The sequence below is a fragment of the Phacochoerus africanus genome, chromosome 16 (assembly GCF_016906955.1).
Source record: "Phacochoerus africanus isolate WHEZ1 chromosome 16, ROS_Pafr_v1, whole genome shotgun sequence".
Taxonomy (NCBI): Eukaryota; Metazoa; Chordata; class Mammalia; order Artiodactyla; family Suidae; genus Phacochoerus; species Phacochoerus africanus.
Window position 1 is genome coordinate 48,768,504 of NC_062559.1, and position 573,118 is coordinate 49,341,621.

Sequence of the window (573,118 nt, forward strand, 5' to 3'; positions counted from 1 at the left end):
TAGTTTGCAGCCTTTTCTCCGTCTTAATGGTATAGAGAGCAGTGTCTTTTAATCCACGTTATCTTAGATTTATTGAAACACATTACCTAGCAGAGCTGGTGTTGAGAAATCTGTACCACTGTCAACCTGACCTGGTAGCTCTCCCCAGCTCCCCAGATGTGAATTAGTCCAGTAAGGAAAAATCCCTTTTCTTTTTCTGAGTCAGTAATAAAAAAATGATTTTTGCTACAAACTTATCCTGAGTTCCTAAGACTTCAAAAAAATTACATCAGAGCGCAGCCTCATAAGCACCGGTAAGTCGGAACCACAGAAGAGGGCGCCAAGGTGCCCCAGGTCCTGGCTTCTGTGACTTTCTACCCCACGCCCACCGCACCCACACTCTGGACTCTGGTGGGTGCTCGCTCGTGCTCCCATCTGCCCAGGGCCTCCTTCCTCCCATTCTCGGTCCTGGCGGCCACTTCTTCGGGACAGACTTGGATGGTAGCCCCACCGAAGGGCTGGTGAGGCTCCTGAGCCCCTCTTACTCGCCCGCCCCTGGGAAGGAAGGGTGTCTAGCCCACCCTTGTGTCCAGATCTAGCACAGCATCTGAGAACCGGGAGTGAGGTCCCAGCGCTGGCACACGCCAGGCGGCTCCCCTCCGTCTACCCCAAGCCCTGGGGTTCTGACGCCAGCCCAGTCCCGTGTGGGGAGTGGTGGTTTTAATTGGTTCCAATATCAGGACACGGCTTCCTGAGCTCGCCAAGGCGTCAGTCAGTAATGACAGCTTGGGACCCCACCCACTGAAGCGACCCTTCCTCCTGGGCCTCAGCAGGGGGGTGGGGTTACAAGGGGGCGGCAGGAGCGCCCACGAACCGAGGGGGTAGAGCCCCTCTGGCTGCCTGCATGGGAACAAAGGACAATTCAAGACTCTGCTTCAACTTGGTTTCGGTGGTTGTTTGGCTGAATTCCCAGGATAGAGCTTGTGAGAACCTCTGGGATTCTTCTTGGTGAATGGGTTGGTTATTAGGAAAGAACAAATTACCAAGAATAATGTAAAAACCATAGGGTTACAAAATGGAGACATGCTGGCAGCAGTTCTAAATGAGAATCAGTCAGTCTTGGGAGTTCCTGCCGTGGTTCAGTGGTTAACGAACCGACTAGTATCCATGAGGACACGGGTTTGATCCCTGCCTCACTGAGTGGGTTAAGAATCCGGTGTTGACATGACCTGTGGTGTGGTTGCATACGCAGCTCGGATCCTGAGTTGTAGGCCGGCGGCTACAGCTCTGACTGGACCCCAGCCTGGGAACTTCCGTATGCTGTGGGTGTGGCCCTAAAAAGACCAAAAGAAAAAAGAGTAAGTCAGTCTCTTGAAGACTGGCATTGTCTTGGCAAACCCCATGGCCCACAGGAAGGCAGGCGTCTCTGGCTAGGGCACCTCTCTCTGAGGTTGGTTTCTGGTGCATTCCAGGAAGCAAACATCTTGCTCCAGGCTGGACTGCATCCTGCAGGTCCACGTAGGCCCAGTTTCCCTCTCACAGTGTCACCCCACAGCCTGGCCAGGGCTCTGTCCTCTGGTACAGCTGAGCCCGCGGTCTGCACTGGACCCACTGGACAGAACGCCTTCCAAAAAAATCCAGATCACACAACGCCCTGCCTTTGTCCTGGGGGCCGGGTCTCCTCAGGGTAGGAGCTGCGAGGGTCTCGCAGGTCCGGGGGTAGAAAAGGGTTGTGAGGACAGACCAACAGCCCTTTCCTGCAAAGGCATCTCTACAGAGCGGGTCTGGGGGTCTCCCACAGAAACCTGGAGTTCACGGCAGATTCTCAGCCTTGGCTGCGAACTGGCATCATCTAAGGAGCACTGAAAAGGGCTGGGTGTCACCCCCGCCCAGTACTGTCCTGGAGGTGCGGGACCCAAAGGACTCTAAGGTGAAGCCGGGGCCGGGGGCGGGGGGGCGGGGGGAGGAGAACTGCTGCTCTAAGAGCATGAAAGTGAGGCTGGATCCTCAGTATGGAGCAGCCAATCTAGGGACAAGGGCGGCAGTCTGTGCCCAACCACAGAGACACAGGCTTTCCCCACATCCTACCTGGTCCTGAACACTCACACCCACCCAGTGCTGCAGGGGAATCCCAGGAAGAACAAGCGGGCTTGCCACCGTGTGCTGGTTCTGTAAGCCCAGGGGAGTCTCTGAGCCTCCACCTTCAGATCCGCACAACTGGGATAATACTGCCTCCTTTACAGGCCTGATGGGAGAAGGACGGGGTATCAACAAACTAACAAATGGAAATTACAGAAAAATAAAGGGCCTAAAAAACCATTCCACTGGTGATTTAAAACAATGTAACGGTTCATAGTAATGTATTAAAAATGTCACTTGAAGTTGTTTATATCATACACACACATTCCCATGACCTGCTACCCCAGACTGGCCACTGCTTCCCCTCAAGGAACCAGCTGAAACCCTTTTTGCAGAGGGTAAAACAAAGCATAAAACAGAGTATAAAACACAGAAAATATATAAAAAGCCATGAAAGATCTAGATTAATCTAGAATTCCTGGGAGACACCCGAGGCATAAGGAAGAGCGGCAAAGCCTGAACACCCGGCACCGTCGCTCCGGCTCAGCTGAAGAGCACTGGTCCTCCAGTGGAGGGTCATGCCGCCATCGCCTGATGGAAAAGCGGCCTCTGCTCCTGTCCCCTGGTGACAGTGCTGTTCCAGCGAGGGCTCATGAACGCTCAGTAACTGGTTCATCTCCCCAGGAGGAGGTAGATATCAGAGACTATTCTTTAAACACACACACACACACACACAAACACACACTTATCAGCTGCTTTTTGCTCCGTCAGTGATTTTACAATGTGATTTTCACAACAACCCATCACTGTCTCCTTTTTATAGATGAGAGAAACTGGGGCTCAGGAAGGTCTGTTCGCTTGCCCAGACTGCACAGCCAGGAAGCAGTAATTCAGACGTCAAGACCCCATGTTCCTCACCACTTTGGAGTAGATTTACAATATTTATCATCCAACTTTATGGAAACTTTAAAAAAAAAACTATCAGCTTAAAAGGGTCCTTCAGTTAAAGTTGAAAAGTTCTTGGAAACTCCCATTGTGGTGGAGCCAAAACGAATCTGACTGGTATCCATGAGGATTTGGGTTCAATTCCTCGCCTTGTTCAGTGGGTCAGGGATTTGGCATTGCCGTGAGCTGTGGTGTGGGTCGAAGATGTGCCCTGGATCCCATGTTGCTGTGGCTGTGGTGCAGGTCAGCAGCTGTAGCTCTGATTCTACCCCAGCCTAGGAATTTCCATATGTTGCAGGTGTGGCCCTAAAAAGAAAAAAAAAAAGTTTGGAGTTCTTAAATTTGCAAAGTATTGTGATCAGAGAACATCTGATTCCTATTCTGTCCACTTATCCAAAATGCAGAAGAGTATGAGGCCACAGTTTAAAATTTTAGAAATATATACCTTAAAGCAACTAGAGAAAGAAGAACAAACAAAACCCAGAGCTCCCACTGTGATGCAGTGGGTTAAGGATCTGACTACAGCGGCTTGGGTCACTGTGGAGGTGCAGGTTCATTCCCTGACTGGTGCAGTGGGTTAAGGATCCAGCGTTGCTACAGCTGTGGCACATGTTGCAGCCGCAGTCTGGATTCTCTGGCCCCGGGAACTTCCATATGCTGTGCATGTGGCCAAAAAACAAACAAACTAAGAAAACCCCCCAAAAAACCCAAAGTTAGTAGAAGGAGAGAAATCATAAAGATCAGAGCAGAAATAAGTGAAACAGAGACAAAGAAAACAAGAGAAAAGATCAACAAAACTAAAAGCTGGTTCTTTGAAAGGATTAACAAAACTGATAAACCCTTAGTCAGACTCATCAAGAAAAAAAGGGAGAGGGGGCTCAAGTCAATAAAATTAGAAATGAGAAAGGAGAAGTCACAATGGACAGCACAGAAATACAAAGGATCATAAGACACCATTACAGGCAACTATGCGTCCTTAAAATGGACAGCCTAGAAGAAATGGACAAATTCTTAGAAAGGTATAATCTTCCAAGACTGAACCAGAAAGAAAAAATATGAATGGACCAGTCACAAGTTCTGAAATTGAAAATGTGATTAAAAAACTTGCAACAAACAAAAGTCCAGGAACAGATGGCTTCACAGGCAAAAATCTATCAAACATTTAGAGAAGAGTTAATACCTATCCTTCTGAAATGCTTCTAAAACACTGCAGAGGAAGGAACACTCCCAAACGTATTCTGAGGCTACCATCACCCTGATACCAAAACTAGACAAAGATACCACAAATAAAGAAAATTGCAGGCCATTATGTCTGAGGAATACAGATGCCAAAATCCTCAACAAAATACTAGCAAACTGAATCCAGCAATACATTAAAGGGATCATACACCATGATCAAGTGGGATTTATCCCAGGAATGCAAGGATTCTTCAAGGTCCACAAATCAGTGTGATACACCACAGTAACCAAATGAAGAATAAAACACATATGATCATCTCAATAGATGCAAAAAAAGCTTTTGATGAAATTCAACACCCATTTATGATCAAAATTCTCCAGAAAAAGGGCACAGGGGGAACCCTACCTCAACATAATAAAAGCCAAATGTGACAAACCCACAGCTAACATCACTCAATGGAGAAAAGCTGAAAGAATTTCTGCTAAGATCAGGAACAAGAAACAAGACAAGACTTTCCCCTGTCACCACTTTTATTCAACATAGTTTTGGAAGTCCTAGCCACAGCAATTAGAAAAGAAAAAGAAGTAAAAGGAATCCAAATTGGAAAAGAAAAAGTTTAATTGTCACTGCAGATGACATACTATACATAGAAAATCCTAAAGATGCTATCAGAAACTACTAGAGCTCAACGAAATTCAGTAAAGTTGCAGGATAAAAAATTAATACTCAGAAATCTCTTGCATTCCTATATACTAACATCGAAAGATAAGAAAAATTAAGGGGAAAAAATCCCATCTACCATCACATCAAAGAGAATAAAATAACTGAAAATAAACCTATCTAGAGGTGAAAGACTTCCACACTGAAAACTTTAAGAAGCTGTTGAAAGGAATAAAAAATTACACAAACAGACGGCAAGACATACCATGTTCTTCGATTGGAAGAATCAATGTTGTCAAAATAACTGTATCACCCAAGGCAACCTACAGATTCAATGCAATCCCTCTCAAAGTACCAATGGCGTTTTCCACAGATCTAGAACAACCAAAAAAATTAAATGTGTATGGAAACACAAAAGATCCTGAACAGCAAAAGCAATCCTGAGAAAGAAAAATGGAGCTGGATGAATCAGGTTCTCTGACTTCAGACTATGCTACAAAGCTACAGCCATCAAAACAATATGGTGCTGGCACAAAAACAGAAATATAGATCAATGCAGCAGGATAGGAAGCCCAGAAATAAACCTCCCACACCTATGGTCAACCAATCTATGACATAGGAGGCAAGAATACATAATGGAGAAGAGACAGTCTCTTTGATAAGAGGTGCTGGGAAAACTGGACAGCTACATGTAATAGAATGAAATTAGAACATTAACACCATACACAAAAATAAACTCAACATGGATTAAAGACCTAAATATTAGTGAAAAACATAGGCAGAACACTCTGACATAAACCACAGCAGTATCTTCCTTCAGATCTACCTCCTACAGTAATGAAAATAAAAATAAACAAATGAGACGTAATTAAACTTTTTTTTAAAAATTTTATGGGCACACCTGCAGTATATGGAAGTTCCCAGGCCAGGGACTGAATCTGAGCCACAGCTGCAACCTATACTGCAGCTGCAGGAATGCCGGATCCTTTTAACCCATGTTCTGGGCACCTCTGCAGTGACTCGAGCTGGATTCTTAACCACCTGCACCACAGGGGGACCCAGTTAAACCTAAAAGCTTTTCACAGCAAAGGAAACCATAAAGCAAAACGAAAAGACAATTCACAGAAAGGGAGAAAATATCTGCCAAAAAAGTGACCAACAAGGGATTAGTCTCCAAAATATACAAATGCCTCCTGCAGCTCAAGGTCAAAAAAGTAAACGACCCAAACAAAAATGAGAAGATCTAAACAGACATTTCTTGGAGTTCCCGTTGTGGCGCAGTGGTTAACGAATCCGACTAGGAACCATGAGGTTGCGGGTTCGGTCCCTGCCCTTGCTCAGTGGATTAACGATCCGGCGTTGCCGGTAGCTGTGGTGTAGGTTGCAGACTTGGCTCGGATCCTGCGTTGCTGTGGCTCTGGCGTAGGCTGGCAGCTACAGCTCCGATTCGACCCCTAGGCTGGGAACCTCCATATGCCGTGGGAGCGGCCCAAGAAATGGCAAAAAGACAAAAAAAATAAAAAATAAAAAAATAAACAGACATTTCTCCAAAGCGACATTCAGATGGCCAAAAAACTCACGAAAAGATGCTCAGCATCACTCATTATTAGAGAAATGCAAATCAAAACTACCTTTCACCAGCCAGAATGGCCATCATCAAAAGCCTACAAATAATAAATGCTGCAGAGGGTGCAGAGAAAAGGGAATCTTCCTACACTGTTGGTAGGAATGTAAATGGGTGAAACCACTACGGAAAACAGTATGGCGGTCCCTCAAAAAACTAAAAATAGAACTACCATGAGATCCAGCATTCCCACACCTGGGCATATATCCGGAGAAAACAATAATTCAAAATAATTTCACTGCAGCACTATTAACAATTGCCAAGACACGGAAGCAATCTAAACATCCAGCATCAGAGGAATGGGTAAGGAACATGTGGTACATATATACAATGGAATATTATTCAGCCATAGAAAAGAATGAAATTTGCAGCAACATGGATGGACCTATAAATTATCACACTAAGTGAAGTAAATCAAAGATAAATATCATATGGTATCACTTATATGTAGAATCTTAAAGAAAAAGGATACAAATGAACTTATTTGCAGAAGAGAAACAGATCCACAGACTTAGAATACAAACTTGTGGTTACTGAAGGGGACAGGTCAGGGGGAGAGATGGATGGGGGTTTGGGACAGGCATATGTACACTGTGGTATCTGGAATGATTGGCTAATGGGGACCTGCTACATAGCACAGGAAACTCTACCCAATATTCTGTGACAATCTACATGGGAAAAGAATCTGAAAAAGAACAGTTGTGTATATAACTGACTCACTTTGTTGTATAGTAGAAATCACAACATTATAAATCAACTGTACTTTGATAAAACTTAAATAATAAAATTTTAGAAATAAAACACTCCTAGTAAAGTGGGCATCAAGGACGTTGTCCATTTTTGGAGAAACCAGCTCCAAATGGTCAGAAGAATCTTAATTTTTTTTTTTTTTTTTTTTAGCCATGCTTCATGGCTTGAAGTTCCCAGGATTGGGAACCCATGCTCTGCCCATGCCAGAGCAGTAACCAGAGCCACGGCAGTGACAGCATCAGACTCTTAACCCACTGAGCCACCAGGGAACCCCAGGTAGAGGTATCTGGTCACAGAAGATGTACTGTGCTGAAGCCGAGTGCCTCTGTGGCCCTCCCCAGTGTGATTTTAGGCAACTCACCATCTGCCCTCCACACAGATGATCATCTGGTCCTCCTTCCCATGCAAAACCCCAAGCAGTATGCAAGCTGCGTTAGATGAATGATGAAGCCAAAATGGCCACATGTTGGCAATTTCACACGATTCACCCTAACAGAGCTAATAACAGCTATTTATCTTTACAGCTCTATGAGGTGGTTTAATTAACAAAACTCATTATATAGATTATGGAACTGAGGCCCAACTGTACAAAGATTGTTACACCTGAGCCAGAATCCAGAGTCCATGTTTTACCCAGTGCGAATTCAGAACTATGATTTCCAGTGTTGCTATCTGTCCTTCTGATGATAATTACTGGATACCGATTACAGCAGCAATGCTTTGGTTTGAGTACTACAGGCTCTGCAACACCCCCAGGAATTCCCTTGTCATTTAGCCCTTTCTCCTTTAAAGTTTTCCTTTCCCAAGCACCTGACACCAAGGTAAGGTCACATATGAAACCCTACCCATAACCCATCTTTGAAAAACTGTTTCTTTTTTTTTTGTCTTTTTTGTTGTTCTTGTTGCTATTTCTTGGGCCACTCCCGCGGCATATGGAGATTCCCAGGCTAGGGGTCGAATCGGAGCTGTAGCCACCGGCCTACACCGGAGCCACAGCAACGCGGGATCCGAGCCGCGTCTGCAACCTACACCACAGCTCACGGCAACGCCGGATCGTTAACCCACTGAGCAAGGGCAGGGACCGAACCGGCAACCTCATGGTTCCTAGTCGGATTCGTTAACCACTGCGCCACAATGGGAACTCCGAAGAACTGTTTCTTTAAAATGTATTAAAGTACGGCTGTTTACAATATATTAGCTGTACAACATAGTAACTCAATATTTTTATAGCTTACACTTCATTTAAAATTATAAATTAAAAAAACCTATTTCCTGTGTCGTACAATACATTCTTGTAGCCTATTTATTTTATACATAGTAGGTTGTGTCCCTTAATCCCCTGCCCCTATCTTGTCCCTCCAAGAACTGGGTAAAGTTTTAACCAAAACATACTTCCTCTTTATTGTGGATAAAGGTCAGACCTTTTTTTTTTTGTCTTTTCTAGGGCAGCACCTGCAGCATATGGAGGTTCCCAAGCTAGGGGTCTAATTGGAGCTGTAGCTGCCGGCCTACGCCAGAGACACAGCAACGCGGGATCCGAGCTGCGTCTGCAATGTACACCACAGCTCACGGCAACGCCGGATCCTTAACTCACTGAGCGAGGCCAGGGATCGAACCTGCAAGTTCATGGTTCCTAGTCGGATTCGTTAACCACTGAACCACGAAGGGAACTCCTGGTTTTTTTTGTTTGTTTTCTTTTCTTAAAGGGTATCACTTGGAGTCAGAATTCACCAACCTAATTTCTAGAGCGTGGCAAAAGGCTCGGCTCCCACGAAAGGCCCAGGCCGGCATGGGAAGCAGTGAGCGCTACAGTCTCCCGGGACCCCCACCAGGACCCCCATCCTTTGCCTCACGACCGCCTGCTCTGGGGCGCCGAATCCTTACGTTCTGCGTCAGCCAGTTTCCGGAGCCGAACCACGACTGTGGTAGGCGGAGGGGGGGACGGCCTGTGCCAGGGCTGCGGGCGGAGGCGGAGAGCCCAGCTTCCCACACCAACCGGGTCCACCCAGGCCGTTGCACGAGCCCCGAGCCGAGGCCTCCGCCTCCCAGAGGCGGTCAGCGCCGCCGACTGCACCGCGGCCCCGTCCGGGGAGCGGCTCCACCCCCGCGCCGCTCGCACGTGGTCTCGCCCGCGTGGTGCCCTCCCGCGCCTGACCTTTAACCCGGGGCCCGCCCCGCCCCCAGGCGGCACTCCGCTCGGCCCAAGATGGCGGCGTCCGTGTGCGGCCGGGGGCTACGGCCGCTGGTGAGTGGGCGGCGCGGACAGGGCTGGTGGGTGGAGGTGGGAGCTCTCGTTTCTGTCTCACGATCCCGTCTCCCTACAGGTGCTGTCGTGGAGCCGGGAGCTGCCCTGCGCCTGGCGCGCCTTGCACACCTCCGCGGTCTGCGCCAAGGTGAGTCTAGCCTGGGGGCCCGCGGCCTGGTGGACTGGGACTTGGCCTGGTGCGCGGCCTGGATCAGGGGTCGCGGGGAGTCATGGCCCCGTTTTCCTTCTAGAACCGGGCGGCCCGAGTCCGAGTGAGCAAGGGGGATAAGCCAGTGACCTATGAGGAGGCGCACGCGCCTCACTACATCGCGCACCGCAAGGGCTGGCTGTCGCTGCACACAGGTGAGGGGATGATGCTTGTCTCGGCGGCGGGAGGGGGGAGGACGTGCAGCGGAGCTGGTGTTACAACCCCAGTTTTCACCGAAGGCGCGCTCAGTCGTGACTGTCTCGTAACACGAAATGAACGCGTGCTAGAGGTTTTATTTAACTCAGTCGTCAATGTGAGACCTAAAAACAGGTTAAATGCTTTCAAAGGAGGAGTAGGTACTTATATGAGCAGAGATGTTGAAATGTATTTGGAAGGGATGCAAAATTGGCTTTTTCCGTGGGGAGCAAGGACTCAATTGAACTTCCACAGAAATTAGTTGCATGCCTAAAGACAATTGTTTTGCACTGCTACCAGTTATCTATAGTTTAGGTGTAAAATAACTCAGAGGCAGTGAAATGTGAAACCTTGTAGAATTCGACGACCTGGAAAGCTGTTCTAAATATTGCAGTTTTCCGCTGAAGCACAGGTGCTTCGCTGTGAGTATATGTAGTTGACCTTCCTCATTCACAGATTCCGTATTTGTGAATTCGTCTACTCTTGGTGCTTTCACATTCATGTTCGTTCTAAGAAATGGTGGAACAACCCCCGCCCGCCCCATGCACCTAAGCTGAGGTTGAACAAGGCTCTGCCTTCTGGTTTCAGCTTCACGCTATAAACAGGTATTCCTGTCGAGGTCCCTTAGTGCCGTGTTTTCAAGTTTGTACTTTCAAGTTTGTGATTTCACTGCCTTAAAATACCCTGTATGGAATTCCCGTCGTGGCTCAGTGGTTAACGAACCGGACTAGTAACTACGAGGTTTCGGGGTTGGATCGCTGGCCTAGCTCAGTAGGTTAAGGATCCAGCATTGCTGTGAGCTGTTGTGTAGGCCGGCAGCTGCAGCTCCGATTAGACCCCTATCCTGGGAACTTCCATATGCCGAGGGTGCGGCCCTAGAAAAGACAAAAGACAAAACAAACAAACAAACAAAAAAACCTGTAATGCTGAAGTACTGTCTGGTGTTGCTAAGGAGAAGTTATCTTATGGGAAAGTTGTACTTTATAGGAAAAAAGCGTTTGCTGGAAAAGCTTCCTTCAGGCAGGAGTTGCAGAGCTGTAGGGACAGAGTTCAAAGTTAAATCAGCCATTTGTAGGTGTCTTTAAACAAGAACAGAAAAAGGTTACATGTCCATCTGTTGACAAAAATATTGTAATCAAAGGCTTGCAGAAGCCTAATAGTTTATTTCTACCAGGAGCACTGGTTCAGTATTTGCTAACTCTTTGTTCATAGTGATTTTATAGAACATAACTAGTGAGTTCTGGAACATAACTCCTGTGAATTAATGAGAATCAGCACTATTTTGTTCACTCTGAGGGTTCCCAACTTTGAATGTTTGAGGTACATCTGTGTGGAAAATTTACTTAAAATATGGATTCCTGTCCCCTGCCTTTTTCAGGTTCTGGTTCTAAGGTCTAGGATGGGTATGGACATTCTCAACAGGTATTGTAAGAGATGCTGAGGTTCCAGGGTGCACAGTGAGAACCCACTGGTTGAGGCCATGGCTCTGGTCAGTGAGGGAGCTCACTTCCCTAATCTCAGAAGTAACTGGTGCCGTCATCTCTCTGGCCTGTGGGATGACCAGTGCTTCTGTAAGGCAGCCAAGAAAGAGCTGGAAAGAAACACTCTGGGTCTACATGGAGGGGTCGTCTGAGTTTTGCACCCTGGCTAAGGCCCCGTTCTTTTGTGAAGCAGAAGTAATGATAATACATACCGTTCAGGATTGGGAGGCGGGGGGCGGGGCGGGGGGATTAGAACTTTTAATGTGTTTTTTTTTTTTTTTTTTTATGGTCATACCTGTGGCATATGGAAGTTCCTGGGCTAGGGGTAGACTCAAAGCCACAACCACAGCAACACTGGATCCAAGCCACATCTGCGACCTACACTGCCGCTTTGTAGCAATGCCAGATCCTTAACCCACTGAGCGAGGCCAGGGATTGAACCTGCATCCTCACAGAGACAGTGTCGGATTTTTAACCCACTGAATGGCAACAGGAACTCCTAAAGTGTTGTTCTTATTCCACTTATAGAAGAAGAGAGAAGAGCCTCGGGTGGGGTGTGGAATTGAGCGTCCAGTGCTCGTGGATGCTCCCTCTGGGGTTTTGACCATCTCGCCACGGCGCCCTTCTCCCTGCAGGTAACCTGGACGGGGAGGACCATGCTGCAGAGAGAACGGTGGAAGATGTTTTCCTGCGCAAATTTATGCTGGGCACCTTCCCAGGCTGCCTGGCTGACCAGCTTGTTCTGAAGCGCCGGGCTAACCAGCTGGAGATCTGTGCCCTGGTCCTGAGGCAGCTGCCCCCACACAAGTTCTACTTCCTTGTGGGCTACAGTGAGACTCTGCTGTCCCACTTTTACAAGTGTCCTGTGCATCTGCACCTCCAGACTGTGCCCTCGAAAGTTGTGTATAAGTATATCTAGGACGACGGCCCTTTTTGCATCAAGCTCTAGCCTGCAGAAGAAATCTGTGAAAAAGGACTGAAGTGAAACAGAGGAAATTCATCCCCTCGGGTTACTGAAGCTTTGTCTTCAAAGTTGCTGTTGAATAAATAGACTCTCCTTGTCTTGCTTCTCAGTCTGTTGAGAGAACAAGAATCGGGTTTTTTAGCATGCTCCAGGGTTCCCCAGGAAGGCTGCTTGTTAGTGAGATTTGGGTAATAGCTACTTCAATGAGTATCTTGAGCCATTCACTATGTCAGGAACTTTACCCGAGGTTCCTTGTTTTCTCTTAAAATAAGAAAGGTCCGTTTTTGGAGATTATAAAGCAGTGTTAATTTTAAAAAGATCAAAGCAATATAGGCATATTAGATCAGCCATGAAGCTTACTTGTAATTCTGCCTCAGAACTTTGAACTTTATTCTAGATGTACTTTTTTTTTTTTTTGGTCTTTTTAGGGCTTTGCCCATGGCATATGGAAGTTCCCAGGCTAGGGATCGAATTGGAGCTGTAGCTGCCAGCCTACACCACTGCCACAGAAACATGGGATCCGAGCCGTGTCCTGTGACTACACCGCAGCTCACGGCAACACAGGCGCGAACCTGAATCCTCAGGGATACTAGTGGGGTTCGTTACTGCTGAGCCATGGCAGGGACTCCTAAACAAGCTTTTAACTGCACCTGCTCTGTGCCAGCCCCTTCTAAGCAGCTTGGAACCCATCAGGGATCAAAACATTCCACTCCAAGACCCTGGCTTTCAAAACCCCTGTATTCCAGGGGAGGGGCAGAGGGGTTAGACAGCACTGAAGAGTCCGTGAAGGCGAGGGAGGTGGCCGGGCAGCGTGTGGGAGGAGCGTTTCAGAAAGTGGCATGTGCGAAAGCCGCCTGTGGTGCTGGGAGATGGGGCGGGATTGCTGACCTTCAGCTGCACCTGACACTGAGGACCGTGATCCTGATACTCTTCACTTGACTCTGAGCCTTAACACTCGCTCTTACTCCTAACCCTTGATTTTGCCTGATACTCCCCACAACCTTACCTGTACCTTCAAACTCACTCTTACCTAGGGGTGTCAGCCACGCCCTTCCCGGCCATGCCTCTGACTCTGATGCTAGCTTTGACTAGTTTGCTATGACCTGGATACTGAGTCCTCAAGTGTAACTAACCCTGCCTCCATCAGAAACCGAAAACTTCATCCTAATGCTATGCTGACCTTTATCCTAACTTGTAACACTGATGCTTTGACCATGACCCTTACCCAAGCGCTTTTTTGCGGGGGCGGGGGGGGGGGGGTCTTTTTAGGGCACACCCGTGACATGGAATTTCCCAGGTTAGGGGTCCAATTGGGCCTGCAGCTGCCGGGCTATGCTACAGCCACAGCAATGCCAGGTCTGAGCTGTGCCCATGACCTACACTGTAGCTCACGGTAATGCCGGCCATTTGACCCACTGAGCAAGGCCAGAGATCAAATGCTCATCCTCGTGGATACTGGTCGGGTTCTTAACCTGCCGAGCCACAGTGGGAACTCCCAGAACACTACTATTTTTAAAAGTCGGAAGAAACATGCAAACACTAGAGAAGCGGCCACACCCGTGGCATGCAGAAGTTTCTGGGCCAGGATTCGAACATGGCCACAGCAGATACAATGCCAGATGCTTAACCTGCTGTGCCACCAGGGAACTCCTTAGTTCTATTGTTTTTTTTTTAAAATAAGATTTTTGGCACAGTGAAGTAAATAAGTCAGGTAATACATAATTTTATGTTAAATTATTAATGCACATGTCTACTTATGTTACTTAAGAGTTTTCTTGTTTTTTTTTTTTTTTTTTCAAACTGGTGTGGCTCTGTCCTGGGTACACTCTGAAATGCCTGTTACCATAGAGGTTGTTTAGAATTCAGACGCTAGTGAGTCTACTTCACTTCATGGCTGAACACATTCAACAGGGCAGCTTATAAAATACAAATGAAATGACTAATGATTCACTGTGACTGGCTCACTTTTTTCAAGAATGCTTATTTTAATTTTGTTTCCCTGCTTATATTTTAAGACTTCTAGCAAAAAATCAAATATTTGCCGGCTCAAATACTAGAGAATAATGAGAAAAGTTGTGACCACAAGGATTCAGTTTCTCATCAAGATTTTTTCTAATCAGAAGTGCTTAAAAAATATTCAAACTCATCAGTCCTAGGTAATAGGAGAAAGTGACAAAGTCAGAGAAGCAATGGCAGACTATCTCGCAAGTGATTTCAGATGTTGCTTTAGTTTGTGCCAGAGATAAGTTGCCTCTTAGAAGGTCACATGGAATTACTGGCAGTTCAAAGCCTAGAATGTTTCTCAACTTAATCAAAAGCACATGTTCTTACAGTGTCCATTATAGCTAGCAGTGTAAATCAAGAAGTGATCTGTGTATATATATATATTTATATTAAATATATATATATGTTTATGTATATTATATTAAATATATATCTGTTTTTATATATTATATTAAATATGTATATTATTTTAAAACATATATTTTATATGTTTTTTGGGGGAGCGAACCCATGGCATATGGAGGCGGCCAGGCTAAGGGGCAAATGGGAGCTGCAGCCACTGGCCTGTGCCACAGCAATGTGGGTTCCAAGCTGTATCTGCGACCTACACCACAGCTCACGGCAACGCCGGATCCTTAACCCACTGAGCGAGGCCAGGGATCGAACCTGCATCCTCATGGGTGCTAGTCAGATTTGTTTCCCCTGAGCCACAACGGGAACTCCTGTTGCTCTATGTTTAATAACAATTCAAAAGAAATACATTGCTCCTAAGAAAGCACTTCAGATCTTAAATGTAGTTGAAAATATAAAAAGCAAAAGCTTGTTTTGATTGTACAAGAGAAGTAGCTCACTTGCTGGAATGTGTTAGGTACAAGGTGTGTTCATGTTAAGAACATTGCCATCCCAGAAGGAAAAAATTTAATCGGTTGTATTGAAACAAAAGAAAAAGGGCTGGGGGAAAAATGTAATTGTAATGTATACATGTAAGGGTAACCTGACCCCCTTGCTGTACAGTGGGAAAATTAAAAAAAAAAAAAAAAAAGAAAGAAAAAAAAGGGGTAGGATGGACCTCAGGTCATTATTAGTAAACTAGACAAAGAATGTTGACATGAAAATGCTCATGGCCGCATAGATTTTGCAGGAGCAACTATAACATATATACAGTGAAGTAGAAGCCATTATTCCTTTGCTGAGTATGATTATGCCAAATTGGTGGACTTACTCAGTTTACAATCTTTAAGAGACAAAATTTCTGCTCCTTAAAAGTATTGTGTAATTTATAAACGTTTTGTGAATTCAGTGAGTAGATGGCATATTTTCATGACCGTTCTAAAATGTTCTATAAACAACTCCTAAGAATGCCCAACAGTGGAGCTCCTGTGTGGGTTGAATATCCAGCATGGTCACTGCAATGGCTCAGTCCCTGGGGCCTTCTGCATGCCGTGGATGTGCCTCCCCCCGCCTCAAAAAAAATAGAATGCCAAATAGTTATCACCATTAAGTGCAATCAGCTACCACCCTGTACAAATTAATGACATTTAACAAATATTAATATACATGTCCACATGTGTATAATATGTAAATAACAAAAGCAAATACTATATTGTTTTATTCATATTTAGTGTCATATAAGGAAATTCACCGTGATGAAGTCAGAAGACTCTTGGTACAAATAGATTACAAACATTTATGCAGGTTTCATGATGGAATGATGGTGTAAAACAGAAATCGTTAGGAAATCTCTCCGTGGAAAAATCTTGACTGTATACACCACATACGCTTATTAGGAGGCCTCTTCTCTTGTTTACAAACAATGAGAAAGTACCTTCGAAATGTTAGTGTCACGAAAAGCTTTAACGAGACGTAGGAATATACTTTCTGATAGAGAAAAAGGAAAAGGAGAGAAATAGCATTGCGGAATCTACAGGCAAAAATATCAATTCTTATGGGGAAGGGGCTTAGGATAAGAAGTAAGGAGATTATAAATATCCTAATTTACCATTTGAATAGAGATATAAAAATTAAGCCAAATGCCTTCAGATTTTGAATTTATTAGGGGAAAGTTTAATTTGCAATGAACATATCTAATTTACAAAAGGCAACCATTGTCTTGGCTCTTAGATATGCTGAAGTTTTATGTTTTAATATATTTTGTCTTAAGCTGTTCTAAGTAGTATACCATGGCTGATGGTTTAAAAATCACAACTGGGGAGTTCCTTTTGTGGTGCAGAGGAAACAAATCTGACCAGTATCCATGAGGATGCTGGTTCAATCCCTGGCCTAGATCAGTGGGTTAAGGATCCTGCGTTGCCGTGAGCTGTGGTGTAGGTCTCAGAACGGCTCAGATCTCACCTTGCTGTGGCTGTGGTATAGGCCGGCAGCTGTAGCTCCAATTCGACCCCTAGCCTGGGAGATCCCATATGCCGCAGGTGCGTCCAGGGATGGACCCTGCATCTCCTATTCTGATTTGTTGATTCACTGTGGGATAAGCAAATGAGAAATTCTGTGACTTCCCAATTCTGCCATTTCTGTGTCCTGGAAAAGTGGGATTCTTGGTGTGGGAGGAGGGAGATTGAGATTTGAGTTCAAAAAAATTAAAACCAACTACTACATTTAGAATGGATAAGCAGTGAGGTCCTGCAAGGAACTATATCCGGTCTCTTGGGATAGAATGTGGTGGAAGATAATATAAGAAAAGGAATGTATATATATGTGTGTGTGTGTATGTGAGACTGGGTCACTTTGCTGTGCAATAGAAATTGGCTCAACATTGTAAATCAATTATACTTTAATACAATAAAAATAAAATAGTTAAAACCCTGTAGTCCTGAATTTGAATTAAAAGTATAAGTATGGATTCACGTGTTATTTTTTTTTTAAGAAAAAAATACATTTCTAGATGTGTCCGCTCCCCAAAAACCCTGGAACAACCCAGCAGAAATATGCATGCCCACCACCTGGACGCTGATCTGTAAATACCGTTTTCCACCAAAAAAACCCCTAAGAATCCTTGGCATTCCTGATTTCCAGCGACAGAAAATGTACAGGACAAGCCTGGAATATTTCTGAGTTCCAGATGGTTGGTTCAAACTGTTGCTAATCGGAGAAGGAAGGGGATGCAGAGACTAGAGAAGAGCCCTCAAGAAACAACGGTACAGCCTTGGGGCAGGGTCCTGCTTCCTCTTCAAGGAATACACAGAACAATATCTTTGAGTTCGTTTGCAGAACTAAAATCCCCAACAAAGGAAAAGAAGAGGGAAGGCTCACCGGGACTAGTCCTGGGCCCTAAACACCGGCTTTGAAGAAGGAAACCTTCCCTCTACCCTGATCCTTGTCTGCGTCCCTGTTGTCTGCTCCCAAACTCCAAAAGCACTTGCTCCCCTCTCCCGAGAGAGGGCACAGTCTTCTGTGGCCTCCTCTGCCTGGCAAAGCAATAAAGCTATTTTTGTCTCTTCACCCCAAATTCTGTCTCCACGTTCTATTGGGCGCTGTTGGACAGAGGCTGAGTTTTGGCAACAACGACACCAAAAGTGTAATTGATCAGTGTTGGTGGGTGCTTGGGAACCAACTCTAAAAACTAGGAAAACTGGTAATGAAGTGTCAAATCCCATCTTTCGCATATAAACCATGCCCCTAGGAAACTGTCCCCCCCAGGGTTTGCGATCAGCTCTGCGCCATTCTCTGGTTGGTTGATGGTGATCAATCCTCAGGCACCAGAAGGTCTGGGGGGCGGCCTGCTCATGGCCATCAGGTAGTTGGTTTCTTCCATTTTGTGGTTTTTAGCATCAGCGAAACGCAGGACATGTGCATGAGATACTGTTATCTCCAGAGAAGAGCTGCCGCAGAGGGTTGAGGGAGGGGTCTGTCTGGGGGAGGCCCAATGGGGTCCTGCTCAGTTACAATGACATGAATCTTCTACGCAGACGAATTCACATGGGAGTTCCCGTTGTGCCTCAGCGGGTAAAAACCAGGCTAGTATCCATAAGGTTGTACGTTTCATCCCTGGCCTCGACAGTGGGTTAAGGATCCAGTGTTGCCACAAGCTTTGGTGTAGGCAGCAGATGCAGCTTGGATCCAGTGTTGCTGTGGCTATGATGTAGGCCTCAGGTGCAGCTCTCATTCCAACCCTGGCCTGGGAACTTCCACAGGTTAGCGGTTCGGCCATAAAAAGAGAGAAAGAAAGAAAGAGGGAGACGGAGGGAGGAAGAAAGGAAGGGAGGGAGGGAAGGAGAGAAAGCAAGTCCCACATAATCTATCAGAATGAAAAAAAGGCTCCTAGAGCTAATACGTCAGTGTAAAGTCTATCATGTTCCTGTACATCGATGATGAAGAGGCATAATTTAAACTTTTGAAAAGCAGCACCATTTACCATGGAGTCAAAGAAATGAAGCACTCAGATATAAATCTAAGAAAATATGTGCAGAATTTAAATGCTGAAAACCACAAAACACTAATGAAATAAATCAAGTGGAAAGACACCAGTGTTCATTGACACCAGTATTGCCAAGGTGTCAGTTCTTTCCAGTTTGATCTATTGACGCTATGCAATTCCAACTTGAACCCTGGAAGCATTTTTATAGACCCTGAGAAACCGATTCTGTTATAGACTTCAAGTCCCCCATCCCTCTCTGAAAAAGTACTTTTACTTTAATAAATTTATAAAACCTCCATCGTTTCAATGTTTTGCTACGGTGAGACAGGGACGGAGGAAACTGACTGCATCAATTCTAAAATGCATATGGAAGGCAAAGACCTAGAATAGCCAAAGCAATTCTGAAAAAAAAAAAAAAAGTCAGAAGACTGACACTGACTTCAGGACTTTATTTATTTATTTGTTTTATCTTTACTTAATTTTCAAAAAATTGAAAAAATTGTTTGTCTTTTTTTTTTTTTTAATTTTATTAGGGCTGCGCCCAAGGCCTTTGGAGGTTCTCAGGCTAGGGGTTGAATCGGAGCTGCAGCCACTGGCGTATGCCACAGCCACAGCAACACCAGATACAAGCCACATCTGCGACCTATACCACAGCTAATGGCAATGGCGAATCATTAACCCACTGAGCAAGGCCAGGAATAGAACCTGCATCCTCATGGATCATAGTCAGATTTCCTTTCCCCTGAGCCACAATGAGAACTCCTAGGACTTACTTTAAAGCAACAGCAACCGAGACAGTATAGAACTGGAAGCAGAACAGACACATAGATCATGATGGAATTGAGAGGAGTTCCTGTCATGGCTCATTGGGTTAGGTACCCTACTAGCATCCATGAGGATGCGGGTTCGATCCCTGGTGTTGCCATGGTATTCCATCCCCACCCTGGGAACGTCTATTTGCACAGGTGTTGCCCTAAAAAAAAAAAAAAAAAAAAAAGGCTCAAGAGCCCAGAACTAGACCCATTCACATTTGTTCAACTGATTTTTTTCAAAGTTACAAAGGCAATCCAATGGAAAAGGATATCCTTTTTCAAAAATGGTGCTGGAAAAATTGGATGTTAATGTGCAAAATAAATGAATCTCAACACATACCTCAAGCCTGATTCAGAAATTTCCGCACAGGGATTTTATTTTATTTTTTGGCTGCATCCATGGCATGTGTAAGTTTCTGGGCCAGGGATTGAAACCACACCACAGCAGTGACCTGAGCCACAAGCCGTGATGACCCCAGGTTCTTAACTTGCTACACTGCCAGGAAGCTCCTCCACACAAGGATTTTAAAACATTGTTCAATTAAAAACATTTTGCCGTGTCCATGAGGGTGCTAATTTAATTTTTTTTCTTACAGAGATATTTCCATGTAAACCTTCATGCAGCTTCTGTGTTTGTTTATAATCTACAGGAAATTCTCCCAGGATGAATATTCTGTCAATCAAGCTATCTGGAATGAGTTTACAAGGTAAGAAGTTTCAGTAATCCTCTCAGGACCCGGGCTGCTGCACCAGGAATGATTTGTTCCTGGCCAGCATAGGGCATGTTGGGGCCAGAGCCCAGGGTTCCAGGATGAGGGTTACTTTCTTCTTTTGAGCCATTTGTACCACATCTTCCTCATCCACTCCTCTGCTGATGGACATTTAGGTTGCTTCCTTGTCTTGGCTATTGTAAATAGCGCTGCAATGAACATTGGCGTACACGTATCTTTTCTAGTTACGGTTTTCTCCAGAGAGATGCCCAGGAGTGGGATTCCTGAATCATGTGGTAGTTCTAGTCTTAGTTTCTTGAGGAGGCTCCTTACTGTTTTCCGTACTGGTTGCACCAAGTTACATTCCCACCAACAGTGTGAGAGGGTCCATTTTCTTCGCACCCGCTCCAGCATTTATTGTTTGTGGTCTTTTTGATGATGCCCATTCTGGCTGGTGGAAAGTGGTACCTCGTAGTGGTTTTGATTCGCATTTTCTCTAATAATCAGCCCTGTTGAGCATCTTCTCATGTGTTTTTCGGCCATTTGTGTATCTCCTTCGGAGAAATGTCTAGTTAGATCTTCTGTCCATTTTTTGATTGGGTTGAAACAATGACATTTCAAGGCACTCTCAATTCTGGGAGCTGAGATGCTGCACCAAAACAGAGTATTGCAATTTCTTTTTTTTGCTAAGGACGTCTGAGTTCTCCAGTGAAAGGATATTGCTGCATTTCACAATTAATGGAACCCGACTGCCAAGAGTTGTAGTTCTCCACTTCTCCACCAATTCGCTGGTGTTTGCGTGTTTCTTCCTACTTTTAAAAGTCGTGATGTTCTCTGTAGCTAAACATGAAGGAGCTGAAAAAAAGAAATCAGAAGAATTACTGTAATATTACCACCCGAGGCAACCACGGACAACGTTTTATTGTGTCTTATTTCTTCTGTTTCAAAGTTTCTGAAATTGGGATGTAAGTTGCAATCAATGTGTGCGTTTAATTTGGCATTCCTTTTTAAATTCAAAGTTGTTATTAAATCAATGCACAGACTTTCTTTTCACCTGCCAAAAATGTTCATCTGATAGTTCTTTCAAATAATTTGGCTTTGGATTCTGAAGTGCATGATATGAATTCCCATTGATTCTTTACTATGGTCAGTGGCAGGAAATAATGTGTTCCAAGTTTTGCTTTCTATGGAGAATATTTAAAACCACATTCCTGCAGCTTTTCTATGAACACTTGCCTTTGACTAAGTGATTTACTTTGGTGTAAATTATTTCTGTTGAATTACTTTTTGGCAGGAGTAGGTGGCTAGCAAATCTATTTAATATCATTATTTAAAGATGTATTTGTTAATTAATTATTATTATTATTCTGTCTTTTTTGGCTGCACCCATAGCGTACAGAAGTTCCAAGGCTAGGATGGAGCTGCAGCTGCCAGCCCACACCACAGCCATAGCAATGCAGTATCCCAGTTGTATCCGTGACCTATACCACAGCTCACCGCAATGCTGGATCCTTAACCCACTAAATGAGGCCAGGGATAGAACCCGCTTCCTCATGGATACTAGTCGGGTTCTTAACGCACTGAGCCACAACAGGAACTCCCTTGAAGACATACTTATTTTTTTCTTCTACAGAGGAGAAAGGAATCAATGCCTGCCGAGCTAACGGAGAGTGGAGGTAAATTTAGTACCCACGGAAGTAGGACCTGGTTGTCTCAGTTCACAGATCTGGGTTCTCCATAAATCAGTAATCCAGCTTTTTACTGGTGAACACCGTAGACTGAAATGAAGTGGTATTCTTGGCCTCTGCATTTGCAAAAACAGCAGTTATTTCCATCAAGGACCCACTTTTCAGCTCTCCCACCTGTGCGGGGTCACAGTTTGTGTCGGCAGGTGGCGCTGTGGACAAAACAAAGTGACCATCGGGGTGGTGCTCTCTGGAAATGGAATCCTAACTCTGAGAAATTTCTGGCTGTGCTAATTTATTTTTAAGTCACATTTTGTAAGTCAGCATTACTCGACGTATTTCTTACATGGATTCTTACCTCTTGACCCTCAAATCAGAAATATCACAGCTGAGATAATATTTGTGCCATGTCTCGTGTGCAGAGCAGTCAATGGCCTTGGATTAATGGCCCACAGGCTGGCCCCGTTGGTTTGCACAAATCAGTGTTTCCTGCAAGGATACAAAACCTCACTGTCTCTGGACACTCTGTCTCATGATTTTCTTTTCTGTGGAAAGGGTCATTTGTGCCATATGGTGTTTGTCTTTCTCTTTCTGACTGACTTCACTTAGTATGAGAGTCTCTAGTTCTCTCCGTGTTGCTGCCAATGGCATTGTTTATTTCTTTTTTATGGCCAAGTAGTATTCCATTGTGTATGTACCACATCTTCCTAATCCAGTCATCTGTCGACGCACATTGAGGTTGTTTCCGTGTCTTGGCTACTGTGAATAGTGCTGCAGTGAACACAGGGGTGCGTGTGTCTTTTCCAATGAGCGTTTTGTTTGGATATATGCCCAGGAGTGGGATTGCTGGGTCACCTGGGAGTTCTACATGTGGTTTTCTGAGGTGCTGCCATACTGTTCTCCATCGTGGTTGTACCCATTTACATTCCCGCCACCAGTGCGGGAGGGTTCCCTTTTCTCCGCACCCTCTCGGTCAGTCCATTCTTGAGGTGGTCTGGATCTAGTTGCTGGAACAGGAAGGACAATTAATGTCCTTTTCTACCTTCTGTTGCTTTCCTATTGGAGTCTATTCAGTAACTTTTACACTGAATAGATGTTGAGTAACAATGTTTTAGATATAACAAAGTAAATATATTACAAAATACATTTATTTCAGCCATTTACCTTCACTTTTTAAAATGTGGGGAGTTCCCAGATCAACTATAATTTAATGAAAAACCAAAAAAAACCCCCAAGTGTGCCAAAAAATGTGGGGAGTTCTCATTGTGGCTCAGCAGGTTATGAACCCGACTAGTATCCATGAGGACACAAGTTCGATTCCTAGCCCCCCTCAGTGGGTTAAGGATCCAGTGTTGCCGACTAATATCCATGAGGATGCAGGTTCGATCCCTGGCCTTGCTCAGTGGGATAAGGATCTGACATTGCTGTGAGCTGTGGTGTGCCCAGTGTTTGAATGTTGTCACCCCAAACATGAATGCAAACAAATTAAAGCCAATAGCACACTGAATGCCTGTTTTCCATGGATAATGTTTAGGCATTACCCAGCACAATTTTGAAGCCAATTGTACTGTGCCTTTTTATGGGGCTTTACTGTTGATCATGTATTTCCTATATATATATATATATATATATAATATATATATATATATTTATTTCCTATATATTATTACCTTAAAATACATTTAATAGTCCTTCCTGTAGGCATTGTGAACCACAACACTTATGTGCATACTGGTATATGGCATTTATGAATGAAGGGCTAATGTGTGTACTGCATATGGTGCCATGAATGAGGTGTGAGCGTGTGCACCCGTACGTGACATCATGTATGAGGAGTGGGCGAGCATACCAGTATATGTACATTAGGAATGAGGGGTGAATGTCCATACACGTATATGGCACCATGGATGCGATATGTGTGTGGTACCCATGCATGACATCATGGATGGAAAATGGGTTGGGTACCGGGATATGTAACATCAGGAATGAGGGGGTGCTTGTCCACACATGTACATGACATCATGAGGGAGGGGACCGAGATACGAAGATTCGGCCGTAGCCCCAGGTCCCCGGGCTCCAGGGTCCAGTGTGTTTTCTCACAGAGCACAACACCATCTCAAATCAGCACCATTTGGAGTTCCTGTTGTGGCTCAGCAGAAACGAATCTGACTAGCATCCATGAGGACGTAGGTTCAATCCCTGGCCTCGCTCAGTGGGTTAAGGATCCAGCGTTGCCATGAGCTGTGGTGTAGGTCGAAGACACAGCTCGGATCTATTAAAAACAGAACAAATCCTAATAAAGTTACTGGACTTAAAAAATTCTATTGACATATAGGTACCTTTCCCCTAAAACTCAAGTTACTTCAAGTGATTAAAATTTATTTAACTTATTCAGAAGCTTTTTTACTAATTAATTTAAATCATTAAAAACTGTTTAAGTCTACAATCAGTAGAAAATTGGGCAAATGATAGAGGAAACAGTTTTTATAGGATGGGAAATGTAATGACCAACTGTGTAAAAAAATAGAAGAAAAAGAATATACATGAAGAAGATAGGATACCACTTAGTACTTTGTAAAATAATGAAAAAAAATTAAAAATTTAGAAAAAGGATGACTATTATGCATTTATCTTCATGCTACTAGGTTAATATTATTTCTGGATTATAGAATTAAAACAAAGGACAATGTATACTGCTAAATGGCACTTAGAGGAAAATCTATGGCTATGTTATGAAGCAACAATGAGTGAAAGTAAACTGTATATTCAACTAGAATAGGCAGGAAACACATACACGTGTACATGCCCGCACTCACACTGAGCAAAGCAGGAAAGGCTGTGTAAAGCTGGAAGCATAATTTAACTAAATCGACAGCCACGAGATGATTCTTTTAACACACAATTAAAAAGATAAGTTGTTAGCACATATATAGATGATGGAAAAGTGAGTATGGTAAATACACAAAATAAAAATAAGAGGGAAAAATGTTGAAGGAAATTAAGTTAGTTATCAAACATTTGGAAAGAGAGAACAGTCATCAGTACTTCTTATGCTCCAAACTGACAATAGAAATCTTTTCCTTTAAATCTCTTTTCTGGGCCACACCTGTGGCAAATAGAAGTTCCCAGGCTAGGGGTCGAATCGGAGTTGTAGCTGCTGGCCTGCACCACAGCCACAGCAATGCAGGATCCGAGCCACGTCTGCAACCTACATCACAGCTCCTGGCAACACCGGATCCTTAACACACTGAGTGAGGCCAGGGATCAAACCTGCATCCTCACGGAGACTACGTCGGGTCCTTAATCCACTGAGCCACGACAGGAACTCCATGAGAGCAAATCTTAAGCAGTATTTGAGGACCTTCCCTTCCAAAGGCACCTGCACGCTGATGGTTTCACAGGTGAAACACACCAAATTATTCAGAAACATGTAAATTCAAAATGCTCTTTAGACTGTTCCAGGGAGTTCCTGTTGTGGTGCAGCAGAAATGAATCCAGGTAGGAACCATGAGGTTGCAGTGGGTTAAGGATCCGGTGTTGCTGTGAGCCGTGGTGTAGGTCACAGACGCAGCTTGGATCTCGTGTTGCTGTGGCTGTGGCGTAGGCCGGCGGCGACAGCTCCGGTTGATCCCTAGCCTGGGAACCTCCCTATGCCACAGGTACAGCCCTAGAAAAAAAGACCAAAAAAAAAAAAAGACAAAAGAATAAAAATAATAATAAATAAACTGTTCCAGAGCAGAGAGACAAAGAAAAGAAAAAGCCTCCGCATAGGTTTTTATGGAATAAAGCAATATATTGATATCAAAAATGGACGAAAGCACCCCAAATTTAAAAAGGCAGAACAAAATAACCACATGCCAGTCTTACTGATTTTGATACCAAAAAAAAAAAAATCTAAATAAGACATTGGTAAATAGAATCCAGCATCAGAAAAAAGTAATATTCTATGATCATATGAGTTTGAAATAAAAAATGAAAGTGTTTTAATATCAGAAAATATATTAAAAACCATCATCCCCAAATGGAAGAAACAGTCATTTGATTTTCTCCATGACTGTATTAGATATAATTTAATATCCACTTCTAACTTTTTAAACCATTTTTAAATGGAAGTCTAGTTAATTTACAGTGTTATGTTAGCTTTAGGTATATGGCAAAGTGATTCAGTTATATTCTTTCTCAGATTCCTTTCCAATAGAGGTTATTATAGAATATTGAGTAGAGTTCCCTGTGCTACATAGTAGGTCCTTATTGATTATCTATTTTATGTATAATAGTGTGTGTATGTTAATCTCAATCCCCTAATTTATCCTTCCCTTCATGTTTCCTCTTTGGTAACCATAAGTTTTTTCTTTTTGAAATCTGTAAGTCTATTTCTGTTTTGTAAATAAGTTCATTTATTTATACCATTTTTTAAAATTCACATGTAAGTGATACTATATGATAGTTGTCCTTCTCTGACTTACTTCACTTAATCTCTAGGTCTATCTATATTGTTGCAAATGGCATGATTTCATTCTTTTTTATGGCTGAGTAATATTCCATTGTGTATATATCTCACATCTTCTTTATCTATTTGTCTATTGATGGACACTTAGGTTGCTTCCATGTCTTGGCTGTTGTAAATAGTGCTGGGATGAACACAGGGGTACATGTATCTTTTTTTTTTTTTTTTTGCTTTTTAGGGCCATATATGCAGCATATGGAAGTTCCCAGGCCAGGTGTCGAATTGTAGCTACAGTTGCCAGCCTATGCCACAACCACAGCAGCATAGGATCCTAGTCATGTCTGAGACCTATACCACAGCTCATGGCAATGCTGGATCCCTAACCCACCAAGTGGGCCAGGGATTGACCCTGCATCGTCATAGATACTAGTTGGGTTCATTACCACTGAACCACAGTGGGAACTCCTGCATGTATCTTTTTGAATCAGAGTTTTCTCTGGATGTATGTCCAGAATTGCAGGATCCTGGGGTCATGAGATCATATGGTAACTCCAGTTTTAGTTTTTAAGGCACACCCTTACTGTTCTCCACAGAGGCTTCACAGATTTCGGAGTGTGGGAACATTCTTTTTTCTCCACACCCTCTCTAGCATTTATTATTTGCAGACTTTTAAATGATGGCCACTCTGTTCTAGTGTCTGAACTGGTGTGAGGAGATACCTCATTTGCATTGCTCTAATAAGTAGAGATATTTTGCATCTTTTCATGTTCCTGTGGTCATCTGCATGTCTTCTTTGAAGAAATGTCTATTTAGGTCTTCTGCCCATTTTTTGATTTTTTTTTAAATATTAAGCTGTATGAACTGTTTATATATTTTGGAAATGAATCCCTTGTTGGTAGCATTGTTTGCAAATATTTTATTCCATTCCATAGGTTGTCTTTTAATTTTGTTGATGGTTTCTTTTGCCATGCAAAAGCTTTTAGGTTTAATTAGGTCCCATTTGTTTATTTTTCTTTTTATTTCCATTACTCTAGGTGAAATATCCAAAAAATATTGCTGTGATTTATGTCAAACAGTTTTCTGCCTATATTTTCCTCCAAGAGTTTTATAGTGTCTGGTCTTATATTTAGGACTTTAATCTATTTTGAGTTTATTTTTGTATATGGTGTTAGAGAATGTTCTAATTTCATTCTTTTACATGCAGCTGTCTTGTTATCCCAGCACCACTTATTGAAGAGATTGTCTTTTCTCCACTATATATTCTTACCTCCTTTGTTGTAGATAATTGACCATATGTCTGTTTTGTGACAGTACCACACTGTTCTTAAAACTGTAGCTTTGTAGTATAGTCTGAAGCCAGGAAGCCTGATTCCTCCAGCTCTGTACTTCTTTCTCAAGATTATTTTGGCTATTCAGAGTCTTTTGTGTTTTCATATAAATTAAAAAAAAAGGAGTTCCTGTCGTGGCGCGGTGGTTAACGAATCCGACTAGGAACCATGAGGTTGCGGGTTCGGTCCCTGCCCTTGCTCAGTGGGTTAACGATCTGGCGTTGCCGTGAGCTGTGGTGTAGGTTGCAGACGCGGCTCGGATCCCGAGTTGCTGTGGCTCTGGCGTAGGCCGGTGGCTACAGCACCGATTCGACCCCTAGCCTGGGAACCTCCATATGCCGCGGGAGCGGCCCAAGAAATAGCAGCAACAACAACAACAACAACAACAACAACAAAAGACAAAAAAAAAAATTTTGTTTTAGCTCTGTGGAAAACGCCATTGGTAATTTGATAGGGATTCCATTGCATCTGTAGATTGCTTTGGGTAGTATGGTCATTTTAATAGGATTGATTCTTCCAATCCAAGAGTATAGTGTATCTTTCCATCTGTTTGTGTCATCTTCAGTTTCTTTCACTAGTGTCTTACAGTGTTTGGAATACAGGTCTTTTGCCTCCTTAGGTGGGTTTATTCCATTCCTAACTTTAAAAAACATAATCTTAATTTTAAAAAGCATTGATATAGTTAAAAAAAAAAAAAGACTGTATCTCAAGTTAAAAGCCAATGCTGGAGTCCCCTGGGGGCTCAGTGGGTTACAGATCTGGCATTGTCAACTACTGTGGCTTGGGTTGCTGCTGTGGTGTGGGTTCAATGCCTAGACTGGGAATTTCCGCATGCCTCAGGTGCATGCGGGGGGGGGGGGGGGGGAAGGGGAAGCCAGTGCCATGTCTAATGGTACAAAATCCAAAATATTCCCACTGAGTTAAGGACGAGGAGAGATTGTTAGTTCAAAAGTCCCATAATCATACTTTTAAGGGATGTATCTTATCGCACTCTCGTAAGCACATTTATCTTGTTTATAGACTTAAGAACTCTTCCAGCTAAAGGGAACTTCAAATTAAATTTATAATATGGTTGGTAGTCTTTTATGTACACAGCACAGCCTGTTGCGAGTTCTCGTATAATCATAACCTATAGTCATTCAGACTGATTTCCTAAAGCTTAGAAAAGCCTTTCACTCAAAGGGTGACGGAGGCTTGCAGTGGTTGTGTCTTTGCCCTTCCCACACGTTGTTCTGGAGCAGGATGTGGGACGTTTTCAGCAGCAATGCAATCACTGATCTTCATTTTGTACCGTGAGAAAATACAATTCTTTCTGGAAAGACCACTGCATGTGGCACTGATCAAAAGGGTATTCATGAAAAGCCAGGGCTGCTAGGGCCCAGCCTCTCTCACCGGGCTCCCAGGTAGGTCTCTGGCTGGGGAACTCAGGTTCCTGCAACGTAAGTCTAGCTGGCCCCGCGTGGGCTAGAACCGGGAATGTGCTTGGCATCGGAACAGGCCGAGCCGGCTGGACTTCGCAGAACAGACCCGCTTTTGTGTGGTGTGATCTGAGGAAATAATCCGTTTGAATTTCCTAATTTGAGGGCAGTTGTTTTTTCATCCTAACTGTTAATAATTAAGATTTGTGTCTTTATCAACGGGGAGGATGGGCTGCCTGGAGCTGTCAATAACCACCTGCACGCGCATGGTTCTTAGTGTTGTCTGGGCGGCTCACTGAGGTGAAATGCATGGGCTGCCAGCCTCCTCTGCCCTGCAGTGGCTCCTCCTCACCAGCCTGGCTCCCTGAACAGCCCAGCTCTCTCGCTTCAGCTTTGTCGATTTGGCCCAGGAGAAAACTCCACATCAGTCCGTGCTCGTTGTTGAGCAGAAGGACCTTGTCCCCTGGGCATCTCCCACCCAATTCTTGACACCTAAGGCTCCAAATTGCTCTTCCTTCCCTCTGGGACTCCCTGCCGTCGGAAACTGGCCAGGCCACTGGGGAAGCCAGTGCAAGTTAGAGATGCCAGGAGGGTTTTTCCTTACATACTTCCTCTTGATTTGCTTTTATGACTCAGCTGTATGATTGAGTAAGGCAGAAACATCGAGAAGGTCAAGAACATTCTGACTCAGTCTGCCTGACCAGTTTTTTGTCCCTTTTTTTTTTTTTTTTAATAAAGTATAATTTTTTTTTCCTTTTTATGGCTGCACCTGTGGCATATGGAGGTTCCTAGGCTAGGGGTTGAATTGGAGCTACAGCTGCTGGCCTACATCACAGCCACAGCAGCGCCAGATCCGATCCTTGGCTGCAACCTACACCACAGCTCATGGCAACACTGGATCCTTAACCCACCGAGCGAAGCTAGGGATTGAACCCAAATCCTAACAGACACCATGTCAGATCCTTAACCCACTGAGCCACAACAGGAACTCCAAGAAGTATAATTTCTTAGCGCCCACCCACTGGGGGGAAGTTGAGAAGTCTTGTCTAGCTGTGGGAAATCTGCTTCACTTTCCACATCTGGGGTCCCTGTGACAGGAGGTGTGACTCTGCAGAGAGGACCGGCCCGCCCCGTGTCCACAGCTCCTGGCATCAGAAGGGCTTGTGTTGCGAGCCCTGTGGCCCAGTGATATTCACAATAAAGGAAGCCACGAAGAGGGTGGGTTTTCTTTCTGTGTCTTCCTTCAACTTCTGTTGTTTGGGGGATTTTTTTTTTTTTTTAATCTTTTTGCTATTTCTTGGGCTGCTCCCGCGGCATATGGAGATTCCCAGGCCAGGGGTCTAATCGGAGCCATAGCCACCAGCCTACGCCAGAGCCACAGCAACTTGGGATCCGAGCCGCGTCTGCAACCTACACCACAGCTCACGGCAACACCGGATCCTGAACCCACTGAGCAAGGGCAGAGATCGAACCCGCAACCTCATGGTTCCTAGTCGGATTCGTTAACCACTGCGCCACGACGGGAACTCCTGAGGGATATCTTGAAGGAGATTTCAGAAGACTTGGCTTTCCTTCTTTCTTTGTTTTTAGGGCTGCACCTGTGGCATGTGGAATTTCCCGAGCTAGGGGTGGAATCAGAACTGCAGCTGCCGGCCGACACCACAGCCACAGCAATTAGGGATTCGAGCTGCATCTTCAGTTTACATGAGAGCTCATGGCAATGCCGGCTGCTTAACCCACTGAGCAAGGCTAGGGATCAAACCCAAATCCTCATGCACACTGGTTGGGTTTTTAGCCCAATGAGCCACAATGGGAACTCTAGAAGCCTTGGCTTTTTAAAAGCAATCAGACATCCTGGGTCACAGAAACCCAAATGTCAAGGAAATGTGTTGTGCTTCTTCTCATATCTGGCCATTTTTGTAATTATAGCTGTGTTCTATTGACCCAACTTACTGAATCTGCCGTGACTCACAGTGTGTTCTAACTGCTGAAGCCAGATATCTGAATATACTGAACTTGAATCTTTGAAAAGAAAACAGGCTGAAAAGTGTTTGTTCAGGGAGCTATCAATGCAGTTTGAACATGCAGAAAGGATGGAAGCCCTGGAGAGCCAGGCAGGTCAATGGTCCGGCACCTGCTGAGTGGGATCCAGTTTTAACCCTTGGCTAGATGGACCTCGGACGCCTTCTCATCTTAATATCCTCTGTGAAAGGAGAACACAAGTACAGACCCTCCCCAGGGCCCCAAGAGAAGTCAGTGGGAGTAGCTGCACACAGTGAGAGCTCTCTATGGATTTCATATGTGATTATGAAAATTGGGTTTCAAGATTCATTCATCCTCCAAGCATTTTTGTCCCAGGGGCTGGGGATCCAACGATTTGAAACTATGTCACCAAGACAGTATTCCTGGAAACTGGAAAATATGGACCTCAGTAGCATGGGCAGAGCTCTGGGCAAATTTGGGGCCCACTTGGACCTGCAGGGTGACATGTTTCTTTGTGGGAAACTGAGTGGGGCCATTAATGATGAGAACATTGAGTCAACGTGAGGTTGCCTAGGAAGAGAGCACCTCGTAATTCCCAGGGTCCACTCAATGTGAAAGGACCAGGTTATTCCTGGATTTGAATAAAAGTGAGAAGGCGGGCCCGAGCCTGGTCTGTTCTTGCTAGCTAAGTTTTGTCTCTTCCACTTTCTCTCCACCTCAGTTCTTTCCACAGGGCCTGGTACTCTGCAAATAAGCAGTAAATTGAGTATGGAGCAAAAAGAAACCACTGGAATATGCATAGGGATAGAAAGAGGGCAATTAAGTGAAAAGAGCCGAGCGTTAACAGGTCATTCTGAGTGAAGGTACATGAGTGCTCATTGAAATCATGTGAAATTATTCCCAATGATAAGCTTTTAAAAAGAAGGTATTGGCATTCCCGTCGTGGCTCAGCAGTTAATGAACCCGACTAGCATCCGTGAGGACATGGGTTCGATCCCTGGCCTCGCTCAGTGGGTTAAGGATCCGGTGTTGCCGTGAGCTGTAGTGTGGGCCAACAGCTACAACTCCGATTTGACCCCTAGCCTGGGAACCTCTATATGCCGCAGGTATGGTCCTAGAAAGACAAAAAAAAAAAAAAAAGAAGGAGTTATTATGTCATTCAAGTAGAAAGATGACAAAATGATAGACTCATAAGTATGGGATATGATTAGTTTTAATGGTTCTTGTTTTTCTGAGCTATTCTGCATGTCTCAGTATAACTTGGAATTTTTCCCTTAAAGGATGTCACAAGAAATGCTAATTAAATTTAATAGAATTATTTAGATATGATTTATAAATACTTAATAAATTAGAAGTGGAAATAAGCCGACAGAAATGTTGAAACAGACAGCCTTCTGAAATAAATTTTCTCTGCTTTCATGGATTATATTAAGTCTGCCTGTGATAACTTCATAAGAAGGAATGTTTTTGTAGCTGCTGATTCATTTCTTCCTGGCAGACAGAGTTCCAACAAAGTTGAAATATTACTGTTAATCTCTTTTTATTTAGATGTGTGCTGGAATAGCACTTGGAGGCTCCATGGATATAAACCAGTACTTCTGGGTTACTGTGAAGAGAGCATTTATTTACTTGAACCAAATTATCTTCTAGTGGGGGCCAAGAAAGTTCAAATTTTTTTTTTTTTTTTTTTTTTTAAGGCTGCACCCGTTGCACATGGAGGTTCCCAGGCTAGGGGTTGAATCAGAGCTGCAACTGCTGGCCTACACCACAGCCACAGCAACACCAGATTTGAGCCGCGTCTGTGACCTACACCGTAGCTCACAGCAACGCCGGATCCTTAACCTACTGAGCAAGGCCAGGGATCAAACCTGCATTCTCATGGATACTAGTCAGGTTTGTTACCACTGAGCCACAATGGGAACTCAGAAAGTTGAATTCTTGAAGACTAAACTGCGTATCAGTTGGCTTTCTTTTTCTTTCTTTTTTTAATCTTTTTAAGCCTGCACCCACCGCATACGAAGTTTCCCAGGCTAGGGGTCGAATCAGAGCTGCAGCTGTCGGCCTACACCACAGCCACAGGAATGTGGGATCTGAGAGGGCAACACCGGATCCTTAACCCGTTGAGCGAGGCCAGGGATCCAACCCTCATCCTCATGGATACTAGTACAGTTCGGGCCACGGCGGGAACTCCAGTTGGCTTCTTTTTGAAGAGGCTTCTGTTTTAGCTTGGAGTCTTACAAATGACAATGATTTCCCAAAGCAATAAGCAAAATACCATTATTAGTTTGCTAGGCCTCTTGTAACAAGTCCCAGAAAGAGAAACGTGCTGTCTCCCAAGTGGAGTTCCCGAGTGGCGGGGTGGCCCGGCCGGAAGGTGCTCAGGAAGGATCCAGCCCTGGCCCCTCTCCTGACTTTTCCTAGATCCTTGCTCGTGGCAGCATAACTCCAGTTAATACAGGCACGTCCCTGTGCGCATGTGTCTGTGTCCAAATTCCTCTTTTTATAAGGACCCACTGGGTCAGGGCTCACCCTTAGGACTCGTCCTGATTTGCTCATCTACACAATAAGGTCACGTGCGTGGGGCTGGGGGTTGGCACTTCAGCACCTTTGTGGGGGCGGGGTGTGTGCACAATTCAAACTGTAACACATACTTTTAAGCCAGTGTCAATATTTGAAGACAAGGGGTATATAGTTTCCTTTCGATGGCTGCACCTGCAGCATATGCAAGTTCTTGGGCCAGGGGTCAAATCAGAGCTGCACATGAGGCCTATACCACAGATTGTGACAACACCGGATCCTTAACCCACTGAGCGAGGCCAGGGATCAAACCCATCTCTTCATGGACACTATGTCAGGTTCTTAATCCATGGAGCCACAGTGGGAACTCCTCTTGGGTAAATTCTAAAGCGGCAGCTCACACGGGGTGGGGGGGGAGCAGATGGAAGAGGTTCCCTGGCAGACCTCAGGCTCCCTTCCTGGCTCCCACTAGATTCTTCTTGCTTGGCCCCACCCAAGAATGTCACCACTCACTGCACCAATGTGGAGATTTATTTGATCAGATCATCAGAATTCAAGTCAATGTAGAGTAAGTCATGAAAATCTTAGAGCGGGGACCCTACTTCAGGGCTCACCTTCCCCTCTCTCTCTCTTTTTTTTAACAAATGCACCCGCAGCATGTGGAAGTTTCTAGGCTAGAGGTTGAATTGGAGCTGCAGCTATAGGCCTATACCACAGCCACAGCAACGTGGGATCACAGCCACATCTGTGACATACACCACAGCTCATGGCAATGTTGGATCCTTAACCCACTGAGTGTGGCCAGGGATTGAACCCGTGTCCTCACAAACACTATGTTGGGTTCTTAACCCACTGAGCCACCATGGGAACTCCTAGCCTTCTCCTCCTGGATGTCTCTCACTATTATATTTCTACATATTGAAAGTGGTTTAACAGCATTAAAATACTAGTCCTTGGCCTCGAAAAAGTAAAGACCTTAGATAGGCTTTCTCAGCATTTGGCCTGAATTGAACCGTTTTCCAGAGATGTGTGCTTCCCGTGGCCTCTGCGTGGCCTCCTTCTTGGAGTCTTTACTTTTGTAAGTTCCTGCATGTTTTTGCCATCTCCCTGGCTGCGTTGTCAGGCGAGCAGCAAGGAAACTTGCTCGTCCAAGTTCAGGAATGTGTACTTACCTTTGAAAGACCTTAGTTACCCCCAGCGCCCTGTGGAGGGTGAGCGTTTTTCTTCCAATGCTGTGGATGACAAAATTTATAATTCTCATAGACAGCTAGTTTCTCGTGCAGAAGGGAGGGACCTGATGCCTATGGAGAAGGCGCCTATGCTGTGTATGGCAGGCGATCAGGACAGCGTGGCAGAGGGACAGACACAGACAATCTAGAAATAGGCCCACTGCCAATAGGCCAAACTTATTTTTAACAAAAGTGCAAAAGGAACGCAATAGCTTTTTCCAAGAATGATGTTTGCACATTTGGACATCTGAAAGCAAAAAAGAAAGGAAAAAAAAAAAAAAGAAAAAAGAAGTTGAAAGAACTTCAACCTATACTTCACACCTTATGCAGAAATTAACTCAAAATGGGTCATGGACTTAAATGAAAACTGTAAAATAATGACATTTTTGAAAAAAAGAAAAACCAAAGGAGAATATTAGCATGATCCATTAAAAAAAAAAGTTGATAAATTAGATCTTATCAAAGTACAAAACTTTTGTGCTGCAAATGACGCAGTTAAGATGAAGAAAATACAATCTACAGGCTGGAAGGAAATACTTGCAAACCACATATTCAACAAGGACTAGTGTTGAACATATGTAAAGAACTCTCAGAATTCAACAAGAAAGAGACAGATAAAACAGTTAGAAAATGGGCCCCCAAAGGAATAGGCATTTCACTGAAGAGAATGTTCAAGTGACAAATAAACACAGGAAAAGATGTGAATATCGCTATGCAAAGTAAGATCACAATGACACATCACTGCATACCTGTGAGAAGAGCTAAACGACAAAATCGTGTCACCAAATGCCAGCGAGGATGCAGAGACTCACTAGATCACTCATCCACTGCTGCCAGGAATGCAAAATGGTAAAGCCACTCCGGGAATAGTTCCGCAGTTTCTTACCAAGAGAAACATGAAAAGGCCTGACCTGGCAAGGACAGCTTTGATCCTTGATACCAGAGACATGGAGACTTATACAAAAACCTGTGCCTGAATGTTCTTAGCAGCTTTGTCTGAAATACTCCTGAACTGGAAACCTCCTCCATAGCTTTCATTGATGGAACGGTTAAGCAAAGCACAGAGCCTTCACACCGTGGAGAGCCACGTGGAACTCTTGATGCAGTGAGTCTCCAAGAATTACGCTGAGTGCAGAAGCCAAGCTCAGCAGGTTATGTATGCACCACGTGATGGTGTTTATACAGCAGTCTTGACATGACAAAATTATAGTGACAGAGAAAAGATTAGTGGAGGAGTTAATGAGGCGGTGACGGGGTAGCCATAAAAGGGGCAGCAGGAGAGAGCTTGGTCGTGGAACATTCTGGATTGCGACCATATCAGAAGTTGGGATATTGTCCTTTATTTGTGCAAGATGTTACCACTGAGGAAATTGGGATACGTGTACCTGGGATCTCTCTGTACACTTTTAATTTTTTAATTTTATTTGTTATTTATTTATTTTTAAAATTTTTTAATGAAAAAAATTTTGTTATAGTTGATTTACAATGTTCTCTCAATTTCTGCTTTACAGCAAAGGGACCCAGTCATACATATTCTATATACGTTTTTTTTTCTTTTTTTAGGGCTGCACCCGCGGCACACGGAGGTTCCCAGACCAGGGGTCCAATCCGAGGCTGCAGCTGCTGGCCTACGCCACAGCCACAGCCATGCCAGATCTGAGCTGTGTCTGTGACCTACACCTCAGCTCAAGGCAATGCTGGATCCTTAACCCACTGAGTGGGGCCAGGGATGGAACCCGCATCCTCGTGGATAATAGTGAGGTTTGTTACCACTGAGCCACAACGGGAACTCCTCTATGTACTTTTTGGAAACTGTGTGTGAACCTACAGTGATCTCAAATTATCTTACATTTAAAATTTTAGTTTAAAAAGTAACTTCAAGTTGTTATTACATGCAAAATTAACAATGTGAGCTACTTCCTAACACCTCCTCTCTCCAGCTGGGCCCATGGTTTATCCTTTTCCCCAGCTATCTTTCAAGGATGAAAGTTCCAGAGCATGAAGGCACCTAAGATCCTCCAGGGAGTGTTCTGAGCTCCAGCCCTGACCTGGGCCCCACACCATCTGTTTCCACTTCCTGTTGTGCCAAGACTCAGATGGGGGCGATCCGTGCCATGGTAGCTACTGTAGAATCTTTCTTAGAAGCTCAAAAACTCTGCATTAGCTGGGATCAGCGTAGTATGTTTGTCAGTAACCAAACATCTCCGGAGAGAACACCAGCAGGAAATGTGGGTGGAAGAAAGGTCAGATGGTCAGGCCAAGCCGGAGAGATTTAGAGGCTCTGCCTGAAGCGCGGGCCACCCTCCTGACACTATAGTTCAGCTACCTGGCACCTTGCACCTAAAAACTGAAACTGTTTGGCATATCTTAGCCATGAAAGGCACACCAGCATTTGAGCAGCATCACAACCCGAGACTGAAACTGACCAAGGAAACTGAGTCAGGGACCAAGAAATCAGGAAGTCCACGTGCCCCGCCTGATAATTGGATGTGTGCTCTAGGGTGATGGGGCCGCTGGACGGAACGCGTAGCCTCCTGCCTTTCTGGCAGGACATCTGCAGCAGCAGTGTCTAATTTCTTCTCCCTCTGGATCCAGGTTTGCCGCCCTGGCCTAAAAAACACATGGAAATCTTTGTGTGTTGGGCAGGGCTGATGGTGTCCTGGCATTCTTTAGACCACGGAAGTTACCGAAGGCTATAAAAGTCGTGGTGAGACTAGGAAAGAAGATATTTACAAAATCTCTCAAGATTTCCAAAACTCTCAAGATATTTCCAAACTCTCCAACTCCACAGGACAAAAGGTCTTAAGTTAGTTATAACAACTTGTTAGCTCAGTCTCTCTCTCTTTTTTTTTTTTTTTTGTCTTTTTAGGGCCATACCCCTGGCATATGGAGGTTCCCAGGCTAGAGGTTGAATCGGAGCTGTAGCTGCCAAACTACACCACAGCCACAGCAACGCCTAATCCAAGCCGCTTCTGTGACTTACACCATAGCTCACAGCAAAGCCGGATCCTTAACCCACTGAGTGAGGCCAGGGATCGAACCTGCATCCTCATGGATCCCAGTCAGATTGGTTTCTGCTGAGCCACAACGGGAACTCCCAGCTTAGTCTCATTTTTGAAGAAGACATTAGCATTAGTGTTTATTCCATGGGCAAAATTCCTTCCAAAACAAATAGTCTAGCCTTGCAATCCGAGTTGGCCTGGTTCAAGATCAGAGCTGCCTCTGAGGTCAGGAGGCGGTCCAGGTCCCAGCCTCCGTGTCACACCACGTCCCATATAACAGTTGCCTCCACCTCTACCATCCCCACCTGATGGCATCCTCCACCATCCTCCTATGACGTTGCCCCAGCCCCACCATCCCATAGAACAGGGCCCCCCACCATCCCCACACGACAGCTCCCCCCATCATCCTTATATGACATTTCCCCCTCAGCCCCAAATGACAGCACCCCTTCCCGATATCCCCAGATGACATTTCTTTGAGTGGCATCACCTGCCTGGTGACCATTCGTGAGTCTCCTGTTTGCACTTTTTTGTGTCTACACTGAATGATAAACAAGATTCCAGGAATAGGATGATTAGGAAAAATTATGTTCTGTGGTGATTATTTGTCATTTGTGGGGTTTTTTTTCTTCCCATCAGTCTGGTTAGAGGTTTTGTTTTGTTTTGTTTTCCTTAGAGCAGCACACACAGCATACAGAGGTTCCCAGGCTAGGGGTCAAATCAGAGCTACAGCTGCCGGCCTACACCACAGCCCCAGCAACACTGGGTCCAAGCCGCATCTGTGACCTACACTGCAGCCCACAGCAACACTAGATCCTTAACCCACTGGGCGAGGCCAGGAATCGAACCCGCAACCTCATGGTTACGAGTCAGATTCATTTCCACTGCGCCACGACGGGAGCTCCCTGGTTAGAGGTTGATCATCGATTTTCCTGTGCTTCTCAAAGAACTAGGCTTTATTTATTTTTTATTTTTATTTTTATTTTTTTGACTTTGCCTGTGGCATGTGGAAGTTCCGGGGCCAGGGATCAAACCTGAGCCTTCCAGTTTCCTGTGGTGTCCTCTCCGACATGTGGTCTGATGACTCCTCAAAGGCCACCCTCACAGACCTGCGGCGCTTTCTCCCTGATTGTCTCTCCCACAGACTCCAGCTTCCTTAACCCTGAGAGCCTCATCTCCATCTGCACGCTTGCAGGGGTCATTCCTGTTTCGAGCCCAGAGACACACGTCTGTGTCTGAGGAAGAAAAAAGGCCGTCCGTCCAAACCAGAAGAAAAGTCTGAAAGAAGGTGGGTACGAGCTGCCCTGCAGTCCTGGTCATATCCTGTCCCCGAGGCCCCCAGCTCTCGGGCCGTGGCGCTGGCGGAGGCGGCAGCAGATGTCTCTGTGCCTGCTTGGACATCAGCACAGCAGACTCACGTACCTGTCCAATTATATTCTTAGGAAAAAATCTGCAGAAAAAAAAATTGGCAAGCTCAGATACAATGTATTTGTAGATAAGACTTTGATAACTGTTGCTGAATTGCCCTCCAGAAAGATTTTTCCAATTTATTTTCCCACCGGTCATGAGAGAGTTCCCCCGCCTTTTCAGTGGTGGTCCATACTGGCGATAATCCTTCTATGTCCTGTTCAGTCTTACGTGATAACTGCTAGCTCATTGTTGGAATTCACATCTTTTGATTAGCAGTGAAGATGAACCCACATCCTCATGGACACTATGTCGGGGTCTTAAACCACTGAGCCACGACTGGAACTCCAATGGCTCGTTTTAAATACAGTCACATTCTGAGGTCCTGACTGAGGCATGGGGTGTAGGAAGTCAACATATGAATCTAGTCCTCTTTTTTTTTTTTTTGGTCTTTTTGCTATTTCTTGGGCTGCTCCCGCGGCATATGGAAGTTCCCAGGCTAGGGGTCGAATCGGAGCTGTAGCCACCAGCCTACGCCAGAGCCACAGCAACTCGGGATCCGAGCCGCGTCTGCAACCTACACCACAGCTCACGGCAACGCCAGATCGTTAACCCACTGAGCAAGGGCAGGGACCGAACCCGCAACCTCATGGTTCCTAGTCGGATTCGTTAACCACTGCGCCATGACAGGAACTCCTGAATCTAGTCCTCTTTTATTTTTGTCTTTTTAGGGCCACACCTGCGGCATATGGAAGTTCCCAGGCTAGGGGTGGCATCAGAGCTATAGCTGCCGGCCTACACCACAGGCACAGCTACACCAGATCCGAGCTGCATCTGCAACCTCCACTGCAGCTTGTGGCAACATTGGATCCTTAACCCACTGAGGCCAGAGATCGAACCTGCCTCCTCATGGATACTAGTCGGGTTCTTAACCCACCAAGCCATAAGGGAATGCCTTCGTAGAGCCTTTTCATCTTGATTGTTCATGACACTGATTTCTTTTTCCTTCTGCTACTTATATCAGGTTAATTTGGAATTGGTTTTAATCCAAGAAAAATTTGTTTCCCTTTAGCCATTAGGGATTGAGGACTTATGATGGCCTGGTGCTATGCTAGGGTGCTGATAAACACTAATTTACTTAAGCCACACAACAACCAATTTTAGAAGACCTTCTGGTCTTTCATATGAGAAAGGACAAGTTTCCAGGTAACAGTTAATTGTTCCAGTTCACACAACAAGTAAATGGGAAACTGGGATTAAAATCAAGGTTTATCTGTCATCAGATCATTACTCAAAATCATCGTTCCGACAGTTTAGATGGGGATAGGATTCCGTTGCTGTAGCTTTCCCAAATGGTTTTTCTGCCAGTTGCCCTAGAGCTGTGTATTGTTATGTTTGTTTATTTGTTTTACTGAATCTGCCTGAGTATCAAAAGCTTAAATTTTATTTTGTGGAATTTCTAGTCAATCCAGCCTGTTCTTGCCAGTTATCATATAAACATGATAAATTCAATTGAATGGACCAGGAGAGAATTCTGATATTTAAATAAGGTTCTTAAAAGAAAGTTCTTATTTTATAAAGTTAGCAATTGAATCTTGCCAAATTAATAACTCTCCTTTTCCTGACAATAATTCCGTATAAAATGGTTATTCAAACTGAAACTTTGAAATCAGTTGGTCTGCTGTTTTGAATCCCTTTAAAAAAGCCATATGCTAGATCAGAATTTGCTAAGGAGGTTATTGAACTTGGAGTGTGTGCTCATATTTTTGGATTCAAAGCAGTTTCAAAATGCTGGGTATAGAGTGCATTAAAAAAGGTGGCAGGGAGTTCCCGTCGTGGCGCAGTGGTTAATGAATCCGACTAGGAACCATGAGGTTGCAGGTTCAGTCCCTGGCCTTGCTCAGTGGGTTAACGATCCGGCGTTGCCGTGAGCTGTGGTGTAGGTTGCAGACGCGGCTCGGATCCCGAGTTGCTGTGGCTCTGGCGTAGGCTGGCAGCTACAGCTCCAATTCGACCCCTGGCCTGGGAACCTTCATATGCCGCGGCAGCAGCCCAAGAAATGGCAAAAAGACAAAAAAAAAAAAAAAAGGTGGCAGCAGGAGTTCCTGTTGTGGCTCAGCAGGTTAAGAACCTGACAGAGTGTCTGTGAGGATGCAGGTTCGGCCTTGCTCAGTGGGTTAAGGATCCGGCATTGCACTGAGCTGTGGCCTAGGTTGCAGCTGTGGCTCAGAGCCAGTGTCTCAGTGGCAGTGGCGTAGGCTGGCAGCTGCAGCTCCGATTTGACTCCTAGCCTGGGAAATTCCATTGCCCCAGGTGTGGCCCTAAAAAGAAAAAAGAAGTGGGAGCAGAAAGATGGTGTGGACGCGCCTCTGGCGTCCACTCCGTGCTGCGCACCCAGGGGACTGGGCTGCAGCCTGGGAGGCACTGGGTCAGGCAGAGCTGGGAGACCTTTCAGCGTTGCCCCTTCTTATACCACCTTACAGCACAATTACCCTCCGGGCAAAATGGGAGTCAGAGAAATTTGCCTTGAAGAATTTCGTAAGAATCCATGATAATGCAGGTAAATCGGGGAGCGCAGTGCCTGACAGCAAATGGCAATTCTGCTGTGGAACTACTGAAGCGAGTGTGCTGTTCTCAGCATTCATTTATGTGTTTGAGAATCCGAGGTCTCCTCTGATGGTAAAATGCATGATTCATAGGCTAATGTATTTTTTTTGTCTTTTTGCTATTTCTTGGGCCGCTCCAGCGGCATATGGAAGTTCCCAGGCTAGGGGTTGTATCGGAGCTGGAGCCACCGGCCTACGCCAGAGCCACAGCAACGCAGGATCCGAGCTGCGTCTGCAACCTTCACCACAGCTCACAGCAACGCCGGATCCCCAACCCACTGAGCAAGGACAGGGATTGAACCTGCAACCTCATGGTTCCTAGTCGGATTCGTTAACCACTGCGCCACAACAGGAACTCCGGCTAATGTATTTGGGGCATGGTGCCCCATTTTCACATAAGTGACCTGTGAGAGGGGGTCTCCATGTAGGAGACCCCTGCTTGAGCCATGTTGCCTGGCGCGCGTGGCGGGTGAAGAGATCTGCCAGTTTCTGAGAGCACCCTGCCTTCCTCCGAGGGGGGGGGTCTCAAGATGCTGAGTTTTATCCTCGCTGAAAGATGTTTTGTTTCGTCCCATGAGCTATAGTTTGACAGACCTTTTTCACGGAGTCCTTCATTCCCAAACTATTTCTTGAGCACCCACCGCGTCCAAATATCTTTGAAAGACACAAGGACCATGGGACACGTGACCACTTTTCAAGGACAGCTATTCTAGCAGAGGAGGTGAGAAGCCAACAGACAGCTTCGGGATGAGGCAGGGCAGGCCCAGTCCCAGAACAGGTGAGATGGACAGGCTGTCATCTTGGTCGTGATGTGTATGATGCAGGTTAGTGCAGGTAAGCGTGAGCTGCAGGTGCACTGTTGCCTTTTCCTGTTTGTTCTGCCTGCCTTGGAAGAGAGGGGGTGGTATATGCACGGGGCTCACGGTGGTCTTAAAGTTAGGGTATGTTAAAGAATGTTCCACTGGCTTCCTAAGCCCGAAGCGGTGTGATAATGGAAAACATGGCAGTGCCAGTCACGGAGGCTTTTTTGACAAGCTTCCCGCCGGGTCCTTTCTGTGAGTATGAGTCTGTTATTGCAGCCATAACAAATTCCTGCAAACTAAGTGGCTTAAAATGACAAACATGTATTATCTCACAGTTCTGGAGACAGAAGTCTAAAATGGGTCTCGCTGGGTGAAAATCAAGGTGTCGCGGAGTCACGGTGCAGATGGACATGGGAGAAGGGTCTGTTCAGGAATATTAATGGGGGCCGATGTCTGGGAAAGTCATAAGTGGAACTTTCCAACACAAACCTGGAGAAAGAGCCGTGTTCCTGCACCAGTGCTGTGTCTACCCCACCTGGTCATGGTGGTTCGTCGTGAATAATTGTCAGTTGTGAATAATTGGTCAAGCTGGCAGTTTTAGAACTTGGGGATGTTGTGTGTTTTTGGCAGTTAACATTGCATAGGGCTGGAAGGTGAGAGGCTGTGGGGTCAGAGGCCAAGGTCAGAGCAATTTTGAGCAACTTTCCACAAGATATGACCTCCTTGTTTTGAAAACGTGGACAGCTCTCCTACCTCCCTGGCTGGCAGAGGAAGCTGAATTCCTTGTTTTTATTGAGTGTGTGCCTCATCGTTGGCCCTAGAAAAGTGTGAGCTAATCTGCGACTTCTCTACACGATGAACACAATGAAAACATTCTCACAGGGCGTTAGGGGAGGGTACATGGCATCACTGGTACAAAAATGACTTGCTGCCTGTGAAATTCTGCGTACGCAACCGTTCTGGTTTTCCAGAAAGCTGTCACGGTCCCAAGGCTCCTTGCTGTCAGAGGCAGCTTGGAGGGGAAGAGGGGGCCTCGGTGCCAAATGCACAGACCCTCTGAAGGTCCCTCTGTCCCCTGGCCCCTCTGAACATGCCATTCCCACAGGCATTTCCCGACTTCTCTGAGAAACAGTATTATTTTCTCAAAAGGGCCTTTCATTTCATCTCACCCTGAATATCTAATTACACGATTTTCTTGCTGCCTTCCCAACTGCGGGGGGGGGGGGGGTGGGGGGCACTGCTCAGCAAGGCTAATTAGCTTCTCTTACCTCCAGTCTTCACACGCACCCTGAGAGCCGCTGTCTCTGCCCCTGGATCCTGTCCCCATGTCCCAGTCTGGGAACCTCAAGCCGCGTTAGCATCTGGCCAGAGGGGTAAGGAGACTTAGCCTCTTCTGTGAATCTAATCATGTAGTCACATGTAAAGCAACTGGAAAAATAGCTTACAGGTTTAATTTCTGTTTTTATTAAAACACATAAAAGCAAGTCAGACAGAAGTAAGTCAGACAGTGGAAATGAATCTGACTAGTATCCATGAGGACGCAGGTTCGATCCCTGGCCTCACTCAGTGGGTTAAGGATCCAGTGTTGCCGTGAGCTGTGGTGTAGGTCACAGATGTGGCTCAGATCCCGTGTTGCTGTGACTGTGGTGTAGGCTGGTGGCTACAGCTCCAATTCGACCCCTGGTCTGGGAACCTCCATATGCTGTGGGTGCAGCCCTAAAAGAAAAGATAAAAAAACTAGTAAGTCAAGAGAAGTAAACCAGACAAAGACACATACTGTATGCTCTCATTTTAAAATCTTTAAAAAAAAAATCTTAACCACCGCCCCCCCCCCCGACCTTAAGGATTGGTGGTTGCCAGAGACAGGGAGTTGGCAGGTAGTCAAATGAGTGGAGACGGTCAAAAGGTGCAAACCCCCAGTTATAACCTACGTCCCCCGGTTGTGGGATGGAACGTGCAGGATGGCGAGTCTTAACGACACTCTATCGCGTGTCTGAAAATTGCTCACAGACTGGATCTTGGACGTCTCATCATAAGAAGAAAAAATCTGTGTCTATGTGAGGTGATGGATGCTAACCAGACTTAACTGCCGTGGTTATTTTACCATATATACAAATCTCCAGTCATTCACTGTGTCGTGCACCTGAAACGAATAGAATGTCACATGTCAATTACTTCTCAATAAATTAACTTCTATCGTAAAAAATTAAAACACTTAATATTGCAAAAGGGAGTTCTGTTTTTCTGTTTCTCTTCCTCTCTCTCTCTTTTTGCTTTTTACGGCTGCACCAGGCTAGGGGTCAAATTGGAGCTGCAGCTGCCAGCTTAAGCCACAGACATAGCAATGTCTGTGACCGACACCACAGCTCATGGTGATGACGGATCCTTAACCCACTGATCGAGGCCAGGGATCCAACCCACATCCTCATTGATACTAGTTGGGTTCGTTACCACTGAGCCACAGTGGTATCTCCCTTCTGTTTCTCTTTATACTTGCCTGTCTCCATAAAAAGAAATGTTGAGACGGTGTATAAAGAGAACTGTCAGCACTACAAAATAATTAAAAACTAGATAGGGAAACAAAAATCGTCGAGGAGAAAGCAAACGACAAGCAAGAGGAAAATAAATCGCTGAAATTCAACTGCTAGTGGCCATGATGAAGAGGAAACTGGCAGACACACAGCCCTGGTTGTTAGAAAGTTTTTCAGTGGGAAACGCTCGTCCAGCACTGATTTGAAAGAAGTTCCCTGGGTGGAACCTTGTGGAAGTGGCTCTGATGACACATAAAGCATCACTCTCGACTTGTCCTGTCAACTGCCATTGACAATAGGCAGTCACGTGCTTTGTTGGTCTTTATGCCTGCCTGGCTTCCTGAGCTGCCCCCTAAGACAGGGTCCAATGTTAGCAAGCATTTAGGATAAGTGTTCTTTCTCTTCTATTCGAAATGCCATGAGACACGGGGGTTCCTCGGTGCATCAGTGGCCCACACAAGACGCTGATAGACAAGCACAAGCCTAGTAAACCAAACAGGCAGGACCAGGAAACTTCCAAAGGGCTGAAGGACAGCAGGCTTGCTGCATATCTAGGCCTGCAGCGGGCTAACTCCTGCAGGATGCTGGACACGGCACAACCCAAGAGGCAGAGCTTGGAGCCCACCAGACTCCCCACAGCTCCAGCCCCTCCATGCAAGGAGGCAGAAAGTAGCAGTACAGCCCCGTGGGCTGAGGGAGGACAGAGGCTGTACCACTGGGATCCGTGGTCAGTAAGGGGGGCTGGGTCTGGGATCCCTGCCGTGAACCCTGAGGATAGCACCCCCAAAGCAGCAGGAGATGAGATGGACGACTGGGTGGGGGACCCCAGAAAGAGAACCGCAGGTGAGGGAAAGAAAGAATAAAATGAAATAAAATCTCAAAACAAAAACTGAAAATGAGATGATACTAAAAATCAAAGCACCTGAAGCTTCATGTCTGAAGCTAAGAAAGACAATAAAATCAATACTCAATATAAGGACTCATAGATAAAAATATAAAACATTAAAAATAAGGAATTACGAAATAGATCTGTCATAAAAACTATTTAAAAATTAGAAATATAAGGAAATAAAAGTATAGCACTGACATTACAATAAAAAAGAAACAGGAAAGATAAACTCTTGCAGTTCTTGCTGTGGTGTAGTGGGTTAAGAATCTGACTGTAGCAGCTTGGGTCACTGCAGAGGTACAGGTTTGATCCCAGCCCAGCACAGTGGATTAAAGGATCCAGCATTGCTGAAGCTGAGTCTTGGATTTAATCCATGGCCTGGGAACTTCTGTATGCCATGGGTGAGCCAGAAGGAAGGAAGGGGGAGGGGGAGGAAGGAAGGCAGGCAGACACTAGACTAGATATAGCTGAAGACCAAATGGTGAAATCAAATGCTATCATTTCTCCAGGATCTAGCAGAGAGCAGAGATTAAAGAGATTAAAACAATCAACAAGAGGTCCCAGGAGCAGATTGTGGATTTCAAAAAAATGGGAATGGAGAGAACAGAAGCAAATCTACCCTGAATATAAAAAAACTGAGAAAGCTTAGATAAAAAAACTGGAGAAATACATAAGTTCTCAGATCAGAAGCGCTGTAAGCATTGAGCAGCCTGAACGATCCTGAACCCATGCTGTGACACCTGGCACAGGAGCTTCAGGTGTCATGGGTAAACAGAATGGCTAAAAGCTACCAGAGAGAGGCGAAAAGACAGTGTACAGCAGGTGTCAGCCAAATTGCAGAAGACTTCCGGGAAAAACAGGTTGGAGGCACTGGAGCAATAATTGCAAAGTGGCAAAAAGAACACATATCAATGACCCGGAACCCTATGCCATAAGGCTAGTGACCAGGATGCAGTCAGGAGGAAGACATTCCAGACACCCGAGGACTATTCCAGTCTCCCACCCACAGACACTCACTAAAGAATCGTGAAAAGCTGTAGATCAGTGAGAAGAAAGGTGAACTCAGACAGAAGTCACAGTATCAAGACCAAGGGTGAGGGTGGGACTTGTATATGTTAATTATTGATTGTACATATATATAATGTATACACTAACAATTTTTGTTAAAAGGATAAATTAAAAATCTAGATAAAGGAGTTCTCCTTGTGGCGCAGTGGTTAACAAATCCGACTAGGCACCATGAGGTTGCAGGTTCGATCCCTGGCCTTGCTCAGTGGGTTAATGATACGGCGTGGCTGTGAGCTGTGGTGTAGGTCACAGACTGAGAATCCCGAGGCTTCGATCCCGTGTTGCTGTGGCTCTGACGTAGGCCAGTGGCTACAGCTCCGATTCGACCCCTAGCCTGGGAACCTCCATATGCCGCAGGTGCGTCCCTGGAAAAGATAAAAACACACACAAAAAAGAAAAAAAAATCTAGATAAAATAACTGCATTGGGTGTGTGATGTTCAACTCTTGTTTACAAGAGGCTGTGTTCTTCTAGGTGCAGAGGGAAGAATGGTAATACTAAATGAGAGTTAAATTATATGTATGTTAAACTATATGTAAATATATATACATATATTGTGAATTAAGGATGTGTTATATATGTAAGAATATATTGCAAATACATTATAGTATATATTAAGTAAGCATAACTACCAACAGACTATTGTGTGTGCTTAAAAACCGTTAAGACAGGGGAAAGAATATACAAAATATTTACTGTGGAAAAGAGGCACAAAGGAAGTTTTAAAAAGAAAAGCAAAAATTAAAAAATGAAAACGAAAGATAAGATTAGTAAATAAGTCAAATACATTACCTATAATAATAAATATGATGACTAAATCTACTAACAGATGGAAATGATCAGACTGAATTTTTAAATAACAAAAATGAGCTGTGTTGTATGTGAATATGGCATATCTTAAGTAACATGAAAATGTTGAAAATAACAGTTAAATATACAAATATTAGCCAAAAGAAAGTAATGTTAATATAAAAATAGAATTTGAGATGAAAAGTATTGAAAGGGACACACTGAAGGAATGATGAATCATGTTGATGTAATAGTCATGAACTTGCTGGCACCCAACAACACAGCCTCGACGAAAAGCAGGAGAAGTGGGCCAAGGTTCCGGCGCTGCCGTGAGCGGTGGTGTGGGTCGCAGACGCGGCTCGGGCCCGCGTTGCCGTGGCTCTGGCGCAGGACGCCGGCTACAGCTCTGATTGGACCCCTAGCCTGGGAACCTCCTGGGAGCGGCCCTAGAAAAGGCAAAAAGACAAATAAATAAATAAAAGTAAAAGGAGAATTGTACAGAATTAAAGGATGTAACGACAACTTTATATGAAAAAGAATAATCAAGCATACAAACTAGCAATAAAAATAGATTTTAAAAGACTTGTTAATCTTGATTTGATTGTTCTTTATGAAACCCTGTACCAAACACAAATAACCTATAAAATATATTTGAGGTCATATGAATTTTTTTAACTCATGGTGCAATATGCCCCAAAAATCTCAACATATTTTCTAAAAACTGATATAGTCTAGAACCCATTTTCTGACCACAATGGCACAATTTAGTTAGAGCAAAAAATAGAGATAGATTATTCAAAAGAAGCCATATGAATGAAACTTGAAATAATTGAAATAATTCATGACTTAAAGAGAAAATGACAATGCAGTTAACTTGTATGATGTCTCTCAACCAGAACTTAGAAGAAAATTTATATCTGAAATGCATTAATTAAAAAGAGAGGTTTAAAAATAAATTTAGTATAAGATGGATTTTTAAAAACTGGCTAAGGGCATTAAATAAAAATTTTAGAAAAATCTTACTAATAAACATCATTTCAAAAATCTTAAAATGCTAAAAAATGTCAAATTTAGCAGTGTATAAAAATATACCTTATAACTTGTAGGGTTTACTCTGAGGATGGAAAGATGGCTTAACATTGGAAAATATGTTACTGTTCTCTACCACCTTACAATTAAAGAAGAAAAAGTAATCCATAAAATTCAACACTATTTCATCATAAAATCAGTGCAAGGTAGTTAGTTACAAGAGAACTTGGGCTCAGACCTTGTGTTACCGTGGCTGTGGCTGTGGCCAGCAACTGCAGCTCCCATTCAACCCCTGGCCCGAGAACTTCCATATGCTGCCCGCCCCCCCAAAAAAAAGGAACCTGGATGAGGTTAAAGCAAGCTGTACAGTTATCTGGGGAAAAAGAGAAATGGCAGGAAGAAGAAACGACAAGTGCAAAGGTCCTGAGGTAGAAACAGAGTCAGTATGTGAGACACAGCAAGCCTGTCTGCCGCACAGTGAGTGAGAGAGAGAGCAAAACAGAGACAGGCAGACAGACAGATACTAACAGACAAAGAGACAGGGAGAGAAGGAGGAAATGGGGTGAGGAAAGCAGACAGCGGTCAGGTTGCTTGAGAGCACAGGACAGTTGTGAATTTTATTCTGAATGTTAGTTAGCAAGGAATAGTGTGATCAAATACGTTTTTAAAGATATAACCTGCTGCTGTGTAGACGAGATGCTGTAGGGAAGCAAGAGATGGAGGAGGAGAATTAATTAGGGGGCCACAGAGTAATCCAGGCAAAAGCTGGGGGCAGTGGTGCTGAGGCAGTGGTGGGTGTGTGGGTGAGAAATGACCAGCAGGGGGAAATCTGTTGGAAGCAGCTCTGTCAGGATTTGCTGATGGATTGGCTGTCAGGGACGAGAGTCAGGATAGCTCTAAGGTTTTTAGCCTGAATGACAGGTGCAGCGTGATGGAGTGAATATTTCACCTGTCTCCGGGGAACCCAGTAAATGGTGACACAATCGCTTGTCTGCGTGTGAAAGTCAGTCAGATACATACCTTACTTTAACAAACGATTAAATTTCCAATGTTAAGACCTAAATGAAAAAAGCCAAACTTTAGTATTTTTAAAAGCGAAAGAAGGGGAAAAAATTTGGCCTTCTTGTAGAAAAGAGTTTCTTAAGATGCAAAAACCAACTGTTGAAAATTACAGTTGCCTGGTGGCTCAGCAGGTTGGGGATCCAGTGTTGTCACTGCTGTGGCATGGGTCGCTCTTGTGGTGTGGGTTCCATCCCTGGCCCAGGAACCTTTGCATGCCTCAGGTGTGACCGAAAAAAAGTAAAAATAAATTTTAGTCTTTAAAACAGTTTTAACTCCAGCTTTAAGAGGTACAATTTACAAACACAGTTTATGTATATTTACAGTGGATGCAGTTGATGATCTGACGCACACGTGCATCATGAAACGATGATCGCAATAAAGCTAATTAATACAGCCGTCGCCGCACACCGTTGCCATGTGAGTGTGCGTGTGTAACGAGAACACTTAAGATCTGTTTTTTCAGAAAATTTCAGGATACAATACTATTAATTATACTCACCATGCTGCATAGAGAATCTCAGAGATTATTCGTTTTTGACTCAAAGTTTGTGCTCTTTGAGCAACACCTACTTCCCCCACTCCTGAGCCCCTGGTACCCACCGTCTTACTCTGTTTCTGTGAGTGAATTTTTCAGACTCCACACATAAGTGAAACCAAGCTGTGTCTGTGACCTACACTGCAGCTCATAGCAACACCAGATCCTTAACCCACTGATCAGGCCTAGGGATCAAATCCACATCCTCATGGATACTCGTCAGGATCTTTACCCCTGAGCCACTGTGGGAACTCCCTCGAATTCATTTTAATTGTGTTTTTAATTGAGTGCTTTGCTACTGAGTTGTATGAGTTTCTTATATACTTTGGGTATGTATTTATATACTTACCAGCATTTGCCTCTGTGTAGGGTTTATTTCAAGGCATAATGTCCTCCGGGTTCATCCATGTCATTGCGAATGGCAGAATCTCCTTCTTTTTGTAGCTAAATAATATTCCATTGTGCTTGTGTGTGTGTGTATGTGTGATATCACGCATTTTCTTTATCCATTTGCAGAAATTTAAGCTGTTTCCATACCTTGTCTATTGTGAATAATGTTACAATGAAAACAAGATTTCATATATCTCTTTGAGATACTGATTTCATTTCCTTCTGACATATACCCAGAAATGAGTTTACTGGATAACGTGGTAGTTTTATTTTTAATTTTGTGAGGAAACTGCACCGTGTTTCCCATAGTGCTTTCACCAATTTACCCTCCCACTAGCAGTGCACAGGGATTCCCTTTGCTCCACATCCTCATCAACACTTGCTGTCTCCTATCTTTTTGATAGAGGTCATTCGGAAGTGACGGGACTCCTTATTGTCATGTTGGTTTGCATTTATCTGATTTGAGTATCTTTTCATATTCCTATTGACCATTTGTATATTTAGAAAAACATCTATTATGTTTTCTTGCCCATTCATTACTTTTTTTTTTTTTTTTTGCTTTTTAGGGCCGCACCTTCAGCATATGTAAGTTCCCAGGTCAGGGGTGGAATTGGAGCTGCGCCTGCCAACCACAGCCACAGCCACAGCAATGTGGGATCCAAGCTGTGTCTGTGACCTACACTGCAGCTCATAGCAACACCAGATCCTTAACCCACTGATCAGGCCTAGGGATCAAATCCACATCCTCATGGATACTCGTCAGGATCTTTACCCCTGAGCCACTGTGGGAACTCCCTCGAATTCATTTTAATTGTGTTTTTAATTGAGTGCTTTGCTACTGAGTTGTATGAGTTTCTTATATACTTTGGGTATGTATTTATATACTTACCAGATATATGATTTGCAACTATTTTCTCTCGTTCCATATATGTTGCCTTTTTGTTTTGTTGATATTTTCCTTTCGAATGGCAGAATCTCCTTCTTTTTGTAGCTAAATAATATTCCATTGTGCTTGTGTGTGTGTATGTGTGATATCACGCATTTTCTTTATCCATTTGCAGAAATTAAGCTGTTTCCATACCTTGTCTATTGTGAATAATGTTACAATGAAAACAAGATTTCATATATTCTTTGAGATACTGATTTCATTTCCTTCTGACATATACCCAGAAATGAGTTTACTGGATAACGTGGTAGTTTTATTTTTAATTTTGTGAGGAAACTGCACGTGTTTCCCATAGTGCTTTCACCAATTTACCCTCCCACTAGCAGTGCACAGGGATTCCCTTTGCTCCACATCCTCATCAACACTTGCTGTCTCCTATTTTTTGATAGAGGTCATTCGGAAGTGACGGGACTCCTTATTGTCATGTGGTTTGCATTTATCTGATTTGAGTATCTTTTCATATTCCTATTGACCATTTGTATATTTAGAAAAACATCTATTATGTTTTTGCCCATTCATTACTTTTTTTTTTTTTTTTTTTTTAGGGCCGCACCTTCAGCATATGTAAGTTCCCAGGTCAGGGGTGGAATTGGAGCTGCGCCTGCCAACCACAGCCACAGCCACAGCAATGTGGGATCCAAGCTGTGTCTGTGACCTACACTGCAGCTCATAGCAACACCAGATCCTTAACCCACTGATCAGGCCTAGGGATCAAATCCACATCCTCATGGATACTCGTCAGGATCTTTACCCCTGAGCCACTGTGGGAACTCCCTCGAATTCATTTTAATTGTGTTTTTAATTGAGTGCTTTGCTACTGAGTTGTATGAGTTTCTTATATACTTTGGGTATGTATTTATATACTTACCAGATATATGATTTGCAACTATTTTCTCTCGTTCCATATATGTTGCCTTTTTGTTTTGTTGATATTTTTCCTTTGCTATGCAGAAGCTTTTTAGGTTGATATAGTTCCACTTGTTTATTTTTGCTTTTGTTGTTTATGCTTTTGGTGTCAAATCCAAAAAATCATTGCCAAGATTATACCAAGGAGCTTTTCTTCAGTGTTTTCTTCTAGAAGTTTTAAAGTTTCAGGTCTTACTTTTAAGTCATTAATCAATTTCAAGTTAGTTTTTGTGAGTGTTGTAAGATCGAGAGGGGGGGTCTAATGTCATTCTTCTGCAAGTGGATATATCCAATTTCCCCAACATCATTTATTGAAGAGACTGTTCTTTCCCGATTATAGATTCTTGGCACAGATTAGTTGACCATATATGTATGGGTTTATTTCTTGGCTCTCTATTCTGTTCCACTGGTATCTGTATTTATGCCAATACCACACTGTTTTTATTACTATAGCTTCGTAACATAGTTTGAAATCAGAGAGTGCGATTCCTACAGCTTTGTTGTTCTTTCTTAAGATTAATTTGGCTGTTTGGTGTCTTTTGTGGTTCCATACGAATGGTAAAATCATTTTTTCCTATTTCTGTGAAAACTGCCTTTAGAATTTTGATAGGGATTATACTGAATCTGCAGGTCTTTTTGGATATTATGGACATTTAAACAATATTAATTTTTCTAATACAAGAACATGAGGTATCTTCCCATTTAGTCTTTCTTTCATCCACGTTTTTACTGTTTTCAGTTTACAGCTCTTTCGCTTACTCAGTTAAACTTACTATTAAGTATTTTATTCTTTTTGATGCTATGGCAAAAGGAATTTTTTCTTAGTTTCTTTTTCATATTTCAAACTTTAAATTTTTTCTCTGAAACAAAAATCTATGTACCAAGTGAGAAAAGAAGCTGCAGAGTGAGAATAGCTATTGTTAATACATATAAATGGCAAAGAATTATATACCATTTGTACAAAGAACATTTACAAATCAATTGGGAAAAGGGAAATCCATAAAAACAGGCAAAAGGCATGAAAAGGCAAAGGCCAGAGAAGGAAAGTACAAGGTCAATGCTGTAAATGAAAAGATGCTCAAACTCATCAGTCATCCAGGGAACACATTCACATAACCTGCATTATCCTTCTATAGCTGTCAGCACAAATGAAAGTGTCTGCCAACACAAGGGTTGGACAGGAGACGAAGAAGCAAGAAAAACCCCGTATGCTGTCAGGGGAGATGGTAAATTCCGACAATCACCGTGAAAAACCATTTGGAAAGAAGCAAATCTTCTCACACATGCTGGGGAAGGAGACAAATGGCACACCCGGGGGACCCCTGTAAGAACTGGTCCCTGGAAGCTTTGGGAGACATGGTCTGCCTTGGGTTTCTGGTTTTCCTACAAGACTTACTGGCTGTGCCAAGCCTGCAAAGCCTTGACACTTCTTACCAGCCATCCTCAGGGCTGTACTGGCAGGGAGGCGCTTCCTTCAAAGGACGAGGGAACTTTTCACTCCAGGGCAAAGAGGCAGCTTGCTTACTGCTTGCCCCAAATCTGCAGGGTCCCCAAACTCAGAGGTCCTTTTCTGCAACCCAACCCACCACATGTGCGGCTGTCATCTGGACCCCCACGCCACCCTGCGGGCTTTAGGGTTCAGGGAGCCAGCCCACACATGCTGGCACTCTGGCCGCTGCTTTGACGCTGTGAATAATGAAGGCTCTCATCTCTGACCCAGGAATCTCGTTTCTTCTACCAGCATTCATGAGACAGAGGCAGCCTAACTCGTTAGCTGGTGAGTGGGGTGAAGCCTCCGACCCTCCGCAGCTCCGGACCGAAGGCACCGATGTCCCCATCATCATCATGCTGAAAGTGCACCATACACGTGAAATGACACGCTAGTTCGAGAGGACCGGTGCGGCCTCGGTGAGTATATTACCAAACCCGAAAACATCACATCGCCCGAAAGCAAAGCTCACTCCTGAATGATGCATTTGGTAAAATTCAGTAGTTTGTTGTGTATTGTTTACAGAGACATTCATCTGCAGCGGGGATATGGTAACATCCGGGGAAGGAGAAACTCTGATTTAAGGACAGGGAGGAGCGGAGGGGCTTCCGAGGTCTCGGTGCATATTCTATTTCTTAGTGAAAGCTGGCACATACGGCGGAATGTCGGAAGTTTATAAGGGACACCTAGGTGTTCAGAAGGTTATTTTCTGTCCTTGAACGTGTTCTCTGTGTTCGGAAGGTTCTAGACATTTACAGCGTCAGCAGTCAGGGCATCCGTCTGTCTCAGACCCGCAGCCCCTTCCCCTTCAAATACGAATTTGGGTTCTCACGGTTCCAACAGCATTGTTTCTAAACACAAACACAGATTTTTGCCTTGGAAACGTCTCTGGGATTAGAAAACCTCCCAGCTTAGGAACCTTGGAGAAACATTCTCAGTTGTCCTGATGGAAAGGAAACCAGAGACCCTTCTGCTGAAAAAAAGAGACACCAAAAACCCAACAGAGCCATTCAAGTCCTAAAGTGAAGGCAGAAAAGCCCCGGCCGCTCACTGGCTGCGCTCCTGGCTCTCCCTCTTTCTCCCGGGCCTTTGGCCCCGGCCTCCTGCCCCGACTGCCTGCACACAGAAGATGAACTCACGCGGACACAGGCTTTGATTTGGGAGAATGATGAATCACCCAGGGCTGGTAACCCGATCTTGGTCCTTCTCCTGGTAAACAGTTGAAAGGCGCTCATCCATCCCCCGCTTTTTAAAACTAGAGCACAGACTAGAAGGGCCAGAGGGCCCTGGCTTGAAACAGGGGCTATTCATCACCTTCAGGGGAAAGAGGGTCAGATTTTTTTCCTCCGGTCCTCTCCCCCCCCCTCACCCCCCCGCCACGCTGCCGGAGAAACCCTCACCTTGTTTTGCTTAGTGGGCCAAGGGTCAGAGGTCAACACGGCTGCTCCAGCCTGTGCGGTTCTGCAAACAGGCCACACAAGGAGCCCTGTTTAACATCAGAATTCCTTTCAGTCTGGAAGTTTCCAAAGCATAGGAGTCAGTCAGTGAGGACTGGAGGGGCTCTGGGTCCTGCTTCTCACTACAGAGGGCATCCGGAAGCTCGGACCTGAAACAGAAGGACGCGTCCCCGGACTGCCTGTCTCACATGGCCGAATTCTCATGCCATCATGCTGCTCCGCGTGAGAGGGCAGGTGACTGCAGCAGCGGCTGGGAGAGGACAACAGGCGTGGCTATCACACAGTGGCTGGGAAGCAGGACAGGTGGCCAAACAGGGGTCATCACTAGATCACATGTGTCTGAAGGACCAGACGGCTCAGAACCAAGGGGCCCGCTGGCTGGAGGGACTTCATCTTCAAGGGGACGAGAAAGCTGCACACCAGGCAGGTCCAGACCCCTCAGTGGTTGTGGGGTCCTCTTGACAGGTGACATCCCTCCTGCCTGCCTCCTGAGGCCCAGCAGACCCCCAGATTCACTTCTACGTCCCAGAGGAGAGACTGGGCTTCAGCTCCAAGTGTGACCAGAACCCAGGGCACAGGGGCTGCGGCAGGGCAGTGCCCAGGGGCAGGAATGTCCTTGAATGGAGCGTGACAGCTGATTCACCCAGGGAGGCCAAACCAGGAGAGGGAAACCGACGAGAGATTTCTTGGTGGCTGACGCTTAAGCTCCCAGAGAACTTACAGAAATCAGCAGGGCCCTGGAGGACTTGGGAACGGCCTCCTGCAATAGCACGCAGAGGGGGGAAGGCCAGAGAAATGAATCTGCGTCAGGGGCATGACTTCTTAGGAAGCAGCCAAAGGCAAGAAATTCCCATGCCGGCAGCTACGGGGGGATTTCAGATTCTCGGGGCGCATCCCCTGTACTGCTTTGCTCTGGCTGCCATGACACACGTGCCACAACAGAACTGCTTGTCTCAAAGTCTGGAGGCTGCAAGTCCAAGATCAAGGTGTCATCAGGGTGGTTCCCTCTGAGCCCCAAAGGAGCTGTTCCAGGCTTGTCACCAGCTGTCTTCTCCGGGTGTCTGGTCACATGGTTCTCCTTCTGTGTCTCTGGGTCCAAATTTCCCCTTTGGGTAAAGACATCAGTCGTATTGGATTAGCGGCCCATTTTGTTCTAGAATGATCTCATCTCAACTTGATTCCGTCTTTTTTTTTTTTTAATTTTATGGCTGCACCTTTAACCAACTGTGTCTGGCCAGGGATCGAGCCCACAAACTGAGCTGCTGCAGTCAGATTCTTAACCCACTGTGCCATAGTGGGAACTCCTCAGCTTGATTACATCTTTAAAAAGCTTATTTCCAAATATGATCACATGCTGAGGGCCTGGAGTCCAGGACCTCAACATATGAATTTTAGGAGGACAAAATTCAACTTATAACAATGTCCAAATCACTTTTTAAAAAGATTGAGGCAATGGACATTCTCATTAACAGTCTATTAGGGTATTACCACATTGTAAGCCCCAAGCATTGAGTATTATTCTTTAAAAAATGTTTGCTTATTTATGAATTTTTAAAAACTGCTAATTTACTCTTTTTTTTTTCTGGCTGCACCCGAGGCATTTGGAAGTTCCTGGGCCAGGAATCAAATCTGAGCTGCAGCTGTGACCTGTCCGAGCTATAGCTGTGACCTGTGCTGTAGTTGCAGCAATACTGGATCCTTTAATGCACTGCAACTGGCTGGGTGTCAAACTCACGCCTCAGCAGTGACCTGAGCTGCCACAGAGACAATGCCAGATCCTTAACCCGTGGTGTCACAGCAGTGACTCCAAAAAAATGTTAATTTACTCCTAAGTAAACCGGCCACTTGCACACTGGCTGAGTCCTTTCACAAAACTTCAGAGTATGCCCCCTCTCATACTGCCTAGACTTGAGAAAAGATGCCAGGAAGAAGAACCTGAGAGGAGCTTAGTAAACAGATGAGCCGGTCCCAGCAGGATGCCCGCTTCCTTGTTCACCTTGAGGTAAGCACCCTTCTAGAAGTAACCATGAGTGTGGTAGAAATAACATGCAAGTTAGCATCAGAAACACAGGCTCAGCCGTAACTAACCCAACTGGTATCTATGAGAATTTGGGTTTGATCCCTGGCCTCGCTCAATGGGTTAAGGATCCAACGTTGCCATGAGCTGTGATGTAGGTTGCAGATGCAGCTCGGATCCAGCATTGCTCTGGCTGTGGTGCAGGCCGGCAGCTGCAGCTCTGATTCGACCCCTAGCCTGGGAACCTCCATATGCCTCAGGTGCGGCCCTAAAAACCAAAAAAAATATATAGGTAAATAAGAAGAAAAGAAACATAGGAGTTAACGCCCAGCTCTGCACTGTTTTGTGTGTGCAATGCCTCCATTTTCCTGGGGCCTTTGTTATCTAATAAGCAAAATGGAAATCTGTTGCCCTCCTCACTGGGTTTCCGAGGGTTAAGTGCTGTTACAATTTCACACTCTTTTTTTCTTATTCCGGCCAAACCTGTGGCCTAGTCCGGTTCCGGGGCTAGACGTTGAATCAGAGCTGCAGCCATTGGCCTACGCCACAGCCACAGCAACGCCAGATCCTTAACCCGCTGAGCAAGGCCAGGGATCGAACCCACAACCTCCTGGTTCCTAGTCAGATTCATTAACCACTGAGAACTCCTCTAGTCATGTTCTTAACCTGCTGAGCCACAACGGGAACTCTCAGTATCACTCTCTGGTGTGCTGTAGGTTCTCAGTAATGTCTAAGTCCCCCAAAGCCACTCTGCAAGGACCAGATTCTGCCCTTGGAGTAAAGAGGTCACCTGTCACCAAGGGAACCGGATGACCAGGAACACCAGGCGGCTTTGGGGATCAGCAGGTTTCTGCTGGAAGAGGCCTTCCTCCTCTCATCACTGGCTCCATGTGTCAGAATTGAATCACACCAGGGCATTCACGGACCTAGAATTCAATTACCTGTCATATTATTATTCAACCATTTCCTCCTTTCCTTGGTAAATTTAATTTTCCCTTATTCTAATGAAGCTCTCTGGAAAAATCAAATCAGTGCTTTATTTTAATGAGCGCGATCATCCCGTGACGGACGAGGCCCAGAAAGCCCGTGGCTTTGGTGGAAGTTCCGTGAGCTGGCAGGTGGTGCCAGGTCTGCGTCACCTCTGTCCTTGGGGGAAGGGCTGAGCTTGCACACAGGGCAAGTCCACCGTGGTCGGCCGTGGACCCTCAGGGCCCAGGAGGGCGAGAATGTGAAAGAATCCAAATTATCGTAGCATTTTCCCAAAAAGCAATAGAAAACTTTAACTCAGTCATAGCCTTCTATGCTTCTATCCTCTAGAAATTCAGGAATTACATTTATGGAAGAGTGTATTCTATCTATAATCGGTTCATCCTTACAAAGCAGGTCATTTCAAATCAGCCCATTTACAGAGTTGTTTGCTTGTTTTGTTTTTTTGGTCTTTTTACCACCCCACCTGCGGCACAGGGAAGTTCCCAGGCTAGGAGTCAAATTGGAGCTGCAGCGGGTGCCCACACCACCATCACAGCAAGGCCAGGTTCGAGCTGCATCGGTGACCTACCCCACAGCTTGCAGCAACGCTGCATCCTTAACCCACTGAGCAAGGCCAGGGATGGAACTCGCATCCTCACAGAGATGGCATCACGTCCTTAACCCACAGAACTACAGTGGGAAATCCGTGGGGCTTTTTTCCTTTCTTTCTTTTTTTTTCCCATTTGCGTTTTTTTTTTTTTGTTTATTTATTTATTTATTTTGGTCTTTTTTTTTTGCTATTTCTTGGGCCACTCCCGTGGCATATGGAAGTTCCCAGGCTAGGGGTTGAATTGGAGCTGTAGCCACCGGCCTACGCCAGAGCCACAGCAACGCAGGATCCGAGCCGCGTCTGCAACCTACACCACAGCTCACGGCAAGGCCGGATCGTTAACCCACTGAGCAAGGGCAGGGACCGAACCCGCAACCTCATGGTTCCTGGTCGGATTCGTTAACCACTGCGCCACGACGGGAACTCCCCATTTGCGGTTTTGAACTGAGGTCTCATTCTTTCCCAGATCAGGAAATTCTGGAATGTCTACCCTCTGTTTGGGAGTGCTGGTCAGTCTTGGTGGTCCTCTGAGTCACGGGGGTGTGTGCCCCTGAACCCTGGGCATCACCCACGGAGGAAATTGACTCTCGCTGCTGCCAAGCGTCTGATCAGAGGGAGTGCCTCCTCCGTTGGTCAGTCTCTCAGCAGACACATCTCTTTCTTTTAATCTTTTTTTTTCTTTTCTTTTTTTTTTTTTTTTGGCTTTTTAGGGTCATACCTGTGGCCTATGGGAGCTCCCACGCTAGGGGTGGAATTGGAGCTGCAGCTGCTGGCCTACACCACAGCCACAGCAATGCCGGATCCAAGCCACGTCTGCAACCTACACCACAGCTCATGGCAATGCCAGGATACTTAACCCACTGAGCGAGGCCAGGGATCGAACCCAAGTCCTCACAGATACTAGTCAGGCTAGTATCTGCAAAGTCACAGTGGGAACTTCCTTTCTCTTTCTCTCTCAGACACACATGCACACACATACACACACACACACACACGCACACGTGCGCGCGCACACACACACACATGTGTGTGCGCCCACATGCCTGCTTTGATGAGGATTTTGGAGATAAAGAGGCGTTTAAAGGCATTTAAAGATAAGCCCCTCGGTGCCCATGGGTTGTGGAGAGGAGACAGACGTGAGGGTGTGTGAATATGTGCAAGTCTGCTCTTCTCACATCTTCTTAGCTCCCTGAGGGTTTCTCTTGGAGAAATCAACACCGATTAAGACCCAGGACTTTTGTCATTATTGTTTGTTTGTTGGCTTTGCTTTCCAATGATCACATCCTTTCTCAGATGCAATAGAGATCCAACTCCTTGCTTGAATGAAAGAGAGGGAAAGGGCTAAGTGAGAGCAGGGAATGGCGAGGAGCCAAAAGAACCTGATCCATTTCTTAAAAAAAAAAAAAAATCCCTCCATGCGATGAAACACCTGCCTTCTAGGAGCGACCTGCCTTGTTCTGAGAATGGTGGTGATTTATCTCAATAATTTATGAGCTAGCCAGCTCAAAGCTAGGCCATTCTAGACAGGTGAGATGTTTGACAAAGTGTGGGGGAGAAAGCCTGACTGGGAGAGAAGAGGGCTCGTTCTTGCAAGCAGGAGTACCACGGGGCCTGGGAAGACGAGGAGGGGGCTGGGAGAGGAGGCAGGACCCCTAACGTAACGGGAAAAGCATTGATAAACATCCTCTGAGCCTCGGGCACTTTTAGATGGTGTTAGAAAACTTCCCAAGTTTTATAACAACCGTAGAGTACGAGATGTCTTTTCCGTTTTATGAAAGAAGAAGCTAATGTTTTGAAAGGCTTGGTACATTTTCCCAGAGAGTTCCTCATTGAATGGCACAGCCATCCACCCGACAGCTCAAGTCAGACATGGGGATTCATCCACTTCTCAGCCCACCTTCTCCGTCAGGGAACCAGCTCCCTGGAGGTGACATCCAAGATTGTCCCGATGCTCTCCTCTCATTCGCCATCACCTGGCTTCAGCATCCCGGTTTCTGCCTGGATTTGTATGATGGCAACCTCGGGGTCTTCCTGCCCAGTTAGCTCTCCGGAGACGGAGACGGAGACGGGTTTTGCAAAGATCGCTGGACTTCGCTGCACGACTACTTGGAATGTTTGCTGTAGGTTTCGCTTTCAAAGATACTCCATTCAGCTCCATTAAATTTTTTTTTTAAGTAGGTATGGTTGATTTATAATGTGCCAATTTCTGCTGCACAGCAAAGTGATGCAGTCATACATATATATTGACATATACATTCTTTTTCTCACATTATTTTCCATCACGTTCTTTCCCAAGAGATTGGATAAAGTTCCCTGTGCTGTACAGGAGGGCTCAGCTCCAATCTTAAGAGGAAGCATGGTGGTTTCATTTCTAGAATATTTAGTATAGCCTTAGGCATATGCCTGAAATCTCCATTTGCTCATCATCAAACTGAAGCATGTTTTCTTGAAATCCAAATAATTTAAGGTTTGTGAAGCCAGGTTGGTTTTGATCCAGACATAAATCCTTAGCCACTAAGAATATTTTGCCTTTTTTTTCCAAAGGGGGGTGATGGTCTATTTTGTTTTGCCTGAAATTTGGAAGACACACATATATGGATTCATCTACAAGAATTAAAGTAAATTTTCATTCTGTTTTAACTTTCTACCTGGTCATTCCCAAACTGTGCCAAATACCTTTTTGTAATGCATTTTCTGAGCCACACCCTGGGGCCGAGACTGAAGCCCAGGCAGGGCGGCGTGGATGAATTATGGCATCAGCCTCCAGGTCACATCTGGTTCTCATTCCATTAGCTCTGAATGGGCTGTCTGTGTTCCTCAGACACTCTGCACCTAGAAGTTATCAATCACTGCGGAAAGAAACAAATGCTAACCTTCTCCTACCTGCTTGGCGCAGACAGGAGGCAGGACACTGATTTCAGTTTTTGGAAGTATGCAAGAAATAGAGAGGGTTCTTGGCGCAGCAAATGTTGACCGTCTCATGACTGTCCAGGTGTGATCTTTGTTCCACTCCTGCTCGCTCTGCCCTCGGCCTCATGTTTTTTGGCTTCTCCTTCCGGTTTAGGCGAGCATCTTGTCACACACCAGGCGTCGGCCCGGTGTTTTGCATTCTCAGCTCGTTTTCTCCTCCTTCTGCCCCTTAGGCAGATACTCTCGCCCTTATCCTACTGAGGCCACTGGGAACCTGTGAGAGGTTCGATGCCTTGCCCGTGGCCATCAATAGTTGGAGAAGGGAGCCAAGGCTGGAGCCCAGGATCTTAACACGCGCCTTCTGCTAAGCCGTGCTCCTCTGAGGACGTAAGCCTGCTGAAGGTCGTGACCTTCTGACTCTCAGCACACTTAGAACTGGGATGCATTTTTGAGACAAGCCAGTTTCATTCCTTAATCTCCCTGGGGGAAACGATGGGCTGCTGCTTCCAAGTTGAACAAACTTAAATTTGAAGGCAGGGCTTCCCATTTGAGTGTTCATTTGCCAGACCTTAGCGATTTGGGCAAATCTTAGCATCATCCTGAACCCCAGGTACCAATATATATTCAGGGGAGTCAAGTAAAGCTGTTCTCCTGAAATGCAGGTCTTCAGCATCTGCTCTTGGCCATGACTCCTGCCCTAGTCAGTCTCATCTAGGGAGGGGGGGAAACTGGAAAGTCAATGTGAAAATATACCACTGAGGAGTTCCCATCGTGGCTCAGTGGTTAACAAATCAGATTCGGCCCCTAACCTGGGAACCTCCATATGCTGTGGGTGCGGCCCTAGAAAAGACAAAAAAAGACAGAAAAAAAAATATATATATATATACATATATCTCACTGAAATGATGCTGAGACTTGCAAAACTCCTGGCACATAGATTTCCCATAAGTGAGTTGATCTTATCACTGGCTTAAGATTTAACTCTTGAAAGAAAAAAATCATGCAATAAAAAAATCTTTAAAAGATATTTTGTGGATAAAGAAAACATCTGAATGAACATTAAATTTCATAAGCAGGATAACAGCTTTGTTGTCATACAGGAGAATATCTTTGCAGAAGCATCATTAAGTCTGCCACTGTTATAAATGGTTCTATGTATTAAGGAGACAGGGGGTGGGGGAGGTGAACCCACTTTCCCAGGAAACCCTGACATCCAGCCCCCAACAAAGGTTTAGGAAATTGAAAATGGACTTTCCTTTTGATTTAGTAATTATATTTGTTGAAACATATGCTAAAGAATTAGTTGTAATGGAGTTCCCATCTTGGCTCAGCGGAAATGAATCTGACTAGCATCCATGAGGACGCAGGTTCGATCTCTGGCCTCACTCAGTGGCTTAAGGGATCTGGTATGGCTGTGAGCTGTGGTGCAGATCACAGATATGGCTTGAATTCCGTGTTGCTGTGGCTGTGGGCCAAAAAAAAAAAGAGAGAAATTGTCATAGCCAAGGTGTGACTTCTTTGCCACAGGGTAGAAATGGTACCCTAGTGAGGGGGAGCCCCCCCAAAAGCCACACTAATCTGCTGACTCACCAGCATCATGCGCTCTCTCCACGAGTTGCACTGTGCACCTCCACGTGTGGGATCCTAAACTAGCAGCCGGGGGTGGGGGGTAGCCCGAGCAGAGCAGAGTGGCTGCCCTCTTAGGACAGACCGTCTGGTGGGAGAGACAAAGAACAGATACAGAGCAAGCAAACAGGGCGTGTCCGGAGTTCATGGGTTTTATGAAGCTGCGTAATAGGATGGAGATTTTTCCCAAGGGCAGCTGTAATAGCAGGATGGGCAGGTGTCTGGGGAAAGCTCGGTGCTGAGGCAGCCGTGGTCGAAGGATCTGAGGCAGGAGGACAGGATCAGAGGGTGGCCCCCAGGCCAGGCCAGGCAGACGCTTGGAGATTGTGACACGGGGTCGAACACTGGTGGGTACGAAACCACGGAGTAACATGATGCCGCAGGAGGAGGTGTGTGCTGGTGCCGCTGGCTCCGGGTGGAGCTGGTGCTGCAGAAAGGCAAGGGGAGAGGCAGGGAGGTTGAGCAGGCAACATGCCACGATCCAGAGATGAGATGATGGGGCAGTAGCCATGACTTGGCTTGAGAAGTATCGTGGAAGCGGAACTCACAGAATGGGTTGGATATGGGTGTGAAAGGAAGGTGGAAGTCAGTGTGAGCCTCAGGTTATGGTATATTGAGAAGGCTGGACAGGAAAAATGGAGCATTCTCTTTGCCAGAATTGTCCTCTATTCCCTACTCAAGCAGAGACGCAGAGGGGGCAGTGGGTGATTGTGCGGGGGAGCTGAGCAGAGAGATCCGAACCGAATACCTTTCTGAGGTTTGGAGACTCAGTTCTTGGTGAGATGACCTGAGAGAGAGCGAGAGTAGAAGATGGGGGGAAGGAGTAGAACAGCAGCTGCAGACAATTGTGTGAGACGCGGCCGCCTTCAAGTCGTCCTTTGCTGCATGGATGAATGGATGAAGTTGGTTCGCAATCAGGCCGGCTTCCAGGACGTCTCAGTTACTTTGCTTCCTTCGAACCGAAATGGGTGACTCTGTTGGACCAGAAAGGAGAAGTTTCACCCCCGACTCCCGAGGGCTTGGCTGCCACAGCATCCGTGCCTTCCTTTGATGTTAAACCCTAGGATGCAAGTTCCTGTGTCGGTGGGTCCAGAACCATGGAGACGTCTCAGGCCCCAGATGCAGATTTCTCCCTCTGCCAGAAGCCCTGGAAACAGTGAAACCGGTCAGGTCTCCTCCGAGCGCATCTCTGGTTCTGAGCTGATGGGCAAAGCACGCCAGCCCCTGGCACCTGGCGTCCCTTCCCAGAATAGATGGAAGCAGTCCTGCTTACGAGGCAGTGGGGGCGTGTGAGAGCTGTTTTCCAAAGGGGGACGTGTCTGTCGCAAAGTGGGGGCTGCTGAGCACCCCACATCCACACTTCGTGTCAACGCTCACAAGCTCCTCTGACAAGCCAGGGGCAGACCTCCCCTCCGCGGGGCCACCCTGCGGGGAGGCGGCCCTTACAGGCACTGTAACCCGGGTCTGGCCGCGGGGAAAGGCCCGGTCTGGGGCTGGCACACTTCATTTGGGTTTGATCAACGAGCCTGCCGAGGGTCTCGGGGGCACGGCCGCTCGGATGCGTGTTTCTTTCCAGTGCCAGATATGCCAATTATCTGTGTTTTCCTTGGGGGAAGAAGGAGGAAGTGGTCTGGTAGTAAAAACACAGACTCACTCATTATAATAAATTGTAGAGAAAAGTAAAATAAACATGACCCAGCTCATAAAGGGCGAATCAGATCCAGAGAGCCCCGGGAAAGAGAAGACGACCAAGAAAGAAGATAAAGACGTGCTCTCCTGGCTTGGCCAGAAAGCAGCCTCCTTTTCTGCATTTTTCCAGGCATACGGGCTCTTGTGGAGCAATAATGTCAACATGTAGGCTCCGGAAATGCTCCAGAGACGATGTTTTGGTGACACGGAGAGCTCGTGCAAACTATGGAAAGCAACTTCCCGTGGACGAGTGACAGCTAGTGATTCACAGCAGAGGACAAAGAAGGAGGGGACCTACGTATGGGAGAATGGGCGACCTTCCCGGTGGTTAAAGAAATGAAAACTAAAATGATGAGGTCCCTTGGGGTACACCACGAGGATAGAGCCCAGGGGAACCACATTCACCATCCCGCGACGAGCCGTAATGGAAAAGTATATAAAAAGCATGTATGCATATGTACACCTGACTCGCTTCGCTGTACAGAAGAAATTAGCACAACATTGTAAATCACCTATACGTCAATAAAATTTTAAAAATGTATAAAAAATAAGTAAATAAAATAATGAGATCCCTTTCATTGGCTATCCAATGAACAAAAGTGTCAAAATAAGATACGATATGTAATGCTGGTGAAATCGAGGAGATTCTCGTGTGATACAGGTAGATGTATAAAGTGGTACAACTGTTTTCAAAAGCAGTTTAGTAACATGTATTAGGAACCCTGAAAGATACGCCTCCCTCTTACCCTGATGCGTATGTCATTTAACCAGGAATCCACGTGAGTAAATCTGACCAAAAGAAAAATGCTTAAAATGTGTAAAAAATAAGACCAAAAGAAGCAACTCTAAATTCACCAAAAAATTGTATGTACAAAGTTAATGTGATGACAGTAGGTTTGGAAATAACCAAAATATCACTGAACTGGTTTGCGTGCATCTGAAAAATGATTGCCAAGAAAATACCTTCTAGAGATAGTTATGATACACTGTTGGCTTATAAAGTAGGTTGTCAGGTTGTTTATATAGTACTGCTTCAATTATGCAAACAAACCTTTACAGAGTTAGAGTCTAGAAGAAAATTGAACAAATCAGCACTAATGGTCGTGTTTTGAAAACTGGACATATCCAACTGTCTAGTTCTAACTGGTTAGCATGTCTTTTTTTTGTAATGAAAATGTATTTTGGGTGGGTGGGGGGGGACAAAGAAGGGTTGAAGATGAGCTCAGATTTTCCTAATGACCCCCAGCTCATCCATCATTTGTGAAAATATCTTCATTTTTCTTGAGCCTATTTAGACTGTCAGCCCGCATGACCTCAGGCTAATGAGTTCCTTACGTTTGTTCCTGCCCTGCTTCCTCCCCAAGTCTATCTTTTAAGTGTGTAAGGATGGGAGTTCCCGTTGTGGCTCAGTGGTTAACAAACCCAACTAGTATCCATGAGGATGCGGGTTTGATCCCTGGCCTTGTTCAGTGGGCTTAAGGTTCTGGCGTAGCCGAGCATAAGTCTCAGATGCGGCTAGGATCCTGCATTGCTGTGGCTGTGGCTTAGGCTGGCAGCTGCAGCTGCAGCTCCAATTCAACCCCTAGCCCGGAAACTTCCATATGCTTCAGGTTCAGCCCCAAAAAGATAAAAATAAAGGTGCGAGGATGCCCTTGGATGGGTCAGCCTTGTTGCAGCTGAATGGGGTGGCATCCGTGATCCGTGATCGCAGCTGCCCAAGCACAGCTAGGAGACAGTGGCACTTCGGGTAACCACTGTGTGTGGCATCTGCCAACATCCAGGGAGTTGGATATGTTCTCACCCTAAAGCCAGCAGATCCCTGTGGTTCCTGGAGCGCAGTCTCCCCCACAAGCACCCCCCCCCCCCCCCGCCCAATGCATCGGGTCTCTGGGTGTCTGGCTGGCCTGTGCACTTGCCAAGGAACAGAACCAAGAACGGGAAAGGGGACACATCGCAGGGCAGTCCCAAGGAGCACAGGCCTAGGCCCAGCTCGGGCGGGGGGCGGGCCGGGTCCAGGTGCAGGAGCGCCTTCGGCTTGGTCCTGCAGGGCCTGGGAGGAGAAGAGAGACACACCTCAGTCCCAGGGGATTTGTGGTTTGGGGTCCAGGCAGGGCCAGGGCGCTGGCTCTTGCTTTTTTCTGGAAGAAGCTCCTTAGCTGCGGCCATGGTGGGAGAAAGACCTGGAACCGCCTGAGAACTGAGAAGGAAGAGGATTTTTCTCGCCTCCATTAGAGCCTTTGAATGACCCTGGAAAGATGGCTCCATGCCAATGAGAGGAGCCCCTGGGGAGAGGGCCACCCTGCACAGAAGCCCAGGCACAGCCGGGCCAGTCCCTCCAGCCAGGAAGATGGACGAGGGAGGAAGTTCCCCTGGGGCCCCCGAGGCCTGTTGTCAAACCGCACCCACCCTTCCAGAGCTGGGACACGTTCGTGGACTGTACTGGAGCGCGTCCTGGAGATAATAGTGCACAAAGCGTCTTAATTGGGAAACGCTCAAGTGTGTCAGATGTGGTCCGTGCCTTCCTACTGTGAAGCCTGGGGCCCTGGCAACCTCTCTGGGCCTCACTCTCCCCGTCTGCGGATTGGGCTGTGGGTGGGGTTGCGTGGGAGGGTTACTGCAGAGCACTTAGGACTGTGTTAACGATGAGCCGAAAATAATCGGCTTTTTCAATCAGAAATGGGATGGTCCATGCTGTGTATATCGGAAAAGATGGAGCTGGTCTATAGTGAGAACAACAAAACACCAACAGGATATTCTAGAAATAACCTAGAAACTCAGGAGATACACGTGATTTGCCAGTGGATGGGCTGGCCTTCTGACCACATGGCTGGGGGAGAGCTACCAGCTCAGCAGGGCTGGGGTGGCCACTTTCTCTGCATCCTGTCCAGGGCTGTGACATGGCCCTGGGGGGACATGGCAGGGAGCCAGGGGCAGCGGAAGGCGTGAAGCCGGATGTTTCTTTTGCCTCTAAATGTGCTGTGTACACAGACCCCTGTCACCATTCAGATGCCCAGAACCGAGGCGACAGGTGACAAAGCCCTCTGTCTCCAGCCCAGACCTCTCTCCCTGGTGTGAGGCAGGGTGTGGCTGCATGGCTCGGGCAGGCAGGGGACACACAGTTCCTTGCCCTGGACCCATGCTCATATCTCTGGCAGAGCTGATGCTAAACAGTTAGTTCTTTACGGGGGAAAGTTGTAGGAGTTCCCCGGTGGTATAGTGGGTTAAGGAACTGGCCTTGTCACTGCCGTGTTCAGGTTGCTGCTGTGGCTCAAGTTCGATCCCTGGCCTGGGAACTTCCACATGCTGCGGGCATGCATGGCCAAAAACATAAAAAAGAAAGAAAATTGGAGATGGGAGGTGGGAGGAGGAAAGAGAAGGACTGGCAGTGCCAAGTCTGAGGATGGCACAGGGTAGGTTGGAGGAGTTGCCATTCACTTTAGGAAGGACGGCGGTTGTGGGGGGAGGGGAGGTCACAACCTCTCAACTCAGCCGGGACTCCTGGGGCTGGTATGTGGCCCCCGCACCTGCTCCCGGTGACAATCAGCAACCACCTGCCTTCCTGGCTGCTGGGGAGAGAACGCTGCCAGTGCCAACTAGTTTCTTTGATGGCCCGGTCTCGGAGGGAAGGGTAAAATGCCACCCCCCTCACCCACTCTGAACCCCTGAGCTGCTTTCTGGTTTTCCCACAGTCCTAACTTCTCACAGTTTCTAATTCATCGAGACTGGTTTTGGGATGGGATGAGACCTCAAGCTTGCCCAGCCCACTCTGCCTCTGTACAAACTGCAGCTAATGGCTCAGTCCACGTGGAAATCAGGTCTTGGGGTGCTAGGGAGAGTGGCCTCCAGAAAGCTCTCCACATGTGTGGACAGGACCAGGCCTGCACCAAGGACTGTTGGGAGCCAGGATCCAGGCCAGGAGTAAGGGGTGGAGACGTTAGACTGGAGCCAGCAGCGATGGCCTCAGGCCCCCCCACTGGCCACCTTGGGGGAGAGGGCAGGCGAGTGGGGAGAGGGCAGGGCACACCCGGGAGAGGTTTTCCACCTGCTTCCTGTGTGTGAATGCTGCTCCCTCAGTGATGAGCTGGGAGACCCAGGCAGAGGCACTGAACCTGCTGAACTCTTTCTTAATGTTTTTCTTTCTTTCTTTTTTCCTTTTTGGGGCCACAACTGTGGCATATGAAAGTTCCCAGGCTAGGGGTGGAACCAGCGTTGCAGCTGCCAGCCTACAGAACAGCCACAGCAACACCAGATCTGAGCCGCATCTGCCACCTACACCACAGCTCATGGCAACGGCAGATCCTTAACCCACTGAGCGAGGCCAGGCATCAAACCTGCATCCTCACAGACACTATGTTGGGTTCTTAACCTGCTGAGCTACAACAGGAACTCCTGAACTCTTTTCCTAAATTGAGACACAATTGACATTGACATTGTATTAGTTTCAGGTGTACACATCATGATTCGCTCTCTGTATACATTGTGAAATTGCGCCACGGTAAGTCTATTTAACATTCATCGTCTCACATAGTTAAACAAATTCTTTTTTCTTATGATGAGAGCATTTAAGATCTACTCTCCAGCAACTTTCAAATACACGGCATACTTCCGTAAATTCTAGTCCACGTGCTGTGAAAGCATCCCCGAATCTATTTAGAACTGGAGCTTTTGCTTTTTGACGGCTTTCACCCATTTCACCCGCCCCCCCCTGCACCACACCTCTGGCACCCACCAGTCCGTTCTCTGCATCCGTGAGGTGGTTTTTGTTTTTGTTTTTTGGCCACACCCATGGCATATGGAAGTTCCCGGGCCAGGGATTGAATCTGAGCTGCAGTTGTGACCTGCCCATGTTGCAGCTGCCACAGTGCCAGATCCTTTAACCCACCGCACGGCACCTCCACCTCCACAGCAATCCGAGCTGCTGCAGTCAGGTTCGTTTTTTTTTTTCCTTTTTAGGGCTGCACCCATGGCATGTGGAGGTCCCCAGGCTAGGGGGTCTAATTGGAGCTACACCACAGCCACAGCAACGCCAGATCCTTAACCCACTGAGCGAGGCCAGGGATTACACCTGCAACCTCATGGCTCCTAGTCGGATTCATTTCTGCTGTGCCACAAAGGGAACTCCTGCAGTCAGGTTCTTAAACCACTGCTGCACAGCAAGAACTCTTATGAGCTTATTTGTTTGTTTGTTTGTTTTAGATTCCACATAGGAGTTTTTAACTTAATTTAATTTAATTTTTTTGTCTTTTGTCCTTTTAGGGCTACACCCACGGCATGTGGAGGTTCCCAGGCTAGGGGTCGAATCAGAGCTGTAGCCACTGGCCTACACCACAGCCACGGCAACGCGGGATCTGAGCCGTGTCTGTGACCTACACCGCAGCTCACGGCAACACCAGATCCTTAACCCACTGAGGGAGGCCAGGGATTGAACCCGAAACCTCCTGGTTCCCAGTCATTTCCACCGTGCCACAAGGGGAACTTCCACATAGGGGTTTTTTAGATCACATGGTGTGTGTCTTTCTCTTTCTGACTTATTTCACTTAAGATAATAACCTCGAGGTCCATCTATGTGTCACAAATAGCAAGATTTCATTCTCATCTCTAGCTGACATCCCATTACACGTATTCCCTTTGTTCACCCACAGAATCAACTCTTATTTCGTCACCTGCAACTCTTCCTCCCTCAAGGACAGCAACCCATGCCTTGCGCTTTGTATCCTGCCTGTCATTAGCATTTCTCTATTTAACTCACAGAGACATTAAAGGACCCTGGCGAGGGACGGGAAGGGCTTTGGAAAAGACCCATCTCCTTGTAACAGCAAGGTCTCCCCTTTGTCCCCTCTCTGGGCCTGATTCTCCACCAAAGTCTGGCACATGGCATGGCTGGAGAGGACCTCTGAGGCCCCTTCTACCTGCACGATGCCACTCTATTTATTTTGGGGAAAAAAAAAACAAAAACAAAAACAAAGCAAAGCAAAACCCCAGGTTACCAGTCGAGTTTCTAAACTGAGATGGTGCTGGGCCGACTTTGCCCAGTTATGTAGGCGGCTGCCCTTGTCCAGTTAAAGACAGGGTCCAGCAGGCCATATCACAAGTAGATCTCATTTTATCAAATCCAGATTAACCCGGAGTCTCGCAGCTGAAGCATGAATAGACTGACCACCTGTGGGGAGGTATGCGTGGGTCCCAGAGGGTGTGGCGAGCTGGGAGGCAGCATGCAAGCCTGCAGATTGGACACGGTGGCCAGGCCTGCCTGGCTGTGTGGCCCGGCAGACCTGGGTGTAAGATGCCCAAGGCATTGGTCCTGGTTTCCTGGGGCCAATCTAACAAGGACCACAGGTGGGGCAGCTTAAAAAGCAGGCATTTGCTCTCTCCCAGACCTGGAGGCCAGAACCCCAAAGTCGCTGTGTTGTCAGGGCTATGCTTCCTCCAGAGCCCCCCAGGGAAGGAGGCTTCCTGGCCTCTGCTGGCTCTTGCTGGCTCTTGCTGGCTCCTCAGCTGGTGACTCCAACAACCCAATCTCTGTCTGCGTCTTTGCATCCCCCTCCCCTGTGTATCTGTGCTTTTGTGTCTAAATTTCCCTCTTCTGGGAGTTCCCTTTGTGGCTCAGCCAAGAACCCAGCTAGCATCCATGAGGATGTGGGTTTGATCCCTGACCTCACTCAGTGGGTTAAGGATCTGGTGTTGCCACAAGCTGTGGTGTAGGTTGTGGATGCGGCTGGGATCCAGTGTTGCTGTGGCCGTGGCTGTGGCTGTGGTGTAGGCCAGCAGCTGCAGCTTTGATTCAACCCTTAGCCTGAGAACTTCCGTGTGCCGCAGGTGCAGCTGTCATAACAACAAGAAGAAGATGCAGTCCTAGTGTCGTTTGCATCCGTTATAATATGGCAGAAAAATGAGGAATGATTCATGTGCATATTTTACTGTCTGTTCAGTGTCAGTAACTGCAGCATAGGTACCTAGGGTTCGGACTAACTTATTTCACATACATTTATTTGCAAGTATCACTGCATCTTTTAGGAGACGTGATTCAGCTCAAAGCAGCATCCCTTTGCAAGTGGGCCCCTCACAACCAGCACAGGAGACTTTGGGCGTGATTCGCGCTCGCGTCTGGGGGGAGCCTTCAGGGCGTGTGGCCCGGAGGAGAGCTGACACTGAAGGAGGAGAAGGGTGTTTCCATTTAGGGTGTTTCCCCAGAGCCAGAGCAGCTTGGAAGCTAATGGCTCCTCATGTGGCAGCTTTGCCTCAGAGAACCCTTAGCAGAAGCCCCACCTGATTGGTGGAAACAGCATGAGCCCCTCTTGGCGTGGCCACCACTGCTGAGAAAACCTGGGGCCTGGGCCCCAGTGTTGCTCCAGGGGCACCAGGGCCCGTTGGCAAAACAGACCAGGACGGGCCTGCTGCCGATGAGAGGCTGGCGGAACACTAGCACCTCGGGAAAACTCCTCGCAGGGCGTGGGGAGACATCGCTGTGAATTAGGAGAAATGAGAGACTGCAAATCAAAGGAAATGGAAGCGACTGAGAGGAGAACTTGAGTCAAAAACAGGGGAACGTTCAGGTTCCATTGCTCATGAAGACATAGCTGGTAAACTGGGGCAGGGGCACCTCGCTGATGCAGAGGGAGGACATGGCTGGGCATTTCTGTGCGGGTCGGCGGGGGTGGGGGGGGGGAGACGGGGTGATTGCGTATTAAGCCAACTCTTTTTTTTAAGGACCGCACCCATGGCATGTGGAATTTCCCAGGTTAGAGGTCAAATCAGAGCTGTAGCTGCCAGCCTACGTCACAGCCACAGCAACACGGGACTCAAGCCGTGTCTGTGACCTACACCATAGCTCATGGCAACGCCGGATCCTTAACCCACTGAGTGGGGCCAGGGATGGAACCTGCATTCTCGCGGACACTAGTTGGGTTCTTAACTGACTGACCGCAATGGGAACTCTAAAATTTAATTTTTAAGTTAGAATTTGAATTCTAAAGGCAAGAGTCCTGATAATGAAATACTTGGAACTACAATAAGCTTTTTGTTAGTCTGGAGTTATAGTGTTTTGAAAACAGCATAAAGTCCTATGTCATCAAGTCTCACAACATTCAAAAATTTCTTCTGTAAAACTTTGTGTTTACCCCAACTTTGAGAACTAAAACATTCCTGGCAGTATAAATAGCTACAACCACATTAAACAGAAAACTGAGACTTTCATTTGGGCAGTCATTCTTAGTCTTAACATTTTTAAAAACCATGAACACATCTGGATCTTCTAGTCATAAACTCCTTTATAAAATGTCTTTAAAAAGCCCTTCTTCCTCGGGAAAGGAATTGGATCTCTGTGTTGACTTTAACATTTGGAGAGAAGATGTTGAGCTAAAAATTCTTAATGAATCTAGGTATTTGATTTTGTTTTATAGCCTCATAATTCTCTTTACTGGTTCTTGACGCCCCCTTAGCTTTTCCTTTTAATATATTCACTTGGGCTCATTGTAGGTTTGTGTGTGTGCTTGTGCTTGTGTGTGTAAGTGCATACATGTGTGTTAATGTGTGGGAGGGGAGAGGGAGAGGAGGTTTAGAAAGCGATGGGAGGGGATGGACGGGGATTGTGGGGTTACTAGAGGCAAACTATGACATTGAGAATGGATGAGCAACGAGGTTCTCCTGTGCAGCACAGGGAACTATATCCAGTCTCTTGGGATAGACCACGATGGACGATAGTGTGAGAAAAAGAATGTGTGTGTGTATGGCTGGGTCACTTTGCTGTACAGCGGAAATTGGCACAACACTGTAAATCAACTATACTTTAATTTTAAACTTCAACTAAAAAAAGAAAGCAACGGAGAGAGTGAGAGATGGAAAGAGATTTGGAATGCGGGAGAGAACTTACGTAGAGAGTTTGAGGTCATTATCTACAAAGTCCTGCATTAATGTCAGTGATTACTTTAAGCTATTCAACACAATTTTTTAGCAGGACTGACTTTTTAAGAAAAAGTCCTGCAGGATTTTTTCACAACTTTCTGGCTTACACATGCTGTTTGATTCTCTCAGCATATAAGCACTCTCAACTTCCTGCATTAGTCCAAGAATTTCTGGGTCTTTTGCTGTAAACCATTTCATGTGTTCTTGGGGTTGGCTTGGCGGGACATCCAGGGCTGATCTAAAAGTCTGGAAGTCAGTGACCATCGTCTGAGCCTGATGGTCGAAACATTGCTTCTCAGATCACTGTACCTGCGAGAAATGCTATCAGCTCAAATTTAGCTTTTAAATTTAGAATTAATGTAACAATGAGAACTTTAAAATTTAGAATTAACAAACACTTCCTTTTTTCATATTCATACATCTTACACCCATGCTCCTCCTTTCTTGACCACTGCAGTTCAGTGTTTTTAAGGATCTGATTAAATTTCAGTCCATTGATTTGAAGCAAGTGCACAGCTTCGTGGGAAGTGTTTGGGCTGAATCTTCCACCATGTTCATCTTTGTGCCATGTGTCCACTGCTTGCTTTCCTCGTAGCTCCAGCCAGTGACTAAACTACACACACATGCACACGCACACGCACACGCACACACCCCAGGAGAATTCCTTTTCTGGAAAGATAAGAGTCAACACACTTTTTTCTATTTTTTTTCTGCTAAACACAGCTAAACCCCCTGAGAATTACATATAAAACCAAATAAGAAGGCACTGAAAGTAAAGCAACCAGAGACCTCAGGCCTTGAGGAATGACCAGGTGATGAATTCTCTGGGTTTTCTTCTTGTTTCCTATGCCTTTACACCAGGAGCTGGAGGAGACAGTGTAGACAAAAACAAGAGCTTGCTCTTAGGAACTGGAGATTGGCACTTGCCATCTGCCTCTTCGTGGATTAACGCATGAACCCCTGCCGCTGCCAACCTGCAGAGCTCAGGGTAGAGATCAGGAATGAGACACTCTGGGAAAACTGGAAGAACAGGTCTTCAGATAGATACTTTTAGGAGAAGGTTTTAAAAAGCCAATTCTTGCATCACCTCATATCTAGAAAAACACTGAAATCCTTCATGGTGATGTCGGCTCCTCGTGGCTAGGAGTGACCTTCATGAGACCAGCAGCGGCTACTATAACATGTGTGCATGGCTGCGTTTGCACCTCCGCCTTCACCTTTGTCACCTATATATAAAACAGAAGATGTCACAGTCATCAGCGAGTGCAGTCACCTCCAAGGGGGAGCCAGTGACCCCCAAGGGAACTCAGGAAGGAAACACAGAACACCTGCCATCTAGCAGCCAGCAGATCGCAGCCACTGCTAACAGTGAGCCCTAAGAAAACTCAGGCTGTGAAAACACAGGGTAGTGGCCCCAGATAGCTGAGGTATGTATCAAGGGAATGGTTCCAGTGAGCCCAGACGTTTTCATCTTCCCATAAGGGCTGAATTCCTTAACTTGAGATCTCTGGTTTTCTGTTATTAGCAGTAATCTTTTGTTCCTACCACCTGCCCTCTGCTGCAAAACTCCTATATATCCTAATCCCCACCCCCTCCCTTGCCTCTTCCTCCTTGGAGCAGGTTTCTCAGGTTTACCTGAGATGCTGCCTCCCAGGCTTACCTTCTCATTGCCCCAAATAAAACTTAACTCTCAACTTTTAGGTTGGGGATTTTTTTTTTAATTGATACTCTTTATAGCCAAGGACCTGAAACAGGCATGGCAGAATAAAAAGACAAAAAAACAAACAAACAAACAAAAAAAACATTTGAAAGCAGCCATCATATAAGTGCTTCCATGAACAATTGTGAACACATTTGAAACAAATTAAAAAACCCAGAAAGTCACAAGAGAAAAACAAAAGCTTATAAAGAAGAACCAAATGGAAATTTTAGAACTGAAAAATATAATCAAAATTAAAAATTCAGTGGATGAGTTCAAGAGCAGAATGGAGAAACAGAGTCAGTGAACTTTAAGATAGAACAATAGAAATTGCCAAATATGGAGAACTGAGAAAACAGCTTCAAGGACCTCAGAGACTAACAAAAGATGTAACATTCATGTCATCATAAGTCCAGAAGGAGAGGACAGGAGCTAGAGGTCAGGGCTAAAGTATTTGAAGAAATAATGTCTGAAAATTTCCCAAATGTGGCACACAAATTTAAAAAAAACAAAAAACCTAAAACTACAGATTCAAGAGACTCAGTGAATTTCAAATAGAATATGTCGAATAAGTCTACACAAGACACATCATAATCAAACTTCTAACGACAAAGATCCTGAACGTATCCCTTCGCAGATAGGGAGAGACAATTTAAATGACAGCAGATTTCTTGTTGCAAACTATGAAGACCAGAAAAAAGTGGCAGTATTTTTTTAGCGTGGTGAGAAATGTCAACTGGGAATTATACATTCAGGGAAAATATCCTTCAGGAATAAAGATGAAATGAAGGTATTTTCAAGTGGTGGAAAACTAAGAGTAGGTCACCAACAGACCTATTTTACAAGTATGGTTACAAGAAGTTCTCTAAAGAGAAAAGGAAAAAAATAAGAGGAAGAATAGTGGGACTTCGTTAAAGGAAGAAAGAAAAATGGAAAGAGTAAAAATATAGGTAAATACAAACGGTTTTCTTTTTCCCTTGAGTTTTCTAAATTTTATTTTACTTTATTTATTTTATTTTATTTGTATGGCTGCACCTGCAGCAGGCTAGGGGCCAAATCAGAGTTGCATCTGCAGGCCTACACCACAGCCACAGCCATGCCAGATCTGAGCAGTACCTGTGACCTATGCCACAGCTTACGGCAACACTAGATCTTAACCCACTGAGCCAGGCCAAGGATCAAACCTGCATCCTCACAAGACTATGTAGGGTTCTTAACCCACTGATCCACAGTGGGAACACTACTAACAGCTTTTAAAAAATGAATGTTAAGCTTTACCACTAAGGACGTGTTTAGAAGAAAAGGCAAACAAGTGTAAAGAGAAGTGTAGATAGGGAGTTCCCTGGTGGCCTGGTGGTTAAGGACTAGGCATCATCACTGCTGCGGCTCGGATTCCACCCCTGGCCTGGGAACTTTTGCGTATGCTGTGGGTGGCACCAAACAAAGAGAGAGAAATAGAGGGGGAATGAGAAAATGTTTTCGCACTGGAGAACCATTGACCCCGAGCACCTTCATCCCTGTGTGTTTGTCTCGTCTTAGGCAAGTTATAGTCAATCTCTCCAGAAATGCGTGGCATTTACTGCAGTAAGAACAGAAAAACGAGTTCATTCCAAAAGTGATAAAACTCTGGTTTCTGTGTTTAACGTCAAACAAGTAGATATGCTCGCTTTTTCTGAATATTGAGGAAATGTGAGCCCTCCTTACACTTTTATGACGAGATTTCCGGTCGCTAACCTTTACCTGGTCCGCAGAGCTTAAATTTGCTCTTAATAAGACATTTAAGAATTTACCAGGTTACAGAGAGTTCAAAGCTGGTCAGGCTTTCGATCCAGAACTCCTAATTCAAATCCTCTTCTGTCCTGGCTAACACACGCTAATGGGGTCATTACGTCTTGCCAAACCAGAACAGCCCTCTGCAGGGTAATCGGCTTAGCCCCTCACCATCCGGCCAGAACGCAGGCATTGGGCTCAGGGCTGCAGACGCGCCTGACTAGACGTTAAATCGTGCGCAAACCCCTGGGTGAGAGCTGTGCGTTGGCTTTACGAGAGAGCAGCAGGGTTCTCGGACGGAAAAAAGAAAAAAAAAAATGCAGAGCTGGGAAGCTATTCTGGTGCCAGCCAGACTGGTTGCAAAGACCAGCCTTCTGACTCCCCCCACCCCACCTTCGCCAAGTACCTGCAGCCAGGTCTGATGTCCCCACAGAAGTGCACAGAGGGCCACTCACTCTATGGGTCACCTTGTCTGATCATCCCAACCAGCCTACGAAGTGAGGTGAGAAACGGAGGCAGAGACACATGGAGTAATGTGCCAGGGACAACGGCTGTGACTGGCAGCAGAGCCCATCCTCTTAACCAATGGCTAACATGGTCCAAGACGACATTTTTTTCTTTCTTTTTTTTTGTTTTTTGTTTTTTGTTTTTGTTTTTGCCTTTTCTAGGGACGCTCCTGCGGCATATGGAGGGTCCCAGGCTAGGGGTCGAATCGGAGCTGTTGCCACTGGCCTACACCTCAGCCACAGCAATGAGGGATCCAAGCCGTGTCTGCGACCTACACCACAACTCATGGCAACATCGGATCCTTAACCCACTGAGCAAGGGCCAGGGATGGAACCTGCAACCTCCTGGTTCCCAGTCGGATTGGTTAACCACTGAGCCACGACGGGAACTCCCAAACCTTCACATTTTAAAACAAACAAACAAACAAAATGACAGATGTTTACCTCTGATGGGTCTGGAGGCTGGAGTCCGAGACCGCACTGCCAGCAGGGTTGGTCCTGGTGAGAGTCTTCTCACTGGTTTGCAGATGGCTACCTTCTACCTGTGTCCTCACGTGGCGGAGAGAGATCAACTCTCTGTCTCTCTCTCTTTTCTTCAAATGGCTGCACTCGAGGCATATGGAGGTTCCCAGGTTAGAGGTTGCATGGGAGTTGCAGCTGCCAGCCTACGCCACAGCCACAGCCATGCCAGATCTGAGCCCATCAGAAGTAAACATCTGTCATTTTGTTTGTTTGTTTGTTTTAAAATGTGAAGGTTTGGGAGTTCCCGTCGTGGCTCAGTGGTTAATGAATCTGATTAGGAACCATGAGGTTGCAGGTTCTATCTGCCACCTACACCACAGCTCACGGCAACGCCAGGTCCTTAACCCACTGAGCACGGCCAGGGATCGAGCCCAAGTCCTCATGGACACTAGTCCCATTCTTCACCTGCTAAGCCACAGTGGGAACTCCTGTGTCTCTTCTTACAAGGGAGCTCACCACTTTTTTATCTGACTCCTGATTACACCATCTCTCAGTGTCGATGGTTTGTGTAGCACCCACGGGTAACTCAGCGAAGCTCAGTGTCCTACAAGGGGCCGAATTGGTGCATGGGAAATACAGCCTCCCCTGCTGGGGCCTAATCCATGTTTGAAATCGAGACTCTTCAGGAAAAACAGCCTCTCATGCCATCCTCCATGACCCCCACATTTTACGGTTCACAGAAGAATGCGGGGCGAGGTTGAACAACGGGTTCCTGGCTCTATTTCTGGGTACAGTGTGTTTTGCTGATTGAAGGCAGAGCCAGAAGCAGATTCATCATCTCAGAGGGCTGAAGTCGACCTCTCTGGTGGATGGATGGACACACTGCAGAAGGGAGACCCTTCCCCTCCCTGCTGAGCGGGTCAAAGAAAGGATCCTTGACCCATGGGGGCTCCTCATAAGGATTTGCCGGACAAACAAAAACGCTTCTATGGCAGCTCAACAAACTGAGCTGAGCTGTCCGGGTTTCTACAGAGAAACAGAACCAATAGGATGTAGACACACACACACACAGATATGGAGAAAGAAAGAAAGAGAGGGGGGCGACCTGGTCTGCACATTTGGGGACCGTGGAGGAGGCTGGCAAGACCAAAATGTGCAGGGCAGGCCCGCAGGCTGGCGACGCGGGGGAGAGTCAACAGTTGAAGTCGAAGACCGTCTGGAGGCAGAACGCCCTCCGCTCAAGGCTCTCCATCGTCTTGTCTTCTAAGTCCCTCGACTGGTGGGACAAAGCCCCCCCTTGGGGAGGATCGTCGGCTTTACTCAGAGTCTGCTGACGTGTGCTGAGATCTCCGGAAAAACACTTTGTCGACAACATCTAGAATCATGTTGGAGCGCATACCTGGGGAGCATGGCCCATGGTGAGCAATTAACCCTCTCACTCTTGATCAGGTACAAACGTGTCCCCACGGTGACAGCAAGATGTTCGGGGGCGCCAGGGTTTCAGGCTCCTTCAAGGGCAGCTCTGCTCTTAAATGTCCTCATTTGGGTTCCCTTTCCAGGTCTTCGTGGGCAGGAGGATGTGCGGGCAGCCCTGGGAGAGGGCTGCCCTGCACTGGTGAGCATCCCTGAGGCCCTGAGCTGCCCCCCCCCCCACTGCAGGACCACCATCCTCCCTGCCCCTTCCTCTCTCCGGTGGGAATCTCAGAGCCGCAGTGTCTGGACAATGTCAGATTCTAGATCCCATTCAGGGATGCCCCCCGAGCCGTCGTGGTTTGCCCTCCCACCCCAACTTGGCACCCTGGCTTCTCCCTTCTGTACTCATTCATCCTCTGTCATTCCTGCTTTGTAGCCAGGCACCGCCTGGCTTCCTGTGCAGATTCTGACATGAGCCCTGGACAGATCTGGACCTAGGTCCCCTAGTTCTCATGGGTGCACGTCCCCCTTTTTCCGTCACTAGATTAAAGGAACGGTAGGAAGGAAGCGTTGGGTTTTTAAAATTTTATCCGTAGGTAGAAACTTGCTTGTGTCAAAGTTGCAGGTTACATGAAATCCAAGCAGCCTTGTAAGAATTCTGATGTCTTGTCTCTAAATGTTTGGAATAGCATTCTTTCTTTCATAGGATCAGAGTGGGCTGCCCTGGGATGGGAACTCGTAGGCTTTTTACCTTTTTTTTTTTTTTTTTTTTTACGGTGGCACCCGTCGCACATGGAAGTTCCTAGACTAGGGGTCAAATCGAAGCTACAGCTGCCACCTTGTCTTGTGGGGACCAGCATGTCATCTCATCTCCAAACCGAAGAGCCCTTGAGAGCAAGACTGAGACGCCTGTGTGTCCTCCTGGGCCTTGGAGACAGCCGTGAATGGGGGCGAGGGGTGGTGGACCCAGGAAAGCAGGAGCAGATTTTCATCCCCTAAGGGTCTGGCACCCCCTAGCCCATGTCCTGGTTGACACAGCCAAGGCCACCTATACTTGGCCAGGATGCACCAGCCAGAGCCAAGTGCATGGGGTCCAGGTCCCAGTGGAGTCGTGGGGTGCCTTAGAGTCAGGAGGGTCTTCCATTCCTGGGCACGAGGTGGCCACAGAGGTGACAGAAATGAAGCCCAGAGGTTGGGAAGATGCAAGCAAGCCGTGCGTCTGAGCAGGAACATTGGCGGGTCCTCAGCCTCTTCCGAGGGCGATGGGTACCAGTCTCCTCCTCCCCCCTCCATGAGTGCTCCCCCTCAGCCCTCTTTCCTCTAGCGCTCAGGAAACTCTGCGCCCCCAGGCCCCTTGCACTTAGATGGGGTGCTTGGCTACTCCTGGATATCAGGCTGTGAGAGGAATTGTGTGCCACCTCTGGGTGGGGGCATAAGTGTGTGTGTGTGTGTGTGTGTGTGTGTGTGTGTGTGTGTGTAGGATCTCCACAGGCATCCCCACCCTGCTGTGAAGGCAAAGGGAATCTCCTGTGGAGATGGCTGAGTCAGGACACGGGAGCAGCCTGCAAGGCTGGGTCCTTGCATGGGGATAGCTGGGTCCCCGCATGGGGACAGCTGCCCAGTGAAGTCACATGCCCGGTAAAGTCACAACATTTTGCAGGCGTGAAAAATAAACTTTTGCAGTTAAAGCAACTGAGATTTGGGGAGATGTTTGTTGCCACAGCAGGGCCCAGCCCAGCCCAACTAATACACGTCGGTGGAGACAGGACCACCGTTCAAGGCCAGGCTCCCAGCTTCAGGTGCCTTATCCACCAAAGGGAGGCTGTGAGGATGAAGCGAGGCCATGCTTGGGGAGAGCGTGGCCTGGTGCTAAGCCAAGGTCAGACAGTGTGTGACAGCCATTATGTCTCCAAAGCCCCGGCTCTGGACGCTCAGGCGCACAGGCCAGTGTCCTGGCCATCGTCAGCATCTGTGCGCAGGAAGGAAAGACCGAGAGAGCTCCCAGGCCAGAAGGGGGCCAGGTTTGGGGAGAGCCTCGGGAGGGAGGCCGCAGGCCAAGTCCTGCGCCAGCCCCGGCGCTCAACAGCAGTCCCGAGGACTGTCAGCCGTCATCGTCATATTCCCGTAAATGCTGCGCAGAGTGAAAGGAAAGAATTTCAAATGACTGGGACCAGTATTTAATTATTGTGATTTATTAACACCAGCTACACAGAGCAGGGCCGTGGACATGACATCCCTTGTTCCCCAGCGAGTCTGGGAGTCTGGTTGGCCTCCTGCCGCCTCCTGCACAACTCTTTTCATTATCATCATCCTGATTATTTACAACAGCCCGGCCGCTCAGGAGCAGGGCGAATGCCGTCAAGTTCACAGCAAGTTCAAGGATCGGCCAGGAGGCCTTGGGAGCAGGGGCGAACATCAGAGAAGGCCTGGTGGTTGGGAAAAGGGGACTGGTGGCCGGAGGGGCTCCAGGGCAGGAGGGTAAACATGCAATCAGGACTAAGGGGGGTGTTTAGGGGGTGTAAGGGAGTCTACTTGCAGAAAGGTGGGCTGAAGCGACCGCTCCTCCTCTGTCATCTCTTCCCACACCCTCCTCTTCCCACGCAATCCTTGTGTTCATGGAACAGTCATGTTTTGAGCAGCCGGCGGAACCACCCCCCACATGGTGAGAACGGTTTGTTTGGTGGTTACAGCTGCTCTTCTGCGAGGCTTTGTCTGATATCTCTCCCACAACACGCTGCTATTCCTCATTGACACACCTCTGCGATTCCAGTGTTGGTCCCTGTTTTACAGGGGAGAACACTGAGCCTCAGAAACTTGGCCCAGCGTCGCGGAGCTTATGGGAAGCACCCAGGACCCATGTCTGTCTCACCATCTGTACTTTGCATAGTTATCTCTTATTTGAACGGGATTCCTTTTTGTTGGTTGGTACAAGCTTTTGAAATGGGCCTTCCTTACCCCCGTCTCTGTGCCTGGAGAGAGAAAAGGTTAAGAATTTCAGCCCTAAACACAGTGACTGAAGAGCAGGAAGACGTTAGGATTGGAGTTCCCATCGCAGCACAGCGGAAACAAATCTGACTAGGAACCATGAGGTTGTGGGTTCGATCCCTGGACTCGATCACTGGGTTAAGGATCCGGCGTTGCTGTGAGCTGTGGTGTAGGTCACAGACGGGGCTCAGATGTGGCATTGCTGTGACTCTGGCGTAGGCCGGCAGCCACAGCTGCGATGAGACCCCTAGCCTGGGAACTTCCCCATGCCGCAGATGTGGCCCTAAAAAAAGACCAAAAAAAAAAATCAATAAAAAAAAAACAAGTTAGGATTTCTGCCAAGTCAGACAGATTCTGCACAGGTGTGAACAACCTCAGCTTCTCTCAGCCACAGTCTTCTTTGAGGGTGAGCTGATTGAAAGGCTGTTTTAAGAGGAATATAAATTTTGTGAGTGGGGTTTTAGGGATAGCTTAAGGACTCTGAACTCTGAGGAACTAGGGGAAAGCCATCTCAGAATGAATGAATGGAATTACGTTCATTCTTCCCACGAATATCTATCTAACCCTTCCCAGAAATAATAGCTGACTCAAGAAATAATAGTGACACAAGAAAGATGAAAGCTAAATATTGAGGGGATGGTACAAAATATTATTTAATACTTCTAGATAGTATGATTGTCTACATGAAACACTGAAGAGAATCGAGGAAAGATGAATTAACCTAGTAAGAGATTTCAGAGGGTGGTTGGCTATAATATAAATATTTGAAGATCAAAGGCTTTTCCAATACAGCCATTCTCAGCAAGAGAAGGGCCTTTTTAAAAAAGTTCTTAAGTCACACTACTCAGCCACAAAAAAGAACAAAATAATGCCATTTGCAGCAACATGGATGGAACTAGAGACTCTCATACTGAGTGAAGTAAGTCAGAAACAGAAAGACAAATACTATATGATGTTGCTTATATCCGGAATCTAATATACGGCACAAATGAACCTTTCTGCAGAAAAGAAAATCACGGACTTGGAGAACAGACTTGTGGTTGCCAAGGGGGAGGAGGAGGGAGTGGGATGGGCTGGGAATTTGGGGTTCATAGATGCAAACTATTGCCTTTGGAATGGGTAAGCAATGAGATCCTGCTGTATAGCACTGGGAACCATATGTAGTCACTTATGATGGAGCATGATCATGTGAGAAAAAAGAATGTATACATGTATGTGTGACTGGGTCACCTTGCTGTGCAGTAAAAAATTGACAGAACACTGTCAACCAGCTGTAACGGAAAAATAAAAATCATTAGAATAATAGAAAAAATGTAAAAAAAAAGTGCTTTATTCGCAATAGTAAGAAAAAGTAAAATAGCTCAGATTAAATTTGAGTTACCAAAGAATATAACATGAATAATTTAATCACCAGAGAGTGATAGCATAATCCAGGATTTTAAAAAGTCAAAGCTGTGCAAAGTAGGCCACATAGCAAAGGGTTTTCAGTTTTGCAAGCCCCCCCGGGCGGTGTGACAAAGCGCAGTTTTACTGGTGTCGCACAGAAGCATCATCAGACATTCATGAATGAGGGTGGCTGTGTTCCAATAAAACTTTATTTACTCAAACAAGCAGAGGGCCAAACTGGCACAGGGGACAGGGTTTGCCAACCCTGCTACAAATGAGTTCCTCTTTTCCTCCAGCATACAATAACTACATTGTGTGTTCTGCTACGTCCAAGCCATTTCCCCATGAAATGGTTCCCGAGAATAACTTCTTGGAATTTGGAATACCGAGCCAAGAAGTATAAAATATATTTATGGTTTTGCTCACCTATTCCTGCACTGCTCCCCGAATGCCGACCACAAATTGCAATGCAACCGGTCTTAGTGCGTAGCCATCTCACACTCATGTCACCAAGAGTAGAGAAATCTTCCGAACGTTAATCAGCTTAAAAAGGAACTTCCGCAGGCATTCTTGAGGGGAAACATTTTTTCCCCGCGTTATGTTTTTCAGGATCACCAGTTTTTATACTCGGCACTCTTAGCCACTGAAGTGGAAGTGGAGGCGTCTGCAAGGGCCCCACTGATATATGCAGTGTCATTTATTTTGGGACCCCTTCACCTCAAATATTTTAGTTCTTGTGCTATTTAAAGAGGATCGTTTTATGTCTCCTTGAAAGGGATTTACTTTGAAGATGTTAATTTGGCCAAGATGGGGCCTTATAGCTGCGCCGCTGTGAAGTTTACGAGCGTAATTGAAATCAGGATTCCCCGGGCAGTTTCCTGGCGATGTTCAAGGCACTTGGCAGATATTTTAGAACACAGCCTTTTTGAGCCGTTTGTGTCCCTCCCCTAGTCCTCTGATGTGACAAGGAGACCAAGCTGGCAGGAATGACCGCTCATCATCAGGCTGTTTATACAGCGGTGTTTCATGAGAAGTATTCTGATGGTCTCAGACTTAATTTTACATGGTTGTTACTTGAATTAAAATTTTTTTTTATTGGGTTATAGTTGATGAACAGTGCTGTGTTAGAACCAGGACTGATTTCTTTCTTTCTTCTTTTCTTTTTTTCAGGGCTACATTCATGGCATATGGAAGTTCCCAGGCTAAGGGTCAAGTCGGAGGTGAAGGAAGCTGCTGGCCTATGGGACAGCCACAGCCGGAGTCTTTAACCCACTGAGCGAGGCTAGGGATTGAACCGCATCCTCATGGATATTGGTTGGGTTCGTTATCGCTGAGCCACAGCGGAACTCCTTACTTGCATTTTACATGGATGGAAATCCTTAGGGAATGAGGACTAGATTTCATTGGCCGCCTGTGTCAAATGAAGGGGCACCTGGAAAGCTACCATCACAAAATGAGGGTTGAGCTACCCCCAAACAGTTCACATTTTCTTGGAACAAAAGCAAGCAGGAAGGAGTTACAGTGTTTGAATTATCTCAGTACCTCTCACCTGTGCACTGCCCACAGCAAGCTCAATATCCTTGAGCAGCCGATGGGCTACTGTTGTAAATGTCATTTCTAAAATCTCTTTCAGGAGTTCCCATTGTGGCTCAGTGTAAATGAACCCGATTAGTGTCCATGAGGATGAAGGTTTGATCCCTGGCCTCCCTTGGTGGGTTAAGGATCTGGCGTTGCCATGAGTTGTGGTGTAGGCCACAGACATGGCTCAGAGCCCAAGCTGCTGTGGCTGTGGTGTAGGCTGGCAGCTGCAGCTCCTATTCGACCCCTAGCCTGGGCACTTTCATATGCCGCGGGCGCAGCCCTAAAAAGCAAAAATAAATTTTTTTAAAAAAAAATCCCTTTCACTGGAGACCCCTGGGAGGGCCTCCAGCCCGAGGGGCTTCCTCCATGATTCTGCCTCCAGCCCCCTAACCTGACACCTGACAGGGCACCAGCTCTTCTCCAATCCTGTGCCGGAGATCGTGTTCCTGAGAGCCTGTTCTCAATGAAGAAGCGGAGTCACTCTGCCAGGAGGACACTGGGTGCCAGGAGGACACTGAGTGCCAGGAAGACACTGGGCAGGGGTCACCCTGGGCCTGGAGCTTCACATCCCTGGCACAAGCCTGGGAGCCCGGAGCTGTGTGCATGGGGGGGGGGCGCCCCCGCTCCCCCAGCCCTGCGACCAGGCTGCCTCCTGCCTCCTGCTCTTCCAGCACAGCCCTTCTTGCTCCCAGCATTCTTGGAGCCCAAAAGCCACACAATTAGGCTTTAAGGAGAGCGAACACATGACCTCTCGTGAGGGGCTCCCACGTCCACAGTTGTGGCCGGTGGGCACTGTCCATGCAGATATGTGACACCGCTTTTGTGCTCAAGACATTTTGGCACAGACCCCAGTCCTCAGCCCCGTGTCCCCGGGGAGGGGTCCTGGCCTGACTGTGCTCGTCTGGTGTCCCTCCCCGTCGGTCCATGCGCTCCTGCTGGCCCACGCGGTACAGTCAGAAACCAGGGGCTGAAAAGATGCGGTGCCAGCCAAGGCCTGTGCACATGTGGCCTGCGGCAGCCACCCCCACACCCAGGGTCCTTTTCCAGGGGACCTTTTCCTCCCCGTGGGGAAAGCCCGCTGCTCCGGGAAGGCCACCCGGCCCTTCAGGCCCCATAGGCCAAGGTCGTCTCCGTGTGGCCTGGAGCTAAGGGCCCTAGCGCCTCTGGAGGCTGGGCGCAGCTGTTTGGAGAGGAGGCCCTGCCCTGGCCTGAGCGTGGCCCCCTGATCCTGACCTCAGGGAGTGATCTGCCCCCCAACCTGCCCAGGATTTGGATGGAGACCCAGCCTTTGGACGTTGACATGTTTCACTGCAACTGGGGTACCGCGGTCTGGAGGCCGACCCCCAGCCCTCAGGCTGCCTGCAGAGGCCTGGCACCCTTGAGGTCACACAGGGAGTGTCCACCCTGGCCACGTGGGAAAACTTCCCAAGGAGGTTTTACTTCATTAATTTATTTCTGTCTTTTTTGGGCCACACGCGTGGCATGTGGAAGTTCCCAGGCTAGGGGTTGAAATGGAGCTGCAGCCGCCAGACTACACCACAGCCACAGCCACACCGGATCCACAGCTCAAGGCAGAGCCAGATCCTTAACCTACTGAGCGAGGCCAGAGATCGAACCCTCATTCTCATGGATACTAGATGGGTTTTTAACCTGCTGAGCCACCAGGGGAACTCCCCAAGGAGGTTTTAAAACACTGCTGGGCAAGCCACGGACATACCAGCTTCTGCCAACATCATCCGGGCATGGATGGCAGTGGCCGGAAGCCACTGAGATACTAGTGGACCTCCCTCCACACTGAGGCTCAGCCTGGGCTGCAAACAGGTTACAAGATCGGTGCCAGCCCACCAGCTTGTCACTTCTATCTCATGAGTGTCACATGATCTCCTGAATACACCCCCTCAAAGTATTTCTCTGCTCCACAGCAGGAACACCTCGTCACTGATACTTGCCCAGGCCGGGCTCAGATTTGGGCAGAATGTAGGAAAGTGCAGCCGGGTCACCCTGTGGGTGCCCGCCCATGTGCCGGGCTGCAGGGTTTGGGGATGAGCTTTGTCCATGGTGACTTAAGGCCTGGCCTCTCATCTCGGTGGGCCTGGCACAAATTAGGATGGACCTTGTCTGTGCCTCAAATCTCATCTGTTGTCTGTGGGTCTCTGCCCGGAAGCTCCTGAATATACCCCCTCAAAGTATTTCTCTGCTCCACAGCAGGAACACCTCGTCACTGATACTTGCCCAGGCCGGGCTCAGATTTGGGCAGAATGTAGGAAAGTGCAGCCGGGTCAGGCACCCCTCTGGATGGCCCTGGCAGAGGGGAAGGAGAAACACGGCCTCACGGCCGGGCTCAGGATGGCTTGCTCTAGGTGTGGATGGAGCCAAGCCCAGCTGCACGCTTGGTGCCTTTCTGTAAAGGGTTCACGTAGCCCTCTCTCCAGGGCCAGGTGGGGCGGAAGCAGCCTGTGAGCAGGCTGAGCAGACTGCCTCCCCATGCCCCCCACTTCCTCCGTGCCCCCTCCGCCCACCCATAACACCTCCTTCAGTCCCTTCACGGCTTCCAGGGGACGCTGCTGGGTGCTCTCCACCTGCTCACCTTCTTCTGCCTGTGACCTTTCTTTTTTTTTTTTTTTTGTCTTTTGTTGTTGTTGTTGCTATTTCTTGGGCCGCTCCCGCGGCATATGGAGATTCCCAGGCTAGGGGTCGAATCGGAGCTGTAGCCACCGGCCTACACCAGAGCCACAGCAATGCGGGATCCGAGCCACGTCTGCAACCTACACCACAGCTCATGGCAACGCTGGATCGTTAACCCACTGAGCAAGGGCAGGGAACGAACCCGCAACCTCATGGTTCCTAGTCGGATTCGTTAACCACTGCGCCACGACGGGAACTCCATGCCTGTGACCTTTCTTAGCCTGCCTGTGCACCTCCTCATGAACCCTGCCCCTAAACGCTTCTCTTAGGTCAACTTTTCATTTCTTCCCGCTTATCTGTGTCTGGACAGTCTGCCCCGTTGGACTTTGTGCTGCATCCTAAAAAGTAAAAAAGAGAAAGAAAAAGAAAAAAAAAGGAGCTCCTGTTGTGGCACAGTGGAAACAAATCTGACTAGTATCCATGAAGATGCAGGTTCGGTCCCTGGCCTCGCTTAGTGGGTCAGGGATCTGGCATTGCCATGAGCTGTGGTGTAGGTCGCAGACAAGACTGGGATCCAGCGTTGTTATGGCTGTGGTCTCGGTGGGCAGATGCAACTCCAATTCAACCCCTAGCCTGGGAACCTCTATATGCCGCGGGTGCGGCCCTAAAAAGTAAAAAAGAAAAAGAAAAAGCCTTGAGCGGCAGAGAGCTGACCCACCACATAGGTATTAGAAAGATTCCTCAGCTGGTCATTTGGAAGCTGGATTGACAGAAGGAAGTCTGGATACAAAGGTGCGGAAAAGAAGACAGCAGTTGGCCTGGCCAAAAGTATGGGGACTGAACAAGATGGAAATAATGGAAACAGAGAAGATCCAGAGAGAAGATGCAAGAGGCAGGATTTATGGATCTTTCTCATGTTAGGGAAAACTGCAACTTCGAAAAATATGTGGGTAAAGGCAAGAACCAAGGTATAAAAAAGCCATTATGTTGAGCTTGATGGGGTTCTGGGCCCTTCTATCCCAAGTCTTTAGGTTGTTAGAGAAAAAACAAGTCGGGAATGTCTTCCAGAGCTTAAGGAAAAAAATCCATTTAAAGGAAGCAGAAGGGGTCCATAGATTCTGACAGCAGAGCTAAGCAGTTTACAATTCTTGGCTAATATATCTGGTTCCAAGTTTTCTGGCACTTAAAGCCAGAGGAGACCCCAGGTTACGCAGATTTAAATTTTTGACAACAGAAAACAGATGCCTCCAATTGTAGAGACTAAATATTTCCTGGAATGAGACTCACACAGGGATTTATTACTCCTTGTAGTAGGCAATACATTCCACTATGGTTCTACAAGAAATATTTTTGAACTTTGTACGAAACTCCATATGGGCAGAGGATGTGAGCATGAACTCAGCTCAACGGCTTTTGCAGGAGAGACCCAGCTCTGTGAATTCCAACACTCAGAGCCCAGAGGTGCTGGTAGGTCACCCACCAGTCACCAGGGGCCTCCCGAATTCAGCATCAGAGGCCAGCTCATACCCAGATGGGAAAGGCCCAAGTCTGATCAGGGGTTTTTCTTTAATCATCAGGTTAAGAAGTTTCGTGAGTTCCCACTGTGGCAATGACGGGTTAAGAATCTGACTGCTGCAGCTCAGGCTGCTGTGCGGACAATGGTTCACTCTTCTGCCTGGTGCAGTTGGTTAAAGGATCTGGCATTGCTGCAGCTGCAGCACAGGTTCAGCTGTGGCTAGGATTCAGTCCCTGTCCCAGGAACTTCCATATGCTGTGAGCGTGACCAAAAAATTAAAAAAGAAAGAAAGAAAAAGAGAAAAAGAAAAGAAATTTGGGCTAGGAGTTCCCTGGTGGCTCAGCAGGTTAAGGACCCAGTGTTGTCATTGCTGTGGTATGGATTTGATCTCTGGCCTGGGAACTTCTGCCTGCCCAGGGCATAGCAAAACAAAACAAAACAAAACCCCCAAAAAGGAAGTTTGGGCTTTTCTTAGCTTTTCTTAAATAAGATGGAGCCATTGAGCCATTTTAGAGAAAAGAGGATCGGACTTGTGTTGTGGCAGGATCTCTGATTGTATTATCCATTATTAATTCAGGTAAAAGAACAATTCAGCAGTTCTTTTGAAGAAGGGGTAAGAGATGATGAAAGGCGTCTGAACGAAGGCACAGGGCTGGGATGGAGAAAGTGCATGGATGGTTTTGAGAAGTTTCTAGGAAATCAACAGAATAAAACTAGTGACTGATTGAATAAGTCGATGACAGAGTCTAAATAGACAAACAAGACTAATTATTCTAGCCTAGGCTGTGGGGTGCAGTGTTGCCTAAAATGAATGCAGCATGCGTGAGGAGTGGGCATGTACACAGTGAAAGTGCTTAGTTGGTCCAATGAGGTGGCCAGGAAACGTGAAGCTGCTTCTGGGGCTGGGGTTCAGTACAAAGATTGGGCTGGAAGCAGAGTGGGGCACATGGGATTGGCAGGTGAGGGTCCCAACTTTGTGAGTTGATGAGACGATCGGGGGTGAGTGTGACGAGTGAGAACAGCTGGGGTAGGAGACCAGCCTTGGGCAGCAGAGTAACAGGCGGCAGAGGCCTGACCAGAAAACCAGGCGTCAGAGTTCCCTGGTGGCTCAGCTGGTTAAGGATCAGGCGTTGTCAATGCTGTGTCATGGATTGGATTCCTGGCCCTGGAATGTCAGGAGGCATCAGGCCAGGGGAGCTGGTGGCAGAGACACCCAGGGGATCTCCGGGTCCACAGGGAACAAACGCGTTCCAGACGGTTCCAGTGAGAACTGCAAGTTGGTGGCGGGGTGTGCTCACCAGTGCAGATGCACAGTGGGTTTCTGATCTAACCGGTGGTAGACATTTGATGCCACACCTGTACTAATGGGGTCATTGGGGCTTCCACCAGGGCTGTCTCTTCCCCACCCGCGTCTTCTGGAACTTGATGCCTTGGGTGCAGAGCCTCCCAAATACTGCTTCTCTCAACCTGCCAAGACCACTTTTCCAAACACTAATTTCTTTGTAGGAGAAAGATCAAATACGCCAAGGAGCAGAAAGTTATTTATATTAATTTATCAGTTCTTTGAAATGGCTCCTGAAAAACATGGATGGCTTTATTTTTAAACAATTTAGTTAAAAAATAAAATTGTGCGATGTCAAGATTGTCAACATTTGAAGTGCGAATTAAAATTATAGTCTATACAAGGAGATCCTGCTGAGTAGCATTGAGAACTTTGTCTAGATACTCATGTTGCAACAGAAGAAAGGCTGGGGGAAAAAATGTAATTGTAATGTATACATGTAAGGATAACCTGACCCCCTTGCTGTACAGTGGGAAAATAAAAAAAAAAAAAATTATAGTCTAAGATGCGAGGACAAAGTTTTGCTTTTCTATTTGCAAGCTTTTTATATACAATACACTAAAAATATCCAAAGAAAAATAACTCTTAAAAAAACATTTCATCCACAACAGTCCCTCTTTTTTAAAAAATAGGGATCAACATTGTGGATTTTCTGAAAGTCATAAATTATGTTGATTTTTTTTTTTTTTAAGTAATGCAATAACCACCTGTTTAAACTGAGTAAAACGTGGCTAAAAATTTATGTATTGCTCTTGGTAAATGTTGAATTTTCTACTTGTATCTAATATAAGCCAGTCCATCTATTTAAATAAGACTCCACATAGCTCATATTTAACGGTTCAAAATTACCTATCAAAGACAGAAGAAAATAATTGTATCATGTGTCTTAAAAATAGTTCATGTTATACTAGTTCTGTATAAAACAGGATTAGAGTCAAGTGAAGCCAGCTAATCTTCAAGCATTTGAAGATGCTGTATAAAAAGTAAAATCCAGCTCTTTCCATCTGGCCTGCAGGCCTGCTCAGGAAATCCGCACGCCAGGAGTCTGCAGCTCTGGCTATTAAGACTTCTTGGGTGTCACGATCCTGGAATGTTCACACGTTTTAAAAAGCAACCTCTCCAAATGTTCAGGCTAAGAAACCCATGACTTATGGGTTATTTGGTAAGACACGGAGAAGACAAATGATTTTGAAGTTACGGAAAGAGGTTACTATAGCTTTTTTAAAATTAAAAAAGGGGGGATTTTAATTAGATTATGCAATCTCCCAGGTGAGGATGGTGTGGCGCACATGAGTGATAAGAGAAACGCCCTCATGGAGTTCCCATCGTGGCGCAGTGGAAACGAATCCAACTAGGAAGCATGAGGTTGCGGGTTCGATCCCTGGCCTCACTCCGTGGGTTAAGGATTTGGCATTGCCATGAGCTGCGGGGAAGATCGCAGACCCAGCTCGGATCTGGCGTGGCTGTGGCTGTGGTGTAGGCCAGCAGCTGTGGCTCCGATTGGACCCCTAGCCTGGGAACCTCCATGTGCTGCGGGTGCAGCCCTGTGTAAGCTGCTAAGCGTACACGTTTAATAGTAAACTCCAGGAGTTCCCGTCGTGGCGCAGTGGTTAACGAATCCGACTAGGAACCATGAGGTTGCGGGTTCGGTCCCTGCCCTTGCTCAGTGGGTGAAGGATCCGGCGTTGCCGTGAGCTGTGGTGTAGGTTGCAGACACGGCTCGGATCCCGCGTTGCTGTGGCTCTGGTGTAGGCCGGCAGCTACAGCTCCGATTAGACCCCTAGCCTGAGAACCTCCATATGCCACAGGAGCGGCCCAAGAAATAGCAAAAAAAAGACAAAAAAAAAAAGTAAACTCCAAAGCAAAGCGCGAGGTTGGGGGTGCTCTGGCAAAGGGGGTGATCCCGAACAAACCGTCTCCGGGCCTCCAGCCGCAGGCAGGGCAGTCCCGTGACAGCCACATCTTCCGTGTGTCATAAGTGTGTCGTCCTTCACGATGAAGGGTTGGCAAAACACTAACCCTCCACTCAAATACCTATACGTGTCATATGTATGTGCAGATTTAGGTATGTACACATACATACGTGTGTTCAGGATTTGCTTGTGAACATAGATATTATATGTGAGTTTTTACTTTCTGTTCTTGGATTTCAGCACTTAGCAAAATCTCCACAATGAACAGGTCATGTTCCAGTGAACTGGGTTCACTCTGAAAGGGAAGGAAAGGTGGCCTGCCTTGGCCTTGCCAGCCGGCCAGCCTGGGTTGTTGGAGGGGGCAGAACAGCATTCCAGGGGGGAATTTATGGCTTTGCCTGGACGAATAAAACCTGCAAGGGACTTGCTCGCTCGCAGCCCAGGGCTCGCCTTTGTGTGCTGGGCTAGCTGAGGAATGCTCCTGTGTTGGGACAACCGTGGGAGCCCAGGGGGCGGAGGGGTGGCCTGACAGGTCTGTCCGTGAGGCCCTTCTCCCCAGTCCCCTATTCTGACTCTCTGGAATCCCTTCAGGACCCGGCCTGGACCTCAACACGGCCTCCTTCCTGCTCTAAAACCCCGTGGCTCCTTTTCTGCTCAGAGAAAAGCCCGTGCTGGGCCCCAAAGCTCACTGAAGCATTTCCTGCACGGCCTGCAGCTTTTGCAGGCCCCTGTCCTTCCTCCCTCCCTCCCATGGGCCCACTTCAGCCTCTTCCCCGTGCAGGCTGGGGGCAGGACCTTGAAGCCCCGTGCCACTCACCTGCCCTTTGAACCCCCCCCCACTCAGAGCACCTGCTCTTGGCAATGGCCCTGGCTCCACGTGAGGGTCCCAGGGCCCCAGGGGGTGTTCCAGCCTAGCCAGAACAGGCTGCCTACAGCCCATACCTGGCACTTCTCGCCAGCCTGCAGCACGGAGGGGCAGTCCCACATTTTGAGGTTAGAGTAGAGTTTGCCTGGATCCAGCTATCCTTCCTATGAGCTTAATAAAGTCAGTAGTAGTCACAGATTTTACAGCAGAGGCCCCCGGTTTAAATGTGCTGCAAATGCTTTCTCTTAAATGCACCACCTTCAGCTCTTAAAAAAAAAAAAAAAAAAGGCAGGTAAGAGGAACATTTATAATTCTTTCTTAAAGGAACAAGCTAACAAAAGAGAACCCAAGTTACATGAACAGATTTCAAGGGAAATTTCTCCTGCAGCATGATACAGGACTGTGGCTTCTAATGTGTTGACAGCGGGGTATAGTGCATCTTTAAACTATTAAGATTTTGTTGTTGTTGCAGTATAGTTAATTTACAATGTTGCGTTAATTTCCGCTGTACAGGAAGACGCTTCAGATATATATACAGCTTCCTTTTTCACTCTTTTCCGTTAGGGTTTATCATAGGATATTGAATACAGCGCCGGGGGCTCTACCGTAGGACCACGGTTATCCATTCTATATATAGAAGCTTACATCTGCCAACCCCCACCTCTCACTGCATCCTCCCCCAGCCTTCTCCGCTTTCAAAACCTCATGCCTGCTCTCCACGAATCCGTTTCTGGTTCATAGATAGGTTCGTTTGAATGGTATTTTAGATTTCCACATATAAGTGATCTCATATGGTATTTGTATGTCTCTGACCTCACTTCGTATGAGAATCTCTAGTTCCATCCATGCTGCTCAAAGAGCATCACTTCATTCTTTTTTACGGCTGAGTAGTATTCCGTTGTGCATACACCACACCTTCTTTATCCATTCAAGGGTCAGTGAACATTTACTTGGCTTCCATGTCTTGGCTGTTGTGAATAGTGCTTCTACGAACATACCTGTGTGTGTATCTTTTTGAATCGTAGTTTTGTCTGGTTATATGCCCAGGAGTGGGGTTGCTGGATCATATGGCAGTTCTATATTTAGTTTTCTGGGGCGCCTGCATACTGTTTTCCACAGTGGCGACACCAACGTGCTTTCCCACGAACAGGGCAGGAGGGTTCGCTTTTCTTTACACCCTCTCCAGCATTTGGTTTTTATAGACTTTTTAATGAAGGCCGCTCTGACTGGCGTGTGAGGTGAGAGCATTTAAACTATAAAGATACTTTTAACTCAAAAAGTCTTAAATGTTAGCCTGCCGTGCGGAGAACTCCGCCTCCAATGAATCCCAGGGCTTCTTCCCTCAAACGGACAGTCTGAATCAGGTGTGGAAGGACCTGGACGAAGACATCATCTCACCCTCCTCCCTGGAAGCAGATTCTGTGGCTGTCAGCTCCAGTCCCCGCAACAAATCACCACGCAAGGGGCAGCCTAGACGACAGACATTGATTTCTCCCCGTCCTGGAGCCGGGACGTTCAAGATCAAGGTGCCGGCAGATTCAGTTCCAGGCCAGCTTCTGCCTGGCTGGCAGATGCCATGGTCTCACCGTGTCCTCAGATGGCAGAGAGAGAGAGGGAGAAAGGGAGAGAGCTCTGGTATCTCTTCTGCCCTGGTCGCTAATCCCATCCCGGGGGCCCCACTCTCATGACCTCGTCTAACCCTCACTGCCTCCCAAAGGCCCCACTCCTGATACCATCGCATTCAGAGTTAGGGCTTGAATTCAGGGGACCCAAACCTTTAGTCCATAACAGACCCTAAGCACGGCCGCCCAGGCACCCCACCCCTCAAGGCTCCACCCCACCTGTATCCCAGAGTGCTTTCCCTCCATTGACTCTGTAAGGGACCCAATGCCTTACCTGGCCAGCAGGTGTTTCCCTCCAGCCAGAACTTGGTGTTTCGAGTCACAGCCAGCAGTTCCTGTCTTCCCCACCAGAGGCGAGAGGAGCCTTGGTGCCCATGGGTCCCCAGGACCCTCCGAGAGCTGGCTCCTCTCCAAGGCTCCTGGAGTCCCGAGGCTTCTCACCCTTTCTGTGAGTTCCTGGTGCCCTTCCTCGTAGCCTTGCCCCACGTCCTGACCCCACACACTCTCTCTTCCGACCTCTAGGGGCAAAGCCAGCCTTCCCCACCGCTTTCCCCACGGAGTGTCCTGTACTTTTGCAGATCACTCGGCCACCTACCTTGGGAGTGTCCACCTCCCGCCCTTGACCAACTCCAGACCACCGCCCCCTCCTCTCAAAGAATCCCCTCCCGCTTGGAACACCCTCTTCCTCTTTAGTGCAGACCAGTTCTGCCTCCCGGGGGTCTCAACTCTGACCCTAAGCAAGTTCGCCTAGGAATTTTCTCCCAAAGACTAAGCATCCCCCTACAAAGAAGTTCCATTAAGTTGTAAGAGCCAGAGCTGGGAGGATGGTGGCTGTCACAGCACAGGAGTGCCTGGCTTTAAAAACCCCTTCCTGAGGAGCGGAGCTACTCTTTCTTTGCCACAGAGTGTATCCGTCAGGGCTCGGGTTGCAAGCCAAACAAATGAACTTTGGTCAGCTCAGGCAGAAAAGGCATTTACGAGAACGCTGCCAGGTTGCTCACAGAACTGAAAGGAAGACTGGAGATCCAGGTTCCAAAAATGCGCAGGGCTGGGAGTTCCCTTGTGGCACAGCGGGTTAAGGACCTGGCATTGTCACTGTAGTGGTTGGGGGTCCCTGCTGTGGTGCAGGTTCAATTCCTGGCCTGGGAATTTTCACATGCTGCAGATGTGACAGATAAATAAATAAATGCCAGGGACAACAGGAAGTCGGCAGAACCCAGCCCCCGCCAGCTGACTGCCTGGAGGGAGAGGGGACGCCCCGAGGTTTCCTGCCCTCCCTACAACCTCGCCCAGGCGGCTCTGGGCAGCCCTGACTTCCTCCATGGTGTCACTGTCCTTTCATATTATTTAGGGAGTCTGATTCCACCCAGAGAATTTCATTTCCAAATGTTTGATTCTGCCAATATTTTTCTTTACATTTTCTGGTTTGCTTGTCATACATATAAAGCCGCTTCTGAGACAGTTGGGGACCGGGGACCTGGGATCTTCACTGCAGGGGCTGCAGTGTTCACACCCGGACAAAAGTCTCAAGGCACAAAATACAGAGAAACTGTAAGGGACTAAAAATAACTACATACATGCATAGTTGGGGCAAATTATGGGCAAGAAGATGCCAAAAAACCTAAAAACCCAGTTGCCACTTCCGAAGAGCCGAGAGCAGAGCAGGGTACTGCCCATGCCCCTGCACTGCCAAAGGGGTGGGCAGACCTCCGAAGCCGCCCCTCTGGCACAAACCGTGGACTCGCCCCTCCCCTCCCCCCGTGTAAGGAACCAGCTGGCACTCTGCCCCCCACCCTCCAGGCAACTAGCTGCTGTCTGTTTTCGTTCCCGCTGCTGTAGCAGGGGCCCCGGTAAAGCCTCGCCTGAATTTTCTTGTCTGGCCTCTTATCGATTTCCATGGATTAAGGAGGCAAATAGCCCTGGGAAAGTAACACTTCCACCCTGATGTCATGTTTTTAAATCCCCTTCTCTGGGTCTTATGGGTTCTCAACATTTCATGTTTTTCCTCTGGCGTTTCCTTTTGAACGTGGCAGGAGGTGGGAGTGCAGGTTTATCCATCTTTTTGAACAAACCCATTACACAGAATTCTTCAAAGCCCCTGGCTGGGAGCTCCCACTGTGGCTCAGAGGGTTAAGAAGCCGAAACATAACCAGTACACCTACGGAACGCCCAGGGACTCCGAGACTCAGCAAGAGGCACATTTGAACCCAAGGCTGTGCGAGAAGCTAGGGCAAAACCTTGATCTTTCCTGCTGTTTAACTGTCATAAAAGACACCAGTGTTTACAAACCTATCAAATTTCCTTTAAAAGAGAGTACCAGGGGGAGTTCCCACTGTGGCTCATCCCGTTAAGGACATGATGTGGTCTCCCTGAAGATAAGGGTTCCATCCCTGGCCTCGCTCAGTGGGCAAGCTGTGGCATAGGTCTCAGACGTGATTCGGATCCCATGTTGCTGTGGCCGCGGCTGTGGCTGCGGCTGCAGCTCTGATTGGACCCTTGGCCGTGGAACTTCCATATGCCACAGACGAGGCTGTTAAAAAAAAATTAAAAAGTAAAATAAAACTCTTGTTCTTAAAAAAAGGAAAAATGAGAGGGCTAGGGTTTGAGCTCAGTGAAGATGGAAATCTTAGAATATCTGATGACCTCAATCATTGACCTTAAGCCAACTTTTTTTCCAGGCCATATGGTCCCTCTTCTGCCATAAATTAAGCTAATTCTAAATTCGAAGTGTTTGCGTGAAAAGATGGCCCCACACCGTTTTCTGGGCTGTTTAAACCACCCCGGAAGATTGTGTGTGCTTCTCCACTCCTGGCCGGGTGCCTTTCATCCTTCCAGGTAGACAGCCCTCGACCCGCCTTCCGGCCTCATGATCCGCAATCCCACGTTTGCCTGGGTGCTCGGGGCAGAGACGGCCGTGGGCAGTGGACCGGGACCTGCACACCCTCCCAGCACACCCTGCGGTGACTCCCCTCTTCGTTCCGTTGTGCTCAGCCCCTCCCTGAGGGGTCACCAGGGCTGCGCGTGCAAGTGTGAGTGTGTGAATATGTGTGAAAGAGCGGGAGGGGCGTGTCTGTGTTTTGCCCCATCCCCTCCCACCGGCCTCTCCCCCGACACGTGTTCCCCTCCGCCACCCCCTGTCTGTGCCGCATCCAGATGCTCCGTGTTGGCAGTGGACCTAATCCTATCACTCCCCCTCCACTAAAATCCCCCCACAACCGTCCAGCTCCTCGCCAGGCTCAAGGGACCTGACTGACAGGCCGCCTGCTGGGCGTCTGGAGCGGGGTGGGGGGGGGCCCTCTGCCTCCACCTTCCCTCCACGACGGGCCTGGTCCAGCTCCCAATGGGCCACTGACTCCGAGCTGGACCAGGACGTCCCTGTTTCCTCTTGTCCGAACTCCCAGATGCCCTCTCCTCCCGCAGGTGCCAATGTCAGTAGAGCCAACAAGCCTCGAGAGAGGGTCCGCAGGTCCCCAAACAGCCCGGACCCCTGCACCTGGAATGCGTTTCCTTTTCAAAATTCGATATTCTCCACCCTGCTCTTGCCTTGGAGGTGTCCCTCCGTGTGGACCTCTGTCTCCCTCACCTCTGGAAGGCAGGCAGGCTCAGGAGGTCGCAGCCTGGTAGGGCCTCTTGTGGGTTGTGCCCCAGGCCAGGCTAGAGCCCCAAACGTCTCCAGCCTGTGTGTGACCACAAGCAGGTGGGCGCCTCTGCCCCCTGCAGTCTCTCTGAGCTTCCGTGGCTCCTTGCTCCCTTCCCACCCATCTTCCTACACCCTCCGCACCCCAGCCCCAGCCCCAGCCCCAGCCCCAGCCTGTCCAGTGGCCACATCTGTGCTGAGTGACGATCTCAGTCTTAATGAGAAGGAATAAGGGCTGATTATCCTCAGAGTCTGACAGCTGTTTCTCAACACTTCTGCATAAAAAAGCAAGGCCACCCAACGGGCCTCTGGGCTGCAGCCAGCAAGAATCCTCTTGTGTTGTTTAAACAAATGAGAAAGGGGACATCAAAGAGGCCTTTTACAAAAGCCAGGCTATCAGAGGGGCCTGATGGTGGCCTGTCCCCATGCGGAAAGGCCATTGAAGAGAGGAGGCTTAGGATGGGGATGGGGATGGGGATGGGGATGAGGAGAGGGATGGGGACGGGGATGGAGGTGGAGATGGAGATGAGGATGGGGATGAGGATGGGGATGGGGATGAGGATGGGGATGAGGAGAGGGATGGGGACGGGGATGGAGGTGGAGATGGAGATGAGGATGGGGATGAGGATGGGGATGGGGATGAGGATGGGGATGGAGATGGAGATGAGGATGAGGATGGGAAAGAGGATGAGGATGGCAGAGGGATGAGGATGGGGGTGGGAGGGGGATGAGGATGGGAGGGGGAGGGGAATGAGGCTGCGGATGGGTGGGGTGGCACTTCCCTCTGGCTGCCTGCGTTTCTCAGGCACCCCATGAGAAGATCCTATTTCTAGCTTCACATTCCTCAGGTGAAATGTGACAACCGTTTCCCACATAACGATTTTGTGTGTTTTCTTAGGGAATGGAGTCAGAGCCATAATGTTAAATGGTATAATTGACTTGATTGAGGATAAACAAATAATCAGCTGGGGAAAGAAGTAAGATAATAATTGTGGGTTTTACGATCCTCTTTCAGTCAGAATGATTGGTGCTGACTTGGCTTTTTAACTTTTTATTTGGAGACAGTTATAGATCCCCAGGAACTCGCAAAGACAGTGAGAGGTCCTATGCACCCCTTCCCCCCCCGCCGCCCCCAATCTTCCAGGACTGTAGTAAAATGTCAAAACCAGGAAACTGACCTTGGTTCAATGAGCCTAGCTCTATGTCACTTAATCAAGTGTGAAGATTTGTGTAACCACCACCGCAGTCCAGAAACACAATTTTTCCTTCACCACATCCCTAACCCTTGCAACCACTAATCTGTTCTCCAGATAGTATCGTGAAGGGAAATAAAAGGGGTGCTCAGGGTGGGCGAAGGCGTGCGAGGGACGTCTCACCACTGAGAATGTATGGACGGCAACTAGGCACCTGCAAAGGCTCTCACTGTCATTGGCTACTAGGGAAGGGCAAGCCACATGCGATGGCCCCACACACCTACCAGAACAGCTAATACAAACCAGTGATGAGGCAGTTCTCAGTGGGGCTCACTGGGTTAAGAACCCAACCAGTATCCGTGAGGATGCAGGTTTGATCCCTGGCCTTGCTCAAAAATGGGTTAAGGATCTGTCATTGCTGCAAGCTGCTTTGTAGGATCTCAGTTGCAGCTTGGATCTGGGCCTTGCCATAGGCCAGTCGCTGCAGCTCCAACTGGGAATGTCCATATGATGTGGGTGTGGCCCTAAAAAGAAAAAAATTTTAAAAATTTTCAAAAATAAAACAGTGCCGAAATTGACACAACATTGTAAATCGACTATACTTTAATAAAAACTTTTTAAAAATAAACCAGTGACAATGCCAAATGCCAGTTCAGAGGGAGAAACTAGATCCCTAGACACCACGGGAGGAAATGGACAAGGGCGCCACCCCTGTGGGACGGACTTGCTACCCACTTACACTAGATTCCTGGCCTTCACTCTGTAACACGGATCTATCTCTTCAAGGCAGTCCCGGTGAAAGTTTCGGGTAACTCAGGCTTGCCAATAAACCAGTGGTTCCTCAGAGCCAAGGGCCACCCGCTCCCTCCCCTGCCAGTATGCAGTGCTCGCCGCAGACCCCAGGGCCACGGCCTCTCTCGTGCTCTTTCATACCTTTGGTACTATTCCAGTACTCAGGGGCCCGGAACCCCACTCTGGCAAACGTCAACCCACCCACCACTGCCCAGCGTGGGGTGTCTTGTGGACCCCATGGAAGCGTGTCACCACCTTCCTCCACCTGTCCCTAAAGCCTGCCCATCACTCCATCACGGTCTGTGCCATTTAGAACTTGGGTTGCATACAGAAACCTCTCTCTTCTCAGCTAGACCCCCACGGGCAGGAGCCCCTGTGATTCCTCAAATCCCCAATCTCTGGTGTGCAGAAGGGGCGCAACAACCAACGTTTGGGAGCTAAGCCCTTAGCAAGCCCTCTGAGGAAAGTGCTAGTCTGGCCCCACTTTTCAGAGGAAGGAGCAGAGGGTTGCAGCCTGGATTTTTTGCAGACGCACTGCGAAGTCTTTTCCTCCTTACAAGACAATATCATCGTGGGCAAAACTAAAAAAACATAGTCAAGAAAGTTAAAAAAAAAAAATTTAACCCCTATGCAATCCTACCCTCAGGGCCGAGATGCTGGGGCTGTAACTTTCCAGACATCTGTAGCTGCCTAAAATTTGCATGTTGCTAAGAGGAAGAGTCAGGCTTAGGCTGAGAATAAAATGAACAGCGAGAATGAAACAGGAAACTAGAAGCTGGCGGCCAGCTGCGCCCCCCTGCAGGTGGACATTGGTGAGGGGGGGCCCAGCTGCAAATCCTGCTGCTGTCAGCTGTCACCTGCTCTCTTGGCATCCTGACAAGTACACCGGGACCCTGGCTCTGCTTTTACATAGTCTAAAAATGCACCTCATCTGTTTCTGAGTGGGGGAGAGAAAAACAAAAAACCATGGGGACTGTTAGAGGCTAAAATACAATGGAAACGAAAGGGTCTAAAGAGAAGAAGGAGAAATAGGGTCCAAAATGGGGTCACAAGCCTCCTGGCAAAGGGCCAGGAAGTAAATATTTCATACTTCGTGGACCGTACAGGCTAACACTGAACTCGGCTGCAGTGGCGCTGGGACAGCCGTGGACAACGTGAAACAGATGAGTGTGGCCGAGTTTCAGTAAAACCGCGCCTTCAACACGGGCCGTGCATGCAGGTGGGAGCAGTGCTCTCACACACCTGTGGGAGCCACAGCAGGAGTCGTCGCCGTCCGTGGGACACGAAGCTTTCCAGAATCTACAGAGCTGCCCAGAATTTACCAAATTCTTCACTTCCTTGGCACCTGCTCTCTGTTTGCTGGACAAGGGTTTCTGGGAACATGGCCTGGGTGAGAGCGCATCGCACAGGTCCGGGCACAGAACTGGAGGTGGGGGAAGGTGCTTCCAACACAGACTGCGCGGAATGAACTAGACGCCGCCTGCCTGGGAAAGCCTCAGGGAGGGAACGTGACCTTGAGGGTGATGCAGAGTGTGACAGCATTTCTCGGAAGGCCCACATAAGTCCGACTAAATAACTCATTGTTTAGGGAGGCAGGCATGTTGTAATTAAGTCAAAGAACTGACGAATGCACATTTTAGGGGGGCGGGGGCAGGGAGTACAGGCCTGAAGGGGCATCGGTGTCCAGGCAGGGACTAGTTGCCTGTGGAGTCCCGGCCTCATTCCTGGGCTTTGCAATGTGCCCGCGTTTCATGTCTTGCTTCCTACAAGATCTCGGGAGGGGGTGGGAGACCCAGCTCAGTCCCCTGTTCCTGTAAGATAAGAAAATGCCACCTAGGCACTTGGCTTTCCAGAAACTTTTCACTCTCTGTGTTTTTATTTGGTTGGTTGGTTGGTTTTGGTTTTTTGTTTGTTGTTTGTTTGTTTGGGTGATGCCCGTGGCATGCGGAAGTTCTCAGACCAGGGACTGAACCCGCACCACAGCAGGGGAGGCTACCAGGGAACTCCAAGACTCCTCTCTTTAATCAAGGATGGAGCCCCTACCCCTCCTCACCTGCCCGGCTCCACCTTGCTGCTCTGGGGACCTTCAGCACACACACACACACACACACACACACACACACACACACACACACACACACTCGTGTCCCACAGGAGGCCAGGAAAAGAAAGCAGGGCATTCCACAGCTGGCTCCAGAGGACGCAGCAATGTGCTGGTTTCAGGGGAGGGCAGGATGCCCATTCCCATGGGAACAGGTGTTTGCGGCCCTGTGTTTGGGCCATTCCTGCCGCCTCCTCTGGGGAGGACAGGCCAGCCGGAGGCAGCCACCTTCCTTTGGTCCTTCGGAGGAGCCGGTCACGTGGAAGGCAGCGAGGCTTGGGAGCCGGCCCCTCACTCTCTTCCTGCACCGTCTTCCCCGTGTTCCTGCCCCTCAGGGCCTCTATTCCCTCAACTGGAAAGTCAGGAGGGCTTGGTAGGACGACCACGTGAGTGAAGCATGTCAAGTTGAGGACAACGCCGACCTAGAGACACACGCGGCAATAGCATTGGCTTTTATTGTTTCTAATAGGAGACTTCTCTCCATTCTGTGAATATTTCCTGAGCATCTGCCATGCCCTGGGGACAGAGACAAGACACTCTTCTGCGATTAGTGGTGGAACGGACCTGCTGGCCTCCCCAGGCTCTGGAAGCACTTTTCTTGGTGGGGGTGGGGGGGTGGGGAGTAGTAGCTTTATCCACTGTCCTTTCCCAGGGCCTGCACAGCCCAGGTACACGTCAGGGGCTCAGCATTCTACGGACACTAAAAGGCAGAAGGGTGTCCACCGGCCGCCTACAGCACGGTGGCTTTTGTGTCCTTCAGGCAGAGCTCCAGAACCATAACGGCCAGTTCTGCAGCCTCTAATTCTGCTGTCCTCTGACCATGAAGATGAGTCATTTGTCATCACGGAAAATTCAGAAGTACAAAAATAAGCAGGGGAGTTCCCATAGTGACTCAGTGGAAATGAACCCAACCAGTATCCATGAGGACATGGGTTCCATCCCTGGCCTCGCTCAGTGGGCTAAGGATCTGGCGTTGCCATGAGCTGTGGTGTAGGTCACAGATGTGGCTCGGATCCCGCGTTGCTGTGGCTGTGGTGCAGGCTGGCAGCTGCAGCTCCAATTCAATACCTAGCCTGGGAACGTCCATATGCCACAGGTTTGGCCCTAAAAAAAAAAAAGACAAAGATCATGGCTGTAAAATCAGCATCCATTTTCCATTAGTATTTTGGTTCACGTACGTCCAGCCTTACTGTGGATTTTTAGGATAGTTTCCCTCTTGATGTGTGACAATTATTCCCCTTTATGTTTTGCAAGGCACGTCTGTCCATGGCAATCAGATCAGTTGTGACCTTGCGTTACTTTGATGAAGGTGTGTCATGATTAACGTGGCCATTCATTCTTCTATTGCAGAGCAGTTTCCACTTTTTAAAAGCGATGGACTCGACCAGAACTGCATAAGACTTTGTCCACATTTTTTATTGCTTCTGTCAAGTCCTCCATGAGGCTACTTATTCTGTTGGATTTGAAGCTTTGGATACCTACCATGTTGTTTTTCAGAAATGCCAAGTCAATTTTCTCTCCCCCTTCGGATGGCTGTAGCTAACAAAAAAAAAAAAAAAAAAGATTTCGAGATGGAGAGCTTCCCTTGGATAATCAGGTGGGCTCTGGGAGTCACACAGGTCCTTATCCATGACAGAGGGGGGACAGGGGGGCAGGACAGTCAGAGAAGGAGGTGTGACGAAGGAGGCAGAGGTCGAGGGACTCCGTTGCTGGCTGTGACAGGAGAGGAAGAGGCCACCAGCCAGCACGTGCAGCGCTTGGGGCCCTGCCAGAGGTGAGGAGGGGTCTCTCCCCTTGGGCATCAGGAAGCACCGCCCTGCCCGCCCCATGTTTTTAGCCCAGTGAGGGCCATGCTGGGCTTGGGACCTGCGGAACTGAAAAAGAATAACTGCATTAAAACGAAGCGAATAAAGCAACTCTTAAGGCACCTTGTCTGGTACCTTGCAATAGGAGCCGCAGAAAAGGAGAGCCCTGCTGGAGACCCAAACACACAGGACACGGGGTTTTGAATGGTTTCAAAGGTGTTTCCGTCGCCGCCTCCAGCAGAGGGCCTGGGGCCACGGCCCGCTTTCCCAAGAGGAGGCCTGTGGATGGGGCGGCCGTGGAGGGCAGGCTGGCAGCGTCGTGAGGGCAGAGACCAAGAGGGAACAGACTGCTCCAGCCAGTTTGTTTATCCATTTATGTGCGGCTTTTCCAGTTTAAGGCAATTATGAATAAAGTTCCTGTAAATATTTATGTACAGGGTTTTTATGTGAATGTGAAGCTTGTTTCTCTGAGATAAATGCCTGGGAGTATAATTGCTGGCTCATATGGTAATTGCATGTTTAACTTTTAAAGAAACTGCCTGGCTGAGATTTCCCGTTGTGGCGCAGCAGAAACAAATCTGACCAGGATCCATGAGGTTGCAGGTTCGATCCCTGGCGTTGCTCAGTGGGTTAAGGATCCAGCGTTGCCGTGAGCTGTGGTGTAGGTCACAGATGCGGCTCGGATCTGGCGTTGCTGTGGCTCTGGCGTAGGTCAGTGGCTACAGCTCCAATTCGACCCTTAGCCTGGGAACTTCCATGTGCCGCAGGTGCAGCCCTAAAAAAGACCAAAAAAAGGGAAAAGAAAGAAAGAAAGAAAGGAAGGAAGGAAGGAAGGAAGGAAGGAAGGAAGGAAGGAAGGAAGGAAGGAAGAAAAAGAAAGAAAGAAAGAAAGAAAGAAAGGAAGGAAGGAAGGAAGGAAGGAAGGAAGGAAGGAAGGAAGGAAGGAAGGAAGGAAGGAAGAGAGAAACTGGCGAACTGTTTTCCAGAGTCACTGTGCCATTAACATTCTCACTAACAATGTGGGCGTTTCCCTTCATTCTCGCTGTCCTTTAGTGTCGTCACTATTTTTTTTTTTTATTTTAACCATTCTCAAAGGTGTGTAGCGTTGACTCACTGTGATTTTAATTTGCATTTCACTGATGGCCGGTGATGCTGAACATCTTTCCGTGTGCTTGTTTGCCATCTGTAGGTTCTCTTCGGGGCGATGCCTCTTCATGTCTTTTGCCCATTTTCTCACTGCATTGCTTGTTTTTTCACGGCTGAGTTTGGAAGGTTCTTTATATGTTCCATATACTAGTCCTTTTTTGGACTTGTGGTTTGCAAATATTTTTTTCAGTCCAAAGCTTGTATTTTCACCCTCTTAACAGATTTTTTTTTGCAGAGCAACAGTTATATTTTGATGAAGTCAATTTATCAATTTTTCCTTTTGTGGATCATGCTTTTGGTGTCAAGTCTAAGAACTCTTTACCTCACCCTGGATCCCCAGATTTTTCTCTATTTTTAAAAAAAATTATTAAAGTGTAGCTGATTTTCAATGCTGTGCCAATTTCTGTTGTACAGCAAAGTGACCCAGTCATACATATATACATTCTTTCCCTCATATTATCCCCCATCGTTTTCTACCCCAAGAGACTGGACCCAGTTCCCAGTTCCAAGAGACTGCCCACCTGTTCCAAATGTAATAGTTCATGTCCACTAACCCCTGACTCCCAGGTCTATTTTTTTAACATCAGTTTTATAGTTTTACATTTTGATCTATATATGTTTATATAAGATGTGTGATGTTTGAAGTTTATTTCCCCACTGCGGATCTCCAAATGGCTCCAGCATCATTTATTTATTTGTTTTTTGTTTTTTTTTTTTTTAGGGATGCACTTGAGGCATATGGAAGTTCTCAGGCTAGGGGCTGAATCAGAGCTGCAGCTGCTGGCCTACACCACAGCCATAGCAATGTGGAATCTGAACTGTGTCTGAGACCTACAACACAGCTTTTGGCAACGCCAGATCCCTAACCCACTGAGTGGGGCTAGGGATCTAACACACATCTTCATGGATACTAGTCAGGTTTGTTACTGCTGAGCCACAACAGGAACTCTCCAGCATCGTTTGTTGAAAAGACTGTCTTTCCTCTAATGACTTACTTTTGCACAAATATGCAAAGGCATATTTGTGTGGGTATCTCTGTTGACTTATGTGTCTGTTCCTCTACCAATGCCACAGTCTTGACAGTCATGCTGAAGTAATAAGCCTGGAAATGTAATAGGGTGATTCCCCCTACTTTATTCTCCTTTAAAAAATTTGTTTTATCACAAAACTAGAACAAAGAAGTTTTAAATTTGTATAGGAACATAAAAGACCCAGATTAGCCCGAGCAAACCTGAAAAGAAAAAAGGAGCTGGAGAAATCAGACTCCCTGGATTTAGGCTATACTACAGAGCTATACTCATCAAAACAGTGTGGTATGGGCACAGAAACAGAATTCTATATTAATGGAACAAGCTAGAAAGCCCAGAAATACACCTAAGCACCTATAATCAACTAATCTATGACAAAGGAGATAAGAATATACAATGGAGGAAAGAATGTCTCTTCAGTAAATGGGTGCTGAGAAAACTAGAAGCCACATATAAAAGCATGAAACTAGAACACTCCCTAACACCACACAAAAATAAACTCGAAATGGATTAAAGACCTAAATGTCAGACCAGACACTGTAAAAGTCTTAGAGGAAAACATAGGCAGAACACTCTCTGACATAAACCACAGCATTTTCTTTTCAGATTCATCTCTCAGAGTAATGAAAATAAAAACAAAAAGAAACAAATGGGACCTAAATAAACTTAAAAAATTTTTTTGCACAGAAAAGGAAAACATAAACAAAACAAAAAGACAACCCACAGAATGGGAGAAAGTATTTGCAAGTGAAGCAAATGACAAGAGATTAATCTCCAAAACATACAAACACTTCCTGCAACTCAATATCAAAAACAATAAACAAACCTATCAAAAAATGGACAGGGAGTTCCCATTATGGCACAGTGGAAATGAACCTGACTAGTATCCATGAGGATGCAGGTTTGATCCCTGGCCTCACTCAGTGGGTCAGGGATCCAGTGTTGCTGTGAGCTGTAATATATGTTGCAGACATGACTCGGATCCCAAGTTGTTATGGCTGTGGTGTAGGTTGGCAGCTGCAGCTCCAATTTGACCCCTAGCCTGGGAACCTCCATATGCTGTGGCCCTAAAAATACAAAAGACAAAAAACAAAAACAAAAACAACCCAAAACAATAGCCAAGGCATGGAAGCAACCTAAATGGCCATGGACAGAGGAGTGGAGAAAGAAGATGTGGCACTTATGGGAGTTCCCGTCGTGGCACAGTGGTTAACAAATCTGACTAGGAACCATGAGGTTGTGGGTTCGATCCCTGGCCTTGCTCAGTGGGTTCAGGATCCGGTGTTGCCGTGAGCTGTGGTGTAGTTTGCAGATGTGGCTTGGATTTTGCGTTGTTGTGGCTGTGGTGTAGGCCGGTGGCTACGGCTTTGATTAGACCCCTAGCCTGGGAACCTCCATATGCCTTGGGATCGGCCCTAGAAAAGGCACAAAGACCAAAAAAAAAAAAAAAAAAAAAAGATGTGGCACATATGGAATATGACTCAGCCATAAAAGAAAGAATGTCATTTGCAGCAACATGGATAAACTTAGAAATTATCATACTAAGTGAAGTTAACCAGACAGCTAAAGATAAACATCATGTGATATCAATCATAGGAATCTTTTAAAAAATGATGCAAATGAATTCATTTACAGAATAGAAACAAACCTACGGACTTTGAAAACAAACTTATGGTTACCAAAATGACAGGTTGTGGGGAAAGGGATGGACTAGGGGTTTGGGATTGGCGTATGCACACTGTGGTGTATGGAGTGACTGACCAATGGGGACCTGCTGTACAGTCAGGGAACTTGACCCAATATTCTGTGATGATCTATATGGGAAAAGAATCTGAAAAAGAATGGGTGTGTGTGTGTGTGTGTGTGTAAACTGAATCATTTTGCTGTACAGCAGAAATTATCACAATATTATAAATCAACTCTATGTCAATAAAACTTTTAAAAATGAAAAAAAATTTGTTTTAGCTATGCTAGTCACTATCTATATAAATTTTACCTTTTTTTTACCTTTGAAAGTGCCCTAAGCATGTGGAAATTCCTGGACCAGGGATTGAACTTGAGCCACAGCAGCAAGCCAAGCTGCAGGATCCTTAACCTGTTGTGCCACGACAGAGCACCAAATAAATTTTAGAATAATCTTGTTGATAGTTGCAAAATATCTTTCTGGGTGTAGGGATTGTGATAAGCTTGTGTATCAGTTTGGGGAGAATAGACATCTTCACTCTGCTGAGTCTTCCATCCACAGCGTGATTCTCCTTTCATTTAAGCTTTCTTTGTCTTCTCTCAGCTATTTGTAGTTTTTCAGCCCACAAAGTATATTTTAGTAGATTTATGACAAAGTATTTCTCTCTTTTTTGACCAATGGTAAATGATATTGCATGTTTAGTTTCAGTTTCCATGTGTTCATTTCTATTATATGTAGAAACACAGGACATTTTTGTATGTTTATCTTGTATCCCACAAGCTTGCTGAACTCCCTTATTAGGAGTTTGTTGTTGTTGTTGTTGAGTCCTTGGAATTTTCACCATAAAAAATAATTTCCATCTTTCTTCCTTCCTGACCTCCATGCCTTTTTTCCCTTTTCTTGCCTTATTGCATTGGCTAAAACTCACAGCATTATGTTGAGTAAGAGATGTTGGAATGGAGGCTCTTGTCTTATTCTTGTCTTGTCTCAGGGGAAAAGCATTTAGTCTTTTACCATTAAGTGTGATACTCGCTGTGAGTCTTTGCAGATGTTCTCCTTCCTCTTTTGTGGCATCTCCCCCTGAGAGAGCGAGATCTCAGAGACTTGAGATCCAAGATCTGAGGAAGGACCCAGAAGTAGATGGAGTCCCGAGTGAGGCAGAGGATGTGGCACAGCCCGAGAGGACCAGCTCTGGTCTCTGCTCTCTGTCAGCAAACCCACGTTGAGTAGGTTTAGGTAAGAGACCCAGGGGCACGGTCTCAATGCTTAATAAGTAATAATGCTGCTATTGTATTATCATGATAATTATTATGTTCACCCAAAGAACTCAGAGTCCCAAGCCATCAAGAATGGAGGAAGTGTGGCAGCCACTCACCCACCTGATTCCCACCACCTGGGGGTGTATTAACAGATAAGCCAGGGGCTCCAAGCAGGAGGCTGCTCACTTCCCCACCATAGGGGTTAAGAGAAGCCCTGAAAGAGAAGTAGAATCCATCAAACTTCAGAGGAAAGAGGACTAGAGGCGTGCTGGGGGGAGAGCAAGGACAAAGGAGAGGAAGGGAAGTGCTGTCCGCCTCTGTGAGGAATCCAAGTGACCAAGACAGGGACCGGCACCCAGGCAGCAGGTGGAGGCAGAGCCAGGAGAAACATCTGGAGAGGCAGTGGGTGGGGCCACGAGTGCTTTTTTCTTGGAGTCATGAGACTCCACCCCGACCCCGCTAGCATCATCTGCTAAAACCCACATAGTCAGATGTGTGGGAAATGGCCTGTCGTGAACACCGTGTGTGCCGCCAAGCCTGGAACAGCTCTTTGAAGGGGGAGCCTGGCATGGGCTTACTGCTTCCTCAGTTCTTTTCTAGGGCTTAAGTATTTGACAAAGGATAGATCAATTTTATAGTCAGAAAAAGAATAAAGGCTTTTAAGTTTGCACAATGCAAATGTCCCCATGTGGACTGCAGGTGGGGAGGCCGTTGGCTGTGGTCAGGGTCAGCAGGAGTGTAGGATGGACCCCACTGGGGGGTGAAATGGGCTAGGGAGGCAGAGCCCCCCAGGGATAGTCCTGAAGGTCATGGAGAAAGTCAGACTTGGGGTGTGCCAGGCTGAGCCCTGCAGAGCCCAGGGCCACCAAGAGATGGGTCAGGGGGCAGCGGTGCCTGGCACAAGCCAGGCCATATGTGGAGGACCAGCCCAGCCTCAGCCCTTGGGATTTCCCTGGTTCAGATCCTGACAGATCTGAAGACAGAAAAGGTGGCTCTCGGCCTGAGTAGCTATGGAACCTGGTCCAAGACTTTCACCTGCTCAGTTTTCCCATTTGTCAAAGGTGGTTCATGAGGAGTTCCCGCTGTGGCCTTTCGGGTTATGAACCTGACTAGTATCCATGAGGATGTGGGTTTGATCCCTGGCCACCCCTCAGTGGGTTAAGGATCCTGCGTTACTGTGGCTGTGGTGTAGGCCAGCAACCGCAGCTTCAATTGGAGCCCTAGCCTGGGAACCTCCATATGCTGCAAGGGCTGCCCAAAAAAGCAAATAAATTAATAAGTAAAGTGGTTAATAAAATACCTTCCTCATAGGTTCTTGTTGTCTTTGGGGTTTTTCCCCCTGATTTGCTGCATAATTAATGTTCAATGATAATATCAGTATCATCACTATGGATTCATTGGCCACCTGTCTCCCTCTTTGTGGGGTGTTTCCTGGGAGAACAGAGCTGCTCAGGCAGAGGCCCTCCTTACGCATGGCCATCAGCCAGGCCGAGCCCCGTGCGCCTGCAGAGGGGACGGGGGTGGGGGGCAGCCCTGTCTGCAGGGGGCAGCTGCCTACTAAGCACCTGCGGGCCTCAGACGCTGCACAAGGAGCTCTGCTTTCCCTGTGTAACCCGTGCCCAGTTGCCTTCCCTCCATTGAGCAAACTAACCATGGCTCTGAACCCTCCTCCTTCCAGCTTGGTGGGAACGCAGTCTTGCCATTCTGGGGGGTCCCACTGGGGATTTTTCCAAGCCTTAATGGATAAACAAACACATATAAAAGGGCACCAAAAATCCTACTGAATGATCGAGAAGCAGAAACACCCATGTAACAACTTCCCAGACCCAGAAAGAGCACATCAACAGTGGTTCAGGAGTCCAGGCCACCCCCTGGGGCCCACCCTCTCTGTCCCCACAAATAACCCTGTCCTGACCGCAAGAGCTGCCTCCCAGGGCCACCCTTCTCTGTTGATTTGGTCAGCATCCTGCTGGCCCGCTGCCCTGGGCCACCTCCTGCCAAATTCAAGAAATGGGGCGGAGGGAGGTGAGGCTCTCAGACTACATGGCACCACGCACCCCAAGCCCCAAGGTGGGCGCACAGCTTTGGGCTTTGCCCAGGGATCCTGGGGTGGTCTGGCTGGAGGCGTGGCATGCGGTGCCAGGGGCCAGCAGCCTGCTGCAGGCGGCAGGGGATCCTTACCTCTCTCCCCTTGGCTTCCAAGGGCGACACGACTGGGCAGCCCCCCTGATTCTCCCACAAGCAAAGGTTCCCTGAGTCTCCCCCCACCTACACGCTCCGAGAGAGAGGGTGGGGCCTGTGGGAACCTCAGCAATCCTAGAATTTCACTGACTTTCTGTAATTTTCAGTTCCTGCATCTATTTTAGGGGCCTGTCCTCAGAACATGGAGATGCGAAAGATTTACTATGCTGCTGTTTTAAGCCTGGCTGCTGCAGTGACAGGCCGGGGACGGGCAGGATGGCACGTTGGCCTTATGGCCTATTGGGGCTTATTTAAAAATCATTAACTGCATTAATAGCAGTCTCGTGCCTTCATGTTCGTTTAATTATTTTTTTCACAGAAAGAACAAAAATGTTCTTTATAACAGTTTGTGTGCAAAATGAGAAGAAAGGAGAAGTTATTTCAATAGTCAACGTAAAAGGGGCATCACAGGGAGTGCCTGCAGTGGCTCATTGGTTACGAACCCAACTAGTATCCATGAGGACACAGGTTCGATTCCTGGCCTCGCTCAGTGGGTTGGGGATCCGGCGTTGCTGTGAGCTGTGGTGTAGGCCGGCAGCTACAGCTCCGATTAGACCCCTACCTAGCCTGGGAACTTCCATATGCCGCAAGCGAGGCCCTAAAAAGACAAAAAAAGAGGTGGGGGGGGGGACATCACAGGCAATTTTAGTAAATATCCAGCATACATATCTCATAGAAATGAACTGACCTACCCCTCAGATTGGGGGATTTTAATATTTTGTTATACTCACCTTTTAATAATCCAAATCCAGTGATTTGGTTCTGGAAGCTGTGGCTGTCATTCAACGCTGCTCTAATTCATCCTGTGAGACAAAGCAATTTAGATGCAATTCATGTGGAATCACCGGCTCGGCTTAAGTACCAGCTGCAGGACCACAGGTCACGCAGGGTGGGAGGCTGGATGGACTCTGTTCCGTCCAGAAGCTCCTGGCCTCTGAGTGAAGCAGGCAGGTCACCCTGGGTTCTCCAGGTGAGATGGGTACCTTGCAGGCAAACTCAGGAGCTGGGGGTCGTGGAAGAGACAGGCCCAGAGAAGGGGAAGGTCCCTGGAACTTGTGGACTTGGGGGTGACCTGGACTTGCGGGTAACCTGGACTTGCGGGTAACCTGGAGTTGGGCCTGTGGAACGTTCCAGAGCCCGAGGAGGGCTGCGTCAAATAAGAATGCCACCAGGTAAGAAGCAGGGTGTGTTCAGCTGGGGACGGTGGCCCACAGGGGTTCACATTCTCACCTCTGGGCCCAGTTCCAGACTCTAGGGCACATGGCACGGGAACAGGACATGGGGCTTAAGGACATGAAAATGGAAGTAAGTAGGAATTAGGTCATCAGAGCGAAGGACGAGTCGTTTTCCTCAGACTGTGCCTGTTTACTCTTGTTCAATTTAGCCTGACCTGGAGCTGGGTTCATTTCTTGGTGGAACGACAAACCCCGTCGCCTCCAGAGGACTTTGAATTCCCATAGAGACTTCTGGAAAACTCCTAGGATTCACTGAAAATTATATACAAAAAAAGCGATCACATGTTTTATTTTATTTTGTATTTTTGGCCATGCGCATGGCGCATGGAAGTTCCCTGGCCAGGGCTTGTATCTGCACCACAGCAGTGACAACGCCAGGTCCTTCACCCACTGAGCCGTGAGGGAACTCCCACGTGTTTTATTCTAAATCTCATCTTCATCTTCTTAAAGTTTAGCAACAGGGCAAAAGGAAAAGAAAAAAAATGTGAAGCTGCCTATTACAGAAGAGAAGGACAATGAATCCTGGTGTAGAGCTTTAAGCATACTTTTAAAAATTCAAATCTCGCACGTGTCCTTTGAAAAAAGTCTTATGACTCCATTTGACAGGTGAGAAAGTTGAGCCTCAGGGATCCTCAAGGGCCTCCCTGAGGCCAAAGGGGTGTGAGGCTGGAGCTGAGAGGGAGGCCAGGAGCTCCGGCCTCAGACCCCACACTTAGGTGCTGCCCTTTGGGTTGTCTGGTTTTCAAACTTGCCCCCTAGGGAACCTCTGGGAGTGAGGCGTCAGGGGATCAGGGTGAGGGGTGCAAACAGCTCACAATTGACTGAAAAAAAAAATTTTTTTTAAGGCCGCCCCCAGAGCATATGGAGGTTCCCAGGCTAGGGATCTAATTGGAGCTGCAGCCGCCGGCCTACACCAGAGCCACAGCAACTCGGGATCCGAGCTGCATCTGCGATCTACCCCACAGCTCACGGCAACGCCAAATCCTTACCCCACTGAGCGAGGCCAGGGATCGAACCCACATCCTCCTGGTTCCTAGTCGGATTCGTTTCCACTGCCCACTTCGGGAACTCCTGACTGAAACATTTTAGATGACTTGTGATTTTTGTTTTACAAAATCCCCGTGATTAGGGCATTCACTCCATCATTCATATGCGATTATGCTGAGGTTTTGTGTTGAAAAGATTATATCACGGCCAGAGTTTTCCTGGAAAAAAAAAGAAATCTGTAAACATCTAGACGTGACTTCCTGAGCCTGTTGTCCTTTGGGATGTGGGGGCTGGTAGGGGCTCCAGGCCGCAGCGCCCCTGCGGCGGCGGCGGTGACCTTGGCCAGTTACGTGGGCCTGTCAGGAAGCCCACTTGCTGTTGCGAGCAAGAGGCTCTCTAGTCTCAGTTCTGCCCCGTCCGGTGGGGTCAATCCCCTGCCCCGTGCATGTTACAGGGTTTTTACAGGGCGGTGGTGACACGGGCTCATGCACAAGTGCCTCGGGTGGTGTGAGCCTCAGTGACACTGTGACAGCATGTGGTGAGGCAGGCGACAGAGAGGGGCTGTCCTGACAGGCTGGCCCCACATTCCCCCCAAGCCTCAGGGATGGGGGCCAGTCTGAAAGTGTCACTCCAGGGTTGGCGGGACCCTGGGCAAGGCGAGAACTGCCCCTGACATTCACATCACTGGGTAAGCGTTCCTACCCAGGAGCACGGGGGACAGGGGGCCACAGGAGTGGCTGGGGATAGACCCAGCGGAGCCCTCGAGATGCTGTGAAGACAAGTGGAACAGGATTCCCTTCCTAGAGGTGTGGCATTCCAGACATCTGGTCAACCAGAGGGAACCATGGCATGAACACGTGATTCCTACTTAAAAACGTTCTGGTTGTCTAGCATCCTTGGGGTGACCAGGGAGCTTTCATTTCTTGTTGTCATGATGAACCCAAAGCTTTTAAAGGAACTGATGTATCTGCTCCAGAAAAATCTGTTCTTTTTGATACTCAGATTGTTCCATCACTGACCGCGGGAAGCCCCTTCAAGCTGGGTTCTCCACCTCTTGACCTGCCCCTCACAGTCTCTAAGAGCCTCCATCTTTCAGGGAGGACCAGATGTTTCCGACTCAACTCAGGCTCAGAAGGAGCCATTGCCGCAGGTGTCTTGGTGCTGGTTGAGGAGAAACAAGAATTCAAGAGCACAGTCTGGGTGCAGCCAACTTTGGCAAAGCCACCTTCCCACCAGCAATTCTGTTTTTAAACTGGACGCTCACCATGGAGGGGCCGTTTAAAATGCAGATTCCGGGGCCCGCTTTCAGAAGGTCCAGGGGAGGGCCAGAACCTGTGCTCTGACCTTGCTGCTCAGTAATTCTCACGCGGTCATTCGAAGTTAGCGTCAGCAGGAGGGACCCTCGGAGCTCTTTGCTGGGGAGAGGGGAGGTGGGAGGTTTTCTTTCTGACCTCGCAGAGAAGCAGCCCCCGCCACGATCGGTCACAGGTACGGTCTTATGCCAGACCCTTGAGTCAGCAATTCAGTGTTCTCTCTCCTCAGCTCTTTTTCTTTTTTCAGTTTTTCAGTTGGGGGTGGTGAGAGAGTTGAGTGATTTATTGCTTTTCGTTCAAAATCCTGCTTGCGTATCATCTCAAAGCATCCTGAGTGTATTTATGAATTAGCTGACAGTCTTCAGAGGCAGGCGTAGGTAAGAGTTTTGAAACATCAGTACAACTTCCTCAACAAAAACAAAGGCGAAATCTTGGAAAGAGAATCCATCTGTCTCGTGCGGTTTGGGTTGATGACAGTCTTGCTGAAACATCGAACCCACACATCCATCTCGCGTGAAGGGGGGGGCGGCACAGGACCCAGGGCCCGTCTGAGTCTTTCCCACAATTCTGGTCCCTGCGAGTCTGCCTGGGAAATTACGGATTTGTAGTCATTTCTGTTTTCGGTGTTTAGGGGTGTTTTTTTGGTTATTCCATAGTCCAGAAACATGCCAGCTCTTCTCCCTTAGGGTGGCCTTGTCCTGAAGAGGGGTGCAGGGTCAGCTGGGACCCTCCAATTACAAAACCTCAATGGAATGGATGGGATTTTAGAACCTGAAATAGGCTGGCCGAGGGAAGACAAACAGAACAGGAAGTCCCCTCTCCTCGCATGAACTGGTTTCCTGGGGCCCAGCACATCCCTGGCGAAGGCAAGGGTGGGATCTGCCTGCCAGGGAATCTTTCAAAGAGCAGATTCTCTCTCGGCCATCAGAAAAGCACAGTTCTTCGGGTGTTCAGGCCATGAAATATGGAAGACAGAATTTTTAAAGCATCGGCGTTCCCCTTGTGGCTCAGTGAAATAAGAACCAGGCAGTGGCTGTGAGGATGTGGGTTCAATCCCTGGCCTCGCTCACTGGGTTAAGGATCTGGAGATGCAGCAAGCTGCTGTGCTGGTCACAGATGCGACTCAGATCCCGCATTGTTGTGGCGTAGGCCAGCAGCTGCAGAACCCCTCGCCTGGGAACTTCCATATGTCTCAGGTGTGGCCTGAAAGATTTAAAAAAAAAAAGAAGAATTAAAAAAAATCAAAAGTAGGAGTTCCCGTCGTGGCGCAGTGGTTAACGAATCCGACTAGGAACCATGAGGTTGCGGGTTCGGTCCCTGCCCTTGCTCAGTGGGTTAACGATCCGGTGTTGCCGTGAGCTGTGGTGTAGGCTGCAGACGCGGCTCGGATCCCGAGTTGCTGTGGCTCTGGTGTAGGCCGGCGGCTCCAGCTCCGATTCGACCCCTAGCCTGGGAACCTCCATATGCCGCGGGAGCGGCCCAAGAAATGGCAAAAAAAAAAAAAAAAAAAAAAAATCAAAAGTAGACTCTGAAACGAAGGCTCTTTCTGGAAATGAAGACAGTTTTGGGGTCCAGGCTATAAGTTCCTTCAGAGCAGGGATGGCAGTAGAGTTTTCTTTTGCGTCTGTTTTTCTTAATCTGGGATGGGGGGGGGGGCACTGTGAGGGTCTTGCAGAGCCAACGGCAGAGGACATGCTCAGTAATGTTGAAGAAATTCACAATCCGACAAAGGACCCCCTGCTTCATCCATGATTAAATTGATAAGCAAAGCTGGCCAGAATCTTCTCAATGATAACACGAGGTGAGCTCAAGCTAGTCTTGGACACTCTCATAACCCGAAGTCCCTTTTTCTAATGCTCTGTTTGCTTTTAATGATGTCTTAACATCATATTCTAAAAGTCCTCCAGATAAAGACTGTTTAGAAAAGGCACTCCCCAGGAGGTGGCAATGTCACAGGAAGAAACCAAAGCTGGACTTCCCACAGCGGCTCAGGGGTAATAGACCCAACTAGTATCCAGGAGGATGCAGATTCGATCCCAGGCCTTGCTCAGTGGGTTAAGGATCCAGCATTGCCGTGAGCTGTGGTGTAGGTCGCAGACACGGCTCAGACCCAGCGTTGCTGTGGCTGTGGTATCGGCCAGTAGCTACAGCTCCGATTTGACCCCTAGCCTGGGAACTTCCATCAGCCTCAGGTGCAACCCTAAAAAAGCGAAATAAATAACATAAACTAAACCAAAGCTGAGGAAGTGAAGGGTCCCCAAGCTCGGCCACCTGGTAGGAAGCTGCAGGCCGGGACTGCAGCACGGGCCCCTGGCGTCCCCGTCTGCGGCTGACTCGGGAGAGGTCAGGTTCTGGGCCAGGAAAGAGAAGCAGGAAGGACGACCACTTTCCTGCCTTCCCTTGCACTGTTATCAACTTGTTCTGGATTTCCCAGGAGCTTGGCTGGTCAGAGGGAGAATCTATTTTAACATTTGCCCAAAGCAAAGCCACCACTTGGCCAGCCCTTTCCCAGGGACTGACAGTGGTGCTTTGCTGGCAGCTCCAGGCACTGTGGGTGGTTCTGGAACATGAGGCTGAGTCCACAGGCCTGTGGCCACACAGAGGAAAGGCAGTGGTTGGCTTGGGGGGCACCTGGGGACTCTCTGTTCCCAGGGTCATCAGCCTGCTGTTACATACCCGGATGTTCATTCTCTACTCACACTTGGGGTCCAGATGGGCAGGTTCCCTGCTGGTGACTCCTAGGGGGACAATTGAATGACTGGCCTTTAGGGGAGCAGAGGGCCCCCAATGGCCTCTTTCTGACACTGACTGCAGCAGCCTTCACCCTCGCAGACACTCCTCGGTCTCCCTCCATCCACGGATTTAAAAGGGTCATCCATGCCTTTGGGTGGCAATTTCCTGCTGTCCCAGGGATTTTGCATGGGGACACTTGTCCTCAATAGACACTTCTGATTGGCTGCCTTTGGGGACCTGAGGAGGACAAGTGTGGAGTCGGGACTCTGGCTTTTTTTTTTTTTTTTTTTAAGGGCTACACCTGCGGCATATGGAAGTTGCCAGACTAGGGACTGAAACGGAGCTGCAGCTGCTGGCCTATGCCACAGCCACAGCAACGCCAGATCCGAGCCATGTCTGTGACCTCTGCGGCAGCTCCAGGCAACACCGGATTTTTAACCCACCGAGTGAGGTCAGGGATTGAACCCGCATCCTCATGGAGACTATATTGGGTCCTTAACTGCTGAGCCACAGTGGGAGCTCCCACTCTGGCATTTGTTATTCAAGGCACAGACTACTTAGAATCCCTCTTTGTGAGGGGCTGTTCTGGGATTCCAAGGGGTGGCCTTGGATTTTGGAATGACTCAGGAAAGTCCAGGAGTTGATTTGAACTTAGGATACCTTCATCATGGAGGAAACAGATCCTGGACACCTATGACTCGTGTCACTTTTACCTTCCATTCTAGATCAAATGTCTTTTCCATTTCAGCCTCAGAATTCAGAGGATCTGCAGACAACTTCACATCCTGAAGAGATCACTTTGAGTCGCCACCTCCTTCTCTAAGCTGTCGTTTTCTCTCCATCATCATCCATTCACAGTGGAGGCTACAGACCAGCACCTTGAGCTTCACTTTGGTGCTTACGGGCAATTCAGAACCTCAGGTCTCACCCCAGACCTCACGGGTCAGGTGAACTGTGTGCTTGTCAGGGCTGAGCAGCTCTGCCTTAGAGAACAGAGAGAGGGAGGTCTCATCGTGGCGCAGTGGAAATGAATCTGACTATGGCACCCACGAGAACACAGCTTCGATCCCTGGCCTCGCTCAGCGGGTTGAGGACCCGGCATTGCCATGAGCTGTGGTGCAGGTCGAAGATGTGGCTGAGATCTGGTGTTGTGTGGCTGTGGTGTAGGGTGGTAGCTACAGCTCCAATTTGACCCCTAGCCTGGGAACCTCCATATACTGCAGGCTCGGCGCTAAAAAGACAACAAAAAAAAAAAAAGAGAGAGAGAGAGAGAGAACACAGAGTAAGACTTAGACACACTGGATTTGAGTCTGGTCACCCACTTCTTAGCTTTGTAAGTTGGAGACTGCGTGGCTGATTGAATTTGTTCACATATAGAGAGAGAGTTGTTAGGGCTCTTTGAGTTGCAGCAACAAAAACACATCAATGAAGCATAAGCATGGGGTGACGTAAGCAGCAGGGTAGGTTTCCTATTCAAAGGAAGAAAGTAAAGCAGCAAAAACTACCTCTGAAGAAAACCAGGCATTGGACTTACTAGGCAAACCCTTTAAAAACAACTGTGAGGTTGTGCTACTGAGCTATGCGGGGTGGGGGCTGGGGGGATCTGACAGAGGGTCACGTCGGGAGCAAATGGAAGTTTGAGCCCCCTGCCGAGGGAGTCCAGCCTTCCCTGTAACCTCCACGTGAAGCCATCAGGGTTTTAAGGTGAAGTCCCTAGACGGGGGTTTAAGAGCAGTAGCACGTACGGTATGGATGGAGCAGGCCCAGGCGATGGAGGTGAACCCTGGTCCCAGACAGAGACGGGGGCAAACCTGAGGCAGGCAGTGGCAATGAGAAAGAAGAGCAGAAACAGCTGAATTATTTGGCTCTCTCTCTCTGTCTTTTTTTTTTTTTTTTTGGTCTGTGTGTGTGTGTATGTGTCTTTTCTAGGGCTGCACCTGCGGCATATGGAGGTTCCCAGGCTGAGGGTCTAATCGGAGCTGTAGCTGCCGGCCTACACCACAGCCACAGCAACGCCAGATCCTTAACCCACTGAGCAAGGCCAGGGGTGGAACCCGAAACCTCGTGGTTCCTCATTGGATTCGTTAACCACTGAGCCATGATGGGAACTCCTTTTTGGTCTTTTTTTAGGGCCACTCCCACAGCATATGGAGGTTTCCAGGCTAGGGGTCAAATCAGAGCTGTAGCTGCCAGCCACAGCCACAGCAACACGGGATCTGAGCTGTATCTTCAACCTACACCACAGCTCATGGCAACACCGGATCCTTAACCCACTGAGCAAGGCCAGGGATCGAATGCGTTATTCGGAAGTGCAAATTATTTGGATGTCTTTCTGGGGCAAGTGAAATGTCAGCAAGGACTGCCCTGGTGTCTCTAAAACAAGTCTCGGAAGTGGGCAAGAACACACAATGGAGAAAACAGGCCTCTTTAATAAGTGGTGCTGGGAGGACTGGACAGCTACATGTCAAAGAATGAAATTAGAACACTCTCTAACACCGTACACACAAATAAACTCAAAATGGACTACAGCCCTAACTGTCAGACCGATACTCTAAATCTCCCGGGGGAAAACGTAGGCAGAACGCTCTTGGACATAAATCACAGCAATAGGTTTTTGGATCCACCTGCTAAAATCATGGAAATAAAAACAAAAATAATTGAATGGGAAATAGTTAATAGCTGTTGCACAGCAAAATAAACCATAAACAAAATGAAAAGACAGCCTATGGAATGGGAGAAAATATTTGCAAATAATGCTACCGATAACGGATTAATTCCCAAAATATACAAACAACTCAGTTTAATATAAAAAAAAAACCCCACCCAATCAAAAAATGGGAAGAAGACCTAACTAGACATCTCGCCAAAGAAGACACACAGAGGGCCAAGAGGCGTATGAAAAGATGCTCGGTATTGCTAATTATTAGGCAAATGCAAATCAAAACTAAAATGAGGTATCACTTCACACCAGTCAGAAGGGCCGCAGGGAGTTCCCGTCATGGCGCAGTGGTTAACAAATCCGACTAGGAACCATGAGGTTGCGGGTTCGGTCCCTGCCCTTGCTCAGTGGGTTAACGATCCGGTGTTGCCGTGAGCTGTGGTGTAGGTTGCAGACACGGCTCGGATCCCGCGTTGCTGTGGCTCTGGCGTAGGCCGGTGGCTACAGCTCCGATTAGACCCCTAGCCTGGGAACCTCCATATGCCGCGGGAGCGGCCCAAGAAATAGCAACAACAACAAAAAAAAGACAAAAAAAAAGGGCCGCCATTTAAAAGCCTATAAATAATAAATGCTGGAGAGTGTGTGGAGGAAAAGGAAGCCTCCTACACTGTTGGTGGAAATGCATAACCACTATGAAGAACAGTATGGAGGTTTCTGAAAAAACTAAAATTAGAGTTACCATGTCATCCTGCAATCCCACTTCTGAATATATATCCAGATAAAACTGGATGCATACTCCCCAGTGTTTATAGTAGCACTATTTACAGTAGCCATGATGTGGACGCAACCTAAGTATCCATTGGCAGATGAATGGATAAAGATGTGGCACACAATGTATACACAATGGAATACTACTCAGCCATGAAAAAGAATGGCATAATGACATGACGCCATTTTCAGCAACACAGATGAACATAGAGATTATTATACAAAGTGAAGTAAGTCAGACAGAAAAAGACAAATATCATATGATATTACTTATACGAAGAATCTTAAAAATGATATAAATTAACTTATTTACAAAACAGAAATAGACTCATAGACATAGAAAACAAACCTACAGTTACCAGAGGGGATAGTGGGGCAGTGGGCAGAGTGGGAGAGTAATTAGGAGTTTGGGATTAACTTATAGCACAGGGAACTATATTCAATGACTTGTAATAACCTATAATGGAAAAGAACCTGAAAAAAATATATGTGGAACTGAATTACTTTACTGTATATCTGAAGCTAACAGAGCATTGTAAATTAACTGTACATCAAGAAAAAAATGATTAAAAAAAGAAAATTGTTATCAAAGAGCTTTAAAAAAGTCACAGAGTTCCCAGGTGGCTCAGCAGGTTAAGGGTCCAACTTTGTCTCTGTTGTGGCTCTGGTGTAGCTGTGGCGAGAGCTCAATCCCTGGCCCCAGAACTTCCATATGCCGTGGGTGCAGCCAAAAGAAAAAAGAAAGAGATCACAAAAATAGGGGGCTATGCCAGATTTGAAGATTCCATAAAGATGAAACAACCAACATAATGCATGAATGTTGGTAAGATGCTGCTTTGGGGGAGGGGGGAACCATAACAGACATTTGGGAGCCACTGGGGAACTCTGAATATGGCCGGATAGTAGATAATACTAGGGAATAATTGTGCATTTTTAAAAAATTTAAACTATCGTTGATTTACAGTGTTCTGTCAATTTCTGCTGTACAGCAAAGTGCATTTTTATGTGTGAAAATGTCATTCTGGTTATGTAAGAAAATGTCTTTATCCTCAGGAGACGTGTGTTAAAATATTTAGGTCATGAGCTGTGTAGTTTAGTTTCAAGTGGTTCAGATAAAAAAGAAGAAAAGGAAGAAAAAGAAATATTCACTTAAAAACATTTTTTTTTTCTGGATTGACTATACAGTTGAAAGTACATCAAATCACTTTTTCACTTCATTTCACTCTGTAAACTTTTAAGTTCTACACTCTTTTGAATTAAAACCAGAGATAAGTATTTTAGTTCCAAAAAAAGAGAAAAATAAAGAGAGTAAATGCAGCAAAGCATTCTATTAAGGATTCCTGGGGAATATTGCACTATTTTTTTTTTTTAAGTTTTCTTTTTTCTTTTTCTTTTTCTTTTTTTGGCCACACCAGATCAAACCTGGGCCATTAGCAATGCCCCGAGCTGCTGAAGTGACAATGCCCGGTATGTAACCTGCTGTGTCGCAAGAGAACTTCTCCAGTTTTGTATTCTGTTGGCAGTTTCTCCTAATAAAACCATGGAGAAAAAAATGACTGAGTACAGTATTCTGTGTATAAGGATGTGGAATGAAATAGATCCTTAACCCCCTGAGCAAGGCCAGGGATCGAACACGCATCGTCATGGATACTAGTCAGTCTTAACCCAGTGAGCCACATGGGAATCCCCCCAAAATGATTTTTTAATTATAGTTGTGTTAATTTCACTGTACAGCAAAGTGATTCAGTTGCATGTATATATATGGATGTGTGTGTGTGTGTATATGTACTTTTAAGTGTGTGTGTGTGTATGTACATATATATACATACTTTTAAAAAATATTGTTTTCCTTTGTGGTTCGTCGTAGACATCGAATATAATCCTCTGTGCTCTACTAGGATCTTGTTTACCCTCCGCTCCCGAGTAATTTTTAAGATCATCAGCGGCTGGGAGCTGATGGACGGGCCCGGGGCTGAGTGGGCCCCGCGGGAGCCGCTTCCTAACAGGACTTTGGCACCCTCTGCTCAGACACCTGCCCAGAACCTGCAGCGTCCGTATCTCAGTGGCTTTCCAACCTCTAAACCTGGCTCTACGTTGAAACTTTGGCCCATGAAAGAGTTCATTTTGACGGGTTTTTCTGCGTCGCCCCAGACGGCCGGGGCCCCCAATCTTCTCGCGCAAACACAGCCTGCGCCTGGAGACCGTCGGGCCTCAGACGCCAGCGGTCCTCGTCCTCCGGGCGACAGCCTGGGCTGATGCCCAGGTGGGAGGGAAGGCACGTTCCGGGCCGGCCCGAGTCTCAGCCGGAGCCTCGAGTAAACCCTCCCGCCTGACATTGTCCCGAAAACACTCAGCGAAACGTCACGATGTTGAAAGGACCCGAGAGAGCTGGGAGCGGCGGGAGGCTTTTTGCTTCAGAATCGTTTGGCCTGGCTTTTCCTGGGGGAGTGACTTTACTAAAAGCCGGAGTCCCTCGCAGACGCAGGCCTTTGACACAGAGCCCGGGGACTCCAGGAGCCCGCCACACGGGGCTCTCGGCTACCAGCCTGGGATCGGAGCCCTGGCCCCCAGCGGGCAGCGTGGCAGCCAGAGCATCAGGACCAGCCTGGAGGAAAGCCCTGAGAGCAGAGCCCACACAGGGACCAGTCAATGGCCATGGGACCTGGTCTGGGGCTCACTAACTCAGGCCTCCAGAGAGGGGATGCTGGGCGGACCCCAAAGAGCTTCGTCCCTTGCAAGTCGCCATGGGGAGAATGTGGGCTCCATGGGGCCAGAAAGGGGACACGTTTAGGAATTGCATCCATCTGCCCCCCTACTTGTTAGGTGGGGGGTTTTGGGGAGTAGCATCTGGTGCAGTGCTGGAGGGGCAGGGTCTTACATCCCCTTGGCATTGGGAGAGGGCATTTCTGGCTGCTATTGCTCCTGAGGGGGGTGGGCCCCAACGCCATGTGTCGCTGGGGGAAGGCAGGGGCTGGCCGGGTCACAGACCTAACTTCGGGGTCACTGCCTTTCCTCCTCTCATTTCAGAGAAACCTATCATTATTTCTAAGCTGCGGTCCACGCCGCTGTCCAGAGACATGGGAGCTACCCATTACTTTTCCTATTTATCAGGTTGTTTAGTCTCCTCTCCAGCTTGTCCTGTGCTGACCTGAATGTCTGCTCAAGAGGCAACAGCCTGGCTCACAGTCCCCAGGGCTCATGTGCCCTGTAAATGGCAGCGATGCCACCAGCCAGGGCCCGGTTGAAGGTTCAGTTTAGAAACAACTGAAGAATCCTTTGTCGGTAACTGCGTCATCAACAAGCATGAGCTGGGCATCAGTTCCGTGTGAGGTTCTGGATACACACCCTGCTGGGGTGCGGGGCGGAAGGAAGGGGCCCTGCGGACACACTAGGTGATGCCCAGGTATCTAGAAGCACGGAGGAGGGGGCCGGCTGGGGGAAGGTTCTGGGAAGCATTCAGAGAGAGGGTGCCACTGAGCTGGGCTGGGCCGAAACCCGTGCTTTGGAAAAGTCACTTCGGCACAGTGGGGACAGGTCCGAGTGGCTGAGACCTGGAGACCAGTCAGGGCTTGTTGCCACTGTTGGGTGGGTGGCTGTGCCAGTGCACGGCGGTGGGACAGGGATACAAGGGTTTCATGATGTCGGTAGGACCGTCGTACGGATCATTGGCATGTTAGCTGAGCCCTGCGCCAGGAGTGCTCCGCGTGTCACCTCATTTAATCCTCCGAGTTAGCAAATCGTGCCCCAGTTTCATCCACAGCAAGGATCTGAAAGGATGATCTGAGCTGTATCTTCGACCTACGACGTAGCTTGCAGCAACTCTGGATCCTTAACCCACTGAGCGAGCCCAGAGATCGAACCTGGATCCTCATGAATATTAGTTGGGTCTTTAACCTGCTGAGCCACAATGGGAACTTTTTTTTTTTTTTTTTTTAGGGAAAAACCCTGAGTTGAAAGGCCCCAGGTCACAGAACCTGTTACAGAAAGGAAGTTACATTAGATTTGAACCCAGGCCAAAAGCCTCCAAAATACACAACCACTGCCTCCCTATCAGCCTGTCCCTAAGGCAGACCTGGCTCCCATTACCCCAAATGTTGAGGGGAGGGAATCCAAGGAGGGGAGAGGCCTCTCGGCCCTGCTTTCCTTGGTGTGTATGCTTCCTTCTGAGGGCACACGGGTAAGAGTGCAAGCACATGCACTGCCTCTTCATACACGCCCGCACACATATGCAAGCCCGTGCTGTGCACACTCACCCTGGCACATGTCCGGAGATTCTGGGCTAAAGCACCTGGCACACCGAGGGGCTCTAACCTCTGAGAAGGTGGATGTAGGTGCCAGAGAGGGGATTGCTAACATTCACTTCACAGCCCTTCTGAACTGTTTGAATTTTTATTTCGCGCATGCTCTACTTTTACAACAATAAAATAAAAGCCATTTAAAAAGAAATCTGGGGGGTTCCTGCTGTGGCACAGCAGGTTAGCAGTCCAGTGCTGACTCCGTGGTGGCGCGGGTTCGATCCCCAGCCCGGCACAGTGGGCTGGCTAAGGATCTGGTATTGTTGAAGTTGCGGCATAGGTCACAGCTGTGGTTCAGAGTTGACCGAGCTCAGGACGTCTATGTGCTTCGGGTGCGACCAAAAAAGAAATAAATAAAATAAAAAAATAAAATAAATGGGAGTCTTGGCCCCGAACCTCAGTGAGGGCGAAGCGTGTCCTGCCCATCTGAAGGGTGCCCTGTTCCGCCCTGCCAGGACCACATGGGGAGAGCTGCCGTGCCCCCTGTGCCCATTGCTCAGGCAGTAAAGTCATCTGTTATTAGAAAGCTCAGAGGAATGACCTCGCCTCTGTCCTGGGGGACTCTGGGCGCTCAGCAAACAAATGTAAACAGTTGCCATCAAGGAACTCACTTTATTCTCTCCTGGAAAACGAGGCTGCTCTAAGCAGGGACACTCAAGTCTCTGCGATTCCTGCCCTGAGTCTGTATAATTCAGGCTAATGGTTCAATAAGATGCAACAGCTGCTTTTGATTTCAGAAAATTCCCCGTGCCCGGCTGCGACCACACTCAACAGAGTTATTTTTGAACTTGAAGCGATACTGGATCTTTTCAAATGGCCAAGAGCATATTCATGGCAGCTTTGTATGCACTTCCTGCTTCACCAGAAATGGAGCGCTGAATACTAATCCACATGGATCCATTCTCAGGCACTTCCTGACCTCATTTGTGAAAACACCAAGATTTAAAAAAAAAAAACTGCTCAGAGCTTGAGAGTACAATCTACAAGGGTCTGAGTCTAATGACTTCCCAGCACTGAAAAGAGTTAACCTAACATTCTTTCTGTGTCAATATTTGGCACTCGGTACAATGTTTGGACTGAAAAATTTTTTAAAAAGACGAAAGGGAGAGACAGAGTGGGAGAGAGAAAGAGAGAGCGAGGAAGCGAGAGAGGGAAGGGACAAAGCAAGAAAGGAATGAGCTCCAGTTTGGTCATTAAGATGCACACTGTTTGAGGCGAGGACCTACCTCACCCACCCTTATCTCCAAAAGTCTTTCTCTGTTCAGCCTGCACTCTTGCCCTTGGCCTTGCGCAGCCAGCAGAAATAAATCTGTCCTTCTCTGAGGCTCCTCAACAAGTCCTGCTTCCCTACCTGGGCTGGGCTGGGCTGTCCGGGACGGAGTGTAGGACTTCTCTGCCCGCCCGCCCCCGAGACCTGGTGGCTCCACTGTCCCCAGGGCCCCAGCTGTGTCTGGTGAAGTCTATCACGGGTCTGCCGGCCCCCGGGCAGGGGTTGCTTTGGGAGGGGCCGTGTGAAGGACTGCGGTGAGTGAAATATGAGTCAGGTCTGCTTTGGGGCCTCTGGGGACTTTTCCTCCCTCTTAACATGTGACAAGGGAGGGGGTGGGATGGACTGGGCATGTGGGGTTGGTAGATGCAAACTATCACATTGAGAATGGATCAGCAGTGCGGCCCTGCTCTACAGGGCAGGGAACTATATCCAGTCTCTTGGGATAGACCATGAGGGAAGATAAAATGAGAAAAAGAATGCCCAGCAGAAACAAATCTGACTAGGATCCATGAGGACGTAAGTTCGATCCCTGGCCTTGCCCAGTGGGTTAAGGATCTGGCGTTACTGCAGCTGTGGTATAGGCCAGCAGCTACAGCTCCGATTCAACCCCTAGCCTGGGAATCTCCATATGCTGTGGGTGCAGCCCTGAAAAAAACAAAACAAAATGAAAAAAAAATATATATATATATACACACAAGTATATATAATGTGTATGACTTGGTCACATTGCTGCACAGCAGAAATTGACAGAACATTGTAAATCAACTATACTGTAACTTTAAAAAAATGATTAAAAAAAAAAAAAAGCAGAAGGGGAGTTCCATTTGTGAGCCTGACTGTTAATATCTATGAGGATACAGTTTCAATCCTTGGCCTTGCTCAGAGGGTTCAGATCCGGCTTTGTGGTGGGCTGCGGTGTAGGTTGTAGACGCGGCTCGGATCTGATGTTGCTCTGGCTGTGGTGTAGGCTGGCAGTTGTAGCTCCGATTCGCCCTCTAGCCTGGGAACTTCCACATGCCGCGGGTGTGGCCCTAAAAAGCAAATTAAAAAAAAAAAAAAAATCGCAGGAGTTCCCGTCGTGGCACAGTGGTTAACGAATCCGACTAGGAACCATGAGGTTGCGGGTTCGGTCCCTGCCCTTGCTTAGTGGGTTAACGATCCGGTGTTGCCGTGAGCTGTGGTGTAGGTTGCAGACGCGGCTCGGATCGCGCGTTGCTGTGGCTCTGGCGTAGGCCGGCGGCTACAGCTCCGATTCGACCCCTAGCCTGGGAACCTCCATATGCCACAGAAGCGGCCCAGAGAAATAGCAAAAAAAAAAAAAAAAAAAAAAAGTCGCAAAACAGAGAACCATGTACCAAGCAAGATGCCCATCTTCCTCCCTCCGGGTTTCGCCCATTGTTGGGTGAGGGGTGAAGGCCGGGTCATCTTTGGGACCGGAGGGGCCAGCCCAGGGTGGTCGCACAAAGCGATGACCGGTCCCAGGTCTCCCTGCCCACTGTCCTCTCACTTGCCCAGGAGTCTGGTTGAGAACCCACAGCTAAACCTGCTGCTGAGTTTGGTTGGGAGCCCCAGGGCCAGGCTCCCCCTCAGCCCAGGTGAGAGAGGAGGCCAGAGGAGGTGCTGAAGGGGACTGGAAGGCAGGGGACAAAGTAGCCTAGGGGTGTGAGCACTCCGGGGGTGGGGAGTGCCAGCAAGGGGGGCCCTTTGTCAGTATCAGCGACCAGGCACATCCAAGTCTTTGAAGATGCTTTACGGGGGTTATGATTTGCTCTGGGGAGCCCCCTGCAGAGCTAGGCGAGCCGATGCTGCTCACACAAAGGATGCGCTACCTGCAAGGGCCTGCTCGAGGCTTTGGCGCTGGGCAGGGGAGCCTGGGCTCAAGGCATCTGGCTTTGCAAAGGTTGCATCGAGCGCTTCTGATGCGCTTCGCGAAGAAGACTTCTCACCTGTTACAGAAACGAATGAGTACACACCTTGCGTGCTAGGCTTCAGGGATGCAAGATGAACAAATCCGACAGCCCTTCCCTCAGGTAGTTGACCACTGGGCGGAGGGAAGCAGGTATGTGGAGAAGCCCCTCCTGAAGGGTGTCTGCCACGCCGAGCACAGAAAGTGCTGTGTCCTTGTAACAGGGCCATTTGCTGAGGAAGTCACCTCCCTGGTACTCAGAGAAATACTTTGCGTCAATTATGTCTCCACTCCTCCAAGATCCTTCCATTATCCCTGAGCAGATTGGGTTTCCCAAATATGGCTGTCCCCCTGCTCATCACACCTGTTCTTGTTCACGTGACCAGTACCCCATAGTGGGTGCCCCCCACCACCACTGTCTCTGGAATCTGAGAATTAGTTAAGGTCTAAGTTGCTCAGACCAACAGCGAAAGGCCACTGGAGAAATGCTTGACAATGGGGGCTCTGGGAAAAAATGTATAACCCTGACGGGTGCCAATTTCCATGGTGTAAATGTTTCCACCATGGCTGGAGTCACGTGATAGTGCTGAGCACAGAGTTAGGAAGAAGTGCCTCAGATCACACCACGCAGACAAAACAGGCAGAAATCACCCCCAGAGTATCAGCAATAGTGATACATAGTAAAATAATTCAGAAGTGATAAGTTTTGAGAATTTATTGCCTGGGTTCTTAACATGATCCATTTCATTTTAAGTTTGTATAACAATTTTTAATGATGCCTGTATTTACCAACCAGCTAGCAAAATCTCCAAAAGTTTAACAATTGGCTCTTGTGACTTCTTACTGTCCAGCTCCAGGCACCAGACATCAGAGACTTGATGAGTGAGCCTGGCTGGCCTCACTCAGTGGGTTAAGGATCTGGCAGTGCCACAAGCTGTGGTGTAGGTCCCAGATGTGGCTCGGATCCGGCGTTGCTGTGGCTGTGGTGTAGGCCAGCAGCTGCAGCTCTGAGTGGACTCCTAGCCTGGGAACTTCCATATGCTGCAGGTGAGGCCTCCCCCAAAGAAAAATAATGATAATAAAAGACAAACCTCACAAAAAAGTTCAGCCTCTTCTGCAAAGAACACACTGCTATCTGGACGTGGCTGGCCCATCTGTGGGTTCCACTAGCCCTGGCTGCAGCCTACCTTTCGCTTGTGGGTATGACCTGACAAGCCTGGGAACATTTGGTGGTTGGAGGAACTCAGAGCCTTGGGCAGGTTCACAGCCTTCCTCCCAAGGTGTGGTACCCAGGTCCCCCCCTCCACTCACCCTTTCTGGGACTGGGAGAGGGTGCCAGGCCGGTCAGGGAGCTGCGCTCCAGCACCGCAGAGGGGCCGCTGGTGGAGGTCTGTGGCAAGGATGGAGTGTGAGTCTTTCCAGATGGGTCCTCAGAGCTGCAAAAGTGAGTGGGGGAGTACATCACGATTTAGAGATTGCAGGTGACCAGGACTGCCAAGACTCAGCATCCAGGCGGCTCGGTGAGTCCACGGGAACAAGGAAGAAATTGGCCTGGCAGCGGGAAATTTGTGGAAGGAAACTGAGTCTGCAGCGACATTTATCTCAATAAACCATTCCCCCCCGGGGGAGCAAAACCTGCCTCCCCAACAGAGCCGCTGTTTTCTCCAGCTGTGTCATTACAGAGGTCATCCTGCTGTCGGGAGAGACCACTTGTTACTTGTCCCATCCTGTAAATAGGCCCAAGCCACCAGCAGCCAGCAGAGCTCCTGGGGATGGAGGTGAGAAGATGCAGAAGGACTGGCGGGGAGAGCCCACGGGGGCAGCAGCCCGACAGGCTCGGGGAAGTGAGGGGTTCCCTGTCTCTCTCCCCGCTCTCCCCCGGTGTGGGGCTTTGGAAGGTCCGGCTCCCCTGTGAAAGGGCAACACTTTCCCCACATCCAGTACAGACATGAGGAGAAGCAGGACCTTCTTCCCCAAAGTGCAGCCTGGGCGGTGGGCCGTGACCCCCAGTCATCCCTAAAACCCTTATTTTGGCTGGTATTGCTCTGGAGGCTTCCTGCTCTGCGGCGGCCCTGGAAGCTGGGTTGATGATTAGAAATGGGGGGGGGGAGCAGCCCCGGGCCTCATCCTGAGCATCCAGCCACATCCACCCCGGGGCTGAGAACTGAAGGGACGCTTTCCTTTCTCATTCTTGAACTGGCTGACCCTCACACGGGCACAGCTGTGGATGCTCGTACTACCTACTTGACCTTGGCAGAGTCACCACACCCTTGAAAGAGAGGCGGGGGGCACACCGCAGCTTGGCCTCCTGGGTCAAGTTCCAACTCCAGCCCCCAGGCCTGCGGCCGGCCGCACTGCCTCTGGAAGGGCCCTTGGTGCCCGCACCGTGTCCTTCTGTCTCCAAGGTGGGGTCCCAGTGAAAGGCTCTTCACTGGGTGATGGAGATCAGAGATGCTTCTGGCTGAAAGTACCTGTTCCCAGTGCTGGTGCTAATGGTGCTAATTCCTCTGGGGTTCAGTCTCATCCCCACCTGGGGGGGGTCAGCGTTGTGAGATATATCCCATAGTAAAGCCTGGTAGGTAAAAGACATATCAGTCATGGTCTTTCTGGTTATTTCTCACCATCAAGTGGTTCGCGCCTATTGAAAAAGAGTCGTGAGGAGCCCGTTACAGGGTCTGACACATGGGGCGTGCTCAGTTCACTTATTATTTTTTATTTTTTTTAAAGTGAATTTTAGTTTTTCCATCACAGCTGGTTCACAGTGTTCGGTCCGTTTCCTACAGTGCAGCAAGGTGACCCAGACTCACCTACACATGTACATTCTTTCATTCACTTAATTCCCTGTTCCCCGCTGCCTTTAAGACAAAGGAGGCTGAGAAACTTAGGGCTGCGTGTATGGAGGGAACCACCGACTGCAGATGAGGGCACTGTCATTCTTTGACCCCAAGACCAGTGTTCTGGCAAGTGCCTCAGATGCTTAGGACCACGTACCTGCCACCGCACCTGTGAGCCTCGCCGTTGAGGTCCACGGGCCAGGGACGATCCCCTGAAAGTAGCCAGTGTCACATGGGCTGCAGTAAACACAGAGAGGATGCCAAGAAAATGCTTACGTGATGCTTCATGTTTGTACAACCAAGCGCCGCTGACCAGGAGACCTGAATAGACATGTAGCCCCTCGCAGCTCTGGGGCCAGAAGTCCAAGATCAAAGGCTGGTTTCTCCTGAGGCCTCTCTCCTTGGTGTGCGATGGTCGTCCCTCCGTGGGTCTGTGTCCTGATCTCCTCTTCTTATAAGGACACGGGTCAGCGTGGAGTAGGGCCCGCCCATATGGCACAATTTTACCTTAGCCAGCTCTTTAAAGATCCTGTCCCCAAACGGTCACAGTCTGAGGCCCTGGGGGTTCGGACCCCAACATAGCATTTTGAGAAGGCACGACTCAGCCCCTAACACTGTCCCAGGCTTCTTTCTCTTAAAAAAAAAAAAAAAAGCAATTTATAATTATAAAAAGTTGACAAGCATGTGGCCAGCAAAAGGAATCTGGGGGAAACCCTAGCACATCTGTCCCCAACTCAATCAGAGACGTTAATTCCCCATAGATGCTGACTGTCACTGCTGCTGTCACCGCCCCTCGGCTTGCCAGGCATAGCAAGAAGACAAATGTCTGTGACCAAAGCTAAGTTCGTGTGCTGGATGCGAGGTGAAGCCAAACAAAACGTGGGAGTTTGGAGCAAAAAAAAAAAAAAGGTTTATTGCAGAGCCATCCAAGGAAGGCTCTTGCCCCCGCCCTAAACCACCAAACTCCCTGAAAGAGTTCAGCAAAGCAATTTAAAAAAACAGGTAAGGGAGGGGGATGGTTGGTTTGTTACAAACTTCTGAGGGTTCAGAATCCTTTGTTCTTGCAACAGTCCCCTAGGTCAGGTCGGGATGTTCCCGGAAACCTCCAACAAGACAAATGTTCTTCCCTGTTCTGCAACTTTTTATCACTATATGAATAGAAAAGGATTACACCCTTAAAAGTCAGAACCTTGAGAGGAGGCTGGCTTGTGTGTTCAGGCTATGGGCAACATTCTTAACAGGAAGCAAAAGCAGTAGAATACAAAGTTAAAACATCAGATTTGTTCTTCCTGGATACAAGTCCAACAGAAAACAAATCCCTCCAGCCAGTTTCTGAGCTGCTGGGATTTGTCTCCTGCTGGCTTCTAGGCTCCCCTGTGACAGCCCACCCCAAAGCCGTACCCTCCTCGTCTAGACCCCTGATGGCACCTTGGGCTCCTCTGTGCCTTGCCAGCATTCCCTGAACTCAGCAAATTTGTCCAGCAAACACGTGCACACCATTCCGCAGTCTGGTCTGCCAGATATGTGTGGCATGTGGAAGTTCCCAGGCCAGGGGTCCAATCGGAGCTGCAGTTGCTGGCCTACACCACAGCCACAGCCACGTCAGATCCGAGCCATGTCTGCAATCTACACTGCAGCACAGGGCAACACCAGATCCTTAACCCACTGAGCCCAAGCCAGAGATGGAACTGGCATCCTCATGGATACTAGTTGGGTTTGTTACTGCTGAGCCACACGGGAACTCCTGAACTCTCAAGCTTTCCCTCCACCCACAACACCATGAAGGACGACCGCGTTCCATGGATGCGCCAAGGCTTATGTGCACGTGGGGCCTTAACTGCCACCCGTGCACAGGTGTCACCATGAACAGGCATGAGGACAATGCTCCCGGAGAAACGACCTTGCTTCCGCCGTGTACTTACTTTCTAAGTAATTTGCTCTCATCTTCAGCAGTGTGTTATTTTGTGACAAATGGCCCTTCTCAAACTCATAGGGACCACACGAGGGGGTCAGGGCCTTACAGGGCTTTGACGCTGTGCAGAGGTTAGAGACTGAATAGTTCGAAAAAGATGCACGAATCGCTCCAGAAAGGAATGTTGGCAGAGGAAGTTATTTACTTAGACGTTGACATCTCTGCGGGTCCTTGGGACTTTCCGCCGATATTTGGAAGAATTTTGGCATCTCAGCTCTGTGGCAAGAGGCGACCGGGGTGAAAAAGCTACTCCTTGTCACTTTTGTTTGGAGAAGTAAAATCTGCTTAGAAACAGTCCCCACATTTAATCAAGCGGGGGCTGGAGGAGGTTACACAGGGGGTAGCAAAATCTAGTTCAGCGCGCTCATCATTACACTGAGGTCTCAGCAACGAACAGCGCCCAACCCTACAAGGATACGGCATTTTAAAATACTGGAAAATGGGGTTTTTCCCACATGATGAAAGTAATACAAGGCCATGGTGGAATACTGGAAAGCTAAGGAGGAGTGCAAGGTGAAGATAGCAACTGTGGGTAATCCTACCGAGCGCAGATAAGCGCTGTAGCCCTGTCAACATCTTCCTCCGAGATTCCTTCTAAGCATATTTTCATGTATGTAAGCATGTCTCTTTCGCATAACTTTAGATAGTTTGAGCAAAATCTTTTGCTAAGATTCTTTGAAGAATCATTTTATTTTATTATTATTATTTTTTTTGCTATTTCTTTGGGCCGCTCCCGCGGCATATGGAGGTTCCCAGGCTAGGGGTCAAATTGGAGCTGTAGCCCCCTGCCTACGCCAGAGCCACAGCAACGCGGGATCCCAGCCGCGTCTGCAACCTACACCACAGCTCACGGCAACGCCGGATCGTTAACCCACTGAGCAAGGGCAGGGACCGAACCTGCAACCTCATGGTTCCTAGTCGGATTCGTTAACCACTGCGCCACGACGGGAACTCCTGAAGAATCATTTTAAATGGGCATATCCAGCTTCACTCAAATGGCACCAGGTGGTGCCCCCTGGAGAGCTGGGGCAGCCTCGGAGCCAGCACTGTCTGGGCAAGTCCACCCTGTCCGAATTTCAGATTTCCCCCTTTTGAAACAGAGACAATGACCCCTCGCCTGGGAACTTCCATAGGCAGCAGATACAGCTGTAAAAAGAAAAAAGAGAAAAAAAAAAAAAACCCTGCTGCCAGGATCCCACCCAAGGACGCTGTCAGAGATACAAGCGGAGACTTTGGTGCCAAGGTGCTCCTGGCAGCGTTGTACATAAAGAGGAGAAAGAGAACAGCAGGTGACCACTCCCTGAGGACACACTGTGGGCAGGGAGCAGTCTGTGCTTTGCAAGCATTAACTGGTCTTCGTCTTTCAAGCTCCTAAGAACGTTTTGTTTTAATCAATGGGTTATCCAACTGCTTGAGTTTCTCAGTGAGATTGTTGGACATCCAAGGTCCCATGGCAGCAGGCTGGATGGGCATGGAGGGCGTGCACTGGCCTGGGCCATGGCCTCAGGCGCCTGCATGCCCTAGTCATTGCCAGGTGATGGGCATCTATGAGGTGTCTGATTTCTGAGGAATTATTTGCTCTTGATCAGGCCTTTGGTGGAGGCGGGGAGGCACAGACAGGCAACTCCGTGCTGGACTCTGGAGAGTTCCCAAGCGGAAAGAAAATAGGACCGTTCTGGGGTAGTTATTTATTTACTTATTTAGACATAAAAATGAATGCTGCTGGAAAAGACGATGACCCGCCAGGCCTCCTGGTCAGCGGCATGGCCAGGAAAGGCCAGGGCCCCCCTCCTAGCTCCCAGTCAATGGCAGTTACAGGACCTGGGGGGAGACACGGGGGCCAGGGGCTTCCATGGGAGGCCTGCAGCGTGTGACACACAGTGCGACGTGTTTTCTCATGAGAGTAAACATAGAATTCACAAAATGATAGGAGTCAACCCTGTGGGGGGGGGGTCCCGGGATTTCTTGAGGTAGCCTGTGGTGGCTGGGGGTTTGGGGGGTGCAGCAACCCTGAGGGCCTGGGGTTTCTTGGGGGTGCTGTTCAGTGACCTCGGAACAAGCTGGGGGGTGGCGGCCATTGAAGGTGCCCCAGAAAGTAGTGAGAGTAACACACCAGTGTCCAGGGACCAGGGGTGGGCACGGGCAGCTTCCTGAGGGCTGGGGTAGGGCACACACGCGGGGGACACGCCTCTGCCCCCTTTGTGACAGAGCAAGTATTTATTGGAGTTCCTTCTACGTCTCTTCTGTGAAAAACCAACATATTGTCCTTCATTCAGTGTCCCGTTGCCTCTCTGATTGTCACAATGTCCTCAGTTGCCAAAGGTTTGCTCCCGGCCCCCTCCTGTCCCCTCTGCGAGTCACGCAGGGAGCAGAGACACCCTGGCGCTCAGCATCCTGACCCCGCAGCACAGTTAGTTCAGCTAAGAAATCCTGTAGCTGGGAATTCTTCCTTAGGATCTGCTGGGAACACGCCCATCTAAATTCTTGAGCTGGTTTAACCGTACAGGCTTCCCCCTCCCTGGGGTAAGAGGGTCTTTAAAAAGAAATGCTGCTTAATGCGACTTCAGGAAAGCCAAGCTCCCCTCCAACTGGTGCCCATCTCTTTCTCAGCAGTAATTACAACATGGAAATGTTTTCTTCCTTCCTCTTTCTTCCTTCCTTTCTGTCTGTCTGTCTTTTTACGGCCACACCTGGGGCATATGGAGGTTCCCAGGCTAGGGGCTGAATCAGAGCTGTAGCCACTGGCCTACGCCACAGCCACAGCAACGCCAGATCCAAGCTGTGTCTGGGACCTACACCACAGCTCATGGCAACGCTGGCTCCTTAACCCACGGATCGAGGCCAGGGGTCGAACCTGTGTCCTCATGGATGCTGGTCAGGTTCACTTCTGCTGAGCCATGATGGGAACTCCATCTGTCTGTCGGTCTGTCTGTCTATCTTTCTCTCTCTCTCTCTCCTCCTTCCTCCCTCTCTCTTTCTTTCTTTGTCTCCCTCTCTCTCTCCCTCTCTCTCTCTGTCTCTCCCTCCCTCTCTCTGTGTCTCTTTCTCTCTCTCACATTCCTGGATCCAGCCCTGGAATTCAGAGATCTGGCCTCAGGAATCTGCAGGCTTAGCGGCCCCTCCCCCAGTGTGATTTTGCAGACCAGCAGGTTTGGGTCCACACCTCAGGCGGGAGGGTTTTTGGCTTCTGGGAGGAGGGGCCAAGGTGCAAAAGATTCTAAAGCAAAAACACTAAAGCAAGCTGGCTTCCTCTGGCGGGGAGGTAGAGGGCCTGTGCTGTCATGATCTTTGCTCGCACGTCGTCTTGGGCTACTCTGATTAAGTGTTGGTCCTATGGCCACAGCCCAGGGCTCGGTGGGCCCTGGGGAGGGTGGGGAGGGAGTGGCTGTAATGGGCCACATCTGCCCTGAGTGCTGGACGCTGCAGGGCACAGAGCATGGGCCGTGCTCACAACAGCCTCGTCGGATTGGTCCTGTTCTCACCTCCATTTTTTACAGAAAAGGGATCTGAGGCTCAGAGACGTTAGTTTACCTGCCAAAGCCACACAGTGAATAACGGGGCATTCTAGGGTTTCAAATCTAGGTGTCCTTCCTGGCTCCCAGCTGGGGTCCCAGGGAGCTCTCGGTTAGGTGGAAGGGACAGAGGGGCCACCTAGCATGAAAACCCTCTGTGGCCATTTAGGGGGTGCAGAGGCCCCCAGGTCTGCAGAGAGATACAGGAGCATAGGCAGAGTGAGATCAGCGGGCCTCTGTCTCTGTCGTAGGTGTGCCCACTCGTCCAGCCCAGGAACGATCAAGCTCAAACTTCAGAACCAAGATCAACGGGAAGCAGGGTGCTCTGTGACCAGGTTCCTTTTCTTGCTCGTGCAGCCGCCCGTGGTGTCCTGTAGCCAGAGTTCAATCAGGGGTGAGGCAGGGCCCCCACTTCGAGCAACAGATGCATTCCTGATACGCTATATGTACATTTTATTTTTATTTATTAATGTATTATTTTTAATTTTTTGGGATACAGTTGACTCATAATGTGTTAGTTTCAAGTGTACAGCAAAGTGATTCAGTTGTATTTATATGCATATCTGTTCCTTTTTCCCATATAGGTTATTATGGAATATTGAGTAGACATCCCTGCTATGCAGTAGGTCCTTGTTGGTTATCTGTCTTATATATAGTGTGTGTACGTTAATCCCAAACTCCTCATTTATCCATAACCCTCCCACATTTCCCCTTGGTAAACATAAGTTTGATTTTGAGATCTGTGAGTCTCTTTCTCTTTTATAAATAAGTTTATTTGTATCATTTTTTAGTCCACATATAAGTGATATCATATATTTGTTTTCCATATGCGTTTTCCTAAATAAATCATATTTCATTTTCAAAGGAATATATGTTTAGCCTTTTTTTTTTTTTTTTTTTTGCTTTTAAGGGCCGCTCCCGCGGCATATGGAAGTTCCCAGGCTAGGGGTCCAATCGGAGCTGCAGCGGCCGGCCTACACCACAGCCACAGCAACGCGGGATCCGAGCTGCATCTGCGACCTACCCCACAGCTCACGGCAACACCGGATCCTTAACCCACTGAGCAAAGCCAGGGATCGAACGTACAACCTCATGGTTCCTAGTCAGATTTGTTTCCGCTGTACCACGATGGGAACTCCAAAAGAATATATGTTTAGAAGGAATATTATGTTGACTAACTGTAAACTGGTACCGTTTTTATCAGTAATTCTTGGAATGTGTGTGGTGTGGGGGGGGCAGGTGTATGTGTGTTGGGTGTGGTGTGTGTAGGTGTGGTGTGTGGGGGTGCCCGCGGGTGTGGAGAGAGACAGAAGGGGTGGGGGGAGCCCCTCTGGCCCGGCCTTCCTGCCCTCGGGCTCCTCCAGGCGGTGTGAGCAGCAGCCCAGCCCGAGGGGCAGGTCAGCCAGGTGCCGCCCTGAGAACATCACCCCTGAGCTGCTTCTCCAGGCCAGGCCACCTGGTCTGGACCCTGCAGAGACGGTTCCAGACTCTCTCTTCTGCCCAGAGAACCCAGAGTTAGGTCTTCCTCATTCCTTTTGACGGTTCTTGAGGGATAAAATGCGGACAAGCCCAAGTGAGTGTTTATTTGATTCGCGACGTGTTTCTAGGTCCCGGTGTTTATGGAGGACACCTACGCGGAGGCAGAATTGAGGGATGTTTGAAGGTCACGGTCATGGCGTTTGCCTTCCCAGCGGGATAGGGTCCGGCCCGGAGACCTGGCTCAGGAGCAGAACCTGCTCCCTCCGGGGGTCCTCGTCTCAACTGCAAACGGCGCGATTGCCCAGAACGCGCTGAAACTGTGGTCCAGTTCCTGGGACCTGTGGTCCGTTGTGTAAGGGACACAGAGCATGAGCAGTAGGAAGAGTGTTGAGGGGACAAAAGCCACTGATCAGATGTGCTGAGCTGTGTGTCGGTGAGGGTCTAGGCCAGGGGCAGACGCAGGCTGACAGCTCTGGGGTAGGACCTGGGAAGGCTGGGCAGACCCCACAATGACCGGGGCACCAGTTGGGGATTTCTAGGGTCAGGATGTCTGCACGGAGCCTAAGAGGAGCAGGAGAGGCCCTGCCAGGCAGTGATGGGTGTGCCAGGCTGGCCTGAATTTCTCTACATGGGGGTCCTGGCCCCAACATATGTCAGCAAAGTGCTCTAGCGTCCTCAGTGGAAATGGCAGGGTGAACATGAAATATCTGAGTAACGCCTTCTGTGATTCATAATTATTTCAAGGCAAAAAAAAAAAATTATTAAAAAATGTTAAAAATTAAAAAAAAAAACCCGCAAAAGATTAAAAAACAAAAAAGCAGGAGTGCCTGTCATGGCTGAGGGGAAATGAATCTGACTAGCATCCATGAGGACGCAGGTTCAATCCCTGGCCTTGCTCAGTGGGTTAAGGATCTGGCGTTGCCGTGAGCTGTGGTGAAGTTCGCAGACACGGCTGGGATCTGGCCTTGCTGTGGCTCTGGCATAGGCCAATGGCTACAGCTCCAATTCAACCTCTAGCCTGGGAACTTCCATATGCCTCTGGTGTGGCCCTAAAAAGATCAAAACAAAACAAAACAAAACAAAAAAACCCACTGAATCCCAGGCCGGTGGCCTTTCTGCTTTGGTATTTATTTCTATGTTGCCCTCTAGAAAGGGGAAGAGGAAAAGGCTCCAGCCCTCCCCAGTCCCCCCACAACCCCAGGCCCCAAGGGCCCGAGCGGGGTTAGCAGACCAGGCCTCTCATGTCCGGGAACTCAGCCCTACCCCAGCCAAACTCCATGTCCGCCCAAGCCGACAGCGCTTCCCACGGTCACAGCGTACCCCCCCGCCAACCAGGCATCCTCATGGTGCCAGGCCCTGGACAAAGGATGCAGGGTCACAGCCTCTGCCACCCATGCACAGGCAACACCTCAGTTTCCATAGCTTCACTTTACAGATTGGTAAACTGAGGCTTCCAGAGGTGTTTGTGGTGCAGCGCCACGATTCCTACTCACATTCCTTGGAATTGAAAGCTTATCATCCCGCCATCTGCCCCCTCTTCCCTCCTGCCCGGGGCCTCGCTCCTACCCTCCAGCTGGACTCCCTCCTCTGTCCCTGTGCTGTCCCCTCCAGGCTGTGTCCTCGTTCCTCAAAGTCCTGTGCACAGATTCAAGAAGGCTGCCCTTGCCCCCTGACGCCAAGGCCTCTGCTTGTGCCTGCACTCTGCACCCTTCTTCTCCAGGCTCTGTACCCTCTCAGCTCCTCCAGGGGGCCTTCGCTAGTGTACCCCTCCTGTGCCCCACAGCCTCTGGGGACATCTCTGGGAAGGCCTCCCTGCCAGCCAGAGCCACTTGGGAGAAGGGACTGGTGTTTCCAAAGCTGGGGGGTTCCCAAGGTTGGAAGCCCTGGAGCTGAGTCCAGTGAGCCTGTGTCAGGGACCGGCAAGAGGACATCCTGGGAGTTCCTGCTGTGGCTCAGGGGGTTACAAACCTAACGGGTGTCCATGAGGATGCGGGTTCGATCCCTGGCCTCAATCAGTGGGTTAAAGATCCCACATTGCTGTGGCTGTGGCCAGCAGCTACAGCTCTGATTTGATCCTTAGCCCGGAAACTTCCATATGCCATGAGTGCAGCCTGAAAAAAAAAAAAAAAAAGGACATCCTGGCATGCAGGGTAGAGGCCAGAGACTCTTCCAGCTGGAAGATTCTGGGATCCTCACATCTGCCCAGCACTGCCACCTAACTCAGGCCTGGTGTCTCACTGGGGCTGCCGCAGGCCCAGGGCTCAGTAAAAGTTGACTCAATGGACACGCCGTAAGGGGTCAACATCCAGCACTGCCTTGGCACGTGTGTGTGCTCTGAAGGATCTGCTGGCTGGATGGCAAGTGAAGCATCTAACAGCATCTCACTGCCCCGTGATGACTCATAGTGGGCATCTGATGAACCTTCCTTAAAGGCGTGAATGCTTGAATGAATGAATGAACGCATATGTGAATTAATGAATCACATATGAGTTTCAGGCCGACAGTTGGGCCACTGTATCAGTCTGCTTGGGGCTGCAATGACAAAGTACTAGTCCTGGGGATTTATCCAACGATTTATTTCCTTACAGTTCTGGAGGCTGGAAGTCCAAGATCAAGGTGAGGGCAGGTCCGGTTTTTCCCAGGTCTCCCTCCTTGGTGGGAGATGCCGTCTTCTCCCTCCGTCCTCACGCAGCTGTCCCTCTCTGTGTGTCTGTGTCCTGATTGAGTCTTCTTTTATTTGGCTGCACCCAAGGCATACGGAAGTTCTGGGGCCATGGCTCGAATTGGAGCTGCAGCTGTGACCTGCACTACAGCCAGATCCTTAACCCATTGGACCAGGTCGGGAACTGAACTCACATCTCCACAGGGATCCGAGCTGCTGCAGGGAATGGCTGATCTCTTCTTATAAGGGCACCAGTCAGATTGGATTAGGTCCCTGCAATGGCTTCATTTTACCTTAATCACCCCTTTGGAGGCCTCCTCTCCAAAGACGGTCACATTCTGAGATACTGGGAGTTAAGACTGCAACGCATGAGTTTTGAGAGGTCACAGTTCAGCTCACAAGAGCCTCTGATTAGTAAGTCACAAGTGGCTGAAGGTGCCTGAGATCTGCAGGAAGAGATGCCTGGGGACTCCGGCCCCACTTCCCTCACGTGACCTTCCACCCCTGAGCCCCGAAGCTCCCCTCCACGTGCTCACGTCCGTGTGCACGTGTGTGGCTTTGGCAGTGGCCGGGACTCCGTGCAGCCTGCAGAGATCCCATTTCCATCCCGTCTTCAGCCTTGGCGGCTGGTCCCTTGATTCTAACTCCCTCGGAAGTGCCAGGCCCAGGACCGCTGGGCAGCAAACGGGCTTTTCCAGCCCCCCAAGCCGGGGGCCCGGTGAGGTCTCCTCCTGACCCGAGGACGTGAGTGGTCTCAGGCCTTGCAGGTAGGGCTGTGAGCTTGGGGTCGTGTCTGTGGGTCTGTAAGGGAGGCGGTCCCTCTGTCCACCCCTGGCGCCTCTGCCTCAGACACCTTCGTTCTTCTGTTCTTCGAGCGGGGGTGGGGGGCGGATTTCGCTGTCTAGGTAGACCATCTGGACACGGGGAGGGCTGGTGTGACCTGTGTACTTGGCAGGGAGATCCAAGGTCAGCCTGGCCCTGGGTTTGTCAGCCAAGGTCAAGGACCGACTTCAGCAGGCTGGGAGGGCTAGGCGCGTGAGGTCATCTCTCAGCTGTCCTGGGCTTTGCTGGGGGCGGTGGCCAGAGCCTGTTGGGACTTGAGAGCACAGGGCAGCAGCCCAGACATGGACCGTGAACCCCCTACTGCAGGCTCTGCTGGGGAGACCCCCGGTCTTCTGGGGGCCCGTGAGAATGGTGCTGAGCGGGAATAATGACTTAGCTTGTCATGACTGCCGTAATCTGTGCTTTGCTCAGCGCACGATATTTTTGGATTAGGTGCTGAATATGAAAAAAAGGAATTGAAGCATCTTAGATTGGATTACTACTGATTTCAGCCATCTCGTAGGCTTTGCCAGCTGAATATATATATAGGATAAAGGAAGAGGACAGGAATATATTTGTTTAAAATTAAATTGCGGTTCTTACTATAAAACACTGCTTATAAATTTCTTCTGATTTTGTAAAATGTAATATGGATAAAATGGATTACTGTAGTTTTCCATTTATGTCCACAGGATAAAAGTCAGATTTTATATTTGAAATTTCAGTTAAATATCCATATTAAGTAGTCCCAATATGTACTGATTGATTGATTTCTTTTTTCACAATCTATGTCCTGAACAGCACCTATTATGAAGCTTAAATATGTAGACAGAGCTAACCACTCAGCCATGTCTTTTCCCTGAGACACAGATTCAGAAGTAATATTATTACACAACTGCTTTATCCAGGAAACTTCATTTCTCTTTCAATAAACCTAGAATTTCACTTCGAACGACCTCTTGAGAAGCAGTGAAATATGAGGGAGAAAGGGAAACTGCAGGAACTAACTAGGCACATCCATGAATTCCAGTTTGGACAAACTCCCCTGAGCAAGGTAAGCACATTTTTGTGCAGCAAAAGTTCACAGAAAATGTGGGGGGACTTGGGTTGCTCCAGGGCACAAAAAGGCCATCCATGGTCACATCTTTGCACTTGGACAGCTGTGCTGCCTTCTGAAAAGAAGCCATTTTCTTCCATGGTATTTAAAAAAAAATAAACTTTAATTTGAGAGTTGTTTAGATTACAGAACAGTTGCAAGGGCCACACAGAGTTCCCGTATGATTCCGTTTTCCAGCGCTTAACATCTTTTTTTTTGTTTTGTTTTTTTTGTTTTTGTCTTTTGTTGTTGTAGTTGTTGTTGTTGCTGTTGCTATTTCTTGGGCTGCTCCCTCGGCATTTAACATCTTTTTTTTTTTTAAAAAAAGATTTTATTGGCGTATGGGTGACTTGCAATTTGTGCTAAGTTTCAGTGTAGAGAAAAGTGAGTTGGCCATACATATACGTATGTCCATTCTTTGTCAGATTCTTTCCCCATATAAGCTATCACAGAGTATTGAATAGATTTTCCAGAGCTATAGCTACAGGTTCTTTTTTCTTTGTTTCCTTTTCTGGCCACCCCTCGGCATATGGAGTTCCTGGGTCAAGGATCAGATATGAACTGCAATTGCTACCTATGCCACAGCTGCAGCGATGCTGAATGGATTTTGTATATAGCCGACAGCATTTAACGTTTTACCGCGCAATGCTCTATGGTCACAACTAAAGAGTCACTATTGGGGCATCATTTTTTTTTTTTTGGCTTTTTTGGGCTGCACCCTCAGCATATGGAGTTTCCCAGGCTAGGGGTCTAATCAGAGCTACAGTTGCTGGCCACAGCTGCAGCTGCAGCAATGCCAGATCCAAGCTGCATCTGAAACCTAACCACAGCTCATGGCAACTCGGGATCCTTAACCCACTGAGCGAGGCCAGGGATCGAACCTGCAACCTCATGGTTCCTACTCAGCTTCTTTTCAGGTGCACCGTGACGGGAACTCCAGGACATCCTTTTAACTCAGGTCAGCGGCGTATTCAGAATCCACGTCTTTGCCCCTGCTGTCCTTTCTCTGCCACGGGACCCCACCCAGATCACTGGCATCTCATCATCTCCCCAGGCTCCAGCACTGTGAGTTCCTCAGAGTTCCTGAGCTCTTGCCGACCTGGACAGTTTTGAGGAGCCCTGGGCAGTGTTTTGCAGGATGTCCGTCCGCTGGAACACGTCTGATGTTTGCTCACAGGGAGGCTGGAGCTCCTGGTGACTGAGAGGAGAGAAGGTACTTCTGACTCTAGAGGAGGCGACCTCCAAGCGCATGCTTTTCACTCCCCAGATCTCACCCGTGGAGGACCTGAGGCTGAGCAACAGAGTGAGGGGCATTTGTCTTTGGGGGATGTTGGCATCTATCTGCTCCGAGCATCCCTCTGCCTGGACCTCTTTCAGGTCTGCTCCTGGTCTGCCTACATCGTGCTCATTTCTCCTCTGCTCGTTTGAAGAAGCCATGTGACTTCTAAAGACAGACCTTCCAGGGACTTCCAGAGCATCTTGGGTTTCCTCTGCCAGGGTTATCTGCTGCTTTACATCTGCACTACCCCCCGTAGACTGTAAGCTACGGGCTGGTAGCATGGTTTCGATTTCTTAGAGCACAAGCATTATAGCTCCGAATGAATGAATGAATGAACCAGTTGTGTAGGAGCCAGGACTCCACCTGCCTAGCTGGGATCCGCCAGCCCGTGAACTCTTTGACCCTGGGCTGCTCCATGGGTCTAATAATTCCGGGGCCCACCTGGCCAACGCGGGGAGGTACCAGGGGTGCACGGGGCCTCGGGCTCGCCTAGAACACGCCGCATTGTTAGGGCGGCCAGGCCAGGGGACCGGCCGGCCCGGGCGCGGCGGCGGCGATTGCCCGCGTCGCCTCGAGGGGGCCCTGCGGCGGGCGCGGCCGCGAGCCAGGAGGACGGGCCCGCCCGCTCGCTGCTCGCGCTGCTCGGCGCCCTGCCTGCTGCGGCCATCGCCCCGCGGGACCGCGCCGCCGCTCGCCCAGGTACTGGAGGGGGGCACGCGCCGCCAACCTCTTTGTTTCGGGCCCGGCGCCGGGGCCTGCGCCCTGGGCGCGGCGGGCAGGGGGCTCGGGGCGCGCGGGGACCTGAGCTGGGGGCGAGCGGGGGAAGAGATCTCCGCCAGGGTCCGGGAAGCCGGGAGCGCGGCGCAGGGACGGAGGCGGGTGGACGCGGCTGGGGCGCGGGCGGGCTCAGCCAGGGTCCGGGACCTGGGCTGGCGACGGGGGCGCGGGGACGCGGCTGGCGCGCGCGGACGCAGCCGGGGCGCGGGCGGGCTCGGCCAGGACCCGGGGACAGGGGCGCAGGGGCGCGGAGACTCCGCTGGGGCCCGGGCCGACGCGCTCAAGGGCCCGCGGGTCCGGGGCGCCCTGGTCGGCGGGCGCGAGCCGGAGCGGCACCGTGGCAGCGGCGCCCGGGTGGACTTCGCTCCTGGGACGCGTCTTGAGAGTCCCGGGCGGAGAGCCGAGCTGAGAGCTGCAGACGGGAAGGCTCGGGATCCTTCTCCCGCTCTTTGCAAGCGGGCTTTCCGGTGCGTCTCTCTTTTCCTTTGCCTGAGTTGGGCGGGAGGCGGGGGTCCCCGGGCCGGCTTCCTTCCTAACTGCTGAAGGAGCGGGGACCCGGCGGGGGGCGGCCGGGGCCAGGGCCACCTGTGGCACGTGCCTGCTGGCACGCCCGCGCTGTCGCTGACAAGCAGGAAGAGGGAGGGTCCGGGGCCCGGTGGGCACCGCCGGGGTCTGATAGGTGAGCCGGGGGGGTCCTCTGCTAAAATGATTTGAAAACTGTGTGGCGGGAAGGGGCTGAAGATCGCCGCTGGAATTCTTGAGACGGCGCAGCCGGGTGACCCGTATTCTCCAAGGAGGTTGAAACAGAAAAGCCCAAAGAGTGTGGGGCCCGCAGAGACCTCTGTTGAGGGAGGTCACTGCCCACTTAGAAGCCCCCGAGACCCCGAGGGTGTCCCTGTCCTTCCCACACTTTGATCTTCCGGCAGAGCTCTCCCTCATTTTCCCTCTTTGTGATGTGAGTGCAGGACTGAAATAAATAGACTGAGGGTGCGGAGGTGAAAAGTCTCATCGCAGCCGCGTGCAGAGTCCCCAGGACCATCCAGGCTGGCGTTTTGATATATTCGGTCTGTGCATTTGATTCTTTTTGAAGTGCTTTCGTTCGTACTTTGCCTTTCGAAAGAGATTTGTGTGTCTTCACGATTCTTCCCTCTTGAGAGCCTAGGAGGTTGTATTTGCAAATCACTCCACACGTGTTGAGAAAGGCATTTCTGTGCAGAGGCCTGGAGGGGTCGAGGAGTCGCTGCAGCTGGAGGGTGGAGGGGACGAGGCCAGCCGGTGGAGAACCAGGGGACCTCTGCCCAGGGAGCTGACTGTGGGAACTGGCAGGAGGCCAGACTCCTGACCTCAAAGACAAAGTAATAGTGGTCTTACTTGGTCATATTACAAAGTCATAGTGACCCTGGAGACAGAGTAATAGCATGGTTGTAGCAAGTGTTTTCTTGAGTATTTGCTTGTGCTAAATGCTTTGCATGCTTTCACCCGAATAACAACCTTTGGAGGGAGCTGGGATTATTGCTCCGTTGTACAGATGTGCAAACTGAGCGGCAGAGCAAGGCTAAGTACCTTGCCCAAGGTGAGGAAACGCGGTGGTGGTGCAGCCCAGGATTTGGCCAGGACAATGAGGTTCCAGGGCCCTGAATTTGCTGCTGCTTGTCTGACTGTCAAGTGGTTGCACGTCCTGACGGCACATTCCTCTGCCGAGGTGCCAAAGTTATCAGCGGCGGCAGATTAGTTATTCCTTTACAAACCAGCAAGAAGACAGAAAAAGTAGCCTCAGGGCAGCACTGCCTGCTCCTGGATGCAAATTGACTTGGCCTTTACAAAGTGTAGCTTTGGCACCTATTGGATTCATATGGAGCTATTTGCAAATGTGAGCCTGGGAGCTAAGGGTCACGGGGTCAAAGTATGTTCCTGGGCTGCAGGAGATATTGCTGAGGGGATAAAAATGGTCAGGGAAGCAGGCAAAAGGCCAGAAAAGTGCGGGGAAAGGCCTAGAGGGGAAGATTTCTGACACCGCCCCCCCCCTCCCCCGGGGGGGTGGTGGGGGGGAGGCGGGCGGTGGCCGTTTGCACCCAAGGCCCAGTTGACCAGTGAGTACGTTTGTTCAAGTGCAAAGCAGTTGGGGGCTGAGTCCGAACCGGTCTTCCCCACCCCTGCTCTCTGCGCCTGCGCCTGCGGTGGCTGTTCCTTCTCTGGGGTCAGTGGGTAGTTCCTTCGCTGGGGTCAGCCTGCCCTTAACCACCACCAGGTTGGGGAGAGCCTTTTGTATCCCCTTCCCCCAAAACTCCTCTGAGAGGAAGTGCTAGATGTTTCTGCAAGAGAAACAGCCAGCCTCCAGCAGGCAGAGGTTACTCTTGCATCCCGGCCACCAGCATCCGCTTTTTCCGCTTTCTCTTGTGCCTGGGTTTGAAGGGTTTGCTGGCATCGGGAACTGGGGTGGGGGGCTCGGAAGTTCCCAGACCCTGGACCCCAGGCGCTTTCCTGTAGGACCCGGTTAAGCATCAGATAGTCATCCGTGACCAAGAGCTGGCCCAGCCTGCAGCCCCCAGCCCGCCGCCCCGCCCGAGTGAGTCCTTGCAGTTATATCTCTGTTGATCCAGCGTGAGGGGTCTGGCTGGTTGGTGAGTCAAAGAAGCGTTTTGTTACCTCAGAGCTGCGGCACGTTCCTGGCTGTCGGCAGACGTGTTCAAAGCCGTCGCTGTCATTGCCGTCCAGGTTCTGGGCCCTGTTCTAGCAGCTGAAATGCTTACTTCTGTTCACCCTCACAGCTAAGCAAAGGGGGTGCGAGGGTGCCGTGGCCTGATCGTCCCAGGGTTGTGCACGTGGAGCTGATCCTTAAACCCCGACCTTCCGACGGGCTGACGGCGAGGATGTGTTTTTCCATGGTTGCTAATTCACTGCTTTTAAATCACTTACGATGTTAAAAATCGCCTCAGTCAACATGCTGCTGGATGTGAGTTGACCTCTCTTAGGTTCTGAAAATGTTTGGAATCTTCTAGAGCGTTGAGGCCTCGGGACCGGCTGACCTGCCCCGCCGTGCTTGTGAGTGAGCTCAGGGCGCGAACGCTTATGTCCCTGATGTTTGTTTGTCCTTTTCCCGTAAAAGCAGAAAAAAACGAGAATCCCCAGATTTCTGCAACGTGCTCTTTGCACCGTGCCTGTGTCAGCAATGTGTTTGGTGAAGCCCCCTCACGTCGGTGTGGGTCAGCCGGGATCCCCCACGTCTGCCTGCCACATCTGTCATGAGCCGGGCTCTCCTGCGAGGACACCTCTCTCCTGCTCTGTGTGCACTCTGGGTCCCCACTGTGCACCTGGCCCCTGGGGCAGGCGACTGGCTGTCTCCTGCCTGCTGTCCCAGACCTCGCCACCCCTTCCTTGCTGGGCACTGCCTCTGCAAGATAGGAGGGAGGAGGCCAGGGAAGGGGAGGATGACTGCTGCCTGGGCACACTGCTGGGCGTCATTGGAACGCCCTGCTGTGTCGCCGAGGGCACGATGGTCATTGTGATGTGACCGCAGGACATTTTCAAAGATTTCTGTTATTTTTTTTTTAAGAATGCAATGATCTGGTATTAATATGTTTTGTCCCCAATGGGCTAATTTAATGAGAAATTAATGTTTAAAGCATCTGCATCAGTGATCGGGAGAATTCTCTCTGATGGGGCGTTTCCTGATTGTGCCCGGGAGGTACTCCCCAGAGCCACCAGCTTCGGGAGACCAAGCTTTGCTCACAGGCCCGTGCCTGGGCAAGAAGCCCTGGGCCAGCATCGCCCTGCTCCCAGCCTGGTACCTTGTCGGATGAACACTTCTTTTGGTGCCAAGGTTACCCCTGCGCCGCCCTGCGCCCCCCTGGAGGTGGGGTGCTTGTTCTCCGGGATCAGATCCCTCACCACCCAACCTTGCAGCATAAGATTTTTGTCTCTGTTTTCTGGAATGTGCATTGAGACTCAGCTTAAGTCGCTTGCCTGTGTCAGGGGGCTGTTTAGATCCCGGGTCTGTCTGGGGACGGAGCTATGCCCAGCTCTCACCCGCAGAAGGACAGTGGCCCCCTTGGTCACAGGGACCCGAGCCCATGACTGGATGGGGTGGTGCGGTGCTGGCAGGCTCCCAGACTGGAAACCAGGTCCCTCCGCAATGCTGGAACTTCTTCCCAAGATCAGGGGTCTTGCCCCCGCCACCCCCCTTGAGTGCCCGCCATCCACAGCTAGCTGGAGCTCCGGCCACAGCTGCTTCCTTGGACTTGAGGCCTTCACTCCCCTTCCTTCCTCCTTCAGCTCTAATTATGGCACGTGGCGAGCTGCCTGCCTTCCTCTTTCTCTGCTCCTTGGGAGATGATGGTGGCGCGTGGTACACCCGGCTCCCTTTCGGAGATTGAGAAGACACCTGTAGGAACCCTGATGCCAGTTGGTGCCCCTCCCGGCCAGCTCGCGAGACCCTCCTTTCATTTCATCTCCGGGCAGCAGCAGGGCGTGACCTGGTGCCTCTGGAGTGTAGGTTTTCGGAAACCAGGGTGGACAAGGCAAGACCCACCCGGAGGTTTTCAAGACCCAGGAGTGAGATGGTTGCATCCCAGTGGGAGAGAGCCAGGCTCTCGAGAAGGGGCAGAGGCCAAGGCTTCCGGTGCAGCCGGGAGAGGAAGCTGTGCCCTGGGCACACAGGAGGGCTCAGGAATCTGCGTTCCCCCCCCCCCCCCGCCCCCCGTTAGTTACCCTGGAACACAGCTGCTCTGTGTTGCATCTCACTGGCGGTGGAGGCTTACAGGACGCGGGGGAGCGGCCCACATCTGGCCGTGCACGTCGCCCCAGGGCCAGGCTGGGCCATTAACTGGGGCGTCTGCGTTCTGTACACATTCCTTCCCGACGGGCCGCGGGAACAAAAGGGTCCCATTGACTCCTTGCTGCCCTTCTCCTCCGCTCCTAATCCATCACCTTTCTCCCAGCCTTCCTGAGCGCTCACCCCTCGCCCCTGGTGATTTTGGCCACACATCAAAGGTACAGCGCAGGCAGCGCGCTGGGAGGAAGGAGCCGGGCTCTGACCACCGCAGACCTGGGGTAAAGGCGCCCTTTGTCCTGCGACTGCCTTCTCGGCTGGCTCCCCACCTGCAGCCTGGGGACATCGCTGCCCTCCCTGGGACTCCCCCAGCGCTATCTGGCTGCGGGGTTGCCCGCCTGGCCCTGGCGGTCCCTTCTGCTGGCTCTGGTCCTACTGAATTTTCACAGCCCCGGGGGTCTCCCACTAGCCGAAGCATCACTTCCCCATTCTTGGCGGCTTTATCTGATGCCCCCTGGGCGCAAGCCTTTGTGATAACAGGAGGCGGTGGTGGGGGCCCAGGAGCTGGCTGATGATCTTGGACAGGTGTGTTTCCAGTTTATCTTCTCTGGAAAGATCTGAAGCGGACACGCACCTTTGCTGGGCTGAGGGCTAAGGCGCTCAGCTGGTTAGGCACGTGATTTTCAGGGGCGAGGGGATGTGTCGCTTGGGGCTGGGAGAAGATTCCGGGTAATGGACGGGTAATGGACGTATCTTTACTTCCTAAGTGACTTTTAGGCTTTCTTTCTTCCTTTCATCCTTCCTTCCTTTCTTGCTTTTACTTGTCTGGAAAACTATTTCTCTTTTAATTTTTTTTTATTAAGGTGAAGTTGATTTGCAATTTCTGCCGTACAGAAAGGTAACAGTGTACACACACACACACACACACGCACACACACACACACTCAACGTATTATTTTCCATCAAGGTCTCTCCCAGGAGACTGGATGTAGTTTCCTGTGCTATATACAGTAGGATTTTGTTACCTTGACTCTTTTTCTACGAAATAATTTTTGTCTTAAATGCTTGCTGGAAAAGAGAGAGAAATGTTAAGAATGCAGGAAAAATGTCCTAATATTACCAGTCGGGGATAATGTTTTCACTCGAATGCTGTGTACATTCTGTGCGTTTGAGGTTTACTGAGTTGAGATCCTACGTATGTATTGTTTTAGCCACTGTGTGGCCATAGAAGCATTTCCCCGCCTGCCACTCACTCTGCATACACACGAGTGTTGATGCCAGGGCAGTGCCAGGATGTGGACGTGCCAGGATGCGCGTGATGCCCATTTGTCCTCTGGTCACACACAGCCTGTGTGCATCCTTGCACGGCCCTGGTTGGGCAAGATCCTGACCAGTCATAGTCTTGGAAGGACTTCTAAGGTTCGAGGTCAAAGAATACAAACTATTTTGATTGTGGTAAAATACCCATAAGCATTGTCAAGTGTATCGTTCGGTGGCATATTAGTACATTCCTATTGGGAAACCGTCACCACCGCCGTCCTAGCACAGAACAGTTTTCATCTTGCAAAACAAACTCGCCCCATTAAACACTAACTCCTCATTCCTCCTCCCCTCCCCCAACCCCACCCCCACACCTCCGGCCTCTGTCACCCACCATTTTACTTTCTGTTTCTGTGGATTTGACTACTCTAGGTGCCTTATGGAAGAGGAATTGCACTGTATTTGTTTTTTCGGTTTTTTTTTTTTTGCCTTCTAGGGCCGCACCTGTGGCATGATGAAAGTTCCCAGGCTAGGTGGGGGTTGAATCGGAGCTACAGCTACCAGCCTACACCGCAGCCATAGCAAACTCAGCATCCGAGCCACATCTGTGACCTACACCACAGTGCACAGCAACACCAGATCCCCGACCCACTGAGTGAGGCCAGGGATCAAACCCGCAACCTCATGGGTACTAGTCCCATACATTTCCTCTGCACCATAACGGGAACTCCCTGTATTTGTTTTTTTGTGACTGGCTTTTATTTCACTTAACATCATGTCCTCAGAGTCCATCCATGTTGTAGGATGTGCCACAATTTCCTTCCCCCTTCATTTTTTCTCTATTGGCCGCCCCGGTGACATATGGAAGTTCCTGGGCCAGGGACTGAATCTGAGCCACAGCTGTGACCTGTGCCACAATGCCAGATCGTTAACCCACTGTAGCGGGCCGGGGATGGAACCCAAACCTCCGAAGCGACCCTCAGTGCTGCAGAGACGATGCCAGATCCTTAACCTGCTGTGCCACAGTGGGAACTCCAGAGTCTCCTTCCTCTTTAAGGCTGACCGATGCTCCGTTGTGCATACAGACCACATTTTGTTGATCCGTTCAGCCTCCAGTGGACCCTTGAGTTGCCCCCATCTTTTGGCTTTTGTGAGTTAAGCTGCCCTGGACACGAGGGGGCATGTATCTGTTTGGGTCTCTGCTCTCACTTCTTTGGCCTGTGTCCCCAGCAGGGAGCACAAGTTCTCTGAAGTCCCTGGAGGTGTTCTGCTGGGTTGCAGTTGAGAAACAGCGAGCAGGCTGGCTGAATCGTCCTGGTGCTCACCCAGCGTCCGTGAATTCCTTGGCCGGGTTGGCGCCCGCTGGGGAAAAGCAGGCCTGCAGGGAAAGGAAGCAGGAGACTTCTCACCAAGCTCTTTTGACAGATTGTGTAAACTCAGTGATTAATGGAATGAGAAAGCAGGAAGAATGTCTTTCATTTAAGAAAAAAAAAAAAAAAAGAGCCTTTGGGGTTGCTGGGTTTTATTTTCAATTAAAAGGGTCTGATTCTGTTTCTGGAGAATGGTTTTAATTTGGATAAATGGTTCAGTCTGGGACCTGCATGCCAGAACCTATGATGTATGTATGAGTGCAATTCTGCAGGGTTTCCTCGGGAACAGCACAGACCCGGGCCCTGCGCCGTCGGGCCTCCGTGAGGTGGGTGCACGCGGCTGTGCCTTGGAGCGGGGGCAGCTCTCCCGTCGGTAAGCGGAGCCTCTGGGGCCCAAGGCCCAAGGCCGCTGGTTAATTTTTATCCTCGGAGAATGTGTTCACAATCTCAGGTCAGGAATGCCAACCAGCAGGCTCTGCCCCTGGTGCCAGAACACGTTGGACCAGAATTGCTGGCATCTTTTCCAATGTGGGCATTGGCAGCATTGGTTGGGCCCAGAGGATTTGAGTGGGGTGGGTGTCCTTACCTTGTCCCCAACTTATGGAGGCTCCCTGGGTTCAGGTCCTGGGCCCTGGGCTCTCCAGGGTGGTCTGGTGGGGCTTCTTTAGAAGGAGCTGCTGGGCTGAAGGAGGTGAGAGTAAATTCTGGGCTCTTGGCAGGTCAGTGAGGGTGGAGGCCTGGAACTGCCTGGTGTGTTCCTGGAGCAGGGCAGGGATTGAGGGAGGCGGAGGAATAAGCAGACACGGGGAGTTCCCATTGGGGTACAGTAGGTTAAGAACCTGACATAGTCTCCATGAGGATGTGGGTTCGATCCCTGGCCTAGCCCAGTGGGTTAAGGATCTGGTGTTGCTCTGGCTGTGGTGTAGGCCGGCAGCTTCAGCTCTGATTTGACCCCGAACCTGGGAACTTCCAAATGCTGCAGGTGCAGCCCTAAAAAGAAAAAAGAGAAAAAAGAAGAAGAAATGGGCATTCCAGTCTTTAAACTGGGAACACTGTGTCCAAGCCTTAGCCTTCCACACCAGTGGGGTTCGAGGGTCTGCCTTGAGTGCTGGCCACCTCAGGGGCCCATGGGAGCCTGGGTGGGCACAGGGAGTCAGTGCAGGAATGTTCCTGAGTGCGGCCTGCAAAGGCAGCCCCAGTTGCTGGACCAAGTGGTTGGTAGCATTTTGGAGCCTGCTGGCTTCTGATTTGGGGTGTAGCCTGTGGGAACATGGTACAGCCCCAGGCCTGGCAGGGACAGAGCCCTTCCACCCAGGCTGCTCGTCCTGCTCCAAGGGGCCCAGTTTTCTTTCCTGTGCTCTGGGGCCTCTGGGCCACTGTGGGTGGAGGTGGCATGGCCCTCACCAGGCTGTGTCTTTACAAAGGCTCGGGGCGGGCCGGCACCCTGTGGCCTCCTGGGTGCTGATGGGATTCCGGGCACTGGAGCTGCTGTGATGCTGACCTTGGCTCTGGGAGTTTTTGTGACCTAGAATCTTGGCTCCGGTCCAGCTTGAACGTGTTGGGGCTGAAAGCTCTGCAACTAATAACGTTGCGGTGGGGTCCAGACAGGCTCAGCTTTCAGGTTTCATTGCCAGGATGGCTGGACAAATGGGCTGTAGCTGATGAAGACTCTTGGCCAATGGTGATGTTTCTTGCCTGCTCTCCCGTGACCCCTGGGTCTACTGCCTGCCTGCCTTTGACCTCTCGTATTGAGGTCCTCTTGAATACACACTCGGTTCTTTTTAGGGCCGCACCTGCGGCATATGGAAGTTCTTGAGCTAGGGGTCGAATTGGAGCTGCAACTAACTGCTGGCCTACACCGCAGCCACAGCAGTACCGGATCCAAGATGCCTCTGCAACTTACACCGCAACTTGTGGCAACACCAGATCCTAAATCCATTGAGCAAGGCCAGGGATCAAACCTGCATTCTCATGGACACTATGTCGGGTTCTTAACCCACTGAGCCACAAGGGGAACTCCTATTCCTTTTCTTTTGTCTTTAATCAGCCTTTTGAGGAGCTGAATCCAGGGAAGCCTTTTCTGTCCTGCTAGCCCACCTCCCTGAGACACACTTCCTGGGAGGGTGTGGGGTCCCTGAGCTCTCATACAGGCCGGTGTCCTCTGGGTGGGACCCTGGCAGTCAGAGGCCCGTGCCGCCCTTCCTGATGCCCAGTTAGCATGTCCTGCATCTTCTCATGTCCTCTGGGATGGGGCTATTCCATTTGTCTCTCTCCTTACTAAAATCCCAGCTCTTCCAAGGACGAGAACCAAGGCTTCCTTTATCTTCATGATAAGGGCTTTGAAAGGAGCTCAGAGATGCGTGACCTTGGGCAAGGCCACCCTCCCGGGGCCTCCCTTCTCTAAGGCTTCACCGAGGGAGGAGACAGTTGAAGCTGGTTCTTTTCTGGAAGAGAAGGAGGCATTTGCAAGTTTTCGCAGGGTTTCATTAATTTTTTCAGGGCCACCATTTCTTTCTTTCTTGGAGTGTCGCTTTGCAGGGGCTCCATGACCTTCCAGAGGACCCTACCGCTTCCCTCCAGACCTGAGACCCTAGCCCGCTAGTTTTTTCTTGGAAGACAGCCACCCAAGTGCATGGAAGATGTCTGCTCGGAAGCCATGGGGGCTCCCTGACAAGAGCTGGGAATACAAAGCCGCTCCTTTACCATCCTGGTAGCACAGAAGAATATTCAGTTTGGACAGAGTGTTTCGGGGGGTTCCTTGAAATGCACGCTGTAAAATGGCAAGAATTATCGCCTTTGTCTCCCTCTCAGAAAGGATTCCAGTCTTGCTACAGCCCCGCGGGCCATGTGTAATCTTTTGTCTGATATTTAAACGAGAGTTTTGTTCTTATAAAAATGTTGGGCATCCATCGGACTCCTGCTGGGAAAAGGGTCGGCTCGTGCCCTTAGATGCTTTTGGCCCAGGCTGCCCAGATCACGTTCACAAATGCTTTCTGTGGGACTGAATGCGTTTTGAGAAACGGCTACATTTTGCAGAGAGGTTTGGCTGCGCCGTGCGGTACCCTTGCTTCCTGGAGGCACGTACCTCGCAGGCAGCGCGGGCGGGAGGGGTGGTGGCAGGTGTGTGCTGTTTCCCAGCCACGCGCTGTCTTCACTGTGCGTCCATCTGTCCTGCCCCAAAGCAGTGGCATCGGGTCTTGGTCTGGGCTCACCCGGGACCCCCATCACCTTCCTCCGTCTCCGTGACACTGCTCTCTCCCCAGCCTGGTAAATGAGAGGCGCATAAACCCGGGGGTTGCTTGGAATAAAAGCTGCACCCCGCGCCCCCCGCCCCGGGTGGGGAGACGGTGGGGGGGGCTGACATTAATTATTGACTGTGCGAGGCCCTGTCAGAGGTGACGCCTTTGTTCCTGCTCTCCCTCCCTCATTGCTCCCAGCAGCTAACATTTATTGAGTGCCAACTGTATCCTGGACAGGATGCATCCTCAGTCTGAAGAAGCAGGGCTCTGGCTCGACTGCATCTCAGCTTGTATGCAGCGCAACAGCCTCGCGGGGTCCTGAGGACCCTGGGCTGGGGGTCCTGGGCCCGAGGGGTTAAGGGAGGGTCCTGAGGACCCCAGGACTGGGGGGGTCCTGAGGACCATGGGATTGGGAGCAGATCCTAAAGACCATGGGGCTAGTGGGTCCTGGGACCACGGGGTTAAGGGAGGGTCCTGAGGACCCCAGGATTGGGGGGGTCCTATGGAACACGGGGTGGGGGATGGGTCCTGAGGAACACACGATGTGGGGAGGTCCTGAGGATGGCGGGGTCAGAGCTGGGATCCCTCCATCGCAGCCCTGGTCTTATCACCTCTAGTTACTTCCGACCATCTCATTCTGAATTCTCACCGTCATTTTGAGACTGAGGCCGCATTGGCCGGAGGCTCCCTGTCTGGGGGCCCAGGGGGCCTCTGGCTCCTGCAAGGAAGGCTTTTGTGCCGTCGTTGGGGACGCTGGGAACTTGATGTTGGCTGGATCTGTGCTTTAACGTGAAAGGAGGAGGAAACTGCAGAGGACGACACAGCGCTGGATGCTTATGGAACCGGAAAGACTTTTTCGTCCCACTTTCTTGGGGGAAATGTTTACAGTTTCTGGAGACTAGTAGTATGAACACTTGTCCACCCTTCACCTAGATGTGCCTTTTTTTGGGCCAGTTGGTCACATTAGCTTCATCTTTAGTCACGTCATCTGAGAGGCTGTGCGCATCTCGAACTTCACCCACGAGTGCCTGTGTTTCCTGAGAACAGAAACTGACACCCCTCCACCCGAAGGCCCTGGTCACATCGGCTTACGGCCCGTCCTTCCTCAGCTATTCACCGTTAGCCCCCGAAGTGCTATCTTGCCGTCCTTAGTCTGCTAGCTGTCCCGTCGTGGTTCATGTGTGACACCGGCTGACTCTGCCTTTCCGTGCTCCGAAACTGGCAGTGGGCCTCCTGCTTGCTTTATTTCATGTTATTATTTTTCATGACTTTTTTTTTGGAAGACTTTTTTTTAATCAAAATTTTAATTTTGAGATAATTTTCAGGCAGTCGTGAGCAATAAGACAGAGCGCTCCTGTGTACCTTGACCCCGTGTCTTCCTATGAAGACATCTTCAAAAATGGTAGGACTGCAGCACCACCGGGATGATGACAGCGATAGAATCAGGGTAGAGAACATTCCATGCCCCCAAGGGTCCCTCACGTGGCCCCGTACGTGCCCCCCCCTTCCCACCCATCTGCGCCCAAACTTCGCTCCAGCGGCCACGCATCTTCCTGTCTGCGGCCGTGTCGTTTTGAAGAGCGTTACTTAAATGGGACTGTACAGTATGTAGACATTTTGGGGCCGGTGTCTTTAATCCTCTGGCGATCCATCCAGGTTGTTTCTGTATCAGTCATTCTTTCCGTTTCGTCGCCGAGTCCTGCTCCATGGTGTGGACGACCCCAGCTCATTCGCTCACTGAGGGCCGTCTCTACTAAGTGTGTCTCCAGTCCTCGAGCGTGTATGTCTCCCCAGTTGTTTAGACCTTTGGTTTCATCCATGAGTGTCGTGTAGATTTCAGCATCTAAGTCCTATGTTAAGCGTTGTTAGAGTCACACCCAAGTAATTCATTTTTTTTTGAACAATTATAAATGGTATTGTTATGTTTCATTCTGGCCTCCATGTGTTCATTGCTAGTACATGGAAATACAGAGGTTTTTTTTTTTTTTGGCCTCTTAGGGGCGCATCTGTGGCATATGGAAGTTTCCCAGGCTAGGGGTCAAACCGGAGCTACAGATGCCGGCCTTCACCACAGCCATCGAAACGCAGGATCCTCAAACCACTGAGTGAGGCCAGGGATTGAACCTGCATTCTCATGGATACTAGTAGGGTTTGTTACCCCTGAACCATGATGGGAGCTCCCCAAATCCTGTTGACTTTTGCATGTTTATGTTGTATCCTGTGATCACTTATTAATTCTAGGAGTTTTATTTTGTAGATTTCCTGGCATTGTCTATGCTGACAATCCTGTCTTCTGAAAATAGGGGCTGTTTTATTTCTGCCATTGCATACGGACTTTTTGAAGAGCCCAGGACAATTTCCTCCTAGTACATCCCGCAGTCTGGCTTGTCTGAGTCTTGTCATCACCTTTGGGATCATGCGTGTAGGTGTAAGGTGGAGAGTATTCTGCCCACCTTACATCAGGAGGTGCCCAGAGCTAGAGCCTTTGTCCTTTTTTGGCGGGGGAGGGGGGCGGCGCACTGGTGGCAAATGGAGGTTCCCAGGCTAGGGGTCAAATCGGAGATGTAGCCTCCAGCCTACACCACAGCCACAGCAACACAGGATCCGAGCCACATCCGAGACCTACACCACAGCTCACAGCAATGCTGGCTCCTTAACCCACTGAGCGAGGCCAGGGATCCAACCTGCATCCTCCTGGATACTAGTTGGGTTCGTTAACCACTGAGCCACAACGGGAACGTCCAGAGCTAGAGCCTTTGGCACCTGGCTGGGCTCTCCCACCCCTGATGGCAGCTTGGGGCGTAACTGGCCACTGATGAATTGTCTTCGGGCACTGATAGAGTTGGCCGACCCTGACACCTACCTTCCTGTGCAAAGTATTGATAAAGTGACCCGACTTGAACCCATCAACGCTGTCTTCCTATTCATCTTCGGGTAAATCTAGAAGTCCGTTCTCCACACACAGCCTGAGAGACTGACGCCTGTTCCGCAGGCAGTTAGGAGTCCCCCTGGAAAGACACAGCGTCTCCATGCTGTCCACACGGCCGATGGGACCATTTTACCCAGTGGCCCACTTTAGCACCAGGCGGGCCACCGGCTTACGGGATGTGGTTGTTCAAGCACCTCTCCTATCCACCGTTGATCAAATAATTCTAATTCCATTTCTTGGAGTCTCTTTATATAATTGGACGTGGTGCCGGAGATAATCTTGGCAGAATCTCATTGAGGGAAAGTGGGCTGCATTCCATTTCCGAGGCCGTCGTCGCAAGCTGGGCTCAGCTCTGAGCATTGTCCCATTGGCAGCGAGGGTACACAAGGGGTGTTTGCCATCATGGCTGAAGCGGAGAAATACCCACCTGTCGAACTGCGATGCTTTGGGCCCCGGTGCCTTGTTGGCCTGGAGCTGCCGCCTGGCATGACTTCTGCAGGCCACTCTGGTTTGGCATGGGTGACTGCGCCTATTGTCCACTGTGACACAGACCACCCTCAAACTTAGTGATTGAAAGCACCAAGACCCCTGGTGGGTGGGGGGGCGGACCAGGCTTTCCCTCTGAATCCTTGCTGGGTGCGCCCTGCGGGCGTGAGCGCGGTCTGTTTCACTGTTTGGCCTCTTGCTGATACCAGCGGAGCACAGCCCCTCAGCAGTGGCACAGCCCCTCCCTGTCACCTCCGGCCTTGCGTGGGAGCATGTGCTCCAGCCCCGGGACCACGTCGTCATCCATTGTCCCTCTAGAAAGAACCGAGTGGCAGTGACAGGCCTCCAAGGAGCCAGGCCTCGCCTTGTCCTCTCCCCAACTCCTCCTGTGTGTCTGCTCCCGGCCCTGCCTTACTGCGGCTTCATCTTCCTGAGATGAGCAGGGGGCCCCGATGTGCTGTTGGCCAATGTCCTAGGTCAGGGTTTGCTTCTCAGACGACCAGGGGTTAGACTGCGTGCTCAGCAGCACTTCCAAGGCGGGGTCCTGGGAGTACAAGGCCGAGCGATGAGGCCGAGTTGCCGCTGGGTCTCACGGCCCCTGGACCCCTTGCTTCGTGGCTGCACTGACTCCGGCTGTCGGTCAATGTGCCTCTGAGCAGGTGCCCAGCTGTGAGGACAGATGCAGAGCCCGGAAGATGCTCCAGGACTGGGTAAGGTGTGGCTGGAGGATGGAGAAGAGCTGCCGTGTGACCCTGGCTCCGTGGATTTGCTTCTCAGGAGGGTCCGTCTGCTCATTCGTGAGCTGGGAGAGGAGCCTGTGATGTTTGTGAAGACGACTGGTTCACGGGGACCTCACCGTAAAGAGACCAAACCTGGAACCAGGGCGGCTCCGCAGAGGGCTGGTCCTCTGTCTGGTGCCCGCAGTCTTCCTGGCCTTGGTGTGGGAGTGTGGTGCTTGCGTGTTGCCGTCCCGGGTGGGAACCTGCGGGGCAGCCCATGGGCGCCCAGGATGTCTGGCCTTTTAGCCTCTGACACGTGTGCTTGTTAATAGTCATCGTGGGAAGCTCCAAATCCGTGTTGTGAACCCACAGAATTTTAACTTCTTTTCCTGGCGTCATGTCTTTCCCGATTCCCCAAATGATTCTAAAAGCATGCAGAAGTACATATATACACCTATATATGCATTCAAAAATACATTCAAAATGTATTTTAAAAGAAATACACGGCAGAGAGAAGATAAAATGTTGAGAAGCCAGAGTTCCCGTCGTGGTGCAGTGGTTAACGAATCCGACTAGGAACCACGAGGTTTCGGGTTCGATCCCTGGCCTCGCTCAGTGGGTTCAGGATCCCGCATTGCCGTGAGCTGTGATGTAGTTTGCAGATGCGGCTCGGATCCCGTGTTGGTGTGGCTGTGGTGTAGACTGGTGGCTGCAGCTCTGATTTAACCCCTAGCCTGGGGACCTCCATATGCCACGGGTGTGGCCCTAGAAAAGACAAAAATAAATAAATAAAAGGATTTGAGAAGGCTGTGAAGCCCATGAACAGCCAGTGCTTCGTTGGTCCGGGGGCTCCGTCCACACACAGACTCGTGGTGTAGCCCTGCTCCCACCAGCGAGTTAGAAGAGAGAGGCTGAGTGAGCAGCTGTCCTCTCGGGGACAAGGAAGGGTCCCCAAGGCCCCGCTGGACTTAGATGCTTAGATCCTGGGGTGGTAAACAGTCAGTGGAGAACTTTTTAAAATTTCTCAGAGCCTTCCCGTCACCCCCTGCGAAGGGTCGGGGGTGTGTGTGGAGAGGTAGAGGAGGTGAGAAATTGTGACTTTTATAGGTTTTTGTGAATTTTGGCTTTGAGAGTCCCAGCCCCTCTGCGCAGGTACTTGGTGAGTCCCGAAGCAGGGCTCAGCCGTCACCAAGGAAGCTTCGACGTGGGTCTACAGTGAGGCTTCCCATTTGCCACGTGGGGTCAGTTTCCTATTTACCTGTTCCGAGCCCTTAGGGGGACAGGAGGGATTGTCCCCTGGTCCCCAGCTCTCACAGGGCTTTTCCTGCACCTTGGGCTCTGGCTGGGAGCCGGGCACGTTGGGGAGTGAGAGGCTGGGGACCCCCTGTGTCGGCCCCCTGGGAAAGAGCTGCCCACTTGGCCCCAGCCCTGCTCGGTGACCTGGCCAAGGAGCGGGTCACGGAGGTGGTGTGATGATTTGGTGATGTCACACTGGGTGGCCGAGGGTGTCCACGTGCCTGCCGTTCACAGGAGGGGGCAGGGGGTTGGAGGGTGCGCTATGGAGTGTTGGAGCCCCAAGGCCGGCTCTTGCAGTCCTGGGGGGCGCGTCCAGGCTGGGGTTCTTGTGGGGGGCCATGGTTGACCTTGGGCGTTGTGAGACCTTCAAGCCGAATGTGACGTTGGGTGTCTGGGCTCTGGCTTCCAGGCGTTTGTAGCTTCATCAGATAATCAGGAGTGTACGATCCCCCCCAGACATGAAGACTGCGTCGGTGTGTGACAGAGCCGGCTGGGGCTCGGGCTCCAGGATTGGCTGTCAGGCACCTGCTGTCTGGCACCACCTCATTCTTTTTTTTTTTTTTTTTTGCTTTTTAGGGCCACACTCATGGCATATGGGTGTTCCCAGGCTAGGGCTCGAATAGGAGCTACAGCTGCCAGCCGACACCACAGCCACAGCAACTCAGGGTCCGAGCTGCATCTGCAACTTACATCACAGCTCACAGCAACTTGGGATCCCTGACCCAGTGAGCAAGGCCAGGGATCGAACCCACATACTAGTTAGGATACTAACTAGTTGTACTAACTAGTTGGGATACTAACTAGTTGGGATACTGGTTGGGTTCGTTTCTGCTGCGCCACAGTGGGAACGCTCTGGCACCTCTTCATTCTTGTCCCGTCCGCCTTAGCAAGGGCGTCGGCCCCTTTTTCTTCCCACCCTATCAGCCCAAGCCTCAGTTTTCCCAACTATAAAATGGGGCCACTGTGACTACTGCTAGGTCTCCTTATTCACAGGAGCAGCCCACAGAGCTGCCGTGATGCTGCGGGGACGGGGCTATAGGAAGGGGCTTGAGCTTGAGCTCTGGGCAGACCGGAGGCTGTGGGTTAGGGCTTCCTTCCCTGGGATAAGTCTTTTATTGTGGATATTTTCAAACATTTCCCAAAGCAGAAGGAACATAACCCAACCGCCAGGTTTAACATTTATTACGATTTTGCTTTCTCCCTGCCCCCACCTCCTCTCCCTGTGGTAACGGCCTCAATCATCTCAAAGGCAGGGTGTCTCTTCCCCTGCGCTTTGGTGTGTACACACTCAGATTAACTTTGGAAGATTTACAGCACATATACCATAATCATTTCCAACTCTAAGGAATTTGAGGAAGTTTCAGCTCAACATCTCAGAATTAAGGATCACATGCAGAGCCAAGATTAAAGAAGCTACGTTCTGCCTTCAAAATGCATGCAGACGGTGATACTGCACGTGTCCGAAGGCGCACTTTGCTTACCTAGTGGTGACAGCATTTCTGTGGCATCACCCCCCCATTGGCAATACTGTGTTTAAATTTCCTTGACTGCTTCAAAATGACTTTTCCAGCAGGTGTGTTAGAATCAGAATCCTAACAAGGCCCCCTCCAGCCTCCCTTTTCTTTTTTTAATCAAAAAATTAAACAAAGTATAGTTAATTTACAATACGGTATGGTTTCATAGCAAAATGATTCGTTTATACATGTATTTTTTTTGGATTATTTTCCATGGTAGGTTATTAGAAGACAATTGACTATTATTCCCTGTGTTATACAGTACGTCCTTGTTGCTTGTCTGTTTTATATACAGTGGTATATGTCTGTTAATGCCATACTCTGAGTTTATCCCCCCTCCCTTTCCTCTTGGACAACCATAACTTTATGGCATCTCTCCCAAATCCTTTCTCATTTGTCCACTCGGCAGCTCCCTTTTCTCTGGCTGAAGACGCTGGGTGGAGGGGGAGCAGAGCGATCAGGCACGGAGCAGCCTTCAGAGTCCATGGGGTACCGTGTTAAGGGTGGGTCAGGGGTCAGGTGGGCCAGGTCCAGGGTCATGCCCTTGACCTTGACGGAGGCCAGGCCAGGAGAGCAGGAAGGCTGTTCTCTCTTATGGGGTGGGTCACCCTGGTTCCAAAGAGAAGGTCAGCTCCTCGTGCTGCCTCCCAGCGGGCAGGAGGTCTGTAAGTCCACCTTGACCCTGCCTCTGGGTCTCCATTCTCGGTGCTTCACCTCCCCTCCGCCCCCCATTATACAAATCTGAGCATTTGTCCCCAGTGTCTTCTGTTTACTTAAGGATGCGCTCACTCAGCATGGCCCTTGAGTGAAGTAAGCAGCCTGCATGAGTGGAGGCTGCACATTTGCTTCCCCTTGGGGAGTGGCTTTGGTTTCTGGGAGGTTTCGGTTGGTTTTCCCATGCCCCGGTCCTTGGACTGGTTCCCGGAGGTCCTGCAGAGCCCCTCCGGCCCCAGTAAGGAGGCTGTCTGGTGCCACAGCTGGGTTTTCCCCCTGGGCAGGCACAGAGGGGACCCTTGGATGGGCATTGAGGGTGGAGGTGGTTGGGAGCATGGGTGAGGTCAGTGCCTTTGTACTGGTCGCCTTCCTGTCCCATTCCTCCCCAGCAGGGCTGGGGTGATTCTCTCCCAGTTTTTTTAGGGAGGAAACACAATTGAATGTTGCAAACAGGTGAAGCAAAGTTGGGCGTCAGCCCTGTGTCCTTAGAGGGAAAACTCGAGCCCTTTCCCGGCCCCACACACTACGTGGCTGTAACAGGACACAGGATGCGCCGTTGGGCTCTTTGACATCTGGGCTTAGGGACACTTGTGAGGAAGGTGGGGCAGCAGAGCCTGGGAGCCCCTGGGAGCGAGGGTGTGGGACTCCACGGAGTACCTAGGCAGCCTGAAAGGAGGGCCACAGACGGGCTCTGCATCTGGCCTTAGGCTAAGAAAAGAAGAGAAAACAGTGTGAGCAGAGGAAGCCTTCCTGGCGGAGATTACCTGGAGGTGGCCCAGCCTCTTTGATCTTTGTGCCCCGGGCTTGCTGCAGCTTGCTGCCATCAGGACAGCAAATTCCCTTTCCCCTTTTATGTTGGGAACCCACACGGGGCCCTGAAATTGGAAGCGCTTCTTCCCTCTTGCTTGTAGGACGTCTTGCCCTGTCTGCAGGGGGAGGACTTGCTGGGGCCTCGTTGATGGGGGTGGGGGTGGGGAGCGGCCCCAGGACTCAGGACCTACTGCCAGACTGATGGGAGATGTCCTGGGGGCCTACTCACTGCCCACCTCCTGAAACAGGCATCCTTCCAGTTCGTAGCTATCTCTGGAAATTTCCATGATACATGCGTTTGAACGGTGGGGGCCACCCCATAGTGCATGCTTCCTGACGTTTTGGATAGAGTTATTCTTTGATGGAGGGTTTGCCAGGAATTGCACAGCATCCCTACCTCCTTCCAGTAAACCTTAGTGACCACCCCCGTGGGAGTGACAATGGAAAGAAAAAAGATGCCTTATATTTCTTTTTTTTTGGGGGGGGGTGCATGCACAGCACATGGAAGCTTTCGGGCTAGGGGTCGAATCCGAACTATAGCTGCCAGCATAGGCCACAGCCACAGCCACGCTGGATCTGAGCCAAGTCTGCGACCTACACCACAGCTCATGGTAATGCTGGACCCCTGACACACTGAGTGAAGCCAGGGATGGAACCCGCATCCTCATGGATACCAGTCGGATTCGTTTCCGCCGTGCCACAATGAGAACTGATTGCTTTATGTTTCTAAATGCCCCTAACATCACCCCAGTGATTCGTGGCAAGGGAAATCGCTCAGGACTTAAAAATGACCTAGGATGAAAAAAAAAATTACTGTTCAAGTTGTCAGGTATTAAAAAAAAAAAAACCAAAAATCTTTCAGTTCCTTTTATATGTATGTTTTACCAAGTTGCTGGTTAAAAATATATTTCTTACTGTGTGTTGCTTTCAAAAATATTTGAAAAACGTAATAGAAACCAACAGGGGCTTTTTGGTCATTATACCTTGTGCATTTTTTTTTCTTTTTTTTCTGTATTTGAAAGAGAAGAACTCTTTGGAAAGCAGAGGGTGGAGGATTGGGTTAAAAGAAGCGTTTGGGTGAAAAGGTCCTTCTGTGAGCATGACACAGGCAGGTGAAGGTGGCCCCTATTTATCAAGGGCCTTTTGAGGGTGGCATTTGCACCGTTGGAGGTGCCTGTAAGTGGATACGAAGCCCACCGAATAAGAAGCAAAAGAAGTTTCTCAATGACTGGAGCCCATGGTTGGCTCAAGTTTGGCTCTGATTGGTGGACGAGCCCATTGTTGGCATAAGTGCTTCTCTGATTGGTGGACGAGCCCGTGGTTGGTTCAGGTGTGGCTCTGATTGGCGGATGTTCTCCGGAGGGCCCAAGGCTCTGGGTCAGGGGCGCCACCGTGGCTCTTCTTCCTGCTCTGACTCAGTCTCCTGCTCTTGTCCAGCCGTGCTGGGTGGGTCTGCATGGGGACAGTTCCTCTAGCTGTGACTTGCTCCTTGTCAAGTGCGGGCGTGGGGGCAGCATCCTTGAAACCAGAACCCCAGAGCCGAACCTCCCACCAGTGCGCTTGTGGGAGGAGCCTCGCCGTTGGCTTCTGTAGGGCGTGGCGTGCATGCCAGGCCTGCATGAACGTGTGGAGGGCCTGCCGGTGTCTGCACTGTGTGCCCACCTCGGAAATCTAATTCTGCCCCCTCCAGTTTGTCTGGGAAGTAAGCTGCAGCTTTATTCCTACTGCTCGGTAAGCATGGTGGAGAGGGGTTCCTCTTCACAAGAGAAACTCATGTCAGGGCCCAGTTATTGGGGTAAAAAAGGAAATTCAAGCAGACGACAAACAAAGCAGAAACTGCACCCTCTGGTGCAATGGGTTAAGGATCCAGTGTTGTCGCTGTGGCTCCTGTGGCACAGGTGCCACCCCTGCCCTGGGAACTTCCACATGCCCTGGGCGATAAAAGCAGTGTGGGCCTGTCTCAGGGTAGCCAGTTTCTATTTGATTAAATAAAAAGAATCTTTAGAGGATCATATTTTCATTTCGAAGTATCTCCAGCATCTCCTGCCGGGGACCACAGACGGCCACGTTTTGATCTCAGCATGTGATAGTCAGTGGCCTTTATCTTACAAAAGAAGGTAGCAGGGTTCAGGAAGAGCCAAAGGTCTGCTTCACACTCACAACCCCACCTGCTCACCTCCCTCTCTGTGCGCTTGCATGTATGCATGCACGCATATTACCTGTGTGTATGCAGACATGTGCAGGCACCCATGTATACACACAGTGCTCTGTGTCTGTGTGTGTGCATAGGAGCATTGCTGTACACGCATATTGCACATTCATGTGGACGTGCCATGCATGCACACACACATGTTCACACACGTGCAGTGTATCTGCATACACTATGTAATGGTGTCTTACGTGTGCGTGTATGCATGTGCATGCTGTATATGCACACGGACATACCTATACACGCATGTATCCATACACGTGTACGTAATGCATACACGGGTATAGGAATGCGTGTATAGGCATGTATGTTTGTATGTGCATCTGTACACACGTGTGTATGCATGTGCCATTGTCCATTTCTGAAATGGAGGCAGGAAGTGTTTTGGGGTGTGTGGGTGTGTTGTTGCTATTGCTTTCCTTCCCCAGGCAAATTGTTTCTCTCACTCCTGTGCTGAACTCCAGACTGCTTCCTGGCTTGGCAAGGTTAATGGGAATGCATCTTTAAGCAGGCCTTTTATTTGTCAAATCCCTGTTATTTTGTGAGAATTTATCTTGCAGCTGAAATAGCCTCAGGGGAAGAAAAGAATGAATCAAATGAATTAGGTGTGCCAGCAAAATGTGTCCGGGAAGGGGGTTATGCAAATAAGGGAGCAGGCTGCGCCTTCTCAATGTCTATTTAATCGCTTCCCTTTTAAAAAATTAATAAAGGGGCAACTACCAGGCCGTCATGTGTGACGCGGGTCTGTGTAGAGGAAAGGCAGCTCCCGTGCCCGCAGAGAGCCTGCTTCCCCGGGTCTGGTCTGCCCGTCCTCCCTTTTAACAAAGAGAACGTTGTTGAATTTCTGCAGCGCTGCGGACTTAGCATTTTGTGTTTCCTCACCTCTTAAAGCGCCTTAGCACAACTCATTCTCTGTCATTACGTGGTCTCTGCCGCGTGAGGATTGATGGCATGTCACCTTTCCGTTTATGGATTTGCTCGCTCGGTATTCTACGCAGGCTGCATTCCCTGTGCCAGGTGCTGGGGTTACTGTGCCACCTCCGTTCGTTTATGGACCTCTGTCTGGTGGACTTTGTTTCCCTCCCGCTGTCACTGCGGATGGCCCTGTCACCTCTTCTTGCTTGGCGCCTCTGTCGTCAGACACCTCCTTAGTTGGGAGTCACAGGTGTGGAGTGAGCGCGGCCAGGAGCTTGAACTTCTTGGTAGTGCTTGATATAGAGAGATGGTCCCATCACTTTCCAAAGTGCTTCCTTGGGTAACGAACTGTCACCGGGTGTCCCTCCATTGTCGTTGTGGACACTGATCTGGCCAAAGGCTCCTGGGGGCTCTGCTGGAGCCCCAGACCCACCCTCGCTGACACGGGGCTCCACCCACCCTCATCTCGGTGGTCTCCTGTGTGCTTAAGTCAGCACCCGAGCAGCACGGAACTCTGCCAGCCTGCAAGTCAGAGTGGGTTCCAGCTGCAGCCACCTTAACCCTGGGCCCTGCCACCGCCTGGCACAGACAGCTACCAACTACCATCACCCCTGGCTGGGGGTTCTTAGCCACACTGATGCCACATCTCCCTCCCCCAGTTTCTCTGTCACACGGCACCAGGGGGAACCTCCAATTCAAATTCCATCACGGCACTCCTTTGCTCAAAACCTCTGGCCATCTCTTTTTCTCTGAGTCATAAGCCAAGTCCTTATGTTGGCCTGGTCCCCTTCCTCCTGCAGTAACCCCTCTGTCCCCCCGACCCTGCCCCAGGCATGACCTGCAATGGCTCCTCCCCACCCATGGCCCCGGCGTTCCTTAGGCTTCGCTGATGCCCTCTTCTCAGTCCTCGGTATAAAATACCAAATCACCCTCCATCAGGGAGCGCCCGCCCCCACAGTTTCCTGGCATGATTTTCTGTCTTTTTCATTTTTCTCCAGAACCTCTGGCCTGTGTCTTATGCCATCTCTCTGGTTCCTGCCAGGCCCCCTGCTGGGTCGTAGGCTCTATGAGGACAGGGACCTTGAATTGTTCATGCTCTGCTGCCTGTGTCCAGTGGCACCACATGGGCACACAGCCAGGGTCCTGCGGAGAGTGTGCACATGGGGAGGGAGCCAGGAGAGAGATGCCCACGGTTGGGCCAGGGCCTGTCCGTCTGCTGGGTGGCAGGGGGCCCTGTTTGCCTGTCAAGAGAGAAGCCAGGATCTTCGAAGAGATGCCTCCTTCAGGGACAGTGCGTTTCAGGGGGCCCCTGGTGTTCACACGGTGGCCCAGGAGGCTGAGCCCTGGCTGTCCCTGCACGGAGTCTGTTCACACCTCAAGGCTGGGAATGGACCGGAAGTCGGTATCAGTCACCCAGAACCAGTTCTCCTTTGGGTGGCGTGGTGCCTCAGGTGGGGAAAGACCCCTGGGGCTGATGGAACCTTAGCCGCTTAGATTCTTTTGTGCCTTTCTTAATTTATCATGGCTATTTCCATGTCCACGAATGTGGATCTGCTGTGACCTACACTGTAGCTTGTGGCAACGCAGGATCCTTAACCGACCGAGCAAGGCTGGGGATTGAACCTGCATCCTCAGGGACACCGTTGGGTTCTTAACCCACTGAGCCACAGTGGGAACTCCTGATGTCTGTTTTTTATGGGGGTGTAGACTTATAGATTCCTTTGTGTCTTGGCCTCAGGCCGTTCGTTGGCTATTCAAACCGCGTCCAGTTTTTCCTGCTGTGCATGCTTTGTGAGGCACGGCCTTCTGTCTGAATCTTGATCTACTTGTGCGACTGTTGCCTTAGCATGGCTTCCTGGTCATGGAATTGTACACCGTGTGCGTGTTTTACATGAAGAAGTGTAGAGGTTGTTTGCACCTGCCTTGCCCGTGGAGATGCTGCATGGGTGTGTGTGTGTCTTGTGCTTCTCCCTCGGCCTTGCCGTCCTGCTTTGGGACAGGGCTCCCTGTGGTCTGGCTCCCGGCGACTTACTCTGCACGTTTGCTTTGTAAAGGGCGCTGTGCCCCCTGCCCCTGTGTCCTTGATCCAGTCCCCTGCCTCCCTTGCCCATTCATGTCGGAGACAGGTGCGGGCCCTCCCACGGCCGTGCACGCGGAGGGGCGGCGGGTGCAGGGACACTGTATACACTGAATGGGCTGCGGGCTGGAGGACCCCCTCCACGTCGGCTTTGGGGGGATCTGCAGGGAGACCTGTGCTGGCATTTAGGCTGAAGGGCCTCCGGGCGGAAGGCAAGAGCCGTGTGAGGAGCGCTGGCAGGGGGTGGGAGCCAGACCCCGTGACCCTGCTGTGCTTTGAGAGGTGGGGAACCTGGATGGGGTCGTGAGGGGTCTGCCAGGGGGCCTCAGGAGCACCATGCATTCACTCATCACTCAGCCCCCGCTCAGCACTGTTCCAGGCACCGGGAACCCTGTGCAAGCCAGACGTCGGGGGCGGGGGCGGGGGGGCCCTGGCCCTGCCCACAGACCCACACCCAGGGCCCCCAGGATAGCAAGACGAGAAGCCTAAGGACACTGAAGGCGGTAGGGGGGAGAGAGTAAGGGCCAAGGTGGGACCACTGTTTCCACAGGGTGTCCCGCAAGGCTTCTCAGGGGTGGTGTGTGTGTCTGTGTGTGTGTCTGTGTGTGACCTTTGGGCAGATATTTGAAGGAAGAGAAGAGTGAGTCACACGGAGGTGTGGGTGGCGGGAACAGCACATGCAAATGTCCGGAGGCAGCAGCTGGTCCAGCAGGTGGGCAGGGACTGGTTCAAGTGGCCTGAGGGTCCAGGATCAGAGGTTTGGGGGTTTTTGTTCAGCGTGGCCTTATGAAAGCTGGGGAGCATGTTTTGCTGGAGCTTTGTCAAGTCCTGCCCAATTCCTGTTTAAGACAGGGCCTGTGGATGCAGAGAGCCAGTCCGCGTGCTGGTGCGGGGACTGGGGCGGTTAGAGAGACCAGGGCGGGTCTTTTGGGGGTTTGCTCTGTAGGGCTTGCTGACATGTCTGCTGTGTGGCACTTGTGGAGAGAGGCGCTGGGAGGAGCGCATGTGGGGAGAAAACCCGGAGTTCCACGTGAGGGGCTGGGGCTGATGAGGCCGAGGGGACAGCCTGGGGGCGGTGTGGAGCCTGGATACCGGGGACTCAGCAGGGAAGTGCTGGAGAGCGTGGGTGCTGTTGGCGGCGGTGGGGTGGGCTGGAGGCGCCAGCTGGAGGAAAAGGGCATAGAGGAGAGCCTAGGACACTTAGTGGTGCCCAGGGGGCGAGCACTCTCCAAGGGAGATGAGAGGAGGTGAGGGGCGGGGGTCCCAGGAGGGCCGTCTCTAAAGATGGGTGTCTGGCAGCCTCTTAGTCTGCTGGGAGTCAGCACAGAAGCTGGTGAGGTTTGGCTCTGGGTGAGCAAGAGCCAGGGCTGCTCTGAGGACCTCACAGTGGGGGCACCTGCGGTGCGTCCAGGTTCACACCCTGTGAGCTGGGCTAAGTCCCCAGACCTTCTTATGCGTCTGGTTTGTTGGGAGCACTGGGCTCGCGTGTCAGTGTGCGGTGTGCACAGGGCAGCCGTGCTCAGCTGGGTGCCAGTGGAAGGGGATGGGTGGCAGCACCCACTTAGGGAGGTTTCCCTGAGGCCATTTGAGCCCTCCTTGCTAGCAGTGACCTTGGCCTGTGTCTCTGATCTTGGCCTTCCTAAGTTGCACAGCAGGTGCGTGGTGGCCCTGGCCAGCTGACTGAACAGCAGGTGGTCCCTGAGACCTCGTGCTTGTCCTGGAGGAGACTGGATAGCTGGACGGCAGAGCCCTGCACCCGAGCTTACGGGGTCTGCCCCCACCCACCCCACCCTGCCCCAACCCTACACTGCCCCGTCCCACCCGGCAAGCGCAGCAAAAGCCTGCCAGCTAAACAAAGATCTGAAGCGCTGTCCTCCAGCGAGCGCGGATGACCTCTGAAGGTCCCAGCCCCAAAGAGGCCGCAGCTGTAACCAGAGCCACGGCCGTGACACGTCCGGATCCTTAACCCCATGAGCCACGAGGGACCTCCGTGGGACCACCTTCCGTATCAACTCTCCTCCGTCCCACGCGGCGAACTGTGGGGACTCGGTGGAGGGCGGGTGGTGGGCGCTGGGAGTCACTGTCACTTCGCTAACCAGAAATCAAAGGGCAGAAGATACGGGGCCATAAGTTCCAAGGCCCAGCCCAGGTGTGACCGAGGGTGTGGCCTCCAGTGACCATCACCTTAAAACTTGGCATCTGTCTTTATTGATTTACAGTCATTCGTTCGCCAGTAATGTGTGCCCAGCACACCCTGGGGCCTGGGAGGGCACACGCTGAGAGTGGCCCGCGGTCCCCACGCCTGCCTTGTTTACTGTGAGGTGGGCGGAGGCTAGGGACACACACAGAAAGCAGGTGATGGGGCAGTGGCTGGGCAGTGTCGCTTCTCCGTCTGACCTGGAGGGACAGTGTCCATTGCTGTTTAAGACACCAGATGAGAAGACCCGTTGGGCAGGTGGGACTGGAAATGGAATAATTAAAAAAAAAAATAAAGGAGGATTAAAAGGGTTATCATACTTACGACAGATATACTTTTTAAAAATTTTATTTTAGGATATGCTTTTTGAACATTTTTAAAGTGGCTGTTAGGGAGGGGCTGATCCTAGCGGATGCTCTCGGGATGGGGAGCAGCAGGAGAGTAAGGCATTGGCCAGGCGTGTGGTGGAGGGATTTCTCCTCTTGTGGATGTTGATTCTGGCTCTCTGGGCTCTGGGCGTGAAAGGAAATTTTGCTTTTTCCTTTTTCCCCCTCCCTTTTTCTGCAGAACCTTCTGCATATGGAAGTTCCCAGGCCAGGGGTCAAATCTAAGCTGCATCTATGGCAACGCCAGATCCTTAACCCACTGTGCGGGGCCGGGGATTGAACCAGCAACACCACAGAGACGCGCTAGATCATTAACCCGCCCACCACAGGGGAACTCCATGTTTCTTTTTTCTGAGGTGCAACAAGCAATAGTATTTGTTGGAAACAGGCTTTTAACATGCTGGAAACTTCTTGGGGCCTGATTTGGGTGAAGCAGAGATTACTTCAAGGCAAGAGCTTCATATGAGCCTTGGAGACCCGCTTTGCTGGAAGTTAAATTAGAGGATTTAATTATTAGCTCTCTTGGAGCGTAGACTTTATGGGGCCATTTATGTTCCCGGCTTCGTCAAGGCCTCAGTGATTTTGAGGGTGAGCAGGTGCCAGGGAGTCACCCCAAAGTCCTGGCTTCCCCAGAGGAGGTGGGACCCAGCCCTGGCTGTCTCACTTATTGTGAATACAAATACCGGTTCACAGTGGCAGTAACAAACAGAAACGAGGGAATTCCCGTTGTGGCTCAGTGGAAACGAACCTGAACGAGGATCCAAGAGGATATGGGTTCGATCCCTGGCCTCGCTCGGTGGGTTAAGGATCTGGCGTTGCCATAGATGCAGCTTGGTGTAGGTTGAAGACGTGGCTCGGATCTGGCATTCCTGTGGCTGTGGTGTAGGCCAGTGGGAACTTCTGTGTGCCTTGAGCGTGGCCCTAAAAAGACCAAAAAAAAAAAAAATAAGATGTCAGCCTTGGGGCTGCCATCCTCACTCTCCGCCCTGGGGAAGTGGCACGGGCTTGGGACCACCCGTGGGCGGCCTGCTCCGCTGTGCCGTGGAGCTTTGCTCGTTAGGTTAATCTTCGCACAGCCTCCCCTTGTCACCGACAGTGGGGATGATAGCCCCACAAAACTGGGATTTCTAGGGGTGGGGTGCTCCCTGAGAGGCGGCTCTGTCCAGAGCAGTGCTGGCAATTTGCAGACCGTCACCAGCCCTGACTGTGATCTAGATTTTTCCTCTGTGTTACAGAAGACTCACTCTGAAGGATTTCATTTCCCTAGTTCACACATACCTCGGGAGATATTGTTGGTTTCGTTCCAGCGATAAAGTGAATATTGCAATAAAGTGAGTCATACAATGTTTTTGGTTTCCCAGTGTGTATAAAAGTAACATTTACACTATACTCATCTATTAAGTGCGTGCAATAGCCTTATTCTAAAAGCAGTGTACCTATCCTTAATTAAAGCCGGAGTTCTCCTGTGGCACAGGAGGTTAAGGACCCGGCGTCACTGCAGTGGCTCCGGTCTCTGCTGTGGCCAGGGTTTGATCCCTGGCCCAGGGACATCTGCATGTGGCAGGTGCAGCCAAAAAGAGAAAACAGAAAGACTGGGTTGCTAAAAAATGCTGGCAGCTCAGGGTTGCTGCAAACCCTCCAACGTGTGAAATGTACAGTGTCTGCGAAGGGCAGCCGCAAGGTCTGCCCGTGTTGGGGAGGAATTTTATTAAAAGGCCAGACGAGTGGCAGCAGCCGCGACCGTGCAGGTTCTCTCCACTGTTGGTGCACTGAGCTGAAAGCAGCACAATACTTCATGGCGGGTCTCCAGGTTTTCCTTAGGAACCAATTCTGGGGGTCTCTTTGCACGTGGAGTCAGGTGCTAGTGCAGACATGTGTGGTGGGGAGTGGGGAGAAAGCCGGGGGTGCCTGCCACCGTCCCCTCCCCTCAGTCCCCAACAGAGGCCACCTACCAGTGTTCTATTGGCCCATTTTCTGAGGTCGACTAGGATAGGCCGGGGCCCTTGCTGGGTCCTGGGACACTGTCAGGAGCTGTGGGCATCTGAGATGGACAGGAGGCCTGGAGCCCAGGGGCCGGGGTGTTCAGCGCTGCGACCTCGGGCAGGTCTCTGAGCGTGGCATTCTAGTGTAAGAAACAAGAATCCCTGGTGGGGGCCCCTGCAGGCCTCCGGTCCCCTCCCCAGGAGTCAAACCACCGCGCAGGGAGAAAGCTTGGTTTTACACTGACTAGTCTGTATTTATCGTTGCAATGCCCCACCCCTTCCTGAAAATTATTTCCCCCACCCCAGGGCAAGGCTGTGAGTCCTGTGGTGGGGAGGGGTCCCTTTGGGAGGGGGGGCGTGCCCTTGGAATGCGGAAGTTCCCAGGCCACAGGGATCGAATCCCGAAACCTCATGGATACTAGTTGGGTTTTTAGCCTGCTGGGCCACACCGGGAACTCCTGCTCTGCCTGTTCTTCAGTGAAGCAGCGGCTGTTTTTGAGCAGAAAAGGTGTAAGAAAGCGCACACTGGAGGGTGGTTTTGTAAAGTAAGCACATTTTGTACTTTTCTTTCTTTCTTTTTTTGTCTTTTTGTCTTTCTAGGCCGCATTTGAGGCATATGGAGGTTCCCAGGCTAGGGGCTGAATTGGAGCTGTAGCTGCTGGCGTACACCACAGCCACAGCAACTCGGGATCCGAGCCGTGTCTGCGACCTGCACCACAGCTCACAGCAATGCCAGATCCTTAGCTCACTGAGCAAGGCCAGGGATGGAACCCACGTCCTGATGGATGCTAGTTGGGTTCGTTAACCACTGAGCCACGACGGAAACTCCACGTTTTGTACTTTTCAAAGGCTGGGGAAGGAAAGACGTGAAGGCACGAAGGCGGGGAGTGGAGGAGAAATGAGAAACGGGGTTCACTGTCCCAGCATCGGCACAAAGCGTCGTGCTGAGGGGGGCAGATGTTACCACCTCGTCCTTAAAGGAAGCCCCGAACTTGATGCACGCAAGGGTCCGAGTCCCTGGCTGGTGCGCACACCCCATGGGGCCGGTTGTGGGCGGTGGGCAGTGAGCTCAGGACGGGAGTCCCCTTGAACTCTGGCTAAAACCATTCGGTGAAACCGGCTGGAGGAGACGACCTCTTGGGGGGCCAGGAGGCTCCTGGTTCATCACAGGTTCATTGAGGTGGATTTACAGGGACTTTGGGGAGAGCCGGAGGCGTGTGGAGGACAAAGCCTGGAGTGGGAGCCTGGCCCTACTGTCCTGCCTCCTCTAGGAGGAGGCCGTACCTGCCGTTTGTCCTCCTTCTAGGGTCAGGCGCTAAACACGCAGCGCCCTTCCTCTGACCCTTGTCCCCAGGGATGTGCCCGGGTTACGTGACGGGCCTACACTCCCTGGCTCTCTCCAGTCTTTGGGGTCCCCACACATCCCTGGGGACCCAGTGTCCCTTGGGTCCCAGGCCCCGTCTTCCACCCCCTCATTGGCCCAGGAATAGACTGTGCTGCCACTGGCGAGACAGACTCACAGGCTCCTGGGGGTCGTCAGGAAGGACTGGAAGGGCCTCTGAGGCCCGCTGTGTCCTGCTGCCCCGCCAGGTGTGGGCTGGGGCAGAAGCTGGCTGGGGGTGGGTAGGGAAGAGGAGGGAGGGCTTGCCAGCAAGGGTTTGCCCGGGGGTCCAGGTGCGGGGCCAGCATCTGGAGATGGTACCTGGGCCTCCAGTGGCCAGCACGGCTGGTGTCCCTGCCTTTGGACAAGGAGAGAAGGCCAGGCCCGGAGGTTTCTGCAGGAGAGCTGGCAGCAGCTTACTGCTATCAGAAGCTCCTTAAACTCAAGCAAGAGTCTTTTCTTGTTATCAGAGGCAATGTGCTTTTTTTTTTTTTTAGGTTTTTATTTTTTCTGTCATAGTTGATGTACATTGTTCTGTCAATTTCTGCTGTACAGCAGCCTGACCCAGATGTACATACATACATACGTTATCTTCCACTATGTTCCATCACAAGTGACTAGCTTTAATCCCCTGTGCTGTACAGCAGGATCTCATTGCTTATCTACTCCAAATGCAAGAGTTTGCCTCTACTAACCCCAAACTCCCAGTCCATCCCACCCCCTCCCCTCCCCCTTGGCAACCACAAGTCTGTTCTCTGAGTCCATGAGTTTGTTTCTTTTCTGTAGACAGGGTCACTGTGCTACATATTAGATTCCACATGTAAGTGATAGCATAGGATATGGGTCTTTCTCTTTCTGACTTATTTCCACTTAGTATGAGACTCTCTGGTTCCATCCATGTGGCTGCAAATGGCGTTACTTTGTGGGTTTTTTATGGCGGAGTAGGGAGGCAATGTACTTTTGCAAGTGCTTTAGGTGACTCCTGGGACCCCCTTGGTTGGCACTGGCGTCACAGAGCCACGGATGAGTGTGACTGGCCTGTGGTGGATCTTAGGTGTGATGAGGATGGAGGGGTGAAGATGGGAGTCATTTGCCCAGAGAGTCGGGTGACCCCACCGCAGACGCTGGTGCTGGGTGCACCTGCCGGCAGACAGGCCCTCCAGGCTCGGCTCCCGGGGACCTCCAGTTTGGGCCCCCATGCCCCTCACTCACGTCCGGCCATACCTGGTCAAGATCACGTTCAGGCTGTGCCTCCGTGTGAGCGCACTCAGCTACACTCAGCTACAGAGCCGTGCTCTCTAGGCGGACAGGTCTGTCAAAGGCCATGGCCCCCTGGCCTCGGCTCAAGGCCAGCCTGCTCTGTCGTAGACTTACGCTTTTCCTCTTTACAACAAGTTAGGGGTGGTATTTTTGAGATGATGTGGCTCTTCTCCAGAGAGTGACAGGGGCAGAATGCTGGGTTATGTTCGCTTCAAGTTTCCATGGCAAGTGGAGGCTAAATCCTTTATTCTCTCTATACCCAACCACTCCATCCTATTTACAGGAGCTCATCTCCTGCCGCCTCCCCCACCCCGGTCCCTCAGGTGAGGGAGGGGTGCCTCGAGACCGTGCAGGCATCTGCATCTCCAGTGTGTTCTTTTATTAATTTATGTCTATCAGTAGGACTCATGCACTCATGGATTCCTATGTAATTCAACGGGTTACAGTCTGATATTATCACTGTTTATTTCAATGTCCCCAGGTTTGGCCGGGGGCCGCCTCTGCAGCCCAGACTCAGTGCCCCTGTGTGGCAGCCTGGTCATTCTGGGAGCATTCCTTCACCTTTGGGCAAAACCAAAAAAAAAAAAAAAATTGCAGTTCATCTGTGCTGTCCCTGACTCAAACCTGAAATTAGCCATGTCTCTAAGGAGCCCATTTTTTTTTTTTCTTTCTGGGAAATTGTCTTAAAACCGAGGACTGGGTGCTGGGTGTAACCACTACCACTGGGGGCTGCCTCAGGCCCTCCCTGTGGACAGAGCTGGGGAGTGTAGGGAGAGTGTATGTGCACGGGTGTGTATGGCTGCATGCGTGTGCGTGTGTGTGCACATGTGCCTCAGCTTTCATTTCTGTCGATATCCGTGTCCGTTGAAACCGTGTGTTACACCAGGATCCCATTCCAGTCCTGCAGCATAGCGATGACTGTCATTTTCTGCCTTTCTGCCAGGTGCTCCCCAGGACATGCTTCCCTCTCACCGCTCGGGTTCCCCCGGACCTCGGTCCAGCCCTGGCTTGCTTACCGCACCCCCCCCGCCCTGTGCGCACTCTCTGGACACGGCCTGCACCTGCCTGCTGTCCGCGCCCTAATGCGTGCTGAGCTTCAGTTTGTCCCAGCGCCCTACCCTGTGCACTATGCTGGGTCTCCTGGCTCTCATCTTCTTCTTTTTTTGTCTTTTTAAGGCCTCACCTTCAGCATATGGAAGTTCCCAGGCTAGAGGTCAAATCGGAGCTGCAGCTGCCAGCCTATGTCATGGCCACAGCAACACGGGATCCAAGCCGCATCCGTGACCCACACCACAGCTCATGCAGTGCCGGATCCCACTGAGCAGGGCCAGGGATCGAACCCGCATTCCCAAGGATACTTACTAGTTGCGTTCGTTACTGCTGAGCCACAACGGGGAACGCCTTGGCTCTTTTCCTGTCTCGAAAATGCCCACCTCTCCTCCAGGTCTCAGTCCACCTGTCGCTCTTTTCCCCCGACGTCCCAGGAGTGGGCAGGGTGCCCCCTCCTAACACCGCATGCAGACATTTCTGCACTGTGCTCCCTGTAATGCCAGACGCACAGGCCGCTCAGTGATGTTCCTGGATGGATATGAGTGTGTGAGCGAGGAGACATGTGGCAGCAGCCTCCACTGCAGTCAGGTCTGAGTTCTTGGATGGCCCGGCCCGAGTCCCCAGTCCAGGCTGGGTTGGTGCTGCAGCCCTGAGGCCTCACAGTCTGGCCCCAGGCCCCCTGAAGTCCATCCTGTGCAAGAAGAGCCCCCTTTTGTTGCTGCAGACTCTGTAGCCAGAAGTCAGGCCAGCAAGGAGCAGGTGGGATCGTTGCCCTATGAGGGGCAGGCTAGGCTGGCAGCGCAGCTGTGAAGCGAGTCTGGCGAGGCTGGAGTAGCTGGCTCCGTGCCCGCCCTGGTTTCTGGGTTCCTCTAGGGTCTCCCAGCTGACCCAGCCCCAAATGCTCGTGCTTCAGCTTGCCTCCCAGTGGTGCTGAGCCAGAGGAGCCTGGGGATGAGCAGGGCTGGGGGGCTGTGGAGGGAGAAGGGGCTGGAGGTGGGCCAGCTGGCAAAGTGGGGAGTCCTGGCAGGGGCCCCACTTCTGTGTTTGGGGATGTTCCCTTGGGCTGTGGTGCTCTGGGCTTGAGCCGAGAGGCTGTGTCTATGATCCCTGATGCTGACCCAGTTGTGACAACCTGGTTTGGGGTCATCACCTGTGAGGTGTATCCCAGGCATGTGATTTATTATTAGTAAGGACGTGTGGGAATTTTCTGAATGGTGCATCTTTTAATCAAGTAAGAGGAGATTCAGGTGTCCCCCTGAAGCCCCCATTTGTCTTCCAAGCTGGGAGCTGTGGGCGCAGGAGCACTGCGTGGTCTCCAGGGGCCCCACAGAGTGCAAAGCCCAGTCCTCGACTTCATGGAGCTTTATCATGTTGGGGACCACCTCGTTGCTGAGATTCACATTCCTTCTGCTGTTCCTGGGTGGGAGTGGGAATAGATCCAACGGACTTCTGGAAAAAGTGTTTGCATGCCGTGCCCTAGGACAGCAGAACAGTGTGCTTCTAGCTCGGCTTGTAGACACAGCTTTGTGCCTTGTCTTGTGTTAGACATTGAGGACTCAGCAATGAATCCCCTACAGGTGTATTCTTAGGACTCCTGCAGTCACGTGGGGGTGAGGGATGTGTATGAAGAAATAGGACTGAGAGATGCCTGCAAAACTGAAGTTTAAACTCTCTAGAGAAAGGGTGAATAATGATGAATGCATTTAGAAAACGAATTAGCGAATTAGTGACCGAATCAATGAATGACTACAGATACAGATGAATAAGAATCTCATTTGAAGGAGGAGGAAGATGCGCGTGGATGGGTGGCTGCCTGGTGAGGAATCAGAAGCCAGAATGGCGTGTTCCTCTTTTTTTTTTTCCTGGTTGAAAGTTGAAGAGCAGCTTTGCTGTTGCAACCTCAGAAATGGAAGGATGGGTGTTCGGTGCCAGAACCGGAGAGGTTAATGCCTGCCTTTGAATCTATGGCTGGAATTCGCACATGTGTTAACCATAAAAGCCCAGGCCTAGCCCACCCAGACCGCTCTCCAGCACTAAGACCTTGGGAGTTGCAAGCAGAGTTGAAGATCTGTAGTCAGAGCTTTAGATGCAAGGCAGGTCATGAGACCTGTACCCTGCACTGGGCATGGAGGCAGGTCAAGTCACCAGGGCGTTCGGTGCTGCTCTGGGCACACCGTGAGCTGGTCGGCCTGAGGACATCCAGCTCCCTAGGCCATGTGCTTCTGTGCAAGGAGGAGCGGGTGTGGGTGGGGGCCTCTGTGGGGCACAGCCTCTCCCAGGAGCGGGCTGCCGGAGCTTCTCATGGTAGAAAGCTAAGATCCATGGCTCTTCGAGCCCAGCATGACAACTCAGTCCTGAGGGGGCCTGACAGGCATGGGAAAAGGGCCCTTCTCTGTGGATCACTCCCCCCCCCGGGGGGGGGGGGGCTGTCCTTCAGGCTAAGGGACCCTTCCACTTTCCTGGTGTCTGGCATCCTCTTCCTGTGACACCTTGTCCCATCACCTCAGTCACCTTCATCTCCTTCAAAAAAATTAAAGACAGGTTGTAAGTTTCCTTCCATAACCACAGAGCCAGAGAGGAAAACGGGGATGTGATTTGCCGGGAGCTGTCTGGCACTCTGGATGGTAAGGGTGTGTGTGTGGGAGGGGTGTGCGGGGTCCTGGACCCCCAGGTATGGAAGTCCCACAATCATTTTTGAGTTTACTGGAACCTCCGCCTGTCTCTCATCCCTCTCTGGCAAGGCTGCCCCTTGTTTTTCTTAGTCGAAGAGGCAAATTGGAAAAAAAAAAGCCATTCTGCATTAGTTTTCCTTCTTTCCACTCCAAAGCTGCTGCAGGCTAGCAAGGTCGTTTACCAGTGACACCGACCATTCCCGAAGGCAGGTTTACTGGACACGATTTAAAATCCTGAAAAACCAAAGAGCCTCTGGATTTTGCTTTTAAGCCCCTGGGTCCGCATTCTTGGAGAGGTCTGAAATCCTAGTCAAGCTGTACTCCAGCCAAAGGCGGCGGCGATCCAGTGGGAGGGCGGAGGGCGGCTGTAGGTTTGCCCCCCCACCCCGGCCCTAGGAGGCGTTTCTTTTCCACTTTTCCTGGGTTTGGCTGAGAAGGCTTTTGCCTCCTCTCTGGAGCTGCGGTCTGGGGCGGGGGAGGGAGGGCTAATTCATGTCAGATGGAGGGGCGCCGGGGGACCCTGCGCTCACTCGTCTGGCTTTTGTTCCAGGCATCTGACTTCTGACGGCAAAGTGGACTTGGAGGTGGCGGCCGCGTCTTTTCGGGGCTCCCGGGGTGGAACTTTTCCTGGGACTCCCAGACGCAGGGGCCCAGGAGGCATCCCTGCCTGGCACCGTCTCTGGGGAGGGTCCGTGCAGGCCTGGGCCTTCCAAGCCTGGCCCTGGTCCGGCTCAACGCGCGGGCGCCGGAGGCCATGCGGCTGCGCGCGCTGACCCCGGGGCCGCCTGGAGGGTGCGCGCGGGGAGCGCGGGCTCGCCGGCACCGGCGCCAGGTGAGTGGAGAAGGGGCGCGGGACGCTGGAACCGGGAGAGGGGGGCGCTTCGGGCCGGTGCGCGCGCGTGCCAGTGTGCGCCTGAGGACGCGGTCTGCGCGCCGGTGTGCAAGTGTGTACGGATGCCCATGCACCCTTGTCTGCGCGTGCACGTTCACGCGTGTGCTTTTGTTTCTGCGCATGCCCATGGGTGCCCTCATGTTCACGAGCGCGCGTGTCCTGGTCTGTGCGCGCGTGTCCCTGTGTGTGCACGTGTTACGTGCTCAGGAGAGGGGGAAAGCAGGGCTTTGCCTGGTGGAAGGTGGCGCCCTGGTGAGCCCACATGGAGTGGGTGACAGTTCAAGCTTCATGTTCTATTTCGACTCCCTCTTGAACACCCTTCTTTGGACTCCTTTCCCGGCACAGAAGTGGGACATGGGCCATTTCGAGGACTCGCGTCGCAGCCTGCGTTTCTTGCAAAAGAAAAGGGTGCGGAGCTCCGTGTGGATGTGGGGAGGTGCTGCCATTGTTGCAGAAGTGCAAGGTCAACACGGCTCTGTTAGAATCTGTGGTCCTGGGACCGTCCTCCATGGCGTTTGAATTAAACAGAGCTGATGCAGGAGGCTGCTGGCCAGTAGGTTCAGCAGTCCTTTCTCGGAGTAAACACATTTATTTATTGCTTTTGTTTTCCCAGAAACTTAGGTAAGGTTCTGAGGACTGAGAAGTAGTCAGAAGGTCAGCAACCTCCCATCACTTTGAGTTGTGCTCCGTTCCGATTTTTAGTTTAACAGTCAAATGCTATTGCTGGGAGGTTGGGGACAGTGTGTGGTAGGTATGCAGTGGCTGTCCCCTGTATGGGGGTTCTCTGGCTCTGAGCAGGATCACCCCAGCGGTTTGGGGTCCACTTTGCTGATGCAGGAAGTTTTTGTGGGGTTTAAGACACTCCAGAGTCAAGTTGCTGGGTGTCTTTGCTCAGTGTCTGCCTCCCTAGAATGCTGCTGAACGTTTCCCCAGGTAGGAAAACACACGCCTAAATCCTCTGGCCTGAAAAGAAAAGGTAGCTTGCATTGTGCTGATGCAGCCTTTGTGCAGTAACTGTTTTGCTATTGCAGCCTTAGCCCAGAGAACCTGGCGGAGGGTGGGGTCGGTGGGGTCGGTGAGATTTTGCATTCCCGCAGGGCAGAGCCAAGGGTCCCCCTTCTGCACTCCTGTGGAGCGCTTCCTCGCTCAATTTTGCAGACTTTTCTTTCTGAAAAGAGACCTCACCATCACGACCAGCACTAATTACCCTCCGCCCCTCAGGGAGTCCTTGTGGAACGGGCAGCCTTGCTCTCAATGCTTCTAACTGTCTGCTCCTAACAATTAAATGCAATTTAGATTCCTGAACTGAGCCTGCTAAATGCTTCAGCATTTCGGCCTCCCTCCCCTTCCCCCGGCACGCAGCGGCCCCGCCTCTGTGGGAGAAATGAAAGCACAGTATCAGGTGAAAACAAAGGCAGTCTAATCCCGTCTAGGCTCATTGCACAATGGAGATGTTATGTACAGATGAAGCGTGAGCAGATGTTATTACACTATCTGCAATGAATTCCTCCGCCATCCAGCCATTGAAATGGCCTCAGCCTCCTCACAGCACCTTTGCTCTTTCCTTCCTCTCCAGGCTTCTAGCTGTGGCCCAGCCTGGCAAGAAAGCCGCGGGAACACAGTGCCTCTTTCTCCCTGGTTGTAATAAAGGTATTTGTAGGGAATAAAAGGTCATAGTATCCCCCGTTGGCCCACAGACTACAGCCAGTTCATTCAGGCAACAAATACTAATTGAGCGTCCTCAGTTCACTGTGTGCCAGGCGCTGTGCAGGGCCTCGGAGGACAAATGGTTAAGAGCCTGGTGTCCTGTCTCAAGGGAATTACACAGGAGAGGCGTAGAGACAAATAACTGAAATATGAGGGGGGAAGCATGTGCCAACTGGGGGATTACTACAGAGGGCTGTGTTTGTCAGCTACTTGAATACATACTCCTGTCTGAACTTGAGGCTGGGGTGGAGACTGGGTCTGAGGCCATATTCCTTATCCTCTGGCGCTGTGGTCTTGGGCCTGCATCCTAGCATTCCTGTTCGTAGAACAGTGATGGTCATGGTTACGGCCTAGAAGGGCCCTACTGATGTTGTGAGCTTCATAATAACAGCACCGTTGTCCCTGTTTGCAGGCTTCTAGTACCACAGCTCTGCTGTCGAAAAGTAGTCTGTTAAAAAAACAAAACAAAACAGAAACAAACATGTAAACAAGCACAGAATAACAGCGCCTTGAGTGTATGTAGGACAGCACCTCATAGTATATGTACAGTCCATTACATAGTGGTGGCCTCAATTTCGCTATGAATTAGAATCCCTGGGGGAGCTTTGAAAAAATTTGCATTCTGCCCCCCCCCCCAGACAATCTATTTTATTTGTTACAGGGTGGAGCCTAGGTGGAGCTGATTTGCAAACGCTGGCCCAGTGATTCCCATAGAATCCCAGTGCTTATAAGTGGTACCTGCCACAGCACTTGTTTATTTACAGTGTTCGTAGGCAGGATGGGGGAGGTCCTCTTTCCCTTGAAAAGGGGGTATGACTTATCCAGGGTCACAGAGCTTGTAACCCAGGTGGCAGAAGCAGTGGGAAGTTTTCCCCCTGGTGCAGGAAACGTTCCCTCATTTGACAGACTTGCCAGCTGACACCAGGGAATGCATGACTGATGGCTGTGCTGTAGGGTTTCTGAGGAACCGGAAGTGGTCAGAAGGACTTGGGGGGCGGGGGTGTGGGACAAGAAATGGTCGCAGCAGAAAACTGTAAGTTCCCAGCATTCCAGCTTGAATAGTGGAGGAACGGTTTGGGGATGGTCAGAGAGTGCTTTAAAGGTGGAGTGGCAATGGCATGTCTGAAGGAGCCCTCTGCCAGTTCCAGCCCATTGGTAGTGGCACCTGGGGTTCTCCATTGAGAAGGCTTGTAAAGTCAACTGGGGACATTAGCCATGATTGATTAGTTGTGTCTGCCATTGGTCAAGGCAGTTTCGGTCTGTGTGCTGAGTATTGGTCTTCCTTTGATCAGTTTCAGAGGAGCATATGCTTTGTTGAAAATTAGACTCCAAAGTGTTCGTTTAACACCTCATATTTTTTAATTATAGAGAATCCCAAGAGTATTCTATCTTTGAAACTCAGTGTTTTTATACTGAAAACGCCTTTTCAAAATATAATAGAAAACTTATCAAATTGTACACTTAAATAGGAACAATATTCAAAGTTGTCTTGGCAGTTCTAAGTGCTTTGAAATTTAAATATGAAGTTTGGAATCAATTTGCCAATTATGGAAGAAGCCTGCTGGGATTTTAATTGAGATTATGTTGAATCTATAGATTTTATGGGAAGAATTGCATCTTAATTATATTGTGTTGTCTGATCCATGAACATGGTGTATCTCTCCATCTGTTTTCTATAATTTCTTTAATTATAGAAGAAATTCAGTTTCCCTATATTTTCTTTAATTTCTTTCCACAGTGTTTTACAGTTTTTAGTTTATAAGTCTGTCACAATTTTGTCAGATTTATCCTTAAATATTTCATATTTTTGATTCTAATGTAAGTGGTAATATTTTTTGAAATTCAATTTCTGGATGTTTATGGCTGGTATGTAGAAGTACAATCAGTTTGTACATTCATTGATCTTGTATCCTTCAACTTTGATAAACTCACTTGTCCTAGAGCTTTTTTGTTGATTCCATCAGCTTTTTCTACATAGGCAATGATGTCATCAGTGACTAAAGATAGTTTAACTTTCTCCTTTCTAACCTGGATACCTTTTATTTATTTTTCTTGCCTGATTGCACTAATTAGAACCTCGAGGACAAGCCTACATAGAAATATTGATTGAGGAAATCCTTGTCTTGTCTCACATCCTGAAGGGAAGGCATTCAGTCTTTCATCATTACATATGACATTTGCTGTAGGTTTTACACAGACAGTTTTATGAAGTTGAGGAAGTCTCTTTTTATTCCTATTTGAGTTTTTTTAAATTTAAAATTAAAAAAATTAAATCAGGAAATGGATGTTAGATTTTATGAGGGTTTTTTTTTGCATCAATTGAAAAATTGTGCAAGTTTCTTTTTTAAAATTTTTTATTTTACTGATTGATACTTGAACATAAAATCAACCAACCTGGGAGAAACCCGGTTTGCCATGATGTATCACCCTATTTAGAAATGTGTTGTTTGGTTTCCAAATATTTGGGGATTTTATAGAGATCATTCTATTTCTGATCCCTATTTTAATCCCAGTGTGGTCAGAGAATATATTTAGTATGACTTGAGTGCTTTTAAATTTATTTACACCTATTTAATGCCCCAGAATATAGTCTACCTTGGTAAATATTCCATATGTATTTGAAAAGAATGTATATTCTGCTTCTGTTAGGTCAGATGTGCTAAAGATAGCAATTAGGTCAAGTTTTTCATAACATTGTTTAAGGCTTATATAGCCATGCTTATCTTATGCAATATTATCAATTATTATTGATAAAAATTGATTAATTATTGAGAAAGGGTATATTAGTTTGCTAGGGCTACCATAACAACATACCATAGGCTGGTGGCTTAAACAGCAGAAATTAATTTTTTCCTTACAGTTCTGGAAGTCCAAGATCAAAGTATTGACAGGTTTGGTTTTTTTGTATGTGACTTCATGAGAGCCTTGCGATAGAATACTGCCGTTTCTCCTTTTCTGAGCTTTGTATCTTTTATCATAAATTCCACTTCTACTTATGTTAAACCTCACATTACATCATCATTAGTTTTTTTTAAACAGTTAATTATCTTTCGGTTCATTTTAAATAAGTAAAAATCTTATATATTTGTCCATGTAATTACCCCTTGTAGTGCTCTTTATTCTTTTGTGTGAAGCCATAGTTCCATCTGATAACATTTTTCTTTTGACCAGACTGCCTTTAACATGCTTTGTAGTATGTGTCAGCTGGTGATTTTTTATATATCTCTTTCTCCTTTTTTTGCCTTTTTTTTTTTTTAGGGCCACGCTTGTGGCATGTGGAAGTTCCTAGGCTAGGGGTCAAATTGGAGTTTCAGCTGCCAGCTTACACCACAGCCACAGCAACATGGGATCCAAGCCGTTTCTGTTAACTGCACTGCAGCTCACAGCAATGCTGGATCCTCAACCCACTGAGCAAGGCCAGGGATCGAACCCATATCCTCATGGATCCTAGTCGGGTTTGTTAACCGCTGAGCCACAAAGGGAACTCCAGCTTTTATATATCTTAAGAAATTTTTAATTTGCTTTCATTTTTGAAATATATTTTACTGGGTGCAGAATTCTAGATTGGCATATTTTTTCCTCAGTATTTTATCTTGTCGCACTGTTTTTTCTCTTCCTTAACTCTTCTTTTTTTGAATAAGAAATCTGCTGTTATGCTAATGGTTGGTCTCCTGAATATAATGTGTTCTTTTCCTCTTTATATATATTGTTTTTTCAGATTATTTTCCATTATACGTTATTATAAGGTATGGAGTATACACCTGTGCTATAGTGTAAATCTTTGTTGCTTATCAGTTTTATGTATAGTGGTGTGTATATCTTAATCCCCAACTCCTAATTTATCCCCTGTCCCTTTCTCCTTTGACAACCATAAATTTGTTTTCTAGTCTGTGAGTCTGTTTCTGTTTTGTATATGGGTTTGTTTATGATTGGATTTGAGCAATGTGATTATCTTGCATTTTGGTATAGTTTATCACATTTGTTATGCTTGAGGTTTGTTGAGTTTCCCAGACTTATGATTTTATAGTCTTCTTCCTATTTTGGAAAAGCTTCAGCTGTTATTTCTTCAAATATCCCTCCACCCACTCATCCTCCTTCAGAGGCTGCTTACTGATGCTCTGTTTATTTCCTAATTTACTTAGATGGTCTTTTCTCTTTCTGTCCTTTATTTTGAGAAGTTTCTATGGTGATATCTTCAAGTTCACTCCTCTGTTCTACTGCAGTGTCTAATCTGCCAGTAATTGCATCCAGTGTATTTTTTATCTCAGATTTTACATTTCTTGTATAGATGTTTGGTTTGCATCTTTTTATACCTTTCCATCCCTACTTACCTTCTTGAACAAATGAAATCCAGTTATAATTCTTCTCTTAGTATCTTGTTTGCCTATTCTTGTCAGTTCAGGGCCATTTTTAATTAATTTATTATTCTCACTGTGGATTGTGTTTTCCTGTGGCCTTGTATGCCTCCTGCTTTTTGATTGCATACCAGATAATTTGTTGATTGGATAGCAGACAAGGTGAATTTCACCTTATTAGGGTGCTGGACATTTTTTTGTTCCTCGGATGTTCTTGGGCTTTGTTCTGGAATGCAACTAAATTACTTGGAGATGGTATAATCCCTTCTAGATAGGCCAGGCAGAACGGGAGCAGTGCTCAGGTTAGAGTTAATCGTTCCCCATGATTGAGGCAAGGTGCTTCCGTGTCTTCTGTGCTCATACTCCCTGAATCTTGAGGTTTTCTGGTCTGTGTGTGGGAAGAGGCACCCTTCCCAGGTCTGTGGGAGCCCTGAGCTCTGTTTCCGCTAATCCTCTCTGGTGGTTCTTTCCTCCCCCTTAGGTAGCTTCCTCAAGCACATGTGCACACACACACACACACGCACACACACACACACACACACACACACCCCTCAGGACTGTGCTGAGCCCTTCCACAGATCCTGGGTTCTGCGCAGCTCTCTGTTCCCTGGTGCTCAGGCAAGTAACCTCTTGCTGGCTTATTCTGCCTAAACTTTTCATTCCTTTGCTTCAACCCCTGTTGTGCACTGGTTCCCCCTTCCTTCTCTGCATCCCAGAAACTTTCTCCAGGTAGGAATTTGGTGCCATCATAGCGCTCACCTCATTTTTTCCTGCCTCTGAGTTTCTAGATAGGTTCGTTTGCTTGTTCATGAACATCCAGTAAAGCAAATCATTCTGTGTGCTCTTGAGTCGGATGTCTTCCATTCAGCAAAATAATGCCTTTGATGTGCACCCACGATGCTGCATGTTCTACATGGACTGGTAACTTGCTCTTGTGTACACCCGAGAAGCGTTCCGTTTTATGACTGTCCTTATGTGTTTATCCAGGCTCCTTTTGATGGGCATTTGGGTTACCTCTTGTTGGGGGCATTTTTAAATACGGTGGCTTTGATGATTTTTGCAGGTGTCTTTGTGGCCATGTTTCTTATTTATCTTTTTTTTTTTTTTTTGGTCTTTGTGCCTTTTTTAGGGCTGCTCCCTCGGCATATGGAGGTTCCCAGGCTAGGGGTCGAATCGGAGCTGTAGACGCCCGCCTACACCAGAGCCACAGCAACGCGGGATCCGAGCCGCATCTGCAACCTACACCACAGCTCACGGCAATGCTGGGTCCTTAACCCTCTGAGCAAGGCCAGGGATTGAAGCCATAGCAACGCGGGATTCGAGCCGCATCTGCAACCTACAACACAGTTCACGGCAATGCTGGGTCCTTAACCCTCTGAGCAAGGCCAGGGATCGAAGCCACAGCAACGCAGGATCCGAGCCGCATCTGCAACCTACACCACAGCTCACGGCAATGCTGGGTCCTTAACCCTCTGAGCAAGGCCAGGGATCGAACTCACAACCTCATGGTTCCTAGTCAGATTCGTCAACCACTGAGCCATGACAGGAACTCCTTATTTATCTAATTTTAAATTTATTTTATTTTGTCTTTTTAGGGCCACACCCATACCATATGGCAGTTCCCAGGTCAAATCAGAGCTGCAGATGCCAGCCTCTGCCACAGATCTGAGCCACATCTGTGACCTACACCATAGCTCTTGGCAACGCTGTATCCTTAACCCACTGAGTAGGGCCAGGAATCCAACCCGAGTCCTCATGGATACTAGTCAGGTTCATTACTGCTGAGCCACAGTGGGAACTCCCATATTTCTTTTTCAGTGTCTGTGAGAGAGGAATTGCTGGGTCATAGCATGGGTGTAGGTTTAAAAATCTGTACAAAAAATTGTCAAACTATTTTCCGAAGTGCCGTTTGTCTCCTGTTCTGGGTAACATTCCATCTCCTTGGGGAATTGTAACTCTCTGGGGGTGAGCAGTGGCCTTGTGCATGCATGGTGTACCAGTCATCACAGAATGAGCGCACTGTCACCCATCAGCTAATGGCAGTATGGCTGGTGTTTGGTTTCTAAGGCAGATTGAATTTTTATAAGCTCCTCCGATGCAGCTGTGCGCCTTGGCACAGCAGACTTGGGTTTGGTGGCTGACTGTTTCGTCTCCTCCCAGTGCCAGTGTGTGAAATGGATCCGATGCTCTACCAGGAGGAACTGCCTCTCTTGTCACCCCGGACTGGTGACCACTCGCCCTTCAGTATATCTGTTCGGAGGGACTAAGGGGCCAGAAAGGCCAGTCGGCCGCCTCTGAGCATCATCGTGTTGTTTATAATTGTTTCTTCCGGAGGAAAAAGTGTGAAGAAGAGGGATGGGGGGCACAGGGTGGGGGAGATGGGGCGGGGGCACGGGGTGGGGGTGCGTGTCACAGACGGGAGTGGTTGTAAGCGACAGTCTGGAAGCGCAACACGTCGTCACGGAAGCCTGGCTGCCCTTCGCCCCGTGGATTACAAGCTGGGCGCGTGGGGGCCTCCCTCGGGTACCCGAGCCCCCCCGCCCCCGATCCCGGCCTTGGCAGGGTGGTGTCTTGTTCTCCTCTGGTCGCCTGGTCAGGTTTCTGTTGCGGCTCTTCCCCAACTCCGCTGGAAAAAGGAAGAGCAGGTGGACTGAATGGAAGCGCTGAGCCTTTGTCCTTTTCCTTTTCCAGCCGGAAGAACTCACGACGAGTCTGCACAGTTTTAAGAACAAGACCTTTAAAAAAGCCAGAGTCTGCGGGGTTTGCAAACAGATTATCGACGGTCGAGGGCTGTCATGCCGAGGTGAGTCTTTTTTTTTTTTTTTAAATTGCTCCATGAATTTTATTACATTTGTAGTTGTGCAATGATGGAGGTGAGTCTTCATTTACCGTTCTCATGCCGATGAAATCAAAGCAAAGCAAATGAAAAACCAAAATGAACCCTTCTCTTGGGGAGTTTCCAGAAGTTACCAAGTCGTGGAATTCCCCCTGTTAGCCTGACTTTACCCTGACCGACCGTCGCTAGACTGGGACTGGCCCTACCCGCACAGGTAGGTGCTCCTGAGGGATCATTCCAGAAAGAGCAAAGCTAGTCGAACGGGTGAGGGAGCAGCAGCAAGGGGTTCCTGACTCATTTTCCATCTGTCCTGGGGTGTCAGTAGCTCCGGTTTATTCTCTTTTACTTTCTGATCTCGTGGCAGCGTTGACAGATGAAATTTTTCTTCTCTCTCGAGTCAGGGTTCCTTGTACCCCTGCCCTTCCAGCCTGTCATCAGGCATCGCTCCTGTCTGTAAACAAAGCCACCAGCTTCAGTATTTAGTGCTTAATCCTCAGGTAATCAATGCAACTTGCTATTTTTTTTTTTTTTTATGGCCGCATCTGTGGCATATGGAAGTTTCTGGGCCAGGGATGGCATCCGAGCGTCCCCTGCGGCAATGCTGGATCCTTTAATCCACTGCGTTGGGCTGGGGGTGGAACTCCTCCTCTGTAGCCACCTGAGTGGCTGCAGGTGGGTTCTTAACCCCCTGCGCCACCGTGGGAGCTCCAGCTTGCTATTTTTGGTGCTTTAACGTCAGCACATCTGTACATTGGAGCCGTGAGGAAGAGGCTCTTGTTTCCCTTGGAACCTAGGATGGGGGCTGGTGGTCGTGGGTCTGCGTCACAGTGCAGAGGTGGGTTGGGGGCTCGGAGAAGGCTTAGGGCTACTCCGGGGCTTCTTATCATTGGTGGTTTAGGTTTTCCCCCATAGCACGTTTCTAGGGTCTGGCTGGTAGGCCTCTCTGCCCCCCTCTTCCCTGTGGACGTGCCCTGGCTCAGGGCCCCTGACGGCTGCCTTGGGGTCGGATGGCTTGGATGGACGTCATGATGGTCAGACCTCAGTGGGGCCCGAGGGCAGGCAGGAGGCTGGGGCGGTCCCCTCCTCTGAAGGGCCCCTTCGCAGTCAGTGCCAACTGTGCCCTGAGCCAGGCATCTCCCCAGCTCCCTCCTCTCCCCGCTCCTTCCCCCGCTACTGCCTCTTGGGGGCGCCAGAAGTCCCCTCCCTACCTGACCCTCCAGGAGTCTCTATTTCCAAGCTGTTGCCCTGCTTCTCAGAGTTCACAGCCCCTCTCACCTTGTCACCTGAATGCCCTGGGGCCTGGAGGTTCCTCTGCACTGGTGGGTGTCACCTGTGGGTGTGTGCATGGAACATGACAATGCCAGCCTCCCCCTCCCAACGCCCTCCCCGCAACAGCAGGTGTGTACATATGCATGCACACACATGTGCAAGTGCATGTGCAAACACACACACGGACACCTGCATGCACACACACGCATGCTCACAGACACACACATGAAAACACAGTGGAGGGTGTGACCGAGACAGGTCTGGGCTGGGACCACAGGCTGGTGGCCAGATAGCCCTTGGGTCTGTGTACCGGCTCTGATGCTGATCGGGGCTGAGCCCCCTGCTCTCAGGCCGCGGGCGCATCCGTTCTCTGGCCGGCTGGGTGAAGCCTGCATGAGACGCTGCTGAGCGCCTAGCCCGCTTGCTGGCACTTAGCTTCGCAGCTGCTGTGATGATTATTTTCCCTCAGTGTCCCCAGCGGAACACGCCGCGGGGGATTCCAGTGTCCTGGGCTGGCTGCTGTCCACGTGAGCAGGTCCTGAGCACGGGCCAGGGTGGTTGGCTTCCTGGGCAAAGGGCTCCGTTTCCCATAGACATTTAATAAGGGCCTGGTTGCAACAGATCGTCTCTTTGAAAAGTCACTTTCTTTCTTTCTGTACAACTGAGCCTGAGCTAAGGAGTGACCCCAAAGGTCCTTTTTAAAAATCTCTGCGGTGGGGGAGGCAGTGAGATCTCAGAATCGCACCGTGTGCTCTGCTGCCTGAGGCTCCCTGGGCCCCGGGCGTGCCCAGTACGGAGGGGTGGGGGGCGGCAACAGGCCAGCCTTGTGCAGCACTGCCCTCTGTGACTTGTTTGGCTCTCACTCCGAGAATTGCTGTGAGCTCCTGTTTTTTTTGTTTTGTTTGTTTTTTGTTTTCCTTTCTAGGCTTCACCTGCAGCATATGGAAGTTCCCAGGCTAGGGGTCGAATCAGAGCTGCAGCTGCCAGCCTGCACCACAGCCACAGCAACTCAGGATCCCAGCCGCATCTGCGACCTATACCACAGCTCACGGCAACGCCGGATCCTTAACCCACTGAGTGGGGCCAGGGATTGAACCTGCAACTTCATGGTTCCCAGTCAGATTTGTTTCCGCTGCGCCACACTAGGAACTCCCTGTGAGGTTCTGTTTTCTGGCCCTTTCTAGCCCAGTGAGATCACTTTTCGGATTCCCTACTTTTTTTCCTGGAAGGGAATCTTTGGCTGACGGCCGTCCTGTGGGCGCCATCTCCTGCAGGTGGGGTCCGCCCTCCACATCTCACTGCCCCAGTTGGGACGCTCTGCCACTGCCTCCTTGCGGGAAAGCCAGGACACACATGTGGTGGCCCCGAGATGCCTGTCCCCGTATGTCACCCTGGTGCTTGGCTGGGGTGGTTTGCGTGGTTTGGAGGCAGTAGAAGGGGATCCGGGGTTGGGCACGAGTCCTGGTTCTGCCACGGGCACCCCGGGCGACTCTGCCTGCGCCCTCCAGGTCAGAGAGCGTCCGAGCAGCTCCTCCAGGGAGGGTGGCCCATGACCCTGGGCATGGGGCCTGGCGACTCCTCTCTGATGCTCCCCATTCCAGCCTGCGCCGTGACCCTCATTCCTGCCTGGCCTCTGCTGCTGTCTCCGTGGTCCTCTGCTCTGAGCCCTCCAGCCACGTGTGGACTCTGCCTGCAGGGCCCTCAGCCCTGGGTGGTGGCCGGGAGCCTGGCTGGCAGAGGCCACCTTCATCCCGGGCTCATCTGGGAAGCCGCCCAGCCCATCACGTCCTCCATCGAAGCAGCCTGGGCGTGGGTCCGGGAGAGCTGTGCTCCTGGGAGAGATAACAAGGAGCAGGTCCGGGAGGAACGAGGCCCCGGACCCCTGCCCGCTGGGGCCGTGACGCGGATTCCAGGGCGGGGCGTGGGGGTCCTTGGAGGCATGGCCTCCTGATGGCCAGGTGCAGCACAGGGCGCGCTCACCACGTGGCAGGTGCTGTCCCTCACGCACGGGTGCCCCGGGGGGCTGGGGACGTGCCTGTCTCACCTGATAGTGATGTGTCTGCTGACGTCTCTCCAGAAAAAGGTTTTCTAGAACTCCCCCAGATGGTGGCATGTCAAAATTTCGGAGCATGCTCCAGAAATGACCACTTTAGGTACCTAAGTGTGTTGCATGGTGTCAGTAAACCACAGAGACGCTTTTTTGAAGAGGAAGAGACTGGAGTCTTTGGATCATTATCTTCTTAAATTAAAATACATTGATGTGTGCGCCAGAGCCAAGGGCTTGTCCCAGGGTGACTGTGACGCCTGCCTCTCAAAGATGCCATCATCTGTGACTACAGACTTGACACGCTCTCTGACCTTGTTGAGGGAAAAAAGGCCTGCGGAAGTGACCATCTAATTGGGATAAAAACACAAGAGTCGGGTTTTTCTGTGTGCTGTTGCTGCGTGGCTGCCTCCATCTTAGCCGCGGTTCTTAACTTTCTGAGGACCTGGCCCCTGTCCCTTCCACATAGCTGTAGAGAGGCAGCGCAGGATGCAAAGGTGCTGCTAGATTGAGCGCCTGGCAGAGTCCTTGCGGGTGTAGATGGGGCCTGACAGAGTCAGTGGTTGGTTCCTGCAGAAGAAGCTGTGGCTCCAGACAGGGCCCGCTCTAGGCCCTCAGTTTTGTGACCTTGACACATGGCTTGTAGAATAGTTCGTCTCTAGAATCTCTGCTCTTTACAGCACGTGCTTCTGAGACCATGAAAACCCAGACGATGTAGTGGTTTTTCTCTCCTTTTTATTTCTGTGTGTGTCGTAGACATTTGCAGGATGCGCTTGCAGGATGTGCTGCCTGTGGGCGGTACCCGTGGCCTCAGGGGTCCCACACGAGCTCTGTGCGGTCTGGGTGGGAGGGCGCTTGCTTTGGCTCGTTTCTGGAGAGGCAGCAGGGTGCGAGGCGGGGAGCCTGGGCGGTGGAGGCAGGCCGCTGGGTTCCTGCTCTCCCTCTGGGCTTGAATTTTCCTTGAGAGTCATTGTGCATCACAGCACGAGGAGCACAGAGCCTGTTGACCGGCTCAAGGAAGCATCTAGAAGGGTTAGTGACAGTGACGTTATGATGTTGTTAGGCCTGCCGGAAGTGGTGACGCCAGTGATGGAGAGGGTGGCGGTGACGGTGGAGAAGGGTTAGGTGCGTTTTTTGGTAACTCTGGCTGCCATTTTTTTTTTTTTTTGGTCGTTTTACCATTTCTCAGGCCCCTCCCGTGGCATATGGAGGTTCCCAGGTAGGGGTCGAATCAGAGCTGCAGCTGCCGGTCAACACCACAGCTCATGGCAACGCCAGATCGTTAACCCACTGAGCAAGGCCAGGGACCGAACCCGCAACCTCATGGTTCCTTGTCGGATTCGTTAACCACTGCGCCATGACGGGAACTCCTCTGGCTGCTATTTTGACCATTCTTTTTCTAGCATATTCTTGGCTTTGCTGTCCCTTTGTTTCACATTTTAACCTATTTTGCCACAAATTTCATATGCAGCCAACTTAGAAGGAAAAAATGCCCACTTAAGAAGCTGTTGTTTGCACTTAGAGGTTCCCTTAGCCCCCCCCCCCCCCACTTCTCCAGCCTGAATGGCAGGGAAGGCCACAGGTGGATAGTGAGCGGTGCAGTGAGTGTCTGGTTGGTTTGCCTGCCGCTGCCCAGAACCGGCCTGGTGTGGCTCCTGCTCCGCCCTCACCACCAGTTAAGGCTCCGCTGCAGGTAACCTGTCCTCACTGTTCCCCTGAGATCCTTCCCCTGGTTTCAGTGGCCTGGTTTCCATCAACAGTCCCGCACACCCACGTGGAGGGCGCCGGTGTGGGTGGTGTTGGCGTCCTGGTCCTGAGCGGGTGAGGCTCTTTGCCTCAGCGTTGAGAGCTCTGAGTTCTGGGGGACTTGGCCCCGAGTGGGAGGTGGATCCAGAGAGGATGCAGGGTTAGACCAAGCAGAAGAGATCCCGGTGGGGGGGTGGTTTGCCTGGATCTCATGACGGAATAGGAGAGAACAGACTGGAATGGACAAAAAAAAAAAAATAGAGCATTGCTGCAGACTGCAGGGAGGAGCCTGAGGGCGTGAAGGTTGAGGAAGGGAGCAAGAACGAGGCTGGAGGTTAAAATGGAATGGAGGGGCTTTGGTGAGGAATATTCCATAATGACTTTTCCCCCTTCAGTTAAGCACCAGCCAGAATAAAAAGATGAGAAGGCTGTGTCCTGTCGGGGGGGGGGGGGAGCTCGCGGTCTCCTACCCTCTGCTGCCGGCATCCAGTGCCCCGTGTCACGTGGCCGCTGACTGTGGACGTGGAAAAGCTGGTGAGCTTGAGGGCAGATGCAGGAGAAGCGGAGGTGACGTCCAGGGCTCCTCTCTCACTTGGTAAATATGCGCAGTGTTGTGAGAAAGGCTCTGACAAGCCTGTAAGACCGTGGCCTGGATTCCCAGGGGAGCATCGCAGTTCCAAGACCCTGTGGCACAATGTGGAACGGGCTGGTTTCAGAGCCAGATGCTCGGGGCAGTTGCTGCTGCAGCAGGACCCGGGCTTCCTCCCCCCGACTTTGGAAACCCCTGTGGGGCAAGGGAGCCGTTGTGTGGCGGACCCGAAGGACCTCAACCCTGGAGACAGGATGCTGTGTGTCATCAGTTCCCCGAAACTCGCGCAAAGGGCACTCGCCACGCCCCGCTCCCAGATGGAGAGAGAACGGGCTCCTGGTGGGAAATGCTTAGGAAGCCGACGCTGGGCCTTGGCCTTGAACGCCACCCCACTCCCTCACCTGCCGCTGCTCTGCATCTCATTTTTGCAAGGTGATGGATGAAAAGTGGCATTTCCCTCTGTTACGCTTGTTGTTCATCTGAGCATCTAAACAGAGGCAGAAGAAGATGTGTCTGTAATATTCATTTAGTAGACTAGCCTTTCGGCCCCCTGGCTCATTTATAAAATTAGATTACATTTTCTTCTTGATTTCTAGCACTTCAGTTCCTTATAAGTATTCATCATGTGAGGCAGACTTTTTGCCACTTTTTGATGTATTCTGACCTACGGACATGTCAGTTCCTTACCATTTCAGGGTCCATATTGCAAGCATTGCCGGAAGTTGCTTTTGCCTTATTTTGTTTGTGAAATATTTGTCATGTGCAGGTTTTAAGGTACAGCTTCTTTGAATCTACCCATCATCTCACTGAATTTCTTTGTTCCTTGCTGAAGAAAGATGTTTTAAAATCCCGCCTGCTAATGCTCCCTTCTGCTTTTCCAATTCTGATCCAATTTCATGGTTGATTCATCTGGAATTCCTGTTATTTGGGTTATTTTTTGTGAGTCGGTTTTCCCAGCGTGATTTATTGGGTGGCCCGTCCTTTCTTAGCCAAGTATGATCTCCCTCTCCTGTGCTGACCCCTCGCGTGTGAAGGCGTTGCATGTGTCTAGCTTTCCTGAACTTGCTTTGCGCTGTGCATAGTTTTATGTCTTTACGCCCTGCCTTTTATAAGCGTTGTCACATATGGGATTTTTAGACGTCATGCTTTTTCAATCGCTAGTCAATATTTTATTTGCGGGTATAATTTCTTTCTTCTTTATTGCTTCGGTAACTTCTTTCATCATGGCAGAAAGGAGTCTTTGATATGCCTTTGTCCCGCTTCTCATGACATACAGTAAGAGTGGCATTGTTTTGTGTGTGTATATATTTAGACGCATTGCGCATGTTACGTGTGACTTAACAGGCTGGCTCCTCCTAGCTGCTTCTGCATTCAGTCTTTTTCAGCATGGTATGAGTTAGGGTTCTTCAGAGAAAGAGCTTGCCTATAGGGAACTGGTGTACGTCGTTATGGAGGCTGAGTGGCATCTGTAGCTGGCAAGCTGTCGACCCGGGAGAGCTGTTGTGTCGTTCTGGTCTGAGTCCTAGTCCAAAAGCAGGAGAAGGCCATTGTGCCAGCCGGAAGACAGGCAGGCAGGGAGAAAGCATTCTTTCCTCCTCCACTCTCCAGGCGCTCGGTGGATTGGGTGAAGTCTACCATGTTGGGGAGGTCAGTCAATCAGCTTCAGTCCGTCTACAGGTTCAAATATTAATCTCATACAGAAACTCCCTCCCCGACACACTCAGAATAATGTTGAAGCAAATATCTTGGCATCTCGTGGCACAGTGAAGTTGACACATAAAATGAGCCGTCACAAATGTGTTATTTTGGTTGAAGAAAACCCAGCTCTATGCAGATAGGTATTTGGACAAGAAAATGTCTTAATAGCCTCTTCAGATTATTGTGGACTTTTTGATATTACACCAAAACTCAAATGGTAGTTTCTTAAAGTTTAGTTTCCAAAGACGACACTCGGATGACCCATAGGTATGTGCAGAGGTGCCCAGCATCACTAATCGTGAGGGACACGCAACTCGAAACCCCCACGTGATAACACTGCACCCCCGTCAGAATGGCTGTCCTCAGAAAGACAAGCCGAAACAGATGCTGGCGAGGATGGACAGGAAAGGGGACCCGTGTGCTGTCGCTGGGAGTGTAAACTGGTCCAGCCACTGAGGACCGCAGTGGAGAGGCGCCTCGAAACGTGAACAAACAGAACTACCCCGTGACCCAGCAGCCCCACTCCTGGGTGTATTTATCTGAAGGAAGGGAAATCAGAATCTTAAAGAGATATCTATACGCCCATGTTCACAGCAGCATGTTTACAAAAGCCCAGGGTCCATCGATGGATGACTGGGGAGAGAAACGCACTACACGTACCCAAGGACATATTATTTAATGATTGTTTGAGGTATTGTTGACGTACAGGGTTCTGCCGATTTCTGCTGTACGGCTGCGTGTTATTTACATGTGACCAAGTGGGAAATCCTGCCTTTTGTCAACACGGACGAGTCTCGAGCACTGAGTGCGATCAGTCAAACCGAGGAAGAGGAATACTGTCTGATATCATTGACGTGTGGAAACTAAAAACTGGAAAATCAAACTCCTAGAAACAGAGAGGAGGAGAGTGGCTGGGGGGCTGGGCAGGTGGGGAGATGTTGATCAAAGGGTACCGGCTTGCGGGGATGCGATGAATTGGTTCTGGGGCTGTGATGCCCAGCGTGGTGCCTGAGTCCACACTAGGGCGTTGTACACTTGAGAGATGCCGAGAGAGCGGCTCTGAAGTGTTCTCACCCCCCCCCCCCCCGACACACACGCGCACACACACACACACACACACACACATACACAGATGGTACCTGTGTCAGGTGATGGATGTGTTAGTTGACGCAATTGTGGTCAGCATTTCACAATGCGTATGTATATCAAATCATCACGTTGTATACTTTAAATACATACAGTTGTGTGTGTCAGTGATACCTCAGTAAAGCTGGGAAGGAAACAGCAGTATGAGCTGCTGGTCTTGGCGTCCGAGAGGAGGGGTAGCTGCGAGGCTGTGGTCCAAGTAAATGCTACGTTTGGTCCTTTCGGGCTTGGGCCGTTTGGGGATGCCCCCTGTCGGGGAAGTTCTGGTGCTTTCTGAGCCCTTCCTGCTTCCTGGGGACTGCCTTGCAGGGGGGCGGTAGGGTAAGGAGACCCCTGGCCTGTGCAGTCCTGCGGGATACTGCTTCTGAAAGCAGGCCCGGAACAGATGCGGCCCGTTCGCAGTGGTCCCCGGAATAACGCCTCATCCCCGAGCTCCTGTCCCATGAGGAGTCAGGGGAGGACCTGCAGCTCCTTCGTGGGCGTGGGGATGATGTGGCAGTGCCTGCGCAGTGAGGGCTTTGCCCCTGGGGCAGGCTGCAGGGTGGGCAGGTGCTCTGTTAGCCTCTGCCCCTCCTTTCAGGGCGTTGGTCTAGGAAGCTGGCACCTTCTGTGGATGAACTTGGCCTGGCAGCCGAGGTGGATGCACAGAGATCCCTCTGAAAGGCGGCCAGGACTTCTGGAGTCCCATCAGACCCTGAGCCTTGCCTGAGCCGGGCAGGGTGGAGGGAGGGAGGGCTTCCTGGTGGAGGAGGCGGCTCTCGCCCCAGTCTCGAAGAAGGAAACCAGTCCATTCCACACGGAAGAGTGTTGTAGAGAATTCCAGGCCCAGACAGCAGAGCAGGGCTGAGGAGGTGCCAAGGAGGATGTGAACGAGGTGCTGAGCCCCGGAGGGAGGCTGGGGGCCTTGGATGCTGGACCTGCATCAGGGGCTGCCCTGGCTCCTGGAGGCTACAGGATTGGAAACTGGGTCTGGACACGGTCCCCGGCAGTGTTTATACTCTGTTGGAAAGGCCGGGTGCAAAGCGAGGACTCCCAGCCCGCAGGGTGCAGCCGGGTCCGGCACCCTGCACCCTTTCTCCCTGTCAGGTGGTTCCTAGCTGGCCATCTGCCGTGAATATGTCACACCGCTGTCACCATGCTTCCACTGATCGGAGCCCCTTTTTGGGTCGAATTGGCTTATTGTATTAATTATATGGTGCTGCATAATTAACCCCAAAGTTAGTGACTCACTGGGACGGTAGCTTCTGTTCTCACGGCTTCTGTGGATCAGGAACTGGGGAGTCACGCAGCTGGGCAGTGCTGGCTCAGCGTCGCTTAAAAAGCTGCCTCATCTGAAGGCTCCCCTGAGGCTGGTGGTCTCCTACATGGCTGGCAAGGTGGTGCTGGCTGTGGGAATGTGGAACCCCCTCCCCAGGGCTGCCTTGGCGCCCTCACAGCTTGGTACCTGGGCCCCCGGGGCTGGTGGGGAAGGACCCAGGAGGCCAGGGCAGAAGTCACTCGCCACGCCCTCTGCCATCTGCCTGCTCACAGAGCAGGCTCTGTCACTGTGTGAGGGGGCTGCACGGGGCCAGGGCACCAGGAAGTTCCCTGAGGTCATCTCGGGGTCACCATCACGTGGGACCGTGCTCCTGTCCAAGCTGCCGAGCCGTGCGGGCCGCCCGTGCAGTCTGTGTGTGAACAGAGCTTCCTATGGGCCCAGGGCGAGTTGTCACCTGCCCTTCTGCTCCTCGTCACTTACTCAAAGGCCAGAGGGAGCCCCCCAGCTGCCTTCTTCTCTCTCTCAGTCCTTCCTGCTGGCCTCTGGTCCCTGCCTGTCCCTCTCTCTGAGAGTTTAATTTGATGTGAAAACCCCTTGTATTCCAGAGGGCCAGCTTCTCTCTATTAGAACATTACTCCCTGCAGGGTGGACCCATTAGAAGATGTAGAATAAATACTTGTCTTTGTGAATCTTTTCACACACCCCGGATGCCTAGAAAGGCAATTTAAAAAATAGATCCTGGAGTTCCCGTCGTGGCTCAGTGGTGAATGAACCCGTCTAGCATCCATGAGGACGCGTGTTCGATCCTTGGCCTCGCTTAGTGGGTTAAGGATCCGGCGTTGCCGTGAGCTGTGGTGTAGGTCACAGATGCGGTTCAGATCCCATGTTGCTGTGGCTGTGGTGTAGGCTGGTGGCTGCAGCTCCCATTGGACCTCTAGCCTGGGAAGCTCCACATGATGTGAGTGCAGCCCAAGAAGCCAAAAAAAAAAAAAAAAATCTTGCAAAGATAAAGACCCCAGCTCTTCCCTGTTCCAGGAGCCCCAGCCTTGGACCGGGTAACTTCGTTCCATGCTCGTTTAGTCCCACGTGGACTGCGAGTTCCAGATTTCTGTTCCCAGCTCAGAGACAAGAGAGGGGACGTGTGGGGGCCAGGGGGTGGGGGGAGTTTGAGCCCTGAAGTGCTGACCAGGATCGGGGGCCGTCTCCTGACCTCTGGGGCCGCCGTTTGCTTTCTGGACCCCACACATTCAAAGTACGTTGACCTTGTACTTTGACCTTGTGCTTTGTAGTTTCAAAGCAGGGTCCCTTGAATGGTCCCCTCTTGGCATCGAGATAATCCCATGGGAGGAAACAGAAGCCCAGAGAGGTCGCTGGTCCTGCCCAGGGCAGCCCAGCTGGAGAGGACCAGGAAGCCCTCAGGTCACGTGCCCCCAAGCCAGGGCCCCTGCCCCCCATCCCCCAGCTGCCCCTTGGGGGTCACCAGACAGATGCCCGCCTGGGGAGCCTGCACCGGGCTCATGTGGTGCAGATGCTTCGTTCTGCCTCTCCTCCCAGGCCTGCTGTCTGCCTGGAAGCGCCATGCCCCAGCCCCCGTGGAGGGACAGGCGTTCCTGTGCTGCCAGCACAGCTGCAGCTTCTGGAGGGCTGGCCTGTGAAATCCGCTTTGGTTCCGGCTCTCAGGCTGCATTGTGGGGGCCTCGGGACCGACACACGGGTGCCTCAGTCCACACAGCGGCCGGGCTGCAGGGTCCCCGCAGGAATGCCGATGTGGGTTGGTGCTGACCACCAGCTCTGAGCTTGTCCGGAAGTGCAGGGAGCGTGGACCTCAGAGGTCCACAGCTTCTCCCTAATTTAAAGGCACCCATCCTGATTCTTCTGGGGCATTTTCAAGTTTCTCTTTTTCTCGGCGAGAGGCTGTCATTTCCAGGCAAACACAGATGCTTTCTCCTGCTCAGATTCACTGCCTTTCTCCTTCGGGGACCCCGGGAAAGCCGGCGTGCTTGTAACCGCTCCCCCGGGTGCCCCGCTCCATTGGCGCCGTTGCCGACCCCGCAGAGGTGGCCGGGCTCCTGGGCATCACGATACACGTCGGCGCTGCATCTTCAGCGGCAAACCTCCCTCGGTCCGGCCGTTTTCGAGGACTGAGAGTTTGGAGACGTAGAGAGTCCTGAGCGAGCGCTCAACACACGCCTTTTTTCTCTTTCTCTCGCAGCCTGCAAGTACGCCTGCCACCAGCCATGTGAAGCTGCGGTAAGTGTCGCGTTGCTCTCCCCGGGGGCGCCTGGAGCCGAGTTGGCCCGCGTTGAATGATGTGCGCGCCAGGGGCCCGCTTTGGACTGTGGCCACGGAAACGAAACGCTTCAGAAACGGCTGCTAGATGCTTTCCGATAGCGTGTATAGTTTTCATCTCAAGAATCAACCGAGGAGCTATGAAATCCATGTTTTTCATTATCGAAAAATAACTCTCGTGAATTTGGTTTCAGGGAAGAATTGGGTCATTTTGTCCCGGCCAGGTCACAGCCCTTCCTCCACAAGTGACCCTTCATTCTAGTCACGTCGACATGCTGCTCTTTTGGGCGCAGAGGGGCAGGGATAAGGTCTGGGGACGATGCCTGGCCTTGAGGATTTTTCTGGCTTCTTTTTGAGGGGTTTTCAGGCTGTCATAGAAGTCTGGGGACCCTGAATCAAGACAGATGTCCTGTGTTTGTGGATTCCCTGTGTGTGTGTGTGTGGGGGGGGCTTCGGTTGCTGGATGGTACCCATGAATGCTGGGGGCCAGGGTGTGCTGGGTTGGGCGTCGGACTTTGATTACCGGGGAGTGAGGAGCCCTGGGGGTGGCACGTGGGGGCCGAAGGCACCCCTGCATGGGGCCCTGCTTTTCTGCTTGGCTCTCAGTGTCTGCACCCCCACCATTTGCGGATGTGCTATAACCCTCCGAGGGGCCTGGGCCCCGCCTCTGTGGGACCCCCTCATGTGCCCCACAAGCTGCCCCTGTGGCTGGAGGTCCAGGGAGATGGGGTTTTAGAGAATCTTGGGATTTTGTTGCTGCTCGGGTCAGCGGTTCCTGAGAATTCGGATTCCCAATGGGTCCTCGGGCTCTGGGCAGAAGGAATGTGTGCAGGAGCCGGGCTTCTTGGGGTCGAGCTGGCGTCAAGTGCGTGTGGTCTCCGTGTGCGGACCAGGATCCGGGTGTCCCCACTCTTCCCACCACACACACAGGCACACGCACGCACACACATTCACCCCCACACACGACACTCATGCGTGCAGACATGAAGTTCACACATGTGCCTGCATGCACCAACACATGCAGTTCACACACGTGCACACAGTGTACCCACGTGGGTACACACACACACACACACACACACACACACACACAGGTGCACACACACAAAGCTGGAAAAATCACAGGTGGGTCTAGCCCTGCTGTTTTTTCAAGAAAGAGACTGAATGACTTTTCTTCTTAAACCTTTGTTAGGAAGCATTTGGGACAGTTGCAGAAGGGGAGAGGCTGGGTGCAGCTCCATGCTGGGTTCCCACTGTGGCTCAGGGGGTTAAGAACCTGATGTAGTATCCACGAGGATGCGGTTCGATCCCTGGCCTCACTCAGTGGGATGAGGATCCGGCATTGTCGTGAGCTGCGGCGTGGGTCTCAGATGCCCTCAGATCTGGTGTTGCCATGGCTGTGGTGTAGGCAGCGGCTGCAGCTCCAATTCAACCCGAGCCTTGCTTTTTTTTTTTTTTTTCAAGAAAGAGATTAAATGACTTTTCTTCTTGAACCTTTGTTAGGAAGCATTTGGGACAGTTGCAGAAGGGGAGAGAGGCTGGGTGCAGCTCCGCGCTGGGTACCCGTGACCAGCCCCCAAGCGGACAACCCCCACTGCCCCGTCCAGATGTCACATGATGTGGGTTTTAGTCATTTCAAGACCCGGCCCAGTGGTGGGGCTTTGGGACACTTCTGCTGCCACTTCCGGCCTCACTGTGGAGAAGGCTTCCTCTTTTCTGGCCGAGGCCCTTGGTCCCACTCACCCGTAGGCGTGGCCGTGGATGATTTTTCCTTTTGTTTTTTTCTTTTAGGCTGCACCCATGGCGTATGGAAGTTCCGGGCTAGGGGGCTGAAGTGGAGCCGCAGCCACAGCCACAGCCACAGCCACACCAAATCCAAGTGCCTCTGAGACCTACACTGCAGCTTGTGACAGTGCCAGATCCGCATCCCATTGAGCGAGGCCAGGGATCGAACCCGCAGCCTCATGGATACAGGTTCTTTTTTTTTTTTTGCTTTTTAGGGCCACACCCACAGCATATGGAGGTTCCCAGTGAGGAGTCTAATTGAAGCTACAGCTGCCGGCCTGTGCCAGAGCCACGGCAATGCCAGATCTGAGCTGCATCGCGACCTACCCCACAGCTCACGGCAACGCCGGGTCCTTAACCTGCTGAGCGAGGGCAGGAATCGAACCCGAAACCTCATGGTTCCTAGTGATTCGTTTCCTCTGTGCCACCACAGGAACTCCTATGTCGGGTTCTTAACCCCCGAGCCACAATGGGAGCTATGTTTTCTTTTTTTAATTTCTGACCTCGGTTTATGTTAGGTCTGCTTTGCCCGCGGTTGGGCTCTTCTCTCCAGTGTGCTGTGTGCTGTGACCTAAGTGACTGACGGAGCAGAGACTCCTATGTGCCGTGGACGAGGGCGAGACACCACCTGGGAGGCCTTTGTCCCCACTCGCCTCGTAAGGATTTAGAAGCGCCCCGGCCCCTGCGGGTCTCAGTTGTAGTGAGCCTTGTCCTGTGTAGCTTGTGACTTGTCATGCTGGAGTTGGGGGGGCATACAGAGGGCAGAGCCACCCCCAGAAGCACGGCCTGTCTGTGCACGTGTGCCTGTGCCTGTGTGTGGCTCCTGTGACACTCTGGCTGGCACAGCCACTCCTGAGCTGCAGCTGCAGACCGAGCCCCACTGCTCTTGGCACTGTTTCTTAACGGAGGCCCGGTGCCAGCTACTTAGGGGATTGAATTCTTTGGTTCAAAGAATATTCCAAAAGTCTTAACTATCACTGATTATGGCATTTCTAGCCACAGTCATTGGCAGCTTGCTAGGGAGAGATAAGCTTTTATTCTCATTAGATCATGATGGGGGGACATGTATCCGTCGTCATTTTTCTCGATAATGTAGCTTTGAATGGCAGGAGGGAATGCCACCAGCAGTAACAAAGACCCTTCTTATTCTCAACCCATAACGCTCTTGCTTCTGGGCAGACGAGGGCCAAAAATTCACAGCCGCCCCTGGAGATAAGGGGGAGCAGGGGTGGGGGTTGGGGCAGCTGCGTCTCCCAGGAGCTGAGATGGGGCTCTCCTGGATGGCCGGGTCCTTGATCACCGCACGTCTGTTCGTGACTGTGGGTGCCCAGAATTCTCTGGAGACCACGAGAGCCTGGGTGAAGCTATCTATGGTCAAGGACATAGACTTTGGGAGTTCCCGTCGTGGCTCAGTGGTAACGAACCCGACTAGGAACCATGAGGACGCAGGTTCGATCCCTGGCCTCACTCAGTGGGTTAAGGATCCTGCATTGCCGTGCGCTGCGGTGTAGGTCACAGACGCGGCTTGGATGCCCTGTTGTTGTGGCTGTGGTGTGGGCTGGCAGCTGGAGCGCTGATTCAACCCCTAGCCTGGGAACTTCCATATGCTAAAAAGAATGTATATATATGTATATATATATATAGACTTTGGCCTAATGTCTGGCCCATTCGTCCACTTACTGACTCTGGGATGGTGTGGCTGTGGGTCCCCTCTGTGCTGGGAACAACCCCCCTTCCCCAGCATGTTCGCGTGTGGTGAACCCTGCTGCCATCGTCACTGTGCTGCCACCAGGGCCACCATCAGGGAGGCTCCAGACCTGGCTCAGGATGTCCCCTTGGTAGAGCGGGTGACGTGGAAGAAGAGAGCCACCCTGCAGAAAAGGGGCTCAGGAAGGGACGTGGAGCCGTGAGCTAGGGCCCAGCTCTGACTCGACCCCTAGTCTGGGAACCTCCATATGCCATGGGTGTGGCCCTAAAAAAATTAAAAAAGACACTTGCAAAAAATCTGACTTCAGTGGCTTAGGTGGATGCACAGGCACCGGTTCGATTCCCGGCCCAGCACAGCAGGCTAAAGGATCCAGCAAAGCTGCAGTTGCGGCATAGGTCACAGCTGTGGCTCAGATTCAGTCCTGGCCTGGGAACTTCCATAGGCTGTGGGTGCAGCCATAAAATTAAAAAAAGAAAAGAAAAGAAATATGGTGGCAGACGGGGATCCAGCAGGGTGGTTTGGGGGCGACGTGAGGTGGCACAGCTCCACGTCTGGCCAGGGATGGCCTGGATTGTCTGCTAACGGTGCCCGGAAGTCGCGGAAACCAGCTTCGCTCTTGAAGGGTGATCAGCAATGTGCTGAGCCTTTGCTTTTCTGTCTTTGATGTCACAGCCTCTCTGGGGGCTTCCTGTCCTTGCTCCAGCCTTACAGGTGGCCCTGGGACTTTAAGAGTCACACGGCCTGCCTGCTCAGTCAGTGTTTACACGTCTCTCCCCGCCTCCTCGCATTCCCTGCGCTAATGGAGGAGGCGGTTAATTTTTAAGCTGCTCAATTCAACAACTGTTTCCAGGTTTGCTGTTGGCCAGGCTGTAACCAGATGTAGCTCGCTGACCACAGGTCTGCGGAGGCCTGCCACCTGCCCAGGACCCACGGGGAGGCCAGGCCAGTTTGAGGAGTCCATTTATCCACCTCTGTTAGACAGACCTGGGCCTGTGTTTTAACGTCTGGCTGTTGATTTTTTGTGTTTTGCTTTTTAGGGCCACACCCGTCGCATATGGAGGTTCCCAGGCTAGGGCTCGAATCGGAGCTACAGATGTCGGCCTACGCTACAGCCACAGCCAGGCAGGATCCGAGCTGCGTCTGCAACCTACACCATAGCTCACGGCAATGCCAGATCCTTCGTCCACTGAGTGAGGCCAGGGATTGAACCCGCAACCTCATGGTTCCTAGTTGCATTCCTTAACCACTGAGCCACGACTGGAACTCCTCCCCCATGCCTTTTAGTGGCCTGATAGCGCCCCCCTTTTTTCTTTTTTTTTTCTTTTTACAACCACACCTGCCGCACATGGAGGTTTCCAGGCTCGGTGTTGCATCGGAGCTGCAGCTGCCAGCCTATAGCATGGTCACAGCAATACTAGATCTGAGCCACATCTGTGACCTACACTGTAGCTTGTGACAATGCTGGATATTTAACCCACTGAGTGAGGCCAGGGATCGAAACGGCCTCCTCACAGAGACAGTGTCAGGTTCTTAACCCACTGAGCCACAGTAGGAACTCTTTTTTTTTTAAACTGCTAAATCGTATGCCATTGTCTGGATGTATGATTTATTTATTCATTCACCCGCACCCCACCCCCGAAGGACATCTCGTTGCTTTCCTATCTTGGTTTTTATTTTTGCAAGTTATCACTCGAGTCAAAAGAGCCATGAAGAATTGTGAAGTTCAGCTCTTCTTCTGGGTATTTTTATTCCTTTTCCTGTAAGTTCCCCTTCCTGGTAGACCATTTTTTTTCCTGACTCATTATAATTAGAAGAAAATCACTTTAGGGAGTTCCCGTCGTGGCTTAGCGCTAATGAACCAGGCTAGTATCCATAAGGACACGGGTTCGATCCCTGGCCTTGCTCGGTGGGTTAAGGATCTGGCGTTGCCATGAGTTGTGTTGTAGGTCGCAGATGCCAGTTGGATCTGGGGTGGCTGTGGCTGTGGCGTAGGCCAGTGGCTACAGTGCTGTCTGGACCCCTAGCCTGGGGAGTTCCACAGGCCACAAGTGTGGCCCTAAAAAAAAAAAAAAAGAAGAAAGTCACGTTGCTACAGGTATATTCATGGCTGTGGCTGTCGTCCCACTGAAACTGTTACTCTGAGGCCTAGGGTTTGGGGAACAGCCCCACATGTGAATTCCTACCAGCGAAGCCATGGCACGGGCTCTGGGTCGGCTCCTGCAGTCGGCAAGCCATGTGCAGCTGCACTAGCAAAGTGCTATTTTGTATAAGCAGGGCCATTTCCTTTGTACAGGAAGGAATTCATGTTTTTCAACCCTAAATAATCTGGGCCAAGCAGGGGCCTCCGTTGTGGGGTCTTGGAACTGTCTGGGACCTGAAGGTGGCCAGCAGGATGGAGCGACTGCGAACGGGAGAAGTTCATCCCCTGAGCAACACTGCCGGGGGTAGTTCTGGCACCTTCTTCTGCTGGCACTTCAGACCCTGCTGGGCACTGGACGGGCCTGCAGGCACCGCCTTCACCATTTTACACAAGAGGAAACAGGCATGTGGCCGGGTGACAGGACCAAGTGGCTGCGATGTTGACAGTGTCATTCCATCGTGGCTGATTTGCTCTGGAATATGGCCCAGGGTTAAGCTCCGTTTATGTGGGATTCACTAGCCCTGCCCCCAAAAAGCTCAGAAGGGAATTAATCTTCTTTTGAAATATACGTGTTTTAAATAAATCACGTCCTTTCCACATTCTGTTTTCAGTACGTCATCATTTTTCATTCGACATTGTGTTGTGGCTGATGTGGCAGCTTCCACAGGCACCTAGTGAAACTGCTCTTACCCGCTGGCTGCTCCATTAGGCTAGTTACCTGGTTAGCAGGAGGAGAGCCCGGGCTGCTGCCTGTCCAGCTGCACTCTGTTACCTGTCTGTCTGTCTGTCTTCTATCTATCTATCTGTCATCTATCTATCTCTCCACTTATTTCGGCCACACCTGCAGCATGTGGAAGTTCCTGGGCCAGAGATCGAACCTGCGCCACAGTTGTCCACCTGCGCCACAGCAGTGACAATGCCGGATCCTTAACATGCTAAGCTGCCAGGAAACTCTGCAGCTGTTATTTAGACTAGACAGTGGAGGTGCCCTGGGCACCTACTTTTGAGCCACATCCTTCTCACTCCAGCCTGACTCCCCTGGAGCCATGCCCCTTGGGGGGGGGGAATCCACCGGGGCCAGTTGTCACAGATTCCTGGCTGGAGATGTCGTCTGTGAGGGGAGGGCGCCTGAACTGAGCCCTGCTCAAGCTTCTCAGAAGACCTTTTGACATTCTGGGAGCACATGTTTTTGTGACTTCGTCAGCAGCGAGGCTCCGTGCTCTTGGGGCGGACTTGGTGGTTGATCAATCCCGTGACCGCGGGTGCTGGGATGTGCAGGTCGGTTGCCCCTGCCTGCAGTCCCAGCTGACCTGACTCAGCACCTCAAAACCCTGTTCCAACAGGGTTTTAGTTTTGTCAGCTTTGTTTTAATGAATAATGCAATTGTTGGAATATATGGGTAGTGTCTCAAGGTGACTTGTAAAGAGCTTCCGATAAATTTAAGTGTGTACGTTCTAGAAGATTCCTTCAAAAAAAAACCCTTCCTGCACCATCATCTTTGGCCCGTGCATCTTTGGTCCTTTATAGAGAGAGCACTGGGTGAGGCCTGTGTGACAAATGAGCCAGTGCCCTGTGTCCCCCACATCTGTAGGACTTGGGGGGACGGGAGGAATGGAACGGTAGCAGTGATGGTTTGAAGTATTTTTAGCAAATGGATTCGGGTTTATTATGGGGCCCCCCTGTTGTGTAAAGGGAACTTAGTTACCTGGGAGAGGATCAAACGTAATCAAGCAAGCCAGCTCCCCAAGGCCGAGGGCAGAGAGGGGACAGGTGTCCACCTGCAGGGCGTCTGGAGGGTAGTGCCATCTGACCCAGGCAGCCAGGCTCTGATGACAGTAAGGGCATTTGGGTCCACGAGGCCCCTTGATTCAAAGCAGACGGCACCCTGGTGATGACAGTGACAGATGTGTCCCGGCCCCGTCAGGCAGCAGGGCAGAGCCAGCTGTGGAAGGAACCTCATGCGGCCAGGAACACGGTGCCCAGGAGAGCGGCCCTGGGGCCAGGCTGCTGTGGGCACCTAGCACTCGAATGTCAACAAAAGCAAGAACAAGTGCTTGGTGAATCTTCTTTTCCTCTCTGCGTTCTCCAGTTCATGCCGCTCTTATAGGTGATTCTTTGCCTGCACCTGCCCTTATTTTCGGAGAACAGAAGTAGAAAATGGAAACTTCCATGTGTAGCTGTCAGGAGCAGCCCCTTGAGCCGTGGGACCCACTGGAGAAGGGGCTCCGGACCTGGTCGGGGTTCTGATGGCAGCTCCGTCAATGCAGGCCTCGTGTCCTCTATAAATGGGTAAAGCAGTGTATTCCGTTGGCCCTGGAACATTCTCTAGACGCCACAGCACATCCTCCGAGCTTCAGCATACGCTTGTCATGGCACCCTGGGATCCAGGTTCCAGGAACTTTTCTCTTGGTTTGGGGTGCGTTCCAGCTCTGGCCGGGACACCTCTCATTATCCAAGGTCACCCCTCTGTTGCTCTTTCCCTCCGTTGTCTCCCCAGCCCCACGTTCAGGCTGGTAGAGGTGACAGAAGCCTGCACTGACTTCATTGTCCCTGTCCCTGTGGGGGGCACATGCTGGTGGGCTTTGGGGACATGTGCTTCTGCAGGCCTTGTGCTCAAGGGCACTTGATGGCTTTGGACCCACTCCCACCTTGGCCTTGGACACCCCGTGCCTCCTGGCACCCCGCATCCTGCCTCTGAGCACGTGTGTCTGTGGCCAGCACCACCACCTGGGTGAGGACAGAGGGCCAGCGCTGGGGTCACTGGGTCACGCCTGCCTCCGGTGATGCCCAGTGAGCCTCTGGGAGTGTTTCACGGTGGCGGGGGTCGGGGGGTCTGTGTCAGCAGCTCCTCAGCTCTCACTTGAACCCGCTGGCCGTTATCCTCGGAGGAGAACAGTCCTAATCCACCTGCCGGTTTTATTTTCGTGGGGCTGCTTCTGGCGGAGAGTTTTCCTAAATAGAAAACCCATGGCTCCTTTGAGAGCAGGATGAAAATAATCAGCGAAGCATTTGAATCCCCACCCCCACATTTTAATCTGTAAAATTAAACTCCCGTTTCCCCCGTGCTTTGCTTTGTCTCTCGTAAAGCGGGTTATTTTGAGCAGGGATTCAGGAAGGGCCGGCCTCCTCCTTTCCTTCGAGCTCAGAAATAGCTCCTGGGATGGGTGCCCTCCGGGCGGATCCGGGTGCGGTTCATCTTTGTGTGTTTTAGGCGTTTTTGACTCTTACCTTCTCACCAGCCCCGTGTGTCTCCGCACCTTTCAGCTCCTAAGCCCCCTGCAACCCCCCACTCGGGAACTTTCGGAGCCGGTAGGCCTTCTGGTCTACCAGAGCTGAGCACCGGACTCTGGGCTCTCAGCCTCCCCTGCCTCTGCTTAGACTGTCTTTTTTTTTTTTTTAAATTATGTTTCACACTATTTTTTTATTCTGTCCTTCCTCCCTCTTTCTTTCTTCCTTTCTTTCTCTTTCTCTCTTTCTCCCCCCCTCCTCCTCCTTCCCTCTCTCCCTTCCTTCCTTCCCCTGCGGCATATGGAATTCCTGGGCCAGGGGTCGGATCCAGGCCACAGTTGTAACCTAAGCCACAGTTGCAGCAACACTGGATCCTTAACCCACTGTGCCGGGCTGGAGAATTGAACCTGCGTCCCAGCGCTCCCAAGATGCCGCTGATCCCCTTGCGCCACAGTGGGAACTCCCAGACGGTCTTTAGTGTAAACACACCATTGCTTCCTTGTGGAGGAGGGCTGAGAAGTCAGAAATTCGGATTCCAGAGTCTTTATCGAAACACTTGTCATTTTGGAGGCCGTCTTCTTTATTTTCAGCAAGTGCGCTGCGAGGGCCTTGCCTGGTGGTAGGAGGCCCCTGCAAAGCAGAGTGCTGCCTGGGGAGGACCTGGTTGCAGCAAAGGGGCAGCAGGAAGGCGCTCATGGGTGTTTGAGGGAGAACCTGGCAGGTGGGGCTGGTGGCCTGGGCAGATGGGGACGGGCTTGCCCCAGTTCTAGGCTTCTGTTTGGGACCCTGGGTGGAGAGTGACAGAATTGGCAGGATTTTGTAAATGTGGAGGAGGTTTAGGCTCGTCCGGTGAGCTCCCGTGGGCTTAGTGAAATATGATTATATGGACATTTACAGTGAGTGAGCTGACCCTTCTGGGCCTAATGCTAAATTTAAAACTTTTTCTGGAGTTCCTGTTGTGGCGCAGCGGAAGTGAATCCGACTAGGAACCATGAGGTTGCAGGTTGGATCCCTGGCCTCGCTCAGTGGGTTAAGGATCTTGCGTTGCTGTGGCTGTGGTGTAGGCTGGCAGCTGCAGCTTTGATTAGAGCCCTAGCCTGGGAACCTCCATATGCCTCGGGTGCAGCCCTAAAAAAAGCAAAAAAATAAATTTTTTTTTTCTTCTAAGATTTGATAAAAATTTGATAGGAAAAGTTGTCCTTTTTCCCTTTCTTGCCAGCCTGTCCCTGGATCAAAGAACAGTTGGCGAAAACCAGACCAGCGCTGTATAATTCTTCAACACTGTTGCCAAAATATTTGGGGGGAGTTTCCTTGCTATCCCCCTTTGTGTATCATTTCCATCCTTAAAAATGGTGATTTTTTCCTGTTTGTGCCTTTTCTCCCTTCCTTTTGTAACAAGAAGGAAGGGGTTAAAAAGCCATGGGGATGCTGTCGCATCACATTGTCACATCACTTCTAAGCTCTTCTCTTAAAAAAAAGCAGAAGCACGGACTTCATTTGTCCTGAATTTTTGGTGCATCTCTTGGTTCTGTTTCTCCTGGCTCCACCCACCTTGTACACAGGGTTGGTGTTCTTTGGGGGCGGGGGGTGTCCTTCTCCCTGTGTCCCTGCAGGCTATGCAGCTGTCCATGTTAGGTGTCAGAGGGGAGGGGCTGGGTGGGTGGAGAGGGGGGAGGGAGGGAAGAGGATGGGTGGGTGGAGAGTGGAGGGCGAGGGGAGGGACTTGGTGGGTGGAGGGGTCTTGGTTGGGGACAGAGCACATCATATTTGTGGGTCTCCTGAAGGAGGCGCCTCTGGTCCAGCCTTGAAGTAGGCAGAATGGGAAGAGGGAGGTGGGTTTTCTTGGCAGAGGACGCAGCCTGAGGTGGCCCAGGGGGGCGAGATGATCCTGGGCCCCGGGGATGGAAAAAGGAGGTGCAGGGTCCAGTGCCCTGCGGGGTCCTCGAGCTCTGGGGAGGCTGGGGCGCCTCGTGCAGCCTGTACACCTTGGGGCCAGCATGCACCCTGGCCTGGGGCTGCTTCTACTTCAGGCGGCTGTGTGGTGGAAAGGCCCCTGCCCCTTTCTGGGGTGACAGGAACAGTCCCAGAGAAGGACACGTGTGGCCGTCCCTGTCCTGTGGAGCACTGATCCTTGCGGGCATGCCAGCCCGGGCCACAAAGGAGCGAGCCGGGGCAGCGTCACGTCCCTGACCCTGGGCTGGGCATCCTTGAGAAGGTTCTGGCACAGGTGCTTGGGTCCCATCCAGTCGTCCCCATGTGCCGTCTCATCAGCCAGGATTTCAACCTTTATCTTGGGCATATGAATAAACCAGAGCAAAACGTGGCCCTTCACTCGCTAACCCCACCGGTTGACTTGTTTTCTGCGTTAGCTGCCAGGCGTGCCATTCAAACAGATCCTTCCTGGGAGCACGTGGAATCCCGGGGGGCTCTGGATGTCCTGCAGTCGTGGGCACCTGGGATCAGCAGCCTGTCGTGGTGACCAGGGCGCCAGGGAGATGGCCTCTTACTCTCCTATTGATGTGATTACAGAGCCCGCCCTGCGTCGGCAGGAAGTACAGTCTGTGCGCTGCTCTGTGATGTCTTGTGTCAGGAGAGACGGCGGGGCTCTCCCAGCGCCACGTGACGGTCGTAACTCACTCTTCTGTCCTCCGGGAGGGTCGCAGGTCCCCCCCGTCCCCCCCGCCCAGCAATCTGATAGTATGTATATTCCATAGTCACTCTATCAAAGCCTTTCGTGGTCTCTCCAGGTTCGCAGCCCACGGCGAGGTGATAGGAGCCCCATTTCACAGCCGAGGCGGGTTGAGTTGGGAGAGCCAGGCCACGCTGGGTAGATCAGGCTGTCTAGGAGAGGGCAGGGGACACTGGGGGATTTAATGTCAGTCTCTGAGACAGAGTCCTGAGCTTTTACCCTTCTATCCAGCTGACTCATGCACTTGAAACGAAGTGTATGTTAGGTTTCTAGATGAATGTTTGTTTAAAATTGAAGCATGCCTTCGGAAAGGTCACCTCTCATAAATGTCCAGCCTGGTGAGTTTTGACGGTGGACGCCCTCTGTGTAATCACATCCCAGGCAGGGAGATGGAGCATGCCTGGCGCCCTGCAGCCCTTTTGTGCTGCTGTGGACCCCCGCCTGCTTGCTCCTGGCTTGGGTTTGCTGTCTTTTGCACTTGAAGCCGGTGGACTCCCAGACAATGCATACTCTCCCGTTTTCCTTGTTCCACCATCGGCTTCTAAGCACCTTCAGTCACCTCATGGTACACCTGATGCTCTTTTTTCTCTTCCTTTTATGGCTGCACCTGGGGCATATGGACGTTCCCAGGCTAGGGGTCACATCAGAGCTGCAGGTGCCAGCCTGCACCACAGCCACGGCAGCACTGACTCTGAGCTGCTTCTGGGACCTATGCCTCGGCTTAGGGCAACGCCCGATCCTTACCTCACGGAGCGAGGCCAGGGATGGAACCTGCATCCGCACGGTGTCGGGTTCTTATCCCCTTGAGCCACAGCAGGAACTCCCACTCTGTGCTCTTTAAGGTGCCAATTGAGAGCTGCCTTCCTCCACTCCCCGTGTCTGTGGGGACACAGGGAAGGAAGGTGCCCCTCGCCACGCATGGAGTTTCTGCGTCTCCGGGCGTAGTAGCCCTTGCTCACCTCCCTGCCCTTGGTCTTTGTTCCCTCCTCGAGGGGGTGTGACAGAATCACCTCAAGACCCACGTGATGCCCCCACTTTTGAGGATCCAGCTGCAGTGGAAACAGGGTGCAGGCATTACAGTCGCAGTAACCGGTGCTCCCCTGTAATTAATTGAAATAGAAACTCTTTGCCAACGCGGGTCTGTTGATTATTCTTAATTACCAATCCCTTGTGATGCCTTTCCAGCCCGATCCTGACATGGCCGGTGAGGAATGCTTCTGAACTGGAGCCCTGGTTTCTTCTCATGGCACTGGATCCAGTCGTTTTGGTTAAGCCATGATCCTTGGTGTTGTAAATGATCAGAAAAATAAGACAGTTTCTGAAAGATTTCTGAAGCCTCATTTTTAAAATATTTCTGCCATTCGCTTGGATTGATGAGTTTTTTCCTTCCGGTTCTGTAGCAAAAGCCATTAGCATCTTATCAGTCATGGGATGTCATCTTTTTTTTTTTTTTTCCCCTCGATTTTCAAAAAGATAAGACCCAGGAATCTGGTAAGGGCCCGCCCCAGAGGGCACGCTCTTTGCTGGCTGATGGTTAACTTTACGGGAAACTAGATTGAAATGATTCCAGTGACTTTCCTGCTCTCTCTTCCGCTCCTCGGAAGGCTTCACCGCGTTTGTAGGGCAGCGTGTTCTCATGGGGATTAGACAGGCTACACGGGGCTTTAACGCTCAGTGGGAGAACAGCTTCCCGAGGAATGTGAACCTCATTAGGGAGTCCAGGGTCATGCCTGATAAAGTCAAGGAGAAGCTCTTGAAGGAAGCAAATATATTAACAAAGTCTCGAAGGTCGGCATTTGGGGCAGCCGTCCCTTCTCGTGGCTTCTGTCATTCTCTGGAGGGTGATGCTGAATGTTGGGCTGGAGCCTCTCCAGCCCAGAGGAATGACTGGCCACGGCCCACGGCCCAGCCCCGGGGCCCTGCTTGGAGGACCCTGCCCCCGCCCGCCTTGGGAGGACGTCCTGTGTTGGTCTTTGTTCCGCACTGGCCCGAGCAGGCCTCCGATGGTCAGTGCCAGGCTGAAGTGCCCTCTTCCCCATATGCATAGGGAGGAGCATCGTCCCCCAGGACCTCAGAATGTGTGCTGATTTGGAAATAGGGTCTTTTTTTTTTTTTTTGTCTTTTTGCCATTTCTTGGGCCGCTCCCGCGGCATGTGGAGGTTCCCAGGCTAGGGGTCGAATCGGAGCTGTGGCCTACACCAGAGCCACAGCAACGTGGGATTCGAGCCGTGTCTGCAACCTACACCACAGCTCACGGCAACACCGGATCCTTAACCCACTGAGCAAGGGCAGGGACCGAACCCACAACCTCATGATTCCTAGTCAGATTCGTTAACCACTGCGCCACGACGGGAACTCCGGAAATAGGGTCTTTAAAGAGAGGCTGGAGGTAACATGAGGTCATACGGATGGCGCCGTAACCCCATATGCCTGGTGTCCTTACAAGAAAAGATCAGGAGATAGACACCCAGAGGGACCTCTCCTCTCTGCACATCAAGGAGAGAGGGCTCAGGAGAAGCCAGCCCTGGCTGACACTCCGTCTCCGACCTCCAGCCTCCAGGACGGTGAGAGGTAGGGCTGTTGAAGCTGTCCAGGCCGTGGTGTTGGTTACGGCGGCCCGAGCTGCCCAAGAGATGGCATTTTAGCAGACGTGCCCCTCTTAGAATATAAGCACTGGGGGAGAGCGGGCTTTCCTCTTTTCATTATTCTACCCACCCACCCCCCATTTATAATAAATGCTAGTAATGCTAATAGAAATAATTGGACTTTTTTCTCAAGTATCTGTGATGGATGCTGAAAACGCCTTATTGCTTTTCTGATCAGTAATGTACAGTGCCAGAAGTAAAGCTATAAAATAATGAAAGATCAAGGCGATAAGAAAGATTCTGCTCCTTGGGGAAAGCCTCCTTCTGCTCGAGTGCTGCTCTGTGCAGAGATGAGGGAGGGGTCGCCCCCCGTTCCGGTGAGGTCCCTGTGGCCGGCAGATCCGCATCCATCTCTCCAGCTCCTGGTTCGGCCCATGAGATGGAGACGGCGGCCTGGGACTCAACAGGCTGACGTGGGAAAGTGCGCTGGTCTCGATCTCATCGTGCGTTTCCTTCATAATCACCTTTGCACTTGTGAGTTAGGTGTCCGGCGTTGTCACTGCAGTGGCCCGGGTCACTGCTGTGGTGTGGGGGTTTGATCCCTAGCCCTGGAATTTCCACATGCCGCAGGCACAGCACCGGCCCCCTCAAAAAGAAGAATTGCAAAGATAAAACAAAGTGAAACGTTACTCCCAAATTTGCACATCCTCTGTTAGAATTCAAATTACGGTGCTGAAGTGGTTTTATTTAATGATGCTCTGTGTGCTTTTTTACTTGGTATAACTCTGCTGACTGCCTTCAAACCTGCTGCCAGGCCAGTTGGCTCACCTGCCAGGTTTGCCCATTTTGTACCAACGTGATGGCAGATGGAGTTACTTTTGGTGCCTGTGTGTCGCTATTTAGTGCATTTTGAGACTTGTTGGCTGTTGCTGTTGCGGTGACCCATCCTTCCAAGGTCCTGGTGTGAGTTGGATCTGCTCAGGCCAGCTGGATGCCCAGCTGGGGGCTCACCTGTGGGTGGAGTTACCTGGGAAACAAATGGGAAAAAATGGCAGGAGGAGAGACCAAGCTGGGGGCTCTCGCAGCCAAACGGGAGGTACGTGCCGTGCGCTCCAGGGCACTGAGGTCCGCGGGCATCTGTGAAGCTCCGCCAGGAGACTCAGCGCACTTGGGATTCCTGGCAGTTGAGAAGAAGTTGTCCTCTGATTTACCTCTTCTCTGAGCCCACGGTGACACGCAGGGTGCCAGTGACGCATGTGCGCTTTTGGGGATGCTGGTGGGAAGATGTCAAGCTTTGTCCAAGGTAAAATTTAATAAGAACCATTGACAACAAAGCCGAATGCCTTGTTTCTTGGCACTGATGAGAAGGAAGACAAACCTCTCTAAGGCACGTGTCAATCTGACCTTTAGTCTCCCTCTAGCATTGACCTCCAGAATCAGCCGAGGTGCCTGTCACTCCTCCTGGAGAAAGGGTCTCTCAGAGCCGGAGTCAGCCCTGGGGAACCACAGCCCTGGTTCCCCCTGGGAAGTGAAGTGCAGGGCTGGGTGTGTGTGCATGTGTGTGCACATGTGCTCGTGCAAGTGCTTCAAACACATGCATGGAGTTCTCTGGTGGCCTAGCAGCTAAGAGGATCTGGTATTGTCACTGCTGTGGCATGGGTTCCATCCCTGGCCCAGGCATATCTGCATGATGTGGGCACAACCAAAAAAAAAAAAAAAAAAAGGCAAACAACCCCCCTGCCTTGCACACTTAGATGCAGACACACTGACACACTTAATCTCATGCTGTCATTCACCCCCATACACTCATTCACACACTTTCACACTCACGCTCTCTCACACCTTCCTTCACTCCCCATGCTCACCTTCACCCTCATACACCCTCACACACTCACACTCGCCCGCACTCCCACCCCCCCAGGGTCACAGTCACTGTGCAGGGCCTCCCTTCTCCACCCCCACCCCATCTCCCTCACCTGCTCACCTGCCGGCTTTGGGACAGGTTGCTGATACCAGCGGGCAGCAGGCGCCACTAGCCAGGTGTGGCGGGCCAGCCCTGTTTGTTTATGGTCGTCCTTGGTAACGGTGGCTCAGCCCCACATGGAGCCGCCACCTGGCCATTCACTGCAGGCCTCTGGGGCCTCGCCGGGGCTTCCTTAGTCAAGGAGTGCTGGCCCTGCCTCCTGCCTTGTCCCTCCCACACCCTCTGTCACCCTGACTCCCAGGCTTCTTCTGGCGAGAAAGGGGAGCCATTCGTATCACAAGAGGAATGTGGACCCAGGAATTTGGACCCAGGGATCGCGTCCCCACCCTGTAAGGATCCGCCCATGTGGCCCAGCCTCCTTGGGACTCAGCGCCCTGACCGGATGCTCAGCAGCTTCCTGGGCTGTGCAGCCGGTGAGAAGGACCTGCAGGTGCCCTGGCCTTGTTGTGACTGTTATCTTCCTGCTGCCACTTGATCGGGCCACCTCCAAAAGAGGAAGGGGGCTTGGCGAGGAAGGCACTGCTCGGACCCCCCCGCCCCCCGGCGCACTGGCCATGCCCTCGGGGGTCAGTGGGAGGCACACAGGCAGGACAGTGTTGGGGAGCAGAGCAGCGTCGGGACCCTCCTGCAGTCCCAGGGTGCGTCCTGGCTGCCCGCTCTGCTTTCAGCTCCATCAGTGACATGAGACGGGCCCCGCAGAGGCCGACTGCTCAAGAAGCCTCTGCTCCTTCTATGCTGAGCATGGCTGAGGCTCCCCAGAAATGACCCAGTGTCACGGTATTTCCTTTTGTCAAATGACAGCAGCAGAGACCCAGCCAGCCCCGAGAGGCGTGTGATCAGAGGTTGCCCTGGAGACGGGGACCGAAAGCAGGTGAGCGACGCCATGACAGCCCACCTGAACCTGGGGTGGCCGCCCTCGGCATGGTCCCCTGGTGGCTCCATTCTGAGGATGTGCTGCTCTGGAGAGACACGCAGGCAGCGCCTGAAGGTCAGGGGCAGGTGGAGAGGCTGCAGCTGTGTGGACTCCAGCACTGGACGCAGCCTGTCCAGAGAAGCCGTGCACGTCTGTCTCCGGTCAGGCTGCAGAGCCAGGGCGGGGGGACACCCGAGGCTCCAGGAAATGCAACCAAGGCGCCAACTGCCTGCCACTCACATCGCTGATGCCCTGCAGGGTGGTCCACATGAGAGCGTCCGGACCACCGATTGCTCCATGCTCTGCCAGACCGTGCTCCCTGCCTTTCTCTAACGTGATGTGCAAATCGCATCTGTCCTCACGTCATTTCCATGCTGGAATGTCACACTGAAGGAAGAGGAGTCCGTGTGTCCCCTTGCTGATGGGCTTTACGAAGCTGGGTGTTTGTAGTTCTTGATGGAAACTTTGCTTTTCTCTGCACAGACACGTGGCTTCTCTCCCGCCCCCCAGACCACCCCTCTTCTCGGAGTTGGTTCTTCTTGTGCATTTCCATGTGCAAATCCCTTCTAACGCGAGGTCCTTCCTCAGACATTGGCTGTCTGCTTTTCACCCCAGGGCATGTAAAGACAGACAGTAGGGCTTGTCGTCGATTGTCTGGTCGAGAGGTTCATTTCTGGCAGGGATGCGGTCCTGGAAATGCAGAATTGATGTTTGCCATTTGCTGCCCTGACCCCAGGATCCCGCTCACCTCACCCCACGCCCGGCTCCCTTTCTCGTGACGTTTATGCAGTTGGTGTTCGAGAATGGCTCCTCCCGGAGGGCTTGTCTGTTTTGTTAACTGATGTGTCCAAAAAGGACAGTGACAGTGAGTGCCTGGCAGGAGAGGATGCACAATACAAATGACACGATCGGGGTGCAGACTGCATAGCTTGTTGTGACATCAGCAGTAGATGGGGCTTGCGGTACAGCCAGGGAAGGTGGGATTTGGGGGCCCGCAGAGCAGGGAGCCCTCTCCTCTTTTCTGGAGGACACTCTGGGGCCAGACTGGGTGATGGTATCACTAGTCCCCGGGTGGCCTCAGCACTGTCTACTTAGTGGCTGCTGTTTTTAAAACTCAAGTTCTGGGAGTTTCCCTTGTAGCTCAGTGGTAACGAACCCGACTAGTATCCGTGAGGATGCAGGTTTGATCCCTTGATCAGTGGATTAAAGATCCAGTGTTGCCGTGAGCTGTGGTTTAGGTTCCAGACTCGGCTCGGATCCTGCGTTTCTGTGGCTGTGGCGTTGGCCGGCAGCTGCAGCTCCAATTCCACCCCTAGCCTGGGATCTTCTATATGCTGCAGGTGCGGCCATAAAAAGAAAACAAACAAACAAAACAGCGTCAAGTTTCTGATAATGCACAGGGCTTTTGCCTTCATTCTCTTGACAGACACATCTTCCAGACAGTGAATTAAAAGTAATTAATATGCTTTACTTTTTGGGCCAGTTTTAGATTTGCAGAAAAGTTGGGTAGTACAGAGTTAACCTATGCTCACTTTCCTGCCGTGTCTGTCCCCCATTGTTACCTTGTGTTGGTGTGGTGCGTGTGACATTACTGACCAAACTCCGTCATTTACATGGTGTTATACATTCTAGGGCTGGAACACATGTACAACGATGTGTATCTCTCATTATAGTAGCACAGCGAACAGTTTTCCTGCCCTAAAAATTCTCTGTGCCCCACCTGTTCATCCATCCCCCAACCCCTGGCACCCACAAATCTTTGTACGGTCCCCATAGCTTTGCCTTTCCCAGAATGTCGCAAAGCTGGAATCTTTACAGTATGTGTAGCCTTTTCAGATTGGCGTCTTTCATTCAGTGATATGCATTTAAGGTTCTTCCATATCTTTTCATGGCTTGATAGCTTATTTCTTTTTATTGCTGAATAGTATCACGTGGAATAATGATTTTTCAAAGGTAGGAGCTTCAGTGGCTTGCACACGTCCCAGCAGCGTGTCAGACATCTAGTGGAGCACTAGGACACGAGCCTGCACCAAGCAAGGACCGTGCACGGGATGAAATTAATCACTTTGAGCATGGGGACTTCCTGTCGGACTGCCAGCACCATCCTGTAAGCCTCTGCACGTAGCTCCCTATATGTTCAAAGAAGGTTCCTCCTTCCCAGGGATTTTCAGTGTAGAGTAAAGCAACTCTTAGCTCAGCAGTTCTGGACAGTGAGAGGGGCTGCTAAGGGTGTGGGAAGGGGGCCGCTGGGTAGAGGGGAGGAAGGGGGTGTCAGGAGAGAAGGGCCCCTGCTCCAGACGAGAGCATGAGTCAGAATCCTGGTGGAGTACTAATATGTCTCAGACAGATGAATGACTGTGTATCATATTCCTTGAGGAACTTTGTTAAGATAAGCGCGAGAACTATAAATAGTTGCTATGGCAAGAGCCAAGGTCACACTGCCGCCCACTCCAACCCACAAGGACAGTGCGTCAGATCCCTGGGATTTCTCTTGCCGTTGTACGTTTTTAGAAAACTCTTGAAGGATGGATGGGGACATCAGGGGTCTGGGGGGAGGAGAGCCAGGAGGCAGCCCATGGGGGGGTGAATCCCACCTGCAGGTGCAGGATCCTGGCTTTCCAGAACCGCAGGAAGCAAGTCTGATCCTCTCACCTGCCCACAGCCCTTTCTGCTCCGGGAGGGTGCCCTGTTCCCGACTGAGGCTCAGTGAAGGCGCCTGTTGTGAGCCCCACAAGCTCTCACTACCTGCAGTGCTCAGATGAGGAAACTGAGGTCCAGAGTGATGAGAGCCCGGGGTTGCGTGGCCAGTGAGTGGTGGAGCAGAAGTCCCATACAGGACAGACTCCAGAGCTGGAATCTTTATCTTCGTTGGGTCTGTCGTCCCAGGCGCCTGCAACTGTGTTCTTTCTCCGGGTCGCAGCTATGGCCCCGTCACTCTGGCTGCCGTGTGTGTCTGTCTTAGTGCACCCACATCTGCAGGGGCCCACCACGGGGGAGTCAAGGGACTCCATCACCGTCTCATGCACTCAGCTCCAGCCTAGAGTGAAGCGTCCACAGGGCATTGACACAGTCAGACTCTGACTTCTGTTCCAGTTGTGGCACGAGCTCTGGAAAAGTTGATCTGCTGTATAGAGAGTGCCAGCCCTGAGTGGGCTTGTGAGGTGTCGGGGCAGCTGGGTGCTCCCAGGCGGAGTGCCCACTCTCTCTCTCTCCTGGCCCCTGCTCCCCGTGCTACCTGGTGAGGAGGCGCTTGTGCTAGCTCAGAACATCCTAGCCTAGGAGTCCACTAGGTCTTCCAAATTAAAGATGAAGTCCTGTATTTGGGAGCCCTGGGCATTTCTCTTGGGGGGAGGCCCCCTGGTTTTCATGACATTCTCTGAAAAGGATCCAGACTTTATAAAAGCAAATAAAACCTGGACTCTGGTAACGCCATGTCTTTTTTGTCTTGAGATGCTGAAACTTTGTGAATGCAGTCAGAGACAGTGTCGGGCTTGGGGGCCTCGCCTGATGGTGATGCGGCATGTTTTTCCTGAGAGAACCCATCTGCTGATCTGTTTTTTTCACCCCTCAGGTCGTGAGTCCCCGCTGTGCGAAAGCCCACCTGGAGCAGGTAAGTCCTGCATTTCCTTGGCGTTGTTCCTACGGTGTCCCCTTGGGGAGTCTCCCAGCCCCTTTAGGATCCGCTCTGAGCTATAGCTTTTATCCACAGAGCTCAGCAGGGACCCTTCCACTAGGCATTCGCAGGCTTTTCTTAAGACATGCGAATCCCGCACTCCTTTGGAAGAGGCTTCTTTCAGATCAGTGTTGCCTTCAGGGATTCATTTCCCTCAGCCCATGTCCCCCTGCTGGGACACAAAGATGCCGCCCGTTTCCTTAGTGATAAAGTCCTGGGCAGAGTTCGGGGTGGCTGGCAGAACGCAGTGGCTTTGGAACAGGAAGCTCAGACAGGTGCCATCTTTCTATCCGATTGAAGGCAAACGCAGGGATAACACTTTCTTTTGGCAAATATTAATCGTTGCCTGCTTTGTCGATGGCAACATCCTGTGAGTGTCAAGGTGCTTCTGGGTGTTTTCTTTGCTGCCTGCTCCCCCTCCCTGGAGATGAGGGGGTTAAGCCTGGTGTCAATGACTTCAGAGCGGCCGCGGGACACCTGGCTCAGTGCGCTTCCCGGACAACAGGATGCCGACCGCTCTCTTCTCTTCGTGCAAACTGGAAGTGACTCACTGCGGGGGCGTGCGTGCCTTTCCCAGCCTCACCTGGGAGGGGAGGAAACAGGTGTGCCCGGAGCTTCCCCCAGGATATCTGCTAGGTGTGTCCTCTGTGCTTCCCCAACTGGACACGGCCCCGTGCCCTTGGCCCCGGCTTTGCCACACACCTGGTGGGGATTTCACCCACCTTCCTGCTTCTGGTGCCTCTGATGGCTGAGAGCCTGGCAGCCTGTAGCCCCAGGGCTGGTTCTTCCCGAGTAGCGCACACCCTCCAAGGGGCTCAGCTCTGTGCCTTGCAAGTGGCTTTCTTCCTAAAACTCCAGAGTGCTGCCTCAGGAGTTTTAGGAAGAATACACGGTAGGATGGGTGTGGGCAGCCCAGCCGGGCCCGGGCCCCTCCCCCTGGCTTTGGGGGGTGGGGTGGTATACGTGGACCTCTCAGTCCACTGGAGATTCGGTGCAGGGCTTTCACCTACTCAGTATCACTTCTCGGGGCAGAAAGCACAGAAATTGCCTTTTCTCTCCTGGCCCTACATTGGTCAAGAACCTTCTCGTACCATGGGCCGGCTATTTTGGATTGGCATGGAGGTACCTCCAGATAATAGCAACATTTTGGATGTCACCTTGGGAACCACCAGGCCTGTGTGGGTCCTGACCAGGCCGCCTGAGATCCTGGTCCTGTTTCTTTCTTTGTTCCATTCACTGAGTACCTGCTCTGTCTTAGATACATTTGCCCGGAAAGTCACCTGGGCTCACCCACCTGAGACAGGAAGGATGAGGGGCTGAGAAAAGTGAAGTCACTTCCCAGGGCCCCAGACCCGGAGTGGCCATAGCCTCCACTCTTGGCTTCTTCTTTTTTTTTTTTCTTTTCTTTTCTTTTGTTAAAGCTTTATGGGCTCTTTTTCTTTTTTTCTTTTTACAGCTGCGCCCGTGGCAAAAGGAAGTTCCCAGGCTAGGGATCAATCAGAGCTGCAAGGCCAGGGATTGACCCCCACATCCTCAAGGACACTATGTCTGGTTCTTAACCCACCGAGCCACAATGGGAACTCCCAGTCTCGGCTTCTTTTGCTGCTGCTGGCTTCTAGAGATGAAACAGGTCAGTTGGCATTGCTTTCCTATTTTTTGACACTGCGTGTTGTAGAATCAAGGATAACTATGCAGGGAAAAACCCCTCTTTTTTTTTTTTTTTTTTTGAGGGCTGCACCTGCGGCACATGGAGGTTCCCAGGCTAGGGAATGGGAACTGCAGCTGAGGCCTACGCCACAGCCACAGCAACACCGAATCCAAGCCACATCTGTGACCTATACCACAGCTCTCAGCAATGCCGGATCCTTCGGCCAAGGAAACTTCATGTGACCCTGCTGCCCTGACCCCTTGGCTGTTGGCTTTGCTACTCATTTTTCTGGGCCTTTTCTGGTAGCATATCCTCATTCTGTTTATGGAGTGAGGCCAGGGATTGAACCGGCATCTTCATGGATGCTTGTCGGATTCTTAACCTGCAGAGCCACCCCTCATGTTCTGAGAAGAAACTCATGGGGATGCAGTGCGACGGGTTCAGACCCCAGCTCGGTATTTCCCTCTCACCACGTCTCTGTGCGATGGGCCACAGTGGCCTTGCTCACGAATGGGGCGATGGCCAGAGGTTTGGATTTCAGGTGCCCTTTCACTAGGCCACCCCGCCCCTGATCCCAGCGCCACTTGAGCTGACATCTGCAGGGTCCATGGGCACCTGCCCCCTGCCCCCTTTCCCCCAGCTTCATCCTGTGTTCCTGGTGGTGGCGGGGATTCAGGCCTCCTGGGTTTGGGAGCAGGAGCCCGCTTCCTTGTCCAGCTGAAGCTGCGACGGTGGCCCTTGGTGTCAGGCCCTCTGACCCAGCTGCCCTCTTCTGTGCCCAGGACCCTTCTCTGCATGGCATTCGCCTGCTGTGCTGAGTGCAGGGAGCCCTTCCTGGAGGCTGCAGGAGAGCTGGCGCTCAGCTCGGGCTAACTCTGAGCCACCAGGGCTGCCTGAGTTCCTGGGGCAGCTCTGGTCTGGGGCATGACTATTTGGAAGCGTCCTTCACTGCCCTGGTTGGAGAGGAGAGGTTGGTGCCAGGCTGTGCCCACAGGACCTGGTGACCTCCCGTGACCCCTGCACCTCATGACGTCATGCTCTGCCGGGCGGAGGTTCCCTTGTGACCACCTGAAGTGTTTGGGACCCAGCAGCCAGGAAACTTCATGTGGCCCTCCTGCCCTGACCCCTTGGCTGTTGGCCTTGCTGCTCATCTTTCTGGGCCTTTTCTGGTAGCACATCCTCTTCCTGTTTATTGCCGTGGCTTAAAATGTGGCCATGGACGTTCCCATCGTGGCTCAGTGGGTTAAGAATCCGATGCAGTCTCTGAGGATTTGGGTTTGACCCCTGGTCTCAGTCAGTGGGTTAAGGGTCTGGTGTTGCCGCAGACTGCAGCGTAGGTCACAGATGCAGCTTGGATCCGGTGTTGCTGTGGCTGTGATGTAGGCTGGCAGCTGCAGCTCTGATTCTACCCCTAGCCTGGGAACCTTCATATGCTGCAGGTACAGCCCTGAAAAGAAAAAAAAAAAAAAAGGTGGGCACCAGGTTTGAGTGATACACTGACTGGAAATGACAGGCGGTGGGACTGAGAGAACGATCTGGAAGGCAGACCTCCCTCTGTAAATGTCAACTGAGCTGATGAAACCTGCAAACAAGGCTCCCAGTTTCCTGGAAGTCAGCGTGAGAGGGAAACCGCAGTATTGGCCTGTGCCTTATCAGCAATGAGGGAAAAAGCAAATCAGTGGAGAAAGTGCCATGTGGGAAGTTATGCCAGGTGTTGACTGTGGCCGGGGACAGGTCCTGCACGACAGCTGCATGGACATGCTCCCGCCCATGGCCAGGTCCAGATGAATTCTTCTTTTAGAGGGACGTCGGACACAAGCTTTGAAGTGCAGCCTTCTCAGAACCCTTGGCATCATGTGGCTGCGGCTGTTGGCACGGCATTTAGAAATAGATGCCTTACTGTCGCTCTGGGTTACACCTGCGAGACGTCCATGGCATGTCATCTCCTGGTTTGTGGAGTGGATGACTCGCTGGTTGTTGAGATAACTACGGTAATCTTTAGTGGTGGGAGAGGGGTCAGGCTCTTGGGGACTGGGTCATGCGCATCCTCTAGTTCTTTCCATAGGTGGACCTGCGTGCTCACGTGCATGTGGCACAGACTAAGACTAGAACAGTGAGTGGGGCTTGAGTCAGCTCGGGGTCCCACCCAGGCTGTAACCGTGAACTGAGACCTCCCACTTCTGGGGTCCACGGCCGTCTTCTGTAAAGTGGGGACGCCCCCCACCTCCTCGAGGGGTGCTCAGGTTGGGATGAAGTAACATAGGGAGATTCTGAGCCTTGGCTCTGGCACATGGAAAGTACACAGCGAGTGGGAAAAAGCCTCACACGTTGTTGGGTGAGTTCAAGGGGACAGCGCAGCCTTTGCTGTTTGCATTTTGGGTTTGCCCCTCCTCTTGCCATCTGGTGGGGAGAGAACCAATTTGATGGGTTCTGGAGCGTGCTCTCTGCTGTGGTGGGGGCGGGGTGGGGCTCAGGGACCTTGACCGCCACGTCTGGGACCTTGAATCTGGCAGCCCCTCGTTTGTCGACATAGAGGCGGTGGAGAGCCGATGGCAAAGAGCCTGTGGTCGGGATGCAGGTGTGTGTGTGGGTGTGTGTGTGTGTGTGTGTGTGTGTGATTTCCTCCAGCTGGTGGCTGGTGGCTTGATTGCAGGATCTCTTCACGACACGGGGCTCTGAACGTGGCCTGACAACTTTTTATTGACGTCCAAGGCAGCCAGTGTTGTTTGTTTTTCCATCTTATCTTTGCCTTTCCAATGCCGTCGGCCGCAGGAGACAATTTGTATCCGTGCCCCAGCGGAAACGCTTTCTCAGGGCTGGTGGAGGGTTTGTGGGGACACGGTGTGTCCACGTGCATGAACCGCCCTCACGGCCGCACCCTCGGGCGGGAGAGGCCAATTTGCGTCTGAGAAGTTCCTCCACTTCAGAGCCGCCGCCGTCCTTGAAAGGGGCCCCAGCTGCCACCTTCCGGGGGCCACGTGTGGGGGGCAGTCCAGGCAGTGCCTGACTCGGGACGCAGGTGCAGGCCCTCACCTGGCGGCTGGCACCACTCGCCCATTGTTTTTGCCCGACCATTGTGGTTTTTCTACTGGAGGAGAGGTTGAATAAGAATAGCTTCTGAAATTTGAGTCGGCTGTTTACTGAACTTAGCTGGCTTTATTTCTCTTTGTTTAATGACAGGGAAGACAATGGGTGGTTTCTGTCGCAGGTGACATTAGGAGTCAGATTACACAGGCGGAGGCTGGTTTCCACCCTGGGATCTGACAGCTACACCTTTGTATTTGTGTGTGTGTGTGTTCGCTTAAATTCACAAAGTCAGAGGAAGTGATCAGAAGCCATGAGGGTCACAGGAGGCCAGCGTGACTGCTACGTGTTCATGAGCCAGTGCTGTCACGGTCACATTTCCCACCAGTGGCCCATGATGGGTTCTCTCAGATGTTTTGACTTTTTTCAGCAATGAGGTTCTAGTGCACAGCACAGGGAACTATATCCATTCTCTTGGAATAGACCATGATGGAAGATCATAGAAAAAGGAGATATATATATATCACTTTGCTGTACAGCAGAAATTAGCACAACATTGTAAATCAACTGCAATTTTTTGAAGAAGTTCATAAAAAAATAAAAACATATAGGCAAACACATGATACTAAATTTGTGGTTAGCAGAAGTGGGGGTAGGAGGAAGGCAGTTAAAAGGTACAAGCTTCCAGTTACAAGATAAATAGGTACCAGGCATATAAGGTACCACCTGACACCTGTAATTAAGACTGCTGTATGCTACATGTGAAAGTTAACAGTGGAGTTCCCACTGTGGCTCAGCAGGTTAAGAACCCAGCACAGTGTCCGTGAGGGTGGGGGTTCGATCCCTGGCCTCGCTCCGTGTGTTAAGGATCTGGTTTGGCCGCGAGCTGCAACTTGGGATGCAGATGCGGTGCAGATCCTTCATGGCTGTGGCTGTGGCGTAGGCCTGCCACTGCAGCCCCAACTGGCCCCTACCCTGGAAACTTCCGTATGTGACAGGTGTAGCCCTAAGGAGGAAAAAATAGTTAAGAGAGTAAATCCTAAAAGTTCTCATCACAAGGAAAACATTTTTTTCCCTATCTCTTTAATTTTGTACCTATATGAGATGATGAATATTCACTAAACTTACCGTGGTCATCCGTACCCAGCATGGGTAAGTCAGATCACTATGTGGTCCCCCTTGACGTACACGGCGCTGTGGGTCAATTACGGCTCCATGAAACCGGAAGAGAAAACGATAGGAAAAAGTTTTGGTTTATTTCAGAAAGAAGGCCCACCAAACTGGATGACTGGAAGTGTGAGATGATGAAAAGGAAGCTACTTGGGTGATACTTCCTCTATTTTATGGCACAATTAGGTAGCAGCGACACGTTTCCATCTGTCAGATGGATGCTGATCTGTAAAGAAGTGTGACTAGAGCCTGTGGAACAGGGGTTCTCTCCCGCTGGCTCCCGTCCACAGCAGGCTGTCTGTATACCTGGCTTGTCCTCATCAGTAAGTGTCGGTATTCAGTCGGCTCCTGGTTATTCCTCGCTTGCCAGCTGTGGGCTGCTCATGGTCCCTGTCCGCCCTGGTCCTGGGGTGACAGCAGTCAGCTCCCCAGAGCCTGCAGCGTCCAGAGTGACAGCTCCTCTCCCAGGGAAGGGCCCCAGGAAATGTGTGCAGGGAATGGATAGAGCGTCCCCAGGTCCCAGGGCTGCAGGTCTGCAGTGGATAAGGAAACTCCGGTTAGGTGTTGTTTCTTTTCTTGTTTGGCGCCGATTCCACTGTAATCCCAGGTTTTAAATGTGGGAGGGACGCTCCGAGACCGAGTCCCGTGTGATTGGTGGTGGAATTAGCTGTAGTTGTTGAAGGGGAAACTCGATTGCTTATTTTTTTCACGTCCCTGAATTGGGACGAAGGAGAGGCCCGATGTTGCCATAGCACCTGTATTACTTGAGTGTATTCTTACCTGTGAGAAGAGTACTTGTTAAAAAAAGCACATGACGGCCACCTCCCCAGAATATAAGTCTCTGCCAGGGAGCCGGGGTCAGGGTGAGGTGGGGTGGGGTGGGGTGACCCTGATGGCCAATTTGTAGCCCAGGGTTGTGCGGTCAGCTTCCTCCCTATGTTTGACTTAGGCCCCAAGACCCTCTCCTGGGAGCCCGGGAGCAGTGGGGATGGGGGTGGGGAGCTGGCTCTGGAACTGAGTGGTGAGCAGGCGAGGGGCCGAGAATTGGGGCGTCTGAGTGCAGGTGTGGGCCTGGATCCGGGTTATAAAAGCCATCAGCTTTGTGGCTTGGGGACATCACTTTCTGACTTATACAACAGACTTTGAGAAGTACTTAAAGTCAGAAAGACAAAGACAAATACCATATGATGTTACTTCTTTGTAGAACCTAAATTGTGGCACCAAGGAACCTAGCTCCAAAACAGAAACAAACTCTCTCCTGGACTTGGAGAAGGGACTTGTGGTTGCCAAGGGGGAGTGGGAGGGAGTGGGATGGACGGGGAGCTTGGGGTGGTAGATGCAAACGATTCCATTTAGAATGGATAAGCAGGAGTTCCCGTCATGGCGCAGTGGTTAACGAATCTGACTAGGAACCATGAGGTTGTGGGTTCAATCCCTGGCCTTGCTCAGTGGGTTCAGGATCCGGCATTGCTGTGAGCTGTGGTGTAGGTTGCAGCCTCGGCTCGGATTCTGCATTGCTGTGGTGTAGGCTGGTGGCTATGGCTCCGATTCGACCCCCTAGCCCGGGAACCTCCATATGCCATGGGAGAGGCCCTAGAAAAGGCACAAAGACAAAAAAAAAAAAAAAAAGAATGGATAAGCAATGAGATCCTGCTGCACAGCACAGGGAACTCTAGCCAATCTCATGGGATGGAACATGATAGAAGATAATATGAGAAAAAGAATGTCTATATAGGTAGAACTGGGTCACTTTGCTGTACAGCAGAAACTTCTAGAACATTGTAAACCAACTATAATAAAGATTTTTTTTAAAAAAGAAAAGTACTTATTTCAAAAAGCAACAAAACTTTTGTTCGTTACCCTTTGATGGGATGCTAGGGAAGCAGCTTGTGAAATTTGGTCAAGAGAAGCAATCAAGCATTTAACCCTCTTCCTTGTACGATCTTTACCTCAGGATTAAAAATAGATGCAGAGAAAAAGGTGTTTTTTTTGGAGAGGAATTCCGGCTAGGACGTGTTGAGAAAGTGATCGAGTTAGAATAGGCCACGTTTCAGACGGTTAATAACAGAACAGCTGGCTCTAGCTTGTGACCTTCGGGGACCTCCTTGGGCTCAGAAGGAAGCTGGTGGGGGTCACGTGGACCACACGTGAAGGGACCGGCTGCCTCTGCCGGGTCCTCCCAGAAATCCAACCAGAATCACACCCAGCCCAGGACCCCCGCCCCTGCCCCCGCAGCTTACAGGAAATACAGAGTGATCTGAAAAATAATTCCAGAAAGGTCAGCGAAATTCAGAATGGGGAAGTTCTACTGGGTGAAAAGAATTCCAGTTGTTTTCAAGTAAACGGCCAGAAAAGGAGGAGCCTGGATGGTGAAGGAACTGAAGAAACAGACTCAATAAACGCGGCAAGGCTTGGTGTGTGGACCCTGATTCAAACGAGCAGACTGTAAACCAGACCAGACCAGACCAGGAGTTCCCTTTGTGGCTCAGTGGGTTAAGAACCCGACTGGTATCCATGACATGAAGATCCCTGGCCTCGATCAGTGGGTTAAGGAGACGGTGTTGCTGTGAGCTGTGGTCTAGGTCGCAGATGCAGCTTGAGTCCTGCGTTGCTGTGGCTGTGGTGGAGGCTGGCAGCTGCAGCGCTGATTCAACCCCTAGCCCAGGAACTTCCATATGCTGCAGGTGCAGCCCTTAAAAAGCCGAAAACCAAAACCCGAAACCAAAACAAACCTTGTAAGACGGGACATTTGAACATTGACTACGTATTTGTGTACGAATATGATGACATAGTTGGTTGACATTAAGGAATGATTGCTAATGATACTGGTGTCTTCTTGTTGTTTTTTTTTTTTTGTCTTTTGTCTTTTCAGGGCCGAGCCCGCGGCATATGGAGGTTCCCAGGCTAGGGGTCCAATTGGAGCTACAGCTGCGAGCCTGCACCACAGCCGCAGCAACACCAGATCCCAGCCGCTTCGGTGACCTACACCACAGCTCACGGCAACACCATATCCCTGACCCACTGAGCAAGGCCAGAGATGGAAGCTGCAACCTCATGGTTCCTGGTGGATTCGTTTCCACTGTGCCACGACGGGAACTCCTGCTGTAATTGTTTTTAAGCCCTTCTTCTAAAGATGCATATACTGAAATACTCATAGGTGAAGTGATGAGATGGCAGCGGCTGCCTTTACAATAGTTCCACAAGGGGCTGTGGGGGTGGGGGTGTAGATGCTGTCTGGGGATTCGTGGAAGCTGGTGTCGCCTCAGACCCCTTGTCTCCAACCCCCAGGGCTTTTGTGCAGAATGCACTCTCAGCTCAGAGCTTAGGGTGGCCCAGTGACTGAAGCTCAGGGTGGGCCAGGAGCTGTTTTTCATCTTACAAATTGCACGCCATGTGTCGGGATTCACTGCCAGCTCCCCGTCCTGCACCGTTATCTTTACCTTCATGGCCCAAGGCTGGCCTGAAAGTCACCAGTTGACACCTGGGAAGACAGTGCATCTGCTTGATGAAATGCTCCCCTGGAAACCTGCTGAGTTCTGGAGTTCCCGTTGTGATGCAGTGGAAATGAATCTGACTAGTATGCCCATGAGGATGCAGGTTTGATCCCTGGCCTTTCTCAGTGGCTCAGGGATCTGGTGTTGCCGTGAGCTGCGGTGTAGGTCACAGACGAGGCTTGGATCTGGCGTGGCTGTGGCTGTAGTGTAGGCTGGCAGCTGTAGCTCCCATTCGACTCCCACTTAGCCTGGGAATGTTCATATACTGCAGGTGTGGCCCTAAAAAGCAAAAAAAAAAAAAAAAAAAAAACCCCTGCTGAATTCATCACATGGCACAGAAGTGAGACATTGTTTTCTAAAATGGCAATGTTGGCTTCACAAAGCCTTTTGAAAATAATCATTCTGCATGCAGTTACTTTCAAGATAGCCAGGTGCATTCTTACTCTTCTCCTTAGGAAGATCATTCATCTCCTTCCCCAAGGAGATTGACTTGTTTGATTTGCTCATGACCAAGGCACAGGCGTTGAGTGAATGCAGGTTTAGACTCAGTAATAAAGAGCTGTGGGAAATTAATAGTTCAAAATGGACTTGGATGTGTATGAGGCAGTGAGCTCCCGGCCCTTGGGGATATTCAAGTAAAGGCTGTGACAGTGTCAGATGCTTTAATAAGGCCAGCGTCATAGGTAATAACAAGGTTTTAGTACCAACCAAGCAGCGCACCACGAGTTCATTCGGTGGCTCTCCAGTGTGATTTCAGACCAACGGCATCAATGTTTAGAAACAGAAAGTCTGTGGTTCCACTCCTGACCTGGTTGGATCTCTCTTTTCTTTTTCTTTTTCTTTTTTTGTCTTGTCTTTTTGCCATTTCTTTGGGCCGCTCCCGCGGCATACGGAGGTTCCCAGGCCAGGGGTCGAATCGGAGCTGTAGCCACCGGCCTACGCCAGAGCCACAGCAACTCGGGATCCGAGCCGCGTCTGCAACCTACACCACAGCTCACGGCAACGCCAGATCGTTAACCTGCTGAGCAAGGCCAGGGACCGAACCCACAACCTCATGGTTCCTGGTCGGATTCGTTAACCACTGCGCCACGACGGGAACTCCGATCTCTCTTTTCTTAAGTCTCCGGGTGATTGTGCTGCCAGTGGAAGCTTGGACGCCTTGGTCTGGATAGAAGTGCCTTCCAGGGTGGGGCCGTGGGAGCGGGGCGTGGATGCTGCCTCTGGGGGCGGGGGGCTGGGCTGCCGCACTGGTCCTTCCTCCTGGGAACAATCTCTCACCTCCTGATGCCCTTCCGGGCAGATGATGCTGTGGTCCTTTTGTCTGTGTAGTTGAACACAGAGCTGGCTTCTTCAGAGTATTCTGTGTCTCTGTCTAGAGAAGGCGCCCAGCTTCCCAGTGCTTGGCAAATCCTCAGGTGGAGACAGAGTTCTGGCCGAGGATGTGCAGGTCTTTAGAAGGACGCATGGCAGTGTTGACCTCTCAGCCTCTGCCTTTGGGGGAGGAAGGAGGACTCCAGGGCTTGGCTTCTCAAGGAGCAGAGGCATCTCTGTATAAAGAAAGGACATCAGGGAGTTCCCGTCGTGGCGCGGTGGTTAACGAATCCGACTAGGAACCATGAGGTGGTGGGTTCAGTCCCTGGCCTTGCTCAGTGGGTTAAGGATCTGGCGTTGCCGTGAGCTGTGGTGTAGGTTGCAGACACGGCTCGGATCCCACGTTGCTGTGGCTCTGGCGTAGGCTGGCAGCTACAGCTCCGATTCGACCCCTGGCCTGGGAACCTCCATATGCCGTGGGAGTGGCCCAAGAAATGGCAAAAAGACCAAAAAAAAAAAAAAAAGAAAGAAGGAAAGGACATCACATCAACTTACAAACATGATTGGATTAGACTGTGATTGTGATTCTTTTCATAATGTTAACGTGACACATTTTTTTATATGGGGACATTAGAATTAGGACGTTTTCCGGGTGTATCTTCAGTGAATCGAAGGTTGTATTATCGACAGATTTAATAGATTACATTACAGTTGATCCTCATTATCTGTGGTTTTTTTTTTCTTTTTGTCTTTTTAGGGCCGTTCCCACAGCCTATGGAAGTTCCCAGGCTAGGAGTTGAATCAGAGCTGTAGCTGCTGGCCTACACCCCAGCCATAGCCAGGCAGGATCTGAGCCATGTCTTCAACCTACACTGCAGCTCACGGCAACACCAGATCCTTAACCCACTGAGCGAGGCCAGGGATGGAACCCGTGTCCTCATGGATGCTAGTCGGGTTCATTACCTCTGCGCCACAGCAGGAACTCCGTGGTGACTCTTTAGAACACAACGACCTTGAGTAGCAAGAGTGAATCACAGTCGACGAGCTCTTGACTTAAGGTCCTCAGACTGCTCCATGGTCAAGTTATCCCCTTGAACTCCCTTTGCCCTGACCTGCCCATCAGTGGGTACAAGCTCCATTCCCATTGCCCGCTGCCTCCCCGTGAACCTATGGTGGGCATTTCTCCTGCGGACCTGAGGGGCTGGTGGAGGGAGAAACCCCTCTGTGGCTGAGGGCGGACTGGCCCTGGCTTTGGGAGTGCTAGGGGAGTGGGGGGTTGGCGGCCCACGCAGAGGAGTAAGAGCCCGGAGCTTGAGTTCCAGCGCTGCCTCTCACGGGCTGGGTGACTTTGGGCAGGGGCCTCACCTTTCCAAGCCTGGTCCTCAGCTCCCTTTTGGTAAAGTGGGGATGGTATGGGTTCCCTACAGGTCCTGAGAAGTGGCCCAGGGAGGACACAGCATGGACTCCGGGCTCCAGTAAGTGTGGGGTGTGTGGCTCTAACTGTTTCTGTTCATACGACGGCAGCAGTGACGAGGATGCTTGTCACATGCCGTCACTTTGCTTTCGCATTCTGTCACACCTGTCACTGAAGAGGATCAGAATTGGTAGCTGGTTTTTGGATTGATATGGCAGTTAGCTTGTGGAATCCTGAGGTTACTCACTTTCGCATTTAATTGCATCGGACAGACAGCCGTCGCCCTCTCTCTGCGATTTAGGGGTGGCCCTCTCTCTGAGTTCGGTCCAGGGGCAGGGACTCCCCTGTTCCGATTTTGCATAATGTACACCCACCGTGAATCCTCTAAAATTCCCTGTTTGGGCATCCTTCACGTGTTGCAGAAGCCTAAAGAGACGTAGGAGAGGACCTGGCCGCCCCTGCCATCTGGATGTGCCCTAGGTCTTCCGCACCCCCGCTGGGTCCCCATGTCCAGGACCGTGCCAGTCCCGGACGCCCGCGTTCTCAGCAACAGCAAGCTCCCTTTCGTGTTAGGCTCACGTGTTGGTTTGCACAATATTTCCTCAGACTCTGCAGGGACAGAAGTGCCAGTACATCTGGCGTGAACAGATTTGGGGGACCGGCAGGGCGGTTTGGATGTGACGTCATCTGTTTGGTTCTTGAAGGGTGAAACAGAGTTTAATTCCCGTCAGCAAGCACCAGGACCCAAACTTCGACGTGGCTTTTCCCAAGAGCCAAGGCTCACTTTCCATTTTGATCAGCATGTGTCTGCATTTTCTCGAATGTGATCCCTTGTCATCCAGCGTTTAATTCCACATTCACCGTCCTGTATGGATGCCCCTCCCCCCCCATTGTAAGCATCTTACATGTGGGAAGTAGCCTCACCTATAAAGAAAGAACACCTTTTCAGAGCTGTTCCCAGAAAGGGGGCCTGCTTTTTCCTCTGGATCCTGGGTTTCAGTGGGGCCGTCCTTGGTGGGGGGCCTGGGCACTGGGGCAGAGGGCCTGTAGGACCCCCGGAGCCGGCTCACATCCCAGCGGCTGAAGCCCCTCCTCTGCGGGGAGCTCACACCTGCTCGAAGGTCCTCAGCTTCTAGAGAGTGTGGTGGCCTCTTCTTCTCCACAAGACGCCTTCCGTAGCCCCCTCCCCACCCATGAGCCGGGTACAGGGTTTTGAGGTCCGGGCCTCCCCGCCCTGCCCTGTGGTCCTCTATCCAAAGAAATATTCTCGTTATGAAATAACTGAATATCTGATAAACATAAAAGAATCCCTGTGTGAGACATAGTGATAACATGAGCCCAGGTGAATCGCCTTCCCAACTGACCACTTAATACTGGAATCCACCCAACAGCCTCCAGTGTAGACGGCAGGGAGTAGGGGACAAGGCTCTGGGCCTGGGCGGGTCCTCAACTGTCCGGTGCTGCCTGCCCTTCCTCTGGTAGCCCAGGGTGTCCAGCGAGAGAATTGAATCCAGCCTCAGACAGCTTGGGTCGCCTGGAAAGCCGCTGTTGTCCCCATGGCCTGACGTGTGTCCAGCCACCACCTCCCTTTTTGTTTGGCCTCCTGGCAACTCGGAGCCCAAGGAGCATGAAAGTGCAGGAGCTAACGGAGGTAGCCCTTCTTTGTGCCCTGCTCTTTGGGTCCAGTTCTGTGCTTTGACTGTGCTGGTGTTTGTTTCTTGGTTTCAGGCTAATCAGAAAAGACAGAAGGCCGGTGGACGGGCCCCTGTGAGGTTAAGGGACTCCTGGCTTCTCGGGAACACAGGAGGTTTCCCGAGGGAGTTTAGGGGGACGAGGGGCCAGCTCGGTGCCTGCTGGGCCAGGGGGATGCAGCCCTTGCTCAGCGCGGTCCTTCCTGGTCCCTCGCCAGGTCCTGCTGGGCCCTGGCAGGCAGCCCTTGGCTGGAGCCCCATGTCCCCGCCCTGGCCCAGGCCTGTGCCCGAGCCCAAAACTGCTCTCCTGCTGAACTTCAGGGAGGGAGCAAGACAGGAGCAGGGGCTGCTTCTGGAAGGAGAAGCTGGCCGCGCGCCCCTCCCCAGCACAGTAAGTCCTGCTCCTGAGGGATCCGTAGCGGCCTTCATGTGCACTTGGCCCTGGGCCTGTCCCTGGCACCTCTCCTGTTTGCCTGTCCTTGCTCTGCTGGATTGGGCGGTGGAAGTTCCGTGGAAGGCCCGCGCCCGACCCTGGCTCCCGGCCGCTGTTTGCTGGGGGCTGCGCTTCTGAGGACCTCGGCCCGACCGGCCCCTCTGGGGACCTCAGACTTGACTGTGAAAGCTTAGACTCCACAGCCTGCCGGGGGCCCCCTCCCTCCCTCCCTCCGCCTCTGCGAGGTTCAGACCAGCTTATGCATCTCAGAATCTGCGTGTTTGGTGACAACGCAGCACAGACGTGATCTCAGCGTGAACAGATCTTTGCTTCGGATAGTTGAGCTTGGGGGCAACATGATGTTACCTTAGCTTCCTGGCTTCAGAAGCTGTGAGGTTTCTCTAGGAGCTCATGGTAATCGCTGCTCTTGTGTTCAGAAAAGATTCTTGAGGTGGGCTGTCTTCAGAAATTCTTAAAGTGGGCCATCCTGATCTGAAATTGTTGCTGGTATTCTCATTCCGGAAGGGAACAGGGTCTCGCTGGCTGTCTGACTTGGGGAAAATTTCCTCCCTGAGTTGGATTTCTCTGGATGGTGCTGCGGTCTTGGCTGGTTACTTTGGGGTGGGCCTTTTGGGGGGTTGTATTTCAGGGGCCAATCCCTGCCTGGCGTTCAAATGCAGAGCTGATATCTGCTTAGCACCTGTGACCTACCCGGGGCTGTTCTTAGCTCGGCCCGGGTTTCCTTATTTAATCCTCCCGACGCCCCCGCTTTCCAGATGGGAAAACTGAGTCTCGAAGAGGTACTCTCCAGAGGTCAGACAGCTGGGGCCTCAGACCCAGGCATGAGGCTTCCGAAGGGGGTGCACTGCACCCGGCCAGTGGGTTGGCTGGTGAGTGAGGGAATGAATGAGAGAACAAACGAACGCCTTCATGGTTGAGCTGCATGTGGCTAAACTGTTGCCCTTGAAAAAGGTTTTAAATGTATTTTTCCCTCCCTTTTCCTGGAGAAACAAAAACACAGTGGGCAGAAGTGTTTCAGCCCATCTCCTCCATGGAGCCCCCTCCCCAGTTCCCACCCTGGCGGGGACATCTTTGCGCTGCCACCAGGCCCTGTGCTTCCTTGTGAATCTGGCTCCGGTTATGCAACAAGGTCCCTTTTGTTCCTTTTTACGGGACCTTTCACAAGGCAAGTTTCAGGACTGGTCAGCACGGCTGGAGCGAGCAGAGGCCCGGCGGCTCTGGGGAAGCTGGCATCCCTGATGTGTTCTCAGGCCCTGCCAAGTTCCTGGTGTGGCGTCCGCTAAAGGTCTTTCTTCATTTGCTCTTCGTCCTACAGCCGGAGGTGGGTGAGGGGCCGTGGGAAGCAGGAGCGCAGCCGTCACCTGCTCCAGCCCAGGGATCCTGGCACCGCCAGGAGCGAGGGGTGAGCCTGGTGGTCGGGGTGTGCCCCTTCCGGAGCGGACTGTCGCCACCGCCTGGGTTCCTGCTGGGGGTGTGGGGGAGGTCTCAAAGAGCTTCCGCGGAGGCCGGGTGGTTGTGGGGGAGCCGTGGGAGATAATGTGTGTTACTGTAGCCGGTTTCTGGTGGCACCTCCTGTGGGTCCCATCCAGCCAGTGAGCAGAGCCCCCCTTTTACGGCTTCGTGGGGACACCTGGGCCTTGCTTTCTCTGGGTTTCTGGGGTTGGTGCTTCAGCCCGTGGCTGTGCAGGGGCAATTTCTTCCCACATGACCACCCCCCCCGTTTCATTGATTCCATATGTCACAACCGTGTGAAGATGTCAACTTACTCCTCCTCTCCTGTGCTTCCCTCAGATGAAAAGCCTGTTGAAATCATTGGGGTACATTCATTTGGGTTCTAAAAAGGAAGCTAACGCAATATTCATTCCTACCATGTCAGTCCGTAACCCCCTGCATCTGAAAGTGGCCAGGCCATCCCGCCCCATCCTCGAGTCAGTGCCCGGTCCCTTCCTTCCTCCGTGTCTGGCCGCGCGCTGTGAGCAGCATGTGCTGAGCTGCGCTGAGCCCTGAGCCGCATCTGGAAGCGGGCGGCCCGCGCCTCTGCCGGGTCGTCATGGGTTGGGGGTGGGGGTGTGCAGCTCAGACAAGAACTCACACACTAGTTGTTCCTGTGCAGTTGAGGTCAGCGCTGTTGAGAAGACCAGGCTAGATGGAACACACAAAGGGGTGTCTCTGCTGGGGAGATGACATCTGAGCCCCGCGCGCCAGGTGGGGCTTGAGTAAGGGGGTGGGGGCATTCCAGGCTGCGCGCAGGGCACGTGTAAAGGCCCTGGGGCAGGAGGGAGTGAATGAATTGGGAGAACTGACAGAACGGCTTCGGGGTGAGAATGAAGAGTGAGGGAGGAGGTCCACGAGGTGGGCTGTTCTGGGTGGACAGGGACGGGGTGGTGTCGCCCAGGGCCTCCTGAGCCGGGCAAGTCCCAGCCCTTCACCTGGTGGCAATGGGACCTCCCCAGTAGCATCAGCCTCCCAACACAGGCTTGATTTGTGCCTGTGCCGGACCCACCGCGTGTGCACGTGAGCGCGCGCTCATGAGAAAGACAGGTACTGCTGATCTTAACGGAGACGCATCCGTGGTCTCTTCTGTCCTGTTGACGTGCATGCACCGCCCACTGAGGGCTTCTCAGCGAGGCATTTCTTCTTCCATTCTCATTTTCCTCCTTCCCCATCTCACGGTTTCCCAGAAAACACGTGAGAGTATGTTGCTGTCAATGCTAATAATGCATTTACTCTGGGCTGGCCCCTGTTCTGGGCGTGTGACAGGCCTTTGCTGTGTGCACCCCACAGTGACCTTGCAGAGAAAGTTGCTGCAGATATTAGCCCGTTTTATGAAAAAGGAGCATGAAGCACAGAGAGGGCAAGACACCTCCCCAAGATCACACAGCGGGAGAGTCCGGACTTCTGTTACCTGTACTCTCAGAGGCCTTCATCTGAAGGAGAGTGGGGCCTGGTGACCAACACTGCCTGTATGTCCATTGGATGTCCCCATGCAGCTTTGCAGTCACAGTCACCTGGGGCTGGAGGGCTTGCAGGGAGAAGCCCAGAAGGTGGCCACGGGGCCCTTGGCCATGGGGCATTGCTGCTGTCATTCCTGAGTTGTGTTTGTTAAGCACCACTTCTTCTAGAAGCCTGTAGGAAGCCAGTGATCTGCCCCTCATGGATGATTATGGGAGGCACAGAGCTTCTTGGCCTGAAAGTCATAAGGTGTCTTTTCCATGCTGTCAGCTCTTGCGTCCAGAATAACACCAGGGTGTTTGTCTTGTGATGCATTCACTGCACCTTTTCCGTGAAAAAGTATGAGCTCAAGGTCGCTGAGAACACGTGGCGTTCCGTTAAGGTGGCGGAGGCCTGGATTCCAGGTGGTGCAGGATGCTTGGGGCTCAGCTTGGTGTGGTCCTGGCTCTGGGCCCATCCCTGAACTGCCCCATAGACCCTGGGGGGACAAACCTGGGTCCCAGATGGCTGGTGGGGACGGGCGATGGCCCCCTGGAGAGGGCCGGGGAGATTCCGGGGTGGCTCCCAGCACCTGCCTGTCCCGAGGTCTCTGCTGTCCTGCTGATCAGGTCAAAGACAGGATCAGGGATCAGTCCTACAGCCGATGTGCGTCTTGGGGCTGAAACCCAAGCTCAGAATTCTGGGGGCAGCGCGGCTTGTGGAAATGAAAACCTGGCGAAATTTGAGAGCTGTTCGGGTACTTGAGGGGCAAAATCCACAGCACCAGGCTTTTTGTGTAACACCCAGGATGGCTGAGCTGTTGTCAGGGGGCACGGACAGGGCAGCTCAGGAGAAGGCAGATCTTCTGTCTTTTTTTTTCTTTTATCTTCTCCTTTCTTTTTGGGCCGAATATGTGTCATATGGAAGTTCCCAGGTTAGGGGTGGAATTGGAGCTGCAGGTGCCAGCCTGTGCCACAGCCACAGCAGTGCTAGATTTGAGCAGCGTCTGCAACCTACACCACAGCTCACAGCAATGCCAGATCCTTAACCCAGTGAGCAGGGCCAGGGTTTGAACCTGCATCGTCACGTATTCTAGTCCCTCCAACTGGGTTCGTGACCCGCTGAGCCGCAACAGGAACTCTATACTTTTTTCTATTTTTAAAAAATTATTTATGTACTTATTTTTCTTTTTTGGCCAGCCTGTGGCATATGGAGTTCCTGGGCCAGATATCAGATCCGAGCTGCAGCTGCAACCTAAGCTGCACCTGCGGCAATGCCGGATCCCTAACCCACTGTGGGGGGCCAGGGATTGAACCCGAGACCCAGTGCTACCAAGAGGCTGCTGTTCCCATTGTGCCACAGTGGGAACTCCAAGGCAGACCTTCTAGAAGTGGCCTGCACTTTCCCAGAGGGAGTGAGCTCCCTGCTCCAGATGAGGCCAGGCTGAATCCACCTGCAGCAGATTCATGGGTCCCGTTGGGGCTCGGAGCAGATGAGCCTCAAGGCTCCTGCAGTCCTGTGTCCTCTAGTTCTGTGCCACCCCTGCCCGGGGCACTCCACTTTCTGAGTTCATGACGCCCCAGGTCCACCCTGAGCTGCTGGATGCCAAGCAGTAACCTGTCCCGGACACTGCGCGCCTGCCTGGCCAGGGACGCCTACGGAAAAGGCTCAGCGGAGGTCTGCCGTGCGCGGTACCTGTCTGCCCTGAGTGCCAGGCAGGCTCCCAGCGTCTGTCACTGTTCAGGGGACAGTCTTTCAAGGTGGCATCGCTGAGCCCATTGGAGAGATGAGATTACTGAGGCTCCTTAGCTCCCTGGCCCAAGGATACAGCTGCCAGGGGGCGGAATTCACACTTGGACCGCCTCTGAGTTTGTCACGACCTCACGAGGCTGCAGAAACATTTGATGTGTGCGGATCATCAGTGAAAAAATGACAAAGGTGAAAAAACCTGAATTCCCACTGGATTTGAAGAACTTGCCTCACAAGCCTCAGGTCAGCGGGGGGCCTGGGAGCTGGGACCCCCTCCTGCCCTGGGGAGTCTGGCATCTCCTGGGTGGTGGTGTTGCCCCGGAATGCAGATCCTCCGGCCGCCCCGCTGCCCCCACCGTCCACGGTCTGGAAGCACAGGGGCGCCTCTGGGCCCCTGGGCGTGTGTTTATTCAGCCCGGCGGGGCCTGCAGGGTGTGACCTAGAGCTGGGTGTGCGCTTGGGGGGCATTGGACCGCCTCCTGTGGACGGGGTGGGGGGGGGTGGCTTTGGCTTTGGCTCCAGGCAAGCTTGTGGCCTTTTCACCCCATGGTCCCTGCCACCTCCCCAGCAGACCTGCTGTCCTTCTTATACCCTGTTATCTGGAAGGATGTGTCTCCTGTCTGAACCTCAGCCTGCCTTCCAGCAGTCTGGCCTCTCAAGCAGGCCCAGTTATCAGTGGCAAAGCATTTCTTGCTCAGCAATACTTGGGCCAGTGTCACCAAGAAGTGCTCTGGGCAGAGCAGCCGGTGGTCTTGGCAACTCGTGCACCGAGCCCTGTTCTCCCTTAGAAGCTCGCGTCAGGAGTTCCCATTGTGGCTCAGTGGGTTAAGCCCCCAACATAGTGTCCGTGAGGATGCGGGTTCGATCCCTGGCCTCTCTCACTGGGTTAAGAGTCCTGCATGGCCGTGCGCTGTGGCGTAGGTCGTGGGTGCAGCTCAGATCTGATGTTGCCATGGCTGTGGCGGAGGCTGGCAGTTGCAGCTCTGATTGAACCCCAACTCGAGACCTTCCATATGTCTCAGCTGCAGCCCTAAAAATAAGACAAAAATAAAAATAAAGAAGTTAGTGTCAGCATGCAAGTGTCACGGAGGTCCCTGTCCTCTCTTAGAAGCAGGCTGCGTGGCTGCAGAAGTACTCTTGCTGTGTCTATTGCAAATGTAAAAGTAATCCCATTAGCAGAATAAATGAGCTTCCATCATTTCAAAAATATTGAACAAGAGCGTCCCCCGCGCCCAAGTAGGTCGTCTTAATTCTTTATCTGATGGAGTGCCCGCTCGTCCCTGCTTCTGAGCAGTGCACTTGGGGATTCCAGGGCTGGGCTGGGCCTTCTGAGCGTTGCGTACAACACTGTCATTTTATGCCAAGGGACTCATGCCCAGGGAGGCCAGGGGCTTCATCTGGTCCCAGGACCACTTAGTGGTCCAAGCAGATGAGCTTTGGGCCATGAGCAGCGCCTTTAAGGAGAGGCGGCCCTCCGGCAGCCCGGGCGTCGCAGGTGACCTTTCGCACCTTTACCACCCATTCCAGCTGTGTCTTTTTCCTTCTTTTTCTTAGCACCTTTAGAAGTCGCAGGCGGTGATAAGCTCGTGCCAAAGGGAGTGCAGGCGAAGGAGGGTGGGCCTGGCAGAGACGGGTGGGGACGGAGCTGCTGGTCTTGGAGACCAGGAGGCGCCTGTGCGATCCTGGGATGCTGGCACGGGTCCACGGAGAGCAGGTGACCTGGAGCCCTCGGCCTCCAGAGGCTCCCCAGAAAGGCGGGCGGGCAGTTTTCCTCTTGCACAACAGCAAGAGACAAGGAGTTGGCAGCACGGATCTGGAGGCCTGGGGTCCAGGAGGAGAGAGGTGGCCTCAGACTCCTGCAAGACCAGGGTGCAGGGTTTCTCGTGAGCAAGGGACCGTCTTCCCTAAACTTCTAGTGAGTTGGTTCTCTGTCTTTCTTAAGGCAAGAGATGTGCTGCAGTGATAAAGGGGGGCTTTGGCTTTTTAGCCCCAAGAGTAGTGAATTCTTTGCTTCTGAGTCAAGATGCCCAGAGCCAGAGCGTGTGGCACCTTCCTGACCAGCACCGTGTTTCCGCGAGGTCGGCCCTTCCAGTGGACGTGGGCCCGGCCCCTTTCCATCAGCTGCAGCGCAGGACCTCCTGGGCCACCAAGGGGCTTCTATCCAGGATATCTGGGTCTTGTCACTGATACAGCATCTGCTTCGTTCCACATACAGCCCCAGAATGAAGTTTTCCCTGTTGCAGGACTTCGTGTCCATCGAATCACAGGAGCTGGCTTAGAAGTGGCGCCTCAGCCAAAACGAATCTGACTAGTATCCATGAGGACTCAGGTTTGATCCCTGGCTTCGCTCAGCGGGTTAAGGATCCGGCCTTGCGCTGAGCTGTGGTGTGGGTCGCAGACAAGGCTCAGATCTGGCGTTGCTGTGGCCGTGGTGTAGGCCGGTGGTTTCCGCTCTAATTTGACCCCATATGGAACTTCCATATGCCGTGGGTGTGGCCCTAAAAAGACAGGGGAAAAAAAAAAAAAAAAGAAGTGGTGCCTCAGTCACTGTTTCTCTCTTCTTGGGCTGAGGGTGAGACCAACTTCCCTGGGAAAAGCTCCTCTAACTTCCCTGATTTCAGTCTGACTCAGGGACAGGCAGGGCAGGAAGTGGGGGGGGGGTGTGGGGGGACTGGAGGGAACTGGAGGCGGGGAGGAGTCCAGAGTTGGTGTCAGAAGTTGCTGCTGCCTCTTTGCTGTGTGATTCTAGACACGTCCGAGTGCTGAGCGCTTCTCTCCCAGCCTATGAAGTGGGACAGTCACATCTGCTCCCTGGGGTTCCTGCTGGGAGCCGGTGGCGGACCACGAGTGGGTCTGCTTCCTGACCTTGGTCACCTGTGCCCTCTTACAGGACGGGGCGGTGGGACGCTGCTGCCCTCCATGTGAGCTGCAGCCCAGGCCCTGTGGCCCTGGCACAGCTGCCTGCTCTGGGGGCAGGGGCAGGGCGGCGAGGAACGGGGTCCAGGAGGCTTTCTCTCCAGCCTCTCGGGGGCCCTGGACTGGCCAGAGGGCCTCCCCTCTTCATCCTAGGGGTCCTACCCCCTCACTCTCCTCCCCACCCCCCCGTCCTGGCTGCTGGTTCCCTGGCTGCAGACAGTCCCTCCTCAGGGCCTTGGCACTGGCCACGCGCCCCTGGAGTTGCAGAGACCCTCAGCCCACCTCCCACACTGCCCCCACCCCCGTGCTAAGCGGTGCTGTGCCCCTCCCTGTGTGTGCCTCTCCCGAGTGGTGGCCAGTCCAGTCCAGTCCAGTCCAGTCCAGTCCTGGCAGGCTGGGGTGGACTGTCAGTATGTGGCGCTTCCAGCCTTTGTCATCCAGTTAGGTGACAGGGGGAGGGGGGGTTGAGGCAGTGCTGGAAGGCATGAAGGGCCTGCCTTCAAGAGTTCCCTCTTGAGGAGTTCCCGTTGTGGCTCGGCAGTACCCAACCTGCCTAGTCTCCGTGAGGATGCAGGTTTGATTCCTGGCCTCGCTTAGTGGGTTAAGGATCCGGCGTGGCCGTGAGCTGTGGTGCAGATCACAGGTGCGGCTCAGATCTGGCGTTGCTGTGGCTGTGGTGTAGGCCGGCAGCTGCATCTCTGATTTCACTCCTAGCCTGGGAACTTCCATGTGCAGCGAGTGTGGCCCTTAAAAAAAAAAAAAAAAAGAGTTCCCGTTTTATTCACAAATTTACTCTATGGCTGGTGTCTGATTGTTCTAAGTCTGTGGGCGTTACCTCAGTCTAAAGTGGGGGGGGACACAGAGAAATGATGGGCTTGGGGGGGAGGGCAGGCCTGGCCTTCTGACTGTATTGTTTGTATGTAGATATGAATGCGTTTGTTTACTCATCTTTCACGTACGTGTGCGACTGCGTTATCTATCGCATCCTCTGGCTGCATCTGTGTGTCTGTGTCACCTCTTTATCTTCTATTTGCCGTCTATCTCAGTACTTATCATCTAGCTCCTGCAGAGGAGTGGGAGCTGAGGACTTGCTGGGGGCCGGCTAGCTAGGACCCTCCGTGAAGCTGTGGGCTGTGGGGAGGGTGGGTACTGCCCTCCTGGCACTTCCCTGGGCCCAGAAGCTGCTGGCTCTGTGCCTTCTGGAGCAGGAAGAGTCGTGATGCTCCTGGGCTAGTTACAATTACAGGGCAAAACTAACACGGCTCTTTGAACCCTTAAGCCAAGCCAGGAGAGGAGGAGTGTGGAAAGATGGGGCTCTGTGGCCCCCTTAAAACTCAGCTTCTGTGTGTCAGGAATGACAGGGAAGCCCCCTCGCAGCTCAGCGTGGAGGCGAGGCGGCGGGGGCGGGAGGGGGCAGAGGTGGGCAGCCTGGCTCGGTCACGTCAGCGTGGGGACATCAGCAGGTGGCTGGGCCCCGGACGCCCTCTTGCTTCCCTCCCGTCGGGGCATTATCTCCTCCCGCTTGGCTTTGTTATCGTTATGTGCGCACAGCCTGCTGATGGGAGTTTTCAGCTTCTTAGTGACAATGCAGAGGCGTTTTGAAAATGTCAGAAGACAGAAGCCTCTGTTTGTGCTGCTCGATGGTTGACGGCAGGGATCTCCAGCTTTGATCCCTGCCCCCCGGGCCGAGACCCACTTGGGTTTAACGGTGGGTCTAGGCCGAGTGGACTAGAATGCAGTACGTTGCGTTTGCTTGTTTATAAATTACACACCTGTCCCGCTTTGCAGATACGTCGTGTGCCTTCCTTCTACACACTCACAGTCTAAAACAAAGTGGTCAGCGCTGCTAGAATTGAAGGACAGCCCACAGCAGTCTGCGCCTCCCGCTGGGGACCTGCTTTGCTTAAAACCAGCAGGGTCCTCTGACCATGAGACTGGTAGCTGAGTCCTGAGGGAGATGCGGTCCTTGGGAGGAACGGCAGGCTGGAGGCCCAGTGGGCAGCGGTCAGGGTCTGTGACCTGGCCATGGTGAGGGTGGGGTCACTCTCAGGCCCCTGTAGCCGCTGGGCAGGGACTCTGGGTGGGTGGGGGAATGCTCCTGGGCCGTGGTCTCAGGTCTCTGGGCTTGGGCCGTGGAGGCCTGTTTTGGTTCTCTGGGGCTGCAGGGCTGCAGGGTTGTGCCTGGCCTGGGTTTGTCCAGCCCCCAGGGCCCCACCCTGTGCTGGGCAGGCTTCCTGCCGCCGATGGGGTTCGTGTCCAGGTCGATCCCAGACACCTCTGCGAGGAGGGCAGAGTGGAGGGTGTCCTGGCGGGGAGATCAGCGCGCGTGCATCCCCAGAGCGTGCGCTCACGTCTGTGCACAGAGGAGGGTGCCTTCCAGGTCCTGCCTCTGGCGGGGCCGAGGTGGTGACCTGTGTGGGTTGGGGTTTGGCTTGGGGGTACGTTGTGTGACTTCAGGAGAATGTCTGTGCCTGTCTGTCAATCCCCAGAGTAACGTTGGTATTTATTCTCTGTCCCTCCATCTCACACCGTGGGCGCCAAGGTGAGCCGGGTGCCCAGGTGGGACACCAGGTGAGGGAGGGGTGTCAGATCCTGTCCGAGAGGGGTTCCCCAGGGTCAGGGTCGGGGTGGGGGGTGGGAGGCTCTGTCCCCAGTACTGCCCACCCACAGTGTGTCCCAGGCTGGACATCGGGGCAGGATCCAGGGGGTGCAGTGGGCAGGGAGGACCTCTCAGAAGGCAGCAGGAAAAGAAGAGCTGTGACAGGGATGCTGTGATGGGGACATCTTGGTCCCCCCCGCCATCTCTGACAAGACCTCATGGCTCTCTTAGCCTCGCCTTCCCCACCTCTGAAACCTGGGGCTGAGTCCTCCAAAAGTTGCTGGGTGCACCTCCTGCAGTGTACAGATGGTAACACAACCTGGAACACAGGTGTGCACACAGCCACCCCCCCATGCACACCACACACCATACACTCCACATACACACACACACCACACTCCACATACACGCCACATACTACGCACAATACATTAGACACACACGCCACACACACAAAAGTGTCATATGTAAACTGTACAGCAATTACAACCTGAAGTTTTTTTTCACTGTTGGATAAGCTTTTAAAAAAAAAAGTAGAGGAGCTCCCGCTGTGTCGCAAAGGGATTGGAGGTGTCTCTGCAGTGCCAGGACGCAGGTTGCATCCCCGGCCTGGCACTGTGGGATAAGGATCCAGCGTTGCCGAAGCTGCCGAGTAGGTTGCAGCTGTTGCTCGGATCTGATCCCTGGCCTGGGAGCTCCATGTGCAGAGCGGCGGCCAAAAAGGGAAAAAAAAAAAAAGAAAAAACTATGAATTTACTCGAAGTCATTAACTGATTCTCTCAAGTCACTCCTGACACCAGTGACAGGAATGATGCCGGCCTTGACCGAGCCCCTGCCGTGCGCAAGGACAAGCCTTTGCAAGGGTCGGGACCGCTTCCCTGGCCCTGACCGGGGGCTGCCATGCTGCCGTCACCCTGCTGGTGCTTGGTGGAATCGTGTCGGCTGGGATCTGCAGGCTTAGGCCCCAGATAACCCGATAACCCTCCCTGGTGATGAGATGAGCCCGTAGTTCCAGGGTCTGACGTAGCATTTACGATTAAACCTCGGAGCGGCCGTCGTCCTTCCTTCTCCGTGGGGTTTGTGCTGTGCGGGCTGGCGGGACAGGAGACTTGCGAATGGCCTGTGTTTTGTCGTTGGCAGGCTCCGGAGGTGTCCTCACCACCCGCTTCTCCGTGCCGTGACAGACCGTCCAGGTGAGTGTCCGTCACGGCGTGTGCCTCTGGCCTGGGGTCACATCTCCCAGAGGCAGCCCGGACGTGGTGGCGTTTTACTCTGTAGGAATCTTAGTGTTGTTTTCAGTTTTGCAAATAGATGCTCAAGGTTGATAAATGGCAGGTTTCTATCCCTTTTCCTGGATGTGATCGCCCAGCACTCGGAACCCTGATCGTGGCGTTCTCGTTGTGGTTCAGGGGGTTTAGAACCTGAGGTCGTCTCCCTGAAGATGCGGGTTCGAGCCCTTGCCTCGCTCAATGGGTTAAGGATCCGGTGTTGCCATAAGCTGCTGTGTAGATTGCAGATGCGGCTTGAATTTGACCCCTATCCCGGGAACTTCCATGTGCTGCAGGTGTGGCCATAAAAAGAAGAAAAAAAGAAGAAACCCCGATTGACTGTGGAACATTCAACAAATAATGAAGCTGTGATTTGATTGTGAAATGTAATGGGGGGGGCAGAATTGACTCTAGCAGTGGAATAAGCTCTTTATTTTATTTTATTTTTTTTGGTCTTTTTGCTATTTCTTTGGGCCGCTCCCATGGCATATGGAGGTTCCAGGCTAGGGGTCGAATCGGAGCTGTAGCCACCGGCCTACGCCAGAGCCGCAGCAACGTGGGATCTGAGCCGAGTCTGCAACCTACACCACAGCTCACGGCAACGCCGGATCCTTAACCCACTGAGCAAGGGCAGGGACCGAACCCGAAACCTCATGGTTCTTAGTCGGATTCGTTAACCACTGCGCCACGACGGGAACTCCAGCTCTTTATTTTTTTAATACCAGGGTCAAAAAATGTGACTTGATTTTTTTTTTTTGTCTTTTTGCCATTTCTTGGGCCACTCCCGCGGCATATGGAGGTTCCCAGGCTAGGGGTCGAATCGGAGCTGTAGCCACCAGCCTACGCCAGAGCCACAGCAACGCGGGATCCGAGCCGCGTCTGCAACCTACACCACAGCTCATGGGAACGCCGGATCGTTAACCCACTGAGCAAGGGCAGGGACAGAACCCGCAACCTCATGGTTCCTAGTCGGATTCGTTAACCACTGCGCCACGATGGGAACTCCTGACTTGATTTTTTTAAAGTCATCAAAACTGTTTTACATCCATGTCTGGTGAGTAGAATAGAGAAAAAAAAAAATCCTGGTGATGGTGTAGATTTGAGTAACCCAGTTTTAAAAAAATAATTTATGATACTGGATAGCTGAGTATATTATTGCTTGTCGTAGGTGTGATAATGGCATTGTAGATATTTCTAAAAAAATGTCTTCATCTTTTAGAAATAAATGCAAAAATACTTGTAAATGACAGCCCATGTAATATCTGGGATTTCTTCAAAGCCTTCAAAGAGTTGGAGGAGGTAGCAGAGGATATGGATGGAAGAGGGTAGCCGAGTGTCAGATTTGAACTGGGGTAGTAAACAGACAACTACAGACCCCTTAAGTTGGGGAGGGGGGGCGGTTTGATGGACTGGGACTGCCTTCCTGCGACTGTCCTGCAGCCCTCCATGGTTTCATGGTGGGCTCTCAGCTCTGGGGCTGACCCTGTCACCTCTCCCTGGGACCTTCCTCTACCACCCCTGCCACCCCCCTCGGCCCCTGGGCCTCTCTTGGGAGGGGCGCTCGACAGGTCCCACAGCACAGGCCGTGATGAGCCAAGAAGGAGGAACTGCCCCTGGCTCACCGCCCCCGGCTCTCCCCACATCCGCCAGCCTCCCTGGGTCCTCCCCTCATAGCCCTTCTCAGGCCTCCTGGCTGCTGCTGGAATCCCTCCTGGCCTGGCTCGTCCCCTCTGCAGGACAGGCCGCCCGCCCCCCTCGGGGCCGCGCACTGTGCACCTGCCCCAGGATGCCACCTGCAGGCAGGGCTCGTCACCTCTAGACTCTCCCATCCCACCCGGTGGGCTCCCTCCCCTGCTGCCTCGGGCCCTTCTGACCCCCGGAGCCAGGAAAGCTCTTCCCTCCGAGGTCCAGGCTCTCTGCACCCCTCCCGCCTGCCCGCCCCCATCCCCCGCCGGCCCTCCCTCTGCGGGCTTCCCACCAGGCCCGGGAGCCCTGCCACCGCCCTCTTCTCTGTTCATTCCCCGCTCCTGGCTTGCGGTGCCCCGTGGCAACTGTTAGGGAAACGTGCCCTCCTGTGATGGGCAGAACGTAGGCTGCAGATGCGGCAAACCCCAGAGGCCTGGAACCAGGCCCGGGCCGTGGACCTGGCTCTCCGTCCCGGTTCTCAGCCCCTTTGCTGAAAGCCGCCTCCCCTCCAGGCCCCCCGCGCCGCGCCCCGCCATGGAGGACGGCCGCGAGCTGGACCTCACCTACATCACCGAGCGCATCATCGCCGTGTCCTTCCCCGCCGGCTGCGCCGAGGAGTCGTACCTGCACAGCCTGCAGGAGGTGACGCGCATGCTGCGGTCCAAGCACGGTGACAACTACTTGGTGAGTGGGGACACTGAGCGCGGGGACGCTGGGGACACTGAGCGTGGGTAAAGCTGGGAAGACCCCGAGTTTGCTGCAGCTCAGCAGCGGTGCCCCTGTGTTGGGGCCTCTCAGAGCCGCAGGGAGAGGCCCGCCTGCGCTGCCTGCTGTGCTGTGGGCGCCTGGGTCTCCCCAGCCAAGCTCCTGGCCCATGTGCCCCGAGGGCACCGCTCTCCTGCCCGCCGGCGGGCTTGGCCTTGCTGGCATCAGAGGCCCCATCCTCTCCCTCCTGCTGCCGTCAGCCAGGCCTGAGGGTGGGCGCTCGGGACGCCAGCATCCGCCTGGTCTGATGCTGTGGGCGGGACCCGCACCCGAGGCTTCCCGGTCCCCCCCTTCGCCACGAGGCCTTCATGTTCCCACGGTCGGGCGGTGCGGCCACAGCTCCGTCCCCTGTGATGTGATCTCTGGTTCAGTTACAGCTCCTCGCGCCTCCCTGGGCCGGCCCCCGGGAGGCCTCTTTATCTCCTTAGGGCCACTAATCTTTGCCCTAAACCGACAAGACTCTCATTGTCATCCTTATCGGTCTGCTCAGAGGACTAAACTGTTGGGCGGTGGCCGGGCGGGTGGCCCCAGAGGCAGAGCAGAGGGAGGTGACCTCTGGGTGGCTTCCAGCAGCCCCCGCCCGGAGCGGTCCGAGCCGGAGCGGTGTTTACCCGGTGACAGGCGGGAAGCTGGGGTCCAGCCCCTGAGGTGGTCCCACCCCGTCCTCTCTCTCAGGGCCGCAGGCGTGGCGGGAGCTGTCTCCCCCTCCTGATGTCCCGCCCAGGAGGTGGTCACACTGAGTCCCCCACCCTACCTCCTGTCCACCCAGAGCCCTCGGGGGCCTGGGACCGAGGTCTGGGCTGGGGGCTGGGCCAGTTCTTCCCCTCACTTGGGCGGGGCCCCGTCAGGCCAGAGCCTCCTCTTGCAAAATGGCGAGGGGGTGCGTCCCCACCTTGTCTTGGGACAAGGACGTTTTTGAAAAATCCGAAGGAAGACCCAGGTGCACGTTAAGAACCCCGAGGTGAGCACATGTCTCCCCACCTCTGAATGGGGGGGCTCTGACAGGCCGCTGCCCTCCCCTCCCATGACTGTTCAGTGCCACCGGCCAGGGCGACTGTCTTGTCTGGCCCCAGGCCTTGGCCACTTAGGTGGGTTCCCGCAGGGCCCACGGTCCAGAGGTGCGGGGGAGCTTGCTCTGGGGTAGAGGAACCTCGGGCCCCCACCCCATGTGCAGCCCCTCGTCTCCGCTGTCCTCATCCTCCAAGGAGTGGCCCTCCCGTGTTCTTCCCTTGAGGGGCGGCCAGCACGTGGGTCTGGGCCCCTCGCTGTGCTGCGTCCTTCCTGGAAGCCCATGCTTTCGGGGCCGAGGCCAGTCCCATGGGATACGTATGCTGTCCTGAGTGCATTTGTTTCTTTTTCATTCCATGGCAATTATATAATCTATCCCTTCCAATATTTTGTTTTATTTCTTTAGGGCCGCACCCGCGGCATATGGAGGTTCCCAGATCAAGGGTACAATCAGAGTTACAGCTGCTGGCCTACACCACAGCCACAGCAACGTGGGATCCAAGCCACATCTGTGACCTGCACCACAGCTCATGGCAGTGCTGGATCCCTGACCCACTGAGCGAGGCCAGGGATTGAACCCACGTCCTCATGGGTACTAGTCGGGTTTGCTACCGCTGAGCCACCATGGGAACTCCCCCTTTCAATGTTTTATAATCCTCTGTGTCTCAAAGGCAAACAGCGTGTGAGATGCATTGTTTCCTCTTTGATCTCCGAGGACAGTGATTTGTCTAATAGCTTCTGATTTCCCCTCTGTAGGTATTAAACCTTTCAGAAAAGAGGTATGACCTTACGAAGCTTAACCCAAAGGTATGGACCTTCGCCTTTATATTCTGAGTTTTGTTACATGTCATGATGCTTATCCTGCTTGTGCAAAAAGGGTTTGTTGCAAATCTTTGTGGGATCTGACTTAATGAGGGGTATTAGGAACTGTTCAAATCCATGGCTGATTTTTCTTAATTGAAATTTTTTTTTTTAGTTTGAAATAGTTTTAAATTTACAGGAAATTGAAGAAATAATTCCCCTGACCCAGTCTTCCCCAGAGGTAACATCTTGTATAACTTGCAATAAAGTATTAATGCCAGGAATTTGACATTATTACAATCCACAGACTGCATGCAGCTTCCACTGAGTTTGCGTGTAGCAGCTGTGTGTGTGCATGTGTGTGCGCGCGCGCGTGCGATGTATGTGTATGAGATGCGTGCCATCTCATTCCATGTAGATTTGTGTCACCAGCACCACAGTCAAATCCAGAACATTTTCATCTCAAAGGTCTCCCTCCTGCCACTTCGGTACAGCCACGCGCCACCCCACCATCCATTATTATTTTATTTCTGTGATGGCCCCTGGAGCATGTGGAAGTTCCACGGCCAGGGACTGAATAGAAGCTACAGCTGCCACCTGTATGTACCACAGCTGCAGCAACAGTGGATCCTTAACCCACTGCATTGGGCTGGGGATCAAACCTGCGCCTCTGCAGTGACTGGAGCCGCAGCAGTTGGGTCTTTAACCTGAAGCACCACAGTGCGAACTCCCCATTCTTCTTTTTTTTTCTTTCCTTTTTTTGTTTTAAGGACCACACCCAAGGCATACAGAAGTTCCCAGGCTAGAGGTCGAATCGGAGCTGCAGCTGCTGACCTACACCACAGCCACAGCAACGCCAGATCCTGCACCACAGCCACAGCAATGCCAGATCCCAGCCAGGTCTGTGACCTACACCACAGTTCACAGCAATGTGGGATCCTCAACCCACTGAGTGAGGCCAGGGATCGGACCCACATCCTCATGGATACTAGTCGGGTTCTTAACCCGCCGAACAACAACGGGAACTCCCCCCATTATTCTTTTTAAATAGCAAAGATTTAGGGGGAAATTTTTAAGGTTGACGAAGTTACAGTATATTATATAATATATACAGGTATATGTGTTCCATATGGTGAAATATTTTGTAGCCACTAGAATATGTAAACAGGAGGAGGATGAATTGCCTATTTTAATGCAGAGTCTAGACTTTGTGTATAATAGTATTTCACCTATGCCCAGTGTACACGGAAAAACAATGTAAGGTTGTGGCCTTTAGGTCTGAGTGGCAGAAGGGGCGTGTGCCTTTCCCTGCTTCTGGCAGTTTTCGGAATCTTCCCATCATTTTACACAATTTCTGTTACTTTTGTAATCAGGCAGAGTTCTGTGTCCCTGCCCCGCTTAAAAAAGAAGCTAAGCAGAAGTCACAGCCCTGCACGTCGGCAGGTTCAGAGCCGGGCGTGTGTGAGTCAGGTGGCTCAGAGGGGCTGGTTTTTTGCACACAGACCTGCTGGGTTTCTTGTCACGTGGTGATGACTTTCTTTGTTCCTGAATTGTACCCTGGGCTTGAAGGCCTTCCTGGCAGGTTCCTCTCCTGCAGGAGTGACACTGTGTAGGCGTCTCCAGCTCCCAAGTTACCCGCCCGCATGGCCTGTGGAGGAACGGCTCACTGCACTTTCCCAAACTGCGATTTTAGTCTGAGGGGAGGAATTTTGGCAGCAGCTCCGGCCAAGAACTCCTGTTTCAGATCTTGCCAGGCCTGGGCCTCTCCGCGTGAGCCCTGCCCCATGAGTGGCTCCCGAAAGCCCTTTCTAGAATTGTCATTCCAGCTGCAGAAAAGCAGATAAGACGCGGAGTGGATGTCTCCTGGGGAAACATAATCCTTCATATTTTCCTTTCCAGTAAAGGAGGCTGGCCACAGTTCCCCTGAAGTTTTAGAAAAGGAACATGCCCCACTATTCTTTACTCTAAAATGGAATATTTTGGGAAACTGAGCAGACCCTCGTGAGGCGGCTTCCTGGGGCTTCTGAGATGGGAAGCAGGCAGCTCCTCCTCTCTCTGTCCCTGCAGACCCTGGACGTGGGCTGGCCCGAGCTGCACGCGCCGCCCCTGGATAAGGTGTGTACCATTTGCAAGGCGCAGGAGGCCTGGCTGAACAGCGACCCCCAGCACGTGGTCGTCATTCACTGCAGGGTGAGTGCCCACTTGGGAGCCGGGGGGACCACCTTGTCTCTCTTAACAGCTTCTATAGGGGGGTGTGGTTAGGTTTTCACACTTAGGGAAAAAAAAAAAGGCATCCAGCCTCACAGGGTCTGGCCTCAGATGGTATTGGAGGGTCTCTAATTACAAAGCTGCAAATGTAGTGTTGACTGGAAAAAAAAACAAAACAAAAAACCCCCAGCACAACCTGACGTGGAGAGTTAGGCTTTACTTGGTGGATGTTCTGAGGCCTTCAAGCCTGGGACACAGCATCTCAGCGCACCCCGAGAAACTGTTCCAAAGAGGCAAGAAGGGGAGCCAGGATTACAGAAGTTTTTATAACCAAAGACCAGGTAGGGGGAACATGGAAGGATTACTGTTAGTCAAAGAAAAGCAGAGATCTCAAAGGAATGAAATTCGTGCTTTTCTGAGTGTGGGACGATGCGGAGTCTGGGCTCACTGAAATCATTCCGTCTCTGGGGCCAGTCTCCTGCTCTTCTCATCCTGAGTCTCCCCAGGGGGCACCTCGGGGTGTGTGTGTGTTGGGGGGGAACACCTAGGGCGGGTGTGTGTGTGTGTGTGTCTGTGTGTGTGTTTGCAGCAACTGACCGCTAGATGGCAGGCGTTCTTCGTTCCCATCCTGAGTTCCCTTGGGGCTTGCCGTGGGGGCTGCTGTAACGTGCTGGCTTGATGGCTGCCACGTTTTTGGTTTACTGATAGATACGGCAGTCACCATTTTAAGGTACCCAGGAGTGAATCCTTTCATTTTCATGCATTTTCATTTTTCAAGGAGAGCCTTTTCAAAAAGTAACGAGGAGGAGTGCTCGTTGTGGCTCCGCGGAAACAAATCCGACGAGGACACGGGTTCGATCCCTGGCCTTGCTCAGTTGGTTAAGGATCCTGCGTTGCTGTGAGCTGTGATTTAGGTCGCAGATGCAGCGCGGATCTGGCATTGCTGTGGCTGTTGCATAGGCTGGCGACTGTAGCTCCAGTTTGACCCCTGGCCTGGGAACTTCCAAATGCCTTGGGCCTGAGCCTAGAAAAGCAAAAAAAGCGGAGAAAGTAAAGAGGAGCCGTTAAGGTAACCACGGCAATGACCACGTTAGGCTAGTCCATTGCTGCAGCAATGTTATGGTCCTTTCCAAGCAGGCCAGCCTGATGGGGACGTGACAAGTCCACTCTTAAGGGGTGGCCAGGGCCGGCCGTGGGGACGGCAGGGCGATGTCCCGGCTGCACAGAAACCCTTTGCATGATGTAAATTAAAGTAAATGAACCTTCCCTTCGAGTTTTCAGACTTTCTGTGGAGTTTCCTGCAGGGGCACTAAGGTCTGGCCCCTGAGTGAGGAGGGTGGACGCGGCGGGTGCAGTTCAAAGCTCCCGCAGTGGGGACAGGTGACGGTCACTCGACCTGGAGGAAAAGCCGCTGGGTGCACGCAAAGGGGATTTGCTGCTCTCCGCTTTTCTTATTTATTCTCTTATTTATTTTCTTATTTATTCTCTGCTTTTCTTATTTATTCGTCTAACTTGATTGCATATTCTCCCGCTAACAGCCGGGCAGTCCCGTTAATTCTCTTATTATGAAGTTAACTTTTATTCAAGGGTTGCGTTATATTATGGGGCTTCTCACCGTGTTTGTGTTTTGAAGCAAACGTAAAGAAAGAGGTTCTTTTCTTTTTTTAAACAATTATTGTTAAAACTGTTTTTCATTGGGTTTGACACGTGGATTTTTTTTTCCTTTTTCACCGCACGTGTGGCATATGGAGGTTCCCAGGCCAGGGATTGAATCCGAGCCACAGCTTTAACCCACACTGTAGCTGCAGCAGTGCCGGATCCTTAACCCACTGCCAGGCTGGGGCTGGGGATTGAACCCGTGCCTCCGTATCCACCAAGCTGCTACGGTCGGATTCTTAACCCACTGTGTCACAGCGAGAGCTCTGGCCTGATGATTTTAACACGGTGAGGATGATACTGATGGGCCATTGTTGCCTAAGATTCCCTCGCAAGCCTTTGAAGCTGCGTTCCCTAACCTGGGCTGAAAGCAGCCGCACAGGGAGAAACAGCAGCCTGCGGTCAGACTGGCTCCCAGCTGCGTCTCCAGAGGATTCTGGTCCCTGGCCCTTGAGACGACGCACCCCTTTCCCATATAGTCCATTTTTGTTGTTCGTTTTTTTTTTTTTTTTGTCTTTTTGCTATTTCTTGGGCCACTGCCATGGCATATGGAGGTTCCCAGGCTAGGGGTCTAATTGGAGCCGTAGCCACCAGCCTACGCCAGAGCCACAGCAACGCAGGATCTGAGCCGCGTCTGCAACCTACACCACAGCTCACGGCAACGCCGGATCCTCAACCACTGAGCAAGGCCAGGGACCGAACCCAAAACCTCATGGTGCCTAGTCAGATTCGTTAACCACTGCGCCACGACGGGAACTCCTTTTTTTTTTTTTTTTGATTCTGATATTGATTTATTAAATTTTTTTTCATCTTTTAAAGTTTTATTGAGTTCCCATTGTGGTGCCGTGGATTACAAACCCGACTGGTATCCATGAGGATGTGGGTTTGATCCCTGGCCTCACTCAGTGAGTTGAGGATCCAGCGTTGCCCTGAGCTGTGGTGTAGGTTGCAGACTCACCTCTGATCTGGCTTTGTTGTGGCTGTGGTGTAGGCCGGCAGCTGTCGCTCTGATTTGACCCTTAGCCTGGGAACTTCCCTATGCCATGTGGGTGTGGCCCTAAAAAGCAAAAAAAAAACCAAACAGGTTTTATTGACATCCAGTTGATTTACAATGTTGTGATAGTTTGTGCTGCACAACACAGGGATTCAGCTGTGTGTGTCAAAGGTCCACGTTTTTAGTGAAGCGATTATAATACATATTATTTACAACATCTGGGTCCCAAGTGATGAACTTGCCTCGTCGAGGTCTCTAAACACATCCTTTTCCGAAACTCTACATTGCTCTCTGGACAAGCCTTGTGAATGGGGTTACCCAAAAACATGCTGAAACTTCCTGGAAGCGATTTGTTCCTCTCTGACACTTATTCTGATGGCTGAGAACTCTGTCGGAGATGTTCCAGAAACCATGCCCCGAGGAGGAAGCGCTCCTGTAATTTCAATTTACAGATGTGGACATGTGGTTCATCCCAGTAGCAGAAGGGGTGAGACTGCTGATTTTCACCAAAACCTGCCCGTCCTGCACAGAGCCCTCCTCCTGCCTAGAAGGCCAGGGATGCTGTCAAGCCCTGGGGAGGGCCGGCAAGGGCCAAACTGCCACGCTTTGCCTCGCCCCGCCCCGGATACAAAGGGTGGTGTTTATGTGAATGGGTCTCCAGGTCCCCCCTCACCTGCCCGAACACTAGGTTGTTTTGTTTGTTTGTTTTTTGGGTTTTTTAAGGGCTGCACCCGTAGCATGTGGAGGGTCCCAGGCTAGGGGTCCAATTGGAGCTACAGCTGCTGGCCTACACCACAGCAACGCCAGATCCGAGCCGTGTCTGCGGCCTACACCATAGCTCACGGCAATGCCGGATTCTGAACCCACTGAGTGAGGCCGGGGATCGAACCCACAACCTCATGGTTCCTAGTCGGATTCGCATAGGTTGGTTTTGAAATCTGAGAATTTGTTTCCGTGTTGTAAATGAATCCACCCGCCCACACACCGGTATTGAGTAGGACAAGCCCGCAGTTCTGCTGGATGGGTTTGCCCGCTCCCCACGCCGTTTAGTTCTGAGCTGCTGGTGAAGCACGCTGTCTGGAAATGGGGCCGTCAGCGATTCTGAGTTTTGTGAAGAACAGCCAAAAACTGGTCAAGTCCTAAAGAATGTGGCTTGTGCTTAAAGATTTCCTCTCTGCACCAAGCACCCCTGGAGATGGTGGCAGTGGAAGCCACCACACGTGCCAGGCTTGCGGGGGATGGTGCTCATGGCAGGTGCATTTATGCAGCCTACGGGCCAGGGCTGCACAGTTCGTCTCCTCGGGAGGCAGGATTCCCGTGAGAGCCTGGAGGTGGGTCTGCACTGAAGCTCGCAAGGCGGGGAGGAGAGTGCTTCCGACTGATGCTCATGCACCAGAATTTGGGCGTGAATTTTCTCCATTGTTCCTTTTCAAGATTAGATGTGGGACCTGCATGCTGATGGTGCCGCCTTTGTGGCCCATGTGGTTCTAGCTCAGGGCTTGCTCGCTTTTCTGGAAAGACCTAGATGGGGCTTTCAAGGCTTTGGGGCCTCACCGTCTGCTCACACCTGCTGGGACCGTGTGGAGATAGCTCCAGAGCTGCCTCAATCAGCAGACGTGGCCATGTCTCAGTCAAACTTTGATGGGCAGTGACCTTTGAACTTCATGTGATTTTCATGTGTCCTTGAAATATTCTTTTGATTTTTCTTCAGCTGTCTCAAAACGTCAAAACGGCTCTTAACTCAGAGGTAGTAGGGACATGGGTGGTGGGCTGTGTTCGCTGCCCACTGTTCTGGGTCGTGGCCGCATGTTCTGGCAGGCGGCAGTCCACAGTTCTGGTTGAGGGTGTCCTGTCGTGGAACTGGGGTCCTTCCAAACAACTTCTTTTTTAATTTTTTTGGCATTTTAGGGCCGCACTCGCAGCATGTGGAAGTTCCCAGGTTAGGGGTCGAGTCGGAGCTGCAGCTGTCAGCCTGCACCACAGCCACAGCAATACGGGCTCTGAGCTGTGGCCGCGACCTACACCACAGCTCATGGCAATGCTGGATCCTTAACCCACTGAGCAAGGCCAGGGATCGAACCTGCATCCTCATGGATACTAGTCGAGTCCATAGCCCTCTGAGCCACAGCAGGAACGCCCAGACACCTTCTCCTGATGGTGGTGTGGGTTTGAGATCTGGCCAGGCTACCATGTCTGGACTGCGTGTGTCTGTGGTTAGATTGAGTGGTGCACTTTCTGCCACACTGCCTGGGATGGGGTGCCCTGTGTGTGGCAGGGCAGGGCGGGCTGTGCCAGCAGCTGGGATCTGCCGTCTAGCTCCTCCAGACCTCTCTGGGCTGGGTGTGCAGCCCTCAAAGCCCTCCGCCCGTGAGTGGGCCATTTGGGTTTTCTCACCGGGGTAATCCCCTCACGCTCATCATCCCCGCACAACTTTTTCCGGCCCTTCTGAGAAATGGGACCTGACTGGCCCCCTCTGTGCAGACCTGCCCCTGGGGGTGTCCTCGGATGCCCCAGGTGGCACCTGCACCTGCCGTCAGCACCCCACATACATGTTCCCTGCTGAGTTGGGTGCTGCCCTGCCCTGGATCGGGGACCAGAGGAGGCTAAGGCTGGCTCCCCCGCTAGAGCAGGTTCACTGCTGCCCTGCGCCCGAAGGCATTTTCGTGTTCAAATGACCCCCTTCTGTCTCCCTCAGGGCGGAAAGGGACGCATCGGCGTGGTCGTATCATCTTATATGCACTTCACCAACGTCTCGGCCAGGTAGGAGGGACGCATCCTGGCTGCCAAGGGCATCGTGCTGCTCTGAGGCTGGGTGGGTGGGAGGCAGGCAGCCTGGGGGCCGACCTGTGCCCCAGCGCCCCTGGTGCCCAGAAACCCAGCTCCAGCTAAGGGTTTACACTCATGAGAAAGACGCTTTCCTAGACGTGCAGCCACGTAGGATTCACCCTGGAGACTTCCACACAGGCATCCGCGAGGACGCGAACACACTGTCATTCTTTGACACCTCGAATTCGGTCACGGCCATGGCCACGGCCACCACGGTTTGTGTGCACTGGGCCGACGGGAGGTACTCTGCATATTTCCCTTTGCCCCTTTTGACTTCCTCCCAAGTCATGGCTCCCACTTCACAGATGCGGAAACTGAGGCTTGGGGATCCCAGGCAGCTTGCTCAGGAACTCACGGCCCATGAGTGGAGGCCAGTTTGGTCCACCGGGGCCGACGGGCACTGCAAGGCCAGTGAGTGAGGTGCCCGACCACAAGCCAGCCCTCCTGGCATTGGGGCACACATGGTGCATTGCCCCAGCACACGCCTCCCCTCACACTGAAGTCCACTTCAGAAATAGCATCTCTGGGTTGTGCACCTGCACTGGCCCTGTCTGTCCAATGGCCGCTTTGTGAAGCATGAACTACTCCGCGCGGAGGGAATATAAGCCTATTCACGTTAGCCCATAAGCCCTCTCCTTTCTAGGATTAAGGAGTGAAATTTGACCTTCCAAATGTTTTCTCTGGGAACAAACTGGGGAGCCCATGCCTGCCAGGCAGGAAACCCCACCCCCTCCAGCGAAAATCAGATCCCTCCTTGGTGATAAGAAGTCTTTGCGTGTGTGCCAGACAAATTGAGATTCCTGGTCACATCGTGTCCCTTTGCTCAGCCAAAGACATTTGGTCAGAGAGCAGATTTCTGGTGGATTCTGGACGGAGCCCGCCTCACGTTTTTGCTGCAGCAGCACAGAACCAGAGTTCCACGCACCCTGCGCAGGCAATCCTGGCATTTTGGGGGGAAGCGTGGAGACTGAGCTTCATTCACTTAAAGCTCATCACTGACTCTCTAAAAGCCCCACTTTCTCCAAATAGTGAGTGCGTGTCTTGCTGCATGTGTCAGGCCATTCACACGAAGACAGCCTCCTGGGGGAAGTGGGAGTGATGCTTGGACTTCACAGGGTTTTGGGACAGTTCAGGGGGTCTTTGCCTGGAAGGCACATACTGCAGCACCCGTGCTGGGTATTAGCTGCTGTTACTGCTGCTGGTCCTAGTAGGGGTGACGGCGTGAAGTGCTCTTGGTGAAAATAAAGTGACACCACCATGCTCTGGGTAACCTGTTCCTCTAAATTGACACGCTTCCCTGCTCGCCTTCCCTGACATTATTTCAGTGGCTGCATAATTCGCCCCTTGATGAATAGGATATTGCATATTTAAGGATTCGCCAGTATCGCTGGTCCAGGTTATTTGCAGTTTTTCTTTAGAATTTCTGTTGCTTCCTTTTGATGAGCTTCTTACGCTAAAGCATGCCGTGATAGCAGACTCTCACCCAGGCACCTTTGATCATGTCTCCTTTTTCTCTATTGGATATTATTCCACAAGTACTCACAGGGAGCAGACATTTTTAAGGCCTTTGTCACAAACTGTGCTCCTGATCAAGACAGACACTTTGACAGAACACCGTAAACCAAATATAATAGAAAAAGTAAAAATCACTGCAATAAAAAAACAGACAGACACGTCCAGGCACAAAGTGGGAAGAACAGTATAGTAGCAGCGCCGGGAAGATAAGAGTTCACAGAGTCGGTGCTGATACTGTGAATACCGGCTTCCCGCCGCGGTCCAGTGGCTTGGGGCCCTGTGGAGGTGTGGCTTTGATCCCTGGCCTGGCACAGAGAGTTAAAGGATCCTGCCTCGCTGCAGCGGTGGCTCAGATTTAGTCCCCAACCTGTGACCTTCCATATGCTGTGGGTATGACCATAAAATTAAAAAAAAATTAAAAAAATATTATGAATACTAATAACAGTACTAATGCTGAGCATAGATATTGGCCAAAATGCATTATAAATATCTAATAATGCAGGAGTCCCCACCATGGCACAATGGTTAACGAATCCGACTAGGAACCATGGGGTTGTGGGTTCGATCCCTGGCCTCGCTCAGTGGGTTAAGGATCCGGCGTTGCTGTGGCTGTGGCTACAGCTCCGATTTGACCCCTAGCCTGGGACCCTCCATATGCTGAGGGAGCTGCCCTAGGGGAAAAAAAAATCTAATAAAAAAAATGAATTCCAGAAAAAGGGATACCTAAGAAAATATGATTGCATGTGCTCTAAAATATCTGTGCTCTCAGCATGTTAAATAGTCAGTGCTTAAGTGACCCTTGCTCTTGTGCAGCCCTACCAGCCCAGCCCTTATTTAGGCAAAAACTATTACTTTAGACAGTATTGTAGGTGGTTAGGACACCTGTGCCTGCCTGTGAGAAGTGGCAGGCGGGTGCCTCTCCTGCCCGCCTGCATGCAGCACAGACAGCGCCACATCCTAAGATCAGGTGCTGCTGTTTCAGAGCCGGCTTCAGACCCTGCAGCCGGGCTTCCACTTGGCCCTGAACCTCTTCCTGGGGAAAACGAGGCCTGAGAAAAGATGCTAAAGTAGGTGTGCGTGGGGTAGGGGTGTAGCAAAAGTGGAGGTCTTGTGGGTGCCAGTCGCTCAGAACAGCCTCGAGCCTGTCCCATGTCACCCAGTCCCCCACGGTGGCCACGGAGTTAAAGCTCTCTCTCTCTCCCTCTCTGCTTCCCCAGTGCCGACCAGGCCCTCGACAGATTTGCAATGAAGAAGTTTTATGATGATAAACTTTCAGCTTTAATGCAGCCTTCCCAGAAACGGTATGTATCTGTCCTGGAACCAGAGGAAGAAGGTGAATACGTTTTTACATTGAAAAATGTAGGGAGGGAGTTCCCCTTGTGGCTCAGCAGGTTGAGAACTGACATAGTGGAGTTCCCGTCGTGGCGCAGTGGTTAACGAATCCGACTAGGAACCCTGAGGTTGCGGGTTCGGTCCCTGCCCTTGCTCAGTGGGTTAACGATCCGGCGTTGCCGTGAGCTGTGGTGTAGGTTGCAGACGCGGCTCAGATCCCGTGTTGCTGTGGCTCTTGCGGGTGGCTACAGCTCCGATTCGACCCCTAGCCTGGGAACCTCCATATGCCGCAGGAGCGGCCCAAGAAATAGCAACAACAACAATAACAACAACAACAACAAAAAGACAAAAGACAAAAAAAAAAAAAAAGAACTGACATAGTGCCTGTGAGGATGTGGGTTCCATCACTGGCCTTGCACAGTGGGTTAAGGATCCCACATTTCTATGAGCTGAGGTGTAGGTTGCAGATGCAGCCTGGATCCAGTGTGGCTGTGGCTGTGGCTGTGGCCGGCGGTTGCAGTTCCAGTTCAGCCTCTACCCTGGGAGCTTCCATATGCCCCAGGAGTGACCATTTAAAAAAAAAAAAAAAGGCACATCTGCTGACCAGCCGGGGTCAGAAGGGAGGCGCTGTTGGTGTCCAGCCCTGGCTGGCTCTGGCATGGATTCAGACTCTCTCCCCACGCTCAGCTGGTGTTGGGGCCCTTGCTGTGCTAGAACTGGTTTCTGGATCCTGGAACAGGGATTGGTGAACTGTGTCTGTAGGGGGCTAGATGGCGGATGTCCTGGGCTCTGCAGGCCACGTAGTCTCTGTCACGGCCACTCTAACGGAGTGGCTGTGGGTGGTGGGAAGCGAGTGGATGCAGCTGATCTCCAGCAAAACTTGACACACACGGGTTCCCAGGTGGCCAACTCCTGGGCTAGACCGCCAGCTTCAGAGGCCTGGGAGTCCTTCTCTGTTATTGGCCTCCCAGGCCCACCTCCCTTCTCTCCTGCCGGCCGTGGCCCCTGGCAGGTGTGGTGGAAGGGCCCCGGGGAGCACACTTCCTCTGGCTGCCTGCCCCCGGCTTCATCCACGCCATTCAGCCAGAGAAGAGTCAGGTGTGAGGCCTGAGGACAGCTGTGGCCACTTCCCTTCCAGACCCACTGCCACTGTGCCTGGGAACCTGGAGCCAAGAACACAGTCGCTGCATTTTTATTTTAAAGCAAACATCATGGCATTTGCACAAGAACTGCCAAGGCAATTGCCCACATGGTTTTCCTGCCCCTCGCATCTTTTCCCACCCTGCCGGAGGGCTGCACCAGCCCTGGTGGACTCCACATTCCTTCAGGAGGCAGGCTCTCAGGTGTGGTTTGGTCAGGAGCCCAGTGGCCGTATTTCCTCTTGGAACGGGGAGTTTGCCAGAGGCCCCTCGTGCTTTGTCCTGGGTGTTCTGTGGCTGGGTCTGTTTGTGTTCAGACCCGGGATGTGTTGTGGATGTGGCACCATAGGTTGGGGCCTGGCCATGCCCTGCTCTGAGCAAGGGCCCCCGTCCTGGGGCATGTGAGTAGCCAGGGAAAAGCCAGCATTTTATTAGTATTACAGTGTAACAGCCCCTTGATCTGTTTTGAACTTTTTAGCGTCATTTCTTGGTGGAGCCGTGTTTGAGAATGGTTGCATGTGTACCAGCCCCTCGGTGACTCGTGAGGGTCAGCAGGGGGCCGCTCGCCCCAGAGCTCAGCACACCCCAGAGAGGGGCGTTTGCCTCGCTTTCTTCTTTTTTGTCATTACCTACTACTGTTGTTTTAAATTTTATTATAGTTGATTTAGGTTGTTCTGTCAATTTCTGCCACACAGCAGGGTGACCCTGTCATACGTCTGTACACACTCTCACTTACTGTCCATCAGCTTCCATCACAGGTGATTGGACAGAGTTCCCTGTGCTGTACAGTAGGATACGTGCTGCTTTTGGATAGCATTGAAGGGGTCTGGAAAAGAGGAAAAGTCTTCTCCTTTTAATGTGTCTCCTGCATCATTGCATAGCGGAAGCTGTGGTATTTACATTTTGTGAGGCATTTGCATTTTGCATTTTGAGGCTAATCTCCCTGCACCCATGCAGATTAGCAGGACACTATCCCGCCAGCGCCCACGTGGGGAGATGCTCACGCCTCAGTAATTGGGTGGGTAGAAGACAGAGTGAATGTGTAGGGACAACTGGAGGAACATTCGAGACCCGGAGGACGTGTGATGACTGCATTTGTGGGGACAGGCCGTGTGGTGATGGGAGCCATCACCCTGGTCCCCAGTGCCCCGAAGGGGGGCTCTGCAGGCTGTTTCAGGACTGGGCTCAAGAAACCATTTCAAAATCCATCTCCTGGTGAGAGTGGATTAATTAGCTTGGGTCTGCGGTCCAAAAAGCTTAGAGGCTAAACAGCAAGCTTCCTCCCGCCTTCATGTAATTAATACTGGGTTTATGAGCTCAGAGGCAGGAGGCTCATTTGATGGGTAGCAAATTCTCTGTCGCTTTGTGCCTCAATCCTTAAAGCGGTGATGCTGCGAGCTGTGGTGTAGGTCGCAGACTCGGCTGGGATCCTGCGTGGCTGTGGCTCTGGCTATGGCTGGCAACTGCAGCTCTGATTTGTCCCCTAGCCTGGGAACCTCCATATGCCACAGGTGCAGCCCTAAAAAGCAAAAAAAAAAAAAAAAAAGAAAGAAAGAAAGAAAGAAAAGATGAGATGAGGAGGTGAGCTCAGCCACCTGGTGACCTGCAGCCCGTCCCCCAGACCACGTGCCCTCGGGACTCTCGTGAGTTTTCCTGTTCTGAAAGGAGGGAGGAGCAGTTTGCCGCCGGAAAGATGGAAACACTGTGAAGGGAACCTAAGCTGAAACGTGTGTTCTTTTCTGACGTTTTTTTCCCCTAAAAGAATGGATTATAAGTGGGGTTTTTAAACTTTTAAAAAAAAAAAGTACTAGAAATTTCCTCTTGTTCAGTTCCCTTTGTATATTCAGCTGCTTGAGATAAAGGACCACATCTGAATTGCTTATATAAATTAGGTATCTTTAAAAATTTAAATGCATTTGACATGTGACATTGTGTGAGATTTAAGGTGTACAACCTGTTAATTTGAGACGTTCGTATTGTTGTTGCCGTAATTAGCATCTCTATTGTGTTACATGCTAACCAGTTCTTTTTAGTGGTTGGAATTAAGTTCTAGTCTCTTAGCAAGTTTGATAATTATACTACAGTATTATCTGTATTTACTATACTGTGTATTAGATCTCGAGGGCATACTTATTACCCGTTCTCCAAAAATTGAAACTGAAACTGCCATTCTGGGTATATACCTGAGGGAGATGAAGAGGGCGCTGTGTTCCTTGTGCAGGAGTATTCACTACAGCTGAGGCATGGCAGCAACTCAAATGTCCCCCAGTGGGTGAATGGATCAAGAATGCAGTGGAGTATTACTCAGCCATAAAAAAGAATGAAACCTTGCCATTTGCAACAACATGGATGGACGTTGAGGACATTTTGCGAAGTGAAATAGGCCAGAGAGAGAAAACCAAAATTTTGACTTAATTTTTTAACCATAGGTAGCCTGAGCCGGGCTGGCGATTCAGTCCTGGGGTGGGGGGAGTGGCCTGGGGCGGGCTGGTTGGAGGGTGTGGAGGATGCTGTGCGGGCAGCACCGCCTGCTGAGTCAGTGAATGCCTCCTTCCTGCACCTCGTGGTTCCGTGGTTCCGTGGAGGCATTAGATGTGCTCATAGGTGCTGGATATTGTGGGGTTTTGGTTTTTGCTCTGGGGTCACACACTCGGGGTGGAGGAGTGCATCTGACTGCATCCGAGAGCTTGGCAGGTCTGCACCCCCTTTGAGGTCACAGCTGCCACCTGGGTCCTCAGGAGAAACCAACAAGGGGGGGCTCCTCGGGTAGGATCTTCCCTCTAGCCCCCCAGCACTCACGCTGGGCGCCAGCCATCAGCCTGGCACACAAGCTGGGCGTGGTATTCAGAGACAAGATGGGCCACAAGGAGGGAGGGCCCAGGGGAGACAAGACCGAGGGCCGGTCTTGTTGTGGGGGCGCCTCTCACATGAGATGTGGCCTCTGACGGCTTCCTGGGGGTGGGAGTGTGCACTCCAGCCAGTGTTTTGCTGGGTTTCCCCGTGTGACCAGAAAGCGGGGTGGATGGGACTGAGCGACTGAGTGACCCTGACGCCTTCGGAGGTCAGGGCTGGCTCAGAGAGCATGCTCGGGATGGCGGCTCTTTTGCCCATGGACCTGACAGCCCTGGACCTGGCCCTGCCAGCTCTGGCTTCAGTGGACACACTTGGGCTGCTGCGCAGGGGGCGCCCTTGGTTCTGCATCTGGATCAGTGTGGGAGGCCTGGTGCTTCTCGGTGGGGTCATGGGCTCGCCTGGGCTCTGCAGGGCCAGGGCCAACGCCTGGGGTGCTGCGAGCCCTCCTTGCTGTGAGCCCTCAGGAGGGGTTCTGGCCCGGATCTCCTGGAAAAGCGGGTGCGTTTCCTCGTTTCCCTGCAGCCCCTCTTGGGCTCGGGAGCCGTGCGGGCGCCCGGTGGAAAGTCTAAGCTGGCTGCCGTTTGCAGGTACGTGCAGTTTCTCAGCGGGCTCCTGTCCGGGACCGTGAAGATGAACGCCTCGCCCCTGTTCCTGCATTTCGTCATCCTGCACGGAACCCCCAACTTTGATTCGGGCGGAGGTGAGTATCTTGCCCGGGGCAGGCTCAGGGGATTTGCTGCCCAGGGCTGGCCCTTTATAGACGGTTGCCTGTCTTGCAGCGTGCCGGCCCTTTGTGAAGCTCTACCAAGCCATGCAGCCCGTGTACACGTCGGGGATCTAGTAAGTGTGGCTGCTTTCCGGCGGGGGGTGGGGGGGCGGGAAGGGGCCTGGCCTGGCTGCCTTGCCCTTGCTGGCTGGGGGTGGCGGGGGTAGGGGGTGTGAAACAGACGCCTGGCCTGCTGCCCAGCCCAGCAGCTGTCTTGGCTCCATGAAGGGGTGTGGACGCCCGGACCTGGGGAGAGGGGCGGGCCCTGCGTGGTGGAAGTAAATGCATCACAGGTTCGTGACCGGCCAGTGGTCTTGTGCTTTGTCTCCGCTTTGCAAATGGCATGCACACATTTCCAGAATGTACAAATTCTGGATCTTTTTCGTTTGCTCTTTTGGTAATTGTACGCACATTAGCAGAAAACGTATAAAGGTGAAAACATCTTCTCATCATTCTGTCGTCACTTGGCATGCGAGCTGTCGTCAGGTGTCTGGACTCTTGTCGGGCCCAGGCATTGGTGACACGGGGGCAGTCTCCTCCTCGGCTGAGTGCAGATGCTGTGGCCACCATCAGCCCCCACCCACCCCCACCCTCCGACTCCATGCTGGGTGCCCCACCGGCTGGGCTGGGCCGGGCCTGGGGTCACTGATGAATGTTCCTCTCAGGACCCGGCCCGGTGCTGTAGCGTTTTCACACCGTTTGGACTCATGTCCATGGGAGAGAGTTTGAGGATTCAGATTCCTGGGCCAAGCAGGATAGTTTATCTCATTTCGGTTGCGGGGTTGCCTTTCTCAGAATGCATTCTGTCCATGAAATCATGAAATTGCATGATAATATACCTTCTTGTTTATTCCAAAGCAACATTGGCCCAGAACACCAGAGCAGGATCCACATTGCCGTAGAGCCGGCCCAGCTCCTGAAAGGGGACATCATGGTGAGTGGTCATGGCCTCGTCCATGCTCTCCCAGTAATCACACCTCAAAAGGGAAAAACAGGTTCGTCTGAAAGCGATGGCATCAACTCACTCAGACCCCCCCCCCCCCACCGACCGAAAAAACCTGTAGGAAGAATGAAAGGTATCCGTTACCTTAAGGCAGTTGGTTAATTTTCTGAGTAAGCCTTTTTTTTTTTTGTCTTTTCTAGGGCCACACCTATGGCCTATGGAGGTTCGCAGGCTAGGGGTCTAATCAGAGCTGTAGCCACCAGCCTGCACCACAGCCACAGCAACGCGGGATCCAAGCCCGTCTGTAGTCTACACCACAGCTCACGGCAACGCCGGATCTTTAACCCACTGATCGAGGCCAGGGATCAAACCCGTGACCTCATGGTTCCGAGTCGGATTCATTAACCACCGAGCCATGACGGGAACTCTTTAAGTAAACCTATTTTAATCAAAGAACAGAATAAATTGTTAGAGCTGCTTGCTGTGGACACCCTTGAAATTAAACTCCTAACCCAGGCACTGCTCTACCCAGGGTTCCATTTCCTGACCATCATGTGCAGCCTTACCATGACCTTGGCCTTCCAGGGGCAGGTGTAGATGAAAAATGTTTATCACCAGTAGCCTAAGTGTGAAATAAGCTTGTGTATTGCACTTGGTTTATGACCGAACAGTAATTTCTCCAGATAATTTTGACTCTCGGCTGTGCTGGATCTTAGGGGGAGATTAGCTGTTCCGTCTTGCCTCTTATCTATCTTGAATCTAAGAAAATTCCTACATCTAAAGTAGCCCGAGAGAAATCTGTCTGAAGTAAGGAAAACCTTTAAGGCGCATGCGTGCTTTGCCCACGCATAGAAGGGCTTTCCTAGAATCTGTTCGAGGCCTAGAGGGCCGCCCCGATGAGAAGGTGAGATGGTCACAGGTTGGTTTTTAATTTACTGTAAGTGGTTCATTCAGAGGTTTTGAGGAGTCTTATGAATTTCCCCTAAACTACTGGATTTTAGCCTTTTTTAGGGGTTGCTGACCACCCCCCCCAACCTGCCCCATCCTGAATCCTTACAAGGCGAAGTCAATGAGGGTCTCAGAGATACACTCCCCCTGGACATTCCCAGCTGGGGTCCCCCGACTTCTGGGCCGCAGGTCTGTGTTCAGAGAAGGAATAAGCAATTTAAAAAAGCAATAAGACCAACAGCAAGTCGCCTTGCTGAGCACTTTACAGACATCAGGGCCTTCCGTCCTCCCAGAGACCTTGCGGTGGAAGAGCCAGGGCCCCGTTCCGTAGGTGAGGAAGCCGAGGTGCAGGATGATTGTGGCGTTTCCAGAAATAAGCCCATTTTCTCAGGCACAGGGTGGCACAGGCCCAAGAGAGAGGGACGCGGGGACGGGCTTCTCCTGCCTGGCGTTCTGCTCAGCAGCCTGCAGCCTCAGCCCTGGGGTTCGGAGCGGGAAGGGGCCCCTGTTCCCGTGCTTCTCTGCCTGGCTTGCGGCCCTCGCCCAAGTCTCCCTGGACCTCCCGGGATTGCTGGGCAAAGGGGCCGTGCAGTTACTGACACCTGCTGTGTGCTGGGCTCCAACCAGGGCTTTACCTGGCTCTGGCTTTCTCTGCTCGCCGGCTCGGAGTTCTGGGTGTATCGTTCCAGCTTTAAGAAGGAGGCCAGGGAGTTCCCTTCGTGGTCCAGTGGTTAACGAATCCGGCTGGGAACCATGAGGTTGCCGGTTCGATCCCTGGCCTCTCTCAGTAGGTTAAGGATCCGGCATTGCCATGAGCTGTGGTGTAGGTTGCAGACGCAGCTCAGATCCCACGTTGCTGTGGCTGTGGCGTGGGCCAGTGACTACAGCTCCAATTAGGAACCTCTGTATGCTGCTGGTGAGGCCCTAGAAAAGACAAAAAAAAAAAAAAAAGGCCAGGAAGCCCAGAGAGGCTAGGAGAGAGGGTGGAGCTGCTTCCAGGGGGTGTGCCAGGCCTGGGGGGGGGGGGGCTTGGGGCAGCATCTCCAGGCAGAATGCTCCCTGGGGCCCGTGGTGAGAAGTTTAGGGCCGAGTCCCTGTGTGATGACCCGCAGGGGGTGGCGGAAATACCACGACGTGGAGGGTGACTCCCAGGCCTGGTGGGGGGGGCTCCCCCTCCCAGAAAAAGCTCCAGGTTGGGGGCTGAGGGGCTGCAGGGTCTTCCCGAGGCAGCAGGAGGTCGCCAGTCCCCAGGCCAGCTGGGGGCGGGGGGGGGATCTCACCTGCCCTCCTTTCTTCCGTACATTCATTGATTTGCCCAGCAGTCCCTTTTTGAATGTTTTGAGCTTTCCGAGTGTCTGTGTTGGGCCCTCGCACAGGAGGGAAGGCAGGGACAGAGGACCGTCTTTGTCCCGGAGGAGCCTGGGGAGGGGAGGAAGCATCTCCCTGGAGCGCCGCCGAGCACGGAGGGGGCCCTGCTGGATGAGGTGGGCTGGAGGTTCAGGTGGAAGCCCTTGGACTTGGATGTGAGGCGCCGGGCTGGGGCTCCCTGGCCCCCCGCAGGCCTGGTGAATGCCCTGGTGGGAGTCATTTGTCCTGGGGGGTTGAAGCCAGATCATCACAGGGCTTGGATTTTGCCACTTCCTTTTGGGAAATGTGGTGTCACCAGAGCTCTTTTCCGTGTCCTAAAAATGCACTGAATTCCCGTCACCTTACGGGTGGGGAACCAGAGGAGTAGGGAGGATGGGAGAAGAAGGGACCCAGTCTCCGGGTGGAGGGAACGAAACCCTGCGGGCGCTTACCGGGTGCGTACCAGCCGCAGCAGACCGGGAACTGCAGCCTCTGATGCGGCCCAGGGGACCGCAGCTCGACAGGCCTCAGGTCCCCTGCCTGGGCTCCTGCCGGGAGTTTGGCTTAATGGGATTGGGTGGCCTCAGACTGGTCACGTCCAAGCTGGAGCCCCCTTCCGCTGCATGAGAACCCCGCTCAGGGTTTGTGAGAGTGACGTGAGCTGGGGCAGCTAGCTGGGGGGGTGGGTGTGTGGGAAGGCCACACGACATGAGCGCTGTGGCTCTGCCAGGGACATCTACTGCCACCATCCTGGAAGCCCCCTCCCGGTGTGGTCCCCCCCCCCCGCCCCCGCCACTGTCCTAGCCAGCTGAGAGCAAGGTGTCTGAGGAGACATCACGTGCACCCCCTTCAGCTGGAATGCGGTCTGGGCAGGGGGTGGGGGCATTCTGAGGGGATGCGGGTGGGAGGTTGTGGTTTGGCCCTTGGTACCTGGGAGGCAGGTCTGGGAATGCGGGAGGAGAGGGGCCGGGTGGGTGAAGGAGGTGCTGGCAGACATGCCCAGGCTGGTTTCTGCGAGCCAGTGCCTGGGTGGGTGCCAGGAGCCAGCCCTAGGCACTGGCGAAGCCAAGCCTATGAGTTTGGGATGCGAGTTGCCTGCATTGGCTTTAGAAGAAAGATGGTGCCTCTGGGCACCCACAGCCACATGAAAGGTGCCCATGGCCACGGGTTCGTGGCCCACGGCTGTCCTCGGGTATATTCCTCAGGTATGTTCTTAAGTGGGTTTGAACCGGTGGCCAAATGCACCTTGCTGTGAAGCCCTTCCCAGGAAGTCGGAAAGTCTGGTTATTAGGTCCTTCTCAGAAAAACTTCATTTCTGGGGCACACTCGTAGTCTTCCTGGTGCTGAGTGTGGGTTTGAGGGGGTGTCTGAAGTGCCCACTGCAGGTGAAGGCGTGAGACCAGCACCTGCTCGAGTCCCCTGGAGACAGCGAGCCTGGGTGGAGGGGAGGGTGGACCCAGCGTGGCCAGGGGGCTGGGGCGCTTGTGGCCTGCAAGCAGCGTCATCAAGGGGAGGGGGCCCCACAGTCACAGGAGGACAGAGGAGGGGCGTGGGCCAGGTGGGAGGAATGACAGGAGGCCTGGTGTGGCCTCAGCGCCACCTCAGAGGGCCTTGAGAGGAAGAGTCTGGGCCCCACGGTGCCTCCTCCCCCGGGGGCGCCCCCGCCCAGGTTTCAGGAGGGATAGTTTACACCCGACGGCCCTGCCTTCTGCTCCCCTCCCTCCGTGCCCCTCGCCTCCCGCCGCATCCAGAGACCACGTCCCCATGACTGTCCCCGTGGCATTTGCCGTCCAGGCTCCCTTTCTCTTTGCTGGAGCCTCCTCTTAGCTCAGCCCCCACCTGAAGCCCCCCTCTCCTGGTCGCCCCCTGGCCGTGTCCCCAGCTTCCCTCTCTCCTGAGAGCTGCTCTTCCTGGCCCTGTGCCTCTCTTGCTGGGTCCCAACTGCCTCTTCCTCGCTTCGGCCTCCGTCCTCAGGCTCAGCCTTTGTGCCCTCTGGTCCCCCAGAGTCCGCCGGGCTGGTTTCTGGGACAATCCCCATCCATCTCCCAGACTCCAGGCGGGAGCTTCGTCCCGGCGCCCCTTGCCCCACCTCTCATCAGTCATGCAGACCCTCCACCCGACGTGTCCTGAATCCCAAGGCTGCGAGGTCATGGCCCAGCGTCCTCCCCGAGTGGGAGATGGACGCCCAGGCTCCTTGGTTCCTGCCCCCGCCAGCCACTTAGCCCCGGAGACCCTGGGTTATCCATCTTGTTGCATGCGGCCCCACACCCCTTTCCTCTGCGTCTTGCTAATACTGCTCACCCGCATCAGCCACATCGGACGTGACTGGGGCACGTGACCAGGCCCTCCCTTAGGCCGTGTCCCATGACGATCCGTCACAGATGGGTGTCTCGTCCGCCTCCTCGTGATGCCAAGCCCTCCAGCACATGGTGCACTTGTCCTTGCTCTGCAGAGTGGGACACTGCCCTGTTGGGTGGTGGCTCACCCCCGCTGTGAGCTGACAGGGGCCTGTTCCCGGGTGTGCCGTCATCCCCACCTTCCTGGCCGGAGCCTGCCCCTGAGGCCGCAGTCCCTGGGCACGTTCACACGCCAGCAAGCACTGCAGGATCCTGGGTCTAGGGCTGTGGGCAGCCTGGGCGAGGGGACAGCCATGGGCCATCCCGCAGGGATCTGTGTTCCAGGCCCATCAGCCTGGAAGCAGAAGGGCGGAACCCAGAGGTCTGGCACTCGGGTGTCCTGTCACTGGGGTCTCTCAGGCAGGGGAGGGGGTGGCTGTTCCAGACCCTGAAGGCGCGCTGCCTGTGGATTCTTGTTTTCGTCACAAATGCCAGCAAACAGGCTCTTGCCCATCTCGGCTCGGGAGACGCTGACCTTGATAAACCGGCCTCTTCCTGCACATTTATGCATGTCTGACAAAGCGTATTTTAGGATTGAATTATTTTTTGATTTCTGTTTCCTGTGTTTACAGTTCATTTTTGCACACTCTGCACTTATTTTTTGCAACTTTATCAGATGGAAGGGGACTGATAGGGGTTACAGCTGGAAGGGGTGTTTTTCCATCGCACAAGGGTAATTTTTCCTTGCCACGTGCGTAGAAATGATTTACCTGGGGAGGTTAGTTTAGCTATTGACCTCTAAGAAGCTGCAGAGTAGCTCCAACCTCTTGTGTGAGTTTCCCAGGGCTGCCATAAAGTACCACAGCCTGGGGATAGGGGTGGGGGCGAGATTAAATGATAGATATTTATTTCAGACCGTTCTGGAAGCTGGAAATCTAAGATCAGGGTGTCGGCAGGGCCGGTTCCCCCTGAGGCCTCCTCAGTGGGGGGTAGGCCCCTCTTCTCCCTGTGTCCTCACGTGGCCGTCCCTCTGCGTGTGTGTCTGTGTCCTGATCTTCTCTTAGAAGGACACCGGTGATGCGGGTTAGGGCCGCAGCCCCACGAACTCACTTTACCTTCATCGCCTTTAGAACTTAAACAGATGGATTTGGGGGGCACAGAATTCAGCCCATGAGACCTCTGTGCATTGACTAGACCTTGTCTAGAATAAACCTGTGAAATCAAGCATCCCTGGTAGCCTGGCACCTCTGGCTCTGATTTGTCTCCGGCCTTCATTCGTTCCCCTCGTTCATTCCCCGCAGCGGGTCCTGAACCTGGGAACGAGGCGGATGTGCCCTCGACACACACCCGGGCCCTGCTCCCAAGACTGTGGATTCCAGCTGCTGGGGGAGATGGGCCGCAAGGAGAGCGGGGTGTGTTCACGTGAGCACGAGGCAGGAGTGGAAGGCTTGCGGGGGCCGGAGAGGTGACTCCAGTGTGTCCGAGGAGGGAGGCTGAGCGGTGCTGACGGCGCCCGCCAGCTGGGAGGACAGACCCCAGGTGTCCCCACACTCAGATCGGAAGCGCTGGGGTCCACACTGTGCGCCCCTATTTGTGGGCTCCCCCAAATCCCAGGGCTGTTGGTTTAACCTGACAGCGACCTCAGGGATCAACCCAGGGAAGCCAGGGAGCGTGTGGCAGGATGTTCCTGGGTTGTGGGCAGAGCGTCCCGGGGAGCAGGCTGAGCCGCCGAGAGGGAGGCCCCATCTCCTGCGTCTCCGAGGCGGGAGAAGCACCTGGTCCGTCCTTTCCGGCCCCTCCCCGTCTCACATACCCTGTGGGAGACATTTGCCCTGTGGTCTTGCCCCGCCCCTCAGTTTCCCGCGCATCATCGCTTGCGAGTCCAGTGGGTGCTCCTTGCGTGGGGAAAGCTCTGGACGGATGAGGGCTGTCTCAGGGGCTTTTCTGTGTAAAGGTTCAAATAGGCAGGCGTTTCCAGTCCTCGTCAAGAATTTGGCAACATGATTTGGACAGAATCCCAAGTTGCAGAAAATGCTTTTCTGGAGAGGGCTCGGCCGGCTCCCTCTGCCGTTCCTGGTTCCTGGCTCTGCTCTGGAAGGTGGAAGGTGCCCCCAGGGCCGGCTCCTCGGGCATGTGCTCTAGGTCGCCATCCTTCCAGGCCCGGGGTTGGTCCTCTGGTTTTTTTTTTCCCTCCTTGATTTTGGTAAATGGCAGCCTAGTGCACAGACAAACCCGCCTCTTTCCGCATGAGGGATTCTGTGTTGAGATGGGTGAATGAAGGTAGCAGAGGTCAAGGGTATAAGGGAGCCTCCTTAGGGCTCACGGATTGGGGACACGACATGGGATAGTGGAGGGGCTCCGTCTGTCCTTCCATCCCCTCAGGGGCTGGCGGGAGGGCTGTTCCTGGTGAGGCCTGGGTGACATCTACCGGCTTCACCTGAACACGGCCGGCCCATCCCCTGCGTCCTCCCACTGCACACCTGACCCGCCCGAGTTTGCAGTGATTTTCAAGTCCACCCCTTCCAAAGGGCAGGGCCTCAGGTATTCAGTAAATACGCTGCTGACAGGAGGGAGCGCAGAGCGTCCGAGGCGCGGCCGTGTCGTTATGTAACCTTGCTGAGGAATTCGCGTGGGCCGCCGGCCTGTCGGAAGCCTGGCCGCTGTCCAGAGCCCTGATGGGCTTGTAAACACTTTCCCATCCTCATGCCTCGGCTTGCTGCCTCTGCCTGTGCAAACCCCGTGGCCACGTCCACTTCAGCCTTGTGCTTACAGGCCTCCGGGACCTGGCTCCAGCGACCCAGCGTGTAAACACAGGGGGTCCTTTCTCAAGGGGCCTTGCAAACAGCCAGCACCCTGCTTTCTTGTTTCTGGCCGAGGGCCCTTCACTGAGATCAAGAGAGATGAACGGGCCGTAGGCCCCGCTGGATCTGCTCCCCCGTCGTTAACAGGTTCTCTGCTGAACGGTCCCCCTGCGGTCCTGGGACTGGCTGGGCGTGCCTCCTTCTTGCTGGCTGGGAGGCTCCTGGACCTGGGTCGGGCCTAATCCATCTTGCATCTGCGCACAGTGGATCTGCTTCTGTTTTCAGCCACAGCCAACACTCCTGACCCGCCAGTGATTTAGTGAGTGGGTCACAGTCTTGCCACCTTCTGAGGTCATTTTCACCTTCAGGTGGAAGCGCGGTTAGTGTTGGCCCTGGATAATGCAGGTGCTTTGACTTAGGAGGGCAACCATCTAAAGTGTTAAAACCTTAAGGGTGTGTGGTTGTAGCTCCTTTTTTTCCTTTCTCTCTCTTTTTTTTTTTGTTTTTAGGGCAACACCTATGGCATATGGAAGTTTCCAGGCCAGGGGTTGAAGGGGAGCTGCAGCTGCCGGCCTCTGCTGCAGCCATAGCAATGCTGGATCCAAGCTACGTCTGCTTGCTGGAACACTGGATCCTTTAACCTACTGAGCAAGGCCAGGGATTGAACCCGCATCCTCATAGATACTAGTCGGGTTCTTAACCTGCTGAGCCACAACGGGAACTCCTGTAGCTCCTTCTTTGAGAATACAGTTTCCTTGAGGCCTGTCTAGACAGCTGCTGGGGCCACCAGCAAAGTGGGTTGAAACAGGGTGACTCTCTTCAGGTAGGGATTACATTGGGGGACCTGCATTTTTGCTTCCTGTTTTAACCCCATGACAGCTTAGAAGATTTAGGGGAGGATGGATTCAAATAGGGGCCACTACTGACTGGGGCTGCCGCACAGGGAGGGGGCGGGGACTGATGACCCGAGGGCTGACCTCTGACCCTGGAGCATGAGCTCCCAGAGCTGTGTCCTCAAGCCTGAACCCTTGGTCCAAGGTGCTTTTTCTCTTGCTGATGGAGAGTTTGAAATAAAAACGCACCGGCGCCGCCTAAGGATTTAGCAGGTCCGTTAGCATATCAGCTGCATTTAGGTACCAGATTGATGGATAACTTCTTAGAATCAGAATTCTGTCGCATGTGATGTGTGATCGGCATCTCCAGGGAAGCCGAGGTCTGGGTGGTGCTTTGGTTACTGGTCGTTGGCAACTCAGAGTCCACTCAAGGGCGTGGGGTGGGCTCTTATGCAACCGTTAGAAAATACAGGAGCTCCCGTCGTGGCTCAGCAGAAATGAATCTGACTAGCATCCATGAGGACGCAGGTTCGGATCCTTGGCTTCTCTCAGGGATTAAGGATCCAGCGCTGCCATGAGCTGTGGTGTAGGTCGCAGACATGGCTCGAATCTGGCATTGCCGTGGCTGTGGCATAGGCCAGCAGCTACAGCTCCGATTCGACCCCCTAGCCCAGGAACCTCCACATGCTGTGGGTGTGGCCTTAAAACGACCAAAAAAAAAAAAAACAGAAAGAAAGAAAGAAAAAAGAAAATATAGCTGTCCCAAGGTGCTGGAATTGTTTCATCTACCTGGCGGGGGTGGGAAGAGCAGGCAGACCTTCCCACTAGGTCCTTATCCACTAGGGACCACCCTCTCTCGGGGCCTTTGGTAATATATACATATAAACGTGCAGATACTGTCTGTGTTTGGATTTACATATTACATTGATGTCCAGTGCTTTTTAATCCTTACAGCATCATGAGACCATTGCTTTAGTATTCCTTGTGTAGTCAGACAAAGCCATGTCCAGGCTAAGTATCTTTCCCAAGACCCCAGGCTCCCAGCTCCATGTGCCTCTATGGGGGGCTCTGGTGAGGACCCATGGCAGGTGGATGTCATGTGATGCAGTGCTTACTGTGTCTTAGTTAATTGTCCCCCCAGACACAGTTGACATCCAGCTGTTTGAATTGTTGTTTCAAAGGCAGCTGTTCTAAAATCTGAAGGCAAAAGGATTGATGCATTCTAGAAACTTGCTGGGGAGACTTAGGTAACTAAAACTGGTAATGCCAAAAGGATAAAGGGGAAATTACAGACCTCAATCATGCTAATCTTTATAAAATGGTACCAATACTTCATATTTTAAAAGGGGCATTTGGACTTCCCGTTGTGGCTCAGCAGGTTAAGAACCTAGCTAGTATCCATGAGGATGCCTGTTGGATCCCCGGCCTTGCTCAGTGGGTTAAGGATCCGGCATTGCCGTGAGCTGCAGTATAGGTCGCAGACATGGCTCAGATCTGGCGTTGCTGTGGCTGTGGTGTAGGCCGGTAGCTGCAGCTCCCATTCACCCCCTAGCCTGGGAGCCTCCATATGCCTCGGGTGTGGCCCTAAAAAGACCAAAAAAGGGGGCACCCTTGGGGCCCTCCTATCAAGCAACATGTTGATGGTTCTTTCCGTGGGGTGGAAAGAGCATGATTCTGCTCTCTTCTTGCAAATGCTACACAGATTTATTGGTGTGCTTGATGAACACAAGTCAGAGTGGGTCTCCCACCCCTGCTCCCCGCTGTCGGGCTCCTCCTGGGTGAGAACTGCCAGGACCCAAGTCAGGGAGGCTCCCGGGAGGCCAGGAGGGCTGGAGGGGTGGTGGGTACCACCCAGGGAAGAGAAGTTCTTCCTGAAACAGCAGAAGGGAGTCGGGGGGACTGAGGTCTCAGCCAGCGCGTGGCTGTCCCGTGACAGTGGATCCCTCGCTCTTCCTCCCACCCTGAACCTTGCCCTCTGGAACACTAGGAGTCTTCAGGCACTAGAGTCTCGTGGGGCCTGGGAAGGGACCTGTGCCCCAGCACCCCTGGGAGCTGGCAGCCTGGGAGGGTGACTCCACCTGGTGTCCCTCCCCTGCCCCAGGGCGCTTGGCGACCTCTGCCTTACCCCTGCCTGGTGCCCAGCGTGGGCTGGGATTCGTGTCTGATGCGTCACGCTGTGTGTGTGTGTGTGTGTGTGTGTAGCTGCTGTGATGAGCCATGGGGAAACTGGAGGAAGGGAGCTCTTGGAGCTCCCTGGGTTCTGGGGGACGCGGAGCTCGGGCCTCGGGGTTCCTGGTGGAGCTGAGCTGTCCTCTGGGAGCAGCTGCAGGAGGAACCCTGCAACTCGCAGCAGAAAGGCTCCCCAGAACAGGAGCAGTGGGAGGGGGACCATTCTGTGCCACCTTGAGGCTGCATGTGGCTCTCTGCCTGGCACCTGCAATGCCCCCGTGTCCACCTGGGGCTCTGCCTGCCCAGAGGTGCCTGGTGCCCGCGTGGGGGAGCTGCTGGTTGGCCGTGGCTGCTCCTGTGGGCCGGTCTGGGGCGGCCTCCCTCGGGCTCTCAGCTTCTGGAGGTCCCGCTGGGTTATTGTACAGTTTGGGTTCCCCTTGGTATTTGTAAAGACTTGAGGGCCCTCTCTTTCCTTTTCTTCAACTTGTGTCCCCCTTTCACTCTTAACGTCCAAGGTACCAGTGGGCGAGGCAAGCGGAGGGCGTGGGCACCCAGGGACATGACCTCTCTGCGGGGTGTCTTCACTTCAGCATGAGGGCACTGAGGGCCTCTGCCGAGCGCTCGGGGTGGTCAGTATGGAACGAGGGCCTCAAGAGGGGTGAGATACAGGCAGCACCTTCTGGAAGGAGGGCTGGGAGGTCGGCCAGAGGCTCTGGATGAGGTGGAGAGGGCTTGCGGCTGGCCGTCTTTCTGCTATCGGAAAGCAGGTGGAAGTTTTCACGTTTCTGCAGATTTCTTGTTGGCTGCTTCCAGACACCCTGGACAGGGCCCCAGAGGCCAGGCCTGGGTCTGGCTCCCCGCCGGCCGTGTATGCACAGGCCGCCTGGCACCTCCGTGGGGCGAGTGCTCAGCGCGTGTTTGTCATCGTGCGACACTCCCCTGATGGTCTGTTTACATTTTTCCGTGTATTTGTGGGACTGTTTCCTTGTAGATAGCACCGTGGTAAAGGACCTCTGGCCTGCCCTAAGGGCCACGGGCCAAGCCGGTCTGGCTCCTTGAGCCTTTATTTTTTCTTTGGTGTGATGGTTTCTCAGGTTCGTGAAGATGACAGATGGTCACCTGCGGCATGGTTCCGTGTCGCTGGCCGTCCTTGCCGTGGCTGCTTCTCATTGACGCCACACAGAACGTTTTAAGCCTGCCTTTTTCCAGGAGAAGTCTCTGGTGAGCGCCTGGCTGCCTGTGAAGTCCCCACAGCCTCCAGCCTCGCTCCCTCCTGGCAGGTGCAGTGGAGGGAGTGCCCCCTGCTCTGTGTGCCTGAGGCAGGATCCAGCCTCTTTCTGGCCTTGGACCCCTGGGAACCCTGGGAAGAGCCCTTGGCCTGCCGTGGGAGGGAGGAAGGGTCCCCTCTCCTGCAGCAGCCCCTCCACCGCACACCTTGGCCTTGGAGCCCTCCCAGTGGCCACAGGTCTGTCAGGCAGGGAGACTGCAGGGCCCTTCCCGTAAAGGGCCCTTCCTCTGCCCACCCTTCCTGGGTGGTGCCAAGTGCCAGGAGGAAGTGCTTTGACCCTGCTTATCGGCACTGTCACCCTGGAGGCCTGAGCTGCACCCGGGGACCCGGGGGAGCTATAGCTTGAGTTCACATCTTTGGTGATTTTGGAGACTGGTTTCAAATGACCATTCGGGACGTCCGTTGGGACCACTCAGCACTGGAATTTAAATGCCGAGGCCTTCTCCTCCCCACCCCCACCCCCCATTACACAGGCAACAGAAATATTGAGTGCATTACAGAGAGTAATGACCCCCTGCTTCTTTCGAGGCTTTAAGGTGAAATATGGAGAATTTAGATGAAATTAGGGAAAAGGCGCCGTGGAGTTTCATTCTGCAGATGTCTTCCAAAGAGAGGTGTGGTCCATCCAAGGGCTAGAGGCTGTGGGGTTCCTGTCCTGCTGGGACAGGACCAGCGTCCTGCGAAGGACCAAAGCCTCAGGGATGTTTGCAGCCCGTCTTTGGGGGGAGCGTGGGGGGGAACGGGACCCGCTGTCGGCCGCACATGCTCCCAGCCCCTCCTGAGAGGGGGAGGCCTGCGCACCCCCACCCATGGTGTCTGCGCGGGAGGGCCTGTCCCGGGGACACAGCGCGGCCCTTCCTTCCCCCGCTTTTCGCAGGTGAAGTGCTACCATAAGAAGTACCGCTCGGCCACCCGCGACGTCATTTTCCGCCTGCAGTTTCACACCGGGGCTGTGCAGGGCTACAGGCTTCTGTTTGGGAAGGAGGACCTGGACAACGCCAGCAAAGGTGAGGTCCCCTGCTGGGTGCATATGGGGCATGGGGGCCGGGGGGGGCGCTCTGGGCTCTCAGCATGGTGACCCCCAGTGGCCTTGTGTGTTCCTTTCACTGTTGCCCTCAACCCCCACCTCATATATCAGCCCATTGACAGAATGATGCCAAATCTCAGGAAAGACAATTGATCCAATAAAGAAAAAAATTCCAGAGGAAACAGTGAAACTAGCGATACTTCCTCTGCCGCTGTCGCACAGTTGGGAGTGGCGCTGTCCTGGTTGGAACGTAAGGACGGAATTCATCCATGCTTTATTGTCTCATCTCCACGTTTGTTGAAATGGATTTTTTTTTTTTTTAGATGACCGTTTTCCTGACAATGGGAAGATTGAGTTAATCTTCTCAGCCACTCCTGAGAAGATTCAAGGTGAGTAAAATGCAGGATGCTGGGCGGGCAGGATGCAGGATGCTACGAGCAGGATGCTGACCTGGTCCAGTCATGCATAGGCTGGGATCTCTGGAGAGCCTCCCACCTTTGCATGTAATTGGAAATATTTAGCATATGTTTTAAGAAAATAATAGGCTATTCGACAGACAGTAGAGCCAGTGTGAGTCAGTAAGAGCCCAGAAATGGCATGATTTGCCCCAGGAAGGTCCCAGAACCTCAGGACTGGGTCCGTGCCCTGATGTCCTATTTATTTCTCCCCTCAGCAAACAACTGAATATTTGTAAAGAGGATTAGAAATGTGGTAAACCGCAAGTGTGTGCAAAATAGACTCTCCTTTTGTCTACAAATACCTTGAAAGGGGGATCACTACTGGTTAAGGCAAATGATTCATTTCCATCACGGGGTCCATGTGCGTGAAGGTTTTAATTAAGTTCTTAGCAGCTGTGGCAAAGAAACGCCTACTTCTCTGCTCAGTGCCCTGGATGAGGCATGGGTGGTTCAGCTCGGGGCTGTGGGGGTGAGAGTCGTCTTGGCCTCCTCGGAGGGATCTGGGGGCCACGCCTGTCCCTGCTGTCCACCTGCCCTGAGTCCGTCCTCTCGGTGCCTCTGGGTGGGGGTGTGTGGAGCGATTCTGATGGTCCTGTCCACAGAAGCAGCAGCTCAGAGCCCAGAGCCCTGCACCCGGAGGACGGAGGACCAGCGTTCGTCTGTCCTTTCTGCTGAGCAGTTTGCACGGTTGTTTGTTCGTTCATCAAAAATACCGCTCAGCGGCTCTGATTACTGCCGGGCTCGTGGGGGCGGCCGTAGGTCTAGGTGCTGGGCTTCGGCGCTCAGATCTGGCAGGTGCCCAAGGAAGGGGCCGGCTTGGCCGGGACTAATGCCTGTCTTTACCCACCTCCACCCTCTCCCCCTGCAGGGTGTGAACATCTGCAAAACGACCACGGGGTGATCGTGGACTTCAACACGGCAGACCCACTGATCCGCTGGGACTCGTACGAGAACCTGAGCGCAGACGGGGGAGGTGCGTCTGGGTCGCTGTGTCAGTTACCCAGGACCAGAGCCTGAAAGGGCAGCCTATTCCTGGTTAGATCAGAAATGCCCTTGCAGTCTGCTTGGAGGCTGGGGACCCCGCTGTCCGGAACCCCCCGCCGTCCGGAACCCCCCGCCGCTGTGAGTCTGAGGGGGTTTGTGAACATCAGGCTTGGTGAATCGGGCTGGGCCTTGACGAAGCTGGGCAGGCGATGGCCAGTGAGTGAAGGCATCATTCCGAAGCTTCCTCACCTGAAGCTGCATGTCTGCATGTTTCCAGGGGCCGACTTTTGCCCCCTCCTCCCCCTCCCGAGTGCGCGTGGGGACTGCCTGGTGTCTGAGCAGAGGCAGCCGTCCTGCCCCTGGGAAGCCCTGCGGGTGGCAGGCGTGTTGGTTTTGTTTCTGTCTGCTCATCACACTCATGTCCTGGTGTCTGGCTGCATCCTTTAATCTCCCTTTTTGTGAGTCCGTCTCATCCAAACACATTCTCGGTTTGCCACGCGATCCACGGTTTGGGTCCCAAGTGGCATCATGAAGGAGGAAAGGAATGAGGAAGCCCCTGAAGGCTGATTCTCAAAGAAGAGGGCTCAGACTTCTTTCAGGCTCCGGCCTTTCATCTTTGTCAACCACCGGCTGAGAACAGACCTGATTTGGGAGAGATAAGCAAAACACTTTTGGTCCAGTGAGTCTAGTCCAGACATTAAATAGCTGAAGGCAAGTGTCATGGCGATGACCCCACCAGTGCCCATCTTTGTGGGTGGCTGGACCTGCTGGCACTGGCTGGGATGTCTGTGGCCCATATGAGGAGTCACGGACTGTGTGTGCCAGGTGGCACGTGGCTCTGCTTGTCCTCCTGGAATGTCTGGGCTCACAGCCCTTGTTTTTTTTTTTCTCTTTTTTTTTCAGGGCTGCACCCATGACATATGGAGGTTCCTGGGCTAGGGGTCAAATCAGAGCTGTAGCTGCCAGCCTGCACCACAGCCACAGCAACGCTAGATCCCAGCCACATCTGTGACTTACACCACAGCTCTCAGCAACGCCGGATCCTCAATCCACTGAGCGAGGCCTGGGATCAAACCCACATCCTCGTAGATACCAGTTGGGTTCGTTCCTGTTGAGCCATCCTGGGAACGCTTCATGCCCGTATTTTTGTCACCCAGACCATCCTGCTGTCTAGAGGTGAAGCCCTTATCAGGTCGGGATCCAGCGTTGTTACCTTTGTGGCGCGGGTTTGATCCCTAGCCTGGGAATTTCTGTGTGCTGTGGGCGCAGCCAAAAAAGCAAGGCTGTGTGTGTGTTTCACAGGAGGGGTGGCTCCTGCGTGGTTTCATCACCCGGTGGCCCCTTTGAGCACCTGTGCGAGCGTCTGGGCACACCTTTAAGCACCGTTCCTGCGCCCGGTTCATCGACCCCACTGCCTTCCGTCAGAGGGGCTCCCAATTGCTCTTGATCTTTTTTTCTTAGACCTCTCAAATCTGTTTTTGAACATTCAGGCAGAGGTGAAGTACAAAATCATGTAAGTCGCAGGCGAGTCACAATCCTTACAGGTTTCACTCCATTTATATTATAGAACATCGGCGGTATTGCCTATGCTGTGCAGTGTAGCCTCGCAGCTTCTTTATTTGATGCCTGAAATGGTTTGTGCCTCTTCATCCCCTACCCCCATCCTGCCCCTCCTCAGTTGCACTTGGTCTTGGTGGAGCTCGTGGGGTTCTCGCTGTTAAGTGCTGCCTCTTCGGCCCCCGTAGCCAAGGCCCTGCAGACCCTAGCACAGGCACCTTCCAGAACGCACGCCGTTTCGCTCACAGGGCCCCTTCCCTTTCTGAAGTTCCCTTCCTCTCCCCGACTCTCCAGGCTTCCTCGGGCCGACCTGCAATGGTGAACTCGTTCCCAAGGCTCTTAGCTCTGGCCGAAAGCTGCGGGCTCTCGGCTCTGCTCCCATCAGGACCGAACTCTAGCCAGGGCTTAGGAGGGTTTGGCAGCCTGTAGAACGGTGTCTTTTGGCTGGGCAGTGACATAGTGCAGCCCTCTCTTTTCTGTCTGCACGTCCATCTCTAGTCCTGCTAGTAACACGCACACACACGCTCTGACTTAAGCTGCATTTATCCCTGGAAGTCCCTACCTTCCTGGACTGGACCCTCTGCAGCTGCCTTCAAGTGGGCCCTCGATCCCCCATTTACAGCTGAGCGAGGCGTTCCACTTTCTACCCGTGGTGAACTCCTCTGCTCCCGGCTCTGTGGCCCTGACGGGGCAGTGGGGGGGGGGGGGGTCCCGCTGCCCCATCAGCATTTTGTGGAGCACTCCGTGTCTCGAGGAGAGAGAAGTGGGGGGTGCTCGAGAGAGCATGGCAGCCTGCCAGAAGCCTCTCGCATGTCATCTTATTTAATCCACCCAGAAACCTGTGCCTCGCTTTCGAGGTAAAAGGGACAGTTCCCAGGAGTGATCAAAGACGAGAAATTGGTGAGGGGTCCTGGTAGCCCTTTGGGGTGCTTGGGTGTTGGTGGTCCCAGGTGCAGCTGAGCCAGCGGTCCTGTGCTCGAGGTCACGTGGGACAGAGACTGTGGAACTGGGGCTCCGGCGCGGGCCATTTGACCCCAAAGCTTGCGCGGTGCAAAGGTTATCTTTCCAGCGCGGGCTGCGGGCAGCTTGATCCCGGTAGGCAGTTGGAGCAGCAGAGACTTAGTTCCAGGGCCCTGAGTAGTGAGCTTCTGGATGGATGTGACCATCTCTCCCCGGTGGGCCTGTTGATCTTGGGCACTGCTCGTGGGGCCCTGGCTGCACGGTGGACCCTCTACTCGGGCCCAGGAAGTGGAGCTGGGCTGGGTCCGGCAGCCCCACGCATGCTGGGTGACAGGGCGGGGCCAGGATTGCTGCCTGTGCATGGCCCTGTTATGTGCAGCTCTGTTTAAAGACGGCTTATTGACTCTCTTGGTTCGGTAACTCCTGGCCGTCGGTGCGGTGATCGTGTCTGACCAGAGCTTTTCCATACGTGCGTTTTCTCCAGAAGAAACCTCACAGTCTCCTGCTCTGAGGAGCCCAGGATGGCACTTCAGTGCCATGCTTGGGGGCCGCTTTAAACAAAAAAAGCACTGACAAAATGCACAGAAATGCCAAAAAAGGTGGCACTAAATAAGCCTGGGTGGGCACTTGTTTATGGTCTGAGAGCTGAAAGGAGAAAGCAGGGCGTTCCTTTTTGCCACCCCAGCCAGGAGCCTGCATGTGTGGGACTGGAAACTTCTACCTCCCTGTGCGTGTCACTGAGCGACCCAGAAAACGCCAGGCGTATTGATTTGGGGGGGTTACAAGTCATTCTTAGCGAGTAGGCGAATTTGCAGATGCGGAATCATGATGAAGGGGGGAAAGGCTCAACTTATTCTGTTTCCTTTGTCCCTGCCCTGAGGAGGGGCTCTGTCCTCTGCTGTCCTCTGTGCCCAGGAACAACCGCTGTCCCGCCCAGGGAGGTGTAAGACCCACAGCTCTGCACAGCTGCCCCCTCCGCCTGTGCTGTGTCACCTTGGACGGATTACTTGACTTCTCTGTGCCCGTTTCTCCTCGGCAGAGTGGGAGGAGGTGTAGCACCAGAGCTGCCGTGGGGGTGCAGTGAAATGGACCCCCAGAAGCGCTGAGCATGTCCTTTGGATGCCAGGACTCTGTAACAGTGTTAGCCCTTTCTCGGAATCCCAGAGACTGATGGAGGCTCTGGTCTAACCTGAGATTGGGGGAGGTGCGCGGCACCCTGAGATGTCTTGGGATAGGCACGTGACTGTCTTTCCCTGCACTGTCAGGTGCCCCGCAGCACAGCATGGCAGAACCGAGGGGGGCCTGTGACCAGGGGCTCTGGTGACTTCTATTCCAGCCAGAAGACTTTTCTGTTCCCGTCTGTCTCACCTCCATGCTGACCTTGCTCAGTGATGACGCTTAGCTCTGCCTCGACTTCCTGTTTCACGGAGAACATTCCCCAGACAGGACGGACCTGTTCTGCTCTTCAGCACGGATCGGGTTCCTGAACTTGGCCTGTCACCCCCAGAGGCAGCGTTCCCTGGGGGCAGGTAATGATGAGGACAGGCAGTGAGCCCAGCTGAGCAGGTGCAGCCGTGGCCCTGCTCCACTCCTCCGAGGTGCAGTGCTTCTCTTTCTGACCAAACCTCAGTGTCCTCCTCTGTAAAATGGCCTATTTTAATTAGCTCACCCTAGAGATAACGTCTACTGCTGAGTTCTTTTTCTATTATTCTACATTCAGTCTCTCTTTTGCATATGCATCTCCTGTTTCCTTAGGGTCTGCTGTGTTTCTGAGCCTGTAAGGGGCTCAAGGAGAGAAAATAAGCAGACCTGGGAGTTCCCGTTGTAGCGCAGTGGAAACGAATCTGACTAGGAACCATGAGGTTGCGGGTTCGATCCCTGGCCTCGCTCAGTGGGCCAGCGATCTGGCGTTGCCGTGAGCTGTGGTGTAGGTCGCAGATGTGACTCGGATCCCACATTGCTGTGGCTGTGGGGTAGGCTGGCAGCTGTGGCTCTGATTCGACCCCTAGCCTGGGAACTTCCATATGCCACAGGTGTGGCCCTAAAAAGACACACAGAAAGAAGTGTTGGGTCAAGTTGTGACCTTTAGGTGTTGTCAGTTTGAAAATGGATTTGAAAGCATTTCTCCCTAGAAATTGTTGGCTATTGAGATTTGGAAAAGCAAACCGGCCCCCAGGAGGAGCATCCACTGGAACCTGGCAGGTCAGAGGTTAGGTCCTGGCTCCGCTCTGCTCAGGGCCAGGCTCCTCATCTGCGGGATGGGAATGCGGCTGCCTGAGCTCCCAGAACTTCCAGAAATTGGAGGTGGGGGGGGTGCTTCACCAGTGTCCAGCCATGGCAACCACTCCCTGAACGCTTCCACGTTCTGTACCCAGACCAAGGGGAGTTTCTTCTGTCTTGCCCCCAGCCAAGCGGGCGTTGACAGTTGAGTGGAAAGCAGCTTTGGGTGTTAACTTTTGCAAACGGATTGGATCCTGTCCAAAACATAAGTGCGACATTGGAGGCTGTTCAGGAGTCATAACTGGCCCTGAGCTGTCATCTCACTCAGAGTCTATTGCTCGTCTAGTCTGAGGGATAATGGAGAAATCGGTTCAGACTTCATATTGTCCGGGCTGATTTTGCACGAATTGAATCGGTCTCCCAGGGAGGGCTAGGGCGTTAAGTGGCATTACCCCAGGACAGACAGCGAACAGAGGCACTGAGAGTTGGCTCAATTTCCCTGCAGCCCTTGGTCCCCAACCTGCGAACATGCCTTGGGCCATGGGACCCACTTCGGGAGTCATTGTGTCCTGTGCTCTGGGCAGGCGTCTGAAAGGCAGGTAGCTGTTGGTGTGCCCGCAGCTCCAGTATCTTCCTAGATTCCAGCCAAGTGGGTGTTTCTTCAGCTCACACTTTCCTCTTCCCATTTATGAGAGGCGTCAGCATAGCTCCTGCCCTTTGATGCTGCACTGGCTTAAGCAGCAGGCACCCAGGATCCCTGCCTGTTCCCTGGATCCTGCCTCTGGAACACGGATCTTCAGACTCTGTCACTGGTGCCCTGCCTTGGGGACAGCAGTTTAGTTCTGGCTTTTGATGGGTTTTCTGAGAGATGAACTTTGAAGTGGGCTCGGCTCCCCATCCCCACCCCCATCTCCCCAAGACCCTAAGTCATGCAGCTTCTACATGAGTGTGAGCTGCAGAGTGTGTAAAGGTGGTGTGGCTGGGGGTTTACTCTTTGTTCCCTTCTTTAAAAGCTCTTGCACGCAGACCTGCTTTTATCAAATTGCCCCTCAGTCAAGCCCCTCCTGGCTTGCTCCCCGCTTAGCCTGGAGCTGGCACGTTGGCTGCATAAATTCCGCTCAGATCAAACCTGTTGAATTTCCTTGTGTGTCCTCCGTGGGGAGAACTTTCTGTTGCCAGTAACGGGCAGATGGCAGTCTTCCATTCTGCATCCCTGCCATCAGGGGCGTCTCTGCCAAGTCAGGGCTGAGACATTCTGGCGATGTCACTAACACAGGAAAGATACAGACTTTAACTCCTTGACAAGGGCAACCCAAAGCCTGAGCGAGAAGGGGCTGGGGCGCATGTGCTCCTGGGTGCGCCCTCCCGAGCACGCGCCCTCGTTACCCCTCCTGCCACCTCTTGCCTGAGATGGTTACACTGTTACCCCGCCTCCCATCTCTTCAGACTTAACAGATGTTAGGGGGCCCTTTCAGATCCCAGATACGGGACTTGATCACATGCTCCCTCCTTGGAAAAGGGCTGCAAAGCAAAGCGGACCCAGGGGGCCTCAAGAGAAAAATTTCCCATGAATTACGGGGAAAGGGAGCAGTTGGAAAAACCCTTTATTTTGTCTTTATGGGGACAATTATCATGTGCCCATTCCTTTAAAAAAAAAAAAAATCCCTGCCATTGATTGCGAGGCTCCTTTGGCAGTGGTGTTCCTTGTGGCAGTGAGGGTGTTCCTGGGGTCAGATTCTATGTCTTGTGACTCTAGGATTCCCAGCAGGTGCCTCAGGAGTGGCTGGAGGGAAGGCACGCGCTTCCAGAGGAGGAGGAAGCTTGGGTGGAGGTGAAGGTGGCCTGGTGTGGGTTGGGGACAGGGGGACCTCTCCTGGCCTTGTGGTGGCACCTGCCCCTCTGTGGGCCCGGGGCCAGGTCTGACCAGGCACCTGTCACCACCTTCTAATTCTAGAACATTTTCATTACCCCATTTCCATCCTGGGCGCACCCAGGAGCACGTGCACCCCAGCCCCTTCTCGCTCAGGCTTCGGGTTGTTCCATCTAGAACGCTGTGCCCCCGGCAGTCACTCCCAGCCCTCCCTCTGCCGGCTTCAGGCGACCACCTGTCTGCTGTCGCCGTCACTTTCCCTCGTCTGACGTTTCACATGGGTGTAATCATGCCGTGTGTGGCCTTTTGTGACAGGCTTCTTTCACTTTGCCTGATGATTTGAGGGTGCATGCACGTCGGTTTCATACGTCATTCCTTTTTTAGGGCTGCATAATGTTCCAGAGTGTGGCCACACCACAGTGTGTCGATTTGTTCATCCACAGGTGGGCGTTTGGATTATTTCTACTTTTTGGCTATTGGGATTCATGCCGCTGTGAAGAGTCCTGTACACGTTTTGACCTTAAGTTGGTCTCACACCGCCAATCTTGTCTACTGTGCTATGAAGTTTCCACTTCTTCTACCGCCTTCCTGGTTGGTCTCCCCTTCTGGCTGTTTCTTCTGTCCTGCGGCTCCCCACAGAGCCTCCCGCTGAACATTCTGCAGGCCTCCTGTCCCACTTTGCCAACTACTGTCAGGGAAAGTGTTTTCTGTGTTCGCTCTGTCACCCCAGGTATAAAATGCCACCTCTGTGCGGTTGAAAAGTTTGAGGCATTTCGAAACACTGAGACTCAGAGGTCCTTTTTGGCCGCACATCAGCAACGCCTCACAAGACCGCGTTGTTGCAGAAGTTAGCACCACCCGCCTGCATGGGCTGTGTGTGATCCACACCCGCAGGCGGGCGCCAGGGAACCGGATAGTGTGTTGAGCTCGAGCCCTGGGAGGCCATCGGCTGCGTAACCGCCAAGATCGGAAGGCCAGATTGGTGCCTGCTGCAGGTATTTATGGAGGCTGTCATAGCTCATGGGTGAGGCTGCTGTCAATGCCAGGAAAACCCACCCTGTGCCCCATAGGAGGGTGGAAAAGGAGCCGCAGGAAAGACCAGGCTCCTTTAGACACACAACCAGTCATGCGACTTGGTTCTGATAGAAATGGAGCCAAGGGACCTCGGTGGAGCGTACAGATGTTTTGTCTCTTCCTCATTGTTGTGGGTACTTAGCTTTTTTTTTTTTTAAACAATTGGGGTGCAGGAGTTCCCGTCGTGGCACAGTCGTTAACGAATCCGACTAGGAACCATGAGGTTGCGGGTTCGGTCCCTGCCCTTGCTCAGTGGGTTAAGGATCCGACGTTGCCGTGAGCTGTGGTGTAGGTTGCAGACGCGGCTCGGATCCTGCGTTTCTGTGGCTCTGGCGTAGGCTGGCGGCTACAGCTCCGATTCGACCCCTAGCCTGGGAACCTCCATATGCCACAAGAGCAGCCCAAGAAATGGCAAAAAGACAAAAAAAAAAAAAGCAATTGGGGTGCAAAGGTCTGATTTTAAAACCTTGTCCTGTAGAGGGCCGGAACTCCCACCCCTCTGGCCTTGGCCTTGGCTATCACGTGGTAAGGCCCCATTCAGCTCCGTTGTTAAACCCGATCTCTCGGATTTCCATTTCTAATCTCTTTTCTTTTGATGTAAAATCTTTGAAGATAAGTACTACGTGATCAGTTAGTCACTTCCTTTCAGTGTTATTTGCAGAGTGGGCACAGGGATGTCAGTTCCCTTCCAAGGAAGGCGGGTTGGTCAATACCCTTTACCGAACACCCAGCGGAACAGACCTTGCATAACAAGCGCTTTGTGTCCCGCGATAAAAGAGACGGTTTTCCCCTCCAGTGCAAAGGTGATGTGTGTGCCCTGATGGCCATTTCGGGGGATTTGTTGAGGAAATCCGTACCCGTGGTGACCTCCTGGCTGTGTTCTGTCTCCCATCTCAGGCTGATGGGGTGGTGACATTTGTGCTGTGGGAACCTAAAGGCGTTGGGACGGGCTTTGCTTGCTGGCGCTTGTCATCGAAAGACCCAGGGTGTGTGGCTGTGCTGTGACCGAGAGGCAGTCAAAGCAGAGGGTAAACCCTTGGGCCACCTAAGCTGCACATGTACAGGCTCGAGGTGCAGAGGTGCTGCTGGGCAGAGCGTGGTGGTCTGAGTGTGCAAGGAAGCCCTGCAAGATAGGCCATGTGCAGTTAACCCCGGAGATGGAGGGTGTCAGCCGGTGGCTGATGTGCTCAGGGACGCAAAGGATGGCCGAAACCGGTTTGTAAACCCAAGCAGGGTAGTGCTGGCTCTGCAGGTCAGGTGGTCGGCTGGGAAGGTTTGGAAGGGAGCAGAGGTCTGGCTGAGTGGCTCCGGAGTGGAAGCCTTTGCCCCGCCTCCTCCGCCTCCAGGGTTCAAATTTCACTAAACCTGATTGCAGGAAACCCCACCCTCCTGTTTACATAGCCCTGGCCTTTTTTTGGTGGAACCAAAGTCCCTTACTGAGCTGGGAAGATCCACTTTCTGTGTGGAGAGGGAGGCTGGGTCCCTGGGGGGCAGACACGCCCCTGCCCGGGGATGCTGCGTCCTGGGGTTGAAGGTTTTCTTCATGGAAACGTGGGTCCAACCGGTCTGGACTGAACAAGCCTTGGGGCTGTTTGCAAGGAAGGTAAGCAGGGAGCCTGTGTGGGCTGCAAAGACCAGCAGCTGAGACCAGGGACTTGCCAGCCAGGAAAAGTCCCAGAGGGCCCGCATGGCACTCCGGGAGAGGAGAGGGCGTCCAGTGGGGAGCAGTGAGCCCGGGGAAGGGCAGGCAGGCCCGGGGCTAGACTGTTTGCAGGTTAGAGGAATCTTGGCTGCTTCTGCCCTTGGAGAATCAGTGATGGTTGGAAGCGGGCTTCCGTGCAGGAGCTCGTGGCTGGCCAGCCCAGGTGGCCTCGGAGTCGGCCCCGGGGCCTCCTGCCTTCCTGGGCGGCTCGGGTGTTGGCAGAGTCAGGAGTGCCCAAAAGGGAAGGGCTGCCAAGATAGGGCGCTTGCTGGGACGGGGCGTTGGCTGGAAGGGACAGGGGCCTGAGTGGGAGCAGTCCTGCTCGTGTGGGCTGCCTGGGATGGTTGCCGTGGCTGGGACATTATCTGGCATTCCTGGCCTCGCCCGGGGGACCGCCAGGAGCGCCTGGAATCCGTGTGGCTCCATCTCCCCGGGCCCTGCCGTTGGCGTGTCCCTTCCGGGAGAGCCGGAGAGCCGTGTGCCTTTCTGCCTGCAACGCCCCTCTCCTGCTTCATTTTTTTTTCCCCAAGAATTTACAGCCTGCCCGCTTCTAGAAAACATTTACACAAGCTTGACTTGGCTCCAAAGGGAGTGATTTTCATCTGCGCCCCGCACCTCCCTTGGCAGGCGAGGTGTCGCCTTCCTGCCTCCGGCGCCTCCTCGGCTGGCATTCAGGGGGGCAGTTTTGAGTTTGGGGGTTCTGGCAGGCATTTGCTGTCAAGGTGTGAGATGGCAAGTCTGGAGAAGCTTTGTGCTAGCCTGGAGTTACTTCTGGAACTCAGCCTGGGGCGGCGAGAAAGGGCGTTTACTTGGCCAGAGGCACAGGCGGGGCTTTCACCCGGTGAGGTTCCTAGCAGCTCGTTACCATGTTTTTGCCTTTTGCTTAGAGGAAAGGGGCACCTTTTTTTTTTTTTTTTTTTTAATTTGGTTTTGTGGGGGTTTTTTGGCGGGGCGGGGCGTTGATCACACTTGCATGTGGAAGTTCCCGGACCCAGATCAAACCTGTGCCAGAGAGCCTCAACCCACGCTGCAGTGACAAGGCAGGATCCTTAACCCACTGAACAAAAGGAACTCTGGGCACTTTTAACCCTGTCATTTTTCAGCCACCTGCCTGCGCTGTTGCAGACCAAAGGTGATACTCCCAAAGGCCCTGATACAGCCATCCTTTGCAACTCTCAATTTTTGGAGAATAGGGACTAATTTGGTGCAAATGCAAGAGTGTCTTTAATCAGCACAGAGGCAGAATCCTATTCCAGTAAAAAAAAAAAAAAAAAAAAAAAGCCAACCTAATTTCCTGAGAAGTTATAAATGCTACTATTACAATTATAGTGTCCAAGTGGAAAGAGAGTCAGCCTGAGTGACGCAGTGACATGATAAGGACCCGCCCCCAGAGAGGGCCACCGGCCACACCTGGCCTTTCTCCTGAATGTGAAGGTCCTGCTGCCCCACAGGCCCCTGAGGGAGGGGAGGAGGCACCCTGGACGCTTCCAAAGCCACCTGCAGCTCCCCACCTGGCCAGAGGATGCGGGGGTTACTCACCCCAGTCTCCCGCTCTGGGCCCATCCCCCTTGCAGCCGCCCTGCACGGGGGTGGCCTTCTCCACGCTGCAGAGACTGGAAGACCAGGTGCTCCCTCTGCACACGGCAGGGCGGGCACTGAGACGCTTGTTGCTTCTAGACAGGCTGCAGTGCTGGGCCGGTTCTCCGGGGCCCCTTCTCCAGATTGAAAGCAGGTCGATGGGAGCCGATGGCTGCAGCGGGTCTGGGAGAAACCGTATCTAAGCGCTAGGGTGAGGTCTCGAGATGTGCAGAGGGGTGACGCCCCTGGGTGCTTTAGAGGACCCCTGGCAGGGCTGTCATCCTTCCACTGAGGCCTGGGGGTCAGGCACGGCCCCCACGACGGCCCAGGTCCAGCAGAGGCCACAGGAGCCGCTCAGCTGTCTTACTGCTACTGCTTTTGTCCTCATGGCTGTCGATCTGGAGAAAACAGAAGTAGAGCAGGTTATGGGGCTCAAATAGAGTTCTCTACAGCTGGTGTGAGGGCCGGAGACGGGCTGCTCAGCTGGCCCGTGAGGTGAGGGCTTAGAGAACTTTCAGAGTGGTTTTAAAAATTCCATCTTTTACTTTAGATTTCTGTTAAAAAAGCAATTCTTCCACTTAATTCCAAAGCATGAGATTAGGCTGAGTTAAGAATATTTGGGACTTCCCGTCATGGCTCAGCAGTATTGAACCCGACTGGTACCCATGAGGACGTGGGCTCAATCCCTGGACTTACTCAGTGGGTTAAGGATCCAGCGCTGCTGTGAGCTGCGGTGTGGGTCAGACAAGGCTCTGATCCGATGTTGCTGTGGCTGTGGTGTCGGCTGGAAGCTGCAGCTCCAGTTTGACCCATAGCCTGGGAACTTCCATATGCTGTGGGTGTGGCCCTTAAAAAAAAGAATACTCATTAACTGGACACCGCGAGGCATGCTTATTCCCCAGGCTCTGGCTCGGGGGAGCACAGGTGTGGGGACTTGTGGGGACAGTGTTCCCCCAGTGCCCTGCGCTCTTCCCTTTGTGCTGGTCTCACTGGATGGCCACGGTGATCCCAGGGCAGCCCTCGGTCAAACACCCCATCGCCATGCGAAGTCTCTCCCAATAAGGGAAGTGAAGCACAGAGAGGTCGAGTAACTCCCCCAAGGTCACACAGCTCTGGGGAGGATTTTTAATTAGGAGTCACACCCAGGTGGGTTATGCCAGAAAGTCTAGCAGGGAACTGAAGCTGTGCACAGAAATTGCTCCAGGAAAAAGTTAAAACAAGCTCTGTGGCGCCAGGGGGACACACAGGGACCATGACAGCCATCCCGAGGGGAAGAGAACGCTAACCCTCTTCTGGAGTCTCGGAAGAGGCAGGAAGGTCCTGGAAGACAGAAGGTGGAGGAGGGTGAGGAGGGGAGGGAGGACGAGGCCCCACAGCAGGCGGGCCCATGGCGCAGTGAGCCTCACTTCTGTCTTGATTTCGTGCTCTTTTAGAAAAAAACCCGAGGTATGATTTCCATAAAGTTCACTCTGTTTACTGTCCTGAAACTCCCACCACGGGTAAGACAGAGGACATTTCTGTCCTTCACAGCTTCGGCTCCCAGAGCGCTGATTTGTCCCCAGGATCCTACAGCTGATGCCTTCAGAGTCCGGCTGCTTTTGCTCAGTGCCCGGGGGTGCACGGCATGCAGATGGCAGTCTCAGCCGTCTTTCCTTCTTCTCAGCACTTTTCCTGGGAAGCCCGCGGCTGTAAGCCCCTCCTTGGGGACTCGTGAGGTCTGGCATTGGGACATTTAAAAAAATTTTTTTAAAATTTTAGTTGGTGCACCATGTTCTGTCAATTTTTGCTGTACAGCAAAGTGACCCAGTTAAACATACGTATACGTTCTTTTTCTTCTATAATTTTCTACCGTGGTCTGTCCCAAGAGACTGGATAGAGTTCCCTGTGCTGTACAGCGGGACCTCTTTGAGGGTGTTTTGTCGGGGTGAATTGGTTTAGCCGGGTGGCCCCAGTTGGGGCGTAATCTGGAGGGGGAGCTGGCGATGGTGCCTGGCGGGCCGCCTCAGGAGGCAGAAATGACAGACGGTGGCCAGCAGTCCCCGTCCAGAGAAACAGCCTGTCCCCTGGTGAGTCAGGGTGGATTGCCCAGGGGGCTGTGGGTGTGGTGGGCGTGGTGGCCACAGTGGTGGGGACCGTTCACTCATTGTAAGGACAGAAATGCACAGCCTACTGTGGCCTCCTGCTGCTGCAGCCTAGGAAACAGACGAAACACTGCCATCATCAGCCGGCGGGCTCACAACACAGGATCCTGTCTCCACCGTGAACCGTGTCAGGAGTTCAGAGGAAAACTGAGTGCTCCAGTCCTTTCTGAGGAATTGGGGGGGAGAGGGAGGGAGTTGCAAAGAAAACATTTAGGCAAATTCCTTTCTAAAATTAAATTGTTAATTTCACATTAAAGTGGTGGGTCAGGTTGAGAATTCCAGTGCTTAAACAAAACAAAAAACCACCCAGGAAGCATGGATTTGGGAGTGGGACAGAGGACCCAGGTGATCTACGATAGCCTTGTATCTTAAATGTTAGCTTTGGAGTTCCCACGGTGGCTCAGAGGGTTATGACCCCAACTAGTATCCAGGAAGATGCAGGTTCCATCCTGGGCCCCGTTCAGCGGGTTGAGGATCTGGTGTTGCCGTGAGCTGTGGCATAGGTCACAGTCGTGGCTCGGATCGCGTGTTGCTGTGGCTCCGGCGCAGGCCGGCAGCTGTAGCTCTGATTCCACCCCTAGCCTGGGAACCTCCAAATGCAGAGGGTGCGGCCCTAAAAAAAAGGCAGAAAAAAAATGAGCTTAACCTCCCTGAGCCTCTGTTTTCCCCTCTGTAAAATGGACTTGTCACGGGATTGCTTTGGGAGTAAGCGAGCTCCATCCCTGGAGCGTGGCCGTGTCCTGGCACATGGGGGGGTGTCGGCGCCATGGCAGGAGGGGGCTGCTTCCTGCCTTCTCTCTTCCTCTGATGGTGGAAATAGCCATTTCCTACAGCCTCCCCTGAGTGCAGCTGCTCCTGGATGCGTCCTTTCTCCCAGTCCTGCGCTCTCATTCTCTTTCTGCCTCTGCTGCCCCATCGGAAGCTGTGAAGTGCCTGCCCCCCTCTGTTGCTTGCTTCTTAACTGGTTGCCCAGGCTGGTCCATCCCAGCACATAGTTGGGGCTCTGCTGAGTGCTTCCCTTCTCTCTTCACGAACAACTAACCGGCACCCGTGGCAAGTGATGCATAAACCCTGCGGTGCGCAGATGTGTTCAGATGTCCTTCTGACCTTTGACCCTTCTGCCTGCCTAACGGGCACATCGGGCTCACATTGAGGTTCTTTGACATTCTGGAACCACATGTGGACTTTAGCACCTTTCCAGTCTTGTTTGGTGGCATTTAGGACCAGCTGAGAACGTGAAGGGTGCCAGGTTCCTGGCAGGCCAGCTCAGTAGGGCTGTGCTGCCTGCCTGAGGGGAGGGTTTTTTTTTAATTTTTAGTTTTTTATTAAAGCATAATTGATTGACAATGTCATGCCAATTTCTGCTATACAGCAAAGTGACTTTAGTCATACATATACATACATTCTTTTTTAAAATATTCTTTTCCATCATGGTCTGTCCCAGGAGATTGGATATGTTTCCCTGTGCTGTACAGTAGGGTCTCATTCTTTATCCATTCTAAATGGAATAGTGTGCATCTACTGAGCCCAAACTCCCAGTCCATACCTCGCCCTTGGCAACCCCAAGTCTATTCTCTATGCCTGTGTGTCAGTTTCTGTTTTGTAGATAGATTCATTTGTGCCATATTTTAGATTCCACATAAAAATGATGTCATCTGATGTTTGTCTTTCTCTTTCTGACTCACTTCACTTAGTATGAGAATCTCTGGTTGCATCCATGTTGATGTAAATGGCATTATTTCATTCTTTTTTATGGCTGAGTACTATTCCATTGTATATACATACCACATCTACTTAATCCATTCATCTGTTGATGGACATTGAGGTTGTTTCCATGTCTTGCCTATTGTGAATAGTGCTGCTATGAACATAGGGGTGCGTGGATCTTTCTGAGTTACAGTTTTGTCCGGCTATGTGTCCAGGAGTGGGCTTGCTGGATCATATGGTAATTCTATTTTTAGTTTTCTGAGGAACCTCCATACCGTTTTCCATAATGGTTGCACCAGTTTACATTCCCACCAACAGTGTAGGAGGCTTCCCTTTTCTCCACACCCTCTCCAGCATTTGTTATTTATAGGCTTAATATTAATGATAGCCATTCTGATGTGTGTGAGGTGGTACCTCATTATAGTTTTGATTTGCATTTCTCCAATAATTCGTAATGTTGAACATCTTTTCATGTGTTTCCTGGCCATCCATATGTCTTCTTTGGAGAAATGTCTATTTAGGTCTTCTGTCTATTTTGTAATTGGGTTTTTTGTTATTGTTGTTGAGTTGCATGCATTGTTTGTGTATTTTGGAGATTAAGCCCTTGTTGGTGGCATCATTTGCAACTAATTTCTGCATCTGGGGGGAGGTTGTTTTGATGTCTGGGAAGTGGAGGCCCTGGGGCTGCAGGTGGCCAAGGGCTGTGGGTACTTTTCTGCCTTAGGGCCCCTGCTTGTTTGGGTTGGTTGGTTGTTTTCAGGTATTTTCCTTCTAAGGCAGCTGAGCATCTTTCCAAAAGAGCTCTCCAGGCTCTGTCCTGTGAGAACAAGCTAGAACATGCAGTCTTTCAGTTACTTGATGCCCGCTGGACACCAGGAGCTGGTCCCTGATGCTGGGGTACCACAGAGAGCAAAAAGCAAACCCCTTCCCTCCTGGAGCCCACGTTCTTGTTGGTGGGGGGAGGCTGCTGAGAAAGTGTGCGGTATGTCTGAGTATTGGTGCGTGCCCAGATGAGCGCCCAGCAGGGAGGGAAAGGAAGGTCCGGAGAGCCCGGGCTGAAGAGGTGAAGGAGGAGGTCAAGATAGTCCTGCAGACAGAGAATAGCATGAGCAAAGGTCCTGGGGCAGGTGCACGGTGGCTGTGGTCCGAGAGCAGGGTGGGCAGGGAGGATGTGAGTGCAGACAGGGAAAGCCGGGCCTTGTTCATTGTGGAAGGAGTTTTTAGTAATTATGGATACCGGTATTCAGAGCCTAGGAGCTGAGTTCTCTAATTCTTCTAAGTGCATTGGAAGGTAGGAAGAATTATTTCCTTTTGGAAGTAAAGAATCAGGGCCTCGAACAGTCTAAATATCCTAACCAGGGATGCACAAAGTCAGTGCAGAAGAGGAGCCCCACCTCCAGGTGCAGAGAACCTCACTCTGAGTCCCTTGGCAAAGAATGCAGGGCAGGGGCAATGGGCACCAGAGGGCACCCTTTTCCTCCTCGCCCGGAGTCTGGCTGCCCCTCTCCCCAGGAGCACAAAGCGTGGGTGCAGGAGGGCGTCTGTGGAGGCCTCTGGACAGCCCCCCAGGGGCCCTGTAGCATTGGGAGATTCAAGCTCCTACAAACTGATTCAGAAGTTTGGGCAGGTCTGACTTGAAGATTCACTGATTTGGTTCTGATTCTTTTCCTATGGATAGAACATGTGTTGGGTGCTTTCTGATGTAGAAAGGAATCTGTGCGCCTGGTAGGAAGTTTAGAGAGAGTCCGTGGTGGCCTTTGGCTGCATCCCATTGCCGCACTCCCTGTAGGGGGGGCAGCCTGGGCCCTCCTCCCACCCCCTCAGGCTGCGGGTTCCAGGAGACGGAGGCCTAGATGCTCAGTGCCCGCCCGGCCTCACACAGAGCTGGTGTCTAGTCAGGGGCAGTCGTGTTGTTTTTTAATGCATTTATTATTATCGTAAGATTTCTACTGCTAATAAAAATAAGAAGATTGAGATTACTCGTAACTCCCCAGACAGGGATATCCTGTCTTGTTCCGTTGCCTGCAGGCGCTTAGGCACCGTTCTTGGCTTGGGGCTGGCCAAGGGGTTCGACTCTAAGTGATTAACTTTGGGGCAGTGCCTGAATCGAAATCAAAAATTTTTGTGCAGCTCATTCTCGGCTTCCTTGTTTCCCCTAATTCGTTGTGCCCGTCGTTTGCAGCCAGATTCAGGAAGAGGGATGCGGAAGTCATGAATGCCTGGCATGCCTGGCTTCGGTTTCTAGAGATCGTGGACCACCCTGCCTGGCTGTGCAGTGGAGGGGAGTCTGTCCCCTGGGCCTGGCGCCAGCTGCCCCTGCGCTGTGGGGAGCTGAGCTTCCCAGGGGGCAGTGCCCTGTCCTGCTCACGCTGCAGATGAGAAGGCCAGCACCTGTCTCCCCGGGTCTCGCGTTACTCGAGTTTTCCTGGTTGCAGAGGGTCTCCCACAGAGGCCCAGTTAAACCAGTGTCTCCTCGGAGCTAGAAAGAACCCCTCTGTGTGCCGTGACCTCCAGAGGGTTTTGGAAACCACGCCCACCCCCTCGTTGTGCAGCTGGGCGAACCGGGGTGGGTGGCCCAGGGCAGATCGAGGAAGAGCCGGGACTTGAACTGGTGGCTGTCTGATGTTCCAGCTCCCACTTCATCCACGGCCAGTCTGCAGGAGCCCACCAGTGTCCTAAGTGTGATGACCTGGTGACTCACCTGTGGCTGGACTTCGCACTTTGAGGCTGTAGGGGTGATGGTGGCAGGTGCCCTGTGACTTGCAGAGCTCGTTTCAGGGTCCTCGTGTGCAGAGCTCCGGGCAGCACACACTCCCATCAGTGCCCACCAGTCACTTGCTGACCCCCTGCAGAGTGTCCTCACCGGTGCCACCTCGTTCATGGGCAGGGCCCTGGCACAGGCCTTCCTGGGCAGGTGGTCAGCACGGGCAATGGGGGAGCCCAGGCTGCAAAGCCAGAGCGCCTGGGTTCTGATCCCGCCTGGACCTCCCGATTTTGGGCAAGTTACAGATGCTCTTTCAGCTTTTGCTCTTTATTTCACAAAAGGAACATGCAAGAAAGGCCTTCCTGTGGAAGTTAGAGGAAATGTGCTGAGCGCCTGCCCCCTGACAGGTGCTCTGTGGCCACCAGCTGTCATTGACACCTTCCCTCAATTACCCCAAAGCTGCGTCCAGCAGCTGCCTTTTACTTAGATGCTCACATCACCGGTTGCCTGTCTTAAAGACTTGGTTTGTTGACAGCATTTTGGGGTATCATTTCTCTGCCCAGCCCTAACACCAGCACCCCCCTCGCCCCCTGGCCAGGCCTTACTTTCGGATGAGGGTCACTGAGGTTCTGCATTGGCCTGTACCTCAGTGTCCCCATTCCTCCTCACACTGCCTCCACTTGGGCACAGCGTTCTTGGCATAGCACCCCCAAACACCCTACAGATCTCTGCTCTGGCATGTCGCCCCAACGTTCTCAAAAAAGCAGAAGCAGCTGATCCTGGCGTGCACCCAGCACAGGTCCCTCAGGAGCGCTGCAGGCTCCTCCTGTGCTGGGACGCAGCCCAGTGGCTCCCAGGGGCCCCGGCAGCCCTGTGGCCAAGCCCCCTGCAGCTCCCTTGTTGTGGTATGCCTGCAATTTCAGGCTTGGGAAAACGGGGCGGCGGGGGGGGGGGGGGGGGGGGGGGGTGCTGAGGAGGGTGGCGGGGGAGGGAGGAGCTGACTGCAGCTCTCTCGTGCTGTCGGGCGCCCTCCCAGCTCCACGCTCTGACCCCGGCGGGCGAGTACCGAGTACCGTCAGCAATTTGAGGCTGGGGAGTGGCTGAGTGCCGCAGCCAAGGCTGAAATTAATAATCGTAGCACGGGGTTCTGCTCTTCCCACCTGCATGCCAGGCCTACTTTTGTTTTCCTGGCTCGCCGTGGCAACCAACCAGTGCTCACCTACCTGTGTGCTGAGGTCTTTGGCACCTTCCTGGCCCGGGGACGGGGATGCTGCATTAGCAGGAAGCCTGGAAACCTGTTCCTGTAACTTTCTCTTTTCACTGAGTCACATATTTAGATTTCGTTGGATCGTGTTGAGAGGATAGCAGGCTCCTAGGTCGGATATTCTGTTTACTAAGGGTTTGTGAACCTGGTCCCTGGAAAAGGCTCAGTTGACAGAGGCCCTGTCTTGTCTCACACGCACGAGTCTCGGGGGTTTGCGAGCTGAGCTGCGTTCCGCATTCACACTAAGAATGAATCTGACAGGGAGCCCTCGAAGCAAGATGACTTTGAGTGTGGAGAGTCCCAAAGGTTCTCTAAATGACCAGTCCCGTGGCATCAACAGGTAGAAACAGGACTTCCCGCGGTGGCACAGAGGATTCAAGATCCATCTTGTCTCCTTGGAGGCACTGGTTCCATCCCTTTGGGTTAAGGATGGGGCATTGCTGCAGCTGTGGCATAGGTCGCAGCTCAGGCTCAGATTCAGTTCCTGGCCTGGGAACTTCCATATGCCGTGGGTGCGGCCGTAAGGGGGGGCGGGGTTTGAAACACTTCTGGGGCCTGAAGATATTTGATTATTCAAATTGCTTTTCATTGGCAATCGCTTGCAGGAATGTATAGAACTTGGGGATCCTAGAAGAGTCCCTGGCCTTGGTTATTCTAAGCTGCCTGTTAGGAATTCATGTATTTGTCCAGGCAGGTGCAAAGACCCGTTCCAAGAGCCCAAAGCCCCCTTTCAGCCCTGACTTACAGTCCGCCTCTCCTTTTCTCCCCACCAGTGCTGCACACGCAGGGCCCCGTCGACGGCAGTCTTTACGCCAAGGTGAGGAAGAAGAGCACCTCGGATCCCAGTGCCCCGGCTGGGTCCCCGGCCGTCCCGGCCGCGGGCAGCCCAGACCACAGCGACCACACCCTGTCTGTCAGCAGTGACTCGGGCCACTCCACAGCCTCCGTGAGGACCGACAGGACTGAGGAGCACCTGGTTCCAGGACCCAAGAGGGGCCTGAGCCCCCAGGAGAAGGCCGAGCTGGATCAGCTGCTCAGTGGCTTTGGCCTCGAAGATTCTGGAAGCCCCGTCAAGGATATGACTGATGCTCGCAGCAAGTACAGTGGGACACGCCATGTGGTACCAGCCCAGGTCCACGTGAACGGAGACGCCACCCCCAAGGACCGGGAGACGGACATCCTGGACGACGAGACGCCCGGCCACGACCTGCACAGTGTCGACAGCATCGGGACCCTGTCCTCCTCGGAGGGCCACCCGCCAGCCCACCTGGGCCCCTTCACCTGCCACCAGAGCAGCCAGAACTCCCTCCTGTCTGACGGATTTGGCAGCACCGCGGGCGAGGATCAGCACGGGACCCTCGCCCCAGACTTGGGCCTCGGTGTGGACCCCTCTTACGAGCGGGAGCGGGCGTTTGGAAGCTGTGAGCCCAAGCAGCCGCAGCCCGTGCTCAGGAAGCCCTCTGTGCCCGCCCCGACACCGGCCTACGGGCAGGGCAGCTACCCCACGCAGACCTGGGTGCGCCAGCAGCAGATGGTGGCCGCTCACCAGTACAGCTTCGCCCCCGACGGGGAGGCCAGGCTCGGCGCCCGCGGCCCAGCAGACAGTTCCAGCCTGGCGCAGATCCAGCCCAGGGTCCCCATCACCCCCACCCGGGGCGCCAGCAGCAGAGTGGCTGTCCAGCGGGGCATAGGCCCCGGGCCACACCCACCTGACACACAGCGACCCCCTCCCGGCAAAGCAGCCTTCAAACCCAGGATTTCAGACGTCAAAGTCATGAATGGTACCGGCCTGGAGCTGAGCGCGGACCCCTCCCCAGGCTCCCCCACCCTGGACATCGATCAGTCCATTGAGCAGCTCAACAGGCTGATCTTGGAGCTGGACCCCACCTTTGAGCCCATCCCCACCCACATGACCATGCCGGGCAGCCAGGCCAACAGCCCCGCGCCCCCGGACGGCGTGGGAGGCGGGCTGCGGGCCAGCGGGCGCCTGCAGGACGCAGGAGATGGCCCCGGCCGGGCCCCCACGCGGCAAGGTGAGCTGGCGTTTGATGGGACGTGTACTTGCCTGCGTCCGAGTTTAGCAGAATAGGGCTTTCTGGAAGATGCTGGGCTCTTCACTGGGTCCGGACGAGGGGCATGAGGAGGACAGTGGGGCCCCTGGGTACAGCCTTATGGGCACAGGGAAGATGTCTCCCAGCCGGCCACCAGGGAGTGGAGAGGCTGTTCTTGGGGCCGAAGAGCTAGAAGAGGGTCGTGGGGGCGGGTGGAGGTGGGCTGGGGGAGGGAAGACGGAGCGGCATGTTCCAGAGAGTCGGCCCGAGAGGCTGGAATCCGGGCTCCAGGGTCCAGTGGCAGCTCCAGCGCAGCAGGAAGGCAGGCGCTGACGAGGGGTCCCCAAGTGCCCTGTGCAGCAGTGGGGGCTGTGCAGGCTCTTCCCCCAGGACTGGTTGTGCAAGGCCTGGGGGCCACGGGGAATGGCTGTGGTGGGCAGAAGTGACCTCTGGCCGCACAGCTGCTTGGATGTGGGGCGGGTGTTGGGCTTGGGCCTGTGACAAGCTGTTCATGTTGGGGAGGTGTAGGCTGTGGGACACGGGGACAGAGTGGGGGTGCCTGGGATCAAGGGATGGTGTGTGAGGCCACAGGGGGAATGAACGTCTAGAAACGTCCACACGGAGGGGATGGGGCTGGGTGAAGCCTGGGAGCTGCTGGCATCTGGGGAGGTGGAGGGCAGGATGGGGCTGCGTTCTGGGGAGCTCCCTGTCTCAGGCAGGATGCACGACCCAGTGGTCACCTCGGGGCTGAGAATGTGGCGTCCAGGGAGGCCAGACCCTCTGGTGTTGGCGTGTTAGTGTGTCCCCACCTGGGGCTTCAGCTGGTTCCCCAAGGGCCTAGCCTCTTAGAGCGAACACAGGAGGGTGAAGAAGGAAGCACCTGGGGTCCCCTCCTCCTCCTGCTCCTTCTCCTGCTCCTCCTTCTGCTCCTCCTCCTGTGCCTCCTGCTCCTCCTTGGGAGTCTGGCCCTGAGGGCGGGGTGTCTGCAAGACGGGACACCTGATGGGGAAGGGCTCTTCTTGCTCTGGACATTGTTCTCAGAGCCCTTTCATCCCCTCCGGCCCCTGGGCTGCAGGGGCTGATCTGTCTTACAGTTGAGTTTCCAGGGTCACCCAGGTCGTTCACAGGAATTGGCCCCTGTTGCTGCATCCAGAGGCCCTGCCTGCCTTGCGGTCGGATGGGGTGGATTTCAGGCCGCCCAGGGCCAGATGGCCAGGGAACCTGAGCTTTGCAGACCTTGGTCTGGCTGAGTCTTGCGTGGACTGACTGGGATTTGGGGTTAAGGATGTAATCTCTGAATTTCTGTTCACTCCATCTGTTAAAAGAAATCCTATGCCGTGCCAGCCTGATGGAGGGGCTCAGGAAGTGCTAGTCAAATACCTGGGTCATACGGGACCCAGCTTCCCTGAGTACCTAGGATCCTGGAAGCATCCCCTGAGAGTGGAGGACCAGGATGTACTGTGGGTTTTTTTTTTTTTTTTTTTTGCTTTTAGGACCACACCCACTTCGTAGGGAGGTTCCCAGGCTAGGGGTCCAATCAGAACTACATCTGCTGGCCTACACCACAGCCATAGCAATATCAGCTCTGAGCTGAGTCTGCAGCTTACACTGCAGCTCATGGCAATGCCAGATCCTTAACCCACTGAGCAAGGCCAGGGATCGAACCCACAACCTCTTGTTTCCTAGTCGGATTTGTTTCTGCTGCTCCACGACAGGAACTCCCAGGCTGTCGTGTGGCCGTAGGACAGCAACAGTAGTAACAGCAGCAACTAAGTGGTGCTGAGTCCAAGTGGAAGGATGTGGGTGTACAGACTCAGATTCGTTCAGAGGCTTCTGAGTTTAAAAAAGGTTTCAGCTGGGGAAAAAGACTGCCTGCATCCTCTCTCTTACTTCACCAAACCTACTTCAAGTATTTGGAAAAATTAAAACCAGAAATCCTTTTCCCTTGGATGAAAACTTCCTTTGAAATTTGGAGGAGGTTGGAGGCATCTGAGCGTATTGGGGGAAAAGGATTCTGAGGCTCTGGTTACCCTCTGGTGGCCTCTTTAATTAGTTCATTTGTTTTCCAGGGGATGGAGCTCCATCCGCAGTGATTGCTCCTCTTACAGCAATGAAACCTAGAGCCTAGAGCCCTTCCCCTCCTCCACGCTTTAGTTGGCTTAAGTTACTTGAGAAACTCATCACTGTAATTACTGGAATTTTTGTTTATTTTATTTTATTTTTGGGGGGGATGTGGGGTGGGGCCGAACCTGCAGTATATGGAAGTTCCCAGGCCAGGGGTTCAATCGGAGCTGCAGCTGCCGGCCTACGCCACAGCCACACCAGATGCAAGCTGAGCATCTGTGACCTGTTCTATAGCTCACAGCACCTCGGGATCCTTCACCCACTGAGCTCTGAGCGAGGCTGGGGATCAAACCTGCATCCTCATGAATACTAGTTGAGTTTGTTGCCACTGAGCCACAACAGGAAGTCCTGGAATTTTAATTTTATTTTAGATATTTTCTCGTTCCTTTTCTTATAAAAAATAATGACATAAAAAAAATTTTTTTTAGTGGCTGCACTCCCAGCACATGGATGTTCCCAGGCCAGGGATTGAGTCCGAGCTGCAGCTGCGACCTATGCTATATAATGATGTTTTTGAAATTATAGGACTTGAATGCTTCAACAGACCTGTGAAATTTAATGCCTGTTTGGTTCTTAATTATGCCAATTCAATTAGAGTGTTTATCAGTCCATTCTTTTTTGATAGGAATCTTGGGCGTTCGTTGGTTTTTATTTTCCCCCTATAGTTTTAGAACTCGATTGATGTAGGCCAAGTGGAGGCTGATCACCAGAGATCATCCTGAAATTAGGAAGCCTGAGCAGCGAGGAACTCCAGAGGCGCGGCTCACAGCGTAGGCACTGGCCTTGTCCTTGGAGCCTGGCTCGCGAGGGCGGATGAGCTCCTGTTCCAGGAAAGTGCCCAGCGGGGAAGGGCAGCGCCTTGAGACCAGCACCACGTTTGATGTGAAGGTGTGGAAAAGTCTTGCAACAGGCCGCGCGCAGACTTCTGGCCCTCGTTCTGGGACGTGTTGTCTTGATAGAAACGCCGTCAGAGGCGTGTGCAAGTCTGTAGCTCTCAGCCCCTGGAACGGAGGGTGAAGACAACTTCCTTCCCTCCTTGGCACGTATAGAGGACACGGGAACCCGTTTGATTTTAAAATTTAAATGTCAGGCGTTCCCGTCGTGGCTCAGTGGTTAACGAATCCGACTAGGAACCGTGGGGTTGCCGGTTCGATCCCTGGCCTCGTTCAGTGGGTTAAGGATCCTTAAGCGTTGCCGTGAGCTATGGGGTAGGTTGCGACGTGGCTCGGATCCCATGTTGCTGTGGCTGTGGTGTAGGCCAGCAGCTACAGCTCCGATTGGTCCCCTAGCCTGGGAACCTCCATATGCCGCAGGTGTGGCCCTAAAAAAGACGAAAAAGAAGAAAAAAACTTTAAATGTCAGTATTTACATCTCTCTGTTGCAAAAAGCTAGGTCAGCCAGCAACAGGAAAAAAAAAAAAAAGCACCAAGTGGCCAGGAAAGTCATAAAGGTGTAGAGCTAACCCACTGATTCTGAGTTGTGGAACATTCCAGAAGGTTTGGGGATGCTGGAAACCTGGACTTTGAAAATGTTCCAGGTCCCCAGCACACGTCTGTCCCCTGGATGGGCAAGACCAGGGCTGCCGGGCTGAGCTGGTGCACGCGTGGCTCTTGGTCCTGCCATGCTAGGTCGGGAGGGGCTGGAGAGTGCAAGGCCCCAGACATGCCCAGGACGGTGGCTCTCAGCCCACAGATGCATCGTCCTGCTTCCGTGTGCCCGAGGCTCAGCCCTGTTCATGTGGGGCAGTATCTGACCAGAGCCGCTTCGAGTTTTGCTCTCAAGTGGGAAACAGGCTGGGAAGTTCCAAGACGCTGTGTCTGCTCCATGAGACCCTCCTTGGCCTGCCTTGTATCTTGCCCCCGGCTGTCAGCAGCTGCACAGTGTCTTCCTTCTGGCTGTAGATAAATGTTTGCCGCAGAGGCCTCAGCATCCTTAAGTGAGTCAAGTCCTTCAGTCTTTGCACATCGTGTCCTGACTATGCGGAAGAGCGCCTGGTGGGAGGGAGTTGGGAACGCGCGGAGCTCCTTCTAGGGCCGCTGCATGTGCCACACACGTCACGCTGTATCGGCTCTGCGGGCAGCCGCATGGCCACCTTGGGTCTGGGTGTTTCTGAGAGGAAATTTATATGTGGAGGCTGAGCGTTTTCTGAGAAAGTCTCCTTTATATCAACACACTTACAATAATGGTGATGACGGTGCTGGTGATGGTTGGTGGTGATGGGGACGGAGGTGATGACACTGGTGGTGATGGTGGTGATGACAATGGTGGTGATGGTGATGGGGACGATGGTGATGACAGTGGTGGTGGTGGTGGTGATGGTTGGTGGTGATGGTGATAACGATGGTGGTGAGATGGCGATGATGGTGATGACTGGTGATGACAGTGGTGGTGGTTGGTGGTGATGGTGGTGATAACGATGGTTGGTAGTGATGGTGGTGATGGCAACGATGGTGATGACTGGTGATGACGGTGGTGAGGGTGGTGAGGACGATAGTGATGACCACGGAGGTGATGGTGGTGGTGCTGGTGATGGTGGTGATAGTTGGTGGTGATGGGGACGGAGGTGATGACAGTGGTGGTGGTGGTGATGGGGACGATGGTGATGACGGTGGTGGTGGTGGTGGTGATGACTGGTGATGGTGGTGGTGATAACGATGGTGGTGAGGACGATAGTGATGACCACGGAGGTGATGGTGGTGGTGGTGACGCTGGTGGTGAGGGTGGTGATGACGACGCTGGGAGGGTGGAGTGATGGTAAGTACTGACCCCGGCACCTGCACTCTTGTAAGCACAGCATCATCCCTGACGTTCACGCCACCCGACTCTATAAACAGAGCCTCCGTCTGTCTCATGCTGCTTCCCTTGGCTGTGCCCTTACACCACTAAATTCAAATTTTGCCACCAGACAGAAAACCCCTGGAGGGTAGTGCCAGCGACTTACTCATTTTGTTTCCTGGCACCTGGTAAGGCTTGTAAGTAGAGGGGCTGGAAATGCAGATTCTTCAGGGACCCTTGTGGCTCTGCTGAATTGGCACAGGGTCCTGAGCGAGGTTTATCTTGAACAGTGTGGGGAGTCAGTCCCCACCCAGGAGACAAAAGAGAGGCCCCGCCGAGAAGGGGATCTCAGGAAGCTTTTGAGAGACCTTGTAAAGTGGGGTGAGATGTGGGGGTGTTTCACTCCCTGCAGGTGCTCCGTGCCTCGGGGGCTCCCCTGCTCCCATCTGACACCTCTGCAGCCCTGCTCGAAGATGGGTTTCTTGGATCACATCCTTTAAGTGGGGGGAGATTTCACCTGATAATACCCGAGTAACAAAAGAAATGACTCAATCTGTGGAGTGTACGATTCCACGGATGGCAGAAAGCCAGCTCTGTTTTCCTTACACCTCATGGGCTCCTTGCTTCCCGTGGTCAAAATCTCTTGTTCGTGGCACATCCATCCCTGACCCTGAGTGGTAGGACCCTGGCGGGCCCCATGTTCTGCTTGCAGAGGGCGCCAGGACACTGTGCAGACAGACAGACATGCCCTGCCTGAGTCCTTGCGTCAGAGCTGATTCCTGCTGCAGGGAATCCAGAGTGATGCCAGGTATTTAGTGACAGGTAGTGGAAAGCCCATCAATTTCAATTCTGTGTTATGCCCCAACCAGAGGGGTCCAGTGTGAGAACTCGCGGCTTCAGCTGTGGGTCCACATGGTGAGCATAGGACCCCTGAGTGTGGGGGGGCAAGGGCATGAGCCCACGGGGCCAGCGTAGGACAGCTGAGAGCATCGCATGGGGGTGGGAGGGTGGAAAGCAAGGGCTTTCCAGGAGGAAGGTTGGCACGGGCTGTGCAGACCTGGGGGAGAGGCGGGGCCTAGGTGCGCCCGAAGTGCAGGGGTGTTCAAGGCCAAGATCAGGGAATCCAGGTGGGCGGGGAGAGGGAGGAAGGGGCGAGTGGGGTGCGTCACGGAATGGAATATTCGCCCTCAGGGTCCCTCCGTTTCCCCGAGGATGCAGACTCTGATGGGTGAGGAAAGCCATCTCAGGCTGGCCCCGGGGTCACCCACAGCAGGTCCCCAGCCTGCCGTATGCCCCTACCACATGCCGCAGCCTCTGGGGCTCTGGGGCACAGCCGTGTGCTTCCCGATGAACTGGGCATCACCAAACCAAGAAGGCTCTTCCAGGATCGCCCTCCCGGAGGCGCTCCGGTCCCCCTGGTCGAATGCGATGGAAGGTGACGTCCGTTCACAGAGAGGAAGCTCGAGGTCAGGGAGGGCGTGAGACCAGGCTCCGACCCGGCCTGGGGGCTCTTCCTGCGTGGCCATCCTGTGTTCGTTCTTAGGCATTTCCGGGAAGAGGGTCCCGGCCCAGGAGCAGGAGCCACCGCGGATCGTGTGGTCTGGGGACGCATTGAGCAAAGAGCGAGGGCTCGGGTCTCTTCTCTCCACCCTCGGGCCTCTCCTCATGGCCCTTCCAAGACAAAAATGACCCTTTGCAGACGGGGAGGGGGGATGCTTCTATGTCCAGGGGGCAGGCGGACCTGGTGGCCCTGCAGGAGCCGTGGCAGAGCAGGCATCACTGGCAGCTCAGTGTCCTTGACAGGCCCCTCCTTGGGGGCCGCGGGCGAGCTCGGTAACAAGAGGGTGAAGGATAATAGCGTGACGTGCCAGGTCCTTGGAGCTACAGCTTGGTTCTCTTTCGGTGGGTTTCAAACAGTGCGGGTGGCCTTTCTTTAGATGGTGGCTGTTATGCCCACAAATCTAGTGCCGTCTGGGTGTGGGTTCATTCGTGTGGTTTCAAAAGCTCTAGCGCGGAGTAGAGCTTAAGGCAATGTGTCCAGACCGCTTCGGTTAAGAGACAAGTTCTATCCAGTATTTTAAGATGAAAAAGTTACGGAGATCGGTGGCAGAACCATCTGATTATATGCTTAATATCACTAAACTGCGCACTTATAAATGGCCAAGAATGTGAATGTAATGCTGTATTTTTAACACTACAAAAAAAGGAATTAACGTTTAAAGCCTAAATAAGTTCTTAATTGATCTGCTTTGTACCTGCGTAGCTGCACCCTTGGAGTTTGTCAAGTCCTGGGCTCCTGTGCCGATGTCTGCCTGGCCGCCCCCCACCCCCACCACGTCCCTCTCTCCCGCCTCCTTCCTCCCGAGCCCCGGGTCCCAATCACACAGTGCTTGGGAGGGGCGGCTGCCTCCTTCGAACCCAGCTAATGCAACGCGAACGTCGCACCTGCTGTCTCACCGTCCACGGAAACCCCCATTCCTCTCAGCTGCCCAACCAGGCCTGTCCCCACTGAGCCAGGTGTGAGCATCCTTGGGTCTGCGGCGGCGTGCAGGATCCCATCTGTGTCACCATGACAACGCTGGATGTTGTTTTGAACCCGAGCCCAGAGTGTGTGGTTTTAGGCTGTGTTCAGTGCTGTCCAGTCCGACTCCCAGGCCCTCAGGACACACAGGAGCCCAGGAGGCCTGGCCTCTCATTCCGTGGCCTCTAGGGGTCAGGGACGCTCTGGGTGGTCAGGGGTCAGCTCGGGGTCGCATTCTCTGAGGTGCTTCTTGGCCGCTGTCCCTGCCCTGTGTGCCCAGAGGGTCCCCCTCTCCCGGGATAACTTGAACTGTGTGTGTCCCTTGCTCTGACGTCATTCCCGACCCCCATCCCCCAGTCGCCAGCTCCTGGGGAGCAGGAGGAGCTAACAGTTACGGGGGGCGGGGGGACTTCCTCCTGCCCAGGCCCAGGAGGGACCCAGGATAAAGGAGATGGTGGGGTGAGGGCCCGTGAGCCTGGGCCCAGGGCCCCTGGTAACGTTGCCACGAAGGACTCTGCTCTCCATGTGCTGCCACAGGCAAAGGTGGACTTTTCCCCCAGGGAGCTCCAGTCACTGGAGGTGCACGGGCGGTGGGGTATTCACATGCATGAGAGGTCAGAAACGAGGTGCCGGGAGCGCCCTAGTGGCACTACGGGCTAAGGATCTGGCAGGTCACTGCTGTGGCTCAGGTTGTTGCTGTGGCGCCTGTTCTATCCCTGGTGGCCTGGGAATGTCCACATGTGGTGAGCGTGGCCAAAAAAAAGAAAGATCTAAAGAGTAGCTGCTTGCTACTAAAAATCATAAAAAAGTAAAGTGAGTTTCCTGCCCAGAGGTCAGGGCTGGCCATGCCCCCCTCTTGCCCCCTGACACGGACGTTTTAGGACAGTGAAGAGTGGTGGACTGGACCCCCGCCCCCACACGTGCACATTTAGTGGCAGAGGCAGCTTGCTGCGCCGCAGGCGGCTCCGTGCCCATCGAATCTGGAAGAGGCTGCAAGATGAGAAATACAAGGTCACCGCTGGAAGCTGTTGTTGCGACTACTCACTTTTGTGGCATCAAAGCGCGTTTTAAATCTGAGAGTTGGTGAACCACTTCCTTGTGCTCCAGCGACCCTCATTTCACAGACTGGCCGGTTTGGTGTCTCTCTGGACGTCCCTGAAAGGCCTAGGGGGTGCGGACGCGGGAGGTGCCATCTGGCCCTGGAGGCCTCTCCGGCCTGCTCTGGGCCGCCTGGGCTGGCCCGCAGCAGTGCTTCTCCTCCCTCTCAGGCCCACGGTCCTGTTTGCAAAATAGCTATTTTCTGATACCATCTTCAGTATCCTGAAATCGAAGTCATAGCTGACGTAAGCTACCTAAACGCGTATTTTAGAAGATCTCCATAATACCCTAGCACTCACAGTAAAGGATACATGAAGAGAAAGCAGTTGGAGTTCCCACTGTGGCTCAGTGGGTCAGGGACCTGACATAGTGTACATGAGCATGTGGGTTCGATCCCTGGCCTCGCTCAGTGGGTTAAGGATCTGGTGTCGCAGGCTGCAGTGTAGGTCGAAGATGTGGCTTGGTGCAACTGCGGTGTAGGCTGGCAGCTGCAGCTCCAATTCGACCCCTGGCCCAGGAAATTTCCATACGCTGCGGGTGCAGCCATAGAAAGAAAGCGATTAAGCAATTCACGATAGAATAATGTGCATCTCCAGATGAAAACCCTTGGGCAGGTCACCCTAGGGAATAAAAATCACAGCCTCCCACCTCGATCTTTTTTATTGTCAGAAAATGCACCTTAAGTAAAATTTACTATTTTAACCATTTCGAAGTACGCAATTAAATGGCATTAAATACCTTCCCAATGTTATGCCACCATCACCGCTACCTGATTTGTTGTCATTTCAAAAGGAAACCTGTGCCCACTGGCAGTCACCCTGTTCCACTCCCCTGAGGCCCCGGCAGCCCCTAATCTGCTTTCTCTCTCTAGGGATTTGCCTCTTCTGGGCGTTTCCCGTACGTGGGAGTGGAGCCTCTTTTTCCTCAGCCTATGGCTCTGCAGGCACACCCGTGTTGTAGTTTAAGGCTGAGAGAGGGCGCCCCAGAGGCGGAGGCTGCTCCCGCCAGCATCTTCATCACTCTACCTACAGACTAGGAATTTCTTTCTTTCTTTCTTTCCTTCTTCCTTTCTTTCTTTCTTTCTTTCTTTCTTTCTTTCTTTCTTTCTTTCTTTCTTTCTTTCTTTCTTTCTTTCTTTCTTTCTTTCTTTCTTTCTTTCTTTTTTTCTTTCTTTTTTTTTTGTCTTTTTGGGGCCGCACCTGCAGCATATGGAGGTTCCCAGGCCAGGGGTCCAGTCGGAGCTGTAGCTGCCGGCCTACGCCAGAGCCACAGCAACACCAGATCCAAGCTGCATCTGTGACCTACGCCCCAGCTCATAGCAACGCCGGATCCTTAACCCACTGAGTGAGGCCAGGGATCGAACCTGCGTCCTCATGGTTGCTAGTTAGCCAGATTTGTTAACTGCTGAGCCACGACGGGAACTCCCAGACTAGGAATTTCTAACAGTGTCACCCTGCTCTTCAAGAATATACCATGCCGGTGAATCAATCCACATTTCAGTTCAGGGGGGTTGCGGTGGGGGGAGCTTCTTACATCATCCTGGGAACATTTAAGCTGGGAAGAGTGTTTGGGCTGCTCGTTGTCATTCCGTCTTTTCCCCTTTTCCACTCTTCGTGTAGAGGATGCACGTGGTCATTTGAATGCGCTGGAATCGGGAGGCCTCCAACCAGCTCTGGACACAACTTACCCAAGTGAATCTTTGGCGATGGCTCTTGCTCCTAGGAATGCAGGGGAGTTTCCAGAACCCACTGCGCAGGCCTGTATGACGCAGGCTTCGTTCTTATGTGATCGTATAAAGATAAATAAAGAGCCTAAGGGTGCTTTCCCTTGCAGCGACCCAGATAGAAGATGCAGGCCATGTTCTAAAAGGTCGTGGGTCCCCACCTCCTGTCCAGATCGGGAGTCCGTCACTGCTGCTCGGTGCTCCCTGGAAACTGGACAAAGTGCGGGGGCCCAAAGTGCCCGTATGCAGTTCCTGCCTCCAGAAGGTAGACTGAGTTGGCCTGGGTTGTGGCTGGGTGGGGGTGGGGGGTCAGGATTATTTTATTTTATTTTATTTTTGTCTTTTTGCCTTTTCCAGGGCTGTTCTTGCAGCATATGGAGATTCCCAGGCTAGGGGTCTAATCGGAGCTGGAGCCACTGGCCTACGCCAGAGCCACAGCAACTCGGGATCTGAGCCGAGTCTGCAACCTACACCACAGCTTATGGCAGTGACGGATCCTCAACCACTGAGCAAGGCCAGGGATCGAACGCGCAACCTAATGGTTCCTAGTCGGATTCGTTAACCACTGAGCCACGATGGGAACTCCTATTTTACTTTTTATTTTTATTTTTATATATTTTTACAGCCACACCCACGGCATTATGGAAGTTCCCAGGCTAGGGGTAGAATCAGAGCGACAGCTGAGGCCTCCACCACAGCCACAGTCACCCTGAATCCGAGGCACATATGCGACCTACACGGCAGCTCATGGCAACGCCAGATCCTTAACCCACTGAGCGAGGCCAGGGATCGAACCCGTGTCCTCATGGATACTAGTTGGGTTTGTTACCACTGAGCCACCATGAGAATGCTAAGAATCACTATTTCCTGTTTGTGCTTCGGCCTGGGCCTGGGTCCCCATCACCTGGAGGCTGACCCACTGCTGTGAGGCAGGAGAAGTGCACCTGCTGGGAGGCCAGCTGGGAGCCACGTGCCTGGGGTCTGGGCAGTGACTCCCTGTGCCACCCCCTCCCCGAGGGTCCAAGCTTTATTTCAGCAGGTGGAGTGGGTGCTGTGGCCCCACCTGGACGGTGCAGAGGTTCGTCTTTAAATAGGGTCCTACAGTCCCCCAGACAAGTCTGCGTCTGCCATGGGGCCATGCAAGGAAAACACAAGTGTGCTCTGAGTCACCTGCAACCGCGCTCCTGTGCGCTGTTAGTTTGCATGGTCGGGAGTTCGGAGTGTTCAGGTGCAGAGCAGCCAAAGGGTTTCTGGCTTTTTAAAAGACTGGCTCTCCTGCTCTGTCCGTAGCACCCCCAACTTCCCCGCACCACCTCATTTTTTTCTCGTGGTGGCCAGTGTAAATTTGTATCCACTGCCCGGCCCTTCTCCCAGCAGGGCTCTGACCCTGTGAGGGGCCTAAGTTGTCTGGTCGTGTGGCCACTGCAGACCATGTCAGAGTGCCACGTGCTGGTGGGAAGAGCAGGTTCGCAGAGCGGACCGGCCAGCAGCATCCTATAAAGGAACTGCTGCTCCCGGACCGACCCTCTGGGAGCCAGGCTTGTGCAGGGACGTGCGGGTGGATGGGTTCTGGGAGGGGTGGCCACGTGGAGGTCGAGTTTATAGCTCGCTCGCTGGGTCACCGGCCATATGGCTCTGAGCACATATCCTCCTGCATGACACAAAGAGCGGTGCCAGGCTGGCCTCTGTCCAGGAAGGGACCCTTGGGAAGCTGGAGGGCTGGGAGGTGGGGCCCTCAAAGGAGTCCTGCTCCGCAAGGAACAGAGCCGCCGAGTGTCCCTGCTGTTGATGTAGCTTCCCGTCAAGGGGCAGCTTCTGAATTACACACAGCTTCTGAATGTGCCTGCAGAGGGTGGGGCGCTTGCGTGACAGCGTGACCCGAGCCATGGGCTCACTTGGAGCAGGATGGTTCCGTGTGGGCCGCAGGCGCTGGTGATGTAAACCCCCCTTTAAATGCGGTGTCATTGTGAGCCTCACGGTTGTAGGGATTGCGGAGCTTAAATCTGAACTGCAGGGGAATCCTTACCGTGTCTGAACTTTCAGAGGGTGTCATCGATAGAAACATTACCATCCTGGAGTTCCCGCTGTGGTGCAGCAGAAACACATCCAACCAGGAACCATGGCGTTGTGGGTTTGATCCCTGGGGTCGCTCAGTGGGTTAAGGATCTGGCGTTGCCGTGAGCGGTGGTGTAAGTCGCAGACGTGGCTCAGATCTGGCGTTGCTGTGGCTATGGTGTAGGCCGGCGGCTATAGCTGATTACACCCCTAGCCTGGGAACCTCCATGTGCCGTGGGTGCAGCCCTAAAAAGACAAGAGACAAAAAGAAAAAAAGAAAGAAAGAAAGAAAGATTGCCATCCTTAACGCCTGTAGCAGGTTTCCCAAACCACCAGCCGTGAGATTCCCCGGATCACTCTGCCACCCCCCTTAAGTCTGAGTTGGTTGGGACCATGAATGTTGATTGTTGGTGCTTGAATTAAGCATTCTCCTCAAACTCCAGAATCTCTCATGGTGAAGACTCAAGCTGTCACGCCCAGAGCCCTTGTTGGCCCCGAGCCTCTGCAGGTGGAGCCCTTCAGAGCTATCTGGCCCTGACCTGGGCAGGCGCACACAGCTCTGGCACACAAGCTCCCTGTGTGCCCAGTGGCTGTAGGGCACACCCCGCCCGGTCCTTGCCCCCAGCCACCATGGGTGCTGTCCTGCTGCTCGGTCCTGCCCAGAAGCCAGTTCCAGAAGAAGGGGGCTGGTTCTCAGGAGCTGCTGGTTTTCAGGGCTGCTTCCTTGCATGAGTCTGAGGACACCCCTGGGTTGCATGTCCTTGTGCAGCAGCCCCCGAGGCTCCCCTGAGCAACCTGTGTCGACCAACAATGAAATACAGTGTCTTTGACCCTTGGAAATAGAAGTGTACAGTTGGAGTTCCCACGGGGGCGCAATGGGGTTGATGGCGTCTGGGGGACGCTGGGAATGCAGGTTCTATCCCCGGCCTGGCAGAGTGGGTTAAGGATCCGGCATTGCAGCAGCTGTGGCCTAGGTTGAAACTGTGGCTGGGATCTCATCCCTGGCCTGGGAGCTCCATATGCTGCAGGGGGGCCAAAAAAAAATAATAATACTGTACAGGTTAACAATTCCGGTACTACACAGATCTCCTGGGCTCGAGCAAGTAAGCAAATAGTGATTCACCGTGGAAAAAAAGAGGGGATGAAGTTTTTCTTAAAATGCCGACGACAGGTATAGAAAGTGACTGAGTAGGCAAATGGATATATACGCCCGTTTGTGACTCAAGAAAAGAAGGTTTCTGGGAGTGCCCGTCGGTGCTCAACAGCAATGAACCATGAGGACGCAGGTTCAATCCCTGGCCCTGCTCAGTAGGTTAAGGATCCGGCGTCGCTGTGCTGTGGGCTGTGGTGTAGGTCACAGATGAGGTTTGGATCTGGTGTTGCTGTGGCTGTGATGTAGGCCAGTGGCTATAGCTCTGATTCCACCCCTAGCCTGGGAACCCCCTTATGCCTTGAGTGCAGCTCTAAAAAGACAAAAAAAAAAAAAAAAAAAAGAAAGAAAAGGAAAGAAAAGATTTCTGTGTCTCTGGTCTAAGTGGTTGTTACCTCCTTCTGGTCATTAAACAAAATGCAAGCACTCTGACCCCAAAGATGACCACAGCTGCTTCGAGAAGGGGAGATGGCTTGTGTGTGCAGAGGCCTCAGACGGTGGAGCCCCAGTGCCTGCGGCCATCGGGGCCGCCCTGGGCTCTTTGACGTTAGCGACCAGCAAGAATCTTTCTTGCTCACTCACCCAGGGGGAGGAAGGCTTGATCCGGGGTCCTGGCCCTTCTCTGCGCCTCGTGCTTCCTGAGCACCTGCTGTGCGCCAGGCAGTGTTCTAGGCCCAGGGAATCCTGATCCCACCCTCAGCTCCACCAGACACAAGTGCTGGAGGTGGACACGGGTCAGTTCCCACAGTACCGGGAAAGGGCCGGGCTGCGTGAAGGAAGCCACACGCCAATGGCCTGGGACTGCGTGAGTCTGTGCACATGAAGTGTCCAGAACAGGCAAATCCATAGAGACGGAAAGCAGGGTGGTGTTGCCGGGGGCCGGGGGTTGGGGATGGGGAGAGACAGCTTAGTGGGTGCTGGGGTTTCCTCTTGGGTGATGAAAATGTTCTTGAACTCGAAAGAATAAAATAGAGTGCCTCTGAGAGGTTCTAGAGTCAGGTTTGTTTGTTTGTTTATTTTTTGGGTTTGGGGTTTTTTGGGATTTTTTTTTGTTTTTTGTCTTTTTGTTGTTGTAATTGTTGTTGTTGTTGTTGTTGTTGCTATTTCTTGGGCCGCTCCCACGGCATATGGAGGTTCCCAGGCTAGGGGTTGAATCGGAGCTGTAGCCACCGGCCTACGCCAGAGCCACCGCAACGCGGGATCTGAGACGCGTCTGCAACCTACACCACAGCTCACAGCAACGCCGGATCGTTAACCCACTGAACAAGGGCAGGGACCGAACCCGCAACCTTATGGTTCCTAGTCGGATTCGTTAACCACTGCGCCACGACGGGAACTCCAGGGTTTCTGGTTTTGTTTTTTCTTTTTAGAGCTGCACCCACGGCACATGGAAGTTCCCAGGCTAGGGGTCCAATCGGAGCTGCATCTGCAACCTACACCACAGCTCACGGCAACACGGGATCCCCAACCCACTGAGCAAAGCCTGGGATTGCACCTGCATCCTCACGGGTACGAGTCGGATTGTTTCCGTTGAGCCACACCGGGAACTCCTGTGAGGTTTTAACTGAGGGTCTGGACTCTCCTCTGAGTTGAAAGCGCCTGCAGCCCTTGTGACTCTCCTAACAGGTGACGAGCCGCTGGGCGGAAGATTCCGGAAGCTGAGCCTTGGGCAGTATGACAACGATGCTGGGGGGCAGCCGGCCTTCTCCAAGTGCAGCTGGGGAAAACCCACCGGCGGGGAGCAGCCTCCAAGCCTGGCGCCTTTTCTCTCTCCAGCCAACGCCAAGGAGGTATGCGCACTGCCACCCATAGCCTGGCCTGAGCCTGTCCCCACCCCAGCCTCCCCGAAGGCAGGTGGTATGGTTGGAGGCTGGGGTGCAATCAGCCGGCCTGGCTGGAACCCCCCGGCTCCCGAGGGCGCTGGGTGGGTGTACACCTCTCTCACTCGGGCCACGTGAGCCTCCGTGCTCTGACCTGAGAAGGGGGATAGGTGGGTTCTGAGGATGGGGGTTGCAGAGCCCCGTGGGTGGACGGCAGCAGCAAAGGGCAAACACACACTTCCTCAAGGTCACCGCCAAGGGCTCGGAGCCCCTGGGAGGGATGCAGGAAGATAACCGGGTCAGCGTGGATGTGTAACCCCGGGGAGACCAATGGAGCATCTTCTGGGAGGCGTTTAATTACGCTTTTAATCCGAAATGAAGTAAGCCAGCTTGGCAAACCCCCAAACCATGAACGCTTTCCAATCTACTCTCAAGGCGGAAAAGTTGGAACCCAGGACAGACGAGAAAGGAAAGTCACTTGCAGTCTTCACGCACGCAGAGCCCGTGTCGATGTCTGGGATAGGTCCTTCCAGCCTTTTTTTTTCTACACCTGTGTGTTTAATTTCATGGTGGCTTTTACGTAGCCGTGAACACGCTGCAGGTGAAGATGCTTCCGCTGCCCTTCACTGAATGCTCACGTTCCCTCTGCTGCACAAACGCTCTGCCAGCTCTGCCCACGAGCTGTGTAATGTGGTGACCAGTGGACCACACGACACTTCCCTTCCCTCCGCCTTTACTGTCACCGAAGCGCCTTCCAGTTCTCCGTGGCTGCCTCCTGTCCCCACTCTCAGATGAGGGCTGGTTCCGGGGATCCCCCACTGTGCGGAGGTGGCCTTCCCCTCACCCCCACCCATGCCGATTTCAGACGGTGATCACCGCGTATCCCCCAGACCTGGATGCGGTCGACGGCAGGATCTTCTCTCCCACCAGCAGTGGCAGTGAGTCCGTCTCTCCCACACCCGCGTTCCCTGTGTCTCCCGAAACACCGTATGGTAAGAACGAAGCAGGGCTCTCTGTGTGCAGTCCTACTTGGGAGGCAGGGTTGGGGTGGCGGGGACCGAAACAGCTCCTCACTCTGCTTTCTTGCCCAGTGACTACAAGCCCGCGTTATCCTCCGTTCAGCCCATCCGGGCCCCAGATGGGCAGCGCCAGCAGTCTGTACAAAGGAGCTCACGGTAAGAAACGCACCTCCTTCCCTCTGCTCGGGGCGTGCTCTGGTTGGTGCAGAAGCGTTTCCACGTGCATCACTTCTCAGAAACCTCAAAGGCCAGGATGGCTCTGGCCGGGGAAGGTGCAGGCACGGGGCTGTGCGGCCTTCGGGGGCTGTGCAACACTGCTGAATCTCTGCCTGGCTTCCTGCAGGCAGTGCCTCTGTTCACTCAGCACTGTCGAGCCTTGCGGGGCCCGGGGCGGGGGCGGGGGGAGCGGGGGGGTCGTGGTGCGCTCAGTAGCCGTGCATCAGTACTTCTCAGCTCCTTGTAGCATTACTTGAAGCTGAAAGAAGCTAGAACACTGGACCCAGCCTTTTCAGATATTGTCAGATTGGACAGGGCTGCTTTTTCCCGTTCCTCGTGTAAACCGGTGGTGGTGTGATGACAGTACTGAAAAGGCACACGGAAAGTCTCAGCGGTCCTGGGTTTAAGGCTAATCAAGGAGTAAGTGTGACGTGTGTACTTGGCATGCTCTGCCTATTTCCTCACTTACAGATGTAGGCAAGAACACCTCTGTGACCGCTGTGTCGTTTCGAATTGTAGCATCTTCGAGGCAGCTAACGTACTGCCTGGTTCTGTATCACTTAGAACTGGGTACCTACATGTGTGTAAGAACTGGATACCTGCCTGTATGAAAATGAAGGTCTTGACTTTAAATTATGCAGGAAAAGTGGCTTTGGCTTCCTAGAAGATAGCGTAGACATACTTTTCCTTATTTCTCCTGCTAAGTCCAGCTGAGTACCCTGCCAGCAAATATAAAACAAACGTGAGAAGATTGACAGGTGGAGGAAAGATGGCAGCCTGGCCATGGTCCTCAGGACTGGCGACCTGCGAGGACCACTTTCTGGGCCATTAACAGTCCTCAGTGGATGAAAAAGAATCGACACCCAGGTAGAGTGTATTCTCCAACCATATGGAGTCAAACTGGAAAAATCAGTAACACGAAGGTAACAGAAACATCTCCAAACACCTGGAAATGAAACAACCAACTTGCAAATCCATGAGTCCAAGAGGAAATTTTATGGGAAATTAAAAAATGTATTGAGGGAGTTCTCACTGTGGCTCAGTGGCAATGAACCTGACTATCATCCATGAGGATGTAGATTCAATCCCTGGCCTCGCTCAGTGGGTTAAGGCTCCGGCGTTGCCGTGAGCTGTGGTGTAGGTTGCAGACACCGCTTGGATCCCACATGGCTGTGGCTGTGGTGTAGGCGGGCAGCTGCAGCTCCAACTCGACCCCTAACTTGGGAACCTCCATATGCTGCACGTGTGGCCCTAAAGAGACACAAAAATAAAAGATAAAATAGAAAGGTAACAAAAGCAGTCAGTGAAGGAAAGATAGCCTTTCCGCCAGTGGTGCTGCCGCAAGTGGGCATCCACAGGCAAGCTGATGTTTCACATCTCCTGTAGAAATTAGCTTCTGGTGGATCACAAACCTTACTGTAAAACGTAAAACTCTTACCAAAAAAAGAGAACATCTTTGGGGTCCAGAGGAGGCACGGGTTCTTAGATTAGCACCCAGAACACAATCCGTTAAAGAAAAAATTGCTAAGTTTAAAAAAACCAAAAAGACGCGCTAGAGACTGGGAGAAAATATTTGCACTCTTAACTACTCAGCTGTAAAGAAACAGACAATTCAGTTAGAAAATGGGCAAAACACCCGAAGAGACATTTCACTGAAGACCCTGTGTTGGTGGCAGATCCCTCCTGGGGGATGATCAGCATCACTGGCCGTCAGCGAGATTTGGGTTAAAACCATAGTGAGAGGTGACTACACCCCTATCAGAGAGGTTAAAAATAAAAAGGGTGACAATGCCACATGCTGGTGAGGATGTGGAGAAACTGAAACTCTCCTTGACGGCTGGGGGGAGTGTACAGTGGTGCTGCCTTTCTGGGAAGGAGTTTGGCAGTTTCTTAAAAAAACGGAACATGCTACCACCACATGACCCAGCGATTGCGTGCCTGGGTTTTTATTCCAAAGACACAGACTTACACTCACACAAAAACATGTACACAGATGTTTGTGGCAGCTTTATTCTTAATATAGCCCCAAACTCAAAACAAAGTGGGTCACCTTCAGCAGGTGAATAAAGAGATCGGGGTCCAGGCACGCCGTGGACCACAGCTCAGCAGTGAAGGGGATGGAACATTGATGTAACAGAAGGGCAGCAACCTGAGCGACCGTCCAGAGCAAAGCCATTCCCCAGAGTTCGCATGGTGTATGGTTCATTTGCATAATATCCTTTACGTGGCAAAATTGTGGACATGGAGAGGGGATGAGTGTTTTCTCGGAGTTAGGAGCAGGGCAAGGTGGAGGGGCGGTGCAGGTGGCTGTAAAGGGCCACGTGAGGGGTCCTCGTGGGTTGGAAATGCTCTCTGTACCTTAAGTGTATCACTGTCACCATCCCGGTCTAGTTCTGTAAAGTGCTACGGTTGAGGGAAACTGGAAAAAGAGTACAGGGGGTCTCTGTGTAATTCCTTCCAGCTGCACGTAGATCTACCATGACCTCAACATTAAAAGTTGCATTTAAACCCCCTTGGGGGAAGTGGCATGGGTGTGGTTGAAACTGTTTACTGGCTGTGAGTGGACAGTAGCTGAAGCTGGTGAAGTCCACAAGGAGGTTCATCGGACAGTTCTGCCTGCTTTGTGTGTGTTTGGAATTTTCTCTCATGAAAAGGTAAAGTACAAAAGAAAGGAACACTTGACAGGGAGCAGACCTCTCGGCGTGGTCTGCATCTGTCTGTTGAACTCATCTGTTCTGCGGCGCTCTGCTAGGCGGGTGCGAGCCCAGGGACCCAGCCCTGCCCTCCCGGAAGTGCAGCCGGTGGAGCAGGGATGGACCTGGTGATCCCCTGGCGGGGGAAACCTCGGGACAGGACAGTGGCACTCTGCCAGTTGGCATTGGTTGTTTACGTGGTGAGGAGGTCTGGTGGTTGAAGATAAGTAGGGTTAAGTAGGAGTGAACTTGGTGAATGGAGGGGCACATTTGAGGTGGAGAATTAGTAGGTGCTGGCCATGTGGCCCAGGACAGGCTGGAGACGAGGGGTCTACAGGGTGGTGGAGGGGTGAGCTGAGGCCCAGCCATAGCTGTTCTCTGTAACCGCAGGTGGTGGTGTGACATCCCCAGGCAATGCAAGGTCATTAACAAGGCTTGAGACAGGGAGGCCCGGCTCAGATTTCCATTTTCATACGTTGACCTGGCTTCCCTGTGTAGAGCAGCAGTCAGTGTAGGTGTCGGGGGAATAGCTCTGGCCAAAAAATAGTTTCAGAAACGCTGGGAAGAGGTAGGTGGATTTCTGGGAGATGGAGGTTGTGCAACCAACTGACCTTGGTAGAGTGGATTTGGGGCTTGACTGTTCCTGATTTTTTTGCTGGTAACGTTGTGATCGCAGCTGTCTTCTGTCTTCTTCCAGTTAGCATGCAGTTAGTACACCGCTGCGTAAAATTCCTCGGTGTGGCTCATTACATCCAACTGAACTTGTATCGTCTTGAGCTTGGTATTGGCCTCGTCATCACGAACCCAGATGTGTCAGGTTATTTCTCAGACCACCGGCAGACAAGTGCCAGGGAGAAACAGAGTAGGACACCAGATGAAGATGGTAGAGACAGATTTTATTTGGTGCTAGTGCAGCAGGAGAAAGAGCTGAGCTCCACTCCTATGCAGCAAAGACAGCCAAAGAGCAGTGACGGGGCGGGGAATTAAAAGTTACTCAGAGGAATATCCAGAGGAGGGAGATTCTTGCCAAACTGTCCTAAGGGGATCTTGCTGAAGCCAGGCGAGGTCTTAGCCATCCCGAGAGTGGGGGTGAAGAGCTTGATCAGAGCAGGCAGAGGGTCCAACCTCGCAGAATCCTAGGTTGGATCCGCCTAGGACAGATGTGGAAAGCCAAGGTTGAGACTTGTGGAGAAGATGCTCCTGGGGCCCTGTCTCAGGTTTGGCCAAGGAGGCAGAGTTGGTCTCGGATAGCTCTGTGTTATCCCCTCCGCCGGCAGCTCTTGCCCCCCCCCTTGGGGAGTACACGTCCATTCTCTGTCCTTCCAGGTCCTGTGGCGCTTAGCGTAAGCCCCTAGACTTCAGTGCCAGGGATCCCCTGTGACAGACACCTCCCACTCACCCTTCACCCCTGCAGTAAACAAGGGTAGGTGTCCTCTAGGTTATTAGTGATGGGAGGATCCGAGCCCAGGGTAGCCTGCCCTCCCCCGGTGTGGGCTCCCGTTGCCCAGGCCTGTGCCCAGGGCTTTTCTTAAATTACAGCAATTTCTTCACCAGAAAAATGAGGAATGTTTATTTATTTATTTATTCTCGTTTTTTATTTCTTTGTCTATACCCGAGGCATATGGAAGTTCTGGGGTGAGGGATCAAACCCGCACCTCTGCAGCAACCCAAGCTGCTGCAGTCAGATTTTTTTTTTTGTCTTTTTGCCATTTCTTGGGCTGTTCCTGCGGCATATGGAGGTTCCCAGGCTAGGGGTCCAATCGGAGCTATAGCTGCCAGCCTACGCCAGAGCCACAGAAACGCAGGATCTGAGCCGCGTCTGCAACCTACACCACAGCTCACGGCAACACCGGATCCTTAACCTGCTGAGCAAGGCTGGGGATCGAACCCACAACCTCATGGTTCCTAGTCAGATTCGTTAACCACTGCGCCACGACGGGAACTCCTGCAGTCAGATTCTTAACCCACTGTGCCACTGCAGGAACTCTGAGAGGTATTTAAGTATTTACTTGAGTAGTTAATCCATGAGTTCCCGTGCTGTTGAATTCTCCTGGCAGGTGTTGTAACTAAAAGAGGAGGTGGTGGCTTGAAGGAGTGGGGACAGGCAGCAGGAGGTGGCAGGGCAGTCGTGGGAGCTTGGAGGACGCTGGCACCAGCAAGGGGATGCATGACAAGGCTCCTGTAGGACGTCCTGATGAGGCAGTACCATGAGTTCCAGGAGGAGAGACCCACAGGTCCTCCCTGCTTGGGACCCTCAAGCGGGGGGCCTGGAGTGGCTGCCCCACGAATGGTCTGTGCGCTCAGCGCATCTCTGACTCAGCCTGCATTGTGCCCTGGGAAACACACCGATGCGGGAACAGCATCCTCAGGCTGGCGCAAGCCTGGGATATTATGATTCATATTAAGAAATACCCATTTGGTTTTCTTTCTCATTTCTAGCAGAGTTTCTAGAACCTTTGTAATTTCTCTAGGGAGGAGAGCCTAAAGGTGGTTTTTGTCGTGTTAGTGAGGTGACTTTTGGAAAGGGCGGGGGAGGGTGGCCATAGGAACCAACCAGGTAATTAAAGGGTTGGAACCCCCCTGACCTCCAGGTGGGGAGATGGGCTGGAGGTTGAATCAGTGGGCAGTGGCCAGTGACTTAAGCAATCCTGCCTATGAAGGATTGGTTAATGAAGCCCCCAGAAAAGCCCAGAAGGACAGGGTTCGGGGCTCTCGGGTCGGCGAATACGTGGAGATTCGGGAGAATGGTGCTTCTGCAGAGGGCGTGGAAGCTCCACGCCCTGCCCCACACCCTGGCCTGTACAGCTCTTCCCTCTGGCTGTTCCTGAGTAATATTCTGTCATAATAACCCGGTGATCTGGAGTTCCCGTCATGGCTGAGTGGTAACGTACCTGACTAGTGTCTATGAGGACGTGGGTTCAATCCCTGGCCTCGCTCAGTGGGTTAAGGATCTGGTGTTGCCCTGAGCTACAGTGTAGGTCGCAGATGCAGCTTGGATCCTGGGTTGCTGTGGCTGTGGTGTAGGCTGGCAGCTGCAGCTCCGATTCGACCCCTAGCCTGGGAACTTCCATATGCCACAGGTGGGGCCCTAAAAAGGTTAAAAACAAAAAAAAAAACTGGTGATCTAGTGAGTAAAAAGTTTCCCTGGGTTCTGTGAGCCGCTCTAGCAAATTAAAGGCACCTGAGGAGAGGGTCATGGGGACCTCTGCTCTATAGCCGGTGCATCAGAGACACAGGTGACAGCCTGGACTTGTGAGTGTCACCCGAAGGGAAGTCAGTCTTGTGGGACTGAGTGCTTAGCCTGTGGGGTCTGACGCTACCCGGTAGAGAGTGTGAGAACTGGGTCGAGTTGTAGGACCCCCAGCTGGTGTGGGAGCCCTGCTGACCCGCCCACACATATGCGACATTCTAATTGGGGTGGAACCTTTTAGAACCTCACAAGGAAAGCGCTTCTGAAAACAAAACCCGTGGTCAGAGTCTGAACAAAGGAGTCATTTAATCTCAATCCTCAAAGATTGAGAAAGAGAGAAAATTAGGAAGTTTACAACTTAAACTACTCTCTCGGAAGTATATTAAAGGCTAAGTAGCCTCGATGATATTTTTAAAATAAATGGGGAAAAACCAGGAGGACAGGTTTCATTAAAATCATTTATGTTTCTGGGAGTTCCCGTCGTGGCGCAGTGATTAACGAATCCGACTAGGAACCATGAGGTTGCGGGTTCGGTCCCTGCCCTTGCTCAGTGGGTTAACGATCCGGCGTTGCCGTGAGCTGTGGTGTAGGTTGCAGACACAGCTCGGATCCTGCATTGCTGTGGCTCTGGCGTAGGCTGGTGGCTGCAGCTCCGATTCAACCCCTAGCCTGGGAACCTCCATGTGCCGCGGGAGTGGCCCAAGAAATGGCAAAAAGACCAAAAAAAAAAAAAATCATTTATGTTTCTGGAGTTCCCTCACGGCTCGGCGGGTTAAGGATCCGATATTGTCACTGCTGTGGCTCAAGTCATTCCTCTGGCATGGGTTTGATCCCTGGCCTTGGGTGCGGCAAAAAGAAAAAAAAAACATGTATATATATGTATGTATACACATATATGTATGTTTCTGATATAGCTCAGCTTCTAACTTAAACCATAATAGATTTTTTTTTCTTTTTTTTTTTTTAAGGCTGCACCCGCAGCATATGGAGGTTCCCAGGCTAGGGGTCGAATCAGAGCTGCAGCTGCCGGTCTACACCACAGCCACAGCCACACCAGATCCTGGCCGGGCTGTACCTACACCACAGCTCATGGCAATGCTGGATCCTTAACACACTGAGCAAGGCCGGGGATCAGATCAGCACCCTGCATCCTCAGTCCGTGACCCGCTGAGCCCTAACGCGGGAACTCCCGTGATAGATTTGTTTTAATTGAGGTAAAACTCGCAGGACCTCAAGGGAAGCAGTTTGCAGTGGACAGTTCAGTGGCGTGTCCTACGGCCACAACGTCGTCCACAAGTAGTTCCAGAATATCCTCACCAGGTGACGGTTTTACAGGTGGGATTTAGGGAACATTTGGGGACTTCGGGCTTCAATGATTGTTTACTGAAAGAGAAAGGCTTTTGTACGTCCTGCGTCTGCTAGTTCTGGGGAGAAGGAGCGGTGTTTCCGGAGACCTGTGACGGGGGGACCGCATCACGAGGGAGAGGCCCTGACCCCCAGCTGCGCTGAGCCGGTAGGAGGAGGCCTGGCCTGAGGCCACGGGGGGGTTTGGTTAGTGCTCTTGGGACCTCTTGGAGTTGGCTTCAAAGGGCAAAAATGGGTGAATTTTGCCAGAAGGAGGAAGAGGCATCCAGGAGTGTCTTGGGGGTCGGGGGTTGGAGAGAGAAAGGGAGTCGGAGATGACTTGGAAGCCATGCTTTATTTACGTATGTGTGTATTTCTTATTTTCAAGGCTGCATTCTCGGCGTGTGGGAGTTCCTGGGACAGGGATAGAATCCAAGCCTCAGCTGCAGCAGTGCCGGATCCTTTAACCCACTGGGCCGGGTGAGGAATCCGAGCTACTGCAGTTGGGTTCTTAATCCACTTTGGTGCAGGGACGCTCCAGGACTATATCTTTTTTTCTTTTTCTTCTTCTTTTTTTTTTTTTTTAACAAAATTGTCCTTCTTCAAAGCTTGGCAAATTGTAAAATGCTTCTCTCAGGCCTCCCTTTCCTTCATGTACCCAGCTTAGGATTCGTTTGACATTTTGTAAATTTCCAATGCGCATGTTTACAATAGGAGTGAAAGCAGGGACTGAATGTGAGTGTGTGTGACATGTATAGATGTCTGATCACTTTGAATTTTGCAGAACCCAGCGAGCAAGCACTTTATGTGTGTATCTATGGTGTTCTTACACGTAGGTACACATGTGGGGAAGTACGTGTAGGAACAAGCACGCCTGGCCACACGTGTGTGTACTTTGCACGCCGATTTGTGCCAGGGACTCCTGCTGATGAATGTGACGCCGCATGACGGCTATGGGTTAGCAAATTATGGCTCCCCTTGCCGCCACCCCAGATTTAGAAAATGAGAACAGGAAAGCTGACCGCCTCAAAATCTATTTCAAAGTGAACAACGGTGTGGAGCTGGTGGAGGTCAGCCGGCCGTGCTTGCTCGTGACTGCACAGTGAGCTGTCTGCAGAGACGAGAGCCCTGCTCTCAGTGGAGTGAAGCTCAAAACATACAAAATGTTGGCATCCTTGTGCCGACACCTCATCCACCCTGCAGGCCGGCTGGGACGTGTCCCCATGAGAGCCAACGGTTTCCTGACCGTGGTGAATGCCATCTTTTGTTTGCCTGCTTTGAGTTTAGAGGAGACTTTGTCTTTTTCAATGTATGTGTCCGATGGACCCTCGTTTTTTTTTTTGTTTTTTTTTGTTTTTTTGTTTTTGTCTTTTTAGGGCCTCCCCTGTGGCATATGGAGGTTCCCAAGCTAGGGGTGGAATCGGAGCGGCAGCTGCCGGCCCACAGCCACAGCAACTCGGGATCTGAGTCATGTCTGCGACCTACACCCATCCTTAACCCACAGAGTGAGGCCAGGGATCAAATCCGCATCCTCATGGATGCTCTTCGGGTTCGTTACCATTGAGCCACAATGGGAACTCCTCTGATGGACTGTTCTCGAATCTCGGCACATAGAAGTTATTCCCTTGTGCTGCCAACGGGGGTCTTGCTGCTTGTGTGATTCTGGCCCCACAGGCCAGCGGCCTCGGACCAGGCCCTGGGCTTGCTGACAGGCACATGGGCGTCCACAGCTGCCCTCCACAGTTCTGGCACTTTTTAAGATATCTGTTAAACAAAAATACTAATAGCTTGGAGTTCTCTTGTGGCACAGTGGGCAAAGATTTGGCATTGTCACTGCTTTGGCTTGAGCTAAATCCCTGGCCTGGTAGCTTCTGCATGCTGTGGGCATGGCCAAAAAAAAGGCTATATCATATGTGGTCTCGGGTGGTCTCTCAGAAATGAAGGTAGATTTCAGCTGATGTGTGTGATAACGTACCAAAAATTTGCCTTGCACTACGGTTTTAAAATCCCAAATGTGCTTGGTCATTACAGCATTTCTAAGTAATTGCTATTGTGGTTCAGTAGGTCAAGAACCTGACTAGTATCCATGATGATGTGGGTTTGATCCCTGGCCTCACTTCATGGGTCAAAGGTCTGGCATTGCTGTGAGCTGTGGTGTAGGTCATGGATTTGGCTTGGATCTGGTGCGGCTGTGGTGAAGGCTGGCAGCTGTCACTCCAATTCGACCCCTCTCCTGGAAACTTCCATATGCCGAGGGTGCAGCCCTAAAAAGACAAAAAATTTGAAAAAAAAAAAACCAAAAACCCAAAACCAAAACAACGGGTCAGGTCCCTCGGAGGCGCAAGGCGGGGGACCTTCCTCGCCTCCCGGTGCCCTTTCCAGGCGCCTTAGCCGTCGGGTTGGCATCCTTTATCCCGCTCCCGGTGCTTCACCCCAGGTGCTGAGCCCCCCCACAGTCACCTCTTGGGTGGCCACAGCGGTGCAGAGTGCCTGTCGGCGTGGACAGGGTCCCAGGCCCTCCATGGGGCAGCCCTCCAGCCCGTCACCTGCCCTGGGCTGTGCTTCCCGGCAGGCGGTGGGGGGTCTGCCTTGTAGGCAGCAATAGCCCGGATTGAGATCGTGTCCTTCCCCCTCTCTTAGCGTCCAGGCTACCGAGTGACCTAACGTTCACTCCTCATCGCATCCCGGCACCTAACACAGAGAAGGTTCTGGATAAAAGTCTGTGGTTTTCTAGCAAGTTAGTAGATAAGTGAGTGAGTAGGAGAGAGACGCCTTCTGCTTAAAGGGAGCTGAGCACACGCGTTGCTCCAGGAGTGGAGGGAGCAAGGTGGCCGGTGCGTCGTGGGCAGGGGAGGGTTGGTGTGGCCAGTGACCGTGGACACACTGCCTGCACTTGACCCGTGACTCCACAAGTGAGTGGGGGGCCCTGCCAGGTGTGAGCACCCTTGGGTACCCACCCCTGCTGACCCAGATCCTGGTTGCTAGGTGGAGGCAGCACAGTACAAGGGGATGAGTTTTCTGAAAGGGACTCTTCCTCGAAATTGCTGCTGCTTGGAGCACAACCATGGAATCAGTTTAGTCCCTGTTTCTCCAGCTGAGCGGAGGGGAGAAGGACAAAGGGCGGGTGGATTTCTGGAAGGTTCTAAGTGGCTGTAGATCCCCACAAGAGTGTCCTGGTCACGGAAGGGTTGAAGGCAGCAGCACAGAGGCAGCATTTCAGAAAGCGGGTCCTGCCCTCCCCTCCACCCAGCCTGGCTGCCCCAGGCTTCGCCGGTACCACGGGCAGGACCACCCTGGGGCGTGCCCGCCCTTCCTGGGCCTGGCTGCCAGACGGCTGCCTTCCTCTCTGTTCGGGAAGCTCTGGGCCACCGGAAAGGCCTGTCCATCTGCCAGCTGAGGCTGCCTTGGGCTGTGTGTGGGCATTTCCTCAGATCCCGCACAGGAGCTGCTGCCCAGCAGGCGCATAAACACCCCAGAGGAAGTGCCCTGCGCCGACCCCTGGCCCGGAGGGTCCTTGGTTCCTTCGTGGTCTGTATCTCAGACAGGTGGCCCCAGGGTCCCAGGCATGCCTGTCTGTCCTGTCGAGAGGCAGATGTCTGTCAGCTTTCTCCAGGTTGATGTGTGGGTCAGAGGGTCACTCTGGGGCCAGGCAGGTGTAACTCAGCACAGTGTGGTTGGAGCGTGTCCTGGAAGCCTGCCGCGTGTGCTTTGTGCCCCGTGGTGGTGTGTTGCAGGCAGCACTGATGCTGGCCCATGGGCAAGAAAGGGGTCTCCCCAGAGGGACGTGGGACCTTCTCTTTCAGGGGAGACTTTAGGGGATGTGGCATCAGTGCCATGATTTAACAGATGAGTGGGATTGTGTCTGACTACAGAAAGGCAGGAGAGGCCGGGGTGAGGGTACACTCTGTGCTGCGCTTGGTGGATATAAACCTAGTGAGCACGTATCTGCTGCCTGGAGCTTCGGTCTTGAAGGCCACACACCCCTCTGCTCTGCTCTGCGGACTTGGTACAGATTTCAGGCCATGAGGGATGGAGCATGGACTTACCTGACTAATGGGGGATATTGTGCCAAGTCTTATAAAAATGTGGGGTTATTTGGAATGGGCTTTGAAGAGTATATAGGAGTTTGCCAGTTTGCTGCGGTGGAGGGAGCTGGCCTTTCAGATAGAGGGAAAAGAAGGATATAACGGGCAATGAAGAGGGAAGGGAAGGATATAATGTGTTTAGACCTGCCTGTGGGTAGACGAAGCTCCCAGCCAGGTGAGACAGGCCGAGTGTTGGAAAAGACTCTGTAAATGGGGTGTGAGAGATGTGCCAAGAGCCACTGCAGCCAGGAGGAAATCCTGCAGGGTTTGAGCAGGACAGTGACAATGGAAGGTCCCCCAGGCTGCCCTGGGCCTTGGAGCTGGTGACTGGAACCTGATGAGAGACAGTGTCCCTATCCAGGCAGAAGGGACTGGGTGTGGATCCAGGCAGGGGTGGGGCAGAGGGGACCGGGGACCCCGGAGGCTTCCCTCCATGACCATCAGATTCAGGGAGCAGGGTCTGCCTTTAGGGAAAGTGGCTTTGAGGCACAGGTCCTGGACAGGAGACCCCCCGGGGCTGGTTTGGGGGGGGGGGGTCTGTTTCCCAGGGGTCACCCGCTCCATGCTGCTTGTCCCTTGGGTGGCACTGGCCCTGGGGCTGAAACAAAGTTGAGCAGGGTTTCAGCCTGGAGTTTGCAAGAGATTAAAGGGAGGGAAAAGGAAAAAAGGGGAAAGAAATGAAAAGGAAGCGAACCACGCAGTGGAGCGAGGCGGGGCCACCGCCGTCTGGAGGCACTCACTGGGCAGGCGGCCCGCCGCAGCCAGCGGCCGCCCAGCAAGCCCGGATTCTTTCCTCGGACGAGCTCTCCCCGCCGCCCTCTGAATGGGCCTCCTCCGAGGTGGCCGCCCCGCGTCCCGCCCCGACTCCCCCGGGACGCCGGAACCCAGAGTTGCCCTGCTCTGGTGGGTGGGGGACGCCGCTGGGGACAGTCCTGGGAGCGCCTTCCGCCGGCCCCCACTTCCCGGGCCAGCCGTGGACTGACCGGTGCCCTGCGGTGCCAGGTAAGCGGCTGCGCTGCGTCCCAGCTCCGCGCTGCCTCTGGCCACGTCTCCAGGCGACGCTGAAACCTGATCTCTGGGGCGGTGGGGGAGGGGAGGAGGGGAGTGGGAGGAGGTGGGCTGCAGGGTCCGGGGCCAGGAAGCCCGGAGGATGGGGCTTGGGAGGAGGGTGGCTCTTCCCCGTGTCCCCCGTCACTTGACAGCCCTCAGGTCCTAAGGCTGCGGAACAAAACGCCCCTGTCCTGGAGCCTGGAGGGCTCCTCCTTCCAAAAGAAAGCCATGCTTTGTCTTTGCGGACTCACTGGGGCAGAGGAAAGCCTGGTTTACAGATGTGCGGCTTTCCGGAGCCGGGGCTACTTCCCAGCACAGCACATTCTTTTGCTGCAACCAAGAAAGCCCGCCTGCCCAGTTCCAGGGCTGTCCCGTGCACCCTTGGAGTCCCCCTTGAGTGACCTCGGGCTGCCCCAAGGACAGAGGGACCCCTGGGGCTGCACCTGGGTGCTACTGCTTCTTAGGAGAGTGGTGCTTTTACTAAATGCTTCAAGCCAGACTGAGGAGCAACGTTGGGGTTTCAAAATGAGTTTTGCTGTTGTCCCATCTTCTGCTGGAGCAATCAGAGGGAAGGTTTGAGTCCAGGACTTTAAAACGAGACACACCCCGAAATCACCCGCTCGCCCACCGTATTACTGGAGCCTCTAGAGGGAAGAGCATCTGGGTCTGCCTCTTACCTCTGAACCCACCCCCAGTGGCAGGGGCCAGGCAGGGCGCCTGGATCACCGTGGCTGCCCGGGGGCATCCTTGCCCCTAGGATTCCACTGCTGTTCTGCATTCTGCTAACCCTGGGCCGACTCAGCGCTGTGTGTGTCTTGGCTGCAAGGGTGGGGGCTGTTAGGAGGGGGAGGAACAGTGGCTCTAAGAGAGGCAAGCCCAGACCCGTGGGGGGTCCGCCCTCTCATTCTTTCCAGCCTGAAAGTCTCCTATGTTCTCTCTTCCAGGATTGGGGGATCTCTCCGCAGTAGAATGGGAGATAATGTCTGTTCAAATGTTTCCTGTCGTTAGAATGCAATATATACATCATAGTAATTTTCCATGAATTCCATATGTGTGTCCATCTATGAGAAATTATTTGGTTAGAGTGGAAATATTTTTTTTAACTCCAAGGGTGAATTTAAGTGCGTTTTGGTCCATTTAGATCAGGGGAGAGAGGTTTTTTCTCTCTGCTGGTGATGGTGGCTGATAAATCCTGGGAGCCAGCTTCCAGGTGGGGCTCCCTGCAGGCCCTCTTTGCAAGGGGTGGCCTCAGTCCCAGGGCTGCAGGCTACGCCCAGATGCCCCAGGCCTTCTCCACACTTGGGAACTCCCACAGCAGGCCCCTCCATCTTTCAGCATCTCCCTTTCCTCATCCATAACATAGGAGTCATCATTTGCACAAAGAAACCTTTTTATGAGAGTAAATCAGGTGATGCCTGCCAGGAGTTCCCGTGGTGACTCAGCGGGTTACAAACCTGACTGGTATCCATGAGGATGCCGGTTCGATCCCTGGCCTTGCTCAGTGGGTTAAGGATCTGGCATTGACGTGAGCTGTGGTGTAAGTCACAGATGCAGCTCAGATCTGGCGTGGCTGTGGCGTAGGCCGGCAGCTGCAGCTCTGATTTGTCCCCTAGCCTGGGAACCTCCAAATGCCGCAGGTGCGGCCCCAAAAAGAAAAGAAAAGAAAAAAAAAAAAGATGACGCCTGCCTGTGGCTTAGCACTCAGCCCAGAGCAGCTATTATTCTGATTTCCATTATTGTTCCCTTTGCAAAGAAGATGGATGTGTGTGCTCTACCCAGGCTTTTAAAACATCTTTTGAGAAATCTGTGCTTTAGGAGTCATGGACATGCAGATGCGCGCCTGCAGCACTGCTCTGAAAGCAGTGGCGCTTGGGCGGCGCTGGGTTTCACGATCGGCTTAGAAGGCCAGCAGTTGGCACGTCAAGGACCGGCCGTGTACCAACAATCCTCCCGACTGTTGCTCACTTTGCCTTTCCTCCTACCCATCAGTTTCCCTCCCTGTATTTTAAGAAAATAATAAAATGAGATCCAAAGGCAGTAGCCGCTCAGCTGCATTGGAATCAGGTTGGGTGGCGACGGGGGTTGTGTGTGTGGCTGATGGGTGTTAAGTGGCACTGTGGAGCCTGGTCTCCTGCCGTCCGTCCGGGATGGCTGAGGCGCCCCGGGTCCCACTCACCTTGCAAAAGGCCCCCAGAGACGGTCTCTTCTCCAGGCATTTTCTTGTGACTTAAAGGTAGCCTCAGAGTTCCCTGGTGGCCTAGGCGGTTAAGAATTTGGTGTTGTCGGAGTTCCCGTCATGGCACAGTGGTTAATGAAACTGACTAGGAACCATGAGGTTGCAGGTTCGATCCCTGCTCTTGCTCAGTGGGTTAAGGATCTGGTGTTGCTGTGAGCTGTGGTGTAGGTCGCAGATGCGGCTCAGATCCCATGTTGCTACAGCTCCGATTGGACCCCTAGCCTGGGAACCTCCATATGCCGTAGGAGCGGCCCTAGAAAAGGCAAAAAAAAAAAAAGAATTTGGTGTTGTCACTGTGGTGGCTGCAGTGACTGCTGGGGTGCGGGTTTGATCCCTGGACCTGGGACCTTCCGCATGCCTCGAAGGTGGCCAAGAAAAAAAGGTGTGTGTATTGGGGGGGGGGGCTTTACCCGAATCAGAGTTTACGGAGGAGCTGGGGTCCAGAAGACTCCCTTTCACAGGCCGCAGTCCTGTTTCCTCCTTCGGTCCCATCATCTCCTATCCTGCAGACAGACGTTTAAAACATGGATGAAGAAATTAGAGATCCAGTTCAGCTTCCAGTTCTGCCACTAAATACCAGGGAACTTTTGTCCTGGAGCGGTGTCCTTTGATACCTGATCCGCGGGGAGCCTCAGGGAGCACGCGTCGGACGTCTCAACAGAAAACACCGGGGGCGGCCAGGTGGACGAGGGAGAGGAAAGCCAGGTAAAGCTTTCACACTCAGGGTGGGAGCCAGCGGAATGTGGTGGAAGGACTGGGGTAGGTATAATCAAGACTCAGCGGGGTGGAGAACCCGAGAATCACTGGGGCAGCCAGCTTTCTGGCGTGACTGCGTGCACAGAGAGAAGCTTCTAGAAGGCCATGGGTCTCCTTGACAGCTCTGAGAAGGTGAGAGGGCAGGGTTTCCCCCAGGAGAAGATTTGGTCCTGGAAGGGGCGGGGTTGTGGGTAGAGCAGACCTGATGGCACCCAGGGCCCTGTCCCTCTGCCTTAGGGCACATGCCTTGAGGAGCTCCCGTGGGTTCCCCGTTGTCCTGCAGGTTCACGGTCTGGTTCTTGGTGTGATGAGACGGTTTTAGGTTTTCTCCTGGACTTTTTTGATGTTATGTTGTGAGCCCTGCATGCGGTTTCCTCTGGTCTTGTTTTTTGGCAGCGCTCCTGTCCAGGTGTAGCTCCAGGGCCACGTGGACATTTAGGTGTTTAGATGCACCTTCCAGCCAGCCCTGCCGACACAGGAGGAGACAGTGCCCCTGTCCGATCGCACCATTGTCCTTGATCCTGAGGCTCGGTGGGGAGGCACCTGGCTCATTTTCCCCTGGTGGGGAAATGGGGGGCACCTCCTGTGAGGTGCGTGTGATATGAAGATCAGCATTCCCCTGGGCCTCGCTAAACCCATGGTGGAGCCAGGGGCGGGGGTCCGGTGGCTGTTTGGTCGGCGGAACAGGACAGGTATTGCCAAAAAGCTCTTCTGCTGTTAGGCCGCTCTTGGGTTTGTCTCTCTCTTTGGTTTGAGTTGTTTGCTTAGCTGAGCAGGCTTTTCCAGGAGCTGTTGTTGTTGTCGGATGGTTCTGGGATCTATGGGAAGCAGGCAAGAACCGGGGAACTCGCCGCGGTGTCCTTCCTCACCTGCCCAGGTGCCCAGGTCCTTCTTGCTGCCACAGTTCTGGTGCCTGCGGTGGTGTGCAGTCCGGGGTGGTAGCTGTCAATGCCAGGCCGGGGAGGGACGAGGCTACTCCATCTTGGCCAGAACCGCAAGGTCCCAATCTTACTATTTTTAGCATTGCTCATTTGGCAAACATCTCTGCATAAATACCCGCTGTGTGCTGGGCAACTGGAAACCAGGGCTAAGCAGGTACAAGTCCTCACTGCAGGGACGTCACCAGCTGGTTGAGGAAGTCATCCAGAGACGCCCGAAACATCCAAGAGACATAAAGTGAGGGAGGAAGAGGCCTTCCTTAGAAGGCCTTGGCTTGGGACAGTGTCCTGCTTCCTGGCGCAGGTGGGGTTGAGGTAGCGCACGCACGGAGTTGTCTCATAAAATGATAAGACTCAAAGACTGCCTGTCACCCCCTCACTGCCGAGGGATCTGCTGAGGAAAGAAGCGGAGGCACATTCCAAAGGCCACAGCCCCAGCAGGAAAGCAGGCATTTCTGGAAGACACAGAGCCTCACCTTTCATCTCCGGGATAGGACGTGGGAGTGGCGCCCTGGTGTCATCGTGTGGAGTGGCCATGACTCCTGATGACAAGCCCTCCCAGCTCCCTGGAAGGGACACCATCGGCTCACGGACCTGCAGGGTCAGCAGCCGCATGGACCCGGCTCCCTGGGACTGTAGAGACCTGGCCCTTTGGACCTGGCCCTCAGTGCCACGTCCTCTGGGAGGGATCCCTGTCCCCCTGGGAAGACTCTGGCAGCTCTAGCTTAAAATACGTAGCAGCTCCGTGTAAGGCTGCGAATGCGTGTGTTAGCTGAGGGGACTGGTGGCCAGGTGGGAGCAGCCCCAGTGTCCATTCTCAGGTGAAGGGATGAACAGTGTGATCCAGCCGTATAGTGGAATATCATACAGCCTTAAAAAGGAAGGCACGTCTTAGGCATGCGACACATGGATGACCCTTGAGCAAAGAAGCCAGACGCAAAAGCACAAGTACTGTATGATTCTACTTATATGAAGTGCTTAGAGGGATCAGATTTACAGAGACTGAAAGCGGCATGGTGGGAGCCAGGACTGGGTGCAGGGCAGCGGGGGGTGGGGGAATGCAGAGTTGGTGTGTAGTGGGGACAGAGTTTCAGTTTTGCAGGATGACGAGCGTTCTGGAGGTGGTTGGTGCTGATGGTGTCACAGCCCGTGAGTTGTACCTAGTGCCTCTGAACTGCACGCTGAAAACTGGTGAAAAGAGTAGAAGGTAGTTTGTATGTTTCACCTCGATCTTTTTAAGGAAGGGGACGGAAGCGAGTTTTGCAGAGGGTGGTTCTGGCTCCTGTTTGGTGTCAGGGGACTTCATTCCCCTGATGTGTAGGCCCCCTCAGCCATGGGCTCTGGGGGGTCTTGGTGTCCTCGGGACCCTCCCGCCCCAATGCCATCCTTCCTTAAAGGCCAGCGGGAAAGAAAGAAGGAGCTTATTTTCTTGTGAGCTCCCAGCAAAGCCCATTTTTGAAACATGCTCATTCTTCATAGGTTGCTAAGAGCCCTCGTTAGTCACTTGAGAAACTGGCCTTGCTTAGGGCATCCCTGGAGTAGAAACTGCTTTGGAAAGTCTCATTGTGAAGAAAAACCGTTTCTACATTAGAATTCCCTACACAATACCAACTAAATGGGGGCAAGTGTGTTTTCTTTCCAGCATGTTTGAAGCAGAACCTCTGAACAAAAATGGGGCATCTTCAAAGAATCAGAAGAAACAAAGTCCTAATTGTAATAAGCTATTGTATCTGTGTTTTCTGGTTCTTCTGTGTTATTGAGGAAAAGGACCACGGTGGCATCATTTTTTTATTCTTTGTTCTAGTTGACAGCATCATTATTTGAAAGGGATAATTTGAGTTTGGATAAGAACTTCACAGAAGGTCCCCCGTCTCTGGCTGTCCTGCTGTGTGGGGCACTTCTAGCTCTGTCAGGGGTGAGAATGCTTCTAGAAGAGAGAGTCCGTCCTTGGGAGGGCACTCCTGGTACTTACTGAAAATGGTGACCTTAACCCATAGAACACATTCATATGATGTGATTTTTTTTTTATTCTTTATTTTATTTTTTTTATCTTTTTATGGAGATTCCCAGGCTGGGGGTCGAATCAGAGCTGCAGCTGTCGACCTCCACCACAGCCACAGCAACTCGGGATCCACTGCAGTTCATGGCAACATCAGATCCTTAACCCACTGAACGAGGCCAGGGCTCGAACCTGCATCCTTAAGGATACTAGTCGGGTTCGTTATCGCTGAGCCACAATGGGAACTCCATATGATGTGATTTTGACATAAGGGATTACAAGAGGGATGTATGCGAGGCCAGGAAACTGTACATCTCTGTCTTTGGGGACCGTCGATCCTTTCCTACTGTGCTTGTAGGGTGTCTGTGAGGCCAGAGAAGAAGAACTTTGATTTTCATCAAGAACATCTACCATGGGAGTTCCCGTCATGGCGCAGTGGTTAACCAATCCGACTAGGAACCATGAGGCTGCGGGTTCGGTCCCTGCCCTTGCTCAGTGGGTTGACGATCCGGCGTTGCTGTGAGCTGTGGTGTAGGTCGCAGACATGGCTCAGATCCTGTGTTGCTGTGGCTCTGGCGTAGGCTGGCAGCTACAGCTCCGATTAGACCCCTAACCTGGGAACCTCCATATGCCGCGGGAGCGGCCCAAGACATGGCAAAAAGACCCCCCCCCCAAAAAAAGAACATCTACCGTAACTTTGCTTTTCAGTCTTTCAGGGTTTTACGCTACTTAATTGTCATTATATCTGGCTGCCTGTCCATCTTCCCCTGGCTTTCAAGAGGGCTGGTTAAACGCTATGTTGTTTACGGACAAATAACAGAAGAATTATAAGATAAGGGTTCCCTTAAAAAATATTACTGTTGAGCTTCCCAAAATAATACTTTAAATTTAGATCTAGACAGAGAAAAAGGACTGTTTGGGAGTTCCCATTGTGGCTCAGCAGGTTAAGGACCGAATGTGGTCTCTGTGAGGGTGTGCGTTCGATCCCTGGCCTCACTCAGTGGGTTAGGGATCTAGCATTGCTTCAAGCTGTGGCATATGCCAGCAGCTGCAGCTCTGATTTGACCGACCCCTGGCCCAGGAACTTCCATATGCCACAGGTGCGGCCTTAAAAAAAAAGAAAAAAAAAAGGTCGATTTTACCTCTGAACTATTTTATGTACACCTTGTGGTACCCATAAAGCAAAACTCAAGAGATGAAATGAGACATAAAAAGGGGAGACAGCAAATGGCCATAGATGGAAACCAGCAATTTACAAAGGGAAGCAGAGATGGAGGAAGGGACACAATAGAGGAAATGGAGGGAAGAGGAAATGGAGACAATAGAGGGTAACTTTAGAGCGAAACAGACCCTGGAAATCATCTTCTCTGGTCCTAGTTGATGGGCTTCCGAGGATGAAGAGCCTGAGGTCCCAGAGGCTGAGAGTGTGTTGGGTGGTCCATGACGTGGGGCAGAACCCAGACTCGAACTCGGAGAGCTTGTGCACCCCCTTCCTGGCAGCTCCCAGTTTCACAGCTAGAAAGAGAGTGAAAGAGACGAAAGAGTTCCGTTTTGTGGAACTCTCTCATGTGCTGGCGAAGGAAGCTTCCCGGTTGATGACATCATCCCCCCATGTCGCCCGGACCGAGGGATGGAGATAGAGAGAGATTCGTGATAGGAAATAGAGAGAAATAGCTACAACATGAAAGACAGGGAGGAGGGGGATTGATGGATGAACGGTGACTAGATGGATAAAAAGATTACAGATATGGGAGTTCCCGTCGTGGCGCAGTGGTTAACGAATCCGACTAGGAACCCTGAGGTTGCGGGTTCGGTCCCTGCCCTTGCTCAGTGGGTTGACGATCCTGCGCTGCCGTGAGCTGTGGTGTAGGTTGCAGACACGGCTCGGATCCCGCATTGCTGTGACCCTGGCGTAGGCCGGTGGCTACAGCTCCGATTACACCCCTAGCCTGGGAACCTCCATATGCCGCGGGAGCAGCGGGAGAAGCCCAAGAAATGGCAAAAAAAAAAAAAAAAAAAAAAAAAGACAAAAAAAAAGATTATATGCACTTCTAAAAGTTTACTGTGAGTCTGCCTGTTGATTGTGGGTCAGAGGTTGAGACGGACCTTTTAGGTAGTGAAATAACAAATTGCTCAAGAGGCTTCGCTTCCCTAGGCAAGTGTGATCTTGACCTCAGCTAAATTTGAGCTTCATTAAAGGCCCTATAACAGATTTTATGGCAGTTTATCCTTATTAAGAGTAAGTCATATATGAACAAGTGATTTGTATGCATTTGTAAGATGTTTTATGTAACTAAGACAGGAAAATGTTGATTTTTTTCTTTAAGCGTTGTGTGCCCTGACTTTTGTTAGTTTAGGTAGCGGTTCCTGCATCTTGCGGGGATGAACGTGGACGTTCAGGCCCCTCCTTCACCTTTTCTGCCTGGCCTGTCCCTCCACGGGTCGGTCTCAGCCTCCGGGCGGGAGGCACCAGGGTCTGGAGGACGGTGAGCCGGAGCCCGGCCTGCGAGCAGAGCTGGCTCCCTCTCTTCCTGTTACCTTCCGTGTGATGTAAATAGTAGCAAGCCGAGAGCAAATGTTACCCAGCTTCCCACAGACCCTCCTGCAGCGGCCCCAGCGAGAATATAAAAATAGACCGTTTGGCAAAGCGCCCACGAGCCTGTCTCACCCTGTTCTGGGTACAGGAAGTGCTGGAAGGGGAAGCCGAGGGCAGCCCCCAGGGAGAGGCCAGCTCCCTCCTTCCAGCACTCGGCTCCAGGGTACCAGCTGCACAGGGAACACCAGGAAGTGTGTGTGGGGGGGTCGCATTTCCAGACACTGAAGGTCCGGCCCCTTCTGGGTGTTGGCAGGAAGGGAGGTGTGAGGACGCAGGAGGAGGAGCAGACCTGCCCCTCTGCCTGGAGGCTGCCAGGGACCTAACGGAGGCCCAGGTCGGGTCAGGCCCCAGGGCTCTGACAGCCCGTGCATGGGGCGTAAGGCAGTGTCCGTGCGACCCTTAGCTGCCCTCCCCGCCACACCGTGGACACATCCCCAGGGGGCCGTGGGCCAGAGTCTGGTTTCCCCGGAGCCCTTCGAGTAGTTGATGGAGGAGGGGTATGCTCTTGGGTGTCAGGAGCCAAGGACAGTGCTCACGGGCAGGCAGCTGGGGGCCAGGTCTGCACGGTGCCTGCAGCCCAGCCCTGGCAGACCGCAGACTCACCCTCATCTGCTCCAGAGCCGTCACTGCACCCTGAGCCTCCTTCTGGCTCCAGAGCTGAGAAGACGGCGCCTGGCCCACTGCCTGGGGCCCACGGGCAGTCGTCCTTTTGGCAATTTCACCAGTCGTTTAACTTTGCAGATGTGCGAGTTGGACAAAAAACCAGCCAGGACACCTCTGCTTGCTCTTAGGGCACTGCTCTTAGGGCGTGCACGTTCTAGAAATGGGGCAGATCCCACAGAAGGGTCTGCAGTCTGCAGCTTTGACTCAGGCAACTGGTGCCTCCGGCTGTGCTTGGGCTCTGATTTCAGGGTCCTTCCCCGGCTGTGTGGGGCTCCTGTTCTTACGTCTCTAGATTCCCAGTGCGGACAGTGGGCAGCACCCCTCTGCTCGGGGAAGGGTGCACCCTCATTGCCCATGAGGCCCCACTCCTAGTGCTTGTTGCATCTCTGGGACATGGAGGAGCCGGGAAGCCGATGCCTTCCACTCCGAGGTCCTCGGCGGCCCCCCTGAGGGGGTGAAGTCCTGTGCCCGGGGCTGGGAGTGATCTGACCAGAGGGCACACAACCCCGTGCATGCCCCAGAGTTGGCTCGAACGGAGTTAGGAACAAAGCCACTTTGATGGGAAGCACTGCGCTTGCTGTTTTCTGGAACAGGCAATGTGGTAACGACACAAAGCGGGGTCTGATTTCCCTCGGCCTCTTCTCCCATGGTGGGAATGTTGGCTGTGCGTGTGGTGTGGGATCCCGGAGATGGCTGCAGCCCTGACATGCAGCCCGTGTCCCTGCGCGGGGACCACGGGGGCAGCCTGGGTAACTGAGACCCGACCCTGCAAGCAGATGCTGCGTGCGCGCCCAGTGCCACGGTCTCTCACACGTGGCCTGTGAAATGTTCAAATAACCCTAAAGTGGCTGCGCTAGACTTGATAGATAAACTGGTTTTCTGATTCCCAGAGTTCAGTGCTGCTCCTCGACGTGGGGCCTGGGGGCCGGTGGGTGCCCCTGTCCTCCCTCTCCTCGGGCCAGCCCCCTGAACTGTATTTCCACACGGCGCCCTGGACTTTGCCCTTAGCCTCTGCGCCTCAGCCACCTCATTCATCACTTCATGGCATGGCTGACCTGAAGCTCCCACCAGCTGCCAGCTCAGTGGTGGGTCAGCAGTGAAGGGGGCGGGGGTTGAGGGTGGTTCCTGCCTTGTGAGCACAGAGCCAGCAAATGCCACTTCCTCCAGGAAGCCTTCCACTCTCTCCAAACAGAAACGATTCTGCCTGCAGGTCTCTGGCTGCACCTCACATGTTCCTCAATGAGCTGCTAATTCGAGCCTCCTCTTTTGGGCAAAATGCTTCCTTGGAAGGCCGGATCACCCAGGTGCTCGCTTTCCCACAGCCTCCAGCACCCGGCTGACGGGTAGCTGGTGCTCAGCAGGTGCATCTGAAGTGGAGAATGAGGGAGTTTCTGTTGTGGCTCAGCGGGAATGAACTCGGCTACGAACCATGAGGATGCAGATTTGACCCCTGGCCTCCATCTGTGGGTTGGGGATCTGGCGTTGCCATGAGCTGTGGTGCAGGTTGCAGTGCAGCTCGGATCCTCCATTGCCGTGGCTGTGGTGTAGGCCGGCAGCTGTCGCTTCAATTTGACCCCTAGCCTGGGAACTTCCATAAGCCACAGGTGCAGCCCTAAAAAGCAAAAAAGTGAAATAAATACAGAAATAAATAAAGCGGAAAATGAGTTCAAGCAGGCGTCACTGAAGATCTAATTACCGGGAAGAGCAGTGCGGGTGCAGCGGGATGTCTGAAGCCTGCATCGTTGTTTTTCTATCCCAGCCTCAATCGAGAGGGCTGAAGGGCGGCCTTTGAAGACCATCTGGCTGATTAATGAATTCCCCATTACCCAACATTTCCTGCAGAACATTTACTGTGGGTGGGGTGACTGTGTCTGCTCTAGGAATGGCTGGGTGAGGCCCAGTAGGACACACGCACCCAGGTCTGTTGGGACGCTGACACTGACCAAGCCCAGCCCCGGGTGGTGCCTGAGCATTTGCAGCCGGAGGTGGAAGGCAGTGCCCATCCCCAGGGGCTTACAGTGTGGTTTGTACAAATAGAACAACAGCACTGGGTTTCTCTGTAACTTCTCAAAAAAGTTAATACTGAGTTTGGCTCCCACTTTCCTCCCCAAATGGAGAGATGCTATGTTTAAATTTGACTTTCATAAATGTTCCTATTAAGGGACTACATGTACTTTTTTTACTTATCCTGCCTAGATTTCATGGACTTAAAAAAAAAAAAAAAACGGCAGGAGTTCCTGCTGTGGCTCAGCGGAAACAAATCTGACTAGTATCTATGAGGACGCAGGTTCGATTCCTGGCCCCGCTCAGTGGGTTGAGGATCTGGCGTCGCCATGAGCTGTGGTGTAGGTCTCAGATGCGGCTCTGATCTGGCGTTGCTATGGCTGTGGTGTAGACCAGTGGCTACAGCTCCAATTCAACCACTAGCCTGGGAATCTCCATATTTTATTGGGTGCGGCCCTAAAAAGACAAAAAAAACCAAACAAACAAACTTAAATTTTGAAAAAAAGCAAATAAACCTGTGGCTTGATTTCTTTAGTCTCTTCGAGGAAATTCTCAGTAAATATCTTTTCCAGTTTTGCTTCTGCCTCATTCAGTTTCCCTACCAATTGGTCTCCAGTTGCGTATGCGTTAGAATTTTTATCATGTCCTATGTGTCTTTCTTCTCTTTTTTCGTATTTTCCATTCTTTTGCGTCTCGGTGCTTGCTACATATTTTCTTCTGACTTATTTCTGCCATGTTTAACCTGCTGATAAAATCACTGACTTCATGCTTAATTGCATTAATTTTATTTTGGAGTTCTGGGATTTCCAGTTGATTGTTCTTAGCGGACTCCATTTCTCTGTTTCTCTCTGTTCTTAGTTGTTCTGAAACATTTTCAGTTTAGTTATTTCAAAGTCTTTTACCTCCAGTATTTGTTTTAGCTGTTGGTGGGTTTTGTTTGTTTGTTTTGTTTTTTCTGTCTTTTCATTTCTTTGTTTTGTTACCTGGCATGCTTGATTGTTTTTTTTTTTAATTAAATATCCGATATTGTATCCAAAAATTATAGACAGATGGGTTGATGGTTGGATAGAGGAATAGGATGGATGGGTGGCTGGGTAGTTGTCAGATGAATGGATGGATAGATGGATGGGCAGACAGAGGCAGCCATTGAAGGGTGGTTTAATTCCCCAGAGGGCGTATGATTGACTCTCGGGCAGACCATTTAGACCAGTTAGGGCCAGTTTAGTTTTGGTGCTCATCTTCCTAGGCTGTAGCCTTTAGGGGCTCACCTGGGACCTTGGCAGTGTTTACAAGGTTCTTTCTTCTTAGCTAAGTGCCTTGAATTCCTAGGTTTTGTTTCTTTCAGACCCCACCGCGGACCTGCCAAAATCCCAGCTTATCTTTTGGCTTCCCAGCTGCTGCTTCTGTCTTGGTTACCAGGCAAAAATCCCTGGGTAGCTCTGGACTTAATCTGTGGGTTTGGGGTTCCTGCTGTGGTGCAGTAGGTTAAGAATCCGGCTGGAGTGGCTCAGGTTGCTGCGGAGGTGTGAGTTCCATCCCCGGCCCGGCGCAGTGGGTTAAAGGATCTGGCATTGCTGCAGCTGTGGCATAGGTTGCAGCTGCAGCTCAGATTCAGTCCCTGGCCTGGGAACTTCCACAGGCCTTGGGTGCCTATGCCGGAAGTGATGGCGACGGTGGTCGGAAAGCAGGATGGGCATCTGCTCAGTGGAGCGTGTGAAGTCCCCTGGGCGTGCAGGTGCCAGACAGGCTGGTTTTCCTGGTGCTCGGCTTCTTATCCTGGGCCTCGGAGCTGGGGACACCATGGGCAGGGCCGTGTCACCCAAAAGCTCGAGGCCCAGCCTGGGGCACAAAGGGAGGTCATGGGCCCACCCAGCCTATAGCCCCTGGGCTGGCACCTTATGGAAAATGGCCCTTTTCCGTGGGGGCCTCCTGCTGGTTTGCACAGATGCCTTGTCCTTTAAAGTGGGACATGGCTTACTTCGTCATCGTGCAAGTCAGTCAGGGTACGTGGGTCCCCAGGCGGTGACCCTGGGCTCCGTCCCTTTCCGTTGTAAACGAGCTCACTCACCGACCATCATCAGCAACGTGGGGGAAGCCGCGCCAGGGGGCAGGTTTGGGGTTTCTCCTCTTGGAAACGTGCGAGGCAAGAAGCAGCTGTGCTGGGAGGGACGGGGTCACTGTCTCCTGCCGCAGAGGACGTCACAAGTGACACTGTTCCTTACGGTCTGCCCGTGTTTCTTGCTCCAGAACCACGAGGCTGCCCTGAGGTTCTCGGCCACTCTGCGGGAATGTCAGAGAGCCCTGCTGGACCCAAACCCGCGATGCTCCGGGCCGACATGCCCGCGGCGCCCTCCTTCCAGCGGGCGTTCACGTCCTCCTGCACGATTTCTGGCAACAGCTCCGGCCAGCGGAGGGAGAGGTAAGGTGGGCCTTTGAGCCCAACCCAGGCTGCTTGTATAGACACCAGGGCGAGCAGGGTGGAGGGGAGGCGGGTGCCCCTCCTCCACGTGACACCAGGCTGTCTTGTGGATTGACAGCCGTCACGCTTCAAAAATGTAGTCAAGGGAGTTCCCAGGTGGCCTAGCAGTCAAGGACCTGGCATTGTCAGGGCAGTGGTGTGGGTTCCATCGCTGTGGGTGTGGCCAAAAAAAAAAAAATGCAGTCAAAACAAAAACTCCTGAGAGGTGACATTCTCTCTTAGCAGGCAGAGCGCTCAAGGAGCACCCTGCATGTGGTCGGGGCACAGTGGCGGGTTAAGGACCAGCATCCGTGAAGGCGTTGTCCGAGCTGAGGCTGGAAAGCGGGGTGCAGTGGCCAGGCCAGGAGGGGACCTGCCTGGGGCTGCAGATTAGGGGGATGGTGAGGGTGGGCGGGACTGCAGGACATGGAATTTGTGCAGGTGTTCGGGAAAGTACAGGGGGTGCAGGAACGCCCCCTCGATGGGATTGGGGAAACAGGAAGGAGGGGGCCCGGGACAGAGAGAGATGTCCGATTCTCCTCCGCAGAGGACTGCCAGGCGACCAGTGCAGATGCTCAGGGGAGGAGTCATTACTGAGTGTTTCATGTGTGGGCACATTGCTTTACAGTCGCCAGCTTTAATTCCCCTCCTTTCTCTTTACAAAAAAAGCGGGACATCTCTCGTCAGGGCTCAGCATCACCCACAGGCAGATACGTGTTTGCTCGTGGAATATATGTGTTAGCTGGCTTCCTATATTTCTAAATATGATGTAATTTCCAATATTCTTAATAGTGGAATTTCCAATTTCGTAGCTTCTCACTGGCATCCGCAATCAGCGGGTTGTACCAGGAAGCCCTTGCTGAAAACTGTCAGGCACTGAGTTGGGCATCGAGGGAAGAGGAAGAAGGGGAGGCGGTTTCAGTAGACATACGGTTGATGCGCACGTGGAGGCACGAGAGGGCGGGACACCACTGGTCCCTGGGCACACGTGGCTCTGGGCTGGGAGGGCTTCAGAGGGACACAGCCGAGCCTCATCCTGGGGAGAAGAGGCCACTTGGCCAGGTGAAGCGCGAGGAAGGCAGAGGCACAGCAGGCTGTGCAGGTGGGTCGGGCTGGTCCCCGAGGCTGTGCCTGAGCGTCTGGGGGTGAAAAGTCAAGTGGGAAGGTGGCAGGACTTGGATTCTGATCTTGGGGGTACAGGCCACACTCCAGGGGAGCCCCAGCATCCAGCCTCCGGGTCCCCTTCTTCGCCCTGTGGGATCCGTGGCTCATTCCCAGGCAGCCCCCTGGACTTCTTCTCTGGTGGTTTGTCTTTTGAACAGCCCTTCCTCGGCCGAGCACCCGTGGGTGGAGAGCAGCCCCAAGTCCACGCTGGCCCTGCTGGGGGGCAGCCGGCCTGCAGGGAGCCTCCTCGGCGCCAGTGAGTTCTCCGGGCCTGGCAAGGACGGCCCCGGGCGGCCCCCCTTCCCGCCTGCCGAGCTCCAGACGTCCTTCCACGGCCACGAGCTATCCCTGGTGGAGCCGCCCGAAGCCCTGGGCCCCCCGAGCAACCAGGCCTTCCTGAGCTTCAGCACGGCCCCCTCGGGAGGTGGCCTCGCCCCCAGGGAGGATTCTGGGGCCTTGCTGGCCAATTCCCACGGGGCGTCCCCCGCCCCCGGCCCCCCGCGGACAGCAGCTGAGGCCACCGACAATGGCTTCCTGTCCCACAACTTTCTCACGGTGGCGCCTGGACACAGCGGCCACCACAGCCCGGTCCTGCAGGGCCCGGGGATGACCCTGCCCGGGCAGCCGCCCCTTCCCGAGAAGAAGCGGGCCTCGGAGGGAGACCGTTCCTTCGGCTCCGTCTCCCCGTCCTCCAGCGGCTTCTCCAGCCCTCACAGCGGGAGCACCATGAGCATCCCTTTCCCCAACGTCCTCCCGGACTTTTCCAAGGCTGCAGAGGCAGCAGCACCATCCCCAGGTAGGTGCGTCTCCGCCGCGGGAGGCTCTCCTCCTGCACCCGGGAGGGAGGGCCCTGGCCCAGCTGCCCCGTGAGCACCAGCGCCAGTGCTGGGCTGAGCACCTTGAAAGAAGATTCCGGAGCTTTCAAGGGGTCCTTTCCATCTCAGAGCATCTCTGCTCTTCTAGCCCAGAGCAAAGTACTGATCCAGAGCCGCTGCTTAATTCACCCTGGGCTCCTGCGTACCACCTTAGATACAGTCCGCAGCAGAAAATGCAGACACCTGAGTGGCGGTTTTCCCCTTTCACTTGGGATCAGTGTCGTCTGAAAGTCACCTTAAACAAATTGAAAGAATACATTCGAGGTGTTCCCATCGTGGCTCAGCGGAAATGAATCTCACTAGCATCCATGAGGACCCAGGTTCGATCTCTGGCCTTGCTCAGTAGGTTAAGCATCCGGCACTGCCGTGAGCTGTGGGGTAGGTCGCAGACACGGCTCAGATCCTGCGTTGCTGTGGCTGTGGTGTAGGCTGGTGGCTACAGCTCCGATTGGACCCCTAGCCCGGGAACCTCCATATGCCGCAGGTGTGGCCCTAAAAAAAAAAAAGAAAAAAAAGAATACATTTGGAATTTAATTATGCGATGTTTCCAGTGCAGAGGGAATAAGAAGACAGTGACAGGAGTAAAAGCACATCAGCTCTGCTCGCGTGCCCGCCGTCTCCAGCTGCGGGTTGTTGGAGTGTCCTGCTGTCTTCGTGTTTTGCGTTGTGAAGCAGCCACGCCCTGTGCCCCGTGGTTACTGAGAGTGCTTCTCTCTTTAGGCAGGGGGACTTTGCACTTCTAGGTCCCTCTTGGTGACAGGTTGCAGTAAGAAACGCCCTTCATGGTTCCTGGTTTTAAATTCTGTTTTGTAGATCATTCAGGTGACAAGCACGTGTCCGTGAACTTCGTCCAAGACACATCCAAGTTCTGGTACAAGGCGGATATCTCCAGAGAGCAAGGTGTGCCGGTGGGACGAGGGCTGGGCCACCCGGAGGCGGGAACAGGGTGGGCATGTTGGGGCCGCCCCCCGCCCCCAGACCCGAGGGGTTCCTGCGATGCCTGCGCTTCAAGACCTGGGGTGGGGGTGGGAGGGGGTGGGGAGGCTATAAGTTCTTGCTGTAAAGGCTCGGTTCTGACAATGGAATGGGTCATGGTTGTTCCAGTGGGTGGGGTGTACCTTCTGGCGGCTTTCACCAGCCGAGGTCTGGCCAGTGTTGCCTGAAGGTTATAACAAGGTGGCGTCACGGGCCCCCAATGGCAGGGATGGGGGGGTGGGGGGAGGGAGAGGCGTTTCTCTAACGCATTGATGCCCCAGCCTGTGTCCACATCGAGAAGACAAGCACCCAAGGATTGGACCTGTTGTTGGTGGGCTTAGCCCAGTGCCTCACGTCCAGATCAGCAAAAATGAGAAATCATTAACGTTTTTGAGCAGCTAGGTCATATGTCACTTTTTACCAGAATGCAAAGGGGATAGGCAGCCCAGAGGGAGGCCGGCCAGCCGCTGGAGGGGTGGTCCCTCTGGGGGCAGCCAGCACTCACTCCAGCAGAATGCATGGGGTCCATGAGAATGTGCTGGCCCTGCTCACAGGAGCCCCTGTCCTCCCTCGAGGCCACAGCAGGGCCGCCCTCAGGCTTATCCCTCCCAGAGGCTGGCGTGGGACTGGCGGGGAGGCTGGCAAACACTGGCCAGGGTGCTCAGAAAGGAGGTCCCCCAGGGGCTCTGGCGGTGGGCGCAGCACTGAGAAGGGGGTGGTGTGGCCTCAAGGGGCAAGACGAGTCGGCGTGCAGCCCACGCGGCCGCTCTGTGCCACAGTCTCAGCTCGGGGGGCGGGGGGACATCCCAGCCACTCTCCTGGGAATTGTTGTGTCTCCAAAACGCCTGCACGCAAACAGTGAAGTGGCTGGGAACCAGCACGGTGCAACGTCCACCGACAGCCTTCTACTCAATTAAGCAGATTGGAAGAATGGCAAGAATGTGCCTTTCTTCCACTGAGCTCAATGGACCCACTGTCATTTCGAAGGGGGAGTGGGGGAGTCAGAGGCTGGGGGGGCTCCTGAGGCCCTGAATTGTCCTTTGTGCCTGGGCCGCTCACCACGTTTCAGGGCCCCATTGTGGCCAAACGCTCCGTTCTCGTCCCCTCCCTGCTCTGGTCGCCAGAATCTGCGTGATTGTGCCTCTTAGCTCCAGCGCCTCTGCACCTCACCCAACCCCACAGACTCTAAGAAGGGCTTGTTGAGGGCTCTGTTCTGGAATGTTCTGAGCGGGCCCGCCTACACTAGTGGCACAGCCTTTCAGAGGCGAGTGAGGGCTGTGCTGGGCTGCCCCCGTCTCTGAACAGCCAGGCTCCCGCTTCCAGGCTTGGTTGGAGTGCGCCAGGCGGTCCTGCAGGCCAGGATGACAAAGCCTGCCTTGTGGGGTTTCGGGGAGAGGCCCGGGTGGAGGGCACCTCCCCTGCTGGCACCTGGTGGGCGGCAGGCGTTACTGTTGTCATTGGCCTAATCTTAGCCACACATTTAAAAATATTTCTTTGGGGTGGACCCCATCTCAAAATAGCTACTATGTGCACTGGGCGTTGATTTTTCCAGTTGGGACTCCAGAAGCGTAACTTCCTCTATTTTCTAGACGTTTCGTGTAGAGAACACCTACACAGACGAATGTTCTGTTGGTGTGCCAGCTTCTGCAGATGGAAGACAGCCACGCGTGGGTTTTGCTGTAACTGCTGGAATGTGCCTTTTTCTGGAAAAGCTGTAGTGAGATTTCAGGGAGATGCAGGAAAGAAAAAAAAAAACAAAAAACCTCTATTCTCTTTGGGGGCACAGTTGTGCACCTGTTCCTATGGCAAGGTTAATTCCTTGGGATGTCTTATTTTACGTGAACATAGGAATTCCACTGCGGTGCAGCAGATTAAGGATTGGCATGGTCACTGCAGTGGCTGAGGTCGCTGTTGTGTTGAGGGTTCAGTCCCTGGCCCGGGAACTTCCGCATGCCATGGGTGCAGTTAAAAAAAAAAAAAAAAGAGTGAACATGAAAGTACCAGGAGGAAAGGGGCTCTCAAGTAAAGCAGGAATGAAGTATGGTTGTTCCAGCCATGCTCAGGCCTCTACTCTCACCATCCGTGAGAGTGCCAGCTGCAGGGAGAGGGGTGACGAGGATGTGGCCGCTGGCCACTGCAGCTGGCAGCCCTGGCTTTGCCCCACGAGGGGGGTGTCCTATGCTTGTCCTCATGGCCGCAGCATAGGCTCACGTCTGTCCCAGAAAGCAGTGAGCCCACTGTGGTCGTCAGAGCCCCCTCCGCTGTGCTGAGAGCCTGGCTCCCTTGCACCCAGGCGGCCCACGTTCTGGGATGGGGTCTGGGAGGGGAGAATGGGCTGGAGCAGACCCAGCCTTTCCTCTGCTGCCCAGCAGTCTGCCGCCTGCAAGCCTGGGGCCCTCTTTCCACCACAGTGAAGGGAAACTGTGACTTACAAAGAAAAAGCTCTGGTGAGTGGTTCACAATAAAAAAATGGTAATGTCTATAAGTGATCTTTCCCCTACTTAAAAAAAAAAATAATAATACACGTTATGCCCCTAAATTTAGAAAACACACTGAGACAAAACCCCCCACGTCCAGGATGTGGGCCTGGGGGCCCTGCTTCCACCCCACCCCAGCCATCATCTGGGGCCTTGGATTGCCGGAGCAGCAGGTGAGGGAGGCTGGCTCGCCCTGCACCAGGTCAGGCTTGCACCTGCCCAGCATTCCGTCAAACCCGCTCTCAGGCAAGAGCGCTGTGTTCCTCTCCCTCCCTCCCTGCGTGCAGTTTACGAGCTCCTGCCTCGTGGCTTTGTCCTGGCTCCGGGCAGTGCCCTGAAAATTGTATAGGAGAAACCAGTTGTTTTGCCCTGCAGCCAAGCCAGCATCATGCTGGGAGGTTGGCTGGAGTTGGGGTGCCCAAGGGACCTCAGACAGAGGACTCCCTGAGGTTATCTTCTAAGGCGTGACGGGGCTTCCTGCCACTCCTGGGTTTATGTCCAGGCTCCTGAAGTTCTCCGGACGGAGCCTTGGGCTGTATAGAAAGGTTGCATTTCCATGGCTGAAATTTTGTATTACTTTATCCTTTAAACCCCTGGTTTTCTCGTCATAAAAGGTACATGTCTATAAAAAAAATTCTGAGATGCTTTCCAGTTACTAGGAAAAAGTCTTGCGGATGTCTGGGCAGCATCACTAGCTTGAGGTTACTCGCACCCCCACCCATTCCTCTTTCTTCCTATGTTGTGAGCATGGGAGCTGGGGGGCCAGACTTGGAGCAGGAAGCGGAGGCTGTTCCTTTTAAGCAAAAAGTTGTGCTGAATGCCTCCCAGCCTTCCCTCGGGCAGGTGGGAGGTACAGTGCCAGGCCCAGCTGTGGCCTGACGGACAGTGATGGCCACATCAGAAAGGAGGGCACTGTCCCTTTCAGGCTGGAAACAGTGGGCCACAATGGCTGCATCTGTCTGGGAGCCGCCGGCTGGAAAGCCACCTACGGCCGCATTTTTGCCATCCCCTGGGGCAAATCTGGGAATCTGTATTAAACATTTAGTAACGTTTTGGGTACATCCACAGTCTGCAGAAAGTATGACTGGAAATCTCTTTCCTTCCATTGAAAGTTGAGACTGCACTTTCTAAAATTTCTAAGAAAAAAGGCCAGTTAGGGGACTGGCTGCCCCTTGGTCCACACCCCCCACTTCCTGCTCGGCCACGCTGTGTGTCTTGGGAGCTGGTCTGGGCAGCGATGCCCCTGGGGCTTCAAGTTTCCTGCACTGTCAGGTCGGAGTCCTCACTGGAACCTTCCAGGTGCTGCAGGGTTCACGGGAGCCTGTGTGAAAAGCCACACCTTTGTGATCTAAAGGGATGGGCCCCCTGACCCCTGCATCCTTACGGTCAGGCCCCCACAAAACCTTGGCCATCACAGAGACCTCCCCAAGAGCCCCCCAACTGCACAGACAGGAGGGCCTCTGCTTTGTTCCGTGCCACTGCCCTCCAGCTGAGAAGGGACCCAAGTTGCAGGAGAGACCGTTGTCACTGCCCTAAGGGGAGAGGCCACGGTCCCCCTGGCGGACACTCATGTCTCTCTGCTCTCCTCCCCCAGCCATCGCCATGCTGAAGGACAAGGAGCCTGGGTCCTTCATCGTCAGGGACAGCCACTCCTTCCGAGGCGCCTACGGCCTGGCCATGAAAGTGGCCACACCCCCGCCTTCCGTTTTGCAGCTGAACAAGAAAGGTGGGTCTGGCCGGCTCCGCTCAGCCACGTGACTGTCAGGGCACCTGGGCCCGTGGGATGGTGGGTGACCCGGACAGCACTCATGGGTTTTCTTCTTAGTGTTTATGTTTTCGGGTGGACGTTAGGAAGTACTCTGTTGACTTCAAAAACATGCACAACTTAAAAGTTGAGAGTTAAGTGTGATTTGGGGCCAAATGAGGACTAGAGCCCAGGAGGCAGCATTGCAGACAGCTCTGAAATACCGCTCCAGGGAGGTGTGGGGGGGAACGTCGAGTATGTGTGATTTTGGTGACAGGGAGGAGGTACGTGCAGCCAGGCATACATTTTACAGAAGGTCACTGCCGGTCATGGGAAGCAGACGTCACCAGGAAGGATTTTTGTGCTTTTCTAGATGTGAGGAGATGCCAGAATTGGGCTCATAAAATCTCGTCCTGAACACATCTCTCTGAAGACCTGTTCTGCCAGGCTTCCCAGAGCACAGAGCGCCTCCTCCTGAGCTCCGCCCTGAGCTCCTTTCAGGGGGTGCCGAGGGTCGGCAGCTGCAGTGGCTCGTGGTTCCGTCTGAGGAGAGGCAGATGGCAAGTGCCAGTCCTGGCTCAGGAAGGGAGGTTACTTACTTGTTAATTTTATTTTTTATTGCTTTGATGGGTGATCCATCCCCTTGTGCAGACATCAGGACATGGGAGCCTCAGATAAGGCTCCCATTTTCAGCCCATCCTCCCCAGCCCCCGCTTACTCCCCTCAAGTGGGCGAAGAGTCTGCCATAAATTGCTGTGCATCTTCTCACTCTTTCTCCAATGCAGGCAGGTGTGCATTTTTCCTTTTCTCTTGCCTAGAAGGCGGCATCCTTCGTTCACAGTGCTTGCTCCTGCACCCTGTAGAGTGTTTCGATGGATTAGAAGTGAGGCCAGTGTCAGCCTGGAGTCATTGGATAATCCCTCCTCAAGGGCATGGCCAAAGCCTTCCTCCCGCTCTGGTCCAGCACTCTGCACAGGTGGCAGATGTTAGCTGAATAATGCGTTCTCCATTCATGTCTTCTTCTTGCTCTTTTTGATGCTCTTTGTTGCGAGCACAGTGATGCACAGCAGAGTCTGCAGTGCCTGCAGACACGAGTAGGTGGCATCATGGGGCAGATGCGTGTGTACCCAAATGCACTTGACAGCCTCCTGGGGAAGCCCCTCCGTGTGTTTTCCTGCGTGTAGTAAATCCATCACCGTCGTTGCTTTTGACTGTCCCAGGGATCCTGGATTTGGCCGTGCAAGCCCTTCCGGCTGGCCCCAGCGCCCTCTGGCATAGCCCCACCAGTCTGTGGGCACCCCAGCTTTCTGAAACAGCAAACGTGTTTGAGGCTGACTTTGTTCCTTCCCCGCCTTGGCCATTTCCCCAAAGGTCCCTGGTTCTCTCTACCGGAAGGTGGCATCCAGAAACCAAGCTCGAGTTGCTAGATCGCCTCTTGGCTATTGGACTGTCGCTGCTTCTCTCTAGGACCAGAGCTGGAGAACGTATCACTTATAAAATTCCTGAGCTCGTGCTGATACGGTATCACGAGGTCCCTTTTCTCCTCCTCCCTCAGGGACAAGCTTGGCTCCCAACAAATCAATACCCTCTCTCCCGTAACATACGGCTTCTGATTTATTCTTTTTGCCTTGCTATCTCACCCTGCCCTCTTTGCCCCTCCCGCCTCTCATCAACTCTGCGGCAAACTCCAAGCGAAAAGATTTCTTTCGCTCTCTTTTCCCCCGAGTGGAGACTGGACACAGGAATGTCCGTGGGTCAAAGGGCTCTTCCTCGGGCACCTGGGCGCAGCTGGGGGTGAGGATCAGAATAAGCACGGATTCTGAGCCCCTGGTGTTCAAACAAAAGAACCCTCACCTGCTTCATTCCTGCCCCGCGCCCAGAACCATCCCCTGGAGGAAATCTCTGCTTAAAACTCTTCCTGGAGAAAATCACCTGGGACCAAGTTCCCCCTTGAAGCACATGAGATTTGGGGGTCGAGGGGCCGAGCCTTGGGCCATGGCCACGGGGTTTTCAGGAAACACAGATGGTCAGTCCGGGCAAAGGGAGAGGTTGTGTGAGGAGATGGGGCGGGGCTGCGTGGAAGCAGGTGACTCAGCCTGGAGCCCAGACCGTGCGTGTCGTTGTATCTGGCCGTGAAGGAGGAGCAGGCTCTGTGCCCATCGGGGAGAACTTTGGAGAACGAAGCCTTGGAAGTAGGGCCCCGGGGTGCCCAGAATCCCTGCAGGAGAAGCTCCACCAAAACTCTCCACTTGCCTTGGGGTGGAGATAGAGGCTTTCGTAGCTCATGAGCTGAGTCTGGCCTGGTGGTGGAGGATGCGGGGCATTTGGAAACACACTGAGTGATGGTTAGGGCAGAAAAGGGTCTCAGGGCCGGAACCTCTGAGGGTCTGTGGAGACGGGGATCAGTGGGGGGGCGGGAGGTGAGTTCACAGCAGCTCCCGGCTCCCCCTCAGTTTTAGCTGAAGCTTTTATTTATTTATCTGTTTGTTTGTTTTGCTTTTTTAGGGCCACACCCGGGGCATATGGAAGTTCCTAGGCTAGGAATTGAATCGGAGCTGCAGCTGCCTGGCTACACCACAGCCACAGCAACACAGGATTGTTAACCCCCTGAGCGAGACCAGGGATCGAACCCACATCCTCATGGATACTAGTTGCATTTGTAACCTAGCTGAAGCTTTTAAAGCAAGGCCAAACCTTTTTTTTTTTTTTTTTTTCTGCATGCATTGTCTTTTTGGAAATACAAATGATGATGTATAACTTTGACTCTCACCTTCAGGCCCAGGGCACAAAATCGAGGACGTTAGGATAACAGGCTTCAGGACATGCCAGTTGCCGGCGTCCTGGGTGACACTTTATCTGGCTTCCCGCAGCCCCTGAATTTGGCAGTTGCACTTCACATTCCAAGGGTGGATTTGAGGGGAGAGGTGACCAAACCTGGGAGGAGCCCAGCAAGTCACCACCCACCCCTGGTGGCAGACAGGACAGCCCCAGATGGGCAGGACCTGCTCCCCAAGCCCCGAGCAGCTGGGTTTCCTGCATCCCGACCACACTCTGTCTCCCTCGGCTTTGGAAGCGGTGGGTCGTTCTCCTCCCTCAACGGGAGGGCGAAGTGTTTTTTCCTCGCTTTTATTCAGGGGTGCCTTTTATGGGCCCTGAGGATTTTCTTTCCTGCCAGCCATACGGCCCCTGCGAAAGGCTGTCACCGCTGCGGTTCTCTGTGTGGTTTATGATGAGCGTCCCGGGGGAGCCTGCTGCGGGCAAGATGTGGGGCCCAAACCCAACTCCAGCGGGTCCTGCCATCAGAAATTCAGAATTCAGGAGGTGCAGCAGACGCGTTCCTGTGGCGGGAGGGAGGCGGGACAGAAGCGCAGCACAGCGGGCATGTCTGCAGGACTTGTTAGCACAGAGTGGTGACGGCCTCGTCTTTTTTTGTGTCATTTGTACTCTTCCACCAGCAGACAGCTCGCCCTTCCGTGGTTTTTCACATGCACCTTCTCTGGGCTTGTGGGCTGTGTAGAAGCCGTGTGATAGACGGCCTGCTTCCTTGAGGGGCTGAGGACCTGGCTCCTGGCTGAGTCTTACCCAGAAGACAGGCACCCTTCCAGCTCCTTTCAGCCATTTATTCCTGGGCAGCTACATCTGGGTCTTTCTAACCTCTCCTCTTAGGAGGGGAAGGAGCTGGAGGCTGCTGACTCCCTCCCATCACGGGGATTGGGCAGAATGCTTGAGGACTCCTTTACCCCCAGGCGCGGTGACCGCAGGGGGTTCTAGCCTCCTTCCTGCAGCCCAGCGACCTTTCCTAGCGTGGTTCTTGGCAGCCCGCCCACTGCAGGGGACATTGAAGTATGGTGTGCCTGCCGTGGCACAGTGTCAAGGGTTCGATTCCCAGCCTAGCACCATGAAGCTAGAGGATCTGGCATTGCCACAGCTATGGTGTAGGTCTCAGCTGCAGTTCACATTCAGTCCCTGGCTCAGGAACTTCCATATGCCATGCGTGCAGCCATAAAAAAAAAAAAAATTGAAGTATAGTGGATTTACGGTGTTATGATAGTTTCAGTGCATAGCAAAGTGATTCAGTTATACATGTGCATATATGTATAAATATATATTCTTCCTCAAGTTCTTTTCCACTGTAGATTATTACAGATATTGAATGAACATAGTCCCCTGTGCTCTGTAGTAGGACCTTGTTGTTTATCTGTTTCACATTTAGTGGCTTGTATCTGCTAATCCCAAACTCCTAATTTATCCATTTCCCCTTTGGTAACCATAAGTTTGTTTTCTATGCCCGTGAGTCAGTTTCTGTTTTGTAAATATGTTCATTTGTATCATTTTGTTAAGATGCCACATGGAAGCACCATCACAAGGTATTTGTCTTTGACTTACTTCACTTCGTGTAATAATCTCTGGGTCCATCCATGCTCCCGCAAATGGCATTATTCTTCTTTATGGCTGAGTAGTATTCCATTGTACATATGCACCACATCTTTATTCGTCTGTTGATGGACATTCAGGCTGCTTCCATGTCTTGGCTGTTGTAAATAGTCCTGCTGTGAACATGGGGCGTAAGCAGTTTGTGAACCATGGCTTTTTTCTCCGGATAAATGCCCGCGAGAGGGACTGTGAGATCATATGGCAACTCTATTTTTACGTTTTTAAGGAGCCTCTAGACTGTTTTCCACAGGGGCTGCACCACTTACATTCTCATCCACCATGTAAGAGGGTTCCCTTTTCTCCACACCCTCTCCAGCATTTATTTGTAGAATTTTTGATGAAAAATCCACTGTGAAAAACTGTGGCGCCTCCTTAGAAACGTAAAAATAGAGTTGCCATATGATCTAGCAGTCCCTCTCCTGGCCTTATGACCAGAGGGAGGTGATACCTCATTGTAATTAAAAAAAAAATTTTTTTTGGTCTTTTGTCTTTTGAGGGCCGCACCCACAGCATATGAAGGTTCCCAGGCCAGGGCTCTAATCAGAGCTGTGGCCGCTGGCCTGCACCACAGCCACAGCAACGCCGGATCCTTAACCCACAGATCGAGGCCAGGGATCAAACCCACAACCTCATGACTCCTAGTCGGATTTGTCTCCTCTGCGCCATGACGGGAACTCCCCTGATTGTAATTTTGATATGCATTTCTCTAGTGATTCATGCTCTCATTTTTAGAAATTGTCTTCTCTTTTTAAAATCTCTTACTACAGCTGGAGATTTGGCCAATGAACTGGTTCGGCACTTTCTGATCGAGTGCACCCCAAAGGGAGTGCGGTTGAAAGGCTGCTCCAATGAACCGTATTTCGGTAAGTGGCTGCGAGCTGGCTCTTGGCTCTGAACCCAGGAGCACGTGCACCGTGTGCTCTGGGCCTGAGAATCAGGGCCGTGGGTTTGCCCATCCTTCAAACAGCACACTTTCTTTTCCTCCCTGTTTGGAGATTCCTCAGTTATCATCTATGAAATAAACTGGATATGAAGTCATTCTTAAAAAGCTTTCTCAAAACAAAGCAAATAAGTAAATTAAAAAAAACAAATCCGACTGGGAACCATGAGGTTGCAGGTTTGATCCCTGGCCTTGCTCCTAGGGTTAAGGATCCGGTGTTGCCGTGCGCTGTGATGTAGGTTGCAGATGTGGCTCGGATCTGGCATGGCTGTGACTGTGATGTAGGCTGGCAGCTGTAGCTCCGATTCGACCCCGAGTCTGGGAACGTCCATATGCTGTGGGTGTGGCCCTACAAAGCAAAAAAAAGAAAAAAAAAGGCAAATAAACACATGGTGACGGAAATGCAGGTTCACAGGTATGGTCCAGGCAGGTGGCAGAGGAGTGTGGAGAGATTGGAGCTGATTGCGACCCCATCCTCTGGGCATGAGAAAAGCACGGGCTGCCCGTAAGACCTGACCCTGACGGCTTGTCTGAAAGACGGCAGGAGCCCACCAGGCGGAGCTTGAGCAAACCGCATCAGTGCACTATCGTGGCCTCTGGGCAGGTGGAATTCCCATCGTGGTTTAGAGGGTTAAGAACAGTGTCTGTGAGGATGCGGGTTCCATCCCTCGCCTCGTTCAGTGGGCTAAGGATCCAGTGTTGCCACAAGCTGCAGTGTAGGTCGCAGATGCATCTTGGATTCGGTGTGGCCGTGGCTGTGGCGTAGGCCCCAAATGCAGCTCCAGTTCGACCCCTAGCCTGGCAGCTTCCATATGCCACACATGCGGTCGTAAAAAGAAGCACCACACAGACGATTCCGTGGTAGCTGTGAGAGCTGTCGGAACGCATTCAGATTGACAAACTGGTGATGGTGTGTCTTTGCTGAGAGCCTATCTGCTGAACTTGTTGAAAATTTTGCACAAATTCCCACAATAATGGAATGTGTTAGCTGCTAAAAATTTAAGGGCTCAGAAGTTCCTGTTGTGGTGCCATGGAAACCAATCCGACTAGTGTCCATGAGGACTCGGGTTTGATCCCTAGCCTCACTCAGTGGATTAAGGATCTGGTGCCACTGTGAGCTGTGCTGTAGGTCGCAGACAGGGCTCGGATCCTGCATTGCCGTGGCTGTGGTGTAGGCCGGCAGCTGCAGCTCTGATTCATCCCCTAGCCTGGGAACTTCATATGCCATGTGTGTGGCCCTAAAAAGCAAAATGTAAGTATGTACACACACACACACACACACACACACAGAGGCTCACCTTTTGCAGCAGCCTCCCTTCAGCAGATACACTTGCTGAGCAACACAGTATTGAGAGTGGGGCTAACGCCTCTTGGCTGTTCTTCCGTTCCCAGGGAGCCTGACGGCTTTGGTGTGTCAGCATTCCATCACGCCCTTGGCTTTGCCCTGCAAACTGCTCATTCCGGACAGAGGTGAGCTGATACACACTCTGTGGGTGAACCCTGAATAGTCCACCAGGTCAGGTGAGGAGAGCTGGCCTGCGGCACCCGCAGCCTCTGGTCGTATCTTGATGTCATATGGCTTTGTGAAAAATTTCCAAGGCGCAAAGATTTCTGTAGCTCGAAATTATAAAATGTCTGGGCTCAGACACCGTCAAGGTCATTTACAGTAATTTTTATAATTCTATACAATCAGCAAAATGTTGATGTTTTTGACCATAGGTGCTAGTTGAACTATTCTCTGTACCTTTGGGTTTGTTTAAAAATATCCACGATACGGAGTTCCCACAGCTCAGCAGTAACGAACTCGACTAGTATCCATGAAGACGAGGGTTCGATTCCTGGCCTTGCTCAGTGGGTTAAGGATCCGGTGGGTATTGCCGTGAGCTGTGGCGTAGGTCGCAGATGAGACCAGGATCCTACATTGCTGTGGCTGTGGTGTAGGCCAGCGGCTACAACTCCCGATGTGACCCCTGGACTGGGAATTTCCATGTGCCAGATGCACTCCCCCCCAAAAAAGATATAATTTTTTAAAAAAATAGCGCCCATAGCATATGAAGAGGCATATCTTTGCTTTCCTAAGCAGTCTCGAGGTCACATAATTGTGTTTTAGTCCAGAAATATGATTAGCTTAAAATACAGGTGGATGTGATTTACCTTTGAAAATGTAGTTGGTCCCATAAATTATTGCAGAGATGAGGAAAGTATTTTGCTGGGCTGTGTCGTGTTGATTTTTGCTCACAGTGTGATGGGGTTTCTTTGGACTGGGCTGCTGTCGCCAAGGGAGCTCTGTGGAGCCAGTGTGCCACTGCCTGGGGCTCCACGGGCATCCCCACTGTCGCGAGGATTCTTTGCAAGCAAGCTGGGCTCATTGCTGCTTTTTCTTGCTCTTTCCTGCAGATCCGTTGGAGGAAATAGCCGAAAGTTCTCCGCAAACAGCGGCCAACTCCGCGGCAGAGCTGCTGAAGCAGGGGGCAGGTCAGTCCCCCGGCCCCTCGTTCTTTCCTCCTGGCTCCCCGCAGGGATGGGCTCCGTGCTCCTCCAGTCCCGTTCCTTTCCTTGCTGTGTGTCAGAGGAGGCTTCCCTCTATAGGAGCCACCCCAGGGCTGGGTGGGGCCCCAAGTTCCCTGGGCCGATGGGCCACAGGACGCCACAGGAAATTTGAACAAGATCAAATTCAGTGGAGTAAGTGTCAAGTCTTCTGTTTCGCTGGGGGAATGTGGTCAGACAGGCTGTGCTGACCTGAGCCTCCAGCTGTAAAAGTCAGAGTGATGAGTGAGGAGCTCCCGTCGTGGCTCAGCGGGTTAAGAACCAGACTGGTATCCATGAGGATATGGGTTCCATCCCTGGCCTCCCTCAGTGGGTTAAGGATCCTGTGTTGCTGATTGTAGATCGAAGACACGGCTCGAATCTAAAAAGTTGTATCTGACTTGTATATAACTTGTATCTGAAAAGTTATCACCAAACCCCAAGGTCATTTAAATATTCTCCTGCGTTATAAGATGTTTATAGTTTTGCATTTTACACTAAACTGGTTTTTGTTCTAGTTTGAGTTAATTTTTGTGAAAAGGGTGAGGTCTGTGTCTAGATGCGTTGTTTTGCATGTGGATGCCCAGTGCTTCCAGCACCATTTGTTGAAAAGACAAATTGCTCCATTGTATCTTTTTTGCTCCTTGGTCAGGGGTCCATTGACTGTAGTTATGTGGGTCATTTCTAGGCTCTATTCTGTTCCATTCACCTATGTGTCTAGTCTTGCACCAGCACCACACTGTCCTGATGACGGTAGCTTCATCGTAAGGCTTAAAGCCAAGCAGTGTCAGTCCTCTGACTTTGTTCTTCAGTCTTGTGTTGGTTGTCCTGGGTCTTTTGCTTCTCCATGGAAACTTTAGACTTAGTTTGTTGATAGTCACCAAGGAGCTTGCTGGGAGATTGATCGGGATTTCATTGAATCTATGTGTTGAGTTGGGAAAACTGACCTCTTGACTGTATTGTCTTCCTATCCATGAACGTGGACTATCTCTCCATTTATTTAGTTTTTCTTTGATTTTGCTACTGGGAGTCCTGTAGTTTTCCTCAGATAGGTCTTGCACATATTTTATTGGATTTATACTTAAGCTTATTACTCTTAGAGTGGGGAGCTAATATAAATGGTATTGTGTTTTTAATTCCAAATTTTACTTGTTCTCTGCTGGTATATAAGCGTTCTTCCAGTTTAAAAAAATAAAATAAAGGAAGATACAGAAAAGAAAGGGAGAAATGAATTCCTCACACACCTGTCACCCAGGTACAGCCCTGAGTGGTTTTTCTTTCCTCCCTTAGCAGCAGAGGTTTTCTTATGTTTTTTTGTAAACACCGCCTAGGTCTCATGTCCAGTGAGCAACCGTCGAATAACCGTTGTGTCGTTCTAATCACGGTCCAGATGGTTTTATTCTGTTGTTCCCATCACCATGCGATTCCCTCCCTTGCGGTGGCTCAGCTTGTCTCCGTCCCACACATGGCGATGGAAAGGCTACCTCTGTGCATTACTCCCTTTTTCTGAATTCTGAATTGTGGCCCTAAGAACCTGGCTTCCAGCCATGCTAGGACCGGGTGAGAACGCATGGACCTCGCACTTCTGCCCCCCCTGCTGTGGGGCTGATGGGCGCCTTCCTGTGCAGTGTCACATCACAGCTCTGACCCTCTGGGGCCATCGGACTCTTGGGCCAGACTTGTGAACAAACACAGCAGTGCCACCCATCACCTGCTGGGTAGGAGACGGGCTCCCGGAGGCTGGCGTGTGCCCAGCGGAGCTGCCCCCAGATATGCGTGGGAGGCGCACTCCCTTCTCTGCTCCCACGAGGGACAGCAGCCCTCTGCTCCTGCCGCTCCACATCAAAGGCCGTCTGTCTGGCTCAGGGAGACAGGAGTCTGTCTGGGTCCTGGCCACCTGTAGCTGTGGATGTGCGCCTGCTCTAGGTCCAGCTCGCGCCAGTTCTGTGGGCTTTCATTGTGATCAGATCAAAATTATCTTTTCTCAGGAGCTCCCGCCGTAGTGCAGTGGGGTAAGAATCCGACTGCAGCGGCTGAGGTCACTGCGGAGGCGAGGGCTTGATCCCCAGCCTAGGACCTTCCATGGGCCTCGGGTGCAGCCAGAAAGAAAGAGAGGGAGGAGGGGAGGGAGGGAGGAGAAACTGCCCTTCTTTTCTCTTTCGTGACTGCACGGCTGTCATCACGGTAGTGCGGATGAAATAAAAGACAGGATACTCACCCTCCTAAAAACGGTCTTCAGTTTTCCAGGCTCACTTCCAGCTCCTGTTCGTAGACACACATGCCTTTTGTTCTGTGGTTCTAATCACAGCACAGATAGTTTTACTCTGCTTTTTCCATAAACCGCTAATGTCTTCCATGTTGCCCACCGGGGTTCTTGATTCCCGCTTGCTGGTTGGTTGCTGCTCCACCGAGGGGCTGATTTCACCATTCCTTTCTTTTTGGACGTCATTGGTCTCCAGCTTCCCTGCCAAATAAGCATGTGGCTCAGCTCTCTTCCCCTCTAGGTTAGTTGTCTCCCCTGGTTATGAGATACTTCCTCTCTCTTCTCGCTGGGTGGGACCCCCAGGCTACCGAGTGCAGGCTTGTCTTCTGATCCTCCTGATAAACCCTGCAGAATCATCTTCCAGAAGGGCTGTCCTGGTGACGTGAGCAGCTCGTAAGAGCCTCTGATGTCATCAGAGCCTCGCAGGCTTGAGCACTGGGCAGCTGAAGTTTTAAAGACTTTGGTCAGCTCGATCTCTTTCCCGAGATGACCTGAGTAGATCCCTCAAGTTCAGACGGGAGCTGAAGTGCCCGTCAGCCTCCCGGCCCACCGGTTCCTGGACATGTCTCATCGCCGGCAGGAGAGGGTATGTGTTTGGGGGAGGGCAGCAGAGGCTGTGGAAACTCAGCCGTTCAGGGAGGGCATCTCTGAGCTCTGCCTGCCTCAGAAATGTGCAGGAATGGAGTTCCCGCTGTGGTCCAGCCGGTTAAGAACGCGACATTGTCGCCGCGAGGATGCGAGTTTGATCACTGGCCTCGCTCAGTGGGTTATGGATCTGGCATTGCCACAAGCTGCAGATTGTCACAGATGTGGCTGGGATCCAGTGTTACGGTGGCTGTGGCTTAGGCCTCCGCTGCAGCTCTGATGCACTCCCTGTTCAAGGGCCTTCCATATGCCTCAGACGCAGCTATAAAAAGAAAAAAAAAAAAGAAATGTACAGGAGTGACAGGTCTAAAAGATGCCTCTGCTGTCAGGACGGGGACGTGGAATGGTCGGTGGCATTGTTATTAAAGCCGAGGAAGACCCCACACAACTTAAACGTCTCGGAGGAAGACCGACAGCTCATCCTCAGGATGTTACGTGGCCTTTCTTCCTGAGCCCGTGTTCTCTGCCAGGTGCCTGGTACCTGGAGGGTTTTCCGCCAGCCCCGCAGGCGTCGGCACTAGGTTGGTGCCACAGCCCGCGGGGGAGCCGAGGCGCTACTGGCATGTTCCTCATGTCTCCACGCCTCAGTTTCTCTGTCTGTAAATTGGGGGTGAGGCTAAAATCTTCCTCGTAGGCCGGCGGGGCAGGTCTGATGAGGTAGCCTCTGAAATCTTTGGTAGGTTCCTTACGAATGAGCTGCACGCTGGCTAAAGCTCGGAGAGGTGGAAACTGCGGTGTTTGGGGTGGGGACTTTGAGGTGGTGCTTCAGGGCACAGTGTCATTTTAATTACAGGAGGGAAAGGTCAAGCTCTTTGTCCTGAGAGTAAAAGTGACTTGTAACTCTCTAGAGGGAGGTTGGTAGCTGGGATGAAACGTCCTGTTGACTCGGCTTTGGGGAAGCCTGGCGTTGAGAGGGTGTCGGCCGTTCTCCCGGGTGTGTTGAGATCTGTGTGGTGACACTCGCTGCGGGAGACATCGTGACCTGTCTTTGGGGCTGCTCGCCTTCGGGAGGTTCTCTGGCACCTGCCGCCTGCCCTCCAGACTCGGTCTTGCCAGTCAGGCCTCTCGCAGTGAGTCAAGTGGGCCCGTCCGTGGGACTCCGCCTGCCCGCTTCTAGGCCCCCCGCCCAGGATAAGGGGAGGGGCCTCGTTTTTCTGATGGGCTTGTTACGGGGACCCCAGGTTTTGCCTTCTTTCTTCACCATCCTCCTCTGGGTTCCCTGAAGCAGAGGTTTCAGAAGGCTCCAAGCTTCTTAGACGCTGATGGAGGTGTGACTTGTAGTGCTGGCTGTGGAGAGATTGGAGGTGGGGGGGGGCAGCAGCTCACAGGCGGCCCTGCGTCTTGACACCGGGGACGTCCTGCGTTGTTTCCATTGTTGTCGTTGTTGTCGTTGGCTGCCCTGCGGTGCCAGGCTGGGGATGGAACCTGTGCCCTGGTACTGCAGAGATGCTGACAATCCCTTTGCGCTGCAGCAGGGACTCCTGTTCCCGTTCCTCTTAACGAACCCTCCGGATGTGTATCCATGCAGCTGCCAAGAGGGGTGACTGCTGCCCAGCATCAGAGGTCGGGGGTGAAGGCGGAGCTGGCCCATGGCCCTGCCTCCAGGGGACTCTCCCAGAGGAAAGGGTGGAGGGAGGGCACAGCACTCCTTAGATTGCAGGGTCACGGGGAAGCATTTCTTTTCTGTTGAGTGGACATCTAGAGGCCTTGAGAGAGGAGTTAAGATGCACCACTCACAGGCACAGCCTGGCCTCCGACAGAGCAGGGGATGAGCGTGGCGTGTGCCATAGCTCCTACCGGAGAGAACTTGAGGCAGAGTTTGATTGTCGCAGCATCACATGGACTGCACACGCCCCCAGAGTCCCACTTTAGCCTCTGCTTGAGCTGCAGGATCCTGGCTCAAAGGGCCATCAGGCTGTTTCCAAAGCCTCATTCATATTCAGGTGCTTCTCCAAGAGGAGATGGCCGCGGACACGCCCCCAGGCCCCTGGCCGCATGGGGACACCACAGGCTGTCCCAGCTCTTTGCACCAAGACAGTGGTTTAAGTCACTGCAAGTCGTTCGTTGTCTCAGCAGCCCTTTCTGGCTGCCTGCTGCTTTCAGAACTCCATGCAGGTGGATATTTGGGGTTCCAGACCTACCCTGAGATGTGCAGGTGCCTCCAGCCCCACCTGGAGACTCCAGGTGGAAAAACACAGCGGAGGAAAACTCGTCCTGGGTCCCTTTGCCTCCACGCGCAGTTATTCTCCGCCTTGGCCTCGGGCAAGTGTGTCACTGGATCCCTCGCCGTCTACAGCTTTGGAGCGAGGGGCACAGGGCGAGCCCTGCAGACGCACCTGGCTGCAAACGTGCCCGTCGCCCAGGGGCCCTGGTGTCGGGCGGGTGCGTTAACGCCACTTCCCCGCGTGTCTTGCAGCCTGCAACGTGTGGTACCTCAACTCGGTGGAGATGGAGTCTCTCACGGGCCCCCAGGCCGTGCAGAAGGCACTGAGCATCACGCTGGTCCAGGAGCCGCCCCCCCTGTGCACGGTCGTGCACTTCAAGGTGTCAGCCCAGGGCATCACCCTGACGGACAACCAGAGGAAGTGAGTGTGCCCAGCGGGTGGGCGGGGCTTCCGGTGCCACCTCGGGTGAACCCTTCCTTCCGCCAGCCCTGCTCATCACCCTGACGTGCCCTGGGCGTGTGCTGGTCGCCCGGGCAGAGCTCCGCCGTCCTGGGACTAACCAGGGATTGAGTCAATCTGTGGTTTCCCTGACATCTGGTATGTCCCCAGAGCCACATAGAAACCACTAACTTTTGGCCCAAATGCTCTTTTTTCAGGATCAGTAAAATTAAAAAAAGACATGTGGACCTTTGAGTATCTCTTACGCATGTACGTGTGTGTACAAGTGCAAGAGTCATTTCTGTAAAAACACTCAGACTGTGATAGAATCCACTCATCTTTGCTCCAGTCTTGGTCCTTCTAATAGGAGTTCCCGTTTCGGTGCAGTGGAAGTGAATCGACTAGGAACCATGAGGTTTTGGGTTCCATCCCTGGCCTCGATCAGTGGATTAAGGATCCGGCATTGCCATGAGCTGTGGTGTAGGTCGCAGATGCAGCTCAGATCCTGTTTTGCTATGGCTGTGGTGTAGGCCGGCAGCTGCAGCTCTGATTCCACCCCTAGCCTGGGGACCTCCTTATGCCGCAGGTGGGGTCCTAAAAAGCCAAAAAAAAAAAAAAAACTTCTAATGGGGGGTCATCTTGTTTCAGGTGAGAGAGTGACCTTGATGGATATTATTTCATTACCTAGATATTAGTGACTATATAATAATATAATAAAATATAAGAATGATATTACCAATAATCATTAATGACTGGTTCATTTCGACATTATATTATTAAGGTTTTTTTCTTTTATTTTTGCTTTTTTGCTTTTTAGGGCTGCACCCATGGCATATGGAAGTTCCCAGGCTAGGGGTCAAATCGGAGCTACAGCTGTCAGCCTACACCACAGCCACAGCAACATGGGGTGATGAGCCGCCTGTTCAACCTGTACCACAGGTTACAGCAACACCAGATCCCCAACCCACTGAGTGAGGTGAGGGATCGAACCCGTGTCCTCATGGATCCTGGTCGGGTTTGTTAACCACTCAGCCACGAAGGGCACTTCCTGTATTATTAAGTTTTATCTAGATAGTGTAGATACTGTCTCAGTTTCCAGGAACTTCCCTCCGAGTGGTCACTGAGTGGGTTCCAGCTGAGCAGAGTCTGGGGGAGCCCTCATGGAGCCCCCGCCTGAGCGGGGAGCAGGGTCGAATTCGGGACAGTACAGCTGCAGGCATGTTCCTCCCAGGAGCTGAGCCTTTGACCTCAAGATCAAAGGCAAATCAGAGGCAGTGCATTTATTTGTTATGGAAACGGCCTGCCCTTGGTTGGGGGGTGGGGGGCGCCGCCGCATCCTTAGTCCTAAAAGCAGAGCTGCGGCAGGAGCTTCAAGGGGCAGGCAGCCAGTCCCCTCCCACCAGCTGGGACAGCGGTCACCCCAGCGCCCCTGGCACCCCCGGAGCTCTTCCCAGCCTGGCCCCGTGCCAGAGCTGGTCCCAAATGTGGGAAGGTCCCTGAACTGAACCCCGTGCCCACTGCTCTCAGGATGAAGCAGGTGGGGGCATGGGCTCTGCCGCTCAGATCGGGGTCCTTGCTCCCCCCTTTACCCGCGGGGCCACCGAGCAGTTTCCTCCCCTCTCAGACTGCCCTGAGCTAACTGTCTTGAATGAAATAGGCGATGCTGGGTGCCAGCCGGGCTCGGCCGAAGCGGGGTCCCTGGGTCAGGCAGGAAAGCATCTTTCTTCGCAGCATCTCTCTTTGCTCTGCCCACTGTGTGCTTTTTCTGTATCTCTAGCTTCCCTGTATCCTTATAAAACCCTGGGAGGGGGTCGCGCCCCGAGCACTTGGTGTCTTTCCTGCTGCAGGGGTCAGAACTAAGGGTCAGAACTGGAATGCGGACGGGCTGATGCTGGACAAAGGGGGCTGTGTCCTCAGTGGTGTCCAGTCATGGGGTCCCCATCTGAAAGGGGCCCGCCCAGGCTCTCCTGTGCCTTTCCTGGTCCCTGGCCTCTTTCTTCCCCTGGCAGGAGCAAAGCCACCAGCCTCTGGGGACACCATGTCTCCCAGGAGGAAGGAGGACTTGCCCAGCTGACCGTGGGTGGGGAGGGCTGGCAGTGAAACAAAAGACACAGTGACAGGAGCCGGGACTGAGGGCAGAGGGGCCCTCTGGTGGTCCCCCCCCTCCCCAGCAGCTGTGCTGGCCTGGCGTTAGGGGCCCTTCCTCGTGGATTTGGTGTGCACAGCCCTTGACAGTTCACAGCGGGCTGTCAGATCTCTCATCCAGGCTGCTTTGGCTCCTGCCCCGGGAGAATGGTGGGCTCTAGCCACGCTCTTTTCACAGGCGAGCCACTGAGGCTGGAGACTGGGTTCCCGGGTTACGAATGGGAAGGCCGGGCCTCCTAGACTGGTCCATGCACTGGCAGTTCTCCGCTCTGCTTGCTGCCTGCCTTTACCCCAAGCCTTGCCCCAGAACTGCTCTGCCGGCCCAGCTTTCCGTCTGCTCATTTCTTTCTTTCTTTCTTCTTTTTTTTTGTCTTTTGTCTTTTGTCTGTTTAGGGCCACACCTGCAGCATATGGAGGTTCCCAGGCTAGGGGTCGAATCGGAGCTGTAGCTGCCGGCCTACGCCAGAGCCACAGCAATGCAGGATCTGATCCGTGTCTGTGACCTACACCACAGCTCACGGCAACGCTGGATCCTTAACCCACTGATCGAGGCCAGGGATGGAACCCATAACCTCATGGTTCCTAGTCGGATTCGTTAACCACTGCGCCACGATGGGAACTCCTCTTTCTTTCTTTTTTCTTCTTTTCCCATGGCATGTGGAAGTCCCTGGGCCAGGGATCGTATCTGAGCTGCAGCTACAGCAATGCCAGATCCTTGACCCACTGTGCCAGGCTGGGGATCGAACGAACCCCCACCAGTGCAGAGGCAGTGCCGGGTCCCTAACCCTCTGCCACAGCGGGAATTCCCCCGTCTGCTGACTTCTAACCCTCGTTCCCTCTGCGCTTCTCTCCAGATGACCAGTAAAAGCGTGAAATAGGCTTCTGTCCCCTGAATCTCCTCGGGGGGCCGTGCAGCACTGTCACTGCAGAACCCCAGTAACCCACTCCTCTCTCCATGTCCCCTAGGCTCTTCTTCCGGAGACACTACCCCGTGAGCAGTGTCATCTTCTGTGCCTTGGATCCACAAGATAGGAAGTAAGACAGATGTTTGTGTTGAGCCATGACTGTGCCTCCTTTGCCCCACAAGTTAATAGAGAAATTAATGTGACTTTTTTCTTTTTCTGTGATTTGCAAGATGGATCACAGACGGCCCTTGCTCAAGGTACGTTGCCAGCCTGTCCTCTTTCTCCCTCAGTTCCCAGTGGCCTCCAACCCGAATCTGTCCCAGATTTCCAAAGAGGATGTGCCTAAATTGGGTTTTGCTCTGAAAAGAATGGAAGAGTCCTTGTGCAGAAAGGGCCTGGAGAGGGTTAACTTTCCTGCTTGCTGCTCTCTGAATGAGCAGTATTTATACGTGACCCATAAAATTATGGTACAAAGAGTGTGGAGTTCCCCTTGTGGCTCCGGGTTACAAATCTGACTAGTATCCATGAGGATGCGGGTTCGATCCCTGGCCCCGCTGAGTGGGTTAAGGATCCGGCATTGCCGTGAGCTGGGGTGTAGGTTGCAGATGGGGCTCAGATCCGTGTGGCTCTGGCTGTGGTATAGGCTGGCAGCTGTAGCTCCAATTCGAACCCTAGCCTGGGAACCTCCGTGTGCCTCGGGAGCAGCCCTAAAAAAACACACAAGAAAAGAGTATGAATTACACAGCATTTCTGGGCGTGGGGGAGGGATGAGAGCAGCAGTTCCCTGGGTCAGGGTGTTAGAGGTGGGGCTGCCTGTGTGCACATGAGCGCACACTCCAGACCTGGGGGAGCCCGGCTCTGTGGCAGCCAGGCCTGGCTATGTGGCCTTGGAACAATCCAGAGCCTCCGCAGGTGGGCGTCCCCTGCCTCCCCCACGTCTGGTAATCACAGATGTCCAGCCGCAGGTGTCCTGTCCTAGGATTCCGATTTCTCACTCGTCTTGGCATCTGATAAAGGGCTTGGAGGCCTCCCCAGCCCCGCCGTGGGGTGGCGCCCTGGGCCACCCCCAGCTCTGGCTCGCTGGCGACTGCGCTTCCAGCCGAGAGGAGCGTGTGGCCCCAGGAGGTCACTTGAGCGCCATTGGCCCATCCCTCCCGTGGTGTAGAGACCCCTCAGCTCAAACCACACAATTCTTCATTTTTTTGAAAAGGAGAAGACATACTTTTGCCAGGGATTTGGATTGGATAGTGGTAGTTACTAAGTTTGGGGCTCAGGGAAGCTTATTCTGATAAAGTCCCCAGTTCTGAAACAAAATAATTAGACTGTACTGTTCTTTTAAGCTGTTTGCTTGCCTGCACATAGTTTGTAGCTTAGGGGTGTGACGCCTGAGGAGGGAGTGGGTGGGAGCCACTGCCCGAGTGGGTGGGAGCGTGGGTGTCTGGACAGAGCCCTGTATTCTGGAGCTGAGGCCGGGCGCTAGTACCTAGAGCCTGTGCGCCGACGGCGTGAGGAGAGCAGGCAGCTCCCGAGGTAGAGCCAGGGTCCCCCCTCCCTCCCCTCGGTGGCTGGGGAATGGGGCTCATCCCCAGCCCTGTCCCTGGGCTCCTCCCTGTGCTGCTGGCTATAGCACCCTCCCTGCAGCGTCTGCGAGGCTGAGAGGAGGTCAGGGCAAGTGTCTGGCAGGGGACTTGTCCCCCGAGCTGGCACAGAGGTGGCAGCCAGAGGTGGCGGTGGCGTGGGAGGAAGGTGGGGCTTGCATCCTTGTGGGATGGATGGGCCCTCGGCTGGCACGCTGACCCCGCCTCTCCTTTGGCAGAGTCTTTGGATTTGTGGCCCGGAAGCAGGGCAGCGCCACAGACAACGTGTGCCACCTGTTTGCGGAGCATGACCCAGAGCAGCCCGCCAGCGCCATCGTCAACTTCGTGTCAAAGGTCATGATCGGATCCCCAAAGAAGATCTGAGCCCTCCCAGCCCCGAAACGCCTCCAGCTTCACAAAACAACCCTGCCACCTGGTGGCCTTTTCCTGAGAGACACCGCTAGCTGGTGCATCTCTGGGTGGAGGAAGAAGGGCACCCACCCAGGGTGCCCACCCAGACCCCGAGCTGGAAAGGACCATTCATAAGACCTGGGGACCCGCGTTCCTTGCACTCTGGCCTTTGTGGGGAGGAAGGGAGCCCCGCCTACTCCACATGGCCCCGAGTGACCGGCTCTGCCTTGCTATTGCCATCTCGGGGGCTCCTGTCCAGCGGGCACCCAGGGGCCTCTGTCCCCCCCACGGCGGAGAAGCTGTTAACCTGAGAAGGCAATGCATGTGTGGTGAAGGTTCGAGCAGGTCAGGCCCTCCCTGCAGCACCGAGGGCGTGGATGGGCGAGGGGACAGCGTGCTGGGCAGCGAGGCGAGAGAGGTCACTTGGCCACCGTGGGAGCCACGGAGGCCAGAGCCCCACCCTGGCCTGGCGACAGCTCCCCGCCTCCCCTCACGTACCAGCTCGCTGGGCTGTGAGAGGGAAAGTGAGAAGATGGAGGTAAAACGCCGTTTCCATGGAATTTATATTTTATTTAGGCCAAATTATTTATGCTAACACCAGTTCGCCATTGCCATGCTGTCCCGGAGCCCGCATGCTGCCGCCTGCCGAGCCGGGTTCTGGAAGGACCGTCTCTGTCGGATGCAGGAGGAGGTTCTGTGGGTCGTGCTGGCTTTGCCTCCAGCAGCAGCCTGCCCAGGGTCTCGAACACCAACGCGTCCTTTCCAGGCTGCGGATCCACCTGCTTAACTTTAGGCCCAGCCCTCCTCAGCATCCTCAGGGCTGGCGAGAGGTTGCCCAGAGAACTGCTGCCCTGTCTGCCTCAGCCCCGCCTTTGGTTCCTGTTGGCATCCGGTGTGTCCCGGCCCCTGAGCAGGGGAGGAAGACGAGGAGCCGTTTTTGAGAGCAGCTCTTCTGCACCCCCGTAGCCCTGTTTATGCGCGGTGATGCGTCGCAGCGCGGTGGTCAGAGGTTGGGAGAAGCTCTGGTCCTGCACGTCCCCCGGAGTGAGAGGCAGGACTGGGCGGCATCTTCATAAAGCGCCGTCTCCTCCCCGGTCACCCCGGACACTCGTGCCACGGCCACCTCCCCCCCAGCCACCCATTCTCCTCCGCTTCCCAAAGCAAGTACCAGCTCTGTGGAATCACTGTCACGGTCACTGCTGGGGGAAGTGGGCTTTGTGGATTCTCTACCTTAAAGTAGGGCAGAGACAGACGCAGTGACAGCAGAGGGGGGTCATCCGAATCGCAGTGGGCATTGTCCGTGAGTGCGAGTGAGTGTGTGTGTGTGTGTGAAAGCCGGTGGATGGGTCCACCGTTTAGCCCGTATTGATGCACCAAATGCAAGTGCCTCATTTCTGTGCCAAATGTTTGCCTTGGTCTTTGTGGACCTTTCCTGACATGTGGCAGTGCGGCTGTTTAGGAGAATGTGCCAGTATCTTCCAGAAGCCTGCTGCCTTGGTCCCCCGTGCTGGGGGCATCTAACATTTCCGTTTTTCATTCATGGCAGGAATGCGGCCAGGGGAGCAGAGGTTTGTGCTGTCCCCAAGGGGCGCCTGCTCCTGAGATGCGGGTACCCAACTTTGACCCAAAGACCACAGGCCAGGTCCCTTATCCTTCCGATGAAGGAAGAAAAGGCTTGTGTAGAAATAGGAGCCAGAGAGGATGCGGGATGGAGAGGCATAAGCTGCCCAAATCACAGAGGGTGTCAGGGCCGCCCCCAGCCGTCCTCCAGAGCATTTAAGCTGAGACATTGGCTGTTTAAACTGACTGGCAGCTGAGACTTTCACTCTTAGTGGTCAAGGGCATCAGGAAGGTGCCTTCCAGCAAATAGCTCCCACTGAGGAGCCAATTCCCTAGTTTCTGAGGAGCTGGTACAACAAGGTGTTACATGTGCATTGAATGGAACAAGGTGAGTCCATGAACTTCATGCTCAGACCTTGGCCAAGCCCCACCCCTAATATTGGCTCTGGGGCACTCGGGGGAGGGGCATCCTCAGGCATCTGGGCACAGGGGTACTCTCCCGGGGCGTGCGCGAGGACTGCGCCCTTCCAGTGTCATAGCCAGGGACCTGTTAACCTGCTCATTAACCCACGCTGTGTTCCTGCATTGTTAACCTGTAACCGTGTTATGTCACCACATTTAAGGGCCCCCGTGTGTGTCTTCAGCAGCAGAGACCTCATCACGTCTCCTTATCTGCCTTACCCAGTAGTGGATATTTTTACTTTTCTTATATTGTAAAGAATATATCCAGTATGTAAATGAATGTTCTATAAATCCTTTGTATAGTCATGTGCTCTGTTCTTTAAATATCATCTCTATTCAGAGTATAATAAAGTTATAAGCTTGGTAAGCCTCAGTGAGGCAGGCATTTGTCTGTGGTGTTGGTGGAAGTGCACCTGCGGGTGTGGACCCATATGTGTGTGCATTTCTGGGTGTGCCTGTGTGTGTGTTTACTGGGGAGTTTGAAGGGGATAGCTTATGGATCGTTAATGGATAACTGCGGATTCAGTTAAAAATTCTTACGTGTTTTGCCTTCAGGGATATAGTTTGATTTCTGCCCAGAGACTTTTGAAAATTGTATTCAGAGATTTTAAGAATTTAATAATAATGCGTGGTATTGATCATAGGTGCTAATACATTTCTGGTGTTGATAGAAATCCCCTGTTAGGGAGTTCCTGCTGTGGCTCAGTGGGTTAAGAACCCAACTAGTATCCAGGAGGATGCAGGTTCAATCCCTGGCCTCACTCAGTGGGTTAAGGATCTGGCATTGCCATGAGCTATGGTGTAGGCAGCAGGCACAGCTCAGATCCTGTGTTGCTGTGGCTGTGGCACAGGCTGGCAGCTGTAGGTGGATTTGGGAACTTCCATATGCCACAGGTGTGGCCCTAAAAAAAAAAAAAAAGAAAAGAAAACCCCCTGTGGTAGCTAAAGGTGGAAGCTCCCAGTGTAGACCAGCCTCCAGTGGGACTTTGCAGGTTTTCACTGAGTTGGGCGCTGAGCCTGACTACAAAACGCTTGGTGAGTTCACCTGTTTTCCAGCCGATGCTGGTGGCCGTCCTAGCGCCACCCTGCTGGCTCTCCTGGGCTAGCAGCGCTTGTCCACCCACCAGGCGGGAGCCCACCCTACTGCCTTTCTGCCCTCTTGGGGTCCAGGCCCCCTTCCGAGGTTGACCTCCCTCCATCTCGTGAGGCACACAGGACCTGCCGCCTTCCTTTCCTCTGTGTCCCAAGACCTGGTGCAGCTCTGTCACTGCAGGATGCCGGGGGGCCGCTGGATGTGCCTCGGCCCCAGTCTGTGTCACACCCAGGCCCCAGCAGGTGGACAAGCATGGGGCCACGCCGGGCCTCGCCTTCCTCCTCTCTTGCTGTAGCTTCTGGCACAGACACGAACACTTCTCACCAGGTTTCGGGCTGAGGCGAGACCATCCACGTGGCTGATCCCCCTTGCCTGCTTCTGCTCCAGCTCCAAACAACGTGGGCCTGTTTCCGCCGTGGACAGACAGGAGCTGTCCTCCTCCTCCAAGCTCCGTTGCCTCCTGGCGGGCTGAGCCTGTACAGGCTTCGGCTTTCTGCTCTGGGGAGGCGCCCAGGAGACTGCTGGGAAGAGAGTGCGCAGTGGTCCCCGCATGGCTGCCAGGAAGGGAGGGAGAGCGGCTGAAGCTGGTGGACTCTTGTCCCACAAGAGTGCCCCAGACTCTTGACCAGTGTCATGGTAGGTAGTGAAGGCAGGCAGGGCCCTGGTTCTACTACCCTGATGGGGGCACGTTCAAGCACAGTCTGGATTTGTCACCATAGCCCAAGGCTGCACAGAGGACCAGCGCCCGGGAAGCCTTGCTGGACCAGCCCCTGCCACAGGAGCTGCCTGCTTTCTGTTCATCATTCAGGGACTGTCCCTTCACCACACCCACTCAGATAATGCACCTGTCAGTGACAGGCCCTGCCCACTCAGAGAATGGACCTATTGGCGACAGGCCCCTGGCCCCACCTACTTGGGTGATGGATGCATAGATGACCACTCCTCACCTGGCGCCTGGGGCACATTAGGTCTGCCCCCCTTTGTCATGGTTTTTTGTCTCCTAGAGGTTTGTGTGTGATCTCCAGGGCTGAGGGAAGAGCTGCCCCAGTGGCCCTGGCATCATGGAGCCCGGCTCAGAGCTGAATTGGAGTTTCCAGGTGGACCTAGAGTACCAGGAAGGGACATTCCCGTACCTGGAAATGGGCTCTACCCTGACATATTTGAGCTGCAGGGCTGTTGAATGGATAACAAGAAGAATGATCCAAGAGGAACTTATGCTGTAACTCAGTGGGTTGAGGATCTTACGTCGCCACGGCTGTGGCATAGTTTGCAGCTGCAGCTCAGATTCAGTCCCTGGCCTGGGAACTGCCATGTGCTGTAGGTGCAGCCGAAAAAGAAAGTAAAAAAGAAAGAACCAAGAACAAGTGACCTTGAGGTTCCTGAGGAATCAGAGACTCTAGCGCAGGCTGGGGCAACAGTGAGGGTGGAGAGGGCTCCCCCAAAGCCTGTTACCTGTGGAGGTGCCAGCAAAAGGGGTTCTGCCACAACTGACCTGGCCTCAAAACCTCTCCTCTCCATGGATCTGAGACTTCCTTCTCCAGCCCAGAGACACCAGGGTGATGGGGGCTCAGGCAGAGGCCCTGCCCACTGGGAAGCACCCTCTGTCTCCCGTAGGTAAAGGATCCCCTACAGCAAGTGCCAGGCCAGGGAAGGCTCTCTGAGCCGCCGGCCTGCCACCCCAATCCTCATGGAGACACCCTCTGCCACTCAGGCAGGAGGGGCCATCGAGAGCCCCAGAGCAGCAGGCAAGCCCCACAGACCAAAAGCACAGAAAGACTGAAGCCTGACTGGTTGGTGGGTACACAGCCCATGGGAGTCCCGGACCTGGTGCTGACACATGAGGCTTAATTGGGACCCAGAGCCTCCTAACATAACAGCCAAAATATCCAGGATGTGATAGAAAAGGACCTATTGTACCAGGAACCAAGAAATTTACAGCCTGAATGAGGAAAGACAATTGATGGAGGCAGCATCCGGACGCATCGGGTGTTGGGATTATCTGGTGAGGATTTAAAGCGCTTGCTGCAGCAAAGCTTCAACAAGCAAGTCCAAATTCTCTTCACACAAGTGGAGAAACAGAACCACAGAAAGAAGGAACAAATGAAAACCAGACAGAAGTTATGAAAAAGAACCAGATGTCCAAACTAAAATGTATAAAACGGATTCGAAACCCACCGGAGAGCAAAGGGCTTCAGCTAAGCAGCACAAGCCTCCCACTCCTGCATTCCTTTGGACTCAACCCTGCTCCCAGCCCACCTAATCTCCAGCGCTTCTGGTTTCCTGAGGACAAAAAGCAGGCACCAAGTATTCCGGGTAAAATCCTCCCGAGGTCTTTCCTGGCTGTCCCCTCACGGGGGACGATGGGTTACCGTGATCAAGAGATACCTGAACATAAAACACAACTACACTTCCACCAAAAGTAAACTCAAAAACCCAAACCCACGGGAGGCTCAGTAGCAGAGTGGAGACGATGGAGGAAAGACTCAGTAAACCTGAGTCCTGAGCAATAACGTCCCCAGTCTGAACAGCAGACTTTTAAAGAGGCGCAGGATGTGTGGGACAATCATTTTCTATATCCCCAAGGCAAGGAGGGGCTGAGGAGTAGCTGAAGAAATGGCCCCCACCCTCCACATTCTGCAAAAGGCAGGAACCTGTCGATTCAAGATACTGAGTGGGAGTTCCTGTCGGGGCGCAGTGGGAACAAATCCGACTAGGAACCACGACGTTGCGGGTCCGATCCCTGGCTTTGCTCAGTGGGTTAAGGATCTGGTGTTGCCTGAGTTGTGGTGTAGGTTGCAGACGCAGCTCGGACCCCACATTGCTGTGGCTGTGGTGTAGGCTGGCAGCTGTAGCTCTGACTGGACCCCTAGCCGGGGAACCCCCCTATGCCATGGGTGTGGCCCTAAAAAGCAAAAGAAAAAAAAAAAGAAGCCGAGTCAACCCCAAATAGAGAAAGATAACAAAAATCCATTCAAGACTTATCATTAAACCTCTGACAACTAAAGACAACGAAAAAAATCTTTTCTTTTTAAAAATTGTTTCCTGTATTGTTTTTGTATATTTTGCATCTGTTCCCCCCCCGTTTTTCAAAGAAAAAAATCTTGAAAGTAGCCAGAAGGAAGTGATGAATGATGTGTATTCAATGATGGATTTATCATGTTAAACCTCAAAGGCTGGAAGGAAGTGACACATTTTTTCAAGGCTGACAGGAAAGACTTATCAGCTGTGAATTCTAAGTTCAGTGGAACAGCCTTCAGGAATAAAGGGAAAATAAAGACGTTCTTCTCAAATGAAGGAAAACTAAAAAAAATACATATATATATTTGTTTTCTGCAGGGTTATCCTTAATGATTTGGCTAAAGGAAGTTCTAAAGAAAGAAAATGATGGAAGCAAGAAACTTGGAGCATCAAGAAGGAAAAAGGAGCAATGAGAGGAACTATAGACTCAGCTTTTCCTCACAAGTACTATAAATCAGATGGCCAATGACTGAGACAAAAATTATAGCACCATTCGATCGATATTCAAGACAGAAGTATTTCCAAATGAGGAAGATAAAGTGACCTCACTGAAAGTGATGGTTCCATATGTCAGTCCAAGTGGTGAAATGTTTTTTGCTAAGTTTTTTTTTTTTAACGGCCACACCAATGGCACATGGAAATTGGCCACAGCTGTGGCAACACGGATCCTTTAACCCACTGTGTCAGGCTGGGGATCGAACCAGTGCCTCCAGCTTGCGACCCAAGCTGCTGCAGTTGGATTCTTCACCCACTAGGTCACAGCAGGAAGTCCTAAGTGGTAAAATGTTTATACCAGCAGACGATGACAAATCACACACACACACACACACACACACACACACACGTGTAGATGACATTGAATTAGTAATTAAATTAGTGCTTTAACAACCAACACAGAGAGTGTACAAAAAGATATACTCAATAGCACTAAATATATCAAAAGAACTCTTAAAGAATAACCAACAGGAAGGCAAGAAAACAATCAAAAACAAGGCAAAAAAAACCACCAATAACAGCAGACTTCAGCCCTAACTTATCAATACAATGTCTTGCCTTCAAGGTAAGTATTTGAACTATGCCAACCAAAAAACAGATTGTAGAATGAAAAAAGAAAAACCTTGGAGTTCCTGTCATGGCTCAGTGGAAACAAATCTGACTAGGATCCATGAGGATGCAGGTTCAATCCCTGGCCTCGCTCAGTGGGTTAAGGATCCCGTGTTGCCGTGAGCTGTGGTGTAGCTTGAAGATGTGGCTCAGAGCTGGTGTTGCTGTGGCCATGGCATAGGCTGGCGGCTACAGCTCTGATTTGACCCCTAGCCTGGGAATCTCCACATGCTGTGGGTGGTGTGGTTCTAAACAGACCAAAAAAAGGAAAACCCTAAGAGCCCAACCTCATGATAAGCTGTTTATAAGACCCTTCAAATTCAGTGATGTAGGAATGTTGAAATTAGAAGGATGTAATGCCAACATTAATTTAAAAATACAGACACCCCATGTGAGTATCTGATAAGGTGAATTTTAGAACAAAGAAAATTAATAGCGACAAGAAACGACTTTATACAGCCACAAAAGGATCAGTCCAATCAACAAATGGGCAGAAGATGTAAACAGACCTTTCCACAAAGAAGACGGACAGGTGGCCGAAACAACACGTGAAAAGATGCTCCACATCGACTAATTATTAGCGAAATGCTAGTCAAAACTACAATGGGGTGTCACTCCCACCAGGTCAGAATGGCCGTCATCCAAAAGTCTATAAACAGTCAATGCTGGAGAGGGCGTGGAGAAAAGGGAGCCCCCTACACTGTTGATGGGAATGTCAACTGGTGCAACCACTACGGAAACAGTACGGAGTTCCTGCAAACGCTATGACCCAGCAGTCCCACTCCAGGCGTCCATCTGGAGAAAACCACAATTCTAAAGGGTACACACACCCAGTGTGTCCACTGCAGCGCTCTCCACAATAGCCGAGACATGAAAGCAACCTAAATGTCCATCGACAGAGAAAGGGATGAAGAAGATGTAGCATATGTATAATATATGGATATTATTTGGCCACTAAAAAGAATGGAATAATGTCATTTGCAGGAACATGGATGTACCTGGAAATTATCAGACTGAGTGAAGCAAGTCAGAGAGAGAAAGAAAAATATCATATGATACCACTTACATGTGGAATCTAATAAAAAAATGATAAAGGAGTTCCCTTTGGCGCTTAGTGGAAATGAATCCGACTAGCATCCACGAGGATGCAATTTTGATCCCTGTCCACGCTCAGTGGGTTGGGGATCTGGCGTTGCCATGAGCTGTGCTGTAGGTTGCAGACATGACTCGGATCCTGTGTGGCTGTGGCATAGCTGGCAGCTGTAAGCTCCAATTCAACCCCTAGCCTGGAAACTTCCATATGCCCCAGGTGCAGCTCTAAAAACAAACAAAGGGCCAAAAAAAAGATACAAAAGAATTATTTATAAAACTGAAACCAACCCACAGATCTCTCAAAACCAATCTTATGGTTACCCTACATGAAACCATTTGGTGGAGGGAAGAATTGGGAGGGCGGGCATCGCATATACCCACTGCTGTATAAAATAGAGATTACCAAGAGCCTACTGTATAGCACAGAGAAATCTACTCAATAGTTTGTAATAACCTATATGGGAAAAAGGAATGGACATATTTATATGTACGAATGATTCGCTTGCCTGTGTACGTGAGACGAATACAACATTGTAAATCAGCTACGCTCCCAGAAATTCTTTTTCCCCATATATTTTTTTAAAGTATCAATCCACTGGAAAGACACGTGGATCCTAAATGGACACTCATCAAACAGCAGAGCCTCAGCACATGAAGCTGGTTGAGCTCAAACAGGCAAATCCACAAGTAGAGCGGGGATTCAGTGTGCCCTTCAGCATCCATTAGAACTACGGACAGAAAATCAGAGAGGGTGTGGAAAGCCTGGACAAGGCAAAGCAGCCACAGGTCCTGATGGATCCTGAACCCCACTCAATGGCAAGGTACATATTTCTTCGAGCACCTTTCAGCAGGTACACCTCCAAAAAGCGGAGGGCGGATCCTGAGAAAGGGCAAGGATCCTCTCCAGGGGGGCTTCAGGGTTTCTCAGACATCGGCTGAATGCCTACTGTTTGCCAAGAGCAGGGCAAACGCCTGCCACTTACTTAGCTCTGGTTTATTGGTCCATGTGCCTCTCTGCGGAAGAGCCCAGGAAATCTCCTTCCCCCCCCCCCCGCCCTCCCCGGCACAAACGGGAGTGGGCCCGGGTGGGAGGGTGCTTGCTGAATCTGGGCCAGATCCCCCCAAGAGGCATGGGTTGAGCCTCAGCCAGGAGCCATGGAAGCTGGCATCTGGTTACCTTGCTCAAGATGCAGCAGCCACTTCCAGACAGGGTGGAGATGAGGTGATTTTAACTGCAGGCAAGCTGGCGGATGGCTGTTTCCACTTCCAGATAATGAAGCTCAGGCTTGGAAAAGTTTAGGTACCTTAACACAGGCCTGGTTGCCTTTTTTTTTTTTTTTTTTTGCCAGGCAGCATGGGAGGCTGCGAGAACCCAGCCGTCAATCCTAGAGCCTATATCCTCCCTGTGGCCCTGAGAGGCTGTCCTTTCACACCCTTGCCCAGTGAGCAATCTCTCTCCTGCACTTGGCCTTCTATTTGCACAGGAAGAGTCCAGCTGAACAGAGCCACAGTCTCCCAGGATCTGCGCTGAATACGGTGGTGGCTGAGACCATCGTGGGCAGCATCGCCCCTGGTGGCAGCAGAGTTTACTACAGCAGGCAAAACAGACCTTGCGGGTCTCTGTTGGCTGCTAGGCAGCGGGGAGAGAGCGGGTGAATGAAATGGAATAAGTTGAGTTGTCTTGATGTGGGGCGTGGGGAAGCCGCAGCCGTGTTGTCTGGCTTCAAAGACTGGGTCTGTCGCTTACTCACTCTGTGTGACTTTGACAAGCTACTTGACCAGACCAATTTTCTCCTTTGTCAGAGGGGACCAGAAGTAGTGCTTCCGTGACAAGGGCGTTCTGAGAACCACAGGAGTGAATCCACGCACACAGGTTATAAAAGTACCTATAGGGAATTGGCACTTAGTTATTTCTAGCTAGATTGTATCTTTAAAACATATATAATTAAGGAGGTCCCGTCGCGGCACAGCGGATTCAAATCCGACTAGGAACCATTAGGTTGCAGGTTCAATCCCTGGCCTTGCTCAATGGGTTAAGGATCTGGCATTGCCGTGAGCTGTGGTGTAGGTCGCAGACATGGCTTGGATCCAGCGTTGCTGTGTCTGTGGTGTAGGCTGGTAGCTGTAGCTCTGATTGGACCCCTAGCCTGGGAACCTCCATGTGCTGCGGGTGCAGCCATCAAAAGACACACACACACACACACACACACACACACATATATATATATATATGTATATAATTAAGAGTTCCTGCTGTGGCTCAGAGGGTTAAGCACTCGACTAGTATGCACAAGGTTGCAGGTTCAATCCCTGGCCTCACTTAGTGGGTTGAGGATCCAGCGTTGCTGTGAGCTGTGTTATAGCTTGCAGATGTGGCTCACTTCTGGTGTTGTCTGTGGCTGTGGTGTAGGCTGCAGGTGCAGCTCCGAGTCCACCCCTAGCCTGGTAACCTCCATATGCCACACGTACAATAATAAAAAGGAAAAGGGGAAAAAAACTCACGGAGCTGTACACCAGTAAGACAAGGATTTCATTGTATGTAAAGGTAAAAATAAATACAAAATATTAGGCCACATTTCTGGATGGCGGCCCAGTGCGTTTTCTGAGCAATATTAGTCCTTAAACTTTATTGAGCATTTACTCTGTGCTGGGCATTATCTCACACACACCTCCAAACAACCGACTAGAGTGATTTTTAAGAGGGACGCCCTGCTGCAGGGCTGAGAAAACCAATGGCAGCTGGGGGACAAATTTGCCAGCAGAACCCAGATCATCCCGGAGGATGAGGTTAAGAGCCTGAGCACAGCCCGACTTCAGCCCTCCCTCCTCCTCCCCTTTCTCTCCCTCAGGCTTTTGGGGCAGCCTAACCCAGGGAGGTGGCCAGGCCCGGGTATAAGATAAGGGGCACATTCTTTGTACGAACACAGAGGAACGTGGAAGGAAGTCAGGAGAATTGCTGACCTCTCTTCATGCTCCCAGGAGCAAGGGCTTTGCAGGGCTAAACTCACTGCTGGGGGGAGATGCCTTCCCTTCCTGGCTTTGCAGCAGCAGACCAGAGGGGACTGTGTCCCCCGGCTGGGAGGCTGCATCCTGGCCCATCTTCCTCCTTCCCCGGGAGGAGGGGGACTGCGCTATGGAATACTGTGAGTGTGTGTGTGTGTGTTTGTGTATGTGGGGGTGTGTGCACGCAGGTGTGTGTGCAGGTGTGTGTATGTGCTTGTTTGCTAATGTGCCTTGGAGGTCGCCCTTATCAACCTCAAACCGCAGTGACCACCAGCAGCAGGCACCAAAGAGTTTCAGCGCCATCTGTGTTCAGCGGCCAGCAGGGACCACACTAGGTCACCGGGACTCCAGGACCTTCCTGCTGCCCAGCAGGGGTGGCAGGAGTGGCTAACAGAGCCTACAGCTCACAAGGACCGGGACTGCGGGATTGAAGTCACGTTAATGCTGTGGATTTAGAGAAAGTGGGCGGTGCCTTTGCAGAATTTGAAATTCCCATTAGCTTCTGGGGATTGGTAGACTGCTGCCCACTGTTCACCTGCCCAACGGCTGCCCGCGGACGCTTTCCTATCACTGCTGTCATGTGTGGAAGCACAAGCACTGTGGAAGGAAGGCTTTAGAGGAAAACACAGAATGGTAACTGTAGTTGTGCCAGAGTGTGTGTGTGGAGGGGGTATCCCCCCTTTTGTATTTTCAGAAATGGCTCGAATGCTGAAATCCTTTATATTATGGAAAACGCCTTAGTAAACGCTCCGGGCAGGGTCTGCGCAGGGCTCCGGAGTGGCCGGCAGGGGGCGCGCGGCCCGCGGGACTTGCGCGGAGCGGAGGAGGAGGGATCCGCGCGGAGGACGGAGGCTGGGTGCTCCAGCCTGGCTAAGAACTTTCCCGGGAGGGGATGGGGGTGCCAGCAGGGACCCCGGGCCGGAAAACGGGATGCTGGTGGAGGTGGCCTCATCCGGAATAGACGGGAACCCCAAGAAGGCTGCCCTGCGCCCCCCGCCCCATCTGAACCCGGCGCGCACCTGCTCGGCCAGGCGAGAAAGTGGCGGGGGTCTTCCAGAGCTTTCTGGGTGCTGGGGAACTTTGCACGATTAACTTGTGGGCTTGCACAGAGCGTCTCCGTCCCACGCGGGGAGGGGACCTGCTGCCAGACACGCGAGGCCAGGCTGCTGGGGACCCTGCTCAGTCCTGGAGGGCTCTCTCACACACACGCTCCCCAGCTCCGCAGAAATGGGGAAGAAAGGCTATTTCCCAAGCAGAGGCTGTCTCAGGGACTGGGTACCTGACCCCAGACCCCAGCTGGCCGAGGGACCGTGAACCTCTCCACCTGGAATCCGAGGGGACATGGTACCAGTGACTCATTCCAAGAATAGGATTAACTATTATCTACAACCTTATTACCCTTAAAACTGACCTGGCTTCCCTTGATTGGTCCAGCCCCAGGCTGTCTTTGTCCCCACACCGGAGGGCCCACTGGAGTCTTTGTCCTTCTGCCTGAATCCCCGCCCCCCCCCCCAACCCCAGAACCAGGAGGCGTCCCTTGGCTGGTACTACTCAGGGTCCTGCCAGACACGCTTCCAGACCCCTCTGCGCCTGCTCTGGGTCAGGTGCTGGGGATGCAAGGAGGATCTCACCCCGCCCCCAGGTCCAGCGATGGAAGCGCGGACACTGGTGACTCAGGGCGATGGGCGTCCCTCCTGGTCAGTCCCACCTTCTGGAAATGTCCTTATTGAGAGCTGGGCTTCTCGTCCTCCCGCCTCTCACCTGCTCCTGCGTCTCTGACGTCTTCATCTCGCTGTGCTGTCTTTCCTTGTTTTCCTGTCCTTCCACCCTCTCTTAAGTGGAGCCTGGTCCACGCCTTCATTTCATGACCTCTGCTCTGTTTTCACCCATTGTCTGTCTGACAATCTGAGAGTCTGAGTCTGTTCTCCGTTCCATCTGGTCCTGTCTTAGGGATGCTGATTTTTCCCCTAAGCCTTTGGTCCTTTCAGACTCCCCAGCTCCATTGCTTCATGACCTCTGCTTCCTTGGGTGTGGTCTTGTAGCCAAAAAGTGGCCTCTGTACACTGACACCAATTAAGTCTTGGAGACAGAGTGTTGGGGGAAGCTGAAAGAACAGCTTTATTGCTTTGCCAGGCAAAGGAGGCCACGGCAGGCTGACGCCTCAAAGCTGTGTCCTGACTTGGGACAGCAAGGGGTCTTATAAGTTTAGCTTGGACGACAGTGTTATTGATTGAGGTGTCTCTATTTTTCTCCCTCCGGAGGTCATTTCGGAGTCGTCAAGTCTGGCAGCAGCCAGTCTGGTGATGGTGAAAGCGACAGCACCGATGACGTGCACTCAGTCAGAACCCAGCTTGGGACTTGAACCCAGGTGCCTGGACTCGAACCCAGCCAGAAGCCAGATTGGGACCGGAATCTGCAGTTTTTAAATTAGAATCCCTCACCCCGTGTCTGGACTTACCGAGGTTCAGGTTCTTTGGGTCTCAGCGCAGAAGGAATTCAGCCAGAGACAAAGGGATAGGCAAGAAATAGATTTACTAAGATGGGATGCTTGTGAGAGATGCAAGCGGACAGGCGAGGAGGCTCTGCCCTGAGAGTCGAGTGGGCTACAGTTTTATCACCCCAGGGGAGTGGGGCTGGGAAAAGACCGCCTCTTCCTCTTTCTTCCAGGAGCAGCTCCCCCTTGGTATCCGCTAAGAGAGTGTCTGACCCTCTAAGGGCAAACGAGGACTGTCCCAGTGCTGCTTCCAATCAGCAGAAGGGCGCTCCTTAAACTCCTGCCCTTGGTCTGCCCTTGAATGCAGGCCTCACCCCACCCCCCACCAATGACCTGAGGCCTCTCTTGAGCCTCCACTGGTCAGGCAAGCCTGCCTCCTCCTGATACCCCCCTCCCCCACAGTGATCGCCAACCCACAGGGATCCCCCCCTCCATCCATGGTCCCCCCGTGGGACCAGCACAGCCACCCGTGCAACTACCCTACTCCATCCCTATCCATGATTTTTGGTTCTCTTCGGGGTTATTGTTCCTCTCACTTTTCCTCTGGAAAGAAGATTTTGCTTCACAGGAAAGAGGTGGTAGGGTGTGTTTCAATTACAAAAGAAAACGCGAGATGCAATACCACTCTAAAAAGTAAACATTAGCAAAAGAAAGGCATTAAGCAAGGAAGAAATCTTTTGCGAAAAGTTTGTGGGCCAAGGCAGGACCGAACACAACTGAGACGGTTTTAACTAGTTTTTAGCTGTAACAGTGTTTCTTTTTTCTTTCTCCCTTTCTTCCTTTCTCTCTCTCTCTTTCTTCCTCCCTCCCTTGCTCTCTCCCTTCCTTCCTTCCTCCCCTCTTTCTGTCTGTCTGTCTGTCTGTCTTTTTAGGGCTGCGCCCACAGCATATGGAGGTTTCCCAGGCTAAGGGTTGATTTGGACCTACAGCTGCCAGCCTACACCACAGCCACAGCCACAGCCACGCAGGATCAGAGCCGTGTCTGTGACCGACACCAGAGCTCGTGGCAACATCAGATCCCTGACCCACTGAACAAAGCTAGGAATTGAACCCGCGTCCTTATGGACATTGGTCGGACTCGTTACAGCTTAGCCACGATGGGAACTCCTGTAACAAGGGTTCCTAATCATTAACTCCCGAGTCAGCCTTTGGGGGCCGAGGGGAGGCCTGGGAGGCTAAAGGAAAGGTCTTTGGAGTTCCCGTCGTGGCGCAGTGGTTAACGAATCCGACCAGGAACCATGAGGTTGCGGGTTCGGTCCCTGCCCTTGCTCAGTGGGTTAACGATCCAGCGTTGCCGTGAGCTGTGGTGTAGGTTGCAGATGCGGCTCGGATCCCGCGTTGCTGTGGCTCTGGCGTAGGCAGGTGGCTACAGCTCCGATTCAACCCGTAGCCTGGGAACCTCCATATGCCGCGGGAGCGGCCCAAGAAATAGCAACAACAACAACAATATCAACAACAACAAAAAGACAAAAAAATAAAAATAAAAATAAAGGAAAGGTCTTTTACTTCAAAACATGAGGGCTCGGGGGCTTGTACAGGGTTGTAGCCCCTCCCAGTCCGTGGGAGCCAGGCTGGGTTTCACAGCCTTGGATACCTGGTGTCTCTGAGTCCCTCTTCTGGTGGAGTCCCCGCCCGGGTGTGTCTGGGCTTGGCCATCTCCCTGTGGGGCTGGGTCCTGGGGCCTCTCCTGGGGTGGCGTGCTGCTGGTCGACCCTTTGGTGTCTCTGCGTTGGGGGGAGTGTGCCGTGGCGAGGGTGAGAATTCAGGCCCTGCTCCTGGGTGCTGGTCAGCCGTGGGTTTGGGTCTGGGGAGGGTCCCCCCCAAGGATCTGGGTGTGGAAATTAACAGTGTCTTTTCTATCAGAGGAACTCTTGGTGACTCCGTTTTGCTCTGGTTTCAGCTGAAAGCAAGCCCCCTCCTCTTTCCCTCTTCTCCCAGTAACAGTTTATTTCAAATGAGCCAACCGAGAAGAATGTGCACCCTGACCTGACCCATGGGAAGGGGACAGGTGCATCACCTGCGTTAGGGATCAGTAGGGAGGGTGTTTTCTTCTCGGCGCGCGCTTTTTGAGCACCTGTGCCCTTCTGCAGAAGGAGTCTTGTCGAGAGCTCCCCGTGTTCATGGGTCTCATTTTCCGACACTGATGATCTGAGCCATGTCCCCAACATGGGCTGGGTGACCTTCAGATGGTAGCTCCTCCCAGCTCCTTCCATCCTGCACCAGGAACCGCTCCAGTCCACTGTCCCTGGAGGCTGGGAGGCTCTGGCCCTACCAGCTGCTGGGGTTTCCGCTCCGTGGCTCTCATAGGAGATGACCCTTTCTCGGGTTGATGAAAACAATCAGTTGATCTAAGAAAGAAATGGAAATTTTTATTTGAGCCAAACGGAGGATTATAACGAGAGAAAGCCTCTTGGAAAGAAGCGTTCTCCCCATTAGAGGTCAAAGCACCGTGGTGTAAGGTTTGGAGACAGAGGGCTCTACACTGAGTGCCGGACGGCATTGTCTGTTGGGCTTCAAGGCCCCTTCAAGGAGAACTCAAGGTCTCTGGCCAAGACGAGAATGAGAAACCCTCATCATCGCCCCACCCATCTCTTTGCAAGGCCCTTCCCCCACCTTGAGCAAGCGGGCCCTCTCCTTCCTGCCCCTGCTAGGCCCCCACTCCCCACCCCCGCCCCCAGAGGGGCCTTATTTGCCCCCAGCCAACCAGCAAGTTAATGCGTAAGATACCCCCCCCCCTTTTCCCAACCAATCCGCAGGTCAGCAGGTGTATCTCGAGACCTCCCTTCTCCCTGGGCTATAAAAACAGACATGACCACCTGCTCATGGTCGGCTCTCCCTGATGGTCAGCAAGTCAGCCTGCTATGGTAACGGTGTCTCTTCTATTTTCTTCCCCTTGTTTGGAATCCGGACATTCTTCCAACCCTCATGCACAGATAACGAAGTCTTGGTGGCCCGTGCAGGGGCCTTACGGGGGGTCTCTCCCGAGCAGACCACGACATTATCGACCGTTTCCACAATCCAGGTCTACGGGGACAAAGTGGGCAGTGGGTCAAGGGTCACTGTGGTTCCCAACAAGTTTAAGTAGGAAGGTTCTGGAGAGAAGGTCTGGTTCGGGAAGATGCGCAATACACACGAAAGCCAGGGCGGGGCCACGACAATTTAGGCGTAAATTTTTCTCATCTTGCTATAAAATGGGAATTTTAGTTCATCAGTTGTTTGTGAAATAAGGTAAGGTAGCCAAAATTCAGCCTCTGTACATGGGTAAAAAATTGAATCTTGGAGACACTTTTGGGTGAAAGGAAAAGAATAGCTTTCTGCTTTGCCAGGTAAAGGGGCCATCGCAGGGCTAACACCCTCAGAACTGTGGTTCTCCAGGTTCTTGATGTGACCTGCTCTCCGGAAAGAAGGATGCTTCATGGGGAAGGAATCCAGCTAGTATCCATGAGGATGCAGGTTCAATCCCTGGCCACTCTCCGTGGGTTAATGATCTGGCCATTACCACAAGCTATGCTGTAGGTCGAACATGTGGCTCAGATCCGGTGTTGCCATAGCTCTAGGTGTGGTGTAGGCTGCAGCCTAGCCTGGGAACATCCATAGGCCTCAGGTGTGGTCCAAAAAAAAAAATAATAATAAAAGCTTCATCAAGTAGTTAACTTCCTTTGTTGGAGCTCAAAGATACTGTTATGCATATTCCTTGAGGAGGACCCAGGGCCTTGCTCCCAAGCTGCACCATTGTCTTTCTTTTCTTTGCTTTTCTTTTCAGGGCCGCACCTGTGGCATATGGAAATTCCCAGGCTAGGGGGTGGAATTGAACCTGTAACTGCCGGCCTACACCACAGTCACAGCAATGCCAGATCCGAGCTGCATACGGACCTGTGCCACAGCTTATGGCAACTCTGGATCCTTAACCCACTGAGCGGAGCCAGGGATTGAACCCACATCCTCGTGGATACTAGTTGGGTTCATTACCACTGAGACAAAACAGGAACTCCGGCACCATTGTCTCTGGCCTGCTCCTCCCTGGCCTCTGCATCCCCGCCCTTCCCTGATTAGCAACTGTTTGAACTTGTCCTTTGGAACCCGGGGAAGGTCATGGAGGCTGAATGGAGCCTACTTCTTACACACAAGAAACGGGGGAGGCAAAAGGGCTTTGGAGCCCAGGAGCCCTGCAGGCTCCTGCTCGGTTCCAGTGGTACTTCTAACACCAAAGCCCCCACCCCTTGGGGCCACCATCAGGTTTCACGTGGGACTCATCTCTGCTGCCACAAACACTCTTTCCCCGCCCCTCATGGGGAAACAACAGGGTTTCTGAGCGTTGCTGCCCTTGAGGTTTGCAGCCCCCGTGGGACCACCAACCTGATGTGGGGGCTGGGACATGGGTTCCCTCTGTCCTCACCTGTGGAAGATGAATCTCCCCCTGTTCACTGGGAAGCCCTCGGGACACTGTCTTTCTGGGGCTTTCTGGAGGCTTCACACATGGGCCAGATGGATTGGATCCTTGCCGGCTGGGGTTCGATTCCACCTCCAGCCCGTCCCCGGGGCTTTCCAAAACCACCTCATTCACATAACAAAAGTCACCCTCATGGCTTCCCTCACTTAGGAAAGGCCAGGTTTTTAGGAGTTCTGTGTCCAAAACCAGGACAAACCCCCAATATATATATATATTCTTATTACACATCAGTGTCACAAATTCCAGGGCCTTGAGCGAAGTGGCAGAGCTTTAGGTTGGATTACCCATAAATCGCAGGGCTCCTCAGTGTATTCAACTCCATCTGTGGGCAAATGCTTTCTCTCTTTTATACATGAGCCATATTCCCCCTAATGAACCAAATTCTGGGATCGCCTGCCTCTGTAGAACTTGACAGCTTCTCAACATCGTATCACGCTCCAGCAAGCCGTAAAAAGGGGTGGATCCTACGTTTTCTTCCTCTACAGTAGCAGACTTCTGTTTTTCTTCTTTTCCGCCTTCTCTGCTTTCCTTTCTTCTTTGTAAATCGAATTATAATTGATTTACAATGTTGTGTTGCCCTCGCTTCTTTTACTCAGAGAACAAATCTTTCTTAAGAGCTACCTGAACAAGTGCACATTTTAAGATGGTAGAACTTTTGGGGTTCCTGCTGTGGCTCAATGGGATTGGCGGTGTCTTGGGAGGGCTGGGATGAAGGTTTGATCCCCTGCCTGGCACAGTGGGTTAAGGACCTGGCGTTGCCACAGCTGTGGCGTAGGTCGAGACTGAGGCTTGATATGGTCCCTGGCCTGGGAACTGCATATGCTGCAGGGTGGCCAAAAAAGAAAAAAAGAAAGAAAAAAAGATGGTAGAACGTTCTGTCATGTGATCAAAACAGAGACTGGGCCAGAGCAAGGGAAACTGTGACCAGTTTCAAGGATCTGGTTTTTATGAGCTGTTTCTGTGACTGCTGATGCAGCCTGAGGAGTCAGCTCTGGGTCGCTTCTTCCAGGGAGGGCAGAAGCCGGCCAGGACAGAGGCGCCATGCAAGGACAACTCAGGCCACCTGGCTTTCCAAGTGGTGGTGGCGGCGAGGGGTGCCCAAGCAGGCTGTGTTGAGAGGAGCTTCTTGGAGTCGAGGTTCACCGGTGCTGGGGTAGGAGTCTGGGTTCCTAGGCTGCCAAAGGCCAACAAAGGCAGCTGCTCGACAGAAGCGAATTTCTCACATTCCATGTCCCCTGAGTGGCCTGCGGCTCTGTCCTGCCAGCTTCAGGTCAGCCGTGATGGTGGCTGCATTCCTCATGGCCCCAGTCCATGGCTCTCCTGCATCCTCAGTCAGGGATGGGGACTTCCCTCTTTTTTTTGGTTTTGTTTTGTTTTGTCTTTTTAGGGTCAAAACGGCAGTATATGGAGGTTCCCAGGTTAGGATTGAATTGGAGCTGCAGCTGCTGGCCTACACCACAGCCACAGGAACGCAGGATCTGAGCCAAGTCTGTGACCTACACCACAGCTCAGGGGGATCATTTAACCCACTGAGCAAGGCCCACGATCGAACCCCTGTCCTCATGGATACTAGTCAGGTTCATTACCACTGAGCCACAAGGGGAACTCCTAAGGGGATGCTTTCTTTACTAAGGCATCCCTTCTCCCAGGAAAAGAAGACACAGGATCGTCAAGGTGAGAGCCTCTGACCGCGTCTGAGTCGGTCACGTGTCACACCTGCTCACATCTTGTTGATAGGGCTAGAACGGGACAGTTACACAGTAGTCGTAGAAGTCCAGTTGGGGACCATAGAGAGAGAGAGAGAGAGAGACTGGGGAACTTAGGGAATCTGGGAGACCACTGTGATTTAATTAACGATCGCTCAGGAAAGTCTAGAACAAAGCAGACTTGCTTAACTAAAAACCACACATACAAGCATGCGCTAGGCCTCAGGTCAATAAGGGAAAGATACAATGCGACCTGCATTCAAGTTCAGCACGACAATGCTCCTTGGGACCAAGGGCAGGAGTTTAAGGGGAAGGTGACTTGCCAGAGTAGGAGGCCCTCCTTGTACAGAAACCCGAGAGGAGTCCACGTACTTTAGCCTCTGTTTCCGCCCGTCTGCTGATCTGAAGAAGCCCCGCGACAGTCCTCTTGACTTCATGGGGCAGATGCTCTCTTTCTGGATATGAAGGAGCTTAACCCACTGAGCAAGGCCAGGGATTGAACCTGCGTCCTCATGGGTACTTGTCGGGTTCGTTACCGCTGAGCCCCAGTGGGAACTCCCAGTTTATCAGCAGAGTGGGCTCCTCACTTTACTCGATTCCACGCCCCCCGTCCCAGGTCCCAGCGGCTACTTCCGACCCCCTCATGAGCGCTGCCCCGCCTTCATCCGCCACCTGGAGCCCCGTAAAAATGCACATGCTCTGAACATTATGTCAGATCATCCGATGCCGGAAACGCTTTTACGTTTTTCCTTTGACTATAAGCAAAGGACAATTTCCATTTTTTTTCTTGTTGGCCCCGCCCACAGCATGGGGACTGTTCACACCAGGGATCAAATCCCCACCGCCTCAGCCACCTGAGCCACGGCCGTGACAATGCCGTACTCCCGACAAAGGATAATTTCTTGGGTTAGTTCAGTTCCCTAAAATAAAGAAAAAGTGTTTGTTAAGACATAGAGAGGTCTTTATTTTAGATGTAGTTCCTTGGCTTTAGAAAACGCATGGGGAAATTGCTCTCTCTTCCACAATTTCTCCAGCCCTAATCCTGAAGAGGAGACCAGAGGTCCAAGGCCACTCCGTTAGAAAGGTTTAACTGTGATAGCAACAACAACAACAACAACAATAACAAAAAAGACAAAAGACAAAAAAAAAAAAAAGAAAGGTTTAACTGTGGAAGGAGAAAGGGAAAGGGAAATAAAAAATCACACTCAACAGTGCTATCAGTTTAATCAAGGTTTGTGGGACCAAGAAGCGTCTCAGACGGGCCCTGGGGGTTCCCTCCAGAATTTGTGGAAATGACCGTGGGCCCCTGTGAGAAGCTGACGCTGGAACGAATGTGACTGAAATAGCACCTGCATCACCCCGTCCCTGACCCTCCTTCGCATTCCCGGCCTGGCCTAGAGCTGACATATCCCTAAGATCCTGACGAGATGCATTTGTTGGGTTCGTGTCTCTTTCACCCTCAAGGAAGTGAAGGTAGGGGTGGAGTCGGCTTTGCTTCTTACTGGTTTTCCTCCAGTTTGCCCAGGGCCTGTCCACCCTGGACCCTAGCTAACCAAACGGCTGAACTGAGGAATCTCTCCCCGCCCTGCAGACGTCCCTGGGGTGGGTATGGCAGGCCGTGGGCTCTGAAGCGGGGGGCGTGTGTGTTTAGCGGGCATCCCCTGCAGGACCAGCCCAGGGCTTTTCCACATCGTCATGGTTACTGACCCTCTTGACAACCTGGTTCCCTGGAAGCCATTCATTCCTTTAAATCCACTTCCATTCTTCTCTTATTTATTTATTTTTGTCTTTTTTTAGGGCCAAACCCACGGCTTAGGGAAGTTTCCAGGCTAGGGGTCGAATCAGAGCTTTATCCACTGGCCTACGCCGCAGCCACAGCAGCGTGGGATCTGAGCTGTGTCTGTGACCTGCCACAGCTCCCGGCCATGCCGGATCTCTAAGCCCCTGAGCAAGGCCAGAGAGTGGACCCGCCTCCTCATGGATGCTAGTCGGAATCACCACTGCTGAGCACGACAGGAACTCCAGCCTTTTTTTTTTTTTTTTCCTATGGCTGCCCCGAGGCACATGGAGGTCCTGGGCCAGCGATCAGATCTGGTGCCACCTGTGGCCATGCTGGATCCCTTCACCCACTGTGCTGGGCCAGGGATTGAACCCCCCTATGTCCTGGCCCTGTAGAGATGCAGCTGAGCCCATTGCACCCCAGGGGGAACGCCTCCATTTCTGCTCTTCTTCTTGTTTTTTTTTTTAAATCATTTCAGCTACCCCACGGCACATGGAGTTTCCGGGCCAGGGTTCACATCTGAGCCACAGTTGCAACCTAAGCTGCCGCTGCAGCAACGCCCGATCCTTAACCCACTGTGCGGGGCTGGGGATCCAACCTGTGTCCCAGGCTTCCCAAGACACGGCCGATCCCATTGCACCACAGCGGGAGTTCCATCCACGTCTCTTAATGTAGCTGCAGCATTGAGCTAAGACGTCAGGTGTTGGAAGCGAAGTACATTTCTTACTGGAGACAAGAAAGTACCTTATTTATTTTCCTGCTTCTCGGCACTTAAAAGAAAGATAACAAGTATATTCCCATGCAACGGAAGAAGGGCTTATGGAGGACCAAATGCTTTGCTAATTATTTGAAATGATGGCCTCGTCCACAGGGAGGCGGGGCCCTCATGTGTCTGAGAGTCAGACAGTTTTGTGTTTATCAGCCCGGCTGCCGTCACAAAATACCACCCTGGGCTGAGGGCCTTAGACAACAGACATTTGTCTTCTCGTGGGTCTCATAGCTGGAAGGCTGAGGTCAAGGTACGGCTTGGGTTGGTTTGTCCAGAAGCTTCTTCCCGTGCCTTGTCCTTGCCCAGGGCTGTCCTCTTGCTGTGTCCTCTCACGTGGCCTTTCTTCTGTGTGTGTGTGTCTCTGCTCTCGCTCATTTTATAAGGACCCCCGTCTGCGTGGGCCCGGCCCCACCCTTGTGACTTCATTTCACCTTAATTAACCTGTAAAGGCCCTGGATGCAGATCGAGTCACGCTAGAGGTTAGGGTTTTGCCCTGTGAACTTGGTGGTGGTTTGGGGAATGCCACAATTCCACCCATGAGAGGTTTCCAGCAATGGTGTGCTTGGCAAAACAGATGAATGCAGGGCTCCCACTGACCCTAGGGGGCCACCCCAGGGGAGGTAACCTATGAGACAACCAAGTCCTCCAGTGGGGGGAGGGGAGGCCATTTCAGCAGAGCAGCCAGGGATGGCAAAGCACAGGGCACGAGGAGTGCCTGTTGTTGGCTCAGTGGTAACGAACCTGACTCAGGGGTAATGAACCCGACTCGGGGGTAATGAACCCGACTAACATCCATGAGGACACGGGTTCATTCCTGGCCTCGCTCCGTGGGTTAAGGATCTGGCATTGCCGTGAGCTGTGGTATAGGTTGCAGACGTGGCTCGGATCCCGAGTGGCTCTGCCTGTGGCGTAGACTGGCAGCTGCAGCTCCAATTCAACCCCTAGCCTGGGAACCTCCATGTGCCATGGGTGCGGCCCTAAAAAGGAAAAAGCCAAAAAAAAAAAAAAAAAAAGCACAGCGGATGAGTCAGGATCTCAGGCAGTGCTGGGATGGGAAGAAGCTGGAGCGTGGGCGTGGGGGCGTGGGGGCATGGGTGCGAAGGAGAGGCAGAATCCCACCTGTGGCTTGTGTGGGCTGTAGCTAGAGGAGAGAGAAAGACAGCAAGAAGATGGATGGACGGAAACAGCCTAATGCCTCTGAGGTTTCTCTGGCTCCTAAGCACCCATGGGCTTCTGCCAGGCAGCACCCCAGAGGGAGCCCAGAGCCAGCACAGGGATGCCATCTCTGCACCAACTGTCAGCTGGAGTGGAGGCCTTGGTTTCCTAGTTGCTTTTCAAGGAAGTTGCATAACAGGGGAAGGGCTTACGGGGAGCTGGGCCTCTTCTGCCTTCCCTTCTTTGTAAACAAAGAAGCTGCCAAAATGGAAACTCTCTCCCTTGTCCTGCTTTCAAAGGGTGAGAAGGCGGACTATCCATCATTTTTAGGTCGGGAGGTCGACACTCCTCTTCCCACTGGTCCAGGCACTTCTGTCCCCATCGACCATTGGATCTGGCGTCCACGGATGTTTATTTCAACTTCATAACTAAAGAAAGAATGTTAAGTGTGCAGCTCAGCGCTATTCCAAATGCTGGAAAGATCTGGAACAATATAACCCCTTGGGAAAGCTGAGGAAAGGGGGAGAAAGCTCTACATTTACAAATAACAAATTTGGAAATAACAGATCTTCTCTGTTTGGGACACATGCAACTTTCCTAGACTTTTTTTTCAATCGAGGATCTTCTGAAGATCAACAAGAGGAGGTCAATCGTAATAACAATTTCAGAATAACTATTAGAAGCCAAACAAAGGGAAACATCTGGAAGGACGAGAAGGATGGGACCATCTGTATAGGGATCATTTTATAAAAGTACCGATGTGTAAATGCAAAAATGCAGCTACAGAGCTGACCCTGCGTGCCCAACGTGTGCCAAATTATAGATTTTTAGCACAGAATTTTATAGGAATATTCGTTGCCTCTCAGGCCCTTTGTCCTCATTAAACTGCAACAACTCAGGGGGATTCTCTATTCTAGAATCCCATTCTCTTCTAGAATAGAGCTAGTCTGCTAGAATCAGGAAGCTCAGGGATTCTCTCCAAATCCCTGGCTCAGTTGGTCTGCCGCTTGCTCTAGAATCAGTCTCTCTTGGCTGCAAAGCAGGTCTCTCCCCGAGCCACGTTGCCCTGGCCAGCCCAACCCTACCAAGCAGATAACATGCTCCGGGAGTAGCTGGGCTCCAGTGCCTGTGAACTGGGATGCTTTGGGCCTGGAGCTGCTCCCTGCTGTGGGCTTGCCCAGCCCAATGTGGTGACTTCTGCCCAGGCCTGGTCTACCCGGGACACTAGCTGTTGGGTTGGGGAACGTCTAAATGAGATTATAAGCATGGAGGGTGAAGTGTGTTTCCTCTAGTTGTTTTCCTTTTTTTTTTTTTTTTTTTAATCTCATCTTTTTATGGCCACATCCGTAGCGTATGGAAGTTCCCAGGCTAGGAGTCGAATCAGAGCTGCTGCTGCCAGCCTGCAGCAACGCCAGATCTGAGCCTCCTCTTTGACCTACAACACAGCTCACAGCAATGCCAGCACCTTAACCCACTGCATGAGGCCAGGGATCGAACCCACGTCCTCACGGACACCGGTTGGGTTTGTTCCCACTGAGCCACAACAGGAACTCCTCTAGTGGTTTTTCTCCATACATTTCTCTATGTCGGCTCTGTCTCAGCATATTCGCTTCCCCAGGACAGGTGAGGAATGACAATTCAAGCTGCCACAGCATGATCAAAGTGCCAAAACCTGCTCTCGTCAGAGGAATGTCGGGATGCATTTACATTTTAACACACCCAAGAGAGAGCCTGCTTGGCCTGGGCCGCTGGGGGCTGGCAGGGGCCAGAACTCCCCTCTCCTTGACTTGGTGTGAATGGGATGGTCCTCGCAGGGTCAAAAGCCCAGCATCCCCAAGGCAGCTCGCCCAGACCTGCCCTGCCATTCACGGCATTCCTCTGCCCTGCCCTCTTCTGCTCCCAAGGTCAGAGGACCAGAATACCTACCCTCGCTCCGCCCCACTTGCTGCTGTGGGTGGTATGTGATCTAATTCTGGGCCAGAGGCTGCGAGACTCAGCCTGTGGGCAGGATCCAGAGCATCTTTTAGTGGGGACATCTGGTCTACCTCCACCTGCGGCCTCGTGCCCACCTGCCCCTCTCCCCTGTTGTGAGAGTGTGTGATGCCTGGAGGTACCAGAGCCACACTGTGCACATGGGCAGGAAAGAGGGGGCCTTATTCTTTAATGACGTTGTTGACTTTTGGAGTTCTACAAACGCCTGAGCTCCCAGAGCTAAGACTTTTCTATTCTTTGTAGCATAATGAAAATCCTGCATTATACAGATGAGAAGTTCAAAAAGAGAAGATTAATGGGGAGCCCCAGAGAGAAAGCCCAGTATAAAGAGAAGGGGGTGCTTCTGGGCTGTTGGCGGCGGGGGCTGGCAGCCCCTCTCCCCATCTTCCAGCTCTGAGCTCAGAGTTTCCGCAAGCAAGGAAACCACTTGCTATGGCATCTTGCTGTGGCACCTGACCCCAACCTCGAATGACACAGGTGGCAGGGGGAAGTCTCCTGTACTTCTCTGAGGACTGCCAGATGGGCACTGGCAGTGGGCAGGGTCTGGAGGAGTCGGGTCTTGGGTGACAGCCTGAGATAACAGGGAGACAGCAGCAGACGTCAGGGCGCTTTGGGTGAGAAGCGCCCTCCGTCTCGAAGTGACTGGTGTCCTACCGACACCTGCAGTGACCTCCTGTCACTTTAAGGCCACCCCATTCCTCAGGCAGGAGCCCCCGTCCCTGTGTTGGACCCCTGCATCCTCCTGATGTGATCTGTCCCTCGTTATGTGGTACCTGCAGCACACTCTACTCCCCCCTGGACCCCCACCTCCCGCCAACCCCCACCAGCTTCTTCATTTCCTTGTCTCTGGTTCCTTTGGTCCAAAACATGCTTCATTTACCTCCCAGTTCACGTGGGGAGCCGTTTCTCTTGAGTTTAAACTTCAAGGAGCCTGGGGGAGATCTTTTTGAAGTTGCTAATCTTTAGAAGAGTTCAGATACCCCTTTTCTTTTTTAAAAAATATTTTTATTTTTTCTTTTATAGTTGATTTACAATGTTCTGTCAATTTCTGTGGTACAGCAAAAGTGACACAGTCACACACACACACACACACACACACACACACACACATCCTTTTTCTCACATTATCCTCTATCATGTTCCATCACAGGTGACTAGATATAGTTGCCTGTGCTACTGTGCTATACAGCAGGGTCTCATTGCTTATCCAGTTCAAATGCAACAGTTTGCATCTAATAACCAGGTACCTCTTTTCTGCTATTAATAAGGTGTAAATGGCTCAGCAAAGGTGAGTATCAATTATATACCACCTTGTAGAAAAGGGGGCCCAGGGAGCTGAAGGCATTAACAAGACACCTTGGGAAGTTCTTTCTGTGGTGCAGTGGAAACGAATCCGACTAGGAGCCATGAAGTTGCGGGTTTGATCCCTGGCCTCGCTCAGTGGGTTAAGGATCTAGAGTTGCCGTGAGCTGTGGTGTAGGTCGCAGAAGCAGCTCAGATTTTGCTTTGCTATAGCTGTGGTGTAGGCTGGCAGCTACAGCTCCAATTAGACCCCTAGCCTGGGAGCCTCCGCAGGCCGCAAGTGCGGCCCTAAAAAGACAAAAAGACCAAAATAAATAAATAAATAAATAGAAAAGAAACCTTTGAAGACAGCGCAACGCCAGCCCTGGAGGGGTTGGAGAGAAAGTTGTCCTGCACAAAACACTGAGGGAAATTGCCAGGCTCCAGGACAAAGTGGAGCCGGTGGGAGGAAGGTCCTGGGGGAGGGGTGCCCTCGGGGAGGGGTGCCCTGGGGGAGGCCTCCTGGCAGCACCTCCTCGACACTTTCCTGACATGCAGTGGGAGCCGTTTGTGGTGCTCTAAGGGGATTGGTCTCCTCCGGGGACCACGTCCTCCAGGAAAACTGTGTCCCATGAAACAGCCCCATGCTGGGGGCTGCTGCGGAACCAAGGATCTGAGTTGACAGGGGCAGAGCCAAGGACACCAGGGCAGTGTGTGTCCTCAGAGTGTCCCCAGGTCTGTCGGTGGATGGGGATGGGATGGATGGAGTTTTCTGACAAAACACGGGATGCAGGGCCTTGCGCTGTTTTCATTTCAGTGCTGAAGGACTGTGACCCTGCAGGGTTAGGGATCAGGAAAACTACGGTTAACTGATGCCTGAGGGTTATATATGTAAGAAAAGGAAAACCGAAATCTTATCCACTGTGCACATAATTCAGACTTTGGAAAGATCAGCCTCCTTGCTGCCCAGGAGACAATTTTTTTTTGCGGTGGTGTTGGGGGGCAGGGGCCAGGCAGCAGGCTTTGTAATAAAATTCCATGGCATTAGAACCATAGCAAACAAGGCAAGAGCTGCTGGCCAGCTCTGCACTCAGCTCTCCTCTCCCAGGCCCTGTGGCTTTGCTTTCTTGCGACATCTGTCTTCGAGGCCACTGGGCACAGCAAGTGTGGGTTCTCACCTAAGGCCTTGACCAAGTTAACCCCAGGGTCACCTGAGATCTGCTGGCAAACTCTAAATCCTACTGTACTTACATGTATAACTGGGTGTGTGTAGGTATGTGTGTGCAGACATGCTTCCATTCCTAGATTTAAAAAATTATTTTAAAAAATTATTTAAAAACTATTTTTTTTTCCTGTACATTTCCCATTGTGGCTCAGGGGAAATGAATCTGACTAGTATCAGACCGTGGGTGCAGTCCTAAAAAGACGGAAAAAAAAAAAAAGAAAAGAATTTAATGCTATAAAGTTCCCTCTGCAAATATATACAAAATATTTTTATATTGTATTTTCATTTTCATTAAATTCAAAGTTGTTTCTAATTTCCCCAGAGACATCTGTTTTGACCTATTTGCTATTTAGAAATACGTAATTTCATTTCTAGATGGTCGGGGAATATTTTCAGATTTCTTTATGTTTTGATTCTAGATTAATTCCATTCTTGTTAGAGAACATAATTCACATGATTAAAATTTTTCATTTGCTAGTGTTAGTTCTATGAAGATGGATCTATTTCATCTTGGTAAATGTTCTTTGTGCTTTAGAATGTGTATTTTGCTTTTTGAAGTGAATTGTCGCATAAATTTCAATTAAATTAAGTTTGTTGATCGTATTTTTCAGATCGCTCTTCTATCTTTGCTGGATTTCTGTGTCCTTTTTCTACTGAGAATTGAGAGTAGCGTGCAGAAGTCTCTAAGTGTGACCGTGAATTTGTCTGTTTCTCTTTTCAGCTCTCTCAATTTTCACTTTGTGGAACCTGATATTAGGTGTATTCAGGAATATAGCTATATTTTTAATTTAAGCATAGTTGATTTACAGTGTCATGCCAATTTCTGCCTTAGAGCAAAGTGGCCCGGTCATATATGTGTGTGTGTGTATACATTCTTTTTATATATTGGGTTATCATATATTGGTGAATTCATCCTTTATTATTATGTTGGGTCTATATTCATTTCTTGTCATTTTCTTTGTTTTGAGTCTACTTTTCCTAATATTAATATGGTTGGTGAAGCTTTATTTTTATTTATTTATTTATTTTTAACGGCTGCACAAGCAGCCTATGGAGTTCCCGGGGCCAGGGATTGCATCTGAGCTGCAGCAGTGACCTATGCCATAGCCGCAGCAAAGCCGCATCCTGTAACCCACTCTGCTGGGCTAGGGATCAACCTGGAGCCTCCACAGTGACCCCAGTTGCGGCAGTCAGGTTCCTAACCCACAGCACTGCAGCGGGAACTCTGGAATTCGCTAGTTTCACTACTTTTGTCTTTTTTTTACTGCTCCCGATCTAGTCCAAGATGCCACAGTCCCCTGGTCACCATCTCCCCCCGGTCTGCCCTGGTCTCAGTCTCTCTCGTTTTTGAGATCTTGACAGCTGAAGGAGCACTGGTCAGGAATTTTGTAGAATGCCTTTAATTGGAATTTGGCATTTTTCTCATCGTTAGTCTGGGATTGAAGATTCTGGCTCTCTTATGATGAGTGCTGTTTAGAGTGCTGCATTTAAAACGGGTTTCTGGGAGTTCCCATCACGGCACAGTGGAAACAAATCTTATTAGTACGGATGAGGATTCGGGTTCAATCCCCGGCCTTGCTCAGTGCATTAAGGATCTGGCGTTGCCATGAGTTATGGTGTATGTCGCAGACACGGCCTAGATCCCACGTGGTGTAGATCCCACGTGATGTGGCTGTGGCTGTGGTGTAGGCTGACAGCTACAGCTCCAATTCAACCCCTAGCCTGGGAACTTCCATATGCCCCAGATGTGGCCCTAAAAAGACAAAAAACAAATAAATACATAAAATGGGTTTCTGTGCGGTTCGCTGTCCCTTATCTCAGCCTGCTGCTTCCCTAGAATGAACTTCACCCACCAGCTACACTCTGAGAAAACAGCCCCCCTTTGTCTCCAGCTCAGCTCCAGATCCTCCTAAATGATGCTTTCTCTACCTCTCGGCCCAGAAGGCTTGGGGTTTCCTGAAGAGTCTGGCATTTCAGTGGATGTATTTGTCTTGGGCGTCTTCCCCTGTTAGACTTTTATGTACCGTGAGGCCAAAGGCCATGTCTTACTCACTTTTGTATTCTCCTTGGCCTCACGAGGGCTGGCCAGGTGGCACTTGCTATGGACAGACAGCCTCGGTATCCTGCAAAAGCGTTTTAAACGCAGAGGCTCAGGCCCTGCCCAGGCTTGCCGAATCCGGATGTCCCTGTCCCTGTAGCCACTTCCTGGGGGCGATTCGCAAGCACACCATTGTGTGGGAATCATTGATTTTCTCAGGGCCTCACAACATTCGTGTTGAATGAACTAATGAACGAATGAAGGCAGCTGGCCTTTCTTCTCCCAAGGAATGCAACTGGGTTGCTTTCACCTGCGCTCTCCCAGGTCTCCTAGATGCCAAAGACACACATTTGCCGCGGGGCTGATATCAGACGTGCCATTTGAGAGAACGGGGTGTTCTGAGTCTCTTCTTCTTCCTGCATCAGATGAAGGTAACATCCTTGCCTTCCTGGGCTCTCCTGACAGTTGGTAGGTGATATGTGCGAAGGTAATATGTAGGTAATATTTGCTTGGCACATGGCGTGAACTGAATGATGTATTTGCTTTTAGTTCTTCGAGGCACCTGCTCGTCTTGTTTATTTCTAGCGAGCAGATTCCCTTCTGTTGTAATCAGTACATTCAGTTCTTGTTTTCAGGCCCTTGCCTCCTAGACACAAATATATCTGAAGGGACGATAGAAAGCCTTCCAGGGAATTTCTGTTCACATCCGGCTAGAAGTCGCATGAACATCTGACTTCCCTTGAATGCATGTTCTACCTAGAATAGTTCTAATCTGCTCAAGATACTCCAAACTTTGGATGCCTTGAATAGACTTGGAAGCTGTTCAGACTTCGCTCTTTCTCAAGAGTTGGCACTTATTATTCTGGAGGGACATACTTACTGCAAATACAGCCTCCCATGAAATTTCAGCAACTCACATCACAATAATCACTTGGGTTGTGGAAAAATAAACTTTTTCAACTCCCTGGATATCTCTTGCTTTGTTCTCTGGACTCTTAGATGAGTGGGGAAGCAGAGGACAAAGGTCACATGACCCGGAAGAGCTTTTCTTGCTGCTCAGGGTCCCTGCTGGTACAACGGACCCCAGTTTTATTGAGCAGATTGGGCAGAGTGAGAAGACAAAATCTCCTTCTTGTAGCTTGATCATCACTCATCTTAGAGTGGACTTTTGGTAATTTCTCATTCTTTGGATGGACTGCTCTTCAGAGCGTCATTGTGTCATTAGTTGGAGCTGTCTCTGAAAAACAGATGTGTGTTCTGCCTCACCGTTGCAAATATTATAGAGAAACAAAACCATAAAGTTATAAAATATTGGAGCTGGATGGAAAAAAAAAAAAGGGAGACTGGAAATGCAGGCAGAAACTAGAACGTTCCACGAGTTGTGACTCAGACACTTCTCTTTCTAAAAATCAAACAGTCTCAGCTCAAGGGCAGCGGGTTAATTTACGCCAAAGAATTCAAAGGTCAATCATTCGACCCAGTCCTTAGTCTGATTGGAAGGTGGACTCACACAAAACAAGCCATGACATTTATCGGAAGGGGGTATTTCTCTGCGGCAAGAAGGAGCCTTGACTTTGGGGAGGGCGGGGCAGACGCCGGAACACTCATCCTCCGCTGTTGTAAAAACTTGGTAGATGCAGGTGAGGTGGGTTAAATCGTATGGTGATGCTTGAGGGAAATTACCGGAAGATTCCAGTGCTGGTGAAGGTGGATAGATGACATGCTTATAGCAACACCTTATTATATTTTAACATCTTCATTGTAAGATAAAAACACAAATAGCTAAGACCACCAAAAAACAACCCCGAATATGTGGCTTCCTAAGCTATCGTAAAGCTGATGTCTTCGTTACCACCCAGGCCAATAAATGGCCCTGTCTCAACACAGACACCATCCATATGTTGTCCCAGTTACAAATCGCCTCCCTTGGTACATAAACACTGTCCACCAGTTTTGTGCAGTGTTCATCCAAATATGCAGCCCCGACAGCATTGTGTAGTCTTGTACCTTTAAAAAATTTCATAGGAGTTCCCCTTGTGGCTCATTGGAAACAAATCTGACTAGTATCCATGCGGATGTGGGTTCAGTCCGTGGCCTCGCTCAGTGGGTTGAGGATCTGGCGTTGCCGTGAGCTGTGGTGTAGGTCGCAGAGGTGACTCAGCTCTGGCTGTTGCTGTTGCTGTGGTTGTGGTGTAGGCCGGTGGCTACAGCTCCGATTGGACCCCTAGCCTGGGAACCTCCATGTGCCGGGGGTGCGGCCCTAAAAAGACAAAAATAGACAATTACACTCTTCATTGAGCTCTGTTTCCTTCTGGGTTATATATGCAAATGAGGGAGGCATAGACTTTCAGAATGCTGGTGCCTCAACCAGGCCAAGGTCTTTCAAGCCACCATGAGGCCAGAATCTCAGAATCTCAGCTGGGAACCCCCAGCTCCCCGCCCAGCTAAAGGAAATGCACCCAGGCCTTGTGCCCAGTCTGTGGGCACAGTTTCTGAGTTTCCGAATTTTTGAGTTTTTGCCTTGACTCCGTCTCTGTCTGTGTCTCAAGGCTCTGACTTTCCCAGCCTGGCCTCAGCCTTTCCTAGACCTGCCTTGACCTCCATCCCGGCTCCTTCTGACTCTAACCACGTCAATGGATGCCTCCACCTACGAAGCCCTGTTCTCTGAACACATGATCCAGCCTTTCGCCTGGTGTCTGCCAGGCCCATCCCAGGCCTCAAATGCCCAGAAGGTCCAGTGAATTCCCTGAGATTGTGGGATCCAACCCTCTTCAAGCTGATGAAGAAAAAAGGGCCCACAGAATGGATGGGCTGGTCTAGTTATGGACAGAGCAGAACTGGAGCCCACATCTCCCAAGTCTTATACTGTGGTCTTCCCACCATGCAGCACTGCCGCAGCCTTCAGGAAAGGCATCCTAGGAGTTCTTGCCATGGCACAGAGGGTTAAGGATCCAGCATTGTCACTGATGTGGCTCAGGTTCCATTCCTGGCCCAGGAACTTCCTTATGCCATGGGTGTGGACAAAAAATTTAAAAAAGCATAAGAACACATTTTTTCAATAAATATGTATTAAGGGAGTTCCCACTGTAACTCAGTGGGTTGAGAATCCGACTGCAGCAACTCAGGTCTCTGCAAAGGAACAGGTTTGATCCCTGGCCTGGCCCATTGGGTTAAGGATTCAGTGTTGCCCCAGTTCTGATGTAGGTAGCAGCTGCAGCTTGGATTTGATCTCTGGCCCAGGAACTTCCATGCACCGTGGGCGCAGCCATTAAAAAAAAAAAAAAAAAGGAAGAAAGAAAGAAAAGGAAAAAAAAAAGGCATCTTATGTTGGATGAACTATTAGAGGATAAACTGCTTAATTTTTTTTTTTTTGGCTTTTTAGGACTGAACCTGTGGAAGTTCCCAGGCTGGGGTCGACTCAGAGCTGCAACTACCAGCCTATGCCACAGCCACAGCAATGCCAGATCCAGGCCATGTCTGCAAACTACACTGCAGCTCATAGCAATGTCGGATCCTTAACCTACCGAGTGAGGCCAGGGATCGAACCTGCATCCTCGTGGATACTAGTTGGGTTCGAAATCTGCTGAACCACAACAGGAACTCCGAAGATGCTTCAAACCCTTTGAATGTCCAATCGATTATTTTGTTTCTACTTTATTTTAATGTTTTACATTAGCAAGTCCTTTACCCAACGGAAAAATTATATCTTCTCTGGCAAATTCTAGATTTATTTCTTGACTCTGCTGGGAATTAATTTTGATAGATGTAAGAACTTATCATTTTTGGAGATGCCACGGTGGCTCAGTGGTAACGAACCAGACTAGTATCCATGAGGGTGCATGCGGGTTCGATTCCTGGCCTCACTCAGTGGGTTAAGTATCTGGCATTGGTACAACTATAAATGCAATAAAATTCATTGAGTAATAAACAAAACAAAACAAACCAAAAAAGAATCTGGCGTTGCTGTGGCTGTGGTGTAGGCTGGCAGCTAAAGCTTTGATTTGGCCCCCAGCCTGGGAACTTCCATATGCCTGTGTCTACAGCCCTAAAAAGTCAAAAAAAAAAAGAAAACCCTCTAATTTTTGGTTACAAACTACAAGTCATTTTCCTAATATAAAATGGCTCCTACCTCATTTTTTTTTTTTTTGGTAAAGGCTCCTTTATCATATACTAAATGCTCATGTACATTAAGATCAACTCTGCTCATTATTTTATTCTATTAAAATCTGTGAGGATGGCGGAAGAGTCAAAATCGTCTGTCATTTGGCTGAAAATCCACAGAGTCAGCAGAAAAGCTGGAGCACAGACGGTACATGCTATGTATTTATTGAACAAATGTGTTAATATTCTTCTCCCCCCCACCCCCAATTTTTTTGGCCTGCCTATGTGGAAGTTCCTGGGCCGGGGACTGAACCCTCAGCACAGCAGCAACCTGGGCCGTAGCAGTGACAATGCCAGATCCTTGACCCACTGAATTACCAGGGAACTCCTAATATGTTCATTGTCGATGGCAAGACCTCACAAGGAAGGCTTACATCATGAAGCCTGTTTGTGATTCTCAGATACAATAGCCCATGCGACACCCAGTCCTGCGGAAACGACCCATCCCTGACAGAAGCAGATTCGCCTTCCCGTCCTTGTCATTCTGTCTTTCCTAAAGCGGTTCGTAGAAGGTGGAGGCTGGGGGATCTTGGCCAAGCTCCTGGCTTTTGCTGGAAGGAGAGCCAGCATGAGCGAAGGAGCATTTTTTCCCGGAGTAAGCTAGCTCCGACACGCCCCATAAAAATAATGTACTGCATGGTAGACGGGGCTGAACCTAATTAGGACCGCGTGCCGCAACCTCGGGCCTTGGTGAGCTGCAGAGCAATGCAGCTTCCAGCAATCGTGGCATCATCATGGTATCTGCCGCAAATATTATTCTTGGAATCTACACCGAGGTTCCTAGAAATCAGTGGTTTGGGGCAGGCTCCCATCTTGCTGCAAATAACCATGATGTGTTACAGCTGCCTGTGGTCGAGTTGCCTCCTGGACGTCAGGGTGGGGAGGCAGGGGGAGGTGAGGGGCTCAGAGGAACAGCCCCACGGTGGTTCCACACGGTCAAGTAAGGGGGTGAGGCGCTGCGTACCAACCAAGAGCAGGGGCTCGTGGGGCAAGGCCCTGGGGAGGCTGACTGTCTGGTGGAAGAGGGTCAGACAGGGTGGTTGGGATGCTGGGTCGCTGGCAACCCTGGAGGAACACAGGATAGAAGGGGGAAGAAGGAAGGAGGCTGACCTAGTTAGAGAGGAAGCCCTCGGGAGAAGCAAGCCCTGAGCCAGGAGGCACACAGCGCTCTCTCTCAACCTCTTTCTCCTAAATTTTATGGTGGTAAGAACACCAAACCCGAGACCCACCCCTTCACGAATGCTTCCGTGTACACACAGTCCCATGGACCGCAGGCACGGGGTGCTACAGCTGCTCTCTAGAACTTCCTCCTCTTGCTGGACCGAACCTTATGGCCGATGACTAATAACTCCCCAATTTCCCCCTTCCCACAGGCTCTGGCAACCACTACTCTGCTCTTTGATCCTATGACTTTGACTATTTTATTTATTGGTTTATTTGTTTGTTTATTTATTTGTCTGTTTATTTATTTATTTATTCATCTTTTTAGGGCTGCACCTGCTGCATATGGCTGTTCCCAGGCTAGGGGTCCAATCGGAGCTGCAGCGGCCGGCCTATACTGCAGCCACAGGGACACCGGATCTGAGCAGGGTCTGTGATCTACCCCGCAGCTCACGGCAATGCCGGATCCTTTAACACATGGAGCAAGGCTAGGGATCAAACCCCTAGTCGGGCTTGCTACCGCCGAGCCACAACGGGAACTCCAGCTTCGACTGGTTTGGGATGCCTCACAGCGGTGAATCACACGGGATCCTTCTTTCTGCGACGGGTTTATTTCACGCAGAGGAACTTCCTCCAGGATCGTCTAGGTTGCCGCCCGGGGCAGGCTGGCTTCTCGTTGAAGGTGGAGCCGTGTCCTTCTGGGGCACAGACCATGCCTTCTTTTCCCAACACTGTCTCCCTTTTGAAATGGAGCCGCTGCCCTGTCGAGATTCTGCTCCGGTGCTCTCTGTCCGTGTGCATCCGTCCCCCCCCCCTCCGTAACACCGAGGTCCAGGTTGTTGGAACACGTAGCTGGGGAACCCGAGGCTCAGCGAGGTGGCACAGCAGGGAGGCAGGGAGGCACGTCCCTCCAGGTGTCCGTTGCCGGAGCTGGAAGGGCCCCCTTACCTGCACCATGCAGCCTCTGCCAGCTGCCTCTGCGGGATTTCTGCATCTTCCTTGGCTGCCTCTCAACTCCCCTTCCCACCAAGGCTCACAAGATGATTGATCTCACAGGTGGCAACTTTCCTTTGCCACAGATAGTTGGCTGCTTGCCTGCGTGCTGTGAGAATAAAATGTTTGACCTGAGGAGTTTGAATCATGGCTCCCCCAATGGTTAGGACAAGCGCTGAACTCTAGTGAAGTCGCAGGGGGCAGAGGGGAGGAGAGGAAGGGACAGGAGGGGAAGACATGGCCCATTTGTCCAGAAAGAAGAAACTCAGGCAATTCAGCAGAACTGTTGAATTTCTGAAAAGATAATGTTTTTCTTGATCGCCTTAGAAAAGGCAGGGGGGGGGAATAAATTTCCAAATACCATAAGCAGAAATGTCTTTGGAGGAGTTCCCGTTGTGGCTCAGTGGGTTATGATCAAGACTAGGATCCATTATGATGCCGGTTTGATCCATGGCCCCGCTCAGTGGGTGAGGATCCGGTGTTGCCACAAGCTGCGGCGTATGTTGGGGATGCGGCTTGGATCCCACGTTGCTGTGGCTGTGATGTAGGCCGGCAGCTGCAGCTCTGATTCGACCCCTTGCCTGGACACTTCCATACGCTGCAGGTGCAGCCCTGAAAAGCCAAAAAAAAAAAAGGTCTTGGGATAGCATGTTGGATGTGACACTTTCCGGCTACTGCCTGTTACCGGATGGTGGGCTTCAAGCCGGCTGTGAATTTCAGTTAACATGTCGTCCCCCTTTCCTGATGCAAACTTATTCTCTTCATTTGAAATGTGACCTTGTCGTTTCTGTTTTATTTTCATTTACGTTCAACTGGCGAGAAACTCAAACTGAGTTTTACCTGAAGACTGTTTTTTGCATAATGATCACTTTATCACAGGACAGCTGGAGACCGCATGCTGTTTCCACAGGGTTTCTGCCTGGAGGTCATTTCCCCCTTTATTCTTAGCTTGGAATTTTATGATGGAAAACTAAAGAAAACATGAACGCAGAAAACTGCACTTCTAAGTTGAGCACGATGGAATAAAGAAGGAAGGGTGAGGCCAGGGTTGTAGAGAACCAGCCGAGGGAAGAGAGACAGAGCAGGGCTGGGCAGGCTTCTGGGGAGACTCATCCCCAGGCCGCCCAGGGCTGAGCGCCCCGCCACCCGCAGGGGGTGCTCCATACCCTCGGGAAATGCCAGTTAGACTGAGGTGGCGGAGAGAAGCTCCAGGACTTTGCATTCGGCAATTGCTGGGTCCTTCCGCAGACTCCTGTGCTGAAGTCTTATCCTGCAGGACCTCAGGATGCGACTCTATTCGAAGACTGGCTCTTTACAGAGGTGGTTGGGTAAAGTGGAGCCCGGGTCCCTATGACTGTGTCCTCGTAAGAAGAGGCGATCGGGACACGGGCGGGCGCCGAGGGCTGACCCTGTGAGGACACGGGCTGAGCAGACAGTCTACCTGCCAAGGAGAAAGGCCTCCGGCGAAACCAGCCCTGAGGACACCTTATCGTGGACGTCCAGCCTCCAGGACTGTGAGGGAACACATTTCCCTGTGCTCTTTGTTAAGGCCACGCTAGCCCACTACCACCGACGTATTCGATGGAGACGATGATAGACTGTTATTGCCGTTATTATTTTTTTGGCCGTGCCCGCAGCCTATGGAAGTTCCCCGGCCAGGGATCGAACTCGAGCGCCACAGCCGTAACCAGAGCCCCGGCAGTGACAACGCCAGATCCTTAACACGCTGAGCCACGAGGGAACTCCTAGAGAGACGTCTGCTTTGACGGGCTGGGGGGTGACAACCAGATGACGGGGAATTAAGGAGATTCCTCACCTTGTTGTTTATAAAGGTTAGACGTTGAGGAGGAATGGCCTCCGACTGGGTATTTTGTCTCCCTTCTCTCCCTTTTGCATATTCTTTTTTTTTTTTTTTCCTTTTTAGGGCCACACCCATGGCGCATGGAGGTTCCCAGGCTAGGGGTTGAAGAGGAGTTACAGCTGCGACATACACCACAGCCACAGCAACGTGGGATCTGAGCCACATCTGCAACCTACACCACAGCTCACAGCAACGCCAGATCCCTGACCCACTGAGCGAAGCCAGGGATCGAACCTGCAACCTCATGGATCCTCGTCGGATTCGTTTCCACTGCCCCGTGACGGGAACTCCCTGCAACGCCGATTTGACCCCTAGCCTGGGAACTTCCATAAGCGGCAGATGTGGCCCTAAAAAGGCAAATAAATAAAAACTAGTGAAAGAGAAAACTCCATCCTGAAAGAAGAAGGAGTAGGAGACTGAGGGAGGCAAGGAAGTACGCGTGGAACCAGAGGAGCAGCTGCATGAATAGAAGAGAATTCTAATGAAAGGCCGATGAGCATGAAAAGACCACTTGTCTTTTCCTGTCTTTTTTAGATTAGCGAAAAAAAGGAAAAAAGGTGAAATCAGTGAAGTTGAAGCTTAGGAAGATGGACGGTGAAGGAGAAGAAAACAAAAGGGAAGTAATGAAAACATCATAAATCAGAAACCAGGCATCGATGAAACAGGGCAGAGCGACAAGGGTTTAAGTGTTTTAAAACAGAATAAATATATCCTCAAAGATTAGGAAACAAAAACAAACAAATTAAAAGAAAAAAAAAAATCCAGAGTTGAAAGCCAGCAAGTGGGGGGTTGTCCTCAGCCTGTCCTTGAGCGGGGACAGCGGGTGGGGCCAGGCATGGGGCTGGCGCCACCTGGACGGGCCTCGCCCTGCGCCTCACCTGGCATCTGGGACTGAGTGACACTCCAGCTGTGCCTGCATTTGCCAGGACGAAGCCACCTTGAGCAGGAAAACTCTTTCTTTTCTTTTCTTTTCTTTTTTAAGGCTGCACCATTGGCATATAGAAGTTCCCAGGCTAGGGGGCAAATTGGAGCTGTGGATGCCAGCCTACACCACAGCCACAGCCACGCCAGATCTGAACCGAGTCTGCGACCCACACCATAGCTCATGGCAATGCCGGATCCTTAACCCACTGAGCTGGGCCAGGGATTGAACCTGAATCTTCATGGATACAAGTCGGGGTCATTACCACTGAGTCACGAGGGGAAAGGAAAACACTTTCACCCCCATATTGTACTGCCTTCTAAGACCAGGAAGTGTGAAGTTTAAGTTAGGTGTCAGCTCGGCCAGACCACAGTACCTATTATTTGCTCAGCCTCCTAGCTGGATGTTGCCGGAAACATATTTCTTTCTATTCTTTTACAATTTTTTTTTTTCTCTCTTTTTAGGGCCGTGCCTGTGGCCTATGGAGGTTCCCAGGCTAGGGGTCAAGTTGGAGCTGTAGCCGCCAGCCTATGCCACAGCCACAGCAACACCAGATCCAAACCTCATCTGTGACCTACACCCCAGCTCATGGCAGCGCTGGATCCTTAACCCACGGAGCGAGGCCAGGGATCGAACCTGCGTCGTCATGGTTGCTACTCAGAATCGTTTCCCCTGAGCCACGATGGGAACTCCTGGAAAGGGATTTCTTTCCAGATGGGACTGACATTGCCAATCAATTGACTTTTACGTCAAGCAAATAACCCTTCATGTTGTGGACTGGCTTCATTCAATCATTTTAAAGTTCTTCACAGCATTTTCCCAAAGAAGCAGTTCTACCTCAAGGCTGCCAGATAAAAAACTGGGCCTCGGTTTCTTAGACTCAAGGCTGCAATGTCACCTCCTCTGGATTTGCAACCTGCGGGCCTGTCCTGCAAATTTCAGACCCACGATCACGTGAATCAATTCCTTCAAATCAATCTTTCTCTGTGTTCACATCTATTGGTTTTATTTCTTTGGAGAACTTGACTAATATACAGACTATTATCCTTTTTTTCCCTTCTTTCTAGGGCCTATTCTGCGGCATATGGAGGTTCCCAGGCTAGGGGTCAAATGAGTGCTACACCACAGCCACAGCAACACTGAATCCGAGCTGCATCTAGGATCTACACGACAGCTTGCGGCAACACTGGATTTGTCGCAAGACAGGTTTCTCTGAAAGCTCCATCTTGTCCTTCTTTACTTTATCCAGTCTTCCTGCTTGGAAAAACAGTCACAGTGCTGGTGAATGACTAAAGCTTAAGAACAAAGACTCTTATGTGCCTAAAGGTCAGAGTAAAAGCTTAACCTTTTACCAGCTAAGTGGCTTTTAAACTAGTAAAAGAACTTATAAAATAGTAAACCCTGTATCCTCCACCCACAGCCCCTCCTCATCTAAAGAGCACAATGGAAGCGGTGTGGTTTCTTGAGGCAGGGCTCTCGGTCCCTGAGACCTTGAGTCCCCCGGTTCCCACCTTTACTTAAGATACATGTCTCTGTCTTGTCTTATGTTAACTTTTTTCCTTGAGTTCCACAGCACCCGTTCTTCAGGCCCATTCTGCTGGGCTGGTCTCGGCATGGGTTCTTTTTGTTTGTTTGTTTGCCATTTCTTGGGCCCCTCCCGCGGCATATGGAGGTTCCCAGGCTAGGGGTCCAATCGGAGCCATAGCCACCAGCCTACGCCAGAGCCACAGCAACACAGGATCTGAGCCGTGCCTGCAACCTACACCACAGCTCACGGCAACAACGGATCCTTAACCCACTGAGCAAGGCCAGGGATCGAACCCGCAACCTCATGGTTCCTAGTCGGATTTGTTAACCAGTGAGCCACAACGGGAACTCCAACACTGGATTCTTAACCCACTAAGGGAGGCCAGGAATTGAACCCACATTCTCAGGGATACAATGTCAGGTCTTTAACCGACTGAGCCACAAGGGGAGCTCCTATTATCTGTTTTTACCTGTGAAGGAAATGGAGCTCACAGCACTTCAGAAGAGCTCGGGCCCCATGCCTCTTACAGGTGCACCAGGGTGGTGGGTCCTGGTGTCCCAGGCTGTGAGGGCCTGGGTGGTGGGAAGGCCTGACTGTGGGTCCTGGATCAGGGCACATGTGCTGAAGAATAAGGCTCAGCCCTGCTCCAGCGGCTTTCTTTCTCCCTGCGAATTGAGAATGACAGCATTCATGGCTTTAAGGCAGTTATGAAGATTCTAGACGCTATGCTGACAATGCCTTTGATGCATAAAAGGCTCTCAGTGACAAGGGCTGAGTCTTGTTTTCTTTCTTGGTGTAGGATGACAACGAGGTGAGAGGTGGGGGAGTCGCCGAGCCTGCAAACTCAACCTACATTTTTATGCTCCTTCCACTTAGAAGCAGCCCTTGGCCGTCATCTCTGAGGGTGCGAGAACGACGCCCTTTCCCTGTTTTCCAGGAATATGGGGCCTTCCAGGGAATTAAGAAGGATCCAATCAGAGGAGGTTTGGTGGTTTTCAAATAAGAGGCGGTGCCGACAGACCCTTGGCACGTAGGCCGTTTCTGGACGGGAAAGGAAAGGCCGCGGGGCGCTGCAGCCCTGGACATTCTCCTGCACCCCCGGACGCTGTGGCCTCTGCCACTACTAAGCAGAGGGACTCCAGGAGGGTGGCGATGCACCCGGTGGGGTCTCCTCTCCCACGACCTGGGCAGGTCGGTCCTAGGATGAAGCGCTGACTTTGAACAAAGACATCTGGCGTCTGTAGAGACCACGCGAGAGGGAAGAACCACACCCCTTTGGAAGCGTGTGAGCCCTGGGGTTGGCGTTGAGACCTTCCAGTGGGGGTCCCCGGGGAGAGCTAATGAGTCACATGGGTGTTATTGCCAATCTTCTTAAAGGGGAGCTCAGAGCTTGGCTCTGAGAATAGCCCGGCTGTTAGAATCCCATATCCCTGTTATCAGAATAACAGGGGTAAGTCACACGCTGTGGCCCTGCTGGCTGTGGTCGTGGATGTGGGTTCAGCTCTCCAGGTTCCCCAGAGTATGGACTGTTGCTCTGAACACCCCATGCAGCTGAAAGCCGGCCTCTGTACACCGGCACCAATTCAGTCTCGGAGACAGAGTTTGGGGTGAAGCAGAAAGAATGGCTTTAGTGCTTTGCCAGGCAAAGGAGGCCACAACAGACTAATGCCTCAAACCTGTGTCCTCCCTTGAGAGGGGACAGCAAGGGATCTTAGAGGTTTCGCTTGAAAACCAGGGCTGTGGATGAGGGTCAGGGAGCCTGCATTCTTCTCCCTCCAGAGATGATTTCAAAGTTGTCAAGGCTGCAGTCAGATGGTCCGGTGACAGTTTCTGGTGTCGTTGCGGTTATGGCATCTTGACCTTCTCTCTGCAGTGAAGACTGCTTATGAAAGGAAGGGGGCGTTAGGGAATATTTCAAAGGAGAAAAGCTACCAGATTGCAAAGAAAAGAAGAAATCATCTGTGAAAGGGGAATCGAGCAAGGGAGTAAAATCATTTGGGCGAAGCGGGTAGGAGTGAGTAAAGCTGAGCCCCGCAAAGAGGAGCTGCTTTATAGCTGTAACTACATTTCCTGATCATTAAGTCTTTTTTTTTTTTTTTTTTTGGCTGCCCTGCAGCATATGGAGCTTCCAGGCCAGGGATCAGATCCCAGCAGCATTTGCCATCCAAGCCGCAGCTGGGGCAACTCCAGATCCTTAACCCATCGTGCTGGGCCAGGGATCAAACCCGCATCCCAGCGCTCCCAAGACGCTGCCAATGCTGTTGCGCCATAGCGGGAGCTCCCTAATCCTAAACTCTTGAGTCAGCCTTTTGAGATTGAGGAGGGCCTGGGAGGCTATGGGAAAAGCCTTTAATTTCCAAATGCAACACCATAAAGGCTTGTACAGGGTTTCACCACACTGACCAGGAGTCTGTTGATGAAGGTAAATAAAACTGGCTGCCAAATACACTGAGTGTCGGGACTGGGAGACGGGACGGGGGCAGAATCCTAGGGGGATGGGCAGATCCTTCCAGAATTTGGGAGGATAGGTAGAACCAAGCCAAACCAAAGCCCTGGACTGACAGCTATGGAAGCTGGATTGGACTCAGCAGCTAAGCAGTGGGCTCTCATGGGGTGGGGCCACAAAGGACAGAAACATCAGCTGGATGAGGAAGGAAGCAGCGGGGGCATTTGCTGCTCACCTTACAGACAGGTGAGTGGGTGGTACCGGAGCGTGTAGGCTGGATTAAAGGGGGAGACTGAGATGCACGGGGACTGGATCCTGCATGTACATGTTCTCTGTGCAAAGCCAGCTGGGATCTGGAGCCAACAACCTGTACCACATGACGAGATCATTTTTAGGATGTTTTAATTTTTTAAATTTAACAGTGTAGCTCCTAAATCAACATAATTACAGTCCCCAAATACTTCTTTCCTTCCAAGTAAATATTACATGAAGGCCGCCCTCTAACCCAAATCATTAAATTGCAAAATATGTGAAAAGCAGAATTTGTTTTGAAACTCCAACCACAAATTAAAATTATAAGGAAAGAAGTGTTAGAGAAATGTTTGACATTGACACTCATGTCAGCAGGGAGGGAGCCAAATAAAAATTTAACTCGTCAGTGGTTGCCGTAGAGATCCCTTAGGCTTCCTTATGTCCCGAGCTCCACCCCTTGCCGGGCGCAGGAAGACCTCCTCTCAGCTCCTGTGCACATAGGGGGGCCTGCTGCTGCTTCTGACCCACAGGCTGGGGGCAGAATGATCACTTCTGGCCTGTGGCAGTCAAGAGATCTTGCTTTCTAGGGCCCCCCAGGGAATTCCCATGCTAAGGTGACAGAGCCACACTCAACCTGCTTGGACTGAAGGGCCACTACTTGGAAGGTGGCTGCCTGGGCCTGCAGGACACTTTTATGTAAGTGATTAGTGAAGTTTTGTTCTATTAAGCCACAGAGATATCGGGCCTATTTGTTACCAAGTACAACCTAGCCTATGCTGACTAATCCAGTGTTGGTTGAAAAGTCCGGGGGTGCATGGAAGCATCTTCACAGCAAATTAACCGACACCCCTTTAGTTAGCATGCCTTCTTTTTGGTTTCCTTTTTATTGAATAACCTCCTTACTTAGTGAGACACCGAGAACACTTTGACTTTTCCTTCCATCACTCCCATGCTTCCCAAACCCGCTCCAACATGCACCCTTTCTTTAGTTGCTCATCCCACTTACCAGCCTTTGAATATCATCTCCTTGGATTTTCTCCTGTACCTCTGCTCTTGCTGAACCTTGGAATTGGTCAGTACATGCTACCCTATTATTATTATTTTTATTTTTAAGGCTGCACCCACAGCATATGGAAATTCCTAGGCTAGGGGTCAAATCAGAGCTGCGGCTGCCAGCCTACAGCACAGCCATGGCAATGCCAGACCCAACCTGTGTCTGCAACCTATGCCACAGATCCTGGCAACACTGGATCCTTAACCCACTGAGTGAGACCAGGGATTGAACCTGAGCCCTCATGGATACTAGTTGGGTTTGTTACCCCTGAGCCACAATGGGAACTTCCATACTACATTCATTACTGAAAGAAGAGTCCACCTCCAATGCCAAGTTCACACACCTGCTCTCAGGGATGGAGGGCTGACTCTCCCTACTTTCTGAGCGATGGCATTCCACTTGGTCTGGGGTTGGTCACACTCTACCTTAGTTGACTAGTGGCACCTCGCTTTTCCACTCTGTTGTGAGTTCTGCAGATGAAATAACAATGCAGGGCCGTGTAGACTCGTGCCTGACCCGTGAGATATTTACAGACTGTCAAGTTTAAAAATGTTCTCTTCTTCTTTGTAGAAATATGCTAATCACAATTACAGTTATCATTAGATAGACACCCTTCCTGCCCTCCAAGATTCAAGTCAGTACCGGGAATTGCATCAATTAAAACAGTATTTAATTGTGAGACCCTCAGCAAGTTTGCTTTTATGGACATGGCTTTACCCCACAAAATGGGGTAAATGGAGCAAATAAAGCCGTCACTGTCAAGGTCAATGCTGTCCTCCTCTGAACACGGGGCCTGGCAAAGTGTATTGGTAGTTATACTAAACCAGGTTTGCCTGCTAAGCACTGCGCCCCCTTTTTCATGGGAGGAGTATGAAGGGCAGAGGCTTGAATTTCACCTTGGAGACGGATCTGTGTGTTGTTTTGTGGAAGGTCAAGTGGGTATATCTAGAAAAGATGAAAACTCTAATTTGAAATGACGCATGCATCCCAATGTTCATAGCAGCACTATTTGCCGTGGCCAAGATATGGAAGAAAGCTGTGCCCATCAGCAGGTAATTGGCTTAGGAAGATGTGGTACATATATGCAGTGGACTAACACTCAGCCATAAAAGGAATGAAATTTTGCCATTTGCAGCAATAGGGGTGGACCTAGACAACATTATGCTCAGGGACGTGAGTCAGACAGAGAAAGACAAATACTACATGGTAGCATTTACATGTGGGATTTTAAAAATAGTACAAACAGACATATATGTAAAAAGAGAAACAGATTCACAGATACAGAAAACAAAATCGTGGCTACCAAAGGGGAGAGGAAGTGGGCAAGGGGCAGACTAGATATGAGATTAATAGATACAAACTACTATATATAAAATAGATAAAATAGATGAAAAAACAGCAAGGATTTTTATGTAAACCCTCTGACTTGCAAGGGAATTATAGGCGTTATCTTATAATCATCTCTAATGAAATATAATCTGCAAAAATGCTGACTCACTTTGCTGTATACCTGACATTATCAGAAAATCGTACATCAGCTCTACTTCAATTAAAAAAAATCCAGTTTTATTTCTCACTCACCCACTTTTCGTTGGGCTGAATAGAATGTGAGATCAGTCATGTTTCCGCCAAAGTGAGTCCAGACAACACAATGGAAAAGAGCCTTTCCATGGGCTCAGGAGCTAAGCAGGCCAGGCTGAAAGATAACCAAAGAGAAAAATGCACTTGATGGCACCGGGGAGCAATGCCGGGAGGATTCTGGAGCCTTCACCACAGCTTGACAATTCAAGCTACGTGGCAAAGGCTAGCAGCTCTTCTCTGCGTCATGGGGCATCTCTAGGCACAGGGCAAATCCACGTATTCCATGCAAAGCTCTGCCAGGAGATGCGTGGCCTGACCTTTCATGATTTACGGCTCTCCTACCAAAGGCAACCAGATTCTTCTTTCATGACTCAAGATGACGTTGGTGTTTTAAATTCTCACCTACTGCCTCTCAGCTTTCCAGAGCTGATACGTGCTCCAAGGACACACACACACACACACACACACACGTCGTATTACTCATGAGGCCTCTTGGCTCCCAATCCTCACGCAGTCCCCTGGATTTAACCCTGAGAGCCATGTGGAGCTAAGGGCACCCCTCTGGCCAGGAGGGTGCGAAGAGTCTGCGAAGCTCATTGGCGAAACCAAGCCCGATGCCTCATGGAGCTCCCGCTTGTCCTGTGCTTCCCGCCCACCAGCAGCCTTGCGGGTTTGAACACCATAACTTTGAAAGGCGAGCCCGAGAAAGCAAGAGTTTTCTCCTTACGTTTTAGAAGTCAAAGTTCTGCTCTCCACAGCCCTCAAGAGGCTTCTAAGAAAATGTGCCCCATTCCCCAGCAAAGGAGGCTTATGCCACTTTTAAGAAACCTGCCCGTGGGAGTTCCCATCGTGGCGGCAACAGAAACATGACTCTGACTAGTATCCATGAGGTTGCGGGGTCGATCCCCGGCCTCGCTCAGTGGGTTAAGGATCCGGCGTTGCCATGAGCTGTGGTATAGGTTGCAGATGCGGCTTGGATCCCGCATTGCTGTGGCTCTGGCATAGGCTGGTGGCTGCAGCTCCGATTCGACCCCTAGCCTGGGGACCTTCATATGCTGCGGGTGCAGCCCTAGAAAAGGCAAAAAGACCAAAAAATAAATAAATAAATAAATAAATAAATAATAAAAAATAAAAAAGAGCTAAGATTCCCACTGGATGATTTAAACTGAGCCACTGCCCCAGGGGGATTTCACCGTGATGGGTGTTAACAGGAAACCAGAGCCAGCGGGTGGGCGGGGGTGGGGGGGGTAGTTCCTGGGGGACGGGAGGAGACAGAGTTGCAGAGTTCACTCGGGGTACCAGCCCTCTCACCTCTGCGGTGTCCACTTCAGCCACAATTCAGGAGTGAAGGGCGAGTGAAAAGATGAGTTTGTGCGGATTTCAGTTCTGAAAGCTGATCCTTTGCCCCGCGAACCCTGCGTTCTCTCTCCATCGTCTCTGTTCCCATCTGAACCTCGCCCTTCCTCTCTCCGTCTGTCCCTCCTGCCTTTCTCTCTGTCCTGGCCTCTCTGTCTTTTTCTGCATCTATGAGATTCTTCTCTGGCCCATGTCCCTCAGGGATGGTACCCCTCTTGCTTGTGGAAGTTAGGGATTGGAAGTTCTGGACGGTACAGCACACCCACAATGTTCGGTTTAAATTTTCTGCTTGTTCTGCCAGTTCCTTTCTGAGTGTTTAGGATTCCTTCTCTGGAGTCGGCTGAGAGATAACTAGAGGGTCGATGCCTCTCCGAGTGTTGAACCCAGCCCCCTCGAACGTGGTACCCATGGATGCTCATCTGCTTCGAGCATCCTTCCCTTGGGGAGGCAACAAAGTAAGAGAATGTGGTGGAAATGGAGGGAAGACCTGGCAGGTCCTGGGGGACCATGCCGGAAGGGTCCTGGGTCGTGGCTGGTGCATTATGGGGCAGAGAGAGCAACCGCTCCTCCAAGGTCAAGCACTGAATGTGGACATAGAACCAGAAAGTGGGTCTTCTGGTCTCAATCAGACAGTAAACAATTAAACACAGAAATGCCTAAGATCACTCCAGATAGTGGCTGGCCAACAAGAAAAATGAAGGCAAGTGAAATGACAGGACATAGGGCCCTGGAATGTTCCCCCCCACAAGATGTCGTCAGTGAGGGCCAGTCCTCGAAGGTAAGATTTTTAAAAAGATGTTGAGTTAGCTTTTCCCAAACTACCTCACCCCTCCATGGATGGTGGTTCCCTTCCCATTCGGAATGGCTGAGGCTGGAGCTGCTGGCAGGGTCTGTGGGTCTTGGTGTTCCTGCCTGCTGGCTCCCTGCCCCCGGGTGAAGGGCTGATGGACTCAGAAGCTGCTCAGGGAAGAGAGAGCGTGGAGCAGGGAGAGACGGAGCGGGAGCACGCAGAGCTGTGTTCTCCTTCAGAAAGAACCTGGCACACGGGAGGCAGGTCCTGGGCCAATATGCGAAAAGCTATAAATAAGGTCTGTGCGGACAGGCCCGCATGAGTCAGAGAGAGGCCGTGCTCGGGGAGCTGGTGTGCGAGCAAGTGTGCACGGAGCCTGCTCTTCCCGGGGTGGGTATCCTCCCTTGAGGAAGAACTCAGTTAGGAGGGAGGCTCAGGCGAGCAAGCATTGTCAGGTCATTTTTGGTTTAGCCCCTCTCTGAACCTGCATTTCCTAATCGGTCCCCTAAACCTGGCTTAACCCCAGGGAGCGCTAACACCAGTGGAAGCACGAACCCCATGGGCCACCCGATATGTTGATGCCAACATCCTTGTCTGTCAATGCCAAGAACATCGCCTTCTGCCGTCCCCAGAGTTTGCCCGTCCCCGCCCTGCCCCACAGCAGGCCCCCCCAGCCACAGTCCCCTGGCCAGCACACTGCTCCATTCACGCTATACCTTGGGCGGAAGGACAGTCACACAATAAAACTAGCAGATGTGAGTTCCCGCTGTGGCGCAGTGGGTTAAGAACTCAACTAGTATCCACGTGGTTGTGGGTTCGATCCCTGGCCATGCTCGGTGGGTTAAGGATCTGGTGTTGCTGTGAGCTGTGGTGTAGGTTGCAGATGAGGCTTGGATCCCCTGTTGCTGTGGCTGTGGTGTAGGCTGGCAGCTGCAGCTCTGATTCGACCCCTAGCCTGGGAACTTCCATATGCTGCGGGTGCACCCCTAAAAAGCAAAAAAAGTAATCGCATGGGATGCATGTACAGTGAACCACTGTCGTGTACATGACGAGATGTGCGATGGTTGATGGTTGGTGCTCCCATGAGCCTCCACCGGGTGGGTCTGCCATCACTGGGGAGGCTTCCTTAGAGGCACCGCAGGGAAAGTGACGTCCACTGGCTGCAACCCCAGGGCCCAGAGAGCTTTCCATGTCCTTTTCCCCAGAGACTCTGGATGTGGACTCCCAGGCATGTCCATAGGGTGGGCTGCTGAGGGGCCGTGTGTAAGTCAGGTCATCCCCCAGGGCTTAGTATTTCAGAGGAGGGAGAGGGGCTGGCTGGATGGGGAGGGGCCGAATGGGCGGAAGATGGGCCAGAGGAGCTCCAGGTCTCACTGAGGAACTCGGACCTTCCCTGGTGGTGGACCTGAGAGCAGAGGGGTGATGGGATGTCCTCTGTCCTTAGCCTGGGGTGGGGGGTGGGGGGTCAGCTTGTCTAGGTCCCAGAGCAACAGCCGGAATCCAGGTGGGTCCCACCCCACAGCCCTGGTCCCTTTTGTGACCCGTCTTCCACTCCTGGGGGATGGGAGAATTGCCTGGGGATGTGCTGAGAATGCTGAGGGCCCCCACTTCCAGCCCTCCTGAAATGGACGGTCCAGGGAGGGGCTTGGGCGTCTTCACTTTAACAACTCGCTCGTGGTTGGGACAGTAGTTAAGGCTTGTTCTCCACATCACACCGAGACAGCTCAGGATCTTTGGGAACTCTCAGCCAGGCAACTCTCAGAGGGTGGCTGAGCCTTGTTCATGTGCCTAAACCCTCCTCCGCATTAACTCATTTGTCTCTCTTATTTTTTCCATCGCTGGTGTCTCAAGAGCCCCCATGAGAAGCCATTAGCCTCTGGCCCGTCCTCTGTCCAGCAGGTGGCAGCCTCTGACCGGGAATCCCGTGGACCAGGCAGCCTGAGAACCCGTTTTCCTTGGGATGGCCCCCCAAACCCAAGGGATGTTGTACATTATTCCCTCAGGACGACTTGTCTAATGAAGGGGAAGTGCTTTCTCTCACATGATTGGATGTGGATATTCCTCTTTGGTTTTTGCCAAATTAACGTGATGCCTTCTGCTGTCATATTCCCCCACAGAGCCCTGGCACATCTGCCATCAGAGATGATCGCAGGAACATTTTCTTCAAGGTTGTCTAAGTGGTAAAGTTATCTAAGGGCTTCTCTTGGTTCATCTGGATTTTTATCTTGTCATTTTCCAAGAAACAACAACAACAACAAAACAACTCTGTGTCTTTGGTTACCAGCGCAGCTCTGCCTGGGTCTGCAGAGAGAAAACAAAGCCCTCTGGTGTGAGGCTCTCCGATGCTGCAGCATCTTGGTGGGAGCGGGGGTGGGCTGGGGGGCGAGGATAGGGCATGGGGACAGGTGGCTTTTGCTGGTTCACTTAACTGGGAGGACAAGCAGAAAGAATGCTATTGAACAAAGGTCATGGGCCTGATGCACAGTGAAGCCAAATAATCTGAAACGCTGGGGTGTGGAGCAGAGAAAGGTTTATTGCAGGGCCAAGAAACGAGAATGAGCGGCTCGTGCTCAAAACCCCTGCACTTCCCAATGGTTTGGGGGGAAAAGACTTTATAGGCAAAATCAGGTGCGAGGGCTGCAGGGGGGGTGACTGTCTTCTGATTGGTTGGTGGTGAGATAACTGGGCCATCTTCCAGGAAACAACTCAGGCTTAAGTTACCATCCTCCACCTGGGTGGGGGCCTGAGCTCTGATGGAAGAGCTCAAAGATACTGTAACGTCCATTCCCTGAGGAGGAACCTGCCCCTGCCCCAAGGCTCACTATTGTTTATTGACTGGTCCTCCCTCACCTGGGCACCCCCTCCCTTCCCTGATTAGGAAAGGTTGGAACCTGCCCTTTGGAACTCAGGGAGGGTCTGGGACCCGGAGGCTCACTCCCTGAAAACAAGGAATGGGGGACAAAGAAAGGCTTGTGCCCAGGAGCCCATAGGGCTCTGCCCCCTCAGCGCTCCTGTCCTCTTGTAACCGAGCTAGTGCCCTGGGGGGCTCCTGGGCACACAAGCATTTCTGTGTCCTCCGTTTCTTGCTTTTAGGGAATAAACTGCAGCCTGCAGCACCTTCCCTGAGATCCAAAGGGCAGTTGCTAACCAGGGCGGGGAGGGGATGCAGACACCAGGGGGGAGCCGTCCAGAGACTAGTGCAGCCTTGGGGCAGGTCCTGGTTCCTCCTCAAGGAATACACAGAACACTATCTTTGAGCTTTTCCGCAGAACTAAAACCCCCAACAAATGGAAGACCTACTTGATGAAGCCTCTTCGTTCCAGGAAGAAGGAGGATCACCAGAACCAGTCCTGGGGCCATGAAACACCAGCTTGGAAAGACACTGCACACTTGCCTCTACCCTGACCCTTCTCTGCGGCCCTATTTTCCACTCCCCAAACTATAAATCCACCTGCTAATCCATTCTAAAGGGGGCACAGCCTTTAGGGCATTAGCCCGCTATGGCCCCCTTTGCCTGGCAAAGCAATAAAGCTATCTTTTTCTCCTTCACCCCAAACTCTGTCTCTGAGTTTCTGTTCAGCAACATGGACAGAGGCCAAGTTTTGGCAGCAAAGACTCTGGGTTCACATCGTCTGTTCCCCCTGCCGTCGGAGTTCGTGCATCCGGCACCTGCCAAGGGAGGGGCACCCCTTCTGGGGAACTGAGAGCAGAGGTAAGCCCTGTTTAAATGAAAGTAAAGCCTGTTTATTTCACCTGAGCTGCACGGGTTGGGGACGCAGTGACAGGCCTGTCCCACTTTTATGCTGGGAGATGTGTGAAGTAGTGGGGAGTGGGGGGGGCTCCTCACATCCCAGGAAGAGCCTCAGAAGCCCCTCAGTCACTCCCCCTCCTCCCAAAGAAAGAGCACGAGTTTTCCACAGCCAATAGGACACCCTCCGTCTGGGGTCCCTGTGCCCACAACCTCTTTCCTAAAATTAAGTCCAAGCGAGGCACTCATTCCTCAGCCTCCACCCCACTCTCATTGTTCTGTTGCCGGTTTTCAAATGTTTCCGGTGACGACTTAAAAAATGCACAACCTGGGAGTTCCCGTTGTGGCTCAGTGGTAATGAACCCAACTAGGATCCATGAGGATGAGGGTTTGATCCCTGGCCTCACTCAGTGGGTTGGGGATCCGGCTTTGCCGTGAGCTGTGGTGTGGGTCACAGATGAGTCTCAGATCCCACGTTGCTGTGGCTGTGGTGGAGGCCGGCAGTGGCAGCTCCAATTCGATCCCTAGCCTGGGAACCTCCATATGCCCTACCTGTGGCCCTAAAAAGAAAAAAAAAAAAAAGCCCATGATTTGAAAGTTGAGAGTTAAATTTTATTTGCGGTGAAATTAGGACTTCAGTCCAGGAGCCAGCATGTCAGGGAGCCCTGAGAAACCACTCCGAGGAGGCGGGGGTGGGGGGGGGGGGGAGCCGGGAAGGATGAGGTTTTGCAGCACAGGGAAGGTGGTAGGAACAAAAGGTGTGCAGAAAACCAGTTTCTGTGGGAAGATGTGAAGGCCTGGGCTTCCTGGAGTCCCTCCTTTGAGGTGCAGCTCAGCCGGGGGCCTGTCTTCCTTTCTTCCTGAGCTCCCTCGGGGGCTCACCCTTAGGAGTGATGGACCTTGACATCTTTTGTTCCGCCCGCTTAACTCCAGCCCAGCGGCCGCGTTTCAGACAGCTCTGAAACCCTCTGCGAAGAGGACAGGGGGACGTCCAGACAGAAGGGACAAAGGGGAGGGGGAGGTGCTCGCAGCCACGCACCCATTTTACAGTTTGCCGGACGCGGGAAGGAAACTGCTAGTCCTGGGGAGCAGATGCCACCAAGAAGGGTTTTAGTTCTTTTCTCCATCCGAGGACATGCAGGCAATGGGCTCATGACATTTTCTCCTCAAAATATTCAACTATCAGAAGGCTTGTTCTGCCAGTTTTCCTGCAGGATGGAGGGTCTCATTCCTGGTCTCCCCCCTGTGGATGGGGTGCTGTGGGTCGGGAGCAGCAGCGGCTCACGAGTTAATCCACGAGCCCAACTCCAGTTCACACGGCATAAGAAACGCAACTGTTGCTGGAAGTGAGACCCCTTCCAGCGCCTGAGGGTAGGCTCTTGTCTTCCTGGAAAATAAATCCTCCAAGGAGACACACGTGTAACAAAGCAAAAAACTTTATTGGGAAGCGGCGCCTGCGGGGAGCAGCAGGGTGGGGGACCCAGGAGACCTGCGCTGCCACGTGGCTCACGGTCTCAGGTTTGTTGGTTTGTTCGATTCATTTATTAATTGATGGGCTGCAACTGTGACATATTCCCAGGGTTCCCAGGCTAGGGGTTGAGTCAGAGCTGCAGCTGCCGGCCTACACCACAGCCACAGCAACGCCAGATCCCCCACCCTCACTGAGTGAGGCCAGGGATGGAACCTGCATCTTCATGGATGCAAGTCAGGTTCGTACTGCTGAGCCACAATGGGAACTCCAGGTTTTATTTATTTGGTTTTTATTTTTTTAGGGCTGCATTTGCGGCATATGGAAGGTCCCAGGCTAGGGTTTGAATGAGAGCTGCAGCTGCTGGCCGACACCACAGCCATAGCCACATGGGATCTGAGCCACATCTGTGACCTACAGTACAGTTCATGGCAAAGCTGGATCCTTAACCTACTGAGTGGGGCCAGGGATCAAACCTGCGTCCTCATGGATACAAGCCAGTTTCGTTCCTATTGAGCCACAATGGAACTTCTACCCTCTCTCTTTTTTGATTTGAGTTTTCCTTGCTCTCAACTGCTGTTACAGTTATTCACTTCGTGCTTGGAATGCTTGGTCTCTTACGTTTGTGGGTTTTTTGTTGTTGTTGTTGTTGTTGTTGTTGCTTTTTAGGGCTGCACCTGTGGCATGTGGAAGTTCTTGGACCAGGGGTTGAAATGGAGCTGTAGCTGCCAGCTTCCACCACAGACACAGCAACACCCACAGAGCAAGGCCATGGATTGAACCCACATCTCCACGGGTACTCGTCGGGTTTGTAATCTGCTGAGCCACAAAGGGAACTATTATCTGTGTTTTGTTTTGTGCGGTTGAACTAATTGCCCTCCCGGATTGACTCTTCCCAGGGCAGTGATGCCTCTACCCCTGCGACCCTGATGGCAGTGGCTCTGGTCCTGCCTGGCTGTCCCCCCCAGGCTGCTCTGGACAGGAGAGGACCATGGCTCTGCTCACGTGTGGTTCCCGCTCACAGTCAGTGAATCTACGCCGGCTGAGCGCACAGGCCTTGCTCCCCTGACACAAAGCCCGCAGTGAGAAGCTGAGGGGCAACAGCAAACGAGAGCGGAAGATGCTGCTCTTTGGCCCTTTCCCACGCCCTGTGTTTACTGGGGTCATTTGCTTGGGGTGGGACTGAGCGCTGGACAAGAGTCCATCTGACACGCAACCCTAGGCTGCATCCTCACAAAGTCCTGGCCCACCCGACCGTGCTCTGTGTGGGCCTCCCTCCCAGGACCCAGAAGTCTGCATGGTTGCCTGCAGAGCAGCCCTGGCTGCCTGGGCTGCCCTGGGAGAAAGCTGCTTCTGGGGGAGTCTCAGGCTGCACCCAGGAAAACAGGAAGAATTGTGCATATTTTGCAAGCTGCGCGTGCCTGGATTAGAGCAGCTTGTCTGAGTCTGGAACAGAGACACTCCCATCAGCACATCCTGCGACTTCCCTCCCTTACGTCTTTGCTGTATAAGCAAGTGGAGCCCGTTGTCAGGCTGACCCGGAGGCGCTGCAGGGAAGGGACTTGGAACCTTACTCACAGCATAACGGAAGCTGACGGGGACTTCAGGAGGTCACCAGTTTTGATGTGAGGCTGTATCTAAAATCACACATCTCATGGAGACCCTGTCGTGGTGCAGTGGAAGCGAATCTGACGAGGAACCATGAGGTCGCGGGTTCCATCCCTGGCCTCGCTCAGTGGGTTAAGGATCCCATGTTGTGTTGTGTGAGCTGTGGTGTAGGTTGAAGACTCAGCTCAGATCCTGAGTTGTTGTGGCTGTGGTGCAGGCCAGCAGCTGTAGCTCCAATTTGACCCCTAGCCTGGGAACCTCCATATGCTGTGGGTGCAGCCCTAAAAAAAGACAAAAGACAAAAAAGAAAAAAGAAAAAAGAAAAAAGAAAACTACACATCTCAGGAGTTCCTTGGTAGACTAGCGGCTAAAGATCAGGCATGGTCACTGCTGAGGCTTAGCTTCAATCCCTGGCCTGGGAAGTTTGCATGCTGCAGGTACAGCCAAAAAAGTAAAAAGTGAAACAAGGAATTCCCTTGAGGTGCAACAGGTTAAGGATCTGACATAGTCATTGCAATGGCTCGGGTCACTGCTGTGGCATGGGTTGGATCCCTGGCTGTGAAAGTTTCACATGTTGCAGGTGCGGCCAATAAATAAAATAAAATAAAATAAAATAAAATAAAATAAAATAACATAAAATAACATAACATAAAATAAAAACACACCTCAGGTGTATGTACTTGGCCAAGTCACTTTGGGTGTGTAAAGTTAAATGTGGCTCCAAGGCAGCAGGCAGGGGCGAAAGTGCGGGTTCTGGATCAAGTTAGGATGAGGTCATTGGGGTGGGTCCTCAACCAGTGTGACTGTCCTTCTACAAAGGACGAGACGATGTGAAGGACACACAGCCCTGGAGCCAAGGAGAGAGGCTTGGCCCAGATCCCTCCCTGCTGTGCGAGGGAGCCTGGTCCTGCCGCTTTCAGACTCCTGGCCTCGAAACTGTGAGACGGGAAATGTCTGCTGCGAAGCCCCGCCCGCCCCGCGTCCGAGATCTTTTGTTACACAGCTCGAGCAAGCTCCTGCACCGTGTTATTGCTGATCGGCTCACAGTGTGTGAGGCATTCCTGTACACGCAGCCACAGCTGGAGGCAGAGAGTGCTGGAAAGATACTTCCTCTGCAGGAGATATGAGGATAAAAGGGCAGAGGGGCCTAAGTGCTCTTGGAAGGAGTAGGGAGTCTTCGAACCCGGAGTGACGTTCTCAAGAGTGGCTGAGAGCTGAGATAGAGAACGTGACCAAGGCACTGGAAGAGTAGCCCCTCAAGTGCCTGGGGACGGCAGAGGGGTTGATAGCACCTGTGGCCTGCCATGGGATATGAGGTCCCCAGGTTACTAAGTGTTCCTTGACAGGAGAACTTTATTTATTTAGTTTGTCTGTGCCGTGTGAAAATTCCTGGGCCTGGGATTGAACCCATGCCACAGTTATAACCCAAGCCACTGCAGTGACAATGCTGGATTTTTATCCCTCTGAGCCACAAGGGAACTCCCAGGATAACTTTATTTATTTATTTGTTTGTTTTGTCTTTTTAGGACCGAACCCGTGGCATATGGAGTTTCTCAGGCTAGGTGTCGAATCAAAGCCACAACCAGTGGCCTAGACCACAGACACAGCAAATGTAGGATCCAAGCCACATTGGTACCCTATGCCAAAGCTTGTGACACTGCCAGATACTTAACCCACTGTGCGTGGCCAGGGATGGAACCTGTGTCCTCATGGGTGCTAGTCAGTTCATTACTGCTGAGCCGTGATGGGAACTCCCACCCGCTTTTCTGATGGAAGCACCTCTCTTCTTCACTGTCACTTGCCTCTCACATTCTTGGCTAATGAGTGATGGACAAGCCACCCTGGGTTACTGACCAAGACACAGAACTGCTTTCATAGGGAAATCTCTGGAATCCATCAGAAGTTCCAATTAAGCCAAAAGTGACACTTCCTATGCTTTTTTTGGTGATGGGAAAGGGTCACCAGTCTCTCTGAGCTGCAATCTCCCTACGCTGGTTGCAGTTCTTTCCAACCTATTTCGAACTCAACTTACGCCAAAGTTCCTGCAAGAGCAGTGGCCATGTGCTCTCTCTGCCAACTGACTTCCTCCCGGGGCCTCAGCTAAACCAGGTCTGCTCTCTACACCCAACTGCACAGCCATGTGAGTTGACAGGCCCCCTCGAGGACTGAAGAATTTTATAGTTATCCCATTTCTTTTTGTTTCTTTATCACACTCAGCTTCCCGGTATCCCTTTATAGCTCTGACCTTACCTTCCTTCTGGAAGCTCTTGTACATGAAATCCTGGTTCTGGTTTATATCAGTTCTCTTCTGCCTCCTTCATCAACCCCCCAAATGTCACCATCCTCAGAGTCCCAGCCTTGGACTCCTTCCTTTCCCGCCTTGTATATTCTCACTCATTTATTGTCGTGGACTGAATGCTCGTGTCCCCTCAGTACATATGTTGGAATCCTAACCCCCAGGGTGACGTATTAGGAGGTGGGGTCTTCGGGGTGCTTAGGGCATAAGGGCACAGCCCTCATGAGTGGGATGGGTGTCCTTACAGAGAGACTCCAGGGAGCTGCCCGGCCCCATCCGCCACGGGAGGACACCGCGAGAAGGCAATGTCCAGGAGGAAGAGCCGGCGCAGGTGTCACGCCATGACCTTGGACTCCCAGCCTCTAGCACCGTGAGAACTCAGTGCCAACTGCTTCTAAGCTGCCCGTCTGTGGTCCTCTGTTGTACCAGCCTGAAGGGACCAGGACCGCGGTGCCAGTCTCTCTCTACTTCCACATCCACCCTCATCTCACAACCGAAAAAGAGCCCTCTGTGACCCAGCCCGTCTCGTGAGCACCAGGTGGAAACATCCATGTGCCGGAAGCAGGCTTCCACAGGGAAAGCTCCCCGGATGTGGGTCCAGACGGATCCCTCAGGCTCCCTGCAAACTCTCCACGTTCCCCCACGATCCCATCCCATCCCGAGGGCTCCAGCCTCCTGACAACATGCCTGCCACGCCGCAGGCTCAGCTGTCATCTCCTCACTGCCTTTGGCTCACTTTCCTCCCGCTCTGTCTCTCGTTTTATCTACCACTGTCATCACCACCACCGCCACTGCCCTCTGTCCACCCCCTTCTTTCTTCATCTGGATTGTTCTGGAAGGCTTTGGCTTTACCTTTCTGCCTGGGAGAGACCCTCTTCTCAGATGAGTAGACCAACCGCCCTGGTATGTTTCACACCCAAGCCCTGATCACATTCCTCTTCTGGGCGCCTTGGTGGATCCGGGCTCCCTGTGGTATGTGGTACAGACGCCACCCCCTGCTTCTTTAGGGCTCTTCCCACAAGTAGGTAACTGACTCCCTGCGGTGCTGTTACCTAACTCATGGGCAGCGTTGCTTCCATCCTGTGGCCCACGTTCCCCCCTCTGTTGGAAATATTTCCTTTTTCCTCCTGTTCCTGCTTGTTCAAATCCCCCTTCCTGACCTAACACAGTCAGCTAAGAACTACAGAAATACTGGGACTCAGGCGCTGTGGCCTGAGTCTGTTTCGTATGCTGATTTAGGACATTTGGGGATTCCTGGAATTGCAAAATGACTTTCTTAAATAAAACTATCTCCTGACGGTTTTCAGCTGCTCCTGTGGGGGAGACGACAAGGGCTGAATAATGTGAAAATCAAGGGAAACTACAGGCGGTGGCAAAACTCTGCCAGCTGCTAATGTTCCGTAACATGACCGTGTAAATGGAGTATCTTTTGTTACACAACGCATTTTTAAGCACAGGCATGGGGATTGTTGTTGTCCTTCGAATTCTAAATTAAAATAATCAGCGCCAGTTTTCCTCAGAGTTATTTCTCAAGGAATTTCCATGAGTGAAATCCGAGTTTAAAAATAACTCACCGAATCAGACAAAAGAGACTAAAGGAGAAGCTTCTTATCTCTAGACACATGGGAAAACCAACACATTCAAGAGAGCAAGTCAACTGAACATACTTGCAAAGTAAGATGCTAAGTTTGAGAGGTGTGTGTGTGTGTGTGTGTGTGTAGAACAGGAGGAAACTGAAGTTCATATTTTGAGAGCAATGCTGATTCCTGCTGATAGCTAAAGAAATAGGTCACTTGATCCTACCGGGTCCCAATACTGCGAGCTAAAAAAATAATATTTAGGGTTTCTTCCAGATCTGACGTACCAGGGGCATTAACTTATTTTAATGTGATTGTGTCCCCATTACTCGCTGCACTCGTGTCTGCCCAGGATTCAGGGATAAAGAACTAGCGGGTCATTGGCCTTCAGGCAATTTCACTCCAGGGAGGAAGAGCCTACTCACAAGTTTTCTCAAATCGCAGGTGGATTGTGGTTGGTTGTATTCCAGATGCACCAACCAGGAAAGGAGCCAGCCAGGATGAGCAGACAGGGGTGAGTCAAGAACCACTCTCTGGGGACAGCCACTTGTAGGTCTTTAGGGGTGTGGCTCAGGCTCTCTCTTCTGCTTGCATGTAGTACTGCTGCTGCAACTCAGCCTCCGTCCACGGGTGCCCGATAGAAACATGGAGACTGAGTTTTGGGGAAAGGGGAAAAACAGAGCTTTTACTGCTTTGCCAGGCACAGAGGCCACAGCAGGCTAAGGCCCTAAAGACAGTGCCCTCCATTGGGAAGAATTGGGGCGTTTTATAGAAAAAAGGAGAGACACACGTTTTCAGATAGGAATCAGGATTGGGGCGAATGCCCATTCTTCCTTCTCTGGGGAGAATTTGATCAAAGGGACGATGCTAGGAGCTCTCGCGTGATCATGCTGGGGGTTTTCCGGGTTACTGCCTAGAATGACAGTACTTGCGAAAAGCGCACATTGATCAGAGATCAGAACAAACTAGGAAAGTTCCTGAAAAACATCATGTGCCAATTTAATAATCTTTAGCCCACAGGCCATTATGCTCAGAATGCCTAATTTTTAGCTCGTGGGTGATTGTGTTTAGGGTACAATTAAGCCAGGGAGGACAAGGAAGGACTCTAGGCTGTTCAGTTTTGAAGTATTCATTTCTCTCTCTCTCTTTTTTTTTTTTTTGGTCTTTTCTAGGGCCACACCTGCGGCATATGGAGGTTCCCAGGCTAGGGGTTGAATTGGAGCTGTAGCTGCCGGCCTCCACCACAGCCACGGCAGTTCAGGATCCAAGCCGCGTCTGCAACCTATACCACAGCTCATGGCAACGCCAGATCCCTAACCCACTGAGTGAAGCCAGGGATCGAACCCGAAACCTCGTGGTTCCTAGTTGGATTCGTTGATTGCTGAGCCACGATGGGACCTCTGTAAAGCATTCATTTCTAAAACAAGTATAAGAAATATAGCTTTTCTTTTAGGGGTATAAGATGTTCACATCATTATGTGTATCCCTTGAGATCGAACCGGGACCCTGCCCCAAGGGAACTACTGCTTCTGACTGTTCCTCCCTGGTCTCTGCATCCCCTCCCCTCCCTGATCCGCAGCTGTCTGCACCTGTCCCTTGGAACTCAGGGAAGGTCATGGAGACTGAAGGAGGTCCATTTCCTAAAAATGAGAAGTGGGGGACACAGAAAGGCTTTTTGTGCCCAGGAGCCCCCCAGGGCCCTGCTTGGTTACGGCATTTTTTTTTTTTTTTTAATCAATGACTTTAATAAAGGCATAGCATCGGCTGGATGCCGGAGGGAGAGTAAATATGGTGAAAGACATTTCCTGGTGTGTTTATCTGCTAAGGCTGCTGGAACAAAGTACCACAACCCGGGTGGCTTAAACAACAAACATTTACTTTCCCACAGTGTTGGAGGCTGAAAGCCCACGACCAAGGCGTGGGCTGGGTCCTTCCTGCTGAGGCCTCTCTCCTGGGCGAGCAGACGGCCGTCTTCTCCCTGCGTCCTCACCCAGTTTTCCCTCTGTGCCTGTCCCTGTCCTAATTTCCTCTTCTCCTAAGGACACACAGTCTTCCGTGTTGAAGTGGTGCTGCCAAGATTGGAGACCTTTGGTTTATTTATCTGTAAGCTGTGAGTAATAACCCTACATCAGACTGTTATGAATTTGATTTGATTTGATTTGATTTGATTTGTCTTTTTAGGGCTGTGTCCACAGCATATGGAGGTTTCCAGGCCAGGGGCTGAATCAGAGCTGTAGCCACTGGCCTATGCCACAGCCCCAGCCACAGCCACAGCAGATTGGAGCCACGTCTGTGACCTACACCACAGCTCGTGGCAACACCGGATCCTTAACCCACTGAGCAAGGCCAGGGTTCGAACCTGCATCCTCATGGATACGAGTTGGGTTCATTACCCCTGAGCCAGGAGGGAAATCCAGTTATGAATTTTAAATTCAACTTCTGAGATGGAGCCAGGAATAACACACTTACATAGAACAAAACACTGAACTTGCCTATCGGGAAGAGAGTGACCCTTATCTGTTGCCCTTATCTCTTACCTTTACCAGACATAAAACTGAGAAGGATTAAGTCAGGTATGACAGTTCATGAAAAAGCAATGGGATAAGAGGAAAAAAATTCCTGATTTAATTATTGATTGAAAGCTTATCAGAACTTAACTCTCCTAGATATTTATGGAAATTTCATGCCAAAAAAACTATTTCCCACTGGTCATGACTCAACACATACTGGTGGGAAAAACACTGAAGTCTTTTTACGTGTCACACGGCCTCGTGCGTTTGACTCACTCTTAAGGAAACAAACAAGATTGATTTGAGAAAAAAGGGAGGACTTGAGAAAACCTCAGCGACTGTGATCATTTGCATTCTTTTATCTCATTTGGCTTTGCATAGCTCCCAAAAGAAAGCACGCCCTCCCAAGTGTAACTCATAGGTGCTTGTGAACTTTTTCTTTTTTTTTTTTTTGGTCTTTTTAGAACTGCACTCACGGCATATCATCTTTTGTGGATTTCTGGGATGAGGTTACATATATAAAACAAGCACTTGTCCGTAAGCTTGTTATTTTAACCACATGATAAGCTCAGATGGGAATTTTATTTTGTTTGAGTGGCCACGTGACGGTGTCACTCTGATATCATGGTGCTGGTGCCGTCATACTGCATCGGAAAGAGAGACGTTGAATGTTATGTTATTTCTTCGGAAAGAAATAACTATGCAAAACTTACTTTTTGGACTGAAATTTCTTATGTTTGGTCCTCATCCAGGAGGGAAAATTTTAATTCCAAGGGTGTATATTACTCAAACGGGAGTTACTAATGAAAAGACAGGTTGTCATCATAATTTAAATATGTTATTTCTAAGGCTAGCCGGCAAATGAAACTGTTGTTTAAAAATGAACTGAAACGTGTCCTCCAATTCTGCTCCAGGTTGATTCTCAAGCTTATTTCTACCCAGTGGGAGTTCACAGAAAGGTCCTGCTGTTTGCCATTGCATTTGATTTCCAAATTGGCTCAAAGTCAGTCATATCTATGTGTTCATACATGTGAATGCCATGGTCTGGGCAATTGGTTTAGACTAAGTTACGGCTCCTCCTCAAGATTTATGACTATAGCCTGGCTCAAGCTGGACACGTCCAAGTTCAGTGTGATTGAACATGGGGTGAGTAGAGGGAACAGAAGTGGGGAGGAGGGGTTTGAGCCTGGATGTCCTAATACAATTTGAGAAGCGGGAATTCGATTCTCTAGGGAAGTGCTTCTCGCAAATTTCCACCAAAATATACCCAGAGTTAGAGAGCACATTTATACCGCTGTGTGTAGATGTGCAGACCGTGCAAATTAACCTTGAACTCTTGGTTTTATTTTGAAATTCACCTTTTGCACGCTATAATATATATGCTTAATTGGATGTAAAAATATTGTTCGAACAATCAGTGAAAGCCGTTGAATTCCTCCTTCGAATCATTTAGTAAGATGGACATTCTGCATTGAGCAGGAAACAGGTGGGAGGGTGAGCTCCAGGGTAGAACCATGTTTAAAGAAGGAAGGGGAGTTCCCTGGTGATGCAGTGGGTTAAGGATCCAGCATTGTCACTGCTGTGGCTGGAGTCAGGGCTATGGCGGGGATTGGATCCCTGGCCTGGGAACTTCCATATTACAAAAAAACAGCAGGGGTTGGGGAATGAGGGATAAAGATGGTGAGAAACAGAGAGATAAGAGGCAAAAAAGCAAGAGAACAGATGGACTGGGAGTTTGGGGTTAGTAGGTACAAACCCTTACATTTAGACTGGATGAGCAATGAGGTCCTACTGTGTAGAACAGAACTATATCTGCTCTCTTGAGATAGACCACGATAGAAGAAAATAGAGAAAAAGAATGTATATGTAGGTATGACTGGGTCACTTTGCTATACAGCAGAAATTGGCACAACATTGAAAATCAACTATACTTTAATTAAAAAAATTGAAAAAAAAAGGGCAAGAGAATAGATTGCCTGAAGACGAGGGATAAGGGACCAGTCAGAAGTATCAGATAAGCCAGAGAAAGTGAGGAAGGCAAGGACTGAGACAGGGCAACTGGCCTTGAAAATGAGGCTGCCCCTGGGGCTTGTAGAGGCAGTTGTTTCTTTTCTTTTTTCTTTTTTGCTTTTTAGGGCAGTGCCTGTGACATATGGACATTCCCAGGCTAGGGGCCAAAGGGAAGCTGCAGCTTCCAGGCTATACTAGCCTATGCTACAGCCACAGCAACTAGGGATCCAAGCCGTGTCTGCAACCTACACCACAGCTCATGGCAACGCCAGATCCTTAACCCACTGTGCGAGGCCAGGGATTGAACCCACATTCTCATGGATACTAGTTGGTTCATTTCCACTGAGCCACAGGGGAACTCCCAAGGCAACTATTTCTGAAGAATGATTTGGGAGAGAGGGAAGAGCTAGTTGACGCCTCTCCAGTGGGGCATGAAGATGAGCAGGAGGCAGAGGGGAGCAGGAAGAAGAAGTTCCTCCACGACAGAGTGTTTGGCAAAATTGGATGCATATAAGAGAAACACAGGTCAGGTGCATTTTTATATTTGTAATAAACAACTAGAAAGGTGAAGTCATTATTTACAATAGTTTCATAAAATCTCGAATACACATGGAAAAATTATAGCAATAGTTGTGCAAGATGTTATCAATATATTAACCTCTTCTCAAATTTTTACCTATAGGTTAGACGTTTTTGTCAACAATTATGTTCTTTATTAAGCTGTTGATTCTAAAATTTGTACAGAAAATTTAGACATGAGGGACAATGAGAGGCTGAGGACAGGAAGGTAGGATCTTCTGTGACTGTTCCTATTACCTCCTTAAAGAAGATGGCAGTGTCACCTGCTAAGGAGAAAGGACTTTTCTTTTTTCTTCTTGCTTTTTAGGGCTGCACCTAGCCCTAAAGACCACAGGGGCAGAGCTCTGTTCTTCTCCTACTCTATGCTTTTCTGTGTATTAAGCCCGACGCACAAGAGAATCACCGTGGGTGAGTCCATACTGTCGGAGGAGAAGCTGGGGAGGCATCAGAGCTGGGCCAGTGTCAAGGAGGCTGGAAGTGGAGGTTTCTTTCTTTTTTCTTTTTATGGCCACACCTGCAGCATGTGGAAGTTCCCAGGCTAAGGATCGAATCGGAGCTGCAGCTGTTGGCCTACACCACAGCCACAGCAACACCTTGATCCATTGATCAAGGCCAGGGATCGAACTCGAATGCTCACGGACGTTATATTGGGCTCTTAACCCACCACGACAGGTGGTAAAGAGAGGAAAAACAAGAACAAAACCAAAACAAAACTGAACAAAAACATTTGCCGAGTAAGTAAATGAGTGAAATCCAGAACTCAACACTGAGAACTGGTGGCCAGTATTTAATAAACTTCTGACTTAACGAAGATTCCCCTTTTCCATGTCTTGTTCAAAGCCAGAGACTTATTTTTATTGATTTATTTTTTTGGCTTCACTGTCGGCTTGCAGATGTTTCTGGGCCAGGGTTCAAACCTGTGCCACAGCAGTGAAAATGCTGGGTCCTTAATCCACCGAGCCACCAGGGAACTCCCAAAGCCAGAGTTTTAAAACGGCTCCTTTTTTTTTTTTTTCGTTTTTGTTTTTGTTTTTTGTTTTTTGGCTTCAGTCTTTTTAGAGCCACACCCATGGCATATGGATGTTCCTAGGCTAGGGGTTGAATCAGAGCTGTAGCCACCCGCCTACACCATAGCCACAGCAATGCAGGATCTGAGCCTACACCACAGCAATGCCAGATCCTTAACCTACTGAGTGAGGCCAGGGATTGAACCCAAGTCCTTATGGATACTAGTCGGGTTTGTTAACCACTGAGCCATGATGGGAACTCCTAAACTCTCCATTCTTTTTTTTTTTTTTTCATATGTTGTGGGTAAAGCATTAAAGTTTGCAATTGAATGGGTTTTTATATCCCTAAAGTGATGACTTGGAGGAGAGTATGTGGTCTTTTTTTTTTTTTTGATCTTTTTGCCTTTTCTAGGGCTGCTCCCACGGCATATGGAGGTTCCCAGGCTAGGGGTCCAATCGGAGCTGTAGCTGCTGGCCTACGCAGGATCCGAGCCACGTCGCAACCTACACCACAGCTCACGGCAACGCCAGAGCCTTAACCCACTGAGCAAGGCCAGGGATCGAACCCTCAACCTCTTGTTTCCTAGTCGGATTCAGTAACCACTGAGCCACAATGGGAACTCCTACTCTCCATTCTTAATACGTCTGTCTTCCCTCCAAAATCTTTCGAGAGGAAGGTGGGAAGACAGGGCATGGATATTTTATTTTCTCCATGAAAAGGGGGCAGCCTCTCCCTGGACACACAGGCCACATCCCAGGGCCTTTCCTCCGCCTCGTAATTATCACCAGGCGAGGGAACTGCAAGCGTGGCCTGCGGCACGTTTCACTCAATGCCTGAGGTCAGCGATGCCCTTCCAGAAGCCCAGCATCTGGCTTGGCTGTAGGACACAGAGATGGGAGTTGGCCGTTTCGCCTCCAAATTCCCCACTCCCCTTTAGCAAGCAATGCCCTCCCCCACAAGGGTTGTGGAAACTGTGCACCATATGGGGATGCGGAGTTGGAGCAATAGGGGCAGATGCCAGGATTCAGAAGGGGTCTGGATAGAGGGCAGGGGGAGACGAAATGCCCTTCCCGCGGGCAGAGGTGACAGGGAGTGAGGTGTTGGCGTGGAGGGCTCGTTTCCTGAATAAGTCGGCGGAACAGGATCCAAGGGGCCTTGACTGTGCAGTTAGGAGCCACAGGGGAGCTCTCCTTGTGGCTCAGAGGTAACAAACACGACTAGTATTTAAGAGGATAAGGGTTCAATCCAGTGCTGCTATGGCCACGGCATAGGCTGGCAGCTGCATCGACCCCTAGCCTGGGAACTTCCATAAGGCCATGGTGTGGCCCTAAAAAGAAAAAATAAATAAATTCATAAGTAAAAGAGGCTCAGGCTTCACTGGCAAGACATAGGATCCACTGAGAGATGATAATTAGGAGGAGGTTTCGAATTAGGGTTTTAGAAAGACTGTTGGGCCAGAGGGGCCTGCAGTGCAAGCTGTAGGAAGACAGTGGGTGTGTTTCAGCTTCCTGAGCAGGGTGTGTGTGCAAGTCCCTGGATGGGTGAGGCCCGCTCAGCCGGGCCGGGCAGACCAGCTGCTGGTGCTGGCGGGTCTGTGTCTCCAGGCGGAGTTGCTCCTGGTCAGACGTTATGGCCCCTCTTACATGTGAACATGGGTCTCCGCTGGACACAGCGCTGACGGCTCCGTCTCCGGCTCTGCTTCGTTAAGAGCCAAGTGGATCCGGAGAAGCAAGACGATACGTGTAATGAGGACAGCACGGGGCCCCTCGTGGAAGGCCCTTGGAAAACCACTGCGCTCACATTATGCTCACCCATAATTATTATTATTATTCTTTGTCTTTTCTTGGGCCACTCCCGCAGCACATGGAGGTTCCCAGGCTAGGGGTCGAATCAGAGCTGTAGCCGCCGGCCTACACCACAGCCACAGCAGCGCGGGATCCGAGCTGCGTCTGCGACCTACACCACAGCTCACGTCAACACTGGGTCCTTAACCCACTGAGCGAGGCCAGGGATCGAACCTGCAACGTCATGGTTCTTAGGTTCATTTCCCCTGTGCCACAGCGGGAACTCCTAGGTCGCTCTTTTCTAAAGATCACGACTGCATGCATTTTTTGTTTGTTTGTTTTTGAGAAATGCCAGCGTTGTTCTCATAAAGCCTTAGAGCAGCCTTAAAACCAGGTCCTGGTTATCTAGCTGCCACCCAAAGAGCTTTCCCTCTGCCAAGCTGCCCGGGCACTTGTTTCACTCTGCTGGAACCATGGACCTAAGTGGAGTGGCACACGCCTTTCCTATTTCTGTATCTTGGCGTGGGCCGTCTGCTCTCTTCGGGAGGTTCGGTTTATTTCTCACCAGGCAAATTCTTGCTCTCACATACCACCATCCTCGTAGGGTCTCCCCCAACCCAGCTGTTCCCTGGTTTGTATCCTGTAACATTTACTGCAGCCCTAAGGTCGTGAGCGCTTTGTCCTTGAAATAGTTCTGAATGTATGTGTCTTTTATAATAACGAATAGACCTCGCTATGTGCCAGTCCTAAGTATTTTGCATGGACTCTTTTACGGCTTGCTGCAATCCCTGCAGGCTGGTGCTGTTCTCCTACCAGCCTTTTACAGAGGAGGAAGGGCCCCTCGGGTGAACTTGCCCAAGGTCACATATAGGAAAGGTCAGAATCTGAATTTGAACCCAAACCATCTGACCCTAGAGATGAGATGCCTGGCCATTGACTGACCGGCTCTGCAGGCACTTGCATTCCCTGAGGGCGGGGTCGGGACTTGCCCATCTGGCCTCTGGGCTCCTTGGCCTGGGGCGCTCTCTGGGTCAGGCTCACGGATGCTGTGGTCTCTGAGGACGTGAGCCGGGGATGGGGAGGGGGTCCTCGGCCTTCTCTGGGCATAGGAGGGGGGGTGGGATAACGATACTGGATGAGGAGGGGTAGACGGTGAACAAGAGGCCAGGAGCTTCCAAGGACCTTTTTCATGCAGATGGAAAAGCTGGCATTTCACAATTGACATTCTGCGCAGATGCAAAAAGAAAACTAAACCGATAGACTAACAATTAGCAGTTTAATTGGCCCATGGGGGAGCATGGTGTATATAATTGCTACAGATGTTTTGTTCTTTTGGAAGTGGGGTAAAAATGCAATATATTTCCTTTAGGGACTTTTAGGGATTTTCCAAGGCTGAAACCATGTAAAAAAGCCAATCGTAGGGCCTTCTGCTCTTCGTCACTCTTAAGAGTCACTTAAGCAAAACTTAGGGAACAGACTTGGGAATATAATATAATTTGGCTCCTTTAAGTTGAACATACATTTTCGAAACCCCAAGTAGATAATTTCTAGGAAAAGAATGGCTGTGATCCTGCACTTATTGTTACGAATTCAGGCAGACGTAGGCAGGCGGAGAGGGTCACTTGTAACCATCATGGGAAATAGCTCGGTCAGAATGGGATTGGCCAAGACCTTGTCCCCTAAGTAATGCTGGGTGACGTCTCCAGCACTTGGCTGAGTTTCAGTCACTTCTTCGCCCCTGCCCCTCAGTTCCCACCAGCCAGGCCACAGCCTGCCAGGCTCTGGTTCCTAGTTGCCAGCTCCTTCCCCGGTGTTACAGCTGCCACTGGGGGGCAGATGAAAATGAGTTAGAACCTGTCACATTCCTGGTTTTACCCCAAGCTTCCTGAAGGGTGAGGCGCCTCTCTGTCCCATCTCAAAATCAGTTCCACCATTGGTGATGGTAGGAATTGATCTCTCGACGACCCACTTTCTGTATTGATGGGTTTTTTTTTTTTAAAGAATGATTGTTATTTTTTCCATGGTAGCTCGTTTACAGCGTTCTCTCAGTTTTCTATGGCACAGCATGGTAACCCAGTCACACATACATGTGTACAATCTTTTTTGTGTGTATTGATTTTTTTTTAAATCGACTACACAGTTTCTATGCACAAACTCATCTTTTCCTAAACTGACCTCTTTTGGAGCCTGTCTTAACTTGAGCTTCCTGAATGAGCTCCAGGAAATCCCGTGTCCAGGGGTCCAGCCAGTTGTCTTCTCTGGACTCCTCCAGATAGATGACAACGACCCTGTCCTCTCCAGCCCCTGGACCATTCCTCATACACAGGTGGGGACACCTTCGTGGTCTCTGCAAACAGAAATACCTGCTTCTCAGCTACTGTGGACACAACTTCTGGGGTCAGCCAGAAATCCTCAGCTTCTGTAAACAACACCTGCTGCTCTAACACGTTTCTACCAGAGCGTCCCTCAAAGGAGTAAGTGGGTGAGCAGGCGACGTGCAGGTGGGGTGCGTCGTCTAAGGGATGGACCTTGAACGGGAACTCAGGGGTTTATTTTTAAAATTCCGTGTCACTCCACAAGGTATGCATGTTTAACTAAAAATGTAAGTTAGGATCCACTTACAGGAGTTCCTGCTGTGGCTCAGTGGGTTAAGGACTCAACATAGTCTCAGTGAGGTGATGGGTTCAATCCCTGGCCTCGCTCCGTGAGTAAAGCATCTGGTGTTGCTGTGGCTGGGGTGTAAGCCGGCAGCTGCAGCTCCGATTCAAACCTCTGGCCTGGGAACTTCCATATGCTGCAGGTGAGGCTGTAAACATGAAAATAAAAATATAAAGATCCACTGGCAGTAAAGGCAGACTAAATAATTCAAATGAGTTCTCCTGGGCCAAATATAAGAAATATTTTCCCAAGGGTGTTGGAGATTTAATAACACAGTGAAGAGTATAAAGCTGACGCTAGGGAGAAAGGAGATGAGAAAGGCAAGCCAGAATTAGGAATGATTTTCCTCATAGGTGTCTTAATTCCAGAAGGGCTAGGGAGGAAGGTCCAGGAGCCCCGTTTGCAGCTGGGCACCCTTAAAGTCTGGATGCAGCGGTAAGGGCAAACCCGAGATGGTCCAGTCCTGCCCAAGATAGAACCCATCTTCGAATCAATCCCTCACTGAAGCAGGAGTGTGTGTAGATTGCCTGTACATGGGCCACTTGGCACAAGTAAAGGCCAAGAGTGTCTGGAAAAAGGAAATTATTATATCATTTTTTCATATAGCATGCCAGTCACTTAATAGAAAATAACCAGGTATATACAGCAGAAAATAACGCGATCTAAGAGCAAAGGACAGAACCTAAAGGTCCAACAGGTATTGAGATAATGGGGTCACCATACCTTGACTTAGAAATAACTATGTTAACGTGTCTAAGGAAACAAAACACGCAAAGCTGAAAAGAGACTCGTTAAGGAAAGTTCTACGTGGATGGTCTATAATTATCACAAATCCATGCAAGAAAATAAGAACTCAAGAGCTGGGTCTATCAGAAAATTGGACACAGAAGACAAAGGATGAACAAATAGAGAAGAGGACCCAGGAGATGCATGGAACAGGCGCAAAAGGCCTAACATATTGTTAGCAGGACACACACAATGAGAGGAGAGAAAGAGAGAGACAGAGGGAGGCAGGGAGAGAATGCCTAGAAGAAACTAAAAAATCAGGAGTTCCCGTTGTGGCGTAGCAGAAACGAATCGGACTGGGAGCCATGAGGTTGTGGGTTTGATCCCTGGCCCTGCTCAGAGGGTTAAGGATCCAGCGTGAGCTGTGGTGTAGGTCGCAGACGGGTCTCGGATCCTGTGCTGCTGTGGCTGTGGCATAGGCTAGCAGCTGTAGCTCTGATTCCACCACTAGCCTGGGAATTTCCATATGCTGCAGGTGCAGTTCTAAAAAATAAATAAATCAATAAATTGTTGCAACAGTTTGAATGCTTTTCCCCAAATGCGTCAGTTCAAAGGCTTCACTAACTTGGTCAAAACATAGATTGTCAATCACAAATTCATCAACTTTTGTCTTTTGAGACATAGATTTGGACACTATATTTGGACAAGACATTCAGAATAATTTGGGATTACTGCTATTTTTAATCTGAAAGTCCTTTCTTTTTTAAAAATTTTTTTTATTTTCCCACTGTACAGCAAGGGGGTCAGGTTATCCTTACATGTATACATTACACTTACATTTTTCCCCCAGCCTTTCTTCTGTTGCAACATGAGTATCTAGACAAAGTTCTCAGTGCTATTCAGCAGGATCTCCTTGTAAATCTATTCTAAGTTGTGTCTGATAAGCCCAAGCTCCCGATACCTCCCACTCCCTCCCCCTCCCATCAGGCAGCCACAAGTCTTTTTTCCAAGTCCATGATTTTCTTTTCTGAGGAGATGTTCATTTGTGCTGGATATTAGATTCCAGTTATAAGTGATATCATATGGTATTTGTCTTTGTCTTTCTGGCTCATTTCACTCAGTATGAGATTCTCTAGCTCCATCCATGTTGCTGCAAATGGCATTATGTCATTCTTTTTTATAGCTGAGTAGTATTCCATTGTGTATATATACCACCTCTTCCGAATCCAATCATCTGTTGATGGACATTTGGGTTGTTTCCATGTCCTGGCTATTGTGAATAGTGCTGCAATGAACATGCGGGTGCATGTGTCTCTTTTAAGTAGAGTTTTGTCCGGATAGATGCCCAAGAGTGGGATTGTGGGGTCATATGGAAGTTCTATGTATAGATTTCTAAGGTATCTCCAAACTGTTCTCCATAGTGGCTGTACCAGTTGACATTCCCACCAACAGTGTAGGAGGGTTCCCTTTTCTCCACAGCCCCTCCAGCACTTGTTATTTGTGGATTTATTAATGATGGCCATTCTGACTGGTGTGAGGTGATATGTCATGGTAGTTTTGATTTTCATTTCTCTTATAACCAGCGATGTTGAGCATTTTTTGATGTGTTTGTTGGCCATGTGTATATCTTCTTTGGAGAACAGTCTATTCAGGTCTTTTGCCCATTTTTCCATTGATTGATTGGCTTTGAAAGTCCTTTCTAAAGCGAATAGAAAGTCTTCAAACCTCAGACAATACACCTATGGGTGAGTCTCTGGTGAAACAGGTGTATGATATTTCTTTGCTGGGAAAGCTAAGCGATAAATTTTCAAAACGCCTATGAATTTACCATTTGACTCAGCAATATCTCTTCTAGAAGTGTTACCTAAAGACACGTCCTCTAAAATACGACAACACACAGTACATAAGATTATCCATGAGCATTTTCTGTAGTTACAAAATATTGGAAATTACCGAAATGTCCAAGTATAGGAGAATAATTTAAAAATCTTAGTACTTACACAAGAAGAGAAATATGTAGTTGTAGAAAACAATAAGAAAGATCTATATGAAGAGTTTGGAGTAATTTCTGAGAGGCACTATTTACTAAAATAGGCAGATTATCAAAAAGTAATAGTGTATGCTACCTATTATGAAGAAAAAAGGGAAATAATAAATATGCACACGTATTTGACATTTTTGGCAAAAACAAGACAGAAAATCACTGGAAGGGTAAACCAGAAAACGAGAAAATTGGTTCTAAAATGGTTGGGACTGATGATGTTGAAGAGCCGGAAGAAATGTGAATTTTTTGGTTCTGTCTTGAAGGATTTTGACTTTTGGAACCGTGTTGGTATTCTATATATTCAAAAACAAAATCAACAGTTCAAGGGAGGAAGATCTAATACTGAATATAATTAGAAGCAAGAGAATGTAAGTTTATTTCATATCCACAGTGAAGGGGAAAAAACTAAATGCAACTAACTTGAACATGGTAATTTGATTGTAAAACTGTAGTTTTCAGAATCAAGAACTGAAATTAATTGAGCACTCGCATTTGTACGTCTGTGTTTTGCAGTGTTGTGTGTATAGTGATTCTGAAACAATTTGAATGTAGGCTAGGGCAAGCAATGGAAAGAGGTAAACTTGATGGGATTCAGAATTTTCATTTGAATAGGGAGAAAGCAAAGAAAAAAGTAATGGAGGTATTGAAATATGTGTATATGTATACACACACACACACACACACTAGTTTTGTCTGATGAAGGTATCAGGAAGCGAGGGTATCTCAGGGGTAATAAAACCCAGATCTTGGTATTAAAAAATATTTTTTGATTACTGTAGCTTTGTAGTATAGCTTGAAGTCTGCTCAGATGATACCTCTAGTTTTGTTCTCTTCTTTTTTCTTGAAGATCGTTTTGGCAATTAGGGGTCTTTTGTGGTTTCATATAAATTTTAGAGAGATTCTAGTTCTGTAAAAAAATCATGGGTATTTTAATGGGGATTGCATTACATCTGTCGATTGTTTTGGGTAATAAGGCCATTTTAATAATACTAATTCTTCCCCATCCAAGAGCATGAAATATCTTTCTGTTTCTCTATATCATCTTCAATTCCCTTCATCACTGTTTTATAGTTTTCAGAGTGTATCTCTTTAACTTCCTTGGTTAAGGTGATTCCTAATTATTTTATTCTTTTGATGCCATTTTATTATTTTTTTCTTTTTAGGGACACACCTGCAGCATATGGATGTTCCTGGGTCAGGGGTAGCATTGCTGAGCCAAATACCCCCTCAGAATGACACGAAATCTTGTTGCTTCTAGTAGAGAGTAAGTCAAGGGGAGCAACGGAGACCAAGGCACCTGATGAACAACATGGTACATCATTCCGGAGTGAATCCTGGGTTGGGGAGAAATACACTGTAAAGAACTGAAAAAATACACTGAAAAAAATGGGGCTAGGAGTTTCCATCATGGCTCGGTGGTTAACGAACCTGACTGGTATTCGCGAGGATGCTGGTTCGATCCCTGGCCTCACTCAGGCGTTGCCACAGGCTGTGGTGTAGGTTGCAGACCTGGCTCAAAAAAAGAAACAAAAAAGAATCTGGCGTTGCTGTGGCTGTGGTGTAGGCTGGGGGCTGTAGCTCTGGCGATCTGAGCCCTAGCCTGGGAACCTCCATGTGCCGCAGCAAAAAAAAAAAGGAAAGAAAGAAAGAAAATATCCTTGTTTTAGGAAATACATGCTGAAATATTGAATAAAGGCACATAATGAACATAAATACTCTTAAATGGTTTAGGAAAAAATGTCTCTCCAGAGAGAGAAAGAATAAAGATGCTAGCTAACATGGCACGAAAGTTGCAAGAATGGTGAGCCTGATGAAGGGAATATAGTTTCTCCGTATTGCTCTTGCAACTTTTAAATAAGTTTGAAATTATTTCCAAGTTTAAAAAGTAAAGAAATAAGTAAACCACTCTTCCAACAATGGCATGAAAGTCAGGAGTGGGCAAACCTCATTAAACTGTAAAAACTCCTTGAGTTTCCAGGCAAGTGGTTAAGGAAAGAAATCAGTGATAGGCTTTCCTAAGTCAAGGAACTGTAATAAGGAAAGTAAAAGAAGCAGGTGTGTGGATCAAACAGGGAAGAAACAGGAGTTCCCTCTGTGTTCAGTGGTAATGAACCTGACTGGTATCCACGAGGATGCCGGTTGATCTGTGGCCCGCATAAGTCGCAGTTATGGCCCAGATCCTGCGTTGCCGTGGCTGTTGCATAGGCCAGCAGCTGCAGCTCCAAACAGACCCCTAGCCTGGGGACTTCCATATGCAGTGACTGAGGCCCTAAAAGGCAAAAAAAAAAAAAAAAAAGAATTCGTATATAACTTCTGGTCTTTCTATACACTTGGATAACAGGGTTGAGCCTCAGGTAATGTTGGAAAAAGAAGGCAGTCACAGGAGTTCCCACTGTGGGGCAATGGTTTAAGAATCCAACTGCAGTGGCTGGGGTCACTGCAGAGGTTGGAGTTTGATCCCCAGCCTGGCCCAGTGGGTTAAGGGATCTGGCATTGGTGCAGAGGTGTGGCTCGGATTTAGTCCCTGGCCTAGAAACTTCCATATGCCATGGGTGCGGCCATATTAAAAAAAGAAAAAAAGGCAGACATAAATGAGTATCAATCCTTTTTGTGAAAAGCTCAGAAAGGAGCAAGACAATGAATGGTGTTGAAAGTCAGAAATGTAATGTATACATGTAAGGATAACTTGATCCCCTTGCTGTTCAGTGGGAAAATAAAATAAAAAAAATAAAATAAAATAAAAAAAAGAAGAAAGTCAGACAGTCTGTGTCTTTGGGAAAGGGGGTGCTGACGACTGGGAGAAGAGACGAGGCCTTGGGGTGCTGCAGATACTGTACGATGGTGGCTGCTTTCTGCTTCTATGCAATATTTCAGTAAAGAAGAAAAAGGTGGTCTCCTTCAAAGCTTTTGAGTAAAATGAAAGAGCGAAGGAGATATGCCCACTTTTAGGGTCCTAAGAGGGGCTTCCGTGCCTGTGTGAAGCATGGACCTTCCGGAAGCGTGGAAGTGCCTGGGAATGTCTGCATTCGTCCGGCCATCCTGTGAGGGATGGAGGCATTTAACGTGGACACACAATGTTATAGAGGCAGGAGGGAAGAAGCGGACTGCTCACATGCGGCCTCGGAGACTTGTGGCCATTGCAAGCCACTGTATTTCGCCTCTGCTCTCTCCATTCAGAAGCTCCCCAGCCTCCATCGTCCAGACACAGCGCAATCCTGGACAGGCTCTGCTCTCGTCTTTGTGCACGGCTGCCTGGAGTTCCTCCCCTTCGAGTCAGGAAGACTCAGCTGAAGTGTCACCTGTTTGGGGAAAGCTTCCCTGCCCTGCGCAGGGTAGCACGTGGCCCCGTCTTCTCCTAGGGAAGGATGAGCTAGTTAGCAGATGTCTGGGTTTTAGAAGTAAGTCTTGTTCTTTTAACCTGCTTTTCGCCTACTAGGTGTTTAATGCATCTGTTTGAGGAGAGAATATCCCAGAAAAAATGAAAATGCTGAATAAAGCCACATTCAAAGTTATATTTTTCTTGTTAGGTTTATACATGTATTATTATAGACAATTATTAATATCCTTATTTAGGAAAAATTAAATACTACTTTGCACATAATTTTTACCATTTTTGCTCCTGTCGTTCTTAACTTAGCTAATTTTCCACAATGCCCTTTTGAAAAGAACTAAATGGGGGACATAGTACATTTTTATTTGAAATTGCAAATAATTCTTTGTAAAAGAGACACTTGTATTGTTTCCTTTTAGAGAAAAGTAGAAAACCAAAGCTCATTTTAAGTGGAGGGTTTTTAAATGATGGAACGGTTAGCATGGGCTGAAAAGAACATGGACTTATTTCAACAAAATTAGATTTGGAAGACGATAATTAGAGGGTTTTGCAACCGGATAGGAATGTGGCACCATGGAATAACCTGTGCCCTACCTGCGTGGCTTTTGTGGCCTGACGGTGATGCTGGGAGAGGCGGGTGTGGTGGGAGCTTGGGGTTGCAGAACCACAAGTTCAGTTGTTTCTTAGAGATCTCAGCTCAACCCTACAGACACCTGCCGTGCATGCAACTGGAAGTTGAATGTGGGAGAAGCTGGGGAATTCTAGCAAGGAAAATATTGATTTTTTTTTCCTTAAAGTTTTTTTTTTTTTTTTTGGCTTTCAGTCATTGTTTAGAATATTTTCTTTTTTTTAAAGGACTGCACTCGCAGCATATGGAGGTTCCCAGGCTTAGGGGTCCAATCAGAGCTACAGCTGCCAGCCTATGCCACAGCCACAGCAACGCAGAATCCAAGCATAGTCTGTGACCTACACCGCAACTCACGGTCAATGCCAGATCCTTAACCCACTGAGCGAGGCCAGGGATTGAACCCGCAACCTCCTGGTTCCTAGTCTGATTCGTCTCCACTGCACCACGATGGGAACTTGTGTTTCGAATATTTTTGAAACCTATAGTATGATTTCTTTATCCTTTTTTCAATCAAGTCTTACTGTCTACGGAGGAGGAAATTTCTCTATTTTGACCAAATGTGTCAAGTTGTAAGATTTTGTTACTCCAGGGGTGGGGAGGGATAAATTAAGAGTTTGCAATGAACAGATACACCCCATTTTATGTAAAATATATGACCCAGCCCTAGTCTGTAGCACAGGGACCTATACTTAATAATCTGTAATAACCTACATGGGAAAAGAATCTGAAAAAGAATAAACGCGTGTGTATGCGTAATGGAATCACTTTGCTGTACACATGACACTAACTCAACATTGTACATCAACCATGCTTCCGTCTAAAAAAGAATTAAATTTAAACGTCAGTGTTTAACAATAAATATAAGGGGAAACAAAAGGATTTTCATTACTCTGGAGAGTAGGAGGGGATCGAAGGTGCTGGAGTGAGACAGACTGGGGTTTGAATCTGATGTTTACTTGGCATTTTTATTTATTTATTTATTTATTTATTTATTTATTTGGTCTTTTTGCTATTTCTTTGGGCCGCTCCCGCGGCATATGGAGGTTCCCAGGCTAGGGGTCGAATCGGAGGTGTAGCCGCCAGCCTACGCCAGAGCCACAGCAACGCGGGATCCGAGCCGCGTCTGCAGCCTACACCACAGTTCACGGCAACGCCGGATCGTTAACCCACTGAGCAAGGGCAGGGACCGAACCCGCAACCTCATGGTTCCTAGTCGGATTCGTTAACCACTGCGCCACGACGGGAACTCCTGGGCTCCTCTTCCTAATCACTTAGTTGCCTTTTTTTCCTTTTCTCGGACCGTAATATACATGCACAGATATCATGGACATTTCACCTTGTATTTTTTTCATTTTTGAAGTTTTATTGAAGTATAGTTGACTCACAAGCCTGTGATCATTTCTGCTGTACACCAAAGGGAGCCAGTCATGCGTAGACACACATCCAGGCCCTTTCAGAGTCTTTGCCCACAGAGATGCTCGCAGAGCATCAGGCAGAGTTCTCCGTGCGCTACAGCAGGTCCCTGCTGGCCAGTCATTCCCTACACCTCAGTGTGCACGTGCCAGTCCCAAACCCCCCGTCCCTCCCTCCCTCTTTCCTGCCCTCTTTGGTGACTATAAGTTCGTTTTCTATGTCTGTGAATCTGTTTCTGTTCTGCAAGTAAGTTTATTTGTATCCTTTTTTAAGAGTCCCCATATAAGTGCTCTCACATGATGTTTGTCTGTCTCTGTCTGACTAACTTCACTTAGTAACATGCACCCAATGTTCACTGTAGCGCTATTCACCATAGCCAAGACATGGGAGCTAAATATCCATCAACAGATGAAGCGATAAACATGCGGTACATCTATACAAGTTACTGCTGTGGCTATGGGTTCGATCCCTGGCCCAGGAAATTTTGCATGCCACGAGTGTGGCCAAAAAAAGGGAAGTGATTATTGATGCTTAGGGTCCAGGCTCTGATGTGTGTTGGGGTGTGCTAGTGAAAAACTCTGAAGCCTCCAAGGATAAATGACTTTCGCTAATATCATTAGTTAGCTACTAATTGACTAAACAATGATGCATTGAGATGGAACTGCCCAGCCAATTTTCACAAATGTCTGAGTCTATTGCAGCCTTTCTTTGGGGTTTGATGCTTTTCCATGCCTCAGGGTGACCAGGAAGAATGACACTTTGTTTTGTGGATTTAGATGGTAGCGGATACGTGACACAACCTGTAGAAAAGTGCTCAAGACATGGCAGTTGTCTCTGAAACGGACACATCTGCTACATGACAGGGAAGACCCCTGATTCTTTAAGTCCCGTTTGTCACATGCTGGGAGCAACCCAGGTGTGCAAATACCCACATGCAACTCAGAGACCTAAACATGAAGTGATGCTCATACAAACCTACACACCTTCTCGCATGTGTGTAACACATACACACACCGTCACACATATAAGCCCTCACTCTCACACGTACATACACCCATGCACAATATACCCAGGTGCTTATACTCACACAGACACCCAACACACACACATACACATGCTCACACGTTTGCACATAAACACACTTGCACATCCATAGACACCACGCACAATATACTAACTTGTGTGCACGCGCAGTCCTAGGTACCCTTCCCCCCAACACACATCATTCACCCACGTCTTCACGACACACTCACACATACACTTTCATCCATGCAGAGGAGAGAGCTGAGAGGCTGGACACAGGGGCAGGAAGTCCGTCTACGAGCAAATCTCTGAGGATCCCAAGAGGCAGTTCCAGGAGCAGAGGCTCATTACTGAGAAAGGCATCTGTGGAGCCAGGAGGAAAGTACGCAGGCGGATCTTCACCGGCACATTGGCACCACAGAACCGGAGCTCCGTGAATGCCCAGGATGCACGCTTCCACGTGGTGAAGGGCTCTCGGAGCCACCCACCACCCCAAGGAGCCCAGGCAGCCGAAGCCTGTCCGGACCAGCACCCTCAGTGCTTTCTGTCGTGGTCTGTGCATGTGGGCTGGAAGACGAATTTCCAGACTCGTATCGGGGTGAAAAGAAAGAAGAGTTTCTTGAGAATAGAAATGCTGCTGGCGCAGCAAGACACCTTACAGACAATCAGGGAGAGGCGACGCCCGAGCACGTGGTCGTGTCTGTTTTTAGAGCCCAGGGAGGGGGGAGGTCTCGCCATACACCTGCTGACCTGCGGATTGGTCGGGGAAAGAGGGCTCTTAGGATACACTTGCTGGTTGGTTGGGGCTTGTAATGCCCTATAGGAGTGGGGTGAGGAGTGGGCCACATGCCTCTCCTAGTAGGGGCAGGAAGGTGGAGGCCAGGATGCTTGAGGTGGGGGAGGGGGCCTTGCAATGAGCAGGATGGGGCAAGGACAAGGCTCTGGTAATTCTTGTCTTGGTCAGAGGCTTGAGTTCAATCTCCTTGAAGGGGCCTTGAAGCCTAACACTTTCTAGACACTCGAGCTAATGGAAAACCGATGCATTTTTCTATCATGACTGTTCCATTTTTGATATTTGTTAAGGGTTTGGAGTATCTTGAACTCCCTGCACAGAGGGGGAACTGCATGCTCCTGGGGGCAGCTGGCCAGTGTGCTACCGGGGGAAGTAATCGGGCCAGGGCTGTGCATGCATGGTTACACCCACTTTCGTGTCACTCAGTCCTGGGAAACCAGGGATGCCCATTTTGCAAGTGAAGAGTATGGGCCTCAGAGAATTTGTGATCCGCAACCTCATGGTTCCCAGTCAGATTCATTAGCCACTGAGCCACGATGGGAACTCCTGGAAAAAATAAGTATTTTAAATGTTGCCTTATTAGAAAAACATCTTTTTAAAAAATTCTCATGCCTTTGGCACTAGTGGAGCAGATGCTGTTTGCACATTCTCACCACTAGATGGCGACATCTGAGCGCCGAGTTGAGCCCTGGGCGGTGGGCTGCAGCTCCAGCAAGGCCCCTGGGATGCTGCGTGGACGTCCTGGTCCGCTGGTCTGGGCGTTAACCACGCCTAAAATAAACTCAGGAGGATTAAAGTTGCTGATGGTTTGTATCCATAGCTGAAGCTCAGCTCAGCCCCAGTCCCCCATCCCTGCTTGAGAAACTGGCAATGTCTACTGCCAAGAGAACTAGAGTCATATGTTGTTCCCCATATACTTGGTAGCAGGTAGGTGTGGCGAGTGCATGGCCCATCTGAGCAGCCGCCAGGGTGATGGGGCTGTCGTGCTATGACCGGGGGTGGGGACCCAGGCCTCCTTCCTGGCTGTGGCCGCTTGCTCCCCCACATCATTTTTTGCCGGGGCTTTTATCCATGTGTATTTCTGCTTCACCTGCGCCCCACAGACAATTCCAGTCTCCACCTGCCTGTCTCCCTTCCTCCCAGTCGGGCCTCCTCTGGTCTCTGCTGCAGAATTCTCCTGGCCTTTTTGCTCTGAGCTCCTGTGGCCCAGAAGCCCTGCAGAGGAACCCAGGCAGCTCCTGCCTCTGCCCCAGGGTGTCCTGGAAAGAGGGCATTTCAGGTCACAGATCCGCAGAGGTCACGGCGCTGCTTATCAAGCCGGGGGCTCTTTCCTCTTCCCATCAGTGCACCGCATCCTGGTGGTGCCTGCGTGAGTGAGGGCTGATTCATGCCTTCCAGAAGCCAGCGGTCCAGTCACAGGAAAAGGCAGAGAGATTCCACAGGAGCGCGTGTGGGAGTGGAAGCTCTTACAGCTGGAGGTGGGGGTGCAGAGGATGAACCCTGTCTTGGGGTTGGGGGAAAGGGACGGCCCTGACAGGGCAGGAGCGGACATTGGGGCCTCTGCCTGTTGGAGGGGCCTCTCCCCTTCCTCCTCTTCTTCCGCATTTCCTCTGCCTCATGGGCTCCCTTCCCTCCAGGTCTGGTACAGACCTAGGAAAACAGCTGTAACCTGGTGCTCCGTACAAACACGATTTGTACTAATGTGCGAAAGCCTGGTGCACAGGTGCACATGACTCGAGAGCTGTGTCCACCGCCCCCCCCACCGGCCCAGGCAGGCGGTGTCCCCCGGGAGGTGTGGGCGTTGAGGAAGGCCTGATGGAGTGGTGCTGGTCAGTGGGGGGGGGGGGGAAATGGGACTGGGATCAAGGTTTTGAAGTTCAGGGCCATCCTTGCTTTGCAAGGAATCCTGGAAAATGTACGGAGGATGCCTGGTATCTGACAAAGCAGGTGATGATAACCCAAAGGCCATTTAAAACAACTATGGCTTTTGCATACTCACTGTTTCCAAGGATGGCGCAAAGGTCTTCCTTTCATCAGCTCATTTATGATAAACCCAGGAGGTGGATGAGTCAGCAGGACCAGATGAGGTCTGAACCTGGGATGCCTCTCTCTCCAAGGGTGATCCGAGGGTTATTCATGTTTATGAAAGCAGCTCAGAGGCCCCTGTGAAACTGTTAACCGCTGCAGGGACACAAACACTCCTCCAGGAGAATGGGGGCTCGTGGTGTTCTTGACATTGAATGAAGACCATGGGACACACAGGAAGACTGATCCGAAGTCCAACAACCAGTGATCACTGGTGTGGAACTACATTAAAAGTGACATTATTTTGCAGGATGAGCAACAAGCATTGAGCATCCTAAATGGCAAGGTGTGGGGAAACTGCCAAAGATTGGAAGAGGAAAATCGTATTGGCAAAGGGGCCATGGCCAAAGGAAATGGGAACAAAATATAAACATGAGTTCGAAGAGCCAGCTTTGAATAAGAGCCCACAAGAAACTGAAATTCTACCGCAGGTGTGCCTGGCAGAGAGAAGGACATTTAGGTCAATGGCAGTTTTTAATCTTTAATAAATCTTATAATTCTTTCTGGCGCCACCCTCTTCCCAGAGGGCCCCGGTATAGAATATAGCAGGCTATTTTAACTTTTGAATTTCACATGGGAACCGTTCCTTAGCGGGAGAAGTTTTCCTTCAGAGGACACCCGCATCTCCTCCTTCCTTTTCAAGGCGGGGCGTGTGGACATCCAGACCCTACTGCTGGGCATTTAGGCTTCTTCTCATTTGGCTTTTGCAAGTTTGCAGCAGACATCCTCCTTCACACCTCAACATGGGATGTGGGGGGATGCTGGACAGACGCCTCAAAACTAAATCAGTAAATTAAGGGCAACTTTTTTTTTTTTAAACTCAGGTATAGTTGACTTACAATGCTGTGTTAGTTTCAGGCATACAGCACCGGAAATGATTCAGTTATATACATAGACTTTCTCTGCACATTATACCCCTAATCCACATTAGAATAATTTAAATATGCTTTAAATAATGTAAAATTTAACAACTCTCTCTGTGTATCTGTGTGTCTGTCTATTATCTGTGTATCTATCTATTCTTTTTCAGATTTTTTTCCTTACGGTTGCTAAAAATATTGATTCCAGTTTCTTGTGCTCCACTCCAGGTCCTTGTTGGTTATCGATTTTATATATAGTAGCGTGTATATGTTAATCCCAAGTTCCTAATTTATTACTCCCTCTACCCGTCTTTTCCTCTTGGTAAGTTTGTTTTCTATGTCTGTGAGTCTGTGTCTGTTCTCTAAATACGTTCATTTGTATCTTGTTTTCAGATTCCACATACAAGTGCTATCCTATGATATTTGTCTCTCTCTGTCCGACTTACTTTACTTGGTATGAGAATCTCTAGTTGCATCCATGTCACTGCAAATGGCATTATTTCATTGTTTTTATGGCGAATAGTCCATTGTATGTATGTGCCACATCTTCTTTATCAATTCATCTACTGATGGACATTTAGGGTTGCTTCCATATCTTGGCTATTGTAAATACTACTCAGTCATAAAAAAGAACAAAATGATTCTGTTTGCAGCAACATAGATATAACTAGAGAGTCACATACTAGGTGAAGTAAGTCAGAAAGAGAAAGACAAGTGCCATATGATATCACTTATATGTGGAATCTAAAATATGGCACAAATGAACCTATCTGCAAAACAGAAAACAGGCATAGAGAAGAGACTTATGGCCAAGGCAGGGGGAGTGGGATGGACTGGGAGTTTGGGATTAGTAGATGCTAACTATTACATTTAGGATGCATACGCAATGAGGTCATACTGTAAGCACAGGGAGTTGTGTGCAATCTCCTGGGACAGAACGTCATGGAAGACGTAGTACGAGAAAAAGAATGTACATATATGTATGACGGGGTCACCTTGCTGTACAGCAGAAATTGGCACAACATTGTAAATCAACTGCACTTTAATAAGAAAATAGTGCTGCTGTGAAAATTGTGGCGCATGTATCTTTTCAAATTGTTTTCTCCCGACATATGCCCAGGATTGGGAGTGCAAGATCATATGGTAATTCTGTTTTTGGTTTTTAAGGAACCTCCGTACTGCTCTCCATAGCGGTTGTACCAATTTGCCTTCCCACTAACAGTGGAGGAGGTTTTTTTTTTTTTTATCCACAGCCTCTGCAACGTTTCTTACTTGTAGGCTTTTTGATGATGGCCATTCTGACTAGAGCGAGGTGATACCTCATTGCAGTTTTTTTCTGGGGGTGGGGGGGGCGCGTCGCAAGTGCAGCGTATGGCGTTTCTCATTTTAGGGCTGCACCCATGGCATATGGATGTTCCCAGGCTAGGGGTCCAATCGGAGCTGTAGCTGCCGACCTACACCACAGCTCGCAGCCACACCGGATCCTTAACCCCCTGTGCAAGGGCGGGGATCGAACCCGCAACCTCATGGTCTCTAGTTGGATTCGTTAACCACTGAGCCATGATGGGAACTGCTGCATGTTCCTAATTTCAAGTGAGATGGTGCACATGTTTTATGGTTATTTGCTCCTTGCTTCTTTTAAGAATTGTTCATATCCTTAGCCTATTTTTATGTTGTTATGTTTCTATTATTTCTTATTGATTACAGGATATCTTTACTCTGGAAATCTAAGATGGGTTTAGGTTTCATGATTCCTAAAGCTTATTAAATTTAGGGGATCTTCTGTAAGAAAAATAAGACAAAATTGAGGGTCATCTCTAAGAAAAATAAGCCAAACTTAAATGAAAATGTAACTCTTTACTACCCGCCCTGGGTAGGAACTTGAGGTGGACCCATGCAAGTGAGTGGTCCTGCAGCTTGAGCTGCATTTGCTTCATGATGAATCCACCTCTTCTAGAAGGTGCTCCTTTGTTATGTTTGCAGCAAATATTTCCATTGTAAAGATATTTTAATTTTTAAAAAATAAATTTTATTGGCGTATAATTGGCTTAGCAAGTTGTGTTCGTTTCAGGTGTGCAGCAAGTAAATCCGTCGGACCTCTGCACCTGCCTGTTCCTTTTCAGATTCTTTTCCCATGTGGGTTATGACACAGGATCGAGTACATTGCACGGTGCTATCCAGTGGGTCCTTGTTACTTATTTATTTTAACTTTAGTAGTGTGGATATGTCCATCCCAACCCTTAACTTATCCCTCATGCCCACATGATCCTTGGGGAACTATGAATTTGGTTTCGAAGGGATATTTTAATTTTTGTGTTTGCAAATCTGTCCAGAGTTTCCATTTTAATGGCTGAACTAACAACCTGTCTTCTGGGGTTGTGGCTTTTGTTCCTTTTGGGTTTTGCAGGTTTCCTGGGGGTGCCGCTGTACCTGGCTGGCTTCTATGCCCACCCCCGTTGGCTGAGCATGGGAATAACTGTAGTGAATTTAAATGGCTGGGGGAAGAAATGATATTGGATCTGCTTGAGAATGCAAGGGTCTAGTCCATAACCATGACAACTGCCCCATGCCTCTCCTACCCCCGGTACTTGTTGATTCTAGAATACTCAGTGTCCCTTCTCTGCCTGGGAGTTGGGCTGTGAGTTCCCTGAGTAGTCTCTCATAGGTCTGTTGGCTGACTGAATCCCAGGAGTGCTGTCAGTGTTTTGCTTGGCTAAAGGTTTTAGATTTATTTTCCAGTACTCCTACAGATTTTAAAAAGACATTTATGTCATAAGAAGATTTCCGTCCTGGGAGTTCCTGTTGCAGCTCAGAGGGTTAAGGACCTGACATAGTCTCCATGAGGCTGCAGGTTCGGTCCTTGGCTTTGATTGACGGGTTAAGGATCCAGCATTGCCAAAAGCTATGGTGTAGGTCGCAGGCGCAGCTCAGATCCCGCCTTGCTGTGACTGTGGTATAGGCTTTGCTGCGGCACCTCTGATTCAACCCCTGGCCTGGGAATTTTTATCCACCACCAGTGCAGCCATAAAAAGAAAAAACAAGCAAACAAGAGTTCCCTCCTGACCAGGAAGGCGTACGTTTCAGACCGTCCTTAGGGCTCCTCTCCTCTGGATCTGTCCTCCTCAGAGCGATGGTAGACAGGTGTGCTTCAGAAGAAGAGCTGTTAGGGAGACAAAGCCAGTGACTTTGAAATTTTTTTACTATAAAACACTGTTTATATTTTTATAAGCAATCTGCTTTATAATACAAACCAGTACTCCTATTGCCATACACAGGAGTGAAACAAAAGTGCCACAAAAGAGGGCTCACCTTCTGGGTACCAGGCGTGCTGATGTTTGCCCTTCGCTTCCCCACCCACGTTCTGTTCCACCTGCTCATCCTTCTCTTCTGTTTGTTTATTTCATCTCTGATGCTGGCTGCCACCCATTAAACGGAGCTGACTGTCACTGATGACCTGGGTCCTGCAGGGTGGCACATGCAGCTCAGGGAGTAGCCACTCCCCAGAGAAGGAGGGCAGCCACCTGTCCCAGGAGCCGCCTCCGCGACTGACCAGGGAGCCTCCTGCCCAGCCAGGCCTCCCTGCTCTCTGTCTTGCAGCCTCTGTTCTCTGCCTCCTCAAACCTGAAACCCTTTGCCATGTGGCCCCACGGTCCCGGCTCTTTCCCCTGGATCAAGCAAAGGCCTCTCTCTTCTTTTCTGAGTCAATATGAAGTTTAAAAAGAGTCTGGATTTTTTATCTTCCTCTCTTTTCCTTTAATGCAAATTATTTATATTTTATTTTCTTTTATTATTTTATTTTATTTTACTTTATTTTATTTTGTCTGTTTAGGGCCATACCAAGGCATATGGAGGTTCCCAGGCTAGGGGTCCAATTGGAGTTGCAGCTGCTGGCCTACACCACAGCCACAGCAACACGGGATCCAAGCTGCGTCTGTGATACACACCACAGCTTACAGCAATGCCGGATCCTTAACCCACTGAAGGAGGCCAGGGATCGAACCTGCATCCTCATGGATACTAGTTGGATTTGTTAACTGCTGAGCCACGACAGGAACTCCGATGCAAGTTTTTTAAAATGAGGAGCTTGGTCATCTAAGATAAGATTTTCTCATGGACTACAGAGTCCAGGAGCCCCACACCTGAGCCCTGAGGCTGACACGAATTGATGTGCAGTGGGAGGAGTTCCTGGGAATGGGGCTGATGGAAAAACTTCAGCACGGATCAGAAGTCTGTGACAGGCGTTCCCGCCGTGGCGCAGTGGTTAATGAATCCGACTAGGAACCATGAAGTTGCGGGTTCGATCCCTGGCCTTGTTCAGTGGGTTAAGGATCTGGTGTTGCCATGAGCTGTGGTGTAGGTTGCAGACGCACTTGGTTCCCGCCTTGCTGTGGCTGTGGTGTAGGCCGGCAGCTACAGCTCTGATTAGACCGCTAGCCTGGGAACCTCCATATGCCGTGAGTGCGGCCCTAGAAAAGACAAAAAAAAAAAAAAGAAGTCTGTGACATAGCCGGGATAGTCCCTGGTGCTTTGCTTATGTCACTCATTTCCTCCTCAACAATTATAAACGTAACAAACCCATGTGGAGTAGGGAGCCTGGGAGGATTGAGGGACAGAAGAAGGCTGAGAACTGGCAAGGGCAGTGTAAGCGCCTTAAAAACAAATAGGGCAAACTCAGGCTCAGCTCTCGCCTCTAAAGGAAGACACTACCAATATACAGCATTTCCATGTTTCATTATGTCTGCCTTCCTCAAAAGGGAACACAGAATCGAGAACTGATTGCTCTTTGAGGGTTGCAAATGCTCTGGCTATCCTGGCTCTTTCTCATTGCCTGGCGGGCCTCACCCTTGACCCCTGACCCTTGACCCCTCCGGCCATTGTCTGCCATGTCTACACTGTCCATTCTCTGAGGTCATGCCTGACTTGTGCACACGTGGAAGATGAGGGGTGAGGGCGAGGAGGGTTATATTTTCCTGAAAATCCAAGCAGGAATTCCAATGTTTGCAGGTCCAGGGCCAGTTTTATTTGTAGGAGGAGGTGGACTCAAGACAGTTTGGACAAGGTGAGCGGAAGGGAAGACAGCCCTCTGGGCCCCACCGCATCCCTGCTTCCCGCCCGGTCAGTGATTTCCATATCCTGAAACTTCCATGGTGTCATCCTAATTAAGAAGAGGGTCAGGGAGTTTCTGTTGTGGCTCAGGGGTAATGAAGCTGACTAGTATCCATGAGGACACAGGTTCGATCCCTGGCCTTGCTCAGTGGGTTAAGGATCTGGCGTTGCCAGCGGCTATAGCTGCGATTCGACCCCTAGCCTGGGAACCTCCATATGCTGCAGGAGCGGTCCAAGAAATGGCAAAAAGACAAAAAAACAAAAACAAAAACAAAACAAAACAAAACAAAACAAAAAAGGATCTGGCGTTGCCATGAGCTGTGGGGTAGGTCACAGACTTGGCTCAGATCCTGCACTGCTGTGGCTGTGGTGTAGGCCAGCAGTTGCAGCTCCGATTTGACCTCTAGACTGGAAACGTCCATATGATAGGGGTGCAGCCCTAAAAAGCAAAAAAAAAAAAAAAAAAGAGTGAGCCGTAATCAGGGTTTCAAGTCAATGAGGAAAGTAGAATCATGTATCTTGAGTGTGGCAGAGGTTCACACGCAACTGCACAACTACTGCCTGGTTCTGCAGGCTTAGAGGCCCCCCCCCCCCCCAGCCATTGGGCTGCTGTTTCCCTGGGACAGGTCTTGGGCAGTTGTCCTCACCTACCTGGGCCGGTTCATTTCATTCCCACGATGGGGCTGGGGAGGTGCAACCTGGGGATGTGAAGCATAGATGTTCTTTCCCTCCAGTGTGATGTACCAACCCGCTAGTGCTGAATTTCGTGCATGCACATGCTTCTTTTCAGGCGCCAGGGAGCCTTTTGGGTTCTGGCCTCCCAAGCTGTGCTTCCTACACCCAACGATAAAGATGGCCGGGATGCCTTCAGAGGAGGATGGCTCCAGGCCGAGCCGCACGAGAGCCGTCTGGTCCCCGCCTGAAGAGTCGGAAAGCGTCAGGAGCCATCCAGCTCGGGCTCCAGACCAAACAGATTAGGAGGAATATAAGCAAAGCCGAAGGACGCACCCGCGGAGGTCAGGCAGGGCGAACCCCGCCAGACACATGTTCAGCCCTCCAGTGTTTATTTAGTTTTACAGCATTGGCGGCGCTCGCGGGGGACCAGCAGGGCCGATAGGGGGTGGGAACTTCTGCTACCCTCACCTCTGCCCTGATGCAGCCCTTTCGAACGCACTACCAGGGGGACCAGCATTGCCTGACCAAGCAAACCCCGGGATAAAGTAGGAAAAACCACAGCGCAACGAAGATTAAGCACGTGCTCAGGATGGTTTTATGTAGAGTGGCCACGTCAACTCCAGGATAATGTCACTTTGGCATGCGTTCAGGATTTAGATTTAGGAACGTCCTTTCACACGGGTTATCGGCCCAGTCATTTAGCATAAGTTCCTGCATACCTACTATGTGCCAGAGACCCTGGGCTACAAGCTGGAGACTCAGTGCCTCGTCCTTAAGGGGCTCTTGAGATAGTGGGGAAGACGGACCCGGCAGACAATGTTACCCTGTAGAGAGATGGGCAGCTTTTGCACCCAGAAAGCTGCTTACCCTGGAAGGTTTTGGCAGCCTCCCAATTCTAGAAGGGATTGATATCCCAAATATGCAAATATAAATAAATATGTATATTTCACTATGTATAATTACATTTAATACCCTACGGTATTTATATGTATATGTATACATATGGAACTCATACAACTTAACCATTAAAAAGAAAATAATTACAAAACGAGCAGAGGACATGAACAGGCATTTTTCCAAAGACACACAGATGGCCAAGCAGTACATGATAAGACAATGAACGTCACGGATTGTCAGGCAAGTGCCAATGAAACCATGAAGTATTACCTCGCACCTGTTGGAAATGGCTATTATTGAAGAGACAAGGAATTAGACACGTTGGAAAGGATGTGGAGAAGGAGGCACCTTGGTGCAGCGTTGGTGGGAATGTAACGTGGTACAGCCACGTTGGCAAACAGAAGGGAGAGAGCTCACAAAGGTAAACACAGAACTGCCATACCACCCAACTCTTCCACTTGTGGGTATTTATCTGGAGTCAATAAAACGCTAGGGAGGGCCCGTTGTGGTGCAGTGGACACGAGTCCGACTAGTATCCGTGAAGATTCAGGTTCAATTCCCAGCCTTGCTCAGTGGGTTGTGGTGTTGCTGTGAGCTGTGGTGTAGGTTGCAGACGTGTCTTGGATCCCACACTGCGTGGCTGTGGTGTAGGCTGGCAGCTATAGCAGATTGGACCCCTATGCTGGGAACCTCCATATGTTGTGGGTGTGGCCCTAAAAAAAAGCAAAAACAAAAAACAACCCCCCCCCAAACAAAACAAAACTCATAGATACAGAAAACGGATTGGTGGTTACCCGAGGGGAAGGGGCTTGAGGGGTGGGCAAAATAGGTGAAGGGAGTCCACTGTACGGTGATGAGTGGGTCTGTGATGGGGACCACATGGTGGTGTATACAGACCTCGGGCTATGATGCTGGGTCCTGCAAACATATATATGTGTATATGAACTCATATCTGTGCAATTCGGTCTATGAATAAGTCTCAGAGACTGATTTTCATAGAACGGTAGGCATTCAAGACGTGAGAAAGGAAGAGCAAGTAAGTACAGGCAGAGGACAGTTCCTGTACAAAGGTGCCAGGCTTTGAGACGAAAAGAGTAAGGTGTATTCATGGAAATTTCAGCATCTGGTGTGCATGGAGTCAGGGTGCATTCATAGGTGATTTTGGGGTGACGAGTGCACAGAGAGGTGATTTCGGTGCTGAGAAGCGTCACACTGTGTTGAATATCATGCCAAAGGATTTTGCCTTTATCCTGAGGGTAATGAGGGTGGAGGTCGAGCTGTAGAAATCGCAGAATTTCATCCATGCCAAAATATTTCAGGATGTGTATTTTATTAAGGAGGATCCTTCTGGCTGCAGTGTAGCTCAAGAAATGAGGCGTGCTAAGCTAGGGCGATGGCAAATTGCTCAGTTGATCCAGCTCAGGGGAAGCTTAGGTCTCTGGTTGAGGGTCTGGTGCACAGCGGAGGTTTAGGAGAACAAGGGCAGTTTGTCCCACTCGTGAGGATGTTGTCCCATCATGATGCTCAGCTCGCAGTTGGAGCTCAGGATGTTTCTGGGTAGTTGTCACTGCATTTTGATTTTGGGTTCTGTGTGTTGGGTGGCTTTAGGCCGTCATTCACGGCTGTGGCATCCTGGTGAGGAGGAAGTAAGAAGGAAGAGGTGTTCTCAGGTCCTGCCTTCTCTTCCTCCGCGGTGGTCCCAGGTAAGGCATTGATGCTTAGGTGATGGTTAATTCCTGCCTCCCAGGAGTCAGGACTACTTAAATCCTATTACAATTGCAACTGGGAGTTCCCATTCTGGCTCAGCAGTAACGAGCCCGACTAGTATCCATGAGGACACTGGTTTGATCCTTGGCGCCTGTCAGTGCGTTAAGGATGCAGCGTGGCTGTGGCTGTGGCTGCGGCCGCCAGCTGCAGCTCCCATTTGACTTCTAGCCTGAGAACTTCCATATGCTGAGGTATGGCCCTGAAAAGACAAAAAAAAAAAAAAAGTGCAGCCTGTGTTTATTAGACTAGCATACTCTCCTCTTTTAATAGCTCTCCATGTATTAATGAAAAAACTTCGCTGTGCCACTTTTAAAATGAAGGGCAGGACTACTGAAACCTGGTTGAGGAGGAGAAAGCAATACAAGTGAATGAATGATATCCCGATATGAATAAGAAATAAACGTGAGTTTGGAGGTGGGTGGCAATGAGATGAGGCCAGAGGAGGGCTGAGCCTGTGAGATGCCTGTAGGGAATTAGCAACCAGTGAGAAATTCAGGCTTGGGGTAAGGAAAGAACTGTAGAATAATTTTAAATATCTAATATTTAAGTTTAATTTTTTGAAATCTCTCTCTCTCTCTTTTTTCTTTTGGCCATTTAGTGCTGGGTTGTGGCCCACCACTGGTGGGCATTTTCATTTTCCTAAAATCTGGAACACGGAGATGCCCTGTGTGGATGGGCAGTAGCGATCAAGAATGGACCAGAGGAGAGAAGAGCCACACCCCTCGGGAGATGAAAATAAGATAAAAAGTTTAGCTTCAACTGAGGAGATCGGCAAGTCCGGTTGTGGCACAGCAGAAACCAATGAGATTAGGAACCATGAGGTTGCCGGTTCGATCCCTGGCCTCTCTCAGTGGGTTAAGGATCCCACTTTGCTGTGGCTGTGGTGCAGGCAGGCGGCTACAGCTCAATTAGACTCCTAGCCTGGGAACCTCCATATGCCGAGGGTGTGGCCCTAAAAAGAAAAAAAAAAAAAAGGGAAATCGGGGAGTTCCCAGGTTTCTCAGTGGTTTAAGGATCTGGCCTTGTCACTGCTCTGGCTGGGTTACTGCTGTGGTGTGAGTTCAGTCCTTGGCCTGGGAATTTCTTCATGCCGGGGGTGGCCAAAAAACAAAAAGAAAGAAATCAGAGTTCAGTAGTGTCAGCCACCAGGAAGTGATGAAAATCTGGAAGAATGCAAGGATTCAGGTCAGTTGAATGTGGACCTTGTAGAATAGGGGACATGACACTGACTTGGCATCTGTGTTTCTAAGACAGTCGTGGGACGTGTTCCTACTGTGGTTGGAGAGTCGGGAAGCCCCAAAGCCCATGCCAGGCCTGAGCTGGGTGGGGCCCAGTTCCTCACCTGTAATATGGGATATGACATACAGGTATCAAATTATATGGAGACACAGATTTGTGGGCTGCTTAAAAACGCTTGACTATGGCTTATCTAAGAATTAGATTTAAGTCCCAGGGACATATATTATGGGACCTTTTCCAGCTCGTGGGGGAATGCCTGGCATGTAGCAAGCAGTAAGAAGGTGTGCAGAGGACAGACTGAATGAATAAACGTGGGTGATTTCTGTCACATAGCAAATCCTCAGTATCTTCCTTGGGTGACTCCACTCTATCATTCTAAGCAGGCAATTAAACTGAATACTATAAATATTCTTTCAACATCCCCAAATTGGTGTTTACACCAACCAGCCCACACCCTCTGAAAATGAAGGGTAAGCGGAGGAAAGACGACTTAGGACCTTCTCAGATCACCTGCAGAAGACTGCCCTGGCCCTGTGCCCTCCACCCAGCCCTTCCCACCTGCCCTGCAGACCGGTTCCTTGAGAAGACAGGTTGGAAGTGTCTGGGAAGCTAGACACTCAAGGCGGATGCTGGGATGTGTTCAGCAGCCCCCTCTTTGCCGGTCATTCTTATCCTGTGAACGGAGGTCCTCGAGACACAGCCACTGGTAAAGGAGCAGAAGCATCCTGTGAGCCAGCAGATAAGTGACGTTGCCTAATACAAACCAGGCCTTTGACATGTGCTGTTTAGATTTAGAGGTTCTTTTAATGGTCCAAATATTTGCTTTTCCTTCAGATGCCTTCCGAGAGAGTTTATCTGAACACTCAGGCTGGCTGGGGTTTCAAGCAGAGCAAAGATCGGGGTCGAACAGAGCGGGTTGGGTCTTTTCTCGAAAAGGAGTGGCTGTAGCGAGAGGCCTGACCGCAGAGGAGGATGGAGAGTCAGGGACCCTCAGGGAGCCCCCTCCCTGGTCCTCAGTCCCAGCGGGAGAGCCAGGGCTCCCCGGTTTCTGTGTGTTTGTGCATCTGTCAGGACTGGCAGGAGAATGGCTAACTAACGTGACAATTGCACTCTGGTGGCTGCCTGCAGGGCGCGTGCCAAGGAGCAGGGGACTGCTCGTCATGTCATTTTCTAGTTTAATTCTCGAAACAACCTTGCGAAGCAGAGTCCAACAGCAGGCCCCTTTTAGAGACAGGAGAGAGTTCAAAGATAGTCTGAGAAAAAGAACGTCTATGTTTGTATGACTGGGTCACTATGCTGTGCAGCAGAAGATGGCCTAGCATCATAAATCAACTGTACTTTAATAAAAAAGCTGGGGGGGAGGGGAATACACTGGAGGCACGTGGGTCCAAACGGCCAGGTTCTCATGGGCCCAGGGATCTGGACGCCCAACCTGGATGAAAAAAAAATCAGAGAAATCATTCCATCCTCTCAGCTTCAGTTGTTTTTTTTTTTTTTGTTGTTGTTGTCGGTATTTTATTTTTAAATTTTTCTTACAGTTGGCTGACCATGGCAGCTTCGTGTTTAGTTGAAGCAAAATGGCATGCGATGCATGAGCTTCAGTCCGCATCTCTTTCTAAGTTGCTAAGGATTATGTTGTTGACAAGTTCACCGGTTTTTTATAATTTGAAACTTGATTAGCGTCGGGCCTTTGAACTTTCCTACAATCTGGTGAGAGTTATTACTCTGCCCGTAGAATAGAATCCACCAGTTTCCCCCAAGATGCATGAATTTAGATTTCTTCTTCTTTTTTGTCTTTTTAGGGTCACCCCTGCAGCATATGGAAGTTCCTGGGCTAGGGGTCGAATCAGAGCTGTAGCTGCTCGCCTACACCTGAGCCACAGCAACTTGGGATCGAAGCGGTGTTGGCAACCTACACCACAGCTCATGGCAATGCCGGATCCCTCACCCACTGAGCAAGGCCAGGGATGGAATCCCAATCCTCAGAGACACTAGTCAGATTCATTTCCGGCGAGCCTCGGAGGGGACTCCCGGGTCCCTTTTCTAAGGGCACGAGTTCCATTGGTGAGGGATCTACGTTCACGACTTAATCACTTCCTAAAGGCCCCACCTCCTAACACTATCCCCTTTGGGGCTATGATTTCTGCGTATGAATTATGAGGGACACACATATTCAGGCCACAGTAGTTCTGCCAGCAAGGAGCTCCCTTAATCTTTGTCTGGATTGAATCTTTGTCTGGATCTGAACTTCCACCGTGGTACATGGAAGTTCCCAGGCTAGGGGGCGAATCGGAGCTGCGGCTGCCAGCCTCCACCACAGCCACAGCAACGCCGGATCCGAGTCGTATCCTTAACCCTTAATCCTTAATTGAGCGAGACCAGGGATTGAACCTGCGTCCTCACAGAGGCAATGTTGGGTCTTTAACTCACAGAGCCACAATGGGCACTCTGCCACCTGGCTCTGCTACGAACAGTACTGAAAAGAGCTAGTGACTTCCACCTCCTCCCTTGTCCCTTCCCCATCCCTTTCTTCTCCGTTAAACCTGCAAGGCCACCTGCTGTCCATTCTGCCTTCCCATCCTCTCCCATCCTCTGGAGTGTAGACCCACTGTGCACTCTGTTTCCGTGGTTACCGTCTTTCAGTCGCGGTCTATTTTCAAATCTAGACTCTCTTGTCACTGCTTTCCCTGCTGGGCTCCGTTTGGGTCCTCCTCCCAGGGGCTGGCATCAGGGCCCCTCATTGTCCTCAAAAGGGGCTTTGAAATGTGAGTTTGCAGGATGCACAAGCCTGAACCACAGCAGCCTCGCCCAGACCGGCGTGGACTTTCCACCGTCTCACCCACGAGTCGAGTGCAAGCCTCCCCCCGCCCCCATATCTCTTCAAACCTTGTCTCTCCCGAGGGGCCTGGCCTGCTGCCGACAGGGTCTCTCTTTCTCAGGCTCCAGAGAACTGCCTGCCTGCCTTTATCGCCTCTGATTCTTATCTGCCCCCAACCGGCTTTTTGTTTTTATCTTTGGATTTTTATCTGCATAATCAAGTATTCAGATAAATACTGCTTTATTTTTTCTGGTGCAATATTTATATTTAATGTCATATTGTATTGACAATAGCTTCCTCCACAGTGTTGAATCCTTCGGGGTTATTGGGCCCTTTTCTCTCTCTCTCATATTCCTGGTATAGCGAGAGTCATCTCATGTTTCTAAGTTGGGGCAGCTGCTTTGCAATGTGTCCTCTGTGTTAGGCAAATGCCCTTGTATTCCTGCTTTTGAACGTGGAAGTCTATTTATTAGCTATTAATCGAGGATCTGTGAGATGAGTTCTGCAATTTTCCTTTTCGGATCTATATTAATTACATGTTGATATCAGAGTCGGATGTGCTTGGTAAAATAAACATGCCCCCCCCCATCTTTTTATACGTTCTGGAAGGATTTTAATATTTCTCAAAAATGGGAATGAATTTAATGCCTGGAACCCTTTGTGATGTAATCACTTTTCTTCTGGGAGTCTCATTTTCGCTTTGGTCATTATTTCTTCTAATTCACTGGGGATCACCTAACACATAATTGCAGATTATCGAACCATGGAGGATAGTGAAGGGGGCCCCGGGGGTAATGTCTATGCCTGCAGGGCACCCAGCCCTATTCAAAGCTAACGTTACAGAAGGGGAAACTGATGCTCAGAGAGTGGAGGCGTAGCCCCGTTCCCACAGAGAAGTGCTTGAACTTGAATCATTGCAAACCTTGTGCTCCTATTTCTCTCTGGTGACCACTGTTTATATGAATTATTATTTCTTCCCAGTTGTGAAAGGAAATAGCTCAAAGAACAGCACATTCCTGACCGTCGTGAAGTTTCCTCTGTGCCCTCACTCAGCCATGCAGAATGTGTCTCCAGCGTTGCCACCAGCCAGCGCAGGTCACAGGAGCGGCAGCCAGACTGGTTCCTGTGTGAACGGTCTGGTTCTGGTTTCGGTCGGCGGCTCAAAGTCCTAAGCATCTGTTGTGTCTGAGGCTTCAAAACCAAGTGGCCCATTTCCCAGATAGGGTGTTGGCAAGTCCCAATATTTTTCCCCAAAGTCAGACGTTCCGTTTATAGCTTTTTCTGGATTTCTTCTCATCGGCATTTTTCACATTATTCTAGTTTTGGTTCCCCATAGAAAACTGCTGGGGTCCAACAGCCTTTCCCAGGGCTTCCTACCGGTGTTGGCTTGGATTCAACCGGGCCGACGCATGACTTCTCATTGCCCATTGTTGCTGATCCCAGGCTAGGTTGCCTGGAAAGTCAAGGAGAACTTTTCAGAGCTGGATGGGATGTTGTGTGCACCCCTAGCGACCCGCAGAGGTCCCAGCGGGGAGATCCTTGCCAGGGGCTCTCTTCCTGCCCCATTTCTCATGCTGTCCAATGCCACGCATCAGGGCCCTCTGGTACTGAGACTAGAAAGTTTCTTAGGAATACCAGAGTCTTTTGCAGCTTCTGCAAGCTGTCCAAATATCATGAGCAATGGTTTCTCACAAACATCCACTTATGACAATCGATGCTCTTGACACCTTGTCTGTTCGACTCCATGGAGGTGCAGGTCATTTGCCAGCTGTTACATGTTTTACTACACATTTTGATCAGTTTGGACATCGCTTCCATCCCTGCTACTGTCACTGCAAAGTAAGAAGTGAGATTTCTTGTGTCCCCTTGTTTGCTTTTTTTGGGGGGGACCCCTTAGGATGAGATCTACCCTCTCAACAAGTTTTTCGGTGCCCAGTACTAAGGGGTTGACTCTAGCCAGTATGGTGGGCAGCAGAGCTCCGGGAGGTACCCATCCCACATGGCTGTAACGCCACACCCATTGCTCGTCTCCCCATCTCCCCCTCCACCCAGCCTCTGGCAACCACTATTCCACTCTCTGCTTCTGTGCATTTCACGGTTTTCAGTTTCTCCTATAAGTGGAATCAAGCTGTCTCTGGGATGAGGTTCTCCAGGCTCATCTGCTTTGTTGCCAATGATAGGGTTTCCTTCTTGTTTAGGGCTGAGTAATATTCTGCAGTGTATCTATATCCATCTCCACATCTGTATCTATCTTGAATTTCTTTTCTTTTTCACTGTGTCTACTCGTGGGTTGCTTTCAAATCCTGGCTACTGTGAATAGTGCTGCAGTGAACGTGGGAATGCAGGTATCTTTTGGAGATCCTGCTTTCAATTCTTTGGTGAAATACCCAGGAGTGCGGCTGCTGGTAGCTGGAAGGGCAGGGAACTTGAAATCACAAGACCTTGGATGCGGTTCCCCCTCAGCTGCCCTGGGCTAGGATCCTGGGCCCTGCGAGGTCCTTGGGCACCAGCTTATTCCCAAGGGCACCATGTGAGATGCCCAGCAGGCCTTCACCAGATACCGGCTGAGGGATGAAACAGCCTGTCTTGTGGAAGGCTTGCTAAACACATGAGAACCGAAGCCTATGGCAGCCTTTGGGATGGGCCTCTGGGGAGCAAAGGCTTCCCCTGGAGAAGTGGGGGGAGCAGGGTCTTGGGGGGGGTGCTACTTCTCAAGCTGTTACTCTCTTTCCTCCTTGCAGCTGCCATGTTCTTTCTGCCTCATCCGTGGGAGGCCACTCCCGGGGGGGGGGGGGGACCCTGATGCAACCCCCCTGCATGGGGGGGGCTGGGCATGCTCCCTCTCGCCCCCGTCCTTAGCCTCAGCCCGGTGGAGTGTTGGCTGCATTACACAGTTTAGCTTCATGAAAAATTTGCAGCTCAGTCACACTTGAGGTTTGAGCCAACCTCTTCAGGAGGTAAAAAATGACCGCATTTACTCACCAAACAAAACAACTCCAGCGCAACTTCTCCTGATGTTTTACAAAGCATAATATTTTTGTTTCTTTCTTAGGAAGTTCCTGTAATTCTTAAACATTTCAAGAACTTTATGGTTCACTTCTTGTTATTTTGTTAGTTGTGTCCTGGATACAGTTTACATGCGGAGTGTAAACTCAATTGTACGCTTGAATTTATTGCTGTGTGAACAAAGCCTCCGTGGCTGATACGAGAGCTGGTCAGGAATTTTTTGGACACAGAGATGCATAAACTGGGAGAGCTGTGAGGCGTCCAGGGGTTCTTTCCTTCCGTCTGGCTCATGACCTGGGGTTTAACCAATCTCAGTTATGTCTGTCTGCAAAGGAGAATTGTGTCTGAGTTTTCTTGTTTCATAGACCACCTAGGAGAAAATAAGACATTTAAACATATTTTTTTTTTAAAGTTTCTGAGAATGCAGCTTTTCCCCCATTGTCTTTTTTCCTAATTAATTCATTCTATATTGAAAAGTACGGAAAATCAAAATATGGTGCCTCTGGGTGAGCATCCTACTATTTTAAGAATATTTTATTTGCTTATCTGCTTGTTTACTGATCCTGTGCCGTGGATGGTCTCCGGACAGAGAATGTGGACAGTGAGGAGCAGAGAATGTGTAGCAGTGAGGTGGGACATGGCCTCGGGGCCACCCTCATGGAATTTGGCAGCTAGTAATAATAACAAAATCACCCCACCTCTTAGCCTGTTTCTGAGATGCAAGTAACAGAAGAGTTGGTTAAGGGGACTGAGTGCCTTGGAACCTCTGTTTTTTTTTCTCACAAGTAGCAGGTGAGTGGTAGCAGTGGGATAGGGGGTGGGGGGTGTGTAGCAGCTCCTCTCTTGGGAGCTGGGGCCCTTCTAGAAGGGTGGTTATGGAGACTGATGGCCGAGGCCGAATCCTGTATCATTCCCTTCCTAGACCCGGGATGTGCGTGTGGTACCCAGCCTCTCTTTTCCTCTTTCTCTTGGTTTCCCCATCTGTGCAGAGAGTCCTGGGCAGTTTCCACGAGGGTCATGCCTTCCTTCGTACAACAAGCACCCCGTGAGCGTTAGAGGTCATAGACCTGGGCCCCTTGCAGCTGCCTGAGACCCAGGCAGGACTGGTCCCCACTCATGGGGGCTCAATGTCTGACAGGTGTGGGTGCTAAGCGTCCAGAAGGGAACTGCTCCTGGGATCTGGTGGCTCTCCTTGGAATTCTCCCTGAAATTGTTCTTCGTGTTTCAGAAAACCCCCAAATTTGCTGAGACATCATTTTCAAATTAACAAAGGATTGTGAAGCACCTGTTGGGATGCTCATCACAAAGTCCTCGATGCTCGATGCTAAAGCCCCCAGGACACCTGGACCATCGTGGACGCCTGTCTAACCTCCCTTGACTCCTAGTGCAAGAAAAAAAGATGGGCGTGGAAAGCGTTGCTTTCACGCAGCCGTGTTCTAGAAAGGGGTAGCTGTCGGAGAGCAACCTGCGGATGAACCATAGAGGAGATGGAGGAAAGGGACGACAAAGGCGAAACTCTTTACTTATGAGATATGTGTACCTGGTTAGCAGCCAAATAAGATGCCCCAAGGATTCGAACCCCTGGACAAGAACCTCTCAATGGTGAGAGTCACCTGTTTCTCCCGGAAGTCCTGAAGGTCCTGCACCACCCAGGTGGATGGAGGAAGGACATCGTCCGGCTGGGATTCTGGTGCAGTGGGAAAGGGATTCCGCAAGCAAACTCTATCATTGAAAAGAACAGTGGAGACAATGAAGACCAAGGCCAAGGCCAAGGCCAGGAAGGAAAGCTGAGAAGTCATCCTGTTGGGACCCTGGGTCTGGACACGGCATCAGGAGAGGGAATTTGGATCAACCTCTCCTCTGAGGACTAGTGAAAAGCTGCACAAAACGTGTAGTAATGGCCCTCTGGCCGCTGAGTCGAGCATGTCCAGTAGGGAGATGGGAATGGAAGCAGGGAGCTAAGTTATGAACACACTTTATTAGGCCAATCAAGAAATAATAGTCCTCGGAAGCATGACGCTAGCGATGAGAGTGTGTATTTCGTTGGAATAATCAGAAGGATTTGGTAACACGGAACAGGGAGGAATCAGGAATTACTCCTAGTTTTTAATTTCAATCCAATAGTTGGATGGTGGGCACCTGTCATGGGGAGGGGAAGATTGAGGAGAGTCAAGTTTGGACAAGTTTATGCTGAGACGCTGGCGGGACCTCCAAGGTGGATATCAAATAGATAGCTGGACACTGGGTTTGTTTGCTAGGCCTCTCATAGCACATACCAGGGGCTGAGGGGCTTAAACGAGAGAAGTGTATATTCTTACAGTTCTGGAGGCCGGAAGTCCGAGAGGGAGGGGTTGGCAGGTTTGGTTTCTTCTGAGACGTTGGCTTACAGAGGGCAGTCTTCCCACCGTGTCTACACATGGTCTTTTCTCCGTGTACCCCTCCCTGGTGTCCCTCTGTGTGCAAATTTCCCATCTTAATGAGGATTAAGCCCCATGCAAATGGCCTCGTTTTTGCTGAATCACCTCATTAAAAACCCTATTTCTAAATATGCCCAAGGTGGTCAAATTTTAAATGACTAGGAAGAAGAACTTCAATGCATGAATTCTAGGCGTGGGGCATGACTTGGCTCATACCAGATATACCCTGGGACAGAAAATGAAATTTTGGTTGGAGCCATCAATTCGGGAGTTCTGACACAGAGATGGTACTTAAAGTCACAGGAAAGAATACACTCCCTGGGAAAGAGCTGGGGGAGCGGAAGAGGGAGGGAGGGCGAGAGCGAGCGAGCCAGAGAGAGTGGGAGAGGGAGAGGAAGAGGAAGGAAAGGAGAAGGGGGAGGGGGAGGGTGGTGCGGGGAGGGAAGACATGCAGGACAGGACAGGAAAGAGGCTCCAAGGACTCATTTATCTCTGGGACCAAATGACCCTGATCTGTGTTCTTTACCACTAAGATGACAGCTAGAAAGGGAGGAGGACCTCAGCCCAGAGCCAGCAAGAGAGCAGCCAGAGGGACAGGTGAAGATCAGGGGAACCTTTGCGCCATGAGAGTCACGAGAACGTGAGGCTCCGGCAAAGCGACCTGAACAACTGTGCTGAATTTCGCCAAGAGGTCTCGTGAATTTAGCGTCCCGGAAGTTCTCCTGGGCCTTGGCAAGGGCCCTTCCTGTAGGGCGTGGAGATGAAACTAAACCGCAGGTTGCAAGACGGAACCTCCTCTCGTAACATGGCAGATTGGATGCGTGGAGAACACTCCTAGCACAGGATACATACGATTCCGGTAGAACACACCAAAGTGTGTGTGTGTATTTGTTTATTACTTAATTTTTTTATGCCTCAAGAGCTAGGAAAGTAAAGTAAATCCTGAGAGGCTAAATATGCGAAGAAAAATAGAATCTATAGAGGGGAGAGGTAAGCCCTAGGAGTTTACTGAAAACTTTTTTCACGTGGCCACACTTGTGGCATGCAGAAGTTCCCAGGCCGGGGATTGGACCCATGCCACAGTAGTGACCTGAGCCACAGCAGTGATCTGAGCCACAGTGGTGACGATGCTAGATCCTTAACCCACTGAGCCACCAGGGAACTCCTACTGAAACCTCTCTATCCTGAATTAAGGTGGGTGCCCACATGGGTGGGAGAAGTGAGGGGAAACTAAACAACTGAACCCACACTGAGCAGAGTGGGAAGCCAGATAAGGTCGCCCTAAACAGGCCGGGCCCTTCTAAAAGACAACCTCAAGGGTCACATTCTGAAAATGTACATCTGTGTGATTGGGTCATTTTGCTGTCCAGCAGAAATTGGCCCAACATTGTACTTTTTTTGTGTGTGTGGTGTTTTTAGGGCCGAGCTTGCAGCATATGGAGGTTCCCAGGCATAGAATCGGAGCTGTAGCTGCTGGCCTATGCCACGGCCACAGCAACTCGGGATCCAAGCTGCGTCTGTGACCTACACCACAGCTCAGGGCAATAAGGATCCTTTACCCACTGAGTGAGGCCAAGGATCAAACCTGCGTCTCTTTGATACTAGTCAGGTTCTTTACCACTGAGCCACAGCGGGAACTCCCAGCACAACACTGTAAATCAACTATATTTTAATTAAAAAAATTCTAAAAATACCTCAGTCTTTAGATGGTGACAATGTGGAAACATGTTCATTGCTCTTGGTCCTCAGTCTACAATGCAGAAAAAAATGTCATCAAGAAATTCTAACCACGAGCCTCCGCAAACTCAGGTTTGGGTCTGGAATTATGCTCTTTGTGCATATCCCCCAAAACGAAACTAAAATTCAGCTGAATGCGGTCCTGGGCTAGCAGAACCCTCTACTAGCAAATTCTCTCGAAGGGAAGGCATTTTGGACTCAGGACTCAAAGAATTTTTACACACAACCCTTCTAATGAATATGGCTTTGCCAAAAAAAGTTATACATATATGTATATGTATATATAGGCAGACCTCAGAGAACTACAGCTGCTGGCCTACATTACAGTCACAGCAACACCAGATCCGAGCCGAGCCTGCAACCTACACCACAGTTCATGGCAACGCTGAATCCTTAATCCACTGAGTGAGGCCAGGGATCGAACCTGCGACCTCATGATTCCTAGTTGGATTTGTTTTCCCTGCGCCATGATGGGAACTCCTCAGGCTCTATTTTTCATTGTGGTTTTCTTGCTATTTCCATCACACTGGCATTCACTTCCTCTAATGGACTTTTTTTTTTTTTTTGCTTTTTTTAGGGCCCAACCCACAGCATATGGAAATTCCCAGGCTAGGGGTTGAATGGGAACTAGAGCTGCTGGCCTACGTCACAGCCACAGCCATGTGGGATCTGAGCTGCATCTGTGACTTACACCACAGCTCATGGCAACGCCAGATCCTTAACCCACTGAGCAAGGCCAGGAATCGAACCAGCATCCTCGTGGATACCGGGCGGGTTTGTTACCACTGAGCCACAATGGAACCCCTGCTCCACTGGGCTCTTGAATCCCTCAGAGCCATCCATGAAGCTTGGACTCAACTACTTCCACACTCCTGTTAAGGCTGGTTGCTGTTTTGACTTCTTCCTGTGAATCTCATTCTATGTGCACATCCGTGCTTTCACGTTCTATGTCTGGTTTTCTCTCGGAGGGATTCCTTTGGCTCCCAGGGCTTGCATATAATCCATCTTGGTGCCTCGAGCTGCGTGCTGATTGCAAAGTGAGCTGTATAACTATTACACCCGGAGACCAGATGACGACTCAGTTCTTTCTGAAGAACGCAAGCACTAAATTCGACAAAGGAGCTTAAGTGTGTGTTTTCAGGCCAGAGTGTGACTCTGTGTGCACAAGACAATGGGTCAGAGATACATGCCACCTTGCCAAGCCTCCTCCCCGCCCCTGGCCTCTCCTCCCCCACCTCTCCTGCCGCCCCCCCCCCGCCCTGCCCTGAGTGCCAAGGCCCTTATTTGTGGGTAAGTTTCTGACACACAGTTATGGGTACACGTGCAGGAACTCTCTGAAGCGTATATGCGACACTTCCTAATCTCCTTGCTTGGTAACTTATATGGGGACAAATTACAGACTCACTTAGAGTAGAACTGCTAACCTTCTGAATTGAAGAGGCTATATTTAACTTTTAGATCATTTCCCATGTTCTCCATGTCCAGGAATTATACTTAATTCTATCAAGACCCATCTTAAAGAGTCAAAGGACAGCTAAAAAGAATAAAAATCCCCAAATCCACAACATTCAATTTAAGTAGAGTCCAGTTTCTTCCCTAGAGAAGAGTGCATTTGGATGCATTTCACAGTCTTTCAGAAACCATTATTTTCCTGGATTTTTAAGTTTCATACCAGCCTACGTGCCTCATTTTACTTTTCCCTGATATTTTAAAAACCGTGTTTAGCAAGTGAAGCTCTAGTCACACTCTATTTATTTGTCCTCAAGTGATCTTTCCAATTTGAGAGACATTGTAAACATTTGGAGCTTTTTAATGTTTTTAAGCCTTTTGTCTTAAACAGAACATTTTTGCCAAAAATAAATAACTAAACACTAAACATTTAACATTTTAAGATCCCAGAAGCAAAAATCAATAGGAGATAGGTAATTTGGCAAAAGATAGAAAACATGTATGAAATATATGCATATAAATACACATATTTTTCATTTTAATTCCCAGTTGAAGAAGGCGATGTTGAACAGGCGTGTGTATTTGGCGGGTGGTCTGGAGAGCAAACATCAGGTGAAATCCACTGGTCTCCATAAAACTCGTTTTTTAAAGACGCTGACGTCTTTTCTATAAGACATGTTGTCCTTAAAGAATATCTCATTTGATTCTTACTGTGTAATGATGTTTCCTATTAAAGAGATTTTAAAATCCTTTCTCTGAACTTTTTTTAATAGTTTTAAAATGCTCCTGCTATTGGCAAATAGATCCATTTCACATTCACGTAGACATAATCTTTGTTGCTGTGTGGCGTTACCTCCTTGGTGGACAGTGTCCATTTTTCTTATGTAACTCTCTTCTCTCCCTCTGGGTGCGTGTGTTCATTCTATGGCTTAAATCCCTCCCCCATGGGAAGAGGTTCAAGGGATGTCTGTTCTCTCTCCATGACTGTTAAGTCGTTAGATGCTGTTGAATGTTTCAGGCATTTCATGGGTTCTTACCCACTTCTAACTTGCAGTGAAGATGGGTTCTGCCCTACTTCTCGCCCCTTGTCCCTGCTGTGGTTGGTGTCCCCGCTTCCTGGGCACCTTCTTTAAAGTTCTCCCTCCTCATTTGCAAAGCTTCAAGGTGAAGCCTCCGGTCCAGGCACGTTGATCTGCCGAAGCGTGGTCCTTTGGTTCAGCCAGTGAAATAGATGCGATTTTTGTCTTCTGGTCCCTGTGTCCTTCCTTTCAGGATGCTGGCTCCCCTGGCTGAGCGTGATGGAGGCTTTCCCCTGTAGCTTTTGTCGAATGGAAATCAAATCTGAACTTAGGTTAAGGACAGACTTTGTTCAGAAGGAGTGAGAACATTACAGCAAGGGGAGATACTATCACCTAGAGGGGAAAGGACTCATGCCCTGGGGGAGGGAGGCTGCAGTGGGGGAGGGCTGACTGCATGGGGGGAGGAGGGACGGCCCAGGGGGAGGGGTGGCCCCACTGGGGAGGAGGGGTAAACCTACTGCAGTGGGAGGAGGGGGCTGCCTCTATTTTCTGAGAGGCCAGGAAAGAGGCTTTCTTGTTTCCAGAAGGGTAAAGATGCTGGAAAAACCTCGCCGTGGGGACACAGGAGTGCGTAGTGACCAGTGAGTGGACAGGTAATCTACCGCCTTGAGATCAACCAAGTCTCAGGGGGGCTATTGTCTGAGCAGGAAGGGGATGGAAAGTGCCCACAGAACTGAGAAGGACATTTGAGATGGAAAAAGGAAGCAGGCAGCTTCCCACGGGGCAGGTGCGCTTCACTGTGGTGACGGACCCACAGGCAGGTTCAGGTGCTGGGAGGACCCAGACGCCTTTGCGGCTGCAGTCTGCTCCTGCAGGGTCCCCTTCCCCTGGCGAATCTCCTGATCCTTATTCTTCGGGGACCATTAACCATCTGTGCCAGCAAAAGGCGTGCTTCCCGTTTTCATACCAGATGAAGGCCAGGCCCAAAGTTGATGGCAGCTTATCTGGCTTGGGAGCATTCCTTGGCAGCGGGCTAAAGCTTCAGCCCACAGCGAGGGCAGTGGAAGCCTGAGATGGAGTGGACACAGGGGTCCGTGTGGTTCAGCCACACGGCCGCAAAAATCCCTCATTGCATTTTCCGAAGGCAGGCCACGTTCAGGGCCCCAGGAGTGGAGAAAACCTAGCTGAAGATGGGTCCGGCTGGCAGGCGCTTGTACGGATTGGTCAATAGGGACACAGCGTTCAATCAGCCTTTGATGAGACGCAGAATGGGAATGTGGGTGTCTGGTCCAGTCCTGGGTGAACACCTGAGGTCTGTGGGGGAAGGGGAGTTCTTGGCAGTGGGCTGTTCCCTGGAACACAAACGGGCAGGGATTTCTTTTTGTGTGTATGCCTTCTCCCCGCTCCCTTTTTCTTACGGCTGCACCTGCGGCCTATGGAGGTTCCCAGGCTCGGGGGGTGAATTGGAGCTGCGGCTGAGGGCTCCGCCACAACCACAGCAATGCCAGATCTGAGCTGCCTCTGTGACTCATGCCGAAGCTTGTGGCAATGCTGGGTCCTTAATCCACTGAGCGAGGCCAGGGATGGACTTTGCATCCTCAGGGAGACGCGTTGGGCTCTTAACCCACTGAGCCACAGTGGGAACTCCGGATTTCTTCTGGCACCAACCTCCCTATCTCAGATTATTGTTACTCACATGGAGTGTTTTGTTTGTTTTCTCTTTTCCTACCCTGTCCCGAGGAGAAAGCATGTAGCCTTGCGCTTCTAGCAGACAGGTGTTTGAGTGTCAGCCTTTCTGTTACCCACCCATGTGGTCCAGGGGGACACACACTTCCCCCATGGCTGAAACTGTGACAACACAACCGGTGTGGGTGTTTTTTGTTCTGTTTCCTCCTGCCTTATCTCCCCACTGTCCCCCTCCGAGGCAAGTCTCCCTTCCCGGATCCCTTGCTGAAGAAACTGGGCTTCCCTTTCTTTCCCTTCCTCTCAAAACTACTCACGCTTCAAGTCACACTCACCCAGAAGCTCCTGTCGTGGCTCAGCAGTACTGACCCCGCCTAGCATCTTTGAGGATGTGGGTTCCATCCCTGGCCTCGCCTAATGGGTTAAGGGTCCAGCATTGCCATGAGCTGTGAGGTAGGTCACAGACATGGCTCGGATCTCGCGTTGCTGTGGCTGTGCTGTAGGCCGGCAGCTGTAGCTCCGATTCGACCCCTAGCCCGGGAACCCCCATATGCTATGAGTGCAGCCCTAAAAAGACAAAAAAATTTTTTTTTTTTTTGGTACCCACACAGCATGTGCTCTGCCCTAGATTTTGGGAGATCCCACCTTTACCATAGGGCTTTTTCTTGATATTATTAACTCTATATAATTTGTCTTTTTTAAAATACAATGTTCAAAATAACCTCAATTTGATTATTTTTTGGAAGTAAACCAGCTCATCTTTTGCGTAATTCCAACCTCTGTCGTCTTTTTTTTTTTTTCGCCTTTTTTTTTGAGCTACTCCCATGGCATATGGAGGTTCCCAGGCTAGGGGTCTAATCGGAGCTGTACCACTGGCCTAAGTCAGAGCCACAGCCATGCGGGATCTGAGCCACGTCTGCAACCTGCACCACAGCTCACAGCAACGCTGGATCCTTAACCCACTGAGCAAGGCCAGGGATTGAACCCGAAACCTCATGGTTCCTAGTCAGATTCGTTAACCACTTCGCCACGACAGGAACTCCTTTTGACACTTTCTTGTGAAAAAAAAAAAACAAAAATCCATGCAATTACCAAATGACCCCAGTGACTATCCCAGAGTAGTAACAAATTATGTTCATAAAAACCTGTAGGTAGTTGTTTACAGCAGCTTTATTCTTTTTTTTATAAACTTTACTCTTTTTTAAAAAAATTCTATTGACACATGGTTGACTTACAGTGACTTAACCTCAGAGCACTGTGAGTTTGGCCTGTTAAGAATAAAGCTGCTGGAGTTCCCATCGTGGCTCCACAGGCAGGGATCTGACTCCCCTCCATGAGAAACTTCCATCTGCTGCAGGGAGCGCTGTGAAAAAAAAAAAAAAAAGAAAGAAAAAAGAAAAAAGAAAACTACTATCATGGTAACAGGATACTAAGGGGGTCCTGCCAACTCCTCTTTCTGCTTCTCTTTTGTAAAAGAAGATTTTTCTAGTGCCTCTGAGGGTTTAAGCTAATTCTTGCCAAAGTAGGGTGACTACCTCCATGATTTCTCAAGAACTTCTCACGTTCTCAGCTGCTAATTAGCATTTTTATGTGCTTTCCTTGGGTTCAAGCCAGAAAGCCAAACAAATCATTTGCTAACCATCCTTGTCGGGGTTCCTCTGTGAAAACGAGTGTGAGTATCTTATTAATCTTCTGGCCTATCTGTTCAGTCTGAGCTCAGCCAAGGAGCTACAGCTTTCTGGATGCACATAGGCTGAGCCCCAGGAAATTTTAGATAATTCTTTAGGGACATAGAAGGAATAACCTTTCTTGGTCTGAGTATATTTCGAAACCCCTATTTCCTTTGAAAGTGGCCTTCGTGGGAGATGAGCCTCTTTGCACAGTTGTTGAAAAGTGTGCAGTGTTTTCCCAGCACATGTTCTGCAGGGCATAGAGCCTAAGGGAGCCAGGCGGGCTCCTCCTGCCTCGTGCTTGGACCCATGCTTCAGATCCACGCTCTCAAGGTCCAGTCACTTTCGTGTGACTGCCAATTCTCCTGCCCACGACTTATTTTTTGGGGGGGGGGGCATTCCTGGGGCATGGGGAAGTTCTGGGCCAGGGATCGAATCCAAACCATAGCTGTAACCAGAGCCACAGATGTAACGATGCCAGATCCTTAACCCACTGAGCCATCAGGGAACTCCCTTTTTTGTTTTTGATGTGTGTGTGTGTGTGTGTTTTACACCACTTTTGACCATTTCTCACCCAGTCTCTCAGCCATGTTTGTATTGATAAAAGAAATGTTCAAATATTGAGGTGCAGGGCAGTCATTCTGGCGTGTCCTGAGTTAACCTGCATTTTATGCTAACTAGGAGAGCCTGTTGGTGGCCTAGCAAACATACATTGTATGTCTGTTTTAATTATTACAGAAAAGGGCGTATTAACCAGAGGTAGAGAATGTCCATGTTAAAAATAAAGACTAAATGTCTCCCTTCCTGGGACACCAATGCCAGGCTATACTGACTTGCAGTTAACATGCTGATATGTCTTGTTTTTTTTTAAACCTTAAAGGAATGTGCCACTGACTTATATGATTTTTTTTTTTTTTGCTTTTTAGGGCTGCCCCTGTGGCATATAGAAGTTTCTGAACTAGGGGTTGAATCAGAGCTACAACTGCCGGCCTACACCACAGCCATAGCAATGCCAGATCCAAGATGCATCCTCAACCTACGCCACAGCTTACGGCAACACTGGATCCTTAACCCATTGAGCGAGGCCAGGGATCTTACCAAATCCTCAAGGATACGACTAGATGTGTTCGTAATTTGCTGAGACACAATGGGAACTTTTTCTTCTGATAAGACATAAAACTGTGCTGGAAACCACACTTCTTGAGAGCAGCTTCTCAGAGTTATCTGGGAAGCTGTCTTTTGGGCTATAGTCTTTGATCTGGCTCAAATAAAACTCTTTTCTATTCCTACTATAGATTGTTTATTGATTATTTTCTTTCTTGCCTTTTTTTTTTTTTTTAGGGCCACACCTGCTGCATATGGAGGTTCCCAGGCTAGGAGCTGAATCAGAGCTGTAGCCACTGGCCTACACCACAGCCACAATGACACAGGGTCTGAGCCTCGTCCGCTACCTACACCGCAGGTCACAGCAATGCCAGATCCTTAACCCACTGAGCAAGGCCAGGGATCGAACCTGCAACCTCATGGTTCCTAGTCAGATTTGTTTCCGCTGCACCACGACGGGAACTCCCTGAGTATTTTCACTGACAGCATCGTGTGCCTCTCAAGGATCCTGAATGCTGAGTTTCTTGCCCTGAGAGGGACTGGTATCTGTCGGGACTGGAAATCCGGGACGCCTTTGCCGAAACCTGGCTCCCCCCTGGTTCTTTCATGGCTGGAGAACGAGCTCCCTTCCAGAGTTGACCCCGGCCGGTCCACCCTGTGAGCAGAGCCCGTTCGTTCATCTGTTTTCCCTCCGCACCTGTGCTGCCATATCTGGATGTTACCTTCTGAATATATCTTATAAGCCGGACTTGATTCTGATCTTTCTGATTCGGAGAGGGACTTGAGTACTCCTCTCATTTGGCCCATTCGGGTTTTTTCTTTTTTGGGGGGCTGCACCCATGGTATAGGGAAGTTCCTGGGCCAGGGATCGAATCCAAGCCACAGCTACAGCAACGCCAGATCCTTAACCCACTGTGCCAGGCGCAGAGGCAACGCCAGAGGCTTAACCCACTGCACTACAGCGGGAACGCACATTCTGCCCATTCTTGCCCTCTCTTGCCCAAACATCTAGTCCTTCCCTCTGACCAGCCTTCCTCTTTTCATCCAAGTGGGCGAGCATTGTGCTGGTGTTTGTGTCTAAGCCCCTGTATCCTAGTGTGGCTGGATAAGCGGAAGCTGTGGTAGCGGTCGTCTCACTGCTTCCCTGCGGTGATGGTGTGTCCTCCTGGAAGTATAGGATTTGGATTTATTTCCCATAGAAATTGGAAGGAAAGAGCTAGAGCTAAAATGCTCCTGCCTCTTGCCCCCCTGTCTCAAAGCCAGGGACTCCCCTGCACATCTGTCTGCTGCCAGGCCCTAAGAGCCTGGGGGAACTTGCCATGTTTATTTTCTCAGATGCTCCTCTGTGACCTTCGGTATCTGCCTCTGCCTCCTGGGGGTTTCTGGGAAGCAGAAAGCTGGGGAGTCTGGTCAAGGGAGCACTGGCCCCCATGTCAAAGGGCTGAGCCTTTGGGACATGGGCCTTGTCACTAATTATCCATGCGGCACCCTTCCCCAAACACAGGCCCTCTTGTTTTCTCAGGGAAATGGGGATTTGATAATAAAGCAGCCTCCATCCTGTCTTGTGTTTTGTTCCAGATATGTCTTTTTTTGTAGGGCGATATTTTGTACCAAAGACTTGCTTTCTGCGATTCTTTGTGCTTGGTACATAAAGTTGACCATCCAAAATGCATCATCGCATGACTGCTCAAAATCATTACATTTTATAGGGAAATTCTACACGTTGTCCCTCCTATTGGGTTTTCAAACAGCCAAGAGAAATGTATGACACTGCCCCCTTTGACAGGTGAAGAGGTGCTACACAGGAATACGGCTCAGAAGGGGGCACCCAGCGTGTCGGGGCAGAGGCACCTCCAGGGCCGCGAGGCCCACCCTGTGCAGCAGGAGGCTCCTTTGAGTGGCAGCTTCTACTGTTCTGCCCTGGAGTTGAATGAAGATGGCGCTGAAAGATTTGAAACTAAAAGCACGTGCCCGTGGTTGTCCCCCGGCTTATTTCTAGGGAGCATGAATCATCTCCATCCTGGTAGGAGAACAGGAAGCACCGGCCATGGGCAAGGCCTCTCACCTGTGCCTCCCTCTCGGAAGCCCAGCCTGCCTTCTCCTCCTGGTCGCTTGAAGTCCCAAATTTGGGGTCCCTTTCCTGAGTAACACCTGTATGTGTCCGTTACTATTTTCATGTTTTTTTATATAATGATGTTTATTTTTTCCATTCTAGCTGGTTTACGTGTTCTGTCCATTTTCCACTGTGCAGCAAGGTGACCCAGTCACACATACATGTATACACTCTTTTTTCTCACAGTATCATGCTCCATTGTAAGTGACTAGATATAGTTCCCAGGGCTATACAGTGGGATATTTTTGCATTTTTAACCTTACATTTTTATCAGAGAGCAAAAAGAATTAGTTGAACTGAAGGCAAACTATAGAATAAGCCATTCATGTGTGTTTGTATGTGTGTGTGTGGATGTGTGCTTGTGTTGTCATCTCTGCTTTGTATGTATGTGTGTGCGTGTATATATGTTTGTATGTATGCAGGCTGTGTGTGTGCATGCATGGATGTTTACATATGTCTTTATCTGTGTGTATGCAAATATACATTTTTTTTGTGTGTGTTTGCATGTATGTACGTGGTATAACAGCGAAAACATGGATGTATTCACTTTGTGTTTTTGTCCAAGTTCCTTGTTATTAGTTTTTCTTTCTTGTCATCCCAGACCCTTTTCTACAAGCATTTCAGGCAGATACACAGTGGCTGGTGCCCCCTGGACAGATCTTCGTTGTATTTTGGGGCACTATGCATTTTCTTCTTCTAGAATAGTCACAATTTTCCCACCACTACTCCTAAGGGAGTCCACTTCTTACAACTCTTTCTTTTCTGATTAGCCAAAAGCTCGTGTCTTCTAGAACTCCAGTTCCTCTCTCATACCAACTCTAAGGAAACATCCAGGGCACAAGACTGACTGCCCAGCCATTCGTTTGCTCAGTCTGCCAACAGAGACACAGGACACATCAGGGAATAAGCACAGCCCTCCCGGGACAAGTGCAAAGAGGAGGGCAGCTCCCAGGCAGCTGTGTCGTGGGGCTCTGGGGGCCGAGTGCTTACAAGCACCAGAGCATGGGGCACACACGATGGATTCTGAGAGTACGAGGAAACTTTCCTTGTTCTGGGAATGACTCATGGTGACTCCTTTATTATTTGCAAATAGTTTCCATGGGGTCACAGCTTTTCGACCTCCGGTTGTGTGTACAGAACTCTGCTACTTAGCCCAGGTCCACTTGGAGGTGAATTACAGCAGCCCCTCCGGTCCCGCGACGCCTGTCTCCAAGGAGCAATGTGAGAAGCAAAAGTGCTTGCCTTCTTCCTCCCTCCCTCCCTCCTTTCTTTTTCTTTCTTTCTTTCTTTCTTTCTTTCTTTCTTTCTTTCTTTCTTTCTTTCTTTCTTTCTTTCTTTCTTTCTTTCTTTCTTTCTTTCTTTCTTTCTTCCTTTCTTTCTTTCTTCCTTTCTTCCTTCCTTCCTTCCTTCCTTCCTTCCTTCCTTCCTTCCTTCCTTCCTTCCTTCCTTCCTTCCTTCCTTCTTTCTTTCCTTTTGCTTTTTAGGGCCTCACCCGTGGCACATGGAGGTTCCCAGGCTAGGGGTCGAATCAGAACTGTAGCTGCTGGCCTACACCTCAGCCACAGCAACATCAGATCTGAGCCGCATCTGCGACCTACACCACAGCTTGTTACCGGATCCTTAACCCACGGAGCGAGGCCAGGGATCAAACCTGCATCCTCATGGATACTAGTCAGGTTCATTATAGCTGAGCCACGATGGCAACTCCTAAAAGTGCTTCTCATCCTGGTGGCCACTGTGTCACAAATGGGGTGATCTCACCCCACCTTCCTGCTGTTCTGGGGACCCTGCAGGCTAGTGTAGGCTCTCAGGGCACAGTTAACACAGCTGTAGTGCCATGGCCATTTCAGTTATCGTGCGTGGCCTCTTTTGGGGCCACATTTATTTATTTATTTTTTGTCAATTTGGGGGGTTTATCTTGGGTTCAGGAGCTGGGCTGGGGGTAGCCCAGGGATGTTCTCCACCAGGTCCCATCCATTCTCCTCTTCCTAGGGTGGATTTTGGAATTTCTGCTGCAGCTCGAGCTGCCCCAGCCTTGTCAGGTACACGGCTGACCAGCTCCTCTTGGAAGAAACTTTCTTCTTGAAGCTACTCCTGTCCCCTGTCCCTTTGGCCCACAGAGGTGGTCTGCAGGGCTGGCTTCGCTGTGATGAGTGAGGTCGCAGTTCGGGGCTTGGGGCTGCTGCTCATAACGAGCTGGATGTGACTCACCGAGTGGCCTGTCAAACCACGTGGCGAACTTGGCTGGTCAGGCTAGGGGAGCAGGAGGGTGAGGGTTTCTGGGGGTCCTTAGGGGCACCCTTTAACTGCAATGTGTGGAAACTTTAGGATGTCTCACGTTTACTCAGAGTGAAAGAACATTTGGGTCTTTCATTCTTTTTTTTTTAAATTTAATTTTATTGGAGTAATTGACTTACGATGATGTACTAGTTTCAGGTGTACAGCAAAGTGGCTCAGTCATACATATAAATGTAACCCTTTTTTCCCCATGTAGGTTATTGAGTAGATTTCTCTGTACAGTAGGCTCTTGGTAATTATCTATTTTATACAGTAGTGGGTATATGCTATTCCCACCCCCCAATTCCTCCCTCCCCCCACTGTTTCCCCTATGCTAACCATAAGATTGGTTTGGTAATCTGTGTTTATTTTTGTTTTTTTTTAATTTTTTTTTTAAGTTTTAATTTTTTTCTATTATGGCTGATTTACATTGTTCTGCTAATTTCTGCTGTATAGCAAAGTGACCCAGTGTGTGTGTATATATAAATATAAATATATATATATATATATATATATATATATATATATATACTTTTTCTCACATGAGTCTTCGTCATGTTCCACCGCAAGTGATTAGATATAGTTCCCTGTGCTATAGAGCAGGATCTCGTTGCTTGTCCACTCCAAATGTAATATTTTGCATCTACTAACCCCAAACTTCCAGTCCATCTCACTCCGTCCCCCTCAGCAACCACAAGTCTGTTCTCCAAGTCCATGAGTGTTTTTCTTTTCTGTAGAAAGGTTCATTTGTGTTGTATATTAGATTCCAGATATAGGTGACATCATATGGTATTTGTCTTTCTCTTTTGGACTTGCTTCTAGTTTGAGAGTCTCTAGTTCCATCCCTGTTCCTGCAAATGATATTATTTTGTTCTTTTTTTATGGCTGAGTAGTATTCCATTGTGTATATATACCACATCTTCTTAATCCATTCATCTGTTGATGGACATTTAGGTTGTTTCCGTGTCTTGTCTATTGTGAATAGAGCTGCAGTGAACATAGGGGTGCATGTATCTTTTTCAATGAAAGTGTTGTCCAGATAGATGCCCAGGAGTGGGATTGCTGGATCATATGATAGCTCTACTTTAGTTTTTTGAGGAACCTCCATACTGTTTTCCATAGTGGTTGTACGAATTTACATTCCTACCAACAGTGCAGGGAGGGTTCCCTTTTCTCCACAACCCCTCCAGCATTTGTTATTTGTGGACTTATGAAGGATGGCTATTCTGACTGGTGTGAGGTGGTACCTCACTGCAGTTTTGATTTTCACTTCTCTAGTAATTAATGATGTTGAGCATTTTTTCATGTGCCTGTTGGCCATCTGTATATCTTTAGAGAAATGTCTATTCAGGTTTTTTTTTGCCCATTTTTCAATTGGGTTGTTTTTTTTTTTTTTTTTTGAGTTGTAGAAGTTGTTTGTATGTTTTAGAGATTAAGCCCTTGGCAGTTGCATCATTTGAGTACTTTTGTTTTTAAAGAAATTCTTTTTTTTTAATTAGATATCACATATAAGTGACATCATATGATGCTGACCCATTTCCCATGCTGAGACCGGGGTGGGGGTGGGGCTCCAAGCCCCACTGGTCTCACCTGCAACCCCCCCCCATCACTTTCTTCAGCTCAGATTATACTCACCCACCCACTTCTCTTGGTTCTCCCCCCACATTCTGAACTGGGCCCTTGTTTCTACGGCCACGATGCTCTTTTAGTTAAAGCTTCTCCTGTGACCACTGTTCTTTCAGGGTCACCTGACATCTCCCCCCAGGGATGTCCCTTCGCCCACCCCCAGAGCCTTGTCCTCACTTGCTGAGACCACGGTAGTTATGCGGATTGTGAAGCCCTTTCTCGGGGGTGCGGTTCTGCAACAGTCTGCTCGCAGGACTGACACCTCAGGTGAAAGAGGAAAGGCTGCCACATAGCTTCGTGTTCTTTCTTTGTGCCTAAAAGGGGCTTGCAAGCAATAGCTGGGCAATAAGCCTTTCTTGCTTGCCTAACTACTCTTGAATGTGTACTATTATTTTCAATATAAAAACATTCTCATTTGAACATTCTGGTAGCCACATTTGGGAGAATACAGGGAAATAAAGTATAAATATACCGATGGGAATATTGATCAAACAATGTTAAAAGCAGTGAAAGAAACAATGAAAAAAATGTTTATTGTGACGTATCTTGAATCCCCCAAAGTATTCATGCTCTTGGATCCAGCAATTCACATTCCAGAAATATGTCCTAAAGAGAGAAACAATTCATAAACCTTTATGCAGAAGATGTAATTCTTACAATCTTTATCCAAACATTGGCTGGGAAGCAACCTCAAATTCCAACCATAGGAAAAGTGTCATTCGAATTGTGATTTGTCAACCTGTGAAACAGAGTTTATTGCACTTATTATCATAGTTATTAAAATGTTAGTGATGAAGGGAGTTCCCACTGTGGCGCATTTCTGGAGCGCAGGTTCCATCCCAGGCCTGGTGCAGTGGGTTAAAAAATCCAGCGTTGCCGTTGCTGCGGAGTTGATCACACCCGCGGCACGGATCTGATCCCTGGCCCGGGAAGTCAGTATGCCTTGGGATGGCTGAAAAAGAAAAAATTGATGATGAAAAAAATTATAAGATGCAACATATTGTTCTTGCTAGAACATTAGCCTTAAAAAAGCAGACTCATGATCATGTAGTCAGTATATCTATTTATCTCCAGACACCCAGTCATTGTATCATTTATATTTGCGTCTGTGTCTTCATGCTGACAACACATATACATGCATATCGCCAATTTATATTGCAAGTTAGGCATACATGTACTTACATGTATATCTACTGCGCATGTGTATGTATTTTATGTCTGTATATATATGTTCGCTCATTTATATGTGCATACGTAAAACACGTGCATATGTGTATCCCGTATGTTTGTCTATTTGGTGTCTATGTACACATCTGTCTATATGGTTAGATTTTAAAAATTCACCAGGGAGTTCCCAGTGTGGCTCAGTTGAAAAGAATCTGACTAGTATCCAGGAGGATGTAGGTTCAATCCCCGGCCTTGCTCAGTGGGTTAAGTAATATTATCCACACTACTTCACTTAATATGATAATTCTTAGGTCCATCCAAGTTGCTGCAAATGGCATTGCCATGAGTTGTGGTGTAGATCGCAGATGCGGCTCGGATCTGGCGTTGCTGTGGCTGTGGTGTAGGCTAGCGGCTGCAGCTCTGATTCGGCTCCTAGCCTGGGAACCTCCATATGCTGTGGGTGTGTCCCTAAAGAGACAAAATAAAAAATAAAAAAAGTAAAAATTCGCCAAAAATTTTAAAGTGATTATGTTTGGAAAAACACATATATGGGAATGGTTTTCTCTTTTATAGTTTTTGTCTCCAAAATGTGCCCCTATGAACATGTGTTATTTTATTTTAATGAAAACAATAAATCTTTTTTCAAGAGTGCTTTACCCACCATTTCACATTTATGGCCATCCAGACGTTCTAAAAGTTGGACTGCAATTTAAATAAAAATAGCAATAGCCAAGACAATGGGCATTTTTCCCCTCTGGCAGCCACACAATGAGAATGCATTTGACACACAGCCCAGAACATTCTGAGTGAACTAACAGCAGGAAACACACTCAGGCTGAGATCATTTTAACTTAACGCGATGACAATTTGTTCTAAGTTTCAAAAGTTAACCCAGCAAGTAGGATTTGGCCACAAAGACAGAATATTAAAAAGAAAAAAACCCAAACTGTTTCAACCTAACTCTTCCAATGTTGAACAATTTCTCACTGTTTGAATGTGGCCCAAATGTCTGCGTTCTGTGTTTACATCTTTATAGAGAACAGTTTTCACAACAAAGGAACCCAACAGCTCAGTGACCCTGTGCAGGGCTCAGTATAGCCAAGGAGCCCTGCTGAGTGTATTTGTACAGTATTTATCACTATCACAGCGTTCCTACAACAGGGGTGATTTTTTTCATCATTTAAATATTTGCCTGAATTTTTTTTATGGGGGTATAGTTGATTTACAATATTGTATTAGCTTTAGATGTAGAGAAAAGCGAATCAGTTTTACATATATCTCTTCTTTTTTCCCACAGGGATTATTACAGAACGTTAAGTAGACTTCCCTTGGGTCCCTGTTGGATATCTCCCCTCATGTATTAATGTGCATGTGCCCATCCCATCCTCCCATCTGATCCCTCCCAACCCTCGGTTTCCTCTTTGGTACCTCTAAATTTGACCTCAAAATCTTTGAGTCAGTTTCTGTTCTATGAACAAGTTCTTTTGTATCATTTCACATGTAGATGTGGGTTTTTTTTGATGTGTTTGTGGGAGAGGGTGAGCGTGTCCTCCTACTCTTCCACCATCTTGCCTCGTGCTCCCTCTTTTGCATCATTTTAAAATTAGATTCCACATATAAGTGATATCATATGATATTTATCTTTCTCTGCCTGGCTTACTTCACTTAATATGATAATTCTTAGGTCCATCCAGGTTGCTGCAAATGGCATTGTATTATCCTCCCTTATGACTGAATTAAGACACATTGTATACATACACCCCATCTTTTTTTTTTTTTTTCCCACTGTACAGCAAGGGGATCAAGTTATCCTTACATGTATACATTACAATTACATTTTTTTCCCCACCCTTTGTTCTGTTGCAACATGAGTATCTAGACAAAGTTCTCAATGCTATTCAGCAGGATCTCCTTGTAAATCTATTCTAAGTTGTATCTGATAACCCAAGCTCCCGATACCTCCCACTCCCTCCCCCACCCATCAGGCAGCCACAAGTCTTTTTTCCAAGTCCATGATTTTCTTTTCTGAGGAGATGTTCATTTGTGCTGGATATTAGATTCCAGTTATAAGTGATATCATATGGTATTTGTCTTTCTGGCTCATTTCACTCAGTATGAGATTCTCTAGTTCCATCCATGTTGCTGCAAATGACATTATGTCATTCTTTTTTATGGCTGAGTAGTATTCCATTCCAACAGATGATTGGATACCACATCTTCCGAATCCAATCATCTGTTGATGGACATCTGGGTTGTTTCCATGTCCTGGCTATTGTGAATAGTGCTGGAATGAATACTGGGATGCATGTATCTTTTCGAATTATACTTTTCTCTGGATACATGCTCAGGAGTGGGATTGTTGGGTCATATGGTAATTCTATATTTAGTTTTTTAGGAACCTCCATAATATTCTCCCTGGTGACTGTACCAATTTATATTCTCATCAATAGTGTAACAGTATTCCCTTTTCTCCACACCTTCTCTAGCATTTATTGTTGATAGAGTTTTTGATGTAAATTACAAGTCCAAAACAATTAAGAAGGTGGCAATAAATACTTACATAGCAATAATTTCATTGGATGTAAATGGATTAAATGCTGCAAACAAAAGACATGGAGTGGCTAAGTGGATACAAAAATAAGATCTGTTTATATGCAGTCTGCACATCCACATCTCAACCACTCTGTGGCCAGCGTAGGAAAGAATTTTGTGAGACTCAGTCCAGTTAAATCTAATATCTGTTGCTAATGTTCTTTCAGGAATATTTCCCACTGTGAGCCGCACAGTAAGTTGTCATGACAAGGTGGCATGTGTCCATCTTTTTCAACTCTTGACCTAGATTTTGAAAAAAATAAAAATTAAAAAAAAAACACCCGCAGGGATTCATATAGCCTGTGGGAGACTCACAACCATTCCACACAGCTTCTCTGAGAGAATGAAAAAAAAAGCATTCGTGCTGGTAAGCGCATAACTGCAAGCAAATGGTGCTTCGACTTCAAGACAGACCCTGCCCGGCCCCAATGCGTGAGCTCGAATTTCAGCTCTCACTCCCTTCCTTGGCAGACACTCTGTACAAGGACCATGTGCAACCTTCACACCGGTGCATATTGACCTTCAGGGATGGAGATTTAACTTACAGAGGAAGGCAGGGTGAATGTCTGAGAAGGATAACCTTTTTGAAAGGGGCTAAGAGAAATTATATCTGGATGTACCAGGGACTTGGGACAGGTTGGTCCTTTGCAGCTGAATATGATGCTGACCAAAAACATACCACGTGGTCTTAAAGAGAAACAGACCTCGACGAGCCATCCTGATTCATTCACTTATTCTTTCAACATTTGTTGGCACCTCCTCTCTACCAGAGCCTGTGCTGGCATCGAGGATTCAGGGATTAGTATGGCATTTGCTGTCCTTTCCTTGAGCATCTGCCATAACCCAGCATCCATCGACCTGACCTCTAAGGGTCTAAGGTTATACGTGTGAGTACGAGTGTACATGTGCGTATATGCTCCTTTGCTAAGGAGGGGAAGACTTGATGAAATTTTGAAGGGACCAGAGGCACAGGGGCAGGCCAACGAGACCTGGTATGGATGCAGCAGAAGTGGTGCCAGATCAACCCCACAGAGTAGAAGCAGAGAAAATAAAAACTAGTGGGCACACCGTGTTTTCCACCCACCTCCCCTCACCTTTTGGTTGTTTATTTTTTGTAGAGAGTAGAAAAAAAATATTGAAAGAGACAGAACAGAAATGCGGATAATAGAGAAGGGAAAGGGACTCAAAACCTGAAAGGAGCAGGTTAAGGTGGGAGCAGTTTCACACAGGAGAGGGCGTTGGTACAGCCTCTCATCGCTTAGTGCACACGCGCATGCACGCGCATAGAGAGGTGAAGGCATATAGCGTAGCACACAGATACACCCCCACACGCGTACATTGAAAAAGCCATGTAATACTGTCTCCCCATTCTCTGCTTAGTACATGCACACACACACACACACACACACACACACGCACACACACATAAAGAGGGCAGATGACACACCTTGGCATGGCTTAGTGCAAACACACACAGAAAGAAGGCAACACACCACACATATGCATATACACACATGTGAGTACATGGCTAGAAGAAGGCATTTGCACAGCCCTTCCTACTGCATGTGACACCCACATACACGTACGCACAAACACAGGGGAATTTTCCATAGTCATAGATTTAGGGAATAGCTGATTACACAGATGAATGGATTTACATGAGTTAAATATATTAATTAGTAAGAATATTTTTTTTCTTTTCTTTTCTTCTCTTTTCTTTTCTTTTCTTTTTTCTTTTCTTTCTTTCTGGGGCCGCACTCGCGGCATATAGAGATTCCCAGGCTAGGGGTTAAATCAGAGATGTAGCCTCTGGCTTACACCACAGCCACAGCAACGTGGAATCTGAGCTGTATCTGCGACCTACACCATAGCTCACGGAAACACTGGATTCTTTATCTACTGAGTGAGGCCAGGTATTGAACCTGCGTTATCACGATTGCTAGTCAGATTAATTTCCGCTGAGCCACGACGGGAACTCCAGTATATTTCTTTACTGTGGCATTTCTCTAGTCCTTTAATATGCTAAAATGAATTATTGTGTATCAAGAGAATGATGTATAATATGCCATTTCTCACATTTTTGATCACAGGATAGTTTTTTTTTTATGGCATTCTTTTTTTTTTGTTGTTGTTGTTATTGTTGTTGTTGTTGTTGTTGCTATTTCTTGGGCCGCTCCCGCAGCATATGGAGGTTCCCAGGCCAGGGGTCGAATCGGAGCTGTGGCCACCGGCCTACGCCAGAGCCACAGCAACGCGGTATCCGAACCGCGTCTGCAACCTACACCACAGCTCACAGCAACACCGGATCGTTAACCCACTGAGCAAGGGCAGGGACCGAACCCGCAACCTCATGGTTCCTAGTCGGATTCGTTAACCACTGCGCCAGGACGGGAACTCCAGTTTTTTTTTTTTTTTTATTTTCAGAACTTTTCTTTTTTCTCTTTAGGGCCACACCTGTGGCATATGGAAGTCCCTGGGCTAGGAGTTAAATTGGGCCTGCAACTGCCAGCCTACACCACAGCCACAGCACCATGGGATTGGAGCTGCATCTACCACCTATGCGGCAGCTCATAGCAATGCCCGATCCTTAACCCACTGAGGGAGGCCAGGGATCGAACCCACATCCTCATGGATACTAGCTGGTTTCTTAACCTGCTGAGCCGTGACGGAACTCCATATTTTCAGAACATTTTATAAAACTAGTATTTCATAGGCAATTTTAAGGAGAGTGAGCTACACGTGATAAGCCAACCAGTTCTCCTGATACAAAGGGATCGTGAGTTCTGCTGTACAGTGATCAGGCTTCTTTCAAACGGTCCTTGTCCTGCCCAGGGGGACAGAGCCTGGATTCTAATGGCTTTGTGAGCATGTTAACAAATTGTAGTAACTGAGGATTGTAAAGAGGTGAGGAGTGGATGTGACTAGGAAGGAGTGTGCCCGGTGGGAGCCAGCGTGAGGACAAAGAAGAGGGTGATGGATATGATGAGACCATGATGCCCGTGACGACGGTGGAGCTGATGATGGCGACAGTGATGAAGACGACGATGCCAATGGTGGCAGTGGTGACGGTGTGGGTGACAAGGGTGAGGACAAGGGCGATGACCACGGTGGCAGTGGTGATGCTGAGGGTGATGAGGATGAGGATGAAGGTGCTGGTGACGGACGAGGCGGAGGATGTGGCCGTGGCGCTCCTCAGCGTTAACAACACCGCGCACAGATGGTGAGATGGTGGGTGAGTTAACACCTGGAGGGCTGCCTATACGGATAAGCGCTGTGCATCCTGCAGCTTCTGCCCAAGAATCTAAGTGCAGTGTAGCTAAAGTGCATAATCCCAAACTAGGTACACGCCTCTCCCTTTAATAGAAGGGGACATTGAGCTTAAAGGGCTTCCCTTGCCAAGTTCACACAGCCATGAAAGGACAGGGTCCCCACCGTTTTGACAGCTGAAATCTCAACTCCTCCCTTATGGAACAGTTGCGTTATAATACCAGAGAGTGCCGAGGGTTTATAAGTCTCAATCCTCACCGCAGTTCTTTGAGAAGTGTGTTATTTCTCCTAGTTTATGGACAAGACGGTGGAGGTGGATGTTATTAAGCAAGTTGCCTAATCTCACCTAGCTCGTAAGAGTGAGACGCCAACACCCAAATCAAAGCTGCCCTATGCAAAAGGTGGAACATATTTTAACCTGTATATTTCATCCAGGATCTGCAACACTTCTTCACTTCAGGGTCCCAGCAGGGACTCCGTAGCCAGCAAGTCAGGAGAACTAGACAAACACATGTGTTAGCCACAGAAAGATGTGTCGGCAGCTCCTGAAGCCCACCCAAGAGGGAAAGCTCTCTGAGACCTTCGACTCTGAATCATTCTTTCATGTATTTCATTATCGTCCAGATCAATATAAGGGGAAGGACAATCCAGGCAGAGAAAAGAGCGCAGGTAAAGACTCGGATACATAGAAGATGAAAAGTGCTTGGTAAGGGACAAGAAATTAGAACCAAAGTTTGTGCAGTCAGGAGGAAAGTGATGGGGGTACAAGGAGAAGAGATGAGAGTTGTATGTCCAGGGTTTGTGTGCCAGGCTGGGAATGCCAGTCTTCTCCATAGGAAGCAAGAATCGTCAGGAGTTCTGTTTTGTCTTGTCTTGCTTGGGTTTGGTTGGCTTTTCTTCAGGCTTAGGCATGGATTGACCTGATCTGCTTACCAGGAAGACATTCCTGGTGGTATGTAGGAGAGATCTTTCTTGGGATACGCGCAGATGTAGACGTACTGATTGCAATTGTCAAAACTGGAAGAGGTAAATAGATGAAGACCCATGAAACACGAGGGGAAGATGAGATGTCTCCATGGCTCCCGTCATCAGCTTTAGCCTTCTGCAAATTCTGAGCTCCGGAGACAGCATTAAAAAGGTGGAAACATTTCCAACAGGAAGCCATTAGTTTCATCTTATTCGGAAAATGGACATTTTGTAATGACTTGGCTATAAAATGCAATTGAAAACATATTCTCTTAAAGCCTACATTTCATTGTCTCTAGTCGCAGATGGGATATTGCTGCAAATCATGGCTTTTGTAACAAAAGAAGACTTGGGAGTTCATTTCCTTCCTTTTTTTTTTTCTTTTTCCTTGGGAGCACAGAGCAAAATCATTCAGTTGCACAAGCCAGCACAAGGCCCCAGAGTTTGGACTTCGTGTCTCTGTGCTTTGATGCTTGGCTAGAGATCAGCAAGGTGCACACATCTATGGGGAACCTCCTTATTCACCGGAAACTTCAGACTCTGAGGAGATCGAGTCTTTGAATACAAAAGAGCATTAAATTCTCCAGAGCTATATAGAAAAAGGACCCGGTTTCCACATGTATCCCTTCTTAGATGCCTTGTGATGTGGCAGGATGAACTTTGAGATTAAAGTGATGTGGAACTGGGAGTTCCCCTTGTGGTGCAGCAGAGAGGAAACTGTCTAGTGTCCATGAAGAGGAGGGTTCGATCCCTGGCCTTGCTCAGTGGGTTGGGGATCCAGTGTTGCCGTGATCTGTGATGTAGGTCGCAAACTCGGCTCAGATCCCACGTTGCTGTGGCTATGGTGTAGGCTGGCAGCTGTAGCTCTGCTTCAACCCCTAGCCTGGGAGCTTCCATATGCCTCGAGTGTGGCCCTGCAAATAAACAAATAAATAAATAAATAAAGATTTGGAATCAAAGTTTGATCCTTCAACTAATTAGCTCTGTGACTCTTTGGTTCTGATACCCAATTCCAAAATGTGTGTGTACTGGGAGGGGTTCCCCACACCTGCAAGCCATGTTCCAGCACTAGCTGGTTGTCCAACAGTTCAACTCAGTTCTCATATTATCTACCAGGCAGTAGCGCCTGACCCGATAGGGAGAGGATAGCCATGGGTTCAGAGACCAGGGCCAGAGGGGTGGCTTGTGTGGTGTGCCCACCCCTTTGGTGGTATTATGTGCAGGGGGCATGCATTTGCTCCAGGCTCTTCAGAAGGGGCAGTTGATTTTTTAGTTTTTTTTTTTTTTTAATATCTGGTTGCCCATAATTTGCCCCAATAGCCCATGCACACAGCTATTTTTAGTCCCTGTAATTTCTTTGTATTTTGTTGCTCAAGAGATATTCGTCTGCGTGCAAGCATTGTAGCCACTGCAGCAAAGGGTCCCAGGCCCAGCCCGTCTCTCTAGGGCCAGGACACAGGAGGTTGTCACAGAGTATGTCCAGGAGCTGGCCACAGTGACGTCGGCAGGAAAGGGCCAGCGCCGGGGGCCAGTGCAGCCAGCAGGACCACCTCCGCGGTGGCATGGGCAGGAGCTGACCCCTGGGACTTTATGCCGGTCAGTGGTTTCCTCATCTGAGAAGCAGATATGCCATTTCCCTACATCTCCAGGTCGTTTTGCAAAAAGGTCCCCCGTGGCATGCGGGGCGTGTCAAGCTCCTCATACGGGGGCCGGGACACAGCAGCTGCGAGAAGAACCATTTCTCTTCATCCCACTGTTTTTCTTCCTTTGCTGTCAGGGGAGACTTTCTTTGTTCCTCAGGAGGAGATGGATCTTTCAAGTGATTTATTTAACAGCTTTGTTGAGGTTTTAACTTCCATTTTGCTAAGTCTTCCAATTCTTCCAATTCACAAAATCTAGAACACACGAAATGCAGAAATACATACTTTTATTGCTGCTCTTGTGATGAATGGCTCACTCTCCCACTTGACTAAATGGTCCCATAAAGTTTAGAGAAGAGAGAACTCTTGACATTTTTTGGGTTAGAGGAACTGTGACCTGGCTCGGAGATGCTTTTAATGTGAGCAACTTTATCCTTGGTAAACCAGTGACTTGTTTTTGAAGGGGGAAAAAAACTCTCTTAATTTTGTTTTCAAAATTCAATGTCCAAATCCTCTGAGGATTCATATTTAATAGAATACTAAAGGGTAGAACATAAATTCGAAAGGAAAAGTTTGTAGAACATATTTTGGGAATTTTCTAAACTCGGTCTTTTAAAGATGAAATGAAATAAGTTTCTAATTTGCCATTCATGGCCAAACCCATAAATATCTTGATATTTCACAACTTTTGTACAATAGGTAAATTATCAAGTTTCTCTTTCCAAAACCTTCCGTTCTGATTGACTGCGGCCAAATATCCTTGGGAGCAAATGAAGAATTCAATAATTTATGTTAAAGAGATTCCCAAGAAGTGTCCTTTTGAATTTAAAAGTTTAATATTTTAGAATTTGCTTCTGCTAAAATATTTTTCTCATACTAAAAGATGAGGTGCGGCTGCAGTTAAACACCTATTGGCTATTAGAAAGCACAGGTCAGTGGCTTTATTACTCTTTTAAAACTTCTTTTTGTCAGTGTCCTCTTACTTTGGAAAGTAGTAAATGCAAATGATTTATTTAGCATCCATCAGCAGTGACGTCCTACTGTGTAGCACAGGGAACTATATCCAGTCTCTTGGGTGAGAGCACGATGGATGATGGTTTGAGAAAAGGAATGGGTATATTTGTGTGACTAGGTCACTTTGCTGTACAGCAGAAATTGGCACAACATTGTAAATCGACTACAATACATTAAAAAAAGGAAAAGAAAAAAAAAGGGGGTGAGGGTATACTCAGGATATAATCCCCCGCTTCGACATACACCTATTTCCCATCTCTTTGGGGGACACAAAACTCTTCTAAGAATAAGAATATTCTTAGAATATTCTGCTCTTAGAATATTTTCGTAGGGTTTTGGTTTGCTTTCAGCCCATATTTCATATTTTACAAAGGTGTCTGAGTGATGCATAATCACATTCAGAGTCTTGCCCGCACACCAGGCCTTGGAGGTCAGGTCACGGAGGGTCTCATCCAGGCTGTAGCCTGTGAACCTCTCCCCTGGTGAAGAGGCAGCTGGGTGAGAACAGTGACTGAGGCGGGTTATACTGCTAACTATTTGAGCCCAATCAAGAAGCCCTTGTAATCGTTAAAAGACAAATCGTGGTCTGGAATTAGACAAAGATCACAGTTATTTTGGAAAGCCAGCCCTCCTTTGCTGGGAGAGGGCCTCTGTGCTGAATGCTCAGCTCTCGTCCTGCCTCCCTGATCTTGGCTCTGCCTCGCCTGGGGAGAAGATTTGTCTGTGCTCGGGGGAGAAAGCGGGCGCCACGGGCCTTGTGGTCTGCGCCTTCTGATCTGCACCACGAGGGCCTCAGTCAGTCAGTGTCAAGGGTGTGTTTGTCTCACTTGTCACCGGGCCCCAAGGCCTCCTGATTTATCTGAACACCCCGCTTTCCGTGTGGGGCCAAGCTAAACAGATTTTATCACCTTAACTCTTGCCTTCTTAGGTTTTGATGATGAATATTTTATGGTTTTAATGTGAATGGCGTTTTTTTTTTTTTTGTCTTTTTGTCTTTTTAGGGCTGCACCCATGGCATATGGAGGTTTCCAGGCTAGGGGTCGAATTGGAGCTGTAGCCGCCAGCCACAGCCACAGCAGCACCGGATCCTTAACCGGCTGAGCGAGGCCAGGGATTGAACCTGCAACCTCATGGTTCCCAGTCGGATTCGTTTCTGCTGCGTCACGACGGGAACTCCTGAATGGCTCTTTAGAAGTGCTCTGGAAATGGGTCCCATGTGTTTTCTTCCCAAAACATCCATCGTCCTCTACTGTGTAAACCTCACAGCTGTTTCCTGGGCAGATTCCTCTACAAGTTCCAGGAGGGGAACTTGGACCATAGAACATTTTATAAAATTATTCTTCTCACTCCAAACTTCAAAGCATTCGAGTAAAAGTCAGTAAATGCAGATCTTTTATTCTAGGGTACCAACTTGGGTAGGCCATCACTCTTCTTCTTTTTTTTTTTTTTTTGGTCTTTTTGCTATTTCTTTGGGCCGCTCTTGCGGCCTACAGAGGTTCCCAGGCTAGGGGTCTAATCGGAGCTGTAGCCACTGGCCTAGGCCAGAGCCACAGCAACGCGGGATCCGAGCCGCGTCTGCAACCTACACCACAGCTCACGGCAACGCCGGATCCTTAACCCACTGAGCAAGGGCAGGGATCGACCCCGCAACCTCACGGTTCCTGGTCGGATTCGTTAACCACTGCGCCACAACAGGAACTCCCCATCACTCTTCTTTTATATATTTTCTCTTTCCAAACGGGGGGAGATAAAAAAAAAAATAGCTTCAGAATTGTGAAAAAAATAGAGACGTGATAATCTCAGTATCATGCTCTTGGTGGGTTCCCAAGTGACATAGCTCGCTTGGACGTACACCAGTTTCTCCATCTGCAAATTTTACGGGGAGTGAGGAACTCAACGGCTTTGCTTCTGTGGTTTTCCTTCTCTGTGCACGTACCCATGGGGCACTTTATAATTATTGAGCCCAAGGTTGCAATAGACTATGGAATATTCTGATAGTCTCATATTCAGAATGCCTAATCTTCTGATTAGGTTATGCTTTATCTATGCAATGTCTAATATTTAGATATTGGGCCGTATTGAAAAATGACTTGAACTTTCTTTTATGTATAGCTATATAAACACTCCCCAGTTTGATTAACGCTCATGATGCTTTAACGAAGGCTCTGAAATTGAACTTGTTTACCAAATACGTATTAGAAACATCCTATAGAGTTCCCATCATGGCTCAGTGGTTAATGAATCCCACTAAGAACCACGAGGTTTCGGGTTCGATCCCTGGCCTTGCTCAGTGGGTTAAGGATCCAGCGTTGCCGTGAACTGTGGCGTAGGTTGCAGATGTGGCTTGGATCCCGCGTTGCTGTGGCTCTGGCGTAGGCCGGTGGCTACAGCTCCGATTAGACCCCTGGCCTGGGAACCTCCACAGGGCGCGGGTGCGGCCCTAGAAAGGGCAAAAAGACAAAAACAAAAAAATGTTATATGTGGAAATGAATGTAAAAAAATGCCATGGGTGTTTGCTGTATGTCTGGATCAGTTTGCCAGTGCTGCGGGGTTTTTCTAAGTCCTCTCCTCTGTAGGAGGTGGAGGTGAGACGGAGGGAAGGTCGCAGTTGTCCTCGTCTTCCTCTTGTGTCTGTGCAGCAAGCTCACTACCAATGAGATGGTCGGTGCTTCCGAATTAGAGGTGAAATATTCCCATGGGCTGGGTGCCCCCAGGGCCTGGTCCGTGGGGGATTGTGGAGAACTGAACTTGTGCATCAGGAGCTGGTCCCCACGGGCCCAGGGCCTTCTTCTCCCGAGAACAACCACAACTCCCAGGGCTTCCTCTAGGGATGCTGTGCCCACCTAGGTGAGGCGTGTGCACTGAGCAAAGGCCTGTGACACCTGCTCTAATCACCCGAGGGCAGGGACCAGACCATCAAGCACAGTACCAATGCCCAGAGCCCGCCGAAATCACTCAAACAGCCAACCGTAAGGCTGCGTGCATAGTCCGCCTCACCCGTCCCTTCCAAGGACACCAAAAGAAAGCCCACCGTCCCCCCTCCCTCTGCCCCCTGATGGACCCTGGTGCTTCCCATGTGGCCCCTCTCCTCTGGGGAACTGAAACAAACTATCCTTTCAGTGGCAGAAATCTCCTGATCCGTTGGGCTCATGCACATCACATTTCTGTTATTACATTATATTTTAAAACACTTGCACTCTGCATGCAGCAGCATAGCCCACGGTCTGTGAGCCCAAGATACCACAATAGGGTGCGTTTAGCTCTGATGCCCTCAGCTTTTGGGGTCCCCCACCACTTCCATTTCCTTCTCTGAGGATAGTCCCTGGGGTCCTCCCACGATATGGGGCTCTCTCCTCACCTTCCCCCAAAGCCCTTTCATTCATGGCTGTTGTAACAGGGTGTTGACATTGGCTGGGTCCATGGTCTCCCCATCACTGAAGGCAGAACTGTGTCTTTTCATACGTGTGGCCCCTTCCCCCACCCCCGGCTCCACCAGAAAATGTCCTCGTGATGCAGGAACATCCTGGGAACTGCCCAGAGTCGCATCCACTTTAGAGGCGTATAGACAGAAAGTCAGAGGATGACAAAGAAAGAGATTTTATTGTGAACTTAGCCTGGAGTGAACCTCTGTTCCCAGTGGATAATATCCTGGCATTTTCAAATACATACACGCCGCCTTAAGTATGAGATTACAGCATGATTTTAGTTTTGTTGCCCGCCCCCATCAGTTAAACTCTCTCACCTTCTGTTTAATCAGATTCGTAGTTGTGCAAATACTGCGACTTATATTCCCGGAAGCTTAAACCAGAACGCAATAAGGGTGTATTTCTATTCTCGAACCATCTTTTCCACTGAGAAAGGCAATGTTTAAAACTTTTACTCCTTGCAATGACCCATTTGAAGTCTGACTGAGAAAAGCATTCAATTTTATTTTTTTGTTTCTTTTTCTTTTTTTAATAATTTTTTTTTGTCTTTTTGTCTTTTTGTCTGTTGTTGTTGTTGTTGTTGTTGTTGCTATTTCTTGGGCCGCTCCCGTGGCATATGGAGATTCCCAGGCTAGGGGTTGAATCGGAGCTGTAGCCACCGGCCTACGCCAGAGCCACAGCAACGCGGGATCCGAGCCGCGTCTGCAACCTACACCACAGCTCACGGCAACGCTGGATCCTTAACCCACTGAGCAAGGGCAGGGACCGAACCCGAAACCTCATGGTTCCTAGTCGGATTCATTAACCACTGCGCCACGACGGGAACTCCTAATAATTTTTTTTTATTTTCCCACTGTACAGCAAGGGGGTCAGGTTATCCTTACATGTATACATTACAATTACATTTTTTCCCCCAAGCATTCAATTTTAAAATGAGAAGGTCTGTCAGGGTCCTGAGGCCCCAGCCTCATTATATGGACACAGTAACCAAGGCCTAGGGAGGTCAAAGGACTTCTTAAATTAATGAGAAATGTGACTGTGTGTGTGTGTGTGTGTGTGTGTGTGAAGATACAACCTCTGGATAAATAGTGTAAAAAATTAAATGAATGCATTACTTTGCCTATAAAAATGCCCAAGTTTTAGTGGCTTGCAGATATCCAGATGTTTTGGGACTTGTTGGATATGTTTTGAATGGATGAAAACTGAATTTATCTGCATGTAATTTGGTTGGTTTACTGTAATCTAATTATTGTAGGTCTGCTTGTTATGATAATATTTGAGAAATAAGGCATTAATAGTATAATTTAGTTAGTCAAACATATGCATATTTAAATTGAAATGTTCCAAAGTGATATTTTACAGGTTATCTTTCTAAGTAAATGTCCTATGTAAGGAATTATGATTCATTTCAGTTCTCAGCTAAATTCCTTTTTAACAGTCTATGGTACTAATATAGGAAAAGTATTGTTTTTTAAATAGGAAAGGTTCTGAGATATCTGACTATTTCCCTTTCTTTCTTCCTTTTCCTCCTTCCCTCCTTTCCTCCATCCTTTCTTCTTGCTCCTTTCCTTCTCGTGAGTCTAAAATAAAATATTAAGCAGCAATGTCCTATATACCCTGTCAGATATACATTATTTAAAAAAAAATCTATTGAAGTATAGTTGATTTACAATGTTATGTTAATTTCTGCTGCATAGCAGTGATTCAGTCATACATACATATATATTTATATATGTATGTGTACATATTACATATAAACATATATATAAATGTCTGTATGTATACATATATAATATATATATACTATACATATATATGACACATTCTTTTTATTTTTCTTGTCTTTTTTTAGGGCCACACCTGTGGCATATGGAGGTTCCCAGGCTAAGGGTCTAATTGGAGCTGTAGCTGCTAGCCACAGCCACAGCAACACCAGCTCTGAGCTGAGTCTGTGACCTATACCCTAGCTCACGGCGATGCCGGATCCTTAACCCACTGAGCAAGGCCAGGGATCGAACCTGCATCCTCACGGTTACTCGTCAGATTCGTTTCTGCTGAGCCAACAACGGGAACTCCTTATACATTCTTTTTCATATTCTTTTCTGTTATGTTTTATCACAGGCTATTGGATATAGTTCCCTGTGTTATACAGTAGAAGCTTGTTGTTTATCTATCCTGTGTATACTAGTTTGCACCTGCTAATCCCAGATTCCCAATCTTTCCTTATTGTTATAAATTGAATTGAGAGCAATGCCAATGAAGAGAACAAGATAGTCAACGTTTGGTTCTTATCAGCAGAAATCTCCCAGTGGGAAGGTTGCCAGATTAGCAAACAGAAATATATGACGCCCAGTTCAATTGCAGCTTTAGGTGAGCAATGGATAATTTCTTAGTGTCGCTACATTCCATGTGCTATTTGGGATACACTTAAACTAAAGCCTTATCCTGAGTTGTGGGGCTGCTAGGAACATCTGGCTTATCTGAAATTCAAATTCAACTGAGCATCCTGTCTTTTGTCTGGCAGGACAATTGGTTTGGGAAGTAGGCGGCCCCAGTTGGAATCGCACATTGTAGTACCTCTGCACATGCTTCCAGGGGTGGCCCAGCCTCTCTGAACTTGAGCAGTTACACAGCAATAGCAACGCGCGTCTCCAAGCGGCCCCTGGACGGCGGGGCACCGCGTGCACGAGCCCCAGGTGTCTGGCAGGTGCTGACCGGGGGCAGCTCTGCTTTCTCAGGGGTCCTTGAGGATCCTCTTCGTGGCCTCCCCCCCGCACACCGAGGGCTCCTCTTGCAATTGCACAGGATTGTGGCACAGAGCTCTCCTTGCAGACATTATTCTCTGGCTCTTTTTCCTTCCATCTCCTGAAGGGAGAGCAAAAAGTATAAATTAGAAACAGGCTGTGGACCTCTTGCCGTGAGCTGGGCAGTGTTTCACACGACAGAAGATTTAAGGCCGTTTAAAGATGTGCTCTGAATTCCAGTGGGAACTCGTTTTTGATTAAACTCGAGTTTGGTCTCATTTCATTGCTCAGCTTCAAGAGCAAAAAAAAAAAAAAAAAAACAGACAATAAGGGATGTAAACTTAAGTGATTTTCTGCAATTAAAGTCTTCTGGAATTTTAAGAAGCCCAATTACACTGGCATTTGCCAAATGCAAATGAATTTTCCACTGATTCAGCCAAGAGGACTTGGGTCTGCTGTCACATCCTTAAGGCGCTGACGGTGACTCTGCATCCACCAAGAAGGGCCCTTCTGACTGATAGTGATACGAAAGCTGCCTTCTCCCAGGGGCCCTGTGTTTACACAAATCCTCCCAGCCTGTTGGTGTCATGTATACTGGGGGCAAAAAAGCAACTCAGAAATGGAGAAAAAAGCAAAGGCAAGCGTAGTTCTTTGCAGGATTGATGATTGTCCTAAGATGGCAGATACCCAGGTAGCATCCTTGTGCATTGATCTGGGCAGGTGAGGTCACACCTGCCTGCATGTCAGATGCCTCCAGGCAGTATCTGTAGAGTCTCAGGCTCCAGAGAGGGTCTGCAAACGGGAGGACTCAAGCCTGGAGACCCCCACCTAGCCCCACTCAGATTTCACTTATTTCCAGGTGTAGAAGAACTTTGCAACACTAACTTTTTTTCATTTTACTTTATTTTTATTAGAGTATAGTTGATTTACAGTGTTGGGTCAGTTTCTGCTATACAGCATCCTGACCCAGTCGTATATTATATATATATATATATATATATATATATATATATATATGTATATATGTATATGTGTGTGTGTATATATGTATGTATATATATGTGTGTGTATATATATGTATATATATAATTTTTCTCATGCTGTCTTCCATTGCATTCTATCCCCAGAGGCTGGGTATCATTCCTGTGCTGTACAGTAGGACTTCATTGCTTATCCATTGCTTATCCATTCTAAATGTTGCTGGGAATGTCATTGGGTACAACCACTATGGAGAAAATATGGCGGTTCCTCAGAAAACGAAATATAGAACTACCAGCAATCCCACTCCTGGGCCTATATCCAGACAAAGCTATGATTCAAAAAGACGCATGAACACGTTATGTTCATAGCAGCACCGTTCACAATAGCCAAGACGTGGAAACGACCTAAATGTCCCTCGCCTTTTTAATGATAGTAAGAAGAGCAATCATAATAGTGCAATAGCAGCTCCCCTGACTCCTGGGTTTCAGCCCTGCCCTTGTGTGAGGTGTTGTGCTAAGCCCCTCACAAACGTGATGCCACTTGCTGATGAGAACACCCGGCCCCTGCCGTGTGTCGTGACTCGTCTGAGGCATGTGGACTCTTTTGTACCCTAATCTGGTTTAGCACGGCCTCCTTACAATGAAATGAAGATTAAGGGGTTCCGACACTTCCGGTTCAGGCACATGACTTTGACCTGGTAATCCCCCCAAATGCTAAATAGTGGAATAATGTCACTTGGCTTATGACTTGTTTTATAAATGCAAAAGTTGAAAGTCCTGCGAGAAACAGAATCTTCTTTGATCCCAGGTGTTTCTACTCACCCCCCCAAGACCTCCCCCGCCCCCCACCCATGCTCCTAAACTGGATGACTAACAAATGAGGCCAAGGTCGCTGGCTTTCATTCTGACCAAGGAGCTAGTTTTCTTTATCCACGAGATTCAGCTTCCACAAAATTCTACCTCCTCCTGGGAGGATAGGCAGGCAGCTCTTGAACAGGACCTTATCACAATGGCTGGAACAGCACAACAAACAGAACAACCCAAGAAGAGTGACAGCTAGACTCTGCTGGGAGCCACAGGCTGCCCGTGGAGTTGCTAAGAGCCTGGCTGCTGCCCGGACCCCTCAGCTCTCACCTCCACTGCCCTGGAACCAGCCTGTGATCTCTCTGCGCCTCAGTTTCCACGCGCATCCAAGGAGGAAACTAAAGCATCGACTTTACAAAGTATTGTGAAGATTGAGGGTTACTAGACAGAAAGCGAGTTATCTGGCACACGTTAATTACTATGGGAGTATTAGCGATCGTTAGAGTCAATGATTTATCGTAGGTTAAAGATCTTAAGACAGGGACCAGCATTTAGGGACACCGTGTAAGTTTTATTTTTAGAGAGACCCTGAGTCCTCTAGCTTTCTTAGGATGAAAAGAAAGCTTCAAAGCATTTGACTTGACAGTGCTGTCTGGGTGACTAACCAAGTTCAAACACATCATTGGCTAGAAAATAAACCAGGGATTGTTATATCTGGAAGGGATCTCACACATTTTTATCCCCCCCTGGCTCTCTTGTCTTCAGGAGCAAGAGGAAATGGAAGTGGCTTTCCTTTGGTTTTCCACACAGTGCCACCTGCTTTTACGTAGCCTTTCGAATTACACTCTCCGTGTTCACGTGTGTGTGACCTGAAGATAAGAGAGAAAATTCCAGAGACATAATGGTGGACTCCTGGTGGGAGCTACGTGTGAACATTGGTGTGCTGGAAGCAGATTTTAAAAGCAATTTCTCTTCCAAACACATTTTCCTAGACCACCTGATAGGCTTCCTAATACCATGAGCAGTCGTAGCAGCACCACGGGTGATATCCAAGAGGATGATTCGAGCTATGTATTTCTAATCCAAAGTGTGTTTGTAATGATGGAAAAGGTGAGAAAAACGAATGGTCCATCAGGAAGGGAATGGACGAATGATGACCGGCATTGTGTTGCATTTTTCATAGATCTGCGTTATTCTTCTCTGCCGGGAGGCTCTAATTGCAAAGCTGTTTGATGTGCCGTCTCATCTTGGCCACCACCGTTCTGTGGACATTCCTTGTGGACACATAAAGCCGATAAGATCCTGTGCTTCATAATGAGGAAACACACCGTCAAGTGCAGGAAAACAAACAAACAAACAAAACAAAACATAGGGGGAGAAGGAATTAAAAGCTGTGTGAAAGAACCACACCCGAACAGCTTGGCAAAATGTGCCTTCACGCCAAGCATTGTTTTTTGCTGGACAGTCCCACCGACCTCATAGAAACTAGATCTTCTCAGAGAGCGATGATACTGAAATTCTCGTGGATCAAAGAGAAGCAAAATCTTGCACTCAAGAAAATGCAGCCTGGTAGCGTCACGAATATAGAGTAAAATAAAAATAAACTGTCACTTGATATATGAAAAAAAGAGATAAAAAATTCTAGCTAGTAAGTGGCAAGGCTGAGATCTGAAACCCCATCTGGGTGATTCCACAGAGCTCATTTCTCTGACTATGAAGCATTGATTCTGCCTCCTCCTCGTCGCAGCGGGAGACCCAGGAGCGGCTGGCCCAGGTCTGCTGATGGGAACTCAGTGTAGGTTTTCAGGGACCTTGAAGCCCTTGGTGGCAGGAGCACAGACTGGGCACAGGAGGAGGGCATGGTTACAGGGATCCCTGTTGTGGCTGAAGCATCTTCCTTTTCCTCTTAAGCATCTCCTAAGGAGAAGCGAAGATGAAGCCATTTTGGGTTCTATGGTTGATATCTCCTAGTTTTCCTCATTACCCTTTATCAGTTCCTCAAACCATCCTTTTTATAAAATTTAAGTTTCTGTTGAACATTAGCTAGGATAATAACAGCCCTCCTCTTCCCATCCCTCCTCCTGGGAAGTGTGGTCTGGGTAGGGAATGAAAGATGGATCTAGCAAACACAGACGGTATTCTCTCGTTAGGTTTCTGTATGAAGACGGATAGGAATTAGAAACTGACTAATCACATAGTTCAAGTTAGTAATGACGTTTCAGGCTGGAGCCAATGGCCTTCTGCTAGTAAAAAAAAAAAATCTGTGAATACTTAAGCCCCCTGCAAAGATTCAATGTGTATATAAGCTCAAATTCTCAGATACGCTGTGGGATGTCTGGGAAGGTCTGCCTACAATGTCACCGTGAAATAGCTAGGAAAATGCTTTGAAACTGAATATGGTAAGGGTTGTTGGTCGAAAAATTGCTATTCTTACTAGTCCACATTTCAGCATAACTTCATGGCCCAGCCCTGGATTGGTTCTGCCCTATCAAGGATTGATGGCAGGAAATGGTGCCTGAATTCAGTGCTAGGGGCAGGCCATGTGCAATCCATTTTTATGTTTTAAGTGTTTCCATAATCAGACACAGCTTCAATTAGGAAGTCAGTATAGGTTTTTTCATTTTCATGTGGTGGTTAGTCAAGCACTAAGGGCTAAAAATGGAAACCAGTAATCCCTAGAGGAAGCACAATTCTTCACTTATTCCGGAGGCCACTGGGCATCAAAGACCAGTTGGTTCATTGAGCTATTTCTGAATGTGGAAGATAGTCCCCGAATCTCTGCTCAGGAGATGCTATGTGAAAATACTGGGGATTATTAATCATCTGAAGTTACATTTTTCTTCCATAAACAGAGTACGTAGATGCAATCTTTATTTGATGAAGACAGTGTACATAATTAGTAAACAAAAGGATATGGACATGTATTAATTTAAAAAAGTTTGAAATTTCCACCCCCAGTCTTACAAATGTTCTTTGTGTGGCTTCTTTGCAGCTTTTCTTTCCTTCTTTGGTGTTTGGATAAATCTGAATCCATCCACCTGCAAGTCACTTCCAGTCAACCCAAAGGTCATGATCCATCCTAAATTCCAGGATGCCAAGGGGATAGGCTCTGGCCTCACATTCAACGGAGGGAAAGACCTGTGTAATACGATGAAAAATGCACATGGTGGCTCGTGCCCGCAGCACAGACCTTGTGTTAATCTCATGCGAGGATCTCATGAGGGGTCCATAGACTCTGCTGGAGACACTTTCCATGAGGAGTAGATTGAGTAGCTCTGGATGGAACATAGGTGGTATTGAGGGAAATGGCAGGAAAAGGCGTGGATTGGTGGGCTGGGCCAGGTATGTCAGCCTAGACAGCATCTGCAGGGAAGAGCTGGCAGTGATTCTGAAGGCAGTGTGTAGAGGGTGGAGGAGGAAGTGGGTGCTTTTGGACTCTGTCTTCTTCTGCTAAGGGCTTTTGTCTTTGCCGGGACAAGTTTCCTGAGGAAGGCTATAAAGACATCACAAAATATCTTTTTTTTTTTTTCCATCCTATGGTTCCAATAGAGTGAATTTAGCATATATTTTCTATTTTATTTATTTATTGATTTTTATGGCCACACCTATGGTATATGGAAGTTCCCAGGCTAGGGGTCCAATTGGAGCTGCAGCTGCCCACCTGCACCACAGTCACAGCAATGTGGTATCTGAGCCATGTCTGTGGTCTACACCACAGCTCATGGTTCACAGCTCCTGAACCCACTGAGTGAGGCCAGGATTGAACCTGTACCCTCACGGATACTAGTCGGGTTCGTTACCGCTGAGCCATGATGGGAACTCCATATATTTTCCATTTTAAAGTAAAATTATCATAGGTTCTCATTTTGCTGATGTGTTGCCTGTGGCTCAGGAGTTAGGAGAGACATTCATCTTTTCATTCTTTTCAATGGTGCAATACATAATTTCATTTTTTCAACAGTGTCATTTAACTGATGCATAAATAATATTTAGTTTTATTAATCACAACTTAAATAAAATGTACATACCATGGTATGCTATGTATCTTTAAGTGTAATACTAACAAATCTTATTTTTATATTGCTTATTAATTTAAAACAGTTTTAGGTGTTCCCATCGTGGCTTAGCAGTAAAGAACCTGACTAGTATCCATGAGGACTGGGGTTGATCCCTGGCCTCACTCAGTGGGTTAAAGGATCTGGCATTGCCATGAGCTATGGTGTAGGTCACAGGTGCAGCTCGGATCTGGCATTGCTTTGGCTGTGGCTGGCGGCTACAGCTCTGATTTGACCCCTAGCATGGGAACTTCCATATGCTGCGAATGGGGCCCTAAAAAAAAACAAAACTAAAAAAAATGTCTAAAACAGTTTCAAAAATGTCTTGATATTTAGGAATGCTTTCAGCTGCAAGTAATTAAAAATATGCTTCATACTGATTTAAAAAGCAAGGATTATTATTATTTTTTTTTAGTCCAAGACAGGCGGTTCTGGAAAATGGTAGTTGCTAGTATTGATGCAGCTACTTAACATGCCGTCTTGGACTGAGCATCTTGGTTCTCAATACTTAATCTTGGAGGTGGGTTTCCATAATCATTATAACTGAAATAATTTTCAAGGGGTAGTAATTGTCAAGAATTCTGATACCTGGACACAGGTTTTTCAGGTGTGCAAAAAGACCAAAAAAATCTTATTTTTGTATGATCAACTTTAAATGGTATCTAGGGTTCCAGACAACCTAGTCCTCAATTATCTGATCTCCCCAGCTCAGGCTAATATCAGACATATCAGAGATTTTTCTAGCAATTTCAAATTGCTCCCTTACTATTGAGAGGTGACATCAGAGACACCTGTGTGTGTGGCTTGTCTTCGACCACCGTCAGCTCAGGTGTGCCTCATCCACTCCAGCCTTGGCCTGGCAGATCTTTGACTTGGGTGCCTGTGTTCAACCTCCTCTTGCAGAGGTCCTGCCATCCCTCCCAGTGTCAGACCCTTTCAGGTCTGCGGTTCGTCTCTCAGTGACATCTGATAGAGAGACATTGTCTCTTTCAAGGACAGGAATATCTTTTAGATGCTTTTCTGTGATGCTCGGGGGCTACTGGAAACCCAGAGAAGGGTTTAACTTTTGCTACCCAGACCATGTTATTACCATGACTGTGTTTCTCTTGCTTCACCAAGTTGCTGCGAGGACTTTATCATGTTTGCAGTCTCCTAAATTTACAAGTCCCCTATTCCCCCAGGCCCCCCAGCTTCTCTAATCCACATACCAGTGATGCTCTACCATCGTGGCAATTTTCTCCTCTTTCCCCAAGTTCTCCTCTCTTGAGGTCGCCCTTTGAGTCACTTGGGTTTTGTTGGGTGTGGGGAGGCTGTTTGTAGAAGAAACTATTTCTAGTTCCTTTTTGGGGTTTAAAATAATATCTAATCTCTTAGCTTGTACGTTTAAAGTATAGATGTTCTTGAATGTTAAGGGAAAATCTTCTTTTACACATGAATCTAGCAGACTTTATGTTGACTTGAAAATGGTCATTGTTGGAGTTCCCTGGTGGCCTAGCAGGTAAGGATTCAGTGTTGTCACTTCTAGGGTGTGGGCTTCATCCTTGGTCCAGGAACTTCTGCATGCCAGGGGCATGGCCAAAAAAATGAAAAGGTCCTTCTTGCTTATTATCATTCTGTTACAGATTGAATTCTCTTATAATTCTAGCTCCATTTCCAGGCACAATTAATATCTTTAACTTCCTCAAGCTGAAATTAGAGGTTTACGTTTCCGACTGTCTAACTCCACATCCCAGATAGGGAAGCCTTGTAATCTAACAAATGCCTTCTACCAGGTTGCAATGCTACTTACATAGCTGACATAGCTGAGCTTGCAATTATGGAAAATCATATTGGACTAAACTTTTAAACACTGTTTACAAACAGTTGCATTTGATCTCAGTTTTAAATTACGGCTCAATTCTGTATTGTCAGTTTCTGTTAAACATTTAGAATAATAACTTGGGGTTCAATGACAGATTTCCCAGTGTAGCAGTGTTACAGCCACCTTCAGGGGCAGACAGTTTGGTTCAAGTGGCAAGACTGTTGATGCTAAGTATACTTCAAGAGGGTGTGAAAAGCTTCATAACCCATCCAATTTGAGGTCTGGGGAGAGCAGGGCTGAAATGACTCGAGAGGGTCAGGAAAGGAGACTGGCCTGGGTTTTTGCAGTGCTCAGGGGTGGGGTCAAGGTTGAACCTCCAGTGGACACCAAAGGAGGGAGTCCCCCTCCCCCCGCCATTCCCATTAGCTTGTCCAGATGTGGGACAAAGGGAAGGAGGAGAGCAAGGCTTACAAGCTGTCCGCAGTCATCTGACATCAAAAAATGGGATGTGAGCCATCGCCACAGCTGGATTATCGCAAACACTGCACTCACTTGAATGAGTAGGAAAACCCATACAAATGATAGCGCTGATTGGAATTTATATATTGATCGATTCAACTCAAAAGTGTCACTTCTACAGTTTAATTTATGTTAGCATAATTTCTGTCCTATTGCTACACAGTCCCTGGCTAGCCAGACTGACGTATCAAGGGAATGTTCAATCCCCTAAGGATGGCTGAATGTAAGACTCTGGGGACACGCACCTAGATTAACTGTTTATTCCTTTTGTAAAAGCATCAAGCAGAGTTTCTGTTGTGGCGCAGTGGTCAACGTAGCCGACTAGGAACCATGAGGTTGCGGGTTCGATCCCTGGCCTTGCTCAGTGGGTTGGGGATCCAGCGTTGCCGTGAGCTGCGGTGTAGGTCGCAGATGCGGCTTGGATCCCGTGTTGCTGTGGCTCTGGTATAGGCCGGTTGCTACAGCTCCGATTTGACCCCTAGCCTGGGAACCTTCATGTGCCGCAGGAGCGGCCCAAGAAATGGCAAAAAGACAAAAAAAAAAAGCATCAAGCTTGACAGACTGGGTTCCTATGTTATTTCATCACTATTTAAGAAAGACCAAAACCATGTTTGCTTTGTGGAAACTACCAGTTGTTGTTATAGGATCATCTTTCATTTTCCTCTTTTCCAGCACATGGCAAAAATCATAACATCCCAAGGAGCCTTTATCCATTTTGGTGGAGAGCTGAGTTAGAGGGCAACTTTGGGATGCTCGGGTTCATGGCCAATTTTTTCACATAAAACTGATGGGGGGATTTGTGGTTTCACTGGAGGCCAAGATGAAACCCCAGCCAGATTCTAGGGACAGATGAGGAAAACATGTATTTTTCAAATATCAGAACTTTTTATTGAAGTACCCATCTTAAATCTAGTTTTACTAAATCTGTTGTTTTTGTTCAAAATGTTTTTCACAAAATTTACCTTGTGAAAGTGTTAATACCTCACCCAAGCACTAATTATACCTGACTATTTTACCTTTCAAATTTATATGCTCACAGCACATTTGTATATCTTCAATACCAATTCAGGCATCAGTATTTTAGAGCACTTAAAAACAAAAACAAAAACAAAAAAGAAAAAAATAATTCCAAAAGTTAAAACTATAAACACTTTTCATATTTAAGCTTTGGCACAAAAATCCAAATGTTTGTATTGGTGAAAATACAATCAGCTGAAGTTCCCATCGTGGCTCAGCAGAAACGAACCTGACTAGCATCCATGAGGACACAGGTTCAATCCCTGACCTCGCTCAGTGGGTTAAGGATCCGGTGTTGCCCTGAGCTGTGTGGAGGTTGCAGATGTGGCTCGGATCTGGCGTTGCTGTGGCTGTGGTGTAGGCCAGCGGTGGCTGCAGCTCCGATTCTACTCCTACCCTGGGAACCTCCCTATGCCACTGGTGCAGTCCTGAAAAGACAGAAAAAAACAAAACAAACAAAAAAAAAACCCCCCAAACCAAAAAACAATCAACTTGTATTTTGAGGACAAGATAACCTTTTAAAAGAGATTGAGAAAGGTAAACAAAAAAGATACCAAACATATTAAAGAAAAAAATAGCAAAGCAAATATACCCCCAAATTAAAAATCATTACCAAACTGAGGTCATTATAGGAATTAAAGTTTGAGTTAATATTCAAAAATTAATCCATACAGTTTATACATAAAGAGAATAAAGTAAAAAACATACAATCAGCTCAAAAAAGGAACAAAATGCTTTTGGTAGGAATCAACAACCATTAATGTTTTAAGAAAAATAAATTCATAGCAAATTAAGAATTAAAAAAAAAAAGCATAACCTTTTTCATCTGAAAAACGTATCCACAAAAATCCTACAGCAAACATCGTACTTAAAAAGTACAAAAGCATTTCTCCAGAATTAGGAGACAAAAAAATGATATGTGGAATTATCTCTACTATGCGATATTGAGTTGGGGGCCAAGCCAGGACAGTAAATCATATCTTCCATGACAGCAGACACAACGTGGTTCCACCACGTCACACTCCCTCAGACACGGTCAGAGACCACCCCCTATGTCATGTCTTTCAACTGTTTGGACTTATCGGTCTTTTAGTTCCAGCCCTTCCTGTGGGTAAAGAAGTAAGATTTGAATTTGCATTCTCTAGTGACTAATGCATTTGAGAACCTGTTATTAAGTTTGTGTTTGATCCGAATATCTTCTTCATTTGACACGATGGCTCAAGGCTCTTGTCCATTTTTCTTCTGATTTCTTTTCTTACTGATTTGAAGGGCTTGTTTCCTATTTTAGACAATGTGGTCTTTGTTAGTCATATGCTTTAATGAGACATTCTCCCATTCTCTTGCTTGATTTTTCATTCTCTTTTTGGTGTCTTTGATGAACAGAAGTTCTTAATTTAATGTGGTCAAAATTTATTGCTCTTTTCCTATTATTCCTGTTTGTTTCCTGCTTAGTTTTATTTTATTTTTTCACTGTACCAGGCTTATGAAGACAGTGGTCACTAGTTTTATCCCCAAATTTTTATTTTGTTTTTTGTATTTATAGCTATAATCCTTCTGGAGTTTCTTTTTATGGATACCATATGCTAGAAGTATATTGTGTATATTGTTTGTGTATAAATATTATATGCCACATAGATTATTCATTTGACCAACCAACATATCCCATATCACTCCTGGATCAGTGTACCAAAAGCACAAGCCACAAAAGCAAAATTCAACAAGTGGGTCTGTATCTAACTATAAAGTTTATGTCTGGCAAAGGAAACCATAAACAAAATGAAAAGGCAACCTACTGAGTGGGAAGAATATTTGAAAACCATCTATCTGGTAAGGGGTTAATATCTAAATTATATATGAAATTCATATAATTTAATAGGAAAAAATCTTATTAATAAATGGGCAGAGGACTCGAAGAGACATTTCTCCAAAGAAGACATGCAAATGGCCAACAAGGACATGACAAGATGCTCAACATCACTAGTCATCAAGGAAGCAGAAACCAAACCCAGAATGAGTCCAACATCCATTTATGATAAAAACTCTCCAGAAAATGGGCCGAGAGAGAACATACCTCAGCACAATAATGGCGACATTTGACAAACCGACAGCTAAGATCCTATTCAATGGTAAAAGGCTAAAAGCATTTCCTGTAAGACCAGGAACCAGACAAGGATGCCCACTCTTGCCATTTTTATTCAGCATAGTTTTAGAAGTCCTAACCATAGCAATCAGAGAAGAAAAAGAAAAAAGAATCCAAATTGAAAAGGAAGTAAAACTGTCACTGTTTGCAGATGACATGACACTATACATAGAAAATTCTAGAGACACTATCAGAAAACTATTAGAGCTCAGCAATGAACTCAATAAAATTGCTGGAGGCAAAAGTAATACACAGAAATCTATTGAATTTCTGCATACCAACAATGAAAGATCAGAAAAGGAAATTACAGAGACAATCCCAATGATCTAAACATAATTTTTTTTTTTTTTGTCTTTTTGCCATTTCTTTGGGCCGCTCCCGCGGCATATGGAGGTTCCCAGGCTAGGGGTTGAATCGGAGCTGTACCACTGGCCTAAGTCAGAGCCACAGCCATGCGGGATCCGAGCCACGTCTGCAACCTACACCACAGCTCACGGCAACGCCGGATCGTTAACCCACTGAGCAAGGGCAGGGACCGAACCCGCAACCTCATGGTTCCCAGTCGCATTCGTTAACCACTGTGCCATGACGGGAACTCCTAAACATAATTTTAATAATAAAAAATAACTGATATGTTCTGTGCAAAGTGATCTTTATTTCTCAACCACATTCTCTAGGATTCTAGTCTAGAAAAGAATTTTATTTTCTGGTAAATTTTATACCATATATCCTTACTTATATATTCAATACATTGCATTTATCTTAAAGAATACAATTACCTAAAATCAAAAATGTCTTAGCAATATTGGTCCCACATCGGGATTTCACATATACGAAATGCATAATGGAAAATTTAGAAAACTTCTTTTAGAGGTTTAACTTTCATTAGCTCTATAGTCATATCAAAAGTAAAGGAATTAAACTTGGCAGGAGATGATAAATGTGCTGAATGCCAGCTGGTTGTTTTTCCTTTAAATGTCCAGAGCTTCCATAGTTTGGGCACAGAATTTTTCCTCTGCATGTCATGCAATTTTGAATAATAGCACAGTGAAGTGAAAATATTGTAAGTGTTCTATGAGGTTTAGTATTTTTAGGAAAAGAGCATTTCTTTCCTTGATGTCAAGCCTCATGATTTATCCACGGATTTTGCCAAAAATAATCTAGCCGTAGAACAGGTGCTCAGAAATTGGCTAGAAATGCACTTTTCATTACTTTGTTCTCTTTGGGCTCTTGGTTGGTCTAATGCTATAATTGGTTCCAATAGAACAGTTTGTGTTTGAAGTTCATAGCCATTGACCTCAATGGGCCTCGGAACCCTTTGGATGGTAGAAGGACTTTTGGAAAATGTGCTGTGAAGTGTAACTTTTCAAAGACAAAGAAAAAGTTTAAAAGCATTGGCTTAGACCTAGTTAGACATGAACTTGATTTTGACGTGCATGATCTGGAGACTGCGTTTTTACCTTCCCAACCCCTTTCTGTTGCCTTTAGTCCTTATATTTAACATGTACTAGAAGTCTGTTTTATGGCAGCCAGCGCGATTAGGCAAGACCAAGAAATAGAAGTTAAAAGACTGAAAAAGCAAAAGTAAAACTGTAAGTATTCTAGCCAACATAAGAATAATCATAGAAAATCTCCCCCAAATTTCAAAACCTATTTGGTAAGAGGATTTAGCAAGGTCACTGAATTGACAATGGGGTTATTGCAACATACTGCATTTGCTATATCAGCAACAAACAAAAGGAAAATTAAATTTAAAAATATTTAATTTAGCGTCAAAATATCAATTAACTCATAATAAAGCTACAAAAAGGTATAAATATATACACTGAAAAGTATAAAAGACTCCTGAGAATTTTTTTTTTTTTTGTCTTTTTAGGGCCACACCCATGGTATATGGAAGTTCCCAGGCTAAGGGTCCAATCAGAGCTGTAATTGCCGGCCTACAGGCCACAGCCACGGCAACGCCAGATCAGAGCCAGGCATCTGTGACCTACACCACAGCTCACGGCAAAGCTGGATCCTTGACCCAGTGAGCGAGGCCAGGGATTAAACCTGCGTCCTCATGGATACTAGCCGGGTTCATGACCACTGAGCCACGACAGAAACTTGAGAAAAAATATTTTTAAAAGGTTAAAATGATTGAAGGAGAGCACTCTGTTCATAGAATGGAGGACATAGCACTATAAAAAAAAAGACAGTTTTCATAAAATTATCATGGACTCTGCGTATTAATCAAAAGCAAGGCAAGTTTTGTTGTCAGGTTTGCACGTGTGGAAATTGACACACTGAAAAAATATGCCAAATTGCAAAGGAGCGATTCTCTATTTCAATGTACAACAGGCAACAGTTTTACTAAATATTTCATGGCTATGACACCATGAAATAGGTCCTTACTATCCATTTTTCTGGTTCTCAAACCAGTCTCACATATCTTAGGGTTTCGCTAAGGGAGCACGCCTCTTTCAACTAGACCCATTTCACTCGAATAACTTTTACCGCATAAAGAACAATGAGAAAACCACAGTGGTTATACAAGAATACAAACTTGGTTCTCCTGTCTGTGGGTCAGCTGAGTGTTCGTTGATTCACCATGGGCGCCCCCTGGGTGATTCTGCTGATCTCAAGCTCATGCATCTGTAAGAGTCTCGCTCAGCCTGGTTCCCTTACCCAAGGCAGCTCTGTTCATGCGTTGTTCACCTTCTGGGACCATCCAGGGCATGTTGTTTTCATGGCAGTGAAAGAGTCCAAGAGTAGATGCCCAGTCAGGCAAACGCTTTTCAACTTGTAGTCCAGCACGTGCCTGCTAGCATTTCATTGGTCAAGACAAGTCATGTGGCCACTCCAAAGTCAGATAAGGGAGGGGAAACTATCACCTGTTCATCAAGGATAAATCTTTCTGGGAAAGAATTTCACATTTATTGCAGTTTGCAATGAACGGTTTTAATTTTTTGAAGTATATACTTGAAAACAAAACAACGAAAACCCCAGCTTTAGATTCCGAGCCTATTGAAGAAAAGGCCCAAAGAGTTCCCATGCACCCTATTTCCTGACCTCACAGTTTTCCCTGTTAGGCTCTTGCATTGCTATGAAGCATTTGTTATATTTGATGAAATAATGCTGTGATGTTGGTAACTAGAGTCCATAGTTTGCATTCGGGATCAGTTTTTGTGTTGTACAGTCCGATAGGTTTTGACAAATGCATAATGTCAAGATTTAACGTCCCTAAAAATCCCTTGTGCTCCACCTACTAACCTCTCCCTCCCACCCAAGCACCTTGCAACTTCTGACTTTTAAAAAATCATCCCTGCCATGAGCTGTGGTGTAGGTCGCAGATGCAGCTCAGATCCAGTGGTGCAGTGGCTGTGGCTATGGCATAGGCCAGCAGCTACCGCTCTGTTTCAGCCCCTAGCCTGGGAACCTCCATGTGCCATGGGAGCACCCTGAATAGACAAAAGACAAAAAAAAAATCATCCCCAAAGTTTTGCCTTTCACAGAGTGTGACGTTGTTGAAATGACACAATATGTAGCCCTTTGGGTTGGCTGCTTTCACTTAGCAATGTGCATTTAAGTTTCCTCTATGTCTTTTTGTGGCTTAATAGATCATTTCTTTTTAGTGCCACGTAATAGTCTATCATATGGATATACCACAGTTTAGCTATTTACCTGTTGAAATTCTAAGTTGTTTCGAAGTTTTGACAACTATGACTAAAACACTAAAAATATCGACATGCAAGTTACTGTGGGACATAAGTTTTTCAACTCATTTGAGTGAACGATACAGAACATTCATGGATTGCATGGTAAGAGTAGGTATAGTTTTGCAAGCAGCTGTCAAGCTGTCTTCCAAAGGGGCTGGGCCAATTTGCCTTGTCATGAGCAATCGCTATTGTTCCACATTCTCACAAGCATTTGATATGGTTAGTGTTTTAGTCCACTTTTGAATGACACTATATCACTTCACAGGCAGTATAAGCTCCTTATAATAAAGTTTTCCTAATTCCTTTTTCCTGTTCCTTGTATCATTGCTGTCATTGCTTTTATTGCTCCATAAACTATAAGCATTGAATGTATTTTTGCTACTATTATTGTGGACAAACATCTGTCAGATTAACTAAAAATAATAAAAGTTTTTAAATTTAACCTTCACTTATTTCTTCTCTAAAGCTCTTTCTTTATGTAGATCCAATGTTCTGAACAAAATCATTTTTCTTTTCTCTGAATAATCCCTTTTAACATTGATTGCAAGCCAGTTTGACTGGCAATGCATTTGCTCAGTTTTTGGTTTGTTTGAAAAAGTTTTTATTTCTTCATTTTTGAAAGATAATTTCACTGGATATAGAATTCTAGGTTGATTTTTTTTCCTCTCAACATGAAATATTTTATCCCTCTCTCTTTCTCTTTTAAATGGCTACACCCATGGCATACAGAAGTTCCCAGGACAGGAATTGAACACACAGCACGGCAGTGACAACTGTCAGATCCTTAATTGCTAGGCTACTAGGGAATCCCTTTATTCTCTTCTCATTTGCATGATATTTGAGCCAAGGCCCAATGTAATTGGGCCTTACAATTATACTTATTCTCACTCTTATATAGGTAAGACATTTTTCTCCTGACTTCTTTGGATATTTTTTTCCTTATCTTGACTTTCTGCAGTTTGAACATAATATATCTAGGTGTAGATTTTTTTGTGCTTTTATCTTGTTAAATATTTTTAAAGCTTTTTATAAGTGTCTGTGATAAATTTGACAGAATTTAAGACTGGCAAATGAAATAGTAAATGCAGAGCTACTGAATAGAAATGTAATGTGGACCACATATAATTTAATTTATAATATAATTTTCAAATTACTATTTTCAAAAAGCTAAAATAGATAAAATTAATTTTAATAATACAACGTATTAAGCCTAACATATACAAAATATAATCAATGTAAATTATTAATTTTACTTTTAATGTTCCTTTTTATATTAATCCTCTGATATCTATTTATTTTACACTTATATTCCACCTTAATTTATTCTTACCATATTTTAAGTGCTCAATAGTTACAAGTTTCTAGAGGATATTGGATAGTTCAGGTCTGTATATCTTTGTATAGTAAAAAACTTCAAATAATGGCTTAAAATTAAATTTGTGTAATAAAGTATTATGAACATGTCTACACATATACATATATAAACAACCTGAGCATTTGAGAAAGTTTTAAAGCAAGACTTAACAGCAAAGAGCAGTAGATTAGCGTACATAATATTCTAATTATTCATGTAAACAAGGGCTTTTTCAATACAATAACAATGTTAATCTCCTAATTATATTCAATTGGAAAAACTCCAATAATCCAGCAGAAAGTAATGAAGATAGAATATCAAACTGAGCTTAATGAAAAAGGAATATGCATGTGAAAATATACACAGTCCTACTGATAATGAAATAAGTACAAATAAAAATAAATACTTCATCACCAACTTTATAGGCATAAAGTGTAAGAATTGTGCAGTATTATCCAAATAAATATTTCTTATATATATTTTTTTCTTCATCCACAGTTCCTGGCTTAAGCTCCCAAAGCTCTTGGAATTTTTCTGAGGGAGAAGAGCAGGGGAATAATATTTGGTCTCTTTTTTCAGTTCCTTAAAATGCTTCAGGAAAGTGGCTTTTGAATCCCATTCTGGGGAGTGGAGTGGTTACCAGTAGAACCAACCATGCGATTAGAGGATTGGAACTTTCTGTCCACACCCTATCCCTCTCTCCAGCCTCCAGGGATGGGCGAGGAGATGGAGTTTGAATCAACGGTCCATGGTCAATGATGTAGCCAATCCTACCTGTGTGACGAAGCCTCCAGAAAGATCCAGGAGGACAGGGTTTGCAGAGCTTCTGGGCTGGTGACCACGTGGAGACTGGGGAGAGTGGTAGGCCTGGGACAGCATGGAAGCTCCTTGCTCTTTCCTCAAGCCTTGGCACTATTCGTCTACAATGACCTATATTCTTTAACCTCCTTTTATCATCAATTGATGGTCTAATAACATGCTTCTCTGAGTTCTATGAGCCACTCTAGCAAATCAATGAAACCGAAAAAAGCACAGCTGTAACCAGGGCTTGTGACTGGTATCTGCAGTGCAGAGTGGTCTTGTGAAACTGAGTCCTTTAGCTGTGGAGTCTCATTCTCTCTCTGGGTAGAATAGTGTCAGAATTGAGCTGAATTCTCAGATATTCTACTGGCATCCAAAAATTGCTCAATGGTGTGGGAGATCCTACAAACACACACACACACACACACACACACACACACTGGAATCGGGCCCGGGAACCTAAAAAAGATGGTTATTAAGATGTAGCAACACAAGGACATTCGTGTAATTTTGTTGGATATGAAATTGGCACAGTCACCTTGAGGGTTATTTACGGTAACTATCAAAGATTACGCACAAGTGACACAGCAATTCCACAGAATGTTCTGCTTGAAATCCTGGCATATATGCAGTTAAAATGCGGGAGGTACTTTGATCATCTGAGGTTAGAGTGCTTGGACCCCTTCATTTACCAGCCAATTAGTCAAAAACAAAATTCTCACCTTATCTGGGTCAAAGATTCCTCCTCTGTAAAACTGAGATCTCTGTAGAGTCTATTTCATGCGGCAGTTACAGGGATTGGATCAGTTCACGGAAAGCACTTAGAACAGTGCTTAGCACGTTAGCTGTCATTCTCATCATTATTCCGGCTAAAGCCTGGGCTACGAGAATATATATACACATGTGCTTCTTCAGGGCCACAGGTGCTGCATGTAGAAGTTCCCAGGCTAGGAGTCCAATTGGAGCCACAGAGGCCAGTCTACACCACAGCCCCAGCAACGCAGTATCCAAGCTGCATCTTCAGTCTACACCACAGCTTACCGCAAGGCCAGATCCCTAACCCATTGCGTGGAGCTAGGGATCAAACCCCAGTCCTCATGGATATTAGTTGGGTTCCTACCGCTGACCCACAGGGAAACTCCAAGAATATTTATTGTAATTTTTTGGAAATAATAATCAGAAGGCTAAAAGTAACCTAAATGCAATATGACAAAATATTTTATAGCTATTAAAACAATGTAGTAGCTGTATACATCCTAATATAAAACGAGGTAAAGAATTTATATTGAAAGTTCCAGAGCAAGATTCAGAAGAGGTCTGATTTGCGACTGTTTTTCTAACACGGAAGCAGGCGATACTTACCCTCTGGCTCTGGAGAGAACATTGTGTGGTTTGAGATGAAGAAATAAAGACTTGCTTTTCCGTACGAACTTTTGATATGAACAATGACTATGTACATTATTGCCTTTCCGTCTCTGAGTCTGTTTCTATTGATTGGCTCTTTGCTTTTGTTTTGTGGTCCTGATTCCGGGTCACATTTTTCTATATTTTCCCATATCTAGTACTTTTCGGTTATGGTGGGCATGGTGGGTGTTAACAGGCAGATTGATCTCGTCCCAGCATTTGATCCTCTCTGTGGCACAGTTTTAGGTGTCTTTTTTTTGAGTGTCTTATTTTTCCCCCCCCCCCCCCCCCGCCCCGCCCCGAGGGCTTCTACTTCTAAGAAATGGCATCCCCTGTATATCAACTGAACAAAAAAGGATTTCAAGTTCTTCCCGTGGTGGGTACCAGAACACCAGCGTTTACTTGCCTTGTGTAATATCTGGAATCTCTCTTCAGGTCACAGCTCCTGAGTGGCTCTTCTCGGCCAGACCTCACAGAGTCTCAGTCTGTGCACGTGCAGCCCAGCATGCAGCCAGAGACAAGGGTTTAAGGATCCATCGCTGGGGTTTCTTCTCTGAGCAACTGCCTTCTCTCCAACACTCTTGCCCGCCTGCTTCACACGCCTCGGCAGATCCAAACTCTCATTCTTATTTCCCCCACCTAAAAAGGCTCCTGCTCTCCCTTCCGGCGTTACTTCCTTATGCTGACTTTTGAAAATTGCTCCCAGGAAGGGAGCATGGATGAAGGTAAATCTTACCTCTTGTCTTTCCTGCGTTCAAAGCTTATAGCCCTGCACTGTCTGCGGTTCCATGGCTGAAAACCGTTGCTTTGTGTGTTGTCCTCTCATCAGATGATCATGGCAGGAAAAGGCAAATCTAATGCTACCATTTCATCACGGATAGGACTTTAAACAGCCCAGGTAATGATCACACTTTGATATAATAATTCGATAGTTAATTAAAACAACGTTTGGATTTATTTGTCTCACGTGTGCCTCTTTCTAATTTTCATAGTTTTTTTTTTTTTTTTGTCTTTTTAGGGCCACACTCGAGGCATATGGAGGTTCCCAGGCTAGGGGTTGAATCAGAGCTGTAGCCGCGAGCTTACGGCTTATGCCACAACCACGGAAATGCCAGACCCGTGCCACCTGTGTGACCGACGCCATAGCTCACAGCAATGCTGGATCCTTAACCTACTGAGCAAGGCCAGGGCTCGAACCCTCATCCTTCTGGATACTAGTTCAGTTGGAGCTGAGACCCGAACTCCCTTTCTTTTTCCTTTCTTTCCTTCCCCTCCTTTTTTTTCCCCCTGCACTCACAGCATAGGGAAGTTCCAGGTCCAAGGATTGAACCTGCATCACAGCAGTGAGAACACCAGATCCTTAACCTGCTGAGTCATCAGGGAACTCCTATAGTTTCATTTTTATTTCATTATTATTATTATTATTTGTCTTTTTTGCCGTTTCTTGGGCTGCTCCCTTGGCATATGGAGGTTCCCAGGCTAGGGGTCGAATTGGACCGAATCTGCCGGCCTACGCCAGAGCCACAGCAACGTGGGATCCGAGCCTCGTCTGCAACCTACATCACAGCTCACGGCAACGGCAACGCCGGATCCTTAACCCACTGAGCAAGGCCAGGGATCGAACCTGCAACCTCATGGTTCTTGGTCGGATTCATTAACCACTGAGCCACGATGGGAACTCCATATAGTTTCATTTTGAAATAAATGCCTTTCACGTGTCGAGAAGCCCTCAGACTGCAGCTCCTGGGAATTCCGCTATGCTTGCGCTAGTTCACATTCGGCCTCCATCAAGTCGTCAGAATCATTACTGAGATGTTCCTCCAGTGACGTCTGCTCTAGATATTAATAAGCAGATCTTAGCTGTGACTCCAGATTCCCTTGTTCCTCCAGACTGTGGAGTAGCAGTTTGTCCTAACACTGTATTTCTCTAGTGGGTTTAAAGAAGTCATTAACATTTAATTAGTTCAGCTCTTTCCTACAGTACGAGTAACAGTGATAAAATTCAAGCTCTTTCTAAACAGAAACTGAAATTGAAAGTTTTATTAAAAAACGTATATAACCAATTCATTCAGATTTCCATTAGTGGAAAGAGAGAGAGGAGGACAAGATTTTTATTAGGATAATTAAGTACTAATCTTTCAGAAGAACAGATTTCCTTCTTATCTGAACATAAGCAAGCAGAGAAATTAGTAATAGAATTGGGTTGATTGCGTCTTTCGCTTGAAAAAATTTGATACAACCCAAGAGGGTATGTTTTTAGATTTTGTAGACACACAAGGGAGACAGTGAGTTGGAATTAATTCACTCTAAATTCTTTCCATACGTTGTTCGCTCTGCCGTCTTAACTATGCGTTGCTAATTTATGAAATTTCATGACTCTGATTTATAAAATTTCTCACTCAATCTCATTTCACTTTCTAAGTTTGCAATTTAAATTCAGACAATTTATAACATTTGGAATATTTCTATGAGAGTATTGGACAAAATCAATCAGACAACAAATATTTTCCCGTCTTGACATTAAAACAGTTAAACATCTTCAATTTTTCCAAAACAAACAAACATACAAACAGACAAATCACATTTGGATAAAAAATGAAGATGGAACATTTCAAAGAAGAATTATTCATAAGATTCAAATGTCCTCAGAGTAAAGCTTATAGTGGAAACTCTTTCACAATGTTAATTACACTGGTCATTCTCCCCAAGGTTTATAATGGGTTATAAGGCCTCAACTCGATGAGAAAAGCCAAGTACAAAATGTCATGGCTAAAACCACATAAAGGCTCTTAATATTTTTGCTAATTTCTACCCCCTCAGGCATATATTGTGAAATGCAGACTTCTTCTGCAAGCTGTGGGCACACCCACACCCCAGAGTCCCCAGCGGGTTGTAGAGAAGTTTCAAGAGTTAACGAATTATTCCTCTCTTCAACAACGAAAATAATGAAAACCACCATTTTTCTTAATAACAGTTGCATAAAATAAATGCCTTTTTATTTGGGGGTTACATTCGCGTCTCAGTCACAGATTGAATATAGCTGTTTCTGTGTCGATTTGCATCGAAGTCTGTAAATCGAGAGACAATAATTGTTCCAAAGGGGCACTGTATGTGCAATGGTGGACTATGCTTTTCCCATTCTCAATCCTTCCCCCCCATTCTAATTCAGATGGATGCTCAGAACCCAGAAATCACTTTTCAAGCTCTCCTCTTCAAGTGCCTTTGGTGTGCAAAGGGGAGGACCCTGAATGAATACTTCATAGCCATTTATCAAGCATCAAAGACATGCCATGAGGATACCAACCTCATTTGCTTTCCTTCTTTATCCTTAACTTCATTCAAGGGGAGAATTTCTATTCTTCCCTTTTCAAGGCCTTTTTGAACCAGCACATGTTTTTTGGCCTTCTCTTAGTTGACGGAACATCTCTTCTGGTTAGGAGCAAAGATTCTTGGAAAAAGCAAATGAAAGGGCTGTAAAAAGCCAAGGGCCAATCCCAAAGGTGGGAGCACTGCCCCAGAGAGTTCCTTCCTGGGGAGGAGCTATCACTCTACCATAGCAGCAGGGTGCGTTTACTCAAAAACAGAGCCTATAATCAAGACAGTCATGTGATCATTCCAGGACCCTCCCACCACCCCCTCCCCTTTGGTTTTGGTGGCCAGGGCACTATTGGTCCTGAGGTAACTGTAATGCAGTAAAGATGGTGCTGGCTTGCAGAAGGTTTGGGAATGTCACTGTTGCTGTGATGTTTGGATGGAGTCCTTGGCGCTAGGGAATGGCTGGCTGTCTCTACTTCAACTCCAAAGTAGAGTTCAGGGAAAGAAAGGAACCCCCTTTCCTTCCCCAGCGCAAGATTTTGCAATCTCTTCTATAGTTCCGCACCTCTATCTATATCTATTTGCAGGTATCACTTCAACCTCTGATACCTACAAATTCACACTAAATGGCCGGGCTTTGGAGCAATCATCCTGGGGAGACATGGGAAAAATCAGTCTGCTTTTCCAAAATGTACAACCAGATGGATGTACTGAGTATTCATCCTCTCCTACTTCCTCTTTGCAAGACTTTTTACAATTTTTTCCCATCTTTGTCTGCAAGCATGAGGATGCTGTCTTGATCCATCATCTTGACTGAAGTGGGATTGCTTGCTTCCTCTCCCTCATGAATGGATTAGACGTTGTAAAATGTCATACAAAAGCATGTCACCTAGGAGCACGGGGAAGGGAGAACGTGTGTAGGTTACACGTGGCTGGTTATGCAATAGCTTAAGAAATGTAACGTAGACTTCTGCAATGTTCCTTTATTTCGGAGAAGTGTTTACTTTTGCCACCATTGTTTCGAGCAAGAGTTACATGATTGGTCGCAGGATTCTAAAGGAATCTTCTTTCAACACCTGGAAAGAGATAACCTGGGCCAGAGGAAATGAAAGCAAAAAGTAAGCGAGGTCAAAATAAAAATGGCAAAAAATATGCACATTACATAGGGTGAGACACACAAATACATCTTTTTATTTTCTAAATGAAACTTCTAAAATTGCCTCTGAATGAAAGTTCGAATACCTGATGCACAGTGAGGCCAAACCAACTGAAACATTGGAATTGGGAGCAGAGAAATGTTTACTGCAGGACCATGCAAGGAGATGGGTGGTTTATGCCCCCTAAAATCCTGAACTCCCCAAAGGATTTCAGTAAAGCATTTTTAAAGGCCGGGGGTGGGGGCAGTGTTACAGAGCATGTGATCAGCTCATGCACAATTCTCTGATTGGTTGATGGTGAAGTAACAGGATGGTGTCACAAGGGTTAACATTACCAGTCCTGAGGCTCCAGGAGGACTGGGAGCTCTGTGCTCATGGTCATCAAGTAGTTAACATGTGCCCTTCGGTGGAGGGTTTTCACATCTGTGAGACAGCCAGGAAATGTACATTACATACTCTTATCTCGAGGCTTCGGAGAGGAGATAAAGCAAAGGATTATGGGGAAAGGTCCCCCCCGGGGAAAGCCCGGTAGGGTCCTGCTTGGTTACAAAACAATTTATTAAATGACTTTTTAAAATATTGGGCTGTGGCTGAGGATATAAGATAAGTAAAAGGAATTTGAGTAAATGTAGTTCCAGTGTTGGGTTGTTTTTTTCTTCCTGGCCACACCCACTGCATCTGGGAGTTTCCAGGCCAGGGATAAAACCAGAGCCATGGCTGGGTACTATGCAACAGGTGCAGTAATGCGAGATCCTTAACCCACTGCATCAGCCTGCACCATCACAGAGACAAAACAGGAACCTGTGCCACTGCAGGCATGAACAGTGATGGAATTTTTCGTCACTGGGTTTATTGGAGGAGATAAAGTTTGAACAGCAATTTGTGGAAATCATTTCCCAGGCATGAAAGGAAGATTGGATAAATTTCTTAAAGTGCTGGGCTAGAAATAAAAATCCTGATTTTGAATTCTAGTTCTGCAACTGCTTATGACCGTAGTCAAGTCACCTCCATTGCCTTAGTTGTTTTCACAAGCTCCAATTTGGTCTCGTTCACTTCTGTGTCTCTAGCACCTAGAAAATTGCCTGGTACACAATGAGCACCCAATAAATATTTGTTTATTTTATTTTATTTTTTATCATTTTTTTTGTCACATCTGTAGTTGTATAATGATCATCACAATCCAGTTTCCCAGGATTTCCATTGGCTTGTGGGATGGAAATCAACATTTGTTAACACGTTTGTTGAATGAATAGATGACATGGATAACGCTGCATGAGATTTACAAAGTAAAAGTATCTTTGCTGAATAGAAAATACCTTACAAATGTTGAAGGGGTTGCTGAAGATTAGAACATTATCGTCTTATTTCTAGGTGTCCTCATCTACTCGGGTTGCCACAATGAATGTAACTGAGCGGGGCCCTCTGGGGGTCCCCGGCACATGAGCGTTTCTGTGTCCCTCCTTTCTTAGCAAATGGGCCTCGTTCGGCCTCCGTGGTCTTCCCCGAGTTCTAAGGGACGGCTTCAGACAGCTGCTGATCAGGGAAAGGGGGGGATGCAAAGACAAGGGAAGAACAGTCCAGAAACCAGAGGACAGCCTCGGGGCAGGGTCCTGGGTCCCTCTCAAGAGATACACACAACGATGTGGGCGTCCTGTACACCTAGGATAAAAGCTATCTTCCTTATGCTTCTTTGAGAAAAGAGTGCTTTCAAATTGAACAGCTGAGAGTCCTTCCTCGTCCTTCTCAACACAACCACGCGTAAGCCAAAGACTGGGCATCCTCGGCACAGTTGCCTGTGGGTTAACGATTGTTAGCACGTGATGTTTTTCAGGAACTTTCCTAGTTTGTTCTAATCTCTGATCATATGCCCTTTCCACAAGTACTGTTATTCTGGGCAACAACCCGGAAGACCCCAGCATGATCACGCTGAACTCTCCTGGCATCAGGTCTGATGACTAAGATTCCCCCAAAGAAAGAAGAATGGATGTTTGCCCCACACCGGATTCTTATCTGAAAACCTGTTTTTCTCCTTTTTATTATAAATCTCCCTGTAATTCTTCCCAAGGGAGGGCACAGTTTTTAAGGCCTTCGCCTGCTGTGGCCTCCTTTGCCTGGCAAAGCAATAAAAGCTAGCATTTTCTCCTTCACCTAAAACTCTGTCTGCATTGCTATTCAGCACCAGTCAGAGGCTGCATTTTGGCAACATAAACATCCTAAGCTGGGTGGCTCACACAATAGAATTTATCTTTTCATAGTTCTGGAGGCTAGAAATCTGAGAGCAAGGCGTTGGCAGGGTTCATTTCTCTCCAAGTCCCTCGTCTTGCCTTCTAGATGTTTATCCTTCTCTCTCCGTCCTCACCTCATCTCCCCGCCCTGAGTGTATCTGTGTCCTAATCCCTCCTTCTTATTAGGACCCAAGTCGTATTGGATTAGGGCTGCCCTGGTGACCTCATTTACCTTAATTACCCCTTTATATACCCTGTCTCCAAATACAGTCACATTGAGGGGTGAGGCTTCAACATTTAAAGTGGGGGGAGACAGAATTCAGTCTATAGCATTAGGTAACCCCCAAGAATTTGGTAGCTCAGCAAATTAAAACCACCACCGCAACAACAAAAATAAGCAGTTCAAAGTCGTTTCTAAAATGAGGCAGATAAAGAATAATACACGGAGATTATAGGCTATGTTAAGAAAGTGAATTTTAATTATTAAACCCCAGATAAGTAGTCTTAGCCCAAACTGTTTTTAACCCAGCTTAAATGCTATATAATTAGAATAGAGATACAATTACCTCATAGTAATAAAACATTTCCAAGAGTGAAAATATATCATTCTAGCTTTATTTTCTCATTGCTCAACTGTTCGCATCCTTCAATGGTTAGCATATTTTGAGATTTAGAAAATGTTCTGAAAATTAAATGGGGCCATAAAATCAAAACAGGAAAAGTCACCAATGCCAAGTCAAAACACTTGAAAGTTAAGAAAAGCATTAGAAAAGATGAAAAATGATCCCTATTCCTTCTGCCAATTAGCATAATTTGCCCCAAGTCATTGCAAATCATATGACCTGTTAAAATCCACCAATTCTATGCCTTATACTCTCAGTGACAGAGATGCCCAGTCTCTCCTTTCAAAAACACTTGTCCTTCCTTTATACTTGGCTTCTGGGGCACAATTTGTCCTCCCACTTCCCTTTCTTTGCCCCTCTACACTCCGTCTCCAGGTCCTCCCCTTCCACTATGCAGCTTTCAATACCAGAAATAGACACCTGTTTCTCAAGTTCATATCTAAAGCTCTGACCCCTCCCTGGTGGCCCAGGGTGATATATGAACTACTCGTTCAATACCTCATTTTGTCTCTCCGAATTTAGCCAACTTTATTCTTGAGCCCAATACAAGCCCCCCAGTCCTTGAGGCCCAGACCCTCAGCGTCTTCCTTGTTCTTCCTTCCTCAGCAAATTCTTCAAGCAAGTCCATCCGTCATGTGGACTTAGGCCATCATCCTTGGGTGGTCCCCTGGTTCCTCTCCAGGCTCCTGGTACACTTCCCCTACTCACACCACAAAGCCCAGAGGTGCTTGATTAAGGAGCTTGCAGAACAAGGTGAGGCGAAAGGAGCTGATGCCTCCAGCAGGTCGTCTCTGAGATCCCTTATCTCAGAGACGAGAAGGGACGTCCCACCTTCAAGATGCACTGTCTCCAAGGTCCAGGGTTTGTGTCTTCTAAACTCTGAATGGGTACACAGTGATGCTGTGAGCTGGAGACTGGCACATGCTGTCAGCCTCGACATGCATTGAATCACGAGCCACTGCACAGCTGCCTACGCTCAACACCCCCTGCGAGAGTTGAGGGTGGAGCTTGGGGGTGAGGCTCTCTGTGCTCCGGGAAAATTGGAAGAACAGATCTCCAGATAGATATTTTCGGGACAAGATTTTATGAGCCCAATTCTTGCATCTCCTTTGGATCTCGAAAAGCACTAAAATCATGGTGACATCTGCTCCCTGTGACTGGCGGGAACCTTCAGGAGACCAGCAGCGACTCTTGTAAAAACGTGTGCTCCGCCGTACGTACCTCCCCTTCCCCAAACATCATTCAGACCCTGGCCTTTCCCACCTGCCTCTTTGGAGCCGTGTTTCAGAGCTGTCTGAAATGCTGCCTCCTAGGCTCAAGTCCTCATTTTGCCTCAAATACAACTCACCTCTCAACTTTGAGGTTGTGCATATTTTTTTAAGGCATCAGAGCTGAAGTTGCCTCTCTAGTCACCTTTTACTTATGCTTTTGCTGACAATGACCTCTAGGGAGTCCCATGTTTCCTTTGGCTCTTTACCCTCCTGGCAGCTCCACTTCCTCGTGTGGGACCTGGCTTGCTGGCCATTCCCCCCTTCCTAGCTTGTGGAAGGATTCCTTGAGCTAAAGCACAGCAGAATGCCAACCTCGCCCTGTGCTGGCTGTGATGAATTCCAGTTAAATGTTCTTTAGAGAGTTTGTTCAGAGCTGTTCTGCCCTAAGTGGCCTGGGAAGATGCGGAAGTGAAACTCCTCAGTCCTTTACCTGCTCATTCCTGGATTCTTGTCATTCTCTCTTCATAGACCAGGCAGCCAACCAGCTATAAGCCATTACCTCCCCCTAAACTTAAACCCCCTTATAAGGACCAAAGTATTTCAAAGGCCACGAAAGAAAGGTCAGACGTTAGCTCTTAGAGTGAAGGATATTATCTCGGAAGAGGGGGCAGACCAGCGACTCTCACATGGTGGCCTCGAGGTTTTCACATTCATTTCACTGTGATCCCCTTGGGTAGCATTGCCCAGAATCGAGGCATAGACTGTACCAGACGTAGGATTTTATCTCCATAGTCTTCAAAAGAGATGTCTTAGCTAGAAAACCACCTGGAAATGTCATCATTTTTCTCGATTAGCCTCTTCATCAAGTTTTCCAGATCGTATGGGGAGGTTTTGGCCAGAAGTAAAGCTGCAGGCACTGGGGGTCTCTGCAGGGAGAAAGAGGGTCTCCACAGAGTCTCAGACAGAAGGAGAGGTGCAGTCCTGGGAACCTACAGCTTCAGGGCCTTTTTCCTCCTTCTTATTTATATGGAGATTTCTGAAGGCAAGATCCCCTCTCAGGCATTGTAGTTCGTGTTTGTAAAGTGTTTACATTTACAATAACAAAAGTAACTGTAAAAACGGAGCCTTAGTTATTGTGTACTTATTTACTGTTTGCCAGATTAAGGTGTTTACATTAAAAAAATCTTTCCCACCATTCTGGAGTCTGTGGCCATTGTGTTCTAATAATCATGATTACAGTAACTATTATTGTAGAGATAACAGGATGATACTCTCATCTCCGAAGATGTTTCAGAAAGTACAATGGGTTAGTGTGCATAGAAGTACTGAGTATTCCCACCCCTGGGGCTAAGTGCTACAATAGTCACTAGCATTTTCTTATTGTCACGGTTGTAACCTGGTGAGCTTATGGAGATTTGCTGAAGGCCATGGAGAAGGTGAGTGGAGAAACAGCTTCCACATTCTGTTCTGACTTACTACTCGGATCCAGAGGTTGCTCACACAAAACTTAGGTCCCTTTCCCCATGCGTAGCAGAGCCAGTCTACTGACCCTGGATGGTGGTGAAGGGCAGGGCAGCCTTTATTGTAAGGAGTCGTACAAGGAGTCTGAGTCAGATAATGCTCAAAAAAGCCTAAACTCCCTGATGGGTTTTAGCAAAACATTTTAAAAGGTCAAGGGAGGGAGTTCCCGCTGTGGCTTGGTGGGTTAGAACCTGGCTAGTATCCATGAGGATGCAGGTTTAATCCCTGGCCTTGCTCAGTGGGTGAAGGGTCTCTTGTTGCTGTGTCCCACAAGGTCCTGCTGGGTAACACAGAGAAGCTGATAGCATTCATGTCATCCCAGGCCTGGAGGCTTGAGGAATGAAGCCTCCCGGAGCGTTTTCACTCATGTACCGTGTACCCTCTCTGCATGTCAAACTCTGAAAAAGCTTTCATGCCTGCGAGCCCGCTGCCCTCTGCACAGAGCTTTCTTCTCATCACTGCTCAGGGCCGAAGTTTGGAAACAGACCAGGTGAACAGCCAGTTTATATATTTATTGATTTATTTTCATTTTTTTCTTCGTAGGGCCGCACTAGTGGCATACAGAAGTTCCCAGGCTAGGGGGTTGAATGGGAACTGCAGCTGCCCGCCTGCACCACAGCCACAGCAACTTGGGAACTGAGCCGCATCTGTGACCTGCACCACAGCTCACGGAAATGCCAGATCCTTAACCCACTGTGAGGCCAGGGATCGAACCTGTGTGCTCATGGATGCGAGTGGGTTTGTTAACCGCTGAGCCACAGTGGGAACTCCTGAACAGTCAGGTTAAGCTCAACTTATTTGTGCTTAAAGAAAGATTCACACAGACAAAGGGAGGCCGTGGAAGGTGGAAACAGTGTGATTCGGGAAATAGTTAAGCCCGAAAATGAGTGGCTCCTTCCGACTGCATGGGCACTCCCAGTGTCAGGTGAGGGAAGTACCTCGCTTTGTTGTCCCTCACCAGGACCCGGGGGGCATCCTCGGCACCTGGGGGGACCAGCTCTCTGAGGGTGACCAACTTGCTCTCCAGTTCTTTGACCGGAGGCCTTTGCTCCGCGTGGGCACTGCCTCCTCCTGTGCTGGAACCTTTAAAGTGTCAAAGCTTTGGCCTATCAGAGAGCAGAGTGAAGGAAGTCTCTCTTCTCTCTGCATTCCCAAGGGAATGCTGATAGGTGCCCAGAGGTCTCGAAGAGCTTGAGGAAATAACCACAATTCCTTGAGTCTCTCCTCGCACCGTTCCTCTCCTCGGGATCCAATTACAAACTTTTTTTTGGAGCAGGGATCCTGGGGGTGGTGGGACTTACAATTCACCCTTTGGAACCCAAGCATTGCTTCTGTCTAATGATGGAAATTATGTAACAGTCGACTTTTTTCTTTAGGTCTTATTTTACCCCAGGAAGCCTTGTGGTCTCTCATGGCCCACCCTATTCATCAGATATAGCAGATGTGTCATAGTTGGCTGGATGAAATATAGAATAAAGGTGGCAATGACGACAGTAATCATGGTGATTGAAAACCAATCCATTAGACAAATACTTGCTAAGTTCCAGGTGCCTCTGCTAAACATTCTACATGTATCATCTCGTTTAATTATCAAGACATATGCTTGAGAGAGTTGAGTTTCAGTAAAAGTAACTCTTTAAGGTCCCACTCTGTATGTGTATATATACATGTCTATAGAGGGTGTATCTATTTAGACATATCTCTCTATCATTCATCATCTGTCTTTTTAAAAATAATTATTTATTTTTCTTAAAGTATAGTTGATTTACAGTGTTATGCCAGTTTCTGCTGTACAGTAAAGCCCCCCAGTCATGTATATGTATTATCTTATCGTCCATCATGGTCTATCCAAGAGACTGGATATAGTTCCCTGTGCTGTACAGCAGGACCTCATTGCTTAACCAGTCTAAATGCAATAGTTTGCATCTGCTAAACCCAGTCCATCCTCTTCCCTTCCCCTTCCCCCTTGGCAACTGCACATCTGTTCTCTCTATCTGTGGGTCTGTTTCTGCTTTGTAGATAGGTTCATTTGTGCCATGTTTTAGGTTCCACGTATAAGTGATATGATATAGCATTTGTCTTTCTCTTTCCAAATTACTTCACTTAGTATGATGATCTCTAGTTGCCTCCATGTTGCTGCAAATAGCATTGTTTCATTCTTTCTCGTGGCTGCGACCTACCCCACAGCTCATGGCAACGCCAGATCCTTAACCCACTGAGCGAGGCCAGGGATCGAACCCATGCCCTCATGGATGCTTACCACTGAGCCACGATGGCAACTCCTCAAGTCTTTTGAACGCCCAGGCTTTCCTTTCTCTTGGCCGCCTCGCGTTCCTCTTGCTGACAGATATCCCTCCTGCAGAGGTAAAGCTCGTTTGCACACTTTCTGCTTAAGAGCGTTCACATCGGGCTCCAAGAAGCATGTTATAATTCCTTCTGTCTTACAAATGAAAGGAAAGGAAGCCCCCAACGAGCCTGCAAACATCGGCAGCAGCCGCTTCGCTCATCTACTTGTTCTTAGATTTACAATTCTCAAAACGTTTTTCTCTGCTTCCCATTCCATCCTTCCCTTCTCCCAGGCTCCCCGGATCCTTGTCCAGTTTCAGTTTACTTCCCAATGGAACTGCCCCTTTTTGGGTCAGTAAGGACCCTTTTGTGAAAGCTCCTCATGATATTCTTTAATATATGGGGTCTGTCCTTGCAGTTGAAGTGGTCGTGCCTGATTAATGCCTTGTCTTTTTTTTTTTTTTTTAACTGTAGAAACACTTAACATGTTATCTCTACTGTTAAATTTTTAAGAGCACAGTGCTGAATGGTCAGTTATAGGTACTAAGTTGTACAGTATGTCTCTAGGTCTCTTACTTATTCATCTTGCAACCGATGCTTTATACCCTTTGAACAGCAACTCCCTGTTCCCCCCACCCCCACCCCAAGCCCCTGGCAATATCCAATCCACTCTGGTTTTTTTTTTTGTCTTTTTTTTTGCTATTTCTTTGGGCCTCTCCCTCGGCATATGGAGGTTCCCAGGCTAGAGGTCGAATCCGAGCTGTAGCCACCAGCCACAGCCAGAGCCACAGCAACGTGGGATCCGAGCGGCGTCTGCGACCTACACCACAGCTCACGGCGCCGGATCCTTAACCCACAGAGCAAGGGCAGGGAACGAACCCGCAACCTCATGGTTCCTAGTCGGATTTGTTAACCACTGCGCCACGAAGGGAACTCCTCCACTCTGTTTTGAATTTGACTATTTTAGATTCCTCTTATAGCTGGCAGTCCAGCCTCTGGATATTTATCTAAAATAATTGAAATTTGGATCTCGAAGAGATATTTGTACACCCACGTTCATAGTGATCTTATTCACAATGGCCAAGAGGTGGCTACAACCCAAGAGTTCATCTATGGATGAATGTATAAAGAATATGTGATGGCACATACATCGCACGTGAATATTAGTCAGCATTGAAACAGAAAGGAACTCCTGTGACAACATGGATGGAGTTTGTTATTCACCTGTGCTCAGTGAGACAAGCCAGTTACAGAAGAGCTGCCTCGTTCTCGAAATACTACGTCTTTTTTTTAAAAAAGATTTTTATTTTTCTATTATAGTTGATTTACAATGTTCTGTCAATTTCTGCTGTACAGCAAAGTGACCCCGTCATTCTTACCTCTGCGTGTGTGTGTGTGTGTGTGTGTACACATATATATTCTTTTTCTCACGTTATCCTCCACTATGTTCCATCACAAGTGACTAGCCTTAGTTCCCAGTGCTATACAGCAGGACCTCATTGCTTATCCACTCCAAATGCAAGAGTTTGCCTCTACTAACCCCAAACTCCAGTCCATCCCATGCCATCTCCCTCCCCCTCGAAAACCACAAGTCTGTTCTCCGAGTCTATGTCGAAACACTACATCTAAATCTGGCTCCTCTCCCACTGTGTACAAAGCCCTTTCTGCTTCTCCTCATCTTCTGACCCTCTAAATGTTTACCATGCAAAGCCAGGGCTCCCTTCCCCCTTCTCTCCACAGTGGCTCCCTAGGCAATGCCTTCTACCTCCACTTCAAATACCCAGTGTACACTGACCCCACCCAAATGTGTGCGCCCAGCCTTAACTCTCTCCTTTGAATTCCAGATTTTGAACTGTCTCCGTGGCCTCTCTGCTTGGCTGCATTCTCCCCATATCAAGTTTAACGTGCCTAAAAACACGTCTCCAGGTTTCCCGGTGCCCAGAGCTCTCATCTCGTCTCCGCGTCAAGAAACAGAAATCCCCCCTCCACCTGCTGCTTGGGTCTAAGCTTTGGAAGCATTTGTGACTCTTCTCTTTCTCTCAGACCCACCTCTTGTTAGAAAAGCCTGCTTGCTCTTTCATCAGTAACTGTCCCAATTTGGTCATGTGTCACCCTTCCACCACCACACTCTCCCTGTCCAAGTCACTGTCCCCTGCATCCAGGTCACAGTAGCGTCCACCGTAGTGTCCATACTTCCCTGCTTGCTCCCCCTTGACTTGTTCTTCACACAGCAGCCAGAATGGTGCTTTTGCATGTAAGATTGGCTACTTTGTAAAATGTTCTTTAATTTGAGTCTTTTTGTGGGTGAACTGAAGTCATGTGTTTTTGGCAGGAACACCAGAAAAGGATGTCATACCCTCTCAGGGCACTGTGTTAGGAAGCATGTGGTCTTGACTTTGGTCATGTGGCTGAGATGGTGTGGGATGCCTCGAGGTGAAGTTATCATCTGTCCCTTTTTCATTCATGTGCGTCTTGGTGGGGGGTACTTTGCGACAAGGCAAATCCTTTTCCTACACCAATATTTACCTACTTTTTTTTTTTTTGTCTTTTTGCCATTTCTTGGGCTGCTCCTGCGGCATATAGAGGTTCCCAGACTAGGGGTCGAATCGGAGCTGTAGCCACCGGCCACCCCAGAGCCACAGCAACGCGGGATCCGAGCCGCGTCTGCAACCTACACCACAGCTCACGGCCATGCCACTGAGCAAGGGCAGGGACCGAACCCGCCACCTCATGGTTCCTAGTCGGAACTCCTACCTACTAATTTTTTTTTTGTCTTTTGTCTTTTGTTGTTGTTGCTATTTCTTGGGCTGCTCCTGCGGCATATGGAGGTTCCCAGGCTAGGGGTCGAATCGGAGCTGTAGCCCCCGGCCTACGCCAGAGCCACAGCAACGCGGGATCCAAGCCGTGTCTGCAACCTACACCACAGCTCACGGCAACACCAGATCCTTAACCTTAACCCACTGAGCAAGGGCAGGGACCGAACCCGCAACCTCATGTTTCCTAGTCGGATTCGTTAACCTCGGCGCCACGACGGGAACTCCCTACCTACTAATTTTTGACATCCATCTGTCTACAGCAATTCTTACTGCATCGGGTGCTTCATAGCAATCTCCTCTTTCCCCTTTCCTTCTACATGTTTACATCGGAAATCTAGTGAGAAAAAGCTGTCCCTTCCTCCCACTTATCTGTTTGATTATTTACTCACTTAAGTATGAATTTATTTCAGTCTCTGGACTAAAATCCTATACTGCTATTACTTTGTTGCTCTGAGTGCTCCAATTTCTGCCATTGGCAGCAACCTCGGACTGGCCCTAGTATTCGTTTCCCAAGCCTCATTATTCTGAGGGCATTTTCTTACTTTTTGGTACTGCTGTGTTCCAAGCTGATATAATATTTTTCTGGCCCTAGTTCTACAATGAAAAAACTGCTCAACCAATAAAGGAACAAATGAAAACTGCTTCCCCAAGAAGTTCTACTTCCTTTTACTGGTGAGTGGTATGGAGAAACCAAGACTTAGGCATTGGATGGGCTCTTGGTTCTGGGGTGGCCCTGTGTCTCGTCTCCCTCAGCAGACAAAGCCAGGAAATAGACGTGGTGGGGATATACCAACACCCCAGTACACACATTGTATTTTGGGTATTTATCTGTCTGTATGAGGAGACATACGGAATCTTTGGGTTAAAATATAACTCCACTGCGTTTAAGTGTTTCCTGTTATTTCTGGTACATTTTTTCTCCAGCTGGGAGTAACGGGCTCTTATTATCAATAGTATATTGACTAATTCATTCAATTTTTTTTAAACGACGCATTCATGGCAGTTTCAGAATTTCTAACCCATAAGCCTGCGAGAAACACTTTTACTAACTGGATAACAACTCTCCCCCCCTCCCTCCTCTTTATGATTTTCTTCACTGTATGATGCACATGTATTGAAAACTTTCAGTATGGCCCAGAGACTGTGCAAAGCACTTTGCAGACAGGATCCCATGAGCCAGAGAGAAACAACGCCTTTCGCACGCCACTTTCACAATTAAAAACATACAGAGCTATTCAGCAGGAAATATATGTTGTGGGTACAGAGATCTAGGTACTTTTAAGTGTACACATATATATTTTGCTTTTTAGGACCGCACCCACGGCATAAGGAAGTTCTCAGGCTAGGGGTCGAATCGGAGCTGTAGCCGCTGGCCTACACCGCAGCCACAGCAACATGGGATCCGAGCCACGTCTGCGACCCACACCACAGCTCACAGCAACGGCCATGCCGGATCCTTAACCTGATGAGCGGGGCCAGGGATTGAATCTTCGTCCACTGTGGCTCCTAGTAGGGTTCATTACCGCTAAGTCACAATGGGAACTCCAAGTATGTGTGTATATATATATATATCTTTTTTTTCCTTCTTTTTTTTCAGGGCCACACCTGAGGCATATGGAGGTTCCCAGTCTAGAGGTCAAATCAGAGCTGCAGCTGCCGGCCTCCACCCCGGCAATGCCAGATCTGAGCCGCGTCTGTGATGTACGCAACAGCTCACGGCAGCACCAGATCCTTACCCCACTGGGCGAGGCCAGGGATCGAACTTGCATCCTCATGGTTCCTGGTCAGATTCATTTCCTCTGAGCCATCACAGGAACTCCAAGGATGTTTTTAATTATCACAAAAATCCTGTGTGTGTGAGCATTCTTCTTATCACATCTTCTTGGTCCATTTTGTGTGTGTGTGAAAAAGGGTCTTAGGAATGTAATTTCTCCCGAAGTGCACAGCCAGTGGACGACAAGGAAGGATGCAGGTCGCTGAGTGTTCAGAGCTCTCTCCCTTCATCCTAGTTGAGACACGTAACTCTTCACATTAGAAGAATGGATTATGTAAACCAAGCTGCTTTGTATGAAGCAAGAAGCACTCATGGTCCCTGACAGCACCGAATTTCTTGTCTCATGACTTACAAATACTCTGCTGAGTTGACTGTGGACCCGGCAAGGTATTTATCTCCTTGATGGGCCTCTTGGGTCCTGGAAGACCAAATTATATTCAGCTTTGGATGAGAAAAATGTTTGATTAGGCTCTTTCTTGGTGCATTCCAGTCCTGAGTTGCTCTTACCCGCGACTTTACAAAAAGCTTTCTAAGCAGGTCATTGGTCTGGGTCACACTATTTCCATGGTCTATACCTGGGCCATGGTTCTATCTGCCTGTGACACCAGAGCTCGTTTTTAATAAAAGACTTTTTCTGCCATTGCTATGGCCCCCAAAATGGTCTGGGCAGGACCAAATGGTGTTTTCAAGAGAATTACTCTCCCCTTTGCCCCAGATTTATTGGACACACCAAAATTTCTTTTTCTTTCTATGAAAGCATTGCTTTCCTTTCTTTTTTTAGGAAAACATTCCGATATTGTCACTCCAGCAAGGTAAACCTCAAAACACAGATGCCGAGATGTTGGCTTTGCAGCTGGGGCCTGAGGTGAAGCCTTGCTGTGAGTTTTGACTCTGCTCCAAACTTAGCTGCATAGCCTGGTCTAGGGTCCCTGCGCTTGTGTTATGGCTCCAGGACTGTTTCCCGGCAATGTTCTGGATACATGGCTTCTTCCTGGCGTGCACTCTGCTTACTATTAAAAGACTCCAAAATGAACAACTTAATTTCTGTGTGGTGTTGGAATGAGAGTTTAATCCTAAGTAAACAATTACAAGGTTTTTTAATTTGCTAATGATAAGGCGATCTTATTAACTTGCCTCTCAAACTTTTGAAACATGTCCTTTTAAAGCTACCTACAGTTTCTACAAGCAGAAATGAATCCAGGAACAGCTGGATAAGCTTGTTCCAACACTTTTTTTTCCTTTAAAACCTTGCTCTAGTTACTTAGGTGTTGAAAAACGAACAACCAATTTCATAAAGAATCCTGCTCTAATCTCAAATTCACTTTAATATAAATAAAACCCTTGAAGTAGTTGTAGAGATTTTATACCAGAAATAAAAGTCTTGGGAGTTTCCGTCGTGGCACAATGGAAATGAATCCGACTAGGAACCATGAGGTTTCAGGTTTGATCCCTGGCCTCCTCGTACAGTGGGTTAAGGATCTGGCGTTGCTGTGAGCTGTGGCGTTGCTGTGGCTCTGGTGTAGGCCAGCAGCAATAGCTCCGATTAGACCCCTAGCCTGGGAACCTCCATAAGCTGTGGGTGTGGCCCTAAAAAGACAAGAGACCCCCCCCCCAAAAAAAGAAATAAAAGTCTTCTGTTTAATTCTATAATATCGTTATTCAGGTGTTTAAAAACCTGTTTTAGAGCATGTAATACTGAGAACTCTTCAAACTATATCTTTTATATGATGTATGAAAGACAGGGTTACATAACATTACTAAAAAAGAAGGAAAATAAGCAGAATCTGGAACGACGAGGTTTTTAGATTAAAATTAGCGATACAGCAGCAAACATTTTCGAACTATTTTATTGAACCTAGGACACATGTAGCAACCAAGAGGTGTTCATCCTTCTTGGGCTAGTGTCCACGGACAAGGAAACACAGCATGCTTCCTGCCCCCGATGCATCTGTCTGATTTTCTCAGGCCTTGTGCGGACCTGCCCACTCTGAATACCCTTATCGTGACCAGTAGACACGCCTTAGCTTTGTGAGAAGGTCTCTCATCCAAATCGTCTCTCAACTTGAGGATCCTTCACAAAGAGATAGTCCTGTTTACTTCCGGGAAGATTGAGAATGACTTAGGGGTTCGTGTGGCTCCCCGATGCCCTCTCAGTTGCCTCTCAACATCCAAGACAGACATTTCCGCAGACAAGAGCATTGGTGCTCCTGAAATACTCTCTCCAGCCTATGAAGGGCTCTAGTTCCAAAATCTCTTAAAGTTTTAGCCGGAAATTCAATGACATTTACTCTTTTACACAAGACAGATGAAAAGGTTTTGACCCACACTTCTGTTTCCGTGACTCCAGTTAGAAATATTTTTAAACAATGTATGCCAAACTTTAACAGCTTCCATTTTAAGAACGTATTTTATGAGATTAAACAAAAACAAAAAACTAAACCAAAACCCCAAACAGAACAACAACAACACAAACAGAACTATGAAGAGTTCGTTAGTTGTCTGGTGGTCCTCTTGCTGGAGAAGCCTGCAGAAAATGTGAAGTCCTATACCATGGGTGACCCAAAGACTTAGTTCCCATGCCATGAAGTCTTACAACCATTTTCCCTTCTTAGATACACAGGGCAAGACCACTATGGCACCAGCTGGGTATATCCGAGAGAAGTAGTGGCTTTTGACTGGATATCACATTTTAGGCTGGGCGTTCAGAACTGTGACATGGCAGGAAGAGAGAAGAGACCTGTCATCTAGAAAAAGACAGATGATGGGAGAAATTCTTAGCATAATGGAACAATGTGTTCCTAATATGAGATCAAATTCCAGAGGGAGTGGCCTGTTGTATGAGATTTTGTGCCATATATCAGCTCAGAAAATTCCCTGCTGCCTTTACTAAATCCTTCGACGTACGGTCCCTCCTGGTCTCCTTCTTATTGGACCCCAAGTGATGCCTGTCTTCAGCCCTGCACTCTGCTCACCTCTGAGAAGTCCTCCTCTTGAGCTTGTTCACACCTCTACCAGCAGCTCCTTTCACCCACAATCCTCAGCTGAACCCTTGGCCACTGGGTTTCCAGCTTCGGAAACTAGGGGAATATGCTAGTTGTAACAGTTGAGACAGAGAATATACCTGAGGCAGATCCAGGTTAAAGACCAAGAGTTACTCTTTCGAAACACTGAATTTCGGGAAACTTTAGGACACCTAAATGCAGTTCTTCAGAAGCGATTTGTTTATAGGATTCTAATGCATTAGGGAATGACCACCCTATAGAAGGTGGGTGAAATAAAGCCTGTTGATGAAATCATCTCAGAAAGTTTCACAGCAAAAGCAATGGCCAAGAGGTAGCAGTATTTAAGTGACGAGGACTCAAGGGGAAGGGCCACTAATTCCTTATCAAGAGCTGTAGTTCGCAGTTTCAGCAAGGAAGGAGAGACCCAGAGAGGCAGCTTTAGAAGAGAGGTAGAATAAGATGTTGTTTTAGATAACCCTCCATTGTATTTATAATTCACAGGGCCATTGGTGGCCTCAGCAATTACAGGATTGGGGGAGGAGTAGGAGCGACAAGTAGATTAGTGTCCTGGGAGGTGTAAATCGAAGGCAAGGTCATGGAATTAGTGAATGGGGACAACTCCATGTTGACTTTGATTTCTAATTTTTTTTTACATACAATGTGCAAGCTATGGACTTCAGGACTCTACTCATTTCCTTTGATGTTGGATTTACTCTGGTGTGTTTAGCAAGAGGGACTGGAAAAAAGTTTTGTAAATGGGGAGCAAGTACTTATTGCAGGAGCCCCCGCAGTGGCACAGTGGGTTAAAAACCCACCTGCAGCAGCTTGGGTCACTGCAGAGGTGAGGGTTCTCTCCCTGGCCTGGCACAGTGGGCGAAAGGCTCCACCGCTGCCACAGCTGTGGCTCAGACTCAATCCCCGGCCCAGGAACCTCCACATGCCATTGGGTGTGGCCATTACCACCCCCGCCCCCCCAAAAATCCCCAACTTTTTGAAAACCTACGAGGTTACCAGGTACTAAAGACAGAAGCTTTCCTTGAATCTTGCAATTCTCATAACATGTAAGGTTGCTGTGTATTCTTCCATTTTGTGATCAGGAAACGATTATTAAGTAGAGGAGCCAGAATAGGAACTCAGGTCTAACTCCAAAACGCCTTTACTTTCCATCACACCACACCACGGTCTGGACGGCAAGCTTCGCAAATTGCTCACACTTCATAGATGATGAATGGGGTGTGCAGCGAAACCTGCAGTGGCGGGGCTGGGATTCGGGCTTGAGGCTGGAGGCCTAACTCACAGTCCTAACTCACAGGTCACCGCATGAACCATTTACAGAAGCAAGACTGCTTTTGCTAAGCACAGTGAGGAATACAAACATGTGTAAGAGATGATCTTTTTTTCCTTTTTAAGGTCATATGGTCTAAATGGGACACTATACTGGGACCCAGAAAACAGAGAAGGATGATTCTAACTTAGAAAGTGTGTGGCTAACAGGAAAGGAACTTAGATGAAGCTGTACCTTGGGAAATGGGTTCACTTTGTGCAAGAGGAAGTGGTCTCTAATTAGAAGGGATTTGAGGATGTGGCAAGGAACTTACTACCTTGTAAAAATATTACGCAAATCCTAACAACTTTACTGCTTGCAAATAATATCAATAGCAAACTAAAGTATTGAGCTGTATTAAGTTCTTGGTCAAAAAGAAACACAGATAGTTAAACGTATAACTAAGGAAGGCACCGGATGGCATTTTCATAAGAATTTAATGGAACATAGTAGTAGCTCTGCCCCCCACACTAGGTCTCTGGGGAAGAGAGGGTATTCTCATACATACCTAAGGACCCACATTCCTGGAGAAAGTGTTTAGTCTCATAAGAGGTCAAACTCTTGTTCCCACCTGGCTAATTTCTGATTAATGTGCTAAAATATGATCAATGGTAGTGTCAAAATAGAACTTTCAGAATTTAAAAATGTGGCTGTCATAAAGAATACTCAGGTGCCAAAACCTGATTCAACGAATTGATGGAGGAACTACAAATTGCAAAAGTGGATCAATGAGCATTTTTCAGAACTGGATATTTATCAGCATTTTGAAATCAAATGAGTATAAGATTGATGGGTTAGATTCAAAATTTATTAAAGTCCTGCCGGGTAGGACATTACATTCTGTCCTGGGCAGCAATCTACAAATTGACCAACTCCATGGTGTTCAAGTTCCAACCGAAGAGTAAATAGCAACTCTGGGCAGGCCACCCTGCTCTGATTTCCAAGTTTTGGATGCTTTTCTCAAAGTCAAATTCTAAAACTATCAAATGATCTAGTTACCACTTTTGGGTATCACTACTATGCTGAATCTAATAAAATCAGACTTTATTAATGTGGCAAGCATGACACTAAAATGATTGAAATGACCTGTCAAATGTTTTAAATGTTAAAAATTCTCACTTTTTATTTCAAAATCATTTTTTAAAATTTTCTTAGGTCTTTAGACTCATGCTAATTTATACATGTACTTTAAATTTTTCTGAAAGTAATATTGCCAACTTAAAGCAAATTATTTTTCCAATGGAAAATTACTCTGACTTTTTATATATAGAGAGAGAATTAAAGGAAATAATAATATTATTATTATTATTAATAATAATATTATTATTATTATAATAATAATTAAAGAATGATAATAATATCATTCTTCCATTCTTGTTTCTGCAACTAAATATCTCTAATAGAGCACATGTGCTACTTACTGAGGACATAGAGATGAAGTTCCGAATATTTATTTATCTATCCATGGTGCATGGTTGAATATATTTTTACATACATGCATGTATAGGTGAGATATAATTTTAAAAGAAAAATATATAAAAGGTTTTGAAAACATTAAGGTCATGTTCAGACTAAAACTAAGAAGTGAACAAAAATCTTAAAATTATTGAAAGCATAAAATAATTGAGATAATTCTTGACACAACTGTGAGCTATTCCGATCCGGGTTAATATGGCTTAAATATCTCTCAGTTGCAATCTGTGAGGAAAAGAGAAAACAAATAAACAAATAACAATAATGACAATTCATTTCTTTCTCTCTTTTTTTGTCTTTTTAGGGCCCCACCTGTGGCATATGGAAGTTCCCAGGCTGATGGTTGAACCGGAGCTGCAGCTACCAGCCTACACCACAGCCACAGCAACGTGGGATCCAAGTCGAATCTATGAACTACACCAGAGTTCATGGCAACGCCAGATCCTTAACCCACTGCACGGGGCCAGGGATCGAACCCACATCCTCATGGATACCAGGTGGACTCATTACCACTGAGCCATGATGGGAACTCCCAACAATTCATTCCTTGATGTATACTTTAGAGTGAGCAGGCCTTGGGAAATCTTATCTGAGGTTGTCAGAGACCTAAAGAAAGCATTCCTGTTGCATCTGTTAGTGGGGAAAAAAATGAAAGGATTTTAAAGTTGGAAAGACGACAGGAAAATTTATACAAGTGTATGGTTTACCATTGAGCCCCAGCTGATGAGGATTCAATTATAATTACCGTAAAGTTTCTTCTCTGTACTTTACATCTTCTAGAAGGTACCTAGCATGAACATAAAATTTTTTGTATATTTCAAGAATTCAAATTTCATGCACCCCAGTGTTCATGGTGGCACAATTTACAGTAGCCAAGACATGACCCAACCCGCGTGGCCATCAACAACAGATGAATGGATTAGGAAGTGGTGAGATATGTATCATAGGAATATCAGCCTTAAAAAAATGAAATACTGCCATTTGCAGCAATGTAGATGAAGGTAGAGAACATTATATTTAGTGAAATAAATCAGAGAAAGACAAAATACTGGGTGATATCAGTTATATTTGGAATCGAAAAAATAATATAAATGAATGCATATGCAAAACAGAAAAAGACTCACATAGAAAACAAATTTGTAGATACCAAAGGGAAGGGGGCAGGGACAATTTAGGAGTGTGGGATGAACAGATTAAAAACTATTATATATAAAATAAGCAAAAAGATTGACTGTAGACCACAGGGTATTACACCCATTGTCTTGTAATAACCTACAAAGGAGTATAATCTGCAAAAATACTGAATCACTCTGCTTCGTATCTGAAACTAACCCAATATTGTACATCAACCATACTTCCATTTAAAAACCAAATGTCTTGGAAGCTCCCATTGTGGCTCAGTGGTAATGAGCCCCACTAGTATCCGTAAGGATGCAGGTTCGATCCCGGGCCTTGCTCAGCGGGTTAAGGGTCTGGCATTGCCGCGAGCTGTGGTGTAGGTCTCAGCCATGGCTCAGATCCCATGTTGCTATCTACGGCTGTGGTGTAGGCTGGCCGCTGTGGCTCTGATTGGACCCCTGGCCCGGGAACTTTTATATGCCTCAGGTGTGGCCCTCAAAATACATGCATAAATAAACCCCCCAAAGAGATTTCTATACTAAAATAATCATCGAGAACCACACTTGAGAGCTCCTGCCCACATCAATGTTTATGCGCCTTGATATTCTGAATTTACAGTCACTATTTCCGTACAGTTAGGGGTAACTGCCTGGATCAGGTCTCCTGCTGGGAACCGTGGTTTTCCTCCTTGCACCCCGCCCCGAGCAGCTGGGTCCCCCGCTCTGCAGCCGCTCTGTCCTTAACACAGGGGTCTGCCTCACCCTAGCTTGTCTTAGCTGAGATGTTGACCGTGTTTCTTCTGCCAAGTATCTTTATTTTGCTAACTCCTTTTGGGTGACTGGTAAATAATTTGTTTTCCCCAGAATAAAATATCTCTGAGATAGTTTTAATACACTGCTGTGTACAGAATTGCAGACGTAAACCAGGAGCTCCAAAATCTACAGTGATCGGGCTCAGGCTAACGTTTCTCCAGGCAACTCTTGAGAATGCAGAGAAGCTGCTAATTCGACCTCCCGGGTTAATGGTTCTCAATAAATCACAGTGATCTACAGGTAACTGATGAGGAAATACCAATCTTTAGGGTGGACGCCCAAGATAATAGCCACTGGCCACATGGAGATATTTAAATTTGAATTAATTAAAAGTGAATAAAACTAAAAATGGAGTTCCTCAGTCATGCTGAGAACATTCCAAAGGGTCAGTGGCCACATGTGGCCAGAATGAACAAGGCATCATTTCTTGAAGTTCTCTCTGATAGTGTTGCTGAACAGAGCTGAGTAGGAGGCAGGACGACTCATTGGGTTACAAAATTGCCTGGTTGAGAAAAAATTTAAAATATATGGTTACTTACAGACCTGTTTCCGCAGCTAAAACTTGATTTTTCTTTCTGAATTCCATGGACGATCTCACAGACACACGACTTTCAGAATTGGCTCCTGAGAGTGTATTTTCAGTGGAACCTAAGTCAAATTCTGTTGAAATTGAATATGTATCTAGTCTACAAAGCTGAAATAAACACCCAACAACAATAAAACGGGGAACGCCAGGGACGTTTTAGAGCATCGGGGCGTTTTAGAAGGTCCTTGCTCTAGAGGAGACATGACCGGTGTCCAGTGTTCATCCCACCTGTCCGGTCTTTGAAAGTTAACAGCACAACAGATGCTGTGTGTATATTGTCATCCCGGTGCCGTGCCTGGCATGATCTGTCACCATGGAGACGACAGCTGGGCTTCCTGAAGTCATCACCACCGTCAGATTAAGTGTATTTTGCAGATCCAATATCTGGATTTCGGCGTGAAGACAGTAAGTGGAGTCCTATTCCAGCTGTTGAGAAAATTCCAGTCTTCTCATTAGTTTGGAGACAGTCTTCCTTGTGTGGCATAATGCACTGCAATTCTGTCTCAGCAAAGTAGTTCACTCGTCATTTGCAGTGCTCAGTTTTAGTGGGAAGTGAAGGAAACACACGGAGTTTAGCTCTTGCAGAACATTGATTTTAGCGAAAATTAGACAGGATAAAATTTTTTCTCTAATACCCAAAGCTCACTGGATGACGAAGTGCTATTGCAATTTCAATTTAGCAACTGAAAGTTTACAGGTCTGTTTCTCAGATATAACATGTTGGAGAAATCTTCACAACAACTTTTTTTTTTTTGGCTGAGCCTGTGGCAGTGGAAGATCCCAGGCCAAGGATCAAACTCATGCCACAGCAGTGCCCCAGGCTGCTGCAGTGACAACGTCAGGTCCTTCACCCACTGCATCACCAAGGGAACTCCCCACAACTCTTAAAAGACGACACACCAGGGACTAAGAGAAAAATTACTGGCTAAGATTGCAGATGCAAGAAAAAGCATAAATGTGTTGGCCTCAGTATCAAAGCTAGCCCATACCAAAGCCACCCAAAAAAAGCTCCCTTATGTTTCTAGTGCTTAAATTTTTGATTGTATAACTCATGTAAGTGGTTCCTCTGTTTGATCCCTATGTCTTTAGGCTGTGATGAAAGCTCCCCAAAACATGTCCATACGCACAAAGAATTTACATACATTTTCAGGAGGTTTTTAGGTCCTGTAAAGACATGTTAAGGAGTCCATGGGACCGAGGATAAGAAGTCCTAAAATAAAATAGACTCAACACACCTTTTTTTAAAGCCATGTGCTTTCTCCATATTTAGTAAATCTAATACCCACATGATGGCGGCAAAGTCACAAAGTACCTTTCCACCGTGTTCCCGTGCTCCCAAGTAAGATTCATTCTTCCAATGTCACACTGAGAAACGGACAACCAAGGCCAACTCAGAGATGGCCTACTGAGTAGTAAGTGATACAAAGTCGCAAAGAGTGAAGCAAACGTCAATACAATTGAACTTGGCTTTCGTGAGTATTTATTTGGCTTTGTTCTTAACCCAGATTATTATAATGTATGTGCTTGATTAGTAAAAGCTTAAGTTATCTTTAACTGAGCCAGCTTTTCTATTTTAGCAGTAAACATAATGGAATGAGTTTTATATTATATTTTTAAATATTTGGCCATGGGAGTCCTTAGGTAAATCATGAATACAGGAGCATCAAATGTATAAGATTAAACATTAATTTTTTTCTTTTTTGGAGTTCCCATCGTGACTCAGCAGTAACGAACCCAACTAGCATCCACGATAATGCGAGTTTGATCCCTGGCCTTGCTTGGTGGGTTAAGGATCTGGCGTTGCTGCGAGCTCTGGTGTAGGTCACCGATGTGGCTCGGATCCCATGTTGCTGTGGCTGTGGCGCAGGCCAGCAGCAGTAGCTCCGATTCAACCCCTAACCTGGGAACTTCCATATGCTGCAGGTGTAGTCCTATAAAGAGAAAATAAATAAAAAATTTTTCTCTTTTGAGAATGACAAATTGGCATGGCAATCTTTGACTTAAGTTTTCTTAAATATCAGCAAAAGTTCTGTTAGAATTTTTAATATGTTTAACCATGGTATTGTACGTTTCAGTTTTATTTTTTCTATCTATATCTTGAGTCGTTTCCTAAAGAATTTGAGTTAGATTAAGAGATTACGATATTTTTAAAAGTTTATTCTGCAGAACACCTGTCCCTTCAAGTATTCCAGAAAGAAAGTTTTGCACACTATTTCTGTCTTTTCAAGATTTATTGGACAACTTTTTTTTTTTTTTAATTTCATTTGTATCCTTTCAAAATTAAAAAAAAAAATTTTATCTTCTTTTTAGGGGCACATGCGGCATATGGAAGTTCCCAGGCTAGGGGTCAAATCAGAGCTGTACTATAGGCCTACACCACAGCCATAGCAACACCAGATCTGAGCCACATCTGCAACCTATGCCACAGGTTGGACAAAGAAGAATCCTTAACCCACTGAGCTAGGCCAGGGATTAAGCCTGCATCTTCACGCATGCTGTGTTGGGTTCTTAACCTGCAAAATTTCTGCAATTCCATCAGCTCTTTCTGCCTGTTGGTATCGTGAGTGCTACAGCTCTAGTCATGACACCTTCCCTTCAGCAAGCAAGAGGAGGCAACACAGGGAGGGGGGGTGCCTGTAGGGAGAAAACCAAGATTTCCCAATTATTCTTAATAGGCTTACTTTTACTAACGTCTCATCCAGCATCTAGAAGAGTACCTGGCACAGAGTAAGAATTCAGAAATACAGTTGACCCATGAACAACACAGGTTTGAATGGCCTGGGTCTGCTTATGGGTGGATTTTTTTTTTTTCAATAAATATAGTACTTGCATTTTCATTTTACATATCTTTAAATTAACTCAGAGGGGGCAGAAAGTTTTTTTTTTTTTTTTGCTTTTTAGGGTCACACTCGTGGCATATGGAGGTTTCCAGGCTTAGGGTCTAATCAGAGCTAGAGCTACCGGCCTACACTACAGCCACAGCAATGTCAGAGCTGAGCTGTGTCTGTGACCTACACCACAGCCCATGGCAATGCTGGATCCTTCACCCACTGAGCAAGGCCAGGGATGGAACCCACAACCTCATGGTTCCCAGTCGGATTTGTTTCTGCTGCGCCTCGACGGGAACTCCAGAAAGTTTGTGTTTGATGATACATCTCAGTTTGTGGAATCCGAAGGACTAGCGTTTGAGTCCTGATTCTATCCAAACAGTTTCAGCTTCCGGCCCTCGGAGGAGTCGGTTATCAATTCCTTCATTTTTGAGATGGAGATGGTGATACACAGATTTTTGACGGGGTGGGGGTGGGTGCTCGTAATCCTCACGTGGAATAAATCACTCCATCCACGGAGTGAGCGGGTCCCAGAGTCCTGCTCTCCCTGTCTCACCTCTACTCAGACGCTCCCCAGTCAAGACATACAGATTAAGGGGAAAACCCTTCGATCTTGATCCAGGATGATCAATGGATCATGGTCCTTTTGGTGAAGAAGGGACCATGGCAGGCAAATAGTGTCTGTCACAGGCTGGGGCACTTTCTGAGGGATGTAATAAGATAAGCTACTTTTTCCAACAGAAAAATCCGTGGTGGGAAAGGGCCAAGTCTACTGACTCAGCCTCTGCATCTAGGCCTTGGAAAATTTTTATCATCAGGGCCACATATCCGGGTCCTTCCTTAACTGCCAAATCTCCTTTCTTTCCTTAAGAATTCGTTAAAATACGTAAAAGTAAAATTTTCACTCCAGAGCCCATCAGCTGGTTCAAGGTAACATGGAAAAGGCATTTCTAGAAAATTGGCATGTCTATCCTAATCTCTGATTTCAAGGTAGAAAGTTTAAATGAACATTTTTTTGCTCGAGATCAATTCGATAGCTTGGTCATGAAATATAAAAGTGTTGCTTTTTTGTGATCAGAAAAAAAAAGAATTATAAATAACTGTGGGTGATATTCATGAGGCTTCACACTTCCTAAGGCAACAATTTGGTGCGTAAAAATTTTCCAAATTTATAGCAAGGACTGTGAATGTGAAATATTAAGTGGATCTAACTGCATAACTAAACCAGAACAATTTCATTATCACAAACGGCAGCAGCCATGCACACAATAATGGCAAATAGTGGTAAAAATGGAATTCGCTCATAATTACAGAATATAAGATTTGAAAATGAATGACAACTCAAAACCAAAATACCTATAACAAAGAAGTAAGCAAATCCTATCTCCAGATGGTAGTGGAAAGTGATCTGAAACGTCATAGGCCTTAAGGAATTACATGAGGCAATCATTTCCCGTCAGTCCAGCATTTTTCACACATGTTAAGCATCTCAGCATATTTAGTCTTTCCAGCCACTTGTATCAAAAAGGCTGTTATTGGTCCCATTTTGGACATGGTAGACGCTGAGGAAGTGGCACAGCTCATCCAAGGTCACACATGCTCAGGTGTCATCCGTCACTGCATGATTTAAAAACAGGCACAGCGTGAAATTCAGGAAAAGCATAGTAGGCCTTGTTCAGCATTTCCCTAATACTAAAATTTCGGCTTTAGAATAAAAATACCTTCTCTTTCTTTCAAGCTGACCTAGACTTCTCCTGACCTAATTTTGTGGCCTAGCTTTGATTCTGGTCTTGGGCCACAGGCTTTGATCGTGGCTAGACTGGCCACTGGGTGACTGGTTTGAATGGTTCTCGAGGTCACTCCATCCTGGACCCTTTCATCGGCGGCTGGTTCTCTCTCTCCTGGGTTTGAGGATAACCATGACAGCACACAGAGGTAGCCAGTTCTAAATTCTGTGCCCCTTCTGCTCTATTCTTCTTTTGCCCAAATAGTATACTCTTTCAGGGATGTCTTTATGCTATTTGTTTACAAGATTTATAAAGGCAGCCATTGATCTGAAACCAGCTCTGAGTTGTTAGCTGACATTCAGTAATTATTCAGCTCATCAATTAATCAATCCAAAATATATTAGCTTATTTTCCTCCGGGCACCCAGTTAACTTCAGAGATCACACAGATGGATCACACCTACCTATCCTTCACTTCGGAGGAATTTTATACTCAATCTGCATAAAGACCACTCCGTTTCTGCTTTATGACTCCCGGTATTTTTCTGGACCTGGCTGGTACTTCCTCTTTCTCCCCTTGCTGATGATTTTAATTTCTCAGTCTGCTTGCTAAATACTTATGAGCATTAATTTTTGGACCTACTGAGCCAGTGATGGGTAGAATGGGGAACTGGAAAGCCAGCTGTACAGGGGCCTTCCCTAGAGCAGAGCCTGTTGGACAATTCGGAAGAGCAGTTTCTCACAGACGCTACTGGATAGGTATGGTAGCATCTCCATATTACAGTTAATATTCCTAGTTTGATGTTAAAACTTACCACTCTCTCATGCTGTCTTTACGAATAATAAGTAAAGTATAAAGTAAAACCTCACAAAACACCAGCCATTTCCGCAGTGATTAATTGAGCAGTTTTGTTTGTTTGTTTGTTTTTAATTATAGTTGATTTACAATGGTGCACCAGTTTCTGCTGTACCACAAAGTGACCCAGAAGTTTTATACGTGTGTATGTGTATATATATATGTATGTATGTATGTATACACACACACACACACACATTCCTTTTCTTATATTATCTTCCATCATGGTCTATCCTAAGAGACTAGATATACTTCCCTGTACTGAGCTGTTGTTTTTTTTTTTAAATCTTTTTAGGGCCATACCTGCAGCATATGGAGGTTCCCAGGCTAGGGGTCGAATCAGAGCTGTAGCCACTGGCCTACACCACAGCCACAGCAATGCCAGATCCGAGCTGCATCTGTGACCTACAGCACAGCTCATGGCAATGCCAGATCCTTCACCCACTGAGCGAGGCCAGCGATCAAACACGCATCCTTACAGATGCTAGTCGGGTTCATTAACTGGTGAGCCATGATGGGAACTCCAAGCAGTTTTTTGTCTTTTTTTTTTTTGCTATTTCTTGGGCCACTCCCATGGCATATGGAGGTTCCCAGGCTAGGGGTCGAATCGGAGCTGTAGCCACCGGCCTACGCCAGAGCCACAGCAACGCTGGATCCGAGCCACGTCTGCAACCTACACCACAGCTCATGGCAACGCCGGATCGTTAACCCACTGAGCAAGGGCAGGGACCAAACCCGCCACCTCATGGTTCCTAGTCGGATTCGTTAACCACTGCGCCATGACGGGAACTCCCAAGCAGTTTTTTGAAAGTGATCAAGCAGGCTCACTTTTAGTTGTCAGGATAATAAGAGCTGATGCAGCTTTTGGGGTAGGATGGGGTAGCTGTTTTGGAGAGCGGCAGTAAAGCTCCACTTTCCTGGAATCAGGGCCAGGTTCCTCCTTCTTGTGATGGAGGAACTAGAATGACTCATGGGTTCCAAAGTTCCCAAATTTTGGGAGTTGACTTTTCCAGACAAATTCTGGGACCCGCTGAGACCCAAATGAAGATTGCATGGCACCACACAGGTCCTTAGGACCCCCAATGACAAAGGCGTCGCCCCCAGCTTCCCCTACAGAAAAGGAGGCTGGGGCAGGGTCTTTCATGCAGGAAGAGCTACCTGTCCCCTCAGATTGGGTTAGTTTCCCTAACAGGGAACTGCTCTGTCTTCTCTTCTTCTCCATTTCTGGCAGATGTCACAGTGCATGAGAACGACAAGGTCATTTCTTGACAACCTTCCCATTTTGTAAGTTCTACGAGGGCAATGATTGTGATTACATAACCATCGACCCCCAAGGGCCAATGTGTTACATGGAAAGTGCTGGAGTAAGTTTGACTCCATTATAAAGGCAACACCCTACGGTGTTAAGTGTGTGGGGTCTACAGTACCACTGCCTCTTGCCAGCTGAGCAGCCTGGAGCAAAATTAATCTCTTGACGCATCAGGCTCTTCATCTGCCAAATACAGACAAAAATTGTGATTATCTCATTGTAGTGTTGGATACATAATAGAAAGAACAACTTAAGAATGCTCTGTTCAAGTTCATGAAAGGGAGGTATCCTTAAAATGACATGACTTATAGAAGAAGAATTGAAAAGAAAAGGAATCATAACCAATAGATTAACAATCAGAAACTCAAATTACCTCCAGTTCTATAAAGTAATATATTTCCTTATTGTTAAGTCCATCCTATTTGGATTTTCTATTCGATTTCTAATTGAAATGGAAAGGATTCAGTGTAATCAAACTTGTACTTATTGTCAATCTCATGGTTTTAGACTTAAACTTCCCATAATTTAGCAGGTATATCTCATAAATTAGTGAGGCTAGGCATCTTCTCAATGGTCAACTATTCATTTTTGTTTGTCTTTGGTGAATTATTTGGTTTTGCTCTGTGGTAGTTTTTACCGTTTGAAAATATGATTATTTTAAATATTCTTATTGATGTGCATATGTGTGTGTACATATATAAATACATAATATGTATTTAAAAAGCTTTTTCTTTTCAAATTCAGTCTTTTATAACACATCTTGAATTTATTTTGAGTATGGCGTCACTGATATGATTTTATTGTTTCTGCTATGGAAACCAATTTTCCCAATACTATTTAATAAATGAATTCCTCTTTTTTCAAGATTTATAGTGCCTTTGCTATTGTGTGCCAAGGACTCAATGTTTCATGGGTATATGTCTAAGCTGTTGATAGATAGGTCTGTCCCTACCCCATATTCATATTGTCTTAATTAATACAGCTTATATAAATAAAAAATTTAATACAGGTTACAAATAATGCTTTATATTTGTTAAGTCATCTTTTTTTTTCTAAATTTTTGTTGGCCCTTTGAGATGAATGCATTTTAAATCAAAATATGTGTTGTAAAAAATCAAGGTTAAATTCACACAACTTTCACTATTTTTAATGATTTTGTAAGGCACAATTTAGTGGCTTTCATTGTATTCTCAAAGTTATGCTACCACGGCCATCTAATTCCAGAGCATTTTCATCACCTCCAAAATAAACCCTGTGCCCATTAAGCAATCACTCCCCAGTTCCTTCAGTATACTTTCTGTCTCTATGGATTTGCCGATTCTGGACATTTCACATGGAATGATTCAAATATACTCACACAATATGTACTGTTTTGTTTGGTTTTTTTTGGCCTGGGTTCTTTTATTTAGCATAAAACTTTTCCAGGTTGACATATGAAGTAGCATGTATCTTTTCAAGGTTCACTTAGGATGTAGTCTGTATCAGTACTTCATCCCTTTTTATGACCAAGTAATATTCCATTGTATGACGATATCACTTTTATGTATGTATTCATCAGGTAATGGCCATTTGGGTTATTTCCACTATTGAATGATTATGAATAATCCTTCTGTGAACATTTATGTACAAGTTTTCATTAGCTCGTATGTCTTCATTCTCTTGGGTATACTTAGAAGTACAATTGCTGGGGAGTTCCCATCGTGGCACAGTGGTTAACGAATCCGACTAGGAACCATGAGGTTGCGGGTTCAGTCCCTGGCCTTACTCAGTTAAGGATCCGGTGTTGCCATGAGCTGTCGTGTAGGTTGCAGACGCGGCTCGGATCCTGCGTTGCTGTGGCTCTGGCGTAGGCCGGTGGCTACAGCTCTGATTCGACCCCTAGCCTGGGAACCTCCATACACCGTGGGAGAGGCCCAAGAAATAGCAAAAAAAAAAAAAAAAAAAAAAAGAAGTGCAATTGCTAGACTATTTTGTAATTTTATGTTTAACTTTCTGAGGAATCACCAAGGATCAAATCCTAGCCACTTGTGCAACCCCTGCCAGATGGGAGATCAAACCAGGGATTGAATCTGAGCTGCATCTCTGACCTGCTCTGAGTGGGGGATTGAACTGGCAACACCACAGAGACCAGACAGATTGTTAACCCACCTCACCACAGAGTGAACTTCAGCAGTGCATTTCTTACAGATGCCCTTTATCAGATTGAAAACAATTCCTTCTCCTATTCTTCAAGTGTTTTTTATCGTGTTAAGGGAGTGAGATATTTTTTGCATGTTATTTTGCATCAGTTAAGATGACTTGTATTTTTTCTTTATTTTATTAATATGGTATATTACATTGATTTTGTGTGTGTGTGTGTGTGTGTGTGTGTGTGTGTGTATTAAACTGCTCTTCTAACTTCCTAGATATATCCCGCTTGGTCACTGTCATGGTTAATTGTATGTATCAACTTGGCTAGGCCACTGTATGTAGAAGTTTGGACAAACATCAGTCTGGATGTTACTACGAAAATATTTTTTACTTTTTACATTTTTTTTGTCTTCTTAGAACTTCATCCACGGCATATGGAGGTTCCCAGGCTAGGGTTCGAATTGGAGCTGTAGCCACTGGCCTATGCCACAGCCACAGCAGCATGGGATCCTAGCTACTTCTGTGACCTATACCACGGCTCACTGCAGTCCTGGATCCTAAACCCACTGCGTGAGGGCAGAGAGCCATCCTGCATCCTCATGGATACTAGTCAGATTCATTTCCACTGAGTCACAATGGGAACGCCTGAAAATATTTTTTAGATGACATTAATTTTTAACTCGGTGGACTTTGAGAAAAGCAGATCATTCCCTATCATGTGAATGGGCCTGATGCAAGCAGGTAAAGGCTGCATTTCATATATAAATATATATTTTTCGTCGTTTTGCTTTTTCTAGGGCTGCTCCCATGGCATATGGAGGTTCCCAGGCTAAGGGTCAAATCGGAGCTGTAGCCGCTGGCCTACGTCAGAGCCACAGCAACTCAGGATCCGAGCTGTGTCTGCAGCCTACACCACAACTCACGGCAACCAACGCTGGATCCTTAACCCACTGAGCAAGGCCAGGGACCGAACCCGCAACCTCATGGTTCCTAGTCGGATTCGTTAACCACTGTGCCACAACGGGAACTCCTGCCTTTCATATTGATCTGGGCATATGAGCCATTATTTTCAAGGCTGCTAGGAAGCTTGAGGGCAGAAAGACCAGGATGAGTTAATTCACTATAAAGCTTACTGTTCTTACAGAGATTCAGGTCTTTTTTCTTGAACAAATGTTCCCCTTGTTGAGATATTGAGCAAGATGGAAACATAAACTTTTATTTTATTTTATTTTTTATTTTTTGCTCTCTAGGGCCACACCTGCGGCATATGAACATTCCCAGGCTAGGGGCCGAATTGAAGCTACAGTGGCTGAACTACGTCACGGCCCTGGCAACGCCAGATGCAAGCCTTGTCTGCAACCTGTACCACAGCTCACAGCAACGCTGGATCCCTGACCCACTAAATGAGGCCAGGGATCCAACCTGCATCCTCATGGATACTAGTCAGATTCATTTCAGCTGAGCCATGACGGGAACTCCCAAAGCATAATCTTTTAATAACTAAATCTCAGAATCTCATGTCTCTTTTTGTCTTCTACTTATTAGTAGTTATTGTATCCAACCCACATAAAAGGGATATGATTACACAAAGTATGTATACACCAGGAGGACTATGAGGCCATTTTGGAGGCTGCATCCCATGCTAGGATAGATTTTTTTCATTAAGTCTCATATTTATTTATTTACTTATTTATTTAGTCTTTTTGTCTTTTTAGGGCCACACCTGCAGCATGTGGAGGTTCCCAGTTTAGGGGTCGAATCGGAACTACAGCTGCTGGGCTACACCACAGCCACAACAATGCAGGATCTGAGCTTTGTCTGACCTACATCACAGCTCAGAGCAACGCCAGATCCTTAACCCACTGAGCAAGGCCATGGATCGAACCCATGTCCTCATGGATGCTAGTTGGGTTCGTTAACTTCTGAGCCATGACAGGAACTCCCCATATTTACTTAATATTCTTTTCAATAATTATATTTTTTTCTCTCTATCCTTCTTTTTTGTTGTTGTTGTTGTTGTTGCTATTTCTTGGGCCGCTCCCGCGGCATATGGAGGTTCCCAGGCTAGGGGTCGAATCGGAGCTGTAGCCACCGACCTATGCCAGAGCCACAGCAACGCGGGATCCGAGCTGCGTCTGCAATCTACACCACAGCTCACGGCAACGCCGGATCCTTAACCCACTGAGCAAGGGCAGGGACCGAACCCGCCACCTCATGGTTCCTAGTCGGATTCGTTAACCACTGCGCCACGACGGGAACTCCTCTCTCTATCCTTCTGATTAGATATTGTTTACTGGTAAATACTGGATAATTTCTGATTATGTTCCAATCTGAAAAAATTCTGCTTCTGTTGTATCATTTTACTGTTAAATTTGTAAGTTCTTTATTTCAGATATTGTATTTTTTCCTTCCTATAATTATCATTTGACTTTATAGATTGCAATTTTCAATGAAAAGTTTTCAGTTTTTCACAAATTTTGCCCATAAATTTCTTTATTTTCTTGGACATATTAAGGATAACTATTTTAAAGGCTTTACTAGCTAACTTCAAAATCTGGGTAGCCTGTGGATCTATTTGTATTATCTGTTCTTTCTGCAGCTATAGGGAATGTGTTCTTGTGTTTCAAAGTAAACAGTAATTTTTAAAATGACGTTTATTATGTATTTTAAAAATGGAAAGTCTGCAGGTAATATAGTCTTCTAAAGAAGCTATATCCTTTCCTTCATTGGGCAGGGGATGAATGGTCATTTAATTTAACTGGAGATTGTTTAGTGAAATCGGGTTGCATTCCTGGGATCAGTTACCATTGGCCTTCCAGGGCTTTCAACAAGAGACTGAATTCCATTAGGCCATTACCCTGCCCCATCTAATTTACAAACCTTGTCTTGCCTGACTGCCAAAAACTCTTCTAATTTGCTTCTGCCTTTGAGAGTGTTCCCACTTCGGTTTTTTGGCCCATGTACTCCAATGATTTGTGTTCTAAACAGGGAAAGGGAATTTTATAAAAATAATGAAAAAGAGTAAATGAAGTCGGAGGGGCTGCAGTGACCAATGTGGCAGCTATTGAGGGGCCATATTAATGCTTTTCAAAGATAAAATCAGGAGTTCCTACTGTGGCTCAGTGGGTTAAGAATCCAACTAGCATCCATGAAGAGGCGTGTTCAACCCCTGGCCTCACTTGGTGGGTTAAGGATCTGGAGTTGCTGCAACTTGTGCTGTAGGTCAAAGATGTGGCTTTGGATCTGGCATCTCTGTGGCTGTGGTGTAGGCCAGTGGCTGCAGATTTGATTAGACCCCTAGCCTAGGAGCTTTCATATGTCGCAGATGCAGCCCTAAAAATAACAAAAAATAAAATATAAGATCATGTCACTCCCTCCTCATCATGCTTGGAAGAAAATCCAAAGTGTGACCATGGCCTACAGGATCCTACATGATGGGACCTTGAATTCACTCCCTAAACCCTTTTCCTCTACGCGCCTCCTCGCTCATTAAGCTCCATCCCTGTTGGCCTCTTGCAGTTCCTCAAACAGGCCACATGCAATTACCCGTACAAGCTCTGTATGTGTTCTTCCTTCCTCATGGAACAATCTTTCCTTGGGGCTCATTCAGGTTTCAGCTTCAGCATCGCTTCATGGGCCCCCCGCTCCAGAACTCTGGCCTATAGTCTTGCCTGCTTTTCTTTCTTCTGTGTGCATATGATATAATGTTATAAATGCATTTATTTTGGTTTGTGTGCTGACCTCACTCCAGTGTAACCTCCATTAGACTGTGGAATCACCCTGTCTTCCTCGTTGCCATCTCCCCAGGCTCACAGTGTTGCCTGGCGCAAGGCAGGAAACAATGCAGACAATTTTTCAGTGACTGTTTGCTGAGTGAAGAGAAAAGTCCAGATGGCTACCATAAAATCAAACTACCTTTTAAGCTTCTAAGACCCCCAATTCTTTCTGAAGAAATCGGGGAAGATTTCAAAAAGGAGGTAAAAACTGGGCTATCCAGAGCTGACTCCTGATGGGCAGGATACCAAGGCAAAGGGAACAAGCTACAAAAAGACACAGATACAAGAAAGAGCCCAGGGTTTTTCCTATGATTCCTGCAAAGCCTTTAAAATGCCTAGAACAAAGGGATGCCTGTGAATTACAGCCTGAAAATAAAATTCTAAACCAGGGCAAATGATGAAAAAGATAATCTCTCCTACGTTCATCTCCTAATAGATCCAGGGCCATTTCAAAATATCTCTGAGTACTTTTATTTCCCATCTTTAGGGGAAAATTTGTTGTTGTTATTTTGTTTTGTTTTGCAGCGTGCGGAGAATTTTAATTTACAAGTGTGTGGAGCCACCTGTGGGCATTTTGCTAAAAGTCATGAATTAAAAGCCTGAAAATAGTTGGAAAGACAAGTCATGTAAAATTGCCAGTATGCATTTGAGGTTCCAACAATTCTTCTGAAAGTCTAGGAAGTCCACCAGCGGGGCAGAGGTCCAGCATTTGCGGGCCTTAGTGGTTGGGGATGATGAGAAAGGTTGATGGGGCCTCTGGCTTCAATCAGACCATGCTGAGCATCAAGACGGGGTCCTAAGAAAGAGCTGTAGGTGAAGACTTTCTGCACCCACAGTATTTAAGGCATTTTTTTTCATGACTCAAAGCCTAGTATTTTGAAAGTTAAAACCTAGTGAACGTTAACAATACTCTATGAGGTCCAACTGGAAGGCACCTGCCCTTTGCTCATGAAAACACTGACCAAGATTGCTGGACCACACAACACTTTGGCTGTTGCCCATGCAGGTTACAGCATGTCGCAATGACTCACAATAAATTTATTTCATGGTGTTTATTCCTACAACTAGCCAAGAAAGACCAATTTTGAACTGTTTGCGTTCCAAGTCTTATCAGAGACCTGGTTGAGGAGGTTGATGTTTGAGAAAGATAAGGGCAGGACAAGCAAACCCACTATTCTTCCATGTACTGCAGAGCATATTTTTTTTTAATAACTTTTGAATTTCATTTGGGTAGCCTCCCTCACTCCCCTGACATAAACAACACACTCGCATCATTTTGGTGAGTTTATTACATTTGTAACCTCAGGGATTTGGGGAAGTGGATTCAGGGAAGTGTCACATCTCTGGATTTTTGCACAGTCGCTATCGGAGCCATTGGACACAAGCTGGCCCATGTGCTGGCATCACGTGCTGGGATTTATTATAAACATGGTGGGAAGAGACTGATTTCAAGCTCATGCAACTATGTTTGAGTCTTTGTTCCGGCATTTGGGAGGTGTATAATTTTAAGCAACTGTCATTTGTCTTCCTTAGCTTCATTTTTTTTTTTTAATCTGTAAAATGGGAATGCTGGGATATCTAACTGACAGAGTGCGGTCTTTGCAAGCTTCGTTGCTTTTTATCAGTGCCTGACTCCTATAGTACATTATCAGAACATCTTTGATCATTGCTCAGTCATTTACCTGATAAATTTTATCGGACAAAGAAGTTCAGTAACACATGATATTTTGCCTTTGCTTCTTGGTTGCTCAGAACTGAATTTATTTATTGTAGACATGGCCAGTTTGTTACCAGATGGTAGCTAAATTAATATACATTTTTGTGGATATTACCTCTCCTGTATTTTCCTCTAATTTCCATCGAATATCTGTCTAATCTTTCTAAATGTGGTAAGAGAATACATTATGAATGACAAACCCTTTTTATTAGGAAATTTGGGTGGTGAATATTATGTATCCAGGAAGTAAAATACATTCCCAGTAACCATTCGCACTCACTGACTTGGCAAATCCTGGAAATGGAAATTTGGAGGTGAATTTATAAGCCTATTCTCTGGCTTTAAGTAACATGGTTATCAGATTGGATTGGCTTACAGCTAGAGACAATAGAACTCAGAAGAAACTTTTAAATTATTGCGTGCAACCCAGTGGTTTTGCAGAGGGGAAACTAGACCAGTAAGGGGATACGTGGTCAGTTATGCTCCTCAGTGAACCTGGCATGGTCTTCCATCCCAGGGCCTTGCTGTTGCTCGTAATTCTCTCCATACTTGGTCTTCCCTCAGGTCCGCTTATCGGTCTCCCGGCTGTCTGTCGGAGCAGAGTAAACAGCTCCAAAGCTTCAGGGTGCAAAACAACAACCTTGTGGTTAGAGTCCCAGGCTCAGCAGAGCAGGGATTTGGAGGTGGCGTTGTATTGTTTGCTAACCTTATACGCATCACCTAAGGCCTCAGCTGGGAAGATTCAACAGCTGGGGATGACTCAAATGCTTGGGGCCAGAATTGCCTGGAGGATTCTTCTCTCAATTTCTTGGCATCAGAGATGGGGTAACTCAAGAGCTTGGACAGAGGAGCTCCCATTGTGGCTCAGGGGTAATGAACCCGACTAATGTTCATGAGGACTTGGGCCTCTGGCCTCTGGCCTTGCTCTGTGGGTTAAGGATCTGGCGTTGCCGTGAGCTGTGGTGTAGGTTGCAGATGTGGCTCAGATTTGCAGATCTGGCATTGCCATGGCTGTGGTGTATGCCAGCAGCTACAGCTCTTTTTCGATCCCTAGCCTGGGAACTTCCATGTGCTGTGGGTGTGACCCTAAAAAGCCAAAAGCAAACAAACAAAACAAACAAACAAACAAAAACCAAACCTGGCTAGGAATGCCAACCTATCAGTTCTCCATGTGGCTGTGGCTTTAGTTAGGCATGGCTGTCTTGAAGTGGTCAGACTCCTTACACGATGGTTCTTGGCTCCCAGGGCAAAAAAATTATCAGTGAATGAGGAAAAATCTGCATGACTTACAATTACCAGCCTCAGGGAGTTCCCGTTATGGCTCAGTGGGTTAAGGACCAGACAAGTACACATAAGCATGTGGGTTCGATCCTTGGCCTCACTAAGTGAGGATCTGGTGTTGCTGTGAGCTGTGGGCATAGGTCACAGATGAGGCTCGGATCCCACATCGCTCTGGCAGCAGCATAGGCCAATAGCTGAGCTCCGATTCGACCCCTTGCCTGGGAACTTCCATATGGCACAGGTGCACCCTAAAAAGAGAAAAAGGAAATAGCTAAGGAAAAAAAAAGAAAAAGAAAAAGAAAAAGAAAGGCCAGCTTCAGACGTCACATAGCATCATACCTACTATATTCCAGAGGTCAAATAACCACACGCTCTCCCAGGTTCAAGAGCGAGGACGTAGGCTCCACACCTTGATGGGAGAAGAATCACATATGAAAATTGCCAAAAAGGTACTTAGTAAGAGCATTTGATGTACCATTTAAGGGGCTCTTCTTGGGGAGACAGAGATGAATGAGGCACATTCTCTATTTTCAAAGGGCTCCCAAGCGATAGAGAAGCAAGGGCAGACACTACCCAAGTTGATCTAATTATGCCACTATAGTAATTAATATTTTGACTTTGCAAGAGGAGAGCGAATTAAGGAATGAAACTAGGTAGTAAAAGCAGACCAAAGACTATATGAAATTTTGATAAATGATGACAGAGTCACGGGAGGTCGTTGTTTAAAGATGGGGTGATGTGACGTATGGGGCGAAGAGAATGCATTTCTACATGGAATCTGTGAAATAAACGTCTACCTCCCACCGTAGAAAAATTAAAGCCAGATGGATTAAGGATTTAAATATCAAAAGCAAAGCTTTAAAACTGCTAGAAGCAATGTAGATGAAAATCATTCCGATCTTGGGGTTAAGAAAGATTTCTTGAGCAAGATACACACAAAAAAACACCAATCACAAAAGAAGTGATTGATGGAGTCCACTCCATTGAAATTAAAAACATCTGCTTATCACAAACAACCTAATAAAATGTGAACAAAAGCAAAAAAAAAATGGAGGGAAGATAAAAGGTACTTGTAATACGTGTAGCTGAAATGTAATCCCTATTTATCTATCACTGCCTACCTATATGCCTATGTATATATGTTTCTCTCCCTTAATCTATCAATCATCTATCTCTTTATCACCTATTTATCTACCAACAAATGAAAAAAAGAAAAACCATCCAGGAGCTCTCATTGTGGCTCAGAGGTTAAGAATCTCACAAAGTGTCTTTCGGTATCTGGGTTCGATCCCTGGCCTCGCTCATTGGGTTGAGGATCCGACATTGCTGCAAACTGGCATAGGTCCCAGATGCAGCTCGGTTCTGGCGTTGCTGTGGCTGTGGTGTAGGCTGGCTGCTGCAGTTCTGATTCAGCCCCTAGCCTGGGAACTTCCAGATGCCACGGGTGTGGCCCTAAAAAGAAAAAAAAAAGGAAAATGAAAAAGAAAAACCACCCAATAGAAAAGTGGACAAAAGGCAAAAATAGCAATTTACTGAAGAGAAAATCATAGATAGCCAATAAACGACTGAAGAGTTTCTCTGCTTATTAGTGATCAGGAGCCCATAAATCAAATGACCATGTTATACGGATACGAGTTGTAAGAATTAATATGTAAGGCGCTACTAGTGAAGAGCTAAGGGACGTCCAGTGAGAACATAAACCCATGCAAGAGCTTTGAAAAAGTAACATGACTGTTTAAAATAATTTTTAAATTATAGTTGATTTACAGTGTTCTGTCAAATTTCTGCTGTACAACAAAGTGGCTCAGTTATAGATATACAGACATTATTTCTCTCACATTATCATCATATCATCAGGGACTAGATACAGTTCCCCGTGCTGTACAGCAGGATCTCACTGCTTATTCACTCCAAATGCAAGAGTTGGCCTCTACCGACCCCAAACTCCCAGTCCTTCCCACTCTCTCCCCGCTCCCCTTGGCAACTACAAATCTGTTCTCCATGTCAACGAGTCTGTTTCTTTTCTGTAGATAGGTTCATTTGTGCTGTATATTTTCAACATGATCCCGTAGGATACCATACAATATCACTTATAATTTTAGGTATGAGTGATACCATGTGGTATTTGGCTTTCTCCTTCTGACTTACTTCACTTCGTATGAGAGTCTCTAGTTCCATCCATGTTGCTGTAAATGGCATTATTTTGCTCTTTTTTTGGCTGAGTAATATTCCATTGTATATATGTGCCACATCTTCTTAATCCATTCATCTGTTGTTGGACATTTAGGTTGTTTCCAAGTCTTGGCTATTGTGAATAGTGCTGCCATGAACATAGGGGTGCATGTATCTTTTTCAATGAAAGTTTTGTCTAGATAGATGCCCAGGAGCAGGATTGCCAGATCACAGTGGCATTTTTATATTTAGTTTTCTGAGGTACCTCCATACTGTTTTCCATAGTGGTTGTAAACATGGCCTTTTAATAAAGATCCTGAATTCTAGCCCCCAGGGCAGTCCTTCTCCAAACTGTCACCAGGCATGCACCAAGTTTTGACCCCACTAAATAGTGAGGAAAACATCAGAAATGATGCCAGAAAAAGGACATATCTTCACTCTCAAAGGCAACGTCAAAGAGAATTAGCAATACATCATGAAAATCAGGCCCCTTGTCTCCTTACAATTAAAATCTTCTTTTCTGTTTGTTTCTTAAAAGCAAGTCAGCAAACAAAATGGTTAATAATATTATCTATAGCTTCAAATATCATTTCATTTTATCCCTGATGTCTATGATGGAGCTTAAATGTGACATGGTTTCAAGATAATTGAGGAAAAAGATGTGGGCATTTTGTCCTCCATGCCTTGTAAAGTTGTCTCGGATTTTCCATAAACGGAGGTGTAGCTAAGATACATATTGAGAAAGGAAGGGCTATAAACGGGAAGTTTTATGGACAGTATGGAAACTGCCAGACAGCTCTTTTAATTAGTCTTGAGGAAATGAGCTCCACTGAAGGAAACACAGAATTCAAGCTTTGCCTCCAGATAACCCTAGACCTTGGGGGGAAAATGATGCCTAGATTCAAGCGAGCTGCCCTTTCCCTGTCCCTCATTATTTCTTATCACATTTGAAAGCTCCTGTGCTTCAGTTTTCTCTACATTTATAAGCCCATTTATAACAAGTTTAGATAAAATTCTTCAGCATCACTTTTTATCTCTTCTGAGCCTCATCTATGCCTTGGATGACACCATTCTTTGGCACACACCAATGTTTGGATGGCTTCCTTCCCGGTCTCATAAGGGCTCAGAGAGCACTGCTTGCGAAGTTCAAGGTTGACCTTCCCCTCAGAAAAGCTAATGTCAACTTTCTGGGGTCAAACAACAAGTCAGCCTGCTGGGTCATCTGAAGCACAAGTGGGCACCAAGCCCAAGAAGGCTTCTCACGCTCTGCTCCACCACCATCAGCAACAGCAGGTTCACTAAACAAAAGGGGTCCCCACCCTGCACCCAGTCCATCCTCTGTGCTGTATGCATTAAGCCTGGTTAGGTCCAAGGCCAAGGGGCCCCCAACCCTCCGGGTTTCAGAATCATTTATGCCTCAAATGGGTTTGAGGGTTGACGTGGTTCATGGTTTGTATTCACTTGGAGGTTTCTTTCTTGTGAAGGAGACGAGTAATAAATATGCTTGCTCTCTTCGTGCCTCTCTGCCCCTCTCTTCCGCTCTATGGTTCTCTCTCATTGTATCTCCTCTCTGTCTCTGTCTCTCTCTGTCCCTCTGTTCCTCTCCGTCATCTCTCTGAGACTCTCTTTCTTTATCTTTCTGTTTTTCTCTGTTTCTCCCTCTCTCCATCTTTGTCTCCGTCTCTTTCTCTCTGTCTCTCTCTCTCACACTCACACTCATGCACACACACAATCAAAACACCATGTCATGTTATGTGGCATGTGGACAATTTGAAAAGTGAAGGTGATAGATAGTGACATAGGGTTTCCTTTGATTGGGGTCAGCAGGGACTTTCCTGAGTTGTGACATTAAAACGGCGAGTCTAATGAAGTGAAAGGGTACAATGAGAAGTCTCGGGAGAAGGATGGCCTCGTGAAATAGCAAAGCACAAAGTTCCCTCGGTGCAAATAAACCTCGGAACAGAAAGGACAACAGGAAGACCAAAAGAGACAAGAAAGGAGGCAGTTATATGTTAGGAAACTGGAGGATTTTAAGTATGGAAAAGATAGGATCTAATTTCTGTTTTGTAAGGATTTCTACAGCATCTCTAAGTGTGAAGGATGAGGTCTCCATGTAGGGTCTGAAGGTGGAGGCAGAGTCAGAGTCTGGGATCACAGTCACAGGGAGAACGGTGGTGGCCTGGGGTATTTTGGGAGAGCTGGAGAGACCTGGAGGGTGTGGGCGATGTTTTGGGGTGGCCATAGGAGAAAGTGGAGGGCAAAGCCGAGAAAGTGTCCCTAAAATTTTTCTAACCACTCGGAAAGTGTTGTTAATTTAGATGGAGAATCTAGGAAGAGAGGCAGTTGTACAGAGGCGAAATAGAGTTCTGTCTTGGCAGCTGATTTTCAAATGCCCATGAGGCTTTTTTTTTTTTTTTTTTTTTAATGGCCAAACCGATGGCCTAGGGAAATTTCCAGGCCAGGGATTAAATCCAAGCTGCACCTGTGACCTACCCTGCAGCTGAGGCAATGCCAGATCTTTTCATCCACTGTGCTGCAGGGCCAGGATAAAACCTGTGCCTCTGCAGCAACCAGAGCCACTGCAGTCAGGTACTTAACCCACTGTGCCACAGCAGGAACACTGACCCATGAGACTCTTAAATGATAGAGAGAGCAGAAAGAGATCGAGAGAAGTAAGAGGGAAGTTATGATTGAATAATTGAAGGATCTCTGATTGATTGAATGACCGAGCGACTAACGGGTCAGTCATAACTGGAAGCAGAATCAAAGAAAGTCTGCTGAGGGGACACAAAGATGATGGAAACACCACCAGACTCTGAGGAGGTGGAGGATGAGGGTTCTGGATAAAGACGATGGAGAAAAAGTCTGAGCAGGTGGCCTCTGTTTCTAGCTTGGGACACTGGATCTGGGGATGACAAAAGATAGCATCATTACTGTTACCTGGTGGGTTATGAAAGCATGGCCCCACTGGAAAATTTAAACCCCATAAGAAAATTACTTGTTGACTATCATGATTTCAGTGGTAAATGTAATTTACGACTGTTCATTAAGAGTAAATTAAAATATGATTGATATGCAATAATAATATATAATATAATTGAGATACAATATACAAAAGTATATTGATCTTATATCCTGAACCACGTTAAATTCACTGATGAGTGTTCTCATGGCTTTTCTGCAGCTTCATTCAGATTTTTTACATTGTCTGAGAACAAAAATTGGCTTTTTTTCCCTTTGCAATCTAGATGTCTTCATTTCTTTTTCTTGCCTTGTTGAACTGGCTAGAACCACTAGTATAATTTTAAACATAAGCAGTAAGACTTGACATCCTTGTTTTATTCCGAATCCTACAGGTAATCTTGCACCATAAGTATGTTCTTAGCTGTAGATTTTATAGCTATTTCTTTTTGTATTAAGGAATTACTGGTTTACTCATTTGCTGAGATTTTCTGTCAGAAATTGATGTTGAGTTTTGCTTCTACTGCATCTAGTAAAACAATAATAATTATATTTTGTTAGTATGGTGAGTTATATTGAGGATCTTTGAATGTTAAACAAACAGAGCTTTCAGGGATAAATCTCGGTGAGGTATCACCTGGTATCATTTGTATATGGTGTTGGATTCAATTTGCTAAAATTTGTTTCAAATTTTCACATCTATGTTCATAATAAATATTATTTTACAGTTTTGAAAAGATGCTTGTGGAAAGCATTCCCTCCACTTGAATTTTCTGAAGATGTTTGAGTAGAATTGGTATTCTTTCTTCCTTGAACATTTAGAAGACTTCATTGGTGAAGTCATTTGGGCCTACAGTTTTCTGTGGGGATATTTGTAACTACAAATACCTTCAATAGGTATAAGGCTATTCAGGTTCTTCATTTATTTTTGAATGAGTTTGGTAGTTTGCATTTTTCAAGAAATGTATCAGTTTCCTCTGAACTGTGTTTCTGATATGAAGTTGTTCATAACCCCCCCCAATATTGTTTTAATGTCCGTCGAATCTGTAGGATGTCTCTTCTTTAATTTTTGATATTGGTAATTTGTGTCTCCCTTATTTTTTTTCCTGATCATTCTAGAGAATGGTCAATCAATTTGATTAAGTTTCTCAAGAAGCTAGCTCTTAGTTTCATTCATTTTTCTCTACTGTTCTATTTCTCCTGTTAATGATATACACTCATCTTTATTTTTTCTTATCTTTATGTTCATTTCTTTTGCTTACCTTTTGTGTGATTTGCTTTCTTTTTTTCTAGTTTCTTACGGTAAAAGCTGAGGTGATTTATTTGTAATATTCATCTTTTATAACATAGAATTTTAGTGTTGTAAATTCTTCCTAACTATTGCAACAGTGACATTTTGATATATGTTGTGTTTTCATTTTCATTAAGGCTAAGATGCTTTATAATTTTCCCTTGAGTCCTTCTTTGATCTAAGGGTTAATTATAAGTCTATTATTTAATATCAAAATACTTGGGGAATTTTCAAACATCTTTTGCATATTGATTTCTTTCTTTCCTCTTTTTTTTTTTTTTTTTTTTTTTTTTAGGGCCACCCCTGAAGCATATGGAGGTTCCCAGGCTAGGCGTTGAATGAGAGCTGTAGCTGCTGGCCACAGCCACAGCCACAGCAATGCCAGATCTGAGCCATCTTCATAGACTGGAGCCGTCTAATTATTTCACTCTTACTGCCTCTCACAGTAAGGGCTTCCATTGGTTCAACTCTGTGCTGTCTGCTGTCATGTGATGCACAGTAAACCCGGAAGGAATATTTCTAGTCTTTATTTAAACCAAACATTTTTTTTCTCATGTTGTCTTGGCTGGAGTTTTCTCCACTCTGCTTCCCATTCCCACTTCTTCATCACGCTCCAGGGCTTTATTAAAATCTGTCTTTAATAGATGATTTCCCTCATTTTCTTTGAATTCTTGCAGGTCTATTGCTTGCTTGCTTGCTTGCTTGCTTTCTTTCTTTCTTTCTTTCTTTCTTTCTTTCTCCTCCTTCACTGTCATTTTAATGGGCTTTTAGGAGGAGATAAATGCATGTACTTAGATGGCCATTTTCAACCAGAAGTCTCAGTTAGGGTCCAAAAAAGTCTCTCAGTTTCTGTATCTCTGGCTCTCTCTGCATTGTTGTTTTCACTTAGATACAATCTAGTGGTTGATGCTCAGAAAGTAGATCTTAAGTGTTCTCATCACAGAAAAAGGAGTGCTAGTTGCCTGATGCTGACTCTATGATGGTGATCATGTTGTAAGATAGAAATGGATTCAAGCCTTACACTTGTTTTCATTTCTGACGCTTTTCGATTTACTTTCTGACACACACGTTCATCATGGGACAAGCTGGCAGACCCTAGCTGTTCTCGAAATGCCCATATCAATATAAATGTTTGGAGACTTATTGTTTGTCTTTTCACGATGTAAAAATTGCTTATGGGTGTTCCCTGGTGGCCTAGTGGTTAAGGATCCGGAGTTGTCACTGCTGTGGCTTGAGTCACTGCTGTGGCTCAGGGTCAGTCTTTGGCCCATGATTTTCCACATGCCATGGATGTGGCCAAAGAAATAATATATAAAGAAATAAACAAATAAAATACATACCGTACATGGTTGTCCACGGAGCACAGAATGTCCTGGTGAGAGACCACTTGGTCTCATGGGTCAGTGGTCCTCTGAGGAGCCTGCCCAAGTCCGTTGCTCCTCTCGCAGAGAATCCTGGCTCCACACATTCTCCTTGCTGTCCATTGCTTGCTGCCCCAGCTTGGCAGGGCTGGACTCTGCTCACCCAACGCTTCTGAAATGGACGCACTGATAATGTTTATATTTATAAATACTGATACTTTTTTCCATTGAAGTTTATC

The 573,118-nt window shown here is 50.0% G+C and overlaps 2 protein-coding genes and 2 long non-coding RNA genes across 12 annotated transcripts; 3 read left to right on the forward strand and 1 right to left on the reverse strand.

The window, feature by feature from the left end:
* Positions 1 to 9,393: 9,393 nt before the first annotated feature.
* Positions 9,394 to 12,408, forward strand: MRPS24 (mitochondrial ribosomal protein S24). The gene is made up of 4 exons (XM_047763436.1): positions 9,394 to 9,462; positions 9,542 to 9,610; positions 9,714 to 9,825; positions 11,982 to 12,408. The coding sequence occupies exons 1-4, from the start codon at positions 9,424 to 9,426 to the stop codon at positions 12,263 to 12,265; spliced, it is 504 nt and encodes a 167-aa protein (XP_047619392.1). The 5' UTR covers positions 9,394 to 9,423; the 3' UTR covers positions 12,266 to 12,408.
* A 7,736-nt stretch (positions 12,409 to 20,144) lies between these two features.
* LOC125117674 (uncharacterized) lies at positions 20,145 to 59,191 on the forward strand. Of its 2 annotated transcripts, XR_007132685.1 has the most exons (6): positions 20,145 to 20,205; positions 38,962 to 39,105; positions 43,908 to 44,006; positions 54,519 to 54,685; positions 57,630 to 57,725; positions 58,457 to 59,191. It is a non-coding gene; the product is annotated as an uncharacterized LOC125117674 (long non-coding RNA). The 2 variants fall into 2 exon arrangements; XR_007132684.1 differs by lacking the exons at positions 20,145 to 20,205; positions 43,908 to 44,006 and having other exon boundaries at positions 38,827 to 39,105.
* An 87,245-nt stretch (positions 59,192 to 146,436) lies between these two features.
* TNS3 (tensin 3) lies at positions 146,437 to 376,155 on the forward strand. Of its 8 annotated transcripts, none has more exons than XM_047763136.1 (31): positions 146,437 to 146,537; positions 191,495 to 191,606; positions 203,602 to 203,639; positions 224,282 to 224,320; positions 249,925 to 249,977; positions 252,251 to 252,422; positions 254,268 to 254,318; positions 256,380 to 256,502; positions 261,866 to 261,930; positions 264,729 to 264,812; positions 269,423 to 269,535; positions 269,615 to 269,675; positions 270,460 to 270,535; positions 283,144 to 283,273; positions 283,617 to 283,682; positions 284,620 to 284,724; positions 304,286 to 305,545; positions 320,636 to 320,799; positions 321,695 to 321,821; positions 321,921 to 322,004; positions 347,866 to 348,037; positions 349,399 to 350,036; positions 350,929 to 351,015; positions 355,162 to 355,293; positions 360,513 to 360,608; positions 362,078 to 362,155; positions 363,083 to 363,160; positions 368,536 to 368,704; positions 371,834 to 371,902; positions 372,003 to 372,029; positions 373,589 to 376,155. In XM_047763136.1, exons 6-31 carry the CDS (start codon positions 252,273 to 252,275, stop codon positions 373,731 to 373,733), a joined length of 4,350 nt encoding a protein of 1,449 aa, XP_047619092.1. In that variant the 5' UTR covers positions 146,437 to 146,537; positions 191,495 to 191,606; positions 203,602 to 203,639; positions 224,282 to 224,320; positions 249,925 to 249,977; positions 252,251 to 252,272; the 3' UTR covers positions 373,734 to 376,155. The 8 variants fall into 8 exon arrangements, with proteins under 8 accessions (XP_047619092.1, XP_047619097.1, XP_047619096.1 ...); XM_047763134.1 differs by lacking the exon at positions 146,437 to 146,537 and adding an exon at positions 182,387 to 182,681; XM_047763141.1 differs by lacking the exon at positions 203,602 to 203,639.
* Positions 376,156 to 376,692: 537 nt separating this feature from the next.
* LOC125117702 (uncharacterized) lies at positions 376,693 to 387,075 on the reverse strand. The gene is made up of 3 exons (XR_007132693.1): positions 386,854 to 387,075; positions 383,267 to 383,975; positions 376,693 to 377,429 (listed from the first exon to the last, which is right to left on the reverse strand). It is a non-coding gene; the product is annotated as an uncharacterized LOC125117702 (long non-coding RNA).
* Positions 387,076 to 573,118: the final 186,043 nt, after the last annotated feature.

Excerpts from the sequence above, each read along its gene's own strand:
- MRPS24 (XM_047763436.1), top strand. The coding sequence starts at position 9,424 with ATGGCGGCGTCCGTGTGCGGCCGGGGGCTACGGCCGCTG. Across the intron at positions 9,463-9,541 it reads GCCGGGGGCTACGGCCGCTG|GTGCTGTCGTGGAGCCGGGA; the intron begins GTGAGTGGGCGG and ends GTCTCCCTACAG. Across the intron at positions 9,611-9,713 it reads CCTCCGCGGTCTGCGCCAAG|AACCGGGCGGCCCGAGTCCG; the intron begins GTGAGTCTAGCC and ends TTTTCCTTCTAG.
- TNS3 (XM_047763134.1), top strand. The coding sequence starts at position 182,604 with ATGCGGCTGCGCGCGCTGACCCCGGGGCCGCCTGGAGGGTGCGCGCGG. Across the intron at positions 269,536-269,614 it reads CAACTTTGATTCGGGCGGAG|CGTGCCGGCCCTTTGTGAAG; the intron begins GTGAGTATCTTG and ends CCTGTCTTGCAG. Across the intron at positions 284,725-304,285 it reads CCTGAGCGCAGACGGGGGAG|TGCTGCACACGCAGGGCCCC; the intron begins GTGCGTCTGGGT and ends TCTCCCCACCAG.